Source organism: Homo sapiens, chromosome 2, assembly GCF_000001405.40.
Source record: "Homo sapiens chromosome 2, GRCh38.p14 Primary Assembly".
NCBI lineage: Eukaryota > Metazoa > Chordata > Mammalia > Primates > Hominidae > Homo > Homo sapiens.
In genome coordinates, this window is record NC_000002.12 from 32919892 (window position 1) to 33413644 (window position 493753).

Here is a 493753-nt window from a genome sequence, read left to right on the forward strand (position 1 = left end):
GCGATCTCGGCTCACTGCAACCTCCACCTCCCAGGTTCAAGTGATTCTCCTGCCTCAGCCTCCCAACTAGCTGGGATTACAGGCATGCGCCACCACACCTGGCTAATTTTTGTATTGTTTTTAGTAGAGACAGGGTTTCACCATGTGGGCCAGGCTGGACTCAAACTCCTGACCTCAGGTGAACCACCCGCCCTAGGCCTCCCAGATTGCTGGGATTACAGGCGTGAGCCACCACACCTGGCCCAAATTTTTTCACTGAGCAAATACTCTTGTGTATGGAAAGGCATTTCTCTTGGACTTTGCCTGCTCCTCTGCTAGCTGATCATCACAGTAACTGGTGGTCACCCCAGGAACCGGGGGTGTTACAGATATAGAAGATACCCCGCACAAACCGGCAGGAAAATGATTTCTAAATCTCAATTTAGCTGACCATGTGATTCTGATGAAGAACCATATGAGAAGCATAGATACAGGAACACAACTTGTAGAAGTGGCCCCATGCAGACTGCAAAGCAATGCCCTTTGTGGTACAAAATTAAGTGTCTCCTTTTTCTTTGGATTAGGGGAAGGGGCTGTGAGCAAGGGAGAAGGCGGTTCTTGGAAGCAGGTGGGATTGGAAGAGGGAGAGGGGGCTTTGGGGAGGGGAGAGGTCTGCAGGATTTGGCCTTCCCTTCCCTTCTTTCCATCAGACAAACCATTCTGCCCCTTTAGCTCCCCTGAGACTAGGAGGAAGCCCCTTGCCATTGTTCTCTATCACTGCCTCTTTTCTTCCTGCAGGATTGTGTCCCACCTAAACAATCCCCATTTCCTGCACTGCCTGCCCTGGTGGCTTCTTCCAGGACCTCAGGGAAGCAGGCAGCTTCATCTCCAAGTCTCCCAGGCCTGTGGCCTCACCCCACCACTCCCACCCTCACCTCCTTTGTCACCCCAGGAGTTCTCTCTGGCATTCATGCCTGCCCCACCTTGCCCCAGACACTGTACCTGAGGATGCAGATCTGGGAGGTTGCATGTACTCCTGGGCTGTAGTTTAAGGCTTATTCAAAGGCCTGTTTGTAGGCAGTATGGTATAAGCAGTCGAAACTAGATAAAGGCAGATTTGGGTTCAAATCCAAATTTTGCTACCTTCCAACCAGTTGAGTTATTTAATCATTTTGAATCTCAGGGACCCCATGTATAAAATATGGATAGTAATCCTAGTAATGCACACAGATATTTGCGTGCACACACACACATATTCACACACATATTTCCTGGCATATATGTTCAACTGATGTATCAATGTTTCCCCATCTATGAAATGGATAAAATAAATAAATGACACCTACTTTTTTTTTTTTTTTGAGACAGAGTTTCACTCTTGTTGCTTAGGCTAGAGTGCAGTGGTCTCGGCTCACTGCAACCTCTGCCTCCTGGGTTCAAGCTATTCTCCTGCCTCAGCCTCCTGAGTAGCTGGCATTACAGGCGCCCATCACCATGCCTGGCTAATTTTTGTGTCTTTAGTAGAGACGAGGTTTCACCATGTTGGGCAGGGTGGTCTCAAACTCCTGACCAAGGCAATCCACCTGCCTTGGTCTCCCAAAGTGTTGGGATTATAGGCATGAGCCACGGTGAGCCACGGCGCCTGGCCATTTCTTTTTTTTTTTTTTTTTTTTTTGAGACTGAGTCTTGCTCTTTGCCCAGACTGGAGTGCAGTGACATGATCTTGGCTCAATGTAACCTCTGCCACCAGGCTCAAGCAATTCTCATGCCTCAGCCTCCCAAGAAGCTGGGATTACAGGCATGCACCACCACACCTGGCTAATTTTTATATTTTTAGTAGAGATGAGGTTTCACCACATTGGCCAGGCTTGTCTGGAATTCCTGGCCTCAAGCAATCCGCCTGCCTCGGCCTCCCAAAGTGCTAGGATTACAGGCATGAGCCACTGTTCCTGGCCAAATAGCATCTACTTTTAGTGTTTATTTTGAGGAAAGTTAAAGGAGGAAAATAAGTACAATAAATTGTATCCATAATTAATAGGTATTGTGGAGAGGTGTGTGGGCTACTGGCAAGGGTGATTACTTTAGAGTCAGATTAAGTTTGAGAGCTAGTTCTGCCACTAACTAGCTGTGTGATGGGCAGGATAGTCAACCTTTCTAAGTCTCATTTTCCCAAACTATAAAATAGCAACTGTATTAGTCCGTTTTCATGCTGCTGATAAAGACATACCTGAGACTGGGCAATTTACAAAAAAAAGAGGTTTATTGGACTTACAGTTCCACGTGGCTGGGGAGGCCTCACAATCATGGTGGAAGGTGAAAGGCAGGTCTCACGTGGCGGCAGCAAGAGAGAGAACTTGTGCAGGGGAACGCCTCTTTTTAAAACCATCAGATCTTGTGAGACTTATCCACTATCACAAAAACAGCATGGGAAGGACCTGCCCTTATGATTCAATTACCTCCCACCTGGTCCCTCCCACAACATGTGGGAATTCAAGATGAGATTTGGGTGGGGACATAGCCAAACCATATCAGCAACAATTATAGAACCCACACTCTAGAACTGTCATAATGAAACACGATAATCCACAGACAGCATCCAGTCCTGCACTTGGTGCTCAGTGAGGGCTTCACAAGTTGCTGCTGTTACTGTTACTAGTTGTATTGGTTATTTCATTCTCCCTGCTGCCCTCCCTAGCTCTGGACCAGGAGTCACTTCTGTTGCCTTGTGGGGAAGGAGAGGAGGACAATGAGCAAAAGAATCCAGAAGGCACAAAATCCAGCCCTTTGGAGAGAGGAAAGTGAAAGGCAGGAGCAGCTGAAAGGGACAAATTCAGAGAGGATGTGGGTTTAGTGGGGATAAGCACCTGGCACTTTGTCGCTTTTATTCTTGTCTTATGCCTTTTCCATCATTTTTATGGGCTGGTGTGCAGACATTTGTTGAAAGGACTCTTCCACCTGGATCTCATTGAAATCATGCAGCCTTTCTCTTCACTGAATATTTTTCTATCCCAGTAACTATATAAATGTTCCATTTGTGATGTAATTGTTCTGTTTCAGATTTTCTTTCCTAAACTAAAAACGAGAGTTACCCCAAACATTCGAGACAATGGCTTGAATGTAATGCTTTGAATGATGAACTTTTCATTTCCAATGGTTTACATTTATTTTTTCTATTTAGTGGTCTACCCTCTGGTGCTAGGTGGAGGCTCCAAAGGGCAAGGGTTACATTGAGAGGAGGATGGAGCTGCAGAGACTTACTTTCGATATAAAAATTTCCACTTTTTAGAGAGAAGCATGAGCTAAACAGAGGCAGCTTTTACTTGTTTGGAAATGCAATCAGGGTCCTTATTTTAGTTGCTTAATATTTCTACACCAAACAACCAGCTTCTGCCAAAATCACTTTTACACAGAAAATACTCTGTTGCATTAACGGGCTATGGCAGTGACTTTTTCTTGAAGCTAATGAACTGTCATTCTACTTCTTGGCTCTGCCAAATAACCATGCATGGGAGGAGGAAGGAGGAATCAGGAAAGGGCCAGAGTTTTGCTTAGGCATTTTCAAACATAGAAGATGGACCACATCTTGTTCAATGAGGAGATGAGGCTGACTGTTAAGCTGTTTAGTTGTGGTAGATGAAAGGAGGACGGCTTCAAGTGGGTCAAGCCCCATTTCTCCTATTCACTTATTTATATGGGCTGTAAATCTCGATTTTATTAGCCATAAAATGGGAAGATAATGCCTAGATAGCAGGGCTGGCTGAAGCTTAGCAGAAATTAGATGTGTGCACAAGTGACCCTTCTCTCAAGCCATTTGTGTGAATGTGATAATATGTATGAGGAATTTTCTTTTTTCACTGGAGGAGAAAGGGGAGTTTCTATAATAGGTGTCTTTAAATGTAGGGAGCCAAGAGATGGCAGGAGGAAAATGGAAGGGTGGTATGACAACTGTGTCCCATGCCTTGTCCCTTATCCTGGGCATAAGTTTCCCTGTTCCTGACTCCCCCACCTCTGGCCTAATGAAGTACGGATTGGAGGACAGCATAGCCTTGAAGCCTAGGTAGCCAGGTGGCTCATGCCTGTTATCCCTGTACTTTGGGAGGCTGAGGCAGGCGGATCACTTGAGGTTGGGAGTTCAAGACCAGCCTGACCAACATGGAGAAACCCCGTCTGTACTAAAAATACAAAATTAGCTGGGCACGGTGGCTCACTCCTCTAATCCCTACACTTTGGGAGGCTGAAGCAGGTAGATCATCTGACGTTGGGAGTTCGAGACCAGCCTGGCAAACGTGGAGAAACCCCGTCTCTATTAAAAATACAAAATTAGCCAAGCGTGGTGGTGCTTGCCTATAATCCCAGCTACTCAGGAGGCTGAGGCAGGAGAATCGCTTGAACCCAGGAGGTTGTGGTAAGCCAAGATCGTGCTATTGCACTCCAGCCTGGGCAACAAGAGTGAAACTCCATCTCAAAAAAAAAAAAAAAAAGAAGTCGTCTAGGTGACAGAAGTCTCACCTGAAGATGAGCAGAGCCACTGTTGCTCATTCCACCAAAAATCTGTTGCACCCTAAGGGCTCAGGAGAAACACCAGCAGCAAAGTGCTGCTCTCAAATGGCTTGGAGGCCATGAGTGAGCAACTCTGAGGATCCGGAGAGTAGAGGGGTGTGTGTCCTTATTCATGAGCCAATCTGAGACAGCTTCTAGGACACCTAGAAGGCAATAAAGGAGACTTCAAGTGATGAGGGTGTGGGGGGATCAGGGCTATTGAAGGCTTGTAGGTCTACAGGTGGAGGCTTCATTGTAATGGGAGCTCACAAGTTGGTGAGGCCTGGAGACATGTGAAATAGTTGTCCTAGATAATATTTCAGTGTGAATTTAAAAAGAGAAAGAGAAAGGCCATGTGAAAGCACTTTGCAAATTTTAGTGTTATAGAAAAGTGCAGAATTGGTATTATGAAGAAGACATTCTGGGATCGAGCACAGCCCCTGTTAGGGTGGCTCTGCCAAGGCCAGACTCACGTGAGAGGTATCAGGTAACAGGGATACCGAAATGCTCCCCAAAGGCCAGGTGTGGTGGCTCACGTCTGTAATCCTAGCACTTTGCAAGGCCGAGGCGGGTGGATCACCTGAAGTCGGGAGTTTGAGACCAGCCTGGCCAATATGGCGAAACCCTGTCTCTACTAAAAATACAAAAATTAACCGGGCATGGTGGCGTGCACCTGTAGTCCCAGCTACTTGGGAGACTGAGGCAGAAGAATCATTTGAACCCAGGAGGCGGAGGCTGCGGTGAGTGGAGATTGCACCACTACACTCCAGCCTGGGCGACAGAGTGAGACTCTGTCTCATTGAAAAAAAAAAAAAAGTAAAAGAAAGAAATGCTCCTTGCGGCAATACATGGGAATTTTGTTGAGCACCTGCTGTGTCCTCAGAATTCTTTCATCTGCTTAGGATTCAAATACAATTAATTCTCAGTCTCTGTTCTTCAGCAGCTCACTGTCCAAAGGGAGTCTCTCTCCCCGGTCCACATGCTGAGGCTTGCTCCAGAGTGAATGTGTGCACTGGAAAGAACCCACACAGGCCCCCTGAGAGCTGTCAGCCTTGCCAGGCTTCTGTGAGATCCCTGGGTCCGAGTAGCCAAGCTGGGAGGAGCACCATTTGCCCACTGACTCTTGGGCAACGCTGCAGCCTGCATCCCAGCCGGCAGAAGGCAGGTGGTATCACAGCTGAGTTTACAGCCACGGAAGGAACCACTGTAGGCTTTTAGTAGATAATATGTTTTCTCTGCTTCAAATCCTTATTTTGGTTGCTTAAAATTTCTGCAGAAAACAAACAGCTTCTGCCAAAATTGGCTCACAAAATTAGCTTACTAGTATAATCAGTTGTATAGCAAGTATTTACTGAGTAGCTCTTGGAAGGCAGTCAACACAAGAGGGATGGATCATTCTTCCAGTTCATCACACGTGGGTTGGACATGCTAACAGTCCCCGATAGCTATCAGGCGAGTAAATGGATGATCACACAAAGGCAGAGGCATCGCAGAAGGATGCTAACTAGATGTCATGCGTCAAGGATACTACAGAAGGATCTCTTTGCTGACAAGGAGGGTACCTCTAAGGTTCCTTCAGATGGGATGGTTCTCTGTTCACCGTGATCACTACTATGCAAAGGCCTGTGGGCCATTTAGGAGAAAAGCATTCAGTCCAATTCCACAGACACAGTGAGGATGTAATATGCCCTAGGCATATATGAGTGGATCCAAGGAGGAAATACTCAGTCACTACTGTCAAGAACTCATGACCTGCTGCAGGGTTTGCCAAACTATGGCTTGTGGGCCAATCTGGCTCACCACCTATTTTAGTAAATAATGTTTTACTGGAATCCAGACACGCTTGTTTGATTACATATTGTCTATGGCTGCTGAGCACCCACTATAAGGGCAAAGTTAAGTAGATAGAGACTTTATCACCCACAAAACCTAAAATATTTGACTGGATGGCCCTCTACAGAAAAAGCCTGCGAACCTGTGGTCTTGTGGGAGGACACTGCTGGGCACAGTTAACTCTAATTCTTGGCTGTAGCATCTTGAATAGGGTGGCAGTCCCTGGCTGCTGAGGGGGACAGCTGGACGGCTGCCTCCCAGGGGCATTTCCATGACTTGCAGGCCCAGAAACTAGACTTGGGCATGACCACAGAGTTCTTGATGGACTGAAGATGCCCAAACCACAGACTGACTTGTAGGCTAGAAATGAACATGTGGGGTGGAATAGTCCTTTTGGGGACTAGAATAATTTCTAGAGAGCCACCCTTTCTACATGATACGGCGCACATTCAAGTGTGGCTACTTACACTGAGACTTTCTGATGAGCACGACTAGACAGCAGGGGGCCCCCAGGATAGTTTGTTCAGGTCAAGGTAAGATGAGAGGAGAAACTAGCCCTGTCCCTTGCTGGACACCACCACTCCAGTGCCTGAAATCCAACCTCCCCACCCCCATCAGCATTCCTCCCCTGGAAAAGATTGGAAAATGCAAGAATGTGCTTCTTTGACTCTGGCCTTCCTCTAACAGCCCTGCTTCTGTTAACACAGCCTTTTTGCAGCTTCCTTGACGTCATTGGCTACAGGCTACAGCTGTTGCTAGTCAAAGGCATTGTTCCTTTGAGCTAGCAGGCACTTTGTTCTCTCCCATGACACATTGTTTTATGAGCTCACTCTAGAGGAGAAACATTCTATCCCTGTGCTCAAGTTCTTCAGGAGCACCTCACTGTCTCCCTCTGCCCACCCACCTGCACCTGACAGCTGTGGGCTGTGCTCTCAGGGAGGCACCGTCAGATGCTACCAGACTACAGAGGAGAGCACCCTCAATCCTGACTGAAGGTTTGGGAAAAGGCTGCTCAGAAGAGGTGATACTTGATATGGGCCCTGGAGGAGGAGAAGCAGTTTGAGAAGACAGCAGTGAGAGATGGCATCCGGGCAGGCGAGAAATGTCAGTGGTCATGGAGGCAGCATGAAGGGACTGTTGGCTGCAGAAACCTGGCAAGGCTCTTAGAGACAGAGACGAAGAGGGAGATGGGGCTGGAGATGGAGATGATAGAGACAGAAAGATTGAAGATGGCAGAGTGGGGGCTATGGGGAAGGGTGATGAAGCAGGAAAGATAGATCGAACGAGACTGCGAGGAGCCTGTGTGCCTGGGCTTTATTTTGGAGGCAATGAGAAACAGAAAGTGTTTTTGAGCATGATGGGACAATGAGGAGTTCTGTGGTTTAGGAAACCCAGCAGTCACGGGAAGTGCAGATTCAAAGTAAGAAAACGTCCCAGGGTTTGGTGATGATCTTGGTGGGAAGTGACACAGGGGTAGTGGGGATGGAATTGAAAGAAAGGATGAACTTCCAGAGTATGGCTGTGCTCAGTAGACAGGAATCAGGGAGGGCAGGAGGAGAGTAAAAGGGTCCTCTGAGCTTAAATCCAGATGTTGAGGAGATGGTGGTACTATCAATGGAGGTGGAGCTCTTAAGAGGAAGAAAGATGGGAAAGAAAAGGATGAGGTTTTTGACAAGTTGAATATGGGGTGAGCATGGGTCCAACTGAAAGCAGTGGAAATATAGACGTGAAAAATAGATGCGGTAGAGTTGAAAAGTTGGGGATAATTTTCACCTGAATGTTACCTAAGGCAAAGGGAAGAGAGGTCATCCAGGACAAAAGTACAGAATGAAAAGAAAAAGCAACTAAGCACGAAATCTTGGAGAATGTCCTCATTGAAGGGTGAGCAGATGAAGAGGAGCCCACAAAAGAGACTGAGGAATTGTCTTCATTCACTCATTCATGCATGTATTCATTTGGTCAACAAATATTTTTTGGCACCTCCCATGGACAGGTCCTGAGCACCAAGGGTACAGTCAGAAATGATGAATCCAGAAATGATGCCCTCCAGAACTTCTGGTGAGGAAGGCACTCAGGAAAATGCAGCACCCTATGGAGGCCCAGAAAGGAGGGCATTCAGGAAGAACACAGTCTGATGGTGTCAAGTGCAGCGGAGGCTAAGAGGTAGGGAGGAAAAGATGGTAAAAGGAGAGAACTGGGGAGGCAAGAGGGACAAATGAGGGAGAAGAGAAGGGAGAGGAAATACAACAGAGGCACAGAGTGGGGATTTGTCTGATTCAAGAATCCTAGGCGGGGCGCGGTGGCTCACACCTGTGATCCCAGCACTTTGGGAGGCCAAGGTGGGTGGATCGCCTGAGGTTGGGAGTTTGAGACCAGCCTGGCCAACATGGTGAAACCCTGTCTCTACTAAAATACAAAATTAGCTGGGCATGGTGGGGCGGGTGCCCATAGACCCAGCTACTTGGGAGGCCAAGGCAGGAGAATCGCTTGAACCCAGGAGGCAGAGGTTGCAGTGAGCCAAGATTGCTTCATGGCACTCCAGCCTGGGTGACAGAGTGAGACTCCATCTAAAAAATGAAAGAAAAAAGAATCCTATGTTCTTTCCCCTGGCCTTACCTTAGAAAGCAGAGTGAATGCCGACCTAATCAGGTTTACCTCCATTGCCATAGCAACCTCTGGGACTCACTTTGGTGCACATTCTTGAGACCTGAAGTGAAGAAGTTAACTTTATATCAAGTTACCTACCAATTAGGCTAGCGATTTCTCTGTCTTTTAAAACATTCTTTTAAAGTCTTGTCATGTTTCATCTTTCTAGAATTCATTTTTCACATCTTCATTCACTGGGATTCTGGACCATAATATATGTAAACACACAAAATACTAAAGATTGAAAATACAATTATTCTGTTTTCTGATTATTAAAGTGGTCATTGTTAAAAAAAAAAGACTTGGAAAATACAATATAAAGTAGAAAATACAAATCACTCATTTCCCCACCACTCTTAGTATTCTGTTGTTTTTCTTCCCAATCCTGTTTCTAGACACATTTGATGACATTTAAACATATTTTTATTGTGAATATACAGTTTCATATATGGTTTTGTTTGCTAACTAATTATATCATGGACATTTCCCCATGCCACTAAAATAACTATAAAATCATTTCATTATTCATAAGCTTCACATTTTAGCCCTTCCTCTATTTTAATGCAGCAATTGTCCACCTTTATACATAAATATTTGTTCCTGAATCTTAAAAGTAGTCAAATTCGTTCACACTTCAAAATTATTTTTGTATTTACTTTTTCTTAGAATCTTTGTGTTTAATGTCTCATTCATTTCAAAGAGCAATATTAATACAATTGAAAGTGATCACAGCATCTTTTGTCTCCAAATGCAAGTTATTTTGTAATGTGATCTAATTTTATTTTGTAAACTCCATTATTAAGAAATTTGACCCAAATTTGAGAAATGATAGTTACTCTTGACTCATACCATTCAGCCCTAGGTTTCCATCAATGCTTGTTTGAATTCCATGGGTATAGCACTGGTGGAACTGCTTTTTCAGATTTTTAGATTTGTCAGAGAATATTAATCCTTAACCTAAGTTTTTTTTCCCTGATTTCTCTCTTTACATTTATTTGTTTTCTTAGTTTCATTATGATATATGAAACTAACATATCCTTTGTATGAGGATTCAGTGGTTACATCTGAAAGCAAACAGGAAGTTATTATTTTGCTTGTTAGAAAAATTCACTTCCCTTAATGTAGCTTTTCCCATTATTTTACTCTCAAACATTTGGTGTACTTCTGTTTTACATGTGTTTCTTGTAAGAAGAATATGGTTGGATTTTTAAAAATTAACTATCTTTTAGCTGACAAGCGTAATTCTTTTTTATTTAATTATGATCATTGATATATTTGGATTTATTTTCACCATCTTTTTACACTTTCTATTTGATGAAATTCCTACTCCATTTTTTTCTCCTCCAATATTTTGGAATGTATAGATTCTAATTTTTTAATAGTTAAAGTTATTAATTAGATTCAGCCTCCTTCTAAAACCTAGAGTATTTTAACTCTTTCTCAGCTTATAAGCTAGTATTGTCCAGTATTTTATTTCTATTAAAAAGTCTTGTGAAATGTATCATATATAGAAAAGTTTACAACATGCATGTATGTATATGCATGTTTGCGTGCGCGCACGCACACACACACACACACACACACACACACATACATTCATATATTTACCATTTTAAGAAATAGACTATGACCTCTGCTTTAGAAGCTCATCTCTCCCAACCTCTGACTTTTATAACTTTACAAGTTAGATTTATTAGTGTTGATATTTATTTAGATGTATCCATGTGACTACAAATGTCTTTGATCACGTGGTTATCTTTCTTACAACTTACAGTTCACATCTCCTTTCTGGAGAAGTATATATATCCTTCTTTCCAAGGTATATATATCCTCAAGAAGTTCCTTTACTAAGAATCTGTCCAGAGTAAATTATCTTGGCTTTTGTTCACCTAAATATATTCTATTGCATCCTCATGAAAGATAAGTTTTACTGGGTATCCAACTGTAAATTGAAACATTTTTCCTAGCACTTTGAAGACATCATCTTGTAATCTTTTGGTTTCTGCTCTGTTCATATGAAGTTAGATGTAAAACAGGAAAGCTGTCTTTTTCTCTAGCTGTTTTTAAGCTATTAAATTTGTCTTTAATGTTCTTTCATTTCACCAGGATAAGTCTGGGTGTGAATATTTTTTAGAATTTTTTGTACTTCCTAAATATAAGGAACCATACAAATTATTGAATATTGTTTCCATCTCATTTTCTCTAGTCACTCTTTCTGGAACTTTCATTAGATGAATGTGAACACTTCTTAAACTTTCATGTGTATATCATGATATCCTTTTTCTCTCTCTCAACTATATTCTAAGTCGTTTTGTCTCATCCAACTTTCAATTTATTAATTATACATTTCATTTCTAATTCGTTAGTCAACTCATATGTTGAATTTTAAAATTCAACTATTTTACTTTCAGAAGTTAATCTTTTTTGATGTTTATAAGAGTATTTTGTTCCTTGCTTATGTTTTAAAGTTTTTTTAAATATTGAAAACATATTTATTTATAAGGCATGGTTTTCTGGCACACTCTCGGTTTTTGTAGATATAGTTTTATTAAAACACAGGCAAGCCCATTCATTTGCATACTGCCCATGGCTGCTTTTACAGTAGAATAGCAAGGCTGAATCTTTGTGACAGAGACTGCATGGCTTGCAAAGCCTAAAATGTATACTATCTGGCCTTTTAGAGAAAAGTTTGCTAACCTTGCTCTACGTGATAATTCCAACCCAAAGCCTGAATGTCTGATTCTACTGTTTGATGTTTCTAACCCTGTCTGATGATGTCTTACTACATGGGTGGTCTTGTGATTTTTTTTAAAAATTGTGAGCTCATTTTTGTTGAGGCACTAGCTGTGAGAATTTTATGAGGCTTGAATTGGAGAACATTCCTTCTATTTGTGTTTACCTTTGCCAAGTGTCTCGTCATTTTAAATTTTTTTTTTGGTTTGTTTGTTTAAAATATAGTTTCAGAATAGGTACACAGAGTGAATTTGAACCCAGGCTTGAGGCCTGACTGGTGATTATTTATAATTTCTGGTAGGGGGTAGGAACTTTTATTTTTTCTTCCAACCAAAATCAAGGCTAAGATGCAAAATCTTCTTTGCTATTTCCTTTGCATGGCGAACATTTTCTAATTCACTATTTTATTGGGAATGTGGGCCTTTCGGGACTCATTCCAAAGTCTCCATGCTGACACTGCACTGCTTTGTCGCCTGCCTCTCCTGTCCCCCTTCCCCCGACACGGATGTAAAAACTGAAAGCTCTAATTTACAAAACACTGGCAAATGCCCTCAGGGTCTGATGCCTGCTCCAGTGAATATTTACCATGCTCATTCTGAATTCTGGCTTCCAACTTCATTTTTGGCCTCTGGGGATTAAGATACTTTAATTTCTTGCCAAGTTAGCTACTCATTTTATCCAGCATTTTAAAGGTGCTTTTTGGGGGAGAATTTTCAGGATACAGAGTCTGTCATATTGCTGGAAGTAAACATCAGGAAATTTTTAAATGAAAAAAAACACACGATTCGGAAAATGGAAATAGAAAAGTTTCATAACATTCCAACATGGTTCCAAGTCTACCTAATGTTTATTTATATCCGAGTTATGAGTGTTGTCTCTGGAGTCAGACAACCTCGGTTTGGAATCAGGCTCTGCCGCTTACTACTGCTAGAGGTGAGGGTGGGCAAACTTTTTCTGTGAAGGGCTGGATGGTAAGTACAGTTGTCCCTCAGTACGCATAGGGGATTCATTCCAGGACACCCCATGGATAACAACATCCATGGATGCTCAAGTCGCTGATATAAAATGGCCTAGTATTTGCATATAACCTATGCACATCCTCTCGTATACTTTAAATCATCTCTAGATTACTTATAATACCTAATACAATATAAATGCTATGCAAAGAGTTACTGTGTTGTATTGTTTTTAATTTATATTATTTTTACTGTATTGCTTTTTTATTTTTGTTTTCAAACATTTTTGATCCTTTGTTGGTTGAATCGACAAATGTGGAACCCTCACATATGGAGGGCCGACTGTATTTTGAGCTTTGCAAGCCATATGCAACTACTCAACTCAGCCACTGTATCACGAAAACAGCCATAATTATGTAATGTGTAATGAATGGGCATGGCTGTGTTCCAATAAAACTTTATTTACAAAAGCAGGCACTTAGCTGGATTTGAACTTCAGGCTATAGATTGCACACCCCTGGCCTTGTACAAGTTAATAAATCTCTTTAAGCATCAGTTGTTTCATCTCTAAAATGGAGAAAATAATAACTGTGTCATCCATAGGTTGTTTGAGCATTAGTGAATTTGTCAGAGGCATTTGAACCATAGCAATTCCATCTTAAATAGGGGTAAAATGAGACTGAGACCTGCTGGGCTGCATTCCCAGGAGACTAGGCATTCTTAGTCACAGGATGAGAGAGGAGATCAGCACAAGATACAGGTCACAAAGGCCCTGCTGATAAAACGGGATGTCATAAGAAAGCCCACCAAAACCCACCAAAACCAAGATGGCGATGAAAGTGACCTCTAGTTGTCCTTACTGCTCATTATATGTGAATTATTAATGTATTAGCATACTAAAAGACACTCCCACCAGTACTGTGACAATTTACAAATGCCATGGCAACGTTTGGGAGTTACCCTACGTAGTCTAAAAAGGGGAGGGACTCTTAGTTCCAAGAAATCTCCACCCCTTTTCCCCCGGCAAGCTTATGAATAACCCACCCCTTGTTTAGCATATAGTCGAGAAATAACTGTATTTAGTCAAGCAGCCCATGCCACGTCTCTGCCTATAGGGTAGCCATTCTTCTGTTTATTTCTCGAATAAACTTGCTTTCACTTTACTCTATGGACTTGCCCTGAACTCTTTCTTGCTCGAGGTCCAAGAGCTCTCTCTTCAGGTCTGGATCAGGACTCCTTTCCAGTAACAAATTCATGTAAGTGCTAATGTTAGCTATGATGTCACTGCTGGAAGTGATGATGATGATTTGAAACCAGTTTCTTGATTTTTTAAGATCATAAGGTGTCTCGTCTTCAAATCATTTAAATACATCCAATGTAGCTTCCTATGCTGCTACTGATGACACACAGTAGAAAGCTAACAATACTGCAGTAACGAACGACCCCCAAATCTCAGTGGCTTTAAAGAACTCAGATTTAAGTTTTGCTCACACTACATTCCATCGCACAGGTTAATGAGGGGTTCTCCTCACTGTCATTCCTCTGGGGCCCAGGCTCATCGAGCAGCCACCATCTTGAAATCACTGGTCACTACAGGGGAAAGGAGCTTTGAAGGGTCTTTAAACAACAATTAAATGCTTGGTCTGCAAGTGAAGTGTTATTTCTGTGTGCAGTTCACAGTCAGAGTTGGTCACATCTTTCTCTCCCACTAGCTTATTGCTTGGGTTTCTGGGCGTGTTGTCACAGACAAGCTTCATCTGTTGGCTCCTCCAAGGAGTGCCTAGAAATTCAGAGCTACTCACCCAGGGCCATATGCTTCCCAGGGCAGCCCACATCCAGGGAATGCTTCCTGTGTGGGTAGAAGCCCAGCCCTTTCAGCCTGATGTGGGACAATTTTGGGATTTGGCTCAGCCTGTTGTTTGGCAACTTGACTTCTCCCTCTGCCCAATCCTGCTTTCCTCTTTTCCTTTCCACAGGGATTGTTCCCAAGGATGTTCATTAATAAGCATCCTGTACACTAAACTCCATCTCAGGGTTCTTCTCCAAAAACCCAGTCGTGACATTCACCATGTGCCCAAGAGAGAGAAGGCTGGACTATCTCCTGAGGAACACCAAGGACTACCTCACTCACTAAAGTGAACACAGTTAGCCCTTATAGATGGGAGAGACTAAGATCACAACCATGATAATAGCTAATATTTATTAAGCACTTACCTGCCGCATGCTGCACTAAAATACGTTACTTGGATTTGCTCATTTAATCTTCACAGTGCCCTATGTATTAAAACAGGGGATTAGACTAGGGAATGAGAAGCTACGGCCTGCAGACCAAATCTGCCCACGCCTATGCCTTATGCATTGTCTATGGCTACTTTCATGCTGTAACTGCATAGCTGAGTTGTTGTGACAGACACTGCATGACCCACAAAGTTGAAAATATTTACTATCTAGTCCTTTTCAGAAAAGGCTTGCCGAATCCTGTTTTAGGTATTATTTCCATTTTACAGGTAACAAAATTTAAGCTTGCAGAAGTGTGTGGTTTATTAAATCACAGAATGTCAATTTTTAGTCATATAGATCAAAGATAAAATTCTAAGTCCCCCAACCAACTGAATGGACCCCTTCTCCCAGCCAAGGACATTCCAAAGTTAATCTGAAAAACTAGTTCAGGCCATGATGGGAAAGGGGCAGTCAGATACACCTCATTATACCGTCCTTCCTTAGGAATTCAGGCACAACTGACCAGCATCAACATTAAAACAGGCCAGGCACGGTGGCTCACACCTGTAATCCCAGCACTTTGGGAGGCCGAGGCGGTTGGATTGCCTGAGATCAGGAGTTCGAGACCAGCGTGACCAACATGGCAAAACCCCATCTCTACTAGAAATTCAAAATTAGCCAGTCATGGTGGTTCACGCCTATAATCCCAGCTACTCGGGAGGCCTGAGGCAAGAGAATCGCTTGAAACTGGGAGGTGGAGGTTGCAGTGAGCCAAGATTGAGCCATTGCATTCCAGCCTGGGCAACAAGAGTGAAACTCTGTCTCAAAAGCAAACAAACCAACAAACATTAAAACAGAGACTTAAGACTGACAAAACTGACTCTTTGCAGTAATAAGATACCAACGTGACAGATAGCAGACCCTGAAAGCAACTGAAGTATATTTTTTTTACATATTCTGAAATGGCCCTGCAAAGCCGTCTCTTGTGGGGAAAATCTACATTCTGTAGAGAATCCCCTTCCCTTTCCAGGTCTTTTCCTTGATCCAGGAGATAATTACCTGAGTCTGGCATCTTTTTAAGTCTAATAAGAAACATTTACAATCTATTTTCTCTGAAGCCTGCTACCTGGAGGCTTCATCTGTATCAGAAAATCTTTGAATCTACCTATGACCTGAAAACCCCCTGCCCCACCCCACTTTGTGTTGTCCCACCTTTCCAGACTGAACCCATCTACACCTTACCTGTATTGATTGATGTCTTATGTCTCCCTAAAATGTATAAAACCAGGCTGCATCCCCACTACCTTTGGCACATGTTCTCAGGGCCACTGGGGCTGTGTCATGGGTCATGGTCCTAATATTTGGCTCAGAATAAATCTCTTTAAATATTTTATAATTTGACTCTTTTTGTCAACAGTCATGAAGACAAACATTTAAACAGCAGCCCCCTTCTGTGATGGCAGGTGCAGACTCCCCCCTACCCCCCATGCCACTGATGGGCCTTTGTAAGTGCTCAGTGAATGATAATGAATGATTTTCTTCCCTTCTCTTCTTCCCACCATCCTTCTTTGTAAAATCGAGGCCTCCTCCTCCATCTTTGCTCTAAATCCCCTCCCAGACAAGTTCTATTTTCTAGAGACAAGCGTATCTGAAATTGCAACCCTGTGGCTTCTCTCCACCAAGTGAAAAACACAAGAGACACATCAGTTTTTGGTACCTTTGGCTATAAAACCTCTGGAGGAAGTTCTGTTTTTCTGAAAATGGCTTTCTTTTACTGGAAGAGTTAGGGTGGTAAATCTGTAGAGCCTGAGCTGGCTACCAGGAAACACTTCATGATGGCTGAGAAATTATTCCGCATGCTGAACCTTAAAGGGATAACATAAAATGGCAGTCTTGACAGACCCCTTAGAATCTAACGCTGAGATTATCTGTTTCCAACTGCTTCCAGCTGAGAAGTGGCTCTCAGGGCAGCAATGAGTACTCAAAAGCATTCCCTCATAGAAGTGATTGTTCAAGGGGGATTCAAGAGTTTAATTCCTTAATGCCCATCCGGCTGTTTCCTAGATTCTTCCAGAACATGGGCCTTATGCCCCTAAATTCACTCCCATACCTAGAAGCAGAACTGGGAACTGAGCCCAGGTTGTTTGATACCAAAATTTGTGCCCTTAACCATGCATTTCACTCCCTTCTGGTACACAAATATCCAGGATCATGTATTTACTTTTTACAGATACTGTTATATGTGCTCATGTAAATTGTCTGGCAATTAGCTGCAAGAGGATTGTAGGAAGAGATTCTACCTATCCATCTCTTTACACCATGCCTTCTGAAGAGAAGATTTTCGGAGAGAATCCTTGGATTTAGTCAGGAATATTAGATCCCTAAATAAAAATGTCTAAAATCCTTTCCCCATTCTTTGTTGTTGTTTTTGAGATAGGGTCTCACTCTGTCACCCAGGCTGGAGTGGTGGTGGTGTGATTACAGCTCACTGCAGCCTCAACCTCTTAGGCTCAGGTGATCCTCCCATCTTAGCCTCCCAGTACACCCGGCTAACTTTTTGTATTTTTGGTAGAGATGGGGTTTCACCATGTTGCCCAGGCTGGTCTTGAACTCCTGAGCTCAAGCGATCCACCTGCCTTGGCCTCCCAAAATGCTGGGATTACAGACATGAGCCACCGTGCCCAGGCTGTTTTTTATTTGTATAAATTTAAGGGGCAAAACTGCAGTTTTGTTACATGGGTATATCGGGTAGTGGTGGAGTCTGGGCTTTTAGTGTGGCCATCACCTGAATAGTATATGTTATACCCATTAAGTAATTTCTCATCCTCATTCTTGGTTCCTTAAAAAACAACTGGCCCTCAAAAACGTCTAGGGAATGGTGTACAAATGAACGAATGAGTCAATGGATGAAAGAATTAATTAATCAATCTCCAGACCCTTGACAACTTAAGGATCTTGGGCACAGTTTATGCTCATGATAAACAAACAAAAAAAAGATAGTCAGCAGTTTTCTTATTGTGACATAGGCATCAGAAGGTTCACAATCATTCATTTAACAAACACTGAACCTTGACCATGAATTGCACACCGTATTAGGCACGGAGGACGTGACACGCAAGGTCTCTGTCCTCAGCACAGGCAGGACTCCAGAGATGAGGCTGAAGCATGGAACGTAGTGTGGCCACAGGAAGCTTCACCTGGGGCTTTGGCCAGTTGCTCATATGTAAGGAATAGAACATAGGGAGACATACAAAGATAGAAGATACCCTTTCTAGGAAGTGAAATGGGAGTGCAACATCCAGGTCGAGGATTGGGAAGGGTTAAGTGTAAGGTTCTCTGGCAGCTGGAAGATGTAACCCGATCCGTCTCAGCAGTAGCTTTTTAAACCTGGGCTTTAAAACCGGGAAACCTGGAGGAATCACAGACGCTGGGCTGGTTTTACTGGTCTCCCCTCTCTGCTTAGAAAGACAGCTCATGCCTTGTATAGCTAATGTTTCTTTGGTGGTGAGAGGGACTTCTGTATATTGCTCAGTTTATCCATATTGTGATGATTTGTACTAGTTGCAATTCTCAGAGTATGTCCTGATCTCCACAAACGGGAAGTTGAGAGGACAACAAAAGAGAGATGTTTTAAAAGCACTATTTTAATGACATAATTCTGTAAATATTACAGTGTTTAGACACAAATATAACAGGATTCTTTCTACAGAACTTTTTAAACCATTAATTTAGGATTAGGAAACTCCCCTCACTCCCCCTAGGGCCACTGCTTGATTTGGTTAAAGCAACTTAATTCAGGTTAGGGTAAAATTTAAGCAAACTCCATTGCTCAGCAAAATGCTGCCTGAAAACAGCTAAAGACAGGTCAGAATGTCCCTAACCAAACCTCAGGCATTATTAACCAAGACCTGCCTTAATTCTGGTTTATCTCATGATGACCAAGGAGAAAAAAGTCTTCCCCTGCTAGAAGTATTCTATGTCTATCACAAAGCAAGGATTGTGTGTTCAATGGTCATAAGAGAATGGATAATATACATAAGAGTTTAGAAGAGAGAGTAAACTGAAGTTAAGGTCATTTCAAAGGGCTTCATGGATGAAAGGATCTCAAATTCTAATTGAAGGAGAAGGAAGACTTAGTTGAGGAGGTGAGAGAATTTCAGAATGATATGAAGGGAGGCTTGGAAGCAGCAATTTGGGTGTCATATTTCCACAGACTAGTGACTGATCAGGGTCTTTTTTTTTCCTTCCAAAGAGTGAGAAGAAAAATATGAGGTTGGTGCAAAAGTAATTGAGGTTTTGCAAAGTAATGGCGAAAACCGCAATTACTTTTGCACCAACCTAAATAGGTAGATAAATGTAGTTGGAACAGAAGGTTTATTTGAGGATGTAGCCCAAGATTAGGTTGAAAAATTAAGAAGGAGGCAATCTGTGATGGGCCTTAGGTTTTAGAAGAGCAGACGAGGCCAGGAATTGATATGTAGAAGTGGAATAGTATTTTTTCTCCTAGTTTTCTTCTGTTTCTAGATTGCTTTGGTCACTATATAATGTCTTTCTCAGTTTGAAGGCAGACAGAAAGATTATCGGGAAAAAAATTAGGATCAAGTGTTAAACTCAGGCAGCATCATGTTCTAGTGCTATTGGGTGAAACTTCTAATGTAGACAAACGATATAACAATTTTAATAACTCCCTGAAATTTAAGTAAAGAAGCAATTCTAGGCCAGGCGCGGTGGCTCATGCCTGTGATCCCAGCACTTTGGGACGCCGAGGTGGGTGGATCATCTGAGGTCAGGAGTTGGAGACCAGCCTGGCCAACATGGTGAAACCCCGTCTTTCCTAAAAATACAAAAATTAGCCAGTCACGGTGGTGTGTGCCTGTAGTTCCAGCTACTTGGGTGGCTGAGGCAGGAGAATCACTTGAACCCAAGAGGTGGAGGTTGCAGTGAGCCGAGATTCTGCCACTGCACTCCAGGCTGGCAGACAGAGTGAGACTCCGTCTCAATATATATATTATATATTATATATATTATATATAATATAATATATATAATATATAATATATATATAATATATAATATATAATATATATAATATATATAATATATAATATATATTATATATAACATATTATATATATTATATATATTATATAATAATATATTTTATATATAATATATAATATAATATATAATAATATATAAATATATAATAATATATAATATATAATATATAATAATATATATTAATATATAATATATTATATATTAAATATATAAATAAATAAATAAATATATATAATAAAAGAAGCAATTCTAGCAACTCAACAACATGAAAGACACTGAAGTTGAAGCAAAGCAGGAGGTTCCTTTTAAAACTGGATCACAATTTATAGATAGCTGTATCCAAATAGAGAGAACATGATTGCCATCCAGCCCTCAAACAACCTTACAGGTGTCTGGGCACCTTTGAACTGAAATTTAAGCAGGGAAGTTCCAATGACTGAATGGAACGTCAAAGAAGTGTTTGAAACTGAAATACCAAAGTAAAATAAAATTTGGAGGCCTTTTGGTGATCCGAAGGCAAGTATTTCATAGATTTCTCTGTTGAGGTGCATCTCATTTTGGTGTGCGTCCAAGTGTTTTCCAAGATGCAAACTCCTTGAGAGCAGGAACATATTTCCTTTATGCCTCATTGAATGCAGGCCAACCAGTGGCCTGATGAGGTTTGGAGGGTGTGAATGACAAGTGTAAATAAAATTGTGTTGACAGCTATTTAATTATCATGTAGTTTCATGTTTAATGTTCAAAAGTTCTGAATAAATGAGCATAACAAATCTCAGTGAAAGCTAAATTAATTGACACATTTTGGCTAGCTGCAGAGAGCCATTTTGCTGTCTTTAGGAGTCCCCACGGTGTGATACTCATCTTGATTATGTAAGGCAAGTGAGGAGGGGAAAGGAAAACTTTATTTTTTGTGAGTTCCCTTTTTGTTGATTGACACCTCTAAATTTGTAGCAAGGCAGACCATGCCCCTGACCCATTTTCCTCTGATGGGTCTTGTTTCCCACCCTGTAGTTCCTTTTTTTTTTTGAGATAGAGTCTTGCCCTGTCACCCAGGCTGGAGTGCAATGGCATGATCTCGACTCACTACAACCTCCGCCTCCCGGGTTCAAACGATTCTCCTGCCTCAGCCTCCCGAGTAGCTGGGATTACAGGCGCCCACCACCACGCCCGGCTAATTTTTGCAGTTTTAGTAGAGACGGGGTTTCACCATGTTGGCCAGGCTGGTCTCAAACTCCTGACCTTGTGATCCGCCCACCTCGGCCTCCCAAAGTGCTGGGATTATAGGCGTGAGCCACCGTGCCTGGCCTGTAATTCCTTTTTAATACCTGCTTCACATGCGATGATTTGTTCAGGATCTATTTACACCAGGAGGCTGTCTGCTCCCAGTGGACAGGGTCTGTATTGCCATGGCCAGGCACTGAGGGCCAGCACGAGGGCACTTGCTGGTCCAGGGGCAACTTTGGGTTGCAATCTAACAACATATTAATTCTAACTTCTCCATCTAAAATGGAAATCTGTTCTGAATTTGCTGTAAAGTTTCTGTGGAAGCTAGCTGAGGACCCTATAGTTGTTCAACAAATGTTTGTTATATGAAAACAAAAGGGAAGGGAAGGGAAACGCTGGGGTAAACCTCAGTTCTACTTGTTGCTCATTCCTGGGGGTACGTCATCTTTTTCTGCAAAGCAGACCTGTTTCTACCTTGCTCACACAGCTTGGTAGACAGACACTAACATTTTCATCACATGAGCCCACATGAGCCTCTGCTTTAATTCTGCATTTGTAAAGCTTCATGTTTTTTTCTCATGGAAGTAGAGTCATAGGTGGAGGAGGTCACACGTTTCTAAACTCCCTCACCCCTACTTTTTTTTTTTTTTGATATGGAGTCTTGCTCTGTCACCCACGCTGGAGTGCAGTGGCGAGATCTCGACTCACTGCAACCCCTGCCTCCCAGGTTTGAGTGATTCTCCTGCTTCAGCCTCTCAAGTAGCTGGGATGACAGGCGCCCACCACAACATCCGGCCTAATTTTTCTATTTTATTTTATTTTTTTTTTAGTAGAGACAGGGTTTCACCATGTTGGCCAGGCTGGTCTCGAACTCCTGACCTCAAGTGATCCACCCGCCTCCGCCTCCCAAAGTGTTGGGATTATAGGTGTGAGCCACCGCGCCTGGCCCCCCACCCCTACCTTTTGATGAAATGGTTAAAAATACAAAACAGGACTGTGTGAGTGAATAAGCTACCTATTTTTGGGCAGTCATGAGGTGAAGATTCCATTCTTGGCCTGCTGCTTGTGTAGGAGAACACGAGACTTCCTGTCCCTACCACTTTGTGTGAGGTATGGGGCAGCCAGCCACACTGTGCTAGCACCTAATAAGGTTGCAGATTTAATTCTAGCCCAAATCTGGACAAACTGATGTTCAGGTTACAGCTAGCTGATGTTCAGAAAAGGCTGCCAGAATCCTAATGAGCAGCCTGAGGAAATGGAGCCGTAGATTCTGTTTAAAATTCTCTCCTTTCATTTTTTCATTTTCTCCATCTACATCTCTGTCTGCTCCCTTTCTCATTCATTGCTTTCTGCTTCCTTCCCCCTTTCTCCATTCATTCCTCTTCCTTCTTTGCCTCTATCCGTCTTTCTGCTTTTCTTTCTGCCTTTCTGTCTTTCCCTTCTCACCCTCTCTCTCCTGCTTCCTCTCCTCTCACTTTCCTTTCCCTCAGTCTCTCTCTTGCTCTTGCTCTTTCTCTCTCTTCCTTTTATCTACAGCCTATTGGCTTCTCATTTCTTTTCCTTCTCCCCTCCCATTTTCTTTCTAAGAATTTCTTGATGAAACTAAAAGAGGACTAAAAGGAGCTCCATGAAATGCTTGCCTGGAAGAAAACATGGCTGGATGCTCTTCTGATCATAGGCAGCCACTAAATTTGATTTGTAGCTGATCTTAAATGTAGGAAAAGATTTTCAATTACAAAACTCATAAAGTGTAAAGATGAGGGAAACTGGCCATGCTTTGAGTTTGACTAATGGTCTCAAAGCGCTTTAAAATGTTTGGCATTTGCCAGCCTTTCTTTCTTCTCCTAATCCTCAAACTCATGAGTTTTTATGGGAAACATAATCCTCTTTTCTGATTCATTTACACTTAGCTCATCTGAGTATTGTTTTGTAAAAACCATCTGAAGTCCAAGAAGTTTTATGAGATCTTTAAAGGCTTGTTTTTTGAACCAGGAAGTTGTGTACTGCCAACATAAATGGACCTTGAACTCTAGGGGGGTTTGAGTCCAGCATCCATAGCATTAAACTGGGTCTAGAATTGGCAAAGGCCCATCCTCATGGCTGACAGAAACTGGGCTTTCACCTTCAGAATAATAGTGAGTTCAGTGTTTGGGATGAGTGACCATCTCAGATGATAGTACATGGGGTGCATAACAGGTTTTTCAAGGATTATCTTGCTAGTTACGTAAATAGCAAGAGACTTATGTGGAAACCTGTGATTTTGCTGGAGTCTCCCAACTACAGAGTCGGGCTGCTTGCTCATGTGTATATTTCCATATTAATTGTGTGCATACACACATACACTAATGTGTAGACGGATGGGTTAACATTCACACTAGAGATTTATTTTTGTATTTAAAAAATTTTTTTTAGTTTTAGTCTTATTATTTTTTTGAGATGGAGTCTCGCTTTGTTGCCAGGCTGGAGTACAGTGACACAATCTTGGCTCACTGCAACTTCCACCTGCAGGGTTCAAGTGATTCTCCTGCTTTAGCCTCCGGAGTAGCTGGGATTACAGGCATGTGCTACCATGCCCGGCTAATTTTCGTATTTTTAGTAGAGACGAGGTTTCACCATGTTGGCCAGGCTGTTCTCAAACTCCTGACCTCAAGTAAACTGCCTGCCTTGGCCTCCCGAAGTGCTGGGATTACAGGTGTGAGCCACTGCACCTGGCCTATTTTTATTTTTTTCAGAGTTGGGGTTTCACCATGTTGCCCAGGCTGGTCTCAAACTCCTGACCTCAAGTAATCTGCCTGCCTTGGCCTCCCAAAGTGCTGGGATTACAGGTGTGAGCCATGGTGCCCAGCCTCACACTAGAGGTTTTTTTTTTTTTTTGTTTTTTTTTTTGTTTTTTTCCTGTGGTTTTGTTTCAGAGATGATCTGATTGTGATATATCCAAATCTGTCATAAGGCAGGTTGTAATTGGGTTAAAGATTGGTGTGAAATGCCCACCTCGCCATTGCTGTGGGTTGAGAGGAAAACTGCATTCTGCATTTTTTAATGGTTAAAAAACATTTTTCTGCAGAGCCAAAGGGCCTGGTTAAGGTCATTTCTCCCCCAAACACTAGGATCTCAGGCAGAGTCCCAGGCCTTCTGGAAACTGAGGCTCAGAGAGGTGAAATGTCTTGCTCAAGTTTCCACGGGAAGTTGATATGGTTTGGCTGCGTCCCTTCCCAAATCTCGTCTTGGATTGTAATCCACGTGTCGTGGGAGGGAGCCGGTGGGAGGTAATTAAATCACGGGGGCGGTTACCCTCATGCTGTTCTCCTGATAGTGAGCTCTCAGGAGATCAGATGGTTTTTTAAGGGGCTTTCCCCTCTTTTGCTTCGGCACTTCTCCTTGCTGCCGCCATGTGAAGAAGGACGTGTTTGCCTTCCCCTTCTGCCATGATTGTAAGTTTCCTGAGGCCTCCCCAGCCCTGCGGAACTGTGAGTCAATTAAACTTCTTTCCTTTAGAAATTAACCAGTCTCGGGTACGTATTAGCAGCATGAGAACATACTAATACAGAAGTAAAGCAGCAGGTAGAGCCCAGCCCCCTAGAGTCCCCATCCAGGCTGTGCCCTCCACAGGTAGCTGCCACTTATTGCCCAAAAGCAGCTTTAATGCTTGCCATCTGTCCATCTGGGGACTGGGAGTGACCACCACTGAAGACAGGTAGAGGCTGGTCCTGTTGGGGATGCTGTCCTTTACTCTTTCCTGAGCTTTCCTCTGTCTGACATCTCTCCTCTCCTGTCCTGGCTCTGCAGAATGTTGTAGCTATGCTAATCACCCTCCTCCCCACCTCCAACCATTTCATCTGCTGTTACATTATCCCTACCTGAGAGGTAAGAGCTCTGTGAACTGATCTGAGTTGCAGGTAGGAAGTATTTTCCCTACATGTTGGTGAATTTTCCATAAGATGACAAAGAATTGTGGGCTGTACTATGATACAGGCATCATACAAATCAGGTCCTCCCTTGTGAGAGGTCTATCATGATCTCAAAGTGTTGCTTCATTAAGTTGTTATCATTTTTAAGCTTTCATTTACATCTTCTCTCCCTAACAAGACACGAAGTTTCTTAAAGACAAGGGCTTTATGCCTTGTGATCCTTTGTATTTCCACAGCCTCAGTGCCTCCTTCAGAGATGCGGTGGATATTAGCTTCTGTTGTATCCTTCATACAGAACCTGGTGCTGAGAGACAGCTTCTTCTTTTTTTTTTTTTCTTTAAACTTTTCTTAAGACTAGTCAAGTACAGTATCAAGAAGACGGGAAAGAGTAGAACAAGGAATTGGATCCGTAACTGACTGTGAACAATCAATTGAGGTAACTCATTACCTTTGAACCAACCTGGGAGGCAGCCTTGTGACTCACCTCAATCCTCAATCTTCTCAGCTAGTTCACTTTGGCCTGGCTCAGGGGCTGACCTAGAATGATCCTGTCCAGAAGGACCCTGGATGTTCTTAGAGACACAGACTGCTAGGGCTGGCAGGGACTTTTCATCCAATTCCTCTGTGACAGAGGAGGAAGTGGAGGTGCAGAAGGAGAGGTGAGCTGCCTGTGGTCCTTCAGCTTACTAATGGCAGTGTTAGGACTGGACCTGAGGGCTCTTCCCTCCAGTCCGGCGCTATTTATTCCATGACAGTGCCTCTCAAACTGTGTTCTCACAAGCAGCTAGTGCTCAGGCAGCTGGACTGAGGCCCTGCCTGCCAAATCAAATATTGGAGGTCTTTCTCCAATGTGCAGAAAAAAAAAGTAATTAATGGGTTAAGTTTCCTTAGGGTTAAATTATTTTTCCATTAATGCTTCTTAAACCATTGTCACCTGCTACCAATTGTCTACTAGCCAATGCATGCAGGCAACAAAACAAAAGGATAAGCCACAAGTAAATAAGAACAAGAACAACCAAAGCCTTGGAAACACACCATCATTCTTAAGTTAAAGGCTTAAAAAAAAAATAGAGGAAGACTGCTATGACTGTGGACTTTCTATTGCATTCACATAATAAAATCATGCGACATTGTTTTGAATTCAAATGCTAAAAGTAAATATGTCATTATTTCATGGTTTTCCCCAAAGAGCACTATGACCCCCCAGACTCTATCCCTGGTACATTCTGCCATCTCTCTTAATGGGTCAGGTCATCTCCAAGTTGGGTGACCCGGTCGGATTACGGTCCCGTGAACTGATTCGCCTTTATTAAAAACAATAATGGCTTAGGGTTTTCAGGGATCCTGAACTCTAGTCCTACCCTAAAGGCCCAGGGACAGGGCTGTCTCTGCGGTTGTCCCTGGGCGGTTCTCCCCGTCCCACGCGGGCGCCCTCTGCTGCCCGCCCTGCACTCCCATCCCTGCCAAGCGAGAAGTAGGGTACCAGAGGCTGCACACCGAGAAGCAGCCACGGGGACTTTACAGCCCCACAGGGAGCCACCTAAACGGTTTCCGATGGAGACCTCAGCGCGCCCCGACAGCCCTTTCTGGGGCCCGATTTGGTATCTGAATTCAACCCCGCAGCAAGTATCACAGCAAACACGGATAAGAAAATGCCGGGGCTTCCAAACAATATCAAACGCATGGGGCTTCTGAAAGGACAGGATCGTTCAGTAACTTTGCTGAGCGCTTTGTCCTCTCCCGGGACACGGGACCGGGGCGTGGGGACCTCCGCCTCGGCGACCCACGGGGGCAACCCCAGTGGATGTGGAGGGTGGCGGCGCGCCTTCGGGCTCCTCGCACGCCTTCCCCAATTAGGATCTGCCGCCTGACGTCACGTCTGCCGGAGATTGGCTGCTCAGGTCTGACACTCGGGGCCACGGGAGAGAAACTTTTAAAAGACTTCGCCGCCGGGGCTGCCTCGGAGTGTCCCGCGCGCTCTCGCTCGCTCTCGGCCACCCTCGCCGGGCCCCGCTGCGGCGCGCGCTGCAACCCCCGGCCGGACGCGCGGACCCTCACCTTGCGCGGCCCGCTCCCCTCGCCCCTCCCCGCTCCCCGGGCTCCGCGCTCCCCACCCCCACGCCCTCCTCCTGCTCCCAGCCACAATCGGCCGGGGTCTGGGGCCGCTCAGCTGCCCGCAGAGCCTCCTCCCTCGCCACCGACTTGGTCTCCTCCCGCCTTTCCCGGGCTCTCGGCAGCTCTCGGGGGAGCCCGAACGCGCGGGGAAAGGCGAGCCGCACGGCCGGGGGAGGGGGCCGGACCGCGCGCGACCGGTCGCGCCCGCTGGGGCCCGCGATGGCGGGGGCCTGGCTCAGGTGGGGGCTCCTGCTCTGGGCAGGGCTCCTCGCGTCCTCGGCGCACGGCCGGCTGCGGAGGATCACCTACGTGGTGCACCCGGGCCCCGGCCTGGCAGCCGGCGCCTTGCCCCTGAGCGGGCCCCCGCGTTCGCGGACATTCAACGTCGCGCTCAACGCCAGGTACAGCCGCAGCTCGGCGGCTGCCGGCGCCCCCAGCCGTGCCTCCCCCGGGGTCCCCTCGGAGAGGACCCGGCGCACGAGCAAGCCGGGCGGCGCGGCCCTGCAGGGGCTCAGACCGCCGCCGCCGCCGCCGCCGGAGCCTGCGCGTCCCGCGGTCCCCGGCGGGCAGCTCCACCCCAATCCCGGCGGCCACCCGGCAGCCGCCCCGTTCACCAAACAAGGCAGGCAAGTTGTGCGCTCCAAGGTGCCGCAGGAGACCCAGAGCGGCGGAGGCTCTAGGCTGCAGGTTCACCAGAAGCAGCAGCTGCAGGGGTAAGCCCACACCCCCTTCCGCCCGCCCGCCCGCCTCGCGCGCACCGCCCGCGGAGGGACCTGCGGGGTCAGGGCCACTCGGAGCCCCGCGGTGGCCAGGGCGGTCGCGCGCGGTGGGTCGGCTTTCTCCTCCCGCCTCCGCCTGCTCTGGGCGCCGCGGGAAGAGGGGAGTGCGGGGAAGCCCAGGAACTTTTACTGACGTGAAACTCCGAGTGCATTGTTACCGAGCTGCGGGTAAACACAAAAGGCATTTCTGCCTGGGGCGTAACCTTCTGCGCGCAAACCCAACTGCTTCTAGAAGATGGGCGTAAACTTGAGGTCACTACAGTTTAATCCCTCAGCATCAATTAAACTCTGCAACTGAGTTTTAATTTTGGTCTAGCTAATGAAAAAAATGTTTCGAGGGCGGGCTAGCCGTAAAGATCCAGCTCCTGTTCTGTGGCCTGGAACTTTGCAGCATCAGAGAAATCATGGGCTTGGACTTCGCTGCACCTGTGGGGTCTGCTTTCCTGGGGTGGGGTGTCTTGGTATTGATAAAAGTTTTGGTTGGAATGTTTCTGTTACTGGGCGCTCATAGTGCCTTCCCGTTGTGGGAATTCATCTCAGGTTGGGGTGTAGGGGAAAACTTGTTTTGCTTAGTTGGCATGTTTTTTTCAGGGGTGATTCCAGGCCATGTGCCCTCACTCCTTTTTGGACAGTTCTCTCTGAAACTCATTTCCAATTTAAAATGTTGGCCCAGATAATAGAAAAAATAAATTTGGCTCTACTGTAATTTGGGGGTAAGAAAACCATTTGTTGGGCCCTGTTCTCCCTTCCTGTATAGCCCTAGGTTTATGCAGGCTTTTTGGTTCTCCCAGCATTCCCTGATATATGTATGGGCCTTGCCCCTCTGCTTGGGCAGCTTTGGGTTGGGCATCCAGGGTACCTGTTAGGACTCTCTCTCATCCAGAGGGTTGCAGAAGCTGGAGGCTGGCCTTTCTGGAACATGCTGGAAGCTTGGGTTCTTGGGAAGGGGGTCTTTCTGCTGCTGGACTCAGCGATCTTGCTTTGTTTCAGGGTCAATGTCTGTGGAGGGCGGTGCTGTCATGGCTGGAGTAAGGCCCCTGGCTCCCAGAGGTGCACCAAACGTAAGTTGCCATGTTCACAGTGGCCCTGCACAGTAGGCAAAGTGGGGGGAGGTGTCCACATGGGGGCATCTCACAAGGGCCACTTGAAAGGGCTCGGGGGAAGTTGAAGTCTGAAATACAATCCACCCAGGCTTCATTACCACCTAGGAAGGGCTGGGTCAGGGTAATGTTAGTATCAATGCCAGCAGCAATACATTGTACAGAACCGTGCTGTGCATCCAAGACTTCTCTGAACTCAACAGAGATATTCATCATTCTGGCACATCTGTGAATCAGGAGCTAGGAAAAAAATTTCCATTTGAGGATATGCCATATGGCAGAACCAATGTAATTAATTTGAACATGATACCAACAAATGAAAGACATTCTTTACGGTGATGGCAGGAGGGGCTTGGGGAGTAGAGGGCCCTGTTCTGGAGTACAACATCAAAGTTTTTATAGCTTCCTGAAAACAGCAACCAGAATCCTTCATCCTTGAGGCCTGATGGTTTTCTAGAATGCACTTCTCTGCTGCTCTTCAGAACTGATGGATGGGGTTCTCTGCAGTGCTTCTGCAGTTCACATGCATGCCCAGCAGTGTTTTTTAAAAAATGTGTTAATGATGCATACAGATTTCAGAACACTGGAAAATTTTTCTCCTATGCATTGTGAAATTAAAGATCAGATTAAAATGTATTTTGAGGTTCTTCTTGACGAATTGATGCTATCGGGTGCTCATTGGACATAAAGGAGCCTTACCTTCCCCCTCAGAAAAAGTGAAGCATTCTTAGTTGTTCTTTGCATAGAGATTGAGGCATTCCCATGTGGATTGGAATTGTCCAAAATTTCTGCTGCTTGGATTTTAAAATACAGGTGGATGAATTTTAAAAATTTTGGATACAGTCAATCTGGTGACCTTGTTTGTTGAAAATGTCTTCAATCCTGAAGGAAACAGAAGGGTTTTGGCATAATGGCCTTACTTTTGTAAAAAGGGAAATGTCCACAGGTTTTATGATGTGTTATGATCAAGCAGTAATTGCAGACATGAACAGTCTTCTGACTATTGAACTCAAACCACTAGATCAGAAATGCTCAGGGTTCTAGGCATTTTAGATTAAGTCATAATTTTTCATTTTGTAACTTCTTAAATTATACTTGTCAGAAATGTGTTAGCATTTGTTTAGAATTTAGCATTGCTCAGGCCAAATGACATGTCCCCTCTCCCCTCAGTAACTCATTCTGTCCAAAACCTGCTATGATATGGTTTGCCTGTAACATGGAGATAACTCGTCTGTTAACAGCACCACTGCAATGGGATATTGCTGAGTAAAGGTTAAAAATACGGAATAGGGCCTGGTGCGGTGACTCATGCCTGTAATCCCAGCACTTTGGGAGGCCAAGGTGGGTGGATCACTTGAGGCCAGGAGTTCGAGACCAGCCTGGGCAGCATGGCAAAACCCCATCTCTACTAAAAATACAAAAAAATTAGCCAGGTGTGGTGTTGTGTGCCTGTAATCCCAGCTACTGGGGAGGCTAAGGCAGGAGAATTGCTTGAACCCAGGAGGTGAAGGTTGCAGTGAGCCGAGATCGCTCCACTGCACTCCAGCCTGGGTGACAATGACTCTGTCTCAAAAAAAAAAAAAAAAAAAAATTACCCAGACATGGTGGTGCATGCCTGTAATTGTAATCCTGGCTACTCAGGAGTCTGAGTCAAGAGAATTGCCTGTACCTGGGTAGGGGAGATTGCAGTGAGCAGAGATTGTGCTGGGCGATGCAGAGAGACTCCATCTCAAGAAAAGAAAAGAATTCAGAGCAGGATTTTACAGATAGGCAGAAGCTCCTTGATGCCTGTTGGAGAGAATGCTCAAAGGCTTTAATAAGTTTGCTTGGCAAATGATGCAATTGAGTGCTGTCTCTGAAAAGAGGATAGGCCCCCATTTTCAGGTTGCTTGGGGAATTCGGGGATCCAAAGATGTTCTAGAAGATCCCAAGATGTTCCAAATCTTGGGGAATCTCTTCATGGCTTCCTGCTTCTGCAGGCAAGAGAGGCAAAGAAGTGGGTGCCTAGGTTTAGCTGGGTTTGCCCCCTGGTAATCCAGAGAGAGATCACAGAAGACTGCTGGTCAGAAAAATCAGTGTTGAAGTTACTTACAGGGCTCTAGAGGAAGTTGCTATGTTGGTTTAATCTTACGGTACCTACAACCAATGCTTCCAGCATTTGGCTTAAGTTTTCCTGCTGGCTTCTAAGAGGTAGCCCTTGGACAGTACCAGCATCTAAGCAATGTGACATCACTTTCCTTTTCTGTGGTTTTCAGCATTCAGAAGATTAACCTTCCTGTACTTCCCAGTTTAACAAATGAATTTAGGTACAAATGCTAGAAACTTAATTCACAGCTCTCTTCAGAAATAATTATGTTTTTAAAAGGCATGCTGGGGTAGGTCAGCGTGCGATCCAAAATAATGTATCTCTGAGGTGGATATTTAAAAGAGGGGACTTACTTTGCATGTGTCTGGGAGATCCAGGGAGCTGAGAGAGCCTTCTACCTTCAGATGGGACCACTGGGGCTCCTGCTGATGCTATAAACCTTGTGTCCATGGCTGAGTAGTGTGATGCCAGGAAAGACCCCCGGCTTTGGGGTCAGAAGACCTAAATTCAAATGCTGCAGCCCTCACTAGCTGTGTGGCCTCAGGGAGTTCACTTGACCTGTCTGGCCTGTATTTTCCCACTCAGAAATGACTGTGCTAAAATCTTGCCTTCTTTATAGGATGGTTGCAGGTATTAAGATGAAAAAAAATGGGTATGAAAGCCTTGGTGAAACCAGAAAGATTAATATTAGAGATTAGTATTGGATCAAGCCAAGTAAATTCTATCTCCTTTGTCGATGATTTGGTTTTCTTCTGTTTGTGGTTTCCTCCTCTCACTTCCTTATTATGCGGAGATTGAACAATTACACTTGGGTATGGTTTATTACACATAAGAATACAAAAACCAATGATACGCCCACATGAAGTTCCCCCTTATAATAGTCATCATAAAATATGCATGGACATTTAAATGTATAACCCAGGATGTCTTCTAATTGTCATTACATGTTGAAGATAATGAAGAATTTGAGTTTATATAGGTCATGTGCAATTGATGCGAAAAAAATTTCTGTGTAAGAGGTTGGAAGTGTTCATGTTGTTCAGTATTTGCCTAATCCAGTGAAGAAAATAAGGTATCCCTTTGAGAAAGCCTGGATTGTTTTTAGTTGATTGAAACCTAATTTAAATGGACCATGATCAAATGCTTCTGAAGACTAAAGATTTAGTGAACCTTAAATTGCAAATCAGAGAGATGTGAACAAGCAAGCGGCAGACTCACACAAGGGCAAAGAATGGATATGTGCACTCACCAAAGTGGTCCTCTAGGCTGTAGCTGCCCAGTCACAATGTAGAGATGCCTGGTTGCATGTTAATGTTCCTTTTCCAGACACCATTTGTATGTGGATCCCTAGGAATCGAAATTATCGTGTGGGATGTGTCATTTTAGTTAATATTGGATGACTCTTGATAGCCTTACCTGTTTTGGACAAAAGAGATGGAGAGATGGACCACATTTGTGCTCTTTCCAAGGAATTAACACTTAAAGGAATGTTTTGTGGGTTAGGGACTTTGTCTTCCAAGTGGGGCATTAAACCCCTGATGTGTAACATTTTTGCCTCCTATCATTTTTGTAGTTTTTTTTTTCTGCGCCCAAACTGAACCTCCCCCCATGCCCTGCATTGGTTCTGCCAGTCTTTTTGCCCCCGTCTCAGGGTAAGTGCAGGCCAGACAGAGACATTGCCGGTAGGCTCAGCTTTAATGAGAAGACTGGACACGGGAATAGGCAATACAAAAGAATGAAAGAGAGGAGAGTGAGGCTGGGCTGGCAGGGTTATGGGGTAGAGGGAAGAGAGATGATGGCAGATACGAATCCAAAGCGGGTGCCTGGCACATTGCAGGCCTTCCATACACGCATGGATGGTTCTTTCATTTACTGTTTAGCTTTTACCATGTGCCAGGTTCTATGAATAGAGGAGAAACACAGCCAGCTGTAGGGAGTGCAGGTCTGTTTTTACTCACTTAACTCGTGGCACATCAAATGACTTGTTCTCTCCTTAGAAAGAAACAGAAAATCGATATTCCATTGCTTTTCCATTGGCATTCAGCCCATGCTACTTTTGGGGAAAAAACCCAACTCTAGACATTTTCCTTAAATTATATGCAAAGGAGACAGAGTCACATGCACCCTTGGTGCTCAGAGATGCAGTGGTGGATGGCATCATCCAGGAGGGTGTGATGTGGCTGGAGTTCAGGTGACCTAGAGAACGGTCTCAGGCTGTCCCCCATCCCTCTTGGCTTGGCATCGTGCTTGCCAAACTTGGGAGTCGAGCCCAGAGTGATTATATATTTTTTTGTATGCCTGCTATGGCCATTGGCAGCTGCTTTGCCAATAGATCTGCAGTGAGGTTTACCATGACAACTGCTAGGAGGGCCACCCCGGCCCCCATGTGGGAGGGTCAGCTGGAGAATCTTGTCATGTGACACAGACAACCTCGGTGAAGAGAGAGGAACCCAGAGGTCAAGTTCACACTAGGTCAAATATGTGTTCTCGAGACTAGTTAAAATCCACATTTAGGAACCATAACACTGTAATAGTGCTTAAACCTTCATGATGAAGCCCTCCTCCGGCCCATGGGCCTGCTGAGGATGCCGCCCGCCCCCTGCCTGCTCTGCTTTATCGAAGTTTTTGCTGCCCAGTGAACCCTGGGCCCTTAGGAAGCCTGACTTGTTGAAAAGACCTTTGACAACCACAGGGTTTTGCTGTTTCTGACCCTGTTATTTGTTGTCTTGGATATTTCAGACGTACTCAAACATGTTCGAGAGCTCAAATTAAATTTTCCTAAAGTGCAGATTTTGCTTCCCAGTCCTTCCTAGCAATGAACAGAGGCGACTTGGAGTGTGAGGGCTATGTCACCACCCTTTTAATACGGACCAAAATCAGGTCCAGCAGAGAGGAGCTGCCGATGGGGTGGGGGTAACTTGTGTGGTGCTGTGGAGCTTACAGAGAGCATTTTCTTGATCTTCACACCCTGTAGTGTCATTGAGGCAGGGATGCTTTATTAACCCTATTCCAGACAGTGGGGCAGTGCTCAGATGCCACTGCAGATCTTGTGGCTCTTCCTACTGCCCTGGGCTTCCTGGACATCCAGTGCTGTGACATTCTTTCTTGAGGTCTTGGTCTGAAAACTGTCCTGACAGTCCTCAGTTATCTGGATTGGCTTCCACTGCCTAACTTCACATCATGATTTTCCAAGCTATGTGAGTTTTCTCGGGCTTCTGTAACAAGTTCCACAAGCTGGGTGACTTAGAACGATAGAAATGTATTGTCTCACAGTTCTGCAGTCCAGAAGTCCAATGTCAAGGTGTTGATAGCGTTACTTCCTTCTGAAGGCAGTTCTAGGCCTCTCTCCTTGGCCTGTAGATGGCCGTCTCTTCCCTGTGTCTTTATACATTGTCTTGTGTGTGTGTCTGTCTCTGTGTCCAAATTTCCCCTTTTTATAAGGACATCAGTCATACTGTATTAGGGCCTCCACTCCCCGCCCCCCCCCACCAATGATCCCATTTTACCTTGATTACCTCTGTAAAGAACCTATCTCCAACAGTGGTCACATTCTGAGGTACTTGGGGTTAGGACTTCAACACTTTGTTTTTTTTTTTCTAGGGGGAGTACAATTCAATTCATGATGTAAGCCTGCAGATGCCTTGCACATAGGTTGGAGAGATGGGCTATTCAGAGTTGGCTCATTCCTGGGGCACTTGGGAACCCTAGCAGCTGACCCAAGGATGGGTGGGCGGGGCTTTGACTGGGCCCCTGCCACACAATCTGTGACTGTGGATCTAATTTGGTTACTTTTCTACTGCAGCAGCTCTGGCTGCTCCAGGGGGTGTTAGGAGAGATGAGGAATTGGCCACAGGTAATTTTGGTGATGCCTCTGGCCATTTTTACTGGGGCTCTTTTAAAGAGATTCTAGGTTGGTGTTTCTTACACATGAATGTCCAGCGGGACCACTGGAAGGGTTTGTTAAAATGTTGAAAGTTGTTAAATTCAACAAATTGAATCAAAATCTTTGGGGTTTTTAACAAGCATCCCAAATCATGCTGATGGAGGTGGCCCACAGTTTGAGAAACTGATCTGGAAGGAACTCAGTCCTGGGCAATATTTATGACCCTTTATGTGGGAATTTAAAGGCCAACCTCAACGCTTAGCAATTTAGAGAAACCTCTCAAGCAAGGCAGGAACCCTCTAAACATTGGGATAGCTCGGATTTGAAGAATGTATATACAGTCAAAGATTGCTGCACATGCAGTTTTTACATCCAGTTTTTCTTTAGTTAGTTGAATGTTTGAAGTATATATGTGTATTTTTGGGAGAGCTGGAAATTTGCAAAATTGTTGCTGCATCAGTGATTATGTAGAGTGCCTTTTAAAAAAGATTTAAACACTTTGGAACAGTTGGGTGTTTTCTTCCACTAATTTTTTTTAATTACAAAATTTTTAAAGTTATATACATGTATATTTTTGCGAGAGCTGGAAATTTGCAAAATTGTTGCTGCATCAGTGATTACATAGAGTGCCTTTTAAAAAAGATTTTTTGGAACATTTGGGTGTTTTTTTCCACAAATTTTTTTTAATTACAAAATTTTTAAAGTACACACAAACATAGAAGCTGCCCATCAGGGTCATGTTTTTAAAAGCTCCCTGATGTGGTAGTTAAGTACAATGATTTATACATAAAGGAGAAACTATGGTCTTATCTTTCTGTAAATGCGTGTTTTACTAATGGTTTCCTGCTTTCTTAGTGGAGAGAAAATATTACATAATTTGTTGGTGTGACACAAATTGGTTGTTTTCGTACTTATGGAAAAATACATCAGGGTTGTATTTGCAAGCATACCTCAGATATGGAGGGTTCAGTTCCAGCAAATATCTCAATAAAGTGAGTCACAAATTTTTTGGTTTCCCAGTACATGTAAAACTCATGTTTATATACTATATTGTAGACTATTAAGTGTACAATAATAGCATTATGTCTAAAAAGGCAAGTGTATACCTTAATTAAAAATATTTTGTTACTAAAAAATGGAATGATCAAGTCAGCCTTGAGTGAGTCATTATCTTTTTGCTAGTGGAAGGTCTTGCCTTGATATGGCTGGTTGCTGAAAGTTGGGGTGGCTGTGACACTTTCTTTAAAATAAGAAAATGATGAAGTTTGCTGCACTAATTGACTCTTCCTTTCGTGAAAGCTTTCTCTGTAGCATACAGTGCTGTTTGATAGCATTTGACCTACTGTATAACTTCTTTCAAAACTGGAGTCGGTCTTCTCAAACGCTACTGCTGCCTTATCATCTATGTTTATATAAAATTATAAATTCTTTGTTGTCATTTCAACAATGCTCACAGCATCTTCGCCAGGAGTAGATTCCATCTCAAGAAACCACCTTCTTTGCTCATTCATAAGAAGCAGCTCCTCATCTCTTCAAGTTCGAACATGAGATTGCAGCAATTCAGTCCCATCTTCAGGCTCCACTTTTAATTCTCTTGCTATTTCCACTACCTCTGCAGTGACTTCCTCCACTGAAGTCTTGAACTCCTCCAAGTCATCCATGAGGGCTGGAATCAGCTTCTTCCAAACTCCTGTTAATGTGGATACTTTAATCTCCTCCCGTAAATCATGAATGTTCTTAATGGCATCTAGAATGGTGAATCCTTTCCAGAAGGTTTTCGATTTACTTTGCCCAAATCCATCAGAGGAATCACTATCTATGACAGCTATAGCCTTATGAAATGTATTTCTCAAACAAGAAGACTTGAAAGTTGAAATTACTCTTTGACCCATGGACTACAGAATGGATGATATTTTAGCAGGCATGAAAATGACGTTAATCTCCACGTACATCTCCATCACAGCTTACAGGTGACCAGGTGCATAGTCAGTGAGGAGTAATATTTTGAAAAGAACCTTTCTGAGCAATAGGTCTCAACAGTGGGGTTAAAACATTCAGTTAACCATGCTGTAAACACACAGACTGTCATCCAGTCTTTGTTGTTCCATTTACAGAGCACAGGCGAAGCAGATTTAGCATAATTCTTAAGGGCCCTGAGATTTTTAGATTGGTAAATTAGCTTTGGCTTCAACTTAAAGTCACCAGCTGTGTTAGCTCCTAAAAGGAGAGTCAGCCCATCCTTTGAAACATTGAGGCCAGGAATTGACTTCTCCTCAGTTTTCTTCAAGAACTTTTTCTTTGCATTCACAACTTGGCTAGCTGGTGTAAGAGGTCTAGCTCTTGGCCTATCTTGGCTTTCTACATGCCTTCCTCACTTAGCTTTTTATTTAAAGTGAGAGATCTGTGAGTCTTCCGTTCACTTGAGCCCTTAGAGGCCATTGTAGGGTTATTAATTAGCCTGATTTCAATATTGTTGTGTCTCAGGTAATAGGGAAGCCCAGGGAAAGGGAGAGAGATGAGGGAACGGCTGGTCGGTGGAGCAGTCAGAACACACACAACATTTCTCAGTTAAGTTTTCTGTCTTATATTGGGTATGATTTGTGGTGCCCCAAAACAATTACAATGGTAACATGAAAGATCACCGATCACATATCACTGTAACAGACACATTAATAATGAAAAAGTGTGAAATATTACGAGAATTTCCAGAATGTGACACAGAGACAGAAAGTGAGCACTTGCTGTTGGGAAAATATTGCCAGTAGACTTGCTGCATGCAAGGTTGTTACAAACCTTCCATTTGTAAGAAACACAGTGTTTGTGAAGTGCAGTAAAGTGAAGCAAAATAAAATGAGGTCTGCCTGTACATGCATATACTGATGTGTGTCTGTTAATTTTTCCTGCCTGTTACGGATTGAGCACGTCATGTAGACACAGTCCATTGGATACTGCAATTCTGTGCATACATTGCCATCGAGACCCCAAGACTGTGTGGTTATAAGAAGGAAGTGCCACTGCTTACTCCTCTCCTCTCCCTTCTATCTTACCTGCTTTTGTTGCCTTTCTCCTCTTCCTCCCCTTACTTGGTCTCAGTTTGGTTTGTCCTGAATGACAGGCAGTATGGCTCAGTGGTTGGAAGTTCAGTCTTTGGAATTAGAATACGGAGCTCCTAATTGACCTTAATACTTTCTCACTGTGTAATCTCGGACAGTCAAGCTTGAGACCTGAAGCAGGGCTAAGTTAACTCCATTCACAAAATAGGAATAATGATGGTCTCTGTCATCATCCAGGGGCTTGCTACGGGGCTGCATTAGGTAATACATTAAAAACGCATAGAGAGCAGGGCCCCTGCACAGTAATTGACAAAAATGAGCTCTCAGCACCTTTCATTTGTCTGCTCAGGACCACTTCCTCCTGGGTACCACTGCTTCTTCCATGCCCCTCTTCTAAGATCCTTGGGGGCTGATCCTGTTTGGTGCTCCCTAAGCAGATTCTATTTGATGCTCCCTAAGCACTCTGATTTCACTCTTAGTTGGCTCTGGGTATGGCTGAGCCAGGTAGAAGAGGCATCTGTCCCTTCATCAGCGTTGAGCTCCTGGGAAGCAGGTCCCTTGCTTTGCCACAGTACAAGTGCCACAGTACAAATGCTACCTAGGAATAGAATGGAGTTGAGTCGAAGTAGCATTTCTGATTTTGCGATGTTGCTAATGCTGTCCTCTAAATACTATAGAAAGAATTCTTTTTCTTTTCTTTGTTTACTCTCACCTTTTGGCAATAATTTCCACTTGTTTTTCTTTCCTGCTTTTTCTCTCTGTACTTTTCCTTGCCCAGCAGACACTGCTGATTGTGACAGCTTTTTCAAGGGCACAACACCTTACTCTGTTTCCTCCTGCCTTTGCTCTGTAAGGCTGCTCTGGCATGGCCCAAACTTTGAGATGACTTTTCCTTTCTCCTTGCCAATTTTAGAATCTTTCTGTTCAACATCATCATCTGATAGAGATTTGGGACTAAGTAAAATGAATGTTGTATGATTTTCCCTGTAATTTTAGATCCCCAAATACTGCTCTTGGCCAACTACACTATTCCCTGTGGCTTTTTTACTCCACCACATTTGAGTAATATTGTTGGCATGGACATAAGTAAACAGTTTGAAAATGTTGTGTTTTGTAAACTAGAAGATGGATGGGCTGGTTTTTTAATGCATGCTCTTGGTTCTGCTGGGCCAAAGGAAAGATGAATTTGGTCAGTGGATGGGAAGATGAATTGGAGGAAGGTGTTGCTATCCGAAGTTGATGTGGCCAACTTTACTGAACTGATGAGATCAGTTATTTAGAGGTGAAAACCGAGTGGCTGGAGGCGACTCTTCGGAGGGATTTAGATAATGCAGTTAGAGGGAATTTTTATAGAGGAGATAGCATGCTACCAGTAAGAAGCCACCAATGGAAAATATGATAATAAAGTAAGGAAAATAGAAGGATAAGGATCTTTTGTCTTTGTAAATTTAAACATGTTTTTATTTCTTTGTAGAATTACCAGACAATTCCAATGTGGCTTTTAATCTTTCATGAACTTCATTTTATTATTGCTGTATATATATGTGTGTGTGTGTGTGTGTGTGTATGTATATGTATATATATGTACGTGTATATATATATATATATATATATATTTTTTTTTTTTTTTTTGAGATGGAGTCTTGCTTTGTCGCCCAGGCTCTAGTGCAGTGGCGTGATCTCAGCTCACGGCAGCCTCCGCCTCTTGGGTTCCAGCGATTCTTCTGCCTCAGCCACCCGAGTAGCTGGGATTACAGGCATCTGCCACCACACCTGGCTAATTTTTATATTTTTAGTAGAGATGGGGTTTCACCACTTTGGCCAGGCTGGTCTTGAACTCCTGACCTCAGGTAATCTACCTGCCTTGGTCTCCCAGAGTACTGGGATTACAGGTGTGAGCCACTACACCCACCCTATTATTGCTATTTTTAATTAAAATGTAGAGTCTCCATCCTCCCATATGCATTTCATGTTCACACCATAGCGAGTAGACAGTTAACACTTAGCATCTTCAAAATATGATTATTGTAAAAGCTATTTAAATGAGCCGAGACTTATCACTTCACCTTCATAAATCATTTACTACAATGATTCAAGGGTGAGGATACTCCTGCCTCTTCATTGGCTGTGAAACTTCAAGCAGATTAATGAACTCCTCTGAGACTTTTCTCAACCTTCAGACGGGAAGAGTACCCTCATCACACAACTTCATTCATGTTGTTGTGAATGTCAGGCATACACATCCTCTTTGCTCTGAATGCTTGTCACATTGCATCACAGACATTTATGTATTGTCTGGCATTGCTGCTTGAATGTGAGCTCTATGAGGGTAGGGATTATACTATAGCCATCTTTTTGTCTTCAGTACCTGGTAAGCATGTACACCTTTATGGAATGAATGAATGAATGAATGAATGAATGAATGAATGGATTGATTTGTTGTACTTTCACCAAGCTCCTATATAGTAGGTTTTGGTACACGGAAGGTGTTAAGATGACTTTTTCTTTCTCCCTGCCAATTTTAGAATCTTTCTGCTCAATATCATCATCTGATAGAGATTTGGGACTAAGTAAAATGAATGTTGTATGATTTTTTTTCCCTCTAATTTTAGATCCCCAAGTACCATGTACTTGAAAAAACTAAAACAGGGTCACAGGCTAGAGAGTGACAGGAGCTGGAACTGGAGGTGGGGAGAGGGCTAAAAGAAAGTCTCTATAGGAAGTGACATGTGAGGCCTGTGTGATATGAAAGGGTCTGAGAGAAGAGTATTTTAGGCCAACAGAATGGCTAGCACAAAGGCCTTGGAGTGGGGATAGGCCTGGCTTGTTGTGGGAACATAGGTCATTATCGTTGGGTTGTCAGTGAGGGCTGCTGTAATAGGTGATATAAGATAGGGTTGGATCCCAAGTCAAGTCTTCTAGGCTGTGTGAGGCCACAGATAAGATAACAAGAGGGGACTGTACAACACAAGCACAGTCAACACAAGTACTATAAAACACGAGTGCATGCAAGTGTATTTTATTACTAAGAAATTAAAGAAAATAAAGGATTTAGTATTTTTTAAGGCATGGAAAAATATCTTACGTAGAAAATTCATTAGATCACTTTGATTGCTATTTTTTATTGATGAGAAAAACTGCACGTGGAACAGTGAAGTACCCAAGTCCACACACAAATTATTCTCATAGCCTGACCACCTGCCTGGTGCCCAGATTGCCAGACCAGCCTTGTGCTGACTGGACCTCCGGGTCTCTGCCGAGCTCTCGTGGAAAGGCAAGACCCTCAGCAGGGAGCTGCGAGGCTGCGGTTTAGGATGAAAGTGTGAGGGTGAAGAAAGCCAAGTCACTGGTCACTATTGTGTTAAAAGTCAAATTAATGGGGATCCTTACATGGTACTAAATTTAAAAAAATGTTCAATCCTTTAAAAATTGATTAAAAATTTTATTTTGATGATCATAGAAAATCTACAGAGAGCTGATAGGATGTGTTAAAGTGGAAGTTAAATATTTTTGGAACATTTGTATGCTCTTCTGAGGTTTTGTTCATCCCCCCCACCTCAACATCTAATTTACACGTTGAATTAGTCATTGACTCCGCCTGCCATTTTGTGGTAAAGATCAAGTCAAATGAGGCTCATCACAGTGCTTCACAAAAGGGGCCGGGTGTGGTGGCTCATGCCTGTAATCCCAGCACTTTGGGAGGCTGAGGCTGGCGGATCACCTGAGGTCAGGAGTTCGAGACCAGACTGGCCAACATAGTGAAACCCCGTCTCTACTAAAAATACAAAAATTAGCCGGGCGTGGTGGTGGGCGCCGGTAATCCCAGATACTTGGGAGGTTGAGGCAGGGGAATCACTTGAACCAGGAGGTGGAGGTTGCAGTGAATCAAGATTGTGCCATTGCACTCCAGCCTGGGCAACAATAGTGAAACTCCGTCTCAAAAAAAAAAAAAAAAATCCTTCAATGCTTCACAGAAGGGCCATATAAACATAAGGTGACCTTATTAATAAGGTTTTTATGACCAGTTTGTACACTTTTTTTAATAATGTGTTGGTGCATTTCTTGTCTTGAAAAATGGAATGCATAAAATGTACCCATTTTCAATGAGTTTTTGGTAACTAAAGAATTGGTGTCTCTGATGTTTATATTGACCATCGAGTTTACCAACAATGTCTCTGGTACACCTCCTAGAAGTTGGTTTGAAAATAAACAAAAACACCTACATCTCCACTTTAATTCTACCCTCCCTGGAATTTATTTTATTCTCCTAAAAGTAGGGTTCGTGCAAAGACAAGAATTCTTTCAAGAGAGCCCTGTTTCTTTTATTTTGAGATAGTGAAAAGGTTATGTTAAGTTAGTCCAAAATTTCATAGTAATTGAAGGTGAAATAATACAGACAATAAGTAAATTAAAGGTAGAGACTGTTTTTGTTTTACTTTTTCATCCATTTAGGAGATTGGCCTACACAGCGGTTCTCTTTATATACAATAGACCCTCAGTAAGGTTTCTTGATTAGTAAGCATTGCAAGTTACGTTTGTTTCGAGTGGAAGACCAGCTGAAATCCATTTAAATCAATGAATACTGAGATTATGTTATTAAATGGTTCTTTTTGTTTTACGAGAATGTATATTACAACAAATGTCCCTGTGTAAGTTTGGAATGCTTTGTTTTGAGTGTTAAAGGCTCTTTTCTCTGGCAAAATTTCCCCATTTCTTCCTTTAATACAGAGTGCTTGAATGGCACCTCACAGACACTTAGCCTCGTGGCTCTCAAAGTATAGACCCTGGAATGGGGCGTCAGCTCCGCCTGGGAACTTGTTAGAAATGCAAACTCTCCAGCCCTGTTAAACCAGGAGCTCTGGGATGGGGCCAGCCATCTGTGTTTTAACCAGGCCTCTTGGGGATCCTGATACAGCTGTGGCTTGAGAACCACTGCTCTAGCAGAACCCATCTCCTCCTCCCTTTCCACATCCCCCCACCCTACTGTGATCACTTGTGGTGTGATGAGGGGGACAGGGAAATCAGCTCTTTTGGGCTCCAGGCCTTGAGAGTAGAGGCTTCATTTACCCTTTCCCCCTTCATTTCTGCCTAAGGATGAGTTTATATGGTATAAAGCCCAGTGGAATGGATCATTTTCCCCAGTTTCAGATGGGAACCTTGCAATCGGATAAGATGTAGCTGTGTATGTTGTTACTGTTATTATTAATTGTTATTCAGAGACAAGGTCTCACTCTGTAACCCAGGCTGGAGAGTAGTGGCGTGATCATAGCTCACTGTGATCTTGCACTCCTGGGCTCAAGTGATCCTCGTGCCTCAGCCCCCCGAGTAGCTAGGACTACAGATGCATGCCACCATGCCCAGCTATTTTTTTTTTTTAACTTTTTTGTAGAGGTGAGGTCTCGCTGTGTTGCCCAGGCTGGTCTTGAACTCCTGGCTTCAAGTGATTCTCCAACCTTGGCCTCCCAAAGTGCTGGGATTACAGGTGTGAGCCACTGCACCTGACCACCATGCACATTAATACACATTCTATACTGTATGCTCACTGAGGAGTGGCAAAGAAACCAGTTTTCATTCAGTGAATATACCTATAAATGTGTTTTGTACCTTTAGGTCTTCCTAATTCTGTTCTGTTCCTTAACATAAAAGATGCCTAAACCACACTTCTTCATATTCTTCAAAGCCACATTTATCAAGGTGTGGTTCCAGGACCTCCTACAACAGAACCCCTGTGGGATGCGTAACAAATGCAGGTTGTGGGACTTTCCCACACACCTACCAAATTGGAACCCCTGGTAGTAGACCCCTTGGCCCTCATTTTCACAAGCACCCATCTGACTGATCCACACTGAAGCTTGAGGGCCCTGAGTTTAAAGTACATATGCTGGAATACAAGATATCAAAAGCGAAGAATGATGAGAAAGAGATTGCAAAATTAATAAAAGTAACGAAGGAGCAACATTTTATTTTAGAAATAGGTGCCATTACTTGTTTCTAAAATAATTTGAAAGTGAAATGAAGAACAAGCTCTTGTCTAGAGCATACTCTTGGAATTGGCAGGGATTGTGCTTCCTCGCGTCAAGATCAAGAAGCTCAGATGCAGAGGAGACAGGGCTGTGCTGCCCAGTTGTTCCTTGGGGTCATGCTGACTCCATCCTGGAAGTTGCTGGAGGAATGCATCATATGTTTGGAAACAGCCCAGTTGAGAATTTCAGCAATGATACACTTTTTTTATTAGATGTGTATTTAGGAAAGGAATTGCCTATTATAAGACTAGGGCCCTTTGTAGAAGGAGCTGAAAAAGGAGCTGGTTTGCTTGTCCTGTGAAATAGGGACTGTTTTCCCCATTATGCATCTTTTCTTTTCTTTCCACAAAATAAATAAATGCAAAGACATGTCACTTGAATGTTGTATAAAAATCAGGTCTTTTAAAAATTACTTGTTTCTCTCCAAGTAGAAAGGCATTTTTTCCCCAAGGGAAACTTATTAAAATCATCAGTTATTGTAGTAATAGCTATGCCTCCTTAAAAGTAAATAGATTTTTTTTTCTTCCCAGTGCCAGTAGCATGTAGCTATTTCCAAATATGTTAACTTTTGATGAAGCATCCAAATGTTTAAATATCTTATAAAGGCCACAGTTCTAAGAAATGGTGTTAAAATTTTGAGAAAATTCAAATTTGAAGAATTACCTAAATACTAAGTAAATCAAAAAGTATTTGTAACATTAAAAAAAATTTATGTCAAAAATATTTTTTAATGTCAAAAATATTTTTCAATACTTAAAAAACTAGCACTTTGGGAGGCTGAGGCGGGCGGATCATGAGGTCAAGAGCTCGAGATCATCTGGCCAACATGGTGAAACCCCGTCTCTACTAAAAATATAAAAATTAGCTGGGTGTGGTGGCGTGCACCTGTAGTCCCAGCTACTCGGGAGGCTGAGGCAGGAGAATCGCTTGAACCAGGGAGGTGGAGGTTGCAGTGAGCTGAGATCGCGCCATTGCACTCCAGCCTGGCGACAGAGCAAGACTATCTTAATAAAAAAAACAAAAAACAAAAACAAACTTTAGTCCTTACTCCTTCAGTCTCAGTTGGGAAAACCATAGAATAATGAAGACAAAGTTACAGATTAAAGCAATAGCTCCATGGTCAAAGTGGACAGTGGAGTTATTAAATAGTGTATTTAAATAGACTTTTGAGAGAAGTTTTAGGTTCAGAGCAAAATTGAACAGAAAGTACAAAATTCCTATATACCTTTGACCCCACATACACACAACCTCTCCCACCATCAAAATCCTGTCCCTGTCCTGTTACAATCGATGAACCCCTATATTATCACCCAATGTCCATAGTTTATATTAGGGTTCACTCTTGGTGTTGTATATTCCTTGGGTTTTGGCAAATATATAATAACATACATCTACAGTATCATAGAGAATAGTTTCACTGCCCTAAAAATCCTCTGTGCCCTGCCTACTCATCCCTCCTTCCTGTCTAAACCCTGACAACCACTGATCCTTTTACTGTCTCCATAGTTTTGCCTCTTCCAGAATGACAAATAGTTGAGATCATACTGTAGGTAGTCTTTTCAGATTGGCTTCTTTCACTTAGTAATAGCCACTTAAAGTTCCTCCATGTCTTTTCATGGCTTGATAGCACGTGTCTTTTTAATACTGAATAATATTCCATTGTCTGGATGTACCATAGTTTATTTATCCATCATCTGCTGAAGGACATCTTTGTCACTTCCAAGTTCTGGCAATTATGAATAGAGCTGCTGTAAACATTTTTGTACAGGATTTTGTGTGGACGTAAGTTTTCAACACTTTTGTGTAAATACCAAGGAGTGTGATTCCTGAACTGTATAGTAAGAGTATGTTTAGTTTGGTAAGAAGTGGAAACTGAAACTGTCTTCCACAATGGTTATACTATTTTGCAGTCCCACCAGCAACAAATGAGAGTTCCTATTGTTCCACTTCCTCATCAGCATTTATTGTTGTCATCAGTGTTTTGGATTTTGGCCATTCTAATAGTTATGTAGTGGTTTTAATCTTGTTGTAATTTGCAGTTCCCTAATAAATAACATATGATGTTGAACATCTTTTTATAAGCCTCAGATACTTGAGCTTTTTTTGGTAAGGTATTTGTTCAGGTCTTTTGCCCATTTTTTAATCAAGTTGTTTGTTTCCTTATTGTTGAGTTTTAAGGTTCTTTGCATATTTTGGATAATGGTCCTTTATCAGACGTGTCTCTTGAAAATATTTTCTTCCACTCTGTGTCTTTTCATTCTTCTCAGTGTCTTTTTCAGGACAGAAGTTTTTTTATTTTAATGAAGTCCAGCTTATCAATTCTTTCTTTCATGGATTGTGCCTTTGGTGTTATATCTTGTTTTATTTTATTAGCTAGGACTTCCAGTACTATTGAAAAGGAGTGATGAGAGAGAATATTCTTGCCTTATTCATGATCTTAGCAGGAAAACTAGTTGCTCACCATTAAGTATGGTGTTAGCTGTATGTTTTTTATAGATGTTCTTTGTCAAGTTAGGGAAATTCCCTTCTATTCCTGGTTTACTGAGAGTTCTTATCATAAGTGAGTGTTGGATTTTGTGAAATGCTTTTTCTGTATCTATTGATATGATCATGTGATTTTTCTTCTTTAGGTTGTTGATGTGATGGATTATGTTGATATTTGAATGTTAGACCAAACTTGCATACCTGGGATAAATCCCATTTGGTTGTGTATAATTGTTTTTATTCATTGTTGCATTCAAATTTGCTAATATTTTGTTGAGGATTTTTGTATCTGTGTTCATGAGAGATACTTGTCTGTAGTTTCCTGTTCCTGTAATGTCTTTGCCTGATTTTGGTATTAGGGTGATGCTGGCCTCAGAATGAGTTAGGAAGTATATTCTCTTCTTCTATCTTCTGAGAGAGATTTTAGAGAATTAGTATACTTTCTCCCTGAAATGTTTCCTAGAATTGAACCCATCCTGGCTTGCTGTTTTCTGTTTTGAAAGGTTATTTATTATTGATTCAATTTCTCGGTTTTGGCAGATTATGTCTTTTAAGGAATTGATCCATTTCATTTAGATTATTGAATTTGTGGGCATAGAATTCATAATATTCCTTTATTATTCCTTTAACGTTCATAGGATCTATAATGATGTTCCTGCTTTCATTTCTGACATTAGTAGTTTGTGTCTTCTTTTTTTCTTAGTTAGCCTGGTTAGAGGCTTATCAATTATATTGATGATTTCAAAGAGCTAGCTTTTGGTTTCATTTATTTCTTTTGTTTACTTTCTATTTTCAGTTTCATCGATTTCTGCTCTAATTTTCATTATTTCTTTTCCACTGCTTACTTTGGATTTAATTTGCTGCTCTTTTTCTAGTTTCCCATGGTGGAAGCTTAGATTATTAATTTTAGATCTTTCTTATTTTTAAATATATGCATTCATTGTTATGAATTTCCCTCTAAACACTGCTTTCACTGTATCCTGCAAATTCCATTAAGCTGTATTTTAATTTTCATTTAGGTCTAAAATATTTTAAAATTTCTCTTGAGATTTCCTCTTTGACCTATGCTTTGTTTAGAATTATGTTGCTGTATCTCCAAGTATTTTGGGATTTTTCCAGTTATTGTTATAAATTTCTAGTTTAATTCCATTGTGACCTGAGAATGGATATTATATGATTTTTACTCTTTTAAGTTTGTTAAGATGTGTTTTATGACCCAGAATGTGGTTTGTTTTGGTGAATGTGCTACGTAATCATGAGTAAAATGTATATTCTGCTGTCGTTGGATGAAGTAGTAAATACATGTCAGTTATTTTCAGCTAGTTGATGGTTACGTTGAATTCCAATTATGTCCTTACTGATTTTCTGCATGCTGGATCTGTTCATTTTGTGATAAAGGAGTATTGAAGTATCCAACTTCAATAGATGAATTATGGATTCATCTATTATTCCTTGCATTTCTATCAGTTTGTTTGTTTGTTTGTTTGTTTTTGAGACAGGGTGGAGTGCAGTGGTGCAATCTCTACTCACTGCAACCTCTGTCTCCTGGTTTCAGGTGATTCTTGTGCCTCAGCCTTCTGAGTGCTGGGACTACAGGTAGATGCCACCATGCCTGACTAATTTTTGTATTTTTTGGTAGAAATAGAGTTTCACCATGTTGGCCATACTGGTCTTGAGCTCCTTATCAGGTGATCCGCCTGCCTTGGCCTCCCAAAGTGTAAGGATTACAGGCGTGAGCCACCATGCCTGATTATCTATCGGTTTTTGCCTTATGTATTTGGTGCTCTGTCATTAGGTGCGTACACATTAAGGATTGGTTATGTTTTCTTGGAGAATTGACACTTTTATTATATGTAATGCTCCCCTTTATGCCTGATAATTTTCCTTGCTCTGACGCCAGCTCTCTGTGAAACTAACATAGCTATTTCTGCTTTCTTTTGGTTAGTGTTAGCATGATATTTATTTTTTCATCCCTTACTTTTCATTTATATCAATCTTTATATTGAAAGTAGCTTTTTGTAGACAACATATTGTTGGGTTTTCTTTTTTGATCCACTCTGACAGTCTCTGCCTTTTAATGGGTGTATTGAGACCATTGATGTTTAAAGTGATTATTGATACAGTTGGATTAATAGCTACTGTATTTGTTACTGTTTTCTATTCATTGCCCTTGTTTTTTGTTCCTCTTTTTGTCTTCTACTCTTTTTTCCTGCCTTTTTTTTTTTTTTAAGACAGGGTCTTGCTCTGTTGCCCAGGCTGGTGTGCAGTGGTGCAGTCTCATCTCACTGCAACCTCCACCTCCTGGGCTGAAGTGATCCTCCCAACTCAGCCTCCCAAGTAGCTGGGACTGTAGGTGTGTGCCACCACACCTGGCTGATTTTTTTCTTTAGTGTGTGTGTGTGTATTTTTTTTTTTTTTTTGAGGCGGTGTCTCGCTCTGTCACCCAGGCTGGAGTGCAGTGGGCAATCTCGGCTCACTGCAACCTCTGCCTCCTGGGCTCAAGCAGGGCTCGAGCAATTCCCCTGCCTCAGCCTCCCAAGTAGCTGGGATTACAGGTGCCCGCCACCATGCCTGGCTAATTTTTGTATTTTTAGTAGAGATGGGGTTTCACCATGTTGGCCAGGCTGGTCTGGAACTCCTGACCTCAAGTGATCCACCTGCATCGGCCTCCCAAAGTGCTGAGATTACAGGTGTGAGCCATGGCACCTGGCCAATTTGTGTGTGTGTGTGTGTGTGTGTGTGTGTGTGTGTGTGTGTGTTTTAATTTAAAAAGTTTTATTTTCATTTCAGGGGCACATGTGCAGGTTTGTTATATAGGTAAATTGTGTGTTGTGGTTTGATGTGCCAGATTATTTCATCACCTGAGGAATAAGCACAGTACCTAATAGGTAGTTTTTTGATCCTCACCTTTTTCCTATCTCCACCCTCACGTAGGCCCAGTTTTTGTTCTCTTCTTTATGTCCATGTGTACTTGATGTTTAGCTCCCACTTGGAAGTAAGAACATGCAGTATTTGGTTTTCTGTTACTGTATTAGTTCACTTAGGATAATGGCCACCAGCTCCATCCATGTTGTTGCAAAGGACATGATCTCATTCTTTTTTAAGGCTGTGTAATATTCCATGGTATATACATACCACATTTTTTCCTATCTAATCTACTGTTGATGGACATGTAGGTTGGTTCCATGCATTTGCTATCGTGAATAGTGCTGTGATGAACATATGCATGCATGTGTCTTTATGTTAGAATGATATATATTCTGGGTATATACCCAATAATGGGATTGCTGGGTGAAAAGGTAGCTCTGTTTTAAGTTCTTTGAGAGATCGCCAACTGATTTCCACAGTGGCTGAACTAATTTACATTCCCACCTACAGTGTATAAACATTCCCTTTTTTTCTGCAGCTTCACTGGCATCTGTTATTTTTTGACTTTAACAATAGCCATTCTGACTGGTGCAAGATGGTATCACATTGTGGTTTTGATTTGTATTTCTCTAATGATTAATGATGGTGAGCATTTTTCATGATTGTTGCTGCATTTATATCTTCTTTTAAAAAAATGTCTGTTCATTTCCTTTGCCCATTCTTTAATGGGATTGTTTGTGTTTTGCTTGTTAATTTAAGTTCCTTGTAAATTCTGGATACTAGACCTTTGTCAGATGCATAGTTTGCAAATATTTTCTTCCATTCTGTGAGTTGTCTGTTTACTGTGTTGATAGTTTCCTTTGCTGTGCAGAAGCTCTTTAGTTTAATTAGGTTCCATTTGTCATTTTTTGTTTTTGTTGCATTTCCCTTTGGCATCTTTGTCATGAAATCTTTTCCAGGGCCTATGTTATCTTTCAGGGTTATCTTCCAGGGTTTTTATAGTTTTAGGTTTTATGTTTAAGTATTTAGTCCATCTTAAGTTGATTTTTTTGTATATGGTGTAAGGAAGGGGTTCAGTTTCAATCTTCTGCATGTGGCTAGCTAGTTACCTCGGCACCATTTATTGAATAAGGAGTCTTTTCTCCATTGCTTGTTTTTGTTGACTTTGTTGAAGATCAGATGGTGGTCGGTGTGTGGCTTTATGTCTGGGTTCTCTATTCTGGTCCATTGGTCTATGTGTCTTTTTATAAAAGTACCATGCTATTTTGGTTACTGTAGCCTTGTAGTGTAGTTCCAAGTCAGGTGATGTGATACCTTCAGCTTTGTTCTTTTTGATTAGGATTGCCTTGGTTGTTTGGGCTCTTTTTTTTTTGTTCCATATGAACTCTAACATAGTTTTTTCTAATTCTATGAAGAATGTCATTGTTAGTTGATAATAGCATTGAACCTGTAAATTGCTTTGGGCAGTATGGTCATTTTAATAATATTGATTCTTCCTGTCCATGAGCATGGATTTTTTTTTTCCATTTGTTTGTGTCAATTGTTATTTCTTTCAGCAGTGTTTTTCAATTCTTGTTGTAGAGATCTTTTATCTCCCTGGTTAGCTGTATTCCTAGGTATTTGTGTGTGTGTGTGTGTGTGTGTGTGTGTGTGTGTGTGTGTCTGTCTGTCTTTTGTAAATGGGATTGCATTCTTGATGTGGCGCTCAGCTTGGATGTTGTTGGTGTATAGAAATGCTTCTGATTGTTATATATTGATACTGTATCCTGAAACTTCGTTGAAGTTATTTATCACATCTAGGAGTTTTTGGGCAGAAACTTTGGGGTTTTCTAGATATAAAATCATATTGTCTGCAAATAGAGAGAGTTTGACTTCCCCTCTTCCAATGGAATGCCTTTTATTTCTTTCTCTTGCCTGATTTCTCTGGCTAAGACTTCCAGTAATATATTGAATAGGAGTGATGAGAGTGGGCATCCTTGTCTTGTTCTAGTTCTCAAGGGTATGCTTCCAGCTTTTGCCCATTCAGGATTATGTTGGCTGTGGGTTTGTCGTAGATGGCCCTTATTATTTTGAGGAAAATTATTCCATGCCTAGTTTATTGAGGGTTTTTTTCAAACATGAAGGATATTGATTGTTATCAAAAGCCTTTTCTGCATCTATTGAGATAATCATGTGGTTTTTGTTTTTACCCCTCTTTTTGTGATAGATCACATTTATTGATGTGTGAATGTAAGACCAGCCTTACATCCCAGCGATAAAGCCTACTTGATTGTGGTAGATTAAATTTTTGATGTGCTGCTGGATTTAGTTTGCTAGTATTTTGTTGAGGATTTTGTATCTGTGTTCATCAAGGATATTGGCCTGAAGCTTTTTTTGTTTGGTTTCTGTTTGTGTGTCTCTGCCAAGTTTTGGGATCAGAATGATGCTGGCCTCGTAGAATGAGTTAGGGAGGAGTTCCTTCTCAATTTTTTGGAATAGTTTCAGTAGGAATGGTACAACCTCTTCTTTATATGTCTGGTAGAATTTGGCTGTGAATCTTTCTGGTGTTGGACTTTTTCTGGTTGCTAGTCTTTTTATTACTGATTGAATTTCAGAACTCGTTTTTGGTCTGTTCAGGGTTCCAGTTTCTTCCTAGTTCAATCTTAGGAGGTTGTACTTTCCAGGAATGTATCTATTTCTTGTAGGTTTTCTAGTTTGTGTGCATAGAAGTGTTTGCAAGAGTCTCTGAGTTTTTTGTTTTTTTTTTTCTGTGGATTCAGTGGTAATATCTTCTTTATCATTTCTGATTGTATTCATTTGGATCTTCTCTTTTTTTTTCTTAGTCTAGCAGTGGCCTATCAATCTAATTTATTCTTTCATAGAACCAACTTCTGGTTTCATTGATCTTTTGTGTTTTTTTTCCTTCTCGGTTATATTTAGTTCAGCTCTGATTTTGGTTATTTCCTGTCTTCTGCTAGCTTTGGGGTTGATTTGCTTTTGTTTTTCTAGTTCTTCTAGGTGTAATGTTAGGTTGTTAATTTGAGATCTATTTTTTTGATGTGGGCAGTTAGTGCTATAAACTTTCATCTTAACACTGCTTTAGCTATGCCCCAGAGATTCTGGTATGTTGTATTAATTTCTTGATTTCTGACTTAATTTCATGTTTATCCAGAAGTCATTCAGGAGCAGGTTATTTAATTTTTATGTAGTTGTATGGTGATATGGTTTAGCTCTGTGTCCTCAGCCAAATCTCATCCCAAATTGTAATCCCCACATGTAGAGGGAGGGACCTGGTGGGAGGTGACTGGATCATGGGGATGGTTTCTCCCATGCTGTTCTTGTGATAGTGAGGGAGTTCTCATGAGATCTGATGGTTTTAAAAGTGGCAGTTTCCCCTGCACACTTTCTCTCCTGCTGCCATGTAAGATGTGCCTTGCTTCCCCTTCACTTTCTGTCATAATTGTAAGTTTCCTGAGGCCTACCCAGTCATGTGGAGCTATAAGTCAATTAAACCTCCTTTGTTTATACGTTACCCAGTCTCAGGTAGTATCGTTATAGTGGAGTGAGAACAGACTAATACAAATGGTTTTGAGTGATCTTCTTAGTGTTAATTTCTGTTTTTATTGTGTTGTGGGTCCAAGGGTGGTTGGTATTATTTTGGTTTTTTTGAATTTGTTGAGAATTGTTTTATGGCTGATTGTGTGGTCAATTTTAGAGTATGTGCCATGTGAAGATGAAAAGAATGTCTATTCTGTTTTTTTTGTTGTTGAGACTTCTGTGGATGTCTGTTAGGTCTACTTGTCCAAGTGTTGAGTTCAGCTCCTGAATGTCTTTGTTAGTTTTTTGCCCTGATGATCTGTCTAATACTGTCAGTGGGTGTTGAAGTTTCTTGCTATTATTGTGTCATTATCTAAGTCTCTTTGTAGGTCTCCAATAACTTGTTTTATGAATCTGGGTGCTTCTTTGTTAGGTGTATATATACTTAGTATAATTAAATTTTCTTGTTGAATTAAACCCTTTACCAGTATGTAATGCTCTTTTGTGTCCGTTACATAATGCTCTTGTCTTTTTATATTTTTATTTTTAATTTTTGTGGGTACACAGTAGGTATACATATTCCCAGGGCACATAAGATGCCATGATATAGGCATGCAATGCCTGTATCAAAAAAGCACATCATGGAGATTGGGGCATCTTTCCCTACAAGGACCCCCTTATCTGCGTTACAAACAATCTTAACTACATTCCTTAAGCCATTTAAAAATGTACAATCAGGTTATCATAGACCAAAATCACCCTATTGTGCTATCAGACAATAGGTCTTATTCATTCTTTCTATTTTTTTTGTACCCCTGAACCATCCCCACTTCTCCTCCAGCCCCTCACTACCCTTCTCAGCCTCTGGTGACCATCCTTCTACTCTCTATGTCCATGAGTTCAATTGTTTTAATTTTTAGACACCACAAATAACTGAGAACATGTGATATTTGTCTTTTTGTGCCTGGCTTATTTCATGTCACTTAACATGATGACTTCCAGTTCCATCCTTGTAGTTGCAAATGACTGGATTTTATTCTTTTTTATGGCTGAATAGTACTCCATTGTGTACACGTACCACATTTTCTTTATCCATTCATCTGTTGATGGACACTTATGTTGCTTCCAAATGTTAGCTATTGTAAATAGTGCTGCTTCAAACATAGGAGTGCAAATATCTCTTTGGTATACTGATTTTCTTTCTTTTGGGTGTATACCCAGAAATGGGATTGCTGGATCATATGGTAGCTCAATTTTTAGTTTTTTGAGGAACCTCCAAACTGTTCTCCATAGTGTTGTGCTAATTTACATTCCATGAACAGCGTATGAAGGTTCCCTTTTCTCTACATCCTTGTCAGCATTTGTTATTGTCTATTTTTTCATATAAGCCATTTAACTGGGGTGAGATGATATCTCATTGTAGTTTTGATTAGCATTTCTCTGATGATCAGTGATGTTCATTTGCCTGTTGGAATTTGTATGTCTTCTTTTGAGAAATGTCTGTTCAAGTCTTTTGCCCATTTTCGATGGGATTATTAGTATTTTTTCTATAGAGTTGTTTGAGCTCCTTACATAGTCTTGTTATTAATCACTTATCAGATGGGTAGCTTGCAAATATTTTCTCCCATTCTGTGGGTTGTCTCTTCACTGTTTCCTTTGCTGTGTGGAAGCTTTTTAACTTGATGTGATCCCAGTTTTCCATTTTGCTTTGGTTGTTTATGCTTTTAGGGTATTGCTCTTTGTCTTTTCTGATTGTTGTTGGTTTAAAGTCTGTTTTGTTTAAAATTAGAATAGCAATCTCTGCTTCTTTTTGTTTTGTGTTTGCTTAGTAGATTTTTCTCCATCCCTTTACTTTTAGTCTACGGATGTCATTTTATGTGAAATGGGTAGGTATCTTGAAGACGGTATACAGTTGGTTCTTACTTCTTTATCCGACTTCGTACTCTGTGCCTTTTAACTGAGACGTTTAACCCATTTACATTCAAGGTTAATACTGACGTGTGGATTTGATCCTGTCACCATGTTGTTAGCTGGTTATTATGCAGACTTGATTTTGTAGTTGCTTTATAGTGTCAATAGTCTGTGTACTTAAGTGTGTTTTTGTTGTGACCAGTAATGGTTTTTCATTTCTGTATTTAGCACTCCCTTAAGGACCTCTTGTAAGGCTGGTCTGGTGGTAACAAATTCCTTTAGCATTTGCTTATTTGAAAAGGGTCTTATTTCTTCTTTGCGTATGATGCATAGTTTGGCTGGATATAAAACTCTTGGTTGAAGTTTCTTTTCTTTAAGAATACTATATTTTGGCCCCCAGTCTCTTCTGGCTTAGACAGTATTTGCTGACAGGTATGCTGTTAGTCTGGTGGAGTTCCCTTTGTAGGTGACCTGCCCCTTCTCTCTGGCTGTCTTTAATATTATTTATTTTATGTTGATCTGGGTGAATGTGATGACTGTGTATCTTGGGGATGATTGTCTCATATAGTATCTAACAGGGGTTCTATGTATTTCCTGAATTTGAATGTTGGTCTGTCTAGTGAGGTTAGGGAAATTTTTGTGAAGTGAATGATATCCTTAAATATATTTTTCAAGGTGTTTACTTTCTCACTCTTTCTTTCAGGGATGCCCATGAGTCATAGATTTGGTCCCTTCACATAATCCCATATTTGTTGGAGGTTTCATTCATTCTTTGTTTTTTTTTTTTTTTTTTTTTTTTTTTTTTTTTTTTTTGTCTGACTGGGTTAATTCAGAGAATCAGTGTTCAGGCTCTGAGATTCTTTCCTCAGCTTGGTTAATTCTGCTGTTAATACTTGTTATGATATCGTGAAATTCTTGTTGTGAGTTTTTTAGCTCTATCAGATGAGTTTGGTTATTTCTTAAGATGACCATTTTATCCTTTGGCTTCTGTGTTATTTTATTGTATTCCTCAGATTCCATTGATTGAGTTTCAACTTTCTCCTGAATCTCCACGATCTTTGTTCCTATCCATTTTCAGAATTCTATGTCTGTCATTTCAGCCATTTCATCCTAGTTAAGGACCATTGCTGGGGAACTTGTGTGGTTGTTTGGAGGTAAGAAGACACTCTAGCTTTTTGAACTGCCAGAGTTCTTGTGCTGTTTCTTTCTCATCTGTGTGGGCTGATATTCCTTTAATCTTTGAAATTGCTGTCCTCTGGATGAGTTTTTTTGCTTTTATCTTCTTTGCTGCCATTGGGGGTTTGATTGTGGTCTAAAGTGGGTTCAGTTGACTAGGTTCAGTTGACTACTATGCTGTGTGCTCTAATTCTGTGGGGCTGGTATGGGGCCCCCAGCTTTGTTCCTTGACACCTTTGTGTTAGGAACCTGGTGTGCTGAAGGGGCCAAGGTGTTCCCGGTCCACTGACCTCAGTACTCTGATGGGGGGTGCCAGCCAACACCTTTCCTCAGGGCCGTGGCAGTGGGATCCATGCTGGCTTGTGTGTGCCAGAAGCTGCAGTGGCGCAGTGGGGTGCACATGTGTTGGTTGGGGTGGGGTGCCAGTAGGAGCCTTTGCATTAAGTTTTCATAGGCACTATATCCTGGCAAAATATTTTACCATTGTATTTTGGGCTGTGAGCCAGTAGGCACCATTTAAGAATGTTAGCCAGCAGATAGGCTCTTACCGTACTGCAAAGCTTTTTTGTTTTAGCACAGTGGGTAGGAGTGCTCTATGTTGGGGGTTAGAGAGATGACTCCCTTACCTAGTTTGTTCCGGTGCCTTGGAGGAGGCCCCTCCAATCACTGGCTCTGTGCTTGCATTTCTTTTGTTAGGAGTTCTGGTTCATGAGGATCCCTCAGGCAGGGGCCACGGTTGGCACATAGGCCATATCCTTGCTGTTTCCTGTGGAGGGAGGCACACTCCGGTCCTCCACCAGCCTGTGAACCCAGGCATCTTCTCTCACTGACCTGAAAGTGAGGGCTCCTCCCTGCTTGGGTACAGCAAACAAGCAAGCTCTCCTTGGCTAGGAGCCGTGAGGGTGAGTGAGGTCACCTAATGTTCTGTCTGGGTGCTTCCTGGGGGAATATGGGGTTGTGCCTGCCTGCAGAGTTCAGACAGAAGTGGGACCATTCTGCTGGAAGCTCTAGCATGCCTGGCCCCTCTGCCTACCAGTGGTGGAGGTGGGTGGAGATGCCTGCCCTGCTGTCCGGGTGTTATCCTGGGGCAAAAGGATATTGTGCCCCTTGGCAGAATTCAGATAGAAGAAGGACCAGTGGACTGGAAGCTCTAGCAGGCATGGCCTGCCTGGCTACCGGCTTTGGGGGTGGGTGGAGTGGCCTCCCCTGCTGTCCAGGTGTTTCCCAGGACAACAGGAGGTTAAGTCTGCCTGCTGAGTTCAGGCAGAAGCAGGACTGCTGGGTTGGAAGCTCTAGCAGGCGTGGCCCACCTGGCTATGAGCCGACTGGGAGAGTGGAGTCACCTTCCCTGCCGTCTGGGTGTTTCCCAGTACAGCAGGAGGCTGTGGCTGCTGGCTGACTTCAGGCAGAAACAGGACCACTGGGCGGGAAGTTGGCACTGAGCCTTGTCTATCAAGGGCGGGGTGAGGGCGGCTGGAGCAATCTTATTGCTTCCAGGCACCCTGACTGTGGCCTCTACTGGGGTTATGTCACTGGTGCCAGTTTTTTCTGGGGTCCAAGGCTTGTATAGGTGTCCTTGGACTTGAGAGTTGCCTCTGGAAAATCTCCAGGTGGCTCTCTGCTTCAGTTTAGAAGCATGGTTGGGTGTGCAGGGGCCTAGAAGGATTCTCCCATTCCCAGTCCTGCACAGGTCCTTGTGGAAAGTGTGAATCCCCTGAGGGGCTCTCACTCACCACTCCCTTGTTGGGGAGCTTCTCATGGGTCTGTGTTGACTCCAGATAGGCTCCTGCGCAGCTTCACTCCTCTTTGCTCTCTGTGTCCCCTTGCTGCCTTGATGGATCCCGGAGTAGTTTCATGGATGATCAGCTTGTAGGATCAGTGTTCAGTTTGTTTCCCTCTTCAGTTTCTTGCATCAATGTTTTGTAGTTTTCATTGTAGAGATCTTTCACTGCTTGGGTTAATTCCTAGGTATTTTATTTTATTTGTAGCTATTGTAATTGGGATTACTTTCTTGATTTCTTTTTCAAATTGTTCACTATTAGCATATAGAAATGTTACTGATTTCCATATGTTGATTTTTATATCCTGCAACTTTACTGAATTTGTTTTATTAGTTCTAATAGTTTTTTGGTGGAGTTTTTAGGTTTTTCCAAAAATAAGATCATATCATCTGCAAACAAGGATAATTTGACTTCTTCCTTTTCAATTCGGATGCCCTTTATTTCTTTCTCTTGTCTGATTGCTCTAGCTAGAACTCCCAGTACTATGTTAAATAACAGTATAAAAGTGGGCCTCCTTGTCTTGTTCCAGATCTTTTCCCCATTCATCATGATACTAGTGTGGGTCTATCATACAGACTTTTTGGCTTTTATTGTACTCAGGTATGTTTTTTTCTATACCCAGTTGTTTGAGTGCTTTTTTTCATGAAGGGATGTTGAATTTTATCAAATGTTTTTTCAGCACCAATTGAAATGATCACATGGTTTTTGTCCTTCATTCTGTTGATATGATGTATCACATTGATTTGCATATGTTGAACCATCCTTGCAACCCCGGGATAAGTCCCACTTGGTCATGATGAATGATCTTTTTAATGTTTTGTTGAATTTGGTTTGTTAGTATTTTGTCTAGGATTTTTGCATTAATGTTTATTAAGGATATTGGCCTGTAGTTTTTTTTTAATTTTTTTTTTTTTTTTGCATGTGTCTTTGGTTTTGGTATCATATACCAGCTTCATAGAACGAGTTTTAGAAGTATTCCCTCCTCCTCTATCTTTTGGAATAGTTTGAGTAGGATTGGTATTAGTTCTTCTTTAAATGTTTGGTAAAATTCAGCAGTGAAGCCACTGCGTCCTGGGCTTTTCCTTCCTGGGAGACTTTTTATTACAGCGTTGATATCATTACTCAGTCTGTTCAGGTTTTGAATTTCTTCATGATTCAATCTTGGTAGGTTGTATGTGTCTGGGAGTTGATCCATTTCTCCTAGGTTTTCTAATTTATTGGCATATAGTTGCTCATACTAGCCTCTAATCCTTTGAATTTCTGTGTTATCAATTGTTATGTAGTTTTTTTCATCTTTGATTTTATTTATTTGGGTCTCCTCTTTTTTCTTAGTTTGGTCAGAGATTTATTGATTTTGTTTATCTTTTCAAGAAACCAACTTTTCATTTCATTGATCTTTTATATATATATTTTTTTCATTTAAATTTCATTTATTTCTGCTCTGATCTTTATTATTTCTTTTGTTCTACTAATTTTGGGTTTAGTTTGCTCTTGCTTTCTAGGTCTTTATGATGCAGCATTAGGTTGTTTATTTAAAGTTTTTCTACTTTTTTGATGTGCTCATAGCTATAAATTTTCCTTTTAGTACTGCTTTTGCTGTATCCCATAGGTATAGTATGTTGTATTTCCATTATCATTGTTTCAATAATTTAAAAAAATTCCTTCTTAACTTATTCATTGGCCCTCTGATCGTTCAGGAGCATAATGTTTAATTTCCATGTGTTTGTATAGTTTCCAAAATTCCTTTTGAATTGATTTCTGGTTTTATTCTATTGTGTTCAGAGAAAATACTTAATATAATTTCAGTTTTAAGAGTTGTTTTGTGGCATAAGATACGGTTCATCCTTGAGAATGGTCCATGAGCTGAGGAGAAGAATGTATATTCTGTAGCCACTGGATGAAATGTTCTGTAAATATCCGTTAGGTCCATTTGGTCTATTGTGTAGATTAAGTCCATGATTTCTTTGTTGATATTCTGTCTGGATGATGTGTCTGTTGCTGAAAGTGTGCAGTGTTAAAGTTTTCAGCTATTATTTTGTTAGGGTCTATCTCTCTGTTTAGCTCTACTAATATTTGCTTTATATATCTGGGTGCTCCAAAGTTGGATGCATATATGCTTACAATCGTTATATTCTCTTGCTTTATATCCCTATATAATGACTTTTCTTTTCTCTTTTTATAATATTTGTCTTGAAATCTATTTTGTCTGATACAAGTATAACTATTTCTCCTCTATTTTGGTTTCCATTGGTATGGAATATCTTTTTCCATCTCTTTATTTTCAGTCTGTGTCTTTGTAGATGAAGTGTGTTTCTTATAGGCAACATACTGTTAGTTTTTTTAAATGCATTTAACCACTCTTTGTCTTTTGATGGAGAGTTTAGTCCATTTACATTCAGTGTTGTTATTGTTAAGTAAGGACTTACTCTTACAATTTTGTTATTTGTTTTCTGGCCTTCTCTTCTTTCTTTTCTTTCTGTTTTCGTTTTAGTGAAGGCAGTTTTCTCTGTTGGTATGTTGTAATTTCTCACTTTTTATTTTTTGTGTATCTGTTGCATGTTTTTAGATTTGAGGTAACTATGAGGCTTGCAGATACTGTCTTATAAACATTATTTTAAACTGATGACAACCTAACACTGATTGCATAAAGAAACTTATACCAACAAACAAGTAAAAAGAAAACTAATAACTTTAACTTTCAAGCAAGTAAAAAGAAAGCTAATAACTTTATCTACCTGCTTTTTAACTTTTTGTAGTTTCTATTTATATCTTACTGTACTGTGTATTTCTTGAAAAGTTGTAGTTATTATTTTTGACTAGTTCATCTTCTTTCTTCTGAAAATATTAGTAGTTTACATACCACAATTACAGTGTTATAACATTCTATGTACTTAATATTACTAATGAGTTTTGTACCTTCAGATGATTTCATATTGCTCCTTAATGTCCTTTTCTTTCAGATTGAAGGACTCCGTTTTAGCACTTCTTACAGGACCAGTCTGGTGTTGATGAAATCAGCTTTTGTTTTTCTGGGAAAGTCTTTATTTCTCCTTCATGTTTGAAGGATATTTTTGCCATAGATACTCTTCTAGGGTAATAGTGATTTTCTTTCAGGACTTTAAATATGTCCATGACACTCTCTCCTGGCCTGTAAGGTTTCCAGTGAAAAGCCTGCTGCCAGATGTATTGCGCTCCATTGTATGTTACTTGTTTCTTTTCTCTTGCTGCTTTTAGGATCTTTTCTTTATCCTTGGTCTTTGGGAATTTGATTATTCAATGCTTTGAGGTCATCTTTGGGTTAAATCTGCTTGGTGTTCTGTAACCTTCTTGTACTTGAATATGGATATTTTTCTCTAGGTTTGGGAAATTTCTCTGTTATTATTCCTTTGAGTAAACTTTCTACCCCAGTCTCTCTCTCTACCTCCTCTTTAAGGTCAGTAACTCTTAGATTTGCCCCATTGCGGCCATTTTCTAGATCTTTTAGGTGTGCTTCATTCTTTAATTGTGTATTTTTGTTGTTTAGTATAACTTATAATTTTTCTTGGTAGCTGGATATGTTGTACTTGGTATTGGTTCCCATGAAGGTTTCTGCTCAGGTGTTTCTGTTCCAGTAAATTGTATTTCTATGTATTTGCCTGTCTGTTTGTCCAATTTTGGGGCAGCTTTGTGATCTCACTTTTGCTTTGTTACCTCACTTTTCTGATGGATCTATGCAGAGTTGATGATTTTTCAGTTTGTTCAGCTTTTTACTTGTTAAGATGGAATGATGACTTCCAAGCTCCTTACATGCAGGACTGGAAAGTAGAAGCTCACATTTTATTTTTAGAACAATAAAACTACAAACATAAGCTCTCTGATATGGTTTGGCCATGTCCCCACCCAAATCTCACCTTGAATTGTAGCTCTCATAATTCCCATGTGTCATGAGAGGGACCTGGTGGAAGGTAGTTGAATCATGGGGGCGAGTTTTTCCTGTGCTGTTCTCATGATAGTGAAAAAGTCTCACAAGATCTGATGGTTTTAGAAAGGGAAGTTCCTCTGCACATGCTTTCATGCCTGCTGCCATGTAAGACGTGCTTTTGCTCCTCCTTTGCCTCCCCAGTCATGTGGAACTGTGAGTCCATTAAACCTGTTTTATAAATTATCCAGTCTTGAGTATTTCTTAATAGCAGTATGAAAATGGACTAATACAGTAAATCGGTACCAGTAGAGTGGGGTGCTGCTCTAAAGATACCCGAAAATGTGGAAGCAACTTTGGAATTGGGTAACAGGCAAAGGTTGGAACAGTTTGGAGGGCTCAGAAGACAGGAAAATGTGGGAAAGTTTGGAACTTCCTAGAGACTTGTTGAATGGCTTTGACCAAAATGCTAATAGTGATAGAGACAATAAAGTCCAGGCTGAGGTGGTCTCAGATAGAGATGAGGAACTTGTTGGGAGCTGGAGCAAAGGTGATTCTTGTTACACTTAAAAAAGAGACTGGTGGCATTTTGCTTTTGCCCTAGAGATCTGTGGAACTTTGAGCTTGAGAGAGATGATTTGGGGTATCTGGTGGAAGAAACTTCTAAGTGGCAAACTGTTCAAGAGGAGGCAGAATATAAAAGTTTGGAAAATTTGCAGCCTGATGATGAAGTAGAAAAGAAAAACCAATTTTCTGGGGAGAAACTCAAGCCTGCTGCAGAAATTTGTGTAAGTAACAAGGAGCCCAAGACAGTGGGCTTAATCACCAAGACAGTTAATCACCAAGTTAATCACCAAGACAGTGGGGAAAATGTCTCCAGGACATGTCAGAGACTTTCATGGCAGCTCCTCCCATCACAGGTCTGGAGGGAAAAATGGTTTCTTGGGCTAGGTCCAGGACTCCCCTGCTGTATGCAGGCTAAGGACTTGGTGCCTTGAGCTCCAGTGCTCCAGCTGTGGCTGAAAAGGGTCAAGATACAGCTCGGGCCGTGGCTTCAGAGGGTGCAAGCCCCGAGCCTTGGCAGCTTCCACATGATGTTGAGCCTGTGGGTGCACAGAAGTCAAGAATTGAGGTTTGGGAACCTCCGCCTAGATTTCAAAGGATGTATGGAAATGCCTGGATGTCCAGGAAGAAGTTTGCTGCAGGGGCAGGGCCCTCATGGAGAACCTCTGTTACGGCAGTGCAGAAGGGAAATGTGGGGTTGGAGCCCCCACACAGAGTCACCACTGGGGCATTGCCTAGTGGAGCTGTGAGAAGAGGGCCACTGTTCTCCAGACCCCAGAATGGTAGATCCACCAACAGCTTGCACCATGTGCCTGGAAAAGCTGCAGACACTCAATGTCAGCTCATGAAAGCAGCCAGGAGTGGTGCTCTATCCTGCAAAGCCACAGGGGTGGAGCTGCCCATGGCTGTGGGAGCCCATCTCTTGTATCAGTGTGACCTGGATGTGAAACAGAGTCAAAGGAGATCATTTTGGAACTTCAAGGTTTAAAGACTGTCCTGTTGGATTTCAGACTTGCATGGAGCATTGTAGGCCCTTTGTTTTGGCTAATTTCTCCCATTTGAAATGGGTGTATTTACCCAATGCCTGTACCCTCATTGTATCTAGGAAGTAACTAATTTGCTTGTGATTTTACAGGCTCATAGGTAGAAGGGACTTGCCTTGTCTCAGATGAGACTTTGGACTGTGGACTTTTGAGTTAATGCTGAAATGAGTTAAGACTTCGGGGGACTGTTGGGAAGGCATGATTGGCTTTGAAACATGAGGACATGAGATTTGGGAGGGGCCAGGGGTGGAATGATATGGTTTGTCTGTGTCCCCACCCAAGTCGTATCTTGAATTGTAACTCCCAATAATCCCCTTGTGTCGTAGGAGGGACCTGGTGGGAAGTAATTGAATCACAGGGGCAGGATTTTCCTGTGCTGTTCTCGTGATAGTGAATAAGTCTCAGGAGATCTGATGGTTTTATAAAGGGCAGTTCCCCTGCACACACTCTCATGCCTGACGCCATGTAAAATGTGCCTTTGCTCCTCCTTTGCCCTCTGCCATGATTGTGAGGCCTCCCCAGCCATGTGGAACTGTAAGTCAATTAAACCTCTTTCTCTTTATAGATGGCCCAGTCTTGGGTGTTTCTTCATAGCAGTATGAAAATGGACTAATACATTCTCTAAAGCATCCTCTGATAATCCTTTCTTTTATTCAAGTCTTAAGTTAGATCTTTGGAACATAAAGCCAGATTGTTAAAACTGTACTGCATAATTTTCATCTAAGACACTTGTTTTAAGGCATTTTTTCCCATTGGGAGGGTTTTGAGATTATGAAGATGACACTGTACATTTGTAATGTTTTCAACTTTTTGGAGCACTCAAGGGAGGTCCCCCAAGAACACTCTTTAAGAATGACTTTTTTTGGAAATTACCTACCGTGTGATAAGGTGTCAGGGATAGAGTGGCTCCACACACAGCTTAGAGTTTTGACAGCACAAGACTGTCTGTTTCCACTTTATTGCTAGTGATCATCTCATTCGACTTCTGATACTACAAGTGGTTTTGGCCAAGTCTCTCTTTTTTTCCATCTGAATAAATTTCTGCTTTTCCTTTCATCTTTCCTTCTGATAGTTTTCATCACCCAGCTTGCTAGTAAAACACATGGCTTTAAAGGGCCATCTGATCTTGTGAAATCTCCTTTCCTGATGGTTTTTCAAAAATAGGAGAGCAATCTCTCTGGCATGTTTTAACTCAGCTGCACCTGTAGCAGCAGCTTGACCTGGACCTGTGGGGTCAGGACGAGAGAACTGAAACTCAGACTCCCATTTTATAGAGGAGATAAGTAAAGCTCAAAAGAAAAGAAGTGACTTTCCAGTTTCTGTGGGCTCTGATTGCCCTTTTGTACAAAAAGAGTGAAAAACAATTCTGGGCCAGGCGCGGTGGCTCACGCCTGTAATCCCAGCACTTTGGAGGCCGAGGCGGATGGATCACCTGAGGTCAGGAGTTCGAGACCAGCCTGGCCAACATGGTGAAACCCCATCTCTACTAAAAATACAAAAAAAAAAAAAAGTTAGCTGGGCGTGGTGGCGCACGCCTGTAATCCCAGCTACTTAGAAAGCTGAGGCAGGAGAATCGCTTGAACCCAGGAGGCGGAGGTCGCAGTGAGCTGAGATTGCGCCACTGAACTCCAGCCTGGGCGAGAAGAGTGAGACTCTGTTTCAAAAAAACAAAACAAAACAAAACAAAACAAAACCAGTTATGGTCATTTTTTCTCTAGGGCTTGATAACATGTAAGACAAATTTTAAATTTACTTGAAAGAAAGTGCTATGTAGATATTGACTATCATTAGACTTATATTTTGGATAAGGTATCTCATTTTAATATTGCTAAACTAGGATCGATATAACTACTAGTATTAAAAACATAGAAGGTCAAATCTGTTTTCCCCCGGAACACAGGAGAACACCCTACTTTTGAACAAGTGATGTCCCATTAGATCTTTATCAATTGGTGGGTTGGAACATGGGTTTTCCTTTGCTGAGTGACATGGTACTGTCTACTGAGCTCTTGATGTTGCCAGGCTCTGGGCTGACAGCTCTACATGGATTACTTCAGGTAATCGCTACAGTAAGCCCATGATTGGCTATCATTTTAACCTCCATTTTATCGATGAGGAAACTGAGGTTTAGAGAGGATAAATTCTCACAGCAGGAGTCAGGCCCAAAGACAGCACTCTTCTGTCTCCTAGAGGAGCTCAGTACAAAGCCCACAGATAGTGCTTGCCCTAGTTTAGAGCCCAGCTACCAAGCCTGGAGATGTGTCTAAGGGACAATGAGCCCTCTGACCTGGCTGCTGAGAGTCTGGATTTCCCAGACTACAGATGAATCAAATGCAGTCATCTGTGTTTACAAACTCACCTAATTGATCCAACAGGGTTAGAAATACATGAGAGATTCATTTGTTCATTGATTCAAATAATATTTATTGAGTACCTACCATGTAGTAGGTACATGTCAACATGGAAGATGTTGAGGGGTGGCAGCGGGCACTCTCAGTGATGGATGGGGCCCTGTGTAACCCTCCAGGAAGCTTCTTGGTTTTACATTTGCTCCTTTTTAACCCCTTCTTTTCTTCTGGAAACCTCAGGGAAGATCTGAGTGTTCCTTCACCCCTTCTGTATCTGGCTTCTGATTGGCTTCTTTCCTCCCTTCTCACACCTATAAGCTTCTCTGCCTGTCTGTTTCTGAAGGAAGGACATCGCTTATTTGAGGGTTTCTAAGGGTGTTTTTTTCCTATCAATTGCAAGTACAAAAAATGTTCCTTTTATCTCTCCTGTGCCTAGTACATGGTAAGTATTCAATAAATATTTCTTTGAATGAATGAACAAATAAATCTCTCGTGTCTTTCTGACCCTGTTGGATCAATTAGATGAGTGTTGTAAACATAGATGATTACATTTGATTCATCTTTAGTCTGGGAAATCCGGGCTCTTAGCAGCCAGGGCAGAGGACCAGTCCAGGACTCCTAGGATGATGTTGGTGAGGAGATGGATGGACTAGAGGTGAATGCAGAGGCAGCCGGGGCTGAGGGGAATGGATGTGTGCAAGGTGTGGTGGGAGAGGGCGTGGTGGACTTAGAGGCAGTGGTGTGCAGGCAGATCCTTTGGTTGTAAGTGGATGATACACAGACTGACTTAAATAAAAGAGGTTGTTTATTGGCAGGTAACTGGGAATCCTAAGGTTTATGCTGACATTAAGCCTGATTGGCTCTCCAGGGGTTCAAATGGTGATACCGTGACCTGAACCGGCTACATCATTTGCAGGGCTCAGTGCACAAGGAAGATGTGGGATCTCTTGTGAAAACAAAAACAGAAACAAACAAATTTCAAGATGATGACAGCAGAAAGTTAAATCAAGCACAGGGCCCTTCTAAGCACAGCACCTGTGGGACTGCACAGATTGCAGTCTCATGAAGCTGGCCCTGATCAGGATCCTGTCTCTCTCAACAAGTCTCAGCCCTGGTGATCTCCGTTTGTCTTCATTCTCAGATGGATTTTCTCCATGTGACATCAAAATGACACCAACAACTCCAAACCTTCATCGTCTTTAGATCTAATGATCTCAGAGTAAGGCAAAATTCTGAACCTGTTTTCAGAGCTTTAGTGACAGTCCCAGAGAGAACTCTGATGGGTGATTGGCCAAGATTGGGTCATGTTCCCATCCCTGAACCAATCACCTGGCCAGTGGTTTGTGTTGCTCTGATTGGCTAGGGTTGTGGCGATGGGGGTGTGATGGGAAGGCAGGGCTAGCCCCATGTAGCTCTTATGGACTGTGGGTGCATTGTGGAATGGGAGGGGAAGGTCCCCCAAGGAAGGGATGCTGGATGGACAGAAAGTTAGATCAGCATCAGCTATAGCTGGGGAGGTAGGAGACGGAAAAGTAGCCCCACATCACCCATCTTGTGATGAGAGCAAGTGGGTATGTGATTGGATGGGGTGGGTATAGTTGCAGAAGATGTGGTTTCTGACAACAGATAGTTGAATGAGTATAGAAAAAGGGGAACGGTGAAGTGGGGATGATATCTTAGGGTGGGGGCAGATGGAGAGGAAGGAATAGAAGACCCTTGGGACTTCTGGCCTATAGGTTAGGGTGGCTGTCCTTGCTTGCTGTTCATGTATTGAGGGGGTTGCATCAGCTGGGCCAGCCTTTAGTCACTCTGGGCCAGGTTTTAGGAATTCTCGTAGTTAGTGAGGAGATGAGAAGCAGGAAGCTTTCCATCAGTTTCCTGCCTCTGGGAGGTAGAAGTAGCTCTGGAGCCATTTCCCTGCCACCCACTTTGTGATCTTGGGCAATTATATTACCCAAAACTTAGCTTCAGTTTTGTCATCTGTATGTGAGAATCTTATAATTCCCTAATAGTTAGTGGGAACTTGTAAGATGCTTGGTCTAATATCTAAAGTAGGTGCTTAGGAAATACACACTGTTGTTATTGTTAATATTGGTTTCAGGGCTTTCAGGAAACAAAGGTCACTGCTGTGCCACATCCATGCATTACATACTCCTCCAGAATACCTCTAGCCATATTTACAATGGAGAACTAGAATAATGGTTCCCTGAAAGATACCAGCTCCTAATGCCTGGAGCCTATGAATGATACCTTATGGCACAAATACTTTGAAGATGTGATTAGGTTAAGGATCCTGAGATGAGGAGGTTTTCCTGGATTATCCAGGTAGTTTTATAAGGCATCCTTTTAAGAGAGATAGAGATTTGATGTACCCACAGAGGTGGTAAAGGCATTGTGAAGATGGAGGCAAAGATTGAAGTGTCACAGCCACAAGCCAAAGAATGCTGGCAGACACCTATAGTGTACCTGGAAGAAGCAAGGAACAGCTTCTCCCTAGGGATATTCAGAGGGATTGTGGCCCTGGTGAAACCTTGATTTCATCCCAGTAATATGGATTTTGGACTTCTAAGCCTCCAGAACTGCGAGAGAATAAGTTTCTGTTGTTTAAAGCCAATCAGTTTATCATAAATTCTTAAAACAGCCACAGGAAAATTGTACACTCTTTTGAGGTGGACCTTTGTTATTTGCTTTGGTTCTCGTGTTTAGCATGATATTGCACCTGCTACAGTTTTCTGGTTTAAACTCTGGGGAGTCAGGTGAGACTTTCAAGATGGCAGTAGCCCATGCCATTTCTACCACACTGAGCTCCTAAAGAGCCATAGGAACCCTAGGATTCAGGTTATATGGAGCCAGCTCTTTAATTCTGAGATAATCAGCTAATGGTGCAGTTACTACCTGAGATGATGTATTTCATTGGGAAATCTCTAGACTAAATGAGGCACGAGTAATTTTTAAGTTTTAGAAGAACAATAATCTATTCTTAGAGTTCACACCTCATGGAAATTGTTGGTTGAATATGAGTAACAAGCACGAGACTTATTTCCTCAATTCCCCAGTATTTAGAAGTGTGAACGCCCTTCAGGATCAGCCTTTCCCACCTTCCACATGCTGCAGAGGTCCACTAAGCAGAGGTCCACACCCTCATCTGAGAATTTACTGAATGCTGCAGTGATGTTAACATTGTTTGTTCTGCCTTTCTTGATAGGAATGTAATTATCCATATAGGATTAAGAATAAACAAAATGGCACTTGAGTAGTTATATCCTGTCTTTGTTTTGGGTAATATTGCATAATTTATCCTAAATGCTTAGACCTCTTTTTTTTTCTATTTCTCAGAACAGAATTTAATATTTTTGTGCCACTATCAAACTTTGAATTCCAAAATGACGGCACATTTTGGACCAAGATTCAGACGATAAGTTCATTCCAGAAAGGTGGTGTTTGGCCTTGAAATGATGACAACAAAGCATTGGAACATTGCTATAACGGAGTCCCTTATTGAACTCTGATATTCTTCTCAGAAATCCATGTTAGAAGACAATTTTAAAATAAGGATATAATTATGACTCAGACAGATATAAAATGAACATGTGTGAGATTTTAACTTATTAATTAATGTGGGAACCAGTGAGGTGTTTCAACACATTCAAAGGAATGCCGAAATGAATTTATAAATAGATGCAAAATGGGTTTATCCATAGGGCAATAACCACATTGGATTCCAAAGATACAATTAATTTCCATTTTATAGTCACAAATCATTTGCATAATTATCAGTTTTCTACATCTTACATGGTGTATATTACTCAAAGGTAATGAAAGGCAGAGGTAACTTGGAAGGGTGAGTTAGACCTTTTTTTGGGTCTGTTTCAAAGTGTTTTACAGTTTTTCCAGTATATGCTTTACTCTGACCCGTGGATCAAATTCTACTTGGAATAGCACTGTGGTAATGTGGACAAGGAAAAGCCCAGGGACAGAGTGTGCCAGTCATAGAGGTGTCTGGGGAACAAGTCCCTTTCTCCTTTCAGTGCAGGGACTTGTCAGTTGTATAGATTCTGAGGAACCAGTTGCATTGTAGACATGCCATCATCAAGGACTGTGTGCTTACCTTTGAAAGATCAAATAGTGTAATGGTCAAGGGAGCGAACTTGGGTTCACATTTTAGCTCTGCCACTTACTAGCTATATGACCTCTCTGTGCCTTAGCATCCTCATTGGTAAATGGGGGTAATATGGTACCTACGGCAAAGGTAGTAGGTAACTAAATACATTAATATCTGTGAGGCAGTAGACCAGAATCTGGCATTTACCTAGCACTAGGTAGTTGTTAGCTATTATTAATTTCCAAGCAAATAATAGCACCTGTAATTTCAGCTACTTGGAAGGCTGAGGTGGGAGGACCGCTTGAGCCCAGGAGTTTGAGGCTGCAGTGGGCTATGGTCATGCCACTGTGCTCCAGCCTGGGTGACAGAGCAAGACCCAGTCTTTAAAAAAGGAATAGCGGCAACCAAGTGTAAGTCCTGCATTTCACCATTTCGGGAGCTGCTTTATGATCTGATGCTTATTGTACTCTATCGATATTCCATGCATACGCAATTGACAGAGGCCTCTGGCCAATAAGCTCGTAAACTCTCTTGTCTACTGGATATCGTCATGGTCTCTGGGCATTTTGCAGGACTGGGGCACTTCTAGAGCTCACATTTAATTTTCAGATGTCAACATAGTGATGACTTTATCTCAAATTACATGGAAGCAAAGCGTAGGGTATTAATTTTTTTAATGTAATGTTAGTTGCATTAACTTTTCTGTAAAGTACTAATGGAGTTCCATGTAAAATGCACTTAGAAACACACTGGGTGAGTTTCACAAAACTTCAGACTGTTGGGTTGGAGTCATATTATTCTTTAGTATTTACTTACGTTGTTTACATGAAAACTGATTTCAGAGTGACTGTACCTGGGTGATTAACCACATTTTCATAAATTTGGATGCTTTTCATATAGTTTCTAATGAATGTTTGATAAACTGTTAAATAAATGAGTATGTGTGTGTGGGAGCAATCTTCAGATTACCTGTTTTGCACAGTAGTGCAAAACAGCTGTGTGGGGAAAAGTTATATGTGTCATTAGTAATTTTTATGACTCAGTTCGGTATTATGAGTCTACCTGTCTGCACAGCATTTTCATCTTGGTGGGAGAAAATTGACACATCATGGTGGATGTAAAAGTTTTCCATGAAGAAATTACTCAGTTCCTTTGACTGTGTAGGCTGTTGGATGCTGTCTTTTCTCTGGACAAGCATGTGGCATTGGCTCTCAGTGGACAGTTCATCTCTCACAGATAAACAGTTTACCTTCCAAGATTATAATAGCTACTCCCCCTGGCTCAAAGTAGGATTACACAGTTAATAGAGAGAGCTGTAGCAAAGTTTGGAAAGTGTAATGACAACATTATGGCTTGAGGAGAAGAAAGTGCCGATTTTCCTTTGTTTGAGTTTGTTACTCATTTTGCTTTTTATCTCATATAACTTTTTGCAAAAAGTTACGAAACAGAAGATATGATCTTATATGTTTCTCTTTTAATAAATATTTGCCCGCATTAATACCTGCAACTACAGAGGATTCAAGCCAGTACATTTTAAAAATGGATCTTAGGTGGCCAGAATTGGATTAATCATACTTTTTGGCTCATTACACACTATTGTTCTTACTTGTAAATAAACTGTCATGATTCTAATGACTTGAATACTTTTTCTTGAAATATAGTTGTTTAACTTTTCCCTAAATTTGGCAAAATAATTGCTGTCTGAACTATCTAAATATAAAGCTAGCTTTGGACAGGTTTGGAACATGTTTTAAAAATCACACATAGGCTTTCATGATAAAAATAAGGGTTTGAGATCAGAGGATGAACTCATGGACTTCTTTGACCTTTTATTCTTGCGGAACTTCACAGTTGAGTGATACATTGATGCTTGGTTAAGTGACATGGGTAAAGTTTCGGTCAACTGTTTTCAGTTGTTGTAACATGACAGAACATGCTAGCCATCTTCAGTGGGCGTCCTCAAAACAGAGAGGGATGGCTTTAGAATTCTGTTTGGAAATGACCTAGGAAGTCAGTCATCTAATCTAGCTCCTCCAGCCCTGTTGCAACCCAGGAGTCCTCTGGGTGCCTCTGCCACAGGCAACTTAGCCTGCACTTGAATCTTTGTAGGGACAAAAAACTCACTCCCTCATGACCAATCCTTTTCTTTCAGAGACAACTTTAATGATTAAAAATGAAATTGGTTTTGTTGAGCTTAAATGTGATTCCTTAACACTTCTACTCATTTGCTGGTATTATTGGTCTCCACTTGTAGATGACACAAAAACAGTCCTCCTGCTTATAGGGAATTCTTTGTTGCATATAAATTCTGACTTTTGTCAGAATTTGTGTTTTCTCAGTGTGCTTCTCTCCGATAAGATCTTACGATATCTGCTCAATTCAACAAGTTGAGAATCAGTTACATGCAAGGCACTGTACTGTCCTCAGTGCCTGGGTGGGAGAGGTAGGGACACAAGATGACTTGGTTCCTGCCATCCAAATGTATGCTGCCACGTGAAATGCATTGGAAAAGCACACAGATTGATACAACAGAGAAACCCAATGCCATTGGGGTTCAAAGGAGAAAGAGTGATATCAAACTCAGCTGTGCTAGAAGAGCTTCAGCATCAGGAGGGAAGGGAGATAGGCAGGTAGGATATTTTTGCAGGTTGAGACGGGAGAAGGGCATTCCAGGAAGAAACCAGTGTGGACAAAAGCCCAGGGATGGGAAACATGAGTTTGTCCAAAAGAAGGGGAGTATCTTATTTGCTCAGCATGTAGGATGCTTGCAGAGAAATGAAGGATTAGATGGTAGGTTGATCCCAGAGCTCAGACAGGCTTGATCTCTCTGCCTCAGTTATTTGTGTTTTGGTACTAGGATTCCATTGCAGGAGCACAGACCTGGATTTGGATCCAAGTATTGCCACAGAGCTTCGGCATCTTAGTCTGAAAATGGAGATTTGTGTCCATTCTAAGGATTCCAGGACATGTAAGGGAAGAATCCAGCACTCTGCCTGGTACACAGCAGAGGAGATCAGTGACAGTTGTTATTGCTGAATGTGATAGGCCTCAGGAGGAGATCCTGCAGGGGGTTCAGGGTGGCGCATGGAGGAAGACCTGTGAGAGATGCTCCTCCAGCGGGAAGGGAAGGTGTGCGTGGCAGTGCTGGAGTGGGAGTAGGGAGTGGGAAACAGGGCTGGCATCAGTGGGGAAGCTGGAGTCGGCAGAACTGGAAGCAGATTTAATGTACTGGGCAGGAGGAAGAGGAGAAGTCACCCCAAGTTTTTGTTGGGGAAGGAGGGTTAGGCAAGAATGGTGAGTTTGGTATCGGGTGCGTTGAGGTGCTGGTGGGCCTGCAGATGGAGAGAGCCCACAGCAGCTGGCAGCGGGGGGATGCTGGGCCTTAGGAGTGAGCCAGGGAGGTGGAAAATGCAGCATGAGGAGGGTCAGGATCCAAACGGTGTGCTAGGAATGCAGGCACGTGCAAGCAAGGGAGGGTCCTTGATCATGTAGAGCCTGCACTTTGGCGTGGGTATGTGGAAAGCAGCCAGCACCCAACCAGGGCTGGCGTAAAAGCAAAGAAAGGAAAGAATTCAAGAGACATGGGGAAGGGAAAATTGGTGGAGACAGCCTGACAGATGATTCCCAGTATCTTAGAGTTCTCAGGAAAAAACGGAAAACAATCTTCACATTGTTTTTATACACACACATATGCACACACACTCTCTCTCTCTCATATATACAAGTTCAATCCAAACACCATCTATTATTTGGTCCTGTTAGTTTCCTCAGAAAGACCCTCAGGAAATCCTTGCTCTCCCAGAGATTGTGTCTATGTTTAGAAGACTTTTAGAAAAAGCCTATTGTTAAATTTTAGTTTACTGGGTAGTCACTAGGAGACCATAGAAATGTAACCCACAGGTTGGCTGTATTGAGTGGGCTTTTGTTTTACTGAAGGCCGTGTGGGGAAAACAGGACTCCGTCTTTGGTGAGTGGCTCTTCCTGGTACTGTGAACCCAGGGAACCCAAGAAGGGAAGCGCTGGGGGTCAGGGATCACCTGGCCTGACCCCCTTGTGTAACAGATGAGGAAACTGAGGCCTAGGCCATTGGAACCAGCTCAGGGTCACATGGCACATGGCTCATTTGAGGCAGAGCCTGTGGCTTGATGTTGGGCATTCCTGCTACTTGAAGTTACCTGTTTATCCCAGGCCGGGACCTCTGGGCTCATTTACAAGTGGATGGCCCAAAGAGGGGACTTCAGTTAGGGGAGTGTGTGTGTGTGTGTGTGTGTGTGTGTGTGTGTGTGTGTTGGGGGTTATTCAGGGACCATTCATTACAGAGCTTGACTGTGGGAAAGAGTAGTCAGATCCAAGTGATTATTGTAGTGCCCTCGTCATTTATTAGCAGATCTTTCTAAGAAGTGTCCTACAGAGGAGAGTGCTAAAACATAAAGGGTGAAACCCTTGTCATCAGAGGTCTTTACGTAGAACCTAAATATCCACCCACTCGAGTTAGCAAGAGTTAACATTCACTGAGGACTGATGGTGTGCCTGGCACTAAGTGTGTTTTCTATGGAATGTGTCTCATTTCATCCTCTTAGTGTCTTTATGAGATAGGTACTATTATTATGCTAATTTTACAGATCAGGAAACTGAGGCACCAAGGGATTAAGTAACCTGCCCAAGGTGACACAGCCAGTAAGTGGTAGAACCAAGATTATACCATCTGTTAACCTCAGAGTCTGCACGCTTATCTAATATTAGTGAGTCTTTTTTTTTTTTTTGAGATAGAGTTTCGCTCTTGTTGCCCAGGCTGGAGTGCAGTGGTGCGATCTCGGCTCACAGCAACCTCTGCCTCTCAGGTTCAAGCGATTCTCCTGCCTCAGCCTCCCAAGTAGCTGGGATTACAGGCATGTGCCACCATGCCTGGATAATTTTTGTATTTTTAATAGAGACGGGGTTTCTCCATGTTGATCAGGCTGTTCTCGAACTCCTGACCTCAGATGATCCACCCACCTCGCCCTCCCAAAGTGCTGGGATTACAGGCGTGAGCCACCGCGCCTGGCCACATTAGTGATTCTTAACCTTGCTGCGTATAAGAATCTCTTGGGAAAATTAAGAAAAATTCCAGTTCTCAGGCTACATCCCAAACCAATTGAATGAAACTCATGGGAGATCTTGCATTGGTATTTTCTTTTAAAGCTCTTCAGCTGGGCTTGGTGGCTTATGCCTATAACCCCAATAACTCAGGAGGCTGAGGTGGGAAGATTGCTTGAGGTCAGAAGTTCAAGACCAACCTGGACAACGCAGAGAAACCCCATCTTTTAAAAAATACTTAGCTAGGTGTGGTAGTACGTGCCTGTAGTCTCAGCTGCTTGGGAGGCTAAGGTAAGAGGATCACTTGAGCTGAGAAGTTTAAAGCTGCAGTGAGCTATGATCACACCATTGCACTCCAGCCTGGCAACAGTGTGAGACCCTGTCTCCAAAAAAAAAAACCGCTCTTCAGATGACTGTTACTCATAGCGAGGTTGAAAACCACCAGAGTGCTCCACAGCCGGTGGAGATGTTATAGGGCAGTGCCTCTCGAACTAATGTGCATAGGAATCTCCTGGGGGTCAAGTGCACATTCTGACCTAGAAAACCTGGGGTGGAGCTTAGAGTCTGCATTTCTCACACGTGTCCAGGTGATGCTGTGCTACTGGTCTTTGACTTTTCTGTCTTGGTTGAAGGCTAATCATTGTGGTTGTGTCCAACTCCAGGATTTAATGGCTCTAGTGATACTTATAAGAACACATGATTTGGCCGGGCGCGGTGGCTCACGCCTGTAATCCCAAGACTTTGGGAGGCCGAGGCAGGCGGATCACGAGGTCAGGAGATCGAGACCATCCTAGCTAACATGGTGAAACCCCATCTCTACTAAAAATACAAAAACAAAAAAAATTAGCCGGGCGTGGTGGCGGGCACCTGTAGTCCCAGCTACTCAGGAGGCTGAGGTGGGAGAATGGCGTGAATCCAGGAGGCCAAGCCTGCAGTGAGCCAAGATTGCGCCACTGCACTCCAGCCTGGGCAACAGAGCGAGACTCTGTCTCAAAACAAACAAACAAACAAAAACACCACATGATTTTACTGTGTGTCAGCCTAAGAACATTACATACATTATCTCTTGCCCTCTCAGCAGCCTCTAAAGGAGGTATCATTTTCCCTGTTTTATAGATGAGGAAATCGAGGTCTATTGAGTTTAACCCTAGTCCTAACCTGAGTCTTCGTAATCTTACACCTGTGGGATTAACTACCATGCTATGTTGCTTTCCTATACATATCGATATGTGTTTCCTATATACGTATCGATATAGTTACCAAGAACATCTTTTATGGCCTTGTCTTTGTTTTCTAACTTGATGGATTATGTTTGGAACTCTCTTAGTGTATTCAGGATGCTATAACAAAATACCGTAAACTGGGTGGCTTATAAACAGCAGAAATATTTCTCACAGTTTTGGAGGCTGGGAAGTCAAGATCAGGGTGCCAGCTGCTTCAGTGTCTGGTGAAGGCCTGCTTCCTAGACGGCCATCTTTTTGTTTATAACTTCACGTGGTGGAAGGGGCAAGGAGTCTCTCTAGGACCTCTTTTATGAGGGCACTAACTCCATTCATAAGGGCTTCATCCTTATGACCTAATCACCCTCCAAAGGCCCCACCTTCTAATATTGTCGTATTGGGGGTTAGGATTTCAACATATGAATTTTGGGAGAGTGGATACAAACATTCAGCCCATGACACTGTTCATTTATTTAATAAATAGTTTTTTACGCCTACTGTGTACTCAGAGCTGTGCTAGATGCTGGGGGTGCAGTGGTGATAAGAGGAGACATCTACTATGTACAAAGTAGAGTGGTTGCTGCTGTTGTCTGCTTGGCTACTAGAGGCACGTGGAGCTTCACAATAATATCTGCATGGCACTTCGGAGTTTTCAAGGAACTTGCACAACAAACCCATGAAGAGTTATTATCACCCACATTACACAGATCAGGAAACTGAGGCTCCAGAGGTTTATGTGTAGTCCAAGGTTGACTGTCTAACTTGCAAGGGGCAGAGCAGAAATGTACACCCAGGCCAGTCTCGCGCAGTTCCTACTGTGCCACACTGCCTCCCGCACTGCCCAGGGGTGGTATGGGTGGAACTTTTTTTTGTTTTGTTTTGTTTTGAGACAGAGTCTCGCTCTGTCGCCCAGGCTGGAGTGCTGTGGCATAATCTTGGCTCACTGCAGTGTCCGCCTTCTGGGTCCAAGCGATTCTCATGCCTCAGCCTCCCGAGTAGCTGGGATTACAGGTGCACACCACCATGCCTGGCTAATTTTTGTATTTTTAGTAGAGACAGGGTTTCACCATGTTGCCCAGGCTGGTCTCGAATTCCTGACCTCAAGCGATCCGCCCACCTCGGCCTCCCAAGGTGCTGGGATTACAGGTGTGAGCTACTGCACCCGGCCTGGATGGAACTTAATCTCCATGCTGATGCCAATCAAAACTCAGTGGCCAGGTGTGTTGGCTCACTTCTGTAATCTCACCGCTTTGGGAGGCTGAGGTGGGAGGATTGCTTGAGGCCAAGAGTTTGAGACCAGCTGGGCAACAAAACAAGATCCTGTCTCTACAAAAAATAAAAAAATTTGCAAGGCATAGTAGGGCATGCCTGTAGTCCTAGCTTCCCAGGAGGCTGAGGCAGAGGATCACTTAAGCCTGGGAGTTTGAGGCTATAGTGAGCTATGATTATGCCGTTCCAGCCTGGCCAACAGAGTGAGACCCTGTCTTTAAAAAACAAAACAAAAGAAAACCACACACACATGCTATTCCTGAATCAAATGGAGAGCGGCTTCCCCTGGGGTGCCTAACCAAGCTAAATGCTCTTGGGATGGTGGGATGGTCGGGATCCTGTGCCTTCATTCCCCTGCCTTACCAGGTGGGTTCAGAGGGTATCAGGAGTTGAAGGGCCAGGACAACTCCAAAGCTGTGACACCCTCAGGACGTAGCTGGACCCAGCAGATGTGCAGACCAGCTTAGCTTTGCTCTAGTTTTACTTGAATGAATTGTGGAGAACACAATTCTAGTTGTGGAGAACACAAACATTTCGACCATAGCAGGAGCCCCACCCAGAGACCATATTCCAGGAACCCAGCAGTTACTGGCAACTTTTCTGGTTCCAAGTGTCCTTGTTCTTGCCTCCTTATGTTGGACCTGGTATTGATTTATGAGAAAGTGTTGTAGGTTTCTTTGTGAAGTATGTTTATGATGTTCAGACTGTTTCCAGTAAAGTTTGTTATCAGTACCAGAAAGGCTTATTGCATTTGCAGGATATAAATTCTAGATTTGAGCATGGTTCCTGGATTAATGGACCATACTAGTACCTTGAAAAGCTTATTGAATTATAACTCTTGGACTCCTCCCCAGACCTAATAATCAAATGGATCAGGCCTGGCGACCTCTGTTTTTGAAAGCTCCCCAAGCCATTTTAATGTACACTAATATTTAAAAACCATGGTTGTTGGCTGAGCACGGTGGCTCACGCCTGTAATCCCAGCACTCTGGGAGGCTGAGGTGGGCAGATCATGAGGTCAGGAGATCGAGACCATCCTGGCCAACATGGTGAAACCCTGTCTCTACTAAAAATACAAAAATTAGCTGGGCATGGTGGCAGGCGCCTGTAATCCCAGCTACTCGGGAGGCTGAGGCAGGAGAATCGCTTGAACCCAGGAGTCGGAGGTTGCAATGAGCCAAGATCGCCACTGCACTCCAGCCTGGCAACAGAGTGAGACTCCATCTTAAAAAAAAAAAAAAAAAAAAAAAAAAAAAAAAAAGGTTGTTATGAACTGAATGTTTGTGTTGCAAAAAACATATAACTGAATGTTATGAACTGCAAAATTTCTATGTTGAAACCCTACCCATGTGATGGTATTAGGAGGTGGGCCTTTGGGAGATAATTCACGTTAGGTGAGGTACTGCAGGTGGAGCCCTCATGACTGAAATTGATGGAGAGTCATACAAGAGCTTGCCTCCCCACTCTGTTCTCTCCCATGTGAGGATACAAAGTGATGTTAGCAGTTTGCAACCCAGAAGGGATCCCTCACCAGAACCTGACTATGCTGGCACCCTGCCCTCACATCCACAGTCTCCAGATCTGTAAGCAGTAAATTTCTGTTATTAGCCACTCAGTTCCTGGTATTTTGTTATAGCAGCCTGGGCTAAGAACATGGTCTGGACCAGTGGTTCTAAAAGGTAGTTCCTGGACCATCAGCATCACCTGAGAACTTGTTAGAAATACACCTTATGAGGCCCCACCCAGACTTACTAGAAACTTAGGGATGGGTCCTGCAAAGTTTTAACAAGCCTCCCTGTGATTCTGTTGCTTCCTAAAGTTTGAGAACCACTAGATCCTTGTGATTCAAAATGTGAGCTGTGGACCAGCATCATCAGCAGCATCTGGGGGCTTGTTAGAAGTGCAGGGTTTCCGGCCCCACCTTTACCAACTGAATCAGTATCTGCATTTTAGTGAGATCTGTGCATATTCACATTTGAGAAGCTGCACTCTAGATAGTCGTTTTCTTTCCGGGATGTGCATTTTAACCCGAGATGCCTTAAAAAGATACCAAGGCCTTGCCTCCATCCAAGGTGATTAAGACAGAATCTGTGAGGTTGGGCGAGGCCTAGACATGGTGTGTGGAGACCCCGGTCTAAGAGTTGGTGCCTAGATTGGAGCCCAATTTTCACACCTAAAGGATAAGACTGTGAAAAGGGGTCAGGACTCCCAACACTGCTTTCTCCTTCCTCCTCTCTGCTCTTCCACCATCCCAGAATGTGACCCCACACCCAGGCTCCAGGAGGGAAGGCTCAAGTCTCCCTGCCTCAAAAAGATCCAGAGGCGGCTGGGCGCGGTGGCTCACGCCTGTAATCCCAGCACTTTGGGAGGCCGAGGTGGGCGGATCATGAGGTCAGGAGTTCAAGACCAGCCTGGCCAATGTGGTGAAACCTGGTCTCTACTAAAAATACACAAATTAGCTGGGCATGGTGGCGCCAAGATCACACCACTGCACTCTAGCCTGGGCGACAGAGTGAGACTCTGTCTAAAAAAAAAAGATCCAGAGGGAAAAGTTCTCTTTATATTTTCAGGGTTGTGTGTGTGTGAGAGATCGAGGGAGGCACAGACAACAGCGTTGTGTGTGTTGGAGGGATGGAATGTGGTATCTGGCACCAGGCCACAGTGCTTCTCACACCTGATGTATGTAAGAGTCAGTCACCTTCACAATGCAGATTCCTGGGCTCTACTCCAGAGAGCCAGTATCAGTAGGGCTTGGGAAGGACCCAGGAATTTGCATTGTTAACAAGTTCTCCCAAATTCTTCTTATGTGAAAGTCTAGGGTCCTGCTCTGAGACAAACACTACTCAAAGGCTGTGATCTGGCTGATTCTCAGAATTACTTGGAGAAACTAAAAAGTACAGGGCTCCAGGCCTTGCCCCAGCTCCTCTAATTCAGTAGGACTGGCGAGGCCCAGGAATCAGAATGTTGTAGTGTAAACATATCTGAAAGCAATAACTTAAGCCTACCCTTAGAATGACCCTATATGGCAGATGCACCTGAATGTGTATACCGAGCTACGGAATCCAGGATTCATTCCTTGTCTGTGAGGGACATCTGAGCCCCACGCTCATCCTGTGGAGCATGAGCCGTGCATGGGATTGAGACCTTTGGTTTTGGGTTAAATGGAGGTTGCCAGGTGGAGGTGGAAGTTGTTGGGGGAAGGGTGCTAAGTGAAAATGCTATGTAAACTGCATGCTGTTTGCAAGTGGTCGCAGGTTTCCTGCCCAGCACACTGCCACTGGGCCTCCAGCCTCTCCCACTGGACTGTGTGTAAGGCGGTCTCCTGTGCAGCCCGCCGCCACTGGACTGTCTCCTGTCTGTAAGCGCCCAATAAAACCTCATGCCTCATTTGCTGCCTCCAGATCTCTTCTTGCCATTTCTGTTGAGGTTAATAGGGGTTCAGTATAATGCATGTTTAATAAGTACTCTGGGTTTTTCAAACTGTGTTCTCAGAAACCCTTAGGATTCCCCCAAAGTATATTGGAGGCTACCAAGGGGGAGAGGTAAGAGGAGAACCAAGGTTGTTGACAGGAGGGGGGGTTCAAACACTCAACCCGCTTCATCTGCTTCATGTATTAAGCTTCAGTGTACAATTGCATTTGAAAAGAGGATTTTTTTTCCAAATTTTGAAAACAAGTCATAGCTGTTCATTGATAAGGGCCTCTTTAAAGTTGGCAGTGTTCTCCTTTTGAGCCACAGTTCAGGACAGCCTCTCGCCCTTGTGACCACCTGTCCTTCCTGACACGCTGACCTTTAGTCCCTGAGCTGCCTCATACCTGGCCCATGATGCTAACTATCCACAATGACCCTGACTCCATTCACATTGTGGGATTGCCTGGCTCTGCCATTTGCCCCAATTACCAAATTCCTTTACTACTGAAAGAATGCTGGTCACACCAGAAATATGCTTTGTACAAATCATAGTACCTCAAGACAGTGAGTCTCAAATATGGCTGTGGCTTTCAAATATTTTTCTGCACGAGAATCATCTGGAGAGCTTGTTAAAGCACAGATTGCTCAGCCCCAAACCCAGAGTTTCTGATTCCATGGGTCTGAGGTGGGACGTGAGAACTTGCATTTCTCGAAAGATTCCAGGTGGGACTGATGCTGCTGGTCTGGTGACCACACCTAGAACAACTGCCTTAAGATTAAATAATGTTGGATACAGCTTGGGTCCAATTCTCCTGTTAGGTGTTTTCTCACTGAGTAGTTCCTCCTTTGGTGTTAAAATATATGAGGAGAAGAAGTGCTGGAATGAAGAAATCAGTGTCAGTTGGGATTATGGCTCAGTCCTGCTCTGCACTAATTAGGTTTTGCTGGACTCTCCTGCCCAGCTAACAGCCATTTATGATATTGTTTCTGCAGGACAGTGCATTGCATAGTATGGTCCCCGTGCTGCTCATCGTATAGGCCCTGCCAGAATGGTTGGCAATGACAAGGATCTGACAGTAGCTTCTTATTGCCAGGGCTTGATTAGAATGTGACAAGTCATTGCTGAACATTGGTTACCATAAAGGCAAATATTTTGTCTTCCCTGAAACAAATAGTAAGAGGAGAAAGTGTCCTGTTGTAGAAACTCCCATCTTTGTAGAGATTTCCATCCTTTCAGTCTTAGACGCTTGCAGAAAGCTGGCATGGTGGCAAGGCAGAGGTGTCCTGTCAGTGGCCAAGCAAACAGCAAACACATGCTCATGGTCACTGCTGTCTAGGTCAGAGGCCTTCAAAGCTTTGATCAAATACAACACCAGTCACTGTTGGGAAATCCTCCTGGACATGTCCCCTCATTTGTTGAAATGTTTTGACCAGGCAAATGACTATAATTATTGTTATATTAAAAAAATAGCCTTTGAGTTTTTTAACCTCTGTAATGGTTCAGCTCTGTGGTGGAAAATATTTAACTTCAATTTTCAGAAGTACACCTGAGTGACTTTATTAACTACCCTTGAACAAATGCAAGGGGTGAGTTAATAAGGTGGTTACATTTGTGCAGGTGGTGGAGTGAGCATCTGTGAGACGGTGGAAAGAAAATGTTTGTGTTATGTTGGGTGGGTAAGGACAGGTAAAACCACCTTCTCCTTTTCTGTGTGTGAGGCTGGCTGGCTGCTTTAGGATAAATACTTCCAGGTGAGTGTGAGCACAGATGCTGCTAGGCATTGTCTGGGAGTACCCTGGAAGGTCAGGCCCAGCGTCTCTTCTCCACAGTGCTCTTGTGGGTGGATTTTCCAGCTCTCTTTATCCTGCTGCTGAAGGAAGTAGCAGACAATCAAAAACATAAAAAGAGGTCCTGGGCATGATGCCCTGAAAAAACATTTCTAGCACTGGGCTGAGCACTTTGGTTTTTTTGTTTTGTTTTGTTTTCTTTTTTTTTTAAAAAAAGGGGTCTCACCCTGTCGCCCAGGCTGGAGTGCAGTGGTGTGATCTTGGCTCACTGCAACCTCTGGCTCCCTGGTTCAAACGATTCTCATGCCTCAGTCTCCCAAGTAGCTGGGACTACAGGTTCATGCCACTATGCCTGGCTAATTTTTGTATTTTTAGTACATGTGGGGTTTCACTGTGTTGGCCAGGCTGATCTTGAACTCCTGACCTCAGGTGATCTGCCTGCCTCAGCCTCCCAAAATGCTGGGATTACAGGCGTAAGCGACCGTGCCTGGCCTAGGCTGACCACTTTGGAAACATCGCATTCGATTTGGTCCTTCCCTTACAATACGTAGAATAATAAAAGCTAGCAATGTTGGCAGGCTTCCTGAGTTCCAGACTTTGTACTGGTTGCCTGACGTTGAGGTGGGTTCTGTTAAAATGGGGTCGTATCATAGAAACATCGAATGTGCTTGAATGACGACATGTGCTTGGCAGAGGCAAAGAGATTGTGTTTAAACAAAACGACCTGCTCAAATGTAGAAAGACATTTTGAGAGCCAGTATGTTGGTCCTACTGAGTAGATTTGCAAGAGTAATTTTGACTGTAAGTGATTTTCATCTTAGGAACTAACTTCACTCCCTGCTTTGCTCCCCCTCCAAATGAGGCTTCTTTCAACCATCCCCAATTTATAGATGTTGCAGTTGAGGCTTAAGAGGGTTAAATAACTTGCTAAAGGTCATGCAGCCAGTTAGTGATGGAAGTCAGATTTAAACCTGTAAACCTATGCATTCCAACTCTGAAGGTTACGCTTGTCACCAGTGCTGGGGCATGCTGTGGTGTATGCAGAGCTGTGCAACCAGGTGACGGCAGAACTTGAAGCGCTGTCCACATGAGGAGTAACTGCAGGAATGGGTATATTGAGTCAGAAGAAAAGAAGTCACAGGCAGGGTGGTAGAGCTTCCTTCCAACCTTGTGGAAAGGGGAGGCAATGAGTGTAGCTCTGGGCATCCATTTTAACTTGGTAAGAGGCATGAAAGTTGTAAGAATCAGAATGTCACTTGTGTCAAAACCCTGACAAATAGAGCTGGGAGAGGCCACGAAAAGAAGGTTCTCACACATATATGCCTGATAACAAGAACTGTCACAAAAACCTCTGCAAAAACCACAACCTTGCACAAAGCCTGTGGCAGTCTTACACACAAAAACATATTTCTGCAAGGACATCTGCCCAGCAACTGCCTGTCCAACGTTGGGTTGATGCCACCATTGTTACTGATACCTGTACCCAAGGATAATTGTCTCAAAACAACTTATATAGCCATCCTTATTTTTCCTTGAAAAGCCCTTGTTTTCCTTTATCTCCCTGAATACACTCACATGGATTCCCATTGCAATGCCCATTCCTTAATAAATATCATTTTTTTTTTTTTAAAGAGAGTCTGCCTCGCTGATTGTTACTTAGGTTTGATAAGGTAAAGTCTTTTAAAGATGGAGCTGTTCCAACTTCACTGGGCTGTTTGCAGGTAGAGATCCTTGTTGGAGCTACTTAACTTGTGCAGAGAGATTGTAGATGAGTTTTAATCCTAGGGTAAGGTCCTGCCCATCCTGACAGTCAGTGACTTAAGCTTTGGCCACACTTTGGCCAGTTTGTATTTGTCCTCACAGAGTTCTGTGGGCTTTATGATAAGCTGTTTGATGGAATCCCCTTATATGGGCATGGCGATTTTTTTTTAAACAGCTTTATTGAGATATAATCCACATACCATACAATTCCCTTAACGTATATAAGTCAATTTTTTTGTATATTATTTTAAAAATTATGGTAAAATTGGTCGGGTGCGGTGGCTCACACCTATAATCTCAGCACTTTGGGAGGCTCAGGTGGGCAGATCTCTTGAGGTCAGGAGATGGTGAAATCCTGTCTCTACTAAAAATACAAAAAATTAGCCAGGCTTGTTGGTGCGTGACTGTAATCCCAGCTACTCAGGAGGCTGAGGCAGGAGAATCACTTGAATCTGGGAGGTGGAGGTTGCAGTGAGCCAAGATTGTGCCACTGCACTTCAGCCTGGGTGACAGAGTGAGCCTCAGTCTCAAAAAAAAAGGAATATATATATATATATATATATATATATAAACATAAAATTTGTAAAATAGTATTTATTGTGGCTAGTATTATCAAAGATGAGTATTTTTCTGCACCTGGTAACTTGGCCAGGAAATCATTGGAAAGCTGGCTTTGCATTTGTATTTGATAGTATTTAGTGCTTGAAAATGCATGGATATGGAGGCCTATGCTGGGTCTTCTCCCTGCATCACAGGATTCATGAAGTTATTAATCATATCTGTGCTGATTTTTATTTTGACGACTTGTTCATACAGCCACAGCTGTGAGAGTTAATGCAGCAGGCTCAGCATGGTGGAATTAGCAGAAGCCCTGGAATGAAGTGAAGTGACTCTTTGGGAAGATTCAGTTATTCCTGCAAGATGACAAAATACCTAAAACCAACACAACCATTTATTTGCTTATGGTTTTGCAATTTAAATTGGACAGGGCTCAGTAGGGACAACTTGTCTCTGCTCCATGTATCAGCGTGGACGGCTTGACTGAGAGCAGAGGATTTACCTCCAAGGTGGCACACTCATATCACTGGCAAGGTGGCACTGGCTGCTAGTTGGGAGCTTAGCTGGGGTTGTTGGCTGGGGACCTCAGTTTTCTTCCAGGTGCACCTTTCCACATGGTTGCTTGGGCTTCTCCATTACATGATGGCTAGGTCCCAAGAAGGAAGAAGTGTTGCTGCCTGACCTTCCTGATGCCTGGGCTCTCAGGTCTTAGTATGGCACTTCTGCATGTCACTTTCAGAACAGTGACAAGTCCAGCTCAGATTCAAGAGAGAGGGAACATAAGCTCTACCTTTTTTTTTTTTTTTTTTTTGAGACAGTGTGTTTCTGGCTGGAGTGCTGTGGCACAATCTTGGCTCACTGCAACCTCCGCTTCCCAGGCTCAAGCAATTCTCGTCCCTCAGCCTCCCAGGTAGCTGGGCTTACAGGCGCCCGCCAACATGCCTGGCTAATTTTTGTATTTTTAGTAGAGATGGAGTTTCACCATGTTGGGTAGGCTGCTCTCGAACTCCCGACCTCAGGTGATCTGCCTGCCTTGACCTCCCAGACTGTTAGGATTACAGGCGTGAGCCACTGTGCCCGGCCGGCTCTGCCTTTTGATGGGAGTAGCAGCATAAAGTGGTAGGGAGGGGTAGAATCATTTGAGGTCATCTTTAGAGACTAGCTACCACGAAGAACCACAATGGTCTTTTTTCTCTTTCTTCCTCATTCTCACTCCACAGAAGCCTGTCCCTAATCATTGTGTGAGCCAGTGATGACAAATACTGGCAAGAAATCTAAGAAAAAATTTAAAAATCAGTACTAGGAATACATAGTATTTAAGAGATCGTGGCTTGGTCTCAAACTCCCTACCTCAAGTGACCTGCTCATCTTAGCCTCCCAGAGTGCTGAGATTACAGGCGTGAGCCACTGCACCTGGCCTGCTCTTAATGATTATTTAAATTTATATTTGTTTAGTGATTACACATTATTTGCTTACTTCTGACATACTCTGAGTCTCACTCAGATCAGAGATTATAGGAGGGGGAATATATTTACTAGAATAATTTCTCCATTCAGAATGTCAGAAATAAGAAAGCCTTTTTTTTTTTTTTTTTTTTGAGACAGAGTCTTGCTCTATCACCCAGGCTGGAGTGCAGTGGCGCAATCTTGGCTCACTGCACCCTCCGCCTCCCGGTTCAAGTGATTCTCCTGCTTCAGCCTCCCAAGTAGCTGGGAGTACAGGCACCTAGCCACCACACCCGGCTAATTTTTGTATTTTATTAGAGACGGGATTTCACCATGTTGGCCAGGCTGGTCTCAAACTCCTGACTTCAAGTGATCTGCCCATCTTGATCTCCCAAAGTGCTGGGATTACAGGTGTGAACCACCATGCCTGACCCGAGAAAACCTACTGAACATTTTTAAATTTTATATGTTACTGCTTGGAAAACAGAGCTTTGCTTGTTCCTTTCAGCTATTCCCTGATGAGCCCTTAAAGTCCACAATTCTGTTTCAGCTTAATTTCTGAAAATAGTTATACCACATTTTCACAGTAAGAGAGCTAGTAGCCAGATGCATCGTGTGTTTTGTTTGCAAATGCATCATCTGCTGTCTAGCTTCCTTCCATGGAGAGGAATGGCCTTATATTTCACAGTGAGGCTTCAACTGCTGCTCCCTTTTGGCATGTCAAAGTCTAATTACTGTGGTCTCTGTAGCAGGGGCTGTATCCACAGCCTGCGAATGTTTGTGTTCTACGATGATACTTGGGCATCAGTGACATTTGAAAGGGGTGGTTTTTTGAGACGGAGTCTCACTCTGTCGCCCAGGCTGGAGGGCAGTGGCACGATCTTGGCTTACTGCAACCTCTGCCTTCTGGGTTCAAGTGATTCTCTTGCCTCAGCCTCCCAAGTAGGTCTCGAACTCGTGACCTCAAGTGATCCGCCCGCCTCGGCTTCTCAAAGTGCTGGGATTACAGGCGTGAGCCATCATGCCCGGCCTTGAAAGGGTTTTTATTTTAGCATCAAAAATCTATGGCATGGCTTGGATTGCATTTCTTCTAGGCTGTTCCATCCTTAGTCACATAATGCTACTAATTCACCTGAAGGAATGCTGTCAAAATAAATCAAATGGTAATTTTAAAAGACTCTGTCTCATTCATTGTAGCTTTTACTCAGTTAAGAACAGTTTGGAAATATGAGCCTTGAGCATGAGAACACTCACGTAGCATTTTATTTTAGCTTAATGCTGCTGGCTGTCATTTTGCCGCTATCACTGTTTTACGCTGAATGGTTAAATGTGAGAAAGAAAGAACAAAATGGTAGCATATTGTGCTTGACTCATTGAGAAAGGCTGTTTTAGGTTAATGTAGAATTCCAATAGTAGAAAGAAAATTCTATCCCATATACAAATGTGACTTGCCTCTCAAGAGCTTCTTTGAAGGTTATTTTGGAGCGTGTGGGGGATGAATTTGGTGCATAGGATAATAATAATTGACATCTGTCTGGTGCTACTCTGAACCAGGAACTGTCCCTAAGTGCTTTGCATGTATTAATTAATCTACATATAAGCGCTCTTTGTATTATTTCCATTTACAGATAGAAAAATTGAGATGTAAAAAGATAATAGAAACAAGGCCACACAGCTAGTCAGTGTTGAGCTGGGGCTTGGTTTTGACTGTCTGGCTTCAGTGGACTCTGGCTTTAGCCACTATATGACACTCGCTAATCAAAGTAAGTTATGTTTTCTTAGTCTTTTTTTTCCCTTTATTTGAAACCAAGTTTCAGATGTTGATTTGCAAGTTGGCAGTCATTTCTGTTTTATAAAGCTTATTTTTTATTGCCCCAGTTTTCAAAAAAGCTTTTCTTGTTTAACATTTTTGCCTGATGAAAATAAAAGTCAACTTTTCAAACAGATTATACATGTTGATAATAGTGCTAGTCATATGAACCACTAATAGTATGTTAAGAATAAGTTTCAAAGTAAAAATAATGTAAGTTCCAACATAGTACATTTATCATATAGTCGAGTGAATAGTACTCTGTCTCACATATTGTTTAGATTGTAGAAATTACAGCCCTTAAAAATTTAAGTATGTTTAAAGTAGCCCTTAAGTGAATTAACATTTCTTTTTTAAAAAAATATTATTGATTTTTGCCAAACAATAAAAGTAATAACAGACTTTTAGAAAATCTGGAAAGTATAATATGGTATAAACAAAAAATTAACACTGTGTGTAATTTCACCACTTATAGGTAGATGATTCATTCATGTTAGCATTTAAGTCTATTTGCCTTCCAGCCCTCATTCATGCATTTACTCCTTCCACGATTACTAACTGATTATCTTCTAGGCGCAGGGCAAAAGCAGCAACTAAAATAGTCTTTCTCCCTGTGGAGCTTATACTTTACTGGAAGAAGTGGACAATGACCAGATAAATATGCAATATGATGTCAGGTAGGGAAAAGTGCTTTAAAGAAAAACAAGGCAGGGTAGGAGGATAGAGGCACAAGGGCTGCTGTTTTGGGAAGGGCAGCCCCAGAGAAGGCTGAGTGGTTTTAGGAAGGGAGCCTGTGACTGTCTGGTGAAGGACATGACAGGTGGGGACACAGCCAGTGCAAGGCCCTGTGATGGAAGCAGGCTTGGTGTGTCTGGGGACCAGCAAGCAAGCCAGGGTGACCGGAGTGTGGCACTCAAGGGAGTGCAAGGAAATGACATGGGAGAGATGGCAGAGGTTTGCAGGCTGTAAAAATAAGGGCTTTGCATTTCACTGAGTGAGGTGGAAGCCTTTGGAGGGTTTGAGGCAGAGGAGTAATGTCATCTGGGTTTGGTTCTAACAGATTCCTTCTGGTTGCTCTGGTGAGAATAGACTGCAGGGGATAAGGTGGCTGGGAGAAGGGTTTGCGGGGAGGTGGTGAGAAAAATGGTCAGATTCAGGATGTCTTTAAAGTAGAGCTAACAGGATTTGGAGCTGGATTGGATGTGTGTTATGATGAAAACAGAAGAGTCACATATAGTGATAACTTGGTGTTGTGGTCTGAAATATTGCCCTTCCCTGATTCACGTGAAGTCCTAACCCCCAGTACCTCAGAATGTGAGCTTCTTTGGACATAGGGTCCTTGCAGATGTAATTATTTAAGATGAGGCCATTCCAGAGAGTGTGTATGTGTGACGTAATCCAGTGGACTGATGTCTTTATGAAAAGGGGATATTTCAGCATAAGCATATAATAAGAGGGAAGATGTGAAGATATAGCAATAAGGACATCTGTTAAGCCAAAGAACGCTTGAGGCTACCAGAATCTAGGAGAGAAGGATGAATAGATTATCTTTCAGTCCTCAGGAGGAACCAGTCTTACTGACATCTTGATTTCAGATTTCCAGCCTCCAGAACTGAGTGGTAGTAAATTTCTCATTTTGTGATACTTCGTTATGGCAGTCCTAGTAAACTAATACACTTGGTGAGCAACCTTGTGAATGGCCGTCCCTTTTAAGGCAGTGAATGCCAGGAAGGAGCAGGTCTTAGAGTTTGGGGTGGATGGAGGGGACAGAAGACATGCTAAGTTTGAGAAGCCTGTTAGATACCCACATGGAGGCATCGATGAGACCGTTGGATGTGGAAATCTGGAGTTCCAATAAGAGGACAAGGCCAGACATCTAAGTTCGGGCACTGAATTAGATCTTCAGGAGAAGGGTCCAAGGATCAAGGAGGCCCTGGGAAATTTTGACATTTGGAGGGTGGGGAGAGAAGGAGGAGACAGGAGACAGAGCAGAGGATGGCAGTGAAGTGGGAGAAGGCTGGCAGGGCGTGGTGGCTCAGCAGCCATGGGGGGACATGGGGAGGAGGAGGGACCAGGCCTCTGTGGCCAGCATGGCTGATGGTCAGGAATGGAGAGGACCAAGAACTCCCACTGGATTTAGCAGCCTGGAGGCCACTGATGACTTGGACAAGAACAGATTCCGTGGAAAAGCGGAAAAGTGGATGCACAAGGCTGATTGAAGGGAGTTCAAGAGGAAGTGGCATTACATCATAAGCATTATCCAGTGTCATTAAAAATCTTTTTCAATCAGAGGCTGGCTAGGAAGAGTGCATGGGTGTGTGGGGGGGATGAAGAGAAATTGGTTAATGAGCACAAACATACAGTTAGATAGAAGAAAGAAATTCTGAGTTTGATAGCAGAGTAGGTGGCTAAAGTTAACAACAATGTGTTGTATATTTCAAAATAGCTAGGAGAGAGGACTTGAAATGTTCCCAACACATAGAAATGATAAATATTCGGGGTGATGGATGCCCTAAATATGCTGACTTGATCATCACACATTCTCTGCAGGTAACAAGATATCACATGGACCCCATAAACATGTACAAATATTATGTATCAATTAAAAAAAGTTTTTGAACATTGTTTTTGATGACTGTATCACATTCTAGGATTTTAATCCTTTTTTTTTTTTTTTTTGAGATGGAGTCTTGCTCTGTCACCAAGCTGGAGTGCAGTGGCTTGATCTTGTCTCACTGCAACCTCTGCCTCCTGGGTTCAAGTGATTCTTCTGCCTCAGCCTCCCGAGTAGCTGGGACTACAAGTGCGTGCCACCACACCCAGCTAATTTTTGTATTTTTAGTAGAGACGGGGTTTCACCATGTTGGCCAGGATGGTCTCGATCTCTTGACCCCGTGATCTGCCTGCCTCGACCTCCCAAGGTGCTGGAATTACAGGGGTGAGCCACCAGGCCCGGCCTAATCCATTCTTTACTTGTTTTATGGGTAGGATGGTTCTAACTTTTACCACTATATTGGTTGTGATACTGCAGTGGACATATTTGCATACAAAATTCCCTAGATTAGGAATGACAAGACACAACAGGATGATTATTTTTAGGGCTTAATCCTAAAATATGGCCAGTCATTTACAGAAAGTCTGTACCAGTGTACACTCCTCTTGGCATGTAGGAGTGGGCTTGTCTCACTGCACAGCTCCCCTCCATGTATTTTTGAATTGACTAGAACATCCAGAAAAGCATTGTTACAGAGGTGATGGTAGGGCTTATGGGCTGAATTTTGTTTCCCCAAAATTCTTCTATAGAAGTCCTAATCCCCAGTATCTCAGAATGTGAGTGTATTTGGAATTAGAATCTTTAAAGAGGTAATTAAGTTAAAGTGAGGTCATTAGTGTGGGCCTTAATCCAGTGTGACTGATGTTCTTATAAGAAGAGGCAATTTGGACACAGAGACAGACACAGAGGGAAGACCGAGTGAAGTCACAGGGAGAAGACGGCCATCTACAAGCCAGAATGAGGCCAACTCTGCTGATGCATTGACCTTGGACTTTTAGCTCCCAGAATTGTGAAAGAATAAATCTCTGTTATTTAAGCCCCTGACTCTGTGGTACTTTGTTATGGCAGCCTGGCAAGCTAGTACAGTGGGCATTAGTGTTTTGTTCCTGATTTACAGGATGATGTCTCTGGTGATTATACTAAATCATACTGGACCTGCATACTAGACACATATATTTAAGAATATATTATAATTTATCCTCCCAAACCTGATCGCTTATGAAACATAAATCCTGAATCAGTGGGGTCTATTCCCATTTTGCTGCTCTGTGGCAGATTTTAACACTGACATTTGGCCTGGTCCGTGTGTTATTTATTTCTCTCCGATTTCAGGTCTCCTGGTTAAATTCATGGTCTCAGGGAGGTCTTTCCTAACTCCCTGACCCCCACTGTGATCACCCCCCATCAGACACTCCTCTTCTCTTTCCGAAAGACTGGTAATAGTTATAATTACTTTCCCTGTGGGGTCTCCCTGGCTGGGTTGTGAATGCCAAGGGGCAGAGATGATGTAAAAACATCATCTCTGTTTCCAGTTCTAGCCACAGGGCGTATGACAGTGCCTGGTGCAAAATTGAGCATAGAATTGTCACTCAGTATTTTGTTGAATGAATAAGGCATGAGTCAAACTTGGCCACTTGCCCAAGGGCACAGAGCTGGGATGGGGTGGGGGGGGCTTCACACTCAAATCTCTGTGACCCCAGAGCATAGCTCCCTCTTGTACGTGTCTGCTCATCAGTAGATGAGCTTGGGCAAGGAGGTGTGTAGTCACATTTTTTGATTTTCTCTCAGGCTCGGTAGTAGCTCCTCAAGGAAACAAACCATTTCTAAGAATTCTTTGTATCCTTTATGGTCCCTTGAATATAATAACTCACAAATATTTGCCAATTGTCCAATTAAGGCCGCCATGTTCCTCTTTCTACACCTTTGTTATTATGACACGTAGCTGTATGGTGATTCTTTTTCTGTACTTGTGTCTTTCCTATTGGACTCTGATCTACTTGAGAGCAAGAAATTTGTCTCCATCTTTTGTCTGCAGTTCTTGGCACAATGCAGGCATTTAAGAGGGGGCTCAATTGGATGAATAAAGATAACATGGATGGGATTAAAACAAATTTAAAGATTATTTAGAAAGGTATTGTCTTCCTTTGAATGAACTCTAAAGATAACAGTTATAACAATATATGTGCATAATAGTTTACAGTCTGTAAAACCCAAGATTTTTCAAAATATGTACTCATCATACATATATACTAGCATGAATGCACAAAGTAAAATTATACTATTAGAGAAGGTGCTTAAGGAGTGAATGGCAGTGAATAATGAAATAACGTGTTTTAATTCACTTTATCAATGCTTTAAAAGCTGGTAGTATCACTTTATAGTTCTAATTTTGAATGGCTGTTAATACCATATTCTACTCAACCTTTATGGTTCTTTTAAATTTTTTCTTGGCACAAATAGCGCTGCTGTGGACACCTACATATATGTATGCCCAGTTATTTCCTTTTTTTGATTATTAGAATAAATTTCTAAAAATGAGGCTACTGAAATATTTGAAACATATTGTTAAACTGCTTTCTAAAAAGGCTTGTACCATATTCCTTACCTCCTTTGCAGCACTTAGTACTAATATTTATATTTTCTAAAAAATTAGCCGTGATGTATCTCCTTGTTTTAGTGTTCATCTCTTTTGATGACTTTGTTAATTTGGACATTACCCTATAAGTTTCTTTACTAATTTCATTTCCCTCTGTCTAAATTATCTATTTCTGTTCTTTTTTTCATTTTTTGATTTTGGTCTTCCTTTGTTAAAGGCAACTTTTATTAATTTTTTTTATATAATAGCATTTTCAGAAAAATTTTTTTTCTGGGTTATTTTTTTCCCTTTTGCTATTTTAATTAATGTTAAATGCTTATATACACTAAACTGTAGATAGATATTTTAACTTTTTCTTTTTTTTCATTGAATGCCTGTGATTAAAAAAAGTTATACATGGCAGTGATAAGATCAGAAACAATCCAGGAAAACTGCTGGTTGTTTTGTATTACAGGACTTGTGATTTAATTACGTTATATTCTGTGAGTGCTTTTACAACTATTGACGGTATTGGGAAGAGTGTGTTTGGGCCCAGCTGACCACCTATTTTAAATTACATCACATGGTTAACAACCACTCCTGCTGAGCTTAGGTTTAGAAAACTTCAAGCTTCCAGAACACAGCTCTTGGGGAGCTGGGAATTCTGGGGCTGTGTACTTGACATAAAGGCATTAAACTCCTGAATGAAACATGAGATTCTGTACCCAGCCTTTGTGACTTGTAGTCCCTTTAATTTTTGCTATGCTCAACTATCTGGTTGGTGAAGTTGTTACTCGTAAGATTAGAAAGGCAAATAGGGTAGGAAAATAGGGTGGAAAGAATGCTTGTGTGACTTGACGATCTGACTCAGAGGGAAGAGAGAGAACAATGAAAGCAAACACCCATCCCTCACAGGTTTCAAATAGATTTTCATAAGGATGAAAGACCTGTAAAGATTTATTAAATATATTGGTGATTGATGGGCATGGTCCACGTATTTAGAAAATTTCATTATGTGGAATTCTTCATTATTCCAGGAGACTGGATAGAAAAGGCATTGGGATGTTATGCTAATTTTTTTTTCTCTTTAGGGATTTTGGAGGAGGCTAACCCAGAGACATTTACAACGAAACAACAGCATTTATTTGGATTTGGTACAAGGAGCAAGCAGACAGAGTAGACTAAAATGTGTGACCTCATGCTATATTTCTTGTGATCTGATATCACTTAGTGTTATTGAATGACTTCAAAGGGCAGCTGGGAATTACTGTGAAGACACACACAGCAAAGCAATTTCTCACCTGCTGTCTCTGATCACAGAAGACACAGTTAGACTCACATTTCTCCCCAGGACACATGCGGTAGACATGCTGCAACTTGTTTGGAGAGAAAGGCAAGGGGCAGAGAGTCACACTGTTTGCACTGTGTGGACTGAGACAAGTTTTAAATATAACTAAGGGTTACTTTTTTAGAATTAAAAACAGTAGAAGCTGAGCTTCAGGGCATGGGTTACTTCCTAAAAATACAATCACTGAACTTTTAAAGAACTCTAGGATCAGCTTGTCAAACTGGAGTAGATACGAATGTGAAAGACATCTGAGACTCTTTAGTACTTGGCGCACAGATTGAGAATTAACTCAATTTTGACTGTTTCAAATGATGAAAGTATTTTCAGAAGACCAACCTGGTAGCCAGGATGGTGTAGGGTTTTGTTGCTTAACCTGCTCACCTAGATCTTGATGTCAGTGGGCTTTCTGCAAGCCCACTATCTGAGTTTATCGCTGTCTTGGTGGCAGTTTTGGCCACTTTTTTTTTTTTTTAAGAGATGGGGTCTTGCTATGTTGCACAGGCTGGACTCAATCTCCTAAGTGCCTACAATAACCTCCTAAATGTTATGCCCCTTGTGATGTTCTCTTCTCTTTGACCTTGACCAGTTTGCTTCACTGTCGCTACTCTTCAGAGTTCCTCTACAACACATTGGATCTGGTTTCTGAACCTGTTTCTATCTGTAACTATAACATAAGGTTAAATGTCACTGCAGACTTTGTGTCTTTGCAGAGTTTACTTGAATTTAATTTTGATGGAAAAACATCTGCTTTGAAGGATTGGAGACTGCTTGATTGAATAAATCGCAAATCAAGTCTGCAAGTGTAGATGTTACCATGTAATGAATTAAGAGACCATTGGCCATCTTTCCTTTATAGACGTCCTTAAATCCCCCAGCATCATTTGGAAAGTAGTGGCTCTATGTTTATATCAGTCAGTCAACCAAGTTTAGGCTCCTATCCCAGGCTACAGAAAGTTCTGCATAAGTCACTTAACTGACCTCACAGCTTATAACCTAGTTGGCAAATAGGAGAGAACTGTAAGAAGTTGACTAGCATGTGGAATGTGAATGATGACAGTGGACAAGAGCCAGATGGTACAAAGGTCGTGATAGGGCTGGGTGGGTGGGTCTGTTAGTCACTTCTCACACTGCTATAAAGAAATGCCTGAGACTGGGCGATTTATAAAGAAAAGAGGTTTAACTGGCTCATGGTTCTGCAGGCTGTACAGGAAGCATAGCAGCTTGTGCTTCTGGGGAGGCCTCGGGAAACTTCCAATCATGGCATGAGGCAAATGGGGAGCAAGGCACAAAACATGACCAGAGGAGGAGGAAGAGAGAGAGTGGGGAGGTGCCACACACTTTTGAACAACCAGATCTCAGAATCACCCACTCACTCACTATTGCAAGAACGGCATGGATGGGATGGTGCTAACCCATTAATGAGAACTCTGCCCCATAGTCCAGTCACCTCCCACCAGGCCCCACCTCCAACTCTGGGGATTATAATTCAACAGGAGATTTGGTAGGACTCATACCAAACCCTGTCAGTGGACATTTGGGAGAGACTTCATACAGAAGGGTGGGAGAAGGGTGGGCTTGAAGGCATTGGAGGTTTTAATTGTTCTCATTGGATTGAGGGGCCTGTGCTCCTGCATAGGGCTCCCTCTGTGCAGAGACAAGGAGGTGGGAATCCCAGAGGTTGGGTGAGCTTCTGCAGGGGTAGACCAGTGAGAAGTGAGGGTGGAAAAGGGGGTTTGGGTTAGATGTAGATGGCCTTAACATTTACCCTTGGTCAGCTAAAATGTGTGGAAAGTTTTTGAATGAAAGGGAAAAAAATGATTCAAAGAGTAGCGTTTTAGAAGACTAGTCTGTCCGCAAGCCTGGATTAGGTTTTTGTTCCTAACCCACTACTTTTCAGACTTGGCTGTATATTTCAGTCACCTGGGGAGTTAAAAAAGTACTGAAGCCTGGAGCCCTCCCCCGCTAGAGATTCTGATTTAATCTGTTTGGAGTTAGGCCTGGGTTTGGGGAGTTTTAAAAGTTCCCCAGGTGATTCTAATGTACAGCCAAGCCTGAGAACCACCGCCCAATCCACTGATAAGATCTTGATATAGCCTCCACTCAGCCTCCACTCATCGAGCTGAACCACAGCACAGTGCTGGCCAGGAAAAAGCAATCAACTGATGGGAAAAAAAATAAAATTAAATTAAAAAGTACTTCTGGCTGGCTGGGGGCAGTGGCTCATGCCTGCAATCCTAGCACTTTGGGAGGCTGAAGTGGGTGGATCACCTGAGGTCAGGAGTTCAAGGCCAGCCTGGCCAACATGGCGAAACCCTATCTCTACTAAAAATACAAAAATTAGCTGGGCATGCATGCCTGTAATCCCAGCTACTTGGGAGGCTGAGGCAGGAGAATTGCTTGAATCTGAGGGACAGAAGTTGCAGTGAGTCAAGATCGTGCCACTGCACTCCAGCCTGGGTGACAGAGTAAGACTATGTCTCAAAAAATAAATAAATAAAAATAAAAGGTACTTCTGTGACAATATTTATAATATTCCACATAGTCCAACACCTTAGTTATAATAAGTTTTCACGTAAATGCTATGAATTTTTGCATTGGCCATGAAGTAGATGGGGACAAATGTGTAGACTTTTGGCAATGTATAGATATGGAAAATGACATCTAAAATTGCAATAAAAATGGCAAGATAAAACACTTTTATCATAGCCAAGAATTCAGTAGCCTAAAAGCAATTACAGCATGAAAGCTTGCAAGTATAAAAATATAAGTCCTCAGAAACTTGCTGCTGGAAGACCTGTTTCCAGATGTTGTGTGTCAGTGATTCTCAAACCTGAGTGTGCATCGACGTCGCTTGGAGGGCAGTCACTGATTGCTGGGCTCCAGTTTCAGATTTAGCAGGCTTGGGGTAGCCCAAGGATATGTAGTTTCAAAGTTTTCCCGGATGATACTGCCGGCCTGGGCACCATACTGTGAGAACCACTGATGCTTGCTGCCATGTAAGAACTGCTACTGCATGGGCCCAAATATTGTAGGAAAAGGGGCTTGATAAATGTGATAGAAGGACATGAGTTGTTTTGTTTTGTTTTGTTTTGTTTTTTGAGATGGAGTCTTGCTCTGTCGCCCAGGCTGGAGTGCAGTGGCGCTATCTCGGCTCACTGCAAGCTCCGCCTCCTGGGTTCACGCCATTCTTCTGCCTCAGCCTCCCGAGTAGCTGGGACTAAAGGCACCCACCAGTACGCCTGGCTAATTTTTTGTATTTTTAGTAGAGACGGGGTTTCACCGTGTTAACCAGGATGGTCTCAATCTCCTGACCTTGTGATCCGCCCACCTCGGCCTCCCAAAGTACAAGTTTTGCTTTTTATGTCAGATGACGGGCTTCTCTTGGGAGTTAGGGAATCTGTCCTCCTCCAGTTCAATCCAGCCCCTCCTCATCTCCGTGCTCTAGGGGGCACCTGTCTGAGTCTAGGTAGGGTAGGTAGAAGAGAAAATTGTCTTTTCATTCTCCTAATTGTCCTTTTAAAATGTACTACAAAGGGAGGTATTATATACATAGCTGTAATATTATATAACACGTTCTTTACTTTTCTTCCAGTAGAAAATATTTGTAAGTTCAAAGTTTTTTTTTTTTAACTTTTATGACTGTCTCCCCACCCCCCTTACCCTACCACATGAAAAATTTGAAGAGTTAAAAAAAAATGCTAACCATCCATGTCTTCCTTAAAACAGGTTCTTGCGGCTCATTCTTGGTGGTACATTGGAGGATGTCAGTCCTTGGCCTCCCCCTAGGTGCCAGCTTTTGCACCAAACAGCCTTCCTGGTAGAAAACACATTTGCAGTGTACCTTGGGCGGGAGGAGAAGCGGAAATCATTCTCAGATGTTAAAAAGAAACATGTTTCTAATTGAAAGCATGATGAGAAGGCACACATGAAAGGGCCTGGGTGGTGAGCTCAGGCCAAGGCACAGCTTTGAAAGCCCAGCTCAGTCCTTGCTGTGGCCACTTCTGTTCTCTTGGGTGGATCCCATTCCCATTCCTGTGACATTCCAGAAATAACCATGGCTGAGCAGGGACCCAGGACAGCATCTCAGATATAGCAACAAAGTTTGCTCAGTTGGTCAGGAAACTCTGATAGTTAGAATTCTGAATTCTAGAAACACAGAGCTTTTGAACTAGAATTCTAGAAGCAGAGTGTGGGAACAGCCTTTATTCTCATATTGTGGAGACCATTTTAGAACAAATCGCTGCTGCCCTCCTCATAACCCCCAAACACACACAAGTGCAGAGGCCAGGGTTAAGTGGCTTACTCCAAGGTCACCTAGGGAGCTGGCTCCATTTTTTTTTTTCTTTTAGAGAATCCTTCCCAACTTTCTGAAAATTTGTCAGCTTGGTATTCTGACACCCAAGGGCCATTTTAGAAAAATCATTACTTGCTGTAACGAATAGGCATCATATTGTAGGAAGATGGGAAAATTATTTTGTCTCTTTTATAGAAAATCAATAGGTTTTGAGGCTTTTAGGTCTTGGTCTTTTGGATCTTCATAACTGAGTCTCCTGTTGTTCGTTTTGCTTGTCTATTTTGTAATTGCTTTGTGGACTGAAGCTTGTTTTGAACTTTATGGGAGACTTGATAGTGTGATCTGCCTCAGGACCAACAGTTTATGTAAAAGGTGAGCTGACAGCAACAGGGCAGCATAGTAAATGTATTTGAACAAATAAAGAAGGGACTGAAGGAATCATGGCCATAAGCTTATGACATTACATAATAAAACTTAAGTCAGTAGCATGTACACTTCTTTTTTTTTTTTTTTTTTTTTTTTTTGAGACCAAGTTTCCCTCTGTCATCCAGGCTGCAATGTGTGGCACCATCTCGGCTCACTGTAACCTCTGTCCTCTGGGTTCAAGTGATTCTCCTACCTCAGCCTTCCGAGAACTGGGATTACAGGCCCCTGCCACCACACTCGGCTAGTTTTTGTATTTTTAGTAGAGATGAGGTTTCACTATTTTGACCAGGCTGGTCTCGAACTCCTGACCTCAAGTGATCCACCGGGCTCCGTCTCCCAAAGTGCTAGGATTACAGGCGTGAGCCACTGTGCCCAGCCAGTAGCATCTAAACTTCTAAGGGACCTTGCCTATCATAAAACCTACTTACTCTACCAATGACCCACAGCCCTGATAACTTCTCTTTTTAAATTTTTAATTTTGAGATTGGGTTACATTCTGTTGCTTAGGCTGGAGTGTAGTGCTGTGATCACGGTCACTGCAGCCTCGACCTCCTGAGCTCAAGAGCCTCCTGAGTAGCTGGGACTACAGGTGCGTGCCACCATGCCCAGCTAATTAAATTTTTTTTTTTTTTTTTTTGGTAGAGACAGGGTCTTACTACGTTGCTGAGGCTAATCTCAAACTCCTGGGCTCAAGCGATCCTCCCACCATGACCTCCTAAAGTGATGGGCTTACAGGCGTGAGCCACTGTGCCTGGACTGATAACTTTAAAACTCTGTTTGGTCAGGAGTGTGGTGATTCAGAGTACATACATCCTTGCAAATAGGAGATGAAGAAGTTGTTTCTTTTTGGTTGCCTTTCATTATTAAATTCGGAATGGTGCCTAGCACACTGGATTTTTATACAAACTAGCAGGTGTGTTTTGGGCGACTCTCAACCTTTCTGCCCTTGGTTTTCTCGTTTTCTCGTATGTCAAAGAGTAGATTGGACTAAATTTCTGACACAGTCTCTCGAAGATCTGATAGCCTATACAACATGAGGTCTATAGGAGAGCACTTTTTGGGGTTGGGGATTGGACTGAACTTTTGTTTTTTGCCAAGTCTTGGCAAAAAATTTAGGCTTAAAAAATTTTAAATTAAATTTTAAGTTAAGCGTATATTTAAATTTAAGCCACAGAACATAACTTTAAAATAATGGCAGAGCATTTTCTTACGATTTTTCCTGGATTTTCTGATGCATTTCTGGGAGGCAGATGCAGTAAAATGGTTAAGAATGATAGCTTTGGAGCTGGCTCACTTGGTTTCAAATCCGAGCTCTTCTACTGAGTAATAATTATATAATGTTTAACAAATCACTTAATCTCTGTTTCTGTTTTTTCATCTGTAAAGTGGGCACAATAAAATATCTACAAAACACGTTGCTGGGGGATTACATTTGTTTATATATTTTAGAACAGTGCCTGTCACATAGGAAGCCATTAATATTAGCTCTCTTCCCCCTCCTCCGCCCAACTGCCCCACCTTCCTCCTTATGAGTATTTGTGTGGTTTTTTATTGGAGAACAAACAACCTGATGCTACTGTTAACCCTTTGGAAAAATTAGGAAGTCTACAATGTTGTTCTTCAAAGCTGTGCCTTCTGTTTTCTTTCTGCAGCTAGCTGTGTTCCGCCATGTCAGAATGGAGGGATGTGTCTCCGGCCACAACTCTGTGTGTGTAAACCAGGGACCAAGGGCAAAGCCTGTGAAACAATAGCTGCCCAGGACACCTCGTCACCAGTCTTTGGAGGGCAGAGTCCTGGGGCTGCTTCCTCGTGGGGCCCTCCTGAGCAAGCAGCAAAGCATACTTCATCTAAGAAGGCAGACACTCTACCAAGAGTCAGCCCTGTGGCCCAGATGACCTTAACCCTCAAGCCGAAGCCTTCAGTGGGACTCCCCCAGCAGATACATTCTCAGTGAGTGTTTCGAACTTTCATTTAGCTAAGGATCATCTTAATTACTCTCTTGGATGCCTTGCTTTAAATCACTGTCCCTTTCCTGCACAATTTGCAGAAATCACTTGGATAATAATGTTTTTCTTTCCTTTCTTAAGGCTTTACACGTTAGGCTTTACACATGGAATCTCTTAAAAATATTTGGTGTGTGTATTTAGCCTCTGCAGGAAATTTTACCATAAGTACAACCCATGGCAACCATGAGGATTATAGGGATCAAGACTGGAAGGGAATGATAAAAATAGTTATTTTTGATAAAGTTGTTAGTTTAAAAATTCTGTTTTTGAGGGGGGAGCTGCTTTATAGAGTTTTGAAATAATAATTTAAAAAAAGAAACAGTGTTATTTTTAAAGTTATCTGGAAAAGGTAAGAACTCAGCTTGCACAGAGAAACTACTCAAATGAAAGGGAGTCCTTGCAAAGAGAGAATTTCTCAACCTCAGTAGCAGGTTAAGTGTACCTTCTGTTAACACCATGTTTATCTCCCAGTTGCCGTGTGGGTCCATTTTTGGTGAATGAGCTTGTTTTCTATTTATGGGAACAAGGTTTTTTTTTTCTTAGTGTTAGGAAGTAAGTGCTATTCTGAACAAAATGAGAACTCAGAGAAGAAAGATTACCCCGTTCTCTGAGTTGCATTACAAGCAGCCACTCAGCTGCACCGGGTCCTTAAACAAATTGTCTCCTCTTAATGAGCTATTCTGTATGGATAATAAGATGCAGAATGTACTGCAACTATCACTTGTCATTTGTCTAGGAAGGTAAAATACAGGAAGTTCCCAACTTAAAAATGGGCTTGACGTAGCAGTTCATTTGTAAGTCACTTGCTTGGAATTTAGAATGCTTCTTCCCTCTGCAGAGACAGCTTCCATATGGTGATTAGTATCCAGTCAGCCCACAGAAGTTATTCAGTCTGTTGCTATAGATGAAATTATCCTTATTTTTACTTCCCCTTCGAATAGACCACCTACTGTTTCTTCTGAGTGTGGTCTTTTTCTTTTCTCCTATTCCCTCCTCAATCCTCTTTTTTTTTTTTTTTTCTGTTTTTCTTCATTATTCTCTAATTTCTTCTTGTCTCATAATACTTCAGTTCTATTGTGGTAGCTAGATTTAGGGACTAGTTTGAAATGCTACTTTGCTGTTGGAAAACACATTCTGCAGCCCTCAACAAGAAGCAAAGGTAAGATAGGTATAGCTAATACTTAGTAAGGGCTTACTATGTGCCAGGTACTCTTTTAAACACTTATTGTGTATTGTTCACTTACAGCTCACAAGGATCCTGTAAGGAAGGTAACATTATTAAACCCATTTTACAGATGAGAAGACTGAGGTACAGAGTGGTTAAATAGTTTGTTCAAGGTCCCACAGTTACTAAGTGACAGTATTACAATTTAAACAGAGGCAGTCACGTTTCAGCATCCATGCCCTGAAGGAAGGAGTTGGCAAAAATTTTCTGTAAAGGGACAGATAGTAAATATTTTTAGCTTTGTGGGACATACGGTTTCTGTTGCATCTACTCAGTTCTGCCATGGTAGCACAAAAGCAGCCATAGACAGTGTATGAATTAATGAGTGTGACTGTGTTCTAATAAAACTTTATGGACATTGAAATTTGAATTTCATATAAATTTCACAGGTCATGAAGTATTATTCTTTTTTAAATTTTTTTCTCAACCATTAAAAAACATAAAAGTTATCCTTAACTTCTGGGCCATAGGAAAGCAGGCTGTGGGCTGGATTTGGCCCATGAACTGTAGTTTGCTAACTTTTTCTCTAAAGGATAGTAGTGCTTTTTTTGTGTGTGCCAGAACATGAATATAACTGTGTGTCCTTGGAACGGTATAAAGCTTTGATTATATCATAGCTAGACATCTCCCTTCCAACATTGTTTTGGATATTAAAAACAAAAAACAATTCTGTGTTGAACTATGCTTTGGCGATCAAGAGTCAGATTACTGTGAATTGCAATTAGTTTTTTCTAGCATTATGACTTACATAAACTGTAAAGTAATTTACAAGCAACATTATTCATCTTCAATATCACCATCCACTGTTAGAATTTGACCCTCTATGATGTATATATATGGATTGTTAGTAAGAACCGTATGTCGGATGTCAGATAAAGGAACAGTCTATTTTTTTTCCTTCCTTTTGGTAGCCGCGGTGTACTTTAGACAAGAATGTTGTGAGTCAAAGAGGAGGCTAAGGTTTCAGCTCTGACTCAGCTTTGGTAAAATAAAGTCATTAGGCAGTTTGCTTTGGAGACTTCATCTGCTGAATGAAGATGCTTTTTTATGGTAGCATTGTTATAGGCATGTATATATGGGTGTGCCTACTGGTGCACTTTTAAGTAAAGAGAAGAGATGAGAAGAGATGGCCTTGGGTGCCATCAATCCTGATATTAATAAACTATATAGTTTGCCCCATTATCTAGTCCCTGCAGAGAAGATTAAGATGTACAAGATCCAGTCCTGCTCTTAAGGAGATTTTGAAATGACAAATGAGCTATACAAAGGAAACTATACAAAGCTATAGAATTAGCCCTTTGATTAATTTAGGTTATGACATAATCACAGTGAGTCATGTTTAATCAAATGGCCAAGGAATCACATGTGATAGGCCCACTTTGGCTACTTTTGAGAAATGTTACAATCCTTAAGTTATCTTTCAGATTGCCTATTTTAGGATATTTCAGGTTTTGTGTTTAACCAGTAAAGGAGGAGATTGATTAAGCCTCCTTAAAGTATTCAACTATATACATAAATATGTCTAACATGCCAAAATGTTTAGTGTTACGTTCATTGTGTGTCACATGAAGTGCTATCATCTTGATCACTTATTCAACAAGTTTTTATGGAGCATATTTTATGTATGAGGGCACAGTTCAGGGAGCTAAGGATAGATAACACTAGGCAACTACATAAAATGTCTGCTTTCTTGGAACTTACAGTTTAGAGAGGGAGAGACAGTTGATAAATGACATAATTAAAATACACATTAGATATTCATAAGTGCTGTGGAGAAAATAAAACTGCATTAGCAGATAGGACATGCTGGGTTGGTGTGTGGTGGGGAAGAGTGAGGGGTGTGGCAGTTTTAAATAGGCTGCCAGGGAAGACCCTACTGAGAGGCATTTAAGCAAAGGCCTGCGATAAGTGCATGAACCCTGCAGATATGTAGGGGTGAGGCAGAGGCTTTGAGGCAGGAGTGTGCCTGAGATGTTTGAGGAACAGCTAGTTTGGTAAAATTGTAGTGTTAAAAGCACATATTTTAGGCAGGTGGGGATTAGATGAATTGGTTTTACCTTTGGCTGAATTGGTTTTAGGCAACTTGATTTAGAACCAAATACAAATAAAGTTCCTTAGGAAATCAAAGGAAAGAGCAGTTGTTTCCAGATTTTGGAGTGTTAGTGCAGTGGAGTCCAGGGATGGCTCCTTAGAGAAGGTGTCTGTGAAAAGATGGTTGGATTCAGATACATACAACTGGAGGAGAAGGGTGTATCCAGGGGAGGCAATGATGTGAGGCTAGGTAGCCTGGCATATTAGTTTTCTTTGGCTGTGTAACAAATCACCCCAAAACTTAGCAACCTAAAATAACATGCATTTATTGACTGACAGTCTGTGTCAGGAATCCAGGGGCTGCAGCCAAGCAGTCAGCAGGGGTGGCAGTCATCTGAAGGCTCGACTGGGGCTGGGGAATCCACTGCCAAGATGGCTCACTTTCATGGCTGTTGGCAGGAGGCCTTAGCCCTGGCACTGGCTGTTGGCAGAAAGCTTCACTTCCTCTCTATGTGGACCTCTCTGTAGAGCAGCCTGAGTGTCCTCACAATGTGGCCATAAGCTTCTCCCAGAGTGAGTGATCCTAGATTAGGGAGAGCGAGGAGAAGGCCACAGTGCCTTTATGGTCTTGGTCTTAAGGATGCCACACCCTCACGCTTACCTTATTGTACTGATTAGTAGTGAGTTGCTAAGTCTAGTCCTCACTCAGAGGGGGTAGAAGTATGCTGCACTGCTTAAATGGAGAAATATCAAAGAATTCGTGGACATATTTAAAAATAACCATATTTAGGATATGATTTAATTAGAACTTGATAAATATGAAGATTAACGGTAATATAAGGTAATATAAAGCTCTAAAGGTTGCTTGAAAACCAAGCTACTGACTAAGATTTCAACAAAACAATTCCAAAAAGACACAAAATAGAGAAAAAAGTAATGGAAGGACGCCTCGTAGCTTAAACAAGGCTTAAGAAACACATTAACCAATCACAGTATTTTGATTATGTTTCTATCCTGTTTCAAACAAACTGCTAATAAAAGAAAAAGATAACAATGACGATTTATAGAACAATCATGAACATGCTAACATTGGTAATTTGATGATATAAATGAATGATTGTTGATTTTGGGAGCTGTGATGATGGCATTGTAGTTATGTTCATAAGGAGGAGAATCATGTTAAAGTATTTACAGATGAAATGATATGATATATGAGATTTTATTCAGAATAATCCAGTGGGTTGAGGTATAGAGGTAATAAGATTGGCTTGAGGTGGTAATTATTGAAGCTTGATGATGGGTACATAGGGGTTTCTTACAAAATTCTTTTTATATTTTTGAAATTTTCTGTAATAAAGAGTAATAAAAAGATGAAGTTTCTTATAGTCCTGAGTGTGGTCCTGAGTCTTCAAAAACCTAATGCTATGATATCTCCAAGGATGGAAGAACTTCTGGGATATTCCTTGAAGTATGCCACCTCCTAATTGACAATAGTAACAATAAAACGTAAGCTCATTCTCTTTATTTGTAGTAAAGGAAAAAAAATCCCATTATAAAGCTATGCCAATAGTTAAACACTTTGGGGAAAGAGTTCAAGCTTGTTGCAGTACTGATAGTTATTACTGGGACCTTGTCTGAACTTATTAAAGGATCCAAGGAATTGGTCAGTAGTCAAACGGATGATTTCCTTAAACGATCTCTCAGACTGTAGGAGGGGACCTTGCTCAATATTGAACCCCCACCTCAACCCCACCAACTCTCTCCCAGGTTTCTCTTGTGTGCTTTCCTGTACTTAACATTGTCATGACACAACACAGTCTTTGATCTCTTTGTCCACAGAGGTACACAGAAAGGCTCCAATCAATGTTTGCTTAATATATATATATTTAGAGTTTTGCCTAGAGAAAATAAGTGTTAATAATGTCTAAATCCTTGTCTATGGATTGTTTCACGAATGCTTATATTGCAGGACGTACCCTTCTCTCTTGGAATAATAGCATTTGCCTTTGTAAAGCCCTGAACATTTTGCAGAGTATTTTCCATTCCTTATGGTATGTGGTCTGCCCAACGAGTCTGTGAGGTAGTTGAAGGTTTTGATCCTACTTTATTATGTGGAAAAAAAAGGCATTGAACGAAAGTTGAACAAAAGGAACTCACTCCAAGGTGCTCAGTGCTCAATTCATGACACCTGGGGAATGGGATGAGAACTAAAAATTTGAACCAATCACTGATTTTATCGTGTTATACATATTTATTTAAACTTAAAAAGATGTTAAATTGAAATTACATACAGAAAAGTACAAAAGTCAAAAGTGTACAGTCTAGTGATGATCCCAAAGTGACATATTCATGTAAGTGCCATCAACATTAAATAGAACATTTCCAGCACCACAAAGCCCCTTGTTCTTAGACTCAGCCATCTTCCTCCTCACCGGAGGGAGCTACTCTCTTAACTTCCAATGCCAGAGATCAGTTCTGCCTGTGTTTGAACTGTATGTAAATAATACGGTGTGTTTTTTTTCACTCAGTGTTATGTCTGAGATTCATCTATGCAGTTGTGTGACTATAGCTTGCTCATTTATATTATACCACCAATGCTTACCACATCATGTGAGTGTACCACAATTCATTATTTATTCTGCTCTTGATGGATGTTTGGATTTTTTTCAATTTTTGGCTCTTTTTATCCCAGATTGACTAAGGTATAATTGACAAATAAAAATTGTATGTATTTACAGTATACATGATATTTTCAAATATGTACACATTGTAAAACGATTACCACAATCAAGCTAATTAACATATCTCTTATCCCACATAGTTACCATTTTTGGTTTGTGGTGAGAATGTTGAAGGTCTACTCTCTTAGCAAATTACCAGTATACAGTATACAGTATTATTTACTATAGTCACCATGCTCTTTGTTAGATCTCTGTAACTTACTCATCCCACGTAACTAACATTTTATACCCTTTGACCATTTTTTGGTTCTTAATACTGCTGTATAGGTATGTATATGTGAAAATTCTAGAAGAAGGCCGGGCGCAGTAGCTCACACCTGTAATCCCAGCACTTTTGGAGGCCTAGGCAGCTGGATCATGAGGTCAAGAGATCAAGACCATCTGGCCAAGATGGTGAAACCCCTTCTCTACTAAAAAAAATACAAAAATTAGCGGGGCGTGGTGGCATGCGCCTGTAGTCCCAGCTACTCAGGAGGCAGAGGCAGGAGAATCGCTTGAACCCGGGAGGTGGAGGTTGCAGTGAGCTGAGATCGCACCACTGCACTCCAGTCTGGCGACAGAGCAAGACTCCATCTCAGAAAAAAGAAAAAGAAATTCTACAATAAGACCTTTTTGAAATAATCACCAAGCCCAACTGGATATAGCAGTATGGTAGTTTGAGAAGGACTTCCTAATCCATGAAAACCATGTAAAGTTTGATCATATCATTAGCTATTGGTCAGACCTATTTTGTTGTTTGAGAAAAACAGACACATGGGGAAAATGGTGAGGTGAGGTAGTGTGTTGAGGAGCTGGAAGTGAGCAGCTCTTAATTTTTTCCTCCTGAGACTGAGTTCGGAAGAAGAGTAGACCATGGCATGGAGGTGGGAGAGACAAGGACAGAGTTGGGGAGGTCACTGCCTCACACTTCTGCTCACACCGCTGGGTCTGGTGGAAACTCAAAGTTTGTATCTAAAAATGGGAGGTGTTGGGATAGAGTTTGCTTCCTAATACAATTGAAATAAATCAGGATAATGTTTTGGTGCTATGTAATAATAATAGTTAATATGACCAATTATTCTGTGCCAGACACAATTCTGAGTACTTTTTGAGTGTTGTCTCATTTAATCTCTTCAAAACCATGTGAGAGGCCTAGCGTGGTGGCTCACACCTGTAATCCCTGCACTTTGGGAGGCTGAGGTGGGCAGATCATGAGGTCAGGAGTTGAAGACCAGCCTGGTCAACATGGTGAAACCCTGTCTCTACTAAAAATACAAAAATTAGCTGGGCATAGTGGCGAGCGCCTGTAATCCCAGCTGTATCTCAGGAAACCAATTCAAAAAGTCACTGATTGGAATTAGCAAAACTTTACTTAATCATCCTGGTCACCATCCCAGGCCAGTAAGTAGTTCAGCTATTCAAGTACCATAAAGTCCCATTCTTTACGGTACTTGTAGCAAATGATGGGACCCACTTCTTGTATATCTCTGGATGTCATAAGGGTTTTCATTGATCAGACCATATTTAATTTTCTGTGTCTTATGTTCTTGACCTTGCAGTGTTGAATCTTCTTGCTCCTTGCACTTAGAATGGCTGTGATAGACATAAGGCATGTTAACAAGGAAAAGGCTGACGGCAAAGCCCAGGCAGCCAGCCTCTTGGGAAAATTACTGAAACTGGTACTATAAATCCAGTTTATGGGCTTGAAATTTCCTAGTACTCATGAATATTCAATTAAATATTGATATGAACCTTGACACAAGTTTGGCTCAAGTGCTGGTAGAAAGCAAACAGGGACATTCAGACAAACTTTAATTATTTTTCACTTAGAGATCATACAGTTCTAGAGTAGTGTGAGTAATTGGAGTTAGCTCTCACCAAAACACAGAAGAAATATTTAATCAATATTAGTATCTTTGAATAGAATTTATCCTGGGCACTTGCTAGTTATTATTTGTCCGGGCGTGATGGCTCACACCTGTCATCACAGCACTTTGGGAGGCTGAGGCAGGTGGATCACCTGAGGTCAGGAGTGCAAGAACAGCCTGCCCAACATGGTGAAACCCCGTCTCTACTAAAAATACAAAAATTAGTTGGGCGTGGTGATGCGTGCCTGTAATCCCAGCTACTCAGGAGGCAGAGGCAGGGGCATCTCTTGAACCCGAGAGGTGGAGGTTGCAGTGGGCTGAGATTGCGCCACTGCGCTCCAGCATGGGCAACAGAGTGAGACTCCATCTCAAAAGAAGAAAAAAAAAAGAAAGTTATTATTTGAGCATAATGAAAAAGAGAACAAAAATTAGGGACAACTTTCCCTTCCAACTTTCCAGAATTTTCAACCGGTACAAACCATAAAGTTTTATAACTGCAAGTGTCTGAATGCCTGGCCCACAGTCACTCAGCAGGGCTGCAGCAGAGTCATGACTTGAACCCAGGCTTCCTGACCTTTTGTTCCATGTTCTCCTTGCATCGTTTACATGTCAGTGTCTGACTCCGCTTAACAAAATAGTGGAAAAATACTTTGCACAGTATTTTTGAAGCCCCAAATTCAAATAAAAGGCATAAAGAAGTGAAAAATTGTAGTTATTTTATGAATTCTCAAGTAAACCACTGTTGTTTGACCAGAAATTGTTTATTTTCAAAACAATAAAGATTCACCTAAAACATATTCTGTTTCATGAAGGAAATGTGACAACCTATTCATTACAGTCAGTTACCAATATAGAGAGCTGTTCCCAAATGTTTAGAATTAGCTGGACTGTCTACTGTAGACACAGAATTTATTTTTTAAAAAACTCTCTTTCCGAGAGTTTCAGTGCTTTCAGAGCACTGCCTTTTGTTTCTTTGCCTGACGTTGGTGTTTTGCCAAGTGCTGGTATTTGGAGGTTTGATGGACAGCATTCGAAGTGAGGCATCAGTCTTCCTTAATTTGTTCAAAGCCTCTTTATGCAGCAGCTAATCCTTCCTAATTATATTTCTAGGAAGGATGTTCTTAACTCAGACGGGAAGAAGACATAGACATTTTGACATTAGGATGCACTTCACTCCAAGAAAAGAAATTTGAAAGGAAACACTCTCCCAATTCCCATTCCTTACCCCCTGGGCACAAGCAACCATTTTCCCCTGCCCCATTTATGAAGCTCTTTTCTCTCCCTCTCCATTCCTCTTTCATTCCTGTGGCTCCTATTTATCTCCTGGCTTAATGAAGCTATTTTGAAGGAGCTAAAAAAAATTCAGAAAAAACCATTTCCGTGTAGTGAGGCAGGCATTTCACACCTTAATTGCTTTAACGTCTTGAAAGGTGAAAGGTGACCTGTGAGTCTAAACAGTTGGAAAATTTAGTGTGCATATTTGAAATGCTTTACATAAAGTTGAAACACTTCACAGTCTCCTTGATTAATTTCTTTGTTGCCGTGCTGCTTTGTATTAATTTAATTTAGTGACTTTTATGTGAAAGTAAATATGTAAGTCAGTGGCATTATGTTTATTAGATTATTTTCCTTTAATATTTTAAGCAGACTAAATGCGGCTTCTGTCAAATGAGTCTTTAATAAATAAATTGCTGTCTGTGAAGTCTTAGTGGCTTTGAATGGTCTTATGAAGTGTGATCTTATCACCTTATGAAGCAATTTTGTGTTTCTTAGTTTTTTTTAGTGAGGTTGAACATTTTCCACATTTTTATAAGTCCTTCATATTTTTTATGTGGATAACTAACATCTTCACACCCTTTTCTGTTACATGTGCTTATAATTTTCTTTAATTTCTAAGAGCTCTTTTCATATTAAAGATTGTTTTTATCAAATATTTAAGAATTCTCCAAGGGAAGGTACTTTTATGCAAAAAATATTATTAGTACTCTGGTTTTTTTTATGCTCAAATTTGGAAGAAACGTCTTAAATTGGATTGTAAAAAATCCCCCCTTGTCCATGAGGACAAGAATACAATCTGTTACTCATTGACTGGGTAATTTATTTCAGAATTCTTTGGTCTTCTGAGAGGCTTATTGACTTACACAGACATAAATCGTAATATACTACTGAACCATCTATAACTTTCCAAGTTCTCTGTGCATTTCTAACTGGTTGCGTTATCTCTGGTTCACCATAGTGAAGATAGAATCTCAGTCCTCCTGGCCCCCAGAACACAGATTCTCAATAGTTGATTCATTCATTCCATCAGCAGATATTTACTGAGTGCCATCCACATACCAACTACTGTTCTAGGTACTCCAATTGGAGGGATCAGGCTAATGTGTCTGCAAAATACTGAATAACATAGCATAATACCTAATAAGCTGCTAAACTATGTGGTGCATAGTATAAATTCTAATGGCGAGTAAGGAAGGGGGAGATTGGCAGGGGCTGGAGGACTGGACTAAAGGAACATTGACCAGAGTTGGAAGGACTTGGAAAAGTGAAGGAGAGTCTGGCCTTTAAATAAATAACAGGTGGACGATAGGGTGGGAATGATTCTCCTGTTGGGGAATTGATCTCTTTGTGGGGATTGAAGAATAGCAGGAAATGAGATTGAGTGGGCAGGTCCAATTATGGAAAGCCTTGACAGTCAGACAGAGGAGCTCTGTGTAGGGCTCCGAGGAATATGAAGATGGCTCTGATAGTCACTGAAGAAGTGTCAGGCTCACCCTGGAAAGCCAGGTCAGGTGGGGTGCTAAGAGAGTGTGAGGGAAGGCCTGGGAGGCTGGCTGCTGGGCAGATGAGAGAGAGGGAGGCCTAGAGGAGCTGGCCCTGTGGAGTGTCTGTCTTGCACAGGGACTTGAGAGGAGAGGGATCTGATTCCCTTTAAAACAGGAAGGATTCAGACTGCCAGTCAAGAAAATAATTCCTTTGGATTCGGGTTAAGGAATTATGTGTAGTCTAATGTTGATCTCTCTCTCTACCTATGTTAAATGGAATGATATGTAATCTTATCCTCTTTAGGAACAGGAAAGTAGGGGATATCATTGAAGGCTTCCTGTTCCTTATTACACTCTATCCCTAGACTCAAATTCATCAACCCATAATCAAAACCAGATTTGATTTCCTTCTGTGTTGATCAAACTAACACATCATGCTCTGTAGAATAATCAAGGTCTTTTTTCCTGTTTCAAATGTTCAAGAGTTTTCTACCTTTATCTTTGTTGGCTTTATAGCTTTGCCATAACTACTTTTTGTTATCTCTACCCCTATCGATATCAACTTCCGTGTATCTTCTCTGTGTTTTTCTTGCTACACTAGGAGTGATCCACTCACCTATATTCCTCCTCCTTTAGGTGACAGAAGTCCTACATCTTGATTATCCTGTATTGGTGAACTGGAAAGGAACCTTGGGTAATCACACACAGATGTATAATAACCAACAGGTTGTTAGGCTCTAAATGTCTTCCTAGCTGGACTGCATTCTCATTAGTTATTATTTAAAATAATATAAAATAAGTAACAGTATGACACAAAAATTGCATATGTATTTGATACTATTAATAAAGCAGTTTTTGTTTCAGACTTATATTCATTTAATTTAGCTATTAAGGTCTAAAGTTGCTAGGAAAGTTTTTGTGATTTGCTTTGTGAAGTAGTGTAGTAACATGCTGCTTGATAAAAATAATGGTAATTGCCTTTCACAGAATCAGAAATGCTTTTCATACCTAGTGAGGAAATGCTATACTTCTTTTAAAAAACTTACATATCCATATCAGCTTTATGTTCAGATTAATTTAGGATGTTCATAAAAAACAAGGATTTGATCAAGCTCAGCTTTATGTTCAAATAATTTAGGATGTTCATGAAAAACAAGGATTTGATCAAGCTCCATTAGGAAGTCTTTGACAAGAAACCAAAAGAAATGATTGGGACTTTCAATTTCACATGTATTTGTTGAATATTTACTGTGTGCCAGGCAGTGTGCTAGCAGCCAAACTAAATAGTCTTTAGTTTCAATGAATAATTGATAACTGGAATGTTTCTTCCATCATTTCTAGTGTAAGTGGTTTTTTTTTTCATTTTTAGTAGAGAGCTATATTTTCATAGGACAAAACATGTAATACTGTCCCCTCTGTTGATATTAAGTCAGATATTTTATCTGTTCAGTCAAAGCCCAGTTCTGGTGTTAATGGGCCTGGATTTAATTAATTAAAGGATTAACTTACTGTATCATTACCTGTGTGCACCAGGCACCCTTCTGAATTGCAGACAGCATGTAGGAAGATCTAACTAAACTTTAACCTTACAAGTACAAACCACTTCTAGGTGTTCTCAGGTGTGAACAATCAGATGCAAGCGGGAAAGAGATCAGAAACACTGACAATAATAATGCATGAAATAATAGCTCCTGTAGAGTTTTAGAAGAAAGGGTTGAGCTGACTATGGTGGGGGAAAAAAGGGACTTTTTTTTTTTTTTAATGTGTGTGATGTTCTACAGAAACAGCAATCTGAAAGCTAACTGGCTGCAGCTGGATGGACTTTCTTTTGTATGGAGACGCTGCCTCTAGTGTTTAGGAAAAAATGCACACTAGAAAATAGTGCAACATTATGGTGCCATCTGTCTTGAAAATGAATTATTTTTTATTGTCTGCTTTATAGTAGTTCCCAGACAAAACTTGAAAAAACTTCAACTAGCTTTGGTGCTATTTTGCGTATGGACAGTTTCAGCAGGCAGAAGCCTTTAAAGTTGTATTTCAAAGCGCCTCAGGAGTTATCGATGTGATGTGATGAGACTGTTTGCCATATAAGCCTCTCAAGAGGCCACAGCCCTAACCCCCTCCCCGGCTCCCTGGGGGACAGGAGAGCAGATGGAGTCGTGTTTGCATCATTCACCGTCCTAATTGGGTTTGTGACTGGCTGTTAGGGCATCTTTCTCTCAGATGGCATTTTCTTCTTTAATTCAAAGTTTCACTTTCTCCTTAGCAGCGTTCTGGATTGTTTTTGAGGGAATGATGGCATGGATACGCAAATCTACAGAGTTAGAAGAAAGAGACGAGACTTGAAGGATTGTTGTTCTAAAAAAAAAAAAAAGGCTAAAATGCATTTATTTCTCAGACTTCTTTAGAATAAGTGCAAATGAAAAAGAATACTGAAAACATTTTCAGAACCCATGAAAACACTTGTCGGTATTAATATAATTAAGGTATTTAAGTTTAAATGTTTAAAGCTGATCTTTGAGGTGTTTTAGCTGGGCTTCTACTTGAAATTTTGTAGTGTGAATGTATATCAACTATTTATAAACTAGCTGAAGGGAGTTAAGCTATTAATGTTTGGATTTTAAAATCTATAAGGATCAGAAAATGGGTTTTGTATTCCATATCATCTAGAATGATGACAGGCCTGGAAGCATAGGACAGAGCTGGCACATTTTCAAAGGAATTCTTCCCTGGTCTGGATACTATAATGAGCACAACTGCATTTTGGTGGATTTATTATATACAGTACACAACATATATAACCATTTGGAAGTTGGGTTTGCTTTCTGGTTAGAGGTGCACTGGTTATAGCTGATTATGTATAGGGTTTGAAATAGCATCTGGTTAAAAATTTGAGGGGCTGACATTTCCTCTCAGAGACTGGTGAAAATGAATAAATACGCAATATGGAAATATCCATGCCAATCAATTAGTAGAAGGGTTTAAATAAAAAAAAAAGGATGCAATTTGAACATTTACGATTATGCCAGTGGGCAGCAGGTGGCAAGCTTTGCTTTTCAATGTTCTTCAGTTTTATTTTTATACCGCAGAATGCCAAAATTTGAAGAGGGGGGTTTAACTCCACTGGAATATGTCATTTCTTGGCAGTGCAACCTCGAACCACCTTCTTTGCTCATTGTGCATAATTGCCTTTCTTTGGATGCCGTAGCCGACCCTTGGTTCCCCTTGTTGCCGATGGATAGGAATTAATTCATATGAGCAATGTTCTATTCTCTTGTGATTTTAGCAACACGTTGCTAATGGAGAAAATAAATTAGAAACAAATGAGTTTCTTAAAGCAGTCCTTGTATGATTTATAAGAGATTTTCTTGTGTAGTTTTACTTAGTTCTAAATGACACATAAATTGCTTTTAATTTAAAAAATTCTAACTGGCTATATACCTTGATATGGAGATGAGAAGTAAGCAAAACTGCGTAGAGTTCCATGAAAGTGTTTTGAAAAATTAGAGAGGAAAAACACATTTTGAGACCAGAATAGAAGACCATTATCTTTTCATAGGCTAAACTGTGTAGTCAGGATTTGAATTTTAAATCCGGAAAAGAGAGCAAGCTTGAAATGGGAGTGATGGTGAGGTGGACACCAAATTATTTTATAGTCTACTGTATTTCTTCATACTTTCTAGATAAAAAATTCTTTTTGGGTTGTTTTATGCATTGTGAGAAATTCGGAAGAATGGAGAAGAATGCAAAAGCATATCAAATCACTGTAAACATTTAATAGTCTACAAATATTTAACACTTGCTGTGTACTCAATTTTTTGTAGGCCGTTTGTTAGAATTGAGTTCACATGGGGTATAATTCTACGTTCACGACTTGACATTCTCAACCTCAGTTCAGCATTTTTTCTTTTTAGAAAAGAGATCGTTCATAATGATTATAATTTACAACACACATATTTTAAAGGATAGTAATAAAAAAACCCAAACTGTTGTACCCACTACGTAGCTGAAGAAATAAAAACACTGTTGTCATTATCTTAGAGGCTCTTACGTGGTCCTTGTTAATTCCTTTATCCTTTTTTCCCAGAAAATAATTTATATCAGTTATTTCCTGCTTTTCTTTATAGTGTTACCACATTTTTAGGTATATCTGGATACTGTGCTGTTTAGTTTTTGACTTTTAAACAAATGTCATATTGTTTGTATTCTTCTGAGACTTGCTTTTCTTGCTCAAGGTGTTTTTGACATTCTTCTGTAACAGTGGCTCTCAAACTGGAGCATGAATCAGAATCGCCGGTGGAGGGCTTGCTAGATAAAATACGGCTTGTTGGGCCCCACCTCAGAGTTTCCGATTTGGTGGGTCTGGGGAGGGGTGGAGAATTTGGGTGGCTGACAAACTCGCAGGTGGTGCCAATGCTGAATGCTGCTGGAGGGGTCTGCACTTTGAGAACCACTGATTAAAGCTGGGGATTCTTTTACTTTTTACAGTAGCCCATTATGTCAGTATACTACAATTTATCATTTCTACTGATAATGAACACTGGGTTGTTTTTAGTGTTTTGCTGTTACAACAGGGTCATGATGAACGTTTTTTTTTTTCTTTTTTTGAGACGGAGTCTCACTCTGTCACCCAGGCTGGAGTGCAGTGGGGCAATCTCAGCTCACTGCAACCTCCGCCTCCTGGGTTCAAGCTATTCTCCTGCCTTAGCCTCCCAAGTAGCTGGGATTACAGGTGTGTGCCACCATGTCTGGCTAAGTTTTGTATTTTTAGTAGAGACGGGGTTTCACCATGTTGGCCAGTCTGGTCTTGTACTCCTGACCTCAGTTGATCCACCCACCTTGTCTTCCCAAAGTGCTGGGATTACAGGCGTGAGACACTGTGCCCAGCCTCGTGATGAACATTTTTCTACAAGTCTTCTGTTGCATAGTTTAAAAAGCTTTTTTAGCATGCAATAGAAAAATATCAAAATGCTTCCCTCATATTAAGGGTAGGTGTTGTTTCATGAAACTTTTGTTTTTGGAACACACACTGCTATGTAAAATGGCTTTCTTACAGTGAACTCGTCAAAAAATGCTTAAAAGCCTCTTGTCCAGAGTAGTTACATTGATCATGCTTTCTTTATAAAATGGGATCCATTTCTATCTCATTGCTATATTTTTCTAGATTTTCTTCTAAAAGCTTTTTCTTTCACATTTCCTGTAATGTACCTGGAAATGATTTTTGAGTATGTGTGATTTTTTTTCCATATGGCTAACTTATTGTCTTAGCACTATTTATTGACTAATTCTCCCCCTGTCCCTCTCATAAAAAAAATTATAAAAAACTACCATATCATATATGTTTCATTCAAGTTTCTAAATATGTAAGTCTGTTTCTCCATCCTCTATCCTACTGTGTTGGTCTTTTGAGTATCCTTAAGTCAGTGCCATGCTACTGAAAGTGCTGCAATTGTGTAGTAAGTCTTGGAAGGTGTAATAATCATCTGTGTCTCTTGTGCTGGGTTCTGGCTGATTTCTTCTAGTTTATTAATCTGCTATTCTGTTATACCCACTGTCATCTTTTCAAGTGTTATTTATTTTTTAATCTCTGAAAGTTCTATTTGACTCTTTTCAAATTTCCTTAGTGTATGTTGTCTTATTATTTAGTCATATTTTTGACCTCTTTCTACATATTAAATATACATTGTGTATCTTATAGTTGCAGTCTTAATAATCTACAGTTGTTACTGGACTGATTTGGCACTTTTATTTTTCCTCTGATTCTGGCTTGTTTCCTTGTTCATTTTGTGATTTCTGATTGTGAGTATTCATTGGAATTTTATTTCTAGAATTCCTGAAGATATAGTTTTTATTTTATTTATTTTTTTGAGAAAAGGCCTCACTCTGTCGCTCAGGCTAGAGTGCCGTGGCATGACCATGGCTCACTGCAGCCTTGACCTGCTGGGCTTAAGCAATTCTCCCACCTCAGCCACCCAAGTAACTGGAGTTACAGGTGTGTGCCACCATAGCCAGCTAATTTTTAAAATTTTTTGGAGAGATGAGGTGTCATTATGTTGCCTAGGTTGGTCTTCAACTCCCGAACTCAAGCAGTCCCCCTGCCTTGGCCTCCCAAGGTGCTGGGCTTACAGGGCATGAGCCACCGCACCTAGCCAAGATCCTGTTTTAAGGAGGATTCCTACAGAGGAGAGCACTTGTGTCTGCTTTTAACAAGTCTCCTAGTGGGGTACTACCCATTCAGGTTGCTTTTAATTAAATGTTGGGGTTATTATTGTTTTGATCACTCAGATACTTTTTAATTTGAATGCCAAACCAACATAAAGGCGAACTTGTGGGTTAGGAATTCTCACCTGAGATTTATGCTGTTGCTTGTTTTCGTGTTTACCCAAAGCCCAAACTAAGACAGATGCGACTCCTCCTGTTCTCTCAGCAGTGCAGTGTTTGGTTTTTTGGTTTCCCCTGCAGAAAGTTTTAACACGAGGGTTTCTGATCTAATCTTTTACCTTATGCAGCACCAAGCTTTGTCTCTGTGCCCCATGAAGCATGTTAAAACCTGTAATCTAGGCATCCAGAAATGGCAGATGCCCCTCCAGGGAAAATTCCTGTTCTGGAGCCAACTCATTTCCCTGGATTCATGCTCTCTGGTCGTTCCTGGCCTGTGAAGATTTCTCTTACTTTCTTGACATCTCAGCCATATTTTATATTTTGTCCAGCAATCTTAGTTGTTTTATCCTGGCAAATTTTCTCTGGACATCTTATCCTCTGTTTTGCCAGAATTAGAGATCCTAGTTAATTTATTTTAAAGAGTTCGAGTTCTGAGAAGTAGAAAATATTTGGAGGCTAGACCATAAAGTTTCCTGTGCTGCAAGGAACCCATAGCACTGTTGAATGACTATACGCTTGAGTCTTTGGAAAGACTCAGATGTTCTTTTCCTTGTCATTTATGACATGAGAAGTCTTAGGAAAATGTCTTTTTTTTTGCCAGAGCCTCATCTAACCAGTGGCCAGTGAGCCTGGGAGATGTGTAGGATCCTCTGGGGCTGCTTCTCGCATCTCTGCCTCTGGGTGCCTGCCTCTGGGCACCTGCCTGGGACATCTGCGCTCAGGGCTCTGCCTCCAGTTCCCGCCCTTTGTCTTTTTGTCCCCAGCCTAGTTGTGAAATCTCATCTCCTGGTTCTTCATTTTGCTCAGTAGTTTCATTTGGGCAGTCTCTAGCTCTCACAAACATGTACTCGAAGAGTACTGATTAGTGTGTTCAGAGGTTAAATTGGCCTTTGTGTGTTATAATCCCACTCTTCTCTTTGAGGGTTTGATGAGAGAAAATTGAAGTTCTGTTCATTATCATTCTAGGAAGAGTAAATGGATAGTAATTTAGGGGTAGGAAAGGGGCAAATGCATAGTTGTTGCTTTTACTCCAGTAGCATCTGACAGGAGAAAAAAAAAACACCAAAACCCATAATTGTTCTTTCGGAGAGAGAAACCCCACCTGTATATATTTTTTAAGCTGTAAATACTCCTGAATGAATTTTGGTAGCTTTGGTAGCTATAAGGGGAAACAGTATTGTATCCATCTTGAGTGTCCTTCTTACCTCTTATACTACATTTATCATCTTTAATTCTGCTTTAGACTCATCCCTTGCAGTGGCCACCTGTAACTTGGCAGCCTGCAGGGCATTGCCAAATATATCGAGACACCAAGTAAAATATCTTTTGTAACCAAAATTAAAATCAACTATATTTTTGGCTGACCAGTTCTAATCCCAGACTTGTCTAAATCATTGAGAAATTATATGTTGTGTTTGTGGGGGGCCATAATAATATAATCATAGTCAATTAAATTAAATTGAGGGAGTGAATGGAATTAAACATTTTTTTTTACCCTGTATTTCTTTTTCAGGAATCTGAGTTGGAATTTGATAACCATCAGTTTATTATAACAGGGTCAGTACTGGAGTGATAATGGGTTCGGAAAGGCAGGTTCTGGGCAAGGGAAAGCTGATAATGGTTGCTTACGGTTGAGGTTTTAGATGACGAAGCTTGGTTTTGTGTGTGATTTAGATTGGGACTGCACCAAAATGAGGAAGGAGAGTAGGTGTAAAATCTCGGGAGTGCAGGGGAGGAATCAAGGAGCAGCCAGAAAAGAGAGATCGAATGGGACCGGTTTTGGAATCTGGGAGTGGTTGGGGAAGGCTAGGTAGAGTAGGGCATGGAGGCCCATAGAGATTTCATTCCTTGGTATGGAAGAAAAATGAGCAAGAGTTACTTGAAGGGTAAGCAGTGGTTTGAGATCCTGGGTCTTGATTATGGGAGGCAGTAATCAGTAGTTAGTGAGATCCTGAAAGCAGGAGAGGGCTGCTCAGAGAGAATTCACAGGGCATCCAACTGTGAGTGTAGACCCAGATGCTTGGAGCAGTGGGTATGAGAAACTCAAGCTCCTGAGAGCGCTGTCTGCCAACACACATGACGATTAGCAGACCCTTCCTGGTGGTTAAGGAGCTCACAGGTCAGTGGAAGACATACCTGCATTCTGCGCATATGTGTACATGCATAGAATAATATTTCTTTGTAATAAAGGTAATGAGAGGAGCTTTGCAGCAGGTGATCTGGGAGTTCCAAGAAGAGGGATGTGCCTTTTCCTACTCCACAGAACCTAAACTCATTTCAAAGCCCTTGGTAAACACGTTCATCTACTGCCTCCTCAACCACATATGTCACTGCTCTCCAATCCACGCCTCACTGTCTCTTCCCTCTTCCTGCTCCTTTTCTGCTCCACACTTTGTGTTCCTGCCTGTCATATCCTCCCTTGAATGGTAATGTCAGGTATTTTGCATGCATTACTTGTGACAGGAGACATTCAGATGATTGAACTATTTACTGGACAGCACAGGCATAGAGCAGTTGGAACAGAGCCGGCTGCAGTGCAGGGTCACTTGCTTTTCTGGAGGTTATTCCCTTAGTGCTTGTGCTGTGTGGCGGGGAGGTCTGAGGGAGGTTTGGTGGGATGATAATGACACCTGGGAGACTCAGGATAGCAGCTCTTTACCATTTGCTATGGAAGAAGTCTGACAATTTTACAATGGTCACACTGTGCTGGTACCTACCAGCTGACTGTCAGACTGCCTCACAACTACCCCACCGTTAATACCTTCCTTTTATAGATCTGGAAAATTAGTTTTCTTTAGAAGAGTCAAGTAACCTGCCAAAATGACAGCTAGTAAGTGAGAATTAGACTTGAACCCAAGCCTGTGTGACCTCAAAGAATGATTAAGAGGTCTCTACCACCATACCACATAGCCCACCGAGTAGAGTCTTGTGTTGCTCACTGTCTTGTCTGGGTCAGGCCTCTTTATTATTTGTTTATTTATTTTTTCTAGCTAGATGGCTATCTAAAGATACAGACTGTGTCTTTTCTTTTTCTTTCTTTTTTTTTCTTTTTTGAGACGGAGTCTCGCTGTGTCGCCCAGGCTGGAGTGCAGTGGCATGATCTCGGCTCACTGCAACCTCCGCCGCCTGGGTTCAAGCGATTCTTCTGCCTCAGCCTCCCAAGTAGCTGGGACTACAGGTGCCCGCCACCATGCCCAGCTAATTTTTGTATTTCAGTAGAGATAGGGTTTCACCATATTGGCCAGGCTGTTCTCGAACTCCTGACCTTGTGATCCACCTGCCTCTGCATCCCAAAGTGCTGGGATTATAGGCGTGAGCCACCGTGCCTGGCCCAGACTGTGTCTTTTCTGTATTCCCAGTGCCTAATCTGGAATGGAGCACATGATAAATAGCATTCATTCCTTTATTTATTCTGCAAACTCTTAATGAACACCTGCTATGTGTCAACCTTTGTATTAGGGCATAAACAGATAAATAAGGCAGGATAGTCACCCTTAAATAACCCACAGTTTACTGGAAGTCTCAGTCTCTCCCTCTGTCTCTCTCTTGCTCACACACATATATAATTATAATGATAAAGATATGTACCAGATGCATCTAGTTGCATTTATTTGAAGAGGTGAGGTAGCTGAGAGTGATAATGGTATGTGTATCCTTTACAGGATACTACCAAACTGTTTGCTATAGTGACTATACCATTTTGTTTCCTTACCAGCCGTGTATGAAAGTTTTAGTTGCTCCACATCCTCATCAGCACTTAGTATTGTCAGTTTTTTCTTTGTGCCATTCTAATAGGTGTATAGTCGTAGCTCATTGGGCTTTTAATGTGAATTTTTCTAGTGATCAATCTTTTCACATGCTTTTGAGTATCTTTGCATATGCGTACTTGCCATCCATAGATCTTCTTTGGTGAAGTGGACCTTTAGCCCATGTTTTTAATTGTGCTATTTATTTTCTTACTTGTTGATATGACTAACTTTTAACAGAACTTTCTTTTCAGGAATTTGTTAATTAGGTTTCAAGTACATTTGATATAAACAGTTTATAAAATGCTTCAAACAACATGCTCTAGGAGTGGTTGCCAGGGAAAACTAAAATGGACTTTGATCCCGACTGGGGCAAGAGTGATGAAGATGAGGTTTTTTCTGTGCTTTTCCTCAGTGTGATTTTGAAACAGGAGGACAGAGCAAAGGGAGAGAAATAGGAGCCAAAAAGCTCAGGAGGGACTTTGATCTTCAGTCTAAAAGGGAAAACAGGGATTCTTTTGGTTGCCAGTGGAAGCTGGAAGGATTAGACATGCCAAAGGGATGGTTTACTCTGATGAGAAAAGCAACTGGACAACAACAGCAAAAAACACTGCAAGGCCCAATTCCCATCCTTTTCAGCCCAAAATTGGAGGAGGCCAGACCAATGGGAGGTTTCTGTCACTGAAGATGAGGTCACATTATTTTGTCATCCAGACTGATCTAAGCAGATACTTTTAGGAAAGGTAAGAATGCCTTGATCTATGCCTAGATATTTACAATAGGCGGCAATTTTTGACATTTATGTTGTTACGCTAATAAATTGGTATTTTTTAAAAAAATATTTGGCTGATTATGTAAAAACTGTTTTGGGAAGGAGTCTATATAAAGCTAAAACACTCCCTGCCTCCTGTCTCTGACTTGCAGGCCTTGTGCCATTGGGAAAAAAAACAGCCAGGCCTATGGTTTAAGGCCTTCTGGGCATCTGACTACCTGCACCCCAGCACTGTCTACACAGTTTGTGTACATGAGTATTTTTATGGGGAATGGTTACAGAGCTCTTCTCAGCCTCAGGGAGGCCTATAATCCCCAAACGGCTGTGAACCGCTGTTCTAGAGGGTGAGATTGGCAAATTCACTACAGTGATGGCACAGCAAATGTTCCATGTCTCAGCTTGAAAACATTATGGCAGGAAGTCCTGCGTCAGATGAAATTAGGTATACATTAAAGTAGTGGGATTGAGCCCAGAGCCTTTTCAACTCTTGTATATAACAGCTTTGATTCTCTTCCTGACATAATGAGTCTATAATAATTGGTCAAGAATTTTTTTTTTTTACTTATTAAAAGAACCACCTCAGATAATATGTTCCTGATTATGTAACTATAATTATAAAAAATCGTATATTATTGTGTTTAATAAAAACCAAAATTTATAGGCTGGGTCTAATATATGCATCTTGCCATGCTATATTTTGGAGAAGACAGTAGAGTGTAAGCTATGATCTTTTTGAGAAGACAGGAGCCACGTGCGCAGACCATGAAGTCCAGAGGAGGGTGGTGGAGGGAGAGAGTGTTTCAGGCTAGAATGGCCGGTTTTAGCTGTGGATGGAAAGGTAGTATTTGATGGACCAAGAGGAGAGGAAATCTGTAAGCAATTGCTCAGAGGAGGAGGAAGTAGAAGAAGGAATTTGGCTGAGCATGTTTTACATGAAGTATTCCTATTAGGGGAGTAGCCATAAGTGAGGGTGAGAATGCAACACAGGTGAAATAACATTTTGGGAAATTTATCTGGTGGTGGAGGACCAGGCGGTGGAGGACCAGGCATAGAGAAGGGAAGAGACTAAAATGAGAGACGGTGTTTAAATAGTTAATGCAATCACATAGTCATGAAGAGGGAGGGCTTAAGCAAAAAGGAAGGGATAGCTAGGAGAGCCCTTGTAGAGGGTGGAGAAGGCAGGCTGTGCCCTATTCAAGGAAAGGGAGGCAGTGGGTCAGGTGATTCCACTGACTCTTAGACTCTATATTCACAGTATAGATTTCTGTTCGTTTTTTTTTTTTCTTCAAAAGCCTTTAAAAATGTTCAAAAGGAAAGCATTTAGACCTTTTATGAAATAGAGTTGTTAAAGGAAAAAGTATTTTTTTTTTTAATTATACTTTAAGTTCTGGGATACATGTGCAGAACATGGCAGGTATACACATGCCATGGTGGTTTGCTGCACCCATCAACCTGTCATCTACATTAGGTATTTCTCCTAATGCTATCCCTCCCCTAGCCCCCTACCCACTGACAGGCCCTGGTGTGTGATGTTCCCCTCCCTGTGTCCATGTGTTCTCATTGTTCAACTCCCACTTACGAGTGAGAACATGTGGTGTTTGGTTTTCTGTTCCTGTGTTAGTTTGCTGAGAATGATGGTTTCTAGCTTCAGCCATGTCCCTGCAAAGGACATGAACTCATCCTTTTTTATGGCTGCATAGCATTCCATGGTGTATATGTGCCACATTTTCTTTATCCAGTCTATCATTGATGAGCATTTGGGTTGATTCCAAGTCCTTGCTATTGTGAACAGTGCTGCAATAAACACGTGTGCATGTGTCTTTATAGTAGAATGATTTATAATCCTTTGGGTATATACCCAGTAATGGGATTGCTGGGTCAAATGGTAATTCTGGTTCTAGATCCTTGAGGAATTGTCACACTGTCTTCCACAATCGTTTAACTAATTTACATTCCCACCAACAGTGTAAAAATGTTCCTATTTCTCCACATCCTCTCCAGCACCTGTTGTTTCCTGAGTTTTTAATGATTGCCATTCTAACTGGGATGAGATGGTATCTCATTGTGGTTTTGATTTGCATTTCTCTAATGGCCAGTGACGATGAGCTTTTTTTCATGTGTGTTGGCCGCATGAATGTCTTCTTTAGAGAAGTGTCTGTTCATATCCTTTGCCCACTTTTTGATGGGGTTGTTTGGTTTTTTTTTCATGTAAATTTGTTTAAGTTCTTTGTAAATTCTGGATATTAGCCCTTGTCAGATGGATAGACTGCAAAATTTTTCTCCCATTCTGTAGGTTGCCTGTTCACTCTGATGATAGTTTCTTTTGCTGTGCAGAAGCTCTTTAGTTTAATTAGATCCCATTTGTCAATTTTGGCTTCTGTTGCCATTGCTTTTGGTGTTTTAGTCACGAAGTCTTTGCCCATGCCTATGTCCTGAATGGTATTGCCTAGGTTTTCTTCTAGGGTTTTTATGGTTTTAGGTCTTACATTTAAGTCTTTAGTCCATCTTGAGTTAATTTTTGTATAAGGTGTAAGGAAGGGGTCCAGTTTCCGTTTTCTGCGTATGGCTAGCCAGTTTTCCCAACACTATTTATTAAATAGGGAATCCTTTCCCCATGCTTGTTTTTGTCAGATTTGTCAAAGATCAGATGGTTGTAGATATGTGGCATTATTTCTGAGACTTTTGTTCTGTGCCATTGGTCTGTATGTCTGTTTTGGTACCAGTACAATGCTGTTTTGGTTACTGTAGCCTTGTAGTATAGTTTGAAGTCAGGTAGCATGATGCCTCCAGCTTTGTTCTTTTTGCTTAGGATTGTCTTGACTATGTGGGCTCTTTTTTGTTTCCATATGAAATTTAAAGTAGTTTTTTCTAATTCTGTGAAGAAAGTCAATGGTAGCTTGATGGGGATAGCATTGAATCTATAAATTACTTTGGGCAGTATGGCCATTTTCACAATACTGATTCTTCCTATCCATGAGCATGGAATGTTTTTTCCATTTGTTTGTGTCCTGTCTTATTTCCTTGAGCAGCGGTTTGTAGTTCTCCTTGAAGAGGTCCTTCACATCCCTTGTAAGTTGTATTCCTAGGTATTTTATTCCCTTTGTAGCAATTTTGAATGGGAGTTCACTCATGATTTGGCTCTCTGTCTGTCTATTATTGGTGTATAGGGATGCTTGTGATTTTTGCACATCGAATTTGTTTCCTGAGAATTTGCTGAAGTTGCTTATCAGCTTAAGGAGATTTTGGGCTGAGACGATGGGGTTTTCTAAATATACAATCATGTCATCTGCAAATGGAGACAATTTGACTTCTCTCGTCCTATTTGAATACCCTTTCTTTCTTTCTCTTGCCTGATTTCACTGGCCAGAACTTCCAATACTATGTTGAATAGGAGTGATGAGAGAGGGCATTCTTGTCTTGTGATGGTTTTCAAAGGGAATGCTTCCAGTTTTTGCCCATTCAGTATGATATTGGCTGTGGGTTTGTCATAAATAGCTCTTATTATTTGGAGATATTTTCCATCAATACTTAGTTTATTGAGAGTTTTTAGCATGAAGAGGTGTTGAATTTTGTGGAAGGCCTTTTCTGCATCTATTGAGATAATTATGTGGTTTTTGTCGTTGGTTCTGTTTATGTGATGGATTACGTTTATTGATTTGCATATGTTGAACCAGCCTTGCCTCCCGGGGATGAAGCCGACTTGATCGTGGTGGATAAGCTTTTTGATGTGCTGCTGGATTCAGTTTGCCAGTATTTTATGGAGGATTTTTGCATTGATGTTCATCAGGGATATTGGCCTGAAATTTTCTTTTTTGTGTGTCTCTGGCAGGTTTTGGTATCAGGATGATGCTGGCCTCATAAAATGAGTTAGGGAGGTGTCCCTCTTTTTCTACTGTTTGGAATAGTTTCAGAAGGAATGGTACCAGCTCCTTTTTGTACCTCTGGTAGAATTTAGCTGTGAATCTGTCTGGTCCTGGACGTTTTTTGGTTGGTAGGCTATTAATTACCGCCTCAATTTCAGAACTTGTTATTGGTCTATTCAGGGATTTGACTTCTTCCTGGTTTAGTCTTGGGAGGGTGTATGTGTCCAGGAATTCATATTTCTTCTAGATTTTCTAGTTTATTTGCATAGAGGAAGTCAAATAGTATTCTCTGATGGTAGTTTGTATTTCTTTGGGATCATTGGTGATATCCCTTTTATCATTTTTTATTGTGTCTATTTGATTCTTCTCTCTTTTCTTCTTTATTAGTGTGGTTAGTTGTATATCTATTTTATTAATCTTTTCCAAAAACCAGCTCCTGGATTCATTGATTTTTTGAAGGGTTTTTTGTGTCTCTATCTCCTTCAGTTCTGCTCTGATCTTAAGTTATTTCTTGTCTTCTGCTAGCTTTTGAATGTGTTTGCTCTTGCTTCTCCAATTCTTTTAATTGTGATGTTAGGGTGTTGATTTTAGATCTTTCCTGCTTTCTCTTGTGGGCATTTAGTGCTATAAATTTCCCTGTACACACTGCTTTAAATGTGTCCCAGAGATTCTGGTACGTTGTGTCTTTGTTCTCATTGGTTTCAAAGAACTTACTTCTTTCTGCCTTAATTTCGTTATGTACCCGGTAGTCAATTCAGGAGCAGGTTGTTCAGTTTCCATGTAGTTGTGCGGTTTTGAGTGAGTTTCTTAATCCTGAGTTCTAATTTGATTGCACTGTGGCCTGAGAGACTGTTTGTTATGATTTCTGTTCTTTTGCATTTGCTGAGGAGTGTTTTACCTCCAGTTATGTGGTCAGTTTTAGAATAAGTGCAATGTGGTGCTGAGAAGATTGTATATTCTGTTGATTTGGGGTGGAGAGTTCTGTAGACGTCTGTTAGATCTGCTTGGTCCAGAGCTGAGTTCAAGTCCTGAATGTCCTTGTTAATTTTCTGTCTCGTTGATCTGACTAATATTGACAGTGGGGTGTTAAAGTCTCCCACTATTATTGTGTGAGAGTCTAAGTCTCTTTTAGGTCTCTAAGAACTTGCTTTATGAATCTGGGTGCTCCTGTATTGGGTGCATATATATTTAGGTTAGTTAGCTCTTCTTGTTGCATTGATCCCTTTACCACTATGTAATGCCCTTCTTTGTCTTTTTTGATCTTTGTTGGCTTAAAGTCTGTTTTATCAGAGACTAGGATTGCAACCTCTGCTTTTTTTTTTGTTTTCTATTTGCTTGGTAAATATTCCTCCATCCCTTTATTTTGAGCCTATGTGTGTCTTTGCATGTGAGATGGAAAAAGTTTTTTTTTAAACCACAAGGGATGAACCTTGCATAAATTAAGAGCCGTAGCATTGTTGCAGGCATTGTGTTGTTACCTGACACCATTTTGGAGTGGTTGATTCAGAGATCTGTTGTAAGGATAAGAATAAAACAGACATTCAGAAGCAGAGGAGGATTTCAGGCAGTGACTGGTCTTCATGGAAAGAGATGAAGAGCGCTTATTTAGTACAAGGAGCTGTGTGACTGTAACTGAACCCATTCCTTAGAGTACTGGCTGAGTGCTAGCAGGAAAGACATCCAGAACCTTCAGAGGATTCTGGGAGTGCAGTAAAAATCCTTCAAATTTCTCTTGGAGAGGAATAATCCTGTTGTCTTCTAATAGTAGAGAAAAACAGGTGACTGGATTAGAAGTGGTTATTAAAGTTAAATGTTGACCAGGCACATTGATGCCTAATAGCATTGCTTTCCACAGCAAAGTACTCACACTCAGAGGAGCATGAGACATTCCACTAAGGCTGCAAGAAGAAAAAAAAGAATAGATGTTGTACTTATGTTTACTTCTGTCTAAAAATAGAAATCAACCTGTATAATAGTCGACATCCAGACTGACCCTGGTCCTTCCTGTGGTCCAGATGCCAGAAGATCTGCAGCCTTGCTCACAGCTGGACATTTCGAGGGAAGCGTGTGTGCTCCGTTGACAGGGGCTGACTCTTCAGAGAGGATTATCTCTACCTGATTAGGTAGACTTACAGATGATAGGATATTAAATAGCCAAAAAATCTTACAGTATTTAATAATGAGATTGAGAATGATGCTGATAATCTCTAATACCACAGATGCTAATGAGCAGATATCTTAAAGGAACTGTTGAATGTGAGTTAAGAATGTTTTTTATAAAAGACAAACATTTTGAAATTGCTGGCCTTCTGCATGATATTTAGCTATGAGTGGTCTTGTTGCCCTGCAGATAATTTAAAAGTTAATACTCATAATCTGTCCTTTCAAAGTAGAGGTGATACATTAACAATGAATAAGAAAGTAACCTTTAAAAAAATCTGGTGATCTGGTGCTACACAGAGAGCACTTGTAAAATAAATGTACAGAAATAGTTCCATTGTGACATGATTTTCATTCCTAAAAACAATAGGTGTGCGTTACATGTTAACTCATATTTGCATACTTAAAAATATTGGAAACAAACTAAAATCTTCCGGAGAGTTTAAAACCCAATAAAAATTTGTCAAAATGTAACATTTTCCAATAAGTTTGTAAGACCAATGAAATGACATTGGGGAAAATGGAAAGTTACTAATTTTAGCCAAAAAGCTTTTGAGTAGTTAGTGTATGAGATTGAAATATGAGTGTTATGACTTTGTAAGTACATTTCTTCCATTTGCATCAATGTGTCTTTTTCAAATATCTCTTTTGAGCTAGGCCGGACACTAAAACTAAATATTAACATATACTGGACTTAAAATGAGACCTCTGAATTGCCATATCAGTAAGTGTTAAACCAAGATTAAAAAAATGAAACCCATTCAATCATGCCGCAGTCACTAAGAAACATTTTTAGTGATAAAAAGGGTTAATAAAGGAAAACTACTTAAAAAAATTTAAATTTCATTTTTATCTCAGCCTTCCAAATTTCTATTTTTGAGTATGTTTTGTGATGTACATATTGTATAGACAGTGTAGTTTTAGAATATATACTCAATCAGAAGTGTTAACAGCAAAGCTAGAAGGAACTTTGAGATTCTCTAATCCTGGTATAGAACATGCATATAATTTGTAAATAATGTATATTTTGGAGGTTAGGCTTTTTTTTTTCTTTTTTTTTGTTTTGAATGAGACAGAGTCTTGCTTTGTTGCTCAGCCTGGAGTGCAGTGGTGTGATCACAGCTCACTGCAGCCTGGGACTCCTGGGCTCAAGCGATCCTCCCACCTCATCCTCCTGAGTAGCTGGAACTATAGGTGTGGGCCACTGCGCCCAGCCAATTTTTACAAATTTTGTGTAGAGCCAGCATCTTGCTTTGTTGCCTAGGTTGGTCTCGAACTCCCGGCCTCAAGCGATCTTCCTGCCTTGGCCTCCCAAAGTGCTGGGATTATAGGCGTAAGCATTTTTTTTTTTTTCTTTTCTTTTCTTTTTTTTTTTTTTCCCTAGAACGGTGTATGATCCAAATAGGTGGCCATTGGTCTACAGACAAAAACCTGCTGAGAACCTTTTAATAAAATCATCCTGGTTTCTGAGGGGTTGAGGAATGTTCTGTTTCCAAGCCCAGGACTCTTAGAAACTATCTGTAGCACATTCAGGTGACAATATGGGTTGAGATGTATCTATAGGACCTAACAGGTAGAGGAACTTCTATTCTTTGAGTAGATGTCAAAAGGTAAAAAGTAGGATCGGAATCTTTCTCCATGTGGAGAAATTTCAGATTCCAAGAAAGAGTACACACAACTCACCTGTACATTAGACACCAAAAAAATGCTCAAATTAATGAACTATTATGGAGTATTTAAAAACATAGAGAACTCTGCTTTAAAAAAAATAGGAGAGGATCCTTAAGTTTAAAGCAAAGTAGTACTTCAAAACTTCATTAATTTTGAAGTATTACTCTGCTACAGATAGTGTCTAAGAGTCCTGGGCCTGGAAACAGAACATTTGGGTTCAGGTTTCCTCTTTATTCCATTCTGGCTTTATGATCCTGGCAAATTATTGAAACTCTCTTTTTTTTTTTTTTGAGACCGAGTCTCGCTCTGTTGCCCAGGCTGGAGTGTAATGGCATGATCTCGGCTGACTGCAACCTCCGCCTCCCGGGTTCAAGCGATTCTCCTGCCTCAGCCTCCTGAGTAGCTGGGATTACAGGCGGGCATCACCATGCCCAGCTAATTTTTATATTTTTAGTAGAGACAGGGTTTCGCCAGACTGGTCTCGAACTCCTGACCTTGTGATCCACCCACCTTGGCCTCCCAAAGTGCTGGGATTATAGGTGTGAGCCACCGCGCCCGGCCTGAAACTCTTGAGGTTTCCTCAGCCAGAAAATGAGCATGGTAATTCTTCACACCATGATTGTGAAGCTCCATGAGTTGGGGCAGAAGGAAGTGCTGTAAAAACTATAGTCCCCGCCCGTTGTGGTGGCTTGTGCCTGTGATCACAGCGCTTTAGGAGGCTGAAGGAAGAGAATCATTTGAGGCCAAGAGTTCGAGACCAGCCTGGTCAATGTAGGCAGACCCAGTCTCTACAAAAAATACAAAAATTGGCTGGGTGTGGTGGTGTGTGCCTGTTGTTCTAGCTACTTGGGAGACTGAAGTGGGGGGATTACTTGAGTCCAGGAGTTTGAGGCTGCATGAGCTGTGATTATGCCACTTTAACTCCAACCTGGGTTTCAGAGCAAGATCGTGTTTCTAAAATAAGAAAAAAAACACACACACACACAAAACTGTAGTCCTCTGCAATATTACTGAGTGAGGATTGCCCGAGACTTGAGAGGCAGTTAGGCAGCCCCCTTCATTCTGACTGTGGTGGTCCTCTCCTAATTGAGACTGAGAATTCTCTAGATGTGCCTGTTAAATATTTGCATGGCCCCGGAGTGCCATTCAGAGCTGGATTTTGTTTCTGATGGCTCAGTTGCCCTTGAGGCTGCTCTTGGGTTCCCAGTGCTTGTGTTGCCAAGTTGTGTGAAGTGTGCAGAGCTGCTCTGGGTTTGCAGAGCTGGCTTCATGTGTTGTGGAGAGGGCCCTGAGATGTTGGTGACTCATTCAAAGCCACTTTATGTCTGCTTCTACATCTTGCTCAATCTGCTAGGCTTACTACCATCTAAGTCCTAGAAGGCCTATCAACTCTCCCCAGGAAATGTAGAACCCAAAGACATAGGCACATACTTTCATTTCCTTTTTAAATGAATACAGTCTCTTTAAAAGTTTTATTTGAATACCGATCCATGGTTTGCACAAGCCATTTGAATTTTAAACAGATGTGTGTGCAAAGCTGGGAGTCAGCATTGCATGTCTCAGTCAAGTTTTATAGTCATTGACTTTTAGGGTTACAGCCTGGTCTCATAGCTGTGCCTTGGGTGGAAAGGCTGGTAAGGACTTCGATGTACTTTCCTGTCCAGAGTTTTGAGACTTTAGCCAGGACTAGGGCAGCTTTCTGGGTGTCCAGTGGAGGGCCACGTCATTCGACCGTTGCTATGGGAAAAACCCATGAGCTCTCTCATTCCAAAGTTTACCGATTGCCAAATACTTGGGTGTGTGGTATTTGGAAAAAATATTTAGTGATGCAGTGATTCTTTGAAGAGGTGTCCTCTAATGTTTACTTTTTAAAATGGTAAACCAATTTTAATATTGTTCATACCTAGCTAAGACTGAATTAGATTATTTAAACATATTTAAACATCATCTCTGTAAGTGAATGGGAAAATAGGAACCAGACCAAACCCCTATTATTGAACGCTAAGAGAAATGGATTTTTTTAAAAACCGAAATAATTAAAATCTAGTGTTACATGTGAGTCTAGGGACTGGATTTACTATTTGGCAACTACATATTTTGTTGGCAATAAACTTATTGTCTAAAAGAAAATGCGTAGAGCCAAGATAGAGGCCCAAGTAAAGAAGAAAGTGTGATCCTAAGGGAAATTGGTTTATTGAGGAGAATGTATCTTCATATACTATTTGTAAGTTTTCTGTATGGAGGATTTCTCCCTTTTCACCCTTGTATTTATTTAATCGTTTAGTTGTAGTACCTTAGCCTCATTTGTTTTATTCTTCAGGTTATATTATTATTTTCTTGCTCAAATTGTTCCATCTTTAGTCATTGTAAGCTCTTTCAGGTTGACTCCCGGATCAAAATATAGTTTTTAAAACAGGCTTTTTTTTTTTTGAGATGGAGTCTCACTCTTGTCACCCAGGCTGGAGTGCAGTGGTGTGATCTCGGCTCACTGCAACCTCTGCCTTCTGGGTGTAAGCGATTCTCTTGCGTCAGCCTCCCGAGTAGGATTACAGGTGCATACCACCACACCCAGCTAATTTTTGCATTTTTAATCGAGACGGGGTTTCACTATGTTGGTCAGGCTCGTCTTGAACTCCTGACCTCAAGTGATCTGCCTGCCTCAGCCTCCCAAAGTGCTGGAATTACAGGCGTAAGCCACCGCGCCTGGCCTAAAAGATTTCAGTTTTTAAGGGCAGTTTTAGGTTCACAGCAAAATTGGAGAGGAAGGTCCAGACTTCCTATATACCCTGGCCCCTGCAACCCCTCTCCCCGTCCCATAGGCATAGCTTCTCCCATTGTCAACATCTACCAGAGTGGTACATTTGCTACAAATGATGAACCTACATTGACACATCATTATTCCCCAAAGTCCTAGGGTTCACCCTTGGTTTTGTACATTCTGTGGGTTTGGACAAATGTATAATGACATCTATCTATCATTATAGTATCATAATGAGTATTATTGAAAGGTGACAGCGTGCTGGCAGCCCTCGCAGCCCTCGCTCGCTCTCGGTGCTTCCTCGGCCTCGGCGCCCAGTCTACTAGATGAGTATTTGCCGTCTGGGTTTCCTTGATTAGAGGGGCCTGGCTATTTTGCTGTATCCGGGGATCCATAGTCGGCAAAAGCCAGTAATTCCAAGGAACCCCCACAAACTGTTTTAATGTCTTAGGGCAAGGATAAGCCAGTATAGGCTTTATTCATTCCTTGCTGAGGGCCCTGGTCCCTCTGGCTAAGATTAGGCCTAGATATTTGACCTGCTGTAGGCAAAGCAGGGCCTTCGACCTAGACACCTTGTACCCTTGATTAGCTAGAAAGTTCAAGAGATCTAGAGTAGCCTGCTGGCACGAGGCTTCCAAACTGGTAGCCAAAATTAAATCATCCACATATTGAAGGACCAGAGTGCCTGGACTTGAGAAGTGGCCTAGATCTTGGGCCAGTGCCTGACCAAATAACAGGTGAGGGCTATCCCTAAACCCCTGGGGCAAGACCATCCACATAAGTTGGGACGTGTGATCTGTGGGATCCTCAAAGGCAAAGAGGAACTGGGAGTCAGAGTGCAGGACAATACAGAAGAAGGATCCTCGAAGTCCAGAACTGTGAACCATTCTGTTTCCTCTGGTATTTGAGAGACCAGGGTATAGGGGTTGGGTACAACTGGATATAGAGGAATTACTGCCTCACTGATGAGTCTAAGATCTTGCACTAGTCTCCACTGACCGTTCGGTTTTTGTACTCCTAGAATTGGGGTGTTGCAGGGACTGCTGCATTTCCTTACTCAGCCTTGAGCTTTCAAATGTTTAATAATATTCTGTAATCCTTTATGAGCTTCAGGCCTTAAGGGATATTGCCTTTGATAAGGAAAAATGGTGGGATCTTTTAACCTGATTTGGACTGGGCGGGCATTTTTTAGCCTTCCAAATTGTCCTTCCAATGCCCAGACTTCAGGGTTGATTCCCTCCTCAAGTAGGGGACAACAAATGGGTAACTTGTTCCCCATATTCATGTAGATAATAGCTCCAGCCTTGGCTAATATATCCCTCCCTAATAAGGTGTGGGACTTACAGGCATAACAAGAAAGGCATGTGAAAAGAGCAAAGTCTCCCAATTAAAACTGAGGAGGTGTGAGAAACACCTGGTTACAGGCTGTCCCAGGATTCCTTGGGTGGTAACGGACCTTGAGGACAGTCGTCCAGGACAGGAGATTAACACTGAGAAGGCCGCACCAGTGTCCAGGAGGAAGTCAATTTCCTGGCCCTCAGTAGTTAAATGTACCCGGGGCTCAGTGAGGGTGATGACATGAGCCGGTGTTTGCCCCAGGCACCCTCAGTCCTGTTGTTGGATCATCTGGTTGGGGGCTTCTGACCCAGGGAACCTTCATCCTCTGGAGCAGTGCACCTTCCAGTGATTGCCTCGGCATAGTGGACATGGACGAGGGGGCAGCTTTTTCTCACTGGACAGTCTTTTTTAAGGTGTCCTAGTAAACCACACTGATAACAAGCCCCACCAGATGATTGGCCTGCTCCATTTTCTGTCCTCTCTGAACCACCAAGGTTTGTTTGTCTGAGGGCCATGACTAAGGCTGCAGCCTTTCTCTGATCTCGCTTTTCCTTTTGGGCCTGTTCCTCTTGGTCCTTATTATAGAACACCGAGGTTGCAAGGTTTAACGATGCCTCTAGATTTTGTTCAGGGCCCAGGGCTTGCCTTTGGAGCTTTCTCCTGATATCTGTGGCTGATTGGGTATTAAACTTATCTTTTAGAATCAATTGACCCTCGAGTGATTCGGGTGACAGGGGAGTATGTTTTCTTAAGGCCTCCCATAGCCACTCGAGGAAGGCAGAAGAATTTTCTTCCTTTCCCTGAGTTATGGTGGACATCATTGAATAATTCATGGGCTTTTTTTCTAATTCTCCTTAGTCCTTCTAGAACACAGGTCAACAGATGTTTACAACTCCAGTCCCCATGATCTGAGTCAAGGTCCCAGTGGGGATCCATACTGGGGATAGCTTGCTGACCAGTAGGGAATTTGTCCCTTTCTTTGGCTGTCATTCTATCATTTACTTGACTAAGATACCAGGTGTCTCCAAACTCTTGGGCTGCAGCTAAAGCCGCATTCTTTTCGTTAAAGGCCAGGGTTTGATCTAACAGTAGCATGACATCTCTCCAAGTGAGGTCAAAGGTTTGCCCTAGACCCTGTAGGACATCTATGTACCTATCAGGATCATCTGAAAACTTCCCCAGGTCTGCCTTCATCTGCTTTAAATCAGAGCAGGAGAAGGGGACATGTACCTGGGTAGGGCCAAATTCCCCTCCCCCTACAGCTTGAAGGGGACATAACCCATAGCCCGTGGGTTTTTGTGGTCCTTTGGAGATTTCTTTGCTTATTTCCTTCTGGGCAGGGGAGATGAGAGGATGATTATCATTAATAGGAAGGGGAGCTATAGGGAGGCTAGGATATGGGGGTAAGCTGAGAGGTCCTCCTGTGGGATGTAACTTGTAAGCTTTGCATAGTTGTGTATTCTCCCTCAATGAAAAGAAAGCTTGGACATAAGGTATTTCACTCCATTTGCCTTCCCTCTTACAGAAAAAGTCAAGCTGCAGGATGATAGTATTGTAATTTGTACTTCCCTCAGGTGGCCGTTTTTCCCCATCAGAGAGAGAATATTGGGGCCAAGCCGTAGCGCAGAAAAAAATGAGCCGCCTCTTTTTCAGGGTTTGTGGGTCGAATTGGTCCCAATAGCTTAGGATGCATTTCAAGGGTGAGCCTGTGATGCCTGAGTGTTTCCCATCTGAAAGACAAAACCGCCTGCAGTTTTGTTTTGTTTTGTTTGCATTTATTTGCTTTTGGCTTTGTGGCTTTCGGTTTTCTTTGGTAACAGAATGGCCTGGATGTTAGGCAAAATGCCGCCCTGGGCGATGGTGACTTTGCCCAGCAGCTTGTTTAGTTCCCTGTTGTTGCAAATTGCCAGCTGGAGGTGATGAGGGATGATGCGCGTCTTCTTCTTGTCCCTTCGTGGTTGCAAAAATGTGTCCAGATTTGGCGGGTTCTTGGTCTCACTGACTTCAAGAGTGAAGCCGCGGACCCTCGCAGTGAGTGTTATAGTTCTTAAAGGTGGCGTGTCCGGAGTTTGTTCCTTCTGATGTTCAGATGTGTTTGGAGTTTCTTCCTTCTGGGTTTGTGGTCTCGCTGGCTCAGGAGTGAAGATGCAGACCTTCGTGGTGAGTGTTACAGCTCATAAAGGCAGTGTGGACCCAAACAGTGAGCAGCAGCAAGATTTATTGCAAAGAGCAAAAGAACAAAGCTTCCACAGTGTGGAAGGGGACCCGGACGGGTTGCCACTGCTGGCTCAGGCAGCCTCCTTTTATTCTCTTATCCGGCCCCACCCACATCCTGCCGATTGGTCCATTTTACAGAGAGCCAGTTGGTCTGTTTTACAGAGAGCCGATTGGTCCGTTTTGACAGGGTGCTGATTGGTGCGTTTACAATCCCTGAGCTAGACACAAAAGTTCTCCACGTCCCCACTAGATTAGCTAGATACAGAGTGTCGATTGGTATATTTACAAACCATGAGCTAGACACAGAGTGCTGATTGGTGCATTTACAAACCTTGAACTAGAGACAGAGTGCTGATTGGTGTATTCACAATCCCTTAGCTAGACATAATGATCCAAGTCCCCACCAGATTAGCTAGATACAGAGTGCCGATTGGTGCATCCACAAATCCTGAGCTAGAGACAGGGTGCTAATTGGTGTGTTTACAAACCTTGAGCTAGATACAGAGTGCTCATTGGTGTATTTACAATCCCTTACTAGACATAAAGGTTCTCCAAGTCCCCACTAGACTCAGGAGCCCAGCTGGCTTCACCCAGTGGGTCTCCCACTGGGGCCGCAGGTCGAGCTGCCTGCCAGTCCCGCGCCATGCGCCTGCACTCCTCAGCCCTTGGGCAGTCGATGGGACTGGGCGCCGTGGAGCAGGGGGCAGCTCTCATCGGGGAGGCTCAGGCCGCACAGGAGCCCACGGTGGGGTGGGGGAGACTCAGGCATGGTGGGCTGCAGGTACCGAGCCCTGCCCCACAGGGAGGCAGCTAAGGCCTGGCGAGAAATAGAGCACAGAGCTGGTGGGCCAGCACTGCTGGGGGACCTGGCGCACCCTCTGCAGCTGCTGGCCCAGGTGCTAAGCCCCTCACTGCCCGGGGCCGGCACGGCTGGCCGGCAGCTCTGAGTGCGGGGCCGCCAAGCCCACGCTCACCGGGAACTCTAGCTGGCCTGCAAGCACCACGTGCAGCCCCAGTTCCCGCCCATGCCTCTCCCTCCACACCTCCCCGCAAGCCGAGGGAGGCGGCTCCGGCCTCGGCCAGCCCAGAGAATGGCTCCCATGGTGCAGCGGCGGGCTGAAGGGCTCCTCAAGCACGGCCAGAATGGGCGCCAAGGCCGAGGAGACGCCAAGAGCGAGCGAGGGCTGCGAGGGCTGCCAGCACGCTGTCACCTCTCAATATCACTGTCTTAAAAATCCTCTGTGCTCTACCTCATCATAAAAGTAAGAAACCTAGGAGTGTTTCTCTCTTTGGTTTCCAATTACTTTGGCCTGGGATAAACTGGGACTTCTCAATTCATTGCGGGCCATTTAACAGTTAATGAGAAGCATTTCATGGTCTTTCTAAAACTCTTGTAGACTAATAATAGCTATGATGAAGTATATAGAAATTCATTAATATTTATAAAAGTAATAAACATTGAGTAATAGAATTATGTTAGCATTAAAATTCAATTATTAATTACATTATTATTTCAACTAATTTTGCAAAAGACCATTGACTATAGGTTCTTAGAGGCTAAAAGAAAATTAGAAGTCTACCACCCCACCTCCTTTGTTTTACAGATGAGAAGCTAAAGCTTCCAATGTTTAAGTGATTTGCCTAATCGAAGCCAGGACCAAAACTCATCTAATAACGTCTAAACGTAGTACCTTCCACTGAATCAAAGAGTTGGGTCTTCCTGTTTTCCCTTTTTCTCCCCCCTTCTTTTCAAGAATTAATATTCTGAAGTATTTTCCAGATATGGAATCACCAATTTATAATGATAAATATGCAAGAAGATCAAGATAAATTTTGTGTATTATCTTACATTTGTGTTTTAAATTGATAGCTGCTATCAATGGCATGTTAAAAAATACTTTAGTGAATTTCATATTTTGATACAGCTTTCAGCACAGATCAGCAATTTCTCTCAAGTTTTTTGATTATACGTTTGATTCCAGAAATTCTGTTTCACTGGTACTAATTCAATGTGTTTACTCTTCTTTTGAGAATGGTACCTTACTATAAATGTCGCAGGAGAAAAAACATTGCCATTTAAGCTACAGAAGTGCTGAATATGACCTGCACGTGTTGAAATGGCAGTGCTGCGGGAGAGGTTGGAAAATGTGTGATGCTGTCTTATAATTTTAGCTCGGGTTTATGCAAATGTGGGCATTTATCTTGTTATTTTCACAGCCATACACATTTACTGCCGCTTGAAGTTATCCTTACAAGTGATCTTCATTAAATTAAGTTTGTCTTACAGGAGCAGAAGGAAAAGGATGATGTGAATTTCACCTTTAAAAGGCAGCACTAGGCAATGCAACATTTAAGAAGTGTTTTTTGCCTGTGCCCATAAAAAGCTATACCACTTTGTTGATGGATTTGCTATTTTGTGTCCTATTAAGTATAAAATGTGACCATATATTTTGGATTCCAAGGTCTTTTCTGGTTTGTTGAACACATTAGTGCTTATGATGATGATTTAAATTAGTTTTAATGTACTTGGGTAGTCAAGCGTACAGTGCTTTGAAGCCACTAAGGGAGAAAAAGAAGAGATATTTCAGCCTTCCCCAGTAATGAGACCCATAAATCAAAAGAACGAACATGGAAACTTCAAGCAAGCCTAGGGATCTAATTTCAAACACCTTAAAAGAGACTCCTTTTTTGGTTTAGGCTTGCCATGTCCGTGGTGCCCAGTGGAAGGGCTGAGCTGAAAAATTTGGATAAAAAACAGAGAACCTCTATAGGATTAAAACAATGGAGCCAGACGCTCTCAGTGTTAGCCTTTGGATTTGAGAGGCTTGTGTTTAAGAAGTCTGGGCCTGAAGAGGTGGAAATACAGGGGGTCAGATTCAGTTACAGATACATACATGTTCAAATACCAAATACATGTCATTTAAGGGAACCATAAGATGACTTTGCAAGAGGGAGACTTTTTTCCATGAAATAGTTATAGTAGACTTTTCAAACTAACTCTGAAGTGAAATTTTGAGCATAAAAGCTTTTCAGCTGACAAAGAGAAATGGCATGAATGTCTGAGAAAAAAACCAGACACATCCCTAAAACAACAGAGAAATGCCTTCTAGACTTTAGATACATCTATGGCAAATAGGAAGACAAGCTATTTCTAGACCTCTGGCAAGAAGACTGGCCTTTTACTCAGTTCTTAAAGAAAATAGCTAAGAGAAGTTTGGAATAAGAAATCCAAGTTCTTCTACATGTTGTTGGTTCGGGCAATGTCAAAGATTTTTTTCATAGCTTGTCTCTTGGAGGCTGACCTTGGACTGTGCACATGGACCTATTTTTAAACTGTAGACTCCATTTCACTCCCACATATTTTACCCTTCTACTGTTCAAGTGCTAAAACCAGGGATTATTTAAGTTAGCTTACTCTGTTGCAGGCTGGGATGAGAGTTTAGGATTCCAAAATTGTGTTAGAAGTGGGTTGAGAGGAAATAAATGTGGAGAGGCTAAATGACAGTTGTGTTATGGATCCTTTTCCTTTTAATTTCCCCCTATTTTTAAAAAACTCACTGGAGTCCTAGAATACACACAGATAATTGACGTATCTCTAGGGGTATTTGCATTCAAGGTAAGTTTCTTTTGATTTTAGTAACATGTGGCTTTTGATTATTATGGAGGACAATTTAAGCCCAAAGTATTATTTTGCCATTTAGGTTTGTATCTTAATTTGGGCTGTGCTGAAATCATCTTGGGGGGTGTGTGTGTATGTATGTGTGTGTGTGTTTGGGGGGGATGTGTGTGTATGATATATGTGGGTAGGTGAGATATGGAGGGAGGCAGGGAGGGAACTTTTAATACCGTTCGTTGTACTGAATTTTAAATTCAGATCTGTGTGTGTGTGTGTGTGTGTGTGTGTGTAAAGAAATGCATTTGTCATGGCTAACTGTGGTCTTTAATAGCAAAGTGACCAGAGCATGAATTATTTTCTTATTCAAAGAAAAATGAGGGGATCAGAAGGGCCACTGGTTTTCAAACAAAAAATAGTACAAGGTTTATGTTTTTAAAAAACTCATGTTATAGTGATTGAAATTTTCTTGTTTGGCAGCCTTTTCAAAAATTAAAAATTATATTACTTTTTTTTTCTGAAATAGCTCTTGCAAACAATTATATGAATCAAAACTGAAAACTAATTGTAACCATGTATTTGCTTATATCAGATCATAGACCAATAACAAGGATGTTTTGCCTGGTACTGAATTGTAGAAACTGGAGTTGGTAGGACACATTCCTTTAACTTTGAGGGATGATTATGGATAAGGCAATTGAAGTATTTATGGAAGATAATTCAGTCTATATTTAGGAAAGACTTCTTTTTTCTAACCAAATATGGTGGGTTTTAAAAATCTTACATATTACAAGATGGATGGATGATACTGGTCCATCCATTAATACACCCTATTTTCTTAATGCCTTTCAGACTAAGATGCACACATCATGAGTATATGTTTACCTATAAACACTTTGTCATGCATGTCATTAACTAGAGGTCAGTATTTGCTTATAGTGTTATTTTTAAGGTAAAATTTACAGTGTACTGAAATGTACAAATCTTACATGCACCCTTTGAATTTTGAGAAATGTGTACTTATGTAATCCAAAACTCTATCAAGGTAGAGGACTTGGCCAGTATCTAAGTTATCTCATCAGTTTTCTCAGTCCTACCCCAGAGACAACCACTCTTCTGATTTTTTTCACCATACTTTTCACTATTCTAGAAACTTCATGTGAGATTATACAATGTGTACCCTTTTGTAGAAGGCTTTTTACTTACCATACTATTTGTGGAATGTGTTAATACTGTCGCGTGAATAAGCAGTTCATTCCTTTTTATTGTTAGGTAGTATTCCATTGTATAAATATATGGCAATTTGTTTGTCCAGTCATCTGTTGATGAACACCTGGGTTGTTTCTAGTTTGGGGCTATTATAAATAAAGCTGCCATGATCATTCTTGTGAGTTTTCCTGTGGACATATGCTTTCAATTCTGTTGGGTAAGTACCTAGGAGTAGAATTTCTGTGTATAAGGTAGGTATGTGGTTAGCTTTATAAGAAACTCTCAGATGTTTTTTCCAAAGCGGTTTATCATTTTATCTTTCTATTAGGAGTGGATGAAAGTTCTGGTTGCACCACATCTGGGCTTACAGTATAGAATTGTCAGTCTTCTTCATGTTAATCATTCTTCTGAGTGTATAGTGGTATCTCATTATGTTTTTAATTTGCATTTCCCTGATGACTAATGATATCGAATAGCTTTTAATGTACATATTAACCATCTGTATATTCCCCTTTGTGAAATGTCTATTGAATATATTGCTCATTTATTAATCAGCTTTTTTTTCTTAATGAGTTGGAATTTTTTATTAGTATATATCCTGGATATCAATCTTTTATCTCTCTGTCTCATACACACACACACACACAGCATTTTTTTCCTCTTACTGTGTTAGTTTTCTTAACAGTGTCTTTTGGTGAGCAGTTTTTAATTTTGTTGAGGTCTGATTTTGTATGATTATTGATTTCTGTGTGTCGCTCAATAAATCTTTGCCTACTCTCAAATTATAAAGATATTTTCCTATGATTTCTTCTAGAGCTTTGTTGTTTTAGCTTCTGTGTTTAGGTCTAGGATTAACTTTGAGTTCACTTGAGTGTAGTGTAAGGTGAGAATCCAGGATGCTTCATTTTTTTTCTTTATACTGATATCTAGTTGTTCAGGATCATTTGTTGAAAAGAGTTTCTTTTCTCCGTTGGAATGCTTTGGCACCTTTTATCAAAAAATCAGTTGACCATATATATGTGAGTCTATTTGGGAGTTTCCAGCTATTCTGTTGATCTGTTGTTGATCCTTATGCTAGTACAGTAATCGCCTCTTTATCCATGAGAGGATATGTTCCAAGACCCCCAATGGATGCCTGAAACTGTGGATAGTACAAAACCCTCTATGCTATGATTTTCGTATCTGATAACCAAGATAGCTACTAAGTGACGAATGTGTGGGTAGTATGTGCAGTGTGGATATGCTGGAAGAAGGTGTGAGTCATGTCCCAGGTGGGACACAGCAGGACAGATTTCACACTACTCAGAATTTAAATCATGAATTCTTTACTTCTGGAATTTAAAACTTATGAATTGTTTAATTCTGGAATTTTAAACTTCTGAATTGTTTATGTCCATTTAATGTTATGAGACTGAAACCATGGGTAACTGAAACAGCAGAAAGCAAACCACAGATAAGGGGGGACTCCTGTCCCACACTGTCTTGAGTACTGTAGCTTCAAAAGTAAGTCTTCAAATCAAGTTGTGTAAGCCCTCAATTTTGTTCTGCATTTTCAAAACCACTTTTTGACATTTGTAGGCTCTTCATATTGCTGTTCGAATTATAGAATTAGTTTGTCAGTTTCTTTTTTTTTTTAAGTCTGATGTGATTACAATTTGCATTGTCTTGAATCTGGAACACCTGGTGAAAACTATTTTCATAATAATACTTAGACATTATTTGCTTTCACACTCATTGTCTCAGGAGTACAGTGGAGTTTTCCAGAGAATACATAATGTGTGATCTTGCAGCAGATTGAATGCAGAAGCAGATAGGCAATCAGGCTCTCTTCTTTTATGGTAAACATTAATGGTATTTGCAAAAGTGTAAAACAATGCAAAGCTTAATACATTTTATTTTAGGAAAAAGAAAAATTATTTTAACATTTAATGGGCTTGTTAATTTTAAATGAATTAATATTTTAACATTTTTTAATTTTAAATTCCTTCTCTGGTAAATTTTGATAGCTATAAACTACATAAATATTAAAAGTTTTTTGGGATCCTCAGTTGTTTTTGAGAGTTTCAAGGAGTCCTGAGAATGAAGGGTTTGAAAACTGCTGCCATAGCTCAATTTTGGGACAATTGATGCCTTAACAATATTTATTTTTTCAATCCATGAATATGGTATATCTCTACATTTATATATGTTTTATAGTTTTCAGTATAGAGATTTCTGAAGATGTTTTGTTAAATATATTTCTAAGTATTGTATATTCTTTTTTTTTTTTCTTTTTGAGATGGAGTCTCGCTCTGTCGCTCAGGCTAGAGTGCAATGGCATGACCTTGGCTCACTGCAACCTCTGCCTCCCAGGTTCAAGTGACTCTCCTGCCTCAGCCTCCTGAGTAGCTGAGACTACAGGCACCCGCCACCATGCCTGGCTAATTTTTGTAATTTTAGTTGAGACGGGGTTTCACCATGTTGGGCCAGGCTGGTCTCAAACTCCTGACCTCATGATTTACCCGCCTTGGCCTCCCAAAGTGCTAGGATTACAGGCGTGAGCCACTGCACCCAGCCTCTAAGTATTGTATATTGTTTACACTTACATAAATGTAATATAACTTTAAATTGAGTTTTCTGCTAATATATAGAAATACATTTAATTTATATTTAGTGACCTTGCAGCCTCCAAAATTTCAAAATTCACACATTAGTCTGGTAACCTCAAACTCATATTGTCAAGAACTGTGAAAGGTTTGAGATTTTATCTTGCTTGCAGGCTAAAAAGTTAGCCTCCCACAGTTTCATGGATGCTGACAGAAGACAGGAGAATCCTGGGTAAGAGATAAAGAACTTTATTACTCATGGCATAGCAGGCAGCATGAGCTTCATGTTCAGATTGGGTCTCCACACTCCCTAAGCTTCATGGGGTAATGCAGAGTAGCCCAGGTCGATGTTACTCGTGTAGTAGGTTTGTGTCGCAGTTGAGGAACCCTGAGCTTAGGAAATACCATTCTTTAAAAGGGGCTGCTAGCCAACTTTGCCTAATCTTTGTGCCAGATGGAGATGTTATTTTCATTTCCCTGGATAGCAAACAAATCTTTCCTTTGCCACAGAAGGAGATACTATCTGTTTTCCAAGACTGTGTACTATATAAACATTCTTGAAAAGACAGGCCAGAAGAAAAGCTGATAAAGATATGCAGAAACACAGAAGGCACATGGGTAATTTTTTCCCAACTTGTATTGTTGGGATTTTCTTCTTAGTCATGTCATGTCAAATACAGTTAGTATTGTGTCTTTCCAGTATTTATGCTTCTCCCCTTTTGCTATATTTTACTAGCCAGGACTGCTAGTGTAATGTAGAACAGGAGTGGTGACAGTGGTCATCTTTGCCTTTTGTTCTAGGTTTTAGGGTGAAAGTATGTTATTTTACCAATCAGTATAATACATTAACAAAATAATCATTGTAGAAACGGGGTCTAAAATGAGGAAATTATCTTATATTACTCATTTGCTGAGTGTTTCCTTTTATCATGAAGGCTTGTTGTATTTGCCAGATGCATTTTCTGTATGTAGTGTGATCATCAATAAAAATACGATTATTTTTTATTCCTTTATTCTGTCAGTATGGTTAGTTAAATCAATTAAGTTTTAAATGTTAAACCAACCTTGCATTACTAGGATAAATTCCACTTGAGGTGAGGCATGGTGGTTATACCTGTAATCCCAGCTTTGGAAGGCTGAGGCAGGAAGATCACTTGAGGCCATTAGTTTGAGACCATCCTGGGTAACACAATGAGACTCCATCTCTACAAAAAATAAAAATATTAGCTGGGTGTGGTGGTGCACGCCTGTAGCCCAAGCTACTCAGGAGGCAGATGTCGGAGGATTACTTGAGCTCAGGAGTTTGAGGTTACAGTGATGATCATGTCACTGCTCTACATCCTGGGTGACAGAGTAAGACCTTGTCACCCTGTTTCTCTACAGGAAAAAAAAAAATCCCACTTTGTCAGGGTGTATTAGCCTTTTTCTATATTATGAATTCGATTTGTGGACCCTTTTTAAAGAATTTTTCCATATATGTTGATGAGGAATATTGGTCTGTGAGGGTTTGGTATCATGGTTATGATGGCCTCCAAAAACAGGTTGGGAGGTGTTTCTTCTTCCTGTATACTTTGAAGAGTTTTTATAAGATGGGTTTTCTATCTTTCTTAAATATTTGTTAGAATTAACTGGTGAACATATGGTCTTGGTCTTTTATTTATGAGAAAGTTTTTGAAAAAATTCACTTCGCTAGATATAGGATTATTTATATTTTCACTTTCACTCTGTGTCGTTCTTTTTATCGGTCTGACAGATGAAAATAACCTGTTTTAAATAACAGTGAGGTTAAATAGTAGTAGTTTATGGCTGTTTGCATTTTTTTCCTCCTATTTTCCGGCCAGTTTTCTATTAGATCATGTATCTTTTTCTTGTTGAACTCTTTATATAATACTATGAACTTTCTGATATCTGTCTATATACCAACCTATAATCAATATTTTCCCTATTTTTCTTTTATTCTGTTTATATGTATTTGCTATGCAGAAGATTTTAAATTTTATGTAGTCTTATCTGTTAATTTTTTCTATATGGTTTTTGGCCCTAACATCATACAATTGTATTGAATCACAGCCATACTCACTTGTTTATATGTTGTCTATAGCTGCTTTCTTCCTGTAATGGCAGAGTTGAGTTGTGACGGAGACTGCATGTAGCTCTGTGATCACTTTTCACTGCTGCTTGGCACCCCAAAAATCATAGTTACCACATTTAATTATTTTAAACTTAGAAATTGTCAGTGTTTTTAGTGGCATGTGTATTAACTTACAGTGACTTTTTTTTATTTTTTATCAGTGTAAATCCTTGATGTCAGAAGAGTAGAAAAGTAGACTCTGAATGTCATACTTTAAAAGGCATAGTGGAGTATGGATTATTTTGTTATTAAATTAGATGGCAAAGCATTGTGTTTATTATGTAATGAGACTGTAACTGTGCTAAAAGAATATACGGTATGCTGACATTACCAGACTAATCACTTATCACAATATTTTCAACTCACAGAAATGCTGTGGTGAAAAGTTAGAAAATTTAAAATCAAATGTTTCATTATAGCAGAATTTCTTTACACAAAAAAGAACATTCAGCTGCAAACAAGGTAAATTTGCAAGTGACTCCTTTGTTATCCAAGCCAGGAAAGCCATTTATTGATGGTGAGTTAATTAAATCATGCTTGATTGCAGCAGCTGAAGAAATGTGTTCAGAGAAAACAAAATTGTTTAAGACTCTTCTAAGCCTTGAGCACTTTGGGAGGCTGAGATGAGAGGATTGCCTGAGTCCAGGAGTTCGAGACCAGCCTGGGCAAACTAGACAGAACCCATTTCTACAAAAAATAAAACAATTTAAAAAAAGCCAGGCATGGTGGCATGCCTGTAGTCCCAGCTACTCTAGAGGCTGAGGCAGGAGGATTCCTTGAGCCCAGGAGGTCCAGGCTGCAGTGAGCTGTGATCATGCCACTGCCCTCCACCCTGGGCTACAGAACGAGACCCTGTCTGAGGGCTAAGATTTATTTTTTTCTGAACAGGATAAATTGACTTTAGCTACTATTGAAGACTGAGTGGCTTTGGAAATTAGCTTTAGCTGCAGAGTTGATAATGAATTCAACATAAAACTATAAGGCAAAACAGTGCTTATATGTGAAACTTAATATTGAAGTAAAGTCACTTAGATGCCACCTAACATTGTTTTAATCACTAGTAATATTAAGATGCTTTATACACTTCTTATGCTGTCAAAAGTGAAAATAAGAAATGAGATCTCTGTTTGCATACCAGTTGTAGCAGATACATTTTCTTAGCTCAACTAAGTACTGTTGACCTTCCATATCCATGAGTTCTGCATCTGTTTTTAACCAGCTTTGAATCAAACATATCTGGGAGAAACAAATGGCATCTGTACTGAACATTCACAGACACTTTTTGATCATTATTCTCTAAACAATACAGTATAACAACTATTTACATAGCATTTACATTGTATTAGGTATTATGAGTAATCTAGAGATTATTTAAAATATACAAGAGGATATGCATAGATTAGAAGCAAATACTATGACATTTTATATTAGGGACTGGAATATCCACAGTTTTTGGAATCTGAGGGAGGTCCTGGAACTAATCTCCCATGGATACCAGGGGACAGCTGTACCAGCAGTGCTTTTGGACCACAATGCAAGTAGAAAGGAAATTTCTATAATTCAAAATCTATTTAACTGTGCAGTTGAAGAGCTTCCACTTAACTTTAATTGCAAGTGAAGAATCTGAAATGTAGCAACATACCAAAAGGAGGATATCAACAGAAGAATATAATAAAAATTTTTAAATGCCATCCAAGTAATGAATATGCTTAAATAAAATCATATGCTCCTGGATAACAGTATTTTTTCCATACACAAATAGGTGTGTGAAAAGACATTTTCAGAGATGAAATATGTAAAATCTCATTAGAGATTAGCATTAGCAGAGTAACATTTGCGATTCTTTTTTTGTGGGGTGGGGGGAGGGTGTAAACATATGTTTTTATTTCTCTTGAATAAATGCCCAGGAGTGCAGTTACTAAGTCATGTAGTAGTTGCATGTTTAGTTTTTTTTTTTAAACAATAAACATTATTTTTCGATAATTTTTAGATTCACAGCCAAAATGAAGGGAAATAGATATATAGTCCATATACTCCCTGCCCCCAAATGTGCACAGCTTCTTCCATTATCTATTACCACTCCCACACCAGAGGGGTAATTTGTTATAAATGATGAACCTGCATTGACTCATCATCATCGTCCAGAGTCCATAGTTTATATTGCTGACTCTTGATGTTGTACATTCTGTGGGTTTGGAAAAATGAATAATGGCATGTATCTGCCATTACAGCATCCTACAGAGTATTTTCACTGCTCTAAAAATCCTCTATGCTCCACCTATTCATTCTTCCTTCTCCCCTAATCCTTGGCAACCACTGATCTTTTTATTATTTTGATAATATTTGCAGTTGATTTTGATGATAAGGAATACTAACTTTGAGTCCCAATTAAGCAAATTGTCCTCCCTCTACCAAAAGAATATCATTCTTCACATTAGGAGGCTTATATACAAATAATTATACTTTGTTATTAATATTATGTTTTGAATTTTGTCAATGAAAAATGTGTGTGAAATTGTTTTCTCTCATTAAGTACCCTCTATGATACCCTCAATATTGCCTTTTGGCCCACAACTAAAATATATACTATATGGGTCTTTATGGAAAAAGTTTGCTAACCCCTGATTCATATCAATGTTTAACTATTCTAACCATTTAGATCAGAGAATGAATGTTTTTGTGCCTCAATAAATGTCAGTTTCAAAAACCAACAGCAGTAAAGGAAATTTTGTTTGGGGCTCAGGATATTTTGCTCCGGAAGTTAAGCTTACTTAAAGTTTACTCTTGTTCTGAAATTGTGTTAAGTTGTCTGGGAGAGGGTTGAGCACAATACATGACTGTTGATTCCTCTCTGTGTACTTGTTAGGTATCCCTGGTACCCTGAGATGATGGCCCCACTCAAAGCCAGACTTCCGAGAGCCTGGACTGGGGAGAAAGATGCCCCTGGCTCTGTGCACTGATGCCTCCCTCCCCGCCCCACTCCATTCATACCCACACCCTCTCCCTCTAGTCTGCACCTCTTCCTCCTGTGCATGGGAATATCTAGTCCCTCAGTTCCCAAATTTCTGCAGATGAAGCACCCATTCTTGTCATTCCCACTTATGATCCATTTTGATCTAGAAGGTAGTGTTGTCTCCTAGGAGGGCAACAAGCAAGTCTGAGCTGCCTGCCCCAGAGTTTTTGCTGTTTGCTAAGGCATCTCTGGGGTGAACAGAGGGCAGGTCAATGTTACCTGCTGACCTTGAAACCCTTGGTGTGTGTGCAGCACAGCCTGGAAGTTGTCAGTCAAGATTATTCTCAAGCCTCATAGACTCAGGTTCCTAGTACAGACATCTGCATCCAGACCAGTTATCTGCTCACAAAACAAAGTTGAAGAGAACAAGAATGAACATCATGCAGTTTTGATTTTTGCCTCTTCATTCTCCCTTTCCCCCATTTTCATCCACAAATGCTTACTGTCTTCACCATTTTGTGCAATATTAATTTCTCTGGGTTATTTATAGGGAGTGGGTGGGCACAGTGCTTATGACTTAGAATGGAAGACGGTATTCCCCGAAGAGCTCTCAACAGCTCACAGTCTGAGGGAGACCCTGTGGGTACTTGGTCTGTTGATCCTGTTGAAAAGTGAGCATAGCATGTGGGAAAGTGACTCATGGATGTGACTTCACCATTGCCCTCCTTTTAAACTTCTTACAGTGAAAGCATAACCCAGTTCTGACAAAGGTTTTCAGCCAGGGCTGGGCCTGCCTTTGACTCAGCGATGTGTCACATTCTCTCTGCCGGAAACTCTCATTCTTAACACCAGTCATCATGGTCCTGGCAACACACTTTTTGGAGAGGTGTTGGTATTTGGTGGATTTATTTTCTTTTCCAGCTGCCCACAAAAAAACAAACTCAGAAATATCTATTTGTTTTTCCTTTGAAAAGTTTGTTGGAATAGTGTGTCATTTCTCCATCTGGAGCCGTTGTTGCTTTGCCAAGGATAGTTTGCTTAGGGCCATGGCAAGGTGACGGTGGCCCTAAGTGAAGGGTAAAATAACTGGGGCGGCATGCCCGTCTGGGATGGCGAAACCTCTGAGCTGCTGTCAGGCGGTGGGTGGCTAGCCATGGCTGGTGGCCACAGGCCATCACTTCAACTGTGGCTGGGATTTGCTTAAAGAAGTCCTTTAAGTTTCTTAAGTAATGTCTGCCCAGTCACTCACCTAAGCGGATACCTCTTTACTGTTCGGTGATTTTGTGCCAAGAGAATGCCTAGACTTGCCAGCCCACATTGGAAACTTCCCAGAAGCCCAAGGGCCACACCTAATTTACAAGAACTGGAACCCCTATTCCATTCTTTGCTGCTTACAGCTTATGGGAGAGGCATGTTCTAACGGGCTTCTTTCCTTCTAATTTGTAGATCCTGTGCAGGCAGCTCCTTGAAGGCAGGGCTGTGCCTTTCTTGTATGTTTTCTTAGAGTGTTGAGCTCAGAGGAGACCCCAGTAGAGAAGGCACTGTGGCGTGGGGGAGTAACACCTGTTTAGTAGTCAGGGGAATAGGGTCAAAACTCCACGTTGGCCACGGGCTATGAGATCTTGGCCCAGTCAGTTCATTTCTCTGGGCATTTCCTCATCATCCAATTGCTGGGCTGAGTGATTCTCTAAAGCAGTGGTTCTCACCCTTGCTAGATGTATGAGAAACACCTGTGGACTTTTTATTCTTTAATCATACATGATCTGGCCACAGCCACTCATAGTGGGTTCAGCAAGTCTGGGTGGAGCTTGCAGAGTAAAGATTTTTCCAGAGTTCTTTATGGCCAGGGTTGAGGGCCACTATGTGCAGTCCCTGACTAGATAAGCAATGGGAACAAAGAGTGAGTCGTTCAGGCCACTTCCAAGCTTACTCACGTGGCTTTGGGTAGGTCTTGGTTCCTCATGGCTTTTGGCGGAAGGCCTCATTCATACCTCACTACCTGGGCCTCTCCATAGGACAGCTAGCTTGCCTTCCTCACAGTGAATGAGAATGTGGACAAAGTAGAAGCTACAGTCTTTTTGTAAACGCAATCTCAGAAGTGATGTCCCATCATGTTTGTCATATTTTATTCATTAGAAATGAGTCCCTTGATCTGCCTTATACTCTAGGGGAGAGGATTCTGCAAGAATCTGGACTACCAGGCAGTGGGATCATTGGGTGCCATCTTAGAGGCTGCCTTGCACAGCATCTAGGAGGTGGCTGCAGAATGGATTTTGGAGCAGGAACAGGGGGAAGGGAAGCAGGGAATCAGAAGGGTGTGGTCCACAAGCTAATGGAAGGAGGATAGAATTCAAGTATAGGCTAGGTTATGATGTCGTAACAAGTCATAATCTGAGGGGCTTGAAATAACAAAGATTTATTTCTTCCTCATGCAGATAGTAGTTACAGGCTGTTTTGGGCTTTGTGCCATATCATCACACGTGGGACATGTTCATCACGGGTCGTCTGGGGATTCTTCTTTATGTCATTTTCACTGTGGGACCTAAGCTGACAAAGCAGCTTGAATGTGGAAAAACTCCAACTGTGCTTCCCCCACTATACTCTCACAAAGCAAATCTGACACCGGATGTGTGGGGATTTCTGCCCACCAGCAAGCAAGCAGTCAGTTCTGCAGTGCACACCAACTGAATGTCCTTTAATTGAATTCTGACACTGTCTACCTGGAGACAGCATCGGATCCCACAGGTTCAGGGCTCAGTCCCACGAGACTGCCCCCGTTTCAGATACCAGTTGCAAGTCTGAGCCTCTGGAACTTCTGACCAACCAGTGTCAAGTTGGGGTTCCCATGATCTGCTGTTTGGGTTTGACTAATTTGCTAGAGCGGCTCACAGAACTCATGGAAACACAGGTTTACCAGTTTATTATAAAGGATATTGCAAAGGATACAGACGAAGAGGTGCTTAGGGAGAGGTTTAGGGGAAGGGGCGCAGATCTTCCATGTCCTCCCGGGATGCACCACCCTCCAGGCACCTCCACATGTTCAGCTATCTGAAGCTCTCTGAACCCAGTCCTCTTCGGCCTTTTATGGAGACTTCATTGGATAGGCATGATTGAAGCATGGAGTGGGGAAACCTACCAAGGCCTGTCCAGATTCTCAGCCTCTCTGTGCAGCATTCCTTCCTCCAGGGTCTGGGGCAGCACCCCTGAAACAGGGGCCTTAGGACCTGCAATCAGACAAGGAAGGTCCTCGCATTTGTTCACGGTCAGTTTCAGGACAGAAAGGCAGGGGGATATCTGAGTATGTTTTTAGTTTCTAAGGCCTTCCTTGGGGAGAAAAAAGTGCAGGTGAAAGGAAGGCAGAAGGTCAGTGAGAGAGAGATTTGTTTTTTGAGGACTAAAAGTGCCCCAACATGAGGTGATAAGGACTATGGGAGTTACGAGCCAGAAACCATGGTTGAAAACCGGTATATTAATATATATGTCATAGTATCACGCAAGTACTCTCAGAAACATTGCTGGTTGCCATGGCAGAGGGAAAAAGTTATGGAAAAGCATGTATTAGCTCTTAAAACTTCAGCCTATGTTATTTCCATTCACGTTTCATTGGCCAAATTATGTCTTATGGTCTACCACCACTTCAGAGGGGGCGAGGATATGTACTCCTGTCATGTGTCCCGAGAGTAGAAGTCTGGAGATATTTGATTAGCACCAATGACACCCCTGGGGGGAGTAGTCAGTAGTGTTGCCCTCCACAGAGCCGGGCAACGTGACCACTGAACATGGTGTTTCGGTTGGCATTCACGTGGTCATTGTTAATCTTAATCTTGGCCAGTTCAGTAGTTGTAGAAAAATGATGTATAACCTGATTGCATGGTTTGAGGAGTGAATAGGAGATGAGAAGGTGCAGAGAGCTAGAAGGAAAGAATTGTAGACATTTTTTACCATGAAGGAAGTTTGAATTACCAGCCTTTCCTCATTCTTTTGTATGTAATCACAGAATGATGTCACAGTGTTTTTTTTGTTTTTGTTTTTTTATTTTACCATGTACATATCAACAGATTTTTCTTTGACTATAAAGGACTCTGTGCTTTGATAATAATCCAGAAATGACCAGAGGAAGTTTATCTTGTGTGCACTTTCAATATTGTATTTAAATAGGAAATCACCCCTTTTTACAGTTTTCATCTCGAGCCAAACAAAGTCAAGGTATTATGAGAACTGCAACGCTTTTTGAAGAAACCTATCATACATTTATTTTTCTTAGTTTTTCTTTCTTCTTCCCTTTTTAACTGGTTTTGAAGTTTGGAAATAATTAAATTTTATTCAGTCTCCAAAGTTGCTCTGAAACATCAGTTTTTCTTCTTTCTTTCTTTTTTTTTTGGACAGAATCTTGCTCTGTTGCCTATCCTGGAGGGCAGTGACACAATCTCAGCTAACTGTAACCTCCGCCTCCCAGGTTCAAGCAATTCTTGTGCCTCAGCTTCCTGAGTAGCTGGGATTACAGGTGCCTGTCACCATGCCCGGCTAATTTTTGTATTTTTAGTAGAGACAGGGTTTCACCATGTTGGCCAGGCTGGTCTCAAACTCCTGACCTCAGGTAACCCACCCGCCTCGGCCTCCCGAAGTGCTGGGATTGCAGGTGTGAGCCACTGTGAGTTTCCCATTTTTGCTGAGTTCAGTATTCAAGCAGGAGATGTGAAACTACTTGGCAAATTGTAAGGTGATATACAGGTATAAGTCATTTTGCCACTTTTTCCATTAGTTTTGGTTGGCCAAGTAGTAGCATTCTGCACATTTTATTTCTGTTGTGAGCTAATGGTCTGAAGTTGAAGTGCAGATCGTCCGAAACTGTATAATTGAGATGTTGATTATATTTGGCTTCACAGAATTCTAAAAAGTAGATTTAACGTATATGTTGTCCTGAACTAAATATAAGCTGGCACTTCATTAACATTTAAGAATTGATAGAAAAGAGACGTAGCTGCAAACCGGGGCTGATCTGCCCAAATGCAGCAGCAATGATTATTTTGCCACCATTTTCTTCTCATCAGTCTCCCATCTCTTGTCATGGCCTTTTTCACTTCTTCCTCTAGCAGTTTCAACTGACTCAGTTACTTTCTCTAGGCCCTGTACTAGGGTAGAGATACTGAAAGAGCTGGTGATACCTGCCTTAAGAAGGGTCAAAAAAAGGCCGGGCATGGTGGCTCATGCCTGTAACCCCAGCACTTTGGGAGGCCAAGGTGGGTGGATCACTTGAGGTCAAGAGTTCGAGACCAGCCTCGCCAACGAAAACCCTGTCTCTACTAAAAATACAAAAATTAGGGCTGGGCACAGTGGCTCACGCCTGTAATTCCAGCACTTTGGGAAGGCCGAGGCAGGCAAATCATGAGGTCAGGAGATCGAGACCATCCTGGCTAACACGGTGAAACCCCGTCTCTACTAAAAATACAAAAAATTAGCCAGGCATGGTGGCAGTCGCCTGTAGTCCCTGCTAGTCGGGAGGCTGAGGCAGGAGAATGGCGTGAACCGAGGAGGTGGAGGTTGCAGTCAGCCGAGATCGCACCACTGCACTCCATCCTGGGCAACAGAGCGAGACTCCATCTCAAAAAAAAAAAAAAAAAAAAAAAAAAAGCACGTTAGATGGGCATGATGGCACCTGCCTGTAATCCCAGCTACTTGGGAGGCTGAGGCAGGAGAATCATTTGAATCTGGGAGGCGGAGGTTGCAGTGAGCTGAGATCACACCACTGCACTCCAGCCTGGGTGACAAAGTGAGACTCCGTCTCAAAAAACAAAACAAAACAAAACAAAAAATGGATAAAAAAAAAAGATGTTGTGGTGGTAAAATTTCAGATAACAGATAGATGGGGCTGGAGAGAGCCAACTGCTGAGCATCTCTAAAACCTTTCTTAGACACCTGTAATTCTAGCTCCTCAGGAGGCTAACTTTATACACAATGACTTAAGATGTCAAGGAAAAATTAGCTTTGATTCAAATATTGTGTATGATCCTCACATTGCAGGTTTTCGGTGACCTGTGGATAATTGAAAGTTGATACATGATTTAAAAATATTTTTTGGGGGGCAACATTTTCTAAAAGGTAAACCTTAGGTATACATTTTGATTTATTACTAACTTGACATTCCAATATTTAAACTTCAAATTTTGAAATACAATAAAGTTACTCCTATTGTAATTTAAAATATCTTGAGATAGCTGCAAAAACCATCTATTTGTTGGTCCTATCAAAGAAATTGATATTATTCAGCTATGAGAGTTATGCTGGAATTATGTTTGTAAAAAATTCCTTCCCACTTTCTTGGCAAGATGCAAGAATGATGGGCTGTAAAATTGAACCGTTAAAATGGCCTTATGCGTGTTTGAACCAACATCTGATTTTGAAGTTACCCAACTGCCTGTTACCAATTTACCTACTTTACTGGGTGTTATGTTTTTGTCAATGGGGGTTATTAAATTTAATACTCTAAGTAAGTGATATAATCCACACTTTTTAGCACACGATGCTATTCTGATAAAAGTCACTTCCAGGTACTTGTAAGTGAAATGCTTTAGCAGGCAAATTCTTCTAAGGGTGTTTCTTTTCCTAATCAATATAAATGTGCTTCTTTATTTTTCTAGGCATTAGGTCCTCTTTTCAGGCTATGAGATATATGTTGTTCAGCTATTATTTGCATGCAAGAGTAGACACCAAAAGTTTCTGATTTCTTAGTAATAAATTAAACCTCTTTGAGCTGTTGAAGTTATTATTGCCCATGTGCAACAGTAAAAAGGAATATTAAGGTATGTTTGGAGTTGTATGTGACAACCAAAATGAGTGATTGAGGTATAAGTCTCAAATCATTGAGGTTTATTGAGCAGGATCGGGAGCTCACCAGGGAAAAATGTGACTTACGGAAGAATCTGTGACTGGTTTTTTCCAAAGAGGTTCATAGGAGGTTTAGTATTTATACATTTTCCTTAAAAAAGAAGGTAGGGTATGGCAATGGGGCAATTGATTATGTACTTGTGAGACTTTAGTTAGATCTACATTTTATGTGAGAGAAAGTGACCATTTGAAGAAGAAGAGAAGAGAGGAAGGAGAGGTCTCAAGGAGAGGTGAAGGAAGGATTAATCTCATCTTGTCTTTGTTCTGTACCTGGGAAGACAAGCTAGTAGTCTTTTGGAAATGCTGGTTTCTGTTTAGCCCTTAGGGAAGAAAACCTAATGACTGTTAGCGAGGGAGGGGGTATCATGAATTATGTCCTAATTTCCCATCCTTTTTTTTTTTTGAGATGGAGTTTCACTCTTGTCACCCAGGCTGGAGTGCAGTGGCGTGATCTCAGCTCACTGCAACCTCTGCCTCCCGGGTTCAAGTGATTCTACTACCTCAGCCTCCCAAGTAGCTGGGATTACAGGCCCGCACCACCACGCCGAGCTAGTTTTTGTATTTTTAGTAGAGACAGGGTTTCACCATGTTGGCCAGGATGGTCTCAATCTCTTGACCTCGTGATCCACCCGTCTCGGCCTCCCAAAGTACTGGGATTACAGGCATGAGCCACCGCGCCCAGACCCTAATGTCTCATCTTTTTATGGCTGTGACTTCAACTTCCAAGAGTTCTGTGGCATTCCTTTGGCCAAGAGGGCATCTGTTCAGTGAGGCGAGGGGCTTAGAATTTTATTTTTATTTCTCATATGTGTTTTGACTGTAAGTGGTTAGGAAAGATGAATTTTCGTCTCTCCTCCTCTGCCAGTTGAGATATACTTCTAGGGCTAGAGAGGTGATATTGCTGTTTTATAGGGAAGACAAGTCGTGAATTCTAAAAGAGGACACTGTCAGATGTGATAGTGTAAGAGGGCCACACGGCTATGGAGAATGTTCCATATAAGCTTCACACACTGACAACCTGGGCAGTGCTATGCTAATCAATGGGAAGGTTGTTGTATTGCTGCTTTAAAATTATTTCCTTGAGTCCAGCTATAACTGGGATTCCAAGGAATTACTAAGGGGGATACAAAGCTTTCTCCATTTACTGATTTGCTTTTGGAAAAGCGTATAAGTCCGTTCTTGCCCTGCTATAAATAAATACCAGAGACTGGGTAATTTACAAAGAAAAGATATTTAATTGGCTCAGGGTTCTGCAGGCTGTACAGGAAGCACGGCAGCATCTGCTTCTGGGGAGGCCTCAGGAGCTTTTACTCGTGGCAGAAGGCAAAGTCAGAGCAAGCATCTTCACATGGCCAGAGCAGGAGGAAGAGAGAGGGGGGTGAGGTGTCACATACTTTTAAACAACCAGATCTTGTGAAAACTCTGTCACAAGACAGCACCAAGGGGATGGTGATAAATCATTTATGAAGAGTCCACCCCCATGATCCAGGCACCCCCGAACCGGCCCCACCTCCAATATTGGGGATTATAATTCGACGTGAGATTTGGGTGGGGACACAGATCCAAACCGTATCAAAACGCATTGTTGTTTTTTACTTTTATTTACAAACCAAGCCCAAAACTCTCAAACATTATATTGTTAAAGAAAAATCCTGTTGAAATTGTAATAACAAAAATTGTGTTCGCTTTTGAACAAGATTACTTTTGCAACATCTTGGTGGGTGTAAACATTGAGGTTTAGGCAAACAAAAGGTCGGCAGCTTGGGTATCAGTCCACTGAAAGCAGGATCCGAACAGGAGGGGAAGTGGTGAAGCGGGTGAACTCACCCTTGTAGATTTTGAGGTTGAGTGGCTTACAGCATGTTCATTCAGGAAGAGAGGCCAGTATGCAGTTGCAATTGCTTGCAGCCTGGAGGAAGGTCACATCTAGATGCATAAATTTTGGAGACAATTTATTTGTCACTGATGCCTTTGGAGACGGTTGAGACCCTTCATTAATCATGAAATGTGATAACTGCTGTTGTAACAGCATGAACTTGGTGTTAATCACAGAGCCAATATTATTAAGTGATGTTAAGTGTTGGGAACACAACCAGTATTTTCTCTTAAGGAAATGGGAAGGCTGTGTCTCTGACCTCACAAATAAATATTCTGGAGGGTGGAGTTGACAGAATTTTAGTGAAGCAGGTATCCAGTTAGCACAGGCCCACAGTGCCAACCAACTATGAATTTTGAAGCAGTTAGACCTTACCTAAAATTAGCTGTGCTGTTAAAAGAGTGAATAATAATGCTAATAATGTGACCAGAACCACTGATATTAAAGCCAAGCTTATCTTGATTACCTGTGTTTTTACTGTGTGAGAGGAATAATTGTGGGAATAATTATCAGGAAAAAGTTTGGGGAACAGTAAACATTGTTTATATGGACGATTATGTTTAATTCAAATAAGAAGCATACAATAGGAGTATTTATAATCCAGGCAGATTTTATAGTCACAGTTTAACCACAGGTAAGCTTGAGTTAATTTTAATGAAATTCTTTAATGTATATTTGTCTTTAAAAGTAGAAATTTAAGAGTGGCATATCACTAAGCTGGAGTCTATATTACATAGTCAGCTCAATAAGGTGATTACCTTTGCCCTCCTGTGTTATTGGGATAGAATAATTTTTCTTTTCTTCTCTTCTCTTCTGTTTTCTTTTCTTTTCTTTTCTTTTTTTTTTTTTTTGAGACAGAGTCTCGCTCTGTTGCCAGGCTGGAGTGCAGTGGCACGATCTCGGCTCACTGCAAGCTCCGCCTCCCTGCTTCAAGCGATTCTCCTACCTCAGCCTCCCGAGTAGCTGGGATTACAGGCGCACACCACCACGCCCAGCTAATTTTTGTATTGTTAGTAGAGACGGGGTTTCACCATGTTGGCCAATATGGTAATATTTCTTTTTATCCTGTTAATTTTATTTTCTTTGTATTGCCATTCATATATTCCGACCAGTGTTGTAATACTGTTTATTTAACAATATTAATGAAACACTTTGCATCAGGCACAGGAGATCCAAAGATGAATAAATGAAGGTCTTAGTCCTCAAGGATGAAACATTCTAATGGAGAAAACAAATGAATAAGGCAGAATCGCAGGACAGGACAGTACGTGCTGTGATGGAGAGTATCACAGTGAAATGGGAACACACACATGGGGATGGAAGAAGCTTTCTGGATGTTTCCAGCTGTATTGCACTAAAACAACACCAGCAGATGGGATATAGCAATTCATTTATTCAAACTGATCATAGAGCTTAAAGAGCTAGGCAATTTGGAGAATTAATACAGAATTAATATTAGGAAATCCAATGTTAATAGAAAGGGTGTGTGTGAGATTAGTGGTGGTTATTCAGGCATTTCCATTTTTACCATATGATAAGATCTGAACCTTCTGAAACTTGTAGTAATAGAAGGACCCATTTTTCCTTCTGTGAAGGACCCATTTTTCTAAATAACCAGTTGCACCCTGCTTTCTGTGGCACTGCAGACTTCTCCCAGTTCTGGTCCTGCACCCTCTAAAGGTGACAAGGCTGTCCTGGACTGATGGAGCCACCTGGGGCCATCAGCCTCCCACCTCCTTTCTGGCTTCTTAGGAAACCTGTCTGTTTTTCTTCTGTTTACACACTTGCAACACAGTTAAGTTTCCAACAGATTGCCTTTTCTTTTCATATGTACATACGTTCTTCTTAATCCATATGCTTCTTTACTCCTTTTGACTTGCTATTCTTTCTTTCTCTGTGTTCCAAATGTAGACTAAAAAACTTTAACTATGACTAGCAGCAATGAAAAGAATGTAAATGATATTACTGTGTTAAGAAGGCAGAGACCACTTTTTTGTTTTGTTTTGTTTTGTTTTTTTGAGACAGAGTCCCCCTCTGTCACCCAGGCTGGAGTGCAGTGGTATGATCTCGGCTCACTGCAACCTCTGCCTCCCGAGTTCAAGTGATTCTGCTGCCTCAGCCTCTTGAGTAGCTGGGCTTACAGGTGTGTGCCACCATGCCTGGCTAATTTTTCTATGTTTAGTTGAGATGGGGGTTTCACCATGTTGGCCAGGCTGGTCTCAAACTCCTGACCTCAAGTGATCTGCCTGCCTTGGCTTCCCAAAGTGCTGAGATTACGGGCATGAGCCACCACGCCCATCCCAGACCACATGTTTTAAACTAGAACCAATGTCCCCATTTGTTTAAGCCCTTGAAAAGGCCCTGGAGTCCTGCTTAAATCTTCTATGTCTTTATCTGTTTGTCTGTTGTCTACTTAAGTCTAATGTTCTTCTTTTTATAATATCTGTGTTCAAGATAAAGAGAATCTAATATTTCTATTTGTCAAATCTTTAAAAAAGTATGCATTCATATTATTGTATATTATATTGTATTTTATAGATAGCACTGTCTCTGTGAAAGACTGTTCTATTTCAAATAACTGACATAGCAATCTTTGAAAGCAGTTTTTTTCTTTACTGATTTGTTCATGTATTTAATTTTTCCCATTTATTCCCTGAATAGTTACTGAGGCACTGTGTACTGGGATCTCAGCTGAAAAAGTTATACTGGATGCACTTAAAGATTTTGTTCTGGGATAAATCTTGCACATACATACACTTTCTTCATGTACTTTCAATACACACATCAATGTATAGTATATATCATGCGTATATACACACACATATATGCATATATGGTAGAGGAGAAAGAGTATTTTCCTTACCCATTGCAAGGTTCGTGGCTGAGGCATCTATAATAAAAGACAGGTTAATAAGAGAAAAGCGTATAGATTTATTTAATATAAGTTTCATTTGACATGGGAGCTTTCAGAAGTGAAGACCCAAAGAAACAGGGAAACCTCTATATTTTATGCTTAGATTAGATGAAGAGTGAACTTTTGTGTGGAAGTATGATTGGACAAAGGGGGTATGATCTAATAGTAATATACTGGGGGGAACTTAGCAAAGCCCCTTTGTTCAGTTCTTCTTGGTGTCTCAGTGTCTTTGAGGATCAGAATGTTTCTTTCCTCTGGGTATAGGGAGGATGCCTCTGGAATGAAGATTTTAGGACCGGCTTCAGGGGAGAAGGGCCAGGGAAGGTGAGAGTGACCTTCCTGCTTCTGCTGTTTTTTTAAATGTCAAGGTGCCATATTTTGGGGTAGCCTGTCCTAAACTCCATCAATACCTATACACAGATATACATATACACACATGTGCCCACATGTATGGACACACACGAGCATACACACATGCACACACACATATGTAAAGTGGTATTTGATCTAGGAATTGAAGGATGGGTCAGAGTAATTGGGTAGAAATGTGAGAAGGGCAGTAGTTGTGGAGGGAATTCCGTGCTCAATCCATCAGGGTAGGAAATCTCGGGCTCTGTAATGTTGAAAGGACCTGGATTTGTTAGCACGTTGGTTCTAAACAGGGGAGTAGTAAGAGAGAAGGCTGAAAAGGTAGTGCTGTGGTTTAAATGTTTGTCTTCTCCCAAACTCATGGTGCTGATATTGTTTGGCTGTGTCCCCACCCAAATCTCACCTTGAATTGCAGTCCCCATAGTCCCCATATGTCGTGGGAGGGACCCGGTGGGAGGTAATTGAATCATGGGGGCGGTTACCCTCATGCTTTTCTTATGATACTGAGTTCTCACACCATCTGATGGTTTTATAAAGGGCTTTTCCCCTCTGTGCTCGGTACTTCTCTTCCTGCTGCCATGTGAAGAAGGATGTTTTTGCTTCCCCTTCCGCCACCACGATTGTTAAGTTTCCTGAGGCCTCCCCAGCCATGCGGAACTTGAGTCAATTAAACTTTTTTTCTTTTATAAATTACCCAGTCTTGGGTATGTCTGTATTAGCAGCATGAGAACAGACTAATACAATTGCCACTGCAGCAGTCTTAAGAGGTGGGATCTTTAAGAGGTGATTAGGCCGTGAGGGTTTCGTCCTCATGAATGGATTAATGACACTATTGCAGGAGTGGGTTCCTCTTAGAAGAATAAGCTCAGCCCCCTTTTCTCTCCCTCTTGCCCTCTCTTTGCTTTTCTGCCATGAGATTGTTGCAGCAAAAAGGCCCTTACCACATGTCAGCCCCTTGATCTTGGACTTCTCAGCCTCCAGAACTGTGAGCCAGTCAATTTCTGCTCATTATAAATTACCTAGTCTGTAGTATTGTTATAGCAGCACAAACAGACTAGGACAGGTAGCATAGTGGGGATGAATTTCAGTCCACAAAGTTAACCGTGGCTAAAGTATGACTCACTTTTTTTTTTTTTTTTTTTTTTTTTTTTTTTTTTGAGAAGGAGTCTCGCTCTGTTGCCCAGGCCAGAGTGCAGGTGCGATCTCGGCTCACTGCAAGCTCCGCCTGCCTCAGCCTCCTGAGTAGCTGGGACTACAGGTGTCCACCAGCACGCCTGGCTAATTGTTTTATATTTTTAGTAGAGATGGGGTTTCACCACGTTAGCCAGGATGGTCTCAATCTCCTGACCTCGTGATCCGCCTGCCACAGCCTCCCAAAGTGCCGGGATTACAGGCGTGAACCACCACGCTCAGCCTACTCACTTTTTGATCATAACTCCGTTTATATTTCAGGCTCATTTCTGACCATGCTGTAGGAGGCATCTCTTTATTCTTCTTTTGAGGTCATCTCCTCTCTGCCTTGTGTCCTGGTCCTGGGATCTTGCCTTTGCCGGTCACTGGGTGGGCATCTGGTCCTCACTGGGTGGGCATCTGGTCCTCACTGGTGGCTAATGCAAGGTACTCCTGAGACAGAAAACCTCCCAGTTCTCCAGGCCCTTGGGCTCTTTGCTGTGTGGGAAGCTTTGTGAGGCTGCTGCCTGCCAAGCTCCACCACAAACCACCCTTCCCTTGTTGGGGTCTTGTCCCTTCCCCAGCAGCTCTGCTTGTGAACCCAGAAACCCATCTCTTCTCCGTCCTGCTTGCTGCAGGTCTCTTTCTAGTCTGGTGGAACTTGGTAGTTCTGGTAGCAGGTTACTTGCTCTACACATGAGAACCATTTCCCATCTGTGCTTAGGCTTAGTCAGGATCATTTGTAGGCTAGTTCTGCTGCTTTCAGGTCATACCCGTCTCTCAAGATCAATGAACATAAGGACCTGTTCCTATCTTGATTGAGGAGGAAAGAAGGGGAATGTACCAGAAAGAAAAAAAAATTAGATCATTTCTCAAAAAATGTGTCCTCCACAGGATGGATCTCAGTTGAGGCGGGTCTTAGACATCAAAATTGAGGAGTCCAGGCTTCACTGGGAAGGTAACAGGAAGCCTTGAGTGACCCTGAGCTGGGGAGTGACATGTGATGAGGGTTGTGTTTCTCCTGTGTGGCAATGGGAGGCAAACAGGAGAGGGGGGAATCTGGATTCAGGGAGACCCCAGGGGAGGCTCCTAGCATGGTCCCTGCAGGGGTGATTTCTGGTGCTGCAGTAGGTCCTTAACTTAGAGAACAATGGTTAGTACAGCTCGTGCCCTGTGGACCTCACCCAAGGCTTTAGTTCATGGAACTCCCAACAGGAAGCCATATTACCAAACTCTTACTTATATGTTACCTTAAGGCAGAGCTGTTCTCATTGCAGAATGTTACCATTTGAATGGGAAGCTCTAGAGGTCGAGAAACGATCAGTGACTGAAAAAGGAAGTTACAGAAGGTTATTCACGAAGGGAACATTCTTTCATTTCATGACCACCTGACGCACTGTCAAATTGAGGAAGCCAGCATTCCTAATGGGTTTTTTGACCTGGAAGGACATTGGATACTCTGAAAGAGGAAGCTACTCTAATAAGGTTGGGGCCCCCAGACTGGTAATAACTGGTTAACTTGGGGAGACCTTGCCGAGTGTTAATTAAATTTGCATTACAGGTGGAGGAATCTGATGTCTGGAAATACTTTCCCATTCCATTTAAAGGGTAAGCTGCAGATCTCTAAGGCTCTCTTTGTGACTTTTAAGAAAATAGCAGACAAAGAAGGCTTTTGTGGGATAAAAAAAACACGGAAAGTTTCTTGCTGAAACTTGATGAGTCTGCATTTGCAGCACATACATGTATCAGATTTTTTTGTGTGTGCCCAGATAGGCATTTTTGCTTTTAAATTTTCAGCTGAGTCTGATTACCTAATTAGTTCAGATTGGCCCTTTCTTGGGGAGACAGGGAGGAAAGAGGCTTTGAAGTTGTGAAAGGGACCATGAAGCAGACAGGGTTCTGGGGGTTGGGAAGGTGCTGCTGGTGGGAGGCGTCCTGGAGGCTTCTGTCTTTATCCTCATTGCGTCTGTAGCAGTTCATGCAGAGGAACTCTTAGGGATCCCGGGTGATAGCAGTCACTGGGCTTTAGGGAACTCTGTTGGAGAGCCTGCAGGCAAGTGGATCAAAAAATCAAACTGTTGAGAGGGGTGTAACATACAAAGCAAGGTTACATCCCTTACAGTCCGTCTCCTTACCACATCCCACTCTCTGGAAACCACCATTGACAAGAGTTTCCTGTTTATTCTTATAAAAAACTCCTGTGCGCAAACAGGCACACATTGCTTTTAAACACACATGATTTGTTTGTTCTCATTATTCAGATTGTACCACCTGACACCCTTGACTCTGCTGTTCCCTTTTGCCAGTCAGTCCAGCTCGGTCCGTCCCACAGCTGCGGGGTAGAGTCCACCATGATCCAGTTTGTTTCACCAGGTTTCTGTGAGAAACAGCTGGATGTTTTTGGTTTCCAGCCTTTGGGGGTTGAATGATAACCCTCATCCCCCAAAAAGATATGTCCACATCTTAATCCTCGAACCTGTGAATGAGATCTTATTGGAAAATTAAGGATCTAGAGATGAGATCATCCTGATGTAACCATGTGGGTTCTAAATCCAGTGGCAAGTGCCCTTAGAAGACACAGAAGAGAAGACACAGGGAGAGGAGATCTTGTGAGGATAGAGGTAGAGATTGGAGTAATGCAGCCACAAGCCGAGAAATGGCTGGAGCCCCTAGAAGCTGGAAGAGGCAAGGGATGATTCTCTTTTAGAGCTGCCAGAGGGAGTGTGGCTCTGCTGGTCCCTGGATTTCAGACTTCTGGTCTCCATACCCGAGAGAGAATACATTTCTGTTGTTTTAAGCCACCTAGTTTATGGCAATTTGTTAGAGCAGCCCTGGGAAGTTAATACACTGCCCAAACTCTGATCTAATGAACATTTTTCTTATTATGAGAAATAATGGACACCTTCTCTGGACACATCTGGGCACATCTGCTCAAGTTTACCTTCAGGACAGGTTTCCAGAAGTAGAATTTTGGTTCTAGGTCCTGAAATATTTTCCCCTTCAGATGTATTTCATATCACATGCATCCTTGCCTTAGGAATAATAATGCAAGTAACAGTAGCAATTACTGTGTGTTGAGTGCTTTTTGTGTGTCAAGCATTGTACCTACATTATCTTATTCATCCTGACAATAACCCTATGACACATTTATTATTATCCTCTTTTTATGGATGCAACACTGAGATTTAGAGTATTGAAGTCACTTGCATAAGATCATATGCTTACATAAGAGGCAGGGGGGCCAGGATTCAACCCACCCTCTAACTCCAAATTCTGTGTTCTTAGCTATGTTGCTGGGTTGGGAAGATAAACCACATTTTAGACTTTTTGGCCCTGTGTTGTATGGATGTGGTTTGGCATGTTCTGGCCACTGGGTGTGGTGGGTTCTGGGAGGTGACAGACTCAGTTATAATTACAGGAAGAAGTCTGGTCTGGCAGGCAGCATGTGGAATCAATCCATGGTGCATTGGGAGTCTGGTGAAATAGCACCATGCAGATGGTCCATCTTGGCGTAATGGGATCCCAACAGGTGGACTGAACATCCAGGAGTTAGAACATCAGTGATAATCACAAAGCTACAGTTATTGTTAGCTCTTACTACATGTCAGGCATTGCTCTAAGTGCTGTATGTGTATTCACCCACTGTGAAGTAGGTACCGCATTAGCATGGAAGGGAACCATCAGTAAGTCATGGGACGCAACTGCTTGGCATTCAGGTACAGATCAGCTCCTGAGTGAGGAGACAGCAAGAACAAGGCTGAAAATGGAGGTACCAGGTAAGTTCAAGAAAGAGACCTCAGCTCAGGCTACCGGGTGGGTACCCAGTTAATAGAGTTGCAAGATGGGAATACATCTCAGGAGAGAGGCAGAAGTTTAGTTACCGGAACAGGGGTCCTTCATCAGAGGTCAGCGTAGCATGACTTAACACCAATTCCAGAATCCATTTGGTGCCTGCTCTAAGGAGTGTAGCAGCAGCAGGCCCAGGAGGGGAAATAATGGAGCTTGCCATTGACTTCCTCAGGCTTATGACCTTGTGGTTATGGCGACATACATGAGACCCGAGACTGCGGTGAATAAGTCCTTGATACTAGTGTGTCGTGTTCTCATTTATTTCTTTATTGCAACTAGTGAACACAGGGTTCAGCTGTAAGACTTCTGGGCAGCACCGCACGGTAGGCTTTCTATAAGCTTAGTGATGTAATCCTTTAACTATTTTTATCTTTAATACAATTGTTATCTCTACTGGCTTTGTTGGCAAGTTTTAATTCACAAGGAGCATTAAGAAGCGTGATTTCTGTTGGCTCAGTAAAGTGATTTTCACTTCCTTGTCTCGTTGGGCCACCTGCCATCTCTTAACTTTTGGCAAAGGAAAATAAACTAACACATTGTCTTTTTATTTATATATTTATTTATTTTTTTTGGTGGAAGAATATCCCCATCTTGTGGATATTTGCATTGTGTTTTAGCTTCCGTGGTTATAAATACAGATTCACCCAGTGTGGGCACTTGATCACAGAGATTATTCTTAGAGTCTTCTTTGGTGTCCAATTTCACCAGCATTTCGGATTCTGGACACAGAAGCACCAGGCTGTCCCTCCTTTATGCTTTTTTTTTTTTTTTTTTTTTTTTGGAGAAAGGGTCTTTCTCTGTCACCTAGGCTGGAGTGCAGTGGCATGATCATGGCTCCTGGGCTCCAGTGATCTTCCCACCTCAGCCTCACGAGTATCTGGGACTACAGTTAGTGCCTGGCTACTTTAAAAAAATGTTCTGTAGAGGTGTGCTCTCACTCTGTCTCCCAGGCTAATCTTGAACTCCTGGCCTCAAGGAATTCTTCTGCCTCCACCTCCCAAAGTGTTGGGATTACAGGCATGAGTCACTGCACCTAGCCTCACTTATGTTCTATTTACCTTTACCACTGTTGCACTTTCAGCATTTTCAAAGTCCTCTCAAAATAATGGTTTCCTTTGCTTCTCCAAACAGACTTAAGTAATAGGTTATACATTCTACTTTAAGATGAGAGAATTACTTTGTTTTAAGATGGGGGAATTTATTGTGTAACAGAGAATAAATCAGTCTTAGACCTGAGGCCAGAAATCTCTGATTTTCTTGACTTCAGATCACTTACCACTCCCACCCTCTGTCCTGCCCCCAGCTTCAATCATGGAAGAAACAGAATGTAAATGATAGCTGTGTCTCAAACCATCTTTCAGAAAGCTGACCAGAAATATAAGTCACATTGTTTATAAAGTGCCGATGGAGTTTATCCAAGCAGAATTTGCTTTCCTTTAATTATTTGTTAAGTGCATTTCTCGAGTTTTCGGAAATGGAAATGAGTTTACTTTATGAGCCATACCATCATGTTCTAATTACTATTTTAAGAAGTTAAAGACCTCCAAAAATTGGATTTGACTTAAACATACAATGTATGGTGTCAGAGTAAAGATTAGGGCTTGGACTGATGTTGTCTGGTACACAGGAAAAAATTCTATTACGTATAGTTAAAATGAATTTTTAAAAATTTGGTGCTGAAATAGTAAACTTCAGTCTTTAGGCATTCACTTTGGTAAAATTCCTGGAAAGCACCAGGCATGTCAAGTGCTATAATACAAAGTTTTACAAATAGGGATTTGAAGTGATTGCTTTTATGGCATGGAATAATGCCAAAGAAGTCTCTTGTTAAATATGGACAGTGAGCCGGGCGCGGTGGCTCACGCCTGTAATCCCAGCACTTTGGGAGGCCAAGGCGGGTGGATCACGAGGTTGGAAGTTCGAGACCAGCTTGGCCAACATGGCGAAACCCCATTTCTACTAAAGATACAAAAATTAGCTAGGCATGGTGGCGCGTGCCTGTAATCCCAGCTACTCTGGAGGCTGAGGCAGGAGAATCACTTGAACCCGGGAGGCGGAGGTTGCGGTGAGCCGAGATCATGCCACTGCACTTCAGCCTTGGCGACAGGGCGAGACTCCATCTCAAAAAAAGAAAAAAAAAAGGACCAGTGTGTTCTTGGAGACAGAGTCTTGAAGTAGAAAATGCTTAGGCACATTCTTGATTTGCACATGCTGACGCCTGCATGTGTTCCGCTCTGTTTGGAAATGTATCCCTAGACTGTAAGCTTCATGAGGGTAAGGTCTTAGTCCATCTTGTTTTTACTGGATCCCTTGGCTTAGAACAGTGTACAGTAGGGACTTAATATATATTTGTTGAGTGAATTAATGAACAGGTACATAAAGGTAGCAAGAAATGAATGTAGATCTTTATTAGTGACAAATGAGTGAAACTAAAATTCAAAAATTGGGGACTTGTATGCTATTTGATCATGGTCAAGATGACAAGAATATATCATTTAAAATATTATATAATTTAAAAGTAGTTGTGCATTGAAAATGCGTGACAGGCTGGGTACAGGGGCTCATGCTTGTAATCCCAGCACTTTGGGAGGCCGAGGCGGGCAGATCACTTGAGATCAGGAGTTTGAGACCAGCCTGGCCAACATGTTGAAACCCTGTGTCTACTAAAAATACAAAAATTAGCCAGGTGTGGTGGCAGGTGCCTGTAATCCCAGCTACTCGGGAGGCTGAGGCAGGAGAATCGCTTGAACCCGGGAGGTAAAGGTTGCAGTGAGCCAAGATCGCACCACTGCACTCCAGCCTGGGTGATAGAGTAAGACTCAGTCTCAAAAAAAAAAAAAAAAAGAAAAAAAGAAAAAGAAAAGAAGAAAAGAAAATGTATGACAAAGTGGGAAAAGCTTGGATTTTTTCATAGTGGGGACAAAATATGAGATTGGAGATGACATACCTAGCAGAGTCCCTGGCACATAAAAGCAGCATAGAACATTTATTTTCCGTTCTCATTAGTGCCTTTTAGATCAAATTGAGAAGGAAACACTAGAGTCAGCGATACTTGAGTAGGGTGATATTGCCCTCCACGTGACATGTGGCAATGTCTGGAGACATCATTAGTTGTCATGGCTTGGGGGAGGGTCCTACTGGCATCTAGTGGGCAGAGGCCACCAATGCTGCCAATGCATCCTGCAGTGCACAAGATAGCCCCCTACAACAGAGAATTACCTGGCACTAAGTGCCAATAGTGTTGAGGCTGAGAAACCCTGTCCTAGTCACTCATAAAGCTATATTAAAATATTGAGCCAGATAAAAATTGTGTCATTATACACATCTCATGTTGAATCAGATATTACTAACTAAAGTCTATTAATATGTAGCACATAAGTGAATTTTCTTATTTCTTTATGCTATGGTTCCTGACGTAAATTACTTTTGTTTTTAAAAACTGATGATTTCTGTCAATATCAGGGACACTTTTCACCAATATGTTTATATATTTTTAAAAAGATAACATTTGCTTTTCAAACAGTGCAGTAAACGTATACCAAATGAAGCATTGCTGAGCTGAGCAAGCCCTATTACTTGATAAAGTTACAACAGCCACACAAGAATGGAACAACTTGTCTATAGTTTGATCAAAATACACCTGATTAAAATACATTTGATGAGTTTGCTGATATTTATTGAAATGAAACCTAGTTGATGTTACGTGTTTTATATACATTTAACCCGCATTTTAGACCTACTAGACTTTTACATTTAAAAAGAGTTTCTGTTTTCTCTGGAAGAATATTATTAATTTCTGCAGCAGAAGAGAGTTGGAAAATTAGGGTAATTCCACTGTTTCATTTGCTCTGTCTTTCAGACATGGTGAAATGTTTCATATTTGAGTAATTGGACGGAGTGGGAAAGACTTTGAAGATATTCTTTGTGTTTATTATCATTGGCTTGAAAGTTGGCCCTTTTTCCTGGACATTTCATGGCACATCAGTAACTCACTTGGTGGGATCACAGGTGTTGCCTTTGGTGGACTGATATTCTCATAATGGGGATCTGATGTATGGTATGCCGAATCTGTCTTCGCGCTTGTGACATTGCTCTTAACTCTTGAGTGCTATCTCAAGTGTAGTTTCTTGTGAAAATTGATGACATTTACTGAATGCCGAGTGTGTGTTGGGCACAGTACTAAATGCTGTTCGTGAATTACCCATTTCATTCTCATCACAATGTCATGAGGTAGCTACTATTATGGTTCCCATTTTAGAGATAGGGAAACAGGCTTGGAAAGTTTAAGTGATTTGTCCGTGGTTGTGTAACTAGGGGGTAGGGAGGCTAGAATAGGTCACGTTACCCTGTTGATGATCTTTGCTGTCTTCAAAGGAGGGGTTGAGGCGGTGGGGTGCTTTTAGTGAGATAGCATACAGAGAGAATTCTGACCTTAACTCTAAAGTCCAACTATAATAAAATAGCAATGAAATATAACTCAACGCCATTTCATATAGCTCTGCAAGGAGAGGGAAGGCACTTGCTGGTACAGTTGGGTTTAAAAGGATTACCTTGTTGAGTCAGTTTTCCCTCCCCTTGGCTAGCAGTTGGGGCAGAATGTGGAAATACAGATTTGCAGTAATGCATGACCTGAGAGGATGCTGCTTGAGTCAGGCTTGGCTTCCATAGTGTGCACAGACTTCTTCATGCCCCATGCTGCTCTAATTGTACTTAAGAACCATCTAGGAATGCTATGCCTCTGGGTAGCAGCACTTTTGTGGAGCCTCCCTGTCCATGTCCAGAAAGCTGTATGAATGGAGGTTTGCCTGGTACTTAATGTGTGTCTACGTGTGTGTATGTATGTGTGTGCATGCAATGTATGTTTGCATGACTCTCATTGGTGGTCGTGGGGAGTGTGTCATCTCCTCCCATGGACACTTCCTATATTTCTGGTAGCCTCTGGTCCTGTGGGGCTGTAAGTAGTTAATTGTTCCTAGTTCTCTCTGGTCTATGAGCAGCTTAAGCATAGATATTGTGTTAATACTAGTAGTAACAGAGACCCTTTGAGTTCTGGTCTCTCTCTGTTTTAATGATGAAGCAACTAAGCCAAAGATGGGTAAATAGTGCCTGAGGATACTCAGCCCATGAGTAGAAGAGCTGAGGTTCCTACGTAAGGCGGTCCAAGGTCAACATCTGTACTCTCTTCACTATTCTCTGTTCTCTCTTTTATCTTTGTATCCTTGGCACATGGTAGTTAATCAGTAAGTCTTAGCTGAATAAATGCTGCTTATGAACACTTCTAGGTGGAAATTAAGCATTGCTTTTACCAGAGTATAATGCTGAATTGTAATATACTCAAGGATGGTGGCAAGAATCCCCTGTACTTGGTGCCGAATCCTCTGACTAATCGCCCGAAGGAAGTTCTGTGTTCTCAGAGCATCTGTCCTATTTGTGTCTCTTGGGTCTGGATTTCCCAGTCTTTAGTCCAGTTTCATAATCTGCCTCCTGAGCTCTTCCAGGGAAACTTTCTGAGCTTTTCTTGGTGCTGTTTGGAGTTCCACTTTCAGAGTGAATTTTCATTCTGATGTTCCCTGATTGGGGCCTCCCCTGTTGCCCTGGGAGGGAGTCCTCACATTACCCCCAGCTCAAGAGAGAGCACTGGCCAGGCGTGGGGCACCTCTAGCTGTGTGACTGTGGAGAGTAGCCTTTTTACATCTTGAGTTTTTCATCTACAAATTGTGAGGGAAATTACCTACTACAAATTGTAGTAGTAGGTAATCTTGTTCTATAGTTCTTTGCCGTTAAAAAAATTATGGACCCCTTTAACAATCTGCCAAAAACACACCTTGTGCTGTGCGTGCACGTGCGCATGCACACACACACACACGCGCACACACACACACACACAGTTTGTCACAGAATTCCAAGGCACCCAGAGACCCTGCTCACTCAGATCCCGTCCCTTTACTAGTTATCCATATGTAAAGGATCTGTTCTTTATTGAGTTCTGTCTGTCTTTGACAGTCTGTGGCATGCCATGATAAAGTTCTTTTTAAAATACCAAGTTTATTGAAAAGATAGTCTTGTGTTAGAACTTGTAAAACTCACAAACCTTTCAGCCTGGGCTTTGAAGCAAAAAAGGAAGGTTTAGAATTACAATATAGACTCCCATCAAATAGGTGTTGACAACTCCAGACATTAAGCCTTCTGGGTTATTCCTCACTCCCTGCCTTCTGATTTTTATCCCATTCTCTCATCATCTGTATTATATACAAACAATGGGATGAATGTTTTTTCTTGGAAGGAATAAATACTGGAAGGATGTTTCATAGGTGGAATTTTTAGTCTTAGAGAGAACATCAGTAATTTATCTTCAGTTTTAGTTTAAATGGAAGGAGTATTTGAGGAGCTCCTGGATCCCACAGAAGAACTTGAAATCCTCTCTCCCCATTGCTCTCGAACTCTGCATACAGCAGCTGCCTCCAAAAAGTCCCCATTTCCATGACCCTAAATTCTCAAATTCTTCTGACCACCTCTCTTCCCCACCCTCCCAACCTACCTGGACCTATTTTCTGCTAGTATATTTTGTTCTTTATTATACAAATCCCACCTGCCCTCAAGGAACTGATTCATAGACCTGCACTCCTTCCTTTTAGGGGGAATGTTTCAGTCACTTATAGTTTCATAAATTCCTTTCATTTCTGTCACAGGTGGAGGGGAGGGAACCCAGGGAGTAAGAGACCACCCCACAGAGCATCCACTCTATTAGAAGACCATGTGGCACCCACACGAACTCCAGCAGACATTTTCTGAAGTGGAACGTGTCTTTCAACAAACTAGCATTTTGTTCATAACATTCTAAGCAGTCCCTGGTATATTTGAATGAAGCTTTTGTTTCACTTACATGTATTTTCAAGGGGAAATAAGTGAGTAAAATAAAATATTTGATTTACAGCGGTTAAGATGGTTAAATGCAAACGTCTTTGGCTTGCCCCTCTTTCCCCTCCATATTGTTTTCCCCTGCTCTCCCTCCTATTCAGTGAGATAGCCTGTTGTTCACGGATTCTAATGGGATTTTATTTACCGCCTGGTGGAAACAGTTGAAAAAAAATTACACAATTGGAACAATTCAAGCATTTTGAAACATTCTCTTGGCAGTTTTTTTTTCTTTTTTTTGGCAACTAGGATACGCCTGCTCAAAACATTTTTAATGTTTTACCTTCATGGGCTCCGCATTTGCCAGTGTAAATGTTTCCAAATTGTTCTCTTGATTTCATTCTTAAGACCCTAGGCAATGAATATAACATATGTATATATGTACGCACATGTGTATATACATATATGAGTGTATATATAAAGAGAAATTACTCTTGTTCTTTGGTTTAAAAATAACAATGATTTCTTGCAAAGAGAAATCATAATTGTGAAGCTACAGTTATCAGAAGCCAGCTAATTGAATTCCACTGAGAACTATTAGAGTCATATACAGTAATGATGATGATGATTATCATCATCATCATCATCATCTCAAAACTTGCCTTGGCATTCATAAGAAATCTCATGATAGCAATATATTTTAGAAATGTGGACATAACTAGTTCTTTTTATTTTCTTTTTAACATTTCAACAAAGTGGGACTTAGAACTCAGCATCTCCTGGGTCCTACATAAGTAATTTAATGTGAAACTTAAAGATGTAAAAAGAGAGTTTAACAGGATAAATGGGTTCTGGCAATACAAGGTAGTGGGTTAGTAATGTAAGTTAATGATATATAACTTTCAATAAAGCTTTTAGAGTTTTTCATATTTGCAGACTATTTACAATTTTTTTATTAATAGTTCTGCAAAACAACTTGTTTGGAATAAATTTATTTTGTATCTCTTCTTCAATGACATAAGAAGGTTAAATTAGCCCAATCATGCAAAACAGTGAGAGAGTCAAAATTTAGGGGATTTCTGTTTCAGTTTCCTTCTTCCCTTAAGATTTTTGTCTCTGATACTTTTTTAAAAAAATTTTAAATTTTTGCTGTATCTAGGAGACCTAATGTAAGATATTGGAACAAGCAGTTGTCTCTAGACTTGTTTCTGCCATTGTTGACATTTACTTAATTTTTTGATGTTGCATAAGTTATTTAATTTCTTTTGCAATCAGTTTCCTCACCTGTAGAATGAGGAGACTGGACTAGGTGATTTCCTAAGTCCCTTTTAGCTGTCTGAACACTGCTTTTCATCGGTGAAGTTACAACTGGCCTCCTTCAAGAATGTAGAGTACTAGACCATTATCACATGAGTTACAGATAAGGTCTGGGGAATTACATAAAGTCATTTACTGTAATTGGCTTGCAGTACTCTGTGAGTACCACATAATAATGCTATTTTATTATTCAGTGTGTTAGAGGTTACAGATTCCCCAGTTGCCAGAGATGTGATGAATCCCCTTGGCCTTGGCAAACAGACTGCTTTCATGAGTTGCACTGCACATGGTTATAAACCCAATGGCTTTCTGAGCTAATGTGCAAGGTAATGCCATCTTCCAAATGAAAAAAAAGTTGCATTTACCCATTCCTCTAACGAGAATATATTTCTCCTCACTTTAAAAATAACTCCATTACCAAATGCAAATATGCATAATGAGATGGAATTATTTCCAAATTTATACACTATATAGTTTTTCTAGTGTAAGTAAACTGTTGCTATGAAACCAAAAACTAAGAACTTTACTGCCCCTTTTGTAGTCTAATTACTTAAAAATGAACAAAGAATGGTTTTATTCTGTGCTTTTTTTAAAGCAAGAAAATATATATCAGTATATAACAATAGTGATCTTGAATAAAGGAAATGTGTTTTTAAGATATAGATGGGGCAAATTTTTCTTATCAGACTAATGGCACTACAGATGACAATTACAAACTCTGAACAAAATATAAAGTGAACTATTTGAAGGCATTTGAGAGCAATAAAAAGCAGACTGAAATTGGAGGGAAGTTAACTAAAGAAAGAAGGGACCCCCAAACATCTATATATAAACTCTTCCCAAATTTCTTGGCTGATCCTGGGGAGACTCCAAAGTTCCTAGTGAAAAGCAACAGCTGGAAAGCTGAAAGAACTGAGCTATTGCACACTATAGAGGAAAGATAATTTGGAGTTTGAATCTAGCCAAGTAACTGCCTGGGCAACAAAATAATTAACATTATTTAGAGTAAGATAGAGAGTCTCCGCAAAATAATATTCATGAAATACTGTACCTAATAATAACCATGAGAAGAAGAGGAAATTTGACTCATAGAGAAGAGATAAAACAATCAGTAGAAAACAGCTCTAAGATGACTGAAGATGTTGGAATTAGTGCACAAGACTTAAAAAGCATATATATATAAATATGCCCAAGGACTTAAAATATGATCTTAATGAAACAAAAGATGGGGGAATTTTTAATAGAAAAATAGAAAACATTAAAAAACAGGTGGAAGTTTGAAAGGGTAAGTGGCCTTGAAGATAGATCAATATTAATTATTTAATCTAGAAAACAAAGAGAAAAATTATTAAAGAAAAATGAATAAAATCTCAGTGCTGTTGGAGTAATGTCATGTAATTTAACATATATGTAATTGTAGTCTCAGAAGGTAAGAAGAGAGCAAATGTAACAAGAAAAATGTTTAAAGAGATAGTATTAGACAGTCTTGCAGATTAGGTGAAAAACATAAATTTAGAGATCAAAGAAGCTCAGTAAACCCCAGGCAAGATTAATAAAAAGGAAACCACACCTGGGCACTGCATAATAAAACAACTGAAAACCAAAGATAAAGGAAAATCTTGAGAGCAGCCAGAGTCATAAGACATATTACATAGATTGGAACAATAGTACAAATGATCACTTCTCATCAGGTACAAAGTAGGTCATAAAATGGTGGAATGACATTTTTAAAGTGCTAGAAAATAAACTATCTATACTCAGAATTCTGTATCCAAAGAAAAATCCTCCAAAAATGAAGGTGAAATAAGATATTTTCATAAAAATGAAAATGGAGACAATTTGTTGTAGTACATCTCTACAGCAAGAATTTCTGAAGGAATTTCTTTAGGCTTAAGGAGAAGGACACTGGATGGGAACTCAATATAATAGAGTGGTGTGGGGTTTATTACAAACATAGATGTAATATATGTAAAAATGTAAGATTTTTGCAACAAATGCTATTGGGATCTCAAGAATTGTGAGTTCTGCCAACCTATTATCCTGACAAGAACGACAACAGGATCATTGGTGGCAATTTTAATGGTGCTTTGTAGTTTTCAGAGTTTTTAAAGTGTATGTTGGTTTATTCTTAGAGTCATTCTCACAGGATTATTTGGGAGAGGAATTTAGCAGATGATGTTGTGAAAATCCACTTGTAAGAGAATGGAAAGGAATTGGTGGTGATGGGTGTAGGTAGATCACATATGAGAGTGACAGAAAGTAGCTGAGCACAGGAAAGTGCATGATTTTAGTTCTAGCTACTCAGAAGGCTGAGGCAGGAGGATAACTTGAGGCCAGGAGTTCAAGGCCAGCCTAGGCAACGTAGTGAGACCCTCATCTCTTTAAAACAAATCAAAACTAAAAAAAGAGAAAGTGATAGCAGGTGGTGGTGGTGGTTTTCTATCTGAGAAGTCCTGCTCTGATAACTTGGTGACTCTTATAGGGTAGAAGGAGTGGGGATGGAAGGGAGAGGAAGATACTGATAAACCCAATCCTAGTAGAAACAATGGCTCTAGTAATTTTTTCTATAGAATCATATATGCCTACAGGTTCTATAGAATCATATTTGCCTATAGATTCTGTAATCAAAACTTTCTTGAAGGAGTCTTGATGTTAAAAATTATTCTGCTTTAATGTATCCACCGTGGTCTCTAAACTTTTAAATTGTGTATGTTTATCAGCTAAAATGTTTCAATATTACCCTATATATGCATCTTTTAAGGCAACATATTAATAATATAAAGCATCCTAAAAATAGTTCAAGTGGATGAAATAACATAACTACAGATAAAATAAAAGTCAATATGTAAAGTTCTAGTATTTTTCTCTTGTATCCCAGCATTGTATTTTGTACTGTTTGGGTATGGTGCCTAGTTTGAAGACCCCTGCAGTGACAATCAAGCGGGATCATTGGAGTTATTTTGTTTCTGATCATCTGTTTATGCATTTATGTATGAAATACACATATCATTTTACGCCACTGGAATACCATGTTTTTAAAAAAATCATAGACATTGTTAAAATTCAACTTTATTTTGTTTTTTAGCTTTTCCCACTTTATAATGGTACCACTCTCCTTCACAAATAAGTAGTATTAATAATGTGGTGGATAACCTGTGTTTTTCTTCTGTCTATATAATTATCTTTAACTTTTTTAGTGCTTAATAAACAATAAGGATATAGTATGTTAATGTTTCTACACCTTGATTTTCTCACTTAAAATACAGCATAGAAGTTCCTCCCTAGCATTGACAGGATTCATTTTTAGTGGTTATATAGCACTCCATTTTGTAAATGTGCTGATTTATTGAATGAATCTTCTGTTAATGAATATTTAGTTTCTGGTAGTTTTTCTTTTTGCTGTTATAAACAGTCATTTAATAACCATGTTAAATATATATCCTTACATACTAGACTATTATTTCTTAAAGAATGTGATTAGTAGGTCAATGAGTACATCAGTTTTTGATTTAACTTTTTACAGATTGGTTTCCAAAGTCTGTTACAATTCTTGTTTCTATTAGGGATTCCAGAGTATACTTCTCCCCCGACTTTATATCCCCATGACAATAGTTCTTTTAAGAAAAATTATTTGCTAATTAATTAGCAAGGTGAGTGCAAATGTAATCTCATTATGATTGCCTTTTCCTCAGTACTGGTGCGGGTGGGCATTGTTTCATATATCACAGTCATTTAGATTTATTTAGTGAATTGCTTATTCATGTCCTTTGTCCATTTTCCTATTGGGCTTTGTTTTATTTGCATTGAATCACCAATTTGTCTTGTTATCACTTTGTGGGAAACTTCTGTATCTTATGCCCTAATTTTTCATGTGCATTGCAGATATTTTTCAAATGTATTATTTAACTATTAACTTTATGGTGTCTTTTTATATATAAATGATTTTTTTCTGAGACAGAGTCTCACTCTGTTGCCCAGGCTAAGTGCAGTGGTGCGATCTCGGCTCACTGCAACTTCTGCCTCCTGAGTTCTAGTGATTCCCCTGCCTCAGCCTCCTGAGCAGCTTGGACTACAGGCGCATGCCACCACACCCAGTGAATTTTGTATTTTTTTTTTTTAAGTAGAGACGGTGTTTCACCTGTTGGCCAGGCTGGTCTCGAACTCCTGACCTCAGGTAATCCGCCCACCTTGGCCTTCCAAAGTGCTGAGATTACAGGTGTGAGCCACCGCGCCTGGCCCACAAATGATTTTTACTTTATAAAGTCAATATATTTTTTCCGAAAGTCAAACTTGCATTATTTGCTTAGAAATTCCAATGCAAAGTAGGGCAACTAGCCTCAGAGCAAGGCTCTCCTGGTATATATGGGAACTGTAGAGGCACTACCTTCACCATGTTCTCTGAACAGACCTACCAAGTTGAGGCTTAAATTGGGTACATACCCAACTGAAGTTTGGCTATGAGTCCTGTTGTTCTAGTATAAGAAGATTTACTTGTTCAGATTTTGCAGCTTCTCATATAATTTTGTACTTGTGCTCCAGACATATTGAAATAAGCCATATATTTTTTTCTCCAGATATATTGGCTTTAGGGGAAAAAAACCCTCCAACATTTTCAGCAGTGTTAGAGGATCTTGCAGGTCCTGTAGGGCAGTAGATATTTTGTTTCAGCTGGATCAAGCCCTAAAAGGGGATTGGAACAGATGTTTGAATTTGGTTAAATGCTTTCAATATTTATTACTTAGGTGACCTAGTTTAGCAGCAATTGTAATAGAAAAAAAACAAGGCCATTTGAGAAAAACAGAGTTTCTTGCATTCACCTTAAAAATTGAAAGAATTTTCCCTTTTTATTTAGTTTATTTTATTTAGCTTGAATGTGGGAAAATAAAACCCTGAGAGATTCTCTTCCTAATTTGAACAGATATCTACTTGTATATTACATTTAAAAAATTTTCCCGTATGAAATATTTTTTTGGTGTGACTGGAGAACAGTTTTGGAGCTACAGTTCTTGATGTGCTAGTTGAACTCTGAAAGCTGGAGGACTATAGAGATATCTCATAGAGTCCTGTACTTCATAAATGAAGAGACTGAGACTTAGAGGAATTTGGTAACATTTGAGTTAGGGCTCTCAGAGATTCAGCGGCACGGGCAGATGGATGATTTGAGTTTCCCAGATCCTGTGTAGTACTGTTTATTCTTCCCCTGTGTTGAGCACCATGTGCCACGTGGATGCCTGTCCTGGAGAAGTAGGTGCTTGGGTCCTCCTACCCATTGGATTTATCCTTGACTCTGTGGGTGCCTCTCATAGTGCTTTAGTGTCAGGAAGGTGCTGGCTAGTAAGAGGGAAAATTGTGAACGAACAGCTTCTCTGACATCTTCCCACTACCTTTTCCATTCTTCTAGGCTTAAAGGTCACAAGGGGGAATAGATAAAATTAGCATCCGAAACCAAAATCCATGACTGTCTCTTGCTTCCATTAGGGTGCGAGGTGGAGAGTTCAATAAAACAATCATGTAAATCAACCACTACAGCAATGCAGTGGGAGAATAATCTGGGGAGTGAGCAAAATTAGGCAGGAGAGTTCTCCCAGGTAAGTGGATAAAGGTTATGTCTGACATCTGGCAAACTGGATGTTAATTCCTCACAATGCGATAAGAGGAGCATCACTGGAGAGCATAACGTGTTCCGGCTACAGAGACTGACAGCTCATGCTGTGGTTCATGGGAACAGCTAAGTGAAGAGTGCGAGAGTGCAGGAGGAGTAAAAATGAAGTTGATAACATGTGGGATAGAAGTATATACCTAGCTGCTACTCCAGAATTGGCATCTCAAATGGTTACCTAAAAGGGGATAAAGACATATTTGAAATTGGCTGAGATGAACAAGACTTGACACTGTGTCATCCAGAAATATGAAGGATGGGGGCAGGGGGGGCAAGAAACCCAGCTTCTTTTTCCCTCATTCACTGTGGTACCTGACTTTTTTTTTTTCAAGGAATCTAGGGTATAATTGCCTTTTTTATGTAGTTTTAAAAAATTTTTGTAAAGTATATGTAATGTAAAACTTGCCATCTTAACCATTTTCATTGTACAGTTCATGGAAGTACATGCACCGTGCTGTGCAACCATCACTACTTTCTGTTTCCAGAACTTTTCATCACCCCAAGGAGAAACTCTACCTATTAAACAGTAATTCTCTCTCTCTCTCCCCCAACCCCTGGTGATAACCTCTACTCTATTTTCTGTCTATAAATCTGCCTATTTCAGAGACCTCATAGAAGTGGAATCAAATCATACAGCATTTGTCCTTTTATGTCTGTCTTATTTCACTTAGCATGATGTTTTCAAGGTTCATCTGTGTTGTAGCCTGTGTTAGAGTTTCATTTCTTTTTAGGATTAGATAATATTCCATTGCATGGACAAACCACATTTTGTTTGTTCTTTGTCCCAGGACATTTGGGTTGTAGGTTCTGCCTTTTTGCTGTTATGAATAATGCTGCAGTGAACAGTGGAACATAAGTATGTTTGAGACCCTGCTTTCAGTGCTTAGGAGAAGAATTGCCAAATTATATGGTAATTCTGTGCTTAATAGCTTTTTGAAGAGCTGCAAAACTGATTTTTCACAGTGCTTGTAGGGCTAGGTTCCTTGACTCTTACAAACTCATTAGGTATTAAGGAGTGTGAACAGCTGACCCTAGGATTGCTGAATGGGGCTTTGCAAATTCTGAGCTCATTGTTTACAAATAACTTCAAAAAAAATTTTAAGTGAAGCTTATATTTAATGAAACTTTAGAAAGTAAGCTTTGCTTTTTTCTTAAGTATACACTTAGGCAGTCTTTGAATAGAAATCTAATATTATCAGAGGGATGAAATTCTGTTTTTGTTTTGTCGTTATTGGAAGAGGAGTGAAAGAATTGAATATCAGGTATTGTGCTAGATATTTTCACCCATCATAAAAAGAAATCACTCATCCTTATCGTTTCTGCATTAACTTTGTGAGGCGATGTTATTACCCTTATATCACTATGAAGGAGTTGAGGTAATTCTTCCCTTCCTTCCCATGATAAGTGGTAGAGCTCAGGTTTGGTTCTTAGAATTCAGTTAAAAAGTCTCGTGATTGGCATTTCCCCAATAGGCTAGGAGCCTTAATTACTCAACTGTTTACATTTTGAATTTTTTTTTGGATTGTATTAGTTAGGTTTTCTCTGGCCCTTGTTAGTTTAGATAAATAGGAGATGGCTACAATTTCTTTTTAATTTGGTTTTAGATAAGCTCTCCTCAGTAACCAAATGTAGTAGCTCGTTTTTTGAGAAACTCAGGAGTTTAGTTATTAACAATATCTCTTTCAATGGTTGCTTGTTAAATAACTTACTCAGTTCAAGGTTTTGATGATTTCGGTGTACTGTGCTTTTCAGAATTTTTGAACACAGTTACCTCATCCTTTGCAGATAGGATATCTGCTTTTTTTAGCACGTAGCTTTGACAATTAAACATAGAAGAGAAGAGGATATGTCTTGTGTCCAGGCAACTTGAGTATAGGGCCACCTCTCTGGCCTAATGGGGCATCCAGAGGACACATTTGGAGGTTGTGCAGTTTTGATCTCCTCCTTCTCCAGGGTCGAAATTTCTGTGTGCCTGGCCTCATCATCTCTGTAAACCTGTCTGTCATTGGCTCTTCATTCATATCTGTTGTAATAGTTTGGTGATAGTAGCCCACGTTTAGAGCGCTAGTTTTCAACCATGGAACTATTGATATATTGGGCCAGGTACTTTTTCTGTTGGGGTGGGGGGCTGTTCTGTGCATTATAGGATACTTAGTGTCATCCCTGGCTTTTTCCCAGTAGATGCCAGGCTGCCATCTCCAAGTCTTGACACTTAAAAATGTCTCCAGACATTGCCAAGTGTCCCTGAGAAGCAAATACAGCCCCTGGTTAAGAACCACTGGTAAAGGAAGATTTGGAATTACTTGGTTGTGTTGATCATGTTTCTTAATGACCATTACTAAAAATCGCTTATTTTCTATATTTTTTCCCTCAAATATCTACCTTCTTTCATTTTAATTTCTCAATCCCTTTTGTCTCTTTCATCTCATTTAGTCGAAGACAATTTTTATTGGTCTTTCTCTTATATTTTCATTTCTCCCATTTTCCTGACTTTGTGTTTGCTCCTTTCATTTTACTTTTGCTGTGTTTTTCTGGCATACTCTGGTTTTCCCATATTCTTTACTGGCAGTCTGTATATGCTGTTTGTATGCACTGTCCGTATGCACAGTCTGTATGCTGAATGCACAGTCTATATGTTGTATGCACTGTCTGTAAGCTGTACGCATTGTCTGTATGCAGTCTGTATGCTGTATGCACTGTCTGTATGCACAATCTGTAATGCTCTGTATGCACTGTCTGTATGCTGTATGCACTGTGTATGCACAGTCTGTATGCTGTATTCATTGTCGGCATAGTCTGTATGCTGTATGCACTGTCTGTATGCACAGTCTCTATGTTGTATACACAGTCTGTATGCTGTATGCATTGTCTGTATGCATAGTCTGTATGTTGTATGCACTGTCTGTATGCATAATCTGTATGCTGTATGCACTGTTTGTATGCAGATTCTCTATGCTGTGTGCACTGTCTGTATGCACAATCTCTATGTTGTATACACAGTCTGTATGCATAGTCTGTATGCTGTATGCACTGTCTGTATGCAGTCTCTATGTTGTATATATAGTCTGCTGTATGCGCTGTCTGTATGCAGTCTCTATGTTGTATACAGTCTGTATGCTGTATGCACTGTATGCACAGTCTCTATGTTGTATACACAGTCTTTATGCCGTATGCATTGTCTGTATGCATAGCCTGTATGCCGTATACATTGTCTGTACGCATAGTCTGTATGCTGTATGCATTGTCTGTATGCATAGTTTGTATGCTGTATGCACCATGTGTGTAGTCTGTATGCTGTTTGCATTGTCTGCATGTGCTTCCCTTTAGTCTCTTCATCAGCAGCCTGTTACCTCCTAATTCTGTTTTGGTCTGATAGGTAATTCCATATGGATGGGGTCATGGACCATAAATCCTTGTCTCCGTTTACGTGTGTGTGTGTGTGTGTGTGTGTGTGTGTGTGTGTGTGTGAGTGTTATGCTGCCATGTGGCATCTTCCTAATGGTTTGCTTATTCTTTGCCATTCCCTATGTGCATATTGCCCTTGAGCACTCTCCAGGGGGAAGAGATTTTCTGCATCAAATCATAGCTGACACTTTAATTTACTTGAATGCCCATCCTGCTTGTTGAGTAGCATTCACCCATCCTTCTCAACAACTTGAAGGCAGGCAGGGTGCAATTGATCACTTGAATTTTGTGGAGAAGAACTGGCCCTGGCAGCCTGAAGGTGACCCCTGCACTTTCCTCCTGAATCCCTGTTTCCTCTTCTGCTTTTTCTTACTCCTGATTATAAAACTAAGGACCCTCAACACAGGGGAACGGGTTAGATTGTGTTGGACTGGACTTCTGTGGGAAACTTTTTGTGGCCTATTGGGGGTTCCTTTCTGTGAGGTCCAAAGCCCTTTTCTTAACTGGAAAGGGCCTTGTGTTCTGCCAGATCCTCCCACCCTCTCTGCAGGTCAAATAATGGATTTAGTAGAAATATGGAAAAGTTTAGTCTGTCTGTGCGCCAAAAATTGCCACTAGGAAGGCAGCAGTGTAAACAGTGTGTGACTAATTCTTTCTTTTAAGGAAAGCAGTTTTATGCGATTGTTTCCCTGCTGCTAACAAAGATACAGAGGTTTCCTCAGATTCAAGTCTTTAGATGGCCAGCCACACCCCAGCCTCTGGCCTGTTTCTCTTGTTCTTTCTTTTCTGTGTGTCACTAGTATCTCCCCATCACATAATATGCAGTCATATTTTGGCTCCTACCATTCCTAACACCACGCTATTGATTTCTCTGGCCCTTGTTGGTTTAGATTAGTGACCTTCAACCAAACCCAGCGGCCTTTCCTAATTTCTTATTCCTTTGGTTTTCTGCAGTAATTTGCAGGTGGTCCTCTCCTGCTTCCTCCTAGAAACTTTCTTCCACTTACCATTTTTGAACTGACTCGATCCTTGTTTTTCTCCTCTTCTGACTTTTTGGCCTCCTATATTCTCTTTATGTCCCTACCATTAAGTGTGAGTATCCTCCAAGACTGTGTGGCTCCCTGTTGTTTTTCCTGAAACATTTTTGCATTTGAAGATGTTGGCCTCTCCTAGAATGTCACTATTCCTAAACTCAGAGGCTTTTCCCTAACCTCTCCTTAGAGATCCACCCTGCATTTCTGTTTCTAAACTAACATAATCATTCTTGCCCTCTCGAGAATAGAGTGGCCCTTTCTTCTGACAGACATGACTCAGCACGCCTCATTGCACTTACTTTTCCCCTCGGCTTTGAACCAAAAATATCCTTCCAGTGGGCTTGAAACCTTCAAGTTGCTGGAATCCTTCCCTGGCTGTCCCCACCCCTTTGCTGATTTGATCCTCAAGTCCTGTTAGTTCTTCTTATAGTTACCTCCATTATGGCCCCTTCTCGATTTATTCACTTTAGATGTTTTCTAAAATGTCTTGCTCTAGTAGATGAAGACTTAGCTTATTTACTTCACCCCCTGTCCACCAGCCTTCCTCCCAAAGTCATCATAGGCACACTGGGAAATACTGAGGGTTCACATCCAGACCATCCCAAGAAAGTGAGTATCCCAGTAAAGCAAGTCACATGAATATTTTGGTTTCCAAGTACATGTAAAAGTTATGTTTACACTATACCTTAGTCTATTAAGTGTGTAATAGCATTATGTCTAAAAAACAATGTACATTAATTGTTTAAAAATTAATTTCAATTTTTAAATTAAAATGTAAAAATACCTTACTGCTCGAAAATGCTAATGATCATCTGAGACTTCAAATCATATGTGATCTTCTGCTTTTTTTTTTTTTGAGACAGAGTCTCACTCTGTTGCCCAGGCTGGAGTGCATTGGCATGATCTTGGCTCATTGCAACCTCCACCTCCTGGGTTGAAGTGATTCTCGTGCCTCAAGCTCCCAAGTAGCTGGGGTTACAGATGGCACCACACCTGGCTAATTTTTGTATTTTTAGTAAAGATGGGGTTTTATCATGTTGGCTAGGCTGGTCTTGAACTTGCGACCTCAGGTGATCCACCCGCTTCGGCCTCGCAAAGTGCTGGGACTACAGACTTGAGCCCAGCCCCATAATCTTTTTGCTGGTAGAGAGTCTTGCCTTGATGTTGGTGTCTGCTGAGTGATCAAGGTGGTGGGTGCTGAAGGTTGGGGTGACTTTGGCAGTTTTGTAAAATAAGACAACAATGAAGTTTGCCACATCAATTGACTTTTCCTTTCATGAAAGATTTCTCTGTGGCATGCAGTGCTGTTTGATAGCATTTTACGCACAATAGAACTGCTTCCAAAATGAAAGTCAGTCCTCTCAAATCCTGCTGCTGCTTTATCAACTAAGTTTATGTAATATTAGAAATCCCTGGTTGTCATTTCAACAATGTTCACAGCATCTTCAGTAGGAGCAGATTCCATCTCAAGAAACCATGTTTCTTTGCTCATCTGTAAGAAGCAGTTCTTCATCCCTTCAAGTCTGATCATGAGATTATAGCAGTCCAGTCACTTCTTCAGGCTCCACTTGTAACTTTCATTCTCTTGCTGCTATTTCCACCACATCTGCAGTGACTTCCACTGAAGTCTTGAACTTTTGACCTTTGGGTCATCCATGAGAGTTGGAATCATCTTCTTACAAATTCTTATTAATGTTGATATTTGGACCTCCTCCCATGAATCACAAATGTTCTAATGGCATATAGAATGGCAAATCCTTTCCAGATGTTTTCCAATTTACTTTGCCCAGATCCATCAGAGGAATCACTATCTATGGCAGCTGGAGCCTTAAGCAATGCATTTCTTAGATAGGAAGACTTGAAAGTCAAAATCACTGCTTTATTTATGGGCTACAGAATGGATGTTGTGTTAGCAGGCACCAAAAAAGTTAACTTTTTTATACATCTCATTCAGAGCTCTTGGGTGACCAGGTGGATTGTCAATGAGCAGTACTATTTTGAAAGGAAATCTTTTTCTTTTTTTTTTTTCCCTGAAAAGTAGGTCTTAACAGTAGGGTTAAAATATTTAGTAAACCATGCTGCAAACGCATGTGCTGTCATCCAGGCTATGTTGTTGTAGAGCACAGGCAGAGTAGATTTAGCATAATTCTCAAGAGCCCTAGGATTTTTGGAATGGTAAATGAGCATTGGCTTCAACTTAAAGTCATCAGCCACCAACGAAAGTCAGCCTGTCCTTTGAAGCTTTGAAGTCAGGCATTGACTTCTTCTCCCTTGCTTGAGTTGGGGAAAACAGTTGTCTTCATATATAGGCTTTCAATTGAGATAACACTGTTCAGCCCTACTTCTCATTTTCACCCTTTACTTTACTTGGCTTAAGTATTCCGAACCTTTGTGTGGTCCCCTGTGACAACTGCTTCCTCTGTGTCTGTACTCTTTCAGAGTGACTCCTGACCAGTGTACTTGAACTACCGGGTTGTAACCCATTAGAGAACTCATGAAGTCATGAAATACATGTAGTGGCTTAAGATTATATGAAAAGAATAGCTTAGAAGAGAACACGTCAGGGTGCCCTGCACATCGTAAGGGTAAACACTGTCTTGTAAAATTTGTTTTAGTTATACCAAAACACAGACATATATGTAGATATGTATTCGATCTCCATGTAAAATGTACTTTTTACTGTGGGTTGAGGTGAAAGAAGTTAGAAAAATATTTTTTAAGACCATGGCTTGCTTCACCCTGTTACAACAGTCAGGGTTTCTCGGTGCACTTTGAATCTCTTTACAGATTTGTTGAAATGTCTCTTGTGTGTTTATTAATGGATGATATGAAACATATTTATTAAGCTGTGTAGAACAGGTCTGGATCAATCAGAAGGGATGCTGGAGCAGAGACCCTGAGTTCTCCAGCTTTGTCAAATGTTAACTCTTTATAGGATTGAGGAGATGTCTTAGGGGGCCCAGTGGATGGGACAGGGAGATCCACCAGTGGAGGGGCACTTTGGGCATTGGGATAGTAGCTCTTCATCAGTACAGAGTATTTAAATATTTTAAACCACCAGTGTGGCTGTACGATTGCATAACAGCTAGATATGAACCCTGGATTTATATCTTTTTAATTTCTTACCTGTAACTTTAAGGGTATCTTTGGAGGAAGGGGAAATATATGGGTGCCCCCGCCAACCACTTTGAACCAGAATCCCTGCAGTTTGTAATCTAATTTTCTCTTCAAAAGTTTAGTCCCCCACTTTGAAAAATTACGGTTACATTGCTGTGACTAATTTGATGTTCACTGGTGATAGTAAAGCTTTTTTTTCTGAGAGGAGGGAAGGGAGGAGGAAATCCCAATTTAAATGGAGAGAGACTTTTTCCTGAAATACTCGGGGTAACAGAAGGAAAGGAAGAAGTAAAGAGGATATGTATTTGTAAGACTGCAACGTGGTCTGAAGTGGAAATAACTGTGAATAATGAAATTAGAGGAAACAGTGGACACCAACCACGAAGGAGAAAGTGAGGAAGAGAGTGTAGGATAGTGATTTCATATAATGCTTGTAGGATGAGTAATGGGACAGTTTCCTCTACTTGCCTCAGCAGGGGTCCTGTCCGTGGCCTTGCTTCTGTCTCTGGGGGGCTGTGGGGCAGAGGGGCATCAGCCTGTGGGGTACCTGTGCACGCACCTCATGGGGGGAAGCGGGAGAAGGTAAGGGAGTGGGGGCAGCTGTGTGTAGCTCCATATTTGCAATGTGTTTGTAACTTGAGGAATATGTAGACAGTGGTGGCACTTAACTACTGATTTCCTTAAGTTAGTGATGGCTGAGGGCTGTTAACTTAAGTTCTAGACCTAGTACAGCTTGGTTTTACCTAGTTTATTACATTTCTGTTACATTCAGGGAAAAAGGGCCCGTCCACATGTATGCTTTCAGCTCGTTTCTTGTCCTCCGCTTCCTCAATTCAGAGGGGGGACAAGAGACAACCTCAAGTAGAAGGCAAACCCCATACTCTTACTTTTCTGGCTGTGGTTGGGGCACGAATTAGGTGCAGTAGCCCAAGGTCTCCTGGAAAACTGGGTTTTCCTTTCCTGAATAGGAGCTAGCCTGTACATCTCTCAGCGGGTCAGAGTAGCATGGTGACAGGGTGGCAGCATGGCCGGAGGGCAAATTGCTTCCGAGATGCGGAGGATTCCTCTTTCCAAGAGGCTGATAGAAGAGACTTGTGGTTCTTATCAGTCACTACCAGATGTGTCCAGCTGTTTCACTTGCTGCTCTATCCCAACCAAACACACTTAATGTCAAAACAACACTTACATCATCAAAACAAAAGTGTTCACAATGTTAAGCCTCAGGCTTTTAGTAATTTAGTCATTAGTCTGGTGACAAAGGGAGTGCCCTTGTGTGGTATTGCATCTGGGAAAATCCAGGCCCAAAATAGATTTTCCAGGCTTTCCTGAGACCACAGGGTTTAAAGGGGTAGACCCAGATTACTGACTAAGAGGGAAGCAGCCTAATTCTAGCCTCTTCTATTCCTTTATCTCTCATGAATGCCTTTTCCCACAGAATAGCTCATTTACCAGCTCCAATGAGAATGAATCTGATAGAGTGAGACTATTCAAGTTTCTTTTACTGCTTTTGATATGAGACATTGTACGGTGGTGTTTTGGGTGGCTTGACAATTTGCCTTTTGCACTGACTGCCATGGCGTCATTTCTTCCCCTTGTTCAGATAGTCAGTCCCTCCTTAGGATCGGTATTTTGGGTCAGATTACATTAGAGAGCATGTTCCCTTCTAAAAGCTCAGCTTGCTGCAAAACTGCACTGTCCTAACAATTTCAGTAGCAATTTTGCATATTCTGGAATTAGTTGGTATATCTTCTTTATATTTTTCATTCCTCTTCCTCAGGGAATAACTGAATCTGGGCAGAGGCTTATTTTAAAATATGAATTAGATGCAGTGGAAGAGAATTGTCACAGAAAACAAGGGTTGGGCCAGGAGGGTTAGCACATAGTAATCATGTTCAGAAGTTCCCAGAAGTCTTGACTCGTGCTATTAAAAAGATAATGAGAGTATAATTATAAAACATTTAACTCAAATAGTACAATTTATATTATTATGAGACACAGCATAAAAAATTGTTTCCCTAAAGCGGCATCGTAATTTATATTTCAAAAGGAAATTAACATTATTATGTTTTTAGTTTGCATTTGTTCAGATTTTTACAGCCACTTTTTTCTCAGCTCAGTGTCGCAGAGATTCTGCAGTACAGATTAGGTAACTGAGGCTTAAAGAGATTAACCAGCTAACCTTTAGCATTAGGCAGCGTTAGAAGGTCCCACTGTATCATACAGCTTTAATTGTTTATGATTGCTTTTGCTTAACTAATACAACATGGGGATTTCTTGCATAATTCCCTTCCTGTACTTTCTTCGCTATTTCCCCCCTTCCCATTTCCAGTGCTGCACGCTTACTAAATATATACCTGTCTGTGTAAACATCTTTGTCTTTATTCCCTTTTTAGAGATGGGGTCTCACTCTTGTCATCCAGGCCGGAGTACAGTGGTGCAGTCATAGTTCACTCCAGCCTCAAACTCCTGGGCTCAAGCGATCCTCCCATCTCAGCCTCCTGAGTAGCTAGGACTACAGTCATGCACCATCATTTTCTTAAATATAAATGCCATGTTTTTGTGTGAAGGCTTATGGCAGTTGTGCTCTGAATCCTCTGATAAAGTTACCTGTGATGACCTATTTATCATCACGCTTCTTAACTAGACAGGCAGGATCTTTTTCGTGAAGGACGCTTCTGAGCGTAAGCCATCATTTACCTCCTTCTATGTCATGAGTGGTCAGCGACAGTATTTGAAGGAAAAAAAATGAGCCTTGCTTGGAATTGATGCTCCTTTCTACATTTAACTCGTTGCTTACCCTTTCCTTATTAGCTGACTTTTAAAAGCCCATTATTTAATTCCTTCTCTTTATTTTGTTTCTTCCCAGAGTGACTCCTCTTTCTTCCCAGAGTGTGGTGATTCACCATGGCCAGACCCAGGAATACGTGCTCAAGCCCAAGTACTTTCCAGCCCAGAAGGGGATTTCAGGAGAGCAGTCCACTGAAGGTTCTTTCCCTTTAAGATATGTGCAGGATCAAGTTGCGGCACCTTTTCAGCGTGAGTATAGTCTTATCAACCATTTTCCCAAGTTATGGTATCAGAGATTGGAAACACTTTGTTCAGTGTAGACGGCTTTAATGTGTCACAGTAAATAAAATTCAAGAGTCATTAAAAAATCCACATTGGTTCCTGAAGCAACCAGACAGCAGAAATTTAGCATGGTTTCCTTATTCTGAGGAAAAGCAGTTTTTCCTGGGTTTTGGAAATGAATCCGAAGTGACCTGCCTGTCATTCTGTTTCTGCAATATGGCTTCATGTCTAAGACATATTTGCTCTAACTTTGGGTCCAGTCATATGTCTGACATGTTTACATTGATGCAATATTTTCTTTAGTAAGCTAGCCAGGACTCATGCCTTGTGAAACGTCTGAAATGTCCTGCATAGCTCTCTGAGGTTCTCCTACAGTGGATATTTTTACATTATAAGACTCACCTAGTTTTTAGTGTATCAAGCAGCTGGCGTGGCAGATTTCTCTGAATTTGTAAAGCGCTATTGTATCAGTGGCCAGCTTGGTTAATATCTCGCTATGTGGGAAGCTCAAGGACAAGGCCTGGCTCAAAGGGTGGGGAATGTGATGATTTGTGGTTTAGGTATTACAGAGTGTCTGCCGGCAGCATCTGGAGAAAACGTTCTGGAGTAAGGCGCAGCCCATCCAAAGGCGAGAGCTAGACACACGCTCTCGTTCCAGCAGCTTCCTGCCCTGTCACATGTTGACTGATTGCCTGCACCATAGGTAATGAAAGAGAATGCCAGTTGTGAGGTGGGAAAAGGACCATCTTTCACCACTGGGAATAGTATGAAGAGTTGAGATACAGTTTTTACTACTGTTTGGCACTAGTGAAGTCCACATTTGTTGTGGCTTTGGTTCCCTACACCCACTCCACCTCCCCGTTTCTGTACTGAATCTAAAGTGATTGACTCTTCCCTCAGAATTGGTCATTTAACAAAAAGAGTATCTAACAGCAGGTTTGTCCATCCACTTTTTGTCTTTTGAGAAAGTCCTGCTCAGTGACCGGTGGCTAGACCCCAGAACAATAGTTTGGTATGGTTTATTGGGATGTTGAGGAAAGTGAGCCCTGGGGATCTTAGGGAAGAATACAGAAACCATTTAGATCATTAGGAAAAAATCACTTCCAAGTCATTTGCAAAAGAATAGATGCATCTATTTGATTCTTAAAAATCCTTTGATATTCGTACTTAAAGAGCCGTTTCTCTTAAGTGAATATTTCTTGAGTATATGTGTAATATTTTTCTAATACTAATTTTAAAAATTAAGGAAAAGATGTACTTCTTATTTCCTTGGGGTTTTATACAGATGACAATTTTTTTAAAAGATCTCCCAAATCAGAGTGTGATGGGAAGAGAGATTTTAAAGTTTATGATTATACTGATAAGAGAAGAGAATTCTGAATTATCTGGAGGTATCAGGAAAAGATGGTTAGAGAACACTGGTATTAAGACTAGAGACTAGACTGTGGTTTTGATTTGTTTTCTGTGATTTGTTATTGGAATGAAAATTCCCACTGTGTGTGTATTTCCACCCTCGTGTGTATATATGTATTTTAAACTCTCAAATCTTGGTTGAACTGTGTTCTGAAAGATGAAATTATATCTTAGAAGAATGTGAAGATAAGTTTCTTATCTGTTCTGTCCATATCTTTCCCGCTCATCCTGTTTAAATATATTTTCTACATAGTAAGGAGCTAGTAAAAGAATGTAGACTAATATACATTATCACAGTGGTGGTGTTCTCTGCTCAAACCCCCTAAAAGATGGCTGTTGTTCAGAAAGAAGCTCAGGAATTAACTGAAAGAGTTACGCATGTAGGAAAGACAAGAAGGGAGATGTGGCTATTTTTGCTGAGGCCAGAGCTCTACTGAGAGCTGGAGGGCTAGTTGGAAAGTTTTTAAAAGAGATAATTTGGCAGGACCATGAAGGATACTGAAATGGCAAAATGGAGTAAGAACCACAAAAGATGATTAAAACTGGAAAGGAGGTACAGGTAGTAGGAGGGACCTAAACATACTGTCTCTGCATACTCCTGTTCTGTGGTAGGTAAAAGAGGAGGCTCCAAAGAAGCCTTACATGGAACAGAAAGGAAGGAACAGTTAGTCAGAGAAGTCTGAGGAAAAGCAGAAGCTTTTATAGCATCTTCATTTTTATATTTACAGAAGAGATCAAATGCAAACATTAATTTTTTATTGTGCTGAAAGATTTGAAGGTCAAACAGAAGCTGATAGCTCTGATTCTTTAGAAAAATAGAAGATACTAAGATCATTTGAGCATGATGTATCTTGGAGTGAAATTGAAGAAGTGAGGTATGTCATTGTAGTCCACTGCCATTACTTTTGAGAAGCTATGGGAACTAGAGAAGCGGTTGAAAACTAGAGGTTGGCAATAACAAGTGTTATCTTCTCCCTTTAAAAGTGATTAAAAAGGGGGTCTACAGTAATGACCAGTTGGTATGTTTAATATTGATATATTACAAGAGCAATAATAATAATGCATACCTTGAGCTCTAAGCACTGTGCAACTCTTAGCTCATAATAGGAGACAGTAGTCTACAAGCCCAAGGGAATAAGGATTTGCTCTCGACACTTGGTAAGAGAAAAAGAACAATTGTTTTGAATAAGCAGGAAAGAGATGAGGATGGAGGTGATGGATTTAGTAGAGTAAAATACATTAATGTGTCAAACGCAGCACTCTCCAGATAAAACATTGTAGATAGAGAGAAACTAACCAAGTTGCTAGTGAGGTGCTTTCTTTTGGGAGGGATGACTATTTTATGGGATTTTCCCACAGTTTTGATAATACAATTCACCATCCCTGTCCAATGTGTACACACTACTTTTCCTAATTTGATTCTGTATATTTACCAGTCTTCTTAGTCACTTTCTAGGTAACTTGACATCCTATGTTGGGTGTTCTCTGGTCATTGGTAAAGGATATCTCTTTTTTTTCCCAGCTTCTTTTCAAAGTTCATCCGTGTTGTAGCATGTATCAGTATCTTATTCCTTTTTATGGCTGAGTAATACTCCCACATTGTATAGAGATATGTATCTCAGTTTGTTTATCCATTCATCAGTTGATGGACATTTGGGGTTGTTCCCACTCTCTTGGCTATTATGAATAATGGAGTGCAGTGGCATGATCTCAGCTCACCACAACCTCTGCCTCCCAGGCTCAAGTGATTCTCCTGCCTCAGCCTTCTGGGTAGCTGGGATTACAGGTGTGTGCCACTACTGCCCAGCTAGTTTTTGTATTTTTAGTAGAGATAGGGTTTCACCATGTTGGCCAGGCTAGTCTCGAACTCCTGACCTCAAGTGATCCGCCCACTTTGGCCTTGCCAAGTGCTGGGATTACAGGTGTGAGCCACCATGCCCAGCCGGTAAAGGATATCTCTAGTGATAAATTAATAACTTGTGGTGTTCTGCTTTATTTGTTGGCCTTAAAAGAATTTAATTTGCATCCGTATCATCTAGAGTAGGGATTGGCAAACTTTTAGGGAGTACTTTAGACTTTGTTAGCCAATAGGCAAATCAAGGATCTTAGGTAGATATTTATATAGCTATTTAACATGTATCTATTAAACGTGTAAATATCCTTCTTACCTCTCAGGTTGTAGATCAGGTGGCTGGATTTGGCTCATGGGCTATAGTTTGCCAATTCTTGATCTAGAGACTCACAGTCTCTCAATCCACTGAAAACATCTAGATATCGGACCTGATTGTTTGGTGCCTGGAACGTGACAAAAGCAGCCCAAGAGGCCCTGCTTCTAGCAGCTGTCCTTCATTCTCAGTGTCCCCACCAACCCACCCTCCAGAGCATGACAATTCTCGGATACATTTCCACTTAGTTTGAAGGCACCCAGAAAAGCATGAACTACCAGGAAGCTGCTTGTGTTAGATAAGTCTAGTTTCTTTTAATTTTAGAATAATGGGCCACACAGCAATTGGGAAAGGAATGGGATGTTACTCCTGGTTGCTTATAGAAAACCTTTTGATATTGGTGGAAATATTTTTATGGGATGAAGCAGTCCCAGCCATATCACAACACAGTATCACATTAAGATACTGCATGAGTTTCTCAAAAAAGTTAAATATAGAGTTATCATATAACCCAGCAATTCCACACCTAGCTATATATCCAAAAGAATTGAAAACATATGTTTGCACAAAAACTTGTACATGAATGTTCATAGCAACATTATTTGTAATAGCCAAGAGAGTGGGAACAACCCCAAATGTCCATCAACTGATGAAGGGATAAACAAACAGATATATACACACACACACACACACACACACACACACACACACGTATACACAAATATATATACACACATATATGTACACACACACACACATATATATACACACACACACACAATGTAGGAGTATTACTCAGCCATAAAAAGGAATAAGATTGATACATGCTACAACATGGATGAACTGTGAAAACAAGCCAAGTGAAAGATTCCAGACACAAAAGAATCCAGACTACATGCTATATGAGTCCATTTCTATAAGATGTCCAGAGTAGGCAAATCCACAGACACGGAAAGAAGATTAGCGGTTGCCAGGGACAGGGGAGAGTGGGAATAGGGAATAGTTATTTATAGGTAAGAGGTTTCTTTTGGGGTGATGAAAATGTTCTGGAATTAGGTGGTCATGCTGGTTGCACAACCTGAAAACACTAAAAATAAAAAAACTGAATTATACACTTAAGGGTGAATTCTGTGGCATGTGAATCATATCTCAATTTAAAATAACAAATATTTATGAAAAATTATTGCCAAGTAGGTAGTTATGAGACTCAGTTTCAGCTCCAAGGAATTGAGCTCATAAGCTCTCAGAAGTCTAGGGATGGTGTGGGGTAGGGGTGGGGGTCTGCTTTATACAGTGTTTTCATTGGTGACTTGTAGGAAAGAATTCAGCATGTAAACCAAATTCTATTGTGTTTAGTTTAGTAATTTTTTTTAACCCAGAGGAAGAAAATGGAAATGACATAACATTTGGAAGACCATCTTATAAAAATGGTCAGTCAAGATTAGAATAGCACATGTTCAGGAGCAAACCCAAGTAACTCAGACAAAAAGAGATTAGTTTGACATAACCTGCTAGAAAAAGTCCTTGAGGGTATAATAAGTGTCTACATCATACTATGTGCTGACGTAGTAAAAATGATATGGAATGCTTTATAATATTAAAGCCAGCAAATAATATTTTAAGTACAGTCTATGGTGGAAAGAGGTGTATTTATCATCAGGGTTATAAGACACCAAAGGACTTACTAAGATAGATTGTAGAGCTACTTATAAAGGAGATCTTTAGGATGAGCAGCAATGGCCATGTAACTGACATGGTTCCCTAGACGACTGGTTTCCAGACTGTGCAAAGAAGAACTAAAAGATTAGCGAAGCTCCAATTTAAGCATTTGCCTCCTTAGTCCCTTTTTCTACTACATAACTTTAATATTTGGAACGATTTAGAAATCTGAACTTCTCTAAATTGGATTTCTCATTGCTAATTCCAGTTGTCGTTCTCTCAAGATGGGCTTAGGTTTTAAATAGGTTACTTATATTTCAAAGTCATCTAAAGTTTTAGTTCTTTAAATTCAACAAGGCAGAAATTTTACGTTTTAGGCATGGCAGATGTCATGTTTTATACAGTAACTTCTTAAAGGTCTTTAAACAGATATAGCTCTGGCTCTTAAAAAAATGTACCAATTTATCTCCTGATGTGCTAACGTGGGGGAGAAAGAGAGAGAGAAATGACTGGCATTTGCAAACACATAATACTGTTAAATTGCAAAAAAAGAAAAGTAAGGACAAGCCCACTGTTTACTTAAAGTGTAAACAATTTCAGGAAAGGCAGATGTCATGTTTTATATGGTAACTTCTTAAAAATCTTTAAACAGATATAACTCAGGCTCTTAAAAAAATTGTCTAGTTGTCATCTGATGTACTAACATGGGGGAGAGAGAGAGAGAAATGACTGGCATTTCCAAACACACAGTACCATTAAATTGCAAAAAAAAAAAAGGAAAGGAAAAGTGAGGTCAAGCCCACTTTTTACTTAAAGTGTTAAACCTAACCTTTTTTGTTTAAATAAGCAACCGTAGAAGTGAAGAAGCACGCACAGGGTCCCTATTAAGTGACTTCTGACAGAAGAAAATGTAATTCCCACCTGCAGTGGCACCACAGGAGACATCTTAGCCCTGAGTTCTGGTCTGTGCTGCCCTCTCTCAGTCTTTGCAACAGGCTGGGGCAGCTTGACTCCCAGCCATCAATCACGGGCTGACTGAAATCTGGCACCTCCATTTGCAGATAGAACAGCTCCCCAGGTCTCCTGAGCTCTGGTCTGAGACAGATGTAGAGTCTGTTGTTTTCATAGTAGCAGCTTTGTGGCCTGAACTCCTGAATCCCAGTTCTGGCCTGATCGCAGTCCATAGTTCCACACTAAGAGAAGTACGGCTGCTTTGGACACACGAGGCCTCTTCTTTCTAACTTTTATTAATACTATGGTTGAATGTCTTGCTTGTAGCGTTAGCCTTCAGGCTTCAGTTCAGGCTGACATCGAGAAGCACGGCAAGTCACGGAAACATCTCAGGGTTTGATGGTAAATGCTTATGTCTCCCCTTGAAAAAGGAAGTTCACATGTCTGGAGCGAAGAGTCTTTACGGTTGCAGTCTGATACCACAAAGAGGTTACCCGTAAGATTGTCTGGGTCTTCCTGGTTGCCCTGAGTGAGAGAGCAGAGTGCTTTGGCAGAGACTTACAAGAGACATTCAAGATTTTTGCTCTGTCAAAACAAAGCTGAATGTTAGGAGATAGGCAATATTTAACACGGACAGGTCTGCTTATGCCAGCCACTTCAGGGAGGTGGGCAAGAACGTTGCTTAAAGGCTCTGGATGCCTAGTGCCAGTTACAGAATGCTCATGGGAGGTGTCCCTGGCGTAGTTGAGAGCACCCATTATGGGATGGATGCTGCAAAAGACGGGAAAATCCTTGGGGTGGCAACTGGATAAAGGCAGATATAGTAAGTGTAGATGAGGGGAATTGGAGCAACATTCTTACACATGGGATGAATTGCAATCTGGAGATCTTCAGAGGAGGAGCCATTTGAAAATGCTGTTGAGGAAGAGTCTGGTCCTGAGAACTGTTGTGGCCTTAATGTCGATGTTGAAGTTTAGGATATGGATGGTATCACACTCATGTGAAGAGAGAACAGAAGCAGCAGCAGGAGAAATCCAGGGTTTGGGCAGCTCTGCTCCTCTGAGACATCCTCGCTGATAGGTCCTGACAGATTGGGAGCCTTACAGGGCAGAGCTTTGCAGATGGACCAAGTGGGTCCATGGGAGAGAAGACTTCCAGAGAACATGTTTGCAGCATTGAAAGCCCTCCCTACATGGAGACTACCTTTAACTTGTGTGCAAAAAAAAAAAAACAAAAAAAAAACAACAAAAAAAACTGTCTTTGGGATTGGCTTACACCAACCCAGTGGGTACTAAAAGGCAGTGGAAGTTGGACCAGCCATGAATGACCTTACAAGAGCTGATGAAAACCAGCAAAAACTGCTTAAGCATTTAAGAGGAATATTAGGTGTGAAAACAAACTGTTTTAAAGAAGGAATAATGATAAAGCTTTGTGCTTTTTCCTTGCAAAATCAGCGAGTTCCTTAAGCTCCTTGTCCCATGCTCAATTCTGTATGGGAATCGGGAACCTTGAGCCAGTTTCCCAACTGTATGATCATGTGGATGTTAGTACTAAAGATTCCTGAAAGAAAGGCGTCTGCTTTTCAATGATTTCTGGCAAAGTTTTTGGTTTGAAAGCCTAGACAGTAAAACTACATTATAACCATGTACAGACTGACACCTGAGAAGGCATTCTGGTGAATGTGGATGAACAGGGTTCTGCTGAGCTGGTATCCTTGGGAATCCAGATTTCATTCAAGGACAGGATATGATCTATTGCAAAGAAAAGTTCATGAGCAGTCTTGCCATGCACGTTATCCTGGGTTAGGGCGTGGAGGGGAGGATGGTATATCTGAGAGCTATTTGATAACATTCCAGTTCAGGGAAGCCGTACGAACATGATTATTCTCTTTGCCCCCTGATAGGCCACACGAAGTTTAAGATAGCTGTGAAACAGTAGATATGGATTGGTTATAAATATTTCCAAGAAACTTACCCAGCAATATGAAAACAGCAAAGAAGAAAAACCTTCTAGGGTGAAGGATCATGTAGTTTAAATTCCTCGATGAGCAGCCTTCACTACCAGATAAAGGTTTTAGTTATAAGGGCCCAAGAGTTTATAAGAAACAAGCAAATTCAAGGACATTTCTGGGTGTTGAGACTGATTTTAAGAAATCAATACTGTATGGCTCCAGAATATTCTGGAGTCAGACTGATTTTTTTTTTCCCTAGGGAAAGGTAATACAAATGAATTTATTGTTTGCATGTGGGGAAACTGTAAAGCAAAGAAAAAGAAAAGAGATGGTGCCTCCTCAGCCTTAGGATACCTTTGCCAGAAATTGAGGGTTTTAGTTGATTTTACTTCTGGATTGGGAAAGAATTTTGAGGAAATTAATCATTATTAGAACAGAAATGGTAGCTTTGATTCAAAATAAAATAGGCCCACGCAAAATACTGCTCATGAGATGTTTCCCAGGGACTTAAAGTAGAATGCTTTGTCTTCTCATGAATTAGATTCCTTATAGAAGAGTCCCCTTAATGTTGAAAATGACTGCATTGGAGTAAGTCCATCCCCACTTTGACATAAGGATCCATAAATACCTTTCTTTCTTTCTTTTATTTTTGAGATGGAGTCTCGCACTGTCACCCAGGCTGGAGTGGAGTGGTGCGATCTTGGCTTACTGCAAGCTCCGCCTCCCGGGTTCATGCCATTCTTCTGCCTCAGCTTCCCGAGTAGGCTGGGACTACAGGCGCCTGCCACCACGCCTGGCTAATTTTTTTGTATTTTTAGTAGAGGCGGGGTTTCACCATATTAGCCAGGATGGTCTTGATCTCCCGACCTCGTGATCCTCCCGCCTTGGCCTCCCAAAGTGCTGGGATTATAGACGAGAGCACTGCGCCTGGCCTGTAAATACCTTTCTTATATTTTATATGTGACATTTCTTAAAAAGGGCTTTGTGTTATTTTCTGTGATTTTAGTTCTGCATTGTTTGTTTTTGAATATCTCCTGAATATTAACCCTACTCTGGCTGCCCTAATTTCTTTTCATTCCCATACAAAGGAAGTAGAAGTTAATACATGACTGGAGAACAACTTTCTTTCCTAAGAGGTAGTTGCAGTATGGTTATATTAATTCTTCTGACAAGCAAACTTTAAATCAAGAAATACGTACATGTATATATGTATGATGGCTGTGTGTATATATACACACATATATTCAATCAAGTATATATGTGTGTATTTTTTTAACTTTTAGGTTTAGGGGTACATGTGAAAGTTTGTTACATAGGTAAACACGTGTCACGGGGTTTCGTTGTACAGATTATTTCATCACCCAGGTATTAAGCCCAGTACCGTAGTTATCTTTTCTGCCCTTCTCCCTCCTTTTACCCTCCCACTTAAAGTAGACCCCAGGGTCTGTTGTTCCCTTCTTTGTGTTCATAAGTTCTTATCATTTAGCTCCCACTTACAAGTGTGAGAACATGTGGTATTCGGTTTTCTGTTCCTGCATAGTTTGCTAAGGATAATAGCCTCCAGCTCCATATATGTTTCTGCAGAAGACATGATCTCATTCTTTTTTATGGCTGCATAGTATTTCATGGCATATATGTACCATATTTTCTTTATCCAGTCTGTTATTGATGAGCATTTAGGGTGATTCCATGTCTTTGCTATCGTGAATAGTGCTGCAATGAACATTCATTCACGTGCATGTGTCTTTAAGGTAGAACGATTTATATTCCTCTGGGTATATATCCAGTAATGGGATTGCTGGGTTGAATGGTAGTTCTGCTTTTAGCTCTTTGAGGAATTGCCAAACTGCTTTCCACAATGATTGAACTAATTTATACTCCCACCAGCAGTGTTGTATGTGTATTTTTTAAAGTAATTTTTTTCGCAATTAAACATCATCTTTATTAAGCAAAGTACTATGCTATTAAAAGACTACAAAACTTCATTAGTACGTGGTTGACTACTCAGACTTACATGCAGTTTCTTAATATTTAGCATGGTATGCAAGTCAGGAAAAATAATTCCCAAATCTCTCCCTGAGTAAATATAATTCGCATGGAGCTAACTTTGGTGATTATCATCGTTATTTCTCATTAGATCCACTTTCTGACCACTTAAATACATTTTCCTTTAGTTCTGTTGGAAAACTTTCTAATTAGTCTGATTTTCTTCAGTGGAAATAAATTTTGTAAAGTCTTTTTTTTTTTTTTTTTTTTTTTTAGTTTCTTACATTATCCATACAGGAAGATCCATTAAGAAAAAGTCTTGTAGCCCAAACTGCACTTCACAAGTTTGCTTTTCCAAGGTTCTAGCTTTTTTTCTTACTGAATGAAAATATTTTAAATATGCAGTGTTTTGTGAAAAACATCATAATTACTTGTAAGTCCTTGTATCCTATAAACAGATTTAGAAAGCTTTGGCGAGAGAAAGAAAAGCATCCGGAGAGCAGGTGAAAGGGCGGTGGTCGTTCCTGTGTTGATGGTATCTGGGCTTCTTGTGTGGGATTGAGTGCTCTTCCCTAACGAGGCCTGGAAGCACAGGCACCCACCAGCTGGGCTCCTTGTTTAACCAACACCCCTTAATGGCTACAGGTGCATCTCATGAGTGCAACTGCTTCACTCAGATCCAGCAGAAACCAAGAGCTCTTCCTCCCACGCTTTCAGCTTACATTCCATGGAGGAGCTGGCTGGAGCGCGCATCTGCTTTACTTTAGAAGGTTACGGCGTAATCCTCCCCCAAACAAAATCTTTTGATTTATATTTTTGCCTTTATTCGTCAGTCAAAAATACTGTACTGACCTTTTGTGATTCGGTTAGGTACATGCTTTCTGGTCCAAAGAGTTTTTTTTTGTTGTTGTTTTGGTTTTGGTAACTGTAGAAATTTAATGAAAAGCACTTTCGTTAGTCTTTATAGGAGAGAGAAGGTGGTGGATATAGTTTTGTTAAGAATGATTCTCTCACCAATTTGACTTTCTCCCCTAACATTTTATTCATCCGAGAATAAATAATAAACATGGTAAATCGTATAATATATGCATAGTTCTTTCTAGTTCTTCCCCCCACCCTGCCCCCCTCCACACACACATCTTGTCATGGCTTCCTGTGGGTATAGTGGATTTTGCGTGTCCCCTTGACTCTGGGCTTGGCCATGTGACTTGCTTTGACCAATCGAGTGTGGGTGGAACGAGTCTATGGGTTCGGAGCGGGAGCTTCGTTCGAGAGGAATTGCGTATTTCCTCTCTTCCTTCTTCTACCATGAAAAAGGCAATGCCTCTGGTCTGCTGACCTGCCAACTCCCTTGAAATGTGTTGTTTTTCCTAGATTACCATTTCAGCAGGGCAGATTTACTTTTTAAAACAATCTGGACAAATCAATCATTAGTCTTAGAACAGATGATAACTATTGTAATCAGACAGGTTACCTTTTGGTAAAAGTGATACTATGGGTGACCTCACCTTCTGGCCACAGTGGACTGGAAAGCGGGTGGGCAGTTGACTCAAAACCAATCTGAGGCTGGCCAGCTGCCTGTAAGGTGGCCTGGCAGAGGCACTTTCCCAAACAGGGATGATGTTGACGAAATTAGATTAATCAGAATCTCTCTTAAGGAATTCCTAAGTTAGAATTGAACAGTAAGTATCTGGAACAGACGTATAATACCAAAAAGAAACAGAAGTAGCCAATCCTACCACGTTAATGTTGGGTACAAGAATGAAGTTCAACAGCATTTCTGAAGGGGAGTAGGGATGGGGCAGCATATAGTGGGGTTGCTACAAGTGCTGTGGATTCTGAACATCTTTTCAGTTACTGAACTGTGTCTTAGCCTCCATGAGGTTTGGCTTATATGGCCAGCTGGTTCTGCGTTCTGGGTTCTCTTGAGACGTCTATCTCCTTCTTGCTGTACACAACCGCAGTTGAACATCCTGTTGCTTGAGATAATGTGCACCCCCTTGTTTTGTAGGCAAGAGACCTCAGCTAATACAAGTTCTATTTCTACTCTGCTCTCTAACAGCTGCATGTCCTGATTACACAAAGCACCAAAGCTTGACTTCTAGAGAGGGAAAACCCAGCTGCTCAACTTTTCCTCACTCTCTTTATAGCTTTTCCTCACTCCCTTTATAGCTCTTAGTCCTGTCCACATTCCCTCTTTCCACATAGAAAGAGGAGTGGGTGGGTCAGTTCCATCAGTTCCCTGAGACCCCTGCAACACTTGGAGAATTGTTCTGCCTGGCCTGCGGGTTACTAGGACCTGATGGTATTGCTGTATTCATGTCTAAGCTTCCACTGGAATTTTTAACAGAAACATTCTCAGGTCTGGGGGATTCTTGCCCACATGGAATGGAGAATGTTCACCTTCAGTCAGTGAGTGTGGATTGGGAAACCTTTTCAGTAAGATTCCTGGAATCCTATCATGCCTCCTGTTCATTCATCTTTTTTTTTTTTGGTATGGGTTTTCTGGCAACCACAATGCAGTATGTGTGTAAGTACATAGCAGGCATGCTCTGCCATGTCTTGAACATGGAAATCTAGCAAAATTAGATGCCTCTCTTTGAAAGGGTTTTTCAAAGACTATTAATGGAGAAAGTGATTCATGGTGTTTCTTGTCAGAGATCCCAGTTTCCAAACCACATCTTAATATACCTTAAGAACATATACTCTGAGCAAGAAAATACAAACAGATGTGCTGAAGGCATTGTGAATTGTATTCTTGTTATCAAAGATCAGGTAGTTAGGAAATTTGGACATAGGCTTCTTTGTCCCAGCAAAGACATGAGGTAAGTTCCACCCTCCTCCTCCTCATCTATTTAGCACTTTCTGCATGCCAACCATGGTACTAAGCACTTTATATGCATTAATTAAGTATGTTACATTATAATACTTGTATATTACTTGATTACTACTTAAAATGCATTCCTTAAGTTAGGAACCAAAAATTGAATTTAAAATTACAGAAATCAATCTTATTCATTGAAAAAAAGTACCACTTTAGCTCTTTGTGTAAGTTATCTTTAGGCAAGTGCAAAGTCAAGATTTGACTATATTTTAGATATTTTAAAATTGTATTATATTTTAGACTTTTAACACAATAACATGTTTTAAAAATTTGTTATGTGACTATAGAGCTGCTAACAAGAGGTGTTTAGCTTAACAAAAATTACTCAAATGCGGCCAGGTACGGTGGCTCACGCCTGTAATCCAGGCACTTTAGGAGGCCAAGGCGGGCAGATCACTTCAGGTCAGGAGTTCAAGACCAGCCTGGCTGACATGGTGAAACCCCCGTCTCTACTAAAAATACAAAAATTAGCCGGGCATGGTGCTACATGTCTGTAATCCCAGCTACTTGGGAGGCTGAGGCAGGAGAATCACTTGAACCCAGAAGGCGGAGGTTGCAGTGAGCCAAGATTGTGCCACTGCACTCCAGCTTGGGTGATAGAACAAGACTCCGTCTCAAAAAAAAAAAAATTATTCAAATGCAGAGTAAACCTTTCTAATCAGTGGGTTCCTACAGCTGGTTGATGTTCATTATGATACCTGTCAAACAAAGTCAAACAATCAGGTTGTATGTGGAAATTATGGTGGAACCAAAGTCCACAGTAGAATCTTGCTTTATTCTAGAGTCTTTAATAATAGTTATGATCTGAAAGCAAACATCTTAAGATGAGAATTTTCCTAGATTTAGAAGTGGTTATAGATTTTGCTGTGTAGTATATCATGGTTTAAATGTCACTACTGGTTTGAGCTTTTCTAACAGTTGCTCCAGTTAAAACTGACCATGTGTAAGTATTTTTTCTTTGATTTGCATAGAGTTTTACAGCCTATAAATTATATCCATACAAATTATTTCACATGGCCCCTGCCACAGTCTTGTGAGGTAGATAGGTTGGATGGCGTTATTCTGAGTGTGTTTTTAGGCGCTCTGGATTTCAACATCCTAAAGGGTAGAACCTGTGGGTGGTTTTGTATTCTTTCCCTTTGAACTTCTTATTATCAGTTTCTTTGTCTTCCAGATAAAGATCTTAAGACTTGTTCTGTAGGAGTGTTGTGAGAATGAAGTGAGATGAAGTCTATATAAGATATCTCGCATACTGCAGAACACATCACATAGGTGCTCAATCTATGCTTGTTTCTCTCTCCCTCATCCTAATTTCCCAAGCGTATAGCATTCACATTCCTAAGTGTCATATATTTTTCATAGTAATGCTCATTACAAGTGTAGGAGAGGCATTGGGGCGTATCGAGGAAAGAAAGAACAAGGGCTTGCATTAAAATCCCAGCTTCACTGTTCCCTAGCAGAATGACCGTGGTCAAGCTTCTGGTGAACATCTCTGGTTTCCTTGCTGGCAGAATGGATATGACTGCAGCTTACATGATTGTCATGTGTATTTGCTCTCTGCAGCCTAGTAGGCACTCAGTCCTTGTCTCTCGAGTCTGCCATTCATGTATACGGTGCTTTTGTGCATTTAGTATCGTCCATAATTTCTGTTGTTCTCAGAATTTGGGCCAAAAAAAAGCAGAAGGGAAGAAGAACATGTTATGTGTGTGTATGTTTATGTTAGTTATCAGTTGCTGCATAAAAAATTACTCCAAACTGGCCGGGCACGGTGGCTCACGCTTGTAATCCCAGGACTTTGGGAGGCTGAGGCGGGTGGATCACGAGGTCAGGACTTCGAGACCAGCCTGGCCAATGTAGTGAAACCCCATCTCTACTAAAAATACAAAAATTAGCTGGGCGTGGTGCAGGTGCCTGTAGTCCCAGCTGCTCGGGAGGCTGAGGCAGGAGAATCAGTTGAACCCGGGAGGTGGAGGTTGCAGTGAGCCGAGATGGTGCTACTGCACTCCAGCCTGGGCAACAGAGCAAGACTCCGTCTCAAAAAAAAAAAAAAAATTACTCCAAACTGTAGTGATTTAAAGCCACAAACATTACCTTAGAGTTTCTGTGGTTCAGGAATTTAGAGGGACCTCAGTTGGTTGGTTCTGGCTCAGTTTCTTTCATGAAATTGCAACCAGGGTATCAGTAAGAGCTGCAGTTATCTGAAGGCTTGACTGGGCCTAGAAGATACTTTCAAGGTGGTTCACTCATGTGACTGTTGGCAGGAGATTTCAGTTCTTTGCCCCATGAGTGAGTGTCTCCTTAGACTGCTTGAGTATTCCCGTAGCATGGGAGTTGGCTTCCCCGAGAGTGAGTGATCCAACAGAGACAGACCACGACAGAAGCCACAGTGTCTTTTATGATGTAGTCTCTGAAGTTGCAAAGCATCATTCCATTTTTTTCTGTTATTTATTTATTTTTTAGAAACAGGGTCTTGCTATATTGCCAGGGTTAGTCTCGATCTCCTGAACTCAAGCAATCCTCCCCCTCAGCCTCCCAAAGTGCAGGGATTACAGGCATTAGCCACCATATCTGGTTTGTTCTTAGACAAGATTCACAAAAACCAGCCCATGTCCAAGGGGAGATTAGACTTTTAGATTTCACCTCTTAAAGATAGAAGTATCAGGGAATTTGTGGACATATTTTAAAACCATCACAGTGTTCAACAGAAGGGGCACTCTTTTGATGAGAGTCAAAGGAAATGAGGAAGCTGAAAATGGGCAACCTAAAAAGAATTAGCTGACAGCTGGAAAACTTAGAGTGTACAACTATACATCAGTAATTTTTTTATTGGCAACTAATTGTTTTTCAATTTTATTTATCACATAATATTGGAGCATAGCTAGCTATATATGATGATTTTGGGAAAAGGATATTGAGGCTGAAATCTTTCCTAATGATGAGATCTATTGAGTTTGGCCGTAGTCCCATAGGGGGAGTAGTTGGGGCCATTGGATGCAGTCATTTAAAAACTGAGCCAGAGAGAAGTTTGTATTGGAAAAAAAAAATGAAGTAAATGACAGAATCAGTATTCTGCAAGCTTGGATTCTCTGAGACTCTAATTTTAAATTAATTTAGAGATTTTAAAATGCCAATTTTCTATACAACTAAGTGCTTCAACAGATTTTTGTCTCCATTGAATCCATGAAACTTGAGAGTTGTTTTGGCCATTGCAAAAATGTTCATATCTTTGACTTCCTTGGTGCTTCTTAAAATATAATGCATTCAAGTTATAATTTTATTTTTGTTTGCTCTGGATTTTTATTGCTTGTGTGAAAGAATTGGAATCCCTTAGAGGCACATCAAGACATCTACTTCTGGCCTGGCAGCTCCAGTGACTCAGAATGTGTGTTCAGAGCCCAGGAGGTTTTGGTTTTCTTCTCTGCCTTGTCTTTTGACTCTTTTTTTTTCTTTTATGCAGAATTTAAATTTCGTGAAGTGTAATAAGTCATTTCCTTCACTATGTCTGCCTCGGTGTCGGAAGAAAATTCCCAAGCCCTCTTTATGAAGATGGTAGAAGCCTGAGGCATTCAACTCCTTTAAAGTTTTGTGACTTCCAGCTATCAGTTGTTTGAGTAAAAGTCATTTCTCTGCCTTTCACATTGTCTGCCCTTCCTGTTGCTTTCCCTTCCCATTGTCCATCTTCCCATGGATTCTCAGCCTCAGTTCATACCAGGCCTCTTCATTTCCAACCCCCGTATTCCATTCCCATGACACTCCCCTCTTACCACATTCTCTCTTCCAGTCCTAAAAAGAGAATCACCAGGTGGGACATTTGTTATAGATAGAAAAGGAGGATAAGAATATAGACTATTTTCTTTGGCCTGACTGAGGCCAAAGGAAGGTGGGAAAAGTGGAGAAATATCCATAGACGTGTCTGCAAAGAGTCAAGAGACAATGGAGGGTTGAAACATTTGGTTGTGCCTAGGTCAGTGAAAATCATGGAGGGAAGGAGTATTTTAGTTGAGTCAAAAGGGTGGAATGTGGGGAAGAAGAGGAAAAGGTTTTTAGGGAAAGGAAACTGCATGAGTGAGGTGTCTGAGTGGGGACCTGTGGACAGCGTGGCTTGGCTCAGGCCCTGGCTTTACATGGAGATGTGGTGGGAGGCGAGGCTAGGTTGGACCTAGGTAGGAAAGGGGCTTACTTTCCCTTAAGGGAGTTTGATTTTGTCAGAAATATTTGTCATAACAATGATATAGGATCCTAATTTTCAAAGTGTGTGGTAGAGATAATTTGGGACCCTCGAGAGGAATGGCCCCCTGTTTAGCTTGTGAGTAAGCCATCAAATGTGTTCCTTGGTAAACAAATAGCCCAGTAGATATCTATCATTTAGTCAGACATGCTTCTCCACATACAGATAGGTGTTATTTATAGAAATGGTCAAATGCCTCCATTTACTTGCTCTTTGAAAGACAACAAATGTGGGGATAAATAAAACCTAACTGTGTTCCAAAATTAAGGGACAGAAAATTTGAGTCATGTGAAGCATATGTAACCCACTGTGGTTATAAAGAGCCTATGCAAATTAGGCAGATTGCATGCGTAGTAGAGATGGAAGACAGGTAAGTGTGTTGATTGCTCTGCTCCTTATTCTGTTTACAGAGAGCAGTGAAGTCAGTCTTCTTGTCAGTTGCACATCTGCACATCCGGGTCCTCCAGCCACATGGCCATGGTGTGGAATTTAAAGCTGTGCTGCTGCGAAGACTGGCATAGAATCTTTGAGGGAGGTAGCTATTTTTCATTTCTGAAAAAATGTATCTTTTAAATGGCTTTCCCCCTTGGGAGACAGACTCTTAGAGTAACATCTTGAACTGTGATGCCCTTCACTCTCTCTAGTTCCCAAAAACCCAGGGCAAACTCATTGAACCCTCAACAAGTATGGCTCCCATGATTGTCAGGATTCTAGATTGTGGCTGTGGATTACATTCTCAATTCAGAATTAGGAGATTGGGTACATTGAGCTCTTGCTCCCCCTTTCTTTTTTCCTCCTTTTTATGAACGGATTCAAGACCTTTCTTCTTGGAGGATGTGTTTCTTCAACTCTCAGTCACAGCATTTCAAATACTACTATCCCTTCTGGATGGGGCAATGCTGGTAGGTTCTCTTAACATTCAGAATTAGGAACAGAGAAGGGATTGCCAGATGTGTTCTAGATGAGGGATTTCCAGATGTGTTCTAGACAGGTGAGTTTTAAAAGTCATTTTGAAAGAGACACCTGGAACAGCCTGGAACAGAGACACCTGGAAGGAGACACCTGGAACAGCCTGGTATGGTTCTGGAGCCAATGATGGGGAAAAAAAAGTACAGTTGGTAATAAAAGTGGAGAACGAGCAAAAACAAATCCATGGCTTTTTGACATGTTCATGGTCTGTCCTTTTTTGTAAAATATTTTTCTTTAACATTATAGATCCTGAAGGGGTTCAACTGTCCAGGCATACTTCTTCAGTTTAGGGATGCGGAACACCCAGAAAAGTTCAGGACAGGCTCCGGACTGCAGTCCAGGGCAGAGGCGACAGCACTTGCTGTCGGCATTCCAGTAACCAGAGGCAGCAACAGGGCACACACCTCAGTTCTAGTGGACCCAGAACCACACCAGACTGTCCCACGGTGTCTCTTTCAAAAATTAAATATCTTACACAGATTTTATCTATAAAGTTAGAAGTTTCCATCATGTGTCAAGATGATTCTTGCATAATATGTTGTGAAATTTTAGTAGCAAGTAATTTTCTGTTTTTCTTTTCAAAAGTACTTGAGAAATTGCTATTTCCTATTGCTTATTCAGTTATTCTCTTTAACATATTTAATTAAAAATGGTTTTACTTTTAAAAAATATTATTGGCTATTTTTTCGGGTAAATTTTTAGGGGAAAAATGTCTTTTGTAAAGATGGCAAGGTTTCCAACCCGTAATGACTTATGCTTTTTCTTGATCTGAGACTTAGATTTCTATCACTGTTGTAGCAATTGTTTCTCTCTGCCTCTTTCTTTAGTTACTCCTGCCTCAGTAACTCAAGAGATGGAGCTGAAAGATTACTCTGGATTCTTACCTGTGGAACTGCCCACATCAGTACTAGTGATCTCATCTGAGTTTCCTTCTTGGAGGGTTTTCCAGGACTGGGGCTGCCTGGTGAAGTAATAGATTTGATATTAATTTTTATTTACATAGCACCTTTCTTGAGGAACACAGAGCAGTCTATGGGCATTATTTTAATAGTCCAGGAGGAGTTAAGCAAGCCTGGAGAGCTGAACAATAAAGTCCTGTTATTCTAAGCATTATTTAATATTTTTATGATTTGTCCTTCAAAGAATTCTTGGCCTTCGGGTAAGCGATGGACTGCAAGTGGGAGAATGAACTGTTAGCTCAGTCTCTCTCACACCCTGAAGAGTGTACACGTGACTTGTGTATTGAATCAGCCTGTAGGTCTCTTTAAACCGGGTGGTGGCTTTAAACCACAGAGAGGTTGCTTCTTCCCAGAGGATATTGCCTGTGCTGGTTGGTCCCCATTGTTTAAGTTGGATGCACGCTAATGTGCTGTTGCGGCATTCTGGACGAATGCTGAGGAGACTGTATTTGTTCATGACATCTGATGTGAGTCTTGAACTTGTTACATTTATTTCTCTGCTTTTGGTCACATCTTGGTCTGATGACCAAACAAGGCAACTGTGCCCTTTTCTAGACTGATGTCTGTTTGTCAAGCACAGTTTTCACATTTTTATATTTTTCTCTATTGTTAACAACCCCGAAGCAGAAATGAAAGCTTTTTATCACGGGAGGAGGGGTATCGGCTTCACTTCCATCCCATTCACCATTCACTCTGAATATCTGTGGTTTGTTTTAAACCGAGTGCCAGTGCCTCTTCTTGGAGGTATAAATTTGCACAGGGTCTGGCAGACGCTGCAGACAGGATGTTGACTCTTGAGTGTCTTGACTGACTAGGAGGCCCAATGGCGGTGCTGCATGGCTCCAGGCAATCTGTGCCTCTAGCCAAGGCCTCCAAAACCCAAAGTTTTAAAGTGCTTGCTTAAGATTTTGGGGGCTGATTCACCTAAAGGGATCTAAAAATTGCATTTTTTTTCCTCCAAAGGACCAAGCACAGAAGTTGTGCCAGTGGTTTCCCTGTTAACTCCTGACTGGCCTGATTTTTGCTTCTCAGACTTATAATTCCTAATCACCTGGTAGGTGCCACTCGGGATGGTCTTCTGCCTCTGGTTAGTCCTGAGCTTGTTTTCTCACTGGTGCAGCAGGACCTTAGACCAAAATGACCTCCAGCATCCTGTGAGTCTTGGATCTCTGTGGGATCCGACAGTCACCCTTGCCCCATGCTTCGGGTTACTTTGTCTATTCCACAATTATTGGGTGCCTACTCTCTGCAAGGCATCAGGAGTCCTTGAATATTACCTTATTCAAGACATGCAAAGAAGATGCTTCTGATAGACCAAATGGCTTTTGCGGGAGAGCTTGTGTCTACTGTTAGTGAATTCCTACTAAATTCTTGAAAGGTGAGTGGTATTGCCTTCAGCGTGTCACATGTGAGGAATTTGAAGCTCAGAGCATGGATCTCTGTTTGATGAACTTTAAAACTTAAACTTTTTACACTATACCCTAAATATGTGGGAATGATTTTCAAGGAGTAGAGATGGGAGAACATATTTTCTAATCCATCCAGCATTTATGGAGATCCTGTTAGAGCTCTGGATAATAATCTAGTGTCAAAAGCAGTAGTGCATTTTCACTACCAATTTTGAGAAGATTGGCATGAAAACCTAAAGCTAATTATAATGAAGAAGTAAGTGCTTCATGGAGATGGGAGGACCCGCTTAGAATACAAGTGTCTGTTTTAGAATTAGATTACTTTATAGCAGAATGCTTGTAAAACACAAGCATTTTTATTTTTATATGAAATAAAATATAGCTTCTGCTTCCAAGAAGATGTGAACATTGTAAAAATCAGAATTAAGTCATATGAAACTGTCTCTGCCTTTTGAAAATCCAGATGATTCCAAGCCAAAAGAAATTTTTTTTTGGCAAAGAAATATAAGAAGTTTTTAATAACAATAGGCCCGGAGAATCTCCAGTGCTTATAAAGTGACTACTGTAGCTGGGAGGTGAAATGGGAATAATGATTAAGTGCTTGCTTTCTTTGGATGTCTCAGTTTGCCTAAGTGAGCATAATTTAGGTGACTGTGTGAGCATCTGTGTGGCAGCTGCTGGTGCTACAAGTTAATGCCAGAGAAGACAAAATAGTTGGCACACGGATTCTAATTTCATGATTGTACCAGGAGCCAGAAAAAGGAGGAGTTTATATTCTTTTGAAGTGGGAAAATGTTGTCTCTTTTTTTCTTGGGTTTCACACACTTGAACACACAAAGTATCCTCAAGATATTTGTAAGCATTTTCCGACAACTTAGATTATAAGCTGATTTGTTTGTGCTACTGTGAAAAAGCAAATCAAACTAGGTGAATTTTCTCTGCTGGTGAAATCAGGATTCTGTTGTTTTTTTTGAATTTCTAAGGTAGACTCCCAGATAACTTTAAAATGTCCTGTAAGCATTTAAAGGAGGGGTTACTGAAGTGTTTAAGTAAAGTTTGATTGGAACACAGCCATGCCCACTCATTTACATATTGTTTTTGACAGGCTGCTTTCCAGCTAAGCGGGTCCACAGAGTTGAATAGGAATAGAGTCCTTTTCGCCTACAATCCTAATATAGTTACAATTTGGCCCTTTGTAGAAAAAGTTTGCTAGCCCTCGATTTAAAGTATTGACTGATAGTAGCATCCTATTGGATGTCATTTTGCAAGGTGCCAGAAGGTCTGCTTGGCCACTAGGACATCTTGCCATTTCAGACAACATGTCTTGATCCTCCAGGGTTAGAACCACCGGTGAAGGAGAAACTGTCCTGGAAAACCATTTGAAAAGAATGGAGGGCTTTCTCCTCCAGAGGAATAATTTTTCTTCTTCTAAGTGAGATGACCAACCCAGCTGATGGGTTCAAGTCCTAATTTTAGCTTTCTTTGATTAAGTGGCATTTATCTCAAAGATAACTTATTTGAAGGGCTGTCATGTGGAAGAGGCATTAGATTGTGAGGCCATGGGGAACCAAATTAGGATTAATGTGTGCAAGTTACTGTGAGGCCAGATTTCAGCTCAATAAAAAATAGTACTTGCTGGGAACTGCCATAACTATCATGTGCTTTTGTGGGTAATGAGCTGCCCGTCACTAGAGATTTTCAAGTAAAGGTTACACGACCACTTGATACGTGGAATGCAAACAGTGGATGAGAGATGGTTGCGTTAGAAAACCTCTGGGGCCCCATTCCAACCCTGAAATTGGAATGGCTTCTTTGGTTAAAGTTCTTTGTTTCCAAGCTCAGCTTATGACCACAGTTTTAATTTGTTGAGGGTCTTATAGAGGCATCTTGGGATGATTTTCTGAAAATATAATATTAGCCAAACCAAAGCAGTATAAAGAGAGACAAGCTTTTCTGGTGGGCAAAGATGGTATAAAAAAGGCTGGCCCAGAGCCTCTCTCCCCTTTGGCCACTCCAGTCATGGAGTGGCGTCAGAAGGGCACTGCTTCTTGACGGCCTTAAAGCCTGACAGATGACTGGCTGTCTTCAGCTACTGCTACCATCTTTGCTTTCTGCCTAGTCTCCTGGAAAGAGGAAGGACCTGGCTAGGGGCCTATCGCAGATGTAGCAATCAAAACAGTGTGTGTCTTGCAATTTGCCAGAGAGTTCAGGTTGCGATCCAGCAGTGAAGGGCAGGTCTGGGTGAAGCAGAACTGCACAGAGACAGTGCAGTTCTGCCGTCATAGCACAAAAGCAGCCATAGACAGTACAGAAATGAATGAGGGTGGCTGTGTTCCAGTAAAGCTTTATTTACAAAAGCAGGCAGCAAGCTGGATTGGGTCCCTGAACTGTAGCTTGCTGACCTCTGATAGAGACGTTGAAAGTTAGAAGTGTGTAGAAAATGCCAGTTTCAATTCTCTCAAGTTTTGGAAAAACTGAACTGAACTGGACTGAAATGGCATGTCCGGAGTCACACCGTGGTTGAGCTGGGATTGTAAACCAGGATATACTTTTAGTCTAGGGCTTATTTTGTGATACCACATAGCCTCGGCTGTGTGGTCAGGTGATAGCATTTCGTTTTTAAGAGAAGGCCACGCTAATGAAAGAAAGCTCCATCCCCAGTGGCTACTCCAGGTGGTCTATGAATAGAGACAGTGAGAGCCCAAGGGTGTTATTTTTAGGGAGGCAACCATTTATCCCTGTGACCTGGCTTACCCCTTTAAAGATGGGCCCCGTTCACAGGAAAACAAAATATATGTTGCCTAAATTCTTATGGAGAAATAGTGCCCTGGAGTTGTGAAAAAGAAATGGGCTCCCGCAGCTGCGTCACAGCATTTGATCACTTCAGCCGAGAGTGCCAGGAGATTTGAGACAGATGTTTTCAGACATGCCGCATGCCTAAAACATTTCCAGGGGTCGGGCTGCAAATAGTGACTTAATAAGTGGAGAAACAGGGAAAGTATGCAAGTTGAGGACACAAGAGTTTATTCACCGCTAGGTGCACGGCCAACCCCTTTGCATTACATCTGCCTGTCAGGGTTGGCTCTTTAATCTGTCGTGCCCTCGGTATTGCTCTTTGTCTGCCCGTGAATAAAGTGCAGCATTGTGGTTAGTAATCCCACTCCAGTGACTCGACTTCAAATGTGGTTTTGGAGTGCATCCCAGAGTTCTGTTTGCTAAGCTTCCTACTCCTGTTTCAGAGACACCACTGAATACAGAGCAGCGAGCACTGAAGGCTTCCCTCTTTCCTTAAACCTGTCGGGTTGTGGGCTCTCTCTTTTCCCCTCTTGCTCCTTTCTTTTCTTTTTTTCTGTTTTTTTAAACCTTCCAAGGCAAGTTCATGGATACTAAGCTGATGTGTTTGTTGTTCTTTTTCTCCCTGCCTCCGCTCCTAGTGAGTAACCACACTGGCCGCATCAAGGTGGTCTTTACTCCGAGCATCTGTAAAGTGACCTGCACCAAGGGCAGCTGTCAGAACAGCTGTGAGAAGGGGAACACCACCACTCTCATTAGTGAGAATGGTCATGCTGCCGACACCCTGACGGCCACGAACTTCCGAGTGGGTGAGTTCCTCCACGGTCCCTAACTGTCCTTACTGAGTCGAGTTTTATGAGATTGTAGCATTTAGACACCCCCTCCATTCACACTGCTGTCTGCTTCAATGGGTGTCTGTCTATGAGTACGAGTATGTTTCTTTCATGGGATCTTTTAAATTGCTTTTGGAATAATTTTTAACCTGATTCTTGGTTTCTTAGGGGAATGGCAACTAGAATATTTTCCCTTATTGCTTAGCATTTACACAGCCATGTGGTAATGGGAATATATATAGTAGAAGAGAAGAGAGTAGGTTTTAGATTTAGACCCTAAGGCATGACTTGTGCTGATAAGCTTCAAATTTTATCAGCCCAGTGATAAGTGGAATTTGTCTTAGATTTGACTCATGTAATAAATTTTGGAAGGTGGTGATGAAATTTGAAGTTTTTACTTCAAAAATAGCCAAGCTCTAAAACAAAACTCCGAGGATTGTCAAAAACCTGTACTTGGTTGTAGAAAAGGATACAGAGTTGCATCTTTTGCCACGTTTCTGCTCCGTCTCACAAGACTGAATATAAATTGATATATAACGTGGATTTGGGGAAGACAGACTGGTAGATTACTCTCAGTACTCCTTTTTTACGTGGATTTGGGGAAGACAGACTGGTAGATTACTCTCAGTACTCCTTTAAGTTAATTTAAATATGAAGTAGTAGTTGCTGTCTGCAAGAAAGCCTTGTTGGTTCATTTTGAATTTTTGTTTTTTACTTTTTTGCAAATGGAGAAAGGATTGTGGTCCACGGAATGCTGTCATGTTGCCATGTTGTCATGCAATACAGTATTTTTGTCGCAGAAAAATGTCTTTTATTATTTTTTGACCAATTATGGTTTGCCATGTGTACTCAAATAATCGCAGACACCCACGTTACTTTCTGAGTTACTCACAAGAATAACCCAAATGTCAGACAGATAATAACACTGGCTAGATCTGGTCTTTTTATGGAATATTGCTGTTTAGTCTTGGAAGTGTGTGTCTGGGGGGGTGGTAGGAGAAGGGGTGTCTGTGTCAAACTGATTTACATCAAGACAAAATAAAGGGACAGCTTGAAGTTCTTATTAGATCTTTGATTATTCTGCTGTTTTATTGTGACTCCCAATCCTTAGGAGGTCAAAGCATATTTTTGATCGTCTGTACTTGGAAAAAATATGTGCCCATAGATACGATTTAAAAGGGCATTGTGAGTTTCCTGGCTATGATAGGGGTACTCTGGGCATAGTTTTTAAAAGAATTTAGCCATTAGGTGCCAAATGGCACATTATGCTTTGCAGGGCAGGGAGCCAAGTCTAATGGGAAGTGAACTGATGATCAGGAAACTGGATTCTGGTCCCGGTCCTGCCACTAACTAGCTAATCCGTAGGGCATGCCAGTTAATATTTCTGGGCCTCAGTTTTTCTCATTCATAAAATAAATGGGATTGTATTTAATGACCTCTAAAATTTAGTCCATCTCTAAGATCATATGACTTTTTATCAGCAATAAGTAATACTATTTTCTGGCTTAAAAAAATTTTTTTTTTTGGAGGGCCACAGACAAGGAGGGGAAAAGAAAAGGCAATTCCAGTAGACTATCATGAGTCTGATGGCTTTTCACCACTTTATCTTTCTTGGTTGCCTTCCTTACTCACTGCTCCTTTCCCTCCTTGTGTTTATTGTAAATCTTTACAGTAGCAATGACAAAATAATCAAATGGGTGGTAATTTTTTGGCTTCCAGTGTATTCATTTTGAAACTAAATATTTTGAAGGCTTTGAGAAACAGAGGAAGTCTACTTGTTGAAACACACCACACACTTTCCTTGCTGGCACTGAACCAGATGTTTAGGAACAGAATATACATAGCCTACTCAAAATGCAAAATGAAGCAAAATTATTTACAAAAGCATTTCAAAAGCAGAACTCCACTCTCCATATAGGATCGGCAGAGCAGTTTAATTTTTTGAAAAGTAGAGGATGGGGTGAGAAGGACCCATAGTAATAAATAGTTTCACATTGGAAATTGTGGGAAACATTTCATTTATATTCTGAGCTATTTCCCTCTCCTGTTTAACGTTTTATTTCAAATATTGGATAGTTTGAGGGACAATTTTTATGATATTTCTTTCTTTAAGAATGGTAATTTTATAGAACTTATAGACTGTGATCCTTTGAAAATACAGAAAAATTCAAAAACGTTTATGCATATATCTTTTTGGGACTTTACTGGTTTAGTGTAATTTTATTATTTGCAAAAAGTGATTTTCTGATTTTTTTCTTCTCTCTTTGTACTTGTTTATAGAATACTAAATCTTTTGACAAAAAAGACCTATTTGGAAAATAGTTTAAAATTTGGGAAAAATTCAAAATTTACTGTCACTTGTCAGCTACTCCCTTTGATCTCTAATATTTGTTGGTACTTAAAGGTGAGGGCTGGCAAACTCTTTTTGTAAAGGGCCAGATAGTATAAAATATGTTTTAGACTTTGTGGGCCATACAGTTTCTGTTACAGCTACTCAACCCTGCCATCATCGTGTGAAAGCAGCCAGAGACAATATGAACAAGAATAGGTGTGGCTGTGTTACAAAAACATTTGTTGGGCTGAATTTGGCTTGAGTGCCATTCTCTAAGGAGTCAACATAATCCAGGGAAAATTATATGGACTTCATAATTAGTTTTGATAATCAGAATAACAGAAATAATTTCCAACATTTGCATGGTGATTTACAGTTTTTGTTTGTTTGTTTGTTTGTTTGTTTGTTTGAGGATGTGGAACAGACATGATCATCACCATTTTTTCAATACGGAAACTTAGGTTCAGAGTGTTAATTAAGTGAGCTTGCTTTAGTTTCTTGGCAAGTCAGTTAGCTATGCCTAGAACCTAGATATCCTTATGCCATCTGTTTTCTTACCTACCTGGAGTCTGCCCATGATGTATAAGAGGGACAAGGTGAAGGACCTCATGGAGTTGTGTCTTGTGGGAAGGCTGGCTGGGATAACAGAGAGAGAGAAAGCAACTGAGAGTCCAGCATACCGGGGCTGAATCCTGGGGTAACATTGGCTCTATGTGCTCTTTGGGCCCAGCTCACCTCCTCCACACAGTGCAGGTCCTAATAGATATGTGGAGGTTGTTCTTTTACAGGCTTGTGGGATAATTCCTTCCTTCCTTCATGCTGCTTCTGTGTTGGTCTTCTGGTCTGTGATGAGGGTGAGTCTGGGCTTTCCAGGTGTGAAAGGCAGCAGGTATTTTCGCATGACTATTGAGCATGCAGTCTCTGTTCTTGAGTATTCAGTGGGAGAAATAATAAGTATAACTTCTGCTTAATGCAACTCTAAAAGTGAGGCCCAAATGAATATGGTATCCAAAGGAAGCACTCTGAGATTCTAGAAGAGCCCATTTTTATGGATAGTGATTTTGATATGGTTTAACAGAATAGTTACTTTAAATGGTACTTCCTATGAAGCAGGTTTCTAATGATAATGACTTTTTTTTTTTTTGAGCTCAGCCTTGCTGTTTGCCCCACCCCTGCCTTTTTAAAAATGGAAACCTATCCCTTGTTGGGTGGGCTGCAGGTTCACCGTTGTTGTTTTAAAGGATTCTTAACATTTTATAGGGCTAAAATGCAGATGACCTTCTGGGATTTTTAAATTGTTTATAAAGCCTTAAGTTCCTCTGACAAGAAGAACATATAAATTCGTGTCACAACTAGAATATTTCAAACACAGTAATACTGTCACTTGGTATAACTTATTTGTGGAGACATTGAAAAGCAGTCATGATGGTCAAAATAACACATTTGGTTTATGTGAATCTAAAGACTCATGTTCTATTAGCACCAATTGAATAATTATAAAAAACATTGGACCATTTAAAAAGTATGTTCTCTTTTTTTTTTTTTTTTTTTTTTTTTTTTGAGACGGAGTCTCGCTCTGTCGCCCAGGCTGGAGTGCAGTGGCGCGATCTCGGCTCACTGCAAGCTCCGCCTCCCGGGTTCACGCCATTCTCCTGCCTCAGCCTCCCGAGTAGCTGGGACTACAGGCGCCCGCTACCACGCCCGGCTAATTTTTTGTATTTTTAGTAGAGACGGGGTTTCACCGTGTTAGCCAGGATGGTCTCCATCTCCTGACCTCGTGATCCGCCCGCCTCGGCCTCCCAAAGTGCTGGGATTACAGGCGTGAGCCACCGCGCCCGGCTAAAAAGTATGTTCTCATACATTATTTCATTTGATGCTTACTGCCTCTTCGGCATATGGTACTATCCATAATTGGCAAATATGAGCCCTGTTGCTTTACTGGCTTCATTAAAGGTGGTTTCAGCCAGGTTTTCTTATCCTAGAGTCACAATACCTCTGGCTCTCCCATGTTGCCTCCTATGACCATATATTAAGTGACTATGTATAAAACATGGTAGTAGATTTTCTAAGATAAGCAAATCATAAAGCTGCCTTCTAACAGCTTATACTTTGAGGAAGAGATGAAGGGTATATGTAAATAACCCTAAATTAAGGTAGAGAGCTGCTAGCAGGCGCCCAGAGAAGGGAAATACCACTTCTAGCTGAGGGAGGATGCTTAGAGAGAAAAGAGATGGCATGCAGCTTTTATGTTTAGTTCACCTTGCTGTCCCTGCCTAGAAAGCGTGTTGTATCATGGTGAGGGGCTGAGTAGATAAATGCAGATGGCCTGATTGTGGACTGAAGGGAGACGTGGAACTTGAAACATTGGTAAGTTCCAAAGTAAAGATGCATGGGGGAGTAGAGGGAAGAGAGAAGCAAAGTTGACATGGGAAAGAAGAATTTACCCCCCTAGAATTGGGCATGGAGATGTGAAAGCAGAGGTGGTTTCTGGGAATTGGGAATAGTTTCACTTAAATGTGGGACACATGAAAGGTAATAATGGTAGATGACAGGTTGGGAAGGCAGATTGGTGCAAGGCTGTGGAACACCTTGAATTTCAAGCTTAGGCATTTGGATTTTACTCTTTGAGAATTTACTAAAGTTCTCTGAAAGAAGTTGATACTTGTCATTTTGAAGAAGAGAGAAGTGCTTTCAGTTTTTTAGCTAGGAAACTCATGTTTTAAGAGGCTAAATAAGTTTCTGAATGAATGACAACCTCTGGCATCCTGTAGCTGTTCTGGGGCTTGTCTGATGCTCTGCACTGAAAATCGCCTTGGAGATTTCACAAAACCGACCTAATACTGTGGTGCTGGGATGAAGAGCAGAAGCAGTTCGTGCTGCTAAGCTGACTGTGTAGGTTCTCCTCACAAGGAGGGAAGAAAATTTTCTCTCGTTAAGGCATTAAATAATCTGACATAACTGCTTAAGAGGGGCAAGCATATGGAGTTTTTTCTGGAAACTTAGTTCAGTCACTGAGTTTCTCATCCTTTGCCATTCGTCATTGTTTGGACTCCTTAATGTTTGTCTCACACAGAAACCAATGAAAATGCCATCGTGTCTCCCTTTCACTGGAGAATGTATTTTCCCATTAATACATTGTGCAGGTATATCTCAGGTTTTAAAAGATGTTTCAATACAATAGTAAAAGAAAGTGGTTGCTTTTCCTCCAGGCAATTTAGAATGCCTAAGAACTTATCAAAGAAACCACTTCCACATACATTTAGCTATATCAAAGAATTTTATTTTCTAATACTGAATAAATGTCATAATGTAGAGCATTTTCCTTTTATTTATTTATTTTATTAATTAATTAATTTTTTTTTTTTTTTGAGATAGAGTTTTGCTCTTGTTGCCCAGGCTGGAGTGCAGTGCCGCCATCTCAGCTCACTGCAACCTCCGCCTTCCGGGTTCAAGTGATTCTCCTGCCTCGGCCTCTCGAGTAGCTGGGATTACAGGCACCTGCCACCATGCCCGGCTAATTTTTTGTATTTTCAGTAGAGACGGGGTTTCACTATGTTGGCCAGGCTGGTCTTGAACTCCTGACCCCAAGTGATCCACCCACCTCAGCCTCCCAAAGGGATTACAGGCGTAAGCCACCACGCCCGGTCTTTTCCTTTTTATTTTATTTAAGCTGTAGACCACCTTTAAAAGGCTAGTATTAGGAACAGTTATTCATTTAACGTGCATTTATTGAGCACATACTATGTGCCAGGTATGGGGGTTCAGGCAATAGCAGTGCACTAAATAAAAGTCCTTGCCCTCCTCCGGCATTACAAAAACAGTGTGGCTACAACGTGGATGAACCTCAAAGATGCTAAGTCAAATAAACCAGTCACAAAAAACCAAATACAGTATGAGTCCATTTATATGAGATGCCTAAAGTAGTCAAGTTCAAAGAGAAAGTAGAATGGTGGTTGCCAGGGGTCACCCGGGTGGAATGGGGAGTTGTTTAATGGGTATAGAGTTTCAATTTTGCAAAATGAAAAAGTTCTGGAGATTTGATACAGAATAATGTGAACGTACTTAGCACTCCTGAACCACAGCACTTAAGAATAGTAAAGATGGTACATATTACATGTATTTTACCACAATTATAAAAACACATTTTAAAAATATAGTATATGTGTACACTACTGTCAAATAGATATTACCAAAAATATACTGTAAGAAACGTATATGAACTAATGTCAGGAAGTGATAGACACTCTGAGGGAAAACAAAGCTGAGAAGGGGGATGGAGAATGGGGAGTGTTGGTGGAAGGCGTGGTTGCTATTTTAGAGAGCTCAGGGAATGCAGGGCTGTCTGATGAGATAACATTGGAGCAGGGACCTGATGAAGTGGTGATGAGTGTTGTGAGGAAACATCGCTTACATTGTCATCAGACTCTGACCCTGCTTTTTATTTTGTCTAAACCGTGGAGCACCCCCCAAAAAGGCTGACATTTGGAGCATTCTTCCAGACTTTTCCTATCTCCCATCTTGAGTTTGGGTTCATCGACCTGCTTTGTATCAGGGAATCAAATTAATATCTGCAGATAAAGAGCCTTATACACAGAGGAAAGAGGCAACCAATTCTTGTTCTTTGGGTGAAAAAAAGGATACAGTCCTGGAATTCTTGCAGGAGTCTTGGTGATTTATAATAAAAAGTAAAGGTCTTAGATTTAAAAAAGGTTATCAAGAAAGTAGTGTCACCTTTCTTCAGCATTCTTTTTTTTAGACGGAGTCTAACTCTGTCTCCCAGGCTGGAGTGCAGTGGCGGGATCTCGGCTCACTGCAAGCTCCGCCTCCCGGGTTCACGCCATTCTCATGCCTCAGCCTCCCGAGCAGCTGGGATCACAGGCGCCCACCACCACGCCCGGCTAATTTTTTTTTTGTATTTTCAGTAGAGATGGGGTTTCACTGTGTTAGCCAGGATGGTCTCGATCTCCTGATCTCGTGATCCGCCCGCCTCGGCCTCCCAAAGTGCTTGGATTACAGGCGTGAGCCACCTTGCCGCACGGCCCTTTCTTCAGCATTCTTTTATGGAGGGCAGATCACATGAGTTTGGTATGGAGCTTGCTTTTAATTAAGGGAAATAAAATTGGTTCTTGCTTGTGAGTGGTGTAGAGGGTGCGTGGTGGTGGTGGGCAGAGGGCAGGAGGACCCTGGGTAGACGAAGGGGTGCGTGGAAAGGTGATTCCATGGGTTACTTGGAACAAGAAGGGCAATAGGTTGACCTTAAGAGCCAGAATCAGGAGGGAATAAGGTCCTTTTGGTTGAAGAGGAAGACAACTGAGGCAGAGAAGGGCAGTGGGGCGGGGGGCAGAGTGGTTGTATAAGAACATATGTCTGTAGCCAGGACAGTTTTTTAAAAATTAAGCTTAACTAAAAGAGGGGTCCGTGGTTTGCCAGATCTGTGAGAAAGGCACATGTGATAGATTGCTCCTTTTAAGCCATTCCTGGCCTGTATCTTGGGAGTGGATGGGGCTCCTTGAAAGGGTTGTGCTAGGCCAGCCTGGAATAAATAACCTTTCAAAATTCCTTGGGGTCTGTAACACAATGTCACAAAGTGTGTATTCTTTCCTAGGCTGTCGGCTTGAGCATACGGAGTGATCTTTGGAAAAGTCTAAACTGCTTAGCATAGCATGCAGGGCCCTGCTGCCTGGCTCCACGGCATTCACTTTGGCCCTGCCCCTTCTTCCACCCCAATCCTCTACTTCTGCCAAACTGAGCCTCCAGGGATACCAAAGGTCCCCAAGTGCTCCGGGGTGTCTTGTGCTCCTGTGTCTCTGTGCACACTGCTCTCTCTGCCTGGAGGGTACATTTCCCTACCCATTCTGCTTGGGCAATCACCCACTTCTTTTTCAAGACTCAGCCAAGTGACGATCATGCTACAGAGCCTCATTTCCCTTATTTGTTGACTTGCCTGTTTCTTCCACTACACTCTAAACTGATTGGGAACAAAGACTTGTCCACTCCATCTTGGCACCTCCAGTGCCAGCACAGTGCCTCGCTTTGGAGATGCTGAATGCATTTTTGTTGACAATAAATTGTTTATGCGGCTGCCTGGGCTGTGAGGTGTACACAGAATTTACCTGATACAGCTTCATCATTAGTTCTCAGGCAAGTAAAATCACAGAAGTAAAATAATTAACTGAGAAGACTATGTTAGAGTTTAGGGGCATAGGAAATAGGATATTCCACTGACCACAAGATGCATGAAAAAGGACACCCTGGTAGCAATTTACATGGAGCTTTAAGTTTTTAACACTGACTTCACTGTACTTTCTACTCATGGGCAAAGTGCAATTAGATTTCCATACCTTTAGTACAGCTGTTCCTGCTGCACAGAATTCCTGCTCCCGCTCTTGCATCCATGTAAATACTGACAGTCTTTTACGGAAGAACCTTAAGTTCCATTTCAAACAGTTCTGCCTGTGCTGTTTTTTGTTGTTTTTTTTTTTTTTCTTTCCTATTATACCTCTAGTCATTACTATGTCATTTGACACTTGGTTGTCTAGCTTCAGGTATATTGACTGGCTCCAGGACCCGGGGTTGGTAATCTCACCTCTCTCATTCTTGACTTCCCTGCATGTAAAACAAATCATATGATATCCTAACCTTCCTTGGAGGGCTATTCTGAGGCTCACAAGAAGTGGCAGACTGAAGGTGCATATGGACTCCTTGGATTGACTGGAAGACCTTTGTCTCTTTCTGAAGATGACAAGTCCTTTTCTTAATTCTCAAACTCCATCTCGTGTGCTGTGGGGTAGAGGCGTTGAGAGAGAGTGTGCTTATGTCTCCTGGAGCTTGGTGCTCCCTGTGCACCCCAGAGACAGTGGTTGCTTTATTTACTGATCCTAACAGCACAATAGCATCAAGAAGGATATAGAAGGACAATTTCTTTACCCCTTCACTTTGGTGCTCCGGTAGGAGCGCACAGAAGGTTCTGTACTTGTTTACACTTAAGCTTGCTGTGGGTAGGTTAGACCTTGCACAAAAATAATATCAGGCTTCAATATCATATGGCCAAGACAATATTGTAGCACCATGTCCTCTCTGCCTTGGATCGTGCTTCTTCTTGAGTTCACTTGCTTACACAGGAAGCTGTTGCATGTTGCCAAGCCTTCTGGCAAGGGTAAAAGCATTTAAACAGTGTAATACATTTTGGAACCAAAAGCTGTGGTCAGGAGGAAAAGTAATCATCTTGAGTAGATGGGGGCATCTCCAGTGATGTATGATTATAACATTTGATCCTACTTTGTGCTATTCAGTTTGCTGTTGGTTGTGTAACTTACCTCTGGGCTCCTAGGTTAGAGTAAATTTAAGGAAGCTGGACTTAAAATAGATATTTGTAATCACATTTATGCGATGCAGTATATATACCTGCACCATTTATTGGCATATGAGTTGATCTCAATTTTGCATCTGTAGTATAAAAGTCAAGTATTTGTACCAACTTTTAACTATCAAGAGGTGTGTATATGGGTGTATGTAAATATGTATTTCCAGGTGGAGAAAGAATAATTAATTTGTCTATTGTTGGAAAGCTTCCTGGAACTAACATCACAAATGATGTGAAAATGTTTTTGAGGTCAGCCACATAGTCATCTTCATGCTAAGCAGTCCAGGAAAATAAAATAACTACCAAATGGAGAAGGATAAAGTTAGTGAGCATTTTAAGATTCATTCTCCAAATTTATATCATAAAGAAAGAAAATAAGAAGAGTCAGATGCCCTTCCATTGCCAATTTAATGTGATACTGTCATTGATATACTTATTAAAACTTGATTTTCTATTTAGTTGAAGGGTATGGGCCTAAGGAATGGTTTACTGTTCAACCTCATTATCTTGAATTTAGACTCATGCAATACTTACTGAAAGACTGGCATGACTGAGTGTTGGCTTTTCCTAAGATTTGGTTGGGGAGAAAAAAAAAAACTTTATGCAATACTGAGAGATTTCGTTACTCTGAGACCAAACTTCATTCAGATGCCCATCAGCTTCAATAAGAATTGGTCTGGATTATGGGGACTTTATAAGTTTTCCTAGTGTAGAGATTCAGCCCAATTTTCATCAGATTCTCCCTAGAAGAGGTAAAAGGAAAACTTGTTGTTAGAGTTTACTACAGTGAGGAAAGCAGACCACTGCCCTTCTCCTGGCAAGTTAGGAAGTATCCTAGAGCATTCTTAGCTAAAGTCTTATTTAGCAAGATTAGAATATGTCACTTTTCGCCACTGCATTGTCCTTTTCTGAAGAAAGGATGATTTATGAGTCCTCTGGATCTTCTTGTATTAATAACATCTTGAGCCAGCTGTTTTATTGGGTGTACACAGAGGGTAATTAGAAACATCTGAGAATCCCATAGCGTGCCCAGAAAACCATGACGCTGTGTGGAAATGAAAAAAAATAACATTAATGCCAAAATTGTGTACTTGGTAAATAGATGAATAAGTATTCAACAAAATTTCCTTTGTATTATACCATTTTCCAAAAAGAAGCTAAAGTCTAAAGGCTGAAAATATCCTTTTATTGAAATACACTCACTGCAGAAATCATAACCTTATTTGGTAAAAGCCTACTGACTCTGCTGTTCATACAGTAATTATCATTTCCCTTCTGTCAAAGTCTATCATATTTTGGACCATTTTGTGCCAGAAGAAGTATTTCTTCTTTTTACCTGGCAGTTACTTGAAAATTTTAGACTTCTGAAGGATCTCATTTAAGGAAATTAACTCTTAAAAGCACTAAAAGGACTAATAGTGTCCAATTTACGTAATAGTCTATCCTAAAAATCGGGTTGGGATGTAGGAGTTTGGGCTCTATTTCAGCTGGTTATTTGAAATTTGATCTGCTGCAGTGGTGGCTGAGTTTGAAGTATTTGTGGATGCAGCAGCAACAGCCACTAAGTTCTTGGGGCTTGATTTAAATCAGGCACTGCTCTTCTTACTCTCAAGACAAAATCTAGACAAGAAAACCTAACAATTTGGTGGTGGCTTGTGAATGGTTCCTTTCATTTTCATTCACAAATAACAAGCCCCTATGAGAAGTCAATGTTGAGTCACACAGACATAGCCCAGGCAGACATGGGCAGAGCGGAGGGTGGAAGCCTCCAGTGTCTTTCCAGCCTGTCTTGCTTTGCATGTCCCTATTCAGTATGCCATTTTTATTCTCTTTAATTGTTTTGAATGGATTCCTCATTGATCACATGTATTAGTCCATTCTTGCATTGCTGTTAAAAACTACCTGAGACTGGGTAGGTTTCAAAGAAGAGGTTTAAGGAACTCACAGTTCCGCAAGCTGTACAGGAAGCATGGTTGGGGAGGCCTCAGGAAGCTTACAATCATGGTGGAAGGCAAAGGGGAAGCAGGCACATCTTACATGGTTGGAGAAGGAGGAGAGAGTGAAATGGGAGATGCTACACACTTTTAAACAACCAGATCTTGTGAGAACTCATTGTCACAAGAACAGCAAGGGAAAGTTCGCCCCCATGATCCAATCACCTCCCACCAGGCCCCTCCTGGGCCCGGGGATTACACTGGGGATTACAATTTTATATGAGATTTGGGTGGGAACACAAATCCAAACTATATCATTACAGAGATGAAGTTGTAGCTAATTGTGTGTTTTGCTAGAGGTTATCAGTGACTTAATGAAGCCCCTGGAAGGAGAAGTGGATTCACCTGTGTAAAAATGTTTACAGGGTAGGATATAATTAGTAACTCAGAAATGTGACTTCAAATGCCTGCCTTCTTCAATCCCTAAATCAGAGATTCTCAGTACTGGTAATATTATACAACAGAATCTAGGAATGCTCAAAAGGTACAGATGCCCAGCCTGCACCCCAGGGTCTCTAAATCAGAATTTCTCAGTGTGCTTTGGATATGTGTATTTTGAAAACAAATAATGTAGGCAATTGTTATACTTAGCTTTGGTGGAGAACCAATAGTCTAAACCAGTGCTTATTACCCTTTAATGTCCGTAGGAGTCATTATGGATCTTATTAAATGCAGATTCTGATTCAGAATCAGAATTCTGGGTAGAGCCTGAGATTCTGCATTTCTACCACATGCTCTGAGGATGCTGTGCTGCCCACCTGTGGATCACTCTGTGAGTTGTAAAGGTCTAAACTATTATTAATCCACTCTGATAAAGCTATGTCATCAATTAATGATGTTTATTATTGAGCTCTTAAATGAGCCTGATACTATATTAGGAAATGATTTATAAATGCCAAAAGAGACTCAACCATATCATCAAATATGTTAACCTTTTTCAAATCTCCTACCTCAGGTCCTGCTCCTGTGAGGGCTGAGGTTTCCTCATTCTGCGAGGCAGCGTCTCAGGCAGAGTCCTACCAGGATGGCTTAAGCCTGTGGAAAACTCATGCATGATTGCCATATGAAATGCCGGGAGGGCAGGCTGCCTTCTTAATTCATCCTACCATTTCAGCTCACTCCAGTCTGCCTTGTCTTCAGAATTTTTCAGGGGATGGTGAGAAAGTGTTTTTGTTCACATGTCCCCTAAATTCCAAGGGATATGTGTCAAGCCCTCCAAAGAATTTTCACCTTTTTTGCTCCAGTGGAACAGACTTGGTTTCTGCAAGCACAGCCAGCGTCCCAGGAAGTGAAATAACAGATACTGCCTTTTGTCTTCAGCTTTGGGATGTAGCCCAAATCCCATAACAGGAGTTCAATTCCATAGTCTGCACAATATCTCAGCAAAACATTACCAGCTGCCAATAGTGTGGTGGTCTTATCTGCAAGGATGATACTCTTGGTTTACTAGTAATAGGACAGATATTTCGTTGTCTTTCCAGGAAGGTGGAAGGGGAGATATATTTGCGTAGGTCCATCCTTATTCTTGTTAAGCCCTACTTGGGATTGATGTTAAGCATTTTGACGATATTTGAGGATACCATCTTTAATTTGAGACAAGAGAAGCTACACTTGAATTAATTGAATGATATCAATTAGTTTAAACCTGTCATGTAGCCATCATTCTTTCTGATAACATATGTTCTCTATGCTGATAACATACGTTCTCTATGCTGAACTTGCCTACCTGAATTGTCCAGATTTGACTTATGAACATGATACTTGAGAGTACTTTGAGCACAGAGTTGAATTAATAGAAAATAACATAGAGTGAAGATGAATTCATTCACTGGTATCACAAAATTGCAACTTTCCCTTCTGTGTGTCATCAAAACCTCATTACATTTCCTTCACCTCACTCTGGCCTCTCCTCTTTCCCACATGGTCTACTAATACCTAGCTTCTTTCTCTTATTCCCCATCTCCAATTCTCTTATTTCACTTGCACCCATCAGGCATATCCTTAGCTGGGTGCTCACTTAGCTCACTCTGTTACTCTGAAATATTTGGTTCACACTCATAATGCAGAAGTGAGGTGGAAAAACTGTTTGTCTGTCAAATAGTTCTCAACTGGGGCAGTTTTGCACCCCCACCTAAGAGACACATTTGGCAATGCCGGCAAACATTTTTGGTTATTCAAATTTGGGGGTGCTCTTGGCGTATAGTGGGTGGAGGCCGGGGATGCTGTGTGTGTCCTACAACGTACAAGAGAGCTCCCATGGGCTGGGCGCGGTGGCTCATGCCTGTAATCCCAGCACTTTGGGAGGCCGAGGTAGGCGGATCACGAGGTCAGGAGATCGAGACCATTCTGGCTAACACAGTGAAACCCCGTCTCTACTAAAATATAGAAAAAATTAGCTGGGCGTGGTGGCAGGCGCCTGCAGTCCCAGCTACTCTGGAGGCTGAGGCAGGAGAATGGCGTGAACCCGGGAGGCGGAGCTTGCAGTGAGCCGAGATCGTGCCACTGCACTCCAGCCTGGGTGACAGAGCGAGACTCCGTCTCACTCACAAAAAAACAAAAAAAAAAAAAAAAAAAAAAAAAAAGAGAGGGAGCTCCCATGGCAGGTAATAATTTGGGCCCAAAATGTCATTAGCAACAAAGTTGAGAAGGCCTGCTCCTTAGAGCAGCCTTCTTTCCATTGCCATTCTTTCCTATCAGACAACATCTTAGACCCTGTTTCCTATTTTGTCCAGGTCCTTGGAAAACCCTCCCTCTTAATCTCAAGATTGTTCTGTAGATGAAATCTCTAGCCTTCTGTCACAAATGTCTTCCTTTGATGATGGTGCCAGAGCAAACCCACAGCTTGCCTTTCAGCTGTCCTTGCACATGTGTTGACCTAGTCAACTGGACCCAGGCTCCTAGAGGCTTGATTTACATTTGATAATTTGTATGAGATGATCACATTGGATTTTAGAGGGTGCAAGGATTGAGATGGTTTGGGATGTGATGGGCCTTCATTCTGAAGATTCTCTGGAAACTGAAACAAGAAATGACAAATGGGAAACCGTTTAGCACAGGAGGCATTTTTTTTGCACGTCTCAGAAGTGATCGTATAACAGAAACTGCTTTTCAGCACTGACCATTGCTACTGTGGATGCTCATTTGCAATGTGTCTGAGCTATGGCTGTTGGAAAAGGAGGGAATTCTGAGTGTGTTTATTTGAACGATAGCATCATCACACTTTCAAATAAACATAACACCTTGGGAGGGTATGGGTTTGTTATTTCTAACCCAAACATCTTTACACATGCCCTTTGAAGGATCATTTTGCCAAGTTTGAAAGAAAAAACTATTCAAGCATTAAAAGTCTGACATATTATTTAACTCATTGAAAAAAGAAAAACCTCTTTGGGGCCAAAACACTCTAGGTCAGCTGGACAACAATGTGTATCACGTTTTTAAAGCATTCACTTTTGGACCAAGAAATGGCCCTAGGGAGCAAGTAAAAGACATTGCCCTCACCTGCATATAAAGTCATATAGCAGTCTTCCGTTATGTTTTGGTCATCTTGCCTGGGAGACTTGGAATTTTCACAGTTATTTCTTTTGTGCTTTTTTACTTGAATGAAATGCCTGTTCTTAATTCCCTCGGTGTGTAGGGGGGTTATATTTTATTGCTTATCTTCATGAGACCCCCCAAACCCATAATTTACATGACTGATTTTTTCCCCAATTGTATCATTTTTTAGTTGTAAAATATACATAACACAAAATTTATTATTTAAGCTGTTTTTAAATGTATGTTTTAATGGCATTGAGTATATTCATAATTTTGTTCAGCCATCATCACTATCCATATAATAACTTTTCATCATCTCTAACAGAAACTATACCCATTAAGTAAAAATTCCCCATTCCTTTCTCCCCTAGCCTCTGGTCACCCCTGTTCTACTTTCTGTCTCTATGAATTTGAGTATTTTAGAGACTTACTATTTGTCCTTTTGTGACTAGCTTATTTCACTTACTTTGCTTTCTTTTCTTTTTTCTTTTTTCTTTTTCTTTTTTTTTTTTTTTTTTTTTTTTTTGAGACAGAGTCTCGCTCTGTTGCCCAGGCTGGAGTGCAGTGGCAACCTCCACCTGGGAGGCGGAGGTTGGCTCACTGCAACCTCCACCTCCCAGGTTCAAACGATTCTCTTGCCTCAGCCTCCCAAGTAGCTGGGATTACAGGCGTGCGCCACCATGCCTGGCTAATTTTTAAAAATGTTTTTAGTAGAGGCACGGTTTCACCATGTTGGCCAGGCTGGGCTCAAATTCCTGTCCTCAAGTGATCCATCTGCCTCAGCCTCCCAAAGTGCTGGGATTACAGGCGTGAACCACCACACCTGGTCTCACTTACTGTGTTTTCAAGGTTCATTCATACTGTAGCATGTTTTCTTTTTAAGGCTGAATGCAGTTCCGTTATTTGCATACACTACCTTTTGTTTATGCATTCATCTGTCGATGTATATATTTAGGTTGTTTCTACCTTTTTGCTATTGAAAATAATGTTGCTATGAGCCCTGATGTATAAGTATCTGTTTGAGTTCCTGCTTTGAATTTTTTGGTGCATATACCTAGAAGTGGAATTTCTGGGTCAGGTGATAATTCTCTGTTTAACATTTTGAGGAGCTGCCAAACTGTTTTCCACAGAGGCTGTGCCATTTTATATTCCCACCAGCAGTGTGTGAGGGTTCCATTTTCTCTACATCCTTGACAACACTTATTTTCCCATTCTTTTATTGTGCTTCAGCTTACCCTTTTTTTTTGTATTTTATTTTATTTTTCTTCCCATAGGTTATTGGGGTACAGGTGGTATTTGGTTGCACGAGTAAGTTCTTTATGGTGATTTGTGAGATTTTGGTGCACCCATCACCCGAGCAGCATATTCTGTACCCTATTTGTAGTCTTTCATCCCTTGCCCCACTCCCACCCTTCCCTCTAAGTCTCTAAAGTCCATTGTATTATTCTTATGCCTTTGTGTCCTCATAGCTTAGCTCCCACATATCAGTGAAAACATACGATGTTTGGTTTTCCATTCCTGCGTCACTTCACATAGAATAATAGTCTCCAGTCTCATCTATGTGGCAAATGCCATTAATTCCATCCTTTTTATGGCTGAGTAGTATTCCATTTTGTGTGTGTGTGTGTGTGTGTGTGTGTGTGTGTGTGTGTGTGTGTGTGTGTGTGTATCACAGTTTCTTTATCCACTCGTTGATTGATGGACATTTGGATTGGTTCCACAATTTTGCAGTTGTGACTTGTGCTGCTATAAACATGCGTGTGCAAGTTGGAAAAACCCTTCTAGACATGGGCTTAGGCAAGAATTTTGTGACTAAGAACCCGAAAGCAAATGCAATAAAAACAAAGATAAATAGCTGCAACTTAATTAAACTAAAGAACTTTTGCATGGCAAAAGGAACAGTCAGCAGAGTAAATAGACAACTCACAGAGTGGGAGAAAATCTTCACACTCTATACATCTGACAAAGGACTAATATCCAGAATCTACAAGGAACTCAAAAAAGCAGTAAGAAAAAAACAAACAATCCCATCAAAAAGTTGGCTAAGGACGTGAATGGACAATTCTCAAAAGATGATATACAGATGGCCAACAAACATGAAAAAGTACTCAGCATCACTAATGATCAGGGAAATGCAAATCAAAACTACAGTGCGATACCACCTCACGCCTGCAAGAATGACCATAATTAAAAAATCAAAAAACAGTAGATGTTGGCGTGGATGTGGTGAACAGGGAACACTTGTACACTGCTGGTGGGAATGCAAACTAGTATAGCCACTATAGAAAACAGTGTGGAGATTCCTTAAAGAACTAAAAGTAGAACTACCATTTGATCCAGCAATCCCACTACTGGGTATCAACCCAGAGGAAAAGAAGTCATTATACGAAAAAAGATATTTTCTCGTTTTTTAATAAAGTAAGAGCCATACTAGTGGGTGTGAAGTGGTGTCTCATAGTTTTGATTTGCATTCCCCTAATGATTGATGATGCTGGCCTCTTCGTGAGCTTATTAGCCATTTGTATATCTTCTTTGGAGAAATGTCTGTTCAAGTCCTTTGTCCAATTTTGAATTGGTTTGTCATAGTTGATTTTTCAAGAAAAACCTGGGATTTCCATTTAACAAGCTAAATACTTAACTACAGCATTATCTCTAGCTGATAATTGATTGTGAATCTTTAGGGAGACCTGAGTTTTAATAGTGGTGCTGCTACTTGGACAAGACTCAAATTTTTAAGTCTTAATTTCTTCCTCTCTAAAAGGAGGAGTTCAGGAAGTAGATGTTCAAGATCCTTTGCAGCCCTAAAATTCTATCATTTTGTTGAATATGAAACATATCTACGCAGAGAATGCTAGAGTGTAAATGAGATGAGGCTCTCTTTGTGATGTTTTACTCTGAAAATATTTACTGTGCTTTCCAAGGATGTACAGTATGTTCCCCTTTGTACTTTTTTGGGCTCTGTTTTCCACTTTGAATCAAAGGATGATTTTGTACAACTCCAGTGATACATTGTGTGGTGATGTGTCATCAGCTTGACAAGTTTCATCAGAAAAGTTAAGGCCTGAAAGATTTCGAAAACTTGTAAGTGACTCTGTATTTTCCTTGCTTGGTTTATAAAATCAAAGTTCTTAGAAGAGTTTGGCTAGAAACAGAATGACTCCTTGGTGGCCTGAAGGAAGCACAGCTTGTTTGGAGCAGGATGAAAGGATGGAGTCAGGTTGGGCCAATAAGGCTGCAGAGGACAAGTTTTTAGTTTAGTTTTTTTAAAAGAAAACTGAAATGAGAGCCTGCAAGCCTTAGAATGCGCTGGGGTCCTGCTACAAATGATAACAAATGGATCATTCACATTAAAAATCTGAGCCGCGAAGGATCTAAATTGCCTCACTGTGGGGAAAAAGTCAAAAGCCAACTTTAAACTTAAGGAAAATCATTTTTATAATAAACGAAAAGGTAGTTTCCTAATACATATTTGAATTCATTTATCTCTTGCCAATTCCTGGTAAATTCTAAGTGAATTCTGAATTTATCTAGATTAACAGCATCTTGAATTTTTTCTTCACATGGAATTAAAGAAAAGGCCAGACATGTGAGCATTCTTTAGCAGTCAAAATACAGCCTTGAGTGGCACTTGTGCCAGAGATCCACCCGGCTCCGTGTCCCCAGAGCGGCATCATTGGCACCATTTTCCTTTAGGAAACTGGGGGGTGGAGGAAAAGTTGGGGTTTTATTCCCCCAGCCCCCTCCTGCAGGGTCCCTGAAGGTGGTTTATGTTCCTCTACCTCAGGCCACAGCGCTGTCAGGAGGCACTTCTCTGTGCCAGTTCTTTGCTTTTGCAACCCCAGGGTTCTTGCTGTGGGTTTCCCAGAACTCTGCCTGTACCTTTGTCAAGAATCTCTTTATTAAACTGTATTAAATTTTGCACCACTTGAATGTGCCTTTCTTTCCTGACTGGCCCTTGACTCATACCAAAATTACATTAGCTAGGCCTGTAGGTAGATTTTTTTTAAGTTGATCTGTATGGCATCTTTAAAAAAATGGAATTAGGTTTTTCGAATATGTAACACATAATGCAAAATTTAGAAGGGACAAGAGGACCTGCTGTAGAGTGAAGAGTCAGTTTTCTTCCCATTTTTGTATTCCAAACACTCATTTCTCCTTCCCAGTGAGTAATACTCTTTCCCATTTCTGTCTTCTCCCAGAATCTGAATGTACTGGCATATGTGTATATATATCCTTGAAACTGCTAGAATATTTTATTTATTGTATTGTACCATGCGTTGTTCAGTTAGCAGTCCTTATCAGCACAAATAAATCTGCCTTGTTCTTTATAAAGGCTGCATATTCCATCCTGGCATATAATATAACTTATTGAACTGGACTGAATTGTTGGGCAGTTGACCTTTCTACTTTTGCTGTTATCATCCAAGCGACAGTGAATAATGAAAGTCTTAGTATACATTTGTGAATATCTAGGATAAATTCTTAGAAACAAAATTGCTGCATCAAAGGTTATGTGTTTATTTAATTTGAATAAATATTTGCCAAATTATCTACCATAAAAGTTGAACTAGGCCGGGCGCGGTGGTTCACACTTATAATCCTAGCACTTTGGGAGAGCGAGGTGGGAGGATAGCTTGACGTCAAGAGTTCGAAACTAGCCTGACCAACACAGTGAAACCCCATCTCTACTAAAAATACAAAAATTACCTGTGCTTGGTGGTGGGTGCCTGTAAGTCCAGCGACTTGGGAGGCTGAGTCAGGAGAATCACTTGAACCTGGGAGGTGGAGGACGCAGTGAGCCGAGATCATGCCATTGCATTCCAGCCTGGGCTACAGAGTGAGACTCCATCTCAAAACAAAACAAAACAAAAAGTTGAACTAATTAGTTTTCCCAGCAATATATGAACTTGTCTGTATCACCATACCCTTTCTAATACAGATTATTATCATTATTATTATTATTTTGAGACAGAATCTCACTCAAGATTGGAACTACAGGCGCGCGCCACCATGCCTGGCTAATTTTTGTATTTTTAGAAGAGATACGGTTTCACCATATTGGCCAGGCTACTCTCGAACTCCCGACCGACCTCATGATCTGCCTGCCTTGGCCTCCCAAAGTGCTAGGATTACAGGCGTGAGCCACCACGCCCAGTCTCTAATACAGATTATTAAACACTTTGAACTCTGCTTCTCTGATAGATTGGAGTTTAAGTTGCATTTTGCTTGTGCATGAGATTAAGTTTCTTTTCATGTGCCTAAAACAGAGTTTCTCCACCTCAGTGTTATTCACATTTGGGTGGATAATTCTTTGTTTTGAGGGTTTGTCCTGTGCATTGTAGGATGTTTGTAGCATCTTTGGTCTTTACCTATTAGATTCAAGTAGCAACCCCCCATCTCACCACCACCAAGAAGTCTCTGGGGACAAAACCACCCCTGATTGAGAAGCATTGGTCTAAAAACTTTTCTCCTTTGCCTGTTTTCCTTTCCCACTGCACTTCTGGTGTTTCAACTTTGCTTATGGTGTTTTTGCTATTTACTTGTTTATTTCTTTTTAGGCCATACAAAAATTTTATATTATTTTATGTAGTCATATTTGTAAATATGCTGCTTCTCAGTTCATACAATTGATAGAGAAATTGATTTTTGATAACGTTTTGTTAATCAAATAAAGGTACCAAATTCTTCTTCCTTTAATCAGCTGTGATACTTCCCTTCAGTGCTAGACAGCAAACCAAGGGAAACCAGAGTAAGCCCTGAATTTTATTGATGACTGCTAGCACATAGATGTATTGGAGAGGATCAGAAATCTTAAATTAATAACAACTACCACTATCGAGTCTCTTCCGTATGCCCAGCACTGTTTAGGTACCTTGCACATATTATATCTTAGCCTTGAGACAGAGCCCTGCGTGATCAGGATGTATAATCATTTTAAAGGTGAGGAAACTAAGGCCCGAAGAGGTTAAGTCACTTGGCCAAGACCACAGAGCAAGCAGGTAGCACAGCTAGGTTTTGAACCCAGATCCTTCAGAATCCCAGGGTTGTGCTTTCACCTCATGTGTGATGTTGTCTCATAGCTAACTCTGTGCTGGGGTTGACATTAAGCTTCAAGGGAATTCTCAGGGAAAAGACCATATTCGTCGTGCTTGTGAGATCCATCTTACTTCTCTTTGGCTTGGACAGATCCGCAGAGTACTTTCTTCCATCGCATCTGACTCAAGTTGTTCACTGAATCTTGGGTCTTGGTCTGAGTTTTGTATTGTACTTGTGCAACTATTTCCTCCTCACCTGTAGAATGGGAAGGATAATACCTGCCTCATAAGATGTTGTGAGGGTTAAATGACAGCATGGTTTGCAAAAAGGCTTTGTGATCTGCAGAATAATGTCCATATATAAGTATTATTATTGTTACTGTTAATTGCTTGCTTACCATACTTCATATATTTGATTACATCAAAATGCAACTATATAACTATACAACTATATATATAACAATTGAACATATTTTAACATATTATAAAATAGAAGACATTGGTATTAACACATGTAACCAGTGTATACTTAATTTCTTGAGTATATTAAACATCAAATATTATAAATTGATAGCATTGCCTAGTACTTCAATATTTTTATGTCATTTAGCTATAATTTCAAGTCTGAGTCAAACCGATTATCTTACTGTATATATATTTAATGAATTTTAAGAGAATTCAAAGAACTTTGATTCCATTTGATTTATTATTTCGGGTTTTCATGAAGAAATTTACAAACTTGACAGGTCTGCAAATGACAGATTTTACACACTTGGCCATTACATTGGTGACTGAAGAGCAGAGGTTTTGTTTGGACTCCAGGCATGCAGGGGAGGCAGACATAATTTTCCCCCTTTCTAGAGTTCTTGGCCTTGGAAATTTAATATCTACTTTAATCTTAAATGTAGAGATGCTGAAAATCGTGTAAGTCAAACATCAAAGGTGTTTAGAACCTAGAGACTTGTTATTGTCTGTGATTATTTTAGATGTTTAGAATTGAAATGTGGCTAATGCACGGATGAGGATTAAGAGCTTTGAAGGCTGTAAGCAGTTAAGGAAGGAAAACCTCATTTCAGTGGCTCATTTACTGTCATTGGCATGTTTCTGAACAGTTGAAAGCTGATTTACCAAAGGATCCTGCGTGCAGGAGGAGTAAGCATTTTGTAGAAATCAGTAGGGAACTGTTTTGAGAAGTGAATGGGAAGCCCTTAGAGCTGAAAGTAGCTTGGAGAGCATCTCATTCATTCTTTTCATTTTATAGATCAGAAAATTGAGACCCAGACAGGGAGGTTATGACTTCAAGGTCATAGTTGGTGGCAACGCTCAGATGCAGACCCAGGCTTCTGACTCCCATTGCATTTCCAAGTGAGATGGTTTTTGCAAGATTTTTATATCCAGAACATTTTAAAATTGGCCATCTATAGGATGATGGTGCTGTACTGGAGATTTCTAATGCAGTTTGCATGTGTACGAGGAGCATCAGAGAGAGATCTTGCCCCAGCTGAAAAGCCAGTATCTTTTTCCCACTGACCTGTGCCCACCCAAATAAGGTGAGGATGAGAATCACTGGGTTACTGGGAAAAGCTGGAATGACCATAGTCAAGAGAAAATATAGGCCACATGCGGTGGTTCATGCCTGTAATCCCAGCACTTTGGGAAGCCAAGGCATGTGGATCATCTGAGGTCAGGAGTTTGAGACCAGCATGGCCAACATGGGGAAACCCTACTAAAAATACAAAAATTAGCCAGCCGTGGTGGCATGTGCCTATAATCCCAGCTACTTGGGAGGCTGAGGCAGGAGAGTTGCTTGAACCTGAGAGGCGGTGATTGCAGCAAGCCAAGATTGTGCCATTGCACTCCAGCCTGGGCAACAAGAGTGAAACTCTTGTCTCAAAAAAAAAACAAAAAAAAAAAAAAAAAGAGAGAGAGAGAGAATATATATGCATAAAACAGAGTATTCCTCAGTCATTTTGTAAACCTTTGTTCAACAAAAGAATGAATACATTGTGTTGTGTAAACTTCAGATAGAGATTGAGAGACTATCAAACCCAAATATCCAGGGATTAAGTAGTTACATAGAAGTAAGTAGTTACATAGAAGAAATATTCTATGTAACTGGGGCACTGACAGGCCCTCCCATCCCAGACACAGAAGGCTACTTACTGCCCACCGGAGCTTCTGCAGGGCCTGATAATGATGGACATCACAGTTCTGTGCCACTTTTTGGAATTAATCTAGAGAAAGAATTGAGACAGGGCATCCCAGATGAAGCCAAATAGGGGTGACTTATAGTTCCCTGGTTAATTCCTGGAGGGGGTCCTGAATAACAGGCTCTTGGATCATGCAAAGGAAGTAGAGTAATAAAGGACCTATGAGATTCATTGACATTGTGGTTGTCGAAGGAGGCACCTTCTAGCCAGAAAATGGAAGATTTCTTTCCAGTGATTCATATGTATTACCCAGAACACTTTGACTTCCTGGAATTTAAAATATAAACTCAAGTCTCTTGGCAATAACTTTTAAACACTGCAGATCACTGGCTTCTCCACTCCTCTCCCTTTTCCCCTAACCCCGATCCTTTAAATAGATAGCAGTATACGTACATGTTAGGTAGCTGTGATGACAAAAAAGTTCAAAATGATGCACAGAGTGTACCTTCTTTCTTTTCTGTGATACTGTTGACACATTCTCAGTCCAGCACAGTATAACCATGCAATAGGAAACACAGTTCTTTGGAGAGCTCAGTTAAGTGAGATGAAAATACCTATCGTGATTCTGTGTCTCATGGCCAGGCAGGATGCAATGACATGGGAATGCAGGGGGCCTAGGGTCTGCCTAATCTCAGCCCTGTATGTGCTTCTGTGAGTGAGGGAACAAAGTACCTGCCTAGCAAGCTGTGGCCTGGGTGGTGACAGCTACATTTTGCTTGCTTCCCTCTCCTAAGTGAGCAGTATACTTGCTGCTGTGGCTCCGCAACTCAAGGGCGTCCTATCACAAATAATGAAAAATATGGGTCCTTTCAGCATACAGATGACTTAGTGGTAATAGTCCCTTCGAACCTTGAGTGCTTGCTTATAAAGTCAAGGCCCAGCCAATCCAGCAGCCACTTCACTGAGCTCTGGAGTTTGAGTTATCAAAAAGCTGTCACCTCTTACACTTCCTGTCTAGCACCTTTTAAAGGTAACATCACTGCCTCCACTTCCAAAAAAGAATTTCTGTTCTCCATCTCTTCTATTTCTTATTCTTTGTGTCCAATTCATTCAACTCTTAAAATAATACTTTCAAATAATATCCAGAAAGTCTGGTGATTGTGCTTCTAACCCCCACCCTCCCCAAACCTAGTGAAGCTGCTTATTTCTCTGCCTCTTGGATCTATGGGTGGTCCCATTTAGGCTTCTTTAGTTTCCTATGTCATCATCTTCAGGATTATTAGAGAAGAATTCCCAGATTAAAAGTATGGAGAAAGATTTGATTCGGAGCTGGAAGGAAAGGAAAAGTAATGTTCACTGAGTACCTTCTGTGTACTCAACTTAGTTTTAGCCATTGTCACATGCTATTTTTCTGCATCCCAAGACCAATGGGTATATTATTTCCATGTACCGATTAGAAAACTGAGGCCTAGCAAATTCATTTTATTTTATTTTATTTATTTTTGAGATGGAGTCTCGCTCTGTTGCCCAGGCTGGAGTGCAGTGGCGCAATCTCTGCTCACTGCCACCTCTGCCTCCCGGGCTCAAGCAATTTTTCTACCTCAGCCGCTCGAGCTGGGATCATAGGCACCCGCCACCACACCTGGCTAATTTCTGTATTTTTGGTAGAGATGGGGTTTCACCGAGTTGGCCAGGCTGGTCTTGAACTCCTGACCTCAAGTGGTCCGCCCACGTCGGCCTCCCAAAGTGCTAGGATAACAGGTATGAGCCACCGCGCCTGGCCTCAAATTTAAATAGAATATTCAATCCAGAGAAAGAATTCAACTTTAAAAATAACGATTATGGACAATTTCCATTTCTGTAGCCACGAAGAGAAAATTTATTAGGGGCTTGAGGAGACTTGCCCCTTTTAATTGTTGGTGGATGAATCGCAAAACTTGAATTTAATGGAATCCAAGTGCCTTGGACTGCTTTTGAGCAGGTCATTCATGTGGTTAGAGCAACGCTGCTTCCAAGGGAATGTTTTGATTGATTGTGTCAGCGTCCTTGGGTGGCCCTTCCAGGAGCTTGAATGCCTGTGTAAGTTTGGTTTCCTCTGGCTAGCTTCTAAGCTCCTGCAGATGAGGTACCACATCTTCTTTCTATTTTGTTCTTCTAATAATGACTAGTGTAATAAATTAATCAGTATGGAAATTCAGCACAGGTAGGTTGACCTACTATAGAAAGAGGCTTTTTCAGCTCTGTTGAGAGTCACTAGATATTATAGACAAGTACTATCAACTAGGTATTTGGGCCTCGTGATTAGTTGCAGTTATTTCTGCCTCATTATTACTGGTCATTGTGGTTCTTAACTCAGGGATAGAAGGTAGATTTTATTTTATGTACCCACTCTATCTGTTGCTGACCAGCACAGTATGCTGAGAATTCGGAGATGACATCTAGGCCCAGCAAGAACTATGATAGGTTAATAATTTTTGTTAGAGGAGAGGAGAGTGCAGCACCTACCCTATAGGTGCTGCTGTCATGGTTGTTGCCAGCAGTCCAGCAGTTATCTCAATGAAGACTGGGTCTTTCTTGCCCCTCTTGACCACTCCAGAAGTTATTGGGACAATGTGTACACTTTGGAGATAGCATGGTAGACTTTGAGTATTGACTCTGCCATTTATTAATAGTGTGCTTTGAGAAGAATACTACATGTCTCAGAATCTCAGTTTTCTTCTGTAACTTGGTGTAAAGCGATGTCATTCACAGGATGGCTATAAAGAGTAGATGACATAATAGCTATAATACCCTGTAAAATAGAAATCCAACAATTGTTAGTATCTTTCCCTTACGTAGAGGTTAAATAGGAAGCTTTTTTTTTTTCCTTTTTTTTTTTTTTTGAGATGGAGTCTTGCCCTGTCTCCCAGGCTGGAGTGCGGTGACATGATTTCAGCTCTGTGCAACCTCCCAACCTCCACCTCCCAGGTTCAAGCAGTTCTCTGCCTCAGCCTCCCAAGTAGCTGGGATTACAGGTGCCCGCCACCACACCCAGCTAATTTTTTTGTATTTTCAGTAGAGATGGGGTTTCACCGTCTTGGCCAGGCTGGTCTTTAACTCCTGACCTCGTGATCCACCTGCCTCAGCCTTCCAAAGTGTTGGCATTACAGGCGTGAGCCACCACGCCCGGCCAGGAAGCTTCTTTATAGAGACTTTGCTGTTCTTACCTTCTGCAAACAAATGAGCACATGAAAGAATGGAGAATGTTAATATTAGCGTTAAAGTAGATATGTTATTTTCTTCACTTTTGTGTCCTAAATTGTTAGCTGCAAAAGATTAATATATTTTAATTTATTAACAAAGAAAGTAGAAACTTTTCAACAGGTTTATTTTGGGCATATTAAAGAACCTGCATTGTAGACTATAAACATTCATGATCGCTTTTATTGATGATCAGTCTTAGGAATTATGAATCATTTGGTTAGTGAGTAAATAAATGAGAAATACAGTTCTCATTTAACTCTGTATTTATCCCCCATGGCTTTTGAATTGTTTCTTTCAGATGGGAACCAAGTGACTTGCCAGAAGTGGGCATGCTTGCTAGCATTTTGTGATAGCTTCACACGAGCTTGAGAAGCACATGCTGAGGAACTTACTTGACACTCATCAATTTTAGAATAGAGTGACAGCCATAGATAAATAATTTCTGTGTTTTGTCTTCCTCAAAAGAGCAAATTTGGAGGGAGACAGTTGTATCATCTTAACTACCTTTTTGTGGCTGAAGTGTTGAATCTAAGGTACCAGAATAAAGGGTGAAGTTTTTAAAATTTTGCATGTTTATTTAATAGATTTGTATTTGTTCATATGTATGTGAATAGGTTTATACATAATAAATGCCACAGTGATAGTGGTCAATACCTTAAAAATAAAAATTAGTTCTTCCTTAATCATTATTTTTCTTGTTTGCTTTAGGAATTCTGAATGGATGTCATGACTATATATCTAATAATTACTTAGGAAATCCTCTCAATCTCTGGGCATGGGGTATTAGGCTATGAAAACCAGAATTTTCCATTTTAATCATAACAACTCTGAACATTTTTATGCTAATGGTGAAAGCAGAAACTTTGTTCTTGTCCTCAAATCAAATTTAAGCTTTCCTGTTGATTACACATATCCTTGACGAGTAAGATTCACTCTCTTTCACCTGCCTGGTTATTGATCAGCTCATGAGCAGATGGAAGATCTAAGCATAAATCACTCATGAAGATGATGAATAAGCTGAAAGTTTATTCATATGTATACCCTTTCTTATCCAGTGATAGTAGAAGCTTCATATTTAAGAAGGGGATTAATGACATAATTTATTATTGTTTCTTGTTCTTTTCGTTAAAGGGAATAAACAATATAAGTGAATAATTAATTGAATTTTGTAGGAAGGGTTCAGAAAAGACCTGCCAGATACAGACAGGAACCCTTGTCATTAAACCCAAGGCCAGCAGACATTGCACGGGTGTGTGTTAGAAGCAAAGGCAAAGGGCTCTGGGAAAGAGAGTAAGAAAGTGTTCCTTTTAGATCTGAGAAATAGTAAGCTTTAAGAGGCTGGCTTTATTGATTTATTTATTGAGACAAGGCCTCACTCCATCACCCAGGCTACAGTGCAGTGGCCTGATCTCGGCTCACTGCAACTTCTGCCCCCTGGGCTCGAGCAATCCTCCCACGTCAGCCTCCCAGGTGGCTGGGACTACAGGTGCATGCCACCACGCCTGGCTAATTGTATTTTTTATAGAAACAGGGTTTTGCCATGTTGCCTAGGCTGGTCTTGAACTCCTAGGCTCAAGTGATCCACTTGCCAAGGCCTCCCAAAGTGCTGGGATTACAGGTGTGAACCACCACACCCAGCCTTTAAGAGGCTTTAAATTGTCACTTGACATTGGTAATATTCCAGTATGCTAGAAATGATGGCAAGAGTACAAAACATGGCCTTAAAATTATTCTGGACATGATATTAAACGTGGTAAGACAATTGGAGACTGTGACTAAGGTGGCAGAACTGTTCAGTCTTTTGATAATTGCCATGATCTTATGGTAGAAAAAGCACTGGAAGCAAGAGCGAGTGGGGTAGGATGATGAAAAATGGCTTAAAGGATAAAAACATGTGATTATTAGGTAGAAGGAATAAATTGAATGTATGATAGCAGAGTAGAGTGACTATAGTTAGCAAAAACGCATTATAGTTAGTTGCTGGACACCCTAAATACCCCGACTTGATCATTGTGTGTTATATATATGTAACAGAATTTTATGTGTATTCATACATTTGTATAAATAAAAGAAGCAGCACCTGGATTTTAGGACTTTCAAATAAAACATATAAGGTTTGGGGGAGAAAAAGAAAATAAATTAACCTACGTCAAAATCATTGATTTCTAGTTAATAAAGATTTGATAATTGTTTCAGAAATAGACTAGAATGGCCATATCATTAACTGGGTCATAATTTTATGGAAAAAAGCTTATTTCATGTCTCTCCTTTTTATCATAGTGCTCTATCCAGAAAAGATGCTCAGAGAAAACAGGTGTATTGATTCTTATTTTTTTTTTCTCTTAATATGTCTAGTAAAAGTCAGGGTGCACACTCACTATAAGAACAATGATTATTAAGTTGACTTGTTCATTAAGATTAAGAATAATGGGCCGGGTGCAGTGGTTCATGCCTGTAATCCCAGCACTTTGGGAGGCTGAGGTGGGCAGATCACGAGTTCAGGAGTTCGAGACCAGCCTGGCCAACATGGTGAAACCCCGTCTCTACTAAAAATACAAAAATTAGCTGGGTGTGGTGGTGCATGCCTGTAATCCCAGCTGCTTGGGAGGCTGAGGCAGGAGAATTGCCCTGAACCTGGGAGGCGGAGGTTGCAGTGAGCTGAGATTGCGCCACTGCACTCCAGCCTGGGTGACAGAGCAAGACTTCCTCTCAGGAAAAAAAAAAAAAAAAAAAAAAAAAAAAGATTAAGAATAATGGCCCAACTATGAATAAATCTGAAGTTTGGTTCCCATACCGGGAACCAAAAGAGCATTAATGATATTGGGTATATATTATTTTCTTAAGATGTGTTTAGGATGTGGGCCTATCTTGCTAATGCTTATTTATAGTATTTTAGTCTATGCTTTGACTTTATGCAAGATCTACAAATAAATATTTCTGATTACAGAAAAAAGCATCATTTCTTATTTTGATGTCATTTGGAATAAAAAATGACCCAAAAAGCTCTACTGGGAAAAATACTCTTAATTGATCCGTGTATAAACCCAAAGAAAGTTTAACTTTGAGTCTTGTGGCCTCTGTCAGGAGGCTGGAGATTTGGCTCCACTGAGGTTCATTCCAACGATTGACATTCATTTGTCACCTACTTAGGGCATTCACAGCAGTTTTCTAGGTATTGATGAGAAGATACATACCTTTGAAGTTTGTATACAGACAGTTTCCTTATGATGCATATTTGTGCAAATGTGTACTGAGAAGCAGGTCCACCTGAACCTTCAGGGAGCAGTCAAAAGGAAGCTTCACTTAAAGCAAGTACATAAGAGTGGTGGTGGGCCTCAAAATCGAAAGAAGGAAGAGTGTGAAGAGGAATTCTTTCAGAATCTAGCCAGGAGGATGGCATGTGCGTTAGTATACATCCAGGATAGGGAGTGTGGTATGTTCCAGAATCACAGATCATTCAGTTTCATGATCTAAATGGAGAGTCATAGAAAAATTCTGTAGGGAAGTGAACTGATTGGTTGAATATGCATATCAGAATGTCCCTCCTGGCTATGGTATGAAGAAAGCATATTGGAGGGATTATGAAAAGAGGGAGAGGGACTATTGAGAAGGCTCTGCTGTAGTCTGTGAATGATATAATAGCTTGAACTTGGACAAAGGCATTGAAGAATGGAGAGAAAGAAATAGGCGAGACGCTGAAGAGAGAGAAGCAGTAGTACTTAGCTACAATTGGCATCTGGTTATGGGACAGAGAAGAATCTAGGCTTTGATGTTTATGGTTCATAAGGAATATTCTTTAAAATTTAATAGATTATAGGACCATAAAAACTTAGAACTGAGAAAGCAATTATATATCAGGCCTTTCATTTTACCAACTAGAAGAGCAAGTTGCAGAGAGCTGCACTGAATTGCTCAAGGTTATTTAGCTTTGCGGTGCAGACCTACAACGGAACTGAGATCTCTTGTCTCCCAGTATGGGGACCTTCTGATACACTAGACTTTAAACTTGTACAGTAAACTCTCTGTGGAAAAGGTGATTTTGTTGCACCCAGGAATTTATCATCATCATTATTATTATCATTATTTTAGCAGACGGAGTCTCTTTCTTAATGAATATAATGGACTTAGATAATGTGAATCACCTAGTAAAGTCTGCTTAAATGCATCAGTTCCATGAAGAGAAGAAGTACAGTTTTAGAAGTGAATTGGTGAAAATGCTTTATTCCAAATGGCTTGTGAAAATAAGGATTTAAAAGCTGGTAGGTTTCCAGCTTTGATGGTATGGAGCCTATTAGTACAATTAAAGGTGTAAAATGCATTCTTCTTTCCCCATTAGCTTTTCAAGTTTCTAATTCAGTTTTGGAAGTCACCTCTTCCATCATAGCCTAACTTTAAAAGTAGATACACACCCCTCTATGAGTAATGTATGTTTTTTTTTTTTTTTCTTGTTTGGATCAGATCTGCTATAAATTATACAACTTTATGTTGAGATCAATTTGGTAAATTTATTAGTTTATAAGAATTAGATAAGTGATTGTATTTTGTAAAAATATTTCATTATATATCGGTTAAAAAAGTACATATAAAATGTATGGTACATTTTCATTCTGAATTAAAACCTCATAGGGTTGCCTTAACTTCAGTATCTAGCCATAAAAGGAAAGGAGAAAGAGAAACGGGAGGAATACTAGGGAAAAGTTGCTGAAATTCTTCTTTGTATACCCAAGTAGTTTCTCTGATGATACTTGGTTTATTTAGGAGAATTGCCAGAAGGATTTAGAAATGTTTCTAGTCCTTATTAGTGATGGTAGTTTTAATTTACTTTTCTTCCATGTCTCTGATTCTTATCCTGTACAGAATCTAGACCTCCAATTGTTTTATTGTGGTAACTGAGTATTAGCGTGTACACAAGGATGTTTCAAATGTCAACTTAGTCTAATTCTGAGCTACATCTCGAGAGTTAATTAGAAACATACTCATGGGCCAATACTGAGGTTTAGAAAGAATTATCTTAAGGAAGTCAGTTTTGATACATATTGTCTTGATTTAATGGAATGTTCCAGATTCAGGAAGTATATATGGAGCCCTGAGGAATGAATAGGCATATTTTAATAACCTGAACTTGACATACCAAGTTATTTAAGTTAAATGGAAGGAGACATGTTGGCTCATCTCATCAGTCAGTAATGAATCACGTGGCCCTGAATAGCGTTAGCATTTGATTCTGGAAGGCTCTGCTGTGTGATTTTAAGCAGTGTGCAGTAGAAACTCCAAAATTACCTCCATGTAACTGACTTTCCAAATTAACCAACACCCTCTACTCCCTTTTAAAAATATGCTGACTGATGCCCATGGTGTGCCGAATACTCCTGGCTGATAGCTACTCCGGGGTTGACCCTACACATGACACCACCCAGATCTGAGTTTTGTTTCTACTAAGAGTCAGTTCTTTTGTCCCTGCCTGAAATTGCATTATTTAATTAAATGTTATGTAAATTGATTAAAAAGTGAGTGCCAAAAAAAGAATTATTTGCATGAAAATTAAGATGAATAATTTGGAAAGAATCAATAAAAGTGAATCTCTAATATAATATTGACTGCTGATTTAGGGCTAGGCAAGACAACATTAAAACTTTGGAAAGCAAATTATAAAAATCAGAAATTTGGCATTCAAACGACTTCCCAATTAAAAAAAGTTTCATAAAAGCCTCATTTGTACATTCAAAAAAAAAAAAAAACCAAACATATATTAGGTACCGACCATGTATTAAGCATTTTGCTAAGCTCTAGGGATGAGCAACTGAAAAAGATGAGGTCCAAAAACTGTTTCTTTCTTTCTGGAACTCATATGCTTTTGGAGCAGTCAGATGTGAACCCAGACAATTAGAATTCTGTCTGTCCTGCACACAAGCATTTGTTGCTTTAAGAGCATGTGGCAGGGAGTGGGAGCTTCCAGCTTTGCCCTGGCATCTTCAAGAATGGCCTTAGGAAAGAGGTCATGCTTCAGCAGAGGTGTGGGTGGAAGTAGTAAGGTGGGGAGGTAGGTTGGGATGAAGAGGAAAGAGGCTGTATACAACCGTGTATGGAGGAATGTGCAGTGGTCAGAAGAGTCCAAGTGTTCAGGATGACTGAGACTAAAAAGAACATGATGACAGCAGCAGAGAGAGATGAGACTGGATAGGTTGCAAGAACTAGATCAAGGAGAGCCCTTCTGCCATGATTAGGTTTAGATTTCTTCCACTGGTGGTATAGAGAATCTCTGAATTAGTTAAGCAGGAAATTGATGGGTGTGGTTTTCAGTTCAAATGAGTCTGTATCTTAGAGGGAATGATCCAGTTAGAAACTATTTGAGGACCTTTTTGCTACCATCGAAGTTTATGATAATATCTAAAAACCACCATCTAGCCCCTGTTAGACATTCCTATCACTCTGTGCATAGTTGTAAGAACAGAAAATGGAGGCTGAGCACAGTGGCTCATGCCTGCCATCTCCACATCTTGGGAAGCTGAGGCGGGAGGATTGCTTGAGGCCAGGAATTTGAGACCAGCCTGGGCAACATAGTGTGACACATCTCTACAAAAATAAAAAAAGAAAATTAGCCAGGCTTAGTGGCACATGCCTGTAGTCCTAGCTACTTGGGAGGCTGAGGCAGGAGGATCACTTGAACCCAGGAGTTTGAGGCTGCAGTGAACTATGATGATGCCACCACTGCACTCTAGCCTGAGGGACAAAGTGACAAAGTGAGACCCTGTCTTTGTCTCAAAAAAAAAAAAAAAAAGAAAAAAGAAAAAAAAGAAAATGGGTGTTGTGTAAAATAAGCAATCTGGATTTTTAATCTATCAGATTATAAAAATGAAACTTGTGATGTTGTCTTACAAATTTTTAATATTTAGTATTTCTGAAGAGCCATTTGAAACCAATCAGTATTTGGGATTGTGTACCCACCAGAGGCCAGGAGTCCTCTAAAACTAGTTTTCCCTGGGTGTTTTTGTGTTACATGGAGATTTAAAGGTCACAGTCCACCTGGCCTTTTTAGCATGTTAAAAGAAAAAAAAAAGGCATCAGGAGCCTGTTTTCCTGCCTAAGGGTTTTCCAGTTGAGGTATCTAGAAAGATCTGAGGCTGAGCTTCTTAAATGTCCATCTCTCCCACAGCTACACAGGCTATTATGTATGCTTTGGGATGGTTAATTTCCAACTCATAGTGATTTTGACACCTTGTGCTGCATCCAGTCTCGCCTACCTATATGCTGTCAGTGACAGTTTGCTACTCAGAAGAGAGGACTAAAAGGGATCCGTGCCCTTTAAAAGAAATAAAAGACCAGCATAGAAAATAGAGGCCTTGGCTGTGGCAGCAGAGTTAGGGGGGAGCCATGGGAAAGTAATGATCCATGGAGGGTGGGAATAAAAAGGAGTTGTAGTCGGGCCTTGCAGATTTTTGTTTATAGTAGTGGTTCCCAAACATTGTCCACCCAGAATTTATTCCTTTTGGCATTTGCTGGAATTTTATAGACCCTATTTCATTTTATTGCCCAGTGTGTTTCTTCTTTCATGTCCCATGGGGAACGTTTCTCTGCTTTTGTGTGAGTCCTAGAAGGTCTCCATGCCCTTCTTTAGCTTGCATTCTTCCTCTGTTCTTCCATTCCTAACTCCACCCGAAACTGCCACATTATATTTTTCTTTTCCAGCACATTATGTCTCTCTCCCCCTCTGAAGCCTTCTGTTCAAAATAGCTGCTTATCTTTAGAAAATAGGAAAGGAAGTTTTATTTAATAACTAATATTAAGATATTTAGATAACAGTTGAAAGCAAAATTAGTTACAATCTGTACTTAATACAGTGGGTAAAAGCTCCAGATGGAATGAGTTGAATAATTAAGCAAGAAAGAGAAGAAAATAAAATACCAGCATGAAATAGATTACTTATCAGATACTTGGAGGGGTAATAGCTTTTTAAGAATTGAAACCATAGAACATATAATAGAGAATAGCACTTATAAACTTAATTATAGAAAAGCAGCAAACAAAATTTGTATAATCCAGACAAACTAAAATAAACAGGAAATAGATTGACAAAGATGTTTTCATCAATAAGACAAATAGAATCTTAAAGTTTATGATCCATAAAAACCAACACGAGAGTAATTTAAAAATCATTAACATTCTAAGAGATAGGTAAAATATATGGATAACAAGATAGTTCAAACAAGGAGAAATAAAAGCAGTAAACAGATATGTGGGGAAATGTTCAAAATCTTTAGTAAAGACATGCAAAATCAGCATTGTGGTAATATAATCAGATAGTAAGAAAAATATTCACAGCTCAGAAGTTACCTTGAAACTAGTAAATTGGTAAAAATATTTAGAAATAAAATCCAGGGGAAGCAGCCAAGATGGCCGAATAGGAACAGCTCTGGTCCACAGCTCCCAGCGTGAGTGATGCAGAAGACGGGTGATTTCTGCATTTCCATCTGAGGTACCGGGTTCATCTCACTAGGGAGTGCCAGACAGTGGGCGCAGGACAGTGGGTGCAGTGCACCGTGCTCGAGCCGAAGCAGGGCGAGGCATTGCCTCACTCGGGAAGCGCAAGGGGTCAGGGAGTTCCCTTTCCTAGTCAAAGAAAGGGGTGACAGACGGCACCTGGAAAATCGGGTCACTCCCACCCTAATACTGCGCTTTTCCGACGGGCTTAAAAAACGGCGCACCACGAGATTATATCCCGCACCTGGCTCAGAGGGTCCTACGCCCATAGAGTCTCGCTGATTGCTAGCACAGCAGTCTGAGATCAAACTGCAAGGCCGCGGCCAGGCTGGGGGAGGGGCGCCCGCCATTGCCCAGGCTTGCTTAGGTAAACACAGCAGCCTGGAAGCTCGAACTGGGTGGAGCCCACCACAGCTCAAGGAGGCCTGCCTGCCTGCCTCTGTAGGCTCCACCTCTGGGGGCAGGGCACAGACAAACAAAAAGACAGCAGTAACCTCTGCAGACTTAAATGTCCCTGTCTGACAGCTTTGAAGAGAGCAGTGGTTCTCCCAGCATGCAGCTGGAGATCTGAGAAGGGGCAGACTGCCTCCTCAAGTGGGTCCCTGACCCCTGACCCCCGAGCAGCCTAACTGGGAGGCACCCCCCAGTAGGGGCAGACTGACACCTCACACGGCCGGGTACTCCTCTGAGACAAAACTTCCAGAGGAACGATCAGACAGCAGCATTCGCGGTTCACGAAAATCTGCTGTTCTACAGCCACCGCTGCTGGTACCCAGGCAAACAGGGTCTGGAGTGGACCTCTAGCAAACTCCAACAGACCTGCAGCTGAGGGTCCTGTCTGCTACAAGGAAAACTAACAAACAGAAAGGACATCCACACCAAAAACCCATCTGTACATCACCATCATCAAAGACCAAAAGTAGATAAAACCACAAAGATGGGGAAAAAACAGAGCAGAAAAACTGGAAACTCTAAAAAGCAGAGCACCTCTCCTCCAAAGGAACGCAGTTCCTCACCAGCAACGGAACAAAGCTGGACGGAGAATGACTTTGACGAGTTGAGAGAAGAAGGCTTCAGACGATCAAACTACTCCGAGCTACAGGAGGAAATTGAAACCAAAGGCCAAGAAGTTGAAAACTTTGAAAAAAATTTAGACGAATGTATAACTAGAATAACCAATACAGAGAAGTGCTTAAAGGAGCTGATGGAGCTGAAAGCCAAGGCTCAAGAACTACGTGAAGAATGCAGAAGCCTCAGGAGCCGATGCGATCAACTGGAAGAAAGGGTATCAGTGATGGAAGATGAAATGAACGAAATGAAGCGAGAAGGGAAGTTTAGAGAAAAAGAATAAAAAGAAACGAACAAAGCCTCCAAGAAATATGGGACTATGTGAAAAGACCAAATCTACGTCTGATTGGTGTACCTGAAAGTGACGGGGAGAATGGAACCAAGTTGGAAAACACTCTGCAGGATATTATCCAGGAGAACTTCCCCAATCTAGCAAGGCAGGCCAACATTCAGATTCAGGAAATACAGAGAACGCCACAAAGATACTCCTTGAGAAGAGCAACTCCAAGACACATAATTGTCAGATTCACCAAAGTTGAAATGAAGGAACAAATGTTAAGGGCAGCCAGAGAGAAAGGTCGGGTTACCCACAAAGGGAAGCCCATCAGACTAACAGCGGATCTCTCGGCAGAAACTCTACAAGCCAGAAGAGAGTGGGGGCCAATATTCAACATTCTTAAAAAAAAGAATTTTCAACCCAGAATTTCATATCCAGCCAAACTAAGCTTCGGAAGTGAAGGAGAAATAAAATACTTTACAGACAAGCAAATGCTGAGAGATTTTGTCACCACCAGGCCTGCCCTAAAAGAGCTCCTGAAGGAAGCACTAAACATGGAAAGGAACAACCAGTACCAGTCACTGCAAAATCATGCCAAATTGTAAAGACCATCGAGGCTAGGAAGAAACTGCATCAACTAACGAGCAAAATAACCAGCTAACATCAAAATGACAGGATCAAATTCACACATAACAATATTAACTTTAAATGTAAATGGACTAAATGCTCCAAGTAAAAGACACAGACTGGCAAATTGGATAGTCAAGACCCATCAGTGTGCTGTATTCAGGAAACCCATCTCACGTGCAGAGACACACATAGACTCAAAATAAAAGGATGGAAGAAGATCTACCAAGCAAATGGAAAACAAAAAAAGGCAGGGGTTGCAATCCTAGTCTCTGATAAAACAGACTTTAAACCAACAAAGATCAAAAGAGACAAAGAAGGCCATTACATAATGGTAAAGGGATCAATTCAAAAAGAAGAGCTAACTATCCTAAATATATATGCACCAAAAACAGGAGCACCCAGTTTCATAAAGCAAGTCCTCAGTGACCTACAAAGAGACTTAGACTCCCACACAATAATAATGGGAGACTTTAACACCCCACTGTCAACATTAGACAGATCAGCGAGACAGAAAGTTAACAAGGATACCCAGGAATTGAACTCAGCTCTGCACCAAGCAGACCTAATAGACATCTACAGAACTCTCCACCCCAAATCAACAGAGTATACATCTTTTTCAGCACTGCACAACACCTATTCCAAAATTGACCACATAGTTGGAAGTAAAGCTCTCCTCAGCAAATGTAAAAGAACAGAAATGATAACAAACTGTCTCTCAGACCACAGTGCAATCAAACTAGAACTCAGGATTAAGAAACTCACTCAAAACTGCTCAACTACATGGAAACTGAACAACCTGCTCCTGAATGACTACTGGGTACATAACAAAATGAAGGCAGAAATAAAGATGTTCTTTGAAACCAACGAGAACAAAGACACAACATACCAGAATCTCTGGGACACATTCAAAGCAGTGTGTAGAGGGAAATTTATAGCACTAAATGTCCACAAGAGAAAGCAGGAAAGATCCAAAATTGACACCCTAATATCTCAATTAAAAGAACTAGAAAAGCAAGAGCAAACACATTCAAAAGCTAGCAGAAGGCAAGAAATAACTAAAATCAGAGCAGAAGTGAAGGAAATAGAGACACAAAAAACCCTTCAAAAAATTAATGAATCCAGGAACTGGTTTTTTGAAAGGATCAACAAAATTGATAGACCGCTAGCAAGACTAATAAAGAAGAAAAGAGAGAAGAATCAAATAGACGCAATAAAAAATGATAAAGGGGATATCACCACCGATCCCACAGAAATACAAACTACCATCAGAGAATACTACAAACACCTCTACGCAAATAAACTATAAAATCTAGAAGAAATGGATAAATTCCTTGACACATACACCCTCCCAAGACTAAACCAGGAAGAAGTTGAATCTCTGAATAGACCAATAACAGGCTCTGAAATGGTGGCAATAATCACTAGCTTACCAACCAAAAAGAGTCCAGGACCAGATGGATTCACAGCCGAATTCTACCAGAGGTACAAGGAGGAACTGGTACCATTCCTTCTGAAACTATTCCAATCAATGGAAAAAGAGGGAATCCTCCCTAACTCATTTTATGAGGCCAGCATCATCCTGATACCAAAGCCAGGCAGAGACACAACCAAAAAAGAGAATTTTAGACCAATATCCTTGATGAACATTGATGCAAAAATCCTCAATAAAATACTGGCAAACCGAATCCAGCAGCACATCCAAAAGCTTATCCACCATGATCAAGGGGGCTTCATCCCTGGGATGCAAGGCTGGTTCAATATACACAAATCAATAAATGTAATCCAGCATATAAACAGAACCAAAGACAAAAACCACATGATTATCTCAATAGATGCAGAAAAGACCTTTGACAAAATTCAACAACGCTTCATGCTAAAAACTCTCAATAAATTAGGTATTGATGGGACGTATCTCAAAATAATAAGAGCTATCTATGACAAACCCACAGCCAATATCATACTGAATGGGCAAAAACTGGAAGCATTCCCTTTGAAAAGTGGCACAAGACAGGGATGCCCTCTCTCACCACTCCTATTCAACATAGTGTTGGAAGTTCTAGCCAGGGCAATCAGGCAGGAGAAGGAAATAAAGGGTATTCAATTAGGAAAAGAGGAAGTCAAATTGTCCCTGTTTGCAGATGACATGATTGTATATCTAGAAAACCCCATCATCTCAGCCCAAAATCTCCTTAAGCTGATAAGCAACTTCAGCAAAGTCTCAGGATACAAAATCAGTGTACAAAAATCACAAGCATTCTTATACACCAATAACAGACAAACAGAGAGCCAAATCATGAGTGAACTCCCATTCACAATTGCTTCCAAGATAATAAAATACTTAGGAATCCAACTTACAAGGGATGTGAAGGACCTCTTCAAGGAGAACTACAAACCACTGCTCAATGAAATAAAAGAGGATACAAACAAATGGAAGAACATTCCATGCTCATGGGTAGGAAGAATCAATATCGTGAAAATGGCCATACTGCCCAAGGTAATGTATAGATTCAATGCCATCCCCATCAAGCTACCAATGACTTTCTTCACAGAATTGGAAAAAACTACTTTAAAGTTCATATGGAACCAAAAAAGAGCCCGCATCGCAAAGTGAATCCTAAGCCAAAAAAACAAAGCTGGAGGCATCACACTACCTGACTTCAAACTATACTACAAGGCTACAGTAACCAAAACAGCATGGTACTGGTACCAAAACAGAGATATAGATCAATGGAAGAGAACAGAGCCCTCAGAAATAACGCCGCATATCTACAACTATCTGATCTTTGACAAACCTGAGAAAAACAAGCAATGGGGAAAGGATTCCCTATTTAATAAATGGTGCTGGGAAAACTGGCTAGCCATATGTAGAAAGCTGAAACTGGATCCCTTCCTTACACCTTATACAAAAATTAATTCAAGATGAATTAAAGACTTAAACGTTAGACCTAAAACCATAGAAACCCTAGAAGAAAACCTAGGCATTACCATTCAGGACATAGGCATGGGCAAGGACTTCATGTCTAAAACACCAAAAGCAATGGCAACAAAAGCCAGAATTGACAAATGGGATCTAATTAAACTAAAGAGCTTCTGCACAGCAAAAGAAACTACCATCAGAGTGAACAGGCAACCTACAAAATGGGAGAAAATTTTTGCAACCTACTCATCTGACAAAGGGCTAATATCCAGAATCTACAATGAACTCAAACAAATTTACAAGAAAAAAACAACCCCATCAAAAAGTGGGCGAAGGATATGAACAGACACTTCTCAAAAGAAGCCATTTATGCAGCCAAAAGACACATGAAAAAATGCTCATCATCACTGGCCATCAGAGAAATGCAAATCAAAACCACAATGAGATACCATCTCACACCAGTTAGAATGGCAATCATTAAAAAGTCAGGAAACAACAGATGCTGGAGAGGGTGTGGAGAAACAGGAAAGCTTTTACACTGTTGGTGGGACTGTAAACTAGTTCAACCATTGTGGAAGTCAGTGTGACACTTCCTCAGGGATCTAGAAGTAGAAATACCATTGGACCGAGCCATCCCATTACTGGGTATATACCCAAAGGACTATAAATCATGCTGCTATGAAGACACATGCACACGTATGTTTATTGCGGCACTATTCACAATAGCAAAGACTTGGAACCAACCCAAATGGCCAACAGTGATAGACTGGATTAAGAAAATGTGGCACATGTACACCGTGGAATACTATGCAGCCATAAAAAAATGATGAGTTCATGTCCTTTGTAGGGACATGGATGAAATTGGAAATCATCATTCTCAGTAAACGATCGCAAGAACAGAAAACCAGACACCGCATATCCTCACTCATAGGTGGGAATTGAACAGTGAGAACCCATGGACACAGGAAGGGGAACATCACACTCTGGGGACTGTTGTGGGGTGGGGGGAGGCGGGAGGGATAGCATTAGGAGATATACCTAATGCTAAATGACGAGTTAATGGGTGCAGCACACCAGCATGGCACATGTATACATACGTAACTAACCTGCACATTGTGCACATGTACCCTAAAGCTTAAAGTATAATAATAATAAAATAAAAAAATAGAAAATAAATAAAAAGAAATAAAATCCAATTTTGACATGTTAATTAATTAATCTATTTATTTATTTTCTGAGATGGAGTCTCGCTCTGTCGCGCAGGCTGGAGTGCAGTGGTGGGATCTCTGTTCACTGCAAGCTCCGCCTCCCGGTTCATGCCATTCTCCTGCCTCAGCCTTCTGAGTAGCTGGGACTACAGGCGCCCGCCACCACGCCCGGCTAATTTTTTGTATTTTTAGTAGATACGGGGTTTCACCATGTTGGCCAGGATGGTCTCGATCTCCTGACTTCGTCATCTGCCTGCCTCAGCCTCCCAAAGTGCTGAGATTACAGTCGTGAGCCACCATGCCTGGCTGACAACATGTTAATTTAATATATTAATATAGTGCTATTGACGTTATTGATTGACATATTCTTTTTGGAAATTCATCTGTTGATATACTCAGAAATTCAACAGCCCAGCACTAGATTCTAGAGAAAGTGGTGAACGAAATAATCTACAGTATAGTGCACGACCTGACCAGCTTCCCAAGATGTGGAGATGGCAGGCATGAGCAGGCTTGAGCCACTGTGCTTAACCATCCCAAAGCTGTTATGTATGCTTTGGGATGGTTAATTTTCAAGTCATAGTGATTTCGACACCTTGCACATCCCTTTTGTTGCTGATATGCTGGTTTGCTTTCCCTTTTATATGTTCTTCTCATTGCGCCCTGCCATCATAATTACGAAGTTGATGAGGATGGCTAACGTTTGCTGAGTGCCTGCTATGTGCTGAGTTCTGTGTACTGTGAATATATGAATTCATTCAGGTCACACAACAGCCATATGAGCTGGATACAATTATTTTTCTCATTTTACAGGTGAAGAAGTGGGGTAGAAAAACATTAAATAACTTACCCAATGTCCTGCCAGTAAGAAATAATTTAGTTGGGATTCAAACTCCTGGAGGTCTGATTCCAGGCTGTTGCTCTTAATGTCTATGCTCTGTATTCTCCCCATGGTGAGACAGTTACATTAGTGTAATCGACTCATGTTATATTTTCTTGTTCGCTATATCTCCTAGCACATTGCCTTGCATACTAAGCAATTTGTAAATGTTAACTGAATGCATGAGAAAATAATTACTAAGAATAAAACTTTGTGCTTGTGGAGGATATTCTTTGGAGCTTTATCTCTAATAGTTAAAAAATGCAGACAAGGCTGAGCGTGGTGGCTCACACCTGTAATCCCAGCACTTTGCAGGGCTGAAGTGGGCAGATCACTTAAGGTCAGGAGTTCAAGACCAGCCTGGCCAACATGGTGAAACCCTGTTTAGTACATAATTTTTGTATGTACTAAAAATACAAAAATTAGCCAGGAGTGGTGGTGGGTGCCTGTAATCTCAGCTACTTGGGATGCTGAGGCAGGAGAATGGCTTGAACTTGGGAGATGGACATTGCGGTGAGCCGAGATCACACCACTACATTCCAGCCTGGGTGACAGAGTGAGACCTTGTCTCAAAGAAAGAAACAAAGAAAGAAATGCAGACAAGCTAAGCACAGTAGAGGAATGGCTATATAATTTACCATCTGCCAATGGAATATTATATAGCTACTAAAATCAATCATTAAGGCTCTGTAGCAATACATGGTGCATACCTGTATGAAGGCTGTGTAGTAAGAAAAGAATGCAAATGTAAACTGTAGTGGTTAAACTGTAATCTGAACACTCATCTAGGCTTTACAAATTTGTGGGCATAGATAATGTAATGATCAAATCACATTACGCTAGCCAAAAGCCCTTGCTTGCTTACCTGCACCCCTCTGTACCCCCTGCAAGTGTTTCTGATGATCCCCAAGGGCTGCTCCCCAGCCTGCTGAATTACAGGGATGGAAAGGAACCTGTGGATTGTGTCCCTCAGCCACCTCATTTTTGCAGATGGAGACACTGTAGTCTACATAGTGATTTTGAAGTCTTTTAAGATTGTTGCCGAAGGAGGCCTCAATCTCAAGGTGTTTGGTGTTTCTGCAGCCAACAAATGTTGCTGCGTTTTTCCTAAGGGGGACAGAGCCTTGAGGTTTAGGAATCATTAGGAGAGAGCGACAATGACAGCATCTGTGATGAAGAATGTGAAGTGGAATTTTATGACATGCCTAATATATGGAGCTCCTTAGGTTATGCAAGGTATAAAACTAGATCAAAATAGATAGCGCACAGCAATGGCGAGGTTGATGATAAATGAACAGGAAGCTATAAACAAAGTTGAGATGATGAATGGCCTCATCTCATCTGGTGTGTGTGATAGCGCTTCGTATCTCCTGGGTTATAAACAGAACATGTTATTGAAGCATTTACTAATGCCCACCAGCATTAAAAATTTGTGGTATTTTTGGAATTGTTGTTTGCATTGAGGTTGATCTTTTCTACTTGTTGAAATCTGCATTTACTTTAACATTAGCTTGATATACCTGGTATTTGATAGGTGGCGATGGAATGAAAATGGTCTTATTAATTTTCAAAGCAGGTAACAAAAAGAGTAATGTCCTATTTGCTTGAATGAACTAAACCAATGGTTAAAATAGTCTTTAAAGTCAGTGATGCTTGAATGGTATCTCACCACCATGTTGGTTTGTTGATGATAATAGTCTTGGTAGATCCTGTGGAGGAACTTCCTTGTAATGATGTCTGTCCACCCCCAACATTTTTGTAGGTATTAATTAGTATGTTTCTACATCTTCTGGCATGCTTTATTTTCCTTTTTTCTTTTTCTTCTTTAGAGATGGGGTCTCACTGTGTTGCCAAAGCTGGTCTCAAACTCCTGGCTTCAAGTGATCCTCCCACCTTGGCCTCCTACAGTGCTGGGATTTCGGGCATGAGCCACCATGCCTGGCCCCCAGCATGCTTTTATTTGCTGTTTTTAAAAAGTCACCTCTTTGTCTAGAGCAAGCTTGTCCAACCCCAGCCCATGGGGTGCATGTGGCTCAGGATGGCTTTGAATGCGGCCCAACACAAATTTGCAAACTTTTTTAAAACATGAGATCTTTCTGTGATTTTTTTTAAAGCTCATCAGCTATCATAAGTGTTAGTGTATTTAATGTGTGACTCATGACAGTTCTTCTTCCAGTGTAGCTCAGGGAAGCCAAAAGATTGGAAACCCCTCATCTAGAGTTTAAAACTAATGGTTACTATGAATATTCGTGAAGTCTTTTAGTTCTTGTGATATATAAAATAGAAAACACCTTCATTATAAAAGAATGAAACGATAATGTATTTTTACATCTGATGTCAAATAAATGCATATATTCTTAAAAAAAAAACCAAAGAGATGCTCACTGATGGGGAGTGTTGGGTGCATCTTTAACTTTTTTAAAGCATTTTCTCTTTGGAACTCTGTTGTGTCTTTTGCATGTACTATGGAGAATACTAGTCTCTTCTCTCATATGTAAAAGAAAATCCCTGTACCTTCATAATGATTATATATTTAGTGAGTTTTAAGTTAAAACTTTTAGAAATTTAATTAGAATCTGGCTAATGGGTTATTTAAAAATGTAAAATAAGGTTTAAAAACCCAAAGCCAAGTGTCCAGTGCACATTGAAAGCGTATCCAATAGAAGATCCTGTAGCTATCCTTGTTTTTCCCCGGTTCTGTGTCCTGTGATTCAGATCTGCCTGGGTCCTAAGTTTTAATCTATCATTTATATTCTTTGTGTTTAACTCTGTCTACTTTTACAGACTGCCTTATATCCTTATGGAAATGAACAGGAATCGGGCCTGTGTCTGTATCTGAAACCCAGCTTGTCTCCCTTTCTCCCTGCCTCTTACACTCCAGCCACATCAGCTCCCTCTCAGTTTTGGAGCCTTTCTAAAACACCTCACCTCAAGGTCTTCACTCATGTTATTTGTTCTTCTGTAAACACTCTTCTGCCAACTTTTCATCTTGCTGTATTCTTCCCCCTTTAGGTTCAGCTTAAATCTCACTTCCTTGGACAGGTTGTTCTGGATCACCCTAACTCTGGTTTTTTGATGGAGTCCGAGTCAGTATAAGTTAACAGACAGATAATCAAGAATTGAAGATAGGCAGTTTTAGAACACAACAACTGTAAATCTCCACATTCCATAGGGACAAAACCAGTCCACATTCTTCTTTCTTGGTCATGTGTAGGACTAGGCCTTCCTGGTTCCTCTGTTCTAGCTTTAGAAGAAGGTAACTGTCTTCTTGGAGTCCAGCCTTTCTTTTTTCCCCTTGGTGATGCATACCGAATGAAAAGGCAAGCATATAGGTTTGGTTTTGTGTAGCGTGGCATAGTTTTTTTTTTTTTTTTTGACAGGGTCTCACTCTGTCACTGAGGCTGGAGTGCGGTGGTGCAATCTCAGCTCAGTGCAACCCCTGCCTCCCGCGTTCAAGTGATTCTCATGTCTCAGCCTCCCAAGTAGCTGGGACTACAGGTACATGCCACCATGTCTGGCTAATTTTTGGGATGTTTTAAAGTAGAGACGGGGGTATGCCTTGTTGACCAGGCTGGTCTTGAACTCCTGGCCTTAAGTGATCTGCCTGCCTGGGCCTCCCAAAGTGCTGGGATTACAGGTGTGAGTCACCGTGCCCAGCCTAAGTAGCATAGGTTCTTAAAGTGAGCAATGGTTTGCTGTAGCATGTAATTATTATATAACATATTTGTTATCCTAAAGCAGAATGGGGGGAGAAATAATGTGGTAACTTAACTTTCTAAAAATATTGCTACCCATCACCAACCAGCCCTGCAAGGGATATCAACAAAAATGCTGAAGGCCTTTAAGGGAATATTATTCTAATCAGAGACAAGTGGGAAAGTCAAATCAAAATCATGTGTGTGTCTGTTCTGCAAAAGGACAGATACGGGTTTTCCTTCAGATGGAGGTTTGTTTTCCCTGCTCTGCCTTTGCCACGATAACTTGAAATGGTCTGTCTGCTGGCACAGAAAGCCAGGGAGCGGGTGGAGTGGCCAGGACCCTGCTGCAGGAAGGTCAAGAACATTCTTAGAGTGCCTTTTGGGAACCAGCAGCCGAAGTATTTTTATAGTCAGCTAAGATAACAGGAAAGAAAGAGGCAGGGTCTGCCTTTTTATGGTATAAATTTTTAGAAAATTCAGTTTGCCCGCATTTATATACAAGTCATGAATATTTGTTCATCTAAACAAGGTTCCAATTCGTGGCACAGAATGTGAATATTATTCTGTCAGCCCAATTACTTGAGTACTGCAAGTTGTTTTACAGACCAAAGTGAATGGTGGAATACAACTGAAACGCCTGACTTATTTAAAACCTCCAGCTTGTTGTTCTTCCAGCATGGATCCTTTTGCTCATTTTGACCTTTTACAGTTGTACCGTGAGATACTTTGAGTGACCGTCACAAAATTACACTTTCTGGAGTAACAGGCTGAAGGCCTACCTCTTGTTAATTGCAGTAGTTCCCAGGTGACTCTCTGATGCAATATAGTGAATTATGGTGATGACCAGCAAAGTATCAAGCTAACAAGGTTATGGAATGTCTCAGCCAGCATTCTGCAGTTCACCTTCCTGTAATATTTTCTAAAATATATGCCCCATGGCTAGCCTTGTAACCAGCGTACCACAAGCATCTCAAGTCAACCTTAACAATAACGTACTCTTTTCCTCTTGATGTTCTGAGGTTTTATAGAACTTGGGAAGCACAGATGATACATCACTAGATGATGTTTTGAGAGTGGCATGAACTTTTGAAACAGAAGGAAACTATTCATAGTTGAATCCTAAAGTTTGTAGGTGTATTTTCAATTTGTTTCTGTGATGTAACTGACTATTAGGTATAAAAAGACTGCCTGCCACAAAGGGTTCAATACATACTTATTGAGCTGAGACAAAGAGCTTTATATTGTCATTTAGATTTTAGAAATGCTAGAACTGGAGAATAGATATTTTATTTATTATTCATAAAGGGTTATAAATACTGGACTTTTATTGGTTGAAATAAGTCAAGCAGAAACCATTTCCTTTATAACCAGAGAGACACAGGGTTGTTGGAGTTTAGGGATTATTGCTGTATCCACGTATGCTGGTATAGTCCTTGAAACAACTGTGTGGAGGTTATCTCAGGGGGTTAGAGGTAGATTTAAATGAAACTAAGTTCATGATAGAGTTCAAAGTCTACTGCTGATATTGGGAATACCTTGTAAAAGTCAATTGGTTACTGTTTCTTTGTTTAAAAAAAGGTGGTGTTGGCCGGGCGCAGTGGCTCACACCTGTAATCTCAGCACTTTGGGAGGCCGAGGTGGGCGGATGATGAAGTCAGGAGATCGAAACCATCCTGGCTAACACGGTGAAACCCCATCTCTACTAAAAATACAAAAAATTAGCCAGGTGTGGTGGCAGGTGCCTGTAGTCCCAGCTACTCGGAAGGCTGAGGCAGGAGAATGGCACGAACCCAGGAGGCGGAGCTTGCAGTGAGCCGAGATGGCGCCACTGCACTCCAGCCTGGGTGACAGAGTGAGACCCTGTCTCAAAAAAAAAAAGAAGAAAAGATGGTGATATATATATATACACACACACACACACACACACACACACACACACACAGACATATATATGTATGTATGTGTACACATACACACACATTGTATTCTAGTATAGATTGATTATAGGGAGCCCTCACTTTGCATCTTAAAAATCAATTTAAAAATGATGAGTTCTATGACCTTAAGAAATTTTTGCCAAAGCATTAAAAATGTTTTAGTGTAGGTTATTAATATATAGGGAAATGAAAAAAATAGTACAGCTAATATTTATTTAGTACTTGATAATTTAAAATGTTAGAAACATTGAGAGTTAAATGTTTCATTTCTTTGAGTAAAACTTGGGAATAATTTCAACATGTTTGCTTTTCATTGTATAACTGATGATATAGAGTATTTCTTTTCTTTTGTGTACTGTCGTACTCCTTTTTGAGTTTGTACAAAACGTTGGAAGCTGATCCAAAGTTGTGAAATACCTGAGAGTTACTTTAATGTTAATTCCTTTGGGAATCTTCATCCTGTTCATTACAGCCACCTTCCAATTTCACTTCCAGTGTTGTCACTTTGTATTTCTTTGCTATACTTTCTTTTTTGTTGGCTCATACTGTCTTTCGATTATCCACTTTTGTAAAATGTCCTGTGATTTTTATCCCTCTGAGATGAGGAGATGGCAGAACTACCTGCTTTGCTGTTTGTTCCTGAACTGAATACCAGATGTGCAGGGACCAATCACCGACAGGCTTTCAGAGAAGTGACATGATTGGTCATTGGTCGTGATACACATCTGTTATTCACATCATGATTTGCGAACCAAAGAGCTAGCAGTGAAGTTTGTATTTGATGCAGTTACTCAGTTAATATACCTTGGTAAGTGAAGTCTGAACCACGTTGTCGGGGGACTGGTATTATTTAACAAAACTACGGTAACGGAAATTCATGCGTATTGGAACCATACCAAGTGAGGAGTGCCTGTATTCCAGTTATAAATTCTTTGTAGTACATTTAAAGCTGGGCCTAGCTCCCTTTGCTTTACCCATTACACACTGAGCCTGTCCAGTGTAGCCAAACTGTGGTGCAGAAAATCAAATCAGAGTTGAACTGAGAGTTTCAAAGTCATTGATTCAACCTTGGAGTCAGCTTTGACTTTCTCTTTTCTTACCCAAGACCTCACAGAGTAGTTTGGGCACTAATGAAGGTATTTTTCAGACCCCATCCAGCATGGGGAGTTTTGACTTGATCTGCAGCCTACGCCCTGAAGAAAGTTTCTGGGTTGTCACCTTTGTAATTTTTCCAACTCTCTCCTCCCTCCTCCACTTTCTCCCCTCTTCCTTGGCCTGCTCTTTTCCTCCTGTGTCCCATCATCAAGTTCCACTGATTTTCCCTCCAGCCTTACGTTACTGCATGTTTCTTTCAGTTCCTGTTGCCATCATCCTAATTATATGTTTTTCAACTTGAATTTCAATTGCTATAATAGTTTCCTCACTGACTTTCCCACTCTACTCTCTCTCCTTTCCAGCTAATCCCGCATGCCATCACTGGAGTAATCTTCCTGGAACACTCTTGCAGCTTTACTTAATCCTCTGCTTGAAGCCTCCAAAATAACTTACTGATAACAGAATAAAACCCAAAGCCCTTATCAAGCCTGTAATAACTTTCTTTGTCTAACACAAGCCTCCTTCTTCGAATTTATCACCTGATCTCTTCCCTTCCCTCTAGAACCTGAGGTTTCAGCAACATAGGTTTACTCATTATCTCCCAAATATGCCCACCACCTCTCCTTTCTATGCATTGTCTTCCTAAAATGCACTTTCTGATGTTGTCTGAATCTTGACCAGTTTCAAAAACTTATCCTAAATGATCTCTGCTGTGAAGTCTATTTTAACTTCCTAGAAATGTCTTTTCTCCTCTGCAGTTCCAAAGGATTTATATTTCATACTTTCCAGTTACCGCTTATTTGCTGATCTGTGTTTTTAGTTATGTGTTATTTAATTTCTCCATTTAGCTTTTAAGTCCTAGATGGGCAGGGACTGAATCTTCTATACCATGAGGAATGGCATTTGACAGAGTGATAGGTATAAATCTGTCCCTTCCCTCATTCAGTATTTTCTGTTTTTTTTTTTTTTTTTAGCATTTCTTCTAGACATTGGGCTATGTGCTAGCAGTAAAACATAACAAGGTAACTTCCTGACCTCACAGAGCTCTGGTTGAGTGAGGCATACAGAGAAGTAGTCAGTCAGTTGTAATGCCATAAGATGCATGGAATGATGGATAGTGAATCAGATTTGTGGCAGCAAGAAGGTAAGTGTCAAGCCTAGATGAGGGGCAATGGGAATGCTTCTAGAAGTGAGGTTCAGGCAGAGTCTGAAAGATATGTAGGAATCAGGTAGTTGACGGAGGCCAGATGGAAAGAATGTTCCAGGCAGAGGACTCAGTGTGGATAAAGCTCTGGAAGGGTGAGAGCACACTGAGGAACTGAATTAAGTTCCATGTAGCTGTATTGTAGAGAATGAGGTAAGATTGCTAAGTGTGATGAGATTGCAGAGGATCCCTGTAATGGGCAAAAAGTTGACATCTTTGGTGAATGTTCAGGAGGGAGGACTTCCAGGACCAGATGTTTGAGTAGATAAAATGAGGGGGCAGCACCCAGGTGTTTCTTAAAGATCGCTTGGTGGATGGAGGTATTGGAGGGAAGACGATGAGTTCAATTTTGAATTTGAGGTGCCTATGAAATATGTATATGGTGACACATAGTTGTAGACAATTTGAAGCTCGGAAGAAAGCTTTGACCAGAAAATAAAAATTTGGGTGACATCAGTGTATGATAGGATGAAATCATAGAGAAAGAGTGTGTAGAGTCAGTGAAGAAGACTTCAAGACCAAACCTTAACACACATCAGTATATAAAGAACAAGTAAAGAGAGCAGAGTCTGCAAAGAATGTTAAGATGGATCAGGCAGGAGGAAGGAGCAAAATAGGTGAGTGAGGTGTCATGGAAACCAAGGGAAGACTGAAATCCATCCATTGGGTTTAGAAATGTGGAAACCATTCATGACCCTAGCAAGAATAGTTTCTGTGTAGAGGAGGGGCAGGGAATGGGAAAACATAAACCGGCCCAAGATAGATTGTAGCGCATTGAGAAGTCAACAAACAATTATGGTGGAAAGTTTAGTTATGGAGGAGACGATTTAAAGAGGGTAGAAGCTGGAAGGAAATGGAGCTGAGGGGCTTTTATTATAATATTCTTCAAGCTGCTGGAAATCTGTGATGTTTAAAGGCTGATAGGAAGAATTCATTAGTGATAAAGAGGTTGACCATAAGCTAAAATAGCCAGAGTTATAACTCCTCTTAAAATTCTTTGCCCAGTCTGTCCTGTTACCTTTCAGTATTCTAAATAAGTTAATTCCAAACTAATTTTGGACTTCACTGAGATCTTGTTACACAAGATTGCAAATTCCTATAAAGTATGATTCAAACTATTCTACTTATTTGTTCTGGGTAGCATTTAGTGTCTTAAATAGAGAAAATTTTCAACAAATATTATTTTTATTACTGATTTGTTTCTTTATTTTTTGAGCAAATATATTTAATTTTTAATTTTTGTGAGTACATAGTAGGTATATATATTTATGGGGTACAGGAGATGTTTTGATACAGGCATGCAATGCGTAATCACATCATGGAGAATGAGGTGAGCAAATACTTATTTAATCTCCATTGTATGCCAGACATTTTTCTAGGTGCCAAGGATGTTAAGGTTACCAGGCCATACACACTACCAGGCCATACATACCCCTTGTTCTCGAGGAGTTTATCATCTAGGGAGTCAGTTAATGAAATAATTATGGATTGCAAATGGTACTTAAAATGGCATGGTGGTAGACAATCATCTTGAGTGGCTACTGTATATACACACTCTTTTCCTATGAACTTTTCTTTCCATTGTTGGAGGGAGAATAATTACAAGCTATTAAAGAGTTAAATGACTTAAGATGGAAAGAAAAAGGTAGTCAGTAACGGAGACTACTTTTGGCATAGCGAGTTTACTCCTCTGTTTACCATTTCTAAAGGTCATGGGACTCTGATGCCTATAATGGGCTGTATGTTTTGCAGGTTTTGTTGGTTGATCATTACTTAGCCTCTGAGAGACTAACCAACTCTCCATGTTTTCTCTTTTCCCTTTTAGTAATTTGCCATCTTCCATGTATGAATGGTGGCCAGTGCAGTTCAAGGGACAAATGTCAGTGCCCTCCAAATTTCACAGGAAAACTTTGTCAGATCCCAGTCCATGGTGCCAGCGTGCCTAAACTTTATCAGCATTCCCAGCAGCCAGGCAAGGCGTTGGGGACGCATGTCATCCATTCAACACATACCTTGCCTCTGACCGTGACTAGCCAGCAAGGAGTCAAAGGTAAGCTTTTTTCATTCCGCCCATTTGCCAGACCTCTGTTAACCTGCCAAACCCACATAGAAGTCAAGGATCTGCGGGTGGCCAGGGCTGGTATTGAAACAGAAAGGAGTACATGATTTGTGGCCTGAGAAATGGCAGTAGAGACAGAATGTGGGCCCAGGTATGTAGCTGCAGTACTTTCTAGGCCATAGAGAGTTAGTGTCTAGGAAATAAGAAAATAAAAAGGAGCCCATTCTTCTCTAGTGATTCTTTACCACCAAGAGCTAATAAATGTGCATGGTACTGTTCTGACAAGGCCTGGGAAATAGAAAGATGAGCAAGACAGTGTTCTGGCCCTTACAGCATTAATAAGCTAGTGGATCGCACAGTACCTGCTGGTGAACTTCACAATTGAAGAATGCTTGGTTTTAGTTGTAAACAATCATTTAACCTCACTGGACTTCAATTTGTTCGTCTGTAGAGGAAAGTAAACTAGGTCACTTGGAGCTCAAAAATTCTATGACGAATTCATCCTTTTAAACCTGGCATTTTTATAAATGCACACTTTTAAAAAGGGAATCATAGAAGTTTACTGGCTCTAATTCTTTAAAACCTGAGTCCTTGCATCAGGAGATGAGATTTTGTTTGAAAGCTACGGAAAGTAGCTTGTTATAGATATAAAATAATGCACTTTGGTATTTTGTGTGTGTGTATGTCACAAGAAGCACAAAAATAACAGGTACTGTATTATTTAAGGGTAAGAGAATTGTGCCTTGTAAAACTGGGTTTTCTCTTTTAATAGAAACATGTAAATCCTACAATTTTTATGACAGAAATTTTATGAGAAATTCAAAAATAATCAAATGCTTGATCTTTCTGATTAACATTTGATAAAATTTACCTGCTTAGAACAAGCAGCATGAATTTCACAGCTTTATGACTTTGGAAAAGAATATTTTAGTCTCATGAATGTATTACTGTTAAAAGTTTTAATTTCTCTCTATAATTGCAAATTTTAAAAACATATAAATTCAGGCTTAATTTTTATTTTGCCTGTGCCCTTAAGAATTGTGATGGCTGGCTGGGCACGGTGGCTCACGCCTGTAATCCCAGCACTTTGGGAGGCCAAGGCAGGCGGATCACCTGAGGTCAAGAGTTCAAGACCAGCCTGGCCAACGTGGTGAAACCCCGTCTCTACTAAAAATACAAAAATTAGCCAGGCATGGTGGTGGGCACCTGTAATCCCAGGTACTCGGGAGGCTGAGGCAGGAGAATCGCTTGAACCTGGGATGCAGAGGTTGAGGTTGCAATGAGCTGAGATCGAGCCATTGCACATCAGCCTGGGTGACCAGAGCGAAACTCCATCTCAAAAAAAAAAAAAAAAAGAATTTTGATGGCTATGCAGCAAAATGCTACACATGCATGCATGTTTATAAAATTTACTTTCATGTTTTAAAACTTTTGATTTGCCTGTTAGTTATTCAGGACTAACAAGTTTTCCTCCCAATCTGTTGTAGTGAAATTTCCTCCTAACATAGTCAATATCCATGTGAAACATCCTCCTGAAGCTTCCGTCCAGATACATCAGGTTTCAAGAATTGATGGCCCAACAGGCCAGAAGACAAAAGAAGCTCAACCAGGCCAATCCCAAGTCTCGTACCAAGGGCTTCCTGTCCAGAAGACCCAGACCATACATTCCACATACTCCCACCAGCAGGTCATTCCTCACGTCTACCCCGTGGCTGCTAAGACACAGCTTGGCCGGTGCTTCCAGGAAACCATTGGGTCACAGGTAAACATCATCACCGAGCCTGCTTTAGCAGTGTCTTACAGATATGGTATCATTTTAACAAGAAAGCCAGACTTGATAAAAATGCTTTTTTAAAAAAAAGGCTTTGACAAACTATGACTTGTGGCCATATTTTTGTAAATAAAGTTTTATTGCCACACTCATAGCCACACTTATTCATTTACATACTGTCTATGCCCATTTTCATGCGATGACTGCAGAATTAAATAGTCCAGTGAGATCATATGGTCTGTGGAACCTAAAATATTTACTGTGTGTCTTTTTACAGAAAAAGCTTGCCAGTCCCTGATGTACAGAATACATTTATTTATTTATTTGTTTATTGATTGATTGATTGATTGATTGAGTTGGAGTCTCACTCTGTTGCCCAGGCTGGAGTGCAGTGGCACGATCTTGGCTCACTGCAACTTCCACCTCCCAGCTTCAAGTGATTCTCCTGCCTTAGCCTCCTAAGTAGCTGGGATTATAGGCACGTGCCACCACTCTCAGCTAACGTTTATAATTTTAGTAGAGATGGGGTTTCACCATGTTGGCCAGGTTGGTCTCAAACTCCTGACCTCAAGTGGTCTGCCTGCCTCGTCCTCCCACAGTGCTGGGATTATAGGCATGAGCTACCATGCCTGGCTTCCAGAAATGTTTCAGGAAGTCCATGATTACCTGTTTCTATTTTTTCAGTTAGGATGATCTGTGTATAAAATGTGTCAGGCGTGAGATATGGTACAGAATATATATTCCGCAAAGATGCTTGTAAATATTTTTGCCTTTTGCAGTAGTTTTGTTCATGAGTTTTGAATTCATTGTGCAATAATAATTCATGTCATCTTTGACAGGAAGTAATATTTCATGTTATCTTTTATTTTCTTATAAAAATTCAGGCCGGGTGCTGTGGCTCATGCCTATAATCCTACCACTTTGGGAGGCCGAGGCAGGTGGATTACCTGAGGTCAGGAGTTCGAGACCAGCCTGGCCAACATGATGAAACCCCGTCTCTACTAAAAATACAAAAAATTAGCCCGGCGTGGTGGCAGGCGCCTGTAATCCCAGCTACTTGGGAGGCTGAGGCAGGAGAACCACTGGAGCCTGGGAGATGGAGGTTGTAGTGAGTCAAGATCATACCACTGCGCTCCAGCCTGGGTGACAGGAGTGAGACTCTGTCTCAAAAGAAAGAAAAAAAAATTCATAACTTGCAAGGTGTAGTGCATGAGTTGTTTGAAGTGTAACTTTAGGCCTACATTTATATCATAAAGTGAGAGAAAGGCAAAATTTTCTTTAAAACTCATCATTGAATGTGCATAGCGAAGACAACCTAAAAGCGTTGGTTCCTCCACTCCATTATGTGGTAATGATGGAGGCTTCGTTCTGTGGTTTCCCTCCTGTCTTTTGGTTATGGGTTAAACCCCTCATGAGAAGACTAGATGAGATACATTTATTATTATTCCTCTGCGATGTCTTGAATATTAAAAATATATCGTGTGTGTGTGTATATGCGCATGAAATACTTGGGAGTAATAGAACTAATTGTCACTGCTTTAGAAACCTGGGAAACACTTTTAGGTAGTAAGTCAATGGTAAGATTGTCACCTTTCTTCTAGGAGAAGGAGGGGAGATTGTAGACCTGAATGGAAGGCAGCATATGGGAATGGAAAGAGCATCCTTGTGGAGTTGTAAGACCTTGATTAGAGCTGTGAGCCCAGCACTCGGTAGGAGGGAAGTGGCTTCCTTATCTGCAAAGTAGAGATAAGATGTGGGGCTCATGAGACTTTGTTAAGATTAATCAAGATAATGTGAGCCCTGCTTTGCAAATATTATAGAACGATGCAAATATTAGCTTAGAGAATATTTATCAAGATGAGTCAAACTTAAGCAGCCATCTACTATGACTGTTTTTATATCATGTGCTTTCAGTAAGATAGGGGACAGCATCGATCCCACAAACACAGCCCTCATTGGCCTGTGGACACCTGAAATGCGACTACAGGGGACCTAACGTGGCTTTTCATTCCCCAGTTTTGCAAATGCTTTTGGGAGAAGGAACATCAGTCTAAATTTAGCTTAAAAGTAAAGACAATGTTTATGCTAAGGGTAGATTTTGATAAGGACAGTGGGGCTGAAGATAAACTTTATACACTTCACAGCTTTGCACTGAACTAGTCTTGGAGAGGGAGGACAAATTTCGTGCCATTTGCATTGTTTATTCATTCCAGCTTAGGTTGGTCATGGAGAAAGGAAAAAGCAGATCTTTTTAAAATTGTGTGCCCAGTACCTTTCTCCCCGTTTCCAAGTTGGAACACAGATGATAAAAAGCAAGAAAATGAGGCATAACAAACTTGTTATTCTTGTATAATATTAGGTGATTGTTAACAAGAAAAGATGAAAAGATACTATTGACTTGTAAGCCTAGAGTGTACAATTGAAATGAATTGGCTAATTGATGGAGTTACCCAAATAATTAAAACTCTGGAATACTTTTGTCTTATCTGCATACATCTCTGACTTTTGGTCTAAAAGATCCAAACAGTGATCTCAATTCTTAATTCATTTTGCATGTGTACTCACTCATACACAGCTTCAAAATAAGACCTGTTTTTTGGAAAGCATTCTCAGCATATATTTATTGGTCTTCCTGTTCATGAGGAATGTTGCTGGATGCTAAAGACTGCCCAATTAATTTGTGCAATTAGGGTGAACCAGGCATTTAAAAAATACATTACTGGCAAATAATCATAGTGTGTAGGTGTATCCTACTATCCTACAAAGGATTTTGAAAACATTTGTGCTTTCTTGCTGTGGTTGGTTTGCAAACGTAGCTATAGCCAGGAGGTATAGGTAGATTTTAAATGGCAGATAATCCAAAACAAAAACAAAACCCTGGATAAATGCTCACTGTTGCTTTGCTCAGTGGAGCCGTCTTATTAATTGCAAGTGTCAAACATTGAGACTTTCAATGCAATAGTTACCAATAAACATCTATGTTTATATGTTGCTATGAGAGGTCATATACAAAATAAATTTGGCAGAGATAGCCCTTGTTTCTGTGGCACATTCTAATAATTAGGTAGTAAACTTGGGATTGAACACCAAGATGAACTGTGATCAACGTATTTAAATTCAGGAAAGCTTTGTAGGGTAGAATTTCAGAACTGTTTGGAGGGTGGAGGAAAATGGATGATTGATGAGGAAACCAAGCTCACAGAGCAGAAAGGGAGAGTAATTGAACAGAGGAAAGAGAACAGTACAAGAAATGGGCAGGGAAGAGTTGTCAGAAGAGATCAGAGAAGTGAAATAGCTTGGGATTCTTGGCAGGCTATTGCACAAATATTAAGCCTCTTAAATCTGAGGCATAGTGCAGTATAAATGACTTGCTGGCAAGGTCAGCGTGTCAGGAAGCCCCTTTGACTAAGTGATCAACTCAGCGTCATTAATAGTGGGGCAGCCTGACCTTATGTGCCTCCTGCTGTGAGACAGTATAGAGTGCAGAATTACCCATGAAGTGTTCTTGCCAAATATATCTAACCTGAATCTAATCAAACCCTTAGACTTAACCCCAAGTTTACAGGGAATACCAAGGGTAAAGAAACAAGTTAAAAACATCACACTCAGACAGAAAAAACAATCAGACATTGACAACGTAGGGCATTGTTGCCTGGTTTCTTAAAAAAAAAAAATCAGAGTATAAAAGAAAGTGAGATGATGTTTGTAGAAAGAGACACAAAAAATAAGTGTAATATATTCACCTTAATTAAATCTTGATTTTTTAAAAAAAAGCCAGATCTAAGAGATATTTTGGGAATAGTTGGGGAAATTTGAACATGAGCTCTGTCTTAGTCCATTTTGTGTTGTTATAACAGAGTGTCACAGACTGGGTAATCTATAAAGAAAAGACATTTATTTCTCACTGTTTTAGAGGCTGTGAAGTTCAATATCAAGATGCCAGCATGTGACCAGGGCCTTCTTACTAAGTCACCCCATAGCAGAAGGACAGGAGAACACAAGAGAGCAAGGGGGAGCTGAACTTGCTTTTATAACAAGTCCACTCTGGTGATAACTAACCCACTCCCAAGATAATGACATTAATGCATTCATGAGGGAAGACCCTCTTATTAGGTCCCATACTCCTAACACTGTCGCTTTCAGGGGATTAAGTTTCTAACACATGAACTTTGGGGGACACATTCAAACCATAGGAAATGTCATTAGATGATATTTTGGAATTACTAGTTTTCTTATGTGTGGTAATAGTATTGGGATTATGTAGGAAAATATCCTTATTCTTTTTTGTTTGTTTGTTTTGAGATGGAGTCTCTCACTCTGTGGCCCAAGCTGGAGTGCAGTGGAGCAGAGGTGACACTGCAACCTCTGCCTCCCTGGTTCAAGGGATTCTCCTGCCTCAGCCTCCCGAGTGGCTGGAATTACAGGTGTGCACCACCACACCCAGCTAATTTTTGTATTTTTAGTAGAGACGGGGTTTCACCATGTTGCCCAGGCTGGTTTAGAACTCCTGACCTCAGGTGATCCACCCGCCTTGGCCTCCCAAAATGCTGGGATTACAGGCATGAGCCACCGCACCCAGCAGGAAAATGTCCTTATTCTTAATAGATGAATGCTGAAAGTTTTAGGGGTGAAATTCCATGATGTTCGTAGTTTACAGGCACACTTTCTTTTACTGCACCTCACTTCCACTCTTTGTAGATAGATATTGTGTCTTTTACTAATTGAATGAAGGTTCTGGCAGCCTTGCTTATAGGCAAGCAAGTTTTTCTGACAGCATGCTCTCACTTTGTGTCTCTGTCACATGTTGGTAATTTTTGCAATATTTCAAGACCTTTTCATTGTTGTATCTGTTATGGTGATGTGTGATAAGTGATTTTTGTTACTATTGTAATTGTTTTGGGGCATCACAAACCACAACCATATAAGATGGCAAACTTAATTGATACATGTGTATTCTCTGACTGCTCTACCAACTGGCCATTCCCCCATCTCTCTCCCTGTCTTCAGGCATCCCTATTGGCTGAAACACAACAATATTGAAATTAGGCTAATTGATAATAACACAATGGCCTTTAAATGTTCAAGTGGAAGAAGGAGTCACACATCTCTCACTTTATTTATTTTTATTTATTTATTTATTTTTGAGACAGAGTTCTTGCTCTGTTACCCAGGCTGGAGTGCAGTGGCACGATCCTGGCTCACTGCAAGGTCTGCCTCCCGGGTTCACGCCATTCTCCTGCCTCAGCCTCCCAAGTAACTGAGACAACAGGCGCCCGCCACCACGCCCGGGTAATTTTTGTATTTTTATTAGAGATGGGGTTTCACCGTGTTAGCCAGGGTGGTCTCGATCTCCTGACCTCGTGATCCACCCTCCTCGGCCTCCCAAAGTGCTGGGGTTACAGACGTGAGCCACCGAGCCCGGCCACATCTCTCACTTTAAATCAAAAGCTAAAAATGATTAACCTTAGTGAGGAGGGCATGTTGAAAGCCAAAATAAGCCAAAAGCTAGGCCTTTGCATCAGTTAGCCAAGTTGTGAATTCGAAGGAAAAGTTCTTGAAGGAAATTAAAAGTGCTACTCCAGAGAGTACATGAATGATAAGAAAGTAAAACAGCTCTGTTGCTAATACGGAGAATGTTTGAGAGAGGTCTAGAACCAGCCACAACATTCTCTTCAGCCAGAGCTCAATCCAGAACAAGGACCTAACTTTCTTCAATTCTCTGAAGGCTTGGAGAGGTCAGGAAGTTGCAGAAGAAAAATCTGAAGCTAGTAGTGGTTGGTTCATGAGGTTTAAAGAAAGAAGCCATCTGCATACCATAAAAGTACAAGGAGAAGCAGCAAGTACTGATGTAGAAGCTGCAGCAAGTTGTCCAGAAGATCACTGATAAAGGTGGCTACACTAAGCAGCCTTATACCTGAAGAAGATGCCATTTAGGACTTTCATAGCTAGAGAGAAAGTCATTGCTTGGCTTCAGAGGACAGGCTGGCTCTCTTGTTAAGGGCTAATGCAGCTGGTGACTTTTAGTTGCAGCCAGTGCTCATAGGCTGTTCTGAAAATTCTATGGCCCTTAAGAACTATGTTAAATGTACTCTGCCTGTGCTATATAAAGAGAATAGCAAAGCCCGGATGACGGCACATGTGTTTGCAGTTTGGTTTACCGAAGGTTTTAAGACCACTATTGAGAACTGATGCTCAGAATAAAAGATTCCTTTCAAAATATTACTGCTCATTGACAATGTACCTGGTCACTCAAGAGCTCTAATGGAGATGTACAAAAAGATGAATGTTGTTTTCATGCCTGCAATCACAACATCCATTCTGTAGCCCATGGATCAAGGAGTCATTTGGACTTTCAAGTCTTATTATTTAAGAAATACATTTTTTAAGGCTATTACTGCCATAGATCATGATTCCTCTGATGGATCTGGGCAAAGTAAATAAAAAGCTTTCTGGAAAGAGTTTGCCATTCTAGATGCCATTAGAAACATTCATGATACATGGGAGGAGGTCAAAATATCAGCATTAAAGATATTTAATTAAATTAGATACTTGAAAATGTCAAATCCCACCCTTATGGATGACTTTGAGGGGTACAAAATTTCAGTGGAGGAAGTCACTACAGATATGGTGGAAATAGCAAGAGAACTCGAGTTAGAAGTGGATCCTGAAGATATGACCAAACTGCTGCAATCTCATGTTCAAACTTGAATGGATGAGGAGCTGCTGCTTATGAATGAGCAAAGAAAGTGCTTTCATGAGATGAAATCGACTCCTGGTGTAGATGCTGTGAACATTGTGAAATGACAACAATGGATTTAGAATACGCTATAAATTTAATTGATAAAGCATTAGCAGGACTTAAGAGGACTGACTCATTTTGAAAGCAGTTCTAGCATGGGTCAAATGCTATCAAACAGTATCACTTACTACAGAGAAATATTTAGTAAAAGGAAGGGTCAGGTAAAGCTGCAGACTTCACTGTTGTCTTATTTTAAGAAATTGCCACAGCCACCCCAACCCTCAGGAACCCCCATCCTGATTGGTTGACAGTCATCAACATCAAGGCAAGACCCTCTACCAGCAAAAAGGTTATGACTCACAGAAGGCTCCGATGATTATTAGCATTTTTAAAGCAATAAAGTGTTTTAAAATTAAGGTATGTACTTTAAAGCATAGCGCTACTGCAAACTTAATAGACGACAGTATAGTGTAAACATGACTTTTATTTGCACTGGGAAACTGACAGATTCATGTGAGTCGCTTTATTGTGATAATAACTTTATTGCAGTGGTCAGGAACTGAACCCACAACATATCTGAGATATTGCCCGTAGTTTCAGAGGTATTTTACACACAAGTAGCACGAACTTGACTCTTGAGCGGTTCATATGCAGGTGATCATTGTATTATCCTTTGAATATCTCAGTATATTGGAAAATATTTTAGAAAGAAGGGGGAAAATATTAAAATTTCCTAGACTTATAAATAGAATAGTATATTTTAAAGCCGAATTTAAAAGCTTTCACTGTAATACATTTAGAGACTTTTTAGAAACAAACTTAAAGTTTTTAACTGTTTAATGGGAGTGTTGGGTGAGTGTGAGGTGACATGAGGCCAAGGAAGAGAAATTGGCCTTGTGAAATGACCAAGGGCCAATCTAAGAAGTCAAGTTGAAAAAAAAGGAGATGACTATAGGGGATTTTGTGAGGAATCAAGCATCAGGATTGCGTTACAGGCTGTTGTGAAGACAAGGATGATGAAGAAATGAACGGTTCTGAATTTTCTTCTAAATAAATAAATGCTAAATAAATGCTAACTAAATAAATGCTCACCAGAGTTGATTTCTTGACCCTTAGCAGGGAGGATTGTGAGAAGATGAGCAATGACATCTTTGTTACAAGCAGCCTCATCCTTGATTAATATTAGGAAGGGTGTACTCTTAATTATCAGTCAAGGAAGTCCAGGGTGTTTTCGAGATGGAATGCTAGAGAATTAATGGAGAAAATTCAGTGATCAGTGAATAGATTTGCTGATGATAGCTTAAATTCATGACCACAGAGGACATTTCTTTGGATTGCATTATAATGAGAAAAGAGCGGGAATAATGGAGTTAAAGGTTTCTGTAATGTTTTCTCACCTTGACAGAGAATGCCAACCTGTAGGGAAAAAAACATTTCTATTGTTTTGTTTTTGTAAAAAGTTACGTTTAGTATTTCAGAGTTCTAAAAATATGTTTAACAATCAAATAAATCATTGGTGTTTATGTGAATTAGGCTGTCTATATAGGCAGTCTCTATAGGCATCACTAAATCTCCTATATTCAAAGAACAGAAATTGATCTCATAGAACTATATAGGGTGACAGACAGGAGTGGTTTTCTTGAATATAAATCAAGTATGAAGTAGTTGGCCGGTCCTAATTTTGGCAGAGTTAGGTTTCTGTGCTACCTGGAGTAAGTTGTGGTAGTCTACATATATGTGAAAACATTTGCAAGAGTTTGCTCACTGACTGTTAGAATGACAATTCCAGTGGTTACAATCACCAGCCACTTCAGGGTAATCTCATTTTTCACAGGCTTCAAACCCGAACATTTCTGTGGTAGTTATCATCTCTGAGGAGAGGCCAAGTTTCAGAAAATACCCCTCCAATTTATTTTTGCATCATAGGAACATTGAATATGTTCATCTTTTTTACATAAAAATCAATTGTATAAGGGTGTCCTTTGTTTTTAAATTGGATCTCTTTAACAGTGACCTAAATTCAAAGCTTGTTTGGCATCTGACTTTTTGATTGTTTCAAACATGTTTTATTGATTGCCCAGTTCCTGGAAACAAACATGTAGTGACCTAGTTATGCCAGATGGTATGAAAAGGCCTTCTATGGGAAGCATTTAGAATCACAGTATAGAGTTCAGGGTCCAGCTTCCATGCTGAACCTGCCCACTGCCTCGTTGCACAAGCCTGTGCTCTTTGTTGAACCCAGGAACCTGCCTCGTAATCAGACAGAAGCGTTATAAGGGGAGACAAAAAATTCAAGTGCTTCAAGATTTCCTGTTTCAAGATGCTGAAAGATCAGAAAATTTTACATATAAATACCTGAGTTAATTAAAAAGCAGGTATTCCAGGACTCTGGAAAACCCTGATTTATACAGCATATGTTTTAAGTACAGCACTCTAACACAGATAAAGATGATCAAATAACACATGAACCCACTTTTATAGTTTGCAACTATAAAACTCTTAGAAAATATTTTAAAAACCATAAGAAACAAACTTTTCTGCATCTATTGAGATAATCAGGTGGTTTTTGTCTTTGGTTCTGTTTATATGCTGGATTACATTTATTGATTTGCGTATATTGAACCAGCCTTGCATCCCAGGGATGAAGCCCACTTGATCATGGTGGATAAGCTTTTTGATGTGCTGCTGGATTCGGTTTGCTAGTATTTTTTTGAGGATTTTTGCATCAATGTTCATCAAGGATATTGGTCTAAAATTCTCTTTTTTGGTTGTGTCTCTGCCTGGCTTTGGTATCAGGATGATGCTGGCCTCATAAAATGAGTTAGGGAGGATTCCCTCTTTTTCTATTGACTGGAATAGTTTCAGAAGGAATGGTACCAGTTCCTCCTTGTACCTCTGGTAGAATTCGGCTGTGAATCCATCTGGTCCTGGACTCTTTTTGGTTGGTAAGCTGGTGATTATTGCCACCATTTCAGATCCTGTTATTGGTCTATTCAGAGATTCAACTTCTTCCTGGTTTAGTCTTGGGAGAGTGTATATGTCGAGGAATTTATCCATTTCTTCTAGATTTTCTAGTGTATTAGCGTAGAGGTGTTTGTAGTATTCTCTGATGGTAGTTTGTATTTCTGTGGGATCGGTGGTGATATCCCCTTTATCATTTTTTATTGCGTCTATTTGATTCTCCTCTCTTTTCTTCTTTATTAGTCTTGCTAGCGGTCTATCAATTTTGTTGATCCTTTCAAAAAACCAGCTCCTGGATTCATTAATTTTTTGAAGGGTTTTTTGTGTCTCTATTTCTTTGAGTTCTGCTCTGATTTTAGTTATTTCTTGCCTTCTGCTAGCTTTTGAATGTGTTTGCTCTTGCTTTTCTAGTTCTTTTAATTGTGATGTTAGGGTGTCAGTTTTGGATCTTTCCTGCTTTCTCTTGTGGGCATTTAGTGCTATAAATTTCCCTCTACACACTGCTTCGAATGTGTCCCAGAGATTCTGGTATGTTGTGTCTTTGTTCTCGTTGGTTTCAAAGAACATCTTTATTTCTGCCTTCATTTCGTTATGTACCCAGTAGTCATTCAGGAGCAGGTTGTTCAGTTTCCATGTAGTTGAACGGTTTTGAGTGAGTTTCTTAATCCTGAGTTCTAGTTTGATTGCACTGTGGTCTGAGAGACAGTTTGTTATCATTTCTGTTCTTTTACATTTGCCAAGGAGAGCTTTACTTCCAAGTATGTGGTCAATTTTGGACTAGGTGTGGTGTGGTGCTGAAAAAAATGTATATTCTGTTGATTTGGGGTGGAGGGTTCTGTAGATGTCTTTGACAAAATTCAACAACCCTTCATGCTAAAAACTCTCAATAAATTAGGTATTGATGGGATGTATCTCAAAATAATAAGAGCTACCTGTGACAGACCCACAGCCAATATCATACTGAATGGGCAAAAACTGGAAGCATTCCCTTTGAAAACTGGCACAAGACAGGGATGCCCTCTCTCACCATTCCTATTCAACATAGTGTTGGAAGTTCTGGCCAGGGCAATTAGGCAGGAGAAGGAAATAAAGGGTATTCAGTTAGGAAAAGAGGAAGTCAAATTGTCCCTGTTGGCAGATGACATGATTGTATATCTAGAAAACCCCATCGTCTCAGCCCAAAATCTCCTTAAGCTGATAAGCAACTTCAGCAAAGTCTCAGGATACAAAATCAATGTACAAAAATCACAAGCATTCTTATACACCAATAACAGACAAACAGAGAGCCAAATCATGAGTGAACTCCCATTCACAATTGCTTCCAAGATAATAAAATACCTAGGAATCCAACTTACAAAGGATGTGAAGGACCTCTTCAAGGAGAACTACAAACCACTGCTCAATGAAATAAAAGAGGATACAAACAAATGGAAGAACATTCCATGCTCATGGGTAGGAAGAATCAATATCGTGAAAATGGCCATACTGCCCAAGGTAATGTATAGATTCAATGCCATCCCCATCAAGCTACCAATGACTTTCTTCACAGAATTGGAAAAAACTACTCAAAAGTTCATATGGAACCAAAAAAGAGCCCACATTGCCAAGTCAATCCTAAGCCAAAAGAACAAAGCTGGAGGCATCACGCTACCTGACTTCAAACTATACTACAAGGCTACAGTAACCAAAACAGCGTGGTACTGGTACCAAAACAGAGATATAAATCAATGCAACAGAACAGAGCCCTCAGAAATAATGCCACATATCTACAACTATCTGATCTTTGACAAACCTGAGAAAAACAAGCAATGGGGAAAGGATTCCCTATTTAATAAATGGTGCTGGGAAAACTGGCTAGCCATATGTAGAAAGCTGAAACTGGATCTCTTCTTTATACCTTATACAAAAATTAATTGAAGATGGATTAAAGACTTAAACGTTAGACCTAAAACCATAAAAACCCTAGAAGAAAACCTAGGCATTACCATTCAGGACATAGGCTTGGGCAAGGACTTCCTGTCTAAAACACCAAAAGCAATGGCAACAAAAGCCAAAATTGACAAATGGGATCTAATTAAACTAAAGAGCTTCTGCACAGCAAAAGAAGCTACCATCAGAGTGAACAGGCAACCTACAAAATGGGAGAAAATTTTTGCAACCTACTCATCTGACAAAGGGCTAATATCCAGAATCTACAATGAACTCAAACAAATTTACAAGAAAAAAACAAACAACCCCATCAAAAAGTGGGCGAAGGATATGAACAGACACTTCTCAAAAGAAGACATTTATGGAGCCAAAAGACACATGAAAAAATGCTCATCATCACTGGCCATCAGAGAAATACAAATCAAAACCACAATGAGATACCATCTGACACCAGTTAGAATGGCAATCATTAAAAAGTCAGGAAACAACAGGTGCTGGAGAGGATGTGGAGAATTAGGTACACTTTTACACTGTTGGTGGGACTGTAAACTAGTTCAACCATTGTGGAAGTCAGTGTGGCAATTCCTAAGGGATCTAGAATTAGAAATACCATTTGACCCAGCCATCCCATTACTGAGTATATACCCAAAGGACTATAAATCATGCTGCTATAAAGACACATGCACACGTATGTTTATTGCGGCAGTATTCACAATAGCAAAGACTTGGAACCAACCCAAATGGCCAACAATGATAGACTGGATTAAGAAAATGTGGCACATATACACCATGGAATACTATGCAGCCATAAAAAATGATGAGTTCATGTCCTTTGTAGGGACAGGGATGAAATTGGAAATCATCATTCTCAGTAAACTATGGCAAGGACAAAAAAACCAAACACCGCATATTCTCACTCATAGGTGGGAATTGAACAGTGAGAACACATGGACACAGGAAGGGGAACATCACACTCTGGGGACTGTTGTGGGGTGGGGGGAGGCGGGAGGGATAGCATTAGGAGATATACCTAATGCTAAATAACGAGTTAATGGGTGCAGCACACCAGCATGGCACATGTATACATATGTAACTAACCTGCACATTGTGCACATGTAACCTAAAACTTAAAGTATAATGATAATAAAAAAAAAGAAGAAGAAAAAAAAAGAAACAAACTTCAAGATTAAGGTCTTTATACATATTCTACAGAAGAAAATAAACTTTATGTGGATTAGGAAGAAAGGAAAGGACTGGTAGTTGATGTGGAATCCTGAAATCATTGTGAAAACTCTTTTTTCCTTTAATTATTGGTCATATAAATAATAAGCCTTAGGGCAAAATTGGGTTAAAGTGACACAAGAACTGTTTGGGATTCTGTTAGAGATGCCAGAAGTTGTTCCAGCAGTTCTGTTTGGACAGGAAAAATGGAAACAGAATGGACCATTGGAGAACAAGATTATCTAATTGAAGATAGGTCTCTTTTGGCAGATATGTTCAGTAACATCCTAAGCTCTAAAGCTTAGCACTGGAACACACACACACACACACACACACACACACACACACACAGAGCATTCTAAAGGGCCAAATAGATATACTTAGCTTTTGTTTAAAAAAACTTAAAAGAATAAGCTTAATGGAGAAATTAACAGGAAAATATGAGCTCATTGAAGTGGAAAGTATCCTAATTGCATGGCTGAAATTACTTTTTTTTAAAAGAGTTTCAATACTTTTGTCACAGGACTTTGAATAAAGAAAAATATTTCTTGGTTTCCACTGGACAAAAGCCAGTAAGAAGCTGGGGAAATAGATGTGATGCCTGCCAACTCCACATGGGAGAAAAAGATGGGTAGATGGTTGGGTCGATGCAGATGAGATGGGCACTTTGGAAATCTTTTCTCAGTGATGAGAAATGGTGTTCATTTAGGGGAGCTGAGACATTGAGTTCTGCTCAGAAACCTGCTCTTGAATTTCCGCAGTATCTCTCCTGTCCTGGCAACGTGAATATTACTGGGATGAAGCCTAAATCTATGATTACAAAACAAACAAACCTAGTTTTATCCTGACAGAAGTAATGCCAGAATTATTGTAACACTTTTCACACTGGTTATTCCCTAAACTGAGTCCATAAACTATGTAAATAGATTAGAAGTCTAAAGAAAAAAATGGTTATAAAACATCTTACTTATGTGGAAGGGGAACTGAGCCAGGCTGGGTCAGTAGAGGGCAGAGGTGAATTGTGGCTCTCTCTTCCTCCCCATCGCCTAAGGCCACATGCCCTTATGGATAGGGCCCTCCCAGGTGATCTTGGACCAGTGCAGTGGCCTGCCTTCTTTTGGAGGAGCTGCTGGGCAGTGACTGGGGAAGGTGAGGCTGAGGCTACTAGACATCTGTCTTCTTGCTGAGCAGAGAGCTCAGTTGGAGTGTGTGCTGATTGCATTTATTGAAGCTTGGCTTCCTTGAGGTGGAATAAGTCATTAACACCAGGCACTTCCTATGCCATCTGGGCTTTTCTTCAGTGTCCCACTCAAGTACTCCTTTGGCATAATCTAAGAAATATTTAATTGAGTGTTACTGAGTCTCTTGTGGCTCTAAAATGGCTGCTCTCTGTAGCCATCCGTGCCAAACCTTACCTGCGTCAACAGCTGAAGGTATCACTGAAGGTGTCCTACACATCTCACTGATAGGTGCTGGGACTTTTAAGTGTTAGCTGGTCTTGTTCCAGCAACCTCTGCCAGATTGACTTTCGCGCAGGGGCCCTCTAGCCTGGAGTCAAGAAAGATCAGCAGAGACAGGGGTAAGATCCAAAGAGGGAAAATCACCGCATGTGAGAGAGAACATGTCTGCATGTCACTGGGCTCCTGCCAGTGGAGAGGAGAACTGCTCGTTTTACTTGGATTGAGAATGTAGGGCTGGGACATTAGGATAATCAAAATATAGATTCTTAGAACTTCAGAGAATGGGTTGTGACCCAGACGTTACCCTTCCTGCGGCCCAGTATCTGGTCTTTACCCAGGTAGATGTCTTCTGGGAACCAAAGAGGCTGTCAGCTTTAAGGGTCCACCTGCCCGGACCTGTTTAAGAGAAGCAAGTATGTGTTTCTTCATTGGTTCTCCCTAAGCCCCTCCTCTCAGATTTTTTTTCATTTTATTGGCAATTAAAATGCCTTTATCATGACGTGGAATATCAAATTACCATATTTTATACCTCTAGGGCTCTATAAAATAATATACCTATTAATAATTAGACTCCTGTTCCTACATAGGAATAAGCATTGAAAATAATAATTATGGAGCAGCTCAGAGTGGAAGCATGTTGAGCTACTTCTGATATTGGCAAAGTGGTAAGATTTTATGGTCACTGTGTTTGAAGATGACAGTTCTGAGCATGTTGGAAATAGTTTTAAGAGACGATGGCTTGAATTGATGGTTGATTTTGGCTCTATACATTTTAAGAAATGGTTTCAGGATTTATAGCTGGTATTTCTGGGCTCTGATGGTCTGATGTGGCTCTGTGCTATCCCTCAGAATTGAGATTTGCTAAAATGAGGAAGAATCATCTGGTTTACTAAAAAAATCAGTCCTCTGAAATCTGCCCCATAAAGTTGTAGTGAGAGAAGCAACATTTTTTGCCGTATATTGAAGAGGACAGAGTTCTCTCCTGAACCTTCTCTAAGACCATGATAGTACTGTTTTTTTCCTTTCTCATCCTTCCATTTTTTTTCCCTCTTCTGTCTCCTTTCTTAAATAAAATAATTTATATATAGAATTGAATGTTCTATTTCAACAAGGTCACTGTATGAGACTGTGCATTTACTCTAGTGACACTGCCATTGGGCAAATAGCTTGGACACGTCTGTGAACAAGATTTGCCACCGTTGAGAATATTTAAAGTATGTCTCTAGCCTTGAAGAACATTCTAAAATTCAAAATATTTTGTATATTTCTAAATATTTTAAACAAAGAGAGCAATGCCTCCAAGATGATCACTTTGCAGAAGACTGGTTTAGAATCTGCAAGCTCTAACGGAGTTGTTAAAGAATATGGTCTTAACATTCTGTGGCTTCAAGATAAGCCTCTTTTTTTTTTTCTTTTTCTTTTTTTAAGAGATAGGGTCTCACTCTGTTGCCCAAGCTGGAGTGCAGTGGCAGGATCATAGCATGCTGCAAGCTCAAACTCTCGGGCTCAAGTGATCCTCCTGCCTCAGCCTCCCAAGTAGCTAAGAGTATAGGTGTGTGCCACCATACCTGGCCATGGGGCAAGCCTCTTCGTAAGACAATGCATTTTTAGAAAACTGATAGCTGATTTGACCTTCAAAACAATCAGGAGAAACATGAAAAGTAGACATTTATGTCTCCCATTTATTTATGTGAAATTTGAGGCTCAGAGATTGGGACTAGCTTGTGTTGGTATTTCCAAGACAATAGCTCTCTTTCCATTTTAGCAAATTCATCATATCTTGGCCCTCAGTTTCTTCATTTTTCAAATAATTGGATTGGCTAAGGAGACTACCAAGGTGTCTTTGAGCCCTCCAAACCTCTATGATGATTTCTACATCTTTGCTCTTTTCTGCAATCTTAGACACCACTGGTGCTGACATATGCACAGGCCATATGGACAGATCAATGTCAAACAGAGTGAATGAATAACCTATACTTGTCTCTCAAATGCTACTGACTTAGAAGACTCGTCTTTAGTATCAGTTTCTCTGAAAAGCTTTTTAGTACTTCTTCAACCCACACTTCTCTCTGTTCCTTAAATCTTTATTGCATTTAGAATCTAATCAGACAATTTTAAATTTAAATATTTTAAAGTTGTTGCTTTTGTGCCTCGTTTCTCTTCCTCACCAGCTTGCGCTTTTTATAAGGCCAGGATCACTTATGAATTGATCTTAGAACTAGGCACACATGAATTGTGGGTAAATATATTAGATTAGTCTAGGTTGTGCTTCAGTAACACATTAGCACAACAAAGTTTACGTTTTGTGTGCATTAGACATGTTAGAGGTGAGCAGAGGACTCTGCTCTGCATATTTCAGGGACTTGGGTTGATAGTGGTTCCATCATGTTACTGCCATGTTATCCAGAATATATGGCTTCCTTAATTCCTACAGCAGGGAACGAGAGGTTCTGCAAAGGACCACACTCATTCCCTTTCCCATAGCCCCCTGTTCAGAATGAGTCCCATGGCCATACCTATTAGTGCTATTGATGGAATTATGCCTCCCATCCCCAAATTCATATGTTGAAGCCCCAAACCCCAATGCAGCTATATTTGGAGACAGAGCCTAAAAGGAGATAACTAAGGTTAAGTGAGATCATAAGGGCAGGGCCCTGATGTGATAGGACCAGTGAGCTTGACCTCTCTGTTGCTTTCCCCACACACTTGCACAAAGAAGAGTCCATGTGAGCACACAGCCAGATGGCAGCCACCCACAAGCTAGGAGGAGGGGCCTCACCAAAAATCCACCATGTTGGTACCATAATCTTGGGTTTCCAGCCTCCAGAACTGTGAGGAAATAAAAAAAAAAATCTATTGTTTAAACCACCCAGTCTACGGTATTTTGTTATGGCAATCTAACACATAGTTTTGGAGCTGGGAAATGTGGGGAAACAAGTGGCTCTTTGGGGAACAATGGATGTTTCTGCCAGAAGAGTCAGGGCAGTGGACAAGACAGACATGGTTCCCTGCACCCAGGGATCTAAATGAACCTGTTAGTGTTATTTGTGGCTTTCAGTTTTTCTACATGACTTGCAACCAAACCACAGGTAATTATTAGTTTTGAGTTCTGTGTACTTGGAAGAGACACAGAAAAAACTGAAAGCTTAACCAAATGAGGCATGCATTACAATTTCACATAGTGCTATGAGGCCTAAAATGTTTTTGGTTCCTTTGATTATCTCTTTATAGACATGAAGCTTAATATAGAAGATTTATCTCAATATGGTTGTAGAAATAAGCATTGGAGGCCAGGCACAGTGGCTCACCCCTGTAATCCCAGCACTTTGGGAGGCCGAGGCGGGCGGATCACGAGGTTAGGAGATCGAGACCATCCTGGCCGACACGGTGAAGCCCCATCTCTACTAAAAATACAAAAAACTAGCCGGGCGTGGTGGCAGCACCTGTAGTCCCAGCTACTCAGGAGGCTGAGGCAGGAGAATGGCGTGAACCTGGGAGGCGGAGCTTGCAGTGAGCCGAGATTGTGCCACTGCACTCCAGCCTGGGCGACAGAGCAAGACTCCATTTCAAAAAAAAAAAAAAAAGAAAAATTGGAGAAGATAGGCATTTATGTTCATCATTTTGGGGGTGATCAGGTTGCTATGGTGATAGTAATCATGGCTATATGCACATCTTTATTCCCTCTCTCAACATGAGTCTTTCTTTTTAGACACATTCCTAGTAATTAAACTTAAAATAAATTCGATCTACTCACCATCTAGTACTAGGATTTATCACATGATTTGTGTTGTTTTGCCCCAAGGAAAGGCTAACAGGAATTATGATGTCAGAATATAATCATGATAATACTGTACTTAAATTTTCTTTTTGCAACTTAAGAGCAAAACACACATATCACAGCCTGGAAGAAGACTTGACTGTTGAAATGTTCAAATCATTGTAGAGGTGGAGAAAATAGGCAGCACAGATTCTATCTTTTCTTTAGAAAAGATGTCAAGTAGAATCATAAGTTTCATGCTTAAGAGGGTTTTTTTTCCCTTCATATGTGACTTTAAAAACCATTTTTGCCTTAGTGTAACTTTTAAAATACCGTTTCATAAACTAAAGTAGTTGTCTGGAATTCCTTGAAGCCCATGGTTTGGCTTCAGCAGGTTTTAAACAAATACACTGTCAGAAATCGATGTGGATACATTTCCAGCAGTTAAATGCTCTAGTCACAGTAGATACTTTGTAAAATCAATAGCCTGAAATATCAGAGGATTATAGTTGTATCAGATTCCCCAAATGCCTAACATTGTTTTAATTACTCTAATAAAAGAAAGCTGAGTGGACTTAAAAAAAAGAAAGAAAAAAACCTTGCCTATAAAGAATGTTCTGCTCAAGCCAAAGCAAATTTTTTTACAAGTTCTCTTAGAAAATCTGGAAGTATTTATGCATTTTCCTCTTCTTATGAGACAATGCCTGTTACCCAGCCAGTTCTGCATTGTACAGTGCTCTTTATAACAACGACCCTTAGAACAAGTTGATCAAATATGTTGCTCTAGTTGCACTAGCGATAGGGGTTAGAGATTTAGAACTTTTTACTTTTTGATGCATAGAAATAAGCATATTTAATGATCTAGTACTGGGACACTAAAGAGTGTTCATGAGATTTTCTAGTTTAATTTGGAGCCATAGTTGATTCAGGGGCTAGAAGAACACCATTTTGCTCAGAACATTGTCAGGAGTCACTTTTCCAGAGTGGAGATGTGTTTATATCATAGTGAAAAGACAGTTTAAGAGGAGCAAAGAAGAGGAAAGACGAAGTTTGGATTGATCCAACAACCTGTTACATGTAGTCAGTACTTTTCCCATAGGGGACTTCATTCTGATTCTTATGAAAAGAAGTTCAAGATTTCAAAAAAAATAGGATTAACATTCCTCATCCAGATTCATAGTATTGATGGTGTAGCTTTTGTTTACTAGAATACCCCAAGGCTTTGTGCCAGAATGTTAGAGTAATGTGCTTCTGAATGTGGATGGAGGTGAGGATGGCACCTGCATGGGTGGAATAATTTATGGGACATACCTGTACAGTGTAGGTTGATGGATTATAATGTGACTTTATAATGGTCACAGCCCAGTACACCCAAGATCTGCATTTCCATGACCATCTTGAATCATTTCTGAGATCTTGCCTATTGATAATTATATCATTCATTATAGCTACCCAATATAATCTAGAATCGAGCCATTTAAGAGCTGTAACTCTTCTCAGGAAGGTAGAGCTGCCCTTTGTGTGTACAGGTTAGCAGGAAAGGGCTGGCATGACGTAGGGTGAGGAAAAGGCAGCCCATTATTATGGTTATCCTTGATTAGGTTGGCCTAGGTCAGGGTATGAGGATACCACCAGGCAGGCTGTGGCAGCATGGAATCTAATGTATCAACCTGGCAGGCAGGGGGCACCTGAGGAACACCGACCTTCATAGGATTGCCCTGCCACGTAGCTCCTTGGCTGCCCTCAGCCCTGCCCTGGAGCTTTCATAAAATCATAGAACTTGGGCACTTAAATGAGTATTAGCAAGTAGTCTGTCCTTACAATTTTATGGGTTGATGCAACTAACATCCAGAGAGGTAGATCAGTTTGCAGTTGAGTTTGTGTGGGAGGTGGGGAGTAAAACTGAAGATTTTAGTGTCTAGTCCAGTCTTGCTACTATTTTTTTTTTTTTTTTTTTTGAGATGGAGTCTCGCTCTGTCTCCCAGGCTGGAGTGCAGTGGCGCGATCTCGGCTGACTGCAAGCTCCGCCTCCCAGGTTCAAGCAATTCTCCTGCCTCAGCCTCCCAAGTAGCTGGGATTACAGGCGCCCGCCACCAAGCTTGGCTATTTTTTTGTGTGTGTTTTTAGTAGAGACTGGGTTTCACCATGTTGGCCAGGCTGGTTTCGAACTCCTGACCTCAAGTGACCCGCCTGCCTTGGCCTCCCAAAGTGCTGGGATTACAGGTGTGAGCCACCGCACCTGGCCAGTCTTTCTACTATTGCACCCTGACTCTTAGGCCATTTCTTCTAGGGATGGAGGATTCACAAGAAACCATTGCTATCTAAACCTGAAAGGACAGCTATATTCTCTGGGACCTGACTTAGTTAGAGAGTCGCATGCTGTGTGGTGTTTTGTGATTGGGCCATGGATCCTTGAGGGGAAGGAGCACAGTGAGCTCCATTGCTGTTGCTTCATGGTCTTGGTTCTCTGGCACCAAAACATAGCACCATGACAAGTACGATCGTGATGTCCCCAAAGTGAAATCATCTGCCGCTTGAACGTCAATATTTACAAGTTGAATTATTGGAATTCCATGATACCATGTTGTGCTTCTTAAGCAGAGTTAAAATGAAATCTATACAATGACATGCCCTCCACAGCATTAATTCACTGAGTATTTCTTTACTAGCCAGAGCACTTTTGAGAAAACCTGAATATTTTTAGCAAGGTCTTAAGAATATCTTTTTCTTTTATTTCTATATCTAACTTACGTGTTTATTTTATACATCTCTTATCTGTAGGCTGAATCTGGGATATTGTATATCGAATAACTACTAGATTAATTGCTCTTTTGTTAAATAAGCCCAGGTTTTTAAAGGAGGAGCCTGGGGGAAGAGATCTAATACAAGCCCAGTGGGGCTTGGCCATATGGCTGTCTCACATACAGTCCGTCTCACATGTGTTGTCTCAGTCCACTCAAGAGCTCCATGAAAAACGGATGTCTCTAGTGCCATTTTATAGAAGACAAAATAGGCAGAGAGACGTTGAGAGTTTTGCCTATAGTCATGGAGGTGGTAATTGGTAAAGTGAAGATGTGAATGTTTTTCTATTTTCAAAAGCTGCCCTCTTGCCATTTACCCAGTTGTGGGTCATCCTTACATTGCTTTTCACTGAGTTCAAGGGGAATGTGGTTGTGCAGAAAAGTCTGTTTCCTGTTCATAATGTGCTAATGCTGCAAGGCAAGTAGATATCTGGGAGTTTGCTTTGTGTTCAGAAGTCTTTTTGCTGTGGCTGGACAGCATTTGTTGAGATAAGATATTATTCGTGCTGAACTTAACTCCTTTCTGCTGTTTGTTTGAGAAAAAGTACAGTCAATGGGCCTCCAATCATCTAATTTCAAATTTTTGTCCTCTTGTTATTCCTGATTATGTTTATCTCCAGTATAGTTTCTTCCTTTTCCTCCCTGTGAATGATATACTTTGTCCTGGTAATTCTTTTTTACATTTCAGGGGAAGTACTAGATATAGAACACTTTACCTTTATAAAAACATTATCTCTTTCTCCTTTTCCTCCTCTTCATCCTCATCAGTCTTTCTGTACTTACCATTGTTTCAAAGATGCTAATTATTTAATTGGAAGCAATATAAACTTTTTTGCTTTGAGAAAAGGAACTATGATGCTTCTTTTCCCCTGTTTCCTGGTTGATTTTTATATCCAACTGTACATCTAATCTCAAATTTGGAAAACCCTCCATGGTTTAGCTCCACATCTTCTCTGACTCTGCACACCCACTCTTTGTTCCTTCGTATTGACCTGCCTTCCCCTGTCTTTACCCTCCTCCGTTGCCACTGGCTTTTCTCCCAGCTGGTGGTTGGTGTTATGCTTAGCTAGAGCTGTTCCATCTCTTTGGAATCTCTCTCCCCAGTAGAGCCATTGAGTCACTTCCTTGTTTCAGTTCTTGCCTAAACACAGTCCTACTTACTCTTGCAAGAGTTACAATGAATCAGACTTCTGTTTTATTTCATGTTTTCCCTCAGTGCAGTCTCTACAAGTATTTTTTGAAACCTGTATCACTTTAACGTTTTGGGTTCTCTCCTTTGGCTCTAAAAGATGTTCTCTACTGAAACTTAAAATATTTTATACTTTATTATATAATAGTCCTTCATAGCATAATAAAATGAGTTATATACATGTAATGAAGACAATTAATAAGAGTATTTCAGTTTATCATTTTTTAGTGTTTTAAATAGTAAGATTAAGTAGTAGGTTCCTGACATGTGGCTATCTTTATGGAGTGGCCCTTTTAATAGTTAAATATCTGAAGACTTTTAATAAATGTGTCCTGAGAGTTTATCAAATGGCTAGTACTTTAATGCTGGTTATAGGTTTTACCCACACCAGGCACCAGTTGAGGAGGATGATTGGGGCCTGGAGTCCAGCCCATGCTCTGCTCATCCAACTCCATGTCCTGATGCAGGTCACATCCTACAGCTGCCCTTTTCTAATCCCCACACAGGGGTTGATGGAGTCCCAGTATCTGGGATTGGACAAGCATCATTTAATCTCACAATCCTTTGGGGTTGGGATTACTGGCTCAGAGAGGTTGGATGATTTGCTGAACTTCTCACTGCTAGTAAGAAGTTTCTGGGATTTCAATCCAAGTCTAATGACTCCAGTCCAGCACTCTTTTCTTACCACCACTGCTGGATCCTCCTTCCCCAGGACTCTGCACAGTGCAGCAAACACTCTTGGAATGAGGGTACGTTGTAGGCACTATAGGTACCAGCGATTTTAATACGTGAAAATTAAATCTTATAAAACCTTATGAAACCATATTCCACCATCTATCACAATCTCTTCAAATCATCATTCAGCCTCTGAAGCAACTCCAGTGGGGAGTTTTTAATTGACAAAAATTGTAATCCTTGGTTACCAGATAAGTTTTGAACTATCTTTCCTCTCACATTGATAGGCAGATGTAAAAGTGTCTATGATCACAGCCCAACTTTGAATATCAGGGAAGTGCTACAGTATTACCTCAAAAATGAGATTAAAGTCTGAAGATATGTGTTCCCAGTCAGGCCAAGATTTAGATACATACATTACCCTGCAATCTGTAATTTTTGATGACTAGCTTCAAAATTAAAGGTTTTTTTCACTATTGCTTATAATAATTTTGTGTTGTAAATGTAGTAACATGGATATTTGTGGAATAATTGTAATGATTCTTGAACAGCCTTACCTTCTGCATCACAGTGTTCATACAGATGTGCACATAGGAAGGGTTGAAAAGTTATTTTCATGCACTCAGTGTTCCAGGAATCATGACCAGTGCACTGCTGAATCAAGGCTGGGAGTAGCTTTGTTTGTTTTTCTTCCTTTTGCCTTATTTGTATAAGTGCTGTAGTTAGAGGCCCAGGCAGCATGAGCAACTCTAGAGATGTGGAAATGAGGGAGGAGGAGATAAGACAAAAGGAGGTGGTTAGGAGGCCGTCTGCCTAGACGCAGTCCTATTATAGATGTGAGAGCAGCAGAAACACTTGAGTTTTGCTGTGGTGTGTAGTAACTTGTATTTCCTAGATGGGATAATGTAACCTATCAGTATGTAGTGACCACAGAACCTTAGACCTTGCAGAAATCGTAAAGGTCATCTGCTTCATATCCTGGGCATCCCTGAGAGATGGGTTTCCATGGTCAGCTCCTAGTGAAGTCAGCATCTTCCACTGTTAAGGAGCATTAACTGTTGAAAAGATCTTCTGCTTAATGAGGTTGAATCCACTCTTTCTATGATTTGTAGCCTTTAGTCCTGCCAATACAAGTTAAGCATCCCAAATCCAACAATCTGAAATCCAAAATGCTCCAGAATCCAAAATGTTTTGAGTACCAACATAACACTCCAAGGAAATGCTCGTTGGAACAATTTAGATTTTGTACTTTTGGATTTGGGATGCTCAACTGGTATTTTCAAATATTCTAAAATCTGAAAATAACTAACATCTAAAATACTTCTAGTCCCAAGCGTTTTAGATCAGAGATCCTCAACCTGGACCTTCATCGTGCAACAGGCTTCCTCTTGCTCAGGGTATCTGAACACTGCCATCATGTCTGCACGTAGTCTCACCGTTCCGCCTTTCCTCAGTTGATCCTTACAGGACCTGGTTGCCAGAACTTTCATTTCTCTGCTTGCACTGCTTCATCTAGGTCATGCATGGGCTGAATCCTGGGACAGCTGTGTAGGGTTGTAGTGTCCCTTAATCTGCAGCCCAAGGTTGTGTGAGCTTTTTGAGGCACTGTAGCTTGTTTGACCCAATAGGATTTTTGTTTTGGATTTGATTTAGCTAAATATTGGGTTGTAAATTTAGCACATTTCTCCAGGATTACTTATTCGTAAGACACATCCTGAAATGATAAGGCTTTCCATGTTAATGTAGTGAATAATTCACAAAGGAGGAATTCCATTTGTGTTTTTAACTTGTAAAACATCACCTCAATCTGTGCGTAAAAATATAGTTAGCGTGAGCCTATATCTGTGTGATTACATCTCACCAGAAAGCAGAACCTAACAGTCATAGACAAGGATTTTCTGAATGCTGATCTCATCCTATTCCATGTGATTCTCTTCAGTGTGGCCTTTTGGTGTGGGAGAGAGAAGATCTTTCCTCTACCTTCTTTTCCTGTAGGCATTTCCTACATCCAGGTGAGACCCTATGGTGTTCAGTGGTCTCTTGGGTGAGAGCCCTGAGTATGGCCACAGAGATCTCTCAGATGGAGTTTCTGGCTGCACATCGAAGCCTCTTCATAGTTAAATAACTGAAGGGCATATGTAGAACTTTGAGTCTTGTTATAACTGTGACTTCATCTCTTGTAGCTTATTCTTATACTGTGCAGACCCAGTTTCAAGACACACACAGTGTTGTGGTACCACCTACACTACCATTTATTTAAACAATTTGGATGGCTTATGCTGCTCTTGGCTGTGGACCTGCAAAAACAAAGCCATGGGATAAAGCGGCCTGAATCATGTAATGAAAACCTTGTACCTTTCTGGAGGCCCTGTTGAGAAAAAATGATTTATTTTTGCCCTACCAAATAAAACATTCTAGGAATCCAAGGTGAAAATTGGATTTTAACTGCTACTAACATTTTAAGCATATAAAATCAGCAAGTGTTGAGTGTTTCGCTTGATTAGGAGATGAACCTAAAGAGTCCAGTACAAGAATGATCTGCATATGATGTGAACTGGTGTCTTACATAAATTTTATAAAACTGGAAATAAACCCTAAGCATGCTTTGGCAGCCAGGTTGCAACGGTGGGGACCTCTGTGTTTTTACAGAATCATTTTGTTCCCAGTCTTAGGCCTGGGTCATTGTTCGCCTTTCCTCCCTTCAGTCCTTCATATTTCAGGGTTACACGTTTTGTGATTAAGCTCAAGGAGTATGGAAACTACCTGATTCCAGCCCCAAATATGTGCCTGTCTTCTCTAAGGTTCCCGTTTGTTCTCACGTTGGATCTGTCTCTCCCTCTTCTTCTCCCCACTCTGCGTGTACGTGCCTGTGCATGTTTGTTTCGTCATCTCTGTGACTACCTACCCACCTACCACTTTATCACTCTTTTTTTGGTCCAGTCTTCCCCCGTGTCTGAGACTGTTCATCTGTGGCCCTGCCGCTGTTCCAACCTCGGGGACTTTCCCTCACTGCACGTGGTTAAACACTTTGCTGAGAGCCCTGTCTTCAAACAGACTTCCCCAGGTCATTGTGTTGGTATCTGGCACACAACGTCACTCATTGTTTATCCAGTTGTGTTGTTTTATAAGAGAGTTTCTTTATCTCAAGGAATGCGTGTCACGTGTCTGCAGGAGTTACTGCCCCGGTTTCAAGAGATGTGATGGTCTTGGGCTTTACTGACTTACACTAGGGCTTTTTTCAGTGCCTTCCCCAGAATTACGTGTTTTTTCAAGTTCATCTAAAAAAAAAAAAAGCAATTGTTTTGGTATGCCTAGTTTTGCTTAACTCAGAATGTCTTTAACACCTGCTTTTATATTAGGGAAGTTCATTTTGTCTCGTAGGGTCGTTTCTTATGGAGTCTGGTACTTTCGAGAGGGCAATTAGACTAACCTGTTTGATTGACAGGACCGTTTACAATCTACTCCACTCACACGCCTTCTACTCCCTGGGGAATCCGACAAACATTTGGGGCCTCAAATGGGACATCTGGAGTAGGGAGCTTTTATCTATAATAATAATAATAATGATAATGGTAATGATAGCTGACACATGTAAGTGCTCAGCTATAATGTTCAGCATTGCACATGCCTTTTTTCTTTCATGTTTCATGACCCTAGGAGAAAGATACTATTATGCACTCTACGTTATGGGTAGGAAAATGTCTAAGATAATGCGTGTAAGAAGTCCTACAGTCAGAATTCATTCTCAGGCCTCTCTAACTCCTGAGTCACATTTTTAATCACTATCATATACTGCTGTTGGAGAGCACACAGCATCCTGTTGAAATCATTAAAAATAATAAAACCTTAGAACATCAAAGCTATGATGTAACTAAAACTTAGCTGAGCCTTCTGTGGTTTGGTCTTGTTTTACAATTTGGATATGTAGTTACTTAGCGCCTCAGTCAGAATGTTGCATGCTTGGACCTGGCAGAAAAGAAACGCTGCCCCTGGAGGCCTGCCAGGTGACTGGTGTCTACTACTTGCTGTCCTTCTGAGGGCCACCACCTGCCTGGACCTTCTGTCACCACACTCTGCTCACTAGCCTGGGGTATGGATGCTAAACTTCCATTGGTTTTCTTTTGTTTTTTGTTTTTTTTTTTTGAGATAGAGTCTCGCTCTGTCGCCAGGCTGGAGTGCAGTGGTGAATCTGGGCTCACTGCAATCTCTGCCTCCTGGGTTCAAGCGATCCCCCTGCCTCAGCCTCCTGAGTAGCTGGGACTAGAGGCACGCACCACCACGCTGGCTAATTTTTTGTATTTTAGTAGAGACAGGGTTTCACCATGTTGGCCAGAATGGTCTCGATCTCCTGACCTCGTGATCTGCCTGCCTCGGCCTCCCAAAGTGCTGGGATTACAGGTGTGAGCCACCATGCCTGGCCCCTCCATTGGTTTTCACATAGCCATTGCTTGCCTGGATGGCCTACAACTAGCTTGTTCCTTAGTTCCCTAGGTTGTTTGTTCCTTTCTTCATGCAGCGTTTCCTGAGCATTTGCAACGTGTACTGTGTACTGGAATATAAACATAAGATACATACGCATTTAACAAAAATGCATCTCAGAGGCAGTAGACTGTATAGACAGTGCTGTGGGGTAAAAAGGAGGGAGGAACTCATTGGAATTAAGGAGATAGGGGAGGTTTCATAGTGATGGTTCTTCAGAGCTATTAATACATCTCATGGGTTGAATAAAGTTTATTCTGGGAAAGAAAAAAGGGGAGGGTGTTCCAGCCAGACATGCTCCTTTTGGAAGGACGTGATTTGTTCAGAAAATAAAGAGCCCTTTGGTATGTCTGCAGGATAGAGGTGGATGGGGACAAGAGATTGCCTTAGGTGGGAATAGGAAGGACCTTATAGATCATTCTAGAGTGTGCCATTTTCAGACAATGGAGAGTCAGTGAAAGTTTTTAATCGGTAATGTGACCAGATTTGTCTTTGGAAAGACAACTCTGGAAACTGTTGGGAGGATTTTTGTAGAGGCTGAGGCAGAGAAAGGCAGAATAACCCCTTGGATGCTCTGTGTTTGCACAGGAGACAAAAATGTGGGGTGTGTTAGCCTGCATAGCAGGGGTGGAGAGTCAGCTGGTCCTCCCCTCAGGCTGGCCTTTGGATGGGTCCACAGAGCAGGATCTGTTTTCTTAGGCACTTCCTCACCCCATTGAGGTGGTCTAACTTCAGGCCCCTGCCTCTCAGCTTTTTCTCACTTCCTGTGGTTGACCAGGAGTCTTACCTGGTCTTAACACTGGACAACCAGTGTTGCACCAGTAGCCTCTAAGTCCTACTCTTCTGCCTGCTCAAGCTGGTCTCGCTTAAACATGCTGGCACCTTCCTAGCTTGGCTGACCTCCCTGGGTCAGAATACTTGGCTGCCTGGAGCCTTCGTCTCTGCTAGAGCTGATTTGGCCCAGCCAGTAATTGTTTCTTCTGTCCTGTCTGTGCCCAGGCCTTGGGGTTATAGGAAGACCAGAAGCCTCCTGTAGGTGGGACCTGTGCCATCTTCTCACATTTTACACACATGCCATACCCTTAAGAGTTATGTTCCCTGATGGTCCACACAAGAGATTTAAACAGACAGATACAACTAAAATCTAAAAAGCCTATATTGATCTTACACACTATGAGGCTCTTATTAAGAAAAAAAGGCATTGGAAATTTAAGTTTTATGAAGTACTCTGAGCAGTGACAGATTTTCTTAGACTAGAAAAACATCAAGGTGCTCCCATTTGGAAATGTACTTGTTCATTTTTGTGTTGTATTGATTTCTGTCCAGGTATTTTCTTTCCAAGTTTTATAGTTTTTTTCCTTTCTAATTGTGTCGATAACAAGGGAACTGGTTTATAGCGTGGCTGTGAGGGACAGCAGTGCTCTGGGGCTGGGCATCCTGCACTCAATTAACCTTCATATTTCACACCTAATCATTGCAGTGTGGCAAAGCGCTCCCTGGCCTTTCAAAGCAAGAGGACTGCTGTGGAACTGTGGGTACCTCCTGGGGCTTTAACAAATGCCAGAAATGCCCCAAGAAACCATGTAAGTAATGTTTCCTCACTCCTTTGCAGGTTAATGTAGCATATCTGTTTTTTATGATTACTCCTTTAATGATGAGGCAATATTAGACTTTCAAAGAACTCTCCTACTGAATTCTAGAATGTAGTACTATGATGTGCATTTCCAGAAAATTTGCAAGTCTGAAAAAGTTTTCATGTCAATTATTTTGTAATAAGCACAGTTATTAATTATCCTCTTTAGTTGGATTACTTATGGGGAAAAAAAGTCTTAAGTGGTAATGAGTTAAAATGGACTTTTTGTCTCAGGGGAAGAGAAAATAAGATCTCTTTTAAAATGGTAAATAAATGTTTCAAACCCTGTAAAAAGTACAGTTGTTATTTCCTAGGTTTAAATTCCTTAAATGAGATTTTTATTAATGTCCACAACTTATGTTGTAGTTTTTGTTATATTATCGGTTTTCAAATTTCATTAAAAGGAAAGCTAAAATGGAGAAATAATTGGTTGTTGATTTGTAAAAGAGAAATTTATAATCACTAGGACACAATTCTTTCCCATTTTTTCTGACACTGGTTTTATGCTGTCACAGACCTCAGCAACATTAATCTATATTAACACCCCCAGGCTTTGATTTGCTTTTATTGTTCAGAACATGTTGATTTGAATAAATCAGATTTACACCTTTTTAATACTCTATTCCTGACAATAATTTGTACCTTTAGTTTTTCAATGTAGTATTAACTCTGGATAACTGATTTCTAATAAATACTTTTTTTTCTTTTTGAGACGGAATTTCACTATTGTCGCCCAGGCTGGAGCACAGTGGGGCAACCTCGGCTCACTGCAGCCTCCGCCTCTTGGGTTCAAGTGATTCTCCTGCTTCAGCCTCCCGAGTAGCTAGGGTTACAGACATCTGCCAACATGCCCAGCTAATTTTTGTATTTTCAGTAGAGATGGGGTTTCACCATGTTGGCCAGGCTGGTCTCCAACTCCTAACCTCAGGTGATCTGCCTGCCTCTGCTTCCCAAAGTGCTGGGATTACAGGCGTGAGCCACTGCGCCTGGCCATAAATAGTTTTTAGAGACAGAGGTGACTGGGTTTAAGTTGAGCTTTCTGACCCTTATTCATCATGTTTTTGCCAAGAGAGCAAGTGATATTTTTGTCAGTCATCTTTCTTTGCCTCATATAACTGAAGTTTTTATAATTTTTTTATTCTTTGTACTGCAAGAAATTTCTCATTTGCTTTAAATGAATAATTTTTGTTTACTCCTCTTATCTGTTGATTTGATTGTATTCTCAAATGCCTTTTAAACCTCTATATTCAATCTAGGATTTGCCATCTGGGCATTAGTATTCCATATCTCTTTCTTACATTATTTGTTCTTCTACCAGTATAACAATTCATTTTAAGTAATTGTCTCTCATTTGGACTTCTTTGTCTCACAAACTTACAGATTTTCTAAATGCCTAAAGCAAGTAATTTTATTTATTTTGTTGATACTACTCATCTCTTTTTAGAAGACTAACTTGTGGAAATGCCCACCGAAGTTCCTCATAATTAATGAATTCTTCATTTACAAAAATAATCCATGTAAATAAGGACATTTTCAGTACTGAGAGAATTTTCCAAGCAGATGTTCTAAGCTGATTCGATGATCATTTGCAATGCAAATTTCCAGGAAGTAGGTTGAGTGTGATGGTTCATCGTCACTGGAAGATCCATTTGCTTAAAATTATTTTGGCAACCTGACCAAAGGGATAGCTATGATGCATTTGGTTTGATTTAAAAATTTTAGTGTTTGAAGTTAGGTAGCCCTGAGTTCGACTCCCAGCTCTTTCATTTGCTATTGAGTCTTAGAGCTCATTAAGCAGGAATCTATACCTAAAACGTTGAAGAGGCGTTGCCATCTTTTTTTTTTTAAACCTGCCTCTTTGTTTACCATGTCTGTCTGTCTGTAGGAATATTGAGGAGGATGATATATTTTCCACTGTTTGGTCTAAGAATTAAGGATGAGGGAAGTTAGGTTCATAGAACTTTGTTTTGGTCCTAAGTCTATGTTCTCTAATATTAAATACCTTCCCCATCTGTCTTATTTTTCTTTTTCATTTTCATTTACCCCCTTCTTTGTGTATCTTTTGCTTAGCTGCTTCTCTTCTCTTGTGTCCAAACCCCAAAGTAGCAGGGATGTGATAGACATTAAAGGTAAAGAGATTCCTACTGTCCTTTTATTTTTTTTTTAATCCCTAACTTCCACTCTTGACCTTTTGTCGTTTTTGTCTAGAATTGCGTCATTTTTATCTAAGATGAGTTCACTGATGTCTGTGGTTTGTGAGCTCTGTATTTTAATCTTGATAAGGACTTAGTTGAATGTGAAAGTGCAAAGTTGCTGTCACTTTTAACTAAATGTTGGTGAAAAAAATCCATATGTTGGCTCATTTAATGTATAAAATTGAAGAGACTGCCTTCACTTCAGGAAGGGCAATGTGGACTATGAATGAAGTAAACTGTTAACATCTTGACATTTATTCTGTTTGTGTCCTCTTAAGTGACTCACTCCCAAGAAACACACTCAGGGTCACATTCTTCCTGTGTCATTTAAAAAGTTTTCCTTTCCTTGGTTGGGACTCCTCTCTAAATCATATTCAGTTTGGAAGGAAGCAGACTTTCCTTGGCTTTCTACGCTATGGTTTTGTGTTCCACACCTCTTTTTTTTCACTCAAACTAGTTCAAACTTTAGTTTTCAAGTGGCTTTTATTTAACATTTGAAGTTTTTGTTTAGCCACATACAGAAAGACCTTTCATTGTTGATCATTTTTTTTGCTGTGAATACTTAATTTTAAATCTGCAAATGATTTCTTAAATAGTTTGTGACCCATTAGAAATGTGCCTAGCATGAACAAGTCACTTGTCCTTTAAAACTTTTGAGAAGAAAATGAACATAAAATCCTAAGCTGAGGAGGACTGTAAGAGATTGCCTGGTCTGGCTCTCTGCCTTCAAGTAGATGACTGCTGAAAGTTCTAAAACAAGTTCATATCCATCTCTTTTGACTTTGAGGAATTTGCAGCCAGAGATCCCACAGTCTCTGCAGGATGCCTGCTCTAGAGGTCTATGGGACAAGACAGACCTGAGGCCAAGGAGCTGAATGGAGGGACTCCCACACGCCCATATCTCCCGTCTTTTAATTTGCCTTTCCCAGATGCCTCACTCTGATCTTCTCTTTTAGGCATTCGGGGGAATCTGAAGAGAGGGGAAATACAGCAAAGAAAAGAATTGAAGGAGAAGAGGGACACCCCAGTACATATTCACCCTGTTCCTTTAGTGGTGACAGATAAAGAGCATATGGGGAGGCTGAAATAATTTTATTTTTTAAGAGAAAATTTCCCTTTTTATTTTCTACTTTCCCCTTTTACTCCTCTTTCAAGTCTTTTTTAGTGGTTTAATCTTTCATCCCATTTTGATTATAGCTTGTTTTCTGTTGCACAGTAGCCTCTTAATAGAAGAATTCCTTACTGCAGGACATAGCAATGGCATTTGACACTTTGGGAGTGCTTATCACACTTAGGCCCTGTGGTAGGCATTTTTCATGAATTATCTCTAAATTGCAGAAGAATTCTTCCCTGCTCAGTAGATGGGAATTACCCTCATTGTATAGAATTTCTGTGTGAAACCCAAGAGGCTTGTTTCCCAAGGTCACAGCTATTGATAGGAAGAGGATTTGAAATCCACTTCTGCCACATCCCAGAACTTTGGCTGCATCCGCTATGCCAGGTGCTCTCTCAAGTCTCACTCTAGAGTATCAGAATCTCAGGAAATAGGGTTTTGTTGAGAAGTTGGTGATTGCAACATTTGTATTGTTTGCATATTCTGAGTGTAGCCCTTTTAATTTCCTGACTTCCTCTCATCACCTGCCTATTCTTCTCTGGTTCATAATGGTGAGAATCATCTCATGACTGGGATACCCGATCCAGCAATTAGGATGAGTGTATAATTTATTGTCTAAAGTGGGACACTTTGGGGAGTAAAGTACTGTTAATTAACTTTGCTGGAATAACAGACATCACCCAGAATGTTCCAGGACGTGTAGTAACCCTACCTACAATGGATAAGAAAATCCAAAACCTAAAGCACATCAATGGGGAGGAATAGATCCTTTGTGATGGAAATATGTAATCACTAATTAGAAGAAAATGTACAACAATCTTAGGATTGTTTCAGTTAACGTAATAAAGATTTACTGATAATTTCTTGGGACTTTATTGCAAAATAAGTATCCTGAAAAATAAGCAGAATGGGAAAAAAATTATGGAGATATACATTGGTATTGGTTTCTTATATTAATAAATGAATAAGTAAGTTTGCTGATGCCTTAAATGGCTTCAGATATCACTTACACTAGTCTAAGATTGTAAGAATTTAAGTATGTAACAAAGCATTTCTTCCCTTACAGCTTATCATGGATACAACCAAATGATGGAATGCCTACCGGGTTATAAGCGGGTTAACAACACCTTTTGCCAAGGTAAGACTAACTGAATTCATTGATGTGGACTCAACAGTTGTTTTGGCTTTTTAGAAACTTCAGTTGTTTGCCACGGCTTGCTCATTCGCCCAGCCTGTCACAGTGAACCACCTCATGTTCACTCCTTTTGGCTAAGGAAATGTAAGGAAATAAGTTTAAAATATGGTTATTGGAATTGCTTTACTACCACTGAAACTTGATGCAAGTTTTTAATCTAAAAGAGTTTGGATAGAATTTAAAAGAGTTTGGATCACATTAGAGAGCACACTGTGGTTTCCATGCTAGTCACCTCATATCCTTTCATGGGCGTGTGCACACATGTGCTTGCAGGCACCCACATGTACTTAGCAGTTCTACTTCATTGCCAATGCATGGTTGGGCAACAGAATTCCCTTTTCTCCTCTCATCAAAATGTTGTTGGTCATCTCAGGAACTAGATATCAGAGTAAACACATTTTGCCTAGGCAATAAGAAAAGCTATGTAGCTAAGTGTGAAATGCCCTGAGTACTTTTGTTTGGTTTATGTTGAACAGTACAGCAAAGTTGTACAAGCAGGGGGAAGCTAGGAGATTGTCTGGTACAGTGTCTACTTTATAAATGAGAAAACTCAAGCCCAGAGAGGTTAAGTGACTTTCTTGTGGCAGCATAGAGCTGAGATTATAACTTGAGTTTACCAAGGCCTAGTTTAGTACCCATATATGATATCATATTTTGTTTTAGTTACTTTATGGGAAGACCAATGCTTCTAATTTCCCTTTACATGTCTAGGATGAAGATGTTGTTATTAGTAACTTGGAAATATGTATACATTGAAACTGAGAAAGCAGAGAGCCTCCCAGAGTCTGATAGAACCAAAAGCCATGTTGAGAACATGGCACATGTCTTCTGATTTGTGTTCTGAGGCTCTGTATCCTTCACCACCATATGTATTTAGGATACAGTAGATTAAGGTCATGTTACAGAGTATAGGTTAACCCCCTATTCAAATGGCTCATGTCAAAGGAATATCTTGATTACCTGAGAATTTTCTCAAGTAGATTGTCTATCACCCTATTCAAATGGCTCATGCCAAAGGAATATCTTGATTTTTTATCTGAGAATTTTCTCAATTGTCTATAGTGCATCTGTGTAACTTTTATGATATGTAGAGTCTTTGGTAACATAAAAGAATTTATTTAGAAATGCACATACAGTCTGTCTTTGAAAGACTTTGTCTTAAAAATATTGTAAGCCCTCATGTGTCACAGAATGTTGAGAAAATTAGAATTAACCACTTAAGGAGAGGACACCCATGACACATTTTGAGAAACATCTGCTAAACTTAGTAACATGGGAATAGTGGATTAATCTACATTATTTTAGAGTCAGAATTTAAGGTATCATTGAATTAATTAGATGGATGAATGAGTAGGTTAAATTAAATAATGAATAGATTTTAAGATGCATGTTTTACAATATAAACCAAGTTATTGTTTTATAGATTTGGATAAAAGTCTATAGCCTTAGCACATCTGTAGGATGCATTAGTAGAAATGGAATGAACAGGGCAGTGGAAGTAACAACCTTGTACACTGTGCCCCTCAGACTGATTTGGGGTTTGGGTGTTCAGTGTTCATTATTGTCTTTTGGTTAATAAAGTCAACCAAGTTTGTGAAGGACCTAGAAACATGAGTGTGTTTAGCACGCAGAAGTACAGACTGAAGAGAAATATTATGGCTGCCCTATAAACACGCCTTAAAATGTTTGTAAACAGGCCACTAAATGATTAACTGTCCTACAAAACAAGACATACCTAATAACAGGGGACACTTCAGGAAACTCGGTGTCGAGGGGCTAAAACTTATGTGAAAGGCTGAGACGTAATTCCTTTCTTCTCATGCACAGTCTCTGTCCCAGGGGACTGATGGTAATGATAGCATCATAGAACTGGAATGTGCCTATGGGCCATCTAACCTTATATGCTGTTCAGGATAAAAATACTCTTATCATATCCCTGGCCAATAGTTATTAAGAAGCTATCAGATCACCTCTGTGGACAGGAAGCTCAGTACTTCCAAAGACATTTCATTTCAAGGTTGTTGGGGAACTCTATTCCACAGAAAAGGCTTTCTTGTAGTTGTTCCGTTAAACTAGAGGACAGAGGAGGGTCCTTATTTATCCTTCACTAATCCAATCCTGCATAGCTAATTGTTAGATACATTTTCCAGAATGTCAGATGCTCCTAATTTCTCTTAATGTCAAATGGATAAAATATACATATGTTCTCTTGGTATGGTGTGTTTATTTGTTTGCCATTTTTTACCATTCATAGATATTTGAAGACAGAAGGCTTACTCTCTCTTAGATAGTTTTATGGTGTTATTTCTTCCTTACGTATTTAGCGTAATTCACAGGAGAAGACATTTGGTCCTGAAGTTTTCTTTTAGAAAGTGTTTCGGTTATGGAGCAAATTAATAGCTATACTATTATTCAGATTTCCCATTACTACTTTGTGTCAGTTTTAATAATCTGTATTACCTTAGAAAGTGTCATTTTATCCAAAATGTCAAATGTATTAATATGAAATGTTTTCCTAATATCCTCTTTTCTTTTTAATTTATATAGCAACCCCCATCCCTTTTAGTTATATTGCTACCTGTGCTATATTTGTTTTTCTTGAATTAGGCTTGCCAGTGGTTTATCAATGTTACCAATTTTTCCCCCAAAGAATCAGTTATTTGTTTTGTTGAAAACATTTGTCTATTTCACTAATTTCTGATCTTTGTTTTCTTTTCCTCTACCTTTTTGTTCAATTGCTACTATTTCTAATTTCTTTAGATGCATACTTAGGTCATTGATGTCAGCCTTTCTTCTTTTTCTGAAATGTAAATAAAAGGCTGTAAATTTCTATCAGTCTAGATTCTGACTTTAACTGTGTCCCTTAATTTTGTGTCATTTTCTTATCTTTAAGTTCAAGTTTTAAAAAAATTTCCTTTTATTTTTTATCAGCATATAATAATTGTACATATTTATGGGGTATGTAGTGATGTTTTGATACTTAAAATGTATAGTGATCAGATCAAGGTATTTAGCAAATCTATCATCTTGAACATTTATAATTGGAACATTCAGTGTATCTTCCTTCTACCTATTTGAAACTATATAACTACAAAACACTAGAACTTATTCTTCCTATTTAACTGTTGTATTAGTCCGTTTTCACACTGCTGAAAAAGACATACCCGAGACTGGGCATTTTACAAAAGAAAGAGATTTAACTGGACTTACAGTTCCACATGGCTGGGGAAGCCTCACAATCATGGTGGAAGCCAAGGAGGATCAAGTCACATCTTACATGGATGGCAGCAGGCAAAAGAGAACTTGTGCAGGGGAACACCTATATTTAAAACCATCAGATCTTGTGAAACTTACTCACTACCACAAGAACAGCAAGGGAAAGACTTGTCCCCATGATTCATTACCTCCTACCAGGTCCCTCCCACGACATGTGGGAATTCAAGATGAGATTTGGGTGGGGATACAGCCAAATGATATCAGCTGTCATTTTGTATCTTTTAACAAATCTATCTTTAACTTTACCTCCCCTCTACCCTTCCCAGCCTCTAGTTATCTTCTGTTCTACTTTTTACTTCAGTGAGATCAACTTTTTTTTGCTTCCACTTATGAGTGAGAGTATGTGGTGTTTAACTTTCTGTTCCTGGCTGATTTCACTTAACATAATGTCCTCCAACTCCATCCATGTTACACAAATGACAGGATTTCATTCATTTTTATGACTGATTAGTATTCTGTTTTGTATATACACCACATTTTCTGTATCCATTCATGTATTTTTGGACACCTAGGTTGATTCCATATCTTGGCTATTATGACTGGTGCTGCAATAATAAGTTCAATTTTTAAAAATTATTCTGATTTTGTTATTGACCCATGGATTATTTAGAAATATATTGCTTAATATGCAAATACTTGTGAAATTTTTCTTGTTCTATCAGTTGTTGAGAGAGGTGTTAAAATTGCCTGCTACGATTATGGAATGGATTTTTTTCTTTCACCTCTGGCAAATTTCAGTCTGTGTTTTTTTACCTTTACAATGGGTGTCTTATAGACAACATGTAGTTGAGTCTTGCTTCTTTTCTACATTCTGATATCTCTGCCTCTTAATAGGGGTGTTTATTGCAGTATAATCTAAAGTAATTGATCCTGGCATACCCCAAAGTTGGGGCCTAGCCTGAGAGGGTTTTTGGCTCTGCTCAGGAAAGAATTCAAGGCTGAGCCAGCAGTGAAAGAAAGCAAGTTTATTAGAGTAGCAGGTACAGCAGAATGGCTGCTCCATAGGCAGATCAGGGCTATCCCAGAGGTGGGGTGGCCCAGCATAGTAGCAGCAGCGTACAGCAACAGTAGCCATCCGGAGCAGCAGTCCCTGTAAATTGCTGGCTAGCTATATTTAATACTCACTCTTAATAATATGCTAATTAAGGGGCAGGTTATTTCGAATTTTCTAGAAAATAAGTGGGGAGTTCTTGGAACCACGTAAGATAACTTCTGGGTCACTGTCGTGGCATTTGTGAACTGTCATAGTGCTGGTAGGAGTGTCTTTATGCTAATGAGCAGTGAGGGTGACTAGAGGTTGCCTTCATGGCCCTCAGTTGGTTCTGGCCATTTTTTCTGCTACAGCCTATTTTGATTAGCAGGGTCATGATTAGTGCTCAGAAAATAAGTCCTGCTGATCTCCTACCTCATAATTATTGATGTGGTTAGATTTAGGTCTATCTAAACATCTTTGTCTGATCAGGAATTTTTTTGTTCTTTTCTTTCCCTTTTCTTAGAATTCCATTTTATCTATTGGCTTTTTACCAATATGTTTTTGCATCATTTTACCTTTTTTTTTTGTCTTTTTTTTGAGACGGAGTCTTGTTTGTTGCCCAGACTGGAGTGCAGTGGCATGATCTCAGCTCACTGCAACCTCCGCTTCCTGGGTTCAGGTGATTCTCCTGCTTCAGCCTCCTGAGTAGCTGAGTAGCACCAACACACCTGACTAATTTTTGTGTTTTTAGTAGAGATGGGGTTTCACCATGTTGGCCAGGCTGGTCTCGAATTCCTGGCCTCAAGCAAATCACCCGTCTCCACCTCCAGAAGTGCTGGGATCACAGGTGTGAGCCACTGTGCCTGGCCTTTTTGTATTATTTTAAAGGGATTACTCTAGGAATTATAATGTATGTAGTAACTGATAGACCGTTTGTATTATAATTCCTAGAGCAATCAGGAATTTGACAGTTTAAGTTTTCATAGCCTATTTAGAGTTAACATAGTACCTCTAAACAGAAAATATAGAAATCTTGCCTCCAAGTAGCTCCTCTTTTTGGCCTGAAAATCAATCCCCTACTTATGCCCCATGCCACACCCTTAGTGAAAACCACCATGACAGTCTCCCAGACAGTAGTAGGATTTCCTCTTACTCTGTGTTGGAATTATTTATTCACATTATATGTTGTTGTTCACCTCTTTCTTTTCCTGACAGGCTGATTTCTCAGACATCAAGGACCCAGTCTTACTCACTTTTGTGAACCCAGAGGCCCAATTTTTAAAAAATAGATTTGATGTGGATGAAGAAAGGGTTCATTTGTTATTGATGAGATAAGAAGCTCTTTTTTTTTTTTTTTTTTTTTTTTTTGACAGAGTCTCGCTCTGTCGCCAGGCTGGAGTGCAGTGGCATAATCTTGGCTCACTGCAGCCTCTGCCTCCCAGATTCAAGCAATTCTCCTGCCTCAGCCTCCTGAGTAGCTGGGACTATAGGCGCGCACCACCATGCCTGGCTACTTTTTTTATATTTTCAGTAGAGACGGGGTTTCACTGTGTTGGCCAGGAATGTCTTGATCTCCTGACCTCGTGATCCGCCCGCCTCGGCCTCCCAAAGTGCTGGGATTACAGGCATGAGCCACCACGCCCGGCCAAGAAGCTCTTATTATAGCTTTATTTTATTTGGTCCAGTACCAATGACTTACAAATAAAACCAACATATTTGTAGTGATTCATGATAAACTATGTTTGTAAGCCCAGAAGTCATAAACTTATAAAGAGGGAAATAAATAATGAATTAATTTGATTTTAATAACTAAATTTACTGTGTGCCAGATGCTTTGTTTAATAAGCACTTTATATCAGTTATCTCCATTAGCCTTTAAGTTTTCTATTTAAAGTAGGCACTATTATACCCCATTTTACAGGAGAAATTGAGACCTAGAGAGGCTAAGTCATTTGTGCAGCATATTGCTAATAAGTGCTACATGCAGGAATTAAACCAAGGTAGAATGAGGCCAGAACTTATGCTATCAACCGTCTTGTTCTGCTTTAGGGAAAGGGAACTAACCTTTATTGATCATTTACTATGGGTTAGTCCATATGCTATGTACTTGGTTTAATCTTCAAAACAATCCTATGAGATTTGGGCATTATTATTCTCAATTAGACATTGAGACACAGAGAAAGTAAATAACTTTCCCAGGGTCACAAAGATAGTTAATAAGCCCAACCAGGGTTATACCCTTTTTTTTTTTTTTTTTTTTTGAGATGGAGTCTTACTCTGTCGCCAGGCTGGAGTGCAGTGGTGCAATCTCGGCTCACTGCAATCTCCGCCTCCTGGGTTCAAGCGATTCCCCTGCCTCGGCCTCCCAAGTAGCTGGGACTACAAGCACACGCCACCACACCCGGCTAATTTTTTGTATTTTTAGTAGAGACAGGGTTTCACCATGTTTGCCAGGATGGTTTTGATCTCCCAACCTTCTGATTCACCCACCTCAGCCTCTGAAAGTGCTGGGATTACGGGTGTGAGCCACTGTACCCGGCCCTAACCAGGGTTATACTCTCATACCACCTATGGCCACCTTTACCAATTATATATTTGTTTATATTTTGTAAAATATCACTAATGCAGATACTAGCTAATTAGAAGTTATGCCATCTGTTGTGAGAGCTAATAGAAGTCAAAGCAATTAATATTAATTTTGTTTTATTTCATTAAAAAGTGATGGTTATCAGCCAGATGTAATGGCTCATGCCTGTATTCCCAGCACTTTGGGAGGCTGAGGCAGAAGGATTGCTTGAGGCTAGGAGTTTAAAACCAGCCTGGGCAACAAAGCAAGACCCTGTCTCTACAAAAAAAATAAAATAAAAATTTGCTGGGTGTGGTGGTGCATGCCTGTAATCCCAGCTACTGAGAAGCTGAGGCAGAAGGGTTGCTTGAGTCCGGGAGTTCGAGGCTGCAGTGAGCTATGATCGTGCCACTGCACTGAAGCCTGGGCAACAAAGTGAGACCCTGTCTCTAAAAAGAAAGAAGGAAGGGAGGAAGGAAGGAGAGACGGAGGGAGAGAAAGTTGTACAATACATTTCTTTTACTGGCTGATTAATGTTTTGAATAATTTATATTAATAAAAATACCACTTTAGAAGTGATAGAAGTGCAAATTTGCAAGTAATCACTTGCTATCTATTTTGTATGTTAGAATGGAGACTTATTCAAGTAATTGCATGAGTTTTTTTGCATTTTCCTCTGTCGGTACGGCTGACTGACCCTTAGCAAACTTTGTTCATACTGAGCATATTAGATGGTTCTGCCTTAGTCAATTCGCTGATGGTCTACTGGTAACACCAAATCCTGGCTTAGGTCTCTGGAGGATATTTGTAAAGCAGTGTTATACTTTTTGGCAATGATTCTAAAGTGAAGTAACACACAAAATTCTATTTCATGGGTCCTCAAGGAGGCACTGCTAAATTACATTACAAAGGCATTTGACTCATAATATGATTTCATTCAGTAAATCTATTGAAATTACTATTGAGAGAAGGGCTTAATTTCACTCCCTTTGTGATATTGATGGTCAGTAAAATGAAATCGAACTTGCTCACATTACATATGTACATTCAGTTTTCCTAGAACCTTGAAGCTTTTTGATTTTGTTTTCCTAAAGGTTTTCAAAAGGAGCCCATTTAGCATCTAATTGCTTGTGCCTTCCACATTGTTCTTACAGTCTAATGTCTTCTCAGTTTACAAAGCACTTTTAAAATTAAAGTGGTTAATAACTAGAATTACATTATTTCCTTCAACTAAGTGAACTAATGTCCTGAAACAACTTTTACTAATGTGCACTCAGTAACAAAGAACCAACTGTATACATGTTAATTTGAGGAGCTTTCAAATAATTGCCCTCAAAGTTGTTTTTTTTCCTCCTCTCTAGTGGTGCTGCAATTATCTTTTCAAAGGGATGATTTATTACATATACACACATGGAGCTCCAAAACAGCCTTGCTACTCTCAGCATTATGGAATTGTTATAATTTGCTTCATTTATCATAACAAACAATATAGTTATATGCTCTGATGGATCTAGAGCAGCATTTGTCATTTGATTATTATGCTATAAAGGTCTGATGTAGAACTAGAATTAAATGAAATAATACTAAGAGCTCCTACGTCCATGCTGCTTTTCTTTAATACTCAGTCCTTCCCTGAGTGGAAATACTGAGTACCCTCTTTTGTCCATATTTTGCCATAAGTGGGTTCTTAAAAAGTTAGATGTAAATCTAAGTTTCAAAAATAGAATTTGGTTCTGAAAGTACTTGGGGAATCAGTCTGTTGAGTGATTTTATTAAAAGCAAGTATCTCTTTTGACATACCAAAGTCACTTACCAGTTTCAGTTTACAAGGATAAAATCAACTTAGTATTATTTGCTACATTTTTGGCACGTACTGTGGGCAATACCACAGTACCTCAGTACGTGCTGAATGTAATTAAAAGACATCTACACTTTTATAATTCAGTGTATGTATATTCGTTTTTCATAGATCATCTCGAAGACTTTTTAAATGACTCAGTATTCCACAAACATTAATCGCTGGGGCACTCCTAGCTATAGACTGAAAGTATGTGTGATGAATGATGGGTAAGACATTGTTCCTGCCCTTAGAATTTAGTGTAATGAAATCACTTTGAATGAGCAGGATGCAATGTGCTTTATTTACTCTTCGAACTAGCTGAATTTTAGCTGGCTCCCTATGAGCCCGTTAAAGGAAATAGGAAAGAGCTAGCCACATAACTTTCTTTCAGCATCGTTTTATTATACTCGTTCTGCTTTAATAAAATAAATTTATGAAACCGATACATTGAGGCACAAGAATACTCATTACCAAAACTTTCAGCCTAGGCTCCTTTTAGATAAAAAGTTCCTCGGAGTGCATCTGAAATCACATTTTGTTTGGACAAAAGAAGAGATAATGTACCTGTTTTCAGGGGGCATATCTGTTATTAAATGAGACTCCACAGTCTTGATCAATATTCTGCATAAGGACTTTTTGGCTACAAAGCGCTTGTCTGGACTGTAGCTTGCATTTCAGACCTCTTCTTAATGATTACCAAAAAAATACTGAGTGTGAACTGCAGTACTGTGAGCAGGTAAAGGCAGATTGGTCTTTGAATGCTTTGAGAACCCTAGATAAATGAGCACTAGAAAGTGCAGGTGAGACCCCCAAGAAAGCCTGCCTGGCTGGAGAAAAGAATGTGTCTTGTAGCATAGTGCTGGATTAAAACAGACATGTAGAATGAGGTGAAATGATTGAGAATCTTAAGGCAAAGCTCTTATAATTAATCGAACCATTTGCATGCAATTAATTATGGGCTTTGTGATACGTGCTGGGAAAACACTTACTGGATTTGTTCTGCTTTTAACATAATGTTAAAGAAAAATATTGTTTATAACATTTGTTAAAGAACAGTAAGACAGATTTTATTCAGGTAACTGTTGTAACAGGTATAAGAACTACTGCAGTGGAGTTTTGGGGTAGGGGAGAGAGATTGGGCTCAACTCTGAAAATAAGGAAAAGTAAAAGTGTATCACCAAGGAGTGAGGGTGAGAGTGTGATATCAGTGGATGAAAAATTACTAAGAGGACACATGAGGGGTAAGGGGGGATTCTGGCTCAACCATCCTAGGAGGGTATTCTTGCTGAAGGCAGATCAGGGTGACCAGACATTACCTAGGGGTTGGTGGAAGATGAGGAACCCAATCAGATATCCAGCATGGGGGATTCTGGCTAAACTAACTTAAGAGGATATTAGCTAAAACTGGACAATGCAGAGACAAATACAGAAGCATACATGAAGTCAGAGCTAGTTGAGAAGAGGGTTCAGAGGAGCCTGACTAGAGTTTGATCAAGGAGAGCATCTTTGTCGATGGAACACTGAAAGGCCATTATGGCAACCTCTTGGATATTTGAAAGAAAATGGATTTGTGGCTTAGACCAGAGTCATTATTTTACAGGTATTGTCAAAGGTGTACCTAATGGAAATAAAGCCTTTTTCCCTCATATAGCTAATAGTTAAATGAATTTACTGTCATTTTTCTGATGGCAGTATTTCTTGTATCCTGTGCTTGTTTCCTGCATTTGTTTCTTCTTTTGGGGAGGATTTGCCAAATAAAATCCAGAACCCAGTTAAATTTGAATTTCAGATAAACAACAAATAGGTTTTTAAAGTAAGTACATCTCAAATTATTTATTTGAAATTCAAATTTGACTGCTATCTTGTATTTTTATCTGGTTAATCTGTATTTTGAGGTTATATTCTTTAACAGATCCTTTAGTGAGGGTCACTAAAGTATATACTTTATGTGTCTGAAAATATCTTTATTTTGCACTCATTTTATAATGAGACTACTCGTGTGTACAATTCCAGGTTGATAGTTGTTTTCTAGTGGTGCTTGACTACATTATACCAAAGTCTTCTGACTTCTGTGTTTTGACACCTCTTCCTTTGTAGATAATGTGTTTCTCTCTTTTGAGATAATCTCCTAATTCTTTATGTTCTGTAGTTTTATCATTATGTGTCTATATTTAGATTTATCTTTATTTTACTCAGTGTAATGTCACTCTGAAAACTCATGTCTTTCCTCAAATTTGAAAAGTGTTCACCTATTATGTCTTCAAATATCACTTTCCACCATGCTTTTCTGCTGAAACTCTCATTAAACAAAAGTTGGAGTGTGTTTTTCATGGCTCTTAAAAAATCTTTTGTCTTTTTATTCTCTTTTTCGCTGCATTTTGAATGGTTATCTCAGTTCCATTTTCCAATTTTCTAATTTCTGCTTTACTATGCCCATCTAGGCTTTATCTCATTTGTTACATTTTTAATTTTAAGACTGTTTTTCATTTCCAAGGTTTCTAATAAATTATTGTTCATAGCTACCTGTTCTTGTTTTATATTGTTTAAGTATTCATTTAACTGGTTAAGGTATGCTAAAAATCCTTAAAGAATCTTGGTAAGACCATTTCGTAAAATTATTCTCATCTAGAGAATATTTGTGTTCAAATCATTGGCTTCAATTAGTTTCTTAGCAAACAAGCATTAAAATTTTTAATTGGGTTGATAAGCTCACTTTGAATCAGAAGTTTATTTTCATCCTCCCCACCCTTTTCCTTTTTCTGTCTAGCAATTTTATGGAAATTTCCACTTGGAGTTTGGGGCCGTTGGTCTAGAGCTAGATTATAATGATAGCTTCTGACCCATGGAGCTTTTCTTTTTATGATACTGTTTGCATAAGAATGTGATAATTTTCCTTTTTCTAATATTAGTAAATTTACTTTTTGTTCATGATTGCCTTACACAACTTTTCAATCTACTTATTTATATATTTTGCTAACTTTTTTTTTATTTTTATTTTTTATTTGTTTATGTTAACTTTTGTTGAATGACTATTCAGTGGAGCCATTGTGTTAAGTACATTGGAGACAACCTTGTGAGATAAGTAGTGGTTTGTGTGTGTCTGTGTGTGTATGTGTGTAGCTCCCTCTTTTCTAGAGCTTATCACTACCCTTTCAACTTCAGATCAATTTTATCTTACGAACTTTCAAATAATTCAGTAAGTGTTTTCTTTAGTGTCTGGCTTCTTTCACTCAACAGTATATGGCCAGCACAATTTTTATTTTTAGAATTCTGCCTTATAAAGTGAAAATATCCATTGATGTTTTTATTTAAACACCTTTTCCCCTCTTCCATCTTGTTCTTCTCTGACTTCTCTGCTTAGACCCCATTGCCCCAAAGTTACAGCTTTGTCTCTAAAGTTGCCTTCAGTTGCATTATCATAAGTGAGTTGCTATGTTTATTTCTTTCTAGAAGGTTTTTGGGAATATATAAGAGAGTGATGTGGGCATAAAGATGAAACTTAGACGAGATCGGGCACATTCAGGGTGGTATGGCTATAGACACGAGCATTCCTATACACCAATAATAGACAGACAGAGAGCCAAATCATGAGTGAACTCCCAGTCACAATTGCTACAAAGAGAATAAAATACCTAGGAATACAACTTACAAGGGATGTGAAGGACCTCTTCAAGGAGAACTACAAACCACTGCTCAAAGAAATAAGAGAGGACACAAACAAATGGAAAAACATTCCATGCTCCTGGATAGGAAGCATCAATATCGTGAAAATGGCCATACTGCCCAAAGTAATTTATAGATTCAATGCTATCCCCGTCAAGCTACCATTGACTTTCTTCACAGAATTAGAAAAACTACTTTAAATTTCATATGGAACCAAAAAAGAGCCCGTATAACCAAGACAATCCTAAGGAAAAAGAACAAAGCTGGAGGCATCACACTACCTGACTTCAAACTGTACTACAAGGCTACAGTAACTGTATATGCAGAAAACAGAAACTGGACCCCTTCCTCACACATTATACAAAAATTAACTCAAGATGGATGAAAGACTTAAATGTAAGACCTAAAACCATAAAAACCCTAGAAGAAAACATAGGCAATACCATTCAGGACATAGGCATGGGCAAAGACTTCATGACTAAAACACCAAAAGCAATGGCAAAAAAAGCCAAAATTGACCAATGGGATCTAATTAAACTAAAGAGCTTCTGTACAGCAAAAGAAACTATCATCAGTGCAAACAGGCAAACTACAGAATGGGAGAACATTTTTGCAGTCTATCCATCTGACAAAGGGCTAATATCCAGAATCTACAAAGAACTTAAGCAAATTTACATGAAAAAAATCAAACAACTCCATCAAAAAGTAGGTGAAGGATACGAACAGACACTTCTCAAAAGAAGACATTTATGCAGCCAACAAACATGAAAAAAAGCTCATCATCACTGGTCATTAGAGAAATGCAAATCAAAACCACAATGAGATACCATCTCACGTCAGTTAGAATGGCGATCATTAAAAAGTCAGGAAACAACAGATGCTGGTGGAGAGGATATGGAGAAATAGGAACGTTTTTACACTGTTGGTGGGAGTGTAAATTAGTTCAACCATTGTGGAAGACAGTGTGGTGATTCCTTAAGGATCTGGATCCAGAAATACCATTTGACCCAGCAATCCCATTACTGGGTATATACCCAAAGGATTATAAATCATTCTACTATAAAGACACATGCACACATATGTTTATTGCAGCACTGTTCACAATAGCAAAGACTTGGAACCAACCCAAATGCCCATCAATGATAGACTGGATGAAGAAAATGTGGCACATATACACCATGGAATACTATGCAGCCATAAAAAAGGATGAGTTCATGTCCTCTGCAGGGACATGGCTGAAGCTGGAAACCATCATTCTTAGCAAACTAACACAGAAGCAGAAAACCAAACACCACATGTTCTCACTCATAAGTGGGAGTTGAACAGTGAGATTACATGGACACAGGGAGGGGAACATCACACACTGGGGCCTGTTGGGAGGTGGTGGGCTAGGGGAGGGATAGCATTAGGAGAAATACCTAACGTAGATGGCGGGTTGATGGGTGCAGCAAACCACTATGGCACTTGTATACCTATGTAACAGACCTGCACATTCTGCACGTGTATCCAAGAACTTAAATATAATTTTTAAAAAAGATGAAACTTAGAATATATTGTTCTTGGTATATGTTTTGGAAATAATAGTAGAAAACCAACAGGTAAGAACTAAGACTGCGGTCAACCAGACTTGATAATTCTGTTCTTCAAAACACTTAGAAATGTTTAATATTCCTTTTGTTTAGCCTGCCAGAGGTTAATCATAATTTTCTATTGTATTTTCATTTAATCTCAGAAACTGTCATGTACTTAGTTTGATGCCAGATCATGTTTTACAGTGGTCAATGGCTCAGTGGGAACTGATAGATAATTTACTGATTTGAAGGTGTTAACTGTTCTGGTCATCCTCTTAGAACTACTGCTGCACTTTCTAGTTTAAATGTGCACAGTATTTTCAGTAAGAATTTAAACAGTTTTTGATCTGGACCTGAGCACCCTATTTCAGCATTTGCAAATCAAATTGGGACCCATTCCTGTGCATTTTAGAATTATTTTTCTGGTGTGTCCTCTTACTATGCTGGGATAGGTTTCAAAAAGGAAATGTCTGTTTATTTTATTAACTCTTCCTCAGGAAAGACAGTGGTGAAGTGAGTCATTAGCACATTGTATTTTTCAATAGCTCTTTGACCTTAATCTCTGTGGCTATAAAATGAATGGGAAGATGCCTACTGTATTATGAGTGATGAAGAAAGCCCATGATGGATTCATGTTACTGTGAATATTTCAAGGAGAAGTTAATGTAATATCTGTAGACTACAGTCATGAATCCAAGACCAACAGAGTAAGTGTGTGTTGCTAGCAGCGTCGTCCATGTGTAGCACACATGTGTCAAGAAATAAATACAAGCTGTTCTCTGGGCTCTGATAATTCCTTTATCATGTTACCCCGAAGACAGAAGAATTGGAAGGAAAGGAGTTGCTGCCACAGTGGTTTGACTTTTTTCAGTGAGTCCAGTGATTGAATCCATCCTATGGTGGATGGTCATTTTATAATCATGGGACAGTTACAGGGTGGTGGGTAGGCTTTTAATGGCAGTGGGGCCTAGATAGAAGCAAATATAATCACGAAGAGACTCATACAATAGTCTTTGAAGCTGGCCCCAGAGAGCAGCATTTCACAAAAATGTTTCCACAGATGACCAGTTCAGAAGGATGTTAATAGATTGTGTGTTAAAAAGGGTCCCACAGCCAAATGTGCAGAAAAACCAAGTTAAACACAGAAAAACAAGAGATTTTGCCAAAGGACTCTTCGGGTTTTAAATATGCTTATGTATATAGAATAGGCAGTGTTTCTCAAACATATTTGGCTGCAGAACCCCTCTTTTAGCAGAGGTCTCACAAAGTCTGTGTTTTGTGTAAAATACCTTGGGTAAAATTGCTCTAGAACATTGGTTTTCAAATATTTTTTTCTTAATCTCCTAGAATAATTTTGAAAAAGTTATGTGTTCACATATCTTTAAGCTGACATCTACATTTTCATTAAAAAGTCAAGTGGATACAATAGGTTAATTTCTGGCACATTTATATTGTATGTGTGCATTAAATAATTTCATCAAAACTTTGGAGCTGCAGAATTGGTTCATGCCATTGATAAACAGTCTCTGCCATTTAACCTAATTGGTAAAGCCAGATCTTCTTATGAAAGAAATCGGACTCATTACTTTTTCTGTGACTCTATCCTGGGGTTGATATATTTGTGAATTGTTCATTTATTCTGTGCCTGTGAGAATTTTACCTTTCAAGACAGTGTTCTTAGAAAGGCCTAGAAAGATTCTGGATTGACAAGAGGTATGCCTTGACTTGGTCAAGAGCAAGAAGGCCCTGAGGAAAGGGGAAGATAGGAAAGGAAGATTGGCAAATATATTCTTAGGCAGATGACTTCAAAAAGAAACATCTGAAGGCTGAAGATCTATAGATTAGTTCCCTTAAAAGTGTCTAAGCCTGTGTGTACCCTATAGAATATCTTCATGTTCCTTCGTGGTATGTCTACCCAGTGCAAAGTTGTTCTTTGGAAGTTTAAGAAATATATATATTGTCTAAGTGATCCTTATTAAATAACTTAATAGTCTGTCTGGGAAAAGTATTTGTATTAAGAGGTATTTTTCTGCTTTCAAGTGGAAGGCATACTGCTAATGGAATTCTGTCATGGAATTTATATTTACTAGCAAAAGCTGAACACACACAGATGAATCTCCAGAAAGCTTCATATTTTCACACAGTAGAAAGATGCTCATGTCCTGTTCTTACCTTGTCCTGACTCCTGTTGGACATGCCTCATTTCCTGTATAAACTTGCGTCACTAAGAAGACAGTAAATTCTTACTCACTTTGTTAAACATACATACTTTCCTGTAGGAGAAGAGATGCATAAAAATATATTTATTTCCCAGAAGGGCACTTGTGCTGTTCGTAATATATTATGCACCAAATGTCATACTTTCTTTATTCCCTGGCATTTTCAGCCCTGGCAACTGGCAGATTGTTTTGAAGTCAGAGAATATTTAAACTACAAGTAACCTTGGGGATAATATAGTTCAGCCCCTCTGTGTTACAGGAGAGGACACTGAGATCAAGAGAAACTCAGAGACTTGCTCTGGGTAACATAACATTTTGTCCTAGTTGGACCAAAAGCTAGATCTTAGTGGAATATTCCTCCTATTATTTTCCCCCATCCTCTCCATCCTTTTTAGAAATATGGCCTTGGACGAAATTATCTCTGTAAAATGGAATAATTATTCTTGTACTGCTCACCATCCAGAATTGTTGTGAAGTTCCAGTGAGATACGGTGTGCTATAGAAATGTAAAGAATCCTGATGAGGTAGAAGGAAGATGAAGGTCCTCACTTCATCGTCACCTTATCGCATCATTCCCATGTACTGAAATACTTAGGCTGTTTTATGTTGGGTTGTTCATAGGGAGTCTCTTGTTATGCATGTATACCTGATTACTTTATATTCTTCTACTACCTGGTTAATAAAAGCCCAGCCCTCTTATTTCTGTTGTATTAGTTTGAACCATAGGACATTGCCAATATTTGACCATTTTAGAAGAAGAGCAGTTTTAGAAGAAAAGCAGTTTTGTGTTCCTGAACTTCATCTGTGAGCTGAAGTATGTGGTAGGCTATACAGGCAGAGATACCTGTAAATGTTTTAAATAAGTGGAAAAGTATGTAAAGCTCCTTCATGTTAGCTGTAGTAGCTTCATGGATTTTGCCTACTCCAGAGGAGCACATGGGTCCGTATGAATTTCTTTCCTAGTTTCTGTTTCTGTAAACTTCTAGACTGCCTGCCTGAACACAAAAGCTCAGATGGGGATAGGGAATGGTGACTGGCTGTATGTGGGTGCTGAGCCCCTTCAGCCATTTATTTTGGCCTTCATTCTTTAACTCAGGAAGTTGTTCTGTATGCAGTGGTTATACCACTTCTTCAAAGGACAGACTTCCACAGTTTTCCAGAGAAATTTGTCATCTATAGAGGGAGAACAAGGAATAAATTCATGTATTTTTCAAACTAAATATTAAAATACTTTTGATTTAGTTAGAATCTGTTGAGGAAGGTTTGTTGACGCTTTAAAATATGAGACTTGGCCGGATGCAGTGGCTCACACACTTTGGGAGGCTGAGCACTTTGGGAGGCCGAGGTGGGCGGATCACTTGAGGTCAGGAGTTCAAGACCAGCCTGGCCAACATGGTGAAACCCTGTCTCTACTAAAAATACAAAAAAAAAAAAAAAATTAGCTGGGCATGGTGGCATGTGCCTGTAATCCCAACTACTCAGGAGGCTGAGGCAGGAGAATCGCTTGAACCTGGGAGGCGAAGGTTGCAGCGACCTGAGATTGTGCCGCTGTACTCCAACCTGTGTGACAGAGTAAGACTCCATCTTAAATAAATAAATAAATAAATAAATAAATAAATAAAAATATGAGACTCCTGAAACACTATATTGTTATTTGAATTTATTCCTTCACAAATAAGCTATTTATAAAATGACAAATATTGTAATCAGGTTTTATTTGATTAAAGAAAGAAGATAGCTTTAGGCAATGAAGTCCAAATAGAATTCTGGTTTACCATTCACCCGTCACGTTCCATACAGTTGTTAAGTCTGAATAGAATTACGGTTTACCATTCACCCATCATGTTCCATACAGTTGTTAAGTCTAAATAGAATTATGGTTTACCATTCACCCATCACGTTCCATACAGTTTTTAAGTATAAATAGAATTCTGCTTTACCATTCACCCATCACATTCCATACAGTTGTTAAGTCTAAATAGAATTCTGGTTTACCATTCACCTATCACGTTCCAAACAGTTGTTAAACTTTGGCCTGATGATGTCATCACTTGGAATGTTCTTCTCTCATCCAGATACAATGCGTTCAGTTCAACCAATGCTTTGTTCTTAACGTGTTTGTGAGTCTCTGACATCCTTTACTTTAATTTAGAAAGCTTGTGACTACCTGTCTAGGAAAAATCACTTAGGCAGTTGCTCCTGTTTCTTAATAATTAGAAATGTCTTATTAATTTATTAATTTCTGAAGTCCTATGTTAAAATTATGGGGATAAGTTGTTTGTTGGCTGGGAAGGGGCACAAAGAACCTTCTCAGGTGATGGAAACATTCTTTTTTTTTTTTTTTTTTTTTTTGAGACGGAGTCTTGCTCTGTCGCCCAGGCTGGAGTGCAGTGGCGCGATCTCGGCTCACTCCAAGCTCCACCTCTCAGGTTCACGCCATTCTCCTGCCTCAGCCTCCTGAGTAGCTGGGACTGCAGGCACCTGCCACCACGCCTGGCTAACTTTTTGTATTTTTAGTAGAGACGGGGTTTCACTGTGTTAGCCAGGATGGTCTCGATCTCCTGACTTCGTGATCTGCCCACCTCGGCCTCCCAAAGTGCTGGGATTACAGGCGTGAGCCACCGCGCCCGGCCAGAAACGTTCTTAATCACAATCTGGGTGGTGGTTACACCACAAGTAGATATGCAAAAATTCATCTAGTTGTATACTTAAGATTGATATATTCTAGTGTATATACGTTAAATATAGGAAACAGAAATCTAATCTCTAATTTGTAGTAGCTCAGGAAATATAAAAAAATAGATGAACCAAGGCAGTTGAAGGAAACAGTTTTTCTGGAAGCTGTGAGAATGTGTCACAAAGGAAGGCCCAGGCTTCCTGGGTTCTTCGGGCCAAAATTAGGGGAAGTGTTGGTGCCAGTGCCGGTGGCACAAGCTGATTAAAACAGTCATAACAGGAAGAGTCTTACACGATTCTTCGTCTTTGTGGATGTTTCTGTTTCTTCCTGTCTATACCTGATAGGTTTGCTTGGTCATTTTGTTTGTTTTCTTCCGTCTGAATTCCTGTCCTCCATTCCCATGGCATCAGAGTCAAGGCAGTAAGCAGTGTGGAGAGTCAAAGAAGGGGCATTGGAAGAGGGTACTAGGCATTGGTTGTAAATCAGGTATTTATGAGTCTGGGGGGAAACCTCTACATTAACCTGGCAGCCAGCCGCAAGGCTGAGATGGTGCTGTTATAGAAACCACCTAGCAAGGGAAAATTCTGGGTCCTCAATCTTATCATGGAATGTGTAGTGGTGCAGCCAATGAACAGGAATACAGGCCATTCAGGGGAAGAGGAATGCTAATAATCATACCCTAGTGAGGATATGAGGGGAAATAGAAGAGTGGAAATTTTGTCCAGCCTTCTTGACCACAACTGGCTGGTTACCCAAACTTGAGGTTTTACTTGGGACATATAATAGGGCTTCACTTGTACCGTGTAAGCTCCAACTGGACTTGGCACTCTTCCTGGTCCTTCATGGTGGTTTTCTTAAAAAGAATGAGTTACGGGGGAATATTTTCAGTTACATGCTGTACATAAAAGTGCATTACAGAACAACACACACTTCAATAAATAATGAGATGGTCAGGTGCTGTACTGTGTGCCGTACCAGGTGTCATCTAGCTGTAGCAGTTTCCAGCTACGTGCAAGTTGGAACACCATAGAATTTATACAGCAAATATGCATTAACTTATCATTTGAATGTCACGGAAGGTATCATATTTTATCACTGAAATTAACTTAAAAATTGCATGCTCTGAGTAAAATATGTACGTATAGATCACGATGCCTACTTAGAACATGAAATATTGATGTTCATATAATGTTAATATTTGCTTAAATAGTGATTGAGGGCTGTATTTTCTTTTTATGTGATGATCCTGATAGTAATGTTTTGCTACCATTGTATCCAACTTTTTGATTTTCAATTAATTACCTTTGCAAGTGACTATATAATCTTTCTTTGTAAAATCACTTCATTTATATCTCTCCTCTTTCAAATCGCTTTGATTTCCCCCTGGATCTCCATATGCAGAGTATCTTAAGTGTCTATTTGTAGCAGTGATTTCCTCTTTCACTGTATTTCTGAATCTTCTGCTGCTACTGGGTATTTCTACTTGGGTATCCCAATGTGACCTTGAACTATAAAACTGAACTCCTCTTCTTCCTGCCTTCTTTCTTCCTCAGAACTCCTTCCGCAAAACCAGCTGTGATTTTTTTTTCCTTTTTTCTTAGATTAGGAGCCTCCCAGACATCCTTGACTCCTTTCTCTTACTTTCTCATGATGTGTAGTCCAGTCAAGCACCATGCATTTTCAGTTGTTCTTAAAAAAAAAAAAAAAAAAGATTTGTCCATTCTTTATCTTCCTGATTGTTCTCACTGTCACCAGCCTGGCTGTTACCAACCTCATACTTGCATGACCCCTTCAAGTGATCAGACTTTTAATCTCTTCTCAACAAGCCATGTGTTGGCCAGGTGAATTTTCCTAGAGTCTGTCTTTGAGTCTTTCTTTCTCCTGCTCAGAAACCTTTAGTATATAGCTCCCTGTTCTCAATGAAACTGAATCCAAATGCAGCCTGAATTGTACCAGCTCTGTTTCCAACTATTTACCTTCCTGAATCTTCTTTTCCAGCCAGTGGTTTGACTCATCATTTCCTGAGCCTCCATCCACTGGCCACACTCTGTGCTCAAGCTCCAGGGTTTCCCACACAAGTCATTCCTTCCCTTCCTCGCCCATCCATCCAGCTCCTGCCCAGACATCAGCACTCTAAAGCCTTACCTCCTCCTCAGTGCCACAGTCTGCCCCACCTCCAGCTTCCTTCTGTGGCTTTTACTGTCTGTATAGGCAATTTCATAATTTAACTTCTAACAGTTTATGACAGTTCTTTCTTGTGATGACTTGGACTGCTTTTCACTTCTTAAGTTTTTCAAATATTCATATGTATAGTTAGACTGTCAGTGCTTCTAGAGTGAGAGTCTTTGCCTTACCTATATGCTCCATAATGCCTAACATAAACTAACACTAAAGCAAAAGCTCTGTGAAGGCCAGAATTTTTATCAGTTTTTTTCACTAGTAAATCCTTAGCACCTGGCATGTAGTAGGTATGTAATAAATATTTGCTATATAAATTGTAAATGTTCAATAAACATTAACTGATTTAAGATTATTCACACCTGCTACATCCTTTTTTCACTATAACTAAAAGATTACTATAGTGAAAAAGGAAGTGAATGCAATGTATAGCCAGAATCTGCTCAATGGGGCTTGACTGCTCCTTCTAAAGAATTGTGTTTTCCTGCAGATATTAATGAATGTCAGCTACAAGGTGTATGCCCTAATGGTGAGTGTTTGAATACCATGGGCAGCTATCGATGTACCTGCAAAATAGGATTTGGGCCGGATCCTACCTTTTCAAGTTGTGTTCGTAAGTAATAATCACTTTTTATTCCTGTTTTGGATTAATTGTCTTTGGGGTTTTTCCAAAAGAACGGAAATACTCAGTGGCCAACTGAATGCTTGTAAATATACAGGAAAACCTCATTAATTAAAATAACAAGCAAGGGGCCTGCCTGATGTAGTAAAATAAATTGATATCATGGAACCTTCTCTAAAATGCATTTTTATTGTGGTGATAAAAATATAATAGCTAAAACTCTGAATAGAGACTAAGCACACCGAGGAAATATGCTTTGATGAAAAGAAAAGAGAGAATTAAAATGGACATATCAAACTTTTTTGGTACCTGAGAGATGACAGTAAGTTTTTCCTTCATAAATACGGTATTTTAAGCATTCTTTAGGTTGAATTGAACTGTGTCCCAGCTTCTGCCTTTAATTATTCCAAATTCTGAGTCACTGGACTCTGATTTAATGAGGTTTCACTTCTTTCTCAATTGTAAGAGTCTGGAAAATAGTTACCAAGGCCCTGTGTTTTAGATTTTCTAATTCAGTCCTAATTTCAGATATTGTCTTGTTCTTTAAACCCACCAAAATGACCCTAAATTATACTGTTTTGCCTTAAAAATGTTTCTGAGATTTTCCCTTGTTTCTGATAAGGGTAAAAATCCTTCATTAAACCACATGTTCTAATATTGGTTCTGAAAGATAGTTTCACCAAAGAGATACTCCCTCTCCGTGTAAATTAATCCATGTAATCACTACAGATCATATGCCATTAGAGAGGAATGCATTTTAGGTGTAAAGTTCTCAAATGCAGATTTGAGATTTTTAAGAATGTCTTATTTTTAAAGTAATCATGCCCATTATTATAGGTAAGCACTGTAAGATTTTTTTTAAAGAGATGGGGTCTTGCTATGTTGCCTAGGCTGGACTCAAATGATCACTGTTCAGCCTGCTGAGTAGCATGACTATAGACATGGGCCTTGTAGCACTGCAGATTTTTAAAGATTATATACAATTTAAATGGCTGCATGGCAGAAAACTATTAGGATAATTTTAAGAACAACTGTGTATTAGTTTCTTTCCTGCAAGTTTTTGTTTTTATCTATCTATCTATCTATCTATCTATTTATTTTTGAGACAGAGTTTCACTTTTGTCACCCAGGCTGGAGTGCAATGGTGCGATCTCCACTCATTGCAACCTCTGCCTCCCGGGTTCCAATGATTCTCCTACCTCAGCCTCCCAAGTAGCTGGGATTATGGGCATGTGCTACCACGCCCAGCTAATTTTTTGTATTTTTAGTAGAGACAGGGTTTTGCCATATTGGTCAGGCTGGTCTTGAACTCATGACCTCAGGTGATCCACCCGCCTCAGCCTCCCAAAGTGCTGGGATTATAGGTGTGAGCCACCATGCCCGGCCACTTTTATTTATTTTTTAATGTGGCTTTGGTATATAATGAGCTGCATCTTTCTTGTCTAGTTTGAAATTTGCCATTTGGTTGACATGTTCTTCATGAGTTTACTGCCATTCATTTTTAACGAAGCTTATCTCTCTTAACTCTTTGCCCTAAGGTGAGATATGTAGAGGTGATAAAATAAAGACAAATGTAGTAAAATAAAAATGACAGTCTCATTTATTACTTTTAGGTGAGTTTGTTGAGTCTTTTGAAATGTTATCACTAATTACTACTCTTTTCCTTTAAAAACTGTCAACTGCAGATTAGGAAGTTTTACACGTAAGTCCTCTTTTCTGTGTTCTTTTACAAACAGTTCTGATCATGAAGCAGACAGACACCTAATTATAAGGCTTTCCTAACGGGTGGTAAAATTAGACCATAAAATTACATTTGCACACAAATTACCTTTGAAACTGATGCAAGGATTTGGAAATTTCAGGCCAAAAATCACATTGTTGATGACATCCAGATAACTTAGGGGATCATTTTTGGCTGATTTGAATCACATGAATAAATATGTTAAATCATTTTATAATTTAAATGTAAAGATTGTAGAGTTTGGATATAGAGTTTGTTGTGAATGCTTTTTCCACCCTTTTATAATTTGACTTGTAGTCTGGTTACAATTCTTATATTGAAGGTTGCTGATTAGGTAAACTTGCAGAACTAGTCACAAAACGCTCTGTGAAACTTTGACCAGATCTGATGTCTAGAGTTGAGGGCAGACATCCAGGTTTTAATAAGATTATAGAAATCTGCCAATGAGATTTTTGAAACACTTGCACATTTCCTTAGCATTTATTTTCCCTGTCATTGCCCAAATAATTCTGAACTTATTAAACAACCATCCATTCTTATTTGAAAAATAAATAATTCAATTTTATGGTTCAGCTACAACAGCTGAACTGATAAGTATTAAGAGACGTTTGTTGCTAGTTAAGTGTTCCAGTTGAGAGTTCGAAGTGAAAACCTGGGCTCTTTACCAGTGTTGAGTGAGAAGATTTATTTCTCTTTCCTCTGAATTTACCACATGTAACATCACAGAGACATGTAGAGTTCCTTTAGGATTTGCGATTTGAACCAGTCCAGTCTGATTTTCAGGTGAATTCTGTGAAGAGCTTGATGGGGGAAGTCTGAAGACAGAAGGAATTAGGGAAAAGGGTGATACTTACAGAGTAAAGGAAATAAATGAAAAGATAATGGTATTTTTGGTAGTCACAGGGAAATAGCAGGAGGGGACTGGAGATCACACACACGCACACGCACACACACACACACAGACACACACACAGGCACTCAACACAGTGGTTGCTAAATGTTTGCTCTGGAGAGAGAGAAAACCAGCCAGGGATGAAGCCTGCAGGCAAATGGAGGACAAATGACAACATTTGCTAGGACAGCATGAATTTAGGCCATATCCAGAGCATACAAGGTGTGGCTGACTCTCTGAACTCCTGCACATGGTTATGGCCAAGGAACAACGGGAAGCACTTTCTCTTCTTGAATGCACTGAACTGAGATGAACCCCCCAGAATTCCTTGACTGCAGCCAAAGGTTGCAACAATTTCACTTTCTCTCCTTGCCGCTTGCCTTGGCTTAGCCAAGCTAAAAGGAAGAAAGCAGGCAAATGCTGGCATTTGCTGCCTCTGACCTCTATGTTTGAGGCTTAGGATGGTGTAGGAGCATTCTCCAGACATGTTGCTACCTGATTTATGGGGAAAGGTGGAAATTCGAGGACTTTTCAGAGCAAATTCAAGAAAAGTATCATCTTTGCAATCCAAGTAGGAAGACTTTCTGGCTTTCTGAACTCCTGCAGGAACTTCAGAGCTCCAGGATGAGTGCTGCTGAGAATGTGTCCATAGGTTCAGTAAAAAGGCCCAGATAAAAGAATTCTGAGCCTGGGCTTTTGCCTTTTCGTAGTATTCTTCACCCATCAACTTGGAGCTAGTTGACAGAAATGGAGGGTTAGAGAGAAGATGTGCTCAGGAACTTCTGCCGTAGTCCTGGAAGTCATGAGAGAAAGGGCAAATGCCTTTTAATTAAGTACATCATTCATTTGTAATTTCCTGAGCATCTTTATGAGAAACATACCATGCTTATCTTATACATTGGGAAACTAAAGCTAGGAAAGTTTAAGTAGCTTCTCACACAGCTAGTAGCTGAGAGTTGAGATTTAAAACAGGATTTGTGCCTCCAAATTTAGGGTTCTAGATCAGGAGTTGGCAAATTATAGCCCATGGGAAAAAATCTGTTTGTTTTTGAAAATAAAGTTTTATTGGAACACAGCCATGTCCATTCATTTACTTATTGCCTAATGCTGCTTTTGTATTACAAAGACAGAGTTGAGAAGTTACAACAGAAATCATATGGCACACAAAGCCTAAAATACTTATTATCTGATGCTTGACAGAAAAAGTTTGCTGACGCTCAAGCTAATTAACACTGTCCAATAGAACTATCTGAGATGATGGAAATATTCTCTATCTGTGCCACCTCATACAGCAGCCACTAGTCATGTATGGCCTGTGTAACTGAGGAATTGAATTTTTACTTTTATTTAAATTTTATCCAAGGAGCAACATGTGGCTAGTGCCTAACATATTGAGTGGCGTAGTTTTGTATCCTTTTTGGCAAGCCAAATGGGTTAATTACTGCTAGCTTTCCAGCTTTTCCGTTAATATGGGCTTTCCTTCCAGACTTGATATTTTTTGCCCATGGTAACATTTTCTCCAGAGCACCCCGGCTGGGAGCCTGTGTCATCTTGGACTCTTTTGTATCTTTTGGTTTCAAAGGATGACATTTAGTCTTCATAATTTATCTTATGCCCGTTCTTTTCTTTCTACCTTCTCTGTGGCCATCTCAGGTTAGGCCCCTAGCCTCCCTCACTTGGAGGTCTCATGGCACCGTGGCCCGGAGGTGAGACAGATCTGTACAAGCTGCTTGCTCCCAGATAATTACAGTAAACAAAAACCATGACAATAATAATTTTTATTGCAAACTTCGTAAATGCCAGGCACTGTGCTAAGCACTTTATGTGAATTATCCCATATAATACTTACAAGATCTCTATTGGATTTGTTCTGTTATTTTTCCTAATTTAGAAATGAAGGAATTAAGGCATAGAGGGGTTAGGGATCTTTCCAACAGTCATACAGTCCATAAAGGGTAGAGCCCAGATTTGAAACTGGATCTGTCTCACTCCACAAGCTGAACCTTTAATCAAGAAATGGAAAAGTCTGAAATGCCAGGAGGAGTAAGTCATTTATTTAAGGAGAACTGACATTTTAATCTCACCTGCCACACTATAGAATAGGTGACGTAACTGCAATGGCCTTGAATTATTGTTTCTTTTATTTTGGTTCTCCACGAATTTTTTTTTTTTTTTTTTGAGAGGGAGTCTTGATCTGCTGCCCAGGCTGGAGTGCAGTGGTGCAATCTCAGCTTACTGCAACTTCCGCCTCCTGGGTTCAAGTGATTCTTCTGCCTCAGCCTCCTGAGTAGCTGGGATTACAGGCGTGCGCCACCACACCCGGCTAATTTTTGTATTTTTAGTAGAGATGGGGTTTCACCATGTTGGCCAGGCTGGTCTCGAACTCCTAACCTCACGTGATCCGCCCACCTCTGCCTCCCAAAGTGGTGGGATTACAGGCATGAGCCACCGCGCCCAGCCATGAAATGGTTTTTAATGACACATTTCCCAGAGTGCCCAGTGGTTCTTACTGCCCTAGGTAAGCTGCCTCTCAGACTCCTCAAAGCAGCTTTACCTGCTTCCTAGACCTGTATCCTAACACTCATCCCCATAGATACTAAGCTGTAAAGGGATTAAATGCTAATGTGGAATTTCATCCAAGAAATGATTAAGGATATTACAGATGTGGGTGGGAGTGATTGCAGACTAGTAAGGTTAGCTAGACTTTTAAACCCTTGCTCTTTTCTGAAATCCTCCCTACTTTTCAACTTCTTCTAAGTACCAGATTAATTAATATCTGCTTAATATTTGTCATTCACATTTTAACCCATTTATGCCTGGTGTTCCATTATTGGAATGCTGAGCTTGTGGGAGTTATTTATATCCTGCTCAAGGTCATCTCAGTAGGTCTGATTTTTCACACACACACACACACACACACACACACACACACACACACACATTTACAACCTCCAGCATAAATGGGTTAATACATTAGAGTAGTATGTCTTTGAAAGTATAATGTGAGTTTATTATACAATCCTATAATTAAGGCCATAATTAAATATAAGTTGCTTAATATATCACTGAGGAACCCGAATAATAGTATCTTAGCTTTTTACTCTTGTTTTGTAATTGAATTGCCATCACCATGGGCTGTATGGTTATGATTTGGTACTATACTTGGGTACAGAGCTATATGCTTGTTACCAGTTTGAAAATTTGTCTTATGTCTGTAGCCAAGAGCAAAAAAATTACTTTCCTGGTGGATGTGGCATTTTCAGTAGGTTTTATGCTTCTGAAGTGCTTTTCCTTTTAGATAAAGTATCAGAATCTTTTTGCCGTAATTTTAGTAACACATCCTGCACAAAATAGGATCTGACAAAGTACTGTTTCAGTGTACAAACATGTAAGAGCCTACAGGCACCCTTTATTATCACTCCTCAGTTTTATTCGATTCTACAGCTGCTTCCCCTATCCCTTAGAAATCTTTTGGTATTTCTAGTTTTCTTTAGTACAGCATAAAACCTTATGACTCAGTAGAATATATAATCACATGTACCATATTTTAAATAATAAACGTAGTACACTAATGTGTTATCCTTTACAATTAATCTTCCAGTCTGAGGTTAAAGATATTCAGACAATAACAACACCAATCACATCATTCTGGGTAGCATATTGTTTCTGGGTTTACGCATCATATTGACCGGAGTGTGAAAATACTAGAGATGTTTAATAAACAGAATGCAAGTCATTTGAAATGACAAAAAGAACAACAGGCAATTTAGGTCGTAAAATAGGGGCAGTTTTAAATGGCACACCCTGTCAGGTATATGTGGCATAAATGAACAGTTTTGGCTTCAAATAGTTGTAGATTAAAGAAAATGTGAATCATGAAAGCATCAGTAAAATTTCGGTTTGGGAGAGGCTTTAAGATGGTTGACTAGAGGCATCTGGTGCTCACCCCCTCCACAAAGAAGAACCAAAATATCAAGTAGATAATCACACTTTGAACAGATCATCTAACAGAGAACACTGAGGTTTAACAGAGAAGTCACAGGAAACACCTAAGGCAGGGAAGGAGAGGGAACCAAGGGAGCCTGCTCAGCCAGGATTAGCTGGGAGCCTGGGGAGGCTCCCCAGTGTGAGGAAAGGGTAGATGAGAGACCTCCAGTGATCCACATTCCCATGTGAATTCCTGCAATCCTAGCCACAGGAGAGCCCTTCGGCCCTCACAGACTCTGAGACTTAACATAGGGAGCTGCCTAGAGACCTCGTGATGGAATTGCTGCCGAGAGGGAGCTCATGCATGCTGGGTCCCACACACACCTTCTGAGTCTTAAGCAGGTACCACCACCATTGGCACCTGAGCACTCCTCTCAGAGGCCTCAGGTCAGGCCCACCCAACGTACCACTACCATCACAGCTGGCACTCACCTGTATATACCACCTGTGGGCCTGGGGACTGGCCTGCCCAGCTGCTAACACCAGCATGGACTGCGTGAGAAGCAGAGGGTTGTCTCACCACTGCTGCTGCCATCACCTATGCTACACCCACTGCCCAGGAGCCTGAGAACCTGCCTGGCTAACTGCTATCACTGCTGGCACCTAAGCAAGCCACGTAGAGACCCAAGAATTGGCCCACTTGGACCCACTAACACCAATGCCAGTGTACGCTGCCCTCGGGCCCAAAGACAAACACATTTGGCCCACCTCTGCTACTACTGGGGCTGAGGACTGGCCCACCTGGTAGCCTCATCCTCGGCAAAATTTTGCACAGAATCTACTAACAACTGCATCCTAAGGCACTGAAGAATCAGAGACACCACTGATGCTATTTACAACTGAAGAAATCTTATGGAGACTACACTACTGCATGTGGCCAGAATCAAAGCCAAAGTGCCCCACCCAAACAGCACCACAGATAACATCTTCAGGAAGTCCTCCCCTAAAAGAGATGCTAGAGGAGGCTGGGCGCACGGTGGCTCACGCCTGTAATCCCAGCACTTTGGGAGGCCGAGGCGTGCGGATCACAAGGTCAGGAGATCGAGAACATCCTGGCTAACACGGTGAAACCCTGTCTCTACTAAAAATTCAAAGAACAAAATTAGCCGGGTGTGGTAGTGGGTGCCTGTAGTCCCACCTACTCAGGAGGCTGAGGCAGGAGAATGGCGTGAACCCGGGAGGTGGAGCTTGCAGTGAGCTGAGATCGCGCCACTGCACTCCGGCCTCGGCAACAGAGTGAGACTCAGTCTCAAAAAAAAAAAAAAAAAAAAAAAGATGCTAGAGGAATTGGGTAAGGGAAAGGCAAGTCAGAAAACCTCATTTGTATGGTGATATGATAGAGAAGAGCTTTGGTTGGGTTTGGGGAATGGGCGGCGGGGGGACACCAAACTTATTCAGCACCTTTGGCCTGACCTGGACCTGGTTCTGTAGAATACACTCCATCCATATTTGCATTAGAAGATGAACTTCTTGAAGGCAGGGCTGTGTTTTGCTGATTTTCATATTTGCCATGTGTGCCTAGCAGAGTATTTAGCTGTTAGGTTGATGAACTCTTATCTACTAAACGTATAGCAGAAGATGAGGATTAAAGTTTAGGTATTGGATGGCTATAGCCTTGTATACTTTTGCAGTGTTTTCCGAAGAGCTGAGCACATCATCTCTTCCTTCTCTGGTGTACTGTCTGGCTAGAACAGGGGCCTTGTGTGGCACTCGAAATCAGAAACCACTTTCTGCCTCCCATTCATGTTCACTGGCGTAGGGTGAGACCTGATGGGCCCTGCAAGCTCTTACTTCCCTGGGATGAGAAGAGCAGAGGCTGGCTTGCAGCATCAGCCATGTTCCTCATTCTCCAAAGTGCCTGATTATTCACTAAATGCTGCCCTAGAGTTATCTCTACTGTGGTTAAATATAGAAAACTAGGTAGTGATTTTGGCAGTAGGTGACTAGGTTTATTTGGAAAGGTGGGTTTTTGTTGAAATGTTTCTCTTCATTACGCACACATACCTAATTGCATGCTTGCTAAAATGGAAGAAGAGACCAGAGAGGGACAGGGACAATCACTGTCACGACTTTTGGTGCCCTGACTCTAAAACTCACATGGTAAACTGATTTTTCTTCAAGAAAGGTGATGCTCTAAATCTAGACAGATTTATCCTGAAGTGTGGTTTTTAATTCATACCTTAGGGTTCATTTTACTATCATTTGGAAAGCCAATGTAGTTTTGGTTTCTCATGTAATGTCGGGCTTTATCTCTCTGCTTCAGCTGATCCCCCTGTGATCTCGGAAGAGAAAGGGCCCTGTTACCGACTTGTCAGTTCTGGAAGACAGTGTATGCACCCTCTGTCTGTTCACCTCACCAAGCAGCTCTGCTGTTGTAGTGTGGGCAAGGCCTGGGGCCCACACTGTGAGAAATGTCCCCTTCCAGGCACAGGTAAGACATGCCCAGCTGTATGCGCACATAGATTCCCAGCCACATGAGTACACGGGACAACTTTGGCACCTTGGGTCATTTGTGGTTTCTGACTTTAATTTTTAATAATACATTGTAAATATTTAATCACCTTTGTAGAAACTGTACACATACAATGTTGAATCAGTGGGAAAAAATTATGTGCAAAGAGATTTTCCCATTTCTATGTGATATCAGACTTCCTTTTGAATATTAAGAAAAGCCATTATATTTTATCTTCAATTTCCAGGACTCTGAGTCTGATATTTAAGTGTAGAGAGACCAGAAGGCTCTGCTGGGCCATGCGCTTTCCTAATGATTGGCTGCTCATCAATTCACAGTAACTAGACTTTGTGCAAGTTGACTCATTTACTCATTTATTGAGTATCGTGCTTAATTTCTTTAATTGGAAATGGAGGAAATTATATTCATGATTGAATTTACGCTATGAAGATTAATAACTTAAGGACAGAACTTGCCAAAACTCCTGAAAACTTCTGTGGGAGTTGAGTATTAAGAAGTAGATTATTCTTTATCCTTCAATTTGGTACATAATTGCCTTATGCCCTGAGAAGGCAAATTTATCTCTTTAAATACCTTCTACCAATGAACCACCAACTTCTCAAGCAGGATCAAGTAGAGTTAAGTGGAAGAGAAAGAAATGTAACCTGAAAGCGTTAGACCTGATATTAACAAGGAATGGCTTCAATGTCACTTACTTGGGGTGGACATTAAATAGTCTACTCAATTGCATGTTTGATAAGATGCTTTCTACCTAGGAAAGTGTCTTAACTCTCACAGGGCCATGTAGTGTCTTAAAGCTGTAACTTACACCATAGCAGACAAGATTTAAATATAAGTATCATGACTCACCTTTGTTCATGGTTAGAACCAGAAAGAACTGTGTTAAGGCAAAGGATAATACAACATTGATGGTATGTTGGTAGACTAGATAATTTTAGGCCTCCAAAAGATCCTAGTACCCTCTTGTGCTCTTGCTCTTGTGCCATCTGATGCACTTTTTTTTTTTTTTTTTTTTTTTTTTGAGATGGAGTCTCGCTTTGTTGCCCAGGCTGGAGTGCAGTTGTGTGATCTTGGCTCACTGCAAGCTCCGCCTCCCAGGTTCACACCATTCTCCTGCCTCAGCCTCCCAAGTAGCTGGGACTACAGGCACCCACCACCACGCCTGGCTAATTTTCTTTTTGTATTTTTAGTAGAGACGGAGTTTGACTGTGTTACTTGATCTCCTGACCTCGTGGTCTGCCGGCCTCAGCCTCCCAAAGTGCTGGGATTACAGGGATGGTTCCACTCATTATTAAAAATTAATAATCAAGTAATCTTTATAATTTATAGACACGTTTCTCTTGAAGTTCAGTTTTTAAAGCTTTCAGTTTGTGAATTTATTATGCGTATTATTTTGTGTCTGTATAATGTGTTTTTAATTTTTTTAAATTTTTTAAATGTTTAGCTTTTAAGTTCAGGGGTAAAAGTGGAAGCTCAATTTTGATAGCTTTATAATCCTTACATGAAGCATAAATTGAGATGGTGACTGGAACTCAGGGATACTCCTCTCTAGTACTATCAATAAATTTGAAAATAATATTCAAGATAAAATTTTTGCACTTAAGTTTTGGTTATATGGTGATTTTCACTAAAAATATTTAGTTCGTTAATTCTTTAAACTTGGTTTTTTTTTTTTTTTTTTTAGGGAGTTTGTTGTTGTTTTTCTGGTTTTGTTTTTGTTTTTATTATACTTTAAGTTTTAGGGTACATGTGCACAGCATGCATGTTGGTTACATATGTATACATGTGCCATATTGGTGTGCTGCACCCATTAACTCGTCATTTAACATTAGGTATATCTCCTAATGCTATCCCTCCCGCCTCCCCCCACCCCACAACAGTCCCCAGAGTGTGATGTTCCCCTTCCTGTGTCCATGTGTTCTCATTGTTCAATTCCCACCTATGAGTGAGAACATGCGGTGTTTGGTTTTTTTTTTTTTTTTTTTTTTTTTTTTTTTGTATTTTCTATTACATTTATTAATATCAAACACTGTTGTTTCCTGCATTTTTTTTTATTATACTTTAAGTTTTAGGGTACATGTGCACATTGTGCAGGTTAGTTACATATGTATACATGTGCCATGCTGGTGCGCTGCACCCACTAACTCGTCATCTAGCATTAGGTATATCTCCCAGTGCTATCCCTCCCCCCTCCCCCCACCCCACCACAGTCCCCAGAGTGTGATATTCCCCTTCCTGTGTCCATGTGATCTCATTGTTCAATTCCCACCTATGAGTGAGAATATGTGGTGTTTGGTTTTTTGTTCTTGCGATAGTTTACTGAGAATGATGGTTTCCAATTTCATCCATGTCCCTACAAAGGACATGAACTCATCATTTTTTATGGCTGCATAGTATTCCATCTCACACCAGTTAGAATGGCAATCATTAAAAAGTCAGGAAACAACAGGTGCTGGAGAGGATGTGGAGAAATAGGAACACTCTTACACTGTTGGTGGGACTGTAAACTAGTTCAACCATTGTGGAAGTCAGTGTGGCGATTCCTCAGGGATCTAGAACTAGAAATACCATTTGACCCAGCCATCCCATTACTGGATATATACCCAAATGACTATAAATCATGCTGCTATAAAGACACATGCACACGTATGTTTATTGCGGCATTATTCACAGTAGCAAAGACTTGGAACCAACCCAAATGTCCAACAATGATAGACTGGATTAAGAAAATGTAAACTTGGTTTTTAAAGTCATGTTTTCTTCTGGAAACATGTTTCCAAGTAAAAATTGTTTTTCCTAGTTAAACATAAGAATGAGGTTCTACCATTTAGTGTGTGATCCTTAGAAAAACAGTATTTTAGCATACTATAAGCAGTATTTTTAGAGTTTCCTTTTTCTTGAGAACTAATTTTAGGTCCCAGACATTCAATAGAAGATCTCTTGTTCAGTGAAAGTGAGAAATGACTTATTTTATATTCAATTTTAAAAGTAGAAATAAAAAAGTTAACCATAAGCTCCTTGGTGTCTACATTTGGTAATTTGCCTCCAACACCAACACCAAAGGGATTAGGTGGATTTTTCCTCTGAAGGCCACACACTGCCTTACCCTTCTTCTCCCCCTTGCCTTTCCCCTTCACTATTCATGGGGATTATGCCGTGGAGGTTAGCAAATCACATGTGCTGAGTCTACTTTTTTTTTTTTTTAAAGAATACAAAACCACTTTTTTTCTGGCAATGGTAGTGATTGATTCCAGGGCACAGAATATCTCCTTGGCCTCTGGGTAGTTAAATGAGCTGGTCACGGCCAGGCTTTTGCCCAGTTGTTGTTCCTTTACTTGAAAATAGCTGCATCTTGATTTGGCATTTCCCTTCTTTCTTGATTTCTACCTATCATCTCCAGCATGTCTCACTCTCTAGACTCTTCCTCACTATCCCGAGATTCTCCCCTTCAGAAACACTTCCCCTTTTCCGTCCTCCGTAATCTACATCCTCTTAACCAGCTGATACATGGCATTTTGGTGGAGCCCTTTGTGTTCTTCAACTGGAAGCAAACTGTGAGGATTTCGGCATCTCATTTCCCTGAATAGTGATTTTTTTTAACCTTATGGCTCTTCATCTAACTTAGACAAATGTCACTGAGTTCTTTTTTAATAACTAATGAAATTACATCAAAGCGGGAAAAAAAGCCTGATTTTTGCTGATAAGACATATACATGCAACATGAGATATATAATACATATAGTGTCTTCTATATATAAAATATCTCCTAATATATAACCTAATATGATATATAGTATTTTCTAATTGGTTGCTGATATATATGGGATGGAGGGCTAACTATATATATATATATATATATATATATATATATATATATATATATATATATATAGTTACCCTCTGTATCCATGGTTATGCATCAGTGGATTCAACCCAATTGGTTGGTTGAATCTGTGGATGCAGAACTGGATATGGAGGGCTGATCATACTATGCAATTTTATGTAAGGGTCTTGAGCATTGCAGATTTTGATATCCACAGGGGTTATCCTAGAACTAATCCCTCATGGATACTGAGGAATGACTATGTAAATAATATGATATATAAAATATATGCTAAGTATATGCTATATATAATATGTATATTCTGATTTGGGTAGGATAAGGAATTAACAGATGGAAAAATGTTTAGTAAAAAAAAAGTTGGATTTTTTTCTTTAAATATGCAAGTTTATCAGAAATTCGAGCAATTTGCTTACATTTTGCACCTGTTTTTGAAGTTTTAAAATGTAACTACATTAGTGATGATTTATTAAGAGCTATTCATCATGATATTTTCCTCTGTATAAGTTTGCACTGTTAGATTTTTAAAAGGAATATTTTCCCATCCCAAATCTAGCTGCTTTTAAGGAAATCTGTCCTGGTGGAATGGGTTATACGGTTTCTGGCGTTCATAGACGCAGGCCAATCCATCACCATGTAGGTAAAGGACCTGTATTTGTCAAGCCAAAGAACACTCAACCTGTTGCTAAAAGTACTCATCCTCCACCTCTCCCAGCCAAGGAAGAGCCAGTGGAGGCCCTGACCTTCTCCCGGGAACACGGGCCAGGAGTGGCGGAGCCAGAAGGTGAGAGCGGTAATGGATCATGGACTCTAGACATCTATCTGTGTGTCTTTGCTTTGATTTCCCTGTTTATAACCCTCTAGAACAGAGTTTCTCAGCCTAAGCACTATTGGCATTTTAGAGTGGAGAATTATTTGATTGGGGGCTGCCCTGTGTATTGTAAAATGTTTAGCCACTGCTATAGAATAATATGTACCTAGTAGATAACAATATTCCATGCTAATTTTAGAATGCTGTCCTGATGTTTGGGGGCTGCTTTATCTTGGCGTTTATATCTGGAGAGTAATTTAGATCCTTCAGGGAATAGCCCTAATTTCATTTCTTGTCTAGAAGGCCATTTAACAACTATTTATTTCTGAAGTGGAATCCACAGACTTTCAAAAAGTTAAAGCATTAAGGTCTAATGGGCAGTCAAGGATAATGGAGGATGAAATGAAGGAAGCTAAGAGATTGTCAGTTGAAGAGATCTGGTGATCACCTAGTGTGGTTCTTCCATTTACCCTCTGAGAAACCTGAGACCTAGAGAGGGGACATGACTTGCCAGATGTCATATAGAGAACATGTAATGGGACCTGTGACCACGGAGCACCTTTTCCCAAGGAAATAGTTTAAGGCTTATACTTGAGAGGGAGTCTAGAGACAATGGACTTTGACTCTCTCTCTGGCATTCAGGCTGTGGGGTCATCCCTATCTCTTGATATAAACCCAGCAATATCTAATACTTCACATATCTTGCTTACAAAGATGTTCACCTCAGAAGGAACAAACCTTTTGGATTTGTATGGAATAGACGTATTTTCTCTAATAAAGCTCCTGTTGGCTTTTCACAGTTGATTCTGAGGTCAGAATTCAGGGGGCCATTTTTGGGTGCTGTTGAGGAGATAGAGTGCCCAGGCTAGTGTTGTGTTGGGAGTTTGCCATAGCCGCCTTCTTGGTGAGGCAGGCTTTTTTTCTGAGCTCTGAACGTTTGTGTGTTCTGGCCTATTTGATTCTATGCTTTCACTCACTGCATTTCTTCCTTGGTGAGGCAGAACAGGCAAAACCTCAGCTGGAATCAACAGTATTAATCAGTTTGCCCCTGGACACTTAGTATCATGACCAGATGTTTGCAACTGTTCATTGTTTGCACAGGCAGGAGGAAATGGGCCGTAGTTCCAGATTTTGCCTCAAGACCTTCTTCGTGGTAGGTTAGGCAGAATAGAAGGTTATTGACTTTCTCCAACCCCAAGAATATTGCAGCAATGATTTTACTTTGTCTGGTACCCTGATTGCTTTCAGGATTTAATGCTCCTGCCCAACCTGTAAACTAATGTTTTTACAGGAGACATTGATTGACTTATGAGAAAAATCCTGGTGAATGTTGATCCAGGGCTTTAGAACTAATATGAAGGACTGATTAATGAAAAGCAAGTCTTTAAAAATACAAAGGCATCACCAACACCCTCACAATAACGTTTATGATTGTGTAATGTATAATTTGTTCAGTATATTGATGCTAATCTCTAATTGGCTCTTCCTGGCTTGTGAGATTCTTTTTCGTAATTTAGTTAGCATATCTTTTTGAAAATATTCACGGGGCTTCATTAAAGATTGGAATACATCAAGAATGCAGCACATGCTGTCATGTCTCTTACTGAAATAAGTGACATTCTTTTTTAACACTTGACACCAGAAAGCATTTCAAACATTATATACCATAAGGATAAACCTTTAACCAATTAATGAAAATGTTTGTTTTCTAACATATGGAAAGTTCCACATAACTGAGATAAGGCATAAAATGTTGTACCAGAAAGTATTGCCTTCTTCTTTTAATTTTAATTCTGAAAGAGTTTGAAAGACTTGTTCACATCTTCTCCATGTGCTCCAGTAGTTGAGGAGTAACAGCACTGAGAGTTCTCTGTTAGTCATGTGTAAAATTCCCTAAAATGGCAGATGATCCTAATTCTGCATTTGCTTTAGTCTGATTCTTAATCCTTTTGCAGAGATAATGGACTTCTATTGTTTTTTAAGAATTGAAATATAATAGACTGAATTGTCTTAAATGGTACTAATACCCTTTTTCTTTTCTGGTTTTAGTGGCAACTGCACCCCCTGAAAAGGTAATTTATTCATTGCTTGCAAGTCTTTTTTTTTCAACGCTCAAAGTGATTTTCTATTAGAATATGTATGGATTTTTTAGACTTAAATATAGTAACATCTCTATTATGCATCATTTGGTTTGAGTTAATATAGCATTCAGTTATTCCAAAAAAATTTATTGAGCCATTGTCATAGATTGGGACTCTTCTCAGTGTTAGGAAAACAATAGAGAACAAATAGGACAAAAATCTCTACTTTCATGAAGCTTCAATTCTCGTGAGAAGAAAATGGGAAACTAATGGGAATCAAGGGCATAAATAGAATTCAATGTCACCTGATGGCCTGGACCATCTGTGAAAGAAAGGCTGTGACATGCTTAGATAATCATGTATTCTTAGAGCACATATATAGTTAGTGAAGTACTTCTTAGTTCAACTAAAATTTAACATACATGTTTGAATTGAGTTTGAGTAAGAACAGAACTTACACTTAAAAGTTACAATCAAATACTAGAATGTTGCTTTTTGAAAAGTCAGTCTATTGGCTTTTGGGCATAGATGGGGGCTATGAATTGTGAGACATTTTAGTAGGAAATGTAAACATTTACTGGATCTAAGTCCTATTTATGTAATATTGTTCCTTCTCTGAATCCGGCTTTCTTTCTTTAATAAAAACATCCATTTTCATTAAATGAATGAACTTTATGTCAGAGAACTACTATGATATATTGCTAGACTAAATTATCGTTGCATTTTGAAATGGGATCTCAATGCATGTAACAGGCTTTAATTTTCTTTTTATCTCCTTCTGCATAATAATTACATGAAAATTAGGTAATTATTAAATATTTATACATTTATGTACCATTCTTTAAGCTGACAAGAATGCATTATTAGAATTTAGATGAGGCAATACATACATGAGTTATTTTAAATAGTATTCTAAATCTTATAATTATGGGATAGAGTAACATATATGTCATAACATAAGTGCTGAAATAAGAAAAAGAGACTTACAATTTTGGAGTGATAGCACTCGTCCAGAAAGAGGTTATAGTATTTTGAGACCAAAAAATGTATAACAGATATGCATACTTTTTGTGTACTTTTGAAGCTCTTAGCATCTCTAAAGATCAGTCACAGCGAGTAGTTTGCAATTTTGTTGATTTTGAATTTAGTCCTGGTTGATGTATGGAAGTAATTATTTAGCTTGTAGGTGGGCCAGCCAGCATCCTGGCAGCCTCATCACGACTCAGTTCTTCTGTCTTTATGATTGAATTTAATAACTCTCATTAAAAATCTAAAAAACCCCCAAAATTTTCTTGTATACTTTTACTGCATTTTATTTGGGGAGGAGATAGTACGAAAAATGCAATCATAGCCTTTGTTGTCTTGGTACTTAAAAAAGTCTCATGATGTTATGTGATGGATGAAGAAAAGAAAGGATACCCAGAGATGTGCAAAGGTGTGGTAGAGGGGACAGCAAGGGTCATGAAAGACTTGGTCAGAAACCGAATTAGGGACTGCTTTGGAAGGCTTAGAGTACCAAACTGCCATTGTAATCAGTGGGGAAATACCCTGCTTCTCGACTGGACCGTATTTGTTAAATGTAGAAGTGGTGTAGATTAGGAAGTCTGCTGCCTCACGGTGATGGGGGAAATTCTGTAAACTGCAGTAGTGGATTAACACCTGATCCTGGTCTGTTCCTTGTTGGCATTGGCCATGGCTGCAGGGAATGGGGTGCAATTGAGACTGGTTGAGGTCATCTCTAGTAAGTAATAGAAAGCTAGTTTTAAGAAGACAGAGGAAATGTGGGAAAAACTATTAAGTGCTCAGTATTTGTAGGAGCTGAATTTTGGTAGGTCTACTCAAGTTAAGAAGAAAGAGGAAGCCAGTTAGATTATTACAATAAACTGAAAATGAGAGTGAGTCCGGCCTAGGGTGGTGGGATCTATGGATATGAAAAAGGGTGAACAACTGTTAAGAAAAAAGTGTCAATGGACGGGGCTTGCAATGAAAAATGAAAGAGGGAGGACTAAAAGGTGACTTTAAACCTGGATGGGACAGATTAATGACTGTGGCACTGGTAGAAATGAAGTTGGAATGAGAGCCTGGATGGTTTTGGAAGGGTAGGCTGGAGGTATCTGTGGGATATCTAAATGGACTTACCCTGTAAGCATTTGTGCTTGCAAAGTTGGATTTATGATGAGATATCCAGGCAGACTATCTTAGAAAAAGCAGAAAATAGGTGATACTTGAAGCCAGGAGAAGAGGATAAGAGGTTAACAGAGGCCAGAGGAGTAAGCTTTCTGGAAGAGGACAGAACCAAGTAACTCGATGAGTACTTGAATGTAGTGATATGAGCTCCCTGGTCACATCTGGTGTGAGTGAAGTCACAGATCCTTAACTAGGCTAATTGTTCAGTCTGCCTGAGCCCTGCACAGTTGTAAATGGAAGCTGAGCCACGGATGATGGACTGCTTCTTTGCTTGAGGTCCAGGGGACAAGCGTGGGCACCAAAATGTGTGATGAAGCCCCAAATCCTTCTCCAAGCCAGCACATTTCTGTTGCTCTGCCTGGCTACCACTGTTCAGAGAGCTGGAGTTGTAAAGTTATCAGACGTGAGGTTAAAGAAGGCCATAGTAACTGACTGGTTTAAAATATTTTAACTTACCATGTGTTCTTTGTTATGGCACATCTGCTATATCCATTATTTAATCTGCAAACTGTGGCTGGTCATCTTAGTGGGGCAGAGCCACATGTGAATGAGGCAATAGTCCTCGTTGGGGGTTAGTTTTGCCCTGTTGCAGACCAAATATGGACCCCTGGGCCAAGACATTTACTTACAAGATCAGACTTTGGGCCTCAGGGAAATGGCTGAAGATATGTGCGTGGATTAGCACCACTGGGAAAAATTTAGGGCTTTCCATAGTAGCACCACATCAAAGGTTCTTTTTTTTTTTTTTTTTTTTGTAATTTCACACAATTATACATGTAAGGTCCTATGATATTTCTTTGCCTTTCTAAGAATATAATTAATTACATAAAAATAGTAATATGTGGGAAACTAAAAATAATTTCCACTTTCAATTCTTTTTTTTTTCTTATTCTCTTTTAAAATACAACCATCCAGGAAATACCTTCATTGGATCAAGAGAAAACCAAACTTGAGCCTGGTCAACCCCAGCTGTCTCCAGGCATTTCCACTATTCATCTGCATCCACAGTTTCCAGGTAGCCTGTGTTGATCTGTGCTGTTTGTCAGAGTATTCTGAATAAAAATGTAAGACGGGAAATTTTTGTCTTTGACTTTGTGTAGTAAATTACTAGACTTCATAACTGAAGTTCAGTGTTAAGTATAGTAATATACTTATATAATGTTAGCATAATTACAGCATTGTAAGGATTGTAGTGGGAAAGATAGGTTTTTTTTTTTTACTGTTTTCTGTGATCAGGAGTAGTATACACTATTCAGACATTATTGAAGGTTATCATTTGATGAACGATCATTTTTCTTGGCTTCCGCATCACTCTCAGATATTCTTGCTAAATGTTGAACCCAGAGCCTTGGGACATAGAACAGTTCTTTATATCTGACAAATGCTGTGATATATTGCTAGACTAAATTATGCTTGCATTTTGAAATGGGATCTCAATGCACATAACGGGCTTTAATTTTCTTTTTATCCTCTGCTTCCTCATATAGTAGTGATTGAAAAAACATCACCTCCTGTGCCTGTTGAAGTAGCTCCTGAAGCTTCTACGTCTAGTGCCAGCCAAGTGATTGCTCCTACTCAAGTGACAGGTTGGTGCAGTATTTTTACATTATATATCACATGGAGGAGACGTGGGGCTGAGCTTCATTTTAAATGTAGTATCCATTATATAAGCTTGCTCATGGCAGGGTTAGCCATACTAGCAAATATTTGGAAATCATCTAAATACAGTTAAAAAGGAGGAGTATGTGGAAATAAATTATAGTATATATGAAACAGAATATCACATAGTATTAAAATAATGTTTGAAAAGAGTAGTTAATATCATGAGGAAATATGGCATAATCTGTTAATAAATACAGAATACAGGCTGGGTGCGGTGGCTCATGCCTATAATCCCAGCACTTTGGGAGGCCAAGGCAGGCAGATCACAAGGTCAAGAGATCGAGACCATCCTGGCCAACATGGCGAAACCCCGTCTCTACTAAAAATACAAAAAATTAGCCAGGTGTGGTGGTGCGCACCTGTAGTCCCAGCTACTTGGGAGGCTGAGGCAGGGGAGTCGCTTGAACCCAGGAGGCGGAGATCGCAGTGAGCCAAGATCACGCCACTGCACTCCAGCCTGGTGACAGAGCGAGACTCTGTCTAAAAAAAGAAAAAAAAAAAAAAGGACTGGGTGCGGTGGTTCATGCCTGTAATCCCAGCACTTCAGGAGGTCGAGGTGGGCAGATCACTAGGTCAGGAGATTGAGACCATCCTGGCTAACACGGTGAAACCCCATCTCTACTAAAAATACAAAAAAATTAGCTGGGCCTGGTGGCAGGCATCTGTAGTCCCAGCTACTTAGAAGGCTGAGGCAGGAGAATGGCGTGAACTCAGGAGGCAGAGCTTGCAGTGAGCTAAGATTGTGCCACTGCACTCCAGCCTGGGGGACAGAGCGAGACTCTGTCTCAAAAAAAAAAAAAAAAAAAGAATATGATGTAATGATTACCATTTTACTTTTAAAATTTCTACAAACACGGAAAAAGAAAGAAAATGCATCAGTGTTCTGTTCTCACCAGTTAATACTGGATCATGGATAATTATGTTCTTTAATATATTTTTATTTTCAAAGTTCTGTATAATAAACATATTATTTTAATCATGAGTGAAATAGCATAAAATGTTTTATATTCTGAAACAAATGCAAAATTCTAAATGTCCATATCCTTAATGTGTATTGAGCTCTTATAAATCAATAGGAAAAATACTAACAATAGAGAAATGGAAAAATAATATAATCAGATAATTTGTAGGAAAAAACAATACCAAGAAGCATGTAACAGAAAATTTCGACTTTCCTGGTAATCAAAGAAAGGCAAACTAACCTAGGATAATACCTTATTCCTATCAAATTAGTATGTAAAACCCAATCAAATTTTTTTATTAGGGTGAGATTGAGACTCTCTCACATTGCTAAAGGGAGTATGTGTTGGGGTTCTCCAGAGAGACAGAACCAACAGGATATATCCAGATATGTAGAAAGAGCTTTATTGTGAGGGATTGGCTCACACCATTCTGAAGGCTGAGAAATTCCAGGCCAAGGAAGGCTGGTGTTATAGTTCTAGTGCAAACCCAAAGGCCTGAGAAGCAGGGGAGTTGATAGCATAAGTTCCAGTCTGAGTCTGAGTCTGAAGGCCTGGATACCGGGCATACCAGCGTCTGAGGGCAGGAGAAGATGGATGTCTCAGCTGAAGTAGAGCAGATTGCCTTCCTCAGCCTTTTTGTTGTGTTTGAGCCCAGCACCCAGCAGATAGGATACCCACCCACGCTGCTGAGGGTGATCTTCTTTACACAGTCTAACAATTCAAAGGCCTTTTTCTTCCAGAAACACCCTCACAGACACACCCAGAAATATGTGATCAGCTATCTGGACATCCCTTAGCCCAGTCCAGTTGACTCATGAAATTAACCTTCACAGAGTATAAAGCACAAATTGGCAATATGTATAAAAAACTTCAGAACTATTCAGAACTTTTGACCCAGTAATTCTATTTTAAGACATCTTGTCTAAGGAAATAATATTCCCAAAGGCTGTGGGTAGGAGTTTATATGAGTGGTTACCTATCACAGACAATGTATAATACAGAATAAATAGAAATAACTGTACATTCAACTACAGGGAAATAGATAATTATGTTACATCTATACATTGGAACATTATGTTGCCACCAAATATAGTATTTTTGAAGAATTTTTATTGAAATATAGCAGGAAGTAGTCATACAATATTGCTAAATTTAAGATGAAGGATAAAAAACTGAATGATATAGAGTATTATACCAGTTTTTTTAAAGACATATATACACTGAGAAAATGCTGGGAGAAAATACACTAGATATTAGCAGTGGTTTTTTTTTAGTGGCATCTGAGAGATTTAAGTGTTTTATTTTAGATTTTTTTATTTTCCATATTTTCTAAACTGAACAGTTATTTTTAGAGTCAGCAAAAATGTCACTAAGGGGCATCATCATCAACTTTAACTGAATTTATGATACCACTGCAGGATGAGGTTGACAATGTGTTATAGGAGCTAAATGGAAGAGTTTGGAGCCTCCTTTAGAATATTCCCTCCTCAGAAACATGTTATGGTTCCTTTCTAATAGAAATGTTCTCATATGTTAAGCTTTTGGCCACTTAGTGAGTCAGTAGAACAGGAGCCTCGCCCTTCAGGGTGCAGCTACAGTCACCTAGCCACGGCTCCAGATCTAGACATCCCTGCACTCTAAGGGGCTGGGAAGTCCCTCTTTCACCACAGGCTCAGAAGTGCCTGCTGTCACTCCTTGGCCTCTCCCCGCTGCCAGCGCCTGCTCCAGGGTGGAGCAAAGTTGTGGCCAAGCCCAAGTGCTATTGCAACCCAGCCAGTTGTGCATGTGCTTGGGTGAGTGTTGACATGCCAGTCCCCTGTCGCCTTGGCCCCCTCTGGACATTGGGCACCAATGAGCATGGGAGGGAAGCTGAGGGTAAGCTGAGGGTAGCTCAGTGTGGGCTTGCAGGTGCCCCTCAGCATGAATAGCCTGGGTGTGTGGACAACATGTTGATGGAGGGAGGCAGACAGGTTCCTGGGTGGAAAGGGGTGAGTCCTCAGTGAAACCCCACCTTCAAGCCAGGAATGGCCTGAAGCCTGGGGGCCAGGCTGCCAGTTCCAGGTGTAGTCCACGGTCCAGAGTGAAGACTTCATCGATAACAGTTTGGCCAATCAGATGGTGTTTTTCTAGGCCCTCCATGATCACCCATGGACCAATCAGCACACACTTCCTCCATTCTGAGCCCATAAAAACCCTGGACTCAGCCAAACTCACACAGATGTCAGGAGTACCAGCTGTGAGAAGGAGCTACCCACTTCGGGTCTCCTCAGCTTTTCAGGATGACGTGCCCGCAGAAAGGAGCTACCCACTGTGGGTATCCTGAGAGCTGTCACGTCACTCAGTGAAGCTCCTCTCCACCTTGCTCACCCTCCAGTTTTCTGTATACCTCATTCTTCCTGGATGTGGGACAAGAACTCAGAGCCCACCAAATGGTGGTACTGAAAGAGCTATGACACAAACGGGGCTGAAACATGACCCCCCCACTCACCATGTTGAGGGTGCCGAGAAGGGAAGAAGAGCTGTGGCCCTTTGGGGAGCCCAAACCTAGGGGCTCCCCAAGCCAGGGCTGTAACAGCCTCTTTGGTGCTGTGTGGTTTCTGGCATCTCCGAGCTTTCGGGCAGCACTGTGTCCGCCATCTCCAGATGCTGGTGCCTGCAGCAGAAGTTACTGGCAGTATATCTGGTCCAGCCACAGCCTCACATGAAGCCTGCACCTGTGCCAGCACCTGGAGCTGCCCAGTCTGCTACAGCAGCTGGGATGCCTGGCTGTGTGTAGTGGCTGGACCCCATGCTTGCTTGCTCACACACCCCTCACTGCTCCACACCTGGCTTGCCCTTGGCAAGTGTGGGATCTGGGCTGGCAGCACAGGCCAAGCACAGCCTGCTGGGCTGAGTGGGTAGAACAAGCTCAGTGGGTGCAAGCAAAACTTGGGCAAAGATGCCACCAGCCACAGAGGTTCTGGCTGGCAAAGTGATACCCCAAGGATCCTGTGACAAAATGATGGTGATTTTTTTTAATGGCCATGGCTAAAATTGTTATTCTCTATTCTGAGGTCATGTATGTATCTACCCACTTTATTGAGCACACTGATAAGAGACTGCTTTGTGCTGCAAAGTATACAAGCAAATAATACACTATTTTGGACAGCAAGGATCTTCTAATTGTTTATAGTAATGTTAAAAAGAAAAAAATGCAGTAAGACATTGTAATTTACTAGTTCTTTCAAAATACTGCATTTCAATTTTTTCAATGTGAAGATAAACTCTAGTTTTGAATGGGCATGGCTGACTTAAATGGACAAACCTCTTTCAAACTAGCTTTGTAGAGGTTAAGTTCAGTTAGGTAAATGCAGTTTCAACATTTAAATGTAGCTGTGTGAAGGGTAACAAATTGAAGTTACTCAGCTTCAACTGAACTGCAGAGCTGGTTAAAAAAACAATGCAAGTAGCCTTGCTATAGGAAGTTGTTAAAACACAACTTGTTAGAGGCTTAATTTGAGTTTGGCAGAAATACAGGGCTGACATCTGCTGTCACATGTTTGAAGCATGAATATATCCTTCCAAGAAACAAGTGATGCAGATTTTCTTTTCATGCAACAGTTGTAGGTACTTCCACTTTCTGTAGTAAAAGAATATTTCTGAAAGAATCCATAGGGGGAACAGTATAGATAGTCTTTGAAATGAAGTGGTTTGCAACTTTAGAGCTACACTATACATAGTGATCTGCATTAGCACAAGAAGACTGTTTTGTATCAAATATAATTTAACTCAAAATGTGTATGTTCCCATCGGTTTCATATGGGAGCCAAACACAGATTTAAGGAGCAATCTCATCAGTTCTCTCAGGAATATTGCATAATAATGTTTTTGTCTCTAAAACACAGAGGAGGTAAATATTATTTGTTACTGTTAGTTTCTCCCATGATTGAAGACAGGGATAGAACAATACGTAAGAGTCTAAAATGAATACCATCAGCTCCACATTGTTTAGTGATTATATCTTTACGATGGTGAAATTGGAAGTAGCCTTTTCACATTTAGCTAAACACACTTTGACATGTGATAATTATAAAGTGAGCCACATATCTGCAGGAAATACGTGTGATGTTTTCCACTCTTAACAGCTGACTTGGTGGCTCGCAACATTATTGGCATACCATTTTCAAGTGAATTATATGTTTCAGCATATAAATTCTTGATTTAGCATAGTGTCTTAATAGCTAAAGGATAGGTTGGGAAAATCAAACTTTTATTTCTCTGGCAGATATTTACAAAGTGGAAACATCTGTTTCAATTGTTGTGGGACAATCTATGCTCACTGTGGGGCAGTTAGGAAGCCAGGGCATTTTTGTAAACCTTTCCATGAGTTAACATTTGATGCCTTCCTCTGGCTCTTCCCAAGCTTTCTCCATGGCTCTTGCAGACTGGTCAGAAATTATTCTTTGACTGAGTTAACTGCCTTGTGGAAACCTCTGTAATTATCATGGCCCAGACATTTAAAAAAACTATTTGCTCATCAGATCTTTTCCAGAACTCAGAAATGACCCAAAAATGTTTGTCCCTCAAGCATATTACCAGTGTCATTACTGCCTCAATAAACTGTGTATGCGGATAGAAAATGAACTCTTTTATTTCCATGTGAAATCATCATGCTTTAGTATTTCCAGACTCCATTCATTCATTCATTCATTCATTCATTCATTCAGGGAATCACATGATGAAGAAAAAAGCTAAAAGTCAGTATAGTCATTTTCATATTTTGCTAAAAGCTTTCTGTTTCATTTAATTTTAGAAAATAGAGTAAAAATACCACACTGTTAAATCTACCATTGGCCTTGTTGCTGGTATAAATAGAGTATTTGGTTTTCCATCACTGGCTTTCTGTCATGGCCCTTTTTCCATATTCTAGATGGACTCCAGCAAAAGAAATAGAATAAGGTCCTTGACCTGGTGAAGATGAGGTTTTCAGGGAGCAGATATAGTAGGGAAGAGTAGGGCTGTCCTGTGAACCAGGTGGCATTATGAAGGACATGTGAGAGAGTCCAGTGGGGAGCACTCACTTAATCGTCTCTCTGCAAAGCCAAGAAAGCCAAGCATGCTAAAAAGACAAGACATTCCCATTCACCAGCATACATACCCCTGACACAAGAAATGAGTGCTGTCTATGTGAGGCTTGACTCTGGTGTATCAGACAGAGCCCAGTTTCTAGAGTTTATATTGACACAGTTTGCTCAAAGAATCATATTCTTCTACATGAACTGATCTACTCGGTGGGAAAAGGTTTGCATGCCGATGTGTGAGTGACCACTTAGGAAAAATATAAAGCATCTTGTCTTTGCCCTAAAAAACAGAAAATGCAGAACACTTTTCCTGTTCTTTAAGACAACATTCTCAGGACTTGTGTACTGTCTATGTGCTCAGGAATGAAAACCTATTAGAAAAGGAGAGAAAACACAGGGGAGATATGAGGGAGACATGTTTTATATGTTTTAAAGTATAAGTACCAGTAATTTATTTTTTTACCTGATATTCAACTTTTTTTTTTTTTTTTTTGAGGCAAAGTCTCGCCCTGTCACTCAGGGTTCAAGCGATTCTCCTGCCTCAGCCTCCCGAATAGCTGGGACTACAGGTGCCCACCACCACACCTGGCTAATTTTTTCTATTTTTAGTAAGGATGGGGTTTCACCATGTCCTGGCTGGCCTCAAACTCCTGACCTCGCCTCAAGTGATCCTCCCTTCTCGGCCTCCCAAAGTGCTGGGATTACAGACGTGAGCCACTGCACACAGCCTCTGATGTTCAACTTTTTGATAAGTAGTGAATAGAAAGCAGACAGGGGTGTTTTGAAGGTGTGATGGTTGTTTTCTGTCTGCCTACAAGAGTGGAATCCTTGGCTCACGCCTGTAATCCCAGCACTTGGGGAGGCTGATGTGGGTGGATCGCAAGGTCAAGAGATGGAGACCATCCTGGTTAACACGATGAAACCCCGTCTCTACTAAAAATACAAAAAAATTAGCCGGGCGTGGTGGCGGGTGCCTGTAGTCCCAGCTACTTGGGAGGCTGAGGCAGGAGAATGGCGTGAACCCGGGAGGCAGAGCTTGCACTGAGCCGAGATCGTGCCACTGCACTCCAGCCTGGGTGACAGAGCAAGACTCCGTCTCAAAAAAAAAAAAAAAAAAAAAAGAATGGAATCCTGCCTGGCAAAGGATGGAAGGGATCTCTGAGGTCAAACTGATGACAGTTACATTAATTAATCACTTGTGTAAAAATGGGAAGAAGTAGAAATCAAGTATGTTTCAGAAAGTGTCCCTCTTTCCTTTGCTGTATCTCTTAGTACCCTCTAGTGGTGTCAGCCTAACATTTTCTTACATGTAACGTGATCCTGACAGACATGTTCAGCGTTTGCAAGCCACGTCTCTATATACTTATGTATGAGGTAATCAACTAAAAATCAACAAACATTTTTTATCAAATTCCAACCTCCTAGCTTCTATCTAAGATATTGGATTGGTGGGAAAGGCCATTATTACTCATTTTATTCCTAAGACTAAAGAGTTATACTTCTTCACTATTTCTCCTACCTCAGAGCTGACTTTTGAGAAGAAACACTTTAGCTATGTTGGCAATTTGTGGCATAGGAATATATCACATTTTAATTAAGCATCACATATATTTGAAGACTTGTTCACACATATAAAGAAGTTCCATTCTAAGGCTGTCCCTGCCAAATGACAAATACTTGGTAATCACCAAATTGGTATTGTGGGAGTGGGTTAGTGACTACTCATCAAGCTTTTCATGAAAACCCCAGATTTATAGCCTCTTAATTTGTTCTGAACCCTTGCCCTGAATATATTAATTCACCTTCTAATTTTTTTTTTTGCAAATATGGTCAACATGTCTTTCTGCTTTATGAAAATGTCAGAGATGAGTATAAAGATAGGTCAATAACCACCCGGGAAAAAACCCAAGAAATCTAAACACCAGTAACTTGCAAAGGAAGCTTCTATGTATAATATAGAGTCGTGTGCATCTCATGCTGTTTCACTAAAAAATTCCTATAAACAGAAGAGAATTCTTACCTGAAAGTCCATGAGTATAACCTGGTGAAGATTACCTTTTACCTTCAGATTTTAGGTACATACAAGTTATATTTTTAAGGAAGACTTTTCAGATTATGAAAGTGCCAAGACATGCTTAGTGTAAAAATTTTAAAAAGTACCAAAAAAAATGAAGAAAATGCTAATCCTAAAAACCATAAAACTTGGATCTACTTCCCTCCAACCTTCTTTTCTGTGTGTATTGTAGTATAATGGAGATTATATTCTATATTATAATTTGTGCCTGTGTTTTTTTAACAAATAAGCATTTTCCTATCTTGTTAATGATTATATGCTGTGCTGTATGTATAATTCATTGTTTTGTGTTATTATTGCCAGTCACTTAAGTTTAGGCAGTCATATTAATTACCCATGTTTTTAGCCTTTTGAATTATTTTTCCTATAATTTGATAATATTTTCACTATAAACAAATGTATCTTCCTGAAAGTGAATTAACATAACTAGACTCACAAAAGGTATAAGTAATTTGTAAATACATGGGGTGTGCATACATTTCTCATACATCCAGGTGACTTTGTGTAAAATGCTGAAGTTCATATGCTTCCTTTTTCAGATGACTTGCATGAGTAGTCTCAAAGTCACAGCACAGTGAATACTTTATGAAAAATGAAGCATGTGGTTTTGGTTTCGGAGAGCAACCTCAACCCCAATTTAGGTCATTTCCATAGTGAATCTGTGTTAAAGCACTGTTTTCCACATCCTTTTACTGCAGAATAGACAGTGTGTTATTAGCGAGAATAGCCCACCTGCTTTTCTTCTCATTCAAACCACAGACCTCTCTAACAAAGCTGTGCTCCTAGGTTGTCATGCTCAGAGGCGCCAAACTATTTACCTTGGAGGGTCGCTTGGCCTCATTCATACCAGCCTCTCTTTTGAGCCTTGTTTACTATACGATGACAGATAATAGCCCAAGGTAGTATTGGTATAAATGTGTTGGTTTTTAAATATATTCTTAAATGACTTCAATATGAACAATAATGGTAACTTTTATTGAGCACATATAATATGCCAGGCATTGGCTACATGCGTTATTTAGAGCATCTCTTTCATTCTCATACTTTGAAGTTGGAACTCTGATTATTTCCATTTTACACATGTAGAAAAGTGAGGCATAGAATGGTGAGGTCACTTGCCCCATTCTGCAGAACTGTAAAGGGCAGCAGCATTTGTGCCTGCACTGTCTTCAAGCCAGTGCTTCTAACCACCAGCTGTGCCACCTTCACTAGGCCATTAGACCTTCTTACAAAGGACATTGGAAACAGAAAATCTTAAAGGAGTAATTAATCTCAGAAGGCCCCCTTTGAGTCCTTGGGTTTTTTTTTGATGGACTCCACCTAACCATGGACTCCTAAGACCCTCCCTCCACTGTAGTGTATGTCTGTGAGTAGACTGAGGACTTGAACAGGGCTAATCTGTACAGGATATATAGAAGAAGCCAGTCTTACACAGGGCTCAGTAAGGGAGTAAGGGAGGAATTTAGCAGAAAAGATTTGGGAAAAGATTCTACTTTACCAGTAGAAATAAAATATGTTCATTTTGAAATTGGCAAATAAGAGTAAGATACACCAAGAAGTTTTTCTTTGTTTAGAAGTGGGAGGTCTTTGGGGGGATTAATGATAAATTTTGGAGGAGATTGGATGTATTTGTTGAAACTCAAATATGGCCTGCTAAAGAATGGAAAGTTACAATGTGTTTCTTATCAATAGATAAGAAATCTCTTACCTATTGGTGATTCAGACTCTATCATCTAAGATGAACTACAATGAATAGAAACTCATTAATAGGCCATTTTGGAAGCTGTTTTATTAATAATTGATTTTCTTACAACTTACAACATGGCCTTTTTCTGAGTTTCTTCTCACTTCAGTTCATCTTAAAAATGGCTTTACTAGGAACTATTGATGTCCTTGGATAGGACTAACTAATCCATTATAAAGTAATCACATGAATTTATACTTGATGTCAGAGGTCACCTTTGTCTTCTAAATGTAGAGCTGGCAATAATTTGCTAGTTGGTCAGGAAACTCAAAGTAATACTTTGAGAGTAGCAGTGAAATCTGTTCATTTCTGTGGGTTTTTTCACATTATTTTATTTACTTTTAAAGAAATCAATGAATGTACTGTGAACCCTGATATCTGTGGAGCAGGACACTGCATTAACCTACCAGTGAGATATACCTGTATATGCTACGAGGGCTACAGGTTCAGTGAACAACAGAGGAAATGTGTGGGTAAGAGACAATTTGATTGACTAAATTATTAAATATCAAACATTTGAACATTAAGAACATTTTTTTCTTAAACCAACTTAACCATTTTGGGAAAGTGTTACTGGTTTAATTTTTTGAAAGTTTATCCCTTAGCTAAGGGAGCTCAAAAAAAGGTTTGCTAAACAACTGGAATTCTCTTACCTCTTTGTTCAACATTTGTTTACCTCGCAAATGTAATATATTTACATAAAGGTGAAATAATTTCCAAAAGCTTTTTGGGTAAAGTAAACAAAATATGAATTACAGAAACAGCTACCTAAAAACATGTATTTAGCAAAAACAAATTAACATTAGTGTATACTGCAGTAAAGAATTACATTCATTTATGTACATAAGACTTGATTTTTTTAAAGGGATTTTAAAATTGAAAATCCATATATGCTGGCCTGAAGGTGTCAGTCAATTTAGAAATTTAGGGATCTCATATATGCTCCTTTTGGAAAAAAAAAAAGTATCTCAGAAAGATATGCAGTAGAGTTAAATAAATCATTTTAATGTGACTCTAAATTTAATTTCTCTTTTTTTTTTTAAGAAAAAGAAAATTCAGCACTAAATTATGAGGCCAATAGGAAGCAACAAAGGAACATATCTAATTAATACTTCTTTAGTATATGTGAATTTTGCTGTTTGGTGTGTGTGTATGGGGGAGAAAGGAGACAGCCACCTGGTCCATAATTTGGCTATTTCCTTGTCATTTGTATACATTATATGTGTCACTTTCAGAACCTAGAATATTAAGTTAGAAAGGCAACAGAGATGACCTAATCCAACTCCATCCACATGCACGGAGGAAGAGTCTCTTTCATGGCATTTCTGACTCCCTACTGACAGCAAATTCCATTGCTTGGATGTCTCTCGTTATCAGGAGAATCCTTCTGTGTTGACCTGAAATCTGCCTCTTTGAAACACCAGTGTCATGGTTTTGTAGTTTTAGCCTTTGAAGTGATACACAGTAGGCTGCTTCTCTCTTCCAGGAACAATCCTTCAAGTACGCGAGGAGAAAGATCGTGTCTCCTTTTGCTGTTGTCCTCAGTTATAAAGGTTGGGTGGTACCCAGGGAATAGTATGATGGTATTTTACAGAACAGGGAAACTAAGTTCTTGCTACACAGAACTAATATTTTTATATGTATTTTTGTTAACAGATATTGATGAGTGTACTCAGGTCCAACACCTCTGCTCCCAGGGCCGCTGTGAAAACACCGAGGGAAGTTTCTTGTGCATTTGCCCAGCAGGATTTATGGCCAGTGAGGAGGGTACTAACTGCATAGGTAATGGCAGCATTCTTCCTGCTTACAAATTCTTAGATCTGAGTTTTTAGATCCCCTAAGACTATCATCAGTTCAGTGCTTATCCAGACAACCCAGAATTTTTTATTAAACAATTATCATGACAGCAGTCTGCTAGATCCCAGGTGATATAAAAATGGATTTTTTTCCCCTAACATTTTTGAAGAAAGAGTGTCATATATGTGCATAGACAAGATACATTAAATGTTACTTTTGGACCACCCTGCATGAATCAAAACTGGATGATTTTGATGTGTGTCAAACAAATCAAAGGGAAAGTAGAAATCAGTTACTGGCCAGGCGCCATGGCCCACACCTGTAATCCCAGCACTTTGGGAGGCCGAGCCTGGCGGATCACCTGAGGTCGGGAGTTTGAGACCAGCCTGACCAACTTGGAGAAACCCTGTCTCTACTAAAAATACAGAATTAGCCAGGCATGGTGGTGCATGCCTGTAATCCCAGCTACTTGGGAGGCTGAGGCAGGAGAATTGCTTAAACCCAGGAGGTGGAGGTTGCAGTGAGCCGAGATCACACCATTGCACTCCAGCCTGGGCAACAAGAGCGAAACTCCATCTCAAAAAAAAAAAGAAATCAGTTACTTCGTTATTATATTTGAGCTAAGCTGGGAGATGGGAGAGGTTTGAAACAGTATTTGGAACACAAAACTCAACAATGCTATCTGCTCTTCGTAGATGTTGACGAATGCCTGAGGCCGGACGTCTGTGGGGAGGGGCACTGTGTCAATACTGTGGGGGCCTTCCGGTGTGAATACTGTGACAGCGGGTACCGCATGACTCAGAGAGGCCGTTGTGAGGGTGAGTCAGCTGAGAGTGTTCAGCACACATGACGGTGATGTGCAGGGTTGGTAGGCACCTTGCCTGGTTCTTGTTTCCTTCCCACACTCAGTGCGTGACACCAGTTTATCCAAGCTCTTTCTGCTTCCTAGATTCACAGGCTCTTTGCCTCTTCCTTTCACTGGCTCTTTTGGGATTATTTTCCATCTTCATGCTCTCATTATTTTTCACCTCAATATCTGCCTCTCTGGTATTTGGAATGAAATCACCATAGAATGATTAATTGCATCATATTTAGTAGAAACACAGACTTAATTACAGAGTCCGGACCATTCATCTGGGAACATGCTGCAGGTGTAACCAGTGTTGATTTTTTGTTTTTGACCTTTTCACCTACTTACATTCCTTTGTCTCCAATGCTTTCTTTTACATGTGTTCTGGTACTTTCTCACAGACTCCCCAAGAAGCATGGTCTGACAAACTTTGGTCAGATTCCAACTGTGCTTAATAAAATTTCCTCATTATTGACCACAGCAATGAGCTTTCTCTCATTATAAAAATGTTATAAAAAGTATTTATAGCATGGTCACAATTATTATCCTTTTCATATTTCTTTTCACGTTTGTGTCCAAGTTGCTCTGGTTCTTTTTGAAACCAATGTAGTGAGGCCAGGCACGGTGGCTCACGCCTGCAATCCCAGTGCTTTGGGAGGTTGAAGCGGGTGGATCACTTGAGGCCAGGAGTTTGAGACCAGCCTGGCCAACATGCTGAAACTCCCTCTCTCCTAAAAATACAAAAATTAGCTGGATGTGGTGGCACACGCCTGTAATCCCAGCTACCTGGGAGGCTGAGAAACAAGAATCACTTGAACCTGGGAGGCAGAGGTTGCAGTGAGCTGAGATCATGCCACTGCATTCCAGCCCAGGTGACAGAGAAAAACCTTGTCTCCAAAAAACAAAGCAAAACAAAACAAAACACTATGGCACTTTTTTTGCAATTATTTTCATGAAGAAATACACTGACCTTCTGCTAAAAACCTGTCATGGAAATATGAGGGTGAAGGAACACGGGATCTGTGAGGGCACGGGAGCATGGTGCTGGTTCCTTGGGGTTCCCTGCCTGGCTGTCAGCAGAGCCTAATAGATCTGGGCTCTGTTAGGTGGGGCAGGATGGACTAGGTTGGCACAGCCAGCCCTCAGCTGTCCCCTGGCTTCTGCCTGTTGGTTTTCTTCACTGCTCTAATGACCCAGGCCTGGAGGGAGAGCTAATTAGACATTTTTTGGCAGCCTACACTTGCCCCTCCTGCTGGTGTCTTGCCTCTGCCCCTTGGGTTCTAATCTAGAGAGAAGTGGGAGTGTTTTATGTTGCTGGATCTCTGATCAGCATGGAGTTTTGTACCCTCCCCGAGGGCCACGAGGCTACAGAACAAGCACAGGTGTAAAGTGTCTCCACGCTGCTCTTCCAGGGAACTCTCCTCTGCTGAAGAGATGCAGCGTGGGAGCAGCTCACCACGCCCACAGTAACTGCCTGACCTGTAGCCACTGACTTTGCCCCTTTGAAACGTAGTACATCATCTGTAAAATAGGAACCATGAAGTTAACTTTCCAGGTTTTCATGAAAATAACTTCATGTTGCCATAACTTGTATGATGCCTGTCACTTTGTTAGTTTTCAAGAAGTTATAGTTTCTTTAAATCTCCCCCCATCCCTGACTCCTTTTGTGTTTGTATAGATCTCAAGCACCTCTGTAGTTGCGGGGAGTGCTTTAAAAAAATGGGGTGTTTATTTGACAAGCATTTATGTGCAGAGCAGTATCCCCCAACCCCCAACAAAGAAGTCAAATACTGATTTTTTTTTCCCTTTCTTTCTTTCTTTCTTTCTTTCTTTCTTTCTTTCTCTCTCTCTTTCTTTTTTTCTTTCTTTCTTTCTTTTTTTTTTTTTTTTTTTAAAGACAGTCTTGCTCTGTCGCCCAGGCTGGAGTGCAGTGGTGCGATCTCAGCTCACTGCAAGCTCCGCCTCCCGGGTTCACATCATTCTCCTGCCTCAGCCTCCTGAGTAGCTGGGACTACAGGTGACCGCCACCATGCCCGGCTAATTTTTTTTTCTATTTTTAGTAGAGACAGGGTGTCACCGTGTTAGCCAGGATGGTCTCGATCTCCTGACCTCGTGATCTGCCAGCCTCAGCCTCCCAAAGTGCTGGGATTACAGGTGTGAGCTACTGCACCCGGCCCAAATACTGATTCTTAAGTTCTACACACGGGTCAAGAATGGAAAGATAAGATACTTAAGTAATAGGATGGAAAGGAATAGAAAATAAATTGGAAAATTATGTACTTAAATTGGAAGCTTGTAGGAGAATATTCGGTGATATTCAATATATGAAAATTATTTGGGAGAAAGATGACTAGCGTTCCCTCAGTAAATAATATATAATTCTATCCCCATGAAAAGTCTTGAAAAGAAGAAGGAGCCAAGAAACGCGGCTGTTTTCAAATTTCATCATGGACTAGAACCAAACGTCCCCGGGCTTCTGGCACACAGAAGATTTTCTCAGCTGTCACTAACGAAGTTGCTTTCAAATAGCACCAGTCTCCAAGGAGTCTATTGTAGTTTACAGACATTATCTCATGCATCCTTACTTTATTCTGTTAAGGTATTATAAGGCAGGTAGTTCCTAATTTATAGAAGAGGGGAAAAGCCGAGGTGAGAGCAGGTAGAAATTCAGGGACATTATCTTGTATTGCTCAACATTGCACCCTATTTATTGGGCTAGCCTGTCTCGATGGCATTCTCTGATTTAGCAGTTGTAGTTCTATTTTTTTGAAATATCCCATCCAGAGGAGAATGTAATGCTATTTGGAAAATGAAACTGGCAAGCACCATCTTTTTGTAGAACAAGAAGTCCCAGAACATCTGACCTAAAAAAACCACTATGTATCATTGGCCATTGGCAAGAATTTTTACTGATAGAAAAAAAATTACAACACTGACCTGGTGCTTATTTTGTTAATATCATCTTTAACTTTTTCACTTTAAGTATCTTTTCACATGTCTAATGGTATGCAGTGGGAGATAATTTTTAAGTATTTACTAGAATGTAGACATCACATACCCATGGATATTTAGTGGACCCATTATATATTTCTTTCTTTTTTTGTTTCTCTAGTTTATGTCCTGAAAATCCGTTTATATTTTAAGTACGATTAAAGGTCATATATACATTGTGTATTGGGATACTTAAACATTAAATCCACTCATATAAATTCAAGATCCACCTCAGAAAAAACACTTATTTCAAATGCAGCTAGAAGCCATGGTGTTAACACTTATTTTAAACTGTTGAACTCTCTCTTATATCTTTTTCCTCATTTTATTGTTTGACAATTTTTAAAAATGCCTCAAGCTGTCGTAGTTATCTCCTCACAGACTTAACCATATTTTAGGAGATTTTTTTCTCCCCAAATTGGAAAGAATGATGATTAATGACTTCAGTTAGCTATGAATATGAAAAGTAAGGTGTATTTTTACCAGAAAATATTACCATATGGTCATATCACCGTGTTTTCTGGAAAGGCTTGGAAGTATGTGATGAGTTCACTCTCTCCTCATGTTTTTTTTTTTTTCCACCTCCAAGGAATTCCTGTCATATGAAAGGTTTTAAATTATTCCAACCTAGGATATTCTTGGGCCCATGAAGCCAAAGTGAGAATTTCCCTAGAGCATCCAATGTTTGCAGAGAGAACCTCTAGCTGGGTGGATACATAGCTTCCTCACACTCACCCCCATTCTTTGTATTTCTTTCTGGAAAGCTGTGCTATTACTTGAAAGGTTTCATGTCCAGAAATTGGCCCTAGAGGAGCTGCCAACTCCCAGAGTGGAGAGGCCAGGTCCTGCTAGTTGAAGAATTGGGGCCAGGTTCTTCCTTGGAATGTATGCAAATATTTTAATCCAGGTATGCTTGACCATGCATTATTGCCATGTATTTAAGTATAGACCCAATGTCTCACTTACCCAATTATTGTTTTTCCCACTGAAATGTAGATATAACATGCTTTCCCCCGCTGCCTTCATCACAAAGTAAGATTTTGCTTTGGTATTCTGATAAAATGTTCACGACCTAGGTTTTTGATTTTTCAGATATTGATGAATGTTTGAATCCAAGCACTTGTCCAGATGAGCAGTGTGTGAATTCTCCTGGATCTTACCAGTGCGTTCCCTGCACAGAAGGATTCCGAGGCTGGAATGGACAGTGCCTTGGTAGGTACTATAGTGTACTTATCAAAGATTTGTTTCTTCTGCATGGCCCATTTTCTGATAGAGTGGTGTAATGCCAATGGAGCCCTCTTTCAAAATGAAAAAATGAAATCTTACATCATTCTAAGAAAAGTTCCCAGTAACTTTTAACCATTGAGAAAATAAGAAAATGACTTAGCATAAAGGATGTAAGATTCTCGATGGGGAAAATAATTAGGATTGAAACAAACTGATATTCCTAATGAGATAAATATCCAAAACCAAATAAGATAGTAAGGTCTACAGGAAGGAAGAGAGATGGAGAGCAAAACACTTAAAAAGAGAGAAGAAGCATCTACCACAGACAAGTAGAATTAGGTAACACACACACACAAATTTTCAACAGAAGTATCAAAGGTAGTGCTTTAGGCACTGAGGAAGACAGAGTAATGTATTTGCTTTGATTCTAATTACCCGTGCTGTAGTTAGCTCTGCCCCTTAATGGTTTTCATTTGTGTCTACCATGTAATCTTTTTCCCTAAAACTTGAACTCTTTTCCACTCCATACCAAAACTCTGAATATGTGAGTTAAACTTTTCATTCATTCATTCCTTCTTTCCTTTCTCCCTCAAATGCTTAAGAACTTACTATAGGCTATGCATGGTGGCTCATGCCTGTAATCCCAGAACTTTGGAAGGCCGAGGCACGAGGATCACTTGAGGCCAGGAGTTTGACACCAGCCTGGGCAGCATAGCAAGACCTCATCTCTACAAAACATTAAAAAACTTACCTGGGCTTCGTGGGGTGTGTGCCTGTAATCTCAGCTACTTGAAGGCTGAGGTGGGAGGATCGCTTGAGTCCAGGAGTTCAAGGTTTCAGTGAGCTATGATTGTGCCACTGCTCTCCAGCCCGAGTGACAGTGAGACCCTGTCTCTAAAATATGAAACAAAAGGCAAAACTTACTGTATATCCCCAGAGTTGTACTAAGTTCTGGGATATATTGAGAGGAAAAACTGATATGACCCCTTCCTTTTGGTACTTACTGTCTGGTGGGGGAGACTGACATGCACTCAAACATCTCACAGATAAATGCAAACTCACAGATTTGAGACAAGCACTAGAAAGGAGGGTTCTATGATGCTGTGAGAGCATATGGTAGAACGAGCTGCCCTTAGGAAAATTCTTGAGTTGAGGTTCAACTGGTGAGGGGGTGGGAGGGAGAACATTTCAGGCACAGTAAACAGCATATGCAAGAGGCTCGTGGAAGAAGAAGAGAGCAGAAGGCCAGTGTAGCTGAAGGCCAGAGAACACAGGAAGATTTGCTGCAAGATGAGAGGACAGACCACTGAAAAATTTAAAGCCCTCTTAGTCCTGTTAAAACTGACGGTCTTCATTCTCATAGCCCTGGGAAGACATTTAGGTGTTTTAATGGGGGTTGCAGAAGTACTCTCAGTTTTAAAGCTTTAGTCTCATCACCAAACAGCATCAGCTCAGACTCTGTAGCTGGTACGGAGAGCTCCGTGTCCTGAGCCCCTAGGCCCATCCCCAACCCAAGAGTCTCTGCTGATGGAGTTGTGAGATGTAGTCTTTGAAGAAAAGATTTTTATTCATTAGTTTTTTATTTGATAAGCAATTGTTTTTGTAACTGGTGCTGACCAAAAAGTATTAATATATATGGTTTCAGTTTTCCCATTTGGCATAAATTTCATACTTGCCTATCAAGGTTCCATGCGTATTCTCATTTTCACATCCTGATAAATAATCCAGGAGCAGAGCCGGAACTCTACCTTAAATAACTACAATTCATAATAGTAGTGTAAACGCAGCCCTGATTCATGAATTTATTAGTGGAATGTGACTGATCAAATTGGCAAGTGATTGTTCTTCAATATAAATAATACTAAATGAATTCTTATACCTATATGTGCATATATATATATATATATATATATATAAACTTTAGTGATAGAAGCACAGCACCTCATTTAAAACTAATTTTACTTTGTCAACCAGATGAGTAGAATCATAAGCAGAAATATTAGATCACTGCATTTCTCAATTCAGCCAAAGTCCCACATTTAGCCCCTTGTTTTGTTTTTGCGTTGCTGAGGTCATGTATTTCCTATTGTTAAATGGAGGCAGTGTCCTTTATCTTTCTGCTTTGGGTAAAATTTTAGGCTCTACATAATCTACAAATGAAGCCACTCCCCCAAGATTTAATTGCAGTTCCATCCATTGTTCATATTGGACTTGCAGCTCTTCTAAATTTCTCATGAGGGCCTTTGCAGGTTATACTGAAATAGATTTTCCATCTTAATTTTTTATAGTAGTAGAGCTTTCAAATGTCGAGAAGTTGACTGTGACAAAAAGCAGATATTGCAGCATGCCTTTCTACTTACATTGAACCAATGGGTGGGTTGGAATTTTCTGCTAAACTCTGACCATGTTAATGACTGCCCAGCCCTAGCTTTGTACTTCTGGTACTCTAAAATACCTTTCAGAAGGTGCAGTCTTGTCTTAAGCCTAGTTTTGAGTTGAGCTCATCACTAACATAACTGGATATATATTCATTCATTTAACAAATACTGAGTGTCTACCTTGTGCCAGGTATTTTTCCAGAACACTGGGGATTGAGAGTGACTAAAATAGGCCAGGCACGGTGGCTCACGCCTGTAATCCCAGCACTTTGGGAGGCCAAGACGGGTGGATCATGAGGTCAAGAGATCGAGACCATCCTGGCCAACATGGTGAAACCCTGTCTCTACTAAAAATACAAAAATTAGCTGGGTGTGGTGGCACGCGCCTATAATCCCAGCCACCCAGTAGGCTGAGGCAGGAGAATCGCTTGAACCTGGGAGGCGGAGGTTGCAGTGAGCCGAGATTGCGCCACTGCACTCCAGCCTGGCGACAGAGCAAGACTCCATCTCAAAAAAAAAAAAAAAAAAAAAAAGAGAGAGTGAATAAAATAAAGTTTTTCTCCCTTCATTGTAGTTATACTCTAGTGCTTACGTCGTGCTTACAAATAAACACATAAGCAAGTACAATATATAGGATGTCAGATGTGATGCATGACGTGAAGAAAAGTAAAGTAAAAGATTCAGAGTCTTTAGAGATCCCTTGGTGGTCAGGATAGTCAAATGCTAAGTTATTAACATGCTCTTCCTGGCTAGTCATTTGTTTTGTCTCTAACTGTTACCTGTGATTATATCCTTTTAGTTCTGATAATATAGGATATATTGATGAATTTTTTGCCCCAATTGTTAATGAAAATTCTCCGTGATAACATTAAAGACTTTTTTTTTTTTTTTTTTTTTTTTTTTGAGACGGAGTCTCGCTCTTTCGCCCAGGCTGAAGTGGAGTGGCGCCATCTCAGCTCACTGCAACCTCCACCTCCCGGATTCACGCCATTCTCCTACCTCAGCCTCCTGAGTAACTGGGACTACAGGCGCCCGCCACCACGCCTGGCTAATTTTTTGTATTTTTAGTAGAGACGGGGTTTCACCATGTTAGCCAGGATGGTCTGGATCTCCTGACCTCGTGATCCACCCGCCTCGGCCTCCCAAAGTGCTGGGATTACAGGCGTGAGCCACCGTGCCCGGTCATTAAAAAGTTTCCTGCAATCACACCATTTTGGTGAAAAATCCTACATTTGTCATTTGTTAGTTGCCATCTGTAGAGATGATAATGTCTATCTCACAGGGCTGCCGTGTTCCATAAATGTTAGTGTCTTTTTTTCTAACTCTCCTCTCACTGAGTACATGTTTTTACATTGTTATAATCAAACATGTACAATGTTTTATATAACATTTCTTAAATTTCACATTATGCTTATAGTTTTTTTTCTAAACTGGTCTATCTTCACGTTGATTTGACTCTCTTTCTATTGAATGACTTCATTAAGCATTGCTATTCAACCCCTATATTCTGCAGGGATTTTATACCAGTTACACTTTCTGCTTCTTTCACAGACTAAATGATGAACTTGGTGAAACCGTTAATGGCCTCTTTGTATTCATGACATGTAAGCTGGATCTTACTGATTGATGCTTCTCCTTGATTTATAAATTAGAGCAGAAATTGTTTTGGGCAGAAATAGGCAAAATGTTAGCAGGTGTTTTCTGAGGGACTACATTTTTTCCCTAGTGTTTAGCTCAGGTCATACAATCCCTCATCCTCAATAGTTTATTATCCACTTCAAATATCTATCATTTCAGACTGTACCTAACACACATCATCCCTAATGCTTTTTGGCAACTCTTGTTGGCTCTTCTGTTAACGTAGCTTCTTCTTTCAAGTCGTGGATTTCATTCTTCTCTAGAGAGTCACGTTCGTCATTCGGCACTGTATTCCTTGGACCTGACATTCAGCCTGGAGTTGCTGCCCACTCGATCCCCACCTTTAATGACTATTTCATCACTCTGGGTTCTGGCCAGTTCCAAATGGCTATTTCAACCAAGTCCTTTCTTAAGGGAAGCCACCCTGTCAGGTACTCAATTTACAGGTTCTTCTTGGCTTGTGGAGATCTGGCCTGATTGAAACCCGATGAGAGCCATCCCCCAAGGAAACTCTCTAATATTTAATTATTTAAAGATACATTTGATATTGCTAATGTAGAGATCTTAGTTCCCTGAATTTAGACAGAGTTTGGGCTACATGACCTCTCTGAAGCTTAGTTTTATTATCTGTAAAATGGGGATTGAAATACTTGCTGTTTAAGCTTTCTTGCCAGAATGAAGTAAGCAATATGAAGCACCTAGTAGGCATCTGACATATGGTGGAACCCCATCCATGCTACAACCCTTTTTCCCCAACTATTACCCTCCTCTATACTGCTCTTGTCCTCAAACATAAGAGATGCAGTAATAACTGGTACTTGGTAAAGTAAGTTATGTATCACATTCTTTTTTTTTTTTTTTTTTTTTCTGAGATGGAGTCTCACTCTTGTCGCCCAGGCTGGAGTGCAATGGCGTGATCTCGGCTCACTGCAACCTCCGCCTCCAGGGTTCAAGTGATTCTCCTGCGTCAGCCTCCCGAGTAGCTGGGATTACAGGTGCCCGCCACCACGCTTGGCTAATTTTTGTATTTTTAGTAGAGATGGGGTTTCACCATGTTGGCCAGGCTAGCCTCGAACTCCTGACCTCAGGTGATCCACCCATCTCAGTCCCCGAAAGTGCTGGGATTACAGGGGTAAGCCACCGTGCCCGGGTCACATTCTTCTATATAACTATATTCTCTTTGGCTTTTTGAAGCTCATGTCATATAGTTTTTTAATTCTTCTTATGTCATTGGAGCATTCTCTTTTCTTTCTTTCTTTTTCTTTTTTTTTTTTTTTGAGACGGAGTCTCCCTCTGTTGCCCAGGCTGGAGTGCAATGGCGCGATCTCGGCTCACTGCAACCTCCACCTCCCGGGTTCAAGCAGTTCTCCTGCCTCAGTCTCCTGAGTTGCTGGGATTACAGCTGCATGCCATTATGCCCGGCTAATTTTTGTATTTTTAGTAGAGGTGGGGTTTCACCATGTTGGTCAGGCTGTTCTAGAACTCCTGACCTTGTGATCCACCTTCCTCAGACTCCCAAAGTGCTGGGATTACAGGCGTGAGCCACCGCACCTGGCCTTTTGGAGCATTCTTTTATGAATGTAAATAATTTTGTGGTTCCTGTTCAATATCTCCCATCCAAATACTAACTGGGCCCACCCTGCTTAGCTTCCAAGGTCAGACTAGATCGGGCACGTTCAGGGTGATATGTCTGTTGACTCCTTCCAACTTCTTAGTGTTCTTACTTAGCTGGAATATACTTCTTGGGAGCCATGATACTTCTCTGTAGGGTCATTAGTGATTCCTAACAAATGTTCAGGCATCTATAATAATGCTGCTATTTCCATTCCTGTACTTTATTGTCTCTGCTCACCTTCACAAGGCAGAATATGCCACCTATTGGATATATGCAGCTAGCCTTTTGGGGGTTGTCTTGCTTTGTAGTTCAGTTTGTGATAGAACTTGAGACCCGGTAACACAAAATTCTGAGATTTTGTCAGTGTAATCTTTCTTTTTTAACCCCTGATTAAGTTGAGAATGACTTTCTGACTCCCATTTAAACTCTGTGAATGTAGGTCTTGGGTATTTGAAGAATTTAGTATCATTCAGTCTACTTGACAACTGATTAGCTACAGTCTTAACCAAGACCTGGCACAGAGAACTTGAAGAATAAACTTGGACAGAAAACATGGAGAACTCATTGTTCTAGAAGTTCTTTTCACACTAGGCTTTATTTTCAGATTTGAAGATTCAGTGTTAACTTTCATGGCTTATATGAATATTCATAGACTAATCCAAAATTGAAGACTTGGTACAGCAGATATTTGTTTTATAGAAGATTGCAACTGAGTACAGCATGTACCTTTTTCATATTTTATGTGCAAACATTAGCTTTATCCCTACATTATTATATGCTAAAGGATGCTTCTAATCAATCACTAAGCTATTTATTGAGCTGTTGTCTGTGTATCTATATGCCAGAGAAGATTGGCAGTTATAAAAACACCCACCCAAATGTCCAACAATGATAGACTGGATTAAGAAAACGTGGCACGTATACACCATGGAATACTATGCAGCCATAAAAAAATGATGAGTTCATGTCCTTTGTAGGGACAGGGATGAAGCTGGAAACCATCATTCTCAGCAAACTATCGCAAGGACAAAAAACCAAACACCGCATGTTCTCACTCATAGGTGGGAATTGAACAATGAGAACACATGGACACAGGAAGGGGAACATCACACACCAGGACCTGTTGTGGGGTGAGGGGAGGGGGAAGAGATAGCATTAGGAGATATACCTAATGTTAAATGAAGAGTTAATGGGTGCAGCACACCAACATGGCACATGTATACATATGTAACAAACCTGCACGTTGTGCACATGTACCCTAAAACTTAAAAGTATAATAAAAATAAAATAAAAACAACAACAACAACAACAACAACAACTTTTGAAAGCAGGCAGCATGGTTTGTGGGAACATTAATTATTATAACAAAATCCTTCTCATTGTATAGTTTATGAAGGTTTTGACATGATGGCATCATTTGATCCTCACAGTAGTCATCTCTGTAGTACAAGTGTGGAAATTGATTCCCAAACAAGTGAATGGGCTAACTAAAGGTTATAGGTAATAAATGTCAGAACTAGGATGTGACCTCTGATCTTTTATCTCTAAATCCAGTGTTTTGTTCTGTACAATGTCTCATGTACCCTTCGTGTACACGTAAGAAAACTAAAGAACAAAACAATATAATGAAGACAATAAGGAAAATAAAAGAGCATAGAAAGGAGAAAGCCACATGGGCTGGAATCATCCCTTGCAAGCAGCAGTAACAATGGCTTGAGGATTCTAGAGTTTGAGACAGCAAGTCTGCACCATATGTAGTGGCAGTTGAGTTTTGCTGAAAGATAAAATGCTCCTTTGGAAAGGTGAGGTAGGAAGCCAATAATTTGGTGGGATTAGTGATTGGATTTTTCTGAGATCATCCTTGGCTCTTTATGTAGGATGTGCATAGCATTCATTGGTTCTTCTCCAGTTCTGCAAAGCCGTGATGATTCTTTGAGGATTATGTAACAAATGTTTGTCAGCAGCTCTGCTGCTACTACCACATATTTTAACTTCATCAGAATTGACAGAGGGGGTGTGAGATTCTGAGGATCTACTATACCTCAAATGCAGTTGAGGTGGTTTCATCACACTGGCTGGACCAACATCTGTCTCTCATTTTGCCATGCTTGCTTTTCTGCCAAATATGTTCTTCCATCTTCTTTAATATAAAAGATTATGTGTGAAGAATAGTTGAGGAGTCGCTGGAGTAATGACACATTTGGGGTAGGGGATAATCCTGTGTTTTCATGTAGCTGTAGTGCTAGAATAAGATGCTTTATCCCTATCTCAAGTGGTACTCACTCACTGAAGCCTGTATTGGTGATTAAGGAACAAATTGAATTTGGATAGCCTTAGAGAAATAATTGGCTATGTTGACATACTCATCTCATTGAAAGTACAGGAAGTAATACAGGTAAATTACTGCTCCGGGACAAATTCTAGCCAACCCCAAGCAGCTGCTACATGAAATGTAAGTGAGCACAGGCTGGGGAGAACATGACTGGGTGACATCAGCCACTGAATACCCTCTGTACATGGTGGGCTGTGCCCACCAGGGAGGGGCTTGAGACAGTCTGGTATGTTCCCAGGATATTAGGAAGGGAAATTTTAAATTTTAAAAGGTTCTTCACCCAGATGAATTACACCCCAAGGCAACGAGACAATGAGCCAGGTGGGATTACTGGCCAGCTGGGAGTCATCTCTGTGAAATTGTGGAGAATTGATAGTTACCAGAGGATACGGAGAGAGTAATGTTCTCATTTCCCCGCAAAAAGAAAAGAAGTTGGAGGCCAGGTGCGGTGGCTCACGCCTGTAATCTCAGCACTTTGGGAGGCCGAGGCGGGCAGATCACAAGGTCAGGAGATCGAGACCATCCTGGCTAACACAGTGAAACCCCGTCTCTATTAAAAATACAAAAAATTAGCCAGGTGTGCTGGCAGGCACCTGTAGTCCCAGCTACTCAGGAGGCTGAGGCAGGAGAATCGCTTGAACCCAGGAAGCAGAAGTTGCAGTGAGCCGAGATCGCACCACTGCACTCCAGCCTGGGTGACAGAGCGAGACTCTGTCTCAAAAAAAAAAAAAAAAGAAAAAAGAAAAGAAGGTGGAGTCTGGGAATTACTGACCACTGAGCTTCATGTTAATCTTGACAAAGAACTGTAGAATGCATGATTCAAATGATGAGATGAAACATTTTAAAAAGGAAGTGATGATTATAAGAACCAGTCAGGATTCGTTAAGGATAAATCATGCTAGACTGTCCTGACTGCCTTTCCTGATACAGTGATTAGATGAGTAGACCAGGAAATTCTGTGGGCATGGCACATCTAGTTTTCAACAATGTACTTGTTAGAGTCTCTCTGGGCACTGTAGATGAGAAGGATCAATTTGGATTGGGTGATAGGATTGTAAGATGGATGCATACATCTTTGAACTATCTGCCTACCAAGTCTGACCTGATACCTCGGCAAGTTTCTTACCCTGGGAGGTTTAATTAATTCATTGAGTGGCAAATGCCAAATTGTTATGTCTCAAAAGCCCATTGGTAAATTGTTTGAGATTTAGAATCCATTTTTCTTTTCTTTCTTTTTTTATTTTTTAAAGTGTCAAGGTCTTGTCCAGGCTGGAGTACAACAGCATGATCACAGCTCACTGCAGTCTCTAACTCCTGGGCTCCAGTGATTCTCCTGCCTCAGCCTCCCAAGTAGCTGGGACTACAGGCACGCACCACCACACTCAGCTAATTTAAAAAAAAAATTTGTGTGTGGAGACAGGGGCTTGCTGTGGTGGCCAGACTGGTCTCAAACTCTTGTCCTCAAGCAGCCCTCCCACCTCAGCCTCCTGAGTTTCTAGGATTATAGACAAGAGCCACCACACCTGGCTAGAACCAATTTTTTTTATCAACACTGTTTTTTATTATATTTCCTAACAGATAAAACGCAAAGGCCTGTTGAACTCATTATGTATATGCACTGGAAGAATTTGGGTAATATGAACATTCTGTAAGACCATATCTTAGAGTAAGACAAATTTTGAGCTCTACCATGAAAACCAGAGGCATAATCATCTCCCTCTGCTTCAGGGAAAAGGCAACCATGGGGTGGATGGTGGGGTGGGTAGGCACCACCTGCTTCCTTCATAACCCATTTTGTGTTGCTGTAACGGAACACCTTGAGACTAGGTCATTTATGAAGAAGAGAGGTTTATTGATTTAGCTCATGGTTCTGGAGACTGGCAAATTCAAGATCAGATGGCCACTTCTGGTGAGAGCCTTGTGCTGCGTCTTAATATGCTGGAGAAGTGGCAGGTGAAGCAAGTGCATGCAAAGAGAGCAAAACACAGAGGCAACCTCACTTTATAACAATCCACTCTCTTGGGAACAATTTCATTCCCACGAGAACTAACCCAGTCTCGAGAGAAAGACATTCATCTATCTTAATGAACTAATCACCTCTTAAAAGCACGACTTCCCTATGCTGCCACCTTGACAACCAAGCCTCAACATGAGTTTTAGCAGGGACAAACCATTTTCAAAGCATAGCACTTCTTATGGCATTGATGGGAGATCTTCCCAAGGGTTGGAAGCTAGAACTGTGGGGGCCAAGCCTTCTGCTATCATTACCACCCAGGGCCCCACAAGTTTGTGTCCTTGACTAAACTGAAGAACACTGAAAGTCATGGAAGGTTTTTAAAGTAGAGGAGCCAACACCATTTATCAGATTTGTATTTTAGAAAAAAGTTTATTCTGTCTGCAAGCTGGATAATGGATTAGAGAAGCCAAGTCTTAGACAAACAAATTAAAAGACTGTGGCAGTAACTCGGGTGAGAAAGAATGAAAGTAGGTGATTTGAGAGATATTTGAAGGGCAGATTGGTATGCCTGGGCAATAACAATGTGAGGAAAGAGGGAGAGTAAAAATAAGGACTCAGGTTTCTGACTTGGGCATTTGAGTAGATAATGGTACTAGATATTGGTGTGAAAAATAACATAAAGAAAAGACAGAGGAGGGGTCAGTTTTGGCCATAAAGACTCAGAGGTACCTGGGGGACATCAAGGAGATGTCCAGTAGACTTACCAGCTGGATGCATGCTTCTACAGTTTAGGAGAGAAATCTGGGCCAACGATATAATGCTGAATTAATTTTACACCATTTGCATCCACCAAGTGTTTTTACGTGTGGTTCCTCTCTGGAGACCTTCCTTCTTTGTAGAGATTCTTTAGTGATATTTTACTGTCTTGCTATTTTCTCAGGAGCATAGTCTCATTAAGGCAATGTACTTTCAGTTCAAACTGTTCTATCTACGGTGATTGGCTTGACAGAATTCTGGTTCCATGCAATTATGTCTATAATAAGTAAAGAAAGAATAAACACATCAGGCTACCCTAGATATTTCAAGGCATTCTGCTTCATCATTAATCATGAGTAGCCTAGAAAAATAGAAGTTTTATAAGTATCTCCTAAATGGTAATCTGCAGTGTCTGTTAATTTACTTTACCTAGAGAAAGTATGGTCTTAGAAATTGATTTTGCTGTTATATTCTACAGCCTTATAAATCACTTTCCCTGGTGCATGAATAATTAAAGAGAGCAATCCATACATTTCTGAGCTTGTTAACATTTTTGAAACAAAACCAGATACTAAACATGACATTTTCCTGTTGCTGTCTGGAATTTCTATGCCTGGTGTCTAGGCTCATTCCCATTATTTACTTTGGCTCCAATGCTTGGCTTCTTCTTTCAAGTTGTTTGCCTTCAGTGTTTACAGAAGTGGATTCCCACAACCAAGGAAAGGGTGGTTAATGAGTCAGTCTGGAAGTGCTATTTTTGTTATCGTGGACTAGAGTCAGCTCACCATAATTAGTGATATTTTGTGAAAGCAACGCAGAGCACCTAGGCAGTGCCATTTCCTTGGCTCTTCTCAGTATGTGCAGGGAACACACCCGTGTGCACACTCACAGATACGTGTTTGCCACATTTTAGTACAACTCCGTTTCTGCATTCCACTGTAAGAAAGAATACAGTCTTAATACAGTGCAAATGCATGCAATCTAGACTCTGGGTTTGTATTGTCAGTGTGCTTGTGACTGCCTTAAGAGGGTAGAAAGCTTTGCTGCTTTCGTGGTGTAGTGAGCATTGAAAAGTGAAACAGATGCTGTCACGTGTCTTTTCCTCCTTGTTTGCCTGGCTTAGGCTTAAGATGCTTTGATTATGTTATAGACCCCTATAAGATTAAGCCTAATTGTGTTATTGTATGTGTAGTTTTAGCATTTTGTGATTTAAGTTTTTCCTCTTTAAGTTCTTGCTTATTGATACCTCACTAGTGTCTGTCACTGTGACATACGGTGGACCTACCCAGGGCCATTCAAATGGAGCACAGAACTTACATGTTTATTTATTTTTGAAAAATAGTAATATGTAGTAGGGACTTAATATTTTTTAATGAAGTAGATTTTAGATGATTATTTTCAATATAAATGCTGTGTTAGCAAATAATAAAAACAAACATCAATTCATACATTCTCTCTTTCTTTAACTGTTTCTATCACTAGATTTAACTTTGCCTGTGACAGAAACTTACAGTCAGGTTAAAAGGATAGGCTTGGGTTCACATCTCAGAACCACCATTTTCTATGTGGCGTTGGGCTGGTTATTGAACTTCTCTAAGCTTCAGTTCCTTCCTCCATAAAATGGTTGGCCCATAAGGATTTTGTTCGGATTAAATGAGATGATGTATGTAAAGCTTTTAATGCCCACATGTAGCAAGTGCTTGATAAAGATTAGGTGCTATTATTATTATCTACCTCTTCAGCGTGTGCCCTACCTTCAAACTGCCCAGTAGGCTTGTGTTTGTCCCTTAGATTACTTGGTTTTTATCATATGGATTCACTGCCATTTTAGAGCTTTTTATTGGACTCTTTTTCACCTTTCTGTTAAAACTTCTCTGTGATTTCTCTGGGTCATGAGTCATATCTTTTGCTTTTGTGAACTCTCCCATCCTATTGAATTCATCAATTTCCAAAATAGACCTCAACCCATCTTTGGTTCTTTGGAAAATGCTTTCTTGTAGAGATGTTGCACTAAATCTCCCGTCTCTTCCTTCCTCCCCCCTACAACAAGCCATCTTTACTTCTTGAATTTATTCACAGAGCATATTTGGTTCCGAGTTACTTTCAGAAGGTAAGTTAAAGTATAGAACCGTCATCCATTTAGCTCACGACAAGCTGCTTTTTCTCCTTTGGGCTAATTTGAAAGTTTATCTTTAAGAATCTGCCTGGTCTTCTGAAGGTCTACTGTTTCCATTTCTAACCAAATTTAACTTTATCCATGTTTTCTTTTTCTTCTTTTTTTGTTCTTTCCATTACGCAACATTCTTCAAGATGTGGACGAGTGCCTGGAACCAAACGTCTGCGCAAATGGTGATTGTTCCAACCTTGAAGGCTCCTACATGTGTTCATGCCACAAAGGCTATACCCGGACTCCGGACCACAAGCACTGTAGAGGTAAATACTGTGATCAAGTTTCCCATTTTTATTTAAACTTCATTTAAATATAGATTAGAGCAATTAGCCTTAGAAAAGGGAACCCTGCTACCTGTGTTTATTTTGACCGAGCGACTTAGAGCACATATTGGTTGGCTTGGCTGAAAGTGGCTCCTTGCTGTGGTTAAATACAGAGCATATCTATTTACATAAAGGGAAACGATGTATTTTTAGAGAGTGTCTGTGAGCCACAGATCGGTTCATCTAAATTTTTTTTTCTCATTATAAAAGCAATACACACAGTTGCACAACTCTGTGAATATATTAAAAACCATTGAATTGTACATTTTAAATGGAATTGTATAGCATGGGAATTATTTCTGAATAAAATTGATATGAAAGTAACCAATATACACTCATTTTAGAAAATTTAGCAAATAGAGAAAAAAGAAAAGTAACAATCTTACATAATGTCATTAATGAATATTCATATTTCGTGGATATTGTATATAAAGATGTTCTATGTATAATTTTATATCTTGCTTTTTGCCATTTAATAGTATACCTACCATAAGTGTTTTACATTCCATTCATAACTTTTTTTCAAACGTTATTTTTAGAGGCTGCACAATATTCTAGTATATTCCTATATCACAGTTTTCTTGCTCTTCTTTAGGTATTGAACAAACAAAAAATTTTCAGCTTCTCATTAGTGAACAAAACTGGTACAGGTCTTTTTTTTTTTTTTTTTTTTTTTTTTTTGAGCTGAAGTCTCACTGTGTTGCCCAGGCTAGAGTGCAGTGGCATGATCTTGGCTCATTGCAACCTCCACCCTCCAAGTTCAAGTGATTCTCCTGCCTCAGCCTCCCGAGTAGCTGGGATTACAGGCACACGCCACCACGCCCGACTAATTTTTGTTTGTTTGTTTGTTTCTTTGTTTTGGGTGTTTTTTTGAGGTGGAGTCTTGCTCTCTCCCCCAGGCTGGAGTGCTGTGGCATGATCTTGACTCACTGCAACCCCTGCCTCCTGGGTTCTAGCGAATCTCCTGCCTCAGCCTCCTGAGTAGCTGGGATTACAGGTGCCTCCCACCATGCCCAGCTAATTTTTATATTTTTAGTAGAGACAGGGTTTCACCATGTTGGGTAGGCTGGTCTTGAATGCCTGACCTCGGGTGATCTGCCCACCTAGGCCTCCCAAATTGCTGAGATTACAGGCGTGAGCCACCACACCTGGCTAGGTCTCTTTTAAAAATAAACTTTTGTCTGAACTTTAGAATTATTTCCTTATTCATAAAAGTGGAATTATTGGGTAAAATTTTTTTTTTTTTTTTTTTTGGAGACAGAGTCTTGCTCTGTCGCCCAGGCTAGAGTGCAGTAGTACGATCTTGGCTCACTGCAACCTCCGCCTCCCAGGTTCAAGCGATTCTCCTGCCTCAGCCGCCTGAGTAGCTGGGACTACAGGCACCCGCCATCATGCCCAGCTAATTTTTGTATTTTTAGTAAAGACGAGGTTTCACCATATTGGTCAGGCTGGTCTCGAACTCCTGACCTTTTGATCCACCTGCCTCAGCCTCCCAAAGTGCTGGGATTACAGGCATGAGCCACCACGCCTGGCAAAAATGTTCTGAATTTTTTTACTATTTGGTTTTTTTTTTAATTGGCATGTAATAATTGTCCATATTGTACATATTTATGGGGCACACAGTGATGTTTTGATACATATATTGTATCATGGTCTTTTTACTATTTTTACAGGAGAACATTCTCATTTCATATATATATTTATTTTAATTCTGAAAAGGCTTAATTTTTTTATATGTTCATTCCCTTTAGCGATTCTCTGAACACTTCTAATTTTTAAACATTTATTTTATATACTTAACATTTATATTTGTTTTTAAAATTTCCATTAATATCATTTCTCATTTATCCGGCTTTTTATTTGTTTAATCAATGTATACGAACTCTTTATATATGTAATACATATATAAACGTATGTACATGTGGCCGGACACAGCACTTTGGGAGGCCCAAGGCAGATGGATCACCTGAAGTCAGGAGTTCGAGACCAGCTTGGCCAACATGGTGAAACCCTGTCTCTACTAAAAATACAAAAATTAGCCGGGCTTGGTGGCATGCGCATGTAATCCCAGCTACTTAGGAGGCTGAGACACAAGAATCACTTGAACCCGAGAAGCAGAGGTTGCAGTGAACTGAGATCGTGCCACTGCACACCAGCCTGAGTGACAGAGCAAGACTCAAAATAGAGTCTCAATGATGATAATAATAATAATAATAATAAATATGTGTACATTACGTATACATTTTTGGTGGTACACTGTTGTAATTTCTCCAAGGCTTCCCTAATTTTCCTTTTTATGATTTTTTAAAAATTTTTTCTTATGGCCAAATCTGTGGATTTTTTTCTTTTCTGCTTACTTTTACATCTAAAAGTATGTTCTAGCAAAGGGTAAAAGAGGAAATAAGTAAACATTTTCTTCTTAAGTGTCTTGATGTAAGTGAAGGATGTAGGGTGATAATTAATTTCTCACTATGGTAGGCAAGTAGTAAATGAATACCCTGGTATCCTGTAAGAATCGAGGCCTCTTCCACTGGCAGTAGGGAACATGCAGGCATCTGGATTTGATGCCTTGCTCCAATAATACAACAGAGCAACAGTGGATCTTGGCCACTCCTAGTGGAACATCTAACGTGGGCACACCTCCATTTCTCCTGGTCCCTTCTCTTTTGGCTCACATCCACAGTTTCCTACTGATTCCTTAAGCCAGGTATCTCCTCAGACCAAATTAAATATGAGAAGCATCTGAAAGGTATTATTTCTTCCCCCATACACTGGATCAATGGTGGATGAGGATCTCAAGCCTTAGGAGTCATGGTTAATCTTTGATTGCTATATCTAGTTTATTTTCATATCCTGCCATTTTATCTTCTTTCATCCTAATCTGCCTAATTTTTTTCATCTGCTTGTTGATAAAAACTCTTGTAATCTGTCCTCCTCTTTCATAGTCCAAACTTACTTGTCACAGTTGCATTCTTCAGCTAGCATTCTCTGACCTATCCAAATCAATGTCACAACTGCCCTGTGAAGATTCTTCACAGGGCAGTACTTGGACCCAAGTACTTGTTCAAGATTATCCTGCCTTTCATATTCATCTTCTTCCTCACTGCTTACCTGATGTGGCTCTTCCAGTGGTTCATGGTATGACCTTGGGTGAATAATCTCAGGTTTCCAGACATTGTGTCATCCCTAAAATTAGGGGATCAGACTCTCTAATGGGATGCTCAAAGTAGCACATGTTGAATGAATGGCTCATTACCACTGTCTTGCTCTTGGCTGTTGCCATCCCAGCTGAGCCTGGGAAAGATTGGTTGGGGAGACAAGACAACTAACAGCAATCTAATATCCAAGATTATAATATATATATAATGTCTAAAGTCTAGTATTTAGTTTTGTTTTTTTAAAAAAAGGCAGCATATCGGATGCTAGTCCTGATGCGTAGAAGCTGTGTGAGCTTGGATAAGTTACGGTATCTTACTTCACTAAGCCTTACTTTTCTCATCTGCAAATAAAAGGGAGCAATAATGGTACCTGCTAGAGTTGATATGAGGATTGCAGGAAATAATACAGGGACAGAGATCATGTAGAGAGAATGAGTTAAAGCAGGGGCAGAGCATGACATGGTGGTGGTGGTGTTTGCTAAATTAGAGGCATAAACAAAGTTTCGTTAAAGCCAAGAAGTGTGTGGCTAACTCTGCTTGTGTGCGTCTGGGAAAGCTTCACAAAGGTATTGCTATTTGAACTTAGTCTTGAAGTACTGAATACAAAGGGGAGTAAAACTTGGCAGGCAGAGGAAACAGCATATGCCAAAGCTTAGAGGTGAGAAAGGGCTATTACTTCCACTTGGCATTTAACCTTGACCTCTACTCCGATTCTAATGGCGTCTTCCCATTACAGCCTGGGATGCATTACCTCATTCTTCCCACATGATCTCTGTCCCTGTATTATTTCATGCAATCCTCATATCAGCTCTAGTAGGAAGCATTATTGTTCCCTTTTTTTTGCAGATGAGAAAGCTCACACAGCTTCTACACGTCAGAGCTAGGATCTAATATACTGCTTTATTTATTTATTTATTTATTTATTTATTTATTTATTTATTTATTTATTGAGATGGAGTCTCGCTTTGTCGCCCAGGCTGGAGTGCAGTGGTGCGATCTCGGCGCACTGCAACCTCTGCCTCCCAGGTTCAAGTGATTCTTCTGCCTCAGCCTCCTGGGCAGCTGGGACTACAGGCACGTGCCATCACACCTGGCTAATTTTTGTATTTTTAGTAGAGATGGGGTTTCACCATGTTAGCCAGAATGGTCTCCTGACCTTGTGATCCGCCCACCTCGGCCTCCCAAAGTGCTGGTATTACAAGCATCAGCCATTACACCCGGCCCTGCCTTTTCAAAACAAAACAAAACAAAACAAAAACAAAAAACTAAACACTAGACTTTATTTGGATTTCACAAGTTTTTCCAGTCACGTCCTCTTTCTGTTCCAGGATCCAATCCAGGATACTACACTGCATTTAGTTGTCTAGTCTCCCCAATGAATCTTTCCCTAGTTTTCATGATCTTATCTATCTTAAAGAGTATAGGCCAGAATCCTGTAGCTTTTCCCCACTCTGGATCCATCTGATGTTTTTCTCATGATTAAACTGGGGTCATGGGTTTTTGGGAAGAAGAACACAGAGGTGAAAGGCTCTGGTCCTCACATAATGTCAGGTGTACATTCACATGTCGGGGGTGTGTGATATTCTTGGCACAAAAGAAAGAAGACATTTGTCCAGCATTCCTATTTTATTAGAAAGCTTTCTTTTGGCTCAGAAATGCTATCCCTCATTAGAAAAGAAAAATATTTTTATCCCTAGAATTAATCTATCTTTGTTCCCTTGGTCATTTTAAAGACCCAAAGATCACCTTGTGCAAGATAACTGTGTTGCCTCAAGTTATTCCAAGTGTATGTGTCATTACTTGTCATGAATTACTCCTGACATTCTTAGCAACATAAATGAGTCAGTTACGTAAGATGTCTGGCATAGCCTGATAGTCCTTGGAATGGAGGGTCTATCTCTGTTGCAGACATCTTCACATGGGAATGCTTAATTTGTTGTCTTCTATGAGAAAGTCAAAAAGATTCCAAAGCACTAAAAATGTTGTCAGATGTTATGTGAGATCCAGCCAGCTACAAGAACTATTGTTGGTCTTCAGTTCGTGAACTGACATCTCAAGTATTTTATAGAATGTGCTAAAAGAAAATAGTGACGTAGGCTGATCTTTGCTGGCAACCATTCCTAAAGCTAAGAGACTTACAGTGTTTGAAAGGTATAAAATAATCTTTAAAATGAAAGTTACCTTGTTTATTTTCTCTATGGACAGACAATATTGGCAGCCAGGAATTATTTATAAATCAAAGAGACCAAGAACACAATTGGTAAAACAAAAGTTTTTAATCAACTAAAGTAATTGCTATGAAATATTAAATAAAATAAGAAACAAATTTTTGAACTCCAATTACATTAATACTTTGAGCTATTTCAGGAAACTATGTCAGTATTTCAGTAGCAATTTCAACTATTTCAGGGAGGGATAACCTGATACTTTGCTTATATCTGGATACATTTTAAAAGTTAATGCCCCATTAGAGGTTAAGAAATGAAACTTTGCGGCTAGGTGTGGTGGCTAACGCCTGTAATCCTAGCACTTTGGGAGAACGAGGCAGGCGGATCATGAGGTCAAGAGATCAAGACCATCCTGGCCAACATGGTGAAACTCCCTCTCTACTAAAAATACAAAAATGAGCTGGGCGGGAGGCTGAGGCAGGAGAATCGCTTGAACCCGGGAGACGGAGGTTGCAGTGAGCCGAGATAGCGCCACTGCACTCCAGCTTGGCGACAGAGCGAGACTCTGTCTCAAAAAAAAAAAAAAAAGAAGTTTGGCTCAGGAGAAACAGGTAATTGTCAATAATACTTGAGTGAAAGGCCTATACAGTTAATTGAGTTTTCCTGGCAGACACTTTTAGATGCATTTTAAATAAGAAAATTTGAAGAAAACCACAGTCATACATTGATCTATAGGACATGGTTTTTAAAAAACAAATCCCTCTATTTTATTTATTACTCCCTTTAGATTAGGGCTCCTTTCTCCTCCTGTGAGTATAGGGCTAAAGTGTTTTATATCTATTCCCTTCGGTAATCTTCACAACAAACCTGTCATGTAGGTGATGAAGATCAGTTGTACCTACCATGTTTTAATAATCATAAACTCTTATAAGTTGGCTAGCCATTCAGCAGAACATTCTGAGGCTGTATTTGCACTGACAAGGCAAGACAGAATTATCTGCTTAGGTCGGACCAATATAATGGCCAAACAAAAACATCTGGAAGACTCTACTCTTACCAGACGTGTTCAAGTTATTGATGAAGCCAGTCCTTTGCTTCAGTTGTATAACTTCGTATACATGACATTTTCTAGGACACTTATTAAGAATTATCTTCTTTCTCAGTTAGTGATTTTATCTTGTCAAAGCATGTTTAAAAATCCTCACTTATCACTTTCTCCTTTGGTATTCAGCAGTCATCATAATACTACCATTTCTCTTGGCTTTCCTTGTTACTTTGAAAATGAGCCAGAGTTCTTTATACAACTGTTTGGCCTTATAGTTCAACTTCTAGACAAAGTAGAATTATCTGTTTCCTTCCATAACTGCCTATGTTTTTGGTTTTGTTTTTCAAATTCCTAGTCGAGTTTTCCTTCTGACTTCTTTCATGCAACTAAACAGGTCTGCAAACTATCTGAGCGACATTATATTGCATCAGGTTCTGCCTTCTGTTTGCAGCTCTAAAATATTTCATGTTGTATTCCAAGACACTGATGGTGAGGAGTATGATTATTATAAATAGCTTATTGATTTATTGTCTATTTTTAGTTATTTCTATTCTATAGATCAGTATACTGAGGTTGATACAACAGCATGGGTGGAGTGATAAATACTAAAGTGTGTAGTGCCAGACATAAGAAGTACTATTATTTTTGTTACACTAATCCCAGAATGCATTGCAGGGAGCACTGCATTCTCCTGGGTAGTCTCTTTTTCAGAAAAATTGCCGTTGTTGTGTTTGCAGATATTGATGAATGTCAGCAAGGGAATCTATGTGTAAACGGGCAGTGCAAAAATACCGAGGGCTCCTTCAGGTGCACCTGTGGACAGGGGTACCAGCTGTCGGCAGCTAAAGACCAGTGTGAAGGTAAGAGGGTAGTAACATGAACTACTGAAACTTCAGCTTAAAGCACCTGGTCTGAAAAAGGTACGCTCAATCAAGTGAGTTTACCTTTTAAAAATTACCCAGATAATTGCATTATAGTGCCAGAAAGCCAGGACTTAAACATAAGTTAGGAAAGTCAATAAAACAAGATTGAAGACAGTTAAATTTGAAAACCTATGGCATTAGCTATCAATGGCTAGGCATTAGTATTAAGAAGAAAAATTATTGCTTTCTGTGTAATTCTTTACTACAGAAGGTAATTTCCATTTAAACATGTAAATTAATTTAAAGTTTTTATATACTTGGATTTCAGCAATTAGAAAGTCATTATATCGGGCTGCTTTATGCTGTGGAATGTTAATAACCTTAATTTTTGTATTTAACGTTGAAAAATTTTGTCTTTTAAAAAAATCGCTAAAGAAGATTTCTCAATAAAACTGTAATAATGTCCCCCTTAGAGAGAAAGTTTGCAAAATATGTTCTGTTCCTACAGCTGATAGTGAGGATTCTGGATTTGCTAGGGTTGACCTTAGACTTTTTAAAGAAACATTTCATTGAATTGCACACAGAAATACTTCACTTCCCAATAAGTATGTGCTTCCTGAACTTGAAGATATTATGATCTCACCTGTGTCAACCACAAGTGTCCAGAGTTCTTGAGAGGAAACGCCATTTCTTATTTAAGAACAGAATCCACACTGTATAAGGCCATTGTTTCATAAATAAACAATATCCACGTCTTCATGTATACTCTGAATATTTGAGAAGCAAAAAAGTCTCCTGAGATAGTATTACAAAAGCGACAATACATGATGGTCATTACTTGTATCAACATTGTCTTTCTAGAATTTACACTGATCCAATTGAGACTGATTGAAAATGTTTTTGAAGCACCACTTCCACAGTTTCTTTGTATTCTCTTGCTCATAGACATTGATGAATGCCAGCACCGTCATCTCTGTGCTCATGGGCAGTGCAGGAACACTGAGGGCTCTTTTCAATGTGTGTGTGACCAGGGTTACAGAGCATCTGGGCTTGGAGACCACTGTGAAGGTAAGAATTGCTCCTGATTTCAGAATCATAAAATGCCCAGATCGGAGGGAAATCTGGGCATCATCTCAGCCTTGATCTTTGAACCTCATCTCTTGATTTCATAGTGAAGACATTAGGTCCCTGCAAAGTGTCTTCCCCGGGGTCACACAAATAATTCAAAGAAGGGAGTAGAGTCCAGATTATCTTTGCACTGCTTGGAGCTGTCTTTTAGACTTGTGCCAGCCAAAGGCATAAAAGAATCAGTTTAACTTTACCAGCTATAGATGGTTTATCCTGGGTACATAGTTCTGAACTGTAACACCTTATTTATGCAGAACCAACTTCTAAATGTTCCAAATAAGTAAATACAACTTAATTTTCCAGGCAATTAGAAGGTTTTTCAGAGCCAAACATCAATTCAGTTTTTGGCTTTTTGCATAAAATATTTCTGAAAGATATCCCACATGTCCAGTATCGTGCAGTCATCAACCACTTTCACTACTTGTTTGGCTAAGAAGCTCTCTGCAGTGGTTGGGTGACTGAACCAGGCCTGCTTATGGAGCGGGGAATATCTTCTCCCAGTGGGCTTCTTTTTCACTTTTACCACCGGTCTGTCACTTGTGACCTTTCTCTGCATTCATTGTCCACCTAAGTAACAAGCTTTTTCCCAGCCCACCTGAGGTTTCACTGCATTTAGAGCCTGTCAGTTGTGAAACCAGAAATATGCATGTTGGCAGGGTTGTGTCTCCCATGCAGGGTCCAAGTTTTTGAAGGAGGGTCTGAACCCCACCTTTGAGAGAAGTGGATGAGCCTTTTGGTGAATGGTTTCATGACACACACATTTCAGCAGCCCCAGATCCTTTTTCACTACCAGTCCAGTGGATTGGGAAAGATCTATTGTCATTTACAGCATCTACATTTCTGACCAGAGAACTTGGCAGAAGCAGTCACAAGTGGCTGAGCCCCATATCCTCCTGCTGCTGGGAGTGTAAATGACCCAACCCTCGGGAAGGCAATTTTGGCAGCGTTTTAAAGGCCTTAAAGTGTATACTGTTAATGAATCAGTAAATCAACTTCTAAGATTTTATCCTAAGGTGATCATGTTCCTCAAAGAGTTAATAACACCAGTGAAAAGTTGTAATCAATATACCTATTGAGGCCAGATGTGGTGGCTCATGCCTGTAATTCCAGCACTTTGGGAGGCCGAGGCAGGTGGATCACCTGAGGTCAGGAGGTCAAGACCAGCCTGGCCAACATGCTGAAACCCCGTCTCTACTAAAAAAATACAAATATTAGCTGGGCGTGGTGGCGCCCAGCTAATATTTTTACACACACACACACACACACACACACACACACACAAACACACACAAACACACGCACACACACCCCTATTGAGAAATAGGTCAGATAAGTGATAATATAAGATAGGACTATGTATGAAAAAGTTGTGTTTTAGGAACTCTCTAATATATGGGTAAATGATAATGATTCTAGATAGTGACATCCCAAGGTGGGAGGGTTGGTGGTGTTGGAGGGAGACATTTATGGAAGAATCTATTCTAGAACTAAGTAACTGGTAAGGTATATTCTAGGGCAGTGGTCCCCAACTTTTTTGGCACACAGGGACCAGTTTCGTGGAAGCCAGTTTTTCCCTGGATGGGGTTGAGGGGATGGTTTCAGGATGAAACTGTCCCACCTCAGATCATCAGGCATTAGTTAGATTTTCTTTTTTTTTTTTTTTTGAGACGGAATCTCGCTCTGTCACCCAGGCTGAGGGCAGTGGCACGATCTCAGCTCACTGCAAGCTTCGCCTCCCAGGTTCACACCATTCTCCTGCCTCAGCCTCCCGAGTAGCTGGGACTACAAGCACCTGCCACCATGCCCGGCTAATTTTTTTGTATTTTTAATAGAGACGGGTTTTCACCGTGTTAACCTGGATGGTCTTGATCTCCTGACCTCGTGATCCGCCCATCTCGGCCTCCCAAAGTGCTGGGATTACAGGCGTGAGCCACCGCACCTGGCCTGCATTGGTTAGATTCTCATAAGGAGCGTGCAACCTAGATCCCTCACATGCGCTGTTCACAAGAGGGTTCGCCCTCCTATGAGAATCGAATCCAGCTGCTGATCTGTCAGGAGATGGAGCTCAGGCGGTAATGCTCGCTCCCTGCTGCTCACCTCCTGCAGTGCCGCCCGGTTCCTAACAGGCCACGGACCCGTACCGGTCCATGGCCCAGGGATTGAGGACCCCTGTGCTAGGGCACTAAAAATGTAAACTGACCATCAGCATCTCCTCTGTCCTGATTCCTGGCCAAGCCAAGAAGGAACTGCACCATTGATTAAGTCTTGGGTAACTGATGTTCATTGGAGGGCATGTTCCTCGCTTTGTCTCTTTTAATGTGTAAGCATTTTAACAGAAGTCTAAGGTTTTTATTCCAAAAACATCCATTGCATGAAAAGTCAAACAAAAGCTTTTAGCAAACTCGTTCTTCATTATTAATGTATATAAGATATGACTATGTTCCGTAAGAAAGCTTCTTTTGGAATATATAATCAGGCCCTTTTAAAGTCAGGACTAGTTTCTCTAGTGTACTGGGTTATAAATAGGACTGGAGTCCATCCAACTAATTTAGAGCTCCCTTTGAAACTATGTTAGCACCTCAGCCTGCTAATTCCCAACTAGCAATGTTTCCGACCCTCCCCAGTGATATTTAGCCATAATTAACTAAACCGTGACTGTTCACACGCCTCTGACAGCTGTGCAAGGAAGAGCCATCTTTCTTGTTGGCTTTTATGTTTACACGTGTAATTTTCCCCTAATGGTTCTGGCAAAGACCTTGTTTTCTTATTGTCCTGTCATCCTGCTGGCCTCCTCGTAGAGTCAGACTCCCAAGTGTTGTGCCTGCTTCTGTGCGCTACTGACTCCAGCATGCTTGGTAGCTAGTCATTCTGTGATAATGAACGTGCCTCAATTGTCCTCATTCTTAGGAGTCTGGAGCATCTCAGCTTTCAAAGGCTCTGCCTGTGACTTGTTCCCTCCAAGCACAGTCTTTAATCTCGTGTCTACCTTAACCTTTCCCCAATCCCTCACTAAGGTTGCTCCCTGCAGTCCTTTACAAAGCTGAGAAGATGACTCATTACTTACAATGTCTTTCCCTTTCCCTCTGTGCCCTTTGCTCTTGGTCATTTATTTGTGGACAAAATTTTAAAAAGGTGGAAAGGTGGGATAGTATTTCTTTCCAAATCAGAGTCATTCATACATTCACTTATGTATTTGTTCAAATATTTATTTAGTGTGGAGCTTGTGCCAGACACTGTTCTAGGCATAGGGCAATAAACCAAACAGAAATTTCTTCCCTTTTGTAGCTTACATTGTAGTGTGGGAGATAACGAAAAAATACAATAAATGGCTGGGTGCAGTGGCTCACGCCTATAATCCCAGCACTTTGGGAGTTCCGAGGCAGGTGGATCACGAGGTCAGGAGATCGAGACCATCTTAGCCAACATGGTGAAACCTCATCTCTACTAAAAATACAAAAAAAAAAGAAAAATTATCTGGGTGTGGCGGCGTGTGCCTGTAGTCCCAACTACTCAGGAGGCTGAGGCAGAAAAATCACTCGAACCCAGGAGGCAGAGGTTGCAACGAGCCAAGATCACGCCATTGCACTCCAGCCTGGGCAACAGAGCAAGACTATGTCTCAAAATATATATATATGATAAATAAGTAAAATATATAGTTCGTTAAATGGCAATAAATTTTACAGAGAAAATAGAGCGGGGTATATGGGGAGTGTTGAGGAAGGGTGGTGATTTTAAATAAAGAGGCAAGTAGAGGCCTCGCTGGGATGATAACACTTAATCATTTATGGGTAGAGCATTCAGTTCAAGGGAATAGCAGATGCGGATGCCCGAGGAACCAGCTATGTGGAGACCTGAGGGGCACCACGTCAGCACTTTCCACTTTTGATGCCCAAGATGAATATTTGAAGGAAGATATCTGAAAGGCAATTGTATCTATGCATTTGGAATTTAGGGGTGAGTTCTAGGCCATGAAATTAATTGGGAATGAGTGTAGCTAGAAGAGAGATAAATCCCGGGCCCTCCAACATTTAGAAGTGAGGAAATGGGTAAGAACCAGCAAAGGAGATTGAGGAAAAAGTGGCAAGTGAAGAAGGAGAAAACCCAGAATCCAAGAGAAGAAAGTGTTTCAAGGAGGAGGGAGTGATGGATTGTGTCAAATGTTATTGCTAGGTAACAGAAGAACCAAAAGTTAACCATGGGATTTTTAGCAAGCTGGAAGTAGTTGGTGACCTCAACAAGCTCAGTCTTGGTAGAAAGATGACAGTGATTCACTGTTCCTGCCCTTAAAACCTTTTACTCTACTTCTAGGAAAAATATATATTTTCGCACTACCCCAGGTGGTGGTACGAAATAGTACCATGTTGTGCTCTCGTAATGTTCAACCTTCTTATTGCTTTGAAGACAGATAAAGGCCTTGCAAAAAAAAATTTAAACTAAACCTAACCCTAACATATGCTCAGCTTTCTAATGTATATAATTATTTATAAACACTTTAAATAATGCTCTTTTCCCTCACATTCATTATTTGTCTTAGATTTTGGAAAATAAATGAGAATCAAATTGCTTTAAAGTAGCATGAACAGAGCCGGGCATGGTGGCTCACGCCTGTAATCCCAGCACTTTGGGAGGCCGAGGCGGGTGAATCACTTGAGGTCAGGAGTTCGAGACCAGCCTGGCCAACATGGTAAAACCCCATCTCTACTAAAAATACAAAAATTAGCCGGCCGTGGTGGCAGGCGCCTGTAATCCCAGCTACTGGGGAGGCTGAGGCAGGAGAATCGCTTGAACCTGGGTGGCAATAGTTGCAGTGAGTCAAGATCACGCCACTGTACTCCGGCCTGGGTGATAGAGCAAAACTCAGTCTCAAAAAAAAAAACCAAAAACCAGCATGAACAGAGCAACATGCTTCCATTATGCTGAGGCAAACATCTAGGTTATGAAGTGTTTTTTCTTGTAGAAATTCATATTCCCAGGATTCTCTTATGATCTTTTTTGAATTGAGTTTTTTATTTAATGTCACTGATCAAATATGCTTCTCCTCGCTTCATTATCTCCATTTCCTACAAAGCAAAGAAAGAAAGGTTAATGGAAAAACTGATTGTCAGTCGGGTGCAGTGGCTCACACCTGTAATCCCAGCACTTTGGGAGGCCGAGGCGGGTGGATCACAAGGTCAAGGGATCGAGACCGTCTTGGCCAACATGGTGAAACCCCGTCTCTACTAAAAATACAAAAATCAGTTGGGCGTGGTGGTGGGCGCCTGTAGTCCCAGCTACTTGGGAGGCTGAGGCAGGAGAATTGCTTGAACCCGGGAGGCGGAGGTTGCAGTGAGCCGAGATACACCGCTGCACTCCAGCCTGGCAACAGAGCGAGACTCCATCTCAAAAACAAAACAAAACATAACTGATTGTCTACTTTACACCCATTAAAATAGTTGTAGAGCTGTCAGAGTAAATGTGGAACAATCGGAGTTCTCATATGTTTCCTGTGGGAATGTAATTGCTACAGCCACTTCAGATAACAGTTTTTCAAAACTTAAATATAACCTAATTCCATGACCCATGCATCGTTTTCCTGGGTATTTACTCAAAAAAGGTAAAATCATATGTTCACACAAAGACTTATGATTTTAGAAATATTTATAGAAACCTTATTCACAATGGCCCAGATGGAAACAACCCAAAATGCTTATCAAAAGGTGAATGAGTAAACAAATTATGGTGCATTCATCCAATGGAATTCTACCCAGCAATAAAGCACAGAGAACTACTGATACACACAGCAACTTGGGTGAATCTCAAAACTATTATGCCGAGAGGAAGAAGCCCCAAAGCACAAAAGGAGTGAGAGGGAATGTATTGGGGATGGAAATGCCTGTTCCTTGACTGGGATGGTGGTCACAAGGATGTGTATACATTTGTCAAAACTCATTGAGCTGACTCTTAAGTAGATCAATTTATTTTATGTACATTATACTTCAGTAAAGCTAGAAAAACACATTAAAGAAAAAGTTGAGAACCTGCCTTAGTTGAGACAAATTCACATCACCTGTGTTTTATGTTTTAGGGTCAGTACCCGGAAGCATTTTAATTCTGGGTGAACAGTCATTATAATAACGTGGTTTTATTTGATAGAAAGAAGTGATAAGGCACTCTCTTATTTCTCTTTTGTTTGCCCTGTGAATAGTACAGAAGCCTGTTAATTGGTTGATTGGATTCTAGGAGAAAAATGAAATTCGGTATCACCGTACTTGAACCAGACAGCCGGGCGTATTAGACAGATGGCAACAGTCTCCATATTCACTTCTTCCTGGAATCTCTCATATTTTGGCAGCAATTACAATTATTTGCAAGAAATGCCATAAAATGCCAAGTTCTGAGAAAACAAAGAAGGTTTTGTTTCTTAGCTTTCTTCGTTGCTAATAACTTAAATCCTCACATTCACAACAGAAGAGGGCTCATGGAGTACATTAGGAATAATGTGCTTTGACTAGGGGTAAACATGGTAATCAGCAGCCCTTGAGAAAGATCTGCTCGCATTCATGCGGTGAAGGGGAGCCATTAATTGTCTTTCATTCTCACAGTCAAAACTCGTTATTGGTTATGTATACCACTTTTAGTTGCGCATTTGCTATGAATTTTTTTAAACATTTTTAAACATTTTTTAAAATCCAGGCTACCTCAAACCTGTTTGTTACAGCTGCTGAATAAGTGACTTAAACTAGGTTTTTGATCTTGCTGTTCTCCTTCTGTTCAAAAGTCCCTCTTCTTCCGACTCCCCCATATTCTACCCTACTGTGAAATTTACTATAAGTAAATTTACAGATATGCTTCTGTTACACAAAAGTTTTATTTTAAACTTTATGATATTCTTTGTCTAAATGCATATGACCCCTAAAGTTGATGCTACTACTTTGTCAGATAATTATATTTTGTGACAATTCTTATGTTACATTGGTTTGGACTTATAAAACAATGTAATATTTTATGTTTAATAATACAATATCATTTGTTTATTTTATTGTTAATAATACAATATAGTTTGTTTCTTTGAACAAACATTTCTCTTGGGGACAAAGACCATGCTGAAAACTTTTAAATTTTTTTCTATAATGCATAATACAGAAGCTTGTATAAATAGATCAAGTGTTGCTCAAGATACACTTAATAAGTATTTTTGAAATATTTTAAGTCTTTATCATCACCAACAATATAATCAAGTAAATTATTATTTGCTACAGAATTTTGACTTTTCCTCTTCCATTTAATTTCATTTGATGTTTAAAAGTTCCATTTCTTGGCCAGGTGTGGTGGCTCATGTCTGTAATCTCAACACTTTGGGAGGCTGAGGTGGGCGGATCACTTGAGGTCCGGAGTTGAAGACCAGACTGGCCAACATGGTGAAACCCCATCTCTACTAAAAATACAAAAATTAGTTGGGCGTGGTGGTGGGCGCCTATAATCCCAACTACTCGGGAGGCTGAGGCATGAGAATCACTTGAACCTGGGAGGCAGAGGTTGCAGTGAGCCAAGATAGCGCCACTGCACTCCAGCATGGGTGATGGCAAGACTCCGTCTCAAAAAAAAAAAAAAAAAGTTAAAAAGTTGTCATGTATTTAAAATTATGTATTATAAATGATGTAAAATAGTGTACCTTTACATGTAAGAGAAATGTCTAATTTTCCGATATGTGATTTATTTAGTCTTTAAAAATTTTTAAATTGGTTTTTAGATATCAATGAATGCTTGGAGGACAAGAGTGTTTGCCAGAGAGGAGACTGCATTAATACTGCAGGGTCCTATGATTGTACTTGTCCGGATGGATTTCAGCTAGATGACAATAAAACATGTCAAGGTATTTCTTGCTCTTTTTTCCCCAGTCATTATTTACGTAATTCTTCAATTCTGCCATGTTGCCAGATGATAGTCTGTGGTTTTGCCATGTGATTTATATGTAAATAATTTATGTCAATTTTTGATATTAAAATAGCTGTCTTGGGTCCACATCAAGTGCAGGAAGGTGTTGCTTTGTCCAGCATAGTGTCAACTGAAACTCACACGAGTAAGAGCTGTGTCCTCACTGCGTGCTTCCGTCACCTGTACTTTACTGTTTATTCCATGCTGTAACCTTGGTACTGGGTTCTAAATTATCTTTATAGCATCTTTTATGGGCATATTTTATTTTGTCTCATAGGTGGTATTTATCTGTCCTTTTCTGACTCTATTTTTATCCAGTGCCCGCCATTGCTTTTTTTTTTTTTTTGAGACAGAGTCTCGCTCTTGTCACCCAGGTTGGAGTGCAGTGGTATGATCTCGGCTCACTGCAACCTCCACCTCCCAGGTTCAAGCGATTCTCCTGCCTCAGCTTCCTGAGTAGCTGGGATTACAGGCGCCTGCCACCACACCCGGCAAATTTTTGTATTTTTACTGGAGACGGGGGTTTCACCACCTTGGCCAGGCTGGTGTTGAACACCTGACCTCGTGATCCACCCGCTTTGGCCTCCAAAATGCTGGGATTACAGGCATGAGCCACTGCACCTGGCTCACCATTGCTTTTTCTCTTCCTAAAAAGCCTCACTAATAATTTGGTCAAAATCATGAAGAAGAGGATCTTATATTTTTTCAATGTGCTGTCATGTTTAATCTTCCAAACTGTACAGTGCATGAAGGGTACTAATGAAAACACAGCAACACAACACAGGTACTAATAATAACAATCACAGCAGCTGTAACTGAGCTTCTTCAGTGTGCTGAGTACTGTAGGTATCTTGGTATCTCTTCGAATTCTTACAGCAACTTCAGAGGTAGCTTTTCTTGTATTCATTTTGTGCATGAGTAACTGAGGCTCCGAGAAGTTAGGGAGTATGCTGCTCTCTAATGAGTGGTAAAGTTGAGATTTGAACCCAGGGTCTTTTCCCACTACTCTTCCCTACATTGCCATACCAATTATTGTTACATTTATAGCCAAAAGAAAGAAGAAAGTGAAATTAAGTGATTTCTCTCACAAGGTAGCCCATTGAGTCATTTCAACACCATAGCTAAAAAAATTAAATTCTCTAGGTTCTGTATCCCAACATTTTTAGCTATACCTGACTTGCCCCACAAGCTTTCCTCTATTTACTAGTGTTAGTAAACCCATGTTTATATTTTCCATGGAAAATTCACACTTATTTTACCTTTATATCTGTTTATTTTTGATACCCAATAAATGTTATTTTTTTCTTATTGTTTATCTACCATTATGGAACTGTGTAGTGTATCCCAAAGCATAAATAAATAAAAAAAATTGTTGGAGTTACTTTTTACCCACTATTACTGAATATGTATGATTTTTTTAAAATTCTGGATTGCCATAAGTTATATCTCATCTCACATGTCCCAAATAACAGTCTTCTTGTAGGAGAAGATGGTATCTACTCTCTAAGATAGTGGCACTGGAATTATATATCTATATTACCGGTCACACCCAGCCATGTGTCAGAGATATGAAAAACACGGACCTTTGCCACAAGGTTTTTAAAAATTAATTCCTTTACTGATCCAAAGATTTAAATATACACCTTCCTGCACTTGATGTGTACCCAAGACAGATATTTTAAAAATCCCAAGATTTAAATATACCATGTACCTCATTTGAGATCATGTATTTATTTGCCATCCTCATGCAATAAGGTGAAATTCAATTTTTTCCAATGCAGAAATTAAATGTGCTTGGACTTAATGCAAAAGAGAAGGAATATTTGAATTATAAATATATGTGAGAATATTTCCACTTTGGGACTATTACCTTTTAACAAAATGAATCTTGATTTATATAAAAATACCAAGAGATGGAAAAAAAAAAAAAAAGGAAACCAAACCCTGACTCTTGTTTTTATTATAGGCTTTTTGGCTTAAAAGTATATTTTCTTTTCTAATTCTTCTCGTCACAATTTGTTTTGGCCAAATACAGGCAAAACCAAATCTTAATAAAAATGGACCAAGATTTCATATTGCATAAATTTAACTTCTAGAGTTCAGTCACACGGAACTAATTTAGTTATCTGATTCATTAATTGCACTACTTCATTCTCTCAATATATTAAATTTGTGTCTGTGGTTTGATATCACCTCTCAAATATGTGACTACTCCAAACATAGAGAGTTTTATTGACTATCAATCATTATTAAATTGACTTCGTTCTCTGTCACATATATTCCTATTTTCCAGAATAAGTTAATATGTCTGAAAAATGTAAATCCAAATAAATGAGAAGCATTTCTGAAGTAGGTCTTAGTACTGTTTAAAGAATAGTGTCTGTGAATCTGTTTTATCACCCACCACCTCCTGTTAGAAGCTGTATATGATGGCATGTATATACTCACCTCGTTTTGAATTATCCCTTTTCGCTCTTTCACTAGAGGCAGTTTTGTGATCTTTCACTCTGCCTGAAGTTAGTAGCCTACTTTTCTCTAATCCCTTGATCATGTCAGCATTCTGTGGAGAGGTGTAGATTTCAGAGTTTGTTTAAATTCTGAAAATGTAATTGATGGCAATGCTAATAACCATGGACATGTTTGAATAACAGTGTGTGATAGGCATAAACTTTAAACCTTACCTAATGTTCTGAAAATACTTCTATATTCAGTAAGGCATTTTCAGTTGGAAGCGTGTTTAAGATTTTCTTTCCCATACAAAACTAATGATGATATACAGACAGTATGGAAATTCCATGTTAATAGTCTCTTTAGAAATGTGGCAGGATACATTTGAGATTCAGAATGCAGTTCAGTTTCATGTTTTGATTTACGCATGCCAAATTATGAATTTCTGTGGAATCGCGGACCCATGAAAGAAACCCAACTTAAATATAGTCTGGCTTTCAGCTTGAAGTTACTAGCAGCATAGTTTAGAAATGCCTCAATAAGTACAATCCAAATTGAATGCATATGTTTCCCTAGTTCCAAATATTCATGTTGTTCTTTCTTAGCAGTTTCCTGGAAAAAAAAAAAGTCTAGGAATTCATCTTCAGTTCCCGTCATCAAACTTTTTAGACAATTATTTGTGTTAATCAGTGACTTTTTTGATGAAAAAACTTTGTGCACATTATTCCCTATGCAAAGTTGCAAAGCAGGTAGTTTTTAAAGGGCCACACTGAGGCATAGGATAAAATAAGAAGAGGGGTCTCAGGTAGCTATTAGGGCTTAATAAGATGGATATAGGTCCTGAGCTTGATCCCCAAGCCAGTGGAACTTCATGCCACCTTCTTCCTCAGATAGAGGTAATTCTTGGGCAGCAGGTTGGAAATAAAGAGTGGATCTGAGGACCAAAAGGAGGTCAAACTTCAAAAAGGATGGCCAATCTAAGATATTACCAATAGGTAGAGAACAAACATAGACAATGTCAGAGATTTTATCAAAGAAGTAAAGAATTTCACAGAGTAAAATCATATTGAGAAATACATAAGTAGAAAATGATTCATTGACCTTCCTTGAAATATCTAAAAACTAGTGACAGTAACAAGAATAGGAGAATTGTTAAGAAAGTATGAGTAATTCCTGTTGGGTTTCTTATTTTTATTCAGCGATGGACAGGCCAAATAATCTGAATTATGTTGCAGATGGAAGGCTAAAGAGTTCAAGATTAATAAAGGAAGACGTTTAAACCAATAATTGCCAGAATTTCTGTTGCACGGGAAGATCAACAAGTCAAAAAGAAGAGCTTCAGGAGATTCTGGCTGTAGGGAAAGGGATGACTTTATTGAGGACCACTGGGTCAGTGGCTAAGCGTGTTGTAGCAGCCAATAGGAAGAACATACATTCTGTACCTTTTCCCTGTCCTTATTAAGCTTTGCAGTATTCATGTGGGTTCCTGTACTGAAGACCTCTTTTGTAAGAGATAAAGGGAGGGCCTACGAGACTTGGGGAAGATAGGAAAACGACCTTAGTGGAGGTATGCCTCCTGAATGCTGCTGCTAAGGACATGGGATCATTTTTATGACCCCCAATTAACTAAAAGAACCTTCACCAGTCACCATTCAGTTAGCGGAGAAGGAAAATAACTGAGAAATTTTGTGGTGGACAAACATTCATAAGACCCTGCAATGTACCCAATAGGAGTCAGGAACTCAGAGCTTTTCAGCTGAGATCGTTTATCAAGGAGCCATCAGTGTAATGAGGGACACAGATGAGTAAACCAACAATTAGGCAGTTGCATGTATCAGAACCATTGTGAACAGGTGAAACTTTCTCTAGGCGCTTTATGTTGTCATCTTGGGCACTGTTAGCCAATATAATTAGAACTGGTTTGAAAGAGCCTTTTACTTATAGTAAACAGTCCATGTGTTATCAGTGTTTGGAAGTAGCCCTTGACCCTGGCCACGGGGAGCACAATTACACTGAGGACAAGCTGAGCATAAAGTCGACAACACAAGTGTATGGCATGATCTGTTCATGAGTCTTCTTAATAGTAGTTATTGCTTTTTGACGCTTCATTGTGTGGTAGGCACTGCCCTGAGCCCTCATTCGCTGATTTCATCATCGGAAACCATGCAAATACGAATTTTCATGGTCTAAAAGTCCTTCTCAGCCAAGCATGGTGGCTCACCTCTGTAATTGCGGCACTTTGGAAGGCGGAGACAGGAGGATCACTTGAGGCCAGGAGTTCCAGACCAGCCTGGGCATCATAGTGAGACCCCATCTCTGCCAAAAATTTAAAAAATTTGCCAGGCATGGGGCCAGTACCTTAGTGCCAGCCACTCGAGAGGCTGAGGAGAGAGGATTACCTGTGCCCTGGAGTTTGAGACTGCAGTGAGCCATGATCATGCACTGCACTGCAGCCTGGGCAAAAGAGTGAGACCCTGTCTCTAAAATAACTAAACAGGCCTTCTTTTACTTGTATTTTATTTCTATTACCCATTTCCAATGAGTTATAGATTGGAGTCTATTTCATTTATATATTCAGCAGACATTTGTGAAGTGCCATTTATGAGCCAAATACTATAAATAAGACATGTCTAGCCTTGCCCTTAAGAAGCCCACATCCTAGGGATGGATAGGCAGGAATGTAACAAGGTACTACAGACTATAACAGCTGTGTGCATGGCAATGGGAGAGGGCAAAGAAGGACAGCATTCTCACCAATGAAGAGCATCTCTCAGAGTTGTGGAGTATTCCTCAAGCCCCATATGTCTAAAATAAGGGTAGCTTTGGGTTGAACCTATGAAATTGCTTTTTTTGCAGGTCAAAAATGATTGTACATTGGCTATTTCCTAACTCAACCTAAATAGTTTCTCTCTCATAACTCAGCTTGTCCTGTGGTTGATTTATGGACAAATGGTATAGTTGTTCCACTAAATAAATGTCCAGCCATGTCATAATAGATTTATTTGCCATCTGTTTGATAGTATATGGGAATGAAACCGATTTTTTTCAAGTTTTTAAGACTCTATTTTAAATTACAGATATTAATGAATGTGAACATCCAGGGCTCTGTGGTCCGCAAGGGGAGTGCCTAAACACAGAGGGTTCTTTCCATTGTGTCTGCCAGCAGGGTTTCTCAATCTCTGCAGATGGCCGTACGTGTGAAGGTAAGATAAACCATACGAAATCATATTGTTGTGTGATAAAAGAGAGAGGAGATTGCTTTCACTTATACAAAGACTTGAAGACACTAAGAGGTACTGCATAATTCAGAGCCTCAAAGCATGTATGCATCAAAGTAAACCATATCTGAAAGCATAGCTCAGGGGTTGCTGGGATTTACGAAGAGGATAACCTAAGGTTATGATGATAAAAACACTCACAGATGGCTCCACGACTGGTACTGAATTAATGAGTGGAAATGTGCAAGGACTGATAGGAGACATGTAGGAGACCTAAAGGAAAACTGTGGCAACTTCCCTTTCCCCTGGGACTCTGCTTCTTTTGATTGTGCTTCATGTAGATCGTCTTGATCATTCTGTGTGTAAAAAATGTCTTGCGGCTGGGTGCGGTGGCTCACACCAGCACTTTTGGAGGCCCAGGCAGGTGGATCACTTGAGATCAGGAGTTGAAGACCAAGCCTGGCCAACATGGTGAAACCTCATCTCTACTGAATATACAAAAATTAGCCAGGTGTGGTGGTGGGTGTCTGTGATCCCAGCTACTTGGGAGGCTGAGGCAGGAGAACCACTGTAACCCAGGAGGCAGAGGCTGCCGTGAGCCGAGATGGCACCATTGCACTCCAGCCTGGGCGACAAGAGTAAGACTCCGTCTAAAAAAGAAAAAAAGAATGTCTTGCTTGATTTTTCTGTATCACTGTGAACAGATCTTCTAGAATTCTTCCCCTAATATCCTTATTTCCAAGGCAGTATATTTACTTACCTACCAGTATTTATTATCTCCTAAAAGCTAATTAAGTTGTAAGATGTTAAGATAATGCTCTTGGCTTCCTACTTACAACCTCTGTATGTTTGCAAGAATACAGCACTGGTTATTTTCATAAGATTTGTGTTCTTGATGATAATTTACCTGAACCATTTTAAAAGTAAACTGAAAAGATTCCCATAATCATAATTTCAGTTGATCTCTTTTGAGAATCTAGATTATTGAAACTCAGCTATATTTTAAAGAAGTAAATTGCAAAAGTTTTGTTCTGGGTCTAACATAGTGCCCAGATTCTTTGCTCTAAAAAATAGTGCAACAGGAAGTATCTGCTCTCCTTGCTAGTACCAGAATGGAACCAAGCCGTGTGCCAGCAACCAGGTTCATCTGAAACTAATTATTATATTGGGAGGAATAAACTGATCTTGTAAAGAGCAGAAGATTGTTGAAATTACTCTCCTGCTGAGCAGACAAAACATGGATGCCAGATTTGACTAGAACTGGGAGAGAGAGAGTTCAGGGTGGATTGAGCAAACAGATTGAGGGGTTTGGAAGGGATAGGAAGTTGGGAAATGGAAGAAAGCATCATAATAATGTGGGTGATGAGAGATTTAGAAGAAATCCCTGCTTCAGTGGTTCAAGTTTTATGTAAATTTTATATTTGGGGCTTTGAGACCAGAGCTTTTAGCAAAGACACTCCATGAATGCATACATTCTTCTGCAGAGATTACAGTATTCCTCAGCTTGAGGGATAGGGTGCAAGCCCATCCGAGTCACTGAGGAAACAGATTTGCAGAATTCCTAAGCTCTAGAAGGATGCAGGTTTGCTTCTTTGCTTAGCTCTAAATCATGGATGGTAAAGGCTTGCTTCCTAAGAAATGGTCTGTGGTATAACTACTGATGGTTGTGCCATGCAAAATTATATTCAGAAAAAAAAATAAGTGACCTCAAGTGCTCCCTAGTCAAAGCTGTTGTTCCAAAAGAATATACTAAACATAAATATATTCACAATTATTTTGTCTTTTGCACTTACTAATGATTTAATTCTGTACTTTTTTAACACAGATTTCTGCAACTTGAGAGTTGCATAATCACTGTAATTTAGTTGCAGCTCTAATTTTGTTGGTCATTTACTTGGCAAAGACTTGAATTTAAAAATGTGGTTTTAGGAAACTTGTAATGCTTTATAAATTACTGTACTCATTGAGTATACTCTTTGTGACACCTGGTCTGTACTGCCTTGACTCCAGAACCTGGACAATTTTATAAGTAATGAAATACAAGTTAGAATATTATGTTGGTATTATACATGGTAGTATAACTAGAACTCTCCGTAATTATTATGCATGTTATTCTCTTTCTGGAGTAAGTTCTGCATGAATTTTATTTTTTATGGGCTTAATCCAATATTCTAAATTGGTCCAAATTTCCCTTTGTTAGACTCAGTCTGACACTTATGGCAGTAGTGCTATGTCCTGATTTCTACCTCTGGCTGTGCTGCAGGACAAAGCCAGCTCATGTGATCAGTATTCAGCAGTGAGGCTGATGTGTGATTGAAATTTAGCAATGGAGCAGTTGTACATAGTACTTGAATTAACACTGAGAAGTGGCTGGCATTCTTATCTCATGTCCATTTACTGATTTTCTTCTGAGCTTCTGTTTGAGGAGCTGAAGCCTCGTTGACACCAGGGCTGACCTGCCCGGCTCTAAGCAGGGCTAAATAACTCCCACATAGCTGAAGGAAGGAGGGCCCTTCCCTGATTTCCCGTGACTTGGAGAAGTGTCAGCATCTGGTCGTAGTTAATGAACCACAATGAAGAGGCAAACTCTGTCAACATGAATTGTCTTTAAGTGTAGCATGGCAGCTTCTATAGCAATAAAAATGGCACCACTGGCTCCTTCCTTTCTCTTACATGTATAGATTGAGTATTCCTCATCTGTAAATCCAAAATCTAAAGCACTCCACATTCTAAAACTTTATGAGTGCAGATGTGATGCTCAAAGGAAATGCTCATTGAGCATTGCAGATTTTAGATTTTTGGATTAGGGATGCTCAACAGGTAAGAATAATGTACACATTCCAAAATTACCACCACCCCCCAAAAAAAATCCCAAATCTGAAATACTTCTAGCCCTAAGCATTTTGGGTAAGGGATACTCAACCTGTATATGGTACTCTGGGATAGATAGCTGGGAGAGGAAGGAGAAACACCGTGGTTCTCCCATGTAAGGTAAAGAATGGTGTAATTCACAGTTCAAGTGAAGTGGGAAGTAGGTGGTGGGTGGGCAGCTATTTGTCATTTATTCACTCACGTAACCGGTATTTACTGAGTTCCTATCTGGTTCCAGGCCTTGTTCCAAGGGTAAAACATACAATTCTTGCCTCCATGAAGCCGACATTCCACTAGGGGAATTGGGGATAAAGAAGCCAATGGTATGTGTAGGATACATTAAGTGTTTATAACACAGCATAGTTACCCTTTCTGGATATAAATAAGTGCAGAGTGTAACGTGTCATATATAATATAATACACAGGATATTTTTTTCAAATCCCAGACTTAGATGTCAGGAAATTGCAGGGGAACAGGACTCTTCTGATTGACTTCTGCTACACTTCCCTTTCCTCTCTCAGTTATAGTTCATCTCCTCCTGCCACCTTCCTTTCACGCTATAGCCAGAGCTTTTATCTTGTGTATTAAAACAAAGGAAACTTTTTCTTTCACTCAACTCGTTGTTTTATGGTCCATTTGATCATATCCATTTGTTTAGCAAAAAATCATAATTCTTTTGCCTTTTTATTTCTGCCCTTTTTTATTGTGGAATTTTAATTCACATGAAAAATACTCATCATCAAGCCTGGGCAACATAGCAAGACTCTGTCTCTACAAAGAAAAATTTTTTTTAATTAGCTGGACATGGTAGCTCATGTCTATAGTCCCAGCTACTCAGGGGACTGAGACGGAAGGATCGCTTGAGCCCAGGAGTTCAAGGCTGCAGTGAGCTATGGTTGCACCACTGTACTCCAGCCTGCGTGACAGAACCAGACCCTGTCTCTTAAAACAAAAAATCTGACCAGGCACAGTGGTTCACGCCTGTAATCCCAGCACTTTGGGAGGCCAAGGCAGGTGGATCACCTGAGGTCAGGAGTTCGAGACCAGCCTGGCCAACATGGTGGAACCCCGTCTCTACTAAAAATACAAAAATTAGCTGGGTGTGGTGGCAGGCACCTGTCATCCCAGCTACTCATGAGGCTGTGGCAGGAGAATCACTTGTACCCAGGAGGCAGAGGTTGTAGTGAGCCGAGATTGCGCCATTGCACTCCAGCCTGGGCAACAAGAGTGAAACTACATCTCAAAAGAAAAAAAAAAATCCTTATCATTGCATTCATAAGCTGATTTGAGATTCGGTCTCTTCATCATCAGTAGAATGTGTGTGGGAGAAAATTAGGGAAACTTAATGGTAATCAGATTCCTAGGGGTCACCACGTCTGTCCCCATGGCCCATGGGGAAAAACCTCCTGATCTCTGACTTTGTGTCACCTCTTTTCCATGCCTCCTTCCTTGCTGCACTTGGCCAGGAACAACTGCGCTCTCCCAGTCGTGTGCCCAGGCTGAGCAAGGGCTTGTGTGACTGCCGTGGAGTCCGGCACACCCCCCATCTCTAGGCTCCCTGTGCACTCTATCCTGTTCACATGATACAGCGGCCATGTTCATCTAGCAGGGACCCCAAGGAGCCCAGCCACACAGAGGGAGCACCAGCAGCTTATAGGACCTGGCACTTTTCCCTCTGGTGTTGGCCAGGCTTGGTTAGTCATGGCTAATTAGGCCTCCAAACCATGGCCAAAATCACTCCCTGAAGTATTGTCTTTTAGAAAGCATCCTCATTCATTCCTTCGTTTGACAGATATTTATTAAGTGTCTACCTGTGTGCCATCCACTGTTCTAGGTACTGGGGCCTTGTCAGTGAAGAACAGCAAAAGATCCCCACTTACTTAGAGGCAATAACTAATAGATAACTAAGATGTTAGAAAGTGTGATAAAGGCTGGGCATGGTAGCTCACACCTGTGATCCCAAGCACTTTGGGAGGCTGAGGCGGGTGGATCACTTGAGGTCAGGAGTTCGAGGCCAGCTTGGCCAACATGGTGAAACCCTGTCTCTACTAAAAATACAAAAATTAGCTGGTTGTGGCCGTGCACACCTGTAATTCCAGCTACTCAGGAAGCTGATGCACGTGAATTGCTTGAACATGGGAACTGGAAGTTGCAGTGAGCCAAGGTCACACCACTGCACTCCACCCTGGTGACAGAGCAAGACTGCCTCAAAAAGAAAAAAAAGCGTGATAAACTCTGTGAAAAAAAAAAAAAAAGAAAAGGTAGAGCACAATATGGGGGACCTGAAGGGTAGAGAAAGAAGTGGAAAGCTGCTTTGATGCTAACTGGGGTGGTCAGAATCGGCTTTTCTGCTTCTGTAAGTGAAAGAAATACTGAAATTTTCTGAGTGAAGAAATGAAGCCATATGAAGTGCCTGTCATGTTCAAACTGGTCTTCTACTGGCGAAGTGATAAAAGCCCATCAATAAATAGGTAAGGGAGCATGAGATGGCAGCCGAGGACTTTCTTGCAGCTGTCAACATGAATTCTATTGTCCAGACAAGAATAGAAAATCAGATAAAGTACAACGCCAAGAGTTGTAAACACTTGATGTAAACTATGGACTTTGGATGATAATGATGTAAGAGTTCATCAGTCATAACAACTGTATGTACCAGTCTGGTGCAGGAGACTGGCAGTGGTAGATGCTGGGGGCTGGTGTGAGGAAGACAGGATATAAATGAAAACTCTCTGTGTAATCTTATTGGGAACCTAAAACTGCTCTTAAAGTCTTTTTGAAAACTCAGACATATTTTTGGCATTACCTTTTTTTTATTGGAAAGGAAAAATGAAAACCTTTCATTTTATTAATAATTCTATATTCCACTCCTGTATTTTCTTCTCTTGGATGATGATGGTGATATTATTTCTCACTTTTCAAAATAATACCCTGGACTGAGTATGGGATCAGCAGCTTCTCCTCCTAGTTTTCAAAAATGATTCTACTATTTGATTGAAAAATTGAGCACTGCAAGACTGGAAGAGGGCTTCTTGTCACATCTAGCCTGAACTCTGACTCCCACAGTATACCCAAAGTATTCAGGAATCAAGTCCTATTGCTAAACATCTATAGAGACTCTAACCCCATAACCTTCTTAGGTATTTACTATAAATCACTCCTTGCTTACACATTCATCTGAAATGGAAACCGGTAAAAATTGCCAATGCGTTGACGTGTACTGAAAGTAGTGATATCACAACCGAGAGAAGGTGGATTCAAACTCTCAGGCTAATTTTGTATTCATTGGGAACCAGAAAACACAAGAAAGACAACATTGCCAAATCAAAAAAGTAACAAATTGGGAGCAGACGTGGGGTTTGTTTTCACACTTCTAGGTACATTTTCTATGAACGGGGGAGAATGAAAGCATAAAGCCGTGGACAGTGCCCCAAGGCAGTTGGTGGTTTTGTGGCATGGATATAGAACTTTATATCTGTCACCAAATAGAAAATGCTTTTGAAAATGACTCAGCCAAGTGGGATGCTGAAGAACTCTGATGCAGTAATGTGTTACATGTGGTGTGCTTAGCCCAAGATTTTCAGGTTTTTAAGAGTTTTCGGGTCTGAAACTGAAAACTGTACTAAGAGATGATGATTTTAGTATTTCTTAGTAGAGAGAATTTTAACAACAGAATCCACTCTCTTCCATGTGTAAAAAGAAAAAGGATCATACAACATTCTAGGTAAAGAAAGAAAGTGGCTTCCAGCTATAAAAGCTACTGTTCACACTCACTCTTCCTGTGAATGTACTTCTGCAGAAGTGAGTGAAAATGAATGTTTAAATCATTAGGGAGAAAGCTGAGGAAATTTTTCTGGAATGAGTTGCTTTTGGACTTGAAATGCAGATTTTCCATGCATTGCTTGATTGTCTTCCATATATCAACATTTGTATAAAGAAATTCATAATAGTAGCAAAAAATTTGAGATCTCTTCCTAAGCCTTTTTTTTTTTTTATCACTGCTGACCTTTTCAAACCCCAGAGCTATGGAAATCATCTGTTCATAGAAGGAGAAGTAAACACTTGCCTTGCAGCCAAAAAATAGGCAGAAGACTGCCAGAAAGTGAAGTCTGTGACTAGGCTAGCTGACCTTGCATACCGTATGCTGACATCCACTCATGCTCTGGTGCTGGGCGTCCTACATCTGACTCCTTTGATGTCAACAACCCGAGTCCTTTTTAGATCATGGAAGGTTATTGTAAGCAGTGTTTTTGTACTTGAGACCTAAACTGTAATGCTTCATACACATATTCCAGAAACAGTTACTTTTTAGACATGTGATAGAATATTAAGCAACTATCTTGGTCTCCCACTATGAGTGGACTGGAGATACATTATATATCTGATTGCATGATTTTATTAAAACAGTAGCAAGAATAATGTATAATAGCATTCACTGAGTTCTTATTACAAGCCAGGCACTATGCTAAGTGCATTGCACCTGTCTTCTCATTTAATCTTCACAATAAATCTGTAAGTAGGTTAAGTATTAATTGGTTTAATTTTGGCTGCAACAAACAGCTTAGAATGAGGGCATTTATTATACGAATGAGAAGTATAGTACAAGATTGTTACCTCTTGCCTCCTGTAGGTCCGTATTTAAATGCTGTTTCCTTAGTGAACCGGTTTCTGACCGTTCTTTCTCAGATTCACTCACCGTGTAATGAATGAATTAATTCACTTCCTGTTCTTTTTTCCTTTTGCTTTTTTTATTTCTTTACCACCTTATTCTACTTCTTTACCTTGTTTATTGTTCTTTGTCACACTCCATTGCTAGACTTTAAGGCCAGTGAGATCGGGATTGTTTTCTGTATTTTTTACAGCTCTGTATGCCATTGGGAATACAGATGCTACTCAATTTATGATAGGGTTATGTCCTCATAAATGGAAAGTCAAAAATGCATCAAATACACCTAACCTACCGAACATTATAGCTTAGCCTAGCCTGCTTCTAGCACATTCTAAACGTGCTCAGAACACTTACACTAGCCTATAGTTAGGCAAAACCATCTAGTACAAAAAAAACCCGATTTTATAATAAAGTGTTGAATATCTCATGTAATTTATTGTACTGAAAGTGAACAGAATGGTTATATGGGAACTCGAAGTACAGTTTCTACTGAATGCATATTGCTCCTGTACCTTCATAAAGTAAAAAAATCGACTAGGCGCGGTAGCTCACACCTGTAATCCCAGCACTTTGGGAGGCCGAAACAGGCAGATCACCTGAAGTCAGGAGTTCGAGACCAGCATGGCCAACATGATGAAACCCCATCTCTACTAAAAATGCAAAAAATTACCCAGATGTGGTGGCACACACCTATAGTCCAGCTACTTGCGAGGCTGAGGAAGGAGAATCGCATGAGCCTGGGAGGCGAGTGAGCTGAGATCACACCATTGCATTTCAGCCTGGGTGACAGAGCAAGACTCCGTCTCAAAACAAACAAACAAACAAAAAATCATAAGTGGAACTATCCTAATTTGGAGACCATCTGTAATTAGTTGGGGCACAATACGCATTTGGCAAATGAATCAAGGGAGGAAGGGACAGTCTGTAGCTCATCCTGGAGTACTAGGAAACATTCTTAATAAGATTACTCCAAACTGAATGTGATGTACACTTCTGTGAAGCCTTCCCTATTTTTTGAAGACTTAATTCTCTAATGCACACCCTGCATAACTACTGGGTGTAGTAGTGGCTAAGAAGTTATGCTGGTGAGTTTGGCTACATGGGCTTGAACTCTTGTTCCAGCACTTCTAAGCTGTGTGAACTTGGTGAGTGCTTCAGTTCCCTCTCTGTATAGTAAGAATAATAATAGCACCTACATGGAGTTGATGTGTGTTGGCAAGTATCCGCCGAGAATGGAGTAGCCCATAGAACATACTCAATGAATGTGAGCTATTGTTACTATTTTAGCATTTCTTATACTGGTACCTTAGTTACAGCAGTCCTTCCTTATCTGCAGTTTTACTTCATGTGGTTTTAGTTACCATGGTCAACCACAGCCTACAAATATTATAGTATTTTGAGAGAGACTACAATCACATAACTTTTGTTACAGTATATTGTTATAATTGTTATAACAATTGTTATAATTGTTATAATTTTAATTATAATATAATCACAGTATATTATTACTATTAATTCTTACTGTGCCTAATTTATAAATTAAACTTTATCATAGGTATGTATGTATGTATGTATGTATGTATATATATGGAAAAAAACACAGTATATATATATGGTTCAGTACTATTTGTGGTTCCAGGCACCCACGGGGGATTTTGGAACACATCCTCCACCAATGAAAAGGAATGATTGCATTGTCATTGGTTTCCTTATTATGTGAGCATCTAAAAGGAGGGAAACATTTAACAACTATTTTATTTTTATATTGTCAATGCTTACAACATATATAACATGCAGATTAAATACATACTTGTGAATGAAATTGTATGGTATTTCCAAGTTCATGTCCTGATATTGATGAATTACTGTATTCTATCTTTTTTTTTTTTTTTTTTTTGAGACGGAGTCTCCTTCTGTCACCCAGGCTGGAGTGCAGTAGCGTGATCTCGGCTCACTGCAACCTCCGCTTCCTGGGTTCAAGTGATTCTCCTGCCTCACCCTCCTGAGTAGCTGGGACTACAGGCATGTGCCACCACACCCGACTAATTTTGTTTGTTTGTTTTTAGTAGAGACAGGGTTTCACTCTGTTAGCCGGGATGGTCTCTATCTTCTGACCTTGTAATCCACCCACCTCGGCCTCCCAAAGTGCTGAGATTACAGGCGTGAGCCACCGCACCTGGCCTCTATTTTTAAACCCCATATTTATTTTAAATCATATAGAATATAGTGTAGTAATTCATTTATATATAATTTGCTTTAATTCTTCACCCTTTGTTTTCCCTGAGAGTTTCATATGACTCTTTTCCATTCACCCACAAAGTAGTTCCAGCTTTAAGTCATTCCCTGTATCAAGGGCTAGTAAGCTGACAGCCAGCACTGATGCTTGTTTGCATTTGAGCATTGGAGCTCTTATTTCTAGAGGTACACTGTCTATTTTCTGTGGTTTTATAACTGATCTTTCTTGGCCTCCTATTTGAATATAGAAAGAGAAAAATTAGAAAATATAGAAAAAAGTGAGAATTTTTTGGCTGATTTTATGTTGCCTCTGAGGCCTAAGTGTCAAAAAGATGAATCTGGGGTTTGATATGTTTGGCCTGTCTGTAGGGCTTTCTCCCAGTCCTCACTGGCAGCACCTTTTAGTGTAAGAAAAGCTGTATGAAAAGAGAAAGCGTACAGCATGGATCTAAATTTAGAAGACATTTATTTTTCTTAATCCCAGATATAAATACGTAAAACTATTACATTAATTCCGAGACTATCCAGTGGTTATATATAATTATGTAAAGACAAAGTAATAGAGCCTTTTAAAAACTTAGAACAGTGTAAAACAAAATGTATATTTCACATTTATCTTTTGTGAGTAATTGGAAGAAATTTACAAATGAAGTTAAGATTTTCCCTTAATACCTAAAGAACTGTTTCTGAACATCGTGGAATTTATTTATAATGGAGCTAAAACACTCCACTTTTTTGACATTGTTCCTTATTTCATAGTAAACTGTAATTCTTTACCTACAGGTGTAGAAAGGTGGATTTTGGGGGCTTTCTTCTTTTTTTCCTTTAAAAATTTTAGAAGTATTTCTTTTCTATAACAAATTCAAACCTTCCTCATACACTTTTTCTGTTTTATAACACTGTCAGCCCATGGTAGAAAGAAATAGGAAGAAAATGTCTTTAAATTTAGAAATATACTTTGGTTCTCTTTTTCTGTAAAGAATCACAGATGACTTATAGTGTTTATAGTTTTTGCTTTTGTTAAAAAAAAAAACAGTGTTTTGTGTTTCATTAAATATATACTACTTTTCAGTCTAATTCAGAATATTGCTTTAAAATGTCCCAGATACTCAGTTTTGAATTTTCATGTATAATATCAAGGTTTTATTATAATTGAACAAACATCTGGCACACACAATGGCTTTCTCACGCAGCACCTCTCAACTCCACCCCGTTTCTCCATTCATGGAGTGGGGAAGATACATGCCCAGCACAAACTGCGTGTTTGCAAAGCTGTTAATGACATAAATGTCCTTTCCAGATACAAAACCTGAGCTTTGTGAGCTCCCTCAATGAGGAAAACTGTTTGAAACAAACCACTTTCCCCATTTTCCTGGTCATTCACTGAATGAGCTTGTTGATACAGTTCGAAATGTAAATGCTGGCATACTTTTATTGGATTAAAAAAAAAACAATCTAAACTGACTTCAGTCATGAGGATATTCATTCTTGACCTTATTTGGGATGATAAAGAGAGAATCTTCTATACATTTACCCTGCTTTTTTGTCTTCAAAGCCTACTGAAAATGAGAATGAGGGATATAATTTATTTATTTATTTATTTATTTATTTATTTTTTGGAGGCCGAATCTCGCTCTGTTACTCAGGCTGGAGTGCAGTGGTGCAATCTCAGGTCATTGCCGCCTCCGCCTCCTGGGTTCAAGCGATTCTCCTGCCTCAGCCTCCCCAGTAGCTGGGATTACAGGCACGTGCCACCACACCTGGCTAACTTTTGTATTTTCTTAGTAGGGAAGGGTTTCTTTCACCATGTTGGCCAGGCTGGTCTCAAACTCCTAACCACGTCAGTCTCCCAAAGTGCTAGGATTACAGACATGAGCCATTGCACCTGGCTGATATAATTTAAATACTTTAATAATTCTTAGGACTCTTGGCTGTTCAAAAAAATCAAGATGTTTAAAAATGCATTTTAGATTTTACTCCTCTGTAAAAAACCATTTGCTGTTTATTTTTAAACGTTTGAAAGGACATGTGGAGTGGGGAAAGGAACCAGGCCTTGGAGCCCACTCTCAGTGGTTCAGATAGACTCTGGGAAGGGGGTGAGTCCAGTGAGGACCCTGGAGACCTGGACTGATCCAGACCCAGTGTCTCCTTATGAATGCTTTACAGTAAACTATGACCTATCTTTTGAACATGAAATAGGTCTTACTTCCGTCTTCTATCATTTTTTAAAACATTCATAATTCCAAAGCCTGATGTCTTAGAATTATTACTAGGATTGCATTCTCTTCTGAATATATAACAATGCTGTTATACTTCTAAGAAAACGATTTTTTTTAATGACATAATAATTCTCCATCACCTTCTACAAGACTAAAGAACAATAGAATACTGAAGACAGAGGATTCAAATAACTCCCATGACATAGAGTGGGTCATGTACAAATGGAGTTGAGTTTTTAAGGAAAGATATAGTAAATTACATATGTTTCTTATTTTTGCTTATATTCCTATTTTAAAAAAAGTAGCTTGACTTCATTTTGCAGTTGGAGAAAAATAAGTTATAGGGTATTAGAATGTCTTCCAATAAGCAGATAGGAAGTGGTGGTCAAGATGACTACTCAGAGTGCCTTAATATTTCAGTCTAATATATATGCCACAATACCTGTAACCCATGGGAAATAGAAAAGCAAAGTTAGCTTTTGAAATGGTAAGAGAGTCTCTAACCAGGAAATGCAGCAGTGTGGATTATCTCTTTTTTTTTCAGTAAACATTCAAGTTGGTGTTTAAAATGCATGTAGAGGGCCGGGTGCAGTGACTCACGCCTGTAATCCCAGCACTTTGGGAGGCTGAGGTGGGTGGATCCGAGGTCAGCAGTTCGAGACCACCCTGACCAACATGGTAAAACCCATCTCTACTAAAAATACAAAAATTAGCCAGGCATGATGGCACACGCCTGTAATCTCAGCTACTTGGGAGGCTGAGGCAGGAGAATTGCTTGAAACCGGAAGGTGAAGGTTGCAGTGAGCCGAGATCACGCCACTGCACTCTAGCTTGGACAACAAGAGTGAGACTCTGTCTCAATAAATAAATAAATAAATAAATAAATAAATAAAATAAAAATAAAATGCATGTAGAAAAGTGCCTAAATCATAAGGCCACCACTTGACAAGCATTTATAGTGAGCATACCTGGTAACCAGCCCCCTGAACCTCCCTCAAACTTCCTCGTGATTATTCCCCACCCTCATATCCAATACTCATACATAGCACTTACCACTATCCTGACTTCATTATTGTAGATTCGTTCTGCCTGGTGTATTAGTCTGTTCTCTGCTAGAACACTGCTAGGAAGAAATACCCAAGACTGAGTAATTTATAAAGGAAAGAGGTTTAATTAATTCACAGTTCATTGCTGGGGAGGCCTCAGGAAACTTACAGTCATGGTGGAAGGCAAAGGAAGAGCAGGTACCTTCTTCACAGGGCGGCAGGATGGAGTGAGCGCAAGCAGGGAAAATGCCAGACACTTAAAAAATCATCAGGTCTCATGAGACTTACTCACTATCATGAGAACAGCATTGGAGAAACCGCTCCCATGATCCACTTGCCTCCACCTAGTTCTGCCCTTGACACATGGGGATTATGGGGATTACAATTCAAGGTAAGATTTTGGGTGGGGACACAGCCAAACCATATCACCTGCTTTTGAACATTAGCTACATGTAATCATAATATGTACTCCTTTGTGTCTGGCTTCTTTTATTCAACATTGCATTTGTAAGCTTCGTCTGTCTTGTCATGTGTAGTAGTCCATTTATTTTCATTGCTATATAGTATTTCATTGTATACTACATTATGTATCCATTCTACTGTTGATGGTCATTTGGCATGCTTCCTATGTGAGGCTGTTGTGAATAAACTTCCTGTGAATATTCTTGAACATGACTTTTCATGGGCATAATCACTAATTTCTGTTGGATATCACTAAGAAGTATAATTTCTGGGTCATAAAATGTATGTATGTTTCACTCACATATATATAGCCAGTTTTTCAGAGTACCAGTTTACACTGCTACCAGCAAAGGGTTAAGAGTCTCAGATCCACATTATCATCAATAATTGGTATTGTCATTCCTCTTAAGGTTTAGCCATACTGAGTAAAGGTATCTCATTATGGTCTCAATTTGTGTTTCCCTTGTGAAGATATATCTTTAACAACTTATCATACCTTTATTGGCCCTTTGGATATTGTTTCTGTTATCTAATTCTGCATAAGAAACTTCTTCCAAATGAAGTGCTCAAAACAACTATTTTAATGGCAACTTCAGGTGAACTCAAGTTGTTAATTTTAATGAAGTCCAGTGTTTTAATTGTTTTATTTCAGATCAGTATTTTTTATGTCCAGAATCTTTGCAAACCCTAAAGTCATTAAGGTACTGTTATGTTGTCTTCTGATAGCTTTATTGTTTCACATTTTAAATTTGGATTTGTAAGGCCCCTGAAGTTTTTTTGCATATGGTGAGAAATAGGGGTCAAGATTTCTTCATTTCCTAAATGGACATCAAATTAGGTCATCACTGTTTATTGAAAAGAGTGCCTTTTTCCCACTAATATGAATTTTTTTTATTAACCATAGAGTCAGATATATATGAATATATTTCTGCATTATTCATATTATTTAATAGGTTTATCTGTCTTTGTACCATTTGTACATTGTCCTAGTTACAGTAGCTTTATAATAAATTTTAATGTTTTCTGCTGTCAGTTCTAACTTCTTCAATTCTGTTCTTGAGATTGTCACAGCTATTCTTGGCCCTTTGCATTTCTATATAAATTTTATAATCAGGTGATCAATTTTTACAAAACTCTGCTGGGATTTTGATTGGAATTGAGTTGAATCAATAGATCAATTTGGGGAGGTTTGGCATTTTACAGTATTTAGTCATCTAATCTGTGAATACAACACACCCCTTTATTAGGGTTTCCTTCATTTGTCTTAGTGTTTTGTTGGAGATTTTTGTATAAAGTCTTTCACAGCTTATTTAAGACTTATTCCTAGGTCTTCAAGATTTGCATGTGGTTGTGAATGGTATTAAAATTTTTTTACCCTTATAATTGTTTGTTACCAGTATATAGAGCTAAATTTGATTTTTGTACATTGAACTTGTATCCATGACCTTGCTAAATCTGCTTGTTAATTCTAGCAGTTTATATGCAGATTTCTTTGCATCTCCCACATATACAATTATGTTGTATAAGTAATGCTAGTTTTATTCCTTCTCTTCTGGTAAGCATACTTTTATTTCCTTTTCATGTCTTACTGTACTGTCTAGGACCTCTACTGCAATGTTGACTAGAAGTGGTGACAGCTTGCTTGTCTCTTTCCTGATATCAGCAGCAAAGACATTTAATATGATGCTTGCCATAGGTTTTTTTTTTCTTAATAGATATTCTTTATCAGATAAAGAAGTTCCCTTATATATCTAGTTTGCTAATGTTCTTTATCATGCTTGGTTTTGAATTTTAACAGATGGTTTTTCTGCATCTGTTGAAATAATTACATTATTTTCTTCTTTATTCTGTTAATGTGGTGAATTACATTGACTGGATTTTAAAACAAGATAAAAATTTGTTTTCCTTATAGCAGTCTAAGCTTCAGTAATCTAGGGCTGATAATACAGGTCTATAATACAGGGACCCAGACAATATCTTTTTTTTTTTGCTTTGTTCTTCCGGACTCAGGTTTTCTCTATCATGGTCTCAAAAAAAAAAAAAAAAATCCTTGAAGAATTCACCGGTAAAGTCATTTGTGCCTGGAATGTTTGTTTTTGTTTCCTTTTGTTTTTGTGCCTATGCATTATAAACATTTTTAAATTGCAGTTAAGATTTCATTAATAGATAAAATAATATTCAGGCTTTTGACTTTTCATGTCAGTTTCAGTAAGTTTTGTTTTCCAAGGAATTTATCCATTTGGGTAAAATTTCGTTTTTATTTGCACAAAATTATTTATAATATCCTCTTCTCTGTATATATGTAGTGATCTTTTTTAAAATTTCAGTAATTTGTGCTTATGTTTCGCTCTTGATCAGTTTTCCTAGGGTTATTAGTCATTTCAAAGAAACAACTTATGTGGATTTGTTTCCTTTGTTTTCTATTTTATTAATTTTTGCTTTTATATTTATTATTTTTTCTATATTTTTTATATTTACACTTTGGGGTTTAAATTGTCTTTATTTCTAACTACTTGAAGTAGATCTTTAAATCATTAGATTATCAATCTTCTAATATTTGTATTTATAGGTATATATTTCTTTCTAAGAATGGCTTTATCTGCTATCCATAAGTTTTGATATGTTGTATTTTGTTATTTACATAAAATATTTCTAAAGTTCATTGTCATTTTTTTCCTTTGACCAATGAATTATTTAGAAGTATTTCACTTAATATCCAGATGTTTGGGTATTTTCTGGTTAACTTTTTGTTACTGGTTTCTACCTTAAAACCACTATGGCCAGAGAATATACTCTAAATGACTTCAATCCTTGAAATTTGTTATGGCACAGAATATTATCAATTTTAGTAAATAGTCCTTGTCTGCTTGAAAACAATTTATATTATGCGGCTGGACCTATATGTCAATTAGGGCCAGTTTGTAAGTTGTGTTGTTAAAATCATCTATATCCCTACCGATTTTTTGTCTGCTTACTATATAAATGACTGAGGAGTATGTAAGAAAACTACATGTATGTAAGAAAACTCGGCTAGATTAAAAAGCATTTTAAAGGGTTTTATGTGTATTTTTTTGTTTTGAGAGTTTTGGGTTTTATTTGCTTGTTTGTAATTGCAATTGTTGAGAATTGCAGTGACCTCCTAACTTAAATATGTGTATACTATTAATTAATAATTATCAGTAGCATTTTATCTTACATAATATAATTTCAAGCAAAACACTTCATCTTAAAACAAGATTTTATTTTCATTCAGAAAAAATAAAACGTTGCAAGTTTTCAATATTTTAAAAATATTTATGAATAGGTATTTTATTTTTGTTTGTACAGTTGTATTTCACTCAAATGTTTATTCCTGTTAGGGTGGAATATATATTTATACACAAGCAAAATAATTAAAATACTTATTTAAGTATCCTCAAATAGTAGATTGCAAGTATGTGATTTTTCTGATTTTAAGAGTAACATAAGCCAGGTGTGGTGGTGGGTACCTGTAGTTACAGCTACTTGGGAGGCTGAGGTGGGAGGATCATTTGAGCTTAGGAGTTTGAGGCCAGGCCAGCCTGGTTGATGTAGTGAGACACCATCTCCAAAAAAAAAAAAAAAAAAAAAAAAAAGAGAGAGAGAGACAGAGACACTCTCATTATAGAAAATTTAGAAAATTCTGAGAAATATAAAGAAAAAAATCATTTATCAACCAGTGTTAATTAATGTTAATATTTGACATATTTCTTAATAGTTTTTAGCATTTAAAAATGAAATTATATACTTTATTTATTTAATTTTTTTTTTTTATATGGAGTCTTGCTCTGTCGCCCAGGCTGGAGTGCAGTGGTGCTATCTGGGCTCACTGCAAGCTCCACCTCCCGGGTTCACGCCATTCTCCTGCCTCAGCCTCCCAAGTAGCTGGGACTACAGGCGCCCACCACCATGCCCAGCTAACGTTTTTTGTATAGGATTAATGAGAGGGAGGAGGAGGGAAGACTGTTTTGACTGAAGGATCTCTCTAAAGAAACAGCATTTGAGCTGAGCTCAGGGCAAAGCCTCTGAGACAGAGAACTTGGTGCACTCAAGGGAGTGGAAAAGGCCATGCCTGGTTCTGAGAGAGGAGGTGTAGTCTACAGCAATCCCACCGTAAATACACCTCTCATCTGATCTTGAAAGCTGAGCAGGGTCGGGCCTCATTAGTACTTGGATGGGAGAGAGAGGCTCAGCAAGGGTAGAGCTAGGGAGGCAGGTACAGAATTTGCAACTTCCCACAGGAAATGTAAAGAGTTTGGGTGTTATTCTAAGTGTAACTGAAATAGACTGATAGATTCGGAGCAGGACAATGATATACTATATTTCATCTTTCTAAAAAGATGCACATTTTTTCACCTTTAATACTGGGGCACTTCCTACAGTTGAAGTGATTTTTAAAAAGCAGTGCAAAATAGGTTAATTTGTAGAGTTTTTTTTTTTCTTTCTTAGTGGTTCAGAAAATAATTTTGTTCTTTTTAATGAGTGGAGTCTTCTATTTGATTTAATTCAGTAATTTATATTTTTTAAGTACAGTGTTTCTGTTTTCCAGGTTGCTTTTTGGCAATGGGGTTAGAGGAGCAGGAGAAAACTCAGGATATCTTCTAGGATATTGTTATAATAGCTCAGGCCACACATATTGGTAGCTCAGGCTAGAGCAGTGGCAACATGATGGAGAGAAATGAATGACTCCAAAAATGCTCTGGAGATAGAGCCTAGTGCTAGATTAGAACATAGAGTTGAACCCGATGTAGGACATGGAGGAGAACTGTTGAAGAGGGGTCATAGGTCCTGGCTTTAGCAAGTTGGTATTTGGTGACACTATTTGCTGACATGGTAAAAAAACGAAGCAATTTTTTTGTAAAGATCAAGAGTGTGAGTTGGTTATATTAAATTAGAGTTGCCTGTGAAATATCCATGTGGGTGTGTCCCATAGGGAATTGGATCAAGTTAATTCTAATGTTCAGAAGAGAAGTCTAGTCTGGAGATAAAAACTGGAAGTCATCAGATCTAGACCGCATGTGAAGCCATCAGAATGGATGAGACCACCAAGAGAGATCATAGAATGAGAAAAAAAGAAGGTCTAGGACTAAGCTCTGAGAAATGCCAACATATAGGGGTCAAGTAAAAGAGACCCTGTAGGAGGAGTCCAGGGAGTAAGAGGAAACAGAGGATATGGTACTGTAGAATCCAAGGGAAAAGAGTTCTTCAAGGAGAGAGTGGTCAACCGCATTGAATACAACTGAGAGCTCTACTAAGAGGACAAGAAGAATCCTTTGGGTTTTACAAAATGGTGACCTTATCAGGTGCTGTTTCAGTGGAATCTTGAATTCAGGAGCCACTCAAGAATGAATGAGAACTGATGGAGTAAACACAGCATGCGTAGATAAGTCAAGAACCTTGGCTGTTAAAAAGGAGTAAGAAATATGGAATGATCCAATAGAGAGGGAAAGAAGGTGATGCAGGGGCAGAGGCCACATGGACAAGCGCAGACAGCACGTGGCAAAGGCCTCTATGCCATTACCCATGGAAGAAAACTGAAGAGGTTTAAGCAGAGAACTATTTGATTGGACTGTTTCATTAGGTAAATTATTCTGTCATTGTGGGAGATGAATTTGGGGTCTTTAATGAGTGTCTGAAAGCACAAAACTCAGTTTGGAAGCCATTGCAGGAATTCGAGTGAAAGATAATGTGTCCTTGAATAAGGCTGGAGAGGAAAGGAGAGACTGGAGATACAACCAAAAGATAAAATCAGAAGAATGTGGTGACTGGATGTGGAGCAGTAATCAAGGATGACTCCCACATTTTTGGGTAACTAGGATGATATATGTGATTTTTAGGATGGTTTCCAACAGGATATCTTTAACTGTAGATGGTGAATACCTGTTGTCTACATAGTGGTTGACAAAAATGGAGCAGTGTTGTTTTAGTTTCTCTGGAATATAGGATTGAGGCTTGTCTGGGTAATTTTTACAGAATAATTTAAGTAGGCTGGGCATGGTGGCTCATATCTGTAATCCCAGCACTGGTTGGCCGAGGTGGGAGGATCACTTGAGCCGAGGAGTTTGAGATCAGCCTGGGCAACATAATGAGACCTCATCTCTACTAAAAATTAAAAAAAAAAAAAAAAAATGCCAGGCATGGCAGCATACACCTGTGGTCCCAGCTATTTGAGAGGCTGAGGTAGGAGGATTGCTTGAGCCTAGGAAGTTGAGGCTGCAGTGAGCTGTGGCTCACTGTGAGAGCCATGGCACTCTCTCTCACAGTGAGAGCATGGCACTGCTCTCTAGTGTGGGCAACAGAGTGAGACCCTGTCTCTAAAATAAATAAGTAAGTAAGTAAATTTTTTGAAAGTAGTACATCTCCATGCTGGGGAAAAAAAAAAAAAAAAGATGTCTCATTGGCCAGCCTTCTTTTCTAGAAGGTAATTATGGGAAAGTTGAATTTCAAATAATTTGTTACCTATGTCATTTCTTATTGCTTATCTTAGGCTGCTAGCTTTCAAAACAGACTTGTGACCATCAAGGTCCCCGTGTTTTTTTCCTGCCCTTCTCTGTCAAGGGATAGCATGGTAGTCAGACTCGGCCCAGGGATGTCGTCTGCTGTTTCTGGCCTATTCCCATCTCCTAGAACAAAGTTATTTTCCATAACACATATGGGCTATATTCCCCAGCCTTGTCGATGTTGCCAGACCTCAGTGGACCTTTTTTAAAAGGATCTTTCCATATCCTATTGTATTGCCTGGACCATCTCCCAATCCAGTTTTTAATTTCCTATTGGCTAAATTTTATTTTCTTTCTTTAGGCCTTGTGCTCATCTTCCGCTTAATGCTGGCTTCCCTCCTGTGCTGTGAGAGAGACCTTAATCGCTTGTGGGCCAGCAGCCATGCCATTTTAAAATTCTTTTGGGCAGCTATTCAGCTGGTTTAACATCTTTCACTCCCACTTGTTGGCTGAGATTTACTCTCTCCTAGCCGGCTTCCATTCCTTTCAGAAAGGAGTGTGAGGGCTGCATTTCCATTGTAAGCCCCTTTTCTTTGGATCTGTTTTCCTAAGATTCTGGCACCAAATACTTAACCAATCTCAGTTGGTTAAGAAGTTCTGAGCTAAAATAGTGGGCCATTTTCTTCTTATGAAGAGTTCCAGGAGCACCGATGCTAGACATGGTCCTGTCTAAGTCCTGGGACCTCCTGAGACTTGCAACCATGGGTGCCTGATGTGCTTTCTTCCAAGGGTCTCCTACAAAAATATCCTCTTCATGGCCCACAGTAGCTCTAGTGTCTAGATTTCAAGTATGATGATATTTCTTGTATTAAAGGACAGAGATGCCTAAGTCTTATTTAAGGACAAGAAGACTTGATAAAACTGGAAGCCAGTAGGTGATGAGTCAAAGAGTAACAGATGGTGTGTTCTGACCTCCATCTTCATAGTGGGCAAACTCCAGTGTGCTTTTTGGGCTCACAGTTTGGTTAGTTCTCTTCATCATCTAGGACTAACCTTTTTTAACTATCATCATGGTGACAGGTAAGAGAATGTGATGGCTAGAACCACAGACAGATTCAGAGGATTCTTCTGTGACCAGGCCCTGTTCCTCTGCCAGCTCTCCCGCTAACTGACTATGTAACCTTGAGGCAAGTCACTTCCCCTTTCTAGCCCTCAGTTTTCCGGTTATTAAAATGAAGAGATTGAACTGGATAATCTTCAGGTTTCCGTTAAGTCAAAATGGACCATATGATTCATCTAAAAATGTTCTAAGACAGGAAGCCCGTTTCTTCACAACTCTCAGTAGCTTTGGAGATTTTCCTATGAATTATCCATTACCAAAAAATGACACCCCCATTCCCACTATCCACTTCTCTGGAGCGTCCTGGCAGCAGACGGAAAGCTCATTAGTGAGCTGCTTCCCCTAATAGATGAGTACGTTTTGCTCAGAATAAGGAAGAAGGAAGTCAACAAAATAAGAGAAGGAGATGTTAAGAAACTAAGAAGAAGCACTTTCCTAAAAATGTAAAACCAAAAACTGAAGAATATATCTGAAAAAAGAGCACCAAATCATTTTACTAATGAAATAGACACAAATACCCCTTTCTTTCCAATATACATCATTTTCAGAATATGTACAGATACACATAGACTTTTCTGCATGTAATACAAGACACCTAATGGAACCATTGAGATTTGTTGTGAATTTTTGTGTTGAGTTCTTAAAATTAAAACGATTTTAATTTTTTGGTTCTTAAACAAGATTTACATGACCCCAACCTCTTTTAGAAAACCCTGCCTTCTTTCCATACTTGTTATTTATTTCATAGTTCACTTTACATAAATGAGAAGGTGACACAGGTGTCTGGCCTTACACCTTTATTTGAGAATTCGGGAGTGCATGGGTTCGAGTTCTACTCTAGTATGTAGACTCCCTGAATGCAGTCAGTAGGTTTTTAAAAACTTTTGGTTCATTGAGAAAATGTCTTAAGTAAAAAGCATCTGGGCAAGGAAAATGGATCTGCCAAGTAGATCAATAAAGACCCTCAAAAGCGTGGATCTATTAGTCATTGACAACATTGCTACTTTTTAAATGAGCCACTGGTAGTTCCCGTCACCCAGAACTATGTTCTATTTTTCTTTCTGACATTTATGTAATTTTTTATTGGGAAATTCACATCAGGGATCGATTCTCCTTGGTTTGCATAATTCTTTCTTGACTTTATTTCCATTGAAATATCAATATTTATATCTGCCTTCTTCAGTAAAGTGTAAATAGCAACACTTGCGTGATGAATCAGCAACTTTTATAATACCACACCTGATTTTTCTGGATTGACAATTGACAGTTGATCACTAGACAAATCACGCCTGTAATCACTAACCCATTGGATAGTATTACCAATGATATCATGCATGGCCCTTACAGATCACTAAGCAAAATTGCTTGGTAGTTTTAACAGAATCACCCTTCATTAAGTGAAAACATATGATATTTGGATGATTCAAAATATAGTTTCATCTTCCAAATTCAACTTTAGCAAAAAAGGATGACTTTCACTTGTTCGTTTAGTCTTGCTGGGACTTCTACTCTAATGTAATAAATTTTCTTAACATTTAGCTTTATTTCTCTAGAATTACTCGTATTTGTAGCAGTTCTTTTCATTGTATGTATATACGGGACTAACAATGGAAAAATATCTCAGAGAGCTCACATCATCAAAGAAAATTCTAATGAAATAATGTTTTTTCTTGTAGAGGTCATTAAAGTGAAACAAATGTCCTCTTATTAAGCTATTACCTCACCTCATTGTTGAAAACATGAAACTGCTGAGAATTACATTATATCATTTTTATAAAATATTAGTTGCTGAAGAGCTAGTTTCCAGCAGGCATTCCACGTTATTTTTTCCTATTCATTCAAATCCAAAATATTGCTCATCTAAACTTTCTCGGTTAATCACTGTTACAGTAAGTCTGAGACTGCAAGACGCCCAGTAATTCATAACCAGCTTGGGGCTTGTTCACCTTCAGGTCAATTATTTGGTTCCTGTGCACAGTAACGAGAAATCATCATCTGCTATAATTGCATAGAATTAATAAAAAGGAAAGCAAGGATGTTCCTTCAGGAATCTGGACTGAAAAGCCACCAGGTTTCTAGTACATACCTTCTCTTTCTCCTCCTTAGCTGTCCTTCCACTCATTTTAGTAGGGAAATAAGTTGCTGATGAGGTTAAGTTAAAGGTTCCTCACCCTGAGAAGGAGCCCTCGATAAGCACAGCAGTGGCACAAAATGCTCTGGGACTGGAGAGGAGAGGCCCTGAGATCTGCTTGTGGAGTAGTTAAAGGAGGTGCTGCAGAGGAGGTGTCTCTTGGGCTGACTCCTGAAGGGCCAAGAGGCATTTCTAAGTAAGTCCAGGGGAAAGGGGTGGCATGGAGATTCCAGAGACGGAAGGAGTGGCATGGAGATTCCAGAGACGGAAGGAGTATGCACCAAGTCCATGAAAAATTAAAGACCGTAGGTTTTCAAAGACCTCTAGTATGCTAATTGAGCCAGAGTGCAAATTGGGAAGGAGGTTGTCTGGAAACTGTGGCCAGACATATAGGCAGGAGGCAGATGAGGAAGGGTGCTCCATGCCCTACTAAGGAGTGTGGTTACCCTTTAGCCAAGAGGAGATTCTGAACACTCTGAGCAAGGGAATGGTACTGGTGAGTTTGCATTTTGCAGAGAGCACATTGGCAGTTTTAGGTGGAGAATGGATAGAGGGAGGGAGGCAAGACTGGAGATGGGAAGATGACCCACCAAGAGTATGAGTATCAGGAAAGATAGTAAAGACGGCATGACAGGGAAGGACAGAGAATAGGAGAAAGTGAAGGGTGATATTAAGATTTCTGGCTTGGGTGACAGATTGGATTTGCTGATGAAGGAAATAGGAGAAATGGAGTTGAGATGAGGAGGGGAGTGATAATAAATTCGTTTATTATGAATATATCCAATAGGTATTAGATAAGTGGTTCTAAAGGACAGAGGTAAATTTTTGAGAGAGACTGGGAAATCATCAGTATGTAAATGGTAATTGAAGTATTTCCGAGTTTCTTTCCAGCCCTTAAATCCTGTGGTTCAATGAATAACATAAATAATCTCTTTGATGTACGCCCATCTCAGAAAGCCTACCTTTAGCAGTGGCCTGTGTTAAGTGATTTGGTGACGCGATGCAGTTCCTCCTCAAGTTGTGATCAGTAAATAGTGATCTCAGCCTCATGCTGACATTGAAAATCAATCAGAACAGATTTATTGAGTGTCTTTTTTGTGTTTACTGTTGTAAGGGAGATTCATTTTTTAGACTGGAAATAATTTCATTGATTTGTCCTTTTTTTTTTTGAGACGGAGTTTCGCTCTTGTTGCCCAGTCTGGAGTGCAATGGTGTGATCTCGGCCCACTGCAACCTCTGTCTCCCAGGTTCAAGCAATTCTCCTGCCTCAGCCTCCCAAGTAACTGGGATTACAGTCATGCACCACCACACCCGGCTAATTTTGTATTTTTAGTAGAGACGGGGTTTCTCCAAGTTGGTCAGGCTGGTCTTGAACTCCCGACCTCAGGTGATCTGCCTGTCTCGGCCTCCCAAAGTGCTGGGATTACAGGCATGAGCCACCGCGCCGGGCTTCATTGATTTTTTAATTCAAGTCACCAAGGTCAGGAAATGGAGTTTAGTAGGAAGACAGTGAATACAGTTTTAGGCTTGATAAGTTTAAGTTCATGGCAGAAGATCCAATGGAAATGATTAAGAAATGTGCTTGCACCCCATCTCTACTAAAAATACAAAAAAATTAGCCAGGCGTGGTGGCGAGCGCCTGTAGTCCCAGCTACTCAGGAGACTGAGGCAGGAGAATGACGTGAACCCAATAGGTGGAGTTTGCAGTGAGCAGAGATCGCGCCCCTGCACTCCAGCCTGGGCGACAGAGCGAGACTCTGTCTCAAAAAAAAAAAAAAAAAAAAAAAGTGCTCCGTAGAAGAATCTTGGCTGGAGAGGAGGATGGGGGATTTATCCCAAGGAGCATGGTCACTGAAACTGGGAGAGTGTGGGAAGGGTGGAGGAGAGGAGTGCTGAGCACACAGCAGATTTCAGGCAGGGCGGGAGCCTTGGCAGACACCCACTTTCAGGCTGCCAAAGGGCAAGGACAAGCTCAAGGCAGAACAAGAAGAATATTCCGTCACTGAACGTGGGAAGAGAGTGTTCAAGGAGTGGGCATTCAGCCAGACTCGGAGGTCAGGGGTGACTGACCGGAAGATGATCATGAGATTTAGTGATGAGCTGGTCACTGGTGCTTTTTCTCATAGGAGTCTCAGTGGCATAAAGAGTTAGGAAGTAAGATTCTAGGTCATTGAGGAGGAGGAGGAGGAGGAAGAGGAATAGTAGTAATAATAATAAAGTTGACATGTACTATATTGGATGTCTCCCTACGATACATGCCAGGCAGTCTTCAAAGCACTTTGTACGTGTTATTTTGTTTAATGCTCACAGTAATTGTAGGAACTTACCAATGTTATTAATATTATTCATATTGATACTATTATTTCCATTTACAGATAGACTGTAATAGGAAATAAAGACAATGAGTATAGACAATCCTTTGTGACATTTTGCAGTGATACAAAAAGTTTAATTCCCCCCAAACTAAATTCTGTCAAGTGAAATTGAACTTGTCATTTTCTTTAGCATTTGTTGTCTGATTTCATTATTTGAACATAAAAGTACAATCTTCACATATATTTGGATGCTGTTACATTTTCTTAATTGTTTCTCCAAATCTTACATTTTGGCGTGACTGTTAAGTCCAGGGCAGAGAGAGCAGAGTACCAGGCGTGGCTGGTGTGAGATGTGGCAGTGCCCAAGGAGAAGAAAAGCACAATGGGCGATGATATGATCAGGTGAAAACTATTTTCAAGCAATTTTAACATTTTTGAAGGCAGTGAGGGTAGGATCCAGGGGAGGAATAACTGAAGATGTTGGAGAAGGATGAGCAGGTGGGACCTTGAGGCAGAGACTGGTCAGGGCGGGAGAAGGAGCCCCACCCAGAAAGGAGAAGGGATGTAGGTTTTTTGTTTGTTTGTTTTGAGTTGAGAAAATAAGTTTAAAAGAGAAAATGCGGCCAGGTGCGGTGGCTCAAGCCTGTAATCCCAGCACTTTGGAAGGCCGAGGCGGGCAGATCACGAGGTCAGGAGATTGAGACCATCCTGGCTAACATGGTGAAACACCGTCTCTACTAAAAATACAAAAAATTAGCCAGGCGTGGTGGCGAGTGCCTGTAGTCCCAGCTACTCAGGAGGCTGAGGCAGGAGAATGGCTTGAACCTGGGAGGTGGAGCTTGCAGTGAGCCGAGATTGCGCCACTGCACTCCAGCCTGGGCGACAGAGTGAGACTCCGTCTCACTCAAAAAAAAAAAAAAAATATATATATATATATGTATATTTATATATAAAAATAATAAAAGAGAAAATGCTCAATTTTATTAATAGTAACTCTCCCCAAACTAAACTCTGTCAAGTGAACTTGAACTTGTCATTTTCTTTAACAGTTGTTACCTGATTTCATTATTTGAACATAAAAGTGCAATCTTCTTCACATATATTTGGATGCTGTCATTAACATTTTCTTAATTGTTTCTCCAAAAACTTGCATGTGGCATGACTGTTAAATCCAGGGGCAGAGAGAGCAGAGTACCAGGTGATGGGTGGTATAGATGTGGCAGTGCCCAAGGAGAACGGGAAGGAAAGAACGGAGAAGGAAATTAGTAACCGTAAGAATAAAGAAGAATTCTATCTAAAAGTCTGTTGTAACTTTGCAATTGAGGCATCACTTTTATAAGAACATTTTTATTAATGAGAAAAAAAGGCAGAAGATCACTCTCATCACGTTTATGGAGAACAAAATGAATTGGCAAGTCAGCCAATCAGCTGGAGCAGCCTGGACGGTTAGGACCTTGAATGGCTGTAAATTGGTGGCATCAAATCTTTTCTTTTGGCACTGGGACTGACTGGCTACCCTGCTGACTTCATCAGACTCTCTCTTGACTTCCTGAGGATGTTGTGTAGTCTGGATCAAGGTTATCCACAAGGTTAAGTAAACTATTGCTCATTTCCACCTGTAACTATCAGATGCAAATACTATTAGCATTTACTGCAACTAAAACAAGTGACAATATTTTCACATGTTTTCTCTGTAGGAATATAAGGTCCCTTGGAAATAAAGAGTCGAGAACGTTTAGGTAATACTGGGCGTGGCACTTGCAGCCATCATTTCAGTCTAAAAACATTTCCTAAGGAAAAGTACTAAATGTTTTTTTCATAGAACCCAACATTTTGGCTGTTAAACCATTTTCATCAAAACATTTTATTTATATGTAAAATATTTTAAAAGCTGTTTTCTGTGTAAACATGTTCATCTCATCATCACACACTAATCAGGATGTGTTGAGTGCCTCTGTTTATCCATTAATATCTGGTGTTTGTCAGCCTGTGTTTGTTTTGTGTCTGATGTTCCATGTCTTTTTTGCAGATATTGATGAATGTGTAAACAACACTGTTTGTGACAGTCACGGGTTTTGTGACAATACAGCTGGCTCCTTCCGCTGCCTCTGTTATCAGGGCTTTCAAGCCCCACAGGATGGGCAAGGGTGTGTGGGTGAGTTTTTAGATTTTTTCCCAACGTGTTTCACATGTCCCTAGGGAAAAGAAATCACAGTGAACAACAGGAGCTTTTAAGCAGGTAATTTGGGTAGAGCTTTATCGTAATTTGATTTTGTCATACAATTTGAGGATGTGCAAAAATATCCTATGTTGGCTGGGTGCATGGCTCACGGTTGTAACCCCAGCACTTTGGGAGGCCAAGGTTGGAGAATTGCTTGAGACCAGGAGTTTGAGACCAGCCTGGGTAGCATGGTGAGATCTTTTCTCTATGAATAAAAATTTTAAAAAAAAAATTAGCCAGGCTTGATGGTGGATGCCTGTAGTCCCAACTACTTGGGAGGCCGAGGTGGGAGGATCTCATGTGCCCAGGAGTTTGAGGCTGCAATAAGCCGTGATCATGCCACTGCACGGCAGCTTGGGCAACAGAGAAAGACCCTGTCTCAAAAAAAAAAAAAAAAAATCCTATGGCTTCTGAAATTGTTAGGGACATTAAGAAATATAAAAGTATGACTTTACATTTAAATGAATTTTAACAAGAACATCTGTTTAAACTCTAACTGAGTATGCAGAACTCTAGACTCCCTTCAGCACAGGAAATAGAGTCTGGTGTGTGGTATAGATTGTCTGTCTTTGAAATGCATCCCCTTAGACAGTGCGTTTAAGGCAAAGTATTGCCAGGAGCTTCAGTGTCCAGGAATGATACCTGTAAAAGGATGCTTTGAATTGTGCAACTGTATTTCCTCAGTCTGTTCCGGGATTGACAGGGCTGGAAGGAATCTTGAATATCATCATATGTCCTGGAATATGGTCCAACAAATGCTCACACAGAAAATAATTTGTATTTCATTGTCTGACCAAGATGTGATTTCTTCACGTCAAACTCATTATGAAACATATTTGCAATTAGAGCAATTAAATGGGAAAGAGAAGAAAGGTTATCAAATTCAAGACTTTATAGATAGCAAGACTTTTCTTTTTCTTTATTCTTAGAGAAAAATAGCCATGTTCACTACATGGCAGGTGGAACTTGAGGAGTCTATTGCCTATTTGGTTTGAAAATTTGCAATTAAGACATTAGTTCATTTGCCATCCATATTAAACTTGGAAAACAAGATTTTTAAGGTTTAATGATAATGTCACTTAATAACTGCTTTTGTGGAATTATGAAATTCAGTTAATTCTCAACCAAAAATTATTTACAAAGCAATGGTGTGGTTTCATGCATAAGCAGTAGCTAGTCAAAAACATAGATAATTATTCAAGAATTATTCACAACAAGACATAGTTATTTAATAATATAGCTAAGACTATCCTAATCTTAGTTCAAACTCCTGCTTTGGCCACCTTTCCACCAAAATACAGTTGTTTGACGTTTGGATAATATTTTCACCAGTTGGGTCTTGTGATGTGGCCCCTACTTTTCATCTTAACTTTACCACTTCCTTCTTCACCTGTTGTTTCCAGCAACGTCAGACTGGTTGTGGTTGCCCATGTCACTGTGCAATTATTTGACTGTTGTTCACTCCTTCTGCTGGGAATATCCTCCTGACCTCTCCTTCCCTGAGCCCTGGATTTTTCTCACTCGTTCTTGAAGACTGAGGTTCAGTGTCATCTTCCAGACACCATCCCTGCTCCATTCCTCACTCTCAAGCTGAGCTGTGACCTCTGCTTCCAGAGCACCTTCAGCAAATTCTATTATAGCACTTACAACCTTTGGGGGAATAATTTAATAATGGGTATACCACCTGCAGACCGCTTCTGCAAGGCTATGACCTCTATATGATTGAAAACTTTCTCACTTCTCCCTGGGCAGGGCACGATGCTTGGCTTATTATAGGTGCTCAGTAAATTTTGTTTAACTACCAACTGTTTAAATATCAGATGTTGAACCATACCTGGAAACCATGTCAGCTATCTGGAGTCCACATAGCTCCAGAGCCCCTGCTTAATGTTCATTTCTAACCAGCCAGATGAGCACACCAAACCCATGCTGACATTTCAGCTTGGCACACAAAACACCACCCTTAGAGAAGGAATATTTGTTATCATTTTGGTGAACTCAACAAATGCCATTTTATTTGTGTTTGTATTTATTATTTCAAAAATATTTACTAAGCACCTATGATACGCACTTCACACTGGGTGTTCTGTAGAGCTACAGGGATGAGTGAGCACCTGCCCCATTATCACCTACTCATCCTTCAGCTATTTGCTCCAGTATCATTTCTCTAACCCACCCCCACATTTAAGGTCTGCTGTTCCATGCTTTCACTGAGCTCTGAACTTTTCACTCCTCACACTCACTGAAGCATGTACAATTATTTTGTTCATTTCCCTAACTCGTCTGTAAGCTCCATGAAGGCAGGAGTTGGGACTGCTGGCTCATCATTGTTACCCCACATATAGGCCGTACAGGCCTGCCCCACAGAAGTAAGCTAGGAAATATTTCTTGATTGAATTATTGCAGTCTGATGGGATAGAGTTTATTAGCCATGTCAATAATACATGTTGGAAAGTACAAAGTTCCACTGGACATTTACCTAAAATTGATCAATGTGAACTGGCAATTTCTTAAGTTTTTCTGGTCTCAATATGACTGTCGGTTGATTAAATATTTCAACTCTGCTTTATGTTATGGTATTTTTCACAAGTGAAACCAGTTCATTGGATTTATATCTCTTTATATATAAATGAAATGGAAAACTGAGGTAATTATCCAAATAAGTCAAGATGTATAAGCTTTTTGTCCAATTAACTGGGTATACCAGGTGAAAGGACGATTTTTTTTTTTCTGGAATGATTTAGATAATTGCTCAAATTTTTAACTTTGATTAAGCCATCTCAAAGTATGCTCATGAAAGCTGATGTTTATACACGTTTAATGCATAAGACATGTGAGCATTTCAGACTTTAAGTCAGGTGCTTTACTGAATTGGATACCCATGAATAAAATATTGCAGGAGGAAAGAGGGTAAAAAGCACTATGGGACAACATCAAACATAAAATTAGCCTTTCTTTAGGGCTGTGTACTTGCAAAATGTTGAATAAAGTGTACTTGTCACTGAGATTCCTTCACTGTATTTTAATTATGTATATTTAAGTACAGAAGAAAAACATTTAGCAAAATAGAAATTACACAGTGGAACATCAACAGAATTTGAAAAGGTGTCATGAGATCAGTGATTAGTTATTGGACCAATTTGTTTCACATGAATGATTAATGTAGCCTGATGAGTATCTATAGGAGTCTTTCCTTCATTTCTCAAAGGAATATGTAATCTGAATTCTATTGATAATTATGGATGCTTTGGCTACCAGAGAACTGTATTTTCAGATATTTAAGTATATTTTAAAAGTTTTTAAGTGAACTTAATTCTGTGGTTACTGAAGTGTCAGTGATTCTAACTTTGCTTGAATTAAGAACTGAGAGTAGGCCAGGCGTGGTGGCTCACGTCTGTAATCCCAGCACTTTGGGAGGCCGAGGCAGGCGGATCACTTGAGGTCAGGAGTTCATGACCATCCTGGCCAACATGGTGAAATCCTGTCTCTACTAAAAATACAAAAATTAGCCATGCATGGTGGTACGTGCCTATAATCCCAGCTACTCAGGAGGCTGAGTCAGGAGAATCACTTGAACCCGGGAGACAGAGGTTGCGAGTGAGCTGAGATCACGGCACTGCACTCCAGCCTGGGTGACAGAATGAGACGCCGTCTCAAAAAAAAAAAAGAACTGAGAGTAGAGTGTTGCGTCATTTAAGACTTCATTATGTTGAAAAGTCAGGAATGATAAAACTAGATGGTCAGTGGGCACATACTAGTTTTGCAGTACAATTCCAGAGTATCTTTTAAAACTAGATTGGGAATTGGCTGGGCGCAGTGGCTCGCGCCTGTAATCCCAGCACTTTTGGAGGCCGAGGTGGGCGGATCACGAGGTCAGGAGATCGAGACCATCCTGCCTAACACGGTGGAACCCCGTTGCTACTTAAAATACAAAACAAATTAGCGGGGCGTGGTGGCAGGCACCTGTGGTCCCAGCTATTCAGGAGGCTGAGGCAGGAGAATGGCGTGAACCCGGGAGGCAGAGCTTGCAGTGAGCCGAGATCGCGCCTCTGCACTCCAGCCTGGGCGACAGAGCGAGACTCCGTCTCAAAAAAAAAAAAAAAAAAAAAAAACCTAAATTCGGAATTGTCTTGAATTTTCATAGTCCTTTCGTACAGACCAAATCTGACAGCTCTACCTTAAAGAGCCCCTTCCCTAAAAGAGCAGAAGGGGTTTGACTGCTCTCTGGGGATCGCCTTCTTTTCAGCAAGACACTATTAGCCCTGGCACAGCTGGTAAAATAGAGAGCTGTCGTGAATGAGGCACACATCTCACTTGGTCTGTGCTCCCTTTTCCAGATGTGAATGAATGTGAACTGCTCAGTGGGGTGTGTGGTGAAGCCTTCTGTGAAAACGTGGAAGGGTCCTTCCTGTGCGTGTGTGCTGATGAAAACCAAGAGTACAGCCCCATGACTGGGCAGTGCCGCTCCCGGACCTCCACAGGTAAGTCCCAGTGACACTGTGCAAGGGAATGACAGGCTCCTCTCAAAGACCTGCACCCACACAGCTTTGGGATAAACGCTGGGAGTGAGATAAGAAGCAGCCAGATGTCCTGACACAGTGCTGTCTCTGGAAGCTTCCATGATCTTCTGTGCCTGCCTTGTCAGTGGAATTAAGATGTGGGTGATGACTCTTTGGGCTAGATGGCCTCTAATGTTCTATCCAAACCAGAGATGCCTCCAGTAAGGTAAAGGATCCAAAATGATGAGGACATTTGCTGGGGATTGCTTAAAACTTAGAGAGCTATCAGCTCAGGATTTAATATGGCACCATCTCATTAAGTTGCATAATCCTCCATACGTTCTTGGCCCTTAGAGAAATGTGTCTTGACACTTCTCTAAATTAAAAGCAACATATAGGCCTCTTAGGATCTACAAAGACTTCCACTTGGAATTCTTAAGGTGTTTTTCCAGAATTTGGCCTAGAGAGTAGCTATGTTTGCATTCGCTTAAAATTTGATTTAGGCTGTGTCGTCACTGTGCAAACTGAAATAGAGAGTTGGACTGTTTTCCAGATAAATTAATCAACTTCCCAATCACCCTTTTAAGTTTGTGCCATGTAGCTATAGCTTGGTTGTATTTTAGGGAAAGCAAAGGCCCAAATGGTCCTTTGAGAGCCAAGTAAAATGAAACATAGACCATTTTTTTTTCTTTCTCAGTCAGTTTTATCCATGCTTCCATAATAGCTTTCACTACTCCTCTGGAGGATACACTTGTTCTGTGTAAAATAGCTATCTTTGCAAGTAATAGGAAATGAAATATGAAAATATTTTCACCCACACATATTTCCTCAGTTATTAAATATAGAAAGGTGAAGGGTATAGAATTAAATGAACAGGCTATAATTCAAAAACCTTGTGAAAGAGAAGAGACAGGTTATTACTGGTGGGAGGATTTCTCTTCATTCAAGTGACCACCACAACAATACATATTCCATAAAGAAGAGACTTTTCATTTTAATTGGATCTACAATAGCAAAAAACAAACCAAAAAACAAAAAAATCTGGTTGGCCACTAACAGAATTGGTTAACTAAGTGTCTTTTTCTTATTTTTGTTTGGTTCCATAGGGTAGCACCTCACCTATAGTGTTATTTTGAATGAATTAATTCATATATCATAATATATAGCCATTAAATGGTCTGGGTGATGCTTAGATAGTCATGATAAAGATAAATGTATGTGATACAATGTTAAGTGAAAAAATACAGGATATTCCAATGATCACACTCTGTAGAGGAAGGGAGAGTGAGAATACATAAAAAGGTAATTGTTGGACCGAACCAATAACTAATTGAGCTTATTCATTTGTATAGCTCCTGGCAGCTTTTCCTTTTATCATGCCTCAATTTGTATAGTTGATGGTGAACTTTGATTATATGGAGTCTTAAGACTGTCTTATGACAGTCTTCATTTTTAAAAAATTTTCTAGCAGTATCCTGAGAGACTGAGTTTAGCCATAAACTTCAGCAGAAGCCTTCTGTCTGATTTCATCAGAGTCAATAATTGATCAGTTATTTGAAAAAGGTGATTAAAAACTAGAAATCATAAAAAGGTAACATCTTCTAAATTTAATTTTTAACTCAAAGGATATAAGTACATTTGGCCAGGTGCAGTGGCTCACGCCTGTAATCCCAACACTTTGGGAGGCCGAGGCAGGCAGATCACTGAGGCCAGGAGTTCTAGACCAGCCTGGCCAACAAGGTGAAACCCTGTCTCTACTAAAAATAGAAAAATTAGCCGGGAGTGGAGGCATATGCTTGTAATCAGTAAGGCAGAGGCATGGGAATCGCTTGAACACATGAGGCAAGGTTGCAGTGAGCTAAGATCACACCACTGCACTCCAGCCTGAGCAACAGAGCCAGATTCTGTCTCAAAAGAAAAAAAAAAAAAGTACATTCATACACCAATCTTTGAAGAGAAAGGCTGTGGTCTTTTTTTGTGTAGAGGTTCATTTGTGGAGTTTGTGTGGCTATCCTGCATAAACCCCATCTGTTATGTATTACTTACACTTTCTTTGTAGAAGGGAGTGAGAATCTAAAGCCTTTTTCAAAACAAATGAATGTAAAATCCCTCTAAATTTTTACAGTTTTTCTCAATTTTTTACACTTGTCCACACCTAATTTGACAGCATTTCTTTTACTGAATCAACTTTATCTAATCTTTCTAAAGCTTTAACTTGCCCTAGAAACAGCTCTTCTGGTTACATTCATATTGTACTGGTTGATGTAATATTTAATTAAATTATGTAAGTACAGTAATCAATACACTGACACAGAATGTTTGAGTGTATACCTAGGTGAGTCTTGGTTTGTGTACTGCACAGCCTGTAGGAGCAGAAGTGTGTGGACCTCTGCAAGAATAGCCGTCTGGCTCTGAGCATTCTCCCTTCCATGAGCATCAGCAGTGATATTTTACAGAGGGCAAGAAAACATCAGTTAACACAAGTTGGTTAAATGTAGGCCAGTTAAGAGAGTTTGTACCCTGTCCAGTAAAAGAATCTGCTATTCCACAGACCAAAACATTTTAAACCAAATTTAAATAAAAGTTTTTAGACTAGGATTCAAATTAATTTCATTATATGCATAATATACTGAAGCTGAGAGCTCATCCGTCCTGAAAAGTACTTAGGAAGGGAAAGATAAATTTCCAGTATAGGCTATCACATTTTTATTCAGCTATAAAACTCCCCCAGGACAATCTATATTCCAACAATGAGCAGTAGCATGATAATCTGATGTGGTATCATACTGAAGGCAGAACTAGGGTTATGGGGTAGGATATTAGGAAGGCAGGTTTCAGGTCAGTATCCAGAAGAGCTTTCCAGTAACTAACAAGAGCTAGTCAGCAAAAAGCTGCCCCAGAAAATACTGGAGTGCTTCCCGCGGAGGCATCCAAGAACAGGTGGGATACCCACTGGCAGAAGAGCACCCACTTCCAGCAGGGTATTGCCCCAGATGAACCTTTAAGGTACTTTGGAACTCTAATGTCCTAGGGTTTTTATTTCTAAACTTTCTTGCTTCCCACATATATATTTTTTAGGTCTGCCTTAATGTTTTTTACTGCCTGGGCCTTTGGCCACTAATTTACATTGCTGTGCATTGCCTAAAAGCATCTGAAAAAGAAGTAACTAAAAAATGTCCATACCAGGCCACTCATCACATTTAAGAAGGTATGGATATGAAATATAGTCTGATGCTATTATTTCCTTAGTGCCTGTGATAATTGCTCAATAAAAACTTTATGTCTTTGGGCACTCTAAGGGAAGCAGTAAATATTTAATCTTGGCAACTGCAGCCTTCAGACCTTACCCACAAAATGCTGTTCTTTTCCTTGATTGGTGTACAGAGGAAATTCTGTGGTAGGAACTGCATCTTATTCTTAAAACAGAAGGTATAATGAAAAGAATACAATGAAAAATATATATATATTATAATCCATACAGGTATTCTCCACTTTAAGACAAGCAAACAAAATCAGGAAGTATAAAGCATATAGGTTGGGGTGGTTAGTTATATTATAAAGTAATTCTTCACTTTACTCAATAATTTATCATAGGATTTCTTTAAATATCAGTTTTCGCTAATACAGTTCGCTAATACATCTTATTCCCACATCATGAGCTATATCCTAGACTTCTGCATTTAGAAACCACCTTAGTGATTTTCCAGCTCAACTTTTTTATTTATAGGTAAAGACACTGAGGCCCAGAGAAACATCTGAAATGTCATTCTTAAGGTTATATAGCTAATGAATGGCAGAATTGGTCCAGGAACCCAACTCAGGATCTTCTCACTTCACCATTTCTAATTTTAGGGCTGAGGACAACAAGACATCAAATTCTTCTCAAAATTGGCTTTTCTCATTTTGTTTTTCATTATTAAGATAATACACATTAATCATAGAAAATTGGCAAATACAAAGGTAAATTTTTAAAAAGTCTCCTGCAGTATCACCATCCAATATCTGTCACCATGTTGACCTCTGGACTCTGAAAGGACATCCATATTCCCCTGTCTCAACAGAACCGTTTTCCATTTGACCTTCAGTGCACTGAAATCAGGCCCTCTGACTTTTCATCTAAGTGAGCCGTCAGTGAGCTTCTATATGGTAAACTCCTTAGTCTCATCCCAGAGTCGTCTTCTGAAACATTTGACAGTGGTTTTTCATCTTTTCCCCCGTCTTTGCCCTGTGATTGATTTCATGACATTACTGTTCCCTGCATCCTCCTGCATCTTGGACTAGTCTTTTCCTGTCTCATTCTCAGGTTCTTCTTCTCCTGTCCATTCCTTAAATAATAACATCCCAGGCAGTTACATGCTTAGCTGTCAAATTATTTATGTTATTCCCCTGGGATATTTCATCTGCTTTGGAGTCAACCATTACTTATATGACATTGCCTGCTAAGTAAATATCTTCTGCCCCCACCTCTGTTGTGAGTGTCATGCTCCTATTTCCAGCTGCCTATTGGACTTTTTCTTCCAGGGTGTCTTGTAAGCCTCTCTGGCTGACAGTTATTCAAACCTAAATTAATCACCATTTCCTCTCCTTGTGTCTATTTATTTATTTATTTATTTTTATTTTTGAGATGGAGTCTTGCTCTGTCACCCAGGCTGGAGTGCAGTGGCGTGATCTTGGCTCACTGCAACCTCTACCTCCCGAGTTCAAGTGATTCTCCTGCCTCAGCCTCCTGGGTAGCTGGGATTATAGGAGCATACCACCACGCCCGGCTAATTTTTGTATTTTTAGTAGAGACGGGATTTCACCATGTTGGTCAGGCTGATCTCGAACTCCTGACCTTGTGATCCACCTGCCTCGGCCTTCCAAAGTGCTGCAATTACAGGCATGAGCCACTGCACCCAACTCTGTCTATTTATTAATTGCTAGACATCGATACTAGAAATTCTGAAGTCATACTTTTTTTTGTCTCCCCATTCGTCATCCAAGCAGTCCATCATAATATCCTGCCAGTTCTACCTCCAGGGTGTCCTTCAAATCTCTCCCTGTTGCGGATGCTACTTCCCTGGGTCAGTCTTTCAGCATCACTTACCTGGATCATTGCAGTAGCCTCCTACCTTCTCTCCTCGCCTCTCTCATCAATTCCTGCTCCACACTGCTGCCAGAGTTAATGTTTTCAAAACATAGATATCGGTTTAAATCGTTCAGTCTTTCAACTGCTTACCACTGCTTTATAGCATGAAGTCCAAATGCATTAGCAGGGCAGCAATACCCTTTATCTTCTGTAATGTAAATGGATTGTTTAGCTTTCCGTCCTACACTCCTCATACCTACATCCAAGCCCATGCCCTGCTCATGGTTACCCCAAACAATTACGCTTTCCCAAGATGATGACTTTGCCACTACTAACTCTTCTGCCTACTGTGCCCTCCCCCTTGTAAGCCTTTCTTTTTTTTTTTTTTTTTTTTTTTTTTGAGACAGAGTCTTGCTCCATTGCGCAGGCTGGAGTGCAGTGGTGTGATCTTGGCTCATCACAACCTCCACCTTCTGAGTTCAAGTGATTCTTGTGCCTCTGCCTCCCTAGTAGCTAGGATTACAGGCCTGTGCCACCATGCCCACCTAATTTTTGTATTTTTAGTAGAGACAGGGTTTTGCCATGTTGACCAGCCTGGTCTTGAACTACTGACCTCAAGTGATCTGCCTGCCTTGTCCTTCCAAAGTTCTGGGATTACAGGCGTGAGCCACTGTGCCCGTCTTCTTGTTGGCCTTTCCTGAAATATCTCTCAAGCCTTTTTAAAAGTCTGCTTGACTGTCACCGAGTTGTCACACATTCCCCAAATCCCCAAGATGGAATTACAGGATTCTGCCTCTCTGCTCTCAACACGCCTTGCTTTTGTGGCTAACAGTCTCTGCGTCTTATTCTCTCTGCATCCACTGCAAAACAGCTCACTGCTGAGCACGGCGCCTGATGGATGGTAGACACTCGGTAACTGTTGAATAAATTGCCTCTCCACATTAGAAGCACATGTCCCTTTCATAACCCATCCCTCCCATTCCTAGCTACTTCTACAGAATAAAAATAATTTTTCATTTTTTTAAAGATTTAATAGGGGCACACTTAAGTGGGGAAATGTCTATTCACACTTCCGTGTAGGAAGTGCTGCTTCAGATTGCTTGAGTTAAATTAGAAGAGGTTAAATTAAAAGAAAAAAAGAACATCTCCCCACTGTCAAGGAACACAGAATACAACTCATCTTGGTAGTTCTGACAATTGAACTCAAATAGCATCCCTGTTCCCTTCCTAGAGAGGTACACTACAGGTTTTGTGCATGTACGCCTTTTTTTTTTTTTTTTTGAGACTGAGTCTCTCTCTGTCACCCAGGCTGGAGTGCAGTGGCACCATCTTGACTCACTGCAAGCTCTGCCTCCCAGGTTCACACCATTCTCCTGCCTCAGCCTCCCGAGTAGCTGGGACTACAGGCTCCCGCCACCATGCCCTGCTAATTTTGTTTTTGTATTTTTAGTAGAGACGGGGTTTCACCATGTTAGCCAGGATGGTCTCGATCTCCTGACCTCGTGATCCTCCCACCTCAGCCTCCCAAAGTGCTGGGATTACAGGAGTGAGCCACCGCGCTCGGCCGTGCATGTACACATTTTTTAAAGGCAGGAAGCCACATGTGACAATCAGTCAACTGTTATATTTGGCAGAGTCTGTTTTTTAAAATGTGTTTAGTTAACCTGTTAAATAAATTTAACATTGAAAGACTTATAAAAATTATTTCTGATTGGAAAAACAAGACTTTTGGTAGGAAAAAAATATTAAAGAAAGTAAGACCACAGTATTTATAATGCAAATATTGTAAAAGGCCATAAACCTCCTGAGGTCGTATTGTGTTTTTGTAATGAATCTATACCATATATGTAGGTAAGGCTGAGGAAAATACGTTCATTTGTTTAAAAAAAAAATATCTAGTCAAGTTTCTTCCCACATCCAGCGATGACAATGAGAAGGTATCATCTTTTTGGTATAAAAGCCAAACTGCTTTTTTAAGATTTTCTGCTTGCTATAGATAGTACCTAAAGTCATATCTGAGTTTCTGAAAAGAGATATCAGTGTTTTAATGAACTGACATATCAATCAAAGTGACAAACTAAAACTATACACACACACACACACACACACACACACACACACACACACACACACCATTGTATCTTCATTTATTTTTATTTTTTTGAGACAGGATCTCGCTCTGTTGCCCAGGCTGGAGTGTAGTGTACGATCATGGTTCACTGCAGCCTTGACCTGCTGGGCTTAAGTGATCCTCCCACCTCAGCCTCCTGAGTAGCTAGGATTACAGGCCCACGCCACCATGCACAGCTCGTTTTTAAAATTTTTTTGTAGGACGAGGTCTCACTATGTTGCCGAGGCTGGTCTCGTTTTATCTTCTTAATACTACAAGATATACTCACACTGTTGCATTAGAAATGCATTTTGGATCCTAGAACTTGCTATAAACTAAACCTGACGAGGAATGGTTTGTACATTTCCTTTTAAACGTTTCCATACACTTTGTGTGTCACTTTGGATGTGCTTTACTCATGCATTTATCCTCGCAGGCCCTCATGACGCCCGAGTGTCAGGAATGTTATGGGTTTGTGTTGTGTGTCATCTGCTTGTTCCCCCATCTCCATATGTGCTTCCTATTCTGACTCATCTCAGTGTACTATTCTCTCGTTTTTCTTTCTCTGCAGTACAGCTATCCCTTGGTATTTAAGGGGGCTTAGTTCCAGGGCCCCCACTGATACCAAAATCCACAGATGCTCAAGTCCCTGATACAACACGGCGTAGTATTTACATATAACGTATGCACATCCTCCTGTATACATTGAATCATCTCTAGATGACTCATAATACATAATACTATATAAATGACATGTAAATTGTTACACTATACTGTTGTTTTATTTGTATTATTTGTTTTTGTATGTTTTTTATTTTTTCAAATATTTTTGATCTGCAATTGATTGAATTCACAGATGTGAATCCCATGGATACAGAGGGCTGGGCCCACTGTACTTTATTTGGCTTCCAGGAGCCCCTTCATTCATCCATTTCTGCTCATTTTTCTTCCCCCTGCTTTTCCACTCTAGAGTAATATCCCCGACTTTTTCTTCTCCTCACCCTCTCACTGTCCCAGGCTCATTTTCTCCAATCTCTTGTAATGCCTTCACTAGATGTCAGCTCCACCAGGCAGCCTTCCCTGATAGCCTTGTCTACCCATCCCTCTGCAGTGAGGCCTAGGTGTGCGTGTGTGTCCTGGGAGTGAAGCCTCCAGTTCACTCCTTAAGACCTCTTTAAGAGCAAGAACTATGTGGAGAGATCCTCTTTTAAAGTGTTTTTATTTTTGTGCTTTTTTTTTTCTAAACTTCACTTTGACTGCTTTGGCATGTTTTACCATCTGAAGTTATCCACTTTCTGTTACCGAACACCAGGGGTTTGGTCTAGGTTCTGCAGCTCACTGCACAGAAAACCAATCACCGAGACCACAAGTATTTCCAAGGAAGAAGGCTTTAATTGGGTGCTACAGCCAAGGAGATGGTAGCTCAGTCTCAGATCCATCTCCCTGATGGACTAAAACTAGGGGTTTATGTAACAGGGAAGAAATGTAACAATGTGTAAGAAAACAGGAGCAAGGGAGGGACAGGGAAGCAATCGTGATGAATCAGGGGTCAGCATCTGGTTGTCAGGATGTGGTGATCTGGTGAGTTTCAGTTCTTTGATACTTTCTTTGAGAGGCCTGAAAGTCATTTCCTGAGAAAGGAACTCAGATAAAACAGATGTTAAGTTTCAAGCTTTAAGATCAGAAATGTCTGCCGGGCGAGGTGACTCACGCCTGTAATCCCAGCACTTTGGGAGGCCGAGGTGGGTGGATCACGAGGTCAGGAGATCAAGACCATCCTGGCTAACATGGTGAAACCCTGTCTCTACTAAAAATACAAAAAATTCGCCGGGCATGGTGGCAGGCGCCTGTAGTCCCAGCTATTCAGGAGGCTGAGGCAGGAGAATGGTGTGAACCCGGATCCACTGCACTCCAGCCTGGGCAACAGAGTGAGTCTGTCTCAAAAAACAAAAAACAAAAAACCACATTTCTCATTTTCCGAGTTCTTGTGTGAGAAAACTCGAAACAAGGCATATGAATTTCTAAGTTTTCCTTGACATCTCCTTGAAATATTACAGAATTCTTTCTCATTAAAACATTAATGCCTGTAGCATTTTTAAAATAAAAAAGGAAATAAAGTGTCCTGGGTAATTCTGCTGAAAGTAATTTACTGAACATCATCACACACACAGAGTTTTATCCATTGATCTCTTTTCAGGACTATAGGCAGCGTTTCTTTGGGGGTAACTATTTACTCATGTGTATTAGCAGTGTTACTCTTGGGTCATTGTAATAATTCTGACTGTTAGGAAAAGGTACAGAGAAGATTAGCTCATAAAAACCTTCAGAACACATTGTAAATGGAAAGGGAGAGCCCATTTAAAAAGCTCATGTCCACTTTGACCAACTACATGTTGTAGATTTTCTCACCCCAACAGTAATTCCTAAGATTAGACATGTATGGGGAAACACTAAAGATGGAAACGGCCCTACAAGCAAATGGCCCACACCCTCTTTAGGCTGATGAACCAAGAGAGAAGGAGCTCCCAGACAGGGCTTGGTATAGGTGGTGCCTTCAGCTCAAACCTACTCCTTCCTATTCAGAGCCAGGGGACATGATTGCACTATTTGTGGCCTTGTTGCTGAACCCCCAGCAGCAGAGATTATCTGCGGCCCTCTTCCCATTTATCTCAAAGATGAAAAAACACAGAGAATAAAGGGCAAAGCAGAACAAACCCATGCTATGTGAGATAAGAACCTGAGCTCCAAAGAAGGGTTTTGGGGAAAGTAGTAGACATAGGCCACTTGGAACCGACATTAGTTTTCTCTTCCGGGAAGTGAGGATGCTGTATTTACCAGCACCTTCTATCTCATATAGTTACCCTCTGGATCACATGAAAAGGCCTCTGTAAAAGTTCCTACAGAAAAAAACATAGAAAATGTCCAAAACCGAACTTTCTTGTTGTTACCGGCCACACCTCTAGAATAAAATATGAAAAACTTGATCTTTTTATGCAAATGTGAAGCCAGCCTCTTCATGCAAATTGAAAACTTAATCTGAAAATACTGAAGGAGGAGTAATATATTTTTTAGAAGTCTGTGGCATGAGATATGTAGTACAGCTAATCTTACTCAAAATATCTTTAAGAAAAAGAGTATTCATTTTTTAGTGCTTGCCACTTTCTATAGCTATTGATTTGACCTTTTAAAATTAGTTTCCAATATAGAAACCCTCCACCCCTGGCAGCAATGAACTAAACTCATGTAGGAGTTTCTTTAAGAAATTACATTATCACATATTTACTGACCAGAGTTTTATCCCAATAGAAAAATGCTCTAGGAAGTTAATTACTTAAAGACTAGGAAGATAGGGAAATTGTAGCTTTTCCCAGAATGACCTTTGTGGACTAGTTTTTAGAAAATAATTTGCATTTCTTTCCAAACAGGGTAAGTCAAGATGAGGGCTTGACTAACCCTCAGTTTCAGCTGTATAAACATTGAACTTTCAAATGTCTTAGAAAATAAGACCAAAACTTATAACAACCAGTGTAAAAAATAATTATAGTTACATTATTGATTATTTCCCTTATGGGAAATAATCTCTTTCTCCAAAAAGGCAAAGATTGTTTTATTTCTTAGTTTGTATGATGTGAGTGTAACAAACATTTTAGTAAACAAAACAATGTTTACCATATATGTATTTGTCTATATATATGTGTGTGTGTTTAAAATGCATAAAATTATATTTAAATATATTTCAAATTTTAAATTTATATATATTTATAATTTTGACATGCTTTGGACTCGAGAAGCCTATAGTTTCTAATTACCTGTGAGTATAATCTTCATTGAGGCCTTATTACAAAGTATTCCGTTTTGTAATAAACACCATGACATACTTACAACTTTGTACATGAGGGAAAAAAATCTGAGGCTTCTTTTAGCACAAACCATAGAATAAACCCGATTACCAAAACCCTGTTGCTTTTTTGATTTGTATTTCTCACTATTATTTATTAATAGCTAGCTACATTTTTGGACCAGCTGAATAAAATAATTGAGCGGAACTGGTAGTAGTAACAGGCTGACAATTTATTCACCATGTTGAGGGAGAGATTCTAAAATTTTCTATAGGGCTCATAATTGATTTAATAACAATTTAAAATACGTACTCTTAGTTTTCCTAAGTAATTCCATGTCTAAGAGCTTGGAGGCCCTTCTAACGAAGATCCGTTCCGTTAAGAGTACGCAAAGTGAATTTCAGTCCTCTGCACACTTGAAGCAAGCTAGACCAGATGAGGGAAGTGGCAGGTTTTACCCAATTTCACACACAAGGAAATGATTTAAAACCACTTCGTAAACTGCTGCATAGAAATCAGCATTTGAGTTTTTCCTGGACGCTTGTTCTAGGTTTGCATTTGTCATCAGCTATTAATGCTGACTTACAGTCCAAGCTGAAATCTGTCAAAGACAAAATAATCAGAGAATTGGCCAGAATCAACTGGATGAGGGATCTTTATATTCTCACTGATGCTCTGTGTTCTGAGAGGAGTATATATTTCAGAGGTTTGTTTGCTGCTTTGCTTGCTTTTAATGCCAGAAGAGGAAAGAGAAAGGGCAGTAGCTTTTCGGATAGAATTTTATGAGTTTATATTTTAGAAACACGTTTACTATTTAATATATTAATAAAATTTCCATTGTCAACTAGGCCCTGCAAAAATAAACATATAGGAAGCTATTGTAAAAATAATTTATTTAATTTCCTTGCTAATATAATTATCTACTAACTTCAAAACAAAGGTAAGTGTAAGTATGTGTGGACATTAAACTCTTATCCTCATCAGTAAATGTCTTCCTTTTGACCTTAGAGTTTGAGTCCCAAGAATCTGGAAATAGTAGAGTTCTAGTGGCAATATTTCATTAGAATTAATCTAAGTAATTATTATGACAGTAGTCAGCTTCTTATTTGATGTGGCATTAAATAAAAACAGTTAATACATTCAAACTGGATCATAGGCAGTAATTTGAACTCCATAGTATACAGGAGAGAAGGGATGTGACTACTTTCCAAGTCTAGTCACAAAATAGTGATCATTTTTTAAAAGCACAGACTTGTTCAAAGATTTCGTATCTGATTGAATTCAATCAATTTCATTATTATCTGAAAGTGGGTGGATTTTGTTCTTATTGTTTGTATTCTTTCATATCGCCTTGTTCGTGTTTTATCACACAGAGGGTTAAGCTGAATCTGTTAGAATATGTTTTCCTCTAGGACACAGTTGAGCTGGGACTAGAACCCAGATTTGAAATTCTACCCTGAGGCTTAGCTGGCACTCATTATGTCATTCAGTCATATATTTGCAACAATTTAAGTAGTTAGATTTTTCAGTGATGAAAGGTTATTTAATAGGCTGCAGGTTACGACAGTATTTTCCTAGTTATCTTCTGTGCAGTCTTCAGAAAAGATTGGGAGCATGGTTGATTCCAATAACTACCTAAGGGTTAAATATTATGTGTGGGCTCAGACCCGTGGTCAAGTATTTGGGAAAATTTTTATTGATTTAAGTAGGTGTTATAGCTCAGTAACAAATGGCCCTATGTTTGGCAAGAAAAGGAGATATGGAAACTCTACTCACAGCCAAATCTGCAAGAATAAAATAATTGGTTCACGTAAAAGGAAATGGTTTTGACAGATTTACACTCTTGGGGTATGTTAGAATTCCACCAAAACTAAGGATTCAAGTGCATTTTTATCTCAAAGTGGAAGAATCTGACACTGAAAGTGGAAAGCATTTTCTATAAAGCAAATGCTATTGACACGGTCACTCTTTCCCCCATTGCATTCTCTACTTGTTGTCTTAGGTAGTTCTGATGTGTCCTATTGTCACTCTACTTTCTCTACTCCATTTAGATTTAGATGTAGATGTAGATCAACCCAAAGAAGAAAAGAAAGAATGCTACTATAATCTCAATGACGCCAGTCTCTGTGATAATGTGTTGGCCCCCAATGTCACGAAACAAGAATGCTGCTGTACATCAGGCGTGGGATGGGGAGATAACTGCGAAATCTTCCCCTGCCCGGTCTTGGGAACTGGTAAGAATCCGCTTAGTGGTAGAGTCACACTTGTGTTTGGTCACATGGTGTCCCTGGGCCTTGAAATGATAACACTCATTCCCACAGCCAACTCAAGGCGACTTACCTTATAGTGAGTTTCATTCAGGGCTAGAGCCAGCACCTGCATCCCATCTTAATATGAATCCTTGAACTTCTCTTCATCATCGTGTACTTTGACAGTCAGGTTCTTTGTGATATTTTGGCAGAAAGTTAATTCAGTTTTATTCCACTTTAAAATTAAAATCAGTCTTTGTTGCTGACAATGATACAGCATTATTCGTAACTAAAGCTTGTGTATTGAAGCTATGATTTCGTGTAATTGATTCTTACTAAACCTTTAAGATACTATACATCACAGTAGTGGAAAAATAATAGTTATAATTTCAAGTAAAGCATGAGTAAGAAAATATTAGTGAACTTGGAGGTTTTTTAAATTAAAAAGTGTAAGAAAACCTATGAAGTCATTAGATTTCTTTGCACTTAATCCATCATTTTTTGAGATTGTACTAAATTTATTTGCTGGAATTGCCTTAAAGTTACTGAGTCTGAGAAAGCAAAACTGAATTTGAAACATGCATTCATGGAAGATGTTGAATCTTTTTTTTTTTTTTGTCTCTTCTAAAATCAGCTGAGTTCACTGAAATGTGTCCCAAAGGGAAAGGTTTTGTGCCTGCTGGAGAATCATCTTCTGAAGCTGGTGGTGAGAACTATAAAGGTCAGAATCAAGTGGAAACAAATTTTCAGCACATTGTGTACATGTCAGATATTCAAGTGAAAACATGGCTTGGGTTTCACAGAATTAGAGTTCTTTTTAGTCATGAAAACTGATTACAAAGTCCTTAATTCTACCATTAAAAGAAAGTCCCCATGGACTTGCAGTCAGAACACAAACTGTATGATGCTCGGAGTTTGACATTGGGAGGTGAACTTCTGAGTTTCTGTCTCTTCATCCCTGAGATAGGAATAATTTCTCAAAGGTTATAATGATTAAGATATATATCTGAAAGTACTTAACAAATTCTGTACCTAGTAGATACTTACTAAATATTTTATTCTAGATGCTTAATAGAAATCATATCAATTATGATCATATAAATTTGACCACTGTTTGTCTTTATGGTCATCAACAAAGCTAAGGTTCTTGTATTTTTAGACTTTATCCTACTGTTGTGGGGCCTTTTACCAGTGTGCACAAGTTCATAATGAGAAATGGAAGAGAAGACAACCAAAGTAGACATGTTTTATGTATTTGATGCTACGGTTATATAATTCTAAAATAAATGTGCGGCCTTTTAATTTTGGTGAATATCCACATGTATGAATATTTCCTCATTAACCACTCACTTTTGACATTTTCATGATAGAGATATTACCTTTTATATACAAAGTGATTTTTTTTCCTTTATAGTTTAATACTGAGGACTGCTAAGTAGCTGGGAAACACACTGTAAAATCATTTTTATTGTCCATTTTTGGAAAACTAGTGTTTGAATAATATGGTATAATTCAGTAGCTGGATAAGAAATTCCATTTGTGTTCTTTTAAATACATCTATGATTTGGTCCAATTAAATAATGAGAAGATTTGGTTTATAATATGTGTTGAATGGTTTCCAAATTCACAAATATACATTACTATGTTTTTGCAGGGATGTAGTTAAATCTCACTTCATATTAAGGTACAGAGCTTTGATTTCACCATAAATTCATCTTCTCTTTTATATCAAAATAAATTCCTTGTCTTCCTATTTTAGCAGTGCTGTAAATGGTTGGAAGAAGATTGGATTCAGATCCAACCAGCCATATGTTCTAGGCTTGACTTTGCCATTTTCCATCTGTGTTAACTTTAAGCAAGTCATCTATGGAGTCTTCAGGTTGTAAAATGAGGACTAGATGACCTTAGCTCTAAAATGCTAGAACTAATGCTAATAATAGCAGTAAAAGCAATAGATAACACTTTTGAGTATCTGCTTATGCCAGAGCATATACCGAGTCCTATCCATGGATTATCTCATTTCATCCTTCCTCTCTTATTAGGTAGATGTTCCTATTGTCTCCAATTTATCATTGAGTAAACTGAGATAGCAAAAGCTATTAATTCTGTGGGGGAATGGGTCTGCTAACCCCCTCAGCAACTTGTGCTTTCTTTTATCCTCAAGAAAGACTTGCATTCAAGTTCCACCAAACTTTATTGGAAACTTTCTACATCTCAACTAGTGAATGGGCCAGAATATACATTACAGAACACATTTCTTAAAAGGTATATATCCTTTTGTTGATGCCACTATGGAACCATAGACCATTTCATCAAATATGAGGTAGCATCTCAGAAACCATATTTACAAATACACTTCTCCTATAATGTTTTGGGCATTGCTTCTCAAATATCACAGACAAACTACATCTGTTTATGTTTTTATGCCTGCCAATTAGGCCTTATTTTAAGAAGGTTATATTGCTGTTTGTGTAGGATTCTTTGGAATGTAAATATTATAATATCTAACTTAAAGCCCCAAATCTGGTTAGACTCTTTTTAATTGAAAGATCAAACCTAACTCCTTTTTGTATTTCTCAATTTTTTTCCCCGTAGATGCAGATGAATGCCTACTTTTTGGACAAGAAATCTGCAAAAATGGTTTCTGTTTGAACACTCGGCCTGGGTATGAATGCTACTGTAAGCAAGGGACGTACTATGATCCTGTGAAACTGCAGTGCTTTGGTAAGCTTTAGGGGGATATAGTATGGTGTACTGTGAAAATATACAGATGGAAAAAATAACTATGCTATGTAGTAAAAACAATTTCCTTGAATCTAAATCATGTGTTGAAAAGATGTGTAAACGTTTTAGGGATCTTTTTCTTAAGCACAATTGAAGAAAATAAAAAGAAAAAACCACCTCCATACTACTGTTTGAATGTATTTCAAACAAAGAGTTAATATTCACTGTGGAATTATGATTCAGGCCACTGGTATAACTGAAGTGTTCTTTTGGTCTGTGGAACATCCTGTTTCATCACTCATACCGTGCAAGTGACAGCCATTTTAAATACTGACCCAGACTTTAATGCTTAAGCAGAAAACCATATACACTAGGCAGAAAAACATAGCAAAAGGAAATAATTTTAAAAGTTATCATAAAGAGCCATTTAATCTTAAATTTCTAAGCATATCCTGTTCATGGATGTTTTCTTTCCTTATTTAATGTCAGCAGCAGCAGCAGCAATGTTGTTTTTCAGTCAGAGCAGCTTACATTTTTATAGACAGAGCCACTCTCTTTTGGATGATAATGTGTGGTTAATTAAAATTTGGCAGCACCTGGAATCTGGACTAAATATAGCAATGTGTAAAGTTTGGGAAGTGTATGAGGTACAACTGATGGCTGATTTTCTTTAGTAATACTTTTTTTTGCTCTTAAGATATGGATGAATGTCAAGACCCCAGTAGTTGTATTGATGGCCAGTGTGTTAATACAGAGGGCTCTTACAACTGCTTCTGTACTCACCCCATGGTCCTGGATGCGTCAGAAAAAAGATGTATACGACCGGCTGAGTCAAACGGTATGTTTCCAGGAGATGCAAACCTGTGTCCAAATAACTATCATAAGATTTTCCTTTTAACTAAAATGTGAACTATTGGAAAATAGAAAAATGGATTCCTTGGGTATTTTGAAATAACTAAAATGAGATACAATGAGATACTTACAGAAATAGTAATAAGATGCATATCATCAGTATGTAGGAGATTTAATAGCCTGGACATACTCATTAAGTATGGACTATGGAGTGGCTGAGCAGATGGCAGGGTTGTTCCATGGCTTAGGGTTCATCATCCCTAACCTGCAGAGGCAGCTGAGGGAAATGTAATTCAGGGAAAGATAATTAGGTGCACTCAGCAGAGTGGAGGATGTGGATAAGGCTCAGCAGAACAGAGGGTGGAGTTCAACAGGGTGGTGGAGAGCCCCGAAGTCCACTGACAAACTCCTGTCCTCCCTGATGCTACTGATAATTGGCAAAAAGCCGCTGATAATTGGCATAATCTGTCATTCGCCTCAGGAGACTGCTTTGGATGAAGTCAATTGAAAGGTAGGAATTAAAGACTCTAGGATGAAGGGTCACTAGTCCAGGGCTTTGGCAGATTAAATGGATAAGAAGGCATGAATCCAATAGCTGTTACATGGAAAGAAATGGTAGGGTTTGACAGGAGTAAATGAAAAAGTGAAGATTAGGAGAGTGAGAAGCCTGATGGCTTATGAAGGACAAGCAAGATAGTGGGCATTTTATATAAAAGTAGGAAGCTATAGAGAACTATTGTGTCGGGACCGGATGGGCAGCTGGAATTTCAACTGATGGAATGACACCCAGTTGGAGATGACAGAGAATTGATCCATTGAAAGACCAGACTGGATTCAGACTTTTACTTGGAAGTCACTCTTAGAAATAGAGATGGAAACTTTGAGACTTGCTGGCTTCCAACACAGTGTTTATAAATAGGAATAACTGTGCGATTTTCATGGAACTATGTCTTCCCTTTCAGAACAAATAGAAGAAACTGATGTCTACCAAGATTTGTGCTGGGAACATCTGAGTGATGAATACGTGTGTAGCCGGCCTCTTGTGGGCAAGCAGACAACGTACACTGAGTGCTGCTGTCTGTATGGAGAGGCCTGGGGCATGCAGTGTGCCCTCTGCCCCCTGAAGGATTCAGGTGAGCCCATATCCAATTCCTTCTGCAGGAGGCCTTTGGGGACAAGTTCATCTCACCTCCTTTGTAGCCTGACATTTCTCTTCTGTATCTTTGCCTTCACTCCTGATATCTTACTTTCATCCCGTGTGTGTGTGTGTGTGTGTGTGTAGGGCAGAACTGCATAAACATTTGGCTCCTGGTTTACCTCTACTCCCGACCCTGTCGTTAATTTTTGAAACTCTCATTCCATTACCCCAATGAATGATAAATGACCCAAAAAAACATAACTTAGCAATCAGTGGCATAGGCTTAGAATTTATATTTCCTGGCAGTTCATTTTTTACTACAATTCTTCTCATTCCTAACAGTTTCTACTTAGACCAAAATGTGTATTAGAGACGGTAGAAAATCATTCTAGGTCAAAGTCCAAATTTTCATGTCAATCTCTGTATGTGGAGATATAAGAAACGGGTTACAACAAAAAGGGAAAAGTACAGAAAGTAATTGAAGAAGTATTTCAACAAATCTCCTTTCCTTTCAAGTTCTAGATCTATCTGGGTTTAAACCTTTGGTCAAATGGAAAAGATGAGACAGGCTAAGCTCCCAGTTTCATCCCCTCTCCCAGTTTGGAGGAGGCCTGGAAGGTGCTGGCTTTGTGCTTCCTGGCTAGGCTGTTTGGTGACCGTTGAGTTGTGCACTGATTGCTAATTTCCCTTTTTTACCATCATAGCACCTTCTCATTAAAGGAAAGCACTCGAAAGTGTCCAGTATATCCTTTTGTAAAGTTGACTTGTTAAAGCTAGAAAGATCATGTGCAAGTAGAAAGCAAAGGAGTTTATTATGAATATATTCTCAGAATGGTCGAGAGGGGAAAAATTGCTTGAAAAGAGGAAATGCATTAATTTTTAGTTAATTCAATTAGAATATTTCTTTCAAGCTCTTTAGAAAATTAGCTTTGCAGCTTAGAAATAACTTAAAACCAACGTAGCATGAAAGAGAAAATAATTGGGAATTCCCGTAAGAAGAAAATGAATAGCCAAGGATAAAGAGCAAATACACAAAGCACTAGATGGCAATGATAGCAGCCCAGAATTGGAAAGAGGGCAGGTCTGGGGCCAGTTGGCACTGAGTCTGGAATCCAGCACTGCCATAGCAGCTGCATGACAAGGGGAAAATAACTTCACCCTGTACAGCTCATTTGTAAAACGGAGGCGTCTACATCTGTCCTGTTGGGTTGTTGCAAGGGCTGGGAGGATGTAGGTAGAGCAGGGGGTAATTACTAGCTTTACTGGTTGTTTCGGGCCCTGGAAGCAGATGCCACGGGGAGATAAAAGTGAAATCACTAAGTTAATGTGAGTTCAGTGAGGCTTTTGAGTCATTTTCTCACAATGCTATACTACCTCAAATCTTTTTTATTTATGCAGTGGTTTTATATTGTCTAATTTTTTTCCAAAAATCACATGTATTCCTCCTAAAGTATTAAAATAATCAAAGAGGTTATATTCCCCTCCACCTACCCCATCACAGTTGAACTCTGCTCCTTAAAGACACTCACTTTTGACAGTTGGGTTTTTATCATCCTAGCATTTTCTTATATATTAATTATCATTATATATTGATATTAGTTATTGCTGTATATTAATATATTTATATCCAACAGAGTATTTATAACTGAAGTCTATGTCATCAATCTAAGCTACACTTTGCTTGTTATTTTGCACTTCAGCATCCCTGAGATTGGGGTCATCTGATAATTATGACATATAACAATGTCCACGGGTTATTTTTCCCAATTTTTAACATCTGTTATATCAAGATACATTTTACAATCTAGGATCTCTTAAAATAGATGAAAGTTAGAACTTAAAATTTTTTTATATTGATATATTTAGGGGTGCAAGTGTAGATTTCTTACCTGCAAGTATTCCATAGTGGTAAATAAAGTCTGTGTTTTTTGTGTACCCTTAACAATAGCGAACACTGTGCCCAATAGGTAATTTTTCAACCCTTACCCCACTTCCAGACTCCCACATTTTGGAGTCTCCAGTGTGTATTACTCCATTCCATATGTCCATGTGTACCCATTGTTTAGCTACCATTTATAAGTGAGAACGTTCAGTATTTGACTTTCTGCTTCTGAGTAATTTCAATTAGGATAGTGACCTCCAGTTCCGCCCATGTTGCTGTAAAACACACGATTTTATTCTTGGTTACGGCTTAGTGGTATTACATGGATAAAGAAATTTTCTTACTGAGGCATTCCTACAGGTGCATATGTGGAGGTTCATTGCAGCATTGTTTATAAAAGGAAAATCAGGACTGGGGCAAGATGGGGCAGGGAAAGGTTAGGGGAGGAAGAAAAACAAATGCCCAGCACAAGAGATGGCTAAATAAATCATGTACATCTATAAAACAGATTCCATGCAGCTGTTTAAAAATTACCATCTTTTGGCCGTGCGCGGTGGCTCATGCCTGTAATCACAGCACTTTGGGAGGCCGAGGCGGGCGGATCATGAGGTCAGGAAAGATCAAGACCATACTGGCTAACACAGTGAAACCCTGTCTCTACTAAAAAATAGCCGGGCCTGGTGGCGCATGCCTGTAATCTCAGCTACTCAGGAGGCTGAGGCAGGAGAATAGCTTGAACCTGGGAGGTGGAGGTTGCAGTGAGCCGAGATCGCGCCACTGCACTCCAGCCTGGGCGACAGAGCGAGACTCTGTCTCAAAAAAAAAAAGAAGTTACATCATTTGAATTTAAATTAGTACAGCCTTTATGGAAAACAGTATGGAGATTTCTCAAAGAACTAAAAATAGAACTACCCGGCGATCCCACTAACTGGGTACCTACCCAAAGGGAATGTCTTTATCCATTCCTCCATTGGTGGATACTTAGGTTGATTCTATCTCTTTGCTGTTGTGAGTAGTGCTACAGTAAACACACAAATGCAGGTATCTTTTGGATATAATGACTTCATTCCCTTTGGGTAGGTACCCATAAACAATGCTGCAATGAACCTCCATGTATGCGTCTGCAGGAATGGCTTAGTAAGAAAATTTTGACAAATAAAAATACCAGGCTAAGTGTGTACACTTTAAATTTATGATATTATTCTGGCTGGCACCATGGCTTACGCCTGTAGTCCCAGCATGTTGGGAGGCCGAGGTGGGTGGATTGCCTGAGCTCGGGAGTTTGAGACCAGCCTGGGCAACGTGGTGAAACCCCATCTCTACAAAACATACAAAAATTAGCTGAGCGTGGTGGTACACACCTGTAGTCCTAGCTACTTGGGAGGTTGAGGTGGGAGGATGGCTTCAGCCCGGGAGGCAGAGGTTGCAGTGGGCCAAGATCGCACCACTGCACTCCATCCTGGGCAGCAGAGCCAGACCCTGTCTCAAATAGATAAATAAAATTATACCCCCAAAATACTGTAAAAATTTACACTCAATTTAATTGACTAGGTTTAAAAACCTTCAAGTATTTTGTTATGAGAAATGAATTTTTGAATAATGTAGCAATATTCTAAAAATGAATTTTATTTTAAATATTTATTCTAAAAATATGGATTTCAGAATATTGCATAAATTGTTTTCAACTAAAGTTTTCAAAAAACATTTTAAAAAGTAGATTAGAACAAATACATATGAAGTACATATTATATAATATTTTTGGAAAAATACAGAATATCAGGGGAAAAAAGATAACACATGCCAAATTTAAAAAAAAAAGATTAGCTTCATTGCTATACTGTTTCTAGTTTGTATATCCACAGTTATTATGATAAAATGTCCAAGAAGAATCTCTAGTGTACATGGTCAGCCAAACCAAAATCAGTGCTTTCCAATCCGTTACTTTTTAAAAAACAATGGTAGTTTTTTTGTTAACTGTATTGTAATTTTAACCTCCAGCATACACATTCATTGACATTAAAGATGCTGGGTGGGCTGGTTGGCGAGAACAACTACTTAGGCTCTTGAGGCCCCTGTGAAGGACCCCAGGGTTCCAGGAAACGCATGTTGAAAACTGCTTTCGAAATATATCTGTTGGAGTATATAGGAATTAGGGAGGTAGCCCCAAAGGAACTTTTTTTATTTTTTGACAGAGTCTCGCTCTGTCACCCAGGCTGAAGTGCAGTGGCGGGATCTCAGCTCAGCGCAACCTCCACCTCCCAGGTTCAAGAGATTCTCCCACCTATTACAGGCGCGCACCACCACACACACAAAAATAATTTTTTGTATTTGGTAGACACAGGGGAACTTTTCTTTTATACTACCAAAATTACGGACCTAGAACTAGGCTTATGGATCATCTATTCTGAATCCAGAGAGAAGTACACAGTGAAATTAAACTTTTCCACAGGTCCTATGATTAGTTGGCATTCCCTTCATTGGCACCTAATCATGTAGTCACATTTACACAAAACCATCTCTTGTTGCAAAGCACATGTTTGCTGGAGTGGAGTGAACTAAGAGGAGCCCCAGGGCATCAGGGTTAGCACATGTGCCCCAGAACCAGGTTGCCCTGCCTTTGCATCCTGGTTTGGCAACTTCTTTTCCCCATGACCTTGTTAATTTTCTCTCTCTGTACCTCAGTTTCTCATGTGAAAATAATATCTGCCTTTCAGGGTGGTTGTGAGAATTAAATAATACGTGAACACTTCAAATAGTGTTTGACACATGGTAAGTTTTCAGAAGATACTAACAACTATGGCTGCCACTAATAGGCGTCTCAGATCAAATGCATTTTCAAATGTAATTAAAATCCAAAGGATCTTATAAAATCTACAGTTACCTAATAGCATGTGAACATAAATTAAGCGTAGACAAATGCAGAAATAATTGTTCTTAATGTAAGACTGTCTTTTCTAGACCACTGCTTCGTAAACATTAATGGGCATGTCAGTTACCTGGGGGAGCTTATCAAAAAACAGATTCTGGTTTCTCACTTGCAAAAGATGGGGCGGGGCGCGAGACACAGGATTCTGCATTTCTGATAAGTCCCAAGCTGCTGCTGCTGCTGCTGCTTCCTCTGAGGAGGAAGCAAAGCTCTAGAGCCATCTAATAGCATCTAACTTTATTTTGTTAAAACCTACGTTAATGCTGGTAGTTATCTATCATAAAGGAAGCAAAGAATATGTGAATTTTAAAACTAGTTTGTTCATAGTTTCTGCCATTGAACCTTTTAAATATACTGTTCCCGGATATCTTAATCGTTGAGAAGGACCACGTTGTCTATCTCTTCATCTAAGCACTGGACTAATCCCAGCCTGTCAGACATCATGCATCCCATTTTCCTTAGGAGTGCAGTACTGCTTTGGGGAACAATTCGTTACTGATGGAATCAGTGCTGGAGGAATTTAAGGAATAAATCGCACCACTTGTCATCAGCTTTAAGCATTAAAGTGCAGTGTAAAATAAAGCTTTGGCTCCAGAGCGAGCTTTCACACTTCTGGTCCAACAGGTCACGGGCACTAATTCTTGCTAAAGCAGCAACTACATCTGAGAGTACTGGTAGGTGCAGGAGGTAGGAGTGGCTGCTTAAATAGTGTTCTCTGAAGTTAGATGGCATCTTGCATATTGGTACCACATGCAGGGGAAATGAGTGTGATGGATTGTGTCAGGGGAGCTTTACATAAGGAGAATTGCATAATTGTAGAATTCATACATTTCTGGGGCTGCTTAGGATCCCATTTCAATGCTCCACTACAGAGGCCAGACCGCAGACTGCACTAGGAGGAAGTTCCTGATTTTTCCTTCACCATGGATGTATCATGGACTGACTGTCTCCCCATTCAGACTTCTGGAGGCCTTCCTTGCCCCATTGCAGCCCCTGACTCCTCTTCTCCTTCCCCTTTCACAGTACCCGCTGATCCTGCCCACTCTTAAAATGATTTGGGTGGCTAAACTGTTTTGGGAGGATCCTCAAATTTGTGGTCTTTATTGTGATGTCATGTCAGCCTCTGAGAGACAGAGCTGTTTGGGAAACCAAGTCAGGAAAAACGAGCCATTGTATCCATTTCATAAATGAAGACAGAGTGGTCATTGTTTGATCTTGCTGAGAATTTCTAGCGCTGTGAGAGAAGAAAGTCATAGAGTTATCAGAACTTTGAGGCCTTTGGTTGCATATGGAGTTTATTGGATATAGATTTTTTGTTGCTTGGTTTTTCTCAGTCTAAGTGATAATAAAAATGATAACTAACATATACATAGCACAATGCCTGGCATTTTCAACATGTTTTCCATCTACTGAGATATTTAACTTGCCAAGCCATCTTAGGTATACAGTTACAGTAGTCCTCTGCCTTATCTGGTTTCAGTTACCCACAGTCAACCACGGTCCGAAATATTAAGGGGAAAATTCCAAAAATAAACAACTCATAAGTTTTAAATTGCATGCAGTTCTGAGTAGTGTGATGAAATCTGGTGGTGTCCCACCCAGCACGTGGACCATCCCTTTGTCCATGGTGTCCATACTGTGTATGCTACTTGCCCATTAGTCACTTAGTAGCAGCTCCATTATCTGATAGAAATCGATCGTATATATAAGGTTGAGTACTACCTGCAGTTTAAGGCATCCACTGGGGGTCTTGGAACATATCCCTAGTGGATAAGGGAGAATACTACCCCTCCTTTTTCTGACAGAGGATCTGAGGCACAGCAAGCTTAAGATGCCTGTCAGTGGTCACGTACCAGTAAGTGGAAGCTTCAAATCCAGGCACCCTTGCTCCAGAATCTACGTTCTAACCTCTTCAGTGTTACTCGAGTCTCTTTCCATGATCCCAAAGCACATCTTAAATAGTCTCCCTTAGAACAGAAAAGTAACAAAGTGAAGAATTAAAGCTGAGATTTTAAAATTGTCTCACACATTGTGTGCTAAAAGAAAAACTGATTTTAGAGCTAACAATGAGCATAATAAGAGGCAATGTGTCATCAAATCTGTAGCCACAGACACATTGGCAGGAATAACAAAAAACTATATATTCAATGGACTAATGAACTAAAGCAAGTCAATAATTCTCAGTAAATAAAACTTTTAGTGATGCCTATCACTTAATCTAAAATGATTTTTTAATGTTTTTATTTTTTGCTACTCTTAAAAGTATAAGCTTAATCACCGGGTGTGGTGGCTCACACCTGTAATCCCAGCACTTTGGGAGGCAGAGGTGGGCAGATCACTTAAGGTCAGGAGTTTGAGACTGGCCTGGCCAACGTGGTGAAACCCCATCTCTACTAAATTAGCCAGGCATGGTGGCGCATGCCTGCAATCCTAGCTACTCTGGAGACTGAGGCACAAGAATTGCTTGAACCCAGGAGGCGGAGGTTGCAGTGAGCGAAGATCGTGCCACTGCACTCTAGTTTGGACAACAGAGCAAGACTTCATCTGAAAAAAGATAACATAAGCTTAAATGTTCTGGAAAATGTACGTAAGAATCACAAGATAGAGGGTGCCATTATCTCATGGAAATCAAAATCCGTTGATCTGCAAATGAAAGAAAATTATACATATTTGAACATTTGAATCTTAAGTACCCAGGGATCCCAGTGTCTTTTTATATTGTTAAAATAATTAGATTTCTGATAAGTAAATTGTTAAAGTAATTAGACATTGTAAGTAAACGGAACAAAGACTTGATAAACGGGACAACTAGTGTGTTGGGAGAATGCCACCTATTGGCGATGTAATGTACTACAGCACAGGTAATTTCTTGACTACTCAGGTGTAGAAAGATGGTTTTAAAACATGAGGTCCCAAAGGAAACAGAAGGTGCCACAAAATAAATTGAAAAATGTTAACAAAGTTTAATGAAACACGAACATTGATCAACATACAGAGGCATGGTCCTCTCAGTGTTGCTAAGAGAGCAGTTTGAAGAGACAGACTTACACATCTGAATCAAAAATTCTAGTTCTGGGACTGATGAAAGAGCAAATGGATTTTGTTTAATGCCTATTGAATAAAAGAATAAAGCACAAAGGCATGATGTGAATAGGCACTTAGTGAGGATCTGTTGAGTCAAAGCAATGTCAGTATGTATCCAACTTCCTTTGAGAAAGGTAGACTGTGCTATAGGGGAATAGAAGATATTTGTCAGTTATTCATACTCCTTTAAATAATGCTAGGAAGAATTATCATTACTGTATATAAATTATATACAGCTTGTGGTTTATAAGAAGAGATAAGTAAATGATCTGAAATGAAATCTAAATTATTTATAACTTACCTGTTTTCAGTTTTAGTTAAATTACTTACATGTTCTTTATTTTATTATTTATTGAATGCCTACTATGTACTAGGCAAACAATTCTGGAACAGGTGTAAAGTTGTATTTAATGAAATGCATAATTAGTATAATTTATTCCTAAATATTATGTATTTTAAATCTGCAAATGATACTTTAATAAATTCACCATTTGCTGTGACAGAAAATTTTTCAATCCTTCCTAATATCTAACCTACCCAAGTATTCATATCATTTTGCAAAAGTAAAGAATTTGGAATGTCTTCAAACAATTCGGCTAGTGATTTCTTCCATATCTGTGCATGGCTCTTAGACGCTCCCAAAGATCTCAGGGCAAGAAGTTTCGTAATGCCCTTGGAGGTGTGAAGGAAGACAGGGATTTGACTCATGGACTAAACTTGAAAAAATATTGTAACTGGGCCATAGTTGCAAAAGGCCTGTCAGCAGTCACGGTTTAAAGGCTTTTCCAAGAAATATGTTTCCAAAGAATGTTAATAATCACTTTGGAACACCCTACTTGTGAAACAATGAGTGGTCACTGCCTTTGGTTTAGGCAATCCAGGGATCTCTTTCTGCTTTTGGTCCTGGCTCTGTGACATTGCACTGGGCACATTACTTCAACCTCCTTTATCCAAAGTTGAGACCTCTTCGTGAGGTTATGATAATTAATACAATCACTATGAAAGCATTTATCATTTCAATCATAGATCCTGAACATTATAATTAAAGAAACAATAACCGCTAGTCACTTACAATGGAAAATTAAAATCAAACTAGAAAGATACAAAAGGAAATCGAGTGGCCGTCATGCGGGCACAGAGAATATCTATAAAACAGGCAAGCGTTCCAGTTCTGTGGGACTGAACTCTTGGTATCCATGGAACTAGATTGAATGGATGTTATATGAAATGGCCAGTAAGCCAGTTATGTTGTTCCTCATTGAAAGGACTCTTGGCCCGGCACAGTGGCTCACGCCTGTAACCTCAGCACTTGGGAGGCCAAGGTGGGCAGATTCTGAGGTCAGGAGTTCGAGACCAGCCTGGCCAATATGGTGAAACCTCATCTCTACTAAAAATACAAAAATTACCTGGGTGTGGTGGCGTGTGCCTCTAGTCCCAGCTACTCTGGAGGCTGAGGCAGAAGAATCGCTTGAACCCGGGAGGTGGCTGTTGCAGTGAGCCAAGATTGTGCCACTGCACTGCAGCCTGGGCAACAGAGCAAGACTCCTTCCCAAAAAAGAAAAAAGAAAGGACTCCTGTATTTATTTAGAAAGCTTTCTCTCACCCCTCCCAAAGAAAGGTTGAAAATACTTTTACTACTCTCAAAAGATTATTGCAAAATAAAATTCATTAGTGAATTCAAACTGAAAGTAGCTCTTTGATGTAATGTGATCCGTATGTTAATTTCCTCACTTGAAATCCTAGTGATTTCTTCCATATCCATGCATGGCTCTTACATGCTCAAGAGGGTTAAATGTGATAATGCATGGGAGAGGATTGGCCTACAGTAAATGCGCCATAGCGAAAGGCGTTAGCAATTATTATGAATCAAATCCAGTTCTAGGAAATGAGTCAACGTTCATCATGCACTGCTCCCTGGTTATCCAGTGCTAGAAGTCTCTTTGAAAGGGGCCAAGAATCAAAGACAATGAGGGATAGGAGGGTGTTCAGGGAATTGCACAGACCCGAATACCCCTGTGTACTTGCAGAGAAGCTCCACCTGTGCCCGGCCAGGCTCCTACAGTGTAAGTTAGGAAGTCAAAGAGAGGCTTTATGCACACAAAGGACCATTATGTTGAGTTGTTTGTTTGTTTGTTTGTTTATTTTGAGACGGAGTCTCGCTCTGTCGCCCAGGCTGGAGTGCAGTGGCACGATCTCGGCTCACTGCAAGCTCTGCCTCCCAGGTTCACGCCATTCTCCTGCCTCAGCCTCCTGAGTAGCTGGGACCACAGGCGCCCGCCACCATGCCCGGCTAATTTTTTTGTATTTTTTTTTTTTTTTTTTTAGTAGAGACGGGGTTTCACCATGTTAGCCAGGGTGGCCTCAATCTCCTGACCTCGTGATCTGCCCGCCTCGGCCTCCCAAAGTGCTGGGATTACAGGTGTCAGCCACTGCGCCCGGCCTATGTTGGGTTTTAATGAACATTCAATGTACTCAATTTTTAAATGTTAAAACCTAGATATTCCTAAGAATTTGATTTCAACTTTCACATTTTATCATCCTATTTATAAGTCCAATAACCTTCTATAAAATAAGATCAATTTTATTTGTTGACTGTTTATATGTCTCAAAGAACGGATTAAACTTAAAAGTTATTTCTACATATAAATTCTATTAATTAAAATTTTGAACACTTTGGTCTCCATCTCACAATCCTAATAAGCATTTCCTCATAAATATTTAATTAGCTCTTATAAGTCTAATAAACCAAACTTAAAACACAACAAATTGAATTCCCTAATAAATTTAAATAATGTTTACCAACCTAATCAAATTCTCCTAATCCTCATTCAACTTAAAATCCAAAATCTAAATTCAGTTTTGAGTTGAAGTTGCAAGGCCTGTCAGGTTCTCTGATGATATGATTCTCTTAGGCACTAACACATGTACAATAACAAGAAAAAGCCCTCACCCTAAGACGTGTCACAGAAAGTGTTAACATTCTAAGCTTAATTAACTTCATTATTTCTGTAGCAGAATTACTGTGTTAGGCCAGCTGAGGTTAGTGGCTGAAAAAATTCAGGACCCTGATTGCCAGTTGGAAATGAGAGAATGAAAACCAGGACTTGGGACCTGCATCCTCTCAGTAATGAGTCTGCCCTGCCCACCATAGGATGCGGAGCACCTTCTTGCTTCCGTGCTAACGGGATCCCAGGTGTTTCTCATGTGTGTTTTTTTATAATCAGTATCTTCCATTGCAGTGACTTTCAAGGGAATAATAGGACAGAAAAAATAAATAGGACCTTTTATCCAACTATACATGCCCTCCCGTAGGAATCAGATACCTTCTCCTAAGGGGATATCCTCACCCCACTGAGATTCCCTAGTAGATCAATAGCTGCCAGCAGGATGGGGCTTTTATGGATGGTCAGGGCCTCCTTTACTAAACTGGGGAAGAGGTACTGGATTTGTGAAAGGGGCCAAATAAGCAGGAATGAATGGCAGAGAAGCCAGGTACAAAAAGCAGGGACAGTACGTACATAAGAGGAAAAATACTAGATGCTAAATTGTGTGTTTTTAAAAAATAACCATGTTTGGGCAGGTGCATTGGAAGGAAAGAAAGCAATGGGCAAGGAAGCCACATTCCAGTTATGATCCTATTGTAGTCATTGAAAGCAGAAGAAAAGCAAACATGGTTTGCCGCAAGGTGAGAATAGTTAAAATAAAATTTTTAAAAACCCTGATAGAGGGGAAAACTTACTCCTTCATTTCTTGCTAAACTGCTGAAGACAGAGCTCTGGAGGAGTGTCCTGGAACAAGCTGCCATTCCCAAACCCCAAATCCCTGGATTGCGGGTGAGTCAGCAAGTATTTGGAACGCCGACCAGGGAGGACCAGTGGACCTTGCTAGACTGCACTGTAGCATGAACTCTCTGTTTTGAAAGCTGATTGAAGCTACTGCCTCAGTGTCCTCACCAGCCATTAGAGAACAGTTCAAGGCGAGAGAAGTTTGATTAATGGGTTACTCGTTGGTGACATGAGCACTTCTGAAATTTTACTTCTTGTACAGCTTGAGCCTTGGAGTGTCAGTTGTATTCATGGCACTTTTCCTAAGAGCTATACTGCATGGAAGTGCTAGGGAAAGTATTTGGCCACTCTCTGTTATAAAAAATACTCTGAATAGAAAATAAATTTCATTATGATAATAATCTTACTGATGTCCTATTAAAATCTTTCTAGTTTGAGCGAAAGGAGAGAAATTCAGGCATGCATGTAAACAATCTGATCCTAAAAAGCAACACTTATTTTTAGTTAACAAGTGTATCAGTCTGTTTTTACACTGCTATAAAGATACTACCTGAGATGGGTAATTTATAAAGAACAGTTCTTCATGGCTGGGGAGGCCTCAGGAGACTTATAATTGTGGCAGAAGGCAAAGCCAGACACTTCTTACCTGGCGACAGGACAGAAGGAGAGAAAGAGCGAGGAAGTGCCACACTTGAAACCATCAACTCTCCTGAGAACTCCCTCACTATCATGAGAACAGCGTGGGGGAAACTGCCCCATGATCCAGTCACCTCCCACCAGGTCGGGATTACAATTCAAGATGAGATTTGGGTGGGGACACAAAGTCAAACCATATCAACAAGCAATCATATTTATCTCAAAAGTAAAAGTCTTAGCAGTTTTACCTTTCTCCTGTGAAATCAGAGATTATGAATAGGCATTCCGTTTTCTAGAATCGCCCATTCAGTATGATACTAAATGATTTGGTCTAGTGAACATTTTACTTTCATATATATATATATGTGTGTGTGTGTGTGTGTGTGTGTGTGTGTGTGTGTTTTGTTTGTTTGTTTGTTTTGGAGACAGAGTCTCGCTCTGTTGCCCAGGCTGGAGTGCACTGGCACGATCTCGGCTCACTGAAACTTCTGCCTCCTGGGTTCAAGCGATTCACCTGCCACAGCCTCCCGAGTAGCTGGGACTACAGGCTCACACCACCACACCTGGCTAATATTTTTTATTATTATTTTAGTAGAAATGGGGTTTCACCATGTTGCCCAGGCTGGTTTCAAACTCCTGAGCTCAGGCAATCCACCCGCCTCAGCCTCCCAAAGTGCTAGGATTACAGGCGTGAGTCACCACGCCCAGCATACTTTCACATCTTTTAAATAAAATTTGCTCTTCTTTTTTTCCTTTTGAAAATAGGGCTAGTTGAAGCATACTCTAAGAAGCATGAACTGTGATGAGTCTGACTTTGAGAAAATCACTGTGCATAATTGCTTAAGCACTGTTCTAAGTTTGAGGTTTTGAATTCAACTAACGTTTGAATTTCTTTTGACCTCTTCTTAACGAACCTAATAATACAACTATGGCTAGAACAAAGCTGCTGACTGCCCATGTCTGTTAAACAGTGACCTCATGGCCAGAGCAGGCAAGCCGGGCAGAGGAGGGATGAAGTAAATTTTATTCTCCTTTTATGCCGCAGACAGATTGTGCCCCTTATGATTGGGAGAAAAACATCTAGAAAGTTCTTAGAATGACCAGGTTCTTGTATTTACAAATCTGCAGGGAGCAGAAGCTAGAAAGTAATTGTTCTGCTAAGCATCAGTAGCCACTACCTTAAGAAAGAAGCAGATTACAAAACATTAGCTCATTGGGAGGGCTTCTGACACAACAAAGCCTTCTTTATGCTTCCTTCTGGGCTTCAAGTCTCAGTGGCAGGCTGAGCTGTTTTGAGCAGTTGTGCTGATTGTACACTGCTCATTTCAAGAAAATACTAGGTTGGTGCAAAAGTAATTTCAGTTTTTGCCATTGCTTTTTTTTTTTTTTTTTTTTTTTCTTTTTCCAAGACAGAGTCTCATTCTGTTGCCCAGGCTGGAGTGCAGTGGTGCAATCTTGGCTCACTGCAAGCTCCGCCTCCCAGGTTCAAGCAATTCTCCTGCCTCAGCCTCCTGAGGAGCTGGGACTACAGGTGCCTGCCACCATGCCCAGCTAATTTTTTGTATTTTTATTAGAGAGAGGGTTTTACCTTGTTAGCCAGGATGGTCTCAATCTCCTGACGTTGTGATCCACCCACCTCGGCCTCCCAAAGTGCTGGGATTCATAGGCATGAGCCACCGTGCCCGGCCCTGCCATTACTTTTAATGCATTCATGTGGTAATCTGTGAGCCCCTTCCAAAGAAATCACTGCCAGAGGCAGAAGTTGCTAGGACTGTATCTGATAGTGAACAGATCCAGAGGGGAAGGAAAGAGGAGGGTCATCTCAGATTGAAGTAAATGGCAGAATACAAAGAAATCATAAAACAGAATCAGGATTTCAAGATAGTCCATCTTTTACTTTGCAGTGATGTCTTACTTCCTGTTATTGAATGAAATACATTTTCATGACTAGTCATTGACTATGTTTAGTGTTATTTTCATATTACATTGATTAGAACTTGCTCTTCCAATAATGTTAATGGATAGTGGTATATCTTTGTTATTCAGAACCTTGAGATCTGAACTTCTGAATATTAAGAGAGTTTTAAATATTAGAAGAGCTTTCTCTGCTATGAAGCTTTAAAAAAATAAGCAAGATTAAAATACGTTAAAACACAATTTTCTTTATAATTTAATAGCTTATTACTTTTAGTAAAAGAAAACAAAATTTATCCTGGCTTGACCTTTGGAATATCATAAAATTTCTGTAAACTTCAGTTTCCTCAGCAAAATAATACATGGGAAGATTAGATGTCCACGCTTACAGTTTGTTAAATTACATGTTTGTCATCATTCTGAAAAATATCTAGATGGGCACCACCTGCAGGTAACAGCGTCATCTAGTGGTGATTACCTTATATTACAGCCACAGGTTTCAAAGACAAATTGTCTTTCCAAGAGTTTTGCAGCCCATGATAAGAATGTTTTCTGCTCAGGCCAGATGCAGTGGCTCACACCTGTAATCCCAGCACTTTGGGAGGTCAAAGCGGGTGGATCACCTGAGGTCAGGAGTTTGAGACCAGCCTGGCCAACGTGGTGAAACTCTGTTTCTACTAAAAAAATACAAAAAAAAAAAAAAAATTAGCTGGGCGTGATGGCACACGCCTTCTGAGGCAGGAGAATCACTTGAACCCAGGAAGCAGAGGCTGCTGTGAGCTGAGATCACGCCATTGAACTCTAGCTTGGGGGACAAGAGTGAAACTCCGTCTTTAAAAAAAAAAGAATGTTTTCTGTTTAAAATCATAGAATATGCAAGCTAGAAAGGACCTTCGAGATCATCTAGTCTTATTGCCTCATTTTGCCAGTTAAAGTTAGTTGAATTCCAGAGTTAACATATTAAATATTTTCCCCTCCTGTATTTTTTGTTTCTCTTGACTTTTTAAAAATTGCAGTGAACTTCACAGAACATGAAATTAAGCACTCTAAAGTGAACAATTTAGTGGCATTTACTACGTTGACGATGTAATGCAACCTCCCCTTTATTCTTAAGCACATGCTTAGTTCCTGTTTTTAAACAATTCTTACTTGGTTAATGAAGAAAAAAAGTTCTTTGTATGTATAACTTAAAAAAAAAATTTCAGCTTGTCAGATTGTTGCTTCAGAGTGGTATTTAAAGAGCAGGAAAGGGGAAATGAAGTGGTTTACCTGTCCTTGCAGCTGAAAAAATATGAAGTAGATCAGTTTGGAAATTTAACATGCTGAACACTCTTTTCATTTGCCTCTTTGTTTATTGTGTTGTTCAGTCTTGTCTCTTATCAATTTTAGAAGCCTCATTCCTGATTTCCTATGAAATTGCTTGGATGTAAGACTTAATATATTTCCTATGCCCCAGATACATTGGCAATCATTATTTTAAGGTTATTGTGTGTGGCATAATTTAATACTATTACAGTAGTATAAATGTTTGGATCCAGGTTTTAAAATGCAAAGGAACCACTATTTTTTTGGCATTTCTACCCAACAAATCTCTTTTTTCATTTTGTCTTGCTAAATAAACAGCAGTCTGTTGGGAAACTCTGGGAGTAACTAAAATGAGGAGGGTAACATTAGGTGAAGGTTGGGAGTGGGGAGAACGTGGTTGGTCTATGGCCCGTGAGTCTCCTTAGAGTATTAACATTTACAGGAGTCCCACAGAATATAAACCTTGCCAAGACTTTAGACTTCATTACTTCCCTGTCCTCGACAAGTACAATTTAATTGAACATTAAGCAATTTGATCTCTTTCACCTAATAAATCGAGCAAATTCAATAAACATAAATCCTGCTAATGATGGAGCTGCCCCTGGTGGAGCTGAGCTCATCAGCATTCATGGTTATTACTCTCCCTGGAATTTTAGTCACAAATGCTTATTGCTGAACTAAGTGCTTACCTGATGCTTAAGGTCTAGGGAGTGTATTTAATAATTTTTTTCCCAGGGTTTCAAAAGGACAGCTGGGGAGTAGAAAGAACATGGTTTGGCAGATAGACCACTTTGGGTTCAAATCCCTCACCTGACCTTGGGCAAGGCAAGTTATGCTATTAAAAAGTGTAGTTTTCTTATTGGAAACAAAAGGAGCTAATTACAATTATTTCATAGAGTTCTGAGTTTTAAATGAAACAGTGTATGCAAAAGTAGTGTCTGGTGCGTAGGAACTTAATAGTGCGTGTTAGCTAACTCTCTTGTTTTTAATTGTTCAGTAGCCTGCATCTACAGCAGTTAGCGCCCTACTGCTTCTTTTTTTTTTTTTTTTTTTTTTTTTTTTTTTTTTTTTTGAGACAGAGTCTCGCTCTGTTGCCCAGGCTGGAGTGCAGTGGTGCGATCTCGGTTCACTGCAACCTCCACCTCCCGAGTTCAAGCAATTCTCCTGTCTCAGCCTCCCAGGTAGCTGGGACTACAGGTGCACGCCACCACGCCTGGCTAATTTTTGTATTTTTGGTAGAGACGGGGTTTCACCATATTGTTCAGGCTGCTCTCGAACTCCTGACTGTAGGTGATCCACCCGCCTCGGGCTCCCAAAGTGCTGGGATTATAGGCGTGAGCCACGGTGCCCAGTCTAGCTTCCCTAATGCTTTCTTATCTATTATACATGCTTATGACTCTCTCTGAGTTACCTTCCTTCCTCTTCTACCTGGTTAACCTCCTGGCTACAGATGGTGTTTTCAAGCTGAAGCCTTTCCCAGCTCTTCCAGGATGACTTTAGTCATCGTCTCTGTGATCCTGATAAGTTATTGCATGTGCCCTGATTGACTATCATCACATCTTTCCGTACTCTCAGGTCCCACCCTGTCCGTAATGAAGCAATGAATGAATCACTTTTAATAGAGCTAAGGCAAAGAGTACCTTAATTCCGTGCAATAAATGGAGAAACTAAGGCTAAAAGAACCGTGTCCAGACCAAGAAACTAGGAAGTGGAGAAACAAGGACTAGAACCCAAGTCTTTGGATTCCAGGTGTTTGCAGTGTATCCAGTTTTGCATCACAACACCACATATTTTAGTTTTAGGGAAGGAGGGTTGCTGCCTGTTCACCAGAGACTGTAAGCAGTAATGTATTCCGGGATAAAGAGCAGGACAGACACCCAGGCAGACATCCAGTCTCACAGTATTGTGGCAATACCCAAGGAGGTCTCTCTTCCACCTTTCTTTACTGGTACAGAGTGGAATGTTCTGTAAATGGCCACCGTTTTTCTAATTTCATAACTTTTACTAATTTCATTTAAAGAAAAGTGCCCATTGGCTGGGCGCAGTGGCTCACGCCTGTAATCCCAGCACTTTGGGAGGCCGAGGCAGGCAGATCACGAGGTCAGGAGCTCAAGACCAGCCTGGCCAACATACTGAAACCCCGTCTCTACTAAAAATATAAAATTAGCCGGGCATGGTGGCGCACATCTGTAGTCCCAGCTACTCGGGAGGCTGAGGCAGGAGAATCACTCGAATCTGGGAGGTGGAGATTGCAGTGAACCGAGATTGCGCCACTGCACTCCATCCTGGGTGACAGAGCGAGACTCCGTCTCAGGGGAATAAAAAAGTGTCTATTACAATGCTGGCTTATCAGTCACTGGAGGAGACAGTCATTTCATTCTCTTTATCTCCTCCCTCTGTTTCCTAGTTGTGTGTTTTAAACACCATTGTCGTTAATCCATGTTTAAACCTGTAAGAAAAATACCTGGTCTAGAAATTGTAGTAGCATGTGACCCACTTTTCTGCTTCTTTTTCTCTTTTTTTTCTTTTCTTTCTTTTTTTAGATAGGGTCTCACTCTGCTCAGGCTGGAGTGCAGTGGCACAATCACAGCTCACTGCAGCCTGGACTTATCTGGGCTCAGATGATCCTCTAGCCTCAGTGTGCCGCTATGCCCAGCTAATTTTTGAATATTTTTTTGTGGAGACAGAGTTTCACCATGTTGCCCAGGCTGGTCTCAAACTCCTGGGCTCAAGTGATCTGCCCACCTCAGCCTCCCAAAGTGCTGGGATTACAGGCGTGAGCCACTGCGCCCAGCCCTGACCTGTTTTTCTTAATGCATGAAAATTGGTCCTTGTTTCTCTTATATTTGAAAATAACACAGTTCAAACTTCAGAGCGTTGCATTTTTAGCCCTGATGTGTGCAAAACGAAATTGCAACCTCTCTACCATTTCTAAAAACAGCTGAATTTAATTTGCCTCAGTCAGAACTAAAACTTTACCTCCTGGTCTCCTCACATGCCAGGGTAGCATTGTGACATGTGACTGTCCAGACTGCCCTGCACATGTGTCTGTCATCAAGAATGGAGATTTCTTATAGTAAGGATATGGTAATGTTCCTTCCATTGCTGCCAACAGCAGGGGCCCCACACCCACAGGCTCCAGGGGATAATTTTTAAACCTTTTCTTTTTTCAATTTAAGATGAAAAGCAACAGCATTTGTCATATGAATCAGCCATGCCAGGGAAATTAATGTGATCAATGGCCTGGATCTTGTTTAGACTACTTAGCGACGGCGTCCCATAGCATCCCTTATGTATCTTTCATAGCTTTGATCAAGAGCTAAGCATTTGCGCTTGGGGCATGGGGAATGCAGTGGGTCGGGGAGGGTCTTTGAGGTGTGACTGTTTCCATTTCCTGTTCATTTCACATTGGTATTTGGCTAGATTCCAGATGGACACATTGTATGGGGTCTCAAATGGGATTGCCTCCAAAGTGCACCTCTCAGGGCAAGCCCTGCTAAGCAAAAACTTTTCCTTTGCACCGAGCCCCAGACAAGGAGGTGACTATTGTTCTTGATGCACAGAAGTCAAGGGTGTTTTGGAGAAAGAGAAAGATTCTAAGGACAGAAAATGTGTTCATCTCCACATGTTGAGCTGGATAAAGTAGCAGCCAAGAGTTTCTTGTGGGAAGTTATGGAAATAGTTTAGGGATCTGCTATTCTTGGGCTCTGTACTCTCAGCCAACCACAGTTCATGCAGTTCCCCAAGCTGGACTGTAGCAGTGACCTAGTCATCGAGATAACCAAGGCCAAGCACCTCCAAGCTGTAATGGGTTCTGCTTGTGGCTTGGGGTGCCCAGAGGCCCAGCACATGCTAGAAATTTGCCTGTACCGAGATCCTAAAGAGGATGACTTGCCCAAGTCCTGATATTTCCATTGCTTTCCTGAAAGATGGTGAAATCCACTTCTATAAACCTATTCTCTTCTGTTAACTTATTCTCTATGTAAGACATTTCTGATTTAGGCCTATATTAAAAATTCTTGGACATCAGTTTTTCCCCTGTACTTTGAGTTCTGATGATCTAATGTTAAAATGTACTATTGTTCATACTTTATCACTGCACAACCAAGTAATGAAATTTACCAAGGCAGTCAACAGTTTTGTGCCTTGTTTGAGAGGAAGTCTAGGAAGACTTCTCTATTTACTGAGCTAGTTTCCCTCTACCTATTTAAAAACTCCAAATAGTCTTGAAACAAGATTTAAAAACACCTGTGGACCGTTCTTCCATTGCTCTTTACTGCACAATTATTTGCCTGTTGATCACTGCTTTTACGTTTTGTTAACATTAAAATGTAAATCACTCACTCATTATAATACTGTCTTTAAAAAAAACTTCATTTATTTCCAAATGTTCACTAGGGACTTAGTGATGTCACCCACAGGAAAAAATTGGATTCTCCATTTTCTTGATGCTTCAAATTTTTAAAATAGTTTCACAACATTATCTCATTTTTTTACATATCAGTAACACAGATGTAGTCAAACAAGAATTCTTGTTCCTGTGTTACAGATGTGGAAACTGAGGCTTGCCCAAAACTGCTAAGCTGGGAAGTAAGTGGTGCAGTCAGGACTTGAGCCTCAGCTTCCACCTCTGAAGCCCATGTTCTTCCCATTACCCCACGATCCTGGCCAAGAATCAGGGCAGATGTGCATGATGGGAAGGGCGGCGTGGATGGATTAGGACAGACCTGTGCAGGCTCCCAGAAAAATAATTCAAAATACATTTCCTGGTGATGACGGGACTTTAGCACATCTTCAGATACAGAAGAGAAGACATGGTGCAGAAAGGATGTTTTGATCACTGACCAAAACTGTCTTGGAGCTTGGAATGTGAATGTGTTAGAGAAAAGTGAAGCAGCAAAGGGCAACACGCTCTAGCATTTTAAGAGGAAAAAACGCATGGCAGGGGAAGAAAGGAAAGGAAGGAGGATGTGGAATATCCCAGAAGTACCTCCCCCAACCCATTACCCTCCACTGCCCGCTTCCCTAGCCTTGGTCTAGTCAGAAGACTTCTTTAGGAACCATTTGGTAGTTCCAAAAAACAACTTAGTTTTCTTTCTTGATGCCTTTGGGTACGTGCTTTTAAAAACTAATCCAAAATTCTGCAACATAATTCCTACATACCTACTTAGTTTCAGTTCAGGTCCACCTTTTGCAGGGAGCTGTTCCTAAACATTGCATAGGAACAGGAGCCTGCCCTTCCTCTTCACCCTCACCTTCAGTCCTTTCCTCTGGCGTTGCTGTAGAGTGACAGCTTAGAGACTCAAGCCCATCTCATTTCTTTGGTGGAGGAAGCATGTCTAGGGGAGTGCACTGGATTGAAGGTGGCTGCCCTGGCCAGCCCCTGATCATGGCATTCGACATCCCCGGACCTCAAGTCTCAGCAAGGCTTCTCTGACAGCCAACAGGCATCAGCAGGATGCTCAGCCATCTCTGGATTTCACTTTATAAAATAAGTACCTTGGCCAAGCACGGCAGCTCGCACCTGTAATCCCAGCACTTAGGGAGGCCAAGGTGATAGGATCGCTTGAGCCTAGAAGTTGAGACCAGCTTGGGCAACATTGTGAGACCCTGTCTCTACAAAAAATAACAAAAATTAGCCAGGTTTGGTAGCTCATGCCTGTAGTTCCAACTACTCAGGAGGCTGAGGTGAAAGGATCGCTTGAGCCCAGGAGTTTGAGGCTGCAGTGAACCACGATACCACAATGGTGCCACTGCATTCCAGCATGGGTGGCAGAGCAAGACCCTTTTTTTTTTTTTTTTTTTTTTGAGACGGAGTCTCGCTCTATCACCCAGGCTGGAGTGCAGTGGTGCAATTTCGGCTCACTGCAACCTCTGCCTCCTAGGTTCAAGCGATTCTCCTGCCTCAGCCTCCTGAGTAGCTGGGACTATAGGTACGTGCCACCATGCCCAGCTAATTTTGTATTTTTAGTAGAGACAGGGTTTCACCATGTTGGCCAGGATAGTCTCCATCTCTTGATCTCGTGATCCACCCACCTTGACCTGCGTCATGAGCCACCATGCCCGGCCGACAGTTTCTTTAAAAATAAGTACCAGAATTAATTCATTTTTAACATCTCCTCTAGATCACAACTGTGGCTTCAATATAAAATATGGAACAAGTCTGTCTTTCAGATGTACAACAAATGTATATAAAAAATAATGGGAGAAGATGACCTCAGCTCTTGAAACTTGTAAACATTTCAGCAATCTTGCTCTCGCAAAGAAATCCTTAATTCTGCGTTTTCAAACTTTAAGCAGAACTGACAGCCATTTGTGCTCTCTCTGTTTGAAGTAGTTCTTTTCTTTTGAGTCAAGAATCTTTTTCCAGGTTCGGCTATTTCCTTAATGAAATTAATATTTCACACAGAATGGTTTCATGCAAAAGTGCTGGGACGCCTGGAGTCTGGATGTTGTTCCTGGAATGCTTCCACATAAGGAGAATTTTAGACAGGGGCAGCCAGAATCCTACCCTATCCAGTGGTTCAAGGTCTTTTCTGGCCTCACGCTTGCTTTGGGCAGTTCTCAGAATGTGTGTGTGCACGTGTGCACATGCATACACACACACCTTTGATTCGTCACCCTCATTCCTCCAGTCATTTAAGTAGGAGCTGATAAAAGAAAGCCTTCAGGGTTCACAGTATTGCCTTGGTGGGGTTTTTTTTTTTTGTATGTTGCAAGAATAAACACAATAGGGGAAAATTCCAGGCAAACGTGGCCATTGCCTTGCGCGACAATAGAGGAAAATTCCAGGCAAGTGTGGCCATTGCCTTGCATGACAATAGAGGAAAATTCTAGGCAAGTGTGGCCATTGCCTTGTGTGACTGCCCCACTCATGTCCATCTGGTCCTGGGGCCTGTAGCCTGCCTGCACCTCACAGTCCTAACAGAGCTGTTGACATCCGTGGAGCCCCAGAATTTCACCAACTGCTAGATGTATCTTTGGGAAGTGTATTTTGTGGAACATACTCAGAACATGAGGCTGTCCTTTCTACAGCTTTCCTCCCTAGACCTTCTCAATAACTCTGTTCTTAAATGTAGACAAGAGCCTGGGATCATGAAAAGCATTGAAACCTCAGTAACCCCGGGACAAATGGAGAACCAAAATCCTGTGCACTGGTGGGTCCTTGGGGGAGGAGTAAAGGGGAGTCTAGGAGTCAGGGGGCCGTGGGGCTGACCCAGTGTGGAACAGCAATATGGCCTCAGGAGGTGAAAACCACAGATGGGTCTAGCTGGGGTACAGAGATGGTAAGGACAGGAATTCCAAAGGAGCTGAGATCATTGCAGGGGAGACAAATGTGAAAACTGTACACTCTGGAGCTTCGTTTCTGACTTCAAATCAGGTTCTGCCACATGGCAGCTGTCATGTAACCTCTCTGTGCTTTTGTTTCCTCACTGGTAAAATGGAGATGGTAGAACATAGGATGGTGTGCGTCTTTTAGTGCATCGATGTGTATTAAGTGCTTAGAACAGTATCTGGCATAGAGCAAGCATTATATGACTGGTAGCTGTTGTTATTACCACTACCACGGCTGTTCTTATTATCGTGATTATTATGACTCTCAGCATAGCTATAATGCTATCCATAGAGACTGTAGAGTTATAATCGTGACTACTAAATTTAAGCAGCATCCTTGCCTGGTGCTGTATCATTTTTGGACACCAGAGATATATTTATTCCTGTCTCTAGAGAGCGAAAAAGCACCTCTCTGTCAGAATGACTACTTTCTACTTTAAAAATGTTTTTGATGATAACTCTTGATGGCTTTAGATAAAGCCATCCTTCCAAAAGGCCTGAAGCACTCTCAGATGGCTCCGTTTTGTCAGCCCTTTACTGCTCTGGGATGTGGTCTACCCACTGTTAAGCTAATATTTTTGATCTTCAATTTGGAACCTTAATTATGCTGTACAGCAGTCGTTGTACGTGGATGCATAAAATTCCCATCAAAAGATATTCAGACACTTTCCAGGCTCAGTGGTACGCAGGAGATGGAGACACACGTGGAAGGGTGTGCTGGCAGATTCCCGTTGCTCTGAGCTGCGAGGGGGTGGGGCAGGTGCGAGCTAACAGTGGTGGGGCCTCATGCTGCTTGTCTACTCCTTAGATGACTATGCTCAGCTGTGTAACATCCCCGTGACGGGACGCCGGCAGCCATATGGACGGGACGCCTTGGTTGACTTCAGTGAACAGTATACTCCAGAAGCCGATCCCTACTTCATCCAAGACCGTAAGCAAAATAACCTTGTTCCTTTGATACTAAGTTGTGGTTGAAGATTAATCAGTGGTCCTCAAAATGTAATGGCAACTTGTTAGCAATGCAGCATTTCTGGTCCCACCCCAGACCTGCTGGTCAGAAAGTCTAGGGTGGGACCCAGCCATCTTTGTTTCACAAGGGCAGTCCTTCTGCGTGGGTGAGTCTAAGAACCACTGCATCATTCGTGAGCCGAGATCACACCACTGCACTCCAGCCTGGGCAACACAATGAGACCCTATCTCAAAACAAACAAAAAGAACCATTGCATTTGATGAATAGTCTTGCTGGTGGGGATACTGTTATATTTACTTTTCTTAAAGTTTTGAGATGGAGTCTCGCTGTGTCACCCAGGCTGGAGTGCAGTGGCACGATCTCAGCTCACTGCAACCTCCACCTCCCGGATTCAAGCGATTCTGCTGCCTCAGCCTCCCAAGTAGCTGGGATTGCAGGCACGCACCACCATGCCCGGCTAAATTTTGTATTGTTAGTAGAGACTGGGTTTCACCATGTTGGTCAGGCTCTTCTTGAACTCCTGACCTTGTAATCCATCCATCTTGGCCTCCCAAAGTGCTGGGATTACAGGCATGAGTCACCGTGCCCTGCCTATCATTATAATTTCTATAACAAAATCATTTCTCTTCTCTTTAAGTGGTGGACTAGTTTGAGGGCCAAGGTTTCCATGAGAGCCCAGTTGTATTGCAGCCTTTTTTTCCTACAGGGAAATGCAAATGTTAACTGTACAAGTTGATCATTATTATAAGTGTTTTAGAGTAGGAGGTAAGAGAAGAATTGCCCTTTTGGTCAGAAATGACTTTTTAAAATACATTGGTGAGGGGATTTATGGAGTAAGAAATAATGTGTGCCAACTTTTCCTGGATTAGTGAGCACAGCTTTCATGGGGGAGGTGGGAGTGTGTATCTGCAAATTGTGATCCCCTTTAGAACGTAAATGTTGTGTGAGGAAGCCTACAAACACACAAGCTCAAATCAGACTTTTCAAATACAGACAATTTGAAGTCTGAAACAGCAGGAGGTCCACAATGAAATATTAGTAGATAGTAGATAGTCTCACTTCAAGAACGAGAACAGGAAAACGCCCATTTTGAGAGCCTCGTCCACAGCTCACAGAGGGGCCATCCTCACGTGTAGCTTCACCACAAATTTTTTTTTTTTTGAGATAGGGTCTCGCTCTGTTGCCCAGGCTGGAGTGCAGTGCCATGATCACAGCTCACTGCAACTCTGCCTCCTGGGCTCAAGCGATCCTCCCACCCCAGTCTCCCGAGAAGCTGGGACTACAGGCACGTGCCACTATGTGCAGCTAATTTTTGTATTTTTTCCGTAGAGATGGGGGGTTTCACCATGTTGTCCAGGCTGGTCTCGAACTCCTGGACTCAAGTGATTCATCCGCCTCGGCCTCCCAAAGTGCTTATAGGTGTGAGCCACCATGCCTGGCCTGCACCACATTTTTAAGATAGGTAATTGCTGCCGACCGAGGAGTTTGACTTAGGACTTTAGAGAAAAATGCAGTGAAGCTTTTTTCTGTCCTGGGCCCTGTCACCTGTGCACGAAGCGTCCTAGCCAGGACCCAGTTCTGGGGCAACAGCATGAGATTTCTAGCTGAATTTAGGATCTATTTCAGTTCTGCATCAAGAGCTTTTATTTTTTTTTTCCTTCTCTTCTCTTTCTCTTTTCCCTTTCTCTCCCTTCTTCATTCCCTCCTTGTCCTTCCTTCCCCTCCACCTTTTTTTTTTTGAAGGATGTAGTGTATTGATCATCTGGTAGAATTAAAAATGTTTTAAAATGTCCATGATAAGAACATTCTATTAATCCAGCTAGGCTGCTTAACACACGCCTGTGTAACTCCCACCCAGGCCAGGAGCAGTGCCAGCCTCCAGAAGGCCCCTGGTGCCTTTTCCCACCCCCCTCCCTAGGGTAACCACTATCCTGACTCCTAACACCATAGATGAACAACACTCTTTCTTTTCATCCACAGCACATAACCATGCAGCTCTTTATGAAATGGACCAGAATGCACTCACAGCTACAAGACTGTGCACTTAGGGTTTGATGCTTCTCTGTATATGTTACGGGTCAGTAAACGTTTACTTAAGAAAAAAGGAAGGGAGAAGAATTATTAAGGTTGAAAGAAAGCCCAGCTTGCCCCATTAATCAGGAATACCAGGTTAAGTCTATATGCAACTCTGACAATCCCGTGGCTTACAGCTTTCCTCCCTAGACCTCCTCAATAACTCTGTTCTTAGATGTAAGCAAGAGCCTGGGATTATGAAAAGCACTGAAACCTCAGTAACCCCAGGACAAATGGAGAACCAAAATCCCAGGCACTGATGGGTCCTGAGAGTCTAAAAGTCAGAAGCCTCTATGGCATTATAGTTTGGATTCCAGGAATTTTCATGTTGAAATGTCTGGCTTATGTACCTTCTTTTTAATGCTGGCATTGCTTTAAAGCTCTTTTTTTTAATTAACTACACATGTTAAGAAATAAACATGTTGGTGTCACATCAATCTCTTATTTAGCAACATAGGAAATTGAGATGCAGTTCCAAGACCTCCAGCTTGGACGATGTAATGGCCTTTACATTTCTTACAAGTTGCAGAGAAATATTTCCCCCTTCCCAGCCAGTTTTCTGACCTCCAGCAAGGGCTTTTGGAGCCTGCTGCAAAAATGATTGTGTTGGGTAGATAGTAACATAGACGGAGGCTGAGTGAGGTTTCTTATCGCCTTTATGGTTCACCATCTCTGTTACCTTTAGGGAGAGCAGTACTTCTAAAACTGGAATTTGCTTGAGCAGAGAATAGGCAAACATTTGCCCTTTATAAGGGCCAGGTAGTATTTTTTTTTTTTCTTTTTTGAGACAGAGTCTTCCTCTCTTGCATAGGCTGGAGTGCAACGGTGCAATCTTGGCTCACTGCAACCTCCACTTCCTGGGTTCAAGTGATTGTCCTGCCTCAGCCTCCTGAGTAGCCCTGGGATTATAGGCATGCACCACCATGCCCGACTAATTTTTGCATTTTTAGTAGAGATGGAGTTTCACCACGTTGGCCAGGGTGGTCTTGAACTCCTAACCTTGTGATCCACCTGCCTTGGCCTTCCAAAGTGCTGGGATTAAAGGTGTGAGACACCGCACCGAGCCCAGATGGTAAAATTTGTAGGCTTTGCAGGTCATGTGGTTTCTGTTGTAGGTATTCAACTCTACTGTAGTTTCACAAAAGCAGCCCTAGATAGCACAGCAGCAAATGGGCGTGGCTGGGTTTATTTACAAAAATAGGTAGCAGGCCAGATTTGGACCAGAGACTGTAGTGTCCTGACCTGTTTTAGAGTCCTGCAGAAGTATTTTGGGGAGCCTGCCTGATGTGTGGGGAGTTTCAAGTTTTACTTTTTATGTTTTAATTTCTGTAATAATAAAAAAGGTATTAGATATGAAGTAGAAATCATTTTGCTGTGATACATGGGATCTGAAAATATTGTCGTAGATTAAGTCTTTATTTTGTGTGTTTCTTAACTGGCTTTGAGTATGTGGTGTCACTTTTTTTTTTTTTTAAATTGGGGTCTCACTATATTGCCCAGGCTGGTCTTCACCCCATGAGCTGAGGAGATTCTCCTGCCTCAGCCTCCTGAGTAGCTGGGACTCTTGTTCTCCTTTAAAGTTTTAAAATGGGCCTGCCATGGATGTATTACTCAATTTTTTTTTTATGGTACAAATTTTTTTAACTTTTAGGTTCAGGGGTACATATAAAGGTTTGTTACATAGGCAACATGTCATGGGGGTTAGTGGTACAGATTATTACATCACCTAGGTGTGAAGCCCAGTACCCAATAGTTATTACCTTTTCTGCTTCCCTCCTCCCACCCTCCACTAGTGTCTGTTGTTTCCTTCTTCTTCTTTTTTTTTTTTTTTTTTTTTTTTTGTGGTATTTGGTTATATGAGTAAGTTCTTTTTTTAAATTTTTTAAATTATACTTTAAGTTTTAGGGTACATGTGCACAACGTGCAGTTTTGTTACATATGTATACATGTGTCATGTCGGTGTGCTGCACCCATTAACTCATCATTTACATTAGGTATATCTCCTAAAGCTATCCCTCCCCCCTCCCCCAACCCCGCGAAAGGCCCTGGTGTGTGATGTTCCCCATCCTGTGTCCAAGTGTTCTCATTGTTCAATTCCCACCTATGAGTGAGAACATGCGGTGTTTGGTTTTCTGTCCTTGCAATAGTTTGCTGAGAATGATGGTTTTCAGCTTCATCCATGTCCCTACAAAGGACATGAACTCATCATTTTTTATGGCTGCATAGCATTCCATGGTGTATATGTGCCACATTTTCTTAATCCAGTCTATTATTGATGGACATTTGGGTTGGTTCCAAGTCTTTGCTATTGTGAATAGTGCCACAGTAAGCATACATGTGCATGTGTCTTTATAGCAGCATGATTTATAAACCTTTGGGTATATACCCAGTAATGGGATGACTGGGTCAAATGGTATTTCTAGTTCTAGATCCTTGAGGAATCGCCACACTGTCTTCCACAATGGTTGAACTAGTTTACAGTCCCACCAACAGTGTAAAAGTGTTCCTATTTCTCCACATCCTCTCCAGCACCTGTTGTTTCCTGACTTTTTAATGATCGCCATTGTAATTGGTGTGAGATGGTATCTCATTGTGGTTTTGATTTGCATTCCTCTGATGGCCAGTGATGATGAGCATTTTTTCATGTGTCTTTTGGCTGCATAAATGTCTTCTTTTGAGAAGTGTCTGTTCATATCCTTCTCCCACTTTTTGATGGGGTTGTTTGATTTTTTTTCTTGTAAATTTGTCTAAGTTCTTTGTAGATTCTGGATATTAGCCCTTTTGTCAGATGGGTAGATTGTAAAAATTTTCTCCCATTCTGTAGGTTGCCTGTTCACTCTGATGGTAGTTTCTTTTGCTATGCAGAAGCTTTTTAGTCTAATTAGATCCCATTTGTCAATTTTGGTTTTTGTTGCCATTGCTCTTGGTGTTTTAGACATGAAGTCCTTGCCCCTGCCTATGTCCTGAATGGTATTGCCTAGGTTTTATTCTAGGGTTTTTATGGTTTTAGGTCTAACATGTAAGTCTTTAATCCATCTTGAATTAATTTTTGTATAATTTTGTAAGGAAGGGATCCAGTTTCAGCTTTCTACATATGGCTAGCCAGTTTTCCCAGCACCATAGCACCATTTATTAAATAGGAAATCCTTTCCCCATTTCTTGTTTTTGTCAGATTTGTCAAAGATCAGATGGTTGTAGATGTGTGGTATTATTTCTGAGGGCTCTGTTCCGTTCCATTGGTCTGTATCTGTGTTTTGGTACGAGCATCATGCTGTTTTGGTTACTGTAGCCTTGTAGTATAGTTTGAAGTCAGGTAGCATGATGCCTCCAGCTTTGTTCTTTTGGCTTAGGATTGTCTTGGCAATGCAGGCTCTTTTTTGGTTCCATATGAACTTTAAAGTAGTTTTTTCCAATTCCGTGAAGAAAGTCATTGCTGTTTCCTTCTTTGTATTCATAAGTTCTTATCATTTAGCTGCCACTTACAAGTGAGAACATGTGGTATTTGGTATTCTGTTCCTGCGTTAGTTTGCTAAGGATGATAGGCCTCCAGCTCCATCCATGTTCCTGCAAAAGACATTATCTCATTCTTTTTTATGGCTGCCTAGTATTCCATGGTGTATATGTACCATATTTTCTTTTTTATCCCCCAAACTTATGCCAAATCTCATTTAATCTTTACAAGGTAGAAAAGTGTTCATTCATTACAAAATACTTCTACTGAGTGCAGACATTGTGTTCAATGTTGGGTATGCCATTCTACATAGCATCGTTTCTCTATTTTTAAATGAGGAACCTGGTTTCAACAAAATCAAGTGACTTGGCCAGGGTCACAGGCATGAGCAGAAGACCGAGTTCCTCTGATTCAAATCCCATGGTTCATTTCCACAAAATAAACCTATAACTGAGTGGGGCTTTAGAGATCCTAAAATTCAGTGCTTTTACTTCATACGTGAGAAAAATAAGCTTTCTGCCCAAGTTTACAAGGTACACATAGGGAAATGGGAATGGGAACTCAAGTCCCCCAATACCAGTGTATTGTTCTTACCCAAACAGATAATTTAAGATTCACTTATTGTATATTTTTCGGTCATCTCTAAAACCCACTTTCTTCTCTGAAGGGCATGCTCTAAAGTTTCTTCTTCACCTATCTCCCCTCAGGGCACCTAATCTTAGAATGTAAGAGAAACTCTGACCAAATTTGTCTTCATGTTGACCTCAGGCACTTTAGTCATTGTTGAAACTTCTTTTTTGTTGTAGTTAAGAGAAGTAACAAGTAAGTCTTTATTTCCTTGTTTAGAAAAAAAAAAAAAAAGCTGGCTAAGTTGGTTGCTTTTTGGTGATCAAGGAGACCAAACTCCATATCCTTGTCCAATTCCTCCAAGTTAGACCTTATTGCCCTCCATAAGCAATGATATTTTGCTGCCTGCTGCCCCCTGCAGTTCCACTGGAGAATTACTTCAAAGGCCAGATAGAAAGTTCTAGCCATATATTTTTTTTTTTTTTGAAGCTACTTTGTGGTACTATTGGGAAGAGACAGGAGATGAGAGGCCACATGACAGTGTGTTGGGTCACTGTGGATTTATGTTTAGAACTTTCCTCTGCAAAATGAGAGCTAAACACTCTTGATGCCTGGCTAAATTGTTTTTACATCACAAAAACTCTAAAGTCTAGCTCTGACTTGGTTTCAAGAGATCTAAACTATAAAAAGAGCCAAACAAGAGTTTCTTTGTTTCCTTAAAAAAAAACTTTTGGTTCTGTTTTTTTTTGGTGTGTGTGTGTGTTTTGTTTTGTTTTGTTTTTTGGTTTTTTGTCTTTTGTTTTTTTGACAGAGTCCTGCTCTGTTGCTCAGGCTGGACAGTGGCCGTGATCTCAGCACACTGCATCCTCCACCTCTCAGGCTCAAGCGATTCTTCTGCCTCAGCCTCCCAAGTAGCTGGGATTACAGGTGTCCACCACCACGCCCGGCTAATTTTCTGTATTTTTAGTAGAGACAGGGTTTCACCATGTTGGCCACGCTGGTCTTGAACTCCTGGCCTCAGGCGATCTGCCCGCCTCAGCCTCCCAAAGTGCTGGGATTATAGGCATGAGCCCAGACTTTGGGTTTTCTAAACACAAGTATGATGTTCTTTCTCATTCATCAGGATGTTTTGAGGCCCTTTTACTGAATTTTTCCTTTGATCCCCTGGGAGCCCTTTTGTAAGGCTCATTCCGTAGCCAGAGCAAACAAACACATGGCAGAGCCAGCCTGCTTCTCTCTGGTCTTACAAACGCCGGCTGAAAACGTATTGCCTCACACTCTTACGGACCTTCTTAGCAAATGCTTACTAGACTCCGATAGTGAATTCTGTTGGTTCTGTTCTGAGAGTCTGACACTTGCCCTACTGCAAACTCACGAAGTTTGGAACTTTGGATGAACACTTTTAATAATTAAGAGCAAAAACAAAAACCATACTTGCTTTCTCGTTTTATGTGATTTTAACATAGAATATCAGAATTCAAAATGAGGCTACTCTGCACAAAATATACAAGTTTTTTATTTTTATGCTATTTTACACAGCAACATTCAGTATTTCTAATGCTAACTTTAAGATGTCTGAAATATGTATGGACATATATGTGTCTATTTGGAAAATGAACCATCATCTAAATATCATTTACAAAATGATATAGGAAGTTGAGAAGCTCTAACTTAGCTTCTGCCCTTTCCTTTCCAGGTTTTCTAAATAGCTTTGAGGAGTTACAGGCTGAGGAATGCGGCATCCTCAATGGATGTGAAAATGGTCGCTGTGTGAGGGTCCAGGAAGGTTACACCTGCGATTGCTTTGATGGGTATCACTTGGATACGGCCAAGATGACCTGTGTCGGTAAGAATGACGTGTGTTTTATGGGACATTAATTTTTTCCTGACACCCCGTATCTCAGTCAGTAGAGAACATTTAAGATAGATTTGCTGAGTTTCAGTTTGAGAAGATGAGAAAAGTTCTGGAGATGTACATTAAGTACAGTATGAATATACTTAATGCCACTGGACTATATACTTAAAAATGGTTAAAATGGTAAATATGTTCTGTGTATTTTACCACAATTCTTTTTTTTTTTTTTTTTTGAGATGGAGTTTTACTCTTGTCGCCCAGGCTGGAGTGCAGTGGGGTGATCTTGACTCACTGCAACTTCTGCCTCCCAGGTTCAAGCAATGCTCCTGCCTCAGCCTCCTGAGTAGCTGGGACTACAGGCACCCGCCACCACACCCGGCTAATTTTTTTTTTTTTTTTTTTTTGTATTTTTAGTAGAGACGGGATTTCACCGTGTTAGCCAGGATGGTTTCAATCTCCTGACCTCGTGATCCGCCCACCTTGGCCTCCCAAAGTGCTGGGATTACAGGCGTGAGCCACCACGCCTGGCCTCTTCTCCATCTTGAAGCAGTCCTTTTGCCCACTTTGCTTTTGTTAGTTTTAATCCATGGTGTGTCTGTAAAATAGGTAACCTAGCTTCTTAACAGATGTTTCAAGTGAGTGAGAGCCTAAATGGGTCTCATGTAGAAGGAGGTCTGTGAATGTTATGGAAGGCTTTAGACAGGCTGTATGGAGAGGCCTCTGCGTAGGTATCTGGTTCCTCTTGACAAATCTAGCAGTTCCTCCATACCTATGGGAAGGAATTTGGAAGTAATATAGTTCCTCCAACTTCCTTGAGGTTCTACTAGAAAATGTCAAGCTCACAAAATGCTCATGTTTTGCTAGATAACAGTGAAAGAAGTTCTAGAACCTCCCTGATAATCTGCCTCTTTAAGATCTCAAAAAAGTCATCTTCGTCTTGTCTGTGACTGAAGCAATGACGAGAAAGCTTCCTTGGGGTGGTCGGGGGAAGGGCCTCAGGTAAGCCTCAGGTTATGTGTCCTCACAGAATAATATCCAAGATTGTTTACCTGCATGGCTTGACTTATTGCAGATGTAAATGAATGCGATGAGTTGAACAACCGGATGTCTCTCTGCAAGAATGCCAAGTGCATTAACACCGATGGTTCCTACAAGTGTTTGTGTCTGCCAGGCTACGTGCCTTCTGACAAGCCAAACTACTGCACTCCGTTGAATACCGCCTTGAATTTAGAGAAAGACAGTGACCTGGAGTGAAACAGAATCTACATAACCTAAGCCCATATACTCTGCACTGTGTAAAGGAAAAGGGAGAAATGTATTATACTTGAGACATTGCACCTACCCCGGAAGGCTGGAAATACAGAAACAGCATGGAATTGCAAGTCCTCTGAAGACAATGAGAGGATTTAGGATGAGCCCGATAGGTGTGGCAGACCAAATGGACATTTCTCTAAAAAACCAGTATATATAGTCTGTTCATATGTAAAATTCAATGGAAGAGAGGTGGAACAGTGCTGTTATTTTAAACAGAAGGTTGTATTATTATGTTGTTTTGTTTTTTTACTATTGCTTGATTAAATTTGGCATTTAAATAGTGGTGGAAATATTTTATATAATTTTCATTTTTTGGTTGTGCAGTTCCTTGGCTACTGTTTTTCTTTTACTTCAGTTTTTTAAAAATCTCAAATGAAAAAGTCTTCGATACAATATTGTTAAGCTGTATTATAAGTATTGTTACACAGGGTTATGCAATTCCCGGCCTGGAGCATTTTTGAAATTCAAATTGTCTGTCCTGTGGAGCAGGCAGTGATTTTGTTCCAAAACTTTGTATACACATTTGGAGAAAAGTACTTTATATTTTCAGTGTTTTGTCTGATTTTAATGTCCGTTCTTAGCCAAGCTGCTAGCAGGTGTTAATTGGATCCCTTTCCTTCACTGAAATGGAAGAGTTTATAAGCTTACGTTAGTATTGTAATATGTAAAGTAAGCCCAACAAAAATTTTTAAAAATTTGATGATCCCCAATATATCTACCATTGTATGTTAAATAAATCACCATTTTTGTAGAAAAAATTCTACCTGAGAGTAATTGTCAATGAGTACATGTGTATAAGTTGTATCCCACTCTCCCCACTTTTATCTTTTCCAGTGGTCTTCTGTTAATGTAGTGTCTTTTACAAGTTAATCATTAAATTTGTTAGATCTTGTTATGGGCTAAATTGTTTCCCCTAACATTCATATGTGGGAATTTTAACCTCTGATACTTCAGAAAGTGACTAGATTTGGAGATCGGATCTTTAATGAGGTAATTAAGGATAATGAGGTCATTGGAATGGCCCTAATCCAGTATGACTGCTGTCCTTGTGTCACCCATAGAAGGTGTCTGAGTTACCGGTGACGAATCCATATAGGTCTGCAGCAACCTCAGTTCTTGCCTCCTCAGAAGAATTTGACTGAGGGGTATAAGGCAGAAAAAGAGACCAGGCAAGTTTCAGAGCAGAAATGGAAGTTGATTTAAAAAGGCTTTAGAGCAGGAAAGAAAGGAAAGTTCACTTGGAAGAGACCCAAGTGGGCACCTGAAGGCCAAGTGCAGTGTTTAACCTTGACCTAGCTAGGATTTTACAGGCTGGCCCCTTTCCATGCTTCTTCCCTTAGGGTGGGCTGCCGGCACACACAGCACCCTCCTTACACTTGGGAAGTGAGCACACACAGTGTTGAGGAAGCTGTACATATGCCCATCTGAGGCTTTCTTCCCTTTCCTGGTGGTGTGCCCCTGGAAGGTTGTACTCCACCATTTTGTCCTTAATGTGCATGCCCAGGAAGTTGCATCTCTTTGGCACCTGCATTTAATTAACACTTAAGTGCAGCAGGTGTGGGCCATCAGGAAATGCCCACCCCACCCCGCCCCTGGGCCTTGGCTGCCAGTTGATCACTTTTAGAGAGGCAATGTGGTCACTGCTGAACCACCACCTGACATTCCTAGTGGGTGGGGGAAGAACCCTCTCCTGCCCCGCTTATGCTTGTCTAACTACCTGTAACACAAGAAGAGATTAGGACACAGATACACAGGAAAGAAGTGAAGACACAGGGAGACAATGGCCATCTACAAGCCAAGGAGACAGGCCCCAGAACAAATCAACCCTGCGGAAACTTTGAACTCCAACCAACGGCTAGACTCCAGATTTGACAGAAAATAAATTTCTGTTGTTTAAGCCGCCCAGTTTTTGGTACTTTGTTATGGCAGCCCTAGCAAACTAAAATACACATCACAGGAAAAATGAATATAATAGCTTTCACAGTTCCAGTCCCTGCTTATACAACCACAGTAATGCCATTGTTTCATTGTTTCATACTTTAGCTGAAATTCACTTTAACTTGAAAAAGCATCTGAGTTTTTAAAAACAAACTATCGCTAGGCATATCCAGCAGAAATATCTGCCCACATAACATTTTTTTCTGAAAGGTTTTGCATTTTAATAACTACAGTAGGCCTGGCGCAGTGGCTCACGCCTGTTAGCCCAGCACTTTGGGAGGCTGAGGTGGGTGGATCGCCTGAGGTCAGGAGTTCGAGACCAACCTGGCCAATGTGGTGAAACCCCATCTCTACTAAAAAAAAAAAAAAAAAAAAAAAAAAAAAAAAAAGAAGAGAGAGAAAATTAGCCAGGCATGGTGGCAGGAGCCTGTAATCCTAGCTACTCAGGAGGCTGAGGCAGGAGAATCGCTTGAACCGGGGAGGCAGAGGTTGCAGTGAGCTGAGGTCGTGCCATTGCACTCCAGCCTGGGCAACAAGAGCAAAACTCTGTCTCAAAAATAACTAAATAAATAACTACAGTAGGCAGAATAATGACACCCCAAAGATTTCCGTGTCCTAATCCTCAGAACCTGTGGGTATGTTACCTTCCATGGCAAAGGGGAAGGAAGGTTATAGATAAGCTGCTAATCACCTGGCCTTAATAGGAAGGCTATCCTGGATTATGTGGGTGGGCCCAATGTAATCACAAGGGTGATTTCATTGTGATTACACTGGGCCCACCCAGATCATTTGGTGACTTCTTCCAAAAGGAAGAGGACCTTAAAAGTAGAAGGAAGCCAGTCATGGTGGCTCACACCTGTAATCCCAGCACTTTGGAAGGCCAAGGCGGGTGGATCGCTTGAGCCCAAGAGTTTGAGACCAGCCTAAGCAACATGGTGCAACCCCACCTCTACAAAAAATAACATAAATTAGTTGGGCATAGTGGTGCACACCTGTAATCCAAGCTACTCGGGAAGCTGAGGTCAACTTCCAGCCTATAGAACTGAAGATAACAAATGTGTATTGTTTGAAGCTACTGAATTTGCAGTGATAGAAAGCTAATACAGTCTCAAAGCTTCATATCTTACCTGTCTCTTGCAACATCTTGTAGCTGATGTTTGTATAGGGGAAATGTGTGACCAGTTTCCAGCTGTTTCCACTTTCCAGCATGTGCTTTTAATGCATTTTCGTAGTGCCTTCCACGTCTAGACCTTGTTTTTACCTAGTGGTGTGCAAGTCCCAAAAAAGTACAGCAAGTGTCTAAAACTGTACAGAAGACAGCCACGTATGTGTGAGAAAAACAAATAGGGAAGAGAAGATACTATTGCACACAAAGCAACTTTGATACTAAGAGATGCTTTAAGCATCTTACAGTCTAACATGATAGTTTTATTGCATTTCCATTGTCTTTGTAGGAAATTAAGGGATTTGACTGAGGTGTATCATGAATTCTATTAGCTTCTTCACACAGCAAATTTTCATTTTTACAGATTACTTATATTAAGCAGGAGATGCCTGTACATAATGAAAATACATAGCTTGCTTTATTTATTTATTTATCTAATTTTTTATTTTTTTGAGATGGAGTCACGCTCTGTCGCCCAGGCTGGAGTGCAGTGGCATGATCTTGGCTCACTGCAACCTCTGCCTCCCAGGTTCAAGCGATTCTCTCCCCTCAGCCTCTCGAGTAGCTGGAATTACAGGCATGAGGCACCACGCCCAGGTGATTATTGTATTTTTAGTAGAGACAGTGTTTCACCATATTGGCCAGGCTGGTCTTGAATTCCTGACCTCAAATGATGCACCCCTCCTCACCCTCCCAAAGTGCTGGGATTACAGGTGTGAGCCACCACCACGCCCAGTCAAAAATACATAGCTTTAAATGTGACTATTTTTAAGTAAGTTTTGTTGCATAAAGTTTGTTTCACAACCCTAGAAAAACGGTTTTCTTTTTGTGGTATCTAAGATTCTTTTAGCTCCTTTCAGAAGTTACTGCAATTTTAGGCTTAATGTCAGTGGCCTTCACACGAGGTCTAGGATTCTGTGACAGTGGTCCTAATTCATTGGTCATGAAGAGACAGGCACATGGTAAGATGTAGTCTAGTCATTCATTTGACATGTATTTTCCAGCTGCATTTAAGCATCTTATACCCAATTAAGAACCATTTCTCTTCTTCTGCACGCCCATGGAAGTGGTCTCCATACTGTAAAATACTATCAGTAATATTTTATTCATTTGTCATAAAATCAAATGTCATTCCAAAAAAACTAAATCTGGCCATCTAATTTAAACCTATATAGTTTGAAGTTATGTTCTTGAAATTTGCCATGCTAGTTGAAATGAGCAGCAAGTACTAATCTAGCAAAATAAACCCTTAAATATATCAAAGTTCTTTTGTACAACTTCATGTTTCTATTTGAAAAGTTTATAGAGGCCGGGCGCAGTGGCTTACGCCTGTAATCCCAGCACTTTGGGAGGCCAGGGCGGGGGGATCATGAGGTCAGGAGATCGAGACCATCCTGGCCAACACGGTGAAACCCCGTCTCAACTAAAAAAATACAAAAAATTAGCCAGGCGTGGTGGCACATGCCTGTAGTCCCAGCTACTCAGGAGGCTGAGGCAGAAGAATCACTTGAACCTGGGAGGCAGAGGTTGCAGTGAGCTGAGATTGTGCCACTGCACTCCAGCCTGGCAACACAGCAAGACTCACTCTCAAAAAAAAAGTTTATAGATACAAAAGCATATCATAATTTAGCTTTAGTGTTTTCACACAGAGACTTTCTTACTCTAAAATTGTACTTTAATTCTGGTAAATCTTAATGACTCCATGTTGCCAGAAATAGGTATAAGAAATGAGGCTCATGAATATTTCATTTGAGTCACCAGCCTTAGTTAACATATATGTCAGTGTTTCATGTACTACTTTGTGGAGGCAACCTGTAGCCGACCAGACTATGCTACTCTAAATATGCTTTTTTGGCACAATGATTTTTTTTTTTTCTTTTTGAGACGGAGTCTTGCTCCATCACCAGGCTGGAGTGCAGTGGCATGATCTTGGCTCACTGCAACCTCCGCTTCCGGGGTTCAAGCAATTCTTCTGCCTCAGCCTCCTGAGTAGCTGGGACTACAGGCGTCCGCCACCACGCCCGGCTAATTTTTGTATTTTTAGTAGAGAGGGGGTTTCACCATGTTGGCCAGGATGGTCTTGATCTCTTGACCTCGTGATCTACCCGGCTCAGCCTCCCAAAGTGCTGGGATTACAGGCGTGAGCCACTGCGCCTGGTCAGCACAATGATTATTTTGATGTGATTATTTTCAGAAACAGCAGACAGTAGAGGCTCTGAAAACAGCATAGGATACTTTTTTTTAATAAGGGAAATTTATAAAGAAAATTTCCATTTGTGAGGATATCTCTCCTTCTCTGTATCAGAAAGATGATCGCTCTGGGACTTAAACTTGCATAATAAGCCTCACAGTTGTTTACCACACTTTCCCTATTCACCTTCTCATAACTTGCCTCCTCCATAGCTTTCTTCCTTTATTTTAACTGGAGATGGTATTTAAGCCCAAATTCTAAGCCTTCCATGTATATGAGATACACGTGTTAATACACTTCTATTTGTTTTTCACTTTTAAATCTGTCTTTTGTTACAAAGGCCCCAGTGGAGAATTCAGAAGGGCAGAGGAACAAGGATTTTTTCCCCCTCATCTACAAGACCATAACCATAGATTTATGAATTGTTCTAATTACTTGCAGCACTAAAATTCTATGTTGCTAATACTCTCCAAATTTCAAAGAAGAGTGACTTAAATATGTCCTATAGCACCTATTATTTGCTGCTGAAATCTTTGGCAAGAAGAAGAAGAAAATAGAGATGGTTGCCAAAGCCAATATCAAAGTGATGGGTAATTGCAATTATGAGAAAAAGGGAATAGGGAAGGCATCATCTGCAAAGTGCAGCGATAAATCACATTCTGATAAGACAGAAGACAGTTCTCAGGGAAAAAAGCTCCCCGAGTTAGGATAAAACATTTACAATCATTACAGGAATGTGAGGGTCCTCGGGCTTTCACTTGAAGGCTTTCACTGCCTTTAAGATTATGGCTTTACCATGGGCCGGGAGTGGTGGCTCACGCCTGTAATCCCAGCACTTTGGGAGGCTGAGGCCGGTGGATCACCTGACGTCAGGAGTTCAAGAACAGCCTGGCCAACATGGTGAAGCCCCATCTCTACTAAAAGTACAAAAATTAGCCGGGCATGGCGGCAGGCGCCTGTAATCCCAGCTACTCAGGAGCCTGAGGCAGGAGAATCACTTGAACCCAGGAGGCAGAGGTTGCAGTGAGCAGCGATCATGTCATCACATTCCAGCCTGGGGGACAAGAGCAAGACTTTGTCTCAAACAAACAAACAAAAAAGAGTATGGGTTGGCCATTACCAAAAGAAGAGGTGAGAATGTTTGGGGAACTTCAGGCCCAGTAAAATCAGTGTGGCTAGAGCAGAAAGAGAACCCAGCGGGAGTGGTAGGTTATGCTCTCAAAGAAGCCTTAACATGTGATGTTTATGGGCCAGGGTAAAGTTTTCCTTCCTACTAAGATGTCTTTAAAGTTCTCCCTCAACCTTTAGTGATCTCAACTTTTTCAGCCCCATTCCCAGACATTTCTTTGAATGATGAATATTTTTTCTACTATCAGTAAGCAAACTTCTCTCTTCCTCTCCGTAGGAATTGTCCTCCCTGGTTCCTTCCCTTGTGACGTTAATAGTTCTCTGCAGGTTACCTTAAACTATAAAAATCTCAGACCCTTCTAAGGCACATACAGAACAGGATGTCATGTTGCTCCTAAGCCCCACCTGGAATGTCCTGCTCTTGGAAGAAAAAACAGCCCTTTTCCTCTCACCATTTGCAGAGGCCCAAAGAGCAAAAGCAAAAAAGGATAATGAGATGCTCCTAAGGAAATGGCAAGCGGCTGGGCTTTGGGGAACATGCCCAGCTGGGTTCAATTTCAGCATCTTTCCTTTAAAACCAAGAAGTTCCTAGCACGTGGGTTCCTGGGGGCGTTGCATACTCAGCAAGCTGCGCAGCCTCTCAAGGATAGAGAGGGAACAGAGAAGAAAGAGGCTGAAAGGGGAAAATGGTTCGTACAGAACTTTCCCACGTAAGAGAACTGGGTAGGCACTAATTAGCCTCTGCTAAGATTTTAATAGTGAAAAGGAGTTGCTGTTATTTCATTTATTCTATAAGCATTTGTTAAATGCTTATTTTGTACCAGGCGTTGTGCCAGCCCTGGGAATATGGAAATGAATAACTAGTCATCTTTGACCCCATAGCTAGCTCAGAAGACAGATGGGACTAACCACAAGGCAATGAGGTAAGTATAGTAATTAATAGAACCTAGAATTCAGTGTTATGGAAACAAAGCAGAACCAACTGATTCTACCCTGGAGGGCGTGGGGATGTAGAACTGTTCCGTTTTTTTGTTTTTTTGAGACGGAGTCTCGCCCTGTCGCCCAGGCTGGAGTGCAGTGGCGGGATCTGGGCTCACTGCAAGCTCCGCCTCCCGGGTTCACGCAATTCTCCTGCCTCAGCCTCCCGAGTGGCTGGGACTACAGGCACCCGTCACCACGCCAGGCTAGTTTTTTGTATTTTTAGTAGAGACGGGATTTCACCGTGTTAGCCAGGATGGTCTCGATTTCCTGACCTTGTGATCCACCCACCTCAACCTCCCAAGGTGCTGGGATTACAGGTGTGAGCCACCGCGCCCCACCGGGGATGTAGAAGTCTTAAGGAGAAGATGAAGTAATTGGAATTGTATGGGCTTAAAGTTCACTAGGAAAAAAAAAGAGAACCACACAGCCACTTCACCTGCTCCTTCCTTTTTGTCAAAGGATGTATGTCTGGTCTTCCAGAAATAGCACTGGACTTGGCATCTCAGAGCACCTACCTGGGCCCTAATTTCTGTCTCTTCCATGGCCAGCTATACGACCTCGAACAAGTCTCTATCTTGTCACTTTTTTTTTTTCAGTCAGTAATGTGAACTCTGAAATCCTTACTGTGTCAAAAACGTCAAATGCTTTTTTTTTAATCAAATAATCTTTCCCAGCTTGATTTCTTAATCCTAGTTAACTGTGATCACATTAATGATTTGCTACCTTAGAATGGCTTAATGAAACCCTTGGGCCATAGCCATCCTCTGCAGAGCTGGGTGTTCCAAATGGACATTCCACAGATGTATAAAAACAGGTGGTAACTGCTCTAACAACGCAGGGGCATTCTGTGAATCACAGCTTCAACATTTGAAAGACTTGACATGAAAAAAGATAGATTGGATTCTAAATCCACTGGCATTTTGACAAGAAATTTCAACTTTACTTTTGCCAACATAAAAAAAGAAGAGCTTCTTTAAATGCAATTTTAAATGTCTTAAATTTGAGTGATCTTTAAAAAATTTAGAAGTTTTAGCCTCCATTTGTGCAAATTTTTCACTGATGGTGACTATTAGAAATCCGAGAGATTAAATTAAAACTCTCGATCAGGAACTGCAGGTAGTCATTTCAAAGATAAAACCTACTTAAAAGTTTGCAGATGTAAGCTCAAGTTTCTCAATAACACTTTAAAAATACTTTATTAGGAAGTGTTATAAAATTATTCAATATTTAATTTTATACCTACTATATAATCTTGGTTTTACAAGTATTATATAAAGAAAATTTAGTTTTTTTAAACTAAGCTCCACTTAAAGGCCTCAAATCCCCTCCCGTTAATCCCAGTCTGCCAAATAGACATCCTGTGAAACAGATGTTTTGCCAATCTGTGAAAAACATTGGGAAGCATTATTTTAGGGTGTATACCTATGGGTGGAACACTTCATTTTATTCAATAGTCATCCTTTCCCTTTCTGATCTGCAGAGAGAGTTGTGCTGTAGATAAATTTTCATCCATGCATAGGTCTGTTTCCGAGCTCTGTGTCCAATTCCATCACGTTTTTTCTATCTGTGCATCAATGTTATACTGTTTTCATTATTATGGCATTTTTATAAGTCTTCATTTTTGATAAGGCAAATTCCTCTACCTTTTTTTTAGGAGTATGCTCACTCTTTGATTTTTAAATAATTAATTAGCAGACTTTATTTTTTGAGCAGTTTTACACGTATAGAAAAATTGAAGGGAAAGTATAAACAGCTCTCATATAGCCCGTCGCCCCCACTCCTGCCTGCAGGTTCCCTCATTAATATCTTACGTTAGTGTAACACATTTGTTACAATGGATGAGCCTCTGTTGATGCTTATTATTAATTAAAGTTTATAGTTTACACTAAGGTTCTTTGTGTTACACATCTGTGGGTTTTGACAAATGTATAATTACACGTATTCATCAATATATCATACACAACAGTTTCAGTGCCCTACAAATCCCTGTGCTCCCACCGATTCATCTGACCCTCCCTCACTTCCCCACCACCCGAACCCCTGGCAACCACTGATCTTTTTACTGTCTCCATAGTCTTGCCCAAAAAATATGGTTGGAATTATATAGTATGTAGCCTTTTCAGATTGGCTTTTTTCACTTAACAATGTGCACTTAAGGTTCCTCTATTTCTTTTCATGGCTTAATAGATCATTTCTTTTTAGTGCTGAATAATATTCCTTTTATAGATGTACCACAGTGTATTTATCCACTCACCTACTGAAGAACATCTTTGTTGCTTCCAAGCTTTGGCAATGAAAAATAAGGTTATTCTAAACATCTGTGTGTAGGTTCTTGTGTAGATGTAAGTTTTCAGCTTATTTGGGTAAATACTAAGACGTACATACAGCTGCTGGATTGTATAGTAAGAACATGTTTAGTTTTGTAAGAAGCTGCTAAAATGTCTTCCTGAGTGGCTGTACCATTTTGCATTCCCACTAAGAATGAATGAGCGTTCCTGTTGCTCCATATCTTTGTCAGCATTTGTTGGTGTCAGTGTTTCGGATTTTAGCCATTCTAATAGGTGTGTAGTGTATCTCATTGTTTTAATTTGCAACTCGCTAATGACGTATGATACAGAACATCTTTTCATTGCTTATCTGCCATCTGTATATCTTCCTTGGTGAAGTACTGTCTCTTTTCAAGTCTTCTGTCCATTTTTTTAATTGGGTTGTTTATTTTCTTATTATTGGGTTTTAGGAGTTCTTTGTATATTTTCCATATATCTTTTACCAGATACATGTTTTACCAAGATTTTCTCCCAGTCTGTGGCTTCTCTTTTCATTCTCTTAAACCCATTGCTTTTTATAAATTTAGGATCTGTTTAAGTTAAAAACAAAACCCTGTTGGGATTTTTATTAGAATTATATTGATTCTATAGATAGTTTGGGGAAAAATAACATCTTTACAATATTGAGTCTTCTGGTCCATGACATTGATTTAGATTTCACTTAATATTTGTCATAAATATTTATAATTTTCTTCATAGAGGTTTTTACTAATATTTTAGTAGATTTATTCTAAGTATTATATTTTGTTGCTGTTGGAAATGTTATATTTTTAAAGATTTGTGTTTGATATTTGTTTCTGGTGTATTGAAATACAATTGACTTTTAGATACTGATCACAACCTTGCTAAATGCTCTTCTCAATTCAAATAATTTATCCTAAGATTATTTGGGGATTCTGTGAATGGCAATTTTGTTTCTTCCTTTCCAGTCTTCATATTTTAAATTTTCATGCCTATTAAACTAGTTAAAACTTACAGGGCAATATTGAATTACAGAGTGATGATAGCAGGTATACTGATTTTAAAGAAAATCCTTTTACTGTTGCTCTATTAAATATAATGCATGCTTAAATGTTTTTATGTATACCTTTTCTAGGGTAAAGAATGTTCCTTTCATCCCTAATTTGCTAATGGGCTTAATGTGAATGTAAGTGTTGAGCTTTATTGAGGGTTTTTTTTTTTTTTTTTTGCAGCTAAAGAAAAAATTCCTTTTGCCTTTGTTACCCACAGAAACCAATTATAACTCAAGAATAAACCTCTGCCTTTGAAACATGCCTGAACTGGCCTCTGCTTGACAGCACTACCCAGTGGGTCATCCCAGAAACCCAGGCCTCTCAGGATTAGCAAAAATTTTCATTGATTTATTGAGATAATAAGATATTTTATTATTCCCCATTTAGCCAGGAAATTAAGTTAGCCAACTACCGGAAATTATAAATTGATTTATCTTAAGCAGTATGTAACTCCAAGTGCATACCTTGGTGCAAAATTAAAACCATGAGTTAAACATATTTCCAGTGGAGTTAGCCTAGGAAGCATTCAGTTCAGAGACACTGGACAGACAAATGCAGTATCCTAGCATATAGGAAGAGCAAAGTTATTTCATTTATTCTGGCAGCTTAGCCACCCCACACCACATGCAATGTGCCTACATTGAAGACAAAACGCTCAACAACCTGGAGAGGGGATGAGGGAGGGAGAAGTAGAAAACAGGCAGACAATAGCAATAGTGAGATTCTCTAGTGGCAGAGTATAGCAAGTGGATGTTGTCCAGTGAGCCAATGGAAGCACTGCTGTAGTGTAAGAGTCCAATTGTATTAGAATCCATTAACTTTTCTGTGTTTATCATACACTAATAGTAAAATATTTACTTTTACTGTGTGTATTAGCTTGAAATAGGCATCCTTCACATTGTTTTCTTGCTGGATGCTTTGTCCCAAGTTTTTACTGACGCCTTTGGTTTCAGGTACTTTGGCTATTGTATAGAAAATTGTTGGCCAGGTGCAGTGGCTCACGCCTGTAATCCCAGCACTTTGGGAGGCCGAGGTGGGTGGATCACCTGAAGTTGGGAGTTCAAGACCAGCCTGGCCAGCCTGCCCAACATGGTGAAACCCCACCTCTACCAAAAATACAAAAATTAGCCAGGTATGGTGGCGGGGGCCTGTAATCCCAGCTACTAGGGAGGCTGAGGCAGAAGAATTGCTTGAACCTGGGAGGCGAAGGTTGCATGGAGCCGAGATCATGCCATTGCACTTCAGCCTGGGTGACAAGAGCAAAACTCCACCTCAAAAAAAAAAAAAAAAAAAAAAGAATATTGTTCATATACCGTTTTGCTAGTTCATTTCTATTAGTGTTTATGAAAGTTTATTCAAATTTATTTCAAGTTATTTACTTTTGCTTTCCATTATTTGTTGGAAGATTGTATTGATATCTCTATAGTATTCTATGTAGGATATAGGATTTCATTTACCAATAAATTCATTTTGTTTTATAGTCTACTCAGTGCCAAAAGTCACAGATACTGAAATCTTTCTCTCTCTCCTTATCTCCTTCTCTCCCTCTCTCCCTCTCTCCCTCTCTCCCTCTGTCCCTCTCTCCCTTCCCTTCCCTTCCATTCCCTTTCTTTTTCAGAGTCTCACTCTGTCACCCAGGCTGGAGTGCATTGGTGCAATCTCGGCTCACTGCAACCTCCACCTCCCGGGTTCAAGCGATTCTCCTGCCTCAGTATCCCAAGTAGCTGGGATTACAGGTGTGCGCCACCACGTCCAGCTAATTTTTGTTATTTTAGTAGAGACAGGGTTTTGCCATGTTGGCCAGGCTGGTCTCCAACTCCTGACCTCAGGTGATCCACCCGCCTCAACCTCCCAAAGTGCTAGGGTTACAGGTGTGAGCCACCACACCCGACCGAAATATTTATTTTTAACCACATGATATTATTTATTTGTAGAATTAGTGGAACATTGCTACATAACCATAACCAGTGGTTTTCATCTGGACACCTGTATCTGTAGAATCACTTAAAAAACTGTTTAAAGGCAGAGGTGGGTGGATCACGAGGTCAGGAGATCGAGACCATCCTAGCTAATACCGTGAAACTCCATCTCTACTAAAAATACAAAAAATTAGCTGGGTGTGGTGGCAGGCACCTGTAGTCGCAGCTACTCAGGAGGCTGAGGCAGGAGAATGGCGTGAACCTGGGTGGCGGAGCTTGCAGTGAGCAGAGATCGCACCACTGCGCTCCAGCCTGGGCGACAGAGTGAGACTCCGCCTCAAAAAACAAAAAACAATGTTTAAAACAAGTGGGAAGAAAACTACTTTGATTTTTTTTCCCCCAGAATTTCCTTGTAAAATTGGCAAGCCTTATATTTCAGTAAATAAGTAAATATAGATATAGATGTAGACTAAATATAGATATTGACCTTATACTGGATGCCAACTGTGTGCCTTCATCTTCACATTCTTCAGAATTTTATGTAGTTTGCATAGCATTCTCTGGAATTTATTTTTTTGTTTTGTTTTGTTTTGGTCTGGGCCAGTCCCTGGGAACCAGCTGCTTAAACCACTGGGTACAAGCAAAACCCTGTGGTCTCTGTGCACTTTCCCATCGGCACTGCTTCGATGGACATAAACCTGCAGGAGAAAGTAAACAGAGATCTGGATGGTGTTTGTTTTTAGTGTCAAGGAATGACGTCACTGCCTGAGACCATGACTTTGAGCAAATTGGTGGATGGGCACAGAAAAATCAAACCCTGGTTAAGAGGCCACATCATTAGCACACAGAGAACAGTATATGTGCATTTCAAAAGTAGAAAACATTAACCTTTTATGAACTTTGGGTAAACTGGATGGTGTTTGTCAAGGCCAAAAAAGTGCAGTTTGTAAAACATGCATGCTATGCTTGGGCCGATTATTTTTCTTTTAGACTAAATCTGGTGATAACAATTTTATTTATTTTTCTCCATCAGGTTGGCAAAGGCGCTTGCTTGTTTAATGTCAATGAGTTAGGGTTTCTTCCATTCCTTTTTTTGTTGCCATGGGTTCTAAGCTGTCCATCTAGGAGCCAACAGTTATAAAATCACAGATAAAAAATAACTTGGAAATGGCCAGTTGGGACTTAAAGGTGAATCTGTGAGATTCACTCTCCATAAGGGTGTGAATTTGCGGTGGGCTTGGGAAAGCAAGAAGGGGTTGAGTGTGCTGGCAACATGAGGGCATTAATGAGTCAGATTCTCCCCTCATCAAGTACAAGTAACTCTTTTTTTTTTTTTTTTTTTTTTTTTTTTTTGAGACAGTTTCACTCTTGTTGCCCAGGCTGGAGTGCAATGGCATGATCTCGGCTCACCACGACCTCCGCCTCCCAGGTTGAAGCAATTCAGCTGCCTCAGCCCCCCGAGTAGCTGGAATTACAGGCATGCGCCACCACGCCTGGCTAATTTTGTATATTTTGTAGAGACGGGGTTTGCCCATGTTGGTCAGGCTGGTCTTGAAATCCCGACCTCAGGTGATCCACCCGCCTTGGCCTCCCAAAGTTTACAGGTGTGAGCCACTGCGCCCAGCCCAAGTAACTCTTAAACTGGCTACTTATGGAAGGCTATGATCTTCTTCAGGATCACAAGAGGACCAACCAATTACTTTCAAAATCAAGAAAACACAATACAAACTTGTATGGTAGGCTAGCATTGCAAGTTAGTCACTAAGCTTGAATGAATGCATTTGGGACTTGGCAGTGGAAAACATGAAGACTGACTGGGGGCTTTACATCATATTTGCCTGAGAGCTCCACCACTGGATGGCAGTAAAAATCCTTGGATTCCCGTCTATTCTTTCATTTTCCTTCTACTCATTAGCTAGCCTTTTTTGTCCATTTAAAAGTGCCATACTCTTACAGTTAATTTTGACCAGAACACCTTAGTGTGATATGCATATGACATGTTAGGCTCAAGTTCCAAAATTTAAAAATAAGAAAAAAAAAAAGATAATTATGTGCATTATGGTTAAAACAAGATAAAGGGATTTGGATGATCACAAGAGTCAGGCAGTTTCTCCATTAGTTAAGATCAATACTCAGCCACTCCCATTTTTAAAATCACATTTGGTTCAAGGTGATTAGGTATTGATTACACAGGTCTTATGGGGACTTCAAACTTCTAAATGTGGGGGGAGAATAATGGTCTCAAAATAAGGACACAGGAGTTATTTTTTCACTGGTTATCTTCAGAATTGAACAAAAGGTTGTATAATCCCCAGTGTACACTTTCAAAAGAGGACCCATGGGCACTCAAAATTCTCTATGACCAAGGCCGGGCACT

At 40.4% G+C, this 493753-nt stretch overlaps 1 protein-coding gene, 1 long non-coding RNA gene and 4 pseudogenes across 71 annotated transcripts, besides 11 other annotated features; 4 read left to right on the forward strand and 2 right to left on the reverse strand.

Annotated features, from left to right (window-relative positions):
• Positions 4882-5051: an enhancer, noted in NCBI's record as "experimental_58246 CRE fragment used in MPRA reporter constructs". NCBI's record gives its function as "activates a minimal promoter by MPRAs in K562 erythroleukemia cells, with activity observed for both the introgressed and non-introgressed 2:33149925 variant alleles {active_cell/tissue: K562}" and the evidence as "EXISTENCE:reporter gene assay evidence [ECO:0000049][PMID:34662402]".
• Positions 7196-26245, forward strand: LOC100271832 (uncharacterized). Of its 6 annotated transcripts, none has more exons than NR_183187.1 (4): positions 7196-7346; positions 8141-8232; positions 8345-8514; positions 25336-26245. It is a non-coding gene; the product is annotated as an uncharacterized LOC100271832 (long non-coding RNA). The 6 variants fall into 6 exon arrangements; NR_027097.2 differs by having other exon boundaries at positions 7236-7455; NR_183186.1 differs by lacking the exon at positions 8141-8232 and having other exon boundaries at positions 7196-7771.
• Positions 26646-26715: a silencer, noted in NCBI's record as "silent region_11344". NCBI's record gives its function as "represses an Ori minimal core promoter by ATAC-STARR-seq in GM12878 lymphoblastoid cells {active_cell/tissue: GM12878}" and the evidence as "EXISTENCE:reporter gene assay evidence [ECO:0000049][PMID:35858748]".
• Positions 27062-479618, forward strand: LTBP1 (latent transforming growth factor beta binding protein 1). 65 transcript variants are annotated; one of them, XM_011532853.3, is made up of 34 exons: positions 27062-27927; positions 28984-29054; positions 101018-101315; positions 190691-190860; positions 214902-215069; positions 266965-267189; positions 268686-268960; positions 297661-297763; positions 302189-302260; positions 323771-323893; positions 332786-332953; positions 337393-337620; positions 339697-339719; positions 342831-342933; positions 343403-343501; positions 353765-353890; positions 355074-355199; positions 355910-356032; positions 360148-360267; positions 373269-373391; positions 380560-380682; positions 381631-381753; positions 389543-389665; positions 395253-395378; positions 422947-423072; positions 427476-427619; positions 440706-440888; positions 441538-441624; positions 443499-443627; positions 444325-444465; positions 445442-445612; positions 469293-469415; positions 477242-477391; positions 478473-479618. In XM_011532853.3, the coding sequence occupies exons 1-34, from the start codon at positions 27434-27436 to the stop codon at positions 478652-478654; spliced, it is 5169 nt and encodes a 1722-aa protein (XP_011531155.1). In that variant the 5' UTR covers positions 27062-27433; the 3' UTR covers positions 478655-479618. The 65 variants fall into 65 exon arrangements, with proteins under 65 accessions (XP_011531155.1, NP_996826.3, XP_011531157.1 ...); NM_206943.4 differs by having other exon boundaries at positions 342831-342930; XM_011532855.3 differs by having other exon boundaries at positions 342831-342930; positions 343406-343501.
• Positions 27436-27605: a silencer, noted in NCBI's record as "silent region_11345". NCBI's record gives its function as "represses an Ori minimal core promoter by ATAC-STARR-seq in GM12878 lymphoblastoid cells {active_cell/tissue: GM12878}" and the evidence as "EXISTENCE:reporter gene assay evidence [ECO:0000049][PMID:35858748]".
• Positions 27826-27875: a silencer, noted in NCBI's record as "silent region_11346". NCBI's record gives its function as "represses an Ori minimal core promoter by ATAC-STARR-seq in GM12878 lymphoblastoid cells {active_cell/tissue: GM12878}" and the evidence as "EXISTENCE:reporter gene assay evidence [ECO:0000049][PMID:35858748]".
• Positions 95551-95845: an enhancer, noted in NCBI's record as "tiled region #2981; HepG2 Activating DNase matched - State 8:EnhW". NCBI's record gives its function as "activates a minimal TATA promoter and a strong SV40 promoter by Sharpr-MPRA in HepG2 cells {active_cell/tissue: HepG2}" and the evidence as "EXISTENCE:reporter gene assay evidence [ECO:0000049][PMID:27701403]".
• Positions 136205-136706: an enhancer, noted in NCBI's record as "NANOG hESC enhancer chr2:33281163-33281664 (GRCh37/hg19 assembly coordinates)". NCBI's record gives its function as "activates a minimal SCP1, AML or CMV promoter by ChIP-STARR-seq in primed H9 embryonic stem cells {active_cell/tissue: H9 hESC(primed)}" and the evidence as "EXISTENCE:reporter gene assay evidence [ECO:0000049][PMID:30033119]".
• Positions 136406-136617, reverse strand: H2ACP2 (H2AC histone family pseudogene 2; annotated as a pseudogene).
• Positions 144571-144865: a silencer, noted in NCBI's record as "tiled region #6273; HepG2 Repressive non-DNase unmatched - State 23:Low". NCBI's record gives its function as "represses a minimal TATA promoter and a strong SV40 promoter by Sharpr-MPRA in HepG2 cells {active_cell/tissue: HepG2}" and the evidence as "EXISTENCE:reporter gene assay evidence [ECO:0000049][PMID:27701403]".
• Positions 149749-150948: an enhancer, noted in NCBI's record as "P300/CBP strongly-dependent group 1 enhancer chr2:33294707-33295906 (GRCh37/hg19 assembly coordinates)". NCBI's record gives its function as "activates an origin of replication core promoter dependent on BRD2, BRD4, P300/CBP, MED14 and CDK7 cofactors, with strong dependence on P300/CBP, by STARR-seq in HCT116 cells {active_cell/tissue: HCT116}" and the evidence as "EXISTENCE:reporter gene assay evidence [ECO:0000049][PMID:35650434]".
• Positions 149891-150185: a silencer, noted in NCBI's record as "tiled region #11675; K562 Repressive non-DNase unmatched - State 5:Enh". NCBI's record gives its function as "represses a minimal TATA promoter and a strong SV40 promoter by Sharpr-MPRA in K562 cells {active_cell/tissue: K562}" and the evidence as "EXISTENCE:reporter gene assay evidence [ECO:0000049][PMID:27701403]".
• Positions 197373-199215, forward strand: TYW1P1 (tRNA-yW synthesizing protein 1 homolog pseudogene 1; annotated as a pseudogene).
• Positions 299206-299707: an enhancer, noted in NCBI's record as "NANOG hESC enhancer chr2:33444164-33444665 (GRCh37/hg19 assembly coordinates)". NCBI's record gives its function as "activates a minimal SCP1, AML or CMV promoter by ChIP-STARR-seq in primed H9 embryonic stem cells {active_cell/tissue: H9 hESC(primed)}" and the evidence as "EXISTENCE:reporter gene assay evidence [ECO:0000049][PMID:30033119]".
• Positions 365878-365996, reverse strand: RNA5SP91 (RNA, 5S ribosomal pseudogene 91; annotated as a pseudogene).
• Positions 389193-389391: a silencer, noted in NCBI's record as "fragment chr2:33534151-33534349 (GRCh37/hg19 assembly coordinates)". NCBI's record gives its function as "represses an EF-1alpha promoter that drives an FKBP-Casp9 reporter gene in an ReSE screen in phorbol 12-myristate 13-acetate-treated (for megakaryocytic differentiation) K562 erythroleukemia cells {active_cell/tissue: K562(+PMA)}" and the evidence as "EXISTENCE:reporter gene assay evidence [ECO:0000049][PMID:32094911]".
• On the forward strand, positions 413007-413116 carry RNA5SP92 (RNA, 5S ribosomal pseudogene 92; annotated as a pseudogene).
• Positions 479619-493753: the final 14135 nt, after the last annotated feature.

Bases quoted from the DNA above. Each gene is read 5' to 3' on its own strand.
- LTBP1 (XM_011532853.3), top strand. From the start codon at position 27,434: ATGGCGGGGGCCTGGCTCAGGTGGGGGCTCCTGCTCTGGGCAGGGCTC. The intron at 27,928-28,983 runs GTAAGCCCACAC...GCTTTGTTTCAG, and splicing joins CAGAAGCAGCAGCTGCAGGG to GGTCAATGTCTGTGGAGGGC. The intron at 297,764-302,188 runs GTAAGTAATGTT...CTTCCCTTACAG, and splicing joins GAAATGCCCCAAGAAACCAT to CTTATCATGGATACAACCAA.